General features: G+C 35.2%; 80 protein-coding genes, 4 long non-coding RNA genes, 3 other non-coding genes and 5 pseudogenes across 124 annotated transcripts; 45 read left to right on the forward strand and 47 right to left on the reverse strand.

Moving 5' to 3' along the window:
* Nucleotides 1-1726: 1726 nt before the first annotated feature.
* Nucleotides 1727-5894, reverse strand: LOC142555754 (uncharacterized). 2 transcript variants are annotated; one of them, XM_075666829.1, is made up of 5 exons: nucleotides 5471-5894; nucleotides 3764-4290; nucleotides 3232-3378; nucleotides 2550-2666; nucleotides 1727-2451 (listed from the first exon to the last, which is right to left on the reverse strand). In XM_075666829.1, the coding sequence occupies exons 1-5, from the start codon at nucleotides 5757-5759 to the stop codon at nucleotides 1852-1854; spliced, it is 1680 nt and encodes a 559-aa protein (XP_075522944.1). In that variant the 5' UTR covers nucleotides 5760-5894; the 3' UTR covers nucleotides 1727-1851. The 2 variants fall into 2 exon arrangements, with proteins under 2 accessions (XP_075522944.1, XP_075522943.1); XM_075666828.1 differs by having other exon boundaries at nucleotides 3764-4968.
* Nucleotides 5895-6235: 341 nt separating this feature from the next.
* Nucleotides 6236-11238, forward strand: LOC142555755 (uncharacterized). The gene is given in 8 exon segments (XM_075666830.1): nucleotides 6236-6597; nucleotides 7368-7442; nucleotides 7509-8022; nucleotides 8736-9121; nucleotides 9784-9862; nucleotides 9865-10009; nucleotides 10112-10256; nucleotides 10863-11238. Coding segments are annotated over 8 exon segments (1620 nt in total). The 5' UTR covers nucleotides 6236-6450; the 3' UTR covers nucleotides 10992-11238.
* A 134-nt stretch (nucleotides 11239-11372) lies between these two features.
* On the forward strand, nucleotides 11373-13066 carry LOC142555757 (homeobox-leucine zipper protein HOX6-like). The gene is made up of 2 exons (XM_075666832.1): nucleotides 11373-12492; nucleotides 12663-13066. The coding sequence occupies exons 1-2, from the start codon at nucleotides 12199-12201 to the stop codon at nucleotides 12969-12971; spliced, it is 603 nt and encodes a 200-aa protein (XP_075522947.1). The 5' UTR covers nucleotides 11373-12198; the 3' UTR covers nucleotides 12972-13066.
* A 423-nt stretch (nucleotides 13067-13489) lies between these two features.
* On the forward strand, nucleotides 13490-14894 carry LOC142555756 (uncharacterized). Its single transcript, XM_075666831.1, has 2 exons — nucleotides 13490-14705; nucleotides 14783-14894. The coding sequence occupies exon 1, from the start codon at nucleotides 13633-13635 to the stop codon at nucleotides 14680-14682; it is 1050 nt and encodes a 349-aa protein (XP_075522946.1). The 5' UTR covers nucleotides 13490-13632; the 3' UTR covers nucleotides 14683-14705; nucleotides 14783-14894.
* A 231-nt stretch (nucleotides 14895-15125) lies between these two features.
* Nucleotides 15126-16189, forward strand: LOC142555758 (early nodulin-like protein 8). The gene is given in 3 exon segments (XM_075666833.1): nucleotides 15126-15597; nucleotides 15681-15932; nucleotides 15935-16189. Coding segments are annotated over 3 exon segments (576 nt in total). The 5' UTR covers nucleotides 15126-15395; the 3' UTR covers nucleotides 16057-16189.
* Nucleotides 16190-32028: 15839 nt separating this feature from the next.
* On the forward strand, nucleotides 32029-35297 carry LOC142555759 (beta-amylase 1, chloroplastic-like). Of its 2 annotated transcripts, XM_075666836.1 has the most exons (5): nucleotides 32031-32204; nucleotides 32344-32762; nucleotides 33724-33934; nucleotides 34043-34159; nucleotides 34260-35297. In XM_075666836.1, exons 2-5 carry the CDS (start codon nucleotides 32536-32538, stop codon nucleotides 35046-35048), a joined length of 1344 nt encoding a protein of 447 aa, XP_075522951.1. In that variant the 5' UTR covers nucleotides 32031-32204; nucleotides 32344-32535; the 3' UTR covers nucleotides 35049-35297. The 2 variants fall into 2 exon arrangements, with proteins under 2 accessions (XP_075522950.1, XP_075522951.1); XM_075666835.1 differs by having other exon boundaries at nucleotides 32029-32762.
* An 859-nt stretch (nucleotides 35298-36156) lies between these two features.
* LOC142555760 (uncharacterized) lies at nucleotides 36157-52866 on the forward strand. Of its 4 annotated transcripts, none has more exons than XM_075666840.1 (23): nucleotides 36157-36297; nucleotides 36780-37818; nucleotides 38691-38806; nucleotides 39864-40072; nucleotides 40475-40594; nucleotides 41280-41408; nucleotides 41514-41639; nucleotides 42548-42603; nucleotides 42700-42799; nucleotides 43028-43145; nucleotides 43343-43552; nucleotides 45050-45374; nucleotides 46612-46705; nucleotides 47460-47568; nucleotides 47680-47948; nucleotides 48051-48175; nucleotides 48586-48820; nucleotides 49586-49774; nucleotides 49885-50168; nucleotides 50495-50702; nucleotides 50775-51014; nucleotides 51798-51880; nucleotides 52451-52866. In XM_075666840.1, exons 2-23 carry the CDS (start codon nucleotides 36971-36973, stop codon nucleotides 52608-52610), a joined length of 4353 nt encoding a protein of 1450 aa, XP_075522955.1. In that variant the 5' UTR covers nucleotides 36157-36297; nucleotides 36780-36970; the 3' UTR covers nucleotides 52611-52866. The 4 variants fall into 4 exon arrangements, with proteins under 4 accessions (XP_075522955.1, XP_075522953.1, XP_075522952.1 ...); XM_075666838.1 differs by having other exon boundaries at nucleotides 36167-36493; XM_075666837.1 differs by having other exon boundaries at nucleotides 36167-36477.
* Nucleotides 52867-53739: 873 nt separating this feature from the next.
* Nucleotides 53740-57578, forward strand: LOC142555767 (putative inactive shikimate kinase like 2, chloroplastic). The gene is made up of 8 exons (XM_075666848.1): nucleotides 53740-53996; nucleotides 54347-54534; nucleotides 54613-54807; nucleotides 55221-55282; nucleotides 55904-55970; nucleotides 56100-56218; nucleotides 56860-57036; nucleotides 57342-57578. Exons 1-8 carry the CDS (start codon nucleotides 53745-53747, stop codon nucleotides 57476-57478), a joined length of 1197 nt encoding a protein of 398 aa, XP_075522963.1. The 5' UTR covers nucleotides 53740-53744; the 3' UTR covers nucleotides 57479-57578.
* Nucleotides 57579-58920: 1342 nt separating this feature from the next.
* On the forward strand, nucleotides 58921-61525 carry LOC142555761 (protein CANDIDATE G-PROTEIN COUPLED RECEPTOR 7-like). 2 transcript variants are annotated; one of them, XM_075666842.1, is made up of 2 exons: nucleotides 58921-60304; nucleotides 61106-61525. In XM_075666842.1, the coding sequence occupies exon 1, from the start codon at nucleotides 58938-58940 to the stop codon at nucleotides 60264-60266; it is 1329 nt and encodes a 442-aa protein (XP_075522957.1). In that variant the 5' UTR covers nucleotides 58921-58937; the 3' UTR covers nucleotides 60267-60304; nucleotides 61106-61525. The 2 variants fall into 2 exon arrangements, with proteins under 2 accessions (XP_075522957.1, XP_075522956.1); XM_075666841.1 differs by lacking the exon at nucleotides 61106-61525 and adding an exon at nucleotides 60378-60541.
* LOC142555762 (beta-carotene isomerase D27, chloroplastic) lies at nucleotides 61278-63289 on the reverse strand. The gene is made up of 6 exons (XM_075666844.1): nucleotides 62773-63289; nucleotides 62521-62613; nucleotides 62242-62303; nucleotides 62050-62156; nucleotides 61614-61709; nucleotides 61278-61525 (listed from the first exon to the last, which is right to left on the reverse strand). The coding sequence occupies exons 1-6, from the start codon at nucleotides 63142-63144 to the stop codon at nucleotides 61476-61478; spliced, it is 780 nt and encodes a 259-aa protein (XP_075522959.1). The 5' UTR covers nucleotides 63145-63289; the 3' UTR covers nucleotides 61278-61475.
* An 11781-nt stretch (nucleotides 63290-75070) lies between these two features.
* Nucleotides 75071-76939, forward strand: LOC142555764 (putative serine/threonine-protein kinase PBL19). Its single transcript, XM_075666845.1, has 3 exons — nucleotides 75071-75883; nucleotides 75965-76225; nucleotides 76320-76939. The coding sequence occupies exons 1-3, from the start codon at nucleotides 75593-75595 to the stop codon at nucleotides 76833-76835; spliced, it is 1068 nt and encodes a 355-aa protein (XP_075522960.1). The 5' UTR covers nucleotides 75071-75592; the 3' UTR covers nucleotides 76836-76939.
* A 166-nt stretch (nucleotides 76940-77105) lies between these two features.
* Nucleotides 77106-82169, forward strand: LOC142556382 (uncharacterized). Its single transcript, XM_075667842.1, has 10 exons — nucleotides 77106-77682; nucleotides 77791-77928; nucleotides 78729-78917; nucleotides 79743-79880; nucleotides 79993-80114; nucleotides 80230-80359; nucleotides 80819-80948; nucleotides 81041-81120; nucleotides 81370-81504; nucleotides 81613-82169. The coding sequence occupies exons 1-10, from the start codon at nucleotides 77239-77241 to the stop codon at nucleotides 81862-81864; spliced, it is 1758 nt and encodes a 585-aa protein (XP_075523957.1). The 5' UTR covers nucleotides 77106-77238; the 3' UTR covers nucleotides 81865-82169.
* A 4384-nt stretch (nucleotides 82170-86553) lies between these two features.
* LOC142555763 (cysteine-rich receptor-like protein kinase 43) lies at nucleotides 86554-90382 on the forward strand (annotated as a pseudogene).
* Nucleotides 90383-91601: 1219 nt separating this feature from the next.
* Nucleotides 91602-93450, reverse strand: LOC142556685 (uncharacterized). The gene has a single exon (XM_075668168.1). It carries the CDS (start codon nucleotides 93313-93315, stop codon nucleotides 91642-91644), a length of 1674 nt encoding a protein of 557 aa, XP_075524283.1. The 5' UTR covers nucleotides 93316-93450; the 3' UTR covers nucleotides 91602-91641.
* Nucleotides 93451-114440: 20990 nt separating this feature from the next.
* On the reverse strand, nucleotides 114441-115432 carry LOC142556798 (fatty acid desaturase 4, chloroplastic-like). The gene has a single exon (XM_075668288.1). It carries the CDS (start codon nucleotides 115333-115335, stop codon nucleotides 114580-114582), a length of 756 nt encoding a protein of 251 aa, XP_075524403.1. The 5' UTR covers nucleotides 115336-115432; the 3' UTR covers nucleotides 114441-114579.
* Nucleotides 115433-119227: 3795 nt separating this feature from the next.
* On the reverse strand, nucleotides 119228-122148 carry LOC142555765 (purple acid phosphatase 18). The gene is made up of 5 exons (XM_075666846.1): nucleotides 121923-122148; nucleotides 120747-121415; nucleotides 120251-120439; nucleotides 120085-120173; nucleotides 119228-119668 (listed from the first exon to the last, which is right to left on the reverse strand). Exons 1-5 carry the CDS (start codon nucleotides 122052-122054, stop codon nucleotides 119449-119451), a joined length of 1299 nt encoding a protein of 432 aa, XP_075522961.1. The 5' UTR covers nucleotides 122055-122148; the 3' UTR covers nucleotides 119228-119448.
* A 1133-nt stretch (nucleotides 122149-123281) lies between these two features.
* Nucleotides 123282-127003, reverse strand: LOC142555766 (uncharacterized). Its single transcript, XM_075666847.1, has 5 exons — nucleotides 126563-127003; nucleotides 124585-125203; nucleotides 124270-124489; nucleotides 123871-123933; nucleotides 123282-123575 (listed from the first exon to the last, which is right to left on the reverse strand). Exons 1-5 carry the CDS (start codon nucleotides 126981-126983, stop codon nucleotides 123483-123485), a joined length of 1416 nt encoding a protein of 471 aa, XP_075522962.1. The 5' UTR covers nucleotides 126984-127003; the 3' UTR covers nucleotides 123282-123482.
* Nucleotides 127004-136498: 9495 nt separating this feature from the next.
* On the reverse strand, nucleotides 136499-137034 carry LOC142504604 (uncharacterized). Its single transcript, XM_075617474.1, has one exon. It carries the CDS (start codon nucleotides 136960-136962, stop codon nucleotides 136624-136626), a length of 339 nt encoding a protein of 112 aa, XP_075473589.1. The 5' UTR covers nucleotides 136963-137034; the 3' UTR covers nucleotides 136499-136623.
* An 8265-nt stretch (nucleotides 137035-145299) lies between these two features.
* LOC142555768 (uncharacterized) lies at nucleotides 145300-148278 on the forward strand. The gene is made up of 3 exons (XM_075666849.1): nucleotides 145300-145847; nucleotides 146071-146166; nucleotides 146442-148278. Exons 1-3 carry the CDS (start codon nucleotides 145443-145445, stop codon nucleotides 147948-147950), a joined length of 2010 nt encoding a protein of 669 aa, XP_075522964.1. The 5' UTR covers nucleotides 145300-145442; the 3' UTR covers nucleotides 147951-148278.
* A 1254-nt stretch (nucleotides 148279-149532) lies between these two features.
* On the forward strand, nucleotides 149533-151015 carry LOC142555770 (autophagy-related protein 8C-like). Its single transcript, XM_075666856.1, has 5 exons — nucleotides 149533-149684; nucleotides 149877-149932; nucleotides 150133-150185; nucleotides 150514-150632; nucleotides 150723-151015. Exons 1-5 carry the CDS (start codon nucleotides 149648-149650, stop codon nucleotides 150815-150817), a joined length of 360 nt encoding a protein of 119 aa, XP_075522971.1. The 5' UTR covers nucleotides 149533-149647; the 3' UTR covers nucleotides 150818-151015.
* A 305-nt stretch (nucleotides 151016-151320) lies between these two features.
* Nucleotides 151321-154831, forward strand: LOC142555769 (putative tetraacyldisaccharide 4'-kinase, mitochondrial). 4 transcript variants are annotated; one of them, XM_075666852.1, is made up of 8 exons: nucleotides 151342-152129; nucleotides 152398-152500; nucleotides 152788-153021; nucleotides 153266-153415; nucleotides 153563-153772; nucleotides 153877-153936; nucleotides 154174-154254; nucleotides 154336-154831. In XM_075666852.1, exons 1-8 carry the CDS (start codon nucleotides 151957-151959, stop codon nucleotides 154495-154497), a joined length of 1173 nt encoding a protein of 390 aa, XP_075522967.1. In that variant the 5' UTR covers nucleotides 151342-151956; the 3' UTR covers nucleotides 154498-154831. The 4 variants fall into 4 exon arrangements, with proteins under 4 accessions (XP_075522968.1, XP_075522967.1, XP_075522966.1 ...); XM_075666851.1 differs by having other exon boundaries at nucleotides 151684-152129; nucleotides 152377-152500; XM_075666854.1 differs by lacking the exon at nucleotides 151342-152129 and adding an exon at nucleotides 152160-152284 and having other exon boundaries at nucleotides 152377-152500.
* Nucleotides 154832-155374: 543 nt separating this feature from the next.
* On the reverse strand, nucleotides 155375-166794 carry LOC142555771 (DNA mismatch repair protein MSH5). Of its 6 annotated transcripts, XM_075666857.1 has the most exons (34): nucleotides 166649-166794; nucleotides 166291-166322; nucleotides 166071-166165; nucleotides 165909-165992; nucleotides 165760-165832; nucleotides 165038-165101; nucleotides 164027-164181; nucleotides 163786-163887; nucleotides 163613-163640; nucleotides 163495-163526; nucleotides 163345-163402; nucleotides 163007-163093; nucleotides 162728-162784; nucleotides 162265-162366; nucleotides 162083-162127; nucleotides 160760-160837; nucleotides 160606-160656; nucleotides 160433-160514; nucleotides 159671-159744; nucleotides 159466-159565; nucleotides 159127-159223; nucleotides 158925-159014; nucleotides 158773-158837; nucleotides 158622-158680; nucleotides 157843-157919; nucleotides 157680-157766; nucleotides 157527-157588; nucleotides 157391-157452; nucleotides 156675-156728; nucleotides 156489-156574; nucleotides 156082-156113; nucleotides 155976-155999; nucleotides 155675-155790; nucleotides 155375-155606 (listed from the first exon to the last, which is right to left on the reverse strand). In XM_075666857.1, exons 1-34 carry the CDS (start codon nucleotides 166682-166684, stop codon nucleotides 155520-155522), a joined length of 2433 nt encoding a protein of 810 aa, XP_075522972.1. In that variant the 5' UTR covers nucleotides 166685-166794; the 3' UTR covers nucleotides 155375-155519. The 6 variants fall into 6 exon arrangements, 5 of the variants coding, with proteins under 5 accessions (XP_075522972.1, XP_075522973.1, XP_075522974.1 ...); XM_075666858.1 differs by lacking the exon at nucleotides 162083-162127; XM_075666859.1 differs by lacking the exon at nucleotides 166649-166794 and having other exon boundaries at nucleotides 166233-166322.
* A 1008-nt stretch (nucleotides 166795-167802) lies between these two features.
* On the reverse strand, nucleotides 167803-169595 carry LOC142556686 (alpha-1,3-arabinosyltransferase XAT3-like). The gene is made up of 3 exons (XM_075668169.1): nucleotides 169402-169595; nucleotides 169188-169307; nucleotides 167803-169080 (listed from the first exon to the last, which is right to left on the reverse strand). Exons 1-3 carry the CDS (start codon nucleotides 169511-169513, stop codon nucleotides 167921-167923), a joined length of 1392 nt encoding a protein of 463 aa, XP_075524284.1. The 5' UTR covers nucleotides 169514-169595; the 3' UTR covers nucleotides 167803-167920.
* A 1160-nt stretch (nucleotides 169596-170755) lies between these two features.
* LOC142556687 (uncharacterized) lies at nucleotides 170756-171728 on the forward strand. 2 transcript variants are annotated; one of them, XR_012822669.1, is made up of 2 exons: nucleotides 170756-170969; nucleotides 171248-171728. XR_012822669.1 is itself a non-coding variant. In XM_075668170.1 (2 exons), exon 2 carries the CDS (start codon nucleotides 171259-171261, stop codon nucleotides 171463-171465), a length of 207 nt encoding a protein of 68 aa, XP_075524285.1. In that variant the 5' UTR covers nucleotides 170770-170969; nucleotides 171220-171258; the 3' UTR covers nucleotides 171466-171728. The 2 variants fall into 2 exon arrangements, 1 of the variants encoding a protein (XP_075524285.1); XM_075668170.1 differs by having other exon boundaries at nucleotides 170770-170969; nucleotides 171220-171728.
* Nucleotides 171729-172968: 1240 nt separating this feature from the next.
* LOC142555773 (endoglucanase 11-like) lies at nucleotides 172969-175949 on the reverse strand. The gene is made up of 5 exons (XM_075666862.1): nucleotides 175684-175949; nucleotides 175358-175570; nucleotides 174720-174920; nucleotides 174216-174488; nucleotides 172969-173677 (listed from the first exon to the last, which is right to left on the reverse strand). Exons 1-5 carry the CDS (start codon nucleotides 175909-175911, stop codon nucleotides 173018-173020), a joined length of 1575 nt encoding a protein of 524 aa, XP_075522977.1. The 5' UTR covers nucleotides 175912-175949; the 3' UTR covers nucleotides 172969-173017.
* Nucleotides 175950-177092: 1143 nt separating this feature from the next.
* On the reverse strand, nucleotides 177093-179134 carry LOC142555774 (small ubiquitin-related modifier 1-like). Its single transcript, XM_075666863.1, has 3 exons — nucleotides 178927-179134; nucleotides 177418-177567; nucleotides 177093-177327 (listed from the first exon to the last, which is right to left on the reverse strand). The coding sequence occupies exons 1-3, from the start codon at nucleotides 179005-179007 to the stop codon at nucleotides 177262-177264; spliced, it is 297 nt and encodes a 98-aa protein (XP_075522978.1). The 5' UTR covers nucleotides 179008-179134; the 3' UTR covers nucleotides 177093-177261.
* Nucleotides 179135-182174: 3040 nt separating this feature from the next.
* Nucleotides 182175-187936, forward strand: LOC142555775 (65-kDa microtubule-associated protein 1-like). 4 transcript variants are annotated; one of them, XM_075666864.1, is made up of 10 exons: nucleotides 182205-182516; nucleotides 183223-183316; nucleotides 183430-183633; nucleotides 183739-183987; nucleotides 184094-184309; nucleotides 184810-184965; nucleotides 185061-185372; nucleotides 185965-186052; nucleotides 187215-187363; nucleotides 187462-187936. In XM_075666864.1, exons 1-10 carry the CDS (start codon nucleotides 182512-182514, stop codon nucleotides 187762-187764), a joined length of 1776 nt encoding a protein of 591 aa, XP_075522979.1. In that variant the 5' UTR covers nucleotides 182205-182511; the 3' UTR covers nucleotides 187765-187936. The 4 variants fall into 4 exon arrangements, with proteins under 4 accessions (XP_075522980.1, XP_075522979.1, XP_075522981.1 ...); XM_075666865.1 differs by having other exon boundaries at nucleotides 182175-182327; nucleotides 183223-183633; XM_075666866.1 differs by having other exon boundaries at nucleotides 182205-182402; nucleotides 183223-183633.
* A 439-nt stretch (nucleotides 187937-188375) lies between these two features.
* Nucleotides 188376-189908, forward strand: LOC142504474 (protein HOMOLOG OF MAMMALIAN LYST-INTERACTING PROTEIN 5-like). The gene is made up of 2 exons (XM_075617332.1): nucleotides 188376-188390; nucleotides 189056-189908. Exons 1-2 carry the CDS (start codon nucleotides 188376-188378, stop codon nucleotides 189755-189757), a joined length of 717 nt encoding a protein of 238 aa, XP_075473447.1. The 3' UTR covers nucleotides 189758-189908.
* Nucleotides 189909-190174: 266 nt separating this feature from the next.
* Nucleotides 190175-194384, reverse strand: LOC142555776 (putative BPI/LBP family protein At1g04970). Of its 2 annotated transcripts, none has more exons than XM_075666868.1 (6): nucleotides 193829-194383; nucleotides 192499-192638; nucleotides 191990-192341; nucleotides 191599-191847; nucleotides 190969-191094; nucleotides 190175-190638 (listed from the first exon to the last, which is right to left on the reverse strand). In XM_075666868.1, the coding sequence occupies exons 1-6, from the start codon at nucleotides 194234-194236 to the stop codon at nucleotides 190456-190458; spliced, it is 1458 nt and encodes a 485-aa protein (XP_075522983.1). In that variant the 5' UTR covers nucleotides 194237-194383; the 3' UTR covers nucleotides 190175-190455. The 2 variants fall into 2 exon arrangements, with proteins under 2 accessions (XP_075522983.1, XP_075522984.1); XM_075666869.1 differs by lacking the exon at nucleotides 190175-190638 and adding an exon at nucleotides 191222-191277 and having other exon boundaries at nucleotides 193829-194384.
* Nucleotides 194385-196862: 2478 nt separating this feature from the next.
* LOC142556688 (uncharacterized) lies at nucleotides 196863-197841 on the reverse strand. Its single transcript, XM_075668171.1, has one exon. It carries the CDS (start codon nucleotides 197664-197666, stop codon nucleotides 197052-197054), a length of 615 nt encoding a protein of 204 aa, XP_075524286.1. The 5' UTR covers nucleotides 197667-197841; the 3' UTR covers nucleotides 196863-197051.
* A 1181-nt stretch (nucleotides 197842-199022) lies between these two features.
* Nucleotides 199023-203610, reverse strand: LOC142555777 (serine/threonine-protein phosphatase PP-X isozyme 2). Its single transcript, XM_075666870.1, has 8 exons — nucleotides 203167-203610; nucleotides 201346-201498; nucleotides 201126-201188; nucleotides 200968-201053; nucleotides 200614-200689; nucleotides 200262-200530; nucleotides 200110-200188; nucleotides 199023-199699 (listed from the first exon to the last, which is right to left on the reverse strand). The coding sequence occupies exons 1-8, from the start codon at nucleotides 203305-203307 to the stop codon at nucleotides 199649-199651; spliced, it is 918 nt and encodes a 305-aa protein (XP_075522985.1). The 5' UTR covers nucleotides 203308-203610; the 3' UTR covers nucleotides 199023-199648.
* A 5460-nt stretch (nucleotides 203611-209070) lies between these two features.
* On the forward strand, nucleotides 209071-212533 carry LOC142555780 (syntaxin-52-like). Its single transcript, XM_075666872.1, has 6 exons — nucleotides 209071-209311; nucleotides 210112-210331; nucleotides 211094-211299; nucleotides 211412-211512; nucleotides 211604-211648; nucleotides 212170-212533. Exons 2-6 carry the CDS (start codon nucleotides 210114-210116, stop codon nucleotides 212299-212301), a joined length of 702 nt encoding a protein of 233 aa, XP_075522987.1. The 5' UTR covers nucleotides 209071-209311; nucleotides 210112-210113; the 3' UTR covers nucleotides 212302-212533.
* A 526-nt stretch (nucleotides 212534-213059) lies between these two features.
* Nucleotides 213060-218450, forward strand: LOC142555778 (transcription initiation factor TFIID subunit 6-like). Its single transcript, XM_075666871.1, is given in 13 exon segments — nucleotides 213060-213534; nucleotides 213650-213736; nucleotides 213881-213982; nucleotides 214078-214195; nucleotides 214404-214507; nucleotides 214598-214735; nucleotides 214838-214933; nucleotides 215524-215648; nucleotides 215827-215959; nucleotides 216058-216183; nucleotides 217504-217615; nucleotides 217939-218168; nucleotides 218170-218450. Coding segments are annotated over 13 exon segments (1641 nt in total). The 5' UTR covers nucleotides 213060-213408; the 3' UTR covers nucleotides 218314-218450.
* A 46-nt stretch (nucleotides 218451-218496) lies between these two features.
* LOC142555781 (cell division protein FtsZ homolog 1, chloroplastic-like) lies at nucleotides 218497-221801 on the reverse strand. 2 transcript variants are annotated; one of them, XR_012822458.1, is made up of 7 exons: nucleotides 221496-221801; nucleotides 220855-220954; nucleotides 220371-220600; nucleotides 219644-219811; nucleotides 219251-219484; nucleotides 218657-219099; nucleotides 218497-218548 (listed from the first exon to the last, which is right to left on the reverse strand). XR_012822458.1 is itself a non-coding variant. In XM_075666873.1 (6 exons), exons 1-6 carry the CDS (start codon nucleotides 221757-221759, stop codon nucleotides 218845-218847), a joined length of 1251 nt encoding a protein of 416 aa, XP_075522988.1. In that variant the 5' UTR covers nucleotides 221760-221801; the 3' UTR covers nucleotides 218497-218844. The 2 variants fall into 2 exon arrangements, 1 of the variants encoding a protein (XP_075522988.1); XM_075666873.1 differs by having other exon boundaries at nucleotides 218497-219099.
* A 740-nt stretch (nucleotides 221802-222541) lies between these two features.
* LOC142555782 (V-type proton ATPase subunit e1-like) lies at nucleotides 222542-224280 on the reverse strand. Its single transcript, XM_075666874.1, has 4 exons — nucleotides 224128-224280; nucleotides 223808-224005; nucleotides 223414-223461; nucleotides 222542-222836 (listed from the first exon to the last, which is right to left on the reverse strand). The coding sequence occupies exons 2-4, from the start codon at nucleotides 223903-223905 to the stop codon at nucleotides 222770-222772; spliced, it is 213 nt and encodes a 70-aa protein (XP_075522989.1). The 5' UTR covers nucleotides 223906-224005; nucleotides 224128-224280; the 3' UTR covers nucleotides 222542-222769.
* A 449-nt stretch (nucleotides 224281-224729) lies between these two features.
* LOC142555783 (fimbrin-1-like) lies at nucleotides 224730-231294 on the reverse strand. 2 transcript variants are annotated; one of them, XM_075666876.1, is made up of 15 exons: nucleotides 231090-231294; nucleotides 230654-230793; nucleotides 230257-230427; nucleotides 229872-230110; nucleotides 229617-229788; nucleotides 229489-229527; nucleotides 229235-229303; nucleotides 229003-229119; nucleotides 228105-228316; nucleotides 227461-227616; nucleotides 227142-227341; nucleotides 226298-226455; nucleotides 226059-226155; nucleotides 225562-225653; nucleotides 224730-225416 (listed from the first exon to the last, which is right to left on the reverse strand). In XM_075666876.1, exons 2-15 carry the CDS (start codon nucleotides 230738-230740, stop codon nucleotides 224886-224888), a joined length of 2340 nt encoding a protein of 779 aa, XP_075522991.1. In that variant the 5' UTR covers nucleotides 230741-230793; nucleotides 231090-231294; the 3' UTR covers nucleotides 224730-224885. The 2 variants fall into 2 exon arrangements, with proteins under 2 accessions (XP_075522991.1, XP_075522992.1); XM_075666877.1 differs by having other exon boundaries at nucleotides 230654-230805.
* Nucleotides 231295-231979: 685 nt separating this feature from the next.
* Nucleotides 231980-233546, reverse strand: LOC142555796 (uncharacterized). The gene is made up of 3 exons (XR_012822459.1): nucleotides 233409-233546; nucleotides 233245-233321; nucleotides 231980-232424 (listed from the first exon to the last, which is right to left on the reverse strand). It is a non-coding gene; the product is annotated as an uncharacterized LOC142555796 (long non-coding RNA).
* Nucleotides 233547-234315: 769 nt separating this feature from the next.
* On the reverse strand, nucleotides 234316-237254 carry LOC142555795 (mitochondrial import inner membrane translocase subunit TIM22-3-like). Its single transcript, XM_075666892.1, has 5 exons — nucleotides 236999-237254; nucleotides 235031-235095; nucleotides 234854-234926; nucleotides 234723-234776; nucleotides 234316-234653 (listed from the first exon to the last, which is right to left on the reverse strand). Exons 1-5 carry the CDS (start codon nucleotides 237180-237182, stop codon nucleotides 234442-234444), a joined length of 588 nt encoding a protein of 195 aa, XP_075523007.1. The 5' UTR covers nucleotides 237183-237254; the 3' UTR covers nucleotides 234316-234441.
* A 1435-nt stretch (nucleotides 237255-238689) lies between these two features.
* LOC142555784 (heterogeneous nuclear ribonucleoprotein 1-like) lies at nucleotides 238690-242804 on the reverse strand. The gene is made up of 5 exons (XM_075666878.1): nucleotides 242448-242804; nucleotides 242220-242344; nucleotides 241763-241990; nucleotides 240366-241560; nucleotides 238690-239253 (listed from the first exon to the last, which is right to left on the reverse strand). The coding sequence occupies exons 3-5, from the start codon at nucleotides 241982-241984 to the stop codon at nucleotides 239240-239242; spliced, it is 1431 nt and encodes a 476-aa protein (XP_075522993.1). The 5' UTR covers nucleotides 241985-241990; nucleotides 242220-242344; nucleotides 242448-242804; the 3' UTR covers nucleotides 238690-239239.
* Nucleotides 242805-246222: 3418 nt separating this feature from the next.
* Nucleotides 246223-250399, forward strand: LOC142555785 (FRIGIDA-like protein 1). The gene is made up of 3 exons (XM_075666879.1): nucleotides 246223-247162; nucleotides 248408-248583; nucleotides 249447-250399. The coding sequence occupies exons 1-3, from the start codon at nucleotides 246349-246351 to the stop codon at nucleotides 250116-250118; spliced, it is 1662 nt and encodes a 553-aa protein (XP_075522994.1). The 5' UTR covers nucleotides 246223-246348; the 3' UTR covers nucleotides 250119-250399.
* Nucleotides 250400-251827: 1428 nt separating this feature from the next.
* Nucleotides 251828-256386, forward strand: LOC142555786 (putative WRKY transcription factor 20). Its single transcript, XM_075666880.1, has 6 exons — nucleotides 251828-252160; nucleotides 253137-253331; nucleotides 253869-254382; nucleotides 255025-255172; nucleotides 255244-255399; nucleotides 255704-256386. Exons 1-6 carry the CDS (start codon nucleotides 251888-251890, stop codon nucleotides 256188-256190), a joined length of 1773 nt encoding a protein of 590 aa, XP_075522995.1. The 5' UTR covers nucleotides 251828-251887; the 3' UTR covers nucleotides 256191-256386.
* Nucleotides 256387-256932: 546 nt separating this feature from the next.
* LOC142504705 (small nucleolar RNA Z122) lies at nucleotides 256933-257032 on the reverse strand. Its single transcript, XR_012804327.1, has one exon. It is a non-coding gene; the product is annotated as a small nucleolar RNA Z122 (small nucleolar RNA).
* Nucleotides 257033-260882: 3850 nt separating this feature from the next.
* On the reverse strand, nucleotides 260883-266339 carry LOC142555787 (uncharacterized). 2 transcript variants are annotated; one of them, XM_075666881.1, is made up of 7 exons: nucleotides 266055-266339; nucleotides 265220-265910; nucleotides 264536-264633; nucleotides 264299-264421; nucleotides 262386-263111; nucleotides 261885-262101; nucleotides 260883-261801 (listed from the first exon to the last, which is right to left on the reverse strand). In XM_075666881.1, exons 2-7 carry the CDS (start codon nucleotides 265512-265514, stop codon nucleotides 261245-261247), a joined length of 2016 nt encoding a protein of 671 aa, XP_075522996.1. In that variant the 5' UTR covers nucleotides 265515-265910; nucleotides 266055-266339; the 3' UTR covers nucleotides 260883-261244. The 2 variants fall into 2 exon arrangements, with proteins under 2 accessions (XP_075522996.1, XP_075522997.1); XM_075666882.1 differs by having other exon boundaries at nucleotides 264536-264600; nucleotides 265220-266339.
* A 662-nt stretch (nucleotides 266340-267001) lies between these two features.
* On the forward strand, nucleotides 267002-274086 carry LOC142555789 (DEK domain-containing chromatin-associated protein 3-like; annotated as a pseudogene).
* Nucleotides 274087-275775: 1689 nt separating this feature from the next.
* On the forward strand, nucleotides 275776-276905 carry LOC142556689 (nuclear transcription factor Y subunit B-3-like). The gene has a single exon (XM_075668172.1). It carries the CDS (start codon nucleotides 276215-276217, stop codon nucleotides 276731-276733), a length of 519 nt encoding a protein of 172 aa, XP_075524287.1. The 5' UTR covers nucleotides 275776-276214; the 3' UTR covers nucleotides 276734-276905.
* A 1346-nt stretch (nucleotides 276906-278251) lies between these two features.
* On the forward strand, nucleotides 278252-279745 carry LOC142555790 (fasciclin-like arabinogalactan protein 1). The gene has a single exon (XM_075666883.1). The coding sequence runs from the start codon at nucleotides 278367-278369 to the stop codon at nucleotides 279597-279599; it is 1233 nt and encodes a 410-aa protein (XP_075522998.1). The 5' UTR covers nucleotides 278252-278366; the 3' UTR covers nucleotides 279600-279745.
* A 2780-nt stretch (nucleotides 279746-282525) lies between these two features.
* LOC142555791 (protein NOI4-like) lies at nucleotides 282526-285151 on the forward strand. The gene is made up of 3 exons (XM_075666884.1): nucleotides 282526-282750; nucleotides 284492-284680; nucleotides 284829-285151. Exons 1-3 carry the CDS (start codon nucleotides 282745-282747, stop codon nucleotides 284871-284873), a joined length of 240 nt encoding a protein of 79 aa, XP_075522999.1. The 5' UTR covers nucleotides 282526-282744; the 3' UTR covers nucleotides 284874-285151.
* A 3662-nt stretch (nucleotides 285152-288813) lies between these two features.
* LOC142555792 (uncharacterized) lies at nucleotides 288814-291376 on the forward strand. Its single transcript, XM_075666886.1, has 5 exons — nucleotides 288814-288976; nucleotides 289747-289820; nucleotides 290231-290355; nucleotides 290644-290719; nucleotides 290999-291376. Exons 2-5 carry the CDS (start codon nucleotides 289772-289774, stop codon nucleotides 291193-291195), a joined length of 447 nt encoding a protein of 148 aa, XP_075523001.1. The 5' UTR covers nucleotides 288814-288976; nucleotides 289747-289771; the 3' UTR covers nucleotides 291196-291376.
* An 11940-nt stretch (nucleotides 291377-303316) lies between these two features.
* Nucleotides 303317-308157, forward strand: LOC142555794 (calcineurin B-like protein 3). Of its 4 annotated transcripts, none has more exons than XM_075666890.1 (10): nucleotides 303317-303422; nucleotides 304072-304152; nucleotides 304232-304380; nucleotides 304995-305077; nucleotides 305237-305296; nucleotides 305833-305941; nucleotides 306043-306095; nucleotides 307022-307102; nucleotides 307426-307549; nucleotides 307873-308157. In XM_075666890.1, exons 3-9 carry the CDS (start codon nucleotides 304263-304265, stop codon nucleotides 307498-307500), a joined length of 579 nt encoding a protein of 192 aa, XP_075523005.1. In that variant the 5' UTR covers nucleotides 303317-303422; nucleotides 304072-304152; nucleotides 304232-304262; the 3' UTR covers nucleotides 307501-307549; nucleotides 307873-308157. The 4 variants fall into 4 exon arrangements, with proteins under 4 accessions (XP_075523005.1, XP_075523003.1, XP_075523004.1 ...); XM_075666888.1 differs by having other exon boundaries at nucleotides 307437-307549; XM_075666889.1 differs by lacking the exon at nucleotides 304072-304152 and having other exon boundaries at nucleotides 307437-307549.
* A 548-nt stretch (nucleotides 308158-308705) lies between these two features.
* LOC142555793 (heat shock cognate protein 80-like) lies at nucleotides 308706-311676 on the reverse strand. The gene is made up of 3 exons (XM_075666887.1): nucleotides 311437-311676; nucleotides 310871-311012; nucleotides 308706-310787 (listed from the first exon to the last, which is right to left on the reverse strand). Exons 1-3 carry the CDS (start codon nucleotides 311557-311559, stop codon nucleotides 308953-308955), a joined length of 2100 nt encoding a protein of 699 aa, XP_075523002.1. The 5' UTR covers nucleotides 311560-311676; the 3' UTR covers nucleotides 308706-308952.
* A 7451-nt stretch (nucleotides 311677-319127) lies between these two features.
* On the reverse strand, nucleotides 319128-322235 carry LOC142555797 (heat shock cognate protein 80-like). Its single transcript, XM_075666893.1, has 3 exons — nucleotides 321981-322235; nucleotides 321193-321334; nucleotides 319128-321101 (listed from the first exon to the last, which is right to left on the reverse strand). Exons 1-3 carry the CDS (start codon nucleotides 322101-322103, stop codon nucleotides 319267-319269), a joined length of 2100 nt encoding a protein of 699 aa, XP_075523008.1. The 5' UTR covers nucleotides 322104-322235; the 3' UTR covers nucleotides 319128-319266.
* A 10276-nt stretch (nucleotides 322236-332511) lies between these two features.
* LOC142555800 (disease resistance protein RPM1-like) lies at nucleotides 332512-335764 on the forward strand. Its single transcript, XM_075666894.1, is given in 3 exon segments — nucleotides 332512-334161; nucleotides 334163-334380; nucleotides 334465-335764. Coding segments are annotated over 3 exon segments (2775 nt in total). The 5' UTR covers nucleotides 332512-332715; the 3' UTR covers nucleotides 335576-335764.
* Nucleotides 335765-337909: 2145 nt separating this feature from the next.
* LOC142555801 (THO complex subunit 3) lies at nucleotides 337910-342193 on the reverse strand. The gene is made up of 11 exons (XM_075666895.1): nucleotides 341952-342193; nucleotides 341690-341785; nucleotides 340966-341095; nucleotides 340444-340535; nucleotides 339633-339701; nucleotides 339159-339216; nucleotides 338976-339075; nucleotides 338648-338734; nucleotides 338487-338565; nucleotides 338184-338316; nucleotides 337910-338090 (listed from the first exon to the last, which is right to left on the reverse strand). The coding sequence occupies exons 1-11, from the start codon at nucleotides 342012-342014 to the stop codon at nucleotides 338056-338058; spliced, it is 942 nt and encodes a 313-aa protein (XP_075523010.1). The 5' UTR covers nucleotides 342015-342193; the 3' UTR covers nucleotides 337910-338055.
* A 2387-nt stretch (nucleotides 342194-344580) lies between these two features.
* Nucleotides 344581-350817, forward strand: LOC142555802 (KH domain-containing protein At5g56140-like). The gene is made up of 7 exons (XM_075666896.1): nucleotides 344581-344916; nucleotides 345813-345898; nucleotides 348413-348558; nucleotides 349335-349460; nucleotides 349552-349668; nucleotides 350011-350154; nucleotides 350244-350817. Exons 1-7 carry the CDS (start codon nucleotides 344804-344806, stop codon nucleotides 350391-350393), a joined length of 882 nt encoding a protein of 293 aa, XP_075523011.1. The 5' UTR covers nucleotides 344581-344803; the 3' UTR covers nucleotides 350394-350817.
* Nucleotides 350818-351081: 264 nt separating this feature from the next.
* On the reverse strand, nucleotides 351082-352770 carry LOC142555803 (putative calcium-binding protein CML21). The gene is made up of 4 exons (XM_075666898.1): nucleotides 352559-352770; nucleotides 352147-352358; nucleotides 351589-351763; nucleotides 351082-351398 (listed from the first exon to the last, which is right to left on the reverse strand). Exons 1-4 carry the CDS (start codon nucleotides 352752-352754, stop codon nucleotides 351289-351291), a joined length of 693 nt encoding a protein of 230 aa, XP_075523013.1. The 5' UTR covers nucleotides 352755-352770; the 3' UTR covers nucleotides 351082-351288.
* Nucleotides 352771-358127: 5357 nt separating this feature from the next.
* On the forward strand, nucleotides 358128-364179 carry LOC142555804 (phosphatidylinositol/phosphatidylcholine transfer protein SFH13-like). The gene is made up of 15 exons (XM_075666899.1): nucleotides 358128-358481; nucleotides 359217-359324; nucleotides 359456-359759; nucleotides 360270-360369; nucleotides 360550-360816; nucleotides 361144-361221; nucleotides 361323-361427; nucleotides 361522-361571; nucleotides 361661-361760; nucleotides 361840-361938; nucleotides 362016-362129; nucleotides 362531-362684; nucleotides 363011-363405; nucleotides 363478-363552; nucleotides 363747-364179. Exons 2-15 carry the CDS (start codon nucleotides 359318-359320, stop codon nucleotides 363765-363767), a joined length of 1869 nt encoding a protein of 622 aa, XP_075523014.1. The 5' UTR covers nucleotides 358128-358481; nucleotides 359217-359317; the 3' UTR covers nucleotides 363768-364179.
* Nucleotides 364180-366423: 2244 nt separating this feature from the next.
* On the forward strand, nucleotides 366424-368613 carry LOC142555805 (GPI-anchored protein LLG1-like). The gene is made up of 3 exons (XM_075666900.1): nucleotides 366424-366834; nucleotides 366941-366997; nucleotides 368046-368613. The coding sequence occupies exons 1-3, from the start codon at nucleotides 366747-366749 to the stop codon at nucleotides 368420-368422; spliced, it is 522 nt and encodes a 173-aa protein (XP_075523015.1). The 5' UTR covers nucleotides 366424-366746; the 3' UTR covers nucleotides 368423-368613.
* A 402-nt stretch (nucleotides 368614-369015) lies between these two features.
* Nucleotides 369016-369087, reverse strand: TRNAW-CCA (transfer RNA tryptophan (anticodon CCA)). The gene has a single exon. It is a non-coding gene; the product is annotated as a tRNA-Trp (tRNA).
* A 186-nt stretch (nucleotides 369088-369273) lies between these two features.
* LOC142555806 (photosystem I reaction center subunit V, chloroplastic-like) lies at nucleotides 369274-369906 on the forward strand. Its single transcript, XM_075666901.1, has one exon. It carries the CDS (start codon nucleotides 369330-369332, stop codon nucleotides 369771-369773), a length of 444 nt encoding a protein of 147 aa, XP_075523016.1. The 5' UTR covers nucleotides 369274-369329; the 3' UTR covers nucleotides 369774-369906.
* A 2660-nt stretch (nucleotides 369907-372566) lies between these two features.
* Nucleotides 372567-376702, forward strand: LOC142555809 (high mobility group B protein 10-like). The gene is made up of 6 exons (XM_075666903.1): nucleotides 372567-372859; nucleotides 374124-374202; nucleotides 374731-374893; nucleotides 374994-375062; nucleotides 375486-375847; nucleotides 376503-376702. The coding sequence occupies exons 1-6, from the start codon at nucleotides 372696-372698 to the stop codon at nucleotides 376593-376595; spliced, it is 930 nt and encodes a 309-aa protein (XP_075523018.1). The 5' UTR covers nucleotides 372567-372695; the 3' UTR covers nucleotides 376596-376702.
* A 634-nt stretch (nucleotides 376703-377336) lies between these two features.
* LOC142504475 (uncharacterized) lies at nucleotides 377337-380466 on the forward strand (annotated as a pseudogene).
* On the forward strand, nucleotides 380031-383469 carry LOC142555808 (uncharacterized). Its single transcript, XM_075666902.1, has 4 exons — nucleotides 380031-381064; nucleotides 381141-381950; nucleotides 382067-382185; nucleotides 382268-383469. Exons 1-4 carry the CDS (start codon nucleotides 380971-380973, stop codon nucleotides 382751-382753), a joined length of 1509 nt encoding a protein of 502 aa, XP_075523017.1. The 5' UTR covers nucleotides 380031-380970; the 3' UTR covers nucleotides 382754-383469.
* Nucleotides 383470-384286: 817 nt separating this feature from the next.
* Nucleotides 384287-389643, reverse strand: LOC142555807 (uncharacterized protein At4g26450-like; annotated as a pseudogene).
* Nucleotides 389644-402347: 12704 nt separating this feature from the next.
* On the reverse strand, nucleotides 402348-403913 carry LOC142556813 (scarecrow-like protein 18). Its single transcript, XM_075668307.1, has one exon. It carries the CDS (start codon nucleotides 403746-403748, stop codon nucleotides 402489-402491), a length of 1260 nt encoding a protein of 419 aa, XP_075524422.1. The 5' UTR covers nucleotides 403749-403913; the 3' UTR covers nucleotides 402348-402488.
* A 4779-nt stretch (nucleotides 403914-408692) lies between these two features.
* On the reverse strand, nucleotides 408693-415788 carry LOC142555811 (uncharacterized). The gene is made up of 9 exons (XM_075666904.1): nucleotides 414671-415788; nucleotides 413792-413921; nucleotides 412873-413360; nucleotides 411522-411602; nucleotides 411325-411423; nucleotides 410766-410879; nucleotides 410596-410679; nucleotides 409883-409954; nucleotides 408693-409318 (listed from the first exon to the last, which is right to left on the reverse strand). The coding sequence occupies exons 1-9, from the start codon at nucleotides 414986-414988 to the stop codon at nucleotides 409034-409036; spliced, it is 1671 nt and encodes a 556-aa protein (XP_075523019.1). The 5' UTR covers nucleotides 414989-415788; the 3' UTR covers nucleotides 408693-409033.
* A 4319-nt stretch (nucleotides 415789-420107) lies between these two features.
* On the reverse strand, nucleotides 420108-423669 carry LOC142555812 (cold-responsive protein kinase 1-like). 3 transcript variants are annotated; one of them, XM_075666905.1, is made up of 7 exons: nucleotides 423410-423669; nucleotides 422378-422476; nucleotides 422066-422181; nucleotides 421759-421969; nucleotides 421303-421540; nucleotides 421017-421167; nucleotides 420108-420516 (listed from the first exon to the last, which is right to left on the reverse strand). In XM_075666905.1, exons 1-7 carry the CDS (start codon nucleotides 423489-423491, stop codon nucleotides 420124-420126), a joined length of 1290 nt encoding a protein of 429 aa, XP_075523020.1. In that variant the 5' UTR covers nucleotides 423492-423669; the 3' UTR covers nucleotides 420108-420123. The 3 variants fall into 3 exon arrangements, with proteins under 3 accessions (XP_075523020.1, XP_075523022.1, XP_075523021.1); XM_075666907.1 differs by having other exon boundaries at nucleotides 423450-423667; XM_075666906.1 differs by lacking the exon at nucleotides 423410-423669 and adding an exon at nucleotides 422989-423026.
* A 1009-nt stretch (nucleotides 423670-424678) lies between these two features.
* Nucleotides 424679-426875, reverse strand: LOC142556691 (NAC domain-containing protein 21/22-like). Its single transcript, XM_075668173.1, has 4 exons — nucleotides 426775-426875; nucleotides 426532-426710; nucleotides 425871-426151; nucleotides 424679-425238 (listed from the first exon to the last, which is right to left on the reverse strand). Exons 1-4 carry the CDS (start codon nucleotides 426813-426815, stop codon nucleotides 424861-424863), a joined length of 879 nt encoding a protein of 292 aa, XP_075524288.1. The 5' UTR covers nucleotides 426816-426875; the 3' UTR covers nucleotides 424679-424860.
* A 6637-nt stretch (nucleotides 426876-433512) lies between these two features.
* LOC142555813 (uncharacterized) lies at nucleotides 433513-434732 on the forward strand. Its single transcript, XR_012822461.1, has 2 exons — nucleotides 433513-434201; nucleotides 434344-434732. It is a non-coding gene; the product is annotated as an uncharacterized LOC142555813 (long non-coding RNA).
* Nucleotides 434733-435609: 877 nt separating this feature from the next.
* On the forward strand, nucleotides 435610-440915 carry LOC142555814 (protein NARROW LEAF 1-like). 3 transcript variants are annotated; one of them, XM_075666909.1, is made up of 6 exons: nucleotides 435610-435763; nucleotides 437792-438310; nucleotides 438955-439098; nucleotides 439227-439467; nucleotides 439669-440169; nucleotides 440261-440915. In XM_075666909.1, exons 2-6 carry the CDS (start codon nucleotides 437825-437827, stop codon nucleotides 440668-440670), a joined length of 1782 nt encoding a protein of 593 aa, XP_075523024.1. In that variant the 5' UTR covers nucleotides 435610-435763; nucleotides 437792-437824; the 3' UTR covers nucleotides 440671-440915. The 3 variants fall into 3 exon arrangements, with proteins under 3 accessions (XP_075523024.1, XP_075523023.1, XP_075523025.1); XM_075666908.1 differs by having other exon boundaries at nucleotides 435648-435809; XM_075666910.1 differs by lacking the exon at nucleotides 435610-435763 and adding an exon at nucleotides 437220-437403.
* A 3312-nt stretch (nucleotides 440916-444227) lies between these two features.
* Nucleotides 444228-446320, forward strand: LOC142556383 (uncharacterized). The gene is made up of 2 exons (XM_075667843.1): nucleotides 444228-444233; nucleotides 444530-446320. The coding sequence occupies exons 1-2, from the start codon at nucleotides 444228-444230 to the stop codon at nucleotides 445223-445225; spliced, it is 702 nt and encodes a 233-aa protein (XP_075523958.1). The 3' UTR covers nucleotides 445226-446320.
* Nucleotides 446321-447702: 1382 nt separating this feature from the next.
* On the reverse strand, nucleotides 447703-449826 carry LOC142555817 (protein Iojap, chloroplastic). The gene is made up of 5 exons (XM_075666912.1): nucleotides 449544-449826; nucleotides 449031-449157; nucleotides 448700-448838; nucleotides 448518-448606; nucleotides 447703-448064 (listed from the first exon to the last, which is right to left on the reverse strand). Exons 1-5 carry the CDS (start codon nucleotides 449730-449732, stop codon nucleotides 447946-447948), a joined length of 663 nt encoding a protein of 220 aa, XP_075523027.1. The 5' UTR covers nucleotides 449733-449826; the 3' UTR covers nucleotides 447703-447945.
* Nucleotides 449827-451316: 1490 nt separating this feature from the next.
* On the reverse strand, nucleotides 451317-452207 carry LOC142555819 (uncharacterized). Its single transcript, XR_012822462.1, has 3 exons — nucleotides 451973-452207; nucleotides 451622-451763; nucleotides 451317-451528 (listed from the first exon to the last, which is right to left on the reverse strand). It is a non-coding gene; the product is annotated as an uncharacterized LOC142555819 (long non-coding RNA).
* Nucleotides 452208-456062: 3855 nt separating this feature from the next.
* On the reverse strand, nucleotides 456063-457237 carry LOC142555816 (putative BOI-related E3 ubiquitin-protein ligase 3). Its single transcript, XM_075666911.1, has 2 exons — nucleotides 456713-457237; nucleotides 456063-456619 (listed from the first exon to the last, which is right to left on the reverse strand). The coding sequence occupies exons 1-2, from the start codon at nucleotides 457044-457046 to the stop codon at nucleotides 456102-456104; spliced, it is 852 nt and encodes a 283-aa protein (XP_075523026.1). The 5' UTR covers nucleotides 457047-457237; the 3' UTR covers nucleotides 456063-456101.
* A 2408-nt stretch (nucleotides 457238-459645) lies between these two features.
* LOC142555818 (transcription factor JUNGBRUNNEN 1-like) lies at nucleotides 459646-461398 on the reverse strand (the record flags this gene model as incomplete). Its single annotated transcript, XM_075666913.1, has 3 exons — nucleotides 459646-460186; nucleotides 460325-460632; nucleotides 461233-461398. Coding segments are annotated over 3 exons (909 nt in total), but the record flags the coding sequence as incomplete, so codon positions are not given.
* Nucleotides 461399-463618: 2220 nt separating this feature from the next.
* On the reverse strand, nucleotides 463619-470261 carry LOC142555820 (uncharacterized protein At4g15545-like; annotated as a pseudogene).
* LOC142556692 (uncharacterized) lies at nucleotides 467569-468557 on the reverse strand. Its single transcript, XR_012822670.1, has 3 exons — nucleotides 468479-468557; nucleotides 467850-468142; nucleotides 467569-467659 (listed from the first exon to the last, which is right to left on the reverse strand). It is a non-coding gene; the product is annotated as an uncharacterized LOC142556692 (long non-coding RNA).
* Nucleotides 470262-471590: 1329 nt separating the features above from the next.
* On the reverse strand, nucleotides 471591-475126 carry LOC142555821 (uncharacterized). 2 transcript variants are annotated; one of them, XM_075666916.1, is made up of 4 exons: nucleotides 474652-475126; nucleotides 472250-472438; nucleotides 471972-472037; nucleotides 471591-471928 (listed from the first exon to the last, which is right to left on the reverse strand). In XM_075666916.1, exons 1-4 carry the CDS (start codon nucleotides 474835-474837, stop codon nucleotides 471605-471607), a joined length of 765 nt encoding a protein of 254 aa, XP_075523031.1. In that variant the 5' UTR covers nucleotides 474838-475126; the 3' UTR covers nucleotides 471591-471604. The 2 variants fall into 2 exon arrangements, with proteins under 2 accessions (XP_075523031.1, XP_075523030.1); XM_075666915.1 differs by having other exon boundaries at nucleotides 471591-472042; nucleotides 474652-475124.
* Nucleotides 475127-477184: 2058 nt separating this feature from the next.
* On the forward strand, nucleotides 477185-479055 carry LOC142555822 (alkane hydroxylase MAH1-like). The gene has a single exon (XM_075666917.1). The coding sequence runs from the start codon at nucleotides 477342-477344 to the stop codon at nucleotides 478860-478862; it is 1521 nt and encodes a 506-aa protein (XP_075523032.1). The 5' UTR covers nucleotides 477185-477341; the 3' UTR covers nucleotides 478863-479055.
* A 2214-nt stretch (nucleotides 479056-481269) lies between these two features.
* On the forward strand, nucleotides 481270-482082 carry LOC142556693 (uncharacterized). The gene has a single exon (XM_075668174.1). It carries the CDS (start codon nucleotides 481422-481424, stop codon nucleotides 482040-482042), a length of 621 nt encoding a protein of 206 aa, XP_075524289.1. The 5' UTR covers nucleotides 481270-481421; the 3' UTR covers nucleotides 482043-482082.
* Nucleotides 482083-489375: 7293 nt separating this feature from the next.
* Nucleotides 489376-491729, forward strand: LOC142556694 (transcription factor MYB58-like). Its single transcript, XM_075668175.1, has 3 exons — nucleotides 489376-489614; nucleotides 490306-490435; nucleotides 490837-491729. The coding sequence occupies exons 1-3, from the start codon at nucleotides 489476-489478 to the stop codon at nucleotides 491543-491545; spliced, it is 978 nt and encodes a 325-aa protein (XP_075524290.1). The 5' UTR covers nucleotides 489376-489475; the 3' UTR covers nucleotides 491546-491729.
* A 1391-nt stretch (nucleotides 491730-493120) lies between these two features.
* LOC142555823 (proteasome subunit alpha type-2-A) lies at nucleotides 493121-499075 on the reverse strand. 2 transcript variants are annotated; one of them, XM_075666919.1, is made up of 12 exons: nucleotides 498967-499075; nucleotides 498511-498588; nucleotides 498336-498412; nucleotides 497804-497868; nucleotides 497082-497128; nucleotides 496510-496585; nucleotides 495657-495724; nucleotides 494922-494991; nucleotides 494042-494127; nucleotides 493786-493848; nucleotides 493383-493448; nucleotides 493121-493290 (listed from the first exon to the last, which is right to left on the reverse strand). In XM_075666919.1, exons 2-12 carry the CDS (start codon nucleotides 498549-498551, stop codon nucleotides 493242-493244), a joined length of 708 nt encoding a protein of 235 aa, XP_075523034.1. In that variant the 5' UTR covers nucleotides 498552-498588; nucleotides 498967-499075; the 3' UTR covers nucleotides 493121-493241. The 2 variants fall into 2 exon arrangements, with proteins under 2 accessions (XP_075523034.1, XP_075523033.1); XM_075666918.1 differs by having other exon boundaries at nucleotides 498933-499049.
* Nucleotides 499076-499503: 428 nt separating this feature from the next.
* Nucleotides 499504-499576, forward strand: TRNAR-CCG (transfer RNA arginine (anticodon CCG)). The gene has a single exon. It is a non-coding gene; the product is annotated as a tRNA-Arg (tRNA).
* Nucleotides 499577-503402: 3826 nt separating this feature from the next.
* Nucleotides 503403-507257, reverse strand: LOC142555824 (phosphoglycerate kinase, cytosolic-like). 2 transcript variants are annotated; one of them, XM_075666920.1, is made up of 7 exons: nucleotides 507124-507257; nucleotides 506794-506990; nucleotides 506312-506389; nucleotides 505957-506217; nucleotides 505370-505687; nucleotides 504998-505156; nucleotides 503403-504495 (listed from the first exon to the last, which is right to left on the reverse strand). In XM_075666920.1, the coding sequence occupies exons 2-7, from the start codon at nucleotides 506986-506988 to the stop codon at nucleotides 504301-504303; spliced, it is 1206 nt and encodes a 401-aa protein (XP_075523035.1). In that variant the 5' UTR covers nucleotides 506989-506990; nucleotides 507124-507257; the 3' UTR covers nucleotides 503403-504300. The 2 variants fall into 2 exon arrangements, with proteins under 2 accessions (XP_075523035.1, XP_075523037.1); XM_075666922.1 differs by having other exon boundaries at nucleotides 507119-507138.
* A 2172-nt stretch (nucleotides 507258-509429) lies between these two features.
* Nucleotides 509430-511538, reverse strand: LOC142555825 (peroxisomal 2,4-dienoyl-CoA reductase [(3E)-enoyl-CoA-producing]-like). Of its 2 annotated transcripts, XM_075666923.1 has the most exons (6): nucleotides 511404-511538; nucleotides 511085-511336; nucleotides 510826-510994; nucleotides 510149-510318; nucleotides 509848-510070; nucleotides 509430-509763 (listed from the first exon to the last, which is right to left on the reverse strand). In XM_075666923.1, exons 2-6 carry the CDS (start codon nucleotides 511307-511309, stop codon nucleotides 509609-509611), a joined length of 942 nt encoding a protein of 313 aa, XP_075523038.1. In that variant the 5' UTR covers nucleotides 511310-511336; nucleotides 511404-511538; the 3' UTR covers nucleotides 509430-509608. The 2 variants fall into 2 exon arrangements, with proteins under 2 accessions (XP_075523038.1, XP_075523039.1); XM_075666924.1 differs by having other exon boundaries at nucleotides 510826-510985; nucleotides 511085-511527.
* Nucleotides 511539-512881: 1343 nt separating this feature from the next.
* On the reverse strand, nucleotides 512882-514894 carry LOC142555826 (nuclear transcription factor Y subunit C-3-like). 4 transcript variants are annotated; one of them, XM_075666927.1, is made up of 3 exons: nucleotides 514753-514834; nucleotides 514006-514047; nucleotides 512882-513916 (listed from the first exon to the last, which is right to left on the reverse strand). In XM_075666927.1, exon 3 carries the CDS (start codon nucleotides 513871-513873, stop codon nucleotides 513094-513096), a length of 780 nt encoding a protein of 259 aa, XP_075523042.1. In that variant the 5' UTR covers nucleotides 513874-513916; nucleotides 514006-514047; nucleotides 514753-514834; the 3' UTR covers nucleotides 512882-513093. The 4 variants fall into 4 exon arrangements, with proteins under 4 accessions (XP_075523042.1, XP_075523043.1, XP_075523041.1 ...); XM_075666928.1 differs by having other exon boundaries at nucleotides 514006-514050; nucleotides 514753-514819; XM_075666926.1 differs by lacking the exon at nucleotides 514006-514047 and having other exon boundaries at nucleotides 514753-514894.
* Nucleotides 514895-517748: 2854 nt separating this feature from the next.
* On the forward strand, nucleotides 517749-522590 carry LOC142555827 (glyceraldehyde-3-phosphate dehydrogenase GAPCP2, chloroplastic-like). Its single transcript, XM_075666929.1, has 14 exons — nucleotides 517749-518071; nucleotides 518846-518940; nucleotides 519033-519100; nucleotides 519192-519230; nucleotides 519442-519542; nucleotides 519772-519884; nucleotides 519955-520054; nucleotides 520132-520278; nucleotides 520828-520888; nucleotides 520977-521074; nucleotides 521157-521299; nucleotides 521408-521491; nucleotides 521650-521739; nucleotides 522261-522590. Exons 1-14 carry the CDS (start codon nucleotides 517985-517987, stop codon nucleotides 522316-522318), a joined length of 1284 nt encoding a protein of 427 aa, XP_075523044.1. The 5' UTR covers nucleotides 517749-517984; the 3' UTR covers nucleotides 522319-522590.
* A 941-nt stretch (nucleotides 522591-523531) lies between these two features.
* LOC142555828 (2-dehydro-3-deoxyphosphooctonate aldolase 1-like) lies at nucleotides 523532-532099 on the reverse strand. Its single transcript, XM_075666932.1, is given in 14 exon segments — nucleotides 523532-523880; nucleotides 524248-524295; nucleotides 524420-524467; nucleotides 525064-525162; nucleotides 525544-525558; nucleotides 525560-525592; nucleotides 525749-525807; nucleotides 526133-526217; nucleotides 526324-526398; nucleotides 526537-526596; nucleotides 527266-527331; nucleotides 531372-531468; nucleotides 531565-531662; nucleotides 531742-532099. Coding segments are annotated over 14 exon segments (876 nt in total). The 5' UTR covers nucleotides 531778-532099; the 3' UTR covers nucleotides 523532-523823.
* A 1369-nt stretch (nucleotides 532100-533468) lies between these two features.
* On the forward strand, nucleotides 533469-535264 carry LOC142556696 (zinc transporter 1-like). The gene is made up of 3 exons (XM_075668177.1): nucleotides 533469-534308; nucleotides 534539-534688; nucleotides 534888-535264. The coding sequence occupies exons 1-3, from the start codon at nucleotides 533685-533687 to the stop codon at nucleotides 535191-535193; spliced, it is 1080 nt and encodes a 359-aa protein (XP_075524292.1). The 5' UTR covers nucleotides 533469-533684; the 3' UTR covers nucleotides 535194-535264.
* Nucleotides 535265-543605: 8341 nt separating this feature from the next.
* LOC142555830 (uncharacterized) lies at nucleotides 543606-545213 on the forward strand. The gene is made up of 3 exons (XM_075666934.1): nucleotides 543606-543830; nucleotides 544031-544873; nucleotides 545039-545213. Exons 1-3 carry the CDS (start codon nucleotides 543746-543748, stop codon nucleotides 545068-545070), a joined length of 960 nt encoding a protein of 319 aa, XP_075523049.1. The 5' UTR covers nucleotides 543606-543745; the 3' UTR covers nucleotides 545071-545213.
* A 316-nt stretch (nucleotides 545214-545529) lies between these two features.
* LOC142555829 (ALA-interacting subunit 3-like) lies at nucleotides 545530-550045 on the reverse strand. Its single transcript, XM_075666933.1, has 8 exons — nucleotides 549521-550045; nucleotides 548429-548487; nucleotides 547803-547877; nucleotides 547605-547718; nucleotides 547432-547502; nucleotides 547017-547314; nucleotides 546231-546520; nucleotides 545530-545692 (listed from the first exon to the last, which is right to left on the reverse strand). Exons 1-8 carry the CDS (start codon nucleotides 549606-549608, stop codon nucleotides 545638-545640), a joined length of 1050 nt encoding a protein of 349 aa, XP_075523048.1. The 5' UTR covers nucleotides 549609-550045; the 3' UTR covers nucleotides 545530-545637.
* A 1489-nt stretch (nucleotides 550046-551534) lies between these two features.
* LOC142555831 (organic cation/carnitine transporter 3-like) lies at nucleotides 551535-553366 on the reverse strand. Its single transcript, XM_075666935.1, has one exon. It carries the CDS (start codon nucleotides 553340-553342, stop codon nucleotides 551810-551812), a length of 1533 nt encoding a protein of 510 aa, XP_075523050.1. The 5' UTR covers nucleotides 553343-553366; the 3' UTR covers nucleotides 551535-551809.
* Nucleotides 553367-555315: 1949 nt separating this feature from the next.
* On the reverse strand, nucleotides 555316-559476 carry LOC142555832 (myb family transcription factor PHL7-like). 2 transcript variants are annotated; one of them, XM_075666937.1, is made up of 7 exons: nucleotides 559187-559476; nucleotides 557742-557863; nucleotides 557126-557202; nucleotides 556997-557039; nucleotides 556811-556865; nucleotides 556495-556564; nucleotides 555316-555971 (listed from the first exon to the last, which is right to left on the reverse strand). In XM_075666937.1, exons 2-7 carry the CDS (start codon nucleotides 557857-557859, stop codon nucleotides 555639-555641), a joined length of 696 nt encoding a protein of 231 aa, XP_075523052.1. In that variant the 5' UTR covers nucleotides 557860-557863; nucleotides 559187-559476; the 3' UTR covers nucleotides 555316-555638. The 2 variants fall into 2 exon arrangements, with proteins under 2 accessions (XP_075523052.1, XP_075523051.1); XM_075666936.1 differs by having other exon boundaries at nucleotides 557742-557960.
* Nucleotides 559477-560763: the final 1287 nt, after the last annotated feature.

The following is a 560763-nucleotide window of genomic DNA, read 5'->3' on the forward strand; positions in this document are numbered from 1 at the left end:
TCGTAATTGAATTCATATTTGAGATATGCAAATTTAATTTATACTATCGATCAAAAAATATATTTATATAATGATAATTATCTTCGCAAAAAGGATGGATATTTCAAATATCTTCTTGCAGATAAAACTTCACTCGGAACATGACATCAGATAGACGGGTTTTATTTCGGTTCGATTTGTTTTGGTTTTTAATGAATTAAGAAAAACGGTTTAAATTTCTGAAAGAAATTAAAAATATTAGAATTTTATTTTTAAAAAATCTAATGAAAAATTACAGAAATCTATTTAGTAGAAACTCGATATATTCGATTTGACTGGTATTTTATAAAACAACCGAAATAAGATCGAAAAACTTATTTATATGATTTTTGGTTTAAAAAAATCGGATTTATGAATTAATCAAACCTATTTTCGAATTAAATCGTTATTATCATTCATTGTGGTTTAATCAAAATTTCGTCTATCTCTAGGTTTGATTCTATTGTTATCGTTTCAAATTTATTTTAATTTTTATTTATCATTATTAATATAAATTCATGTATTGTGATATTTTATCAATGTTAATTGGTTTTTTTGATTTAATTGATATAAAAAATAATTATATTTTATCCTTGAAATTATATATATATATATATATATATTATATTATATAATATATACTGTATTATTAAAATAACAAATCAATGCATTAGAATTCAATCCGAGTCAAATGTGCTTCGTTTCCGAGCAGAGCTAAAATAGTTGTGCACGAGAAGAAATTGAATTAGGTTTGTTATGGCTGACAAAGTGATAAAATATGGCGTAATCGGTGTTGGAATGATGGGGGAGAGAACATCTCAATAACCTTTATCATCTCAAGCCTCGAGGGGTTGCTGTGGTTGCCATAGCTGATCCTCATTTGCCTTCCCAACAAGAAGCCCTGGGTCTTGGACGATCATTTAACCGGCCTCTTCTGGTTTTGCTTGACTTTGTTTGTGTGATACCCAAATGATGCGCTTTTATTTGTGGATTCGAAGTTTTTTGCGAGCCACTAGGAGCTTCTAGATAGTGGGTTGTGCGATGTTCTGGTTGTTTCAACTCCCAACACGACTCACTATGAAATCTTGATGGATATCATCAAATACCCGAAACCCCATCACGTGTTGGCGGAGAAGCCTCTCTGCAAATCTGGGCATCTTCAGTTTTTATCGGCAGTAAGAGCAACGGGGGCTCAGCCACTTGATGTAGATATGCATGATGGATTGGCTTCTGTAGCTATAGGAGTTGCGGCACAATTGTCAATTGCGGAAGGCCGAGTTGTGACGATTGATGAAGTTATGGAATGAGCATTCATTTGACATGCATTACTTTAGTTTACCATTTTCTGCTCAACATATGTCATATATGTTCGAAGAATCACACAAATGGGCAGTAAAGCCAATCTAGAGCATCTCCCGCGAAGCAAATGTAAGCTTCATTGAAGTCTATGAAACGGCGAGTGTTATTTCAAAATGGTGCATGCTTCATGTAATGAATCTCTACTAGTTTGGGACAAGGGTCACCGGATGTTGGCTCAATAGTAACGTATTGAGGGGGGAATGGTTTTACTCCAGAAAAATGTTGATAGTACAATCGCACTGTTAATGTCATATGTTGTTTGAATTGTTGGTCCTTTACAGATAATATCATCCTATTGATTTTCAAATTTCTCTTTTTTTTGTCCCCCTTGATCACCCACCTTTCATTAGTAAAAATAAAATTTAAATATCAAAATTAAAACAACATCGAGTTTTCTGTGCAATATCTTACTCTGTTTCTTCAAAATTTCATAACCATAGAGCAAGCAAGTATTATATACAATAATAAATCTATCTACAAAGCAATGGCTTTCTTTAAAAGATTATATGCCGCAAAAATAAGCAACATCACTGCTACTTTTTTCGAAGCTAGCGCCCGGAGATTTATCCTCAAATGATGGTGTCTCATGAATTGCACCCCGGATTCCCCCAACCAGATAATCCAAGAAACAAGAGAAAATGAAACCACTTCCACGGTTTCCTTAGGTCCATACACGCTTCTTATGCCACTTGGCACCTCCACATATGACCAACCATGACCTCCTTGAGTGAAGTGAACCTGGTTTAGCCCAAAACACTCGTTCATCCAACTCGATAAATTGACGAGCAACTTTGCAAGCCATGCAATCTCATCATCAGAGATGGGACGTTTCATCGAGTCACCCTTGTATCTAATCTCAGCCCCCATTTGGTTACCAGATCCTCTCGGCTTGAAGATTTCATGGCATGATTGATGGCATTGTCTGAACTCCAATGCTCCAGATGACGACTTTATAATTGGGCCTCCAAACAACTGGTTTACTTGGGCTTTCAGTGAGTCAAGATTTTGTAGATTCTGAACAACATTGTTTCCAGAAAGGGATTGCAGCTCAGACTCCGCTCGCAACAGAAAGAGCTGGGGAAAAAGTCTCACAGGTAAACACAATGTGAAGTGAAGCAAGGGGTGTGGGCGGGTAAAAAAAGTAGCAAGATTAGAATTTATATAGCTCAAACCTGAAGCAAATGATGTCCACCGTCTTCACCATCAGCAAACAGTTGTAGATCTTTGTTCCAGTTCTCACATAAAAAAGATCCATCTGCATTGTTCTCGCATAGGCCATACTCCCAATCCTAAATGTCTCCAAAACCAGCAAAATTTATATACAGGCTATAATATCGATGCACACATTCTAAAAACTAGTTTTCTATGTCACAATATAGACTAGAATAATGCTTCCTAACCACGAATACACTTTCGAAAATTATCTCAATCTGCCGCAAGACGTCTGATAATGTTCCCTTAATCCAAATGAACACAACTTCGAAATTATTTGAATCTGGCAACGAGACAGTCCGTGATGCCTTGGCATGTGTATTAGAAGAGTGGCCAAAATTTGAAAGCAATAATGAAATCCCTTAGCAGCCACAATGGCTTTTATCTGGATAATGATCAGAAGACTCAAAACTTATAACATAGAGCAAACATACAAAGAAAATGAAAACTAATTGATGTGTTTACAAATGCATAAAAAATCTGAAGTGAAAAGTTGAAGGCACCAGGGACATAATATACAAGATATTTCCCTCCAATAATAGAGAGGTGATCTTCAGAACTAACATTTAGGGGAAAAAATTCCTGGAAGAAAAGGTCTAGACTCGGAACATCTGACAAAAAAAAACGAAAGCAAAGGCATACCTGCAACTGCCGGCGAATTGTGGGAACAAATCTGTTTAAAGTATTAAGCATCGATTTAGATGATCCTGTAACTTTTGAATGGTAAACAGTATCTGTGTTTTTTAAGAGATCCATAAGCTCATTAGACGAAGTTAAGATGTTGATAACCTGCGAAAAAAATTGATAAAATAATAGTTAATCAGGTAAACGGTACTACTGGAGATAATGTAAATAGTATAATTTTTTTTTAATTTTTGATTATTTAGTACAGGAAGAAAGAAAAACTGTCCTTGGTCACGAGAAAAAGAAGTGGAATGTACGGGAAAAAAGCAGAAAATACGAAACATAATTAATCAAATTTCTTGCGAAGACTAGATGTCAAGTTATATACAAGTTAACATTCTTGCTGTTTGATTGGTGACTTTTTTTTGCATGTTTTTCACTCAGGAAAAAAAACATAAACATAAACTAATGATGTTTTGATGCAAAATAAGAGTGAAACAGATTAATGAAACAAAAAGCTATCTTGAAATGTTTCTGGAGAGAAATAGACCTTTGCAACCATCTGAACTATAACTTCTGTATCCGTGTGCAGGAACTTGTGTGCAAATCCAATAAAATGCATGACTAAAGAGCTGTAAAACAGGTAGTTGGCCAATACATATCCCTGCCAAGAAGCCGAGTATTCATGAGATGATACTCTTGTGACGCTTTTGGCTGTTTTATTTGAGATTCCAGAAAGTTCATCAAGATCAGGAAACTCTTCAAAACTAATGGACCAAGGTTCCATGTGATTAACCCAAAGCGAAAAAACTTGCGATGCATTCTTTATAGATGTTCCCACAGGACAAAACAGAAATGTTCTCAAAATAAATCTGTATAAAGGCCTCTGAATCAGCAAGTTCCAAGATCCATTGGAATGCACGCTAGGTGCAACATCACTTGACTTGACAAGATCAACCAAACCTGATACCCTCCATCCAGGACTCCCAACATGATCAATCTGATCAGACTCTTTTGACGGTGGGATCGAATTCAAATTCAGATACTTGACAAAAACATTTAACACATCAGCGAGTCCTGCAGCAGGTGGAGTTTCACCCAGAACAGAGTTAAGAGGAAAAGTTATTCCAAAGGACTTGCACAAACCCACAGGCAGGGGTGAAAAGTCATTATCAACCAACCAAAAATGGATAAATGTATAAACCACAAATTCTGCCCGCTCGATCGCCGAATTATCATAACCAGTAGAATAATGCAGTATGGAACGATAATATGCTTGATGCGTATTCAGGTCGCCAAAAGGAACAAATGAATGAAGATAGATGTATATTAGCTGTATATACAAATTACTCTCGGTCTTCTTTTCTGTTCCACGTTTGGCATTTGAAAGACCAGGGAATGATTTGGACCAGTTCTCCAACCTAAATTTTTTAGTTCTCTGAACCTTCACAGCCTCTGTACTCTCACTATTTCCACTACAAATAGGAGAATAAGCAAACCAAAAGAAGTAGTATTCAAAAACATTTAATTGCACCTGACTTGAATAGGCCTTAACTGAATCTTCCATAACCCTACTTTCGAACAACGGGCATAAGTTAGCCAAACCTAAATAATCTCGTTGATTTTGAAGCATGTACCTAACCCATTCTGGCAGGCGTTCAACTGGAAAAACATACTTAACAAGAGACAGTCGGTCCACTTCATAAATTGAGGACAACAACACTCCATTTGGTGATAGAAGGTTCAAGAGTTCACCTGCAAGCACACAGAAGCATGGGACATAGAGAAAAAACATATCAGTCTTCCCGAAAAATTTGAAAAAATCCCTATAACCAAATATGAAGTACGAAAAGGAACATGCAAGTCTTCCATTGATTTTCAAAATCTCCAAGTAAACACGTCTAAAATAAATAACAGAAAATTTCAAACTACTGAAGAAATATAATGAAAGTAACTGCGTCACTGTCTATCTTAGTTGATACAGCAAGCCAAAAGAAGAAACAAAATCATATCAACAATCGACAACTACAATGCAATAACACTTCACTGTTCCAGAAAGGAAACAGCTGAAATTAAAAACATCAAATTATCACCATAAAACAGATCTTCGTACATAATCCTATATCGACTAAGCGAGTAAAGCCACGAAAAAGCATCATAAATTCCCGAGATCTTGCGAAATTCAGCTCGTCCACACAGCATTTCAAAATCAATAAGAAAACCAAATCACGACATTGGTGCGAACATATAACCTAACCTGTAAGCTCCAAATCATTTTCCGTAGCAGCAATATCGATCCATCCGTTAGTAAAGTGACGCCTCAGAGCTGAAGGAGGCGACGAATCATCGAAGCCAAAGAGCCTGCAAATTAGGGACGGGAAAGTGATGGAGAAAAACCATCTCTGTTGGTTGGGGGTGTGCCTCCGGAGAAAGGACTCCACGGCAGAGCAAGCGTCGGAAATCTGTGGCGGAGACGTCGCGGCGGCCACGGCCGAGGCCAGCTCCGTGCACTTGTTCTGCGTGTCGGTGGCGTACGAATGAAGCATCGTGTGTGCGTTGAAATATGTACGTACGGCGAGGGTTTTGAGGAGATTTTGATTTTCGAATGAGGGAAAGGTGTAATGGCGCTTTGCAGGAGAAGAAGCTGGGAAAAAGGTGACGTGGCCTTGGGGCTGGGCTGGGTCGAATATGGACGAAAGAGAGGTTAAAATGAACGCGACACGTGTAATTTGTAAAGTAAGTAATAATATACTTAGATATATGATAAACTATTTTAATGATTTTTTGTTAAATTAAAATTTTAAAACTTTAATTGTGATTACAATAAATGTATGTAAAAGTAGAGAAATGCTACCCTGCACAATCATGGTGTGTACCATGATGGGCGCCTCATTTTTCTTTTTCTTTTTTTTGTTTTTTAAAAATTAAAATTACCAAAAACACAAGATTATGAAATCATGGCCTTCCACCCCGTCTCCCAAATTTTCTTTTTTATTATTTTTTTTTGTTTTTTAAAAATTAAAATTACAAAAAACACAAGATTCTGAATTATGTCAAAATACAAGAAATTCGAAGAAGTTCGAGAAAGGAGACGGAGAAAATGGGAGTTCTAATAGTGGACCCGGCTCAAGATCGAGGCTTGATTCGAATTATGACAATATACACGATTTGGAGGATGATTCTGAAAGTTTGACAGTTTCAAGATTGAATCTTGATTGTGATGGAGGTAAAAAAGTGATGGAGAATGTTAAAGGGTCTCGTTCTTATGACAATAATGATTTGGATAATGCTGGTAAACGGCTGGAGGAGCTTAGAACTAGAGTTGAAGAGCCAGAGTTGTCGGAGGAGCACATGAGCGTCAATATTCAGCGGCAGGAGGATGAGGTACTCAGTTAACAATGCTTGTATTTTGTTCGATCTTGAGAAATATTGTATGTGCCTTTTTTGTTTCTCTGTTATTTTTTCGTTTTTTATTTGATAAATGTGCTTCTCCAATGGAGGATTCACCTCTGTCTGGTGCGACGAGATCAGCTATATACTTTTGTATCGCTTTGAAACTCTTGCTATATTACCTGGTGAAATCTTTGTATTATAATTTTACATAACTTCTACGAAGAAGTATATCCTTGTTGGTATGATTGATCTAGAAAAGCTAGCATCATTCTATAGCAAAACTTAAGCATCTTGAAACTAATCTAAAATGGAGGAACAGGGCTACTTTGCTAACACATTTGATGCTATTGAAGCTAGAAGACTCAGTTACAAATGTGGAAAACTTACCTTGATTATCACCTAAGTAAAGCATTTTAGATATACTTACCTTGCTCATCACCTAAGTAATTTTTTTGAGAAAAATTATGTAAATTTTATCTCTCCAAAATAATTATTTTAACAAACCTTTTCATTTTATAAAACATGTATGTATAAAAAAACATTTTTACCAGATATTCTCACTTACATGTGAAGTGTTGCTTCGTTGCTTGTATGTCAATGAACAAGGCCATAGCATGCATCAGTGGAACAGCTATTTTTTTCTTTTGTTTGATCCTTGTTAGATGTTGGCAGGTCTTTGGAGCACGTAGATTTTGTACGTCTGTTTACACTTCACACTGCAGTGATCTATCTCTCAATGTCTGTGTTTTTTATTCTTGCAGCTGCTAGCTCTGGAATACATTTATGGAGATGATATTGTCGTCTTAGACAACCAGAGTGGCTTCAAGTCGTTCCAGGTTATTTCACGATTGATAAATATATTTTTTGTAGAAAGAAGTTCCAACAATGATTTTGTTTTGCAGATTCATGTCCATGTTGAAGTGCCAAAGGGACTTAACGTTGTTGCAAAGTTTTGCACCTCCGACAGCCTTGAGAAAAGAGATGGCTGCTCTCTGGATTTCTCATACTCTTTCACTGTTGAATATCTTCCACCAGTTATATTGTCATGTTTACTACCTAAATCATATCCTAGCAACCTAGCTCCTCACATTACCTTATCTGCTCAATGGCTGAATTCTGCTAAAATCTCCGATCTCTGCTGCAAGTTCGATTCTATTTGGAAAGAACAAGCGGGCCAAGAGATTATTTACCAATGGGTGGAGTGGTTACGCTGTTGTACCCTCTCTTATCTTGGGTTTGACCATGAGATGATTCTTGGGCCTTATGATGTAAAGAATGGAGATATATGGGCAATCGGTGGAAGTGTGTCCCCTGATGTTGACATTCCTCTACTGAAGAGTTACAATGATGAACAGAGCCATGAGAATTTCTGCAGAAACATTCAAGAATGCAAAATCTGTTTTGGCGAGTTTTCTGGTATTTAATCTAGCTCTCTGCAACTATTGTATAATGAGTGGTTTATTTACTTCATATTCCCTGAACATAGTAAGAGTGTATGTGGTTTAATGACATTGTTGTCCCACAATTTGTTTCATCCACTCACACAATCAAGCTCTATCGAGAGAGTATATAAACCTGCTGGATCTTTTGGTTTAGGTAGCATTGAAGTAGTGTGTTGTGGGATGGATTGATTAGATAATATCATGAAGTCTCAAATTATGAAAGACAAGTGTTGGAAAACCTAGTTGAGCTCCATTTTCTATCAATTAAATCTCAATTTTATGGAATAAAATATTTTTCTCGATGGTAGCCTTGATATCTTTGGTTATATATTTTATGGATTATATTAGTCCTTATTGAATCTCTACTCCTAATTTAAAGGGAAGATATTGGCTCATAAATCATGTAATTCTTCAATCATGAAAATCAATGAACAAGATTATTGCTTCCACATTTTCTTGCTATAAGACATGCCTAGAAACCTAGGACCATTGGGAGCTTAAAAATGTGTTAAAGATGTCAGGGTTTGGTGTTACGATACATCAGGCAAGCCCGGGTTACAGAAGATGATCTAGGAGTTTAACTTTTGAATTGGAAAATAGCTAGAATCTTAAATATAATATCAGCTCAGAAATTGGCATTCTTATGATTCTTTGAAAATAGTTTCTTACATTGTTGACTTGCACCAGGCTCAGAGTTCATCAGGCTTCCATGTCAGCACTATTATTGCTGGAAATGTATGAAAACTTTTTCTGACATGCATGTAAAGGAAGGAACGGTAATGAAACTGCAATGCCCTTACACAAAATGTGGGGGCATAATTCCACCTGGTTTACTTAAAAGATTACTGGGTGAAGAAGAGTTTGAAAACTGGGAGTCCCTTATGTTACAGAAAGCACTTGATTTAATGTCAGATGTTGTTTACTGCCCGAGATGTGAGACAGCCAGCCTTGAGGATGAAGATCACCATGCACAGTGCTCGAATTGCTACTATAGCTATTGTTCACTTTGCAGGGAGCGGCGCCATGTTGGAGTTGCATGTATGACACCAGAGATGAAACTACTTGTTCTCCAGGTATAGAGTTTCCACGTTATGTGAACTTTATTTACGGTAATTTTGATGCTAGTGTGAAGCAGAACTTGTGGTTCAAATCTGGATATAATGAAAAACCCACAATACTATTTCACAATGCAGCAGAGTGTCAAAAGTCAAGTATGATGTATTCAGTGTATATATGATTTTAATATGAGAAAGTGCTGCAGATTGTAAAATATGATTATCTTTAAGGAAGCCCTCGTTAATTCTCTTATTTTAAAAGGTGTTCTAATTTTTCATTCCAACAAACTTAAATCAGAAGTTAGTAATTATTACACTAAGTTACCCTTGGCATGTTAAGAAACTGTTGAATTACTCTTTATTTTGTTAGTTTTGATCGGCTGTTGTGTCACCTAATATTTTTGTAGATAAATCCATAGAATGCATATTTTTTGTATTTGGAAGTATTTTTTGGTTGTGCTTGCATAATTTCAACTGTGATGTATTTGAAATCGTGAAAAAATGGTTGATGATTAAGTTTACAAATGAAAATATTATTTCACGAAACATAAATTTAATTTAGTTTTCCAACTGTTAAATTCTGTTCATAGTTTCTTGTTCATCTGTTTCTCCTGCGTTTTGTAAGTACCTTTCTAGAACTGGTATATTTACTTTTGCTGGGTTCTTGACCTTAATATCAGGAGCGACAAAATTCATGTCAAATGAAAGATGAACAAAGGCGTCGAGAGCAAGATATGATCAGTCAGATTCTTAGTGTAAGGAGATAAATCGTTTCGCAAAACAATGCCCCTCTTGTAAGATGGCTATATCTCGTATTGAAGGCTGCAATAAGATGGTGTGCAATAATTGTGGACAATATTTCTGCTACCGTTGTAATCAGGCAATTTCCGGATATGATCATTTCAGGTTTGCTGTCTGCTTGGACACAATATAGTTCAATTCTGTTTGAAAATTTGTCAGTAATTATCTGTTGAACTTTCTGAATATATGATATTTCATCTAACGTAGGAATGGAAACTGTGAATTTTTCCCAGCAGAAGAAATTCAGAAATGGGATGAGATGAATGGTCGGCAAGTTGCTGGACAAATGCAAGCACAACTATTTGCTGATCATGCTCATCCGTGTCCTAATTGTGGTCAGGACAATGTAAAGGTGTGTGAAAGTATCGATTCATTTATTTGATTGATACGAAGTAGTTGGATTTTGTAGGAACAATTTCAGTATTGCCATGTCTCAAGTCACAAGAGGAAGCAACGACTTGGATACAAGTAGGAAACTGCTACACGATACCATTGGATCAAATTTTATCATTATCAAACAGAATTAAATTGAGCAAAAAACCGTTTGTTGAAAAGTGTAGGTGTGAAATCATTAAGAAATAGGAAAGTGTATTTGTTGGCAGGCATAACAAACGATCCATTTATCTAAATTGTTGATGCATCGTGAATAAGCAAGGTTTGATTTGTTGAAGGGGTGTCGCAAGAACTCGTGAGCATGAGCAACAATCGTCAGATTTTTGTGGTGCTTATTTTTACTGTCTGTTAGAAGTTGTAGCAGTAAATTTTTTAAAAAATGTACAGTCTTGTCCCTTCCTTTGTTTACATGACCATGGTTTTGGATAGTCTCCTATATGCAAATTCTCATTGCTTTTATTCTATACAAACTATCTTATTTTCAGAATTATTCGTTTGTCTTATTCATTTGTCTAAGTTCTTGGTCAACTATTGCCTTTGCCTAATTTTATTGTAATCTTGACAGGTGGGCAATAACAACCATATATTTTGTTGGGCATGCCAAAACCATTACTGCTACTTGTGTAGGAAAATGGTGAGGCGCAGCTCTCAGCATTATGGTCCAAAGGGTTGCAAGCAACACACTATTGGGTAGATTTCAACGCCTTACACGGCTCAATGTACAAGGTAGAAGAGGCTGTACCAAAGTATAATCTATATTCCTCATGAGTTTTTCTTCATTCTTTACCAGCAACCGATTCGTGCGCGCGTGTATATCGTGTTGATTATTTCTCTTCCTTGTCTGGGGACAAAAATGAGTTTGTTAATGATTTAAAATAATAAAATCTAATGTATTGTATCATTATCCAAAGGAAATAAGTATCTAAAGAATTGATTGAATAGTTAGTGACTAAAATTAGTTATGCTAAGAGGTATTTTTCTGGAAATCAAAGAGGCCACATGCTGTGCCCGAAGTGAACACTATGACCCTTCAGTTTGTATATAATCATCGATGAGCAAAACATGTGGATTCTTCTTTGGCCCTCAAATAATTTTTACTTTTTGAAACTACATCGGAAGTCAGGTATTGAATATACGTTTAATTAACCTGTTTTGGATTATCAATGAGATCTTAGTTCAATTACAACTGTACACAAATGTAAAACGAGTTTATTATTATTTGAAGAAATTATCTTGAAAATTCTCCTAAACCAATGCCATTGGAGAACTGACTCAAGAAAATTCCTCAAATCAACGGCAAAGAAGCGTCCAAATATCTAAAAGACGCCAGGGCACGTGGCACGAATCCATTTGGTCTTCATTGGACAGCACAGACCAACGTTGTCTGCTTACAAAAATGATTTCATTCAACGTGTCGACCTGACAGTGACGTTCTCTAATTTCGACATATTTATCTGATTTCTTGAACCGATACGTATCTTAATCGAGCCAAAATTTTGTGGAGTAGGTCTGAGTTCAATACAAATCTCACCCAGTTAATTTAAATGATTTTGTTACCACATAGATCAGCAACAAACCAGGAATCTCGACCTTATGATTGTTTGTGTATATATATATTTTCGTTTCGTGAAATAGTTTTTCAGACACAAAGTTTTACTTGGATTATAATTTCTACAGAGAGAAATTTCACGAACCAATTTGAAAAGATTCATGTTAGGCAAAGCAGACACTTGTTATCTCAAAAGGCACAAGTTTTAAGTCGAGGCCCACCAACATGAACAATAACATACGCACCATATATTGGGCATCAAAGCTCCAATAGTGTCGCTCGCCAAACTAATCATATATATTCCTAGGAATTCGGAGTTACCAGGGTAGAGTGGTGAAGCAACTTAGAATTCATGTCTACTATTAAGAGGAGCAAAAACAAGAGCAGACGGTTTAGTGATGAACAGATCAAGTCTTTGGAGACGATGTTCGACTCAGAATCGAGGCCAGAGCTACGCCTGAAAATGAACTTGGCTAGCAAGCTTGGGCTGCAGCCTAGACAAGTTGGCATTTGGTTCCAGAACAAAAGGGCCAGATCGAAATCCAAGCATATCGAGAACGAATACGCCATGCTTAAAACAAAGTTCGATGCGTTGTCTTCCCAGTTTGATATTTTGAGGAAAGAGAATCAAACCATGCTCCTCCAGGTAGTAAATAAATAAATATATATATATATATATATATATATGTATATATATATGTACTGACAGTCAATGTTTTTATTGATGCATAGTAATACGAGTAAGAAGAAGCTTTATGCGAGAATCTTTCAGATCGTGTAAATATATGACAAATTTTGTTCCTTCACAAATTTCAGCTGCAGAGGCTTAGAAATATGGCTGGCCAAAAAGATGATGAGGTACAAGACAATTACCAGGATCCCATGAGGACAGCAACTTCTGCGAAGCCCGAAACTCAACGAGCTCATAACAACGAGCTTTACGTGCCCTCGTGTTATGATGCAGGCAAAACTGTTGATTACATGGAGGAGACTGATTTTCTGAATGTGGCAGACGTTGCACAAGATTCATTAACATCACCGGATAATGGATGCAGCTTCGATTCTTGTACAGTTCTTGATAATCCTGGCTGCTGCTGCTCACAGACACAGTGGTGGGACTTCTAATTTTGAACTCGAGCCTGAGGGCTTTGTGAGACAGCGCACCGTTGTCCTGTAAAGGTTGGAGTATATGGAACTCAGCTACATAAAAGGGTTTTGCATATCCATTTATGTCAAATTTTACCAGTACAGCATCCCAGTTCTTGCAATACATGATAAAGAGTACAGAATCCAGGATCGGCAAAGTATATTGCTGGTATTCAAAACTTCTATTTATTTTTATCGGAGTGGCCACTTGAGTGGTTTAGAGAGTGATCCACCTTAAATAGAATGAATGAGCTGGTGCTCGTTTAACTATCATCTTCTCTAAAGTCTTCGTCGAATGGGAAAAAAAATCAAAAGGAATCAACCAGGTGAAATAAAAAAAGACGTCCAATTAAACACATGTCATGAGAAAAGACAACAACAAATGATTTGAATGAGGTTTCCGATTATTACATTTCAAAACATTTGTCTGCCTCTTGCCATTCATTAAAAAATATTTTTGTTTTTATTTTTAATTATAGCTTTAAAGAATATTTTAATATCGTTTTTGTAACCAAATAATATTTTTTTTTAATTTTTTTTAATCCATTGAGTTTTGCAACCAAATCAGCTGGTGCTGCCTACTATCAGAATTATATATGTATATGTTTGTTTATCCGCAAAGAGCTCTCTTTTACTAACAATGGCGTCCCTATCGTCTCCTCCATTCCACACCTCTCTTTCTTCTTCTGCACTGTCAGCTCTGAGAAATTCTCACCCACTCACCAATGCCAAAACCATTCCCTCAACAATTCAACACCTTTCATTTCCATCATCGAAAACCCTATTTCCGAATTTCAAACCCTTCAAATTCGCCGCCTCTTCCTCCACCACAGCCGTCGAAACCGACTCTTCATTGGAATCTCTCAAATCCCGCCTCAAGAAAGGAGAAACCATCTATGGCATCTTCCTCCTCACATTTTCGCCTACCCTTGCCGAGATCGCCGGCTTGGCTGGCTACGACTTCGCCGTTGTGGACATGGAACACGGTCATGGAGGAATCTCCGATGCACTTCCTTGCCTCCGTGCCCTCGCCGCCACCAACACCGCAGCCATCCTCCGCATTCCAGAGTCCTCAGCCGCCTGGGCCAAAAAAGCCCTCGACCTCGGTCCTCAAGGGATCATGTTCCCCATGATCGATAGTCCCAAATCAGCCCGCAAAGCTGTCTCATACTGTCTATTTCCTCCTAAAGGCGTCCGCGGGTCGGCCCACCCGATTGTCCGGGCCTCGGGCTACGGCATTGACGAAGGGTATCTCAGCAACTACGAAGAGGAGTTGTTGATAATGTGCCAGGTGGAATGCGAAGATGGCGTGAAGAAAATCGATGAAATCGCGTCAGTGGACGGCGTTGATTGCATACAGATGGGGCCGCTGGACTTGAGCGCAAGCATGGGGTATTTATGGGACCCAGGGCACAAGAAAGTGAAGGAGGTACTGCGGGGAGCAGAGAAGGCTGTGCTAAAAGCAGGTAAAGCACATTTATCTGGTTTCGTGATGCCGCATGACGGGGCGGAGGAGTTGCAGCGAAGAGGGTATCACATGGTGGCGGGGGCGGCGGATGTGGGGTTGTTTAGAAGTGCGGCGGTGGAGGATGTGAAGAAATTCAAGAAGGCTGCTAATTTAGCGAAACAGAAGCATGATGAGGAGAAGGAGAAGAACGAAGATCACGAGGAGAAATACTGGAGTGAATGAGTTTCCTGCTTAGTGAATGAATGGTCTTTTATCAGATTCTTTTTTTTTTTTTTTTTTTTGCATCATTGTATAAAACTAATTTTTATTCCTCTGGCAATAGGAAATAATGACTTTTACTGGGATAATGTTGAAGGGGTAAACGATTCGAGTCCAATCTACATTGAGTATATTGTATTCCACGATGATGATTATTGGATTTACAGTCTCATTCACCCATTGACTACATATCGGTCTTGATTCAAGGGGACAGAATGAAGTTAATCGCTGGTTTTATAGCAAGTTGTTCATAAAATGTTGTGATAGAAATAAGAAAAACGAAAAACATAGAATCTCAAGTGAAGTTGAATCAGAAATGATGAACGTGGAAGTTCTCCAGAAGCTATGGATGCCCTGTGTTGTATGGAAATGGTCGACGCAAGCTGCCAAGTTAAATACTTGCACAAATGGTATCCACCTATTGCCGTTCAATCTTTTCACAGCACTAAATATAGTTGGCGCAAAAATATTTTTTTCTTGAACATGGTTTTTTTGGAATTATTTTTTTAAAAAAAATTAAATTAAAATTTTATGTTTGGATGAAGTATTTTTTTAAAATTTTGTGACTTTATCTCCCAATCAGTGTAAACACATCCAATAATATATATATTTAACTATTTATTCTTTCATACGATCACAGAATTTTTGTGTCCTCTCTTTAGCTCGAGATTTACCAAATGGCTCATCTCTCAAAGCTTCCAAGATTCATAAATTTCTTTCATTTTTCCATTCTTTTTCTTGCATCAATCCAAACAAAAGTATTGGGCAATACATACAAAGTTGGAGATTTAGATTCATGGGGGATTCCCACTTCTTCAAATCCACTAATCTACGACATATGGTCAAAATATCACAATCTCAAGATGGGAGACTCCCTCTGTAAGTACATTTATTCTGAATCACTAGATTCTTCCTACGGGTGAGTGATTCGTGTTTGTTTTGTAATTTGTTTTTGTGGGCAGTTTTCTTGTACCCTCCAAGTCGAGATTCGGTCATCCAAGTCAGAGATGTTGAATCCTACAACAGTTGCAATCTGAAAGATCCAATCTTGCACCTGAAAGATGGCAACTCTTTATTCAATATCACGAAGCCCGGAGATTTTTACTTCATCAGTGGAGTCGAAGGGCACTGTGAAAAATCACAGAAGCTTCACATTTTCGTGTATGGGAATGGATCTTATCCAATTTCATCGGCGCCGGCACCCGATTCTGCTGCTGCTCCGCTCCCTCTTATCCTACTGTCTTTGGCTCCATTCCAGTCCAGGCTTCTGCTTCGTCCTTCCTCAAGATTCCCGTCTTTATGATTTCTGCTGCAATTATTTCTTCTTATATGCCATAATCTTGTTTTATTTTTGTTTTGATTCATGAAATGATCCTTGAAATGAGGATTTAATTTGTCGGCAAATTGAAATTTACTATCGAGTCTGTAATATATTTTTTTCCATTTGAGAAATAAACTTTCATATGATATATTCCATGAACTCTATTGCTTTTTTGGTACCTTATTCTTTGTTATGTATATTTAAATAAATACACTTCCTTCTTTACAAAAAGTATTTTGAAATCCCCTTTAATCATTGAACATGAACACCCAACACTATCTTCGAAAAAAAAAAGAGGAAATCTAACAATCATCCTAACAAATTTTATATTATACAAAAACCCCTTCAAAGTTGCAACTAAAATTATCATGCCGTTGTGTTAAAGCTAATTATAAAATTATAATTTTGTATAAAAATATTTACTCTCGGAAATCTCATAATCAATCCTGAAGTTTGAATAGTGGCCCGTAGTGTCCCCAAGTTAAACATGAGATTGAATCATTGTCGCATGGTCAGATTGGTTTAACCCGAATCAGCATTTTGTCCCTTCCGATGCATCCATCACGAGTTTTCTATGCCTTCCATGCTTACTTATGGACAGTCAAGCTTGAGGTCTTTAGGCCATCCAAATTCTTCCAAGAAAGCTAACACAACTCCATTTGACCAACCAAACCCTGTCTGTGTACGAAAACATAACAAATTAAGCATAAAAAACTATAGCACAAAGTGTTAATTTGTTTTAAATCTCTTCGACTCCGAAGTAAAATATGACTTACCTGGGGTGTGTATTCCCCACCTCCTCCAACCTCTCCACATTTCCGTACGTCATATTTCTCATGCATCGTTCCCCGTTTTCTTGAATGCTGCGTAGTTTGTTCTGATCCACTTCACTGCAATATCTTGTGCAATAGCTCGTGCTTTCTCGGATCCACACCTAGCAAGGCCTTCAACAATCATGTGCTGAAGCGGCGCCCAACCATTTGGAAAATCCCTGATATCATCAAAACACACAAATTCAGAGGTTACATAAATCTTGAAACAATTATTATCACTTTTGGAAAAAAGTAGAAGCCATTGTGCGAGTCACCATTGTTGTCCTGAATTTGTCAAAGAAGTCGCTATCCCAGCTGAATGAACCAGCCCTGAAGTCTGGAGACTACTAATAACTTTATCCACTATCTCAGCACCTAAACATATGCATAAAATAAAAGCAAAAAATTATGGTCGTTGATGCACAAAACTCATTTACTTTTACGAAATCATGAAGTATCAAAGTTTAGTAACTAAGATGCAGAGAGATATTTTGTTTTGTATTGGCAGAACATAAAGTTAATCATGAAAGAGAGTAAGCCAGAGTATAAAATTCAGATTATTTTAAGTTAATAAAGGTTATTCAACTACCACTGTTTGGCCTCCTGATAGATCCAGCCTTTCTTGCGCTAGATATTTTGGGGGAGAAATAACATGGGAAAGGATGATCTTTAAACATGTAAAAATTATAAACAAATAAGTTACTTCTATAAAATTTCTGAACACTTAAATACAGGTCTCAGAGTCTGAATCTGATGGGGTAGATAAAGCTTCTCTATCCGTGAAATGGAAAATGGATATGGTATGTAAAAATCTGAAGATTCCAGACCTGAAACAAACGGCTGGATCCACAAGGGAACGAAATTTAAGGCAAATAGTTTCTTATTCTGGCTTGAACCATACAATGTAATAACATCCTGAAAGCCCATAAACCAAGATCAAGAACCGAAAGATATTTGATAACAAGATAGGATATAACTCTAGTCAATCTCCATGGCACCAGCTTTTATACATTTGAATAGTGTTAAATGTGAAGAGGGAAACCGAAGAAGATGAACTCTGCATATTATTTCGAACAGAAAGAAAAATAGTTGTGTGTGAAATTACAAATACTAGACCAACTACTGTAACCGTAAAGTTGCTAAAAGCCTAAAATAACAAAACACGTTTTGTTGCTTCACAGTAAGAAGCCAATTACCAAACTAACTAAGCCCCTCAACATACCCCCTTCAAGCTTGGTACAGATTTCGAGTACCAAGCTTGGACAGTAGATAATGGTGCTGATCTTTGCCTAGGCTCTTGGTGAAGATGTCAGCAAGTTGATCAGTAGAAGAAACATGAGCAGTCTGAAGAAGTCCCAGCATGATTTTCTCGCGGACGACGTGACAATCGATCTCAATATGTTTAGTACGTTCATGATACATAGGATTAGCAGCAATATGAAGCGCTGCCATATTGTCACAGTAAAGAGTGGCTGGTTGATGAAAAGTGACTCCCATATCATGCAAGATACCACGAATCCAAACAATTTCGCAAGTAGTGGTTGCCATGGCTCGGTATTCGGCTTCTGCCGATGATCTTGACACTGTGTTTTGCTTCTTGGTTCTCCAAGACAATAACGAACTACCAAGTTTAACACAAAAACCAGTCAAGGAACGCCTCGTCATAGGACAGGAAGCCCAATCGGAATCACAATAAGCTGAAAGAACCATAGAATTTTGGGCTGGTAAGAAGATCCCAAGACCAGGAGAGCATTTCAGATATTTGAGTACTCTGACCGCATCATCCATGTGAGATTGCTTTGGCGAATGCATGAATTGGCTGAGATGTTGAACCACATATGATATGTCAGGCCGTGTGATGGTGAGATATATTAGTCGACCAACCAACCGCTGATAAGAATCAGGACTGAGCAGCAAGGGGTCAGAAGCACTCCCAGGTTTGGCTTGATCAATAATGCTATCCAATTCTTTAGTGGTCAACTTCTTATTCTGTTCCATCGGAGTCTCAAAAGGTCTGCTCCCAGATATACCGGAATCTGCAATTAGTTCTAAAGCATACTTGCGCTGATTGAGGTATATGCCTTCGGATGATCTAGCAATCTCAATGCCCAAGAAATATTTTAGCTTACCAAGATCTCGGATTTGCAACCGAGAGTGTAAGAAAAGCTTCAATTCTGCAATCAACTCTGAATTACTTCCTGTGATGACAATATCATCCACATAAACCACCAAGATAGTGATATTCTGGGAGTCACGTTTGGTAAATAGAGAGTGATCATGGTGTGATTGTGTGTAACCTGCATCCTGCATGATGCCTGCAAATTTATGATTCCATTGTCGCGAAGCCTGCTTAAGGCCGTACAAGGATTTGCGCAAACGACATACTTTATGAGGATTTTGAATGTGATAACCAGATGGGAGTGTCATAAAGATCTCCTCATCCAAATCACCTTGAATGAAAGCATTAGCCACGTCCATCTGAGTTAATGGCCAATGATTGCTAGCTGCCAAGCTAAGCAAGCAGCGTATGGTGACGATTTTGGCAGTAGGAGAAAAAGTGTCATGGGAATCGATCCCCGGCTGTTGTGTATACCCTTTGGCAACCAAACGAGCTTTGTATTTGTCAACGGATCCATCCGAATGATGTTTCACTTTGTACACCCATCGACAACCAATGGGTTTAACATTATCAGGAAGATCAACCACATCCCAAGTCCCATTCGAATCCAAAGCGGCAAGTTCTAATTCCATAGCCTTTTGCCATCTAGAATCCTTTATTGCCTCATGATAAAAGCGAGGTTCTGAAAATGAAGAAATAGCAGCTGCAAATTTTTGATAGGCTGGAGAAAATTTGGAATAAGAAAGGTGTTGAGAAATAGGATACAAGCATTGAGTGGAGTTGCTGTGATGTATTGTAGGACAAGAAAAATCTCTGGTCCACTGAGGAATGATTTTCGTTCTAGAAGATCGTCTCAGTGGTAATGGATGATCACCATCAGGTATAGAAGAACTTGGAGACTCAGTTATAGATTGACGAAGGCAGTCATCTTCAAAAAAGGTTTTTGGACAAGACATCGAGGATGGGAATGGGAAAACAATTGGCACCTTGTCATTAAAAGGAAATATGTTCTCATGAAACACAACATCTCGTGAGACAAAAAATTTCTTGGTTTGAATATTCATGACTTTATATCCTTTTTGAACATTGGAGTATCCCAAAAATACACAGGCTGCAGCACGAGCTGAAAATTTATGCTCAAAAGGAGAAGCTACAACATAGCAAAGGCAGCCTAACACTCTAAGATGATCATATGTTGGACTTTTGTGAAACAAGATCTCAAAAGGAGTTTTGTTTCCCAGTAAGGGACTTGGTGTTCTATTGATTAGATAAACTGATGTCAAGACACAATCACCCCAAAACCTCAAAGGGAGAGAAGCTTGGAATCTTAAGGATCGAGCTATGTCAAGGATGTGTCTATGCTTACGCTCAACCACCCCATTTTGTTGTGGAGTGTAAGGACAAGAACTGAAGTGGATAACACTTTGTGAGGCAAAACAATTGCTACATTCTGATTTGAAAAAATCAGCAGCATTGTCGGACCGAATAGATTTAATATGAGTAGAGAATTGGGTATGAACCAAGGCAAAGAAATGTTTAAGAATTCCCAATACATCCAGCTTGGATTGCATTAAGAATACCCATGTCCCTCTTGAAAAATCATCAACAATTGTTAAGAAATATTTCTCCCCATTGTACGTAGGTGTATTAAATGGACCCCAAATGTCCATGTGTACAAGTTGAAAAAAGGACAAGGTTTTTGTAAAACTTGACTTGGGAAATGCAAGTTTGGATTGCTTCGATTGAGGACAAATTGAACAATGATTTATTGATACAGTTTTTTTTAGAAAATGTAACAATTGCATCCTAGAAACTGACATATGTCCTAACCTTTGATGCCAAACATCACAATCAATTGACATTGAACTATTACGCACAAAATTATTCTGGTAATGCAAAGTATTGCAACTAGAATTAGACAAAGGTAACGAATTTACAGTAGGTGATGGATTGAAGTGCTGAATCAAGTGGTCAACAAGATGGTACAGTCCATTCCTTTCTTTACCAATCCCAACTATCTTCCCACTCGTTAGGTCCTGAAATAAGCAAAACGAAGGATAAAAAGTGACAGAACAATTGTGAGATTTGGTAAGTTTGGAAACAGACAATAGATTGAACTGAAAATGGGGAACACCAAGCACATTATGCAGGGTGAGTAAGGGAGACAGGGTAATAGAACCAATGTGGCTAACAGGCAGCTTATCACCATTTGGCAATTTTACAGAATTAGATGAATCGGCCATGGTTTTAGCATCTTGCAGCAATGATAGACGCCCAGTCATGTGTTCATTTGCACATGTGTCTATTATCCAGTTTGTCAATGCTTTCGAAGTATTATTACCTGCCATATTAGCAACTGGTGTACTTGTTGGATGTATGTTATGGCCTCCTAACAGCTCATTATTTCAGCATACTGCTCTTGAGAAAAAACTGAAGTAGGTGCAATAGGAGCATGTGACCCACTTTCTTCTGTCAAATATTCTTTAGGAGCATTATCTTCAGCCAAGTTCACAGCTGTAGTAGGTTTCTTTGGTTTTACAAAGCCCCTTGGATTTTTTCTATAGTCACCACCACGAGGTTGCTGCCCATATAATCGATGCTCTGATGGATATCCAACTAGTTTATAACACACAGCTTTAGTATGTCCTGTCCAATGGCAATGATCACAGTAAGGCTGATTTCTCTTTGAATACTCATAATATGATTGATTTTTCTTTGACTCTTCAGGTTTGTATTGTGTTGAGTAGAACACAGATGCTGGTTGAGGGATTACGGACATCAATGATCTGTGAGATTCTTCTTGTGATATAATAGAAAAGGCTTGCCCAACACTCGGAAGTGGACTCATCATAAGAATTTGGCTACGAACCACCATATAACTATCATTCAATCCTATAAGAAATTGAAGTAATTTTTGTTGCTGATCATGACTCACATACTTCCTTGCTGTATCACATTCACAGGAAGGGAGCGTTACCAATGAAGCATACTCATCCCACATATTTTTGAGTTTTGAATAGTAAGCTGAAATAGTACTATTTCCTTGAGTTAATCTGCTTATATCACGATGAATCGAAAAAATACGAGAACCATTCACTTTATCAAATTGCTCTTTCAAATCATCCCAAACCATTGAAGCATCTGTTGAATATACAATCCCTTCGTAGATCTCCTTAGATACAGTATTCAGAAGCCATGACAGAATTAAAGCATTGCATCGTTCTCACTGCGGTAAAGAACCATGTCCAACCGCAGGGCGTGGATATGATCCATCGATGAACGCAATCTTATTTTTAGCCTTCAATGCTATTATCATAGCTCGACTCTAAATTCCATAATTTTCTACTCCAAGCAATTGATCATTCACCAAATTCATTCCTGGTGTATCGGAAGGATGCAAAAACAAAGGATCGTTGAAATTACCTGAATTCGCCATGATTTAGAGCTAGCACTGATCAATCAAGCTATTTGACAGTCGTTATTTCAGTCTGATTCCTATCTATCGCCTCAATTTTTGGATTGGATTGGAAGAGCTGGAATCGTAACGCATTCCATCCGAGTAAGCTAGAATCTGTATTGCATCGAGGAGTGGGATCGAAAACCTGGCTCTGATACCATGTTAAATGTGGAGAGGGAAACCGAAGAAGATGAACTTTGCATATTATTTCGTACAGAAAGAAAAATAGTTGTGTGTGGAATTACAAATACTAAACCAACTACTGTAACCGTAAAGTTGCTAAAAGCCTAAAATAACAAAACACGTTTTATTGCTTCACAGTAAGAAGCCAATTACCAAACTAACTAAGCCACTCAACAAATAGCCCAACCAGTAGTCAACCCATTGTCCCATTTCCGCATTCCAGAGAATTGAAGTCATGGCCTTCTTTCTAGCCTCCGAAGCCTTTCTAAAGCATTCTGCTGTACCAGAATCTCCAATACTGTGTCACAGAGATGAAATGTCGAGTTCCATCTTTGTTGAAAACAAAAGGAACAAATCACGTCATTCATTGAAAAAAAAGTTATGAATGGAAACTATAACATTTAATATAAGAACTCGGTCCTATAGTTTGGAAAATTTCATACGGTAGTTGATGACTCTGGCCATGGTTTATTCCACATTGCATAATAACGACTTAAAGTTGAACCTTCAGCATCCTCAATGATAACCTTATGTATCCCTTTGACAATATGAAGGCTCGTGAAATAACTAACACTACCGAAATTGAATGTAAGAAGTGAATTCCAACGACCAGTTAGATACTATCAATTACAAAAGAACGATCTTCTAATACCCGAATTCAAAAAGTCATGCTCCTTCAATAATGCAGGAAGTGATTTCGCAACCAGCTCCTTATCACCTGTCCGATCGTATATATCTATGTCCATTGAACTCAAGAGAGGAGGTTGACTGCAAAGTGTACATTATGGAGGAATTTTACATTGGGAAATGGAGTGACTTTCAATTTTACAAACAGCGTGAAAGAAATTTAGGCAATAGCCCTTACCCTTGCACCATTCAGAACATAACCAAATTCATCTATAAGGGAAATAAGATTATAGACAATCCCTTTTGCAGTGTCGTACATTTTACTTGCTAACAATCCCCTGCATCGCACCATGTCAATTATCAACGTGCTGTCAACAGAAACAAACACGTGATGAACGATAAAAGGAGACACCAAAAAGGATACAAAGAAAAGTAGTTTGAAGTTGAATCAAACCATATTCCATTCTTTGCCAATTTTATCAGATTATAAAAATACTGGAGAGTAAAAAGAAAAAAAAGTAATAGCCCAAGTCATCACTTAATGTCTCATAAAGAATGATATTGTAGGAATCCATGCCGACTATGTATATTCTGGTTTTGCCATTGATGCTACACTTGCAGCTGCATCATATTTGAGATGAGTCCTCAAGTACGTGAAAACAGACAAGTAGGAGTCCAAAAGGCCAAAGGCAAAACATAAAACGAAGAAGGAAAGTAAAAACAAACCACCCAGAACAAAAAAAAACCTTATCACCCAATAAGAGTCCCAGTAATAAACCTCCCGAAACCTGGATCCAGGAATTATAATCGGGCTCTTCAGCGGCAGCAACGTATGATAATCGGGCAAGTGAAAAACCCCGTTTGAAACTTTCCTGTTCAAATTACTCCAAAGGGAATGCACTTCCAAAGCCCAAGCTCTCATCTCCGGGCTCTTCACTTTCGGCAAGAAGTCTTTAGGCTCTGGAACAAAGTCCACTGGCTTTACATGCACCAAATCCTCCTCCGAATCACCGAAATGTTTCTCAATAAAGCTGTTCAATTCTTTTACAGGAACAGAACCATTCTCCGTCCTTGGAAGCTTGTGAAACTCTTGAATCGTGATTGAAAGATTGTTCTTCAGCGACAAGTCGACGTAGAGCCTTGGATCAAACCCATTGTGTCCGTAAGTTTAGTATGCCGTTTTTTGGACAAGTTCGAGAAAGATGACTAATGGGGTAGTGTGGATTACAGGGCGCCGATCCGTTGGCTTACATGCCTTCCCCGTGACAAAAGTATTGGCCGTGATGACTGGCACTGCTGTAAACGAGAAAATCAGAGCTACAGCTACTACAAGATTCAGTATAGCGTTTTGAGCCATTTCTTGATTCGAAATTTAAGGTTTATCGTAAAAACAATGGCTTGATGTCATGTATCTATATTTGTAATCGCTTTTTGAAAAGAAAAAATTATATCTTTTTTTATGTTAAGCTAAATAATATATTATTTTGTGACCACACATGTTCCATGTTCACGAATTCATTTGTTTAATTTTATATTATTTCGTTTTAAGAGTTGATTTAACATTTGTTCTATTTTATTTAATTTATAATATATTACTTTTTTAATACTACTTGCTTATATCAATAAACATATTTTAATAAAATTATGAATTGTTAGTTTGAATTAGTGCATACGAAACCACCAAAATTATAATATTTTAATTACGATTGTTGCTCATGCAAAATAATATAAACAAAATCATCAATCACTATGGTTATGAAACGTAATAATTACATCAATGTGAGTTTATACAATATAAACAAAAAATGAGATAGTCTCAATTAAGTCTCTACCTTATTCAATAGTCAATACTAACAGTTTATGAGTATGCACAACAAACCTTCAAAACAGAATGAGTTTGCCATAACTCATTGCTACTACTTAAATAATAATTCACCTAAGTGTAGGTTGTCTGCAAGTAATATATTTCGTAAGTACGAGATCGATCCTCAGAGAGGTTATTTTGAGTTTAAATTTATTAATTTATAGATTACCAAATGCAAGAATGAAGTTTACAAATTATAAATTTTGTCAAGGCTTGATGATTTATTCTTAGTTTATGTAATATTGTTTAACTAAAAGTAAAACAAAAGAAACCACCATAAATAATGGTTCCAAAAAAATTAAACACACACATAATATAATATAGTTCCCACTATAGAAAATACCGAATTAACTGATATTTTATATATAGTACCTATGATTATAATTATAACTATATAAATAAATAATTGCATAAAGTAAATGTTAAATTAAATCATTATATTTCATTTAGAACAACCGGCAGAGTCACGCTATTGCCTAAATGAAATATATTGATTTAATAAGTTAGTTGCGATAAAGTAAATGTTAGTTGCGATAAAGTAAATGTTAGATGCGAAAAATAAAAGTTAGTTGCGATAAAGTAAATGTTAGATTGTTAGATGTCAGTATTAAATCATAATATTTCATTTAGAACAACCGGCAGAGCAACGCTATCGTCTAAATGAAATATTATGATATATATATATATATATATATATATATATATATATATATAATAATAAGTGATGAAATATTTATTGTATCAAAATTAAACAACAAATCAAGATAACCACTTTAATGGTATCAAGCATTTGATGTAAATTGATAACAACAAATAATTCATTTTTATACCTACAATAAAAATAAGTTAGCTAAATGAAAAGAAATAAAGAAAGAATATACAAAATATTAACAATCTTACTTCACCAAAAATGCATCCTCTTCATCTTGACATAATAGATTTAGCTTGCCATAAGCTTACTTTTGATCAACACTAAAATATCACTCATAGTTGAGAACATGAAAGAAAATATATTGGAACTTAGAACTTTGATACACACTCACACTATATTTTACAATGAGATAGAATGATTCTCAAGCTAGCACAAGGCCTCTATTTATAGGCCAAATGAGAGAAAGGGTCAAAATTTTTATTAATGCCATGTAGTTGCAATAGTATTCTTTGTCTCCTTCAAGTTCAATTCCATGTCCCTTCTTTCAATGCTTTGTTCCACGACTTTAATCACCGAATTTGACTCTGCTCAAAACGGCAAACATGTGGGGAATTGTCTGTAGATGAATTTGGCCACTTGGTTCACCTCATTTGGTTAAATATTGAAATAGTTATGATTTTTTTACTATATGCTGGTCATAGTAAAAGTAAATTTGTCATCTTTTTTATATTTGCACAATTTGATCATCTTAATGAACTTTTTAGGCAATCATGTCTTCTGCAAAATTGTAGATAATTTGTCAAGAATTCCAAACATGTTTGAGTCACCTCCATTTGAATTTTCTAGCTTGAGTTATCATTATTTTACCAACACGTAGAAAACCTGAAAATAAAACATATTTAGTAAGACAATTAAATATAAACAAAAATACTAAAATAACATAATTTTATAATTTTAATGAAACTTAAATTTTAAAATACAGGTTTTAACATATAATAAATTATTAATTTTAAGTTTCATCACCCATATACCTACGCACACAATAATATCAACATAAATTCAAATTTTTTTGCATAAAAATTAAGTGAAAAAAAGGAATTCATATTTGTTTAAAGAAATAGGATTGATGTGTTTCACGACCGCATCTATACACACAGAATTGGTGAGATAATAAAATAAAGAGTTTGAGATTAAGAAATTGATGGTGAATAGGAATTAAAAGATATGGGATATTTTTGTAATTTGATACGATAAAAAGATTATTTTGATAAATTAATTTAAGCTAAAATTGATTATAGTAAAGAAAGATTTGACTATCTTCTACTTTATTTATTATTATAAATTTATATCTCCGGAAAAAAAAATGTGGGGACCTGGACGCTAATCATGTTCTTAATCATCATTGGGACTAATTAATCAATTATAATAAACAAGGTCTAAATTTTTTTTTTCTTTTAAAATGCGGAATGTAATGGGATTCAATCTAATATACATATCAGTATTAAAGTACTAGTCCTGTACTATATATACAATCATTCAAACTAGGGTTTAATAATTAGGTATCAAGTGTCTGAACCCTATCTATAGCAATGTCAAGTCCGTGGTCTCCACTCTAATCACGATCTATGTTCATCTCCTCGACCCTGAACTTGTCCCACCTGTTGTCATGCACACATACAAACACGACAACAGCCGGATAACTCCGGTGAGAATATAATCCCAGTATAAATCAACGAACATGCAATCATATGATAAACATAAAAGCATGGACAGATAACAGCAATATGTATCAAAATCTGAAACATAATCAATATAAAACTGTCGACAATGCTCGTGACTCCACGACTCAGACTAGACTCAATCCTAGTCTAGGGATCCCGGTTTCAATACGTTGGCATTCCTATATCGACCAACAGTAATAGAAGAAACTCCGATTCTATCCACGTCGATATAACCAAACATCCAGTGTCTTGACCTATCCGTCACAGACTGTGGCACAATCGCCAACACACTATCTTGTGACATCGTGCAATGTGCCCGTGGCGATCCCACCACTATCAGGCACTTCTGTCACAAGATCACTCGTCTAATACTCATCTATTACATGCTTCCTATAAATCAATAGAACATCATATAATAATCAAATCAATGCATATAATAACAATAAGTATGTGATTTAGGGAAACTCAAGTATATCATACTCGAGTCGTTCTCCCGGCACCACATTGACTTATACCTTTCGTTTGTAGTCCCGGTCTGAAACAATATCAGTTCTGAAGTCAAGACTGTCTCTGTAAATCTGAAACGATATATCGAGAATCATAATATCAATATTCCATTCTCAATTTACCACTGAATCTGATTAATCTGAATTTAATCAAATCATCGGCATAACGACACAATCTCAATATCCCCGTGAATACAATATCAACAACTATCAATTACAAATCATAACTCATATCCGATACAATCTGTAATCAATCAATAATCTAAATCTGTCCGGTTTTCAGTCCATATAATCAGAAATTCATAACAATTCCATAATCAATCTGTTCTTCGATCTGACTTCGATTCTACGATGTGTAGTATTCCCAGAACACATAATAATGATCAAATAATAATTTCTCCAATATCATAATTTCAAATGATAACAGAACTCAATAAAACTTACGTCCAGTCGTAGCTCTCGTCGAGAGGAGTACGGTACTGTGTCCGGAATTAAATTCTGATAAACGGATCACTCGAATCACAATTTAAAGCTTGAAAGAAAACTTGACAAATCCCCTGAAGCTTTCTCGGTTTCTTCTCTGGACAATTGAAAGAAAGTGAAACTTATATATATCAAACAAGCATGGCAAGACAAGTGTCCACTTAAACCCAAAATTGCACTTTAGCCCCTGAACTCTTCACTATTTGCAATTCAGCCCTCAATAATTACGAAATTGCCATCCAATAATTACGAAATTGCCATCAAATTTAAATTAAGTATTTTTCCACTTAATTACAAAATTGCCATCAATAATATTTTCTTTTCGGGATCTCATAAAATTGATAACATCTCGGGCCTTACAAAAAATGTCATTTTGATTTGGAATATTTGACTCATTATGATTTTAATCTTATGAATTTTAATTCTAGTACTTGTATTTTTCAATTTTTTTTTATTTTTCAGGAAAATGTTGATATCACACTAAATACATCGTCTCATATAAATACTATATCACCGTCACCAGAAAAAAAAACTACAATTTCAAAAAAAGTTAACAAATAATATATTAAAATTGAAATGTGATAGGATGGATAATCAAAATCACAAATAAACTAATACAATATTTTTTTTTGTGATTTATAATATACCTATATTATAATGCAAGTAGTATTATTAACCACGCATAAGGATTTGTGACATTATTTTGTTTAGGGGGGTGTATTAATTCTATACTTTCAAATATTTTTAATGAATTTTTTTAAATGATGGACTTTTGTGGAGTTGATAGATTTTTATTGACTTTTATGGAATCTCATAGAATTGTAAAACAAATTTCATATACTCTTATAGACTTTTTTTCAAGATTTTTGTAGATTTTTTCATAGAATTATGTGAATTTTATAGTTTATAATTGTGATTTATTTTTTATTAATTTTTTTAAAATAATTATTGGACATATATAACCTCTTCAATTTTAAAATATTTTTTTATTTATGAATGTAAATGAATTTTACTTACTTAAAAGTTAAATCAATTTAATTTGTGAAAAATGACAAATGAACTATCCAATTTATTGAAATCAAAATTTCAATTATTTATGTCAATTCAATATATTAATGAATAATATTTTTATAAGTTCATAATAAAATTTTATTAAAAGAACACTCAAAATAATGAGTAGTCTTTTATAAAAAAAATCTAATCATTACTGACAATTTGATCAATATCGTTCTACATTCCATTGGCTATGGTATCCCTCCATGCATTAACATTTGCTCGTTGTTGTTTTTTAGTATTAAATAACTGATCAAAGTCGTCACCTTCATAAACTTGTGCTGATGAAGACAATTGAGCTTAATTATCTAGTTCAATTTGAAATTCATCAAATTGACACTTTTTTCAAAGAAAATTGTGTAATATAGCACATGCCAATACAAGCCCTGTTAGGGGTGGGAAAAAATACCGAATTTTCAGTATACCGAGATTACCATAACAAAAAAATATTGAATTTACCGAATTTTAAGTATACCGAAGATTTCGATACAGTACGGTAACAATACCGAATTTTTCGGTACGATAACGATTTCCAATTTGAAAATTTTGGTATATACCGAAATACCGAAAAAATATACAAAAATTTTAAAATATATAATATTTTAAAACAATAAATTATAATTTTTTTTAAAATGCAAGGTTTTTTTGGTTCGGTATACCGAAAATTTTGGTATAGTATCGGTATGAATTTGCTTATACAATAATTTAATATATAGATTAACTAAAATTAAATAAAATAATTAAAAATAAAATGCTATTTAATAATTAATAAAAATTTAAATTTTAATTATGTTTTTAAAAAGTACAAATAAAAGGAAAAATAAATAGATGAGAAAAGAATGAAAGTTTGTATTGAATTTGGGAGATTTCTCAATTATAAATGTACATCCAAATCTTTAGGTTGAATCAAAGACTTTTGTTGACATTTTATTGTTGTACCTTAGGCTATAAGTCTTGTACTTAATAGAATTTCATAGAGTCATTAAAAGTCTATTGACATTTTGAATACCTATAGACTTTTGTAAAGTTTTTAAAAGTCAAGTTTGAATACCACATGACTTTTTAAAATTCTACAAAAGTTTACATTGAATACCACTAAACTTTTATATAGTATATAAAAGTCTAGTTTGAATACCTCTAGATTTTTAAACTCCATAAAAATCATTAAAAGTTTATAACCAATACACCCACCCCCTTGATCTCGTACACAACATCTGTGAAAATTTTATATTGCTAAAAATCCGTTTACAGATCTTGCACGGACGATGGTATTCATATGTTCAAGATTTGAAAATATATAGAATTGATAAATGATGAGATTTCCAGCAATATCGAGATTTTCACATGGATACTATATTTAATTACCTCTCATTATTTTAACATAATATATTATATATAATATTTGAGTCATAACATAGACAACATATATAATTTCTTGGCATAATTCTTAGAATCTCGAGATACCCTCTCTATTTCTTTTTCAGCCCTCTTTTTTTGTATGAAAAATTAAATTTATATAAAAATATCAAAACAATTATTAAAAATCACAAAATTATAAATTTTATTTATAAATATTCAAGTTCAATTTCGGTTTCTTTTAAAAAGAGTATTATAAAAAAAATCAACTGAACATGCATACAACACATACATACGAAGGTAGTTGTAAATTGTAATTATATGAATGGTTCAATTTGAAAATAGAGCTGAGATTTGAAAGAGATTGATTATGATTAGTTCCAATCGAAGCTTGGCTTTCAATATTCATGTGCTGATGATATTCGTTTTGTATTTTTTAGAAAATGAGTTACGTAAACATGATGAAGAAGCAATTGTCATAACAAAATATCATAAAATTCAAACCGAAGAGATTGGACACGTATCTCATTCCTTTTTATATACTCAAATTCCTAAATATTAATTTACTCATAGTCGAGTAAAAAGAGAAAGAAAGCGAAAATTCCCTATCCTTTCTTCGTACTAAACAATTTTATATCTCAGTTTTCTGAGACGGATATTTTATTTAGATCATTCATATAAAAATATTATTTTTTATTGTAAAAATAAACATTATTGACTTGTTTCATCAATAAAAATTCGTGAAACCGTATCATAAGAGACTACTCTTCTTTCTTTTATATAAAATACTTTTTCATGAATGACCCAAATAAGATATATATTTTACAAAATACGATACGTGAGACCGTCTTACACACGTTTTTGTCATTAAAAAAACCCCACTCCATGTTGTTAAATAAATAAATAAACTTAAGATAAGATCATGTATTTATTTATTTTTTTTGTTTATGGTGTCTCAACTCATGTCTAATTCTTAATGCTTTCATTCTATTTATTATCAAATTAAATTTAAAAAATATATATTTTGAAAAATAACCGTGGAAACCTACAAATATATTATAATTATAATAAATAAATGAAACTATACACCCAATAAAATTTATTCAATAAATAGTATATATACAGTCGCGTTTGTTTGGAAAAACAGCTGATTTCAGGGTCATTCCTGTTCCCCATCAATTTTTAGGGACCTCATTCGAACTGGTGGTCTACGTTGTTTCGTAGATAAAAAATAACTTTTTTCACGTAAGCATACACTGGGACAGTATCATTTCTACAAGCAAATCATTCAAGATTCAGCGCTAAAAATGGGGAAAATGCAGCTGCCGTAAGGTACGAATTTGCTAACGACTGAATTCTCATCCTAATCTCACCTGCAGCCACACATTTGCTGTGTCCGTACACGATGGCGACGCGGTCGCCATCGGCTCCCAGCTTCTCTGCCCCCTCGAATAACCTGCTCTTCTTACAGCCCCTTTCGATACGGGTCGGGCCGAAATTTCCTTCTCGGGTCCTGGAGAGACCTGCGATCACCTGCCGCCTCAACCCCTCGTCCGATGGCGAGCTGGTGTACGAGCTTCATTACAGCCATCGCCGCCGTGTGGGTTCATTCCCGGTTTACGTTACGCTGCCAACGGACGCCGTGGGGCCCACAGCGCAAACCATGAGGAGGAAGAAGGCGATGGCGCAGTCGTTCCGGGCGCTAGCGGCGGCGGGTGTGGAGGGGGTGGTGATGGAGGTTTGGTGGGGGCTGGTGGAGAGGGAGTTTCCAAGAATTTATGACTGGCGAGGGTATTTGGAAATCGTTTTATTGGCTAAGCGTTTCGGGCTGAAAGTACGGGCGATGATGGCGTTTCACCAATGCGGGTCGGATCCGGCGGATCCCAGCTGGTTGGTAACCATCTCTAAATTCCATTTACCTCAGCTGTTTCCCCCCTTTTTTTCTTGCTAAGTTCTATGCTTTGCTGCGTGTCGTAGCTATTAAGTTGAAGATCTATAAATGGAGTTTGCTGATAGTTTTCGACATCCTTGGATATACTGACTAAGACATGATGGCTTTTCATGATGTGCATGTTAATCTATGTATTCTGATCCTATTTATTAAATTTAGTACGACTTGATTTTATTCATTATTTAGTGAGGTTCAGCAACTTAAAGAAGTGGCAAAAGCATAAACAGACAAGAGAATGTGCTAGACGATAAGAAGGACGCAGAGGTGGTATTATACTTTTCGACTTTGTTCCCTGGTGTCTTGTAGTGTTAAATCAGAGCCTTTATCCTTGGTTATTGCACACCAATGGAAGTCTTCCAAGATGATCAGGTAGCTTATAAAGATGTTCATTTAACAGAAATTTTACTTCAACACGCCCCACCAGAGGTAAAGGAGTCAGTAACTTTGCTGATTGAAGGGGAACTGAATCTGTTTGGTTTAGTCCAAGATGAATAACGAATACGATTCTTCTTATTCACACTTCTCAGCAGGGAAAGTGTCTAAATGCAACTGATTAGGGAGGGGCAAGTCGAGAAGTGAGAAGCAGGAATTTAGCTGTTCTTCATATTCACTAATCTGAATCAAGTGAAAATGGGTTTGTAGAAGTTCTATCTATCCTATTTAGGAAAATGAAATCAAAGATAAGATCAGGACACTCAGTTTCACTCCTAAGTTGCATTTGCATTTGGTTTGTGTTTTCATCTTAAGTACAATGAAATAGCAATTTTGCCTCACTGCCTAGAATTGAGTTTGTTTGATCTTTAATGGATTATATTTGGCTTAATTTTAGTTTCCTTTCTGCTTTCTTTTCCATTGTCCTTTCGATACTGTATCACAATTTCATTCTTTTCTATGGACAAGGATTCCTCTCCCTCGATGGGTACTTGAGGAAATGGATAAAGATCCAGATGTAGCATATGTTGATAGATTTGGGAGGAGGAATATGGAATATATTTCTTTAGGATGCGACATTTTACCCATTCTACATGGAAGATCACCTATTCAAGCATATGCTGATCTCATGAGGAACTTCAGAGAAACGTTCAGATCATTTTTTGGTGGTGTTATAACGGTAAAAATGACCTTCATAATGGGCTTTCATCAGCTGTTTATGTTCGTTAGTTCTTATAAATGTGATGCCTCGTTTGCAAGATGTGGTTTTCATGGTGCCTATTTTCAGGGGATTCAAGTTGGGCTAGGTCCTGGAGGTGAACTAAGATATCCATCATGCCCTTCTCAGAAGCTTACATGGGCTTGGCGCCCTCGTGAACTTGGTGAATTTCAATTCTATGATAAGGTACCCTGAGATTTAAATATCCTGAACATTGCACAGCCTTTTTTTTTTGGATATTTTTCACTGAGTTTCAAATTATAATTTTCTTTACTCAATTTGCCAGTATATGCTTGCATCTCTGAATGCCTGCGCCCATAAAATAGGAATGCGTGAATGGGAAGGTAGAGGGCCCATTGGTGCCACTGATTTAATGCAAAATCCAGAAAATAAAGAATTTTTCAGAGACGATGGTGCATGGAAGACACCATATGGAGAGTTCTTCCTTCAGTGGTACTCAGAAATGCTGCTTCAACATGGGGAAAGGATTTGCAGAGAAGCGGAGACTATATTCAGGGGTAATGAAGTTAACATGTCCGGAAAAGTGGCAGGGATTCATTGGCATTATGGCACACAATCTCATTCATCTGAGTTAACATCTGGATACTACAACACCTCAATTAGAGACGGCTTTCTACCAATTGCTCGCATGTTTGGTAGGTATGGTTTTACGCTGTGTTGTCCATGTTTTGACATGCGGGATGCTGAAGAACAGCAGACTAATCCAGTTAGTAAACCTGAAAGTTTTCTCAAACAACTTATGCTGGCTGCACGAGTTTGTGACGTTCCACTGGGGGGAGAAAATTCTTCTAGAAATTTGGACGATGAATCATTCAAACAGGTGTTGAAAATGTCCAAGTTATACTCAGATGGACTTGAAACACCTTCGTTTTCTTTCAACTTGGTTAGAATGGACAAAAGTTTGTTCGAATATCGTAATTGGGTAAGTTTTACAAGTTTTGTAAGACAAATGTCGAATGTCAAAATGTCTCAAGCCGGCTTAGATTTTGGTGGCGGCGAGATGACCCTTTCTTCTCCTTCTGCTTTTTTAGCTGGAGCTATTCATGCATCCTAGTAAGATACTTCATTCCAGATTTTATGGATCGATCTTTCCATGCCACAAGAGTCATTGAGCTAAGTACATAAAAAATATCAGTATTTCTGATGTGATACCACTCATCATCTTCTTCATCATCATCAGCCATTGGTTGTAGATTTTGTAATTTTTCTAATTATTATTTTCTGATCTTTGGAATTGATCATTGGTTTCAATTTCTGACTCCATGTATTGCACGATAAAATAGTGAATTTCTGCATTCGATAATGGGTGAGTAAAACTTTAGCCTGTTACTTCTTTCCACTGTTAAATTATTTCTTATGTGCCCTCTAAAATAGGAAGAATCTTCAAACTTTAATGAAGTTTTATTATCTGCCAAATTTTTTCGTACAAACCAAACTAATCGAACTAAATCAAAATCGATTCTTTTTGGTTTGTAGTTAATCGAATTTTTGTGTGAACTTTTTTAAAAACCGGGTTTTTATTAAAAAAATCGAAGTTTATTAACAAGTTGATTTACTCAATTTATCTTTGTATTTGCACAAACAAAAGAAATCTGACCGAATATACCTTTTGTCCCAAAAGTGTGGTTTATTTGGATACAAACCAAAATGATAAATTTTTATTTCGTTTGGTCAAATCAATTATGCCAACAATTTTGGTTTAATCGAAATTTCTTTATTCTTAGTTTTAGTAATATTATTGTTATTATGATTTATTATTGCTAGTTTTATTAATTTTAAATATTTTAACATTAATACTGTTATTATTAATATATTTATTATTAAATTTTTAATCAATATGATTAGATTTTTATATTTAGATAGATAATGAAAAATAATAATATTTAGCAAAATATAAGAAAAATAAATTTTTTTTGGGGTAAAATCTAAGGGGTTGAAGAAATAAAAGCAAAGGACTAGGATTTGAAACTTCGGATCTTAGTTACAAATAAAATCTTATCAAGATGTCGAATGAATTCAAGAACAAACAAAATCAAATAATAATATTAATCTTCTCTAAAATAAATAAATAAATCAAATAATTAAATAATCTATTTTTAAAAAAAACTAAAATAAAATAAAAATAAAATCAAATATTTAATGAACAGTTTCAATCTAGAGAGAGCATTCCGGAATCCAGCTATGCGCATTCACCTTTTGGCTTTTGGACTCCCCCATTGACTCTTCTGCTTCACTCCTCTGTCAGTCTTCTCCGCCCAATGCGAACCGGAGACACCGCAAAAACGAGTAATATACTCCGAGAGGTCAGCATAAGAAGGGAGTGTGAAGCACGTAATCCCTTTTTTAGTACCAGATTCTACTGAATTTCAATCTAATTGTGGCTGCTAGTTTTGTCTGTTCGATCTTTACGTTGTCTTGATCATCGATGTATGCCCGGTTGATGTTGAAATCTAAATTCATGCTGTTATGATGCACTATACCCGGTGAGGATCCGTCCGGGTAGAGGTTTAGTGTGAATTTCTTGTGTTTTGTTTTGCTCTTTCATTCTGCATTACTGTTCGCACGGATGGTTTTTTAATGCTTTTTCGTGTGTATATGCTTTCTAATTCATATATTTTGTTCTGGGTTTTGTTCTTATTTTGGCAACACTTGGCGTTTTTTTGAGAGCTGAAATAAAAACATAGCCTTGATACTTTCTGTTCATGTTTGGTCACACACTTAAGACGATCAAATTATTATTGCTTGAGACACATTTTGAATTGCTGTATGTGTTTCCTGTCTGCAGGTCGACTCTTTAGTAGGGTCTGTATCATGGTTTTGAAGATGTTCAAGGATTAGATGAGTAATACTCGCTCAAGAACCTCTACAGTTTACCATTGCAGCATTATCTCCATCTGAGTACACGGAGCCTAATGCCATACTAAGAGCAGTTTTGATTAATTCATGTGTTAATACTGAAGCATATGGTAATTCATCATGTGGCTGGCAATGCATTCAATTAAAACTCGGTATCATATTTTCTGGTGCCTGTTGTCTGGATATGTTTCGGTATTCGTTCTCTCCCAGTCATTGAGCCGGTCTGACGAACCGGCATTCATGTTGGGAGGATCAGATGATCGATGTTCACCGGGTGAAACTCAAACCACAGCCATTACCCAGTTTCAGAAGTCCAGGTTTTTTAACCTTTATGATAATTACACCTCTTGTGAGGACTTGAAAGGAGTCGGTTCATTCAACAACACCTGTTTTCTCAATTCGAATCTGTATACAAATTCTGATATTTATGTAGTTGGCGCTGGAAATCTGGAGATACTTCCTTATGTACAGATTGTTTGTCCAATAGAAGGCTGTACTATAAGTTTTAATTTATCAGGCAATATCAAAGTTGGTGAAAATGCTTCCATAGTCGCTGGAACTGTTGTTTTTTCTGCTCTCAGTCTGGCTTTGGAGTTTAATTCTTCTCTGAATACCTCTGCGTTAGGCGGATTACCACCTTCTCAGACCAGTGGAACACCAGTTGGCTATGATGGAGGTGGTGGGGGGCATGGTGGGCGGGGAGCATCCTGTCTGAAAACTAATGTCACAAACTTCTGGGGTGGAGATGTCTATGCATGGTCAACTTTATCTAAGCCTTGGGCTTATGGTAGTAATGGTGGTGGCACTTCAGATGACCACAAATTTGGGGGAAATGGTGGCGGGCGTGTCTGGCTTGATGTGAAAGATGTTCTTCATATAAATGGATCTGTACTGGCGGAAGGTGGGGATGGAGGTTCACTTGGAGGTGGTGGATCAGGTGGAAGTATTGTTGTACAAGCTCCAAAACTGTGAGCAAACTTCCTGCTTAAACTCTATACTTCTGATGTCACTGTATTTGTATTCTTTTTGGCTGGTTTTCTTACTTCTTGATTGTGAACAATTTCAATATGCAAATTGGGCCCGTCTCACGTAACCTGCAAACCTCAAATCATATTTCATGAACAAATTTGTTGGAAAAACATGTATACACCGATTTTGCAATGTCAGTTTCATGATATTAATTAGGTGCTATCCTGAGAGTGCATATCAGTATTTCATCGATGTTTTTTTGAACTTATCATTCTTTTTGTTAATTTTATGTTTACCAATAAGACTACAAGTTGTTAAGCTTAACACTTCAATAAAAAAATGTTCATTGTGTTGGAAACGCCTGTATATTTTGATTGGTGGAAATTTAGTTTTTTTGCTGGTTATATTTGCAAAGTTTAGGTAAATAATTGAGAAAAAGAAAGACGCATTGTAAATGATGAAAAATGACTATGGTTATCTTGCAATATGGAACTTGCATACTTTGGAGCCCTATTTTTAAATTCTCTTCAGTACAATTTTTTAAAGAATTACTTTTTCAGTTTGATCTCACAGCCAATGTTTTTTAGAAATTCGAAGCTTCATCTGGGAATTTCAGGGCATTATACGCACCTACTATTTACCCAAATAGTTCATACCCGTACCTCAGGATTAAATGACATTTACACTCCTTTCAGAAGTGCTGGAAACTATCAGAAACTGATAGTCTTATAATATTCTTAGTTATAGTTATCACTTGGTATTTACCTAATTATGTGTCTCGAAGATTCTATTTCTTTAGGTAGCACTTTACACATTAAAATTGTCAATTTGATACTGTACTGAGTGTTGGTGATATGCATTGACTGGACAGGAAGGGCTTTGGTGTTATCAGTGCTTCGGGCGGGCTGGGACTTGGTGGAGGTGGAGGTGGTAGGATATCAATGAACTGTTACAGCAAACAAGAGGATGTAAAAATCACAGTGCATGGTTTGTGCTCAACAACCCATCTCTTGCCTGTCTATTATAGATACTAATACCCGATTGTTGGCTTAACACTTTAGCATTTTATGATAGTTGAGACTTCTTTTTCTTGTAGATTTTTTTAAGGTAATGGTTTTGACATATTGGTGGAAAGTCACCTGCAAAAACTTGTACATCTGTTATTCAGTGACATGATGAACTTTGGTGTATTTCATCACTAATTTTCTTGCTTCTTGAGAGTCATTATTCTCATTCTTGGATAATACCATAAGATATTTACTTTTGAGTATTTTGTGTGTTACTTTTAGCTAAGAAAAATGAAGCATCTAAATGAGGAACCCATTCTATATGTATGAGAAAAAAACCTTGGTTATGCTTGGATTCATTTCTTAGTCCTTTTCCATTTTAAAAAATGAAATCAAACATAACAGTTTACACTTTTTTCTCCAAAATTATTCTTCTTCAACATTATATTCTTACATAATTGTTAATTTTAAACAAAATTTTCACTATTCCACTAAATACTTCATCATTGTGTTATTTCTGGTTCAATTAACAATTTTTGAAAATTTCAAACATACACTGCACTTTATCAAAAATTGTATATCTCTTATAAGAGATTACTAAAGCACATTTTTAAAATGACGTGATTTCTAGAATGCATTTTTAAGAAGTATTTTTTTTTCAAAACACACTAAAATCAGATCCAGACATAGCTTCACATCTTTGTTCGGCAATCAATAGAATATATGCAGGGAGAGAACATTTCACGAATATGATTAAAATCATAAAGTCATGGAAAGTGGCTGCTACTCCTAATTTTTTGACACGTGTCTTTGCACCTTTTCTTTATCCCTTGCTAAAGTTTAAATGACTTCAGTGGCATGCTTGGCATGTGATATTGATCTGTCTACTATTTTTGTCTAGTGTTGTTACAGTTATTTATTTTTTTAGGTTTCATGTAAATATTCTTTTTTTAGTGGATGTAAATATTCTTTTAAGTAACAGATATTAGTACTGGTTTTTGCCTGAGTCTCTTGCTTGATTTGTTTTTATGTGGTAGGTGGGTACAGTATCGGTTGTTCTTGGAATGGTGGGGCGGCAGGTACTTACTTTGATGCATCTGTGCTGAGTTTACGTGTTGACAATGACAATGTGACCACAGAAACAGAAACACCTTTACTGGATTTTTCTACTAGCCCATTGTGGACAAATGTTTATATTGAGAACAATGCAAAAGTTTTGGTTCCTCTCCTTTGGACGAGAGTTCAGGTCCTCAATCATACTCTTTTCCCAATGTTTCTAATGTTTTGAGTGTATATGTGCAAGAAGTTGATAGGTAGTCGATGGTAATGTCGTGTAGTTATACATATTTATGTACATATTTTCGGCACCTTTTAATGGATATATAAATGTACGCAAAAGTGCACAGAAACAAACCGACAAACAACTTCTATACTTATCTTATAAATTAATTGCATATTATAAAGATGTCTTGTGATTTACTCTGACTATATGGCTTCTCTGTGTTACGGATTCTCATAATGGGAAAAATGTGGCTTTTTTTTTACGGCCTATGCTCATAACCACATCAGACAACATCAGTGTCCCAGTCATATTTTGTGGTAATGATTTAAGTTTTTGACAATTTTTTTGAAACTCATCATTTTGAAGGTGAGAGGTCAGATAAGCCTGTACAATAGAAGCAGCATAATCTTTGGATTGCATGATTTTCCGGTATCCGAATTCGAGCTTGTTGCAGAGGAACTTCTAATTAGTGATTCCATAATAAAGGTAAAAGAGTTGCGCTTGTTGTGTATCCTTTTACAACTGCTAATATCAGCAGTTTATTGGTTTAGTTTTTATCATTATTAATCTGCACAACAAGATCCCTAAATTGGTAACTTAATCTTTCAAGAAATCACATTTCTGAATGTTCATCAATATAGTTGGGCATCATTAGATAATAAGAAACGCAAAATGAGATCCTGTTTGCACTTTGCACCAGTAATGTGCTATTTCTGTTTTTTTTTTCCTTTTATTGTTTGTTCTTTTCAAAAGCAATAAAGATAACCTACATAGACAGCTATTCTAGAGCAGGAAGTTTATGCATCAGCTGGTATAGCTTCACTTGAGACTAACCGAAGGGGTGTTTTAGCTCAAAATCTCAAATCTTACTAGTTGGGACATGAACTGGAATTGTTTCATTTTTGGTGCCCTCAAAAGTTATTAGTATATAATTAGGTGAACAGGAGGAAGTTTATGCATCATTTGGAAAAAATGACGTACGATGGAAAAATTTGTTGCCTTTCTTTGTTGTTGCCTTGATTTGGTGTGATTCATTTTGGAAGTCCTTTGAATTTTCTGGGCATATTGTCCATGAGATGAAAATACACTTTTACCATCTTTAGCTATTTGCATATGATTATAAGACTCCCTGTATAGTGACAGATAATTGTTTTGTTTTGTGCCAATGAAGGTCTATGGTGCTTTTAGGGTATCTGTAAAAATGTTACTCATGTTAAACTCTCAAATCCGAGTTGATGGTGGTGGAAACTCAGATGTTGCCATCTCGGTTCTTGAAGTAAGAAATCTTGTTGTTCTGAAGGTAATAATTAAATGCTGTTTCATTAACTTGAGATGTGTCTTGTTCTAAATTATTGTTGATTATGCAGCCACAATTACTTTCTCTACTCCAAACAATTTGTTGCAGAATAACTCTGTCATCATTTCAAATGCAAACTTGGCTCTATATGGTCAAGGTCTTTTACAGCTAACTGGTCAGGGTGATGCAATCAAAGGCCAAAGACTTTCCTTGTCACTTTTTTATAATATTACCGTAAGTTATAAATCATAATACATGTTTGTTTTCTTTCATTTGTTCTGCTTAAGATACATGAGATCAGATTGCCATTTTTTTTATCATAGCTTAACATCTATCTGGCCATAAACAAAATCTGAAGATTGAAACATGTCTTTTATAAGCAAAATGATTTATCAATATTTTAGCTGTTAGTTAGGTTTAGTCTTGACTACAAAAACACCCTCCCAGATGTTGGAATAGTTTCAAATGCACCCCTATCCTTACAAGAAATCTTTAGGGGTTCTATAATTTTGCGTTCTCAGGTTTACTAGAAATCTTTAAGGGTTCTATAATTTTGCATTCTCAGGGTGTCAAGGTAAGCAATGTGCTTGACGTAAGGGCACCCAACAGGTTTCTAACAATTATAATTTTAAATTATTACTAACTTACTCCCTTACGGTTGAAAATTGTGGCGACACCCCATATTCGATGTAAATATTCTAAGTTGGAAAACAAAAGCGGTGATGACGTAACACTTTTTTAGGATAATGACGGATGACCATAAGGAGTGTTGATTAAGGTTCACCTACTGAGGTGTTGCAATAATTTAAACTCGGGGAAGTCTTTTGTTAATTGATCAAACTTTAAAGGGTTTTGGTGCCGTCAACCTTTTATTTCAATATTGTAGTTGCTTTGCTGGATTGCCTCCCGCAATCTTTTGAATTATCATTCTCTCATGTTTCTTTACTGCCATCTGATTTTGCATAACTACCATAGAATATGATTTATGAGCGGTATATCTCAGGCCCCTTGGCATTTGAAACTGTAATTGGTTTTTACAATAGGACAAGGCACCTCGTGTGCATAATTTATGTATAACTTCTATTATACTCGGAAAGGTTAAGTATCCGCTGTTTTAATTCTTCAAAAAACTTGTATGTTAGGTTGGCCCTGGATCTTTACTTCAAGCTCCATTGGACGATGATGACAGTAGAAGCTTGTAAGAAAATTGCTTGCATTTGATTGCTCAGTGTGGATTAATTTGATTATATTCTACTATTTGCAATTCCAATCACATCTTATTATTGTTAACTAGGGTGACTAGATCTCTTTGTGGGAGTTCGACATGCCCAATTGATCTGATAACTCCGCCAGATGATTGTCATGTTAATTACACATTGTCGTTCTCTATGCAAGTAAGCGAAACTATTTTGTTCCATCAACTTTCACATGCAACCGCTTTCACACTTGTGGTGATGTGAAGTTTGCGAAACTGCTTACCAGATATCGATTTCCTTCTTTTTCCATTCTAATTAATTTGTACTCCTGAATAGCAGCCTGTTGATGCTCTTGATCGTGAAATTTAGTCACTAAATTGACGAGGTTCAATTTTTTGCTGCATCTTACTAATTCTGCTCGTACAGGTTTGTCGCGTTGAAGATATTCTGGTGAGTGGAATTATAAAAGGAAGTGTTGTTCACATACACAGGGCAAGGACCATCATCGTGGACAACAACGGCACAATAACAGCATCAGAATTAGGTATTTATCTTGACTTCTCGCTGGTCAGATGACTTAGTTTTTATTTTCTGATATGATGGTAATCCTAGCCCTTTTGATTCTATTCCTTCTCTTACGTTCTAGCATTGAGATTTGTGAGGCCTTATATATGAAAAATATCTGAAATGCAAAAAAAATGAAAAATATCTTCATAGTTTCTCATAATGCATGCTTCACAGGTTGCAAAACTGGTGTTGGGAGGGGTAACTACTCAAATGGAGTCGGTGCCGGTGCCGGACATGGTGGGAGAGGTGGATCAGGATTTTTCAATGGTATTACGAGTGAAGGTGGTTGCAAATATGGAAGCGCTGATCTTCCTTGTGAGTTGGGTAGCGGAACCGCGAGCATTAATAAATCTGACGGATATGTGGCTGGTGGTGGGATGATAGGTTAGCATTTTAACTCCCTGAGCCTCTCTCTTACATTTATTGCGATGAAGAAACTATTTTTGGGTTTAATTGATTTTCTTATTTTCATACTTTGGGCCAAAGAAGTTGTTTCATACTCGGCTGCAATATGAAATTGATTTCTAAACCATTAGGGCGACTTTATATAACTTGTTGAGTGATAAAAATAACGAAATTACAGGCACTTAAAAAAGAATTACATTTCTAACATTCTTTATACGTGCCTGTAATTTCATTATTTTTATTGCTCAACAAGTTGTATAAAGTCTGCCCAATGGTATTGAAGTCAATTTTCTCTCTGAATATCAGACATTTTTTTTGATAGAAAACTAACTTTATTATAATATTAAGAAAGTATTTAGTACACGCGGATGAGTAATCCGCAAACAGCGTTACAAAAGAGAGACGCTAAAACACTAAACTATGGCAGAATAAATCTATCCTCCTGCCCATACAACTTTCCAATCCCTAATCAAATCTGAGATGCACAAATGATTGTACTCTGGCAAGTATGTTGTCCAAGTGGCGACTCTGAATTTGATTCTCCCAAACTTCTTCCACGGATTCCGACACTTCTTCAAAAATTCTGTTATTCCTTTCCAGTCATATCGACCAAAATATGCAGTGAATTATCATAAACCAGAAGTTGGATAATCTTTTCGCTGTGCCACACCCCGATTCCCTAATACATAGCTCTTGTGCCTTCCTCGGAAACACCCATTGAAAACCCAGCTCCTTTAAAACTTTCGTCCATATTTCACTCGAGAATGACCAATGCAGAAGTAAGTGATCTTGATTTTCCTCTTGCTTTCGACATAGACAACACCATTGCGGGCTTAACACACATTCCGGCCACCTTCTTTGCACCGAGTCGCATGTGGGCAGTTTTCCCAAGGCCACTATCAATGCCTGTGCCATGTCTCAAAAATAAAGGTTGGGTGCCATTAGATTTGTATGAAGAGCTTGTCTTATCCTCTAAATCTATATTTTATCATCATCAAGAAGTATCATCTCTGAGTAAAAAATCAAGATTTCTAGCATTATGATTGACTAAAATCAGAGTCCATATCACCTCTCAATTTTACGATTATATTCATTTTAATGTTATCTTTGATAAGTTTCATATTTATATTTTGCAAAAGGATATGGATCTAATTCCCTCATATGGAAGTATAAACTGAAATCCGAGTCAATGGTTTGATGTTGGGTGTTGGTTTCTTCTGAATACGTTGGCCTGAATAAAAGGTTGGGAACATGCATTTTCCATTGTATCAGTGCTTTTATGCTCAAGGCTTAGTGACGACTTAAAACCACATTCAAATAATTAAACATTATACATCTTTCACGAGTTTGTATGTTGCGTGAATAAATGGGACACATAAACAAATCTTCTCCTTTGCTCTGTATCATCGATCATCTATGTCCTTGCATTTGACCATGTAACTGATGGTAACCAGTTATCCTTTTTATGCCCCATAGTGATAGGATCTAGACAATGGCCTCTTCAAAGGCTTGACAACTATGGGTTTATCAGTGCTGATGGCCAAAGTTGTCATAATCCGGCTCGCAACCATAATGGTACTCTCGTTGGTGGACTTGGTGGAGGTTCTGGTGGGACTATTCTTCTTTTTCTTCAATCTCTGTCACTCGCAAAGAACTCCTCTTTCTCTGTGCTAGGAGGCTATGGTGGCATTTTGGGTGGGGGTGGAGGTGGGGGTGGAAGAATTCATTTTCATTGGTCTAAGATAGCGGTTGGAGAGGAATATATTCCTCTCGCATCTGTGGATGGCACCATTGAATTAAGGTATGATAATTCTTGCTGGGAAGCTTGTTTTTGCATTGACCTTGATTTTTTTCTAGTGGACAATCATGTGATAACCAGTTACTCTGAATATCGTTGTTGGGAACTTATGATTGGGTTGCCTTCCTTCGCATGCTTTGTTTGTCTATTTTTGGAGAATCGGTTTGTTTACTTTAGTGTTCTATAAAGCACGAAAAAGCGCTAAGCGTGAAGATAAAGTTTCGATTCGGACTAAAGCGTGGAAAAAAAGATCAATCTAAGGTTGACCATGTTGAGCACTTGAGCTCGAGAAAGCGTGATTAAACGCGATGGAGCGTGAGCTTTTAGATAAAATTTTAAGTTAAGATTTAATTTTTTTTTCAATTTTAAGCAATGTTTTTTTTAAAGTTAACTTATAAAATTTAAATATTAAATTATTGATAATATAAACTTTAAACAAAAAATGCCAAAGACACCAAAATAATAGTAAATTTTTTTCGAAGATTTATACATTTATTCTTAAATTTGTGTGTTTATATATTTTTTAATCTATTAATTGACTTGATATGATAAAAATTATAATAAAAACTAAAAATTCTTTTTCATGCTTAATCTTGTACTAAACTCGTTTAAGTATGTGAAGCTTGAAGCTTGACCTCAACGCATCATCACGCTTTGCGCTTTATTAGAACCCTTATTAACTTTGGTGTGGCTGCTTCATTTCTAATATCGACTTTTTAAATATATTACTTTTGATCACATTTGATACATATTTTTTCTTGCCAGTAATACTTTTGTTTCACCGAAAAATGTCGGCAAGTACATGTTTTTTGTTGGTTAGGATATTTTTTCATGTTCAGGGTTTATTAACTTTTGAAATACCAGTAAAGATGATTTCAGAAATGGTATATCAGTTCATTAATGTAGAAGATTTGTTTCTGTTATGTTCAAATGTAGTTTCACAGGCCAACTTTTAAATAATCAAAAATAATTGTTGATTGAACTGTATGTTTTGGTTGCTGCTCGTCGTGTATTGCTTTATTGCTCCAGCTATTTTAGTGTAACATATTTTTGAAATCTGATAGAGATTCTAGAATAGGGGTGTTTAATGTCAAAGTTCATGGTATTTTGAGTGTGAATATTTATTACTCTCATTCTTTAGCAGGATGTAACGACGCTGCAGTAAAAAAACAGACATTGCATCGGTTTTCATTGAAATGCGTTTACATTACTATCATAATTCCTTTACATTGTCTAACAGTGGTGGTGCTGGGAGTGGAGATGGACTTCGTGGGGAGAAGGGTACCATTACGGGGAAGCAATGCCCCAAAGGCCTGTATGGTACATTCTGTACAGTATGTTCTTCATTCTCACTATCTTCTCCTGTACATTTTGTCAGTTGTGCGTATATTGCCTGAAGGAGGAAAAGAACAAAAAAAGAATGTCATATTAAGGAGAAAAAAGGAAGTTCCCAGATGTAGTCATTTTTCTTTCTCATTTATTACTACTTGTGATTGGATAAATTGGCAGGAACATGGTCTTTTTCTTGTTTGCTTGATTTGAGAAAACAAATGTCATTTAAATTATCCAAGCTGGAATATTCTGTTCTGTTGGCAGCTGTTCTCCTTTCCTTCAATTTGTTGAAACAAACTAAGCTTTCTATAACTGGATAATATCAAGGCGTGGGTGGATTAAAGGTGTTATAGAAGAAGTTTATTTATTAAATCCAAGATGTCATTATTTTATCCAGTTGAGAGACAGAGGGTTAATCGTTTATTTTTGGCTACCAAGTTGTGGGCATTTTTGTTTTCATTTATTCTATGCCTAACAAACCTCATATACCTAACGATTGCTGGTGTATCATTCTTATTCAGGTATGGTTGATCCTCACACTGGACTTGCAGAGTATATACATATAAAGTTCAATCTGCACACTTATTGTTTTTATAAAAAATGTTGGCATGAAATTGGACTGACATTGTTTGCTTGTTAAAATTGTGTTAGGGTTTATTTTGTGCTGGTTATATTTTCACTACAATGCATGCTGTAGAAAATGTTTAAGTTTTTAGGTCATGCGTTTTGAATTTCTTTATATGGGCTGTATTATAGGAGTGCCCTGTCGGAACGTACAAGGATGTTGAAGGATCTGATCCAAATCTTTGCAGGACTTGTTCCCTTGAGCTCCTTCCCGCTCGTGCTTATTATATATATATGAGAGGTATCTTGGTGAATGATAAAAAATTTCATGTGGGATCTATCTCTGCTTTTTTACCGCACAAACTTGGTTAATTTCTGCCACTTACACTACAGATGGGATGAAATACTGCAGGTGGAGTCACCCAATCACATTGTCCTTATAAATGCATATCTGACAAATACAGAACATCTAGGTGCTACACACCTTTTGAGGAGCTGATATATACATTTGGTGGCCCCTGGCCTTTTTCCTTACTCCTGTTGTGTGTTGTCATGGTCCTAGCTTTATTGTTAAGTACTCTAAGAATCAAACTGATTGGATCAGGAAACTCATATGACAGTGCGAATTCTCTCGAACATCATTCTGACAATCGTTTTCCTTATCTACTTTCATTATCTGATGTAAGCATATCCCTCCTATTGCGTAGTTTAGTTACAGTTTTTTTCTGGTCAGTGCTTTATCTATGCTAATACCTTTTTGTTATTGCATTGCTTGCACTTCAGGTTCGTGGTTCCCGAGCAGAAGAAACTCAGAGTCATGTACATAGGATGTATTTTACGGGTCCCAATACGTTTAGAGAACCTTGGCATCTCCCATACTCGCCCCCCTCAGCAATATTTGAAATTGTGTAAGAATGAATACATAACATAAATCTGTAACAATGAATACATGTTGAAAGATATTCTTTTTGGTTGAAATTTATTATATATCAGCATGTTGGTTTTCTTTCTACCCATCCAATATTAATTATTTGCGGCACACTCGGTGCCAATTGGCTATTGGTGATATTCCCTATATCAGTAACTGTAGTCTCTTGAAATCCAGCTAATCACACTGGATCTTTTGAAGTACATTTTTTATCTTTATTTTTTAGTATATAGTTTTTTTTTTGTTTGGATTTTGATTTCTAAATGCAATCAAATGTTAATAAGTGGAAAATTGAAAAAGTTACCAAGATCATTTACAATGTAATCTCTATTCTCTTCATTATCATATAATTCTATAGTCACCTGAAATTGTATTTTCTTTGACTACCAGGTATGAAGATGCTTTTAACAGATTCATAGATGAGATAAACTCTGTTGCCACGTATGAATGGTGGGAAGGGTCAGTACATAGCATACTTTCGGTCCTCGCATATCCCTGTGCCTGGTCCTGGAAACAGTGGCGTAGGAGAAATAAAATACAGCGGCTTCAGGAGTTTGTCAAGTCTGAATATGACCATTCTTGTCTCCGTTCTTGTCGATCACGTGCTCTGTACAAAGGAATGAAGGTTAGAATAATTGAACACCATGGATACATTTCTTTTGGATAAACTCTATAACTATCCATTTATTTGCCAAAAAATTGAAGGACAATTTTGAAAGTAGCTTTCAGTGTCTGATGTTTGGTACAAAACTGATAGGTTGCTCTGTTTTAAATCAGTCAAAGAGCTGATCTATTGAATTAGTTTAACAGAGTTACTTTGTTGAAATTTCCTTGATATGGTGATATGTTTGTCAATGGACTATTTGGCAAATGGGAAATTGTTCAGCATCATCTGTTAACATGCAATGCATATAATAGTTCTTTTGTTAGTGCATAGGATATAGTAGACTATTCTGTTTTAAATAGGTAGTTTTCCAAGAATTCGGGGGTTACACAAACTAGTTACTTATTGAAAGGGAGGGGAAATGTGTAATTCACTTCCCAAAACATCTCTTTGTCCTTTTCCCTTTCCTCTATTTGTCGGTGTTTTCCCCTCTTCATCTTCAAATGTAGAAGCAAATCACTAGCTTGACAGAAGGGTTGAAGATGTGTTGTGCTTAATCTGTGCTTGGGAACCTGCTCATGACCTGAGCTCAAGAGCTTTTTCGATTCCGATCTCATGAAAATTTGTAAGCTCAACTGGTTACTCCTCGCAGGCCAATGCTTTAAAATGAAGATTTACGAGAATACTTGGCTTTATCATTGCCATACGCTAAAGTGGATTTTGTGCTTTCATATTTTATTCTTGAAAATTTAGTTCATATTTTTTTACCAAGGTCAAGTATTGCAGGTTGGGGCAACACCTGACTTGATGGTTTCATATATTGATTTTTTCCTTGGTGGTGATGAGAAACGTTTGGACATGGTAACCAGCATACGGAAAAGATTTCCTATGCGAATTATTTTTGGCGGGGATGGTAGTTATATGTCACCATATAATCTATACAGTGACACATTATTGACAAATCTCATTGCCCAGGTAATCTGAATGTTCTTTATTTTATAGACTGCATTCAGAAATCTATGACGTTAGATCAGCAAAAATAGTTACATGTATTGGCTTCTAATGTGTGCTGATCTATAATTTAGCATGTACCTTCAACTGTCTGGAATCGCCTGGTTGCTGGTTTGAATGCTCAGCTGAGGACAGTGAGGCATGGGTCTATTCGCACGTCTTTAGTTCCCGTTATGAATTGGCTTAGGAGCCACGGAACACCCCAACTTGAGTTTCACGGGGTCAAAGTTGAGCTTGGGTGGTTCCAAGTCACAGCCAGTGGGTATTACCAGTTGGGCATAATTGTGGTGGCTGGAGATTATAGTCTTTATGATCTTCAGCAGTCCGAGTGTTTGGAACGCAGCGATTCATTCTCCAGGTAGTACCATATGAGTCCATAATCAAATTATTATTCTACCTCAGATGAAGGATGTGTAGTGAAAATTAAAGAGCCAATGAGTTCTCAATCTTGATTTACATTATAGGCAAAGGATTGATTCGACTTGTCTAGTTTCTAGTGGGCCTTTGTTTGGAAGGGGAAAAATCTTGATTTACATTAAAAGCTTCTGTGGCTCTTGTTTCTACTCAAATACTGAGTAATTATGTTTTTGATTGGGTGCCAGAAAGTGATATTGGAATTCTAAGTGTTAAATAACCTACTTGCGATCATGTATCTCTACTTTATTTTTTGGCACAATCTTTCAGGAACTTTGCTGCTGGGACACAAAGTAGTGTCAAGCTAGCAGAAGAGAGTCAGGTTTACAATAACCATTTGTTATCACGCAAAAGGATTACTGGAGGATTCAATGGTGGTATGATAAATGAAGCTTCCTTAAAATCACTGGTGTATAAGAGGGATTACCTCTATCCATTTTCTATGCTATTGCTCAACACTCGGCCTGTTGGCCGACAGGTACACAAAATATGTGAGTTGCTGGTTGGCCTAATTTTTCCTATATGATGTTAACTTGCCTATGTGTTTCAGGAGACTGTGCAGCTTATGATTACTATCGTGCTCTTGGCCGACCTTTTGGTTACTCTTCTTATGCTGTTTCTGTTCTACTGGATATCTCTTGGAGCTTTTCTAGCTGTGCTTCTTATCCTTCCCCTATCTCTGCTCTCTCCCTTTCCAGCAGGCTTGAATGCCTTATTCAGTAATGGACCTAGAAGAGCTTCACTTGCTCGTGTTTATGCCTTGTGGAATGCTAGCTCAATCTCAAACATTGTAAGCGTTGATTTGCAGTCATTCGAATTTAATAAAACAACTGCATTCAGTTTTACCTGAGAAAATGTGAAAAGAAAGTGATGAGAAAAGGCATGGAAAGGTCGAGACGACTGCATTTGTCGTGTCAACTGAAAATGACTGCAAATTCCTGGCTAAGATTCTCCCAGTTTACCAATTTAGCCCTAAATTCTGGGAAACTTAGAGACTGAGTTTAATTCACTTGACTGCTAATATCTACCTCAATTTTTCATTGATTTTGACTGGGTCACTTGCAAATTCTGATACTGGTTTGTTTCTAAAATACTAATGCTGTCTATTGTGTCTTCCAACGATGTTTTGATGAAAACATGGTCTACTTTGTTTCTGTATCTTGCTTTCAAATCGATGCTAATCAAGTATTGTTTAAGATCGTATAAACTTTGGGGTAGGTAGCCGCAAGTATATGGAAAAATAAAATTCAGTATCATCTTCAAAGCAGAGGTATAGTTACTTCCGAAGGTTTAGAGCGAAAATGTACACATGTTCCATGGTTTTAGATGGATACTGGTTCATGCCAGTTAATTTACTTGGTTTATGGTGAAAATGAAAGAGCAAGATATGGCCTTGAATAACAAGTTAATTGTCAAGTGATGGCAGCATTTTCTGGCTGTGAACTACTTGCAGGAGCAAGATATGGTTATGGTGAAGGAAAATCAATAAAAGACGATGATGTGTGGCTTTAATCCTTATTCTTATAGAATCTAATTTTGATTCGTTAATTTTTTAATTTTATGTACTTCGCAGGGTGTGGCATTTATCTGTGGCCTGATTCATTATGTGACCACCTCGGTGGATTCCCAGCAAAAGGGGAGCATTTTGCATTCAAGGTGAGTACCATCAACATTGTTGGGTAACATATTTTTGAGGTTATGGTTGAGGATTCCTGCAGACGATAACGGCCAGGCTGCCTCAACTTGTTTTCTGGTTGTGTGGACGTGCTGTTTGAACTTTTAAGTATTGGATTTGTTAAAATGTGGAATTTCTTGTTTTTTGCTCTAAATAACAAGTATTGCAATGAGTTGATCGAGGAGAAAATATTTTATTCGCAGTGTGATTTGTTTTGCATCGAGTGTTTTCTGTTTGTGCTTCACCGTTAATATTTAGACTCAGTCCCCAGCAGTGCACCTATTTCTGTAATTTACATACAATGTACCTCAACTTGCCATCTGCTGGTATTGTTTAAAATGAAGTAAAGAAAAACCAACGTAGGAGTTTGGGATTGAAAAGGTCAAATTTGGAGTGTTCTGATCGCGTGCTAATCGGGAATGAACCTAAAATCCCTTTTCTTTACTGAGATTACCGTGATTGTTTTCCATCAAATCGAGGTTGTAAGATCCATGCTTTTCAATATGTGGGAATTGCATAGAGATGTGTTTTCAACTTTGTTGTGATTCCAGGGAAGATGACAAATGGTGGCTTTTGCCAACAATTCTCTTGCTATTCAAGGCAATTCAAGCTCGATTTGTTGATTGGAATATTGCAAATCTAGAAGTCAAAGATTACTCACTCTTCAGTCCCGATCCTGATACCTTTTGGGCGTACGAATCTGTTTTGTGATGCAACGGGATAAACCAATCCATTAGGAGTCGTGCTGATCTCGTTGCATATGTACAGTAGACTAAAAGTTCCCTTGTGTATGTATATATATCCCTGCAGCATATAATGTTTGAGTAAAGCAATTAGTCTTTTTTCCATATGCTGATGTCCTTATTCATGTACAGATCAACACTTGACAGTCAATTTATAGCCATAGTGAGATGCGAATTAACTGAGTGATGTTGACATATAAAATTTCATCTTTGATGATTGGCCACTACTCTTATATAAGGAGCCATACATCTCCTGGAGAAAAAAATCTGTACTTCGAATGTACAAGACCACAGTACCAGTATATGAACGTCCCGCCGAACTCAGCTTGATCACTGTCTTTGATGATATTATGTTTCTAGAGTCACTGTATAGCTGCTTAGACACCGACATGCAGACCACACATGGTTGGAGTAGAAGCTGTCGACTATGCGTTTTTTAATTCACTACTGGAAGGAATTCTTGTTTCATAAAATATGAATGCATCTTACCTACTTGTGCAACTCATGGCAATGCATATAAACGAAAATACAATGCAATATGCGAACTAACTGCTTGGGACATTTGTCTTGTCAGAATGAGGACAAGTGTAACTGTCATGTTAAGTGTCTCCGTTCTTTGCATGCACGCTATCCAAACATCTTACCTATAGGTTATGGGATATATCTCGTTTGATTCGAACACGTTGGAATTGCAAAGCTTTTCTTTTCATATCCATCCTTCCGTGGAAATTTACACAACCTTTCATATTGGAAATAAGCAAAGCAATAGTAGAGTGAGTGTTATATGAAATCACCACCAAATCAATGTGCTGACCATGCATACAAAAATCATGCGATATTCTGAAATTATATAAATATCATTACCACGATTGATTTGTGACCAAATTTCAGAATATTTATATGTATTATCTGATAAAGTTTACCAATAATTTGAGCACATATATGCTGAAATCACATATCACACTAGTAAATAATGTATTTATTATTTAATTAATTAAGTTATTATAAAGTTAATTAATTTATACGTGGTTAATAAATTTAATATTTATTAAAAAAATGCATTTTATTTGAAAATTGTTATTATTTAATAACCCCCCTTCTAATGCTATCCGCAAATGCAGAGGGCAAAATGGCTACATCTGTGAACAGCTTCGTCCTTCCACCAAATCCACCACCATGTTTCTTTCCTGCTCCTTCTACTATCTCTGTATTAACACCAAAATTCTTGGTTCTTGCAACCCGCTTTCCTTCGATTCTTCCTCTTGTTTCTGCTGTTCCTGTGAACCAGCGAAGCAGGCACACGCAACTCTGCTGCGCCACTCCGGCTGTCTCCACGGACACAACCCATTACGAGGTAGAGATTAAAATCTACTTTCCTGGAGAAATTACAAGAAATGGTATTTTGTTATGTCTCAAGTCTGCTCTGCGGACTACAAGCAATTGGGCCGTAGCTTATAGCTGATATAAGCCCGGAGAATCTCCTAATATGCTCGGAGACTCTCCCGCTGTAGTACATATTAGAAAGCGGTTCCCACTTAATAGTTTTTTCTTAAACATGTTATTGCCCACCCTTTCCACCTAAACAGAACTTATGAAATATACTGGACAATAATTATTCAGGTATATTTATCAACTGTAGAAATGTACATTTGTCAGCAAACTTGGGATATCTCTGATACGAGAATAAATTGAAACTTAGTGCAGTTTCATGACGATTCAACTGAGGTAGAGTTGAGATTGGAGCTAGGGAGTGAAAGCATAGGTCCCAAGGATATCTTTGTAGATGCAAATGATACCTCTTTGGTCATTAAAGTGCAGCAATCAGGGTACATAAGGACTCTCTTGGAGACTGATAGTCTCTATGGAGTCATAAAGCCTGCGGAAACGATATGGTATATGTTGGTAATATGAACCATAGAGGATCAACGCAAACCATTTCATGATTATACTGATGTTTGTTCTCTTTTTAGGTACATAGATGAAGCTCAACTGGTGGTTAACTTGAAGAAGCAAGACCCAGAATTAAAATGGCCCGACATTATGGAATCCTGGGAGTCATTAACAGCGGGAGTCATGCAACTATTGAAAGGAGCTTCAATCTTCTTAGTTGGAGAATCGGCTGACATAAACCACAAGATTGCTCGAGAACTAGCTGTTGGTCTTGGGTACGGGACTCTCTTCATTGGACTATAAACTTAGAATTGACGTGAATATATTACTTCAATAATATATAAGGTTATACTAATTTTATCAGGCTGTCTTTCGGTAGCCTTTACGTTTTGCTTGCTCTTGTCTGTATCACTCAATTTGAAGTGTTGTTTATAATCTAAGCAATTAATCTTATATCATCTTGTTAGTTTTTAATAAAAGTGTCAGGAAAGGGAAGACTTGGAAGTACTGATTGATCTGATTTCTGTTCCAATTTTACCTGTTTTTGGCATTTCTCTTTATACATTAATCAGAAGTTTTCTGGTGTTTGCAGCATAAAAAACATTATGTCTTTCTATATGCTTGGGCTTTAATTCTTCGTTAGTCTAATTTCTTTATCTTCCTAAATTTGTATCTTCTATGTTATTAGATACACTCCGCTCAATACACAGGAGCTGCTAGAAGCATATACTAAGCAATCCATCGATTCATGTGAGTGAACAGGTTTCTTAATCTCTGCATGCGTAATCCACTCTCGTTATCTCACTCACCCACATATGATAGCAAAATAACCACTCGTTGATATCATTCGGTTATCATGGAGTCTTTAAATTGTCGAATGGAAAAATTTGTATTTGCAAACATCATTTTGAAGTGAATGAAAAATAGGGTGCTCAAGTGCAAGCAAGTTTAATGCATAGTTATCATCCATCTTGTATTCCCTTTAAAAAATTTCACTTTTTGCATCAAAAAACAAATTTCCATGTTTTTTGTGTACAGAGTTAATCAAGAATGAAAATCTTCGTGAGTTTTCCAGAGATTGAACTGGGTCAATGTCAAGAAAGAAAAGTAAAGAAAATAGATCGATATAAGTTCATATAATGAAGATCCTGAAAACTTCAAATGAATATATCCACTATCTTCGTGAGTTTTCCAGAGATTGAACTGGATCAATGAAAAGAAAGAAAAGTAAAGAAAATAGATCAATATAAGTTCCATAAAATGAAGATCCTGAAAACTTCAAATGAACATATTCCACATTTTGCATTGACTCGACAAACTATAACTTGCATAACCATCTTGCAGTTCGTTGACATCTTAAACTGGTTCCAGGGGTGATGGCAGAGGGCAATGAAGCTGTTGCAGAAGCAGAAGATGCTATATTAGAGAATCTTAGTCGGTATTATTTTTAGCTGTATTCACCACATGATCATTTATTTGGTGCTGCAAAATTGACCATCTTCTACTATTCTTTTTCCTTGATATTTCCTTATGCAATTAAATGTTTTATAAACGATTGAATTTCCAGTCAAGCCCGAGCTGTTGTTGCAACAATAGGAGGGGAATATGGTGCTGCCAGGAGGCCTAATAAATGGCGGCATATTTTTGCAGGATTTACTGTTTGGTTGTCTCAGTCTGAAGCTCTAGGTATTAAGTTTATTCTCTCTGCAGTGTTTTAAGCATACAGTAATCGTCCATCTTTTGTGAGGACAAACATAACCGGTTTTTTTCCTGTCAGTGGGAGAATATTTCAAATTTACTCAATGGGATGATTGATATTTTTAGTCGGAAGTATTGATTTGGGGGATCGGAAGCCAGGCATTGTTTGAAAGTCGTTTTCGCGGTGTTCTCGGAAAGAAATTAAGGACCTTACAATCACTTTAATTGATGTTTGTTTTCAAAGGAGTTTTTACATCTTAACGTTCGAAAAGATGCTGCGGATTGTGTGTAAAAGAGTTTCCTCATACCTTTGAAACTTGCATGATACACAGATACGGGGTGAATGGTTAGTTGTGTTAAACAAGATTTTGTTTTTGCTTAGGATTGATAGGTGAAAGCTCATGTCATTTATTGTATTCACTAGTACCATTACCATGATATCCCTTCTCTGGCTTAAAACAACTTTCATGTATAAATTATTAAAAAACATAACTTTAGGTATCCCTTCTTATTTTTTTGGTTTTATGTTGATATCCGTTTCATAGACGAAAAAGTTTCTTGGCCTCTAAAAAAAGGGTATTGTTCTGTTTATAGCTTCTCAAAATATATTTGATTTGGTAATTGTGAAGATGAAAAGTCGGCAACAGAGGAGGCCAAGAGACACATCCAAGATGGTCTTCAAGGTTACGCAAATGCTGAAGTGGTCATGAAGCTTGGAGGTTGGGATGCCAATTACTCCAAAACTATCGCCCAGGCTTTACTCAGCGCTCTAAAACGTTTGATATTATCAGATAAAAATATTCCAGGTACACTCTATGTTCGTCTTATTTTCAATGTCATTTTATATACTTAGTCGATCATGTTTTTGTGACAAACTCCGTATCCACACTTCCTATGATTTGCACTCCAGATTTTCAGATTTTCATTCCATGCTTCAATATCTTTATCACGTGTAGAAAGATGTCCTTTTTCTAATGCTTGTCTACGAATGGCACGTCATAATGTTCACACAGTACAGAAGATCACAACACAATAGGAAACACAGGGTGTGCACTTGATTTGAAGGTATGGTAGTAGGGTGTTGCTGATAAAAAGTTTCCTTGTTTTGAAGATAAAAAGAGCCTGTATATAAGACTGGGATGCCGAGGGGACTGGCCGGAGATCAAACTTCCTGATGGCTGGGATCCATCCACGGGAACTGATGATTCTATTTCTGCATCAATGTTGTGTGATAGATCTTCTACTTGATCCGACCTATGAAATTGTATACTTTTTATGTTTAAATATGAACCGTGTCATCCAAATATTATTCTAAGATTTATAATGTTTAAAACTTATTATACCGTAATTATAATGAAAAAGCAAAGATAAAATGAATATTGAATGATCGTTCAAGCATGTAAAAAGTAAATTTTAACACAAGATATTACAATGTATAATTATTTTTCATATAAAATATAATTTTGGTGGGTCTGTATTTTCATCGACATTTGTGACTTCTCGTGTATAAATTATTATATTTCCTCCATAAAAATGAGAGTAACAAACAGGAGGAAGGAATAAAATCCATTATATTTTTGAAGATCATGTGTAGCTCTGCGTCTAATTCTTCCTTCTCAATTATATAATCTATTTTATTTTTTTATATAAATTAATATTTTATTTTATTAAATATGAAATGTGGATTTACTTAATACGGATAAAAATGTCATCTCACCAGAAAATTAAACAAATGATTTTTTTATTATTAATTACTTTAAAGTACGTGGAAATAAATGGCATCGGTTACTTCAACATAAAATAAATGATCTAATCACAATCTACATAAATCTTATTGGTCAAAAAAATATGGCAAAAATTTGAATGAGACGGTTTCACGAGTCGTATTTTATGAGATAAATTTTTTATTCGGGTCATCCACGAAAAAATATTATTTTTTATGCTAAGAATATTACTTTACATTGTGAAATCGGTAAGGTTGACCCATCTCATAGATAAAGATACGTGAAACCGTTTCACAAGAGACCTACTCAAAAAATATTGATGAAAAATCCTGAATATTAAACAAACACTTGGGCTAGTTTTACAATGATGCATGTAGAGATGACAATTTTTCCCACTGGTTTGGAGCCCCACTGGGAAAACTCGAAACGGAGATGGGGATCCCCGATTTTTTCGGGTTTGGATTCGGGTTCAGGGATTTTCTTAAATCCCTAATGTAGTTCGGGACAGGTATAAGATTATTATTTCATCCTCGAACCCGCTCCGCAAATAATATCAACAATAAAATAATAATATTATTAGTATTAATGATATAATAATATATATTATTATTATTGATATTAATATTAATATTATAACTAATAATAATATATAATAATAAGTTTTGGTATTGAGGAAATTTCCGAATCCGTCATCGTCTTATCCATATTAATATTTTTGAAATGGAGATGGGGACGGGGATGAGAAGTTGATCCCTAAAATTTCGGATGTGGTGATTTTTCAAACCCGAAAATGCGGGGATCGGAATGGATATAGAGATGGAGATGGAATTCGAGGACGAGATTAAGGATGACAAATTCGCGCTCCGTTCCGTCTCCTTGTCATCTGGATTGAATGCATGTAATGTTGTTAACATAAGTAATAATATTTGAAAATTAATAAATAGTATTAATTGAAAATGTTGTCCATACTTCACCCCCATATCATGTATCTGCCCCATATCATGTATCTGCTTCTCCTGATTCTCTTCTCCGTCGCTTCACTCACCGGAGCAGAGATCCGCCACTCGGAGATCCGGAACGATGATCGACCGATAATCGCCTTTGACGAGTTTGGATTCACCCACCGGGGTCAGCTGCAGCTCAACATCACCAAGCTCTCTCTGTCCGGGCCGCAGAATCCCGACACCTCCATCCTCTCCAAGTTGGGATTCTTCCTCTGCACGCGCGACGCCTGGATCCATGTACTTCAGCAAATAGAGGATGCGGAGATCACCTGTGCTCTGGGATCTGATTCAGTCAAGAAAGTCTTCACCTTTGATGCGCTACCCAATCCCATCCCCACCGTGTGGAATTTGCTCTACTCTGAATCAGATGCGGATCGGTACACTCTTGTCTTTGCTAATTGCTTTCCTCAGCTAAAAATCTCCATGAACGTGCGCTCCGCGATGTACAACCTGGAAGGCGGCAAGTCCGACAGGCGTGATTATCTCTCGGCGGGTAAAACGGTCTTGCCTAGGGTTTATTTCCTCTTCTCCATGATCTATTTTGTTTTGTCTGCGTTTTGGATCAGTGTTCTCTACAAGAAGAGGTTGACTGTCTTTGGGATCCATTTCTTTATGTTGTCGGTGGTGGTTTTGAAAGCGTTGAATTTGCTATGCGAGGCTGAGGATAAATCTTATATCAAACGCACAGGGTCTGCCCACGGGTGGGATGTGCTGTTTTACATTTTCAGTTTCTTGAAGGGTATTACTCTGTTTACTTTAATTGTCTTGATCGGGACCGGATGGTCGTTCTTGAAACCGTATTTGCAAGATAAGGAGAAGAAGGTGCTCATGATCGTGATCCCACTTCAGGTGGTTGCAAACATAGCGCAGGTTGTGATTGATGAAACAGGTCCATACGGTCAGGATTGGGTGACCTGGAAACAGGTGTTCTTGCTTGTTGACGTTGTATGTTGTTGCGCAGTGCTGTTCCCAATCGTTTGGTCCATCAAGAATTTGCGGGAGGCAGCAAGGACAGACGGGAAGGCTGCTGTGAATTTGATGAAGTTGACTTTATTTAGGCAGTATTACATAGTGGTGATATGCTACATATACTTCACGCGGGTCGTGGTTTATGCACTGGAGACTATTACTTCATATAAGTATCTATGGGCTAGCATTGTGGCAGGGGAGGTGGCTACACTGGCGTTCTATGTATTCACAGGGTACAAGTTCAAGCCTGAGGCTCACAATCCGTATTTTGTTATTGATGATGAGGAAGAGGAGGCTGCAGCTGAGCAAATGAAGCTGGATGATGAGTTTGAGTTGTGAGCTGCCCATAATGTGCGGAATATTTGGAGAAGAATGAGGTTGATGTCACATTTTGTACTTTTTCTTTCTTACGTGCTCTCATATACTTGAATCAGTAGTGTAATTTCACAGGTTTCAAGACCACCTCTAAATGTTGTTGATAATAGTCATCGGACAAGCAGATGATAAAGCCCATCAGTTTAATACAAGTGTTGCTCATCACTGTCTTTTTCCCTTCTTTTCCTTGTATGAGTTGATAAAAAGTTTTTAACGTGTGACCTATCCTTTTTCGTCAACATGGTTACATCCCTTTTACTACATTTTTTTTCTTATGCGTTCTTGTTGCACATATGATGACTGATCGCATTTATTTTTTAAAGTCAGTTAAGCTGAAGATTAGAGAAAAAGACACTAGGATGAAAGTTATATCTGGTTTTATGCAAGAAAAATGCTGATATTTATTTCTTCAAATTTATGGACTGCCGGAAAACTTGGCTTAATTTACGGGGCTTAAAACTGAATTAAAGTGATTTTTTCCCCATCTTTTCCTTCTTGGTCATCTTCATAACTGTCGCCCATCGGTTATACAGACTAGACTACCATATCCGACTTTATCCACTTCGATGGCACTGATGCCCTTTTTTCCTTTGTAAATCTTTGAGACGCCAATGCCCAAACTGGCTTTGTGCTGTTAATGTGGCATAATTTGAAGAATAAAATCTGAGCCCTTTTGGACTTTTTCATGAAGTTTTTGATTTTGGGACCGTGCATTAAAAGTTTCCAATTTTTTGTTATTTCTCAAACTATCACTGGTTTATTTGGTTCTCTATAACGTTTCTGCATGAAATATTGCTTTTCAGGCATGCACTCAATATCCGAAAAATTATGAGTTTCAAAGCTCTCTTTCACCAATTTTCACCTATTTTATCAACTTACCAGGCGTAGTAAATCTTTCCACCAAACGTTTCCAATGAGAGATATCGACTGAACACGTTTCAACATAAACTAACAACTAAAAACAATTGCTGCAAGTATGAGAAACACTATACACACACTACACTTGAGAAAATAATATTTAAAGAGTTAACAGTATTGAAAAAAATAGAAAGAAAATATTAACAATTACTGTATTATATCTCCACTGTGTATGTACTAATATTTAGGCGTGGTAAAACCACTGCCACCAAAAGCTCATCAAGAAAGTTCATATTTCTTGTATATCTCATCCTTTCATGCTTTCAGTTTGTGACAGAAACTGGAATTTGGATTCGCTAAGGAGCCTGGAGAGTAAGTATTGTTTAAAATTTAGTATATCTCAGAAAAAAGTTTGCTACATACTTAAAACCAAACATGTACAAGTAAACTTACAGAAATCGACGAGACAAGGTTGTTTGGATGCTGGATCCTCCTCAAATGGCGGTGGAACTTGTCCATACACCATCTCACAACTCATATCTTCAAAATCTGTACCATGAACGAAACTGAGTATAGATGCACAAACACAAAGAAACATCCATTTGGGTTTTGTATTTTGGAATTTCACATTGCATTTGAATTCGGTCGTGATTCAGTCATTTATATCAAATTTTGATGTATTTAAATTTGAGGCTGGCCCACTTCTTACAAATTAGTTCGAGCTTTAAGAACAGATGGTTCTTGGCTAGGCATCAGCATAGAGATCCTAAGGTCGAAACCTTCTGGGAACAATTCATTCTAGATTGCAATAAGTGGAGAACTCAAATATATGACAGAATCATCAAATCCAAATCCGCCAGAACATGAAGGAAAGATGAAATTGACATACTAGGAGTCATGGTTAGTGGAAGGCCGAACTCGTTGGTGAAGAAATCTTGTGTAGGTATTTTACACATGTTTACACACATTCCGACACACCCACTGTTCTCCAGGTACCTTGATGCATGAACGGAACAAGTTAATTATATATGAAACGAACCCAACCAAATTCACGCAAAAGCAAAGGATAAAATAAATATACCTGCATTTCTTAATGTGGACTCCACTTTTTTGCTTCACTCCATTAACTTCCACTTCCACAACCTACAGAACGCACTTATTTATTTCAAGTGCACGCAGAAAGCTGCATAAGCCATTAATTAAGTTGGCTGCTTTACTAGTTACTACAGACTGCATCGAACCATGACTATGACATATCGTATTGGGATACAAAAGCCATTGTACTATGCATGATAAACATCAATCAGTTCCTGTAAAACGTAGAAATTGCATAATGAAGTACTTGAGCCTGTAATTATACCTCAGAGGGACCAACTAACCAGTGGAAGAAGGGTACTGTTATGGCTGCATTGAATTCTGCCGCCCACTTCGTTGGTGGAAATAATTTTCTGAACTGCAGAAGCAAAACACAATACTCAGAACAACATATTCCAATTTCAAGGCTACTTCATATATAGAATTATATATAAAAAAAACAAATGTATCAAAAGGACGGTTTTTAGACATCAATCTGAAACAGGATGCATGATAATCAGGATCAAAAAGGGCATACTTGGGCAGGTGCACCAGGAGGAAGCATGGAAAGAAGCACCTCTCTCACCACTTGCTGCTGCTGCTGGCGCGACCTTCCTTCCATCACTCTCTTCGACACATCAACAAACGAATCGTAATCATAATCCAACCACCCCATTTCCTTGCTTCCACCTCTGGCGAATTTCGATATCTTCCGCGCAAACAGGGTCATAAAAACCTTCTCAAATACCCCGTCATTGTACTTAGTCTTCTGCCCCATGGGAGCCGGTTCCCCCGACGCCTCCGCAATCCCACATCGAATTATGCTGACGCCGTTGCAATGACTGTTTCTTCGACTACAACAGTGGCCAACAGATGTCATATTGACAGGTTGGAAGCTAAGAACCGCCATTAGCTATTGATTTCTTGGTTCCCACTGCAAAAACTGGAGCGGTAATGAACCTTGCAAGTTTTCTCCTCCGAAGATGAAGATAGATGAGGCGTGTGGAGACAATGACATTGGAGGGACCATATCACTTATCAGGAAAAATTATGGCGATACAGGTGCCGCGTAAGTTAACTCACTCTATTACAAATACAAATGGTATACACATTCACAGCTTCTTTTGCTATTTTTTTTCCTTTTTGGTTAAAATTTGGATATTTTTTTATTTGGTCAGTGAATCTTGTAATCGATGATCTTGCATCATTTGAATAAAATTTTACAAATTTTCCGGTAAAAAATAAATTAAGAAAACATCTCTTAATTATGTCTATTCACTCTGAGACGGTTTCACGAATCTTTATCTGTAAGACGAGTCAACCCTACCGATATTCACAATAAAAAGTAATACTGTTAGCATAAAAAGTGATATTTTTTCATGGATGACCCAAATAAGATATCTGTCTCACAAAATACGACCTGTTAGACCGTCTCACACAAATTTTTGCCCTCTTATTAACCTTAATTTGGATGAAAATGATCATATATTTTAATTACTTCATACAAATTACCCTTTTATTCCAAAGATCTTATGAAAACAATTTAATAAATTACAGAAATATTTATGTTATTTTGTTGATGATTATTGTATTACTTTGGTTGGTTTTGAAAATCAGTTCATTTAAAAAAAAAAGCTGTGTAAATTTATTAAATCTTTTATGTTTTTTAGATTTCTTGATTACAATTAAGGGTGGGCATAAAACCCGAAAAACCAAAAAAACCGATCGAACCAAATAATTCAGTTTAAATGGTTCGATTTTATCGTTTTTTCGGTCGGTTATGGTTTTAAAATTTATGAAGTTCGGTTTTCGGTTCGGTTTTCGGTTTTAATCCCCAAAAAAACCGAAAAACCTGAACCGGCCATATTATTGTTAAATATAAGGTTTTATGTATAATGGGTCATATTATTGGTAAGTATAAGACTTTTTATGTATAATGGACCTATTAAGATTTAGGAACTTAGTATCATTAACCCTCAATTTTTCAATCCGATCGTTTTCTCTTTTTTCTTACCACTCATCAGTCGACGTTTTCTCTTTTTTATCTGTATATATTTCTTTAATATTTTCGTAAGATTATTTGTGTTCCATTCGAGCTGATTGACACCTTGTTATCATTCTTATTACTGAATATTCGTTGGATTCATGCATTTTTCGTATTTACATTGTTAATTAGTTATATATTGTTATTATATTCGTATGACATGTTTGTACACAACACATGTTATATTTTTAAAGGCATAAAGTGACATATAATTTTATTTCTCAAACAAATTTTAGCCAACCGTTTATAACCGACCGTACAAACCGAACCGTATTACAAAAAAACTCGAACCGAACCGTAATAAAATGGTTTGGTTTTGGACTAGAGATATTCAAAACCGAAAACCGAAAAACCGAACCGCTGTAGAGTAAAACCGGACCAAACCGACCGTTGCCCACCCCGACTTACAATAGATAAATAGAGAAATTTATAAATTAATCATTATTACCTAAGAAAAAACTTTTATTATTTTAAATTTTTATCGAGCTCATTTAACAATGAGAACTTCTAAATTTTATTATAACCCACAATTACTTATACAATTAATCATGACATTTTATGATGTAGAATTATTTTATCTTCAAAATTTTAAAATTTATTTATATCTAATTGGTTCCTAAGTGCATCACATATACTTTCTGCTAATAATATAATATAAATATAGAATTCAATTAACATATAATAATTAAATCAGCAATTTAAATATCATTATAATTACATTTATTAATAATATAATATGAATTACAATCACGGATAAAAATCCTTATGGGTTGCCCATAATATGCACAATCCAATAGTTTAAACCACATATATATATATATATATATATATATATATATATATATTGTCATTATAATTTATTTGGCGTGGATAAGTAACCTGTAATGTATGTGTACATTTGCTCAGTGGATTTGTGTCTGCTGCCGTTGAATGACCTGCTTTTCAAGAAATTTGGATTTTCGACTCTTTCGTGGGTCATGAAATTTGGTATATAAATCGAACCGGAGGCTTGTCTCTATGAGTTGAGAGCCAAAGCTTCCATACGATGCAATTGTGGACCAGACGCATGCCCATATGCATTTGCCTAGCTCCCTTGTGTTTGGGACTAAAAAAGAAAAGAGAGAAAACTTTGACGTACACAAGTCATACTTTCAAAATGTTCTCATTTGGGCAATCGCAGACTGGAAACTCCGTTTACATAGCCGATAGCCAGCAGACCTGAACCTTCCAAATGTAATGTTTTGCTATGTTTTATTTTTTTTTGGCTAACTTGCTCTATTGCAAGCTAAAATAGCCTTGATGGAAGCGGGTTATCAACAACACTTTATGGTTTCCAGTCAGATTCTTCCCAGGTTCTCTCAAGGCAACAAATGGAAGAGCATCAATGCACGACAAGGTGGAGAATTATGAACCACGAGTGTTATCTAATCCGCATAACTCAATGAAGTGGTCAACACAACGGATAGTTCTGGGTTGTGAAGCAAACCGAGGCCTGTACGTAAAACAGTGTCCTTAAAACAGATTCGTCCCCTCCGATGTGCTTCGAGGATGAACTTGGACGTCTGATTCCCAGGATACAACGGAACAACCAGCAGTACCTTAGCACGAGATACCACAAAGGCGAACTGAAATGTACCTAAACTTTATCACGAGACAGAGTAACGAGAGAAGGAGCAGCAGCCGAGACAACAGAACAAGCAAAGCGTCGAAGTAACAGAATGTAGGAGAGTGTGTTGGTATTTTTGAAAGACGTACGTCTGGCCATTCGAAAGGCCAAAGGAGGTCTACCCAGCTGAAACACCAAAGGTCACAGTCCATAATGTAATTTTTCGAAAATAAAAAATAGCAAAAGCCAGGTGAGCCTTGGTGGGAAATTTTGCCTTGATTGGTCCGACATTCGACGCACCCAGGTCGCGTTCGTACGCTTGCACACAAGTCAAGCCTTTTTCCACTGCAAATCGGGCCCATGATTTGCACCTCCCTGCGCCTGTGCGCGCGAGAGAGAGCCTCTTGACCAATCATTGTTACACCTCCATAAAGTGCAACTCAATATAAGCTCACCAATGCTATGTTTATTTTTCTATGTGGGACATTTCCCATTCACCAACTATTAGGCATTGCTTGTCCAATTTCCCATTCAAAAGACACAAGCTCAATAGGCCTCTAAGTCCAACATTTATATGTGTCAAGAAGCTTACACACATAAAAATATATATATCTTGATTGCTTTTGAAAGATAGATCATCTTTCCTCCATTCTATCCAGATTCCAGAAGTTAAAAGATAAATATATGCTTCGAAAGAATCAGGAGTGTATACAAGTTCGGTAGAAATACAAGAGTGAATTCTTTCGGTGTGAGATATCTGTTGTATTGTGGATTCATTGATAATAAGATTAACTCTCTGGTGGATGTAGAACCACGTAAATCCTCTGTTTTTCATTCCTTGCATATTCATTGATTGGTTTACAAGTTCTTGATTCAACAGTAAGATTCACTGGTTGAATTCGTGTGTGTATTCTACAGTAACCTTATATATCTCAATAAAAAGTATAGCCCATGTAACATTACAGTGAACCATAAACTTATGCTCATCAATTCTACGACTGCCGAAAGAAGAAGATAGCAGCACCACACTCATCACCTCGAGCCATGGAATACTAGAACAATGAGGAAGTATTGAAGTCATTCTTAATGGAAAACCAAGCTTCAGAGTGTTGAAAAAAATACTGCCCAGTATTCCACTTTATGTAAGAAATTTGACACATGTTAAAGGAAGACGTACCGTGTAGGAGTTGGCGACGGCCAAGAAGCCTACAACTTTTGACGAAAAGTTGCGTACGCCGACTCAACTTCAGAAACTGAGATGCGTACACGATTATTCCTTTGAAAATAATGCTCCCAAAATTTCTCGTTGATGGTATGAGAAAACGCCTATAAATAGAGCGATTGAGGTCCCTAAGTACACACACCTCATAAGAACAATACACCATCTAAAGAGAGCGTGTAGTGCTTAGAAGGCTTCAACCGAGAGGAAAAACAGAGAAATCAAAATTTTCAATGGCCGGAGGTAACACTCGATTTAAGCTTCCGCATATATTTTTTCATGTTCATGTATACGTAAAAAACATGATTTTGAGAAAAATCTCTAACATTTGGTATCAGAGCCATGATACCTCTGCCTTGAAAATTTTGTTTCTGAAAGTTTACAAAATAGAAGTTTTGATATCATAAGAAATATACCTGAAATTTTCTTCGGAGAATTTCTTCACGTTGCTCTTCGGAGTTTTCGGATGAGATCTTGAAAATTGTATAAAGTTTTTGAATTTGAAAATTAAAAGAGAAATTATTTTTTCGAGCAAAATATTTACGGATAAGAGCTAATGGTTTTTTCTGAAAAATGGAGGATGAAGAAGACGAAAGATTGCAAATAAATAATTGAGGCAAATGAATTCGGAAGTTAAGTGATGCGAATTATTCAGACAGTGCATTCAAATTGAATGAGACCCACACGTCTAGTCATTGTCCAAAATTTTCAATTCTTGTCCGTAAATGATTAATTAAAAAAAAATTTAAATTAAATGTGGGACCCACGAAAATTGACAAAATTGTCAATTCTCGGTAATGTTTTTAATTATTATTATTATTATTATTTTAATAATAATAATTAATTAATAAATAATGATTAATGTGTTATTAGGTTATATGTTTAATTCGGTATACATATAACATTTGGTTAAATAATTTGTACACATTAAAATAATTTGAAGTTCGATGCAATTTTCAATACATTTTAAGAAATTATTTTTGCATGTTAGATATTGTGTCAAATATTATGGATATTTATATGATGTGTACATGCAAATTTAATATTATATTTGTATTTATTTTTGAAAATTTTTAAATGCAAATTTTGTTGAAAAATATTTTGGAAAACAATATTCACATTGTGTTCATATCAAACTATATTAAGTAGTTTATAATTTGAAATGAACATATCAAGTAAGATGTGAATATAATAAAATATTTCAGATATTCACAGATAAACAAATAATCCTCACTTTATCACTACTCTGATAAAAGAGAAAAACTGATGAGGAGCCCACATTTTTGTGATCCTCACTTTATCACTACTCTGATTGAAGAGAAAAACTGATGGGGAACGTATTTGTTCATATTAAGTAAAAATGTGAATATAAAGTTATTTAATATGAAAACTTTTGGCTTATAAAGATTCACATAAATGTGGATAATTTAGTTGAATAATAATAAGGTGACGTAAGAAAACATGATCTAAGGGGGTTCTTCATAGACCGGTTTAAACTGCCTTGACTAGCCACTGGTCTCCCTGATGAACATTGCTCTGTCTAGGAGTTGGGTATTTAAAGGGCCTTAGCACTACCTATCTTTCCTGGGAGCACTCTTGGAAAGTGTTGATTGCGAAATAATTATTATATAAAGCATTAAGTGAAGCCAAAATTTTGTCCGGTGAACCGTATAATTTTAAATAATTGAGGAATAGCCACATCATCCTTAATTATATATAAAAAAAATTATGCATTAAGTGGGTTTTGATCACATAATGGACATCAATTGTAATTAATTATATAAAAATAATAAAATTTACCCCACAGGGATTTTTATTATATTTATATAACTAATTAGGTTAAAATATCAAATTATATTTTTCTTAATTTACCCACAGGAGTTAAGGAAAATATATTTTGATAGTTTTATCATAAAGTTACAGAAAAATCTTATTGAATTAAAATTTTAACCCACATGCAAATTTTATGTCACTAGATTTTTAAAAAACATGATTTACATTGGTAAAACATGATATTGTCTCAAAATTTTAAGCATATGATATTTTGTGCAGTTATGCAACCTGCGACTTTTTCTGATATGAAATGTGACATTCCCGATCTAAAGGGCGATAATTATAAAATTTGGAAAGAAAGAATTCTTCTTCAATTAGGGTAGATGGATATTGATTATGCTATACGGAAAGACGAACCATCTGCTATTACTGAAAACAGCATTCCGGATGATGTTGATCTTTATGAAAAATGGGAGCGATCTAATCGACTCTGTGTAATGTTCATAAATACCAAAATCTCTGCTGGTATGCGTGGTTCTGTCGATCAGTATAATAATGTCAAAGAATTACTGAAAGCTATTGATGAACAGTTTCAGTCTTCAGATAAGGCTCTTGCAAGCACCTTAATTATAGAATTCTCTTCATTAAGGCTCACCAGTGTGAGAGATGTGCGAGAGCACATAATGAAAATGCGGGATATAGCGGCTCGGCTAAAGACACTTGAAGTGGAAATGTCTGAAACTTTTCTTGTGCACTACATTTTATGCACTCTTCCACAACAATATGGACCTTTCAAAATTTCCTATAACACACATAAGGATAAATGGTCAATTAATGAATTAATGACCATGTGTGTTCAAGAGGAAGGAAGATTGTTAATGGAAACGAGTGAAAATGTTTTTATGACTACACAAGAAAAGTATAAGAAGCAAGCCAAAATCCAGGGAAAAGGGAAAGGAATAATTCCACTCCAACCTGACATCAAGAAAGAATCCAAGTGTTTCTTCTGTAAAAAGACGGGACACATTAAGAAGGATTGCAATAAATTTAAGGACTGGCTTGAAAAGAAAGGTATTCCTACTTCATTTGTCTGTTATGAATCTAATATGGTTAATATAATTTATAACACATGGTGGATTGATTCTGGTTCTACAATCCATGTTACAAATACCTTGCAGGGTATGCAAAACCTAAGGAAGCCAATAGAAAATGAGCGAAGCATCTATTCAGGAAACAAGATGTCTTCGCATGTGGAGGCTATTGGGACTTGCTGCCTAGTGTTAAATAGTGGTTATATTTTAAAATTGGAAAAGACCTTTTATGTTCCTAGTTTTTCTAGGAATTTAATTTCAATATCAAAACTTGTACCTTTTGGTTATTCCTTTCAGTTTTTGGATAAATCAATAAATTTGTTTTATAAATCAAATCTTATTGGAAATGGTACAATGGTTGATGGTCTTTTCTCTATTTCTTTACAAAATAATAACACCACTATGCATGTTCAGGGAGGTATTAAAAGATGTGTTATAAATGAAGATTCCTCTATATTGTGGCACAGGAGATTGGGACACATCTCCATAGAGAGAATTAAAAGAGTAGTAAATGATGGAGTACTTAGTACTTTAGATTTTACTGATTTTGAGACTTGTGTGGACTGCATTAAGGGAAAGCAGACCAATAAGTCTAAAAAGGGTGCCAAGAGGAGCACAGAAATATTAGAAATCATATATTCAGATATTTGTTGTCCAGATATGGACATGCAAAGTCCGAAATACTTCATCCCTTTCATTGATGATTACTCACGATACATGTATATCTACATGCTTCATAACAAAAACGAAGCACTAGAAGCCTTTAAGGTTTTTAAGGCTGAAGTGGAGAAGCAATGTGGAAAACATATTAAGATCGTGAGAACTGATAGAGGTGGAGAATATTATGGTAGATACACTGAGAATGGATAAGCACCTGGTCCGTTTGCGAAGTTTCTCCAAGAACATGGGATTGTTGCCCAATATACTATGCCTGATTCTCCGGACCAAAATGGTGTAGCTGAGAGGAGAAACCGAACATTATTGGACATGGTGAGGAGCATGTTTAGTAGCTCTAAACTTCCTAAATCTTTGTGGATTGAAGCTCTTAAGACAGCTGTATATATATTAAACCGAGTTCCAACTAAGACTGTCCCAAAGACGCCATTTGAGTTATTTAAAGGTTGGAAACCGAGTTTGCAACATATACGCGTTTGGGGTTGTCCTTCTGAAATAAGAGTTTATAACCCACATGAAAAGAAACTGGACCCAAGAACTATAAGTGGATATTTCATTGGGTATGCCGAAAAATCCAAATGGTACAGATTCTATTGTCCATCTCACAACACTAGAATTGTGGAATCAATAAATGCAAAATTTCTTGAAAATGATTTGATTAGTGGGAGTGATCATTCAAATGACATAATTTTTGAGAATGATCACATTAATGAACAACCCTCTTATTCAAATGACAGATTGGTCGTTATTCACACACCTCAAGACCAAATGGGTGTTAGACAACCAGTTACTGAAGTTCCACAAATTGCTGATGAAAATCCAGTGGATCAAGTTGTTAATGAAGAACAACAAGAAATTGTTGATCAACCAAACAACCTAAGGAGATCTACTAGAATAAGAAGATCAGCAATATCTAGTGATTATGTTGTGTATTTACAAGAATCGGACTTTAACATCGGAGCCGCAAATGATCCTGAAACGTTTTCACAAGCCATGAGTTGTAATGAGTCAAAACTATGGTTTAATGCTATGAAAGAAGAGATGAATTCTATGGCAGTTAATGGAGTCTGGGATCTTGTTCAGTTGCCTGATGGTGTAAGAGCCATTGGATGTAAATGGGTCTTCAAAACAAAGAAAGACTCATTAGGCAACATTGAAAGGTATAAAGCAAGACTCGTTGCTAAAGGATTCACTCAGCAGGAAGGAATCGACTACACGGAGACTTTTTCTTCTGTATCTAAGAAAGATTCCCTTCGTATCATTCTAGCATTAGTTGCACATTTTGACTTAGATTTACAACAAATGGATGTGAAAACAGCTTTTCTCAATGGAAAACTAGAGGAAGAGGTTTATATGAAACAACCTGAAGGATTCTTCTCTAGTAATGGTGAGCAATTGGTTTGTAAGCTTAAGAAATCTATATATGGATTGAAACAAGCCTCCCGCCAATGGTATTTAAAATTTCATGATGTTATCTCTTCATTCGGATTCGTTAAGAACCCCATGGATCAATGTATATACCAGAAGGTCAGTGGGAGCAAGATTTGTTTCCTTATTCTATATGTGGATGATATATTACTTGCAACCAATGATAAGGGTCTGTTATATGAGGTGAAACAATTCCTCTCTAAAAACTTTGATATGAAGGATATGGGCGATGCATCTTATGTCATTGGCATTAAAATACATAGAGACAGAATTCGAAGTATTATAGGTCTGTCTCAAGAAACCTATATAAACAAAGTTTTAGAGAGATATCGGATGAAAGATTGTTCACCAAGTATAGCTCCCGTTATGAAAGGAGATAAATTCAATTTAAGCCAATGCCCAAAGAATGATCTAGAGCGGGAACAAATGAAAAACATTCCTTATGCTTCTGCTGTCGGAAGCTTGATGTATGCTCAGGTTTGCACTAGACCTGACATTGCATTTATTGTTAGGATGTTGGGAAGATATCAGAGTAATCCAGGTTTAGACCATTGGAAAGCTGCAAAGAAAGTCATGAGGTACCTTCAAGGGACCAAAGATTATATGCTTATGTTCAGACGAACTGAGAATTTGGAAGTAATTGGCTACTCTGATTCAGACTACGCTGGCTGCATTGATTCAAGAAAATCCACTTCAGGATATATTTTCATGCTAGCTGGTAGAGCTGTATCTTGGAGAAGTGCAAAACATACATTGACTGCTACTTCCACTATGGAAGCTGAGTTCGTAGCTTGTTTTGAGGCAACCTCACATGGTGTATGGTTGAAGAGTTTCATTTCAGGGCTTGGAATTATGGATTCTATATCTAGGCCATTAAGAATATATTGTGACAATTCAGCTGCTGTTTTTATGGCTAAAAATAACAAAAGTGGTAGTCGAAGCAAGCACATCGACATTAAGTATTTAGCCATACGAGAACGTGTTAAAGATAAGAAGTTACTTATCGAGCACATTAGCACTGAATTGATGATTGCGGATCCTTTGACTAAGGGCATGCCACCATTGAAATTTAAGGATCATACAGAAATAATGGGACTTGGTTCCTTTATGTAATTTTGTTGTAAGAACAAATTAATGAAACTATGATGTGATATTTTCTCATATTTTTGTGTGCATATTCATTAATTCGAGAAATATCAATAAAGTTGGACCTCGAATAAACATTGTGTTTATTCATTAAGTTATACAGTTTTGAGAGACATTATGCATTGTAATACATGGAAGATAATATTCGTTTTTAAGATAACCTATCGCCATGATTCATGTATTTTGTTTTCTCCTATGGTAAATGAGATATATGTGTCAAGTGGGAGAATGTAAGAAATTTGACACATGTTAAAGGAAGACGTACCGTGTAGGAGTTGGCGACGGCCAAGAAGCCTACGACTTTTGACGAAAAGTTGTGTACGCCGACTCAACTTCAGAAACTGAGATGCGTACACGATTATTCCTTTGAAAATAATGCTCCCAAAATTTCTCGTTGATGGTATGAGAAAACGCCTATAAATAGAGCGATTGAGGTCCCTAAGTACACACACCTCATAAGAACAATACACTATCTAAAGAGAGCGTGTAGTGCTTAGAAGGCTTCAACCGAGAGGAAAAGCAGAGAAATCAAAATTTTCAATGGCCGGAGGTAACACTCGATTTAAGCTTCCGCATATATTTTTTCATGTTCATGTATACGTAAAAAACATGATTTTGAGAAAAATCTCTAGACACTTTAATCAAGAATAAAACCTGAGCAACACGCAGGAAAAAAACAACCCTCGCCAGACAGTGATCTTAAGGGGTTCTTTGTTGAGTCCTCTGACATAGTTCCCCAGATACCTCTGTAACAGATACGCTACCTCATCCTCCAACATCTCTACTCAATTATTTCAACCACACAGACAGCAGAATCATCTGATTTCCACGTTAAACACTTCAATTTATTAATATTTCTTTTGTTTTTGGTTTTACTTGCTAGTTGCTACGACTATCCAAGAGCTTGGGCCCGAATCTTTCATCTACCTGCCGCGTGGACCCATGCGCCCTCTTCGATTTCAAGTCTGAAAGGCAATAATCAAGCATGGGAACCTATTCAAATATGTTATTATTCACGTGCATACTTTTCAATTATAAATAAACAAAAGCACAGAGTCGTGAACAATAAAGGTGGAGGATAAGTGTTTAAATAACGTGACACGATTTAATTAGTTATATAAATAAAATATTACATAAATTTATATATATATATATATAAAAATTCGTTGAATTTGGAACACATCTAATCGAATACTAAATGCATTAAATTTCTCAGAGTGCTTACTATTTTTGTTTCTTATGTTATGAAATTTAAGTTATGATTTGCTAACTTTATTTTTTAAAAATTAGTTTTATTTAATTAATATGACGGCACGTATATGGTGCTACATTAGAATCAGAACATAAAAAAAAACTAGAATTTAAAAAAGTTGAAAGAAAAGAACCACATAAAAGAAAAATATACATATAAGATGAAAGAGTAGGTCTCTTGTGAGACGGTCTCACGAATCTTTATCTGTGAGACGGGTCAATCCTATCGATATTCATAATAAAAAGTAATACTTTTAGCATAAAAAATAATATTTTTTATGGATGATCCAAATAAGATATATGTCTCACAAAATACGAATCGAGACCGTCTCACACAAGTTTTTACCAAGATATAAAAATATGAATAAATCACACGCTCAAAAGTTACTTGAGAAAGTAGAATATGATGAACATCTACTAAGATATTCAATTTCTCTCTCTATCTGTGTTTTCAATTTGAGTATGTCACACGAAATTTGTTCAACATGATTTATTTGATGAATGTAATTTATCGACCCTCACCAATTTCTAAAATTTTAAATAAAATATACACATGAATAAATCCCTCATCAAATACGACTTTTCATGCCGTATCCCATAAGCCAATCCACTCTAAAATCAATAATGTGAATTGATAGCAAAGAAGGAAAATTCAGCAAAGACGCGGACCAAGAAGAAAATATCACGACGAACATCAGCCTGTTTTCCCATGTTAGGAGTCACCATCTTGTTCATGGATTCCTCTTCACAAGCTGTCCCAGAAGATAATTGGTTGAGTTGCCTGCTTCATTCATTATTTACCCACTTCCAATCATCAATATTGCTACTGTGATCCTTCATCATCTCGATGCAATTTCATTGTTGAATTGATGTTGGCTTTTTTCTTTGATTCACATTTATTAGGATTAGGATAGTATTCCTGCATTGCAAAATCAGTCAAAGATGAGAATTTAATTTCTGCTATTTTCTCCCCCTCGCGGTTTCCGGCCCTTTTCCCATTACCATAATAAACACCATTTTTATGTTTTGGTTCGAGTTAATTTGGTCTCCTAGCGGCCAAATTCACACAACCCTTCTGGCTTTCATTTCTTTTCCAAGTGTTTTGTTTTTTAGTTCTTGAAAAATATGAAGTGTCCGTGCATTTTTTTCAAAGAAAACACCAAAGGTGCGCCTCGGAAATCAGCCACAAAGTTGAGAAAATCCACTGCGTCCACGTCATCGAATCGGAGCATCGCGGATTTAAGGGTATTTTCTGTTCCAGAGCTGAAGGAAGCGACCAACAATTTCAACAAATTGCTCAGGATCGGGGAGGGTGGCTTCGGGACTGTGTACAAAGGTACGATCAAGCCGCAAAGTGGTGAGGGGGAACCCACTACTATTGTTGCCATCAAGAAACTCGATCCACAAGGTTGGCAGGTAATTAATTACAAAATTTGCATTACTCGTCAAAGTTCTTGATAAATATACTACATATGTGAGATATATATGATGATGCAGGGCCACAAGCAGTGGATTGCAGAGATCCAATACCTCGGAGTTCTGAATCACCCTAATCTGGTAAAGCTTTTTGGATACTGTTCCTCTGATGGAGAAAGAGGAATCCAAAGATTACTGGTATACGAGTATATGCCTAATAGAAGCTTGGATGATCATCTTTTCAACAAGGCAATGCCCACAATACCATGGGTTACTAGACTACGCATTATTCTCGGGGCAGCTCGAGGAATGGCTTATCTGCACGAAGGTTTGCAAATACAGGTACTCATCCGGGCAGACCGAGCATGGGCAAACGGGGTGGTGTGCATTCTCGGTCCAAAATTTGTCTTTATGATAATTGTGCTTTGTAATGTAGGTGATATACAGGGACTTCAAGTCCTCGAACGTCCTGTTGGACGAGGAATTCAATGCCAAGCTTTCAGACTTTGGTCTTGCAAGAGAAGGCCCTACAGGGGACCGCTCTCATGTATCCACAGCGCCAATTGGGACACGCGGCTATGCGGCCCCAGAATATATAGAGACAGGACGTCTGACGATCAAGAGTGATGTATGGAGCTTTGGAGTTGTGGTTTATGAGATAATTACGGGAAGGCGGACATTGGAAAGAAACCTTCCATTGGCAGAGCAAAAGCTTATTGAATGGGTGAGACAGTTTCCACCATATACCAAAAGGTTTGACATGATAATGGATCAACGACTACAAAATCAGTATTCCCCGAACTCTGCTAGAACCATTGCAAAATTGGCTGATAGCTGTCTCAACAAGAACCCGAAAGATCGGCCGGCGATGAGCCATGTGGTGGAGATCTTGAATCAAGTTATAATGCAAGAAGAATCAGTCACCAGAGATGAACTTACAGATCTTGATTAGAATCTTGAAATAAGTTTTTCTTGCGATGAAAATGATGATGCATATGTAACTTAGTATTGATTTTTGATACATGTATATTACCACGATTCTATTTCTAATCTTCATGACAGCAGTACACAACTGTTATTTTTCTATTTTTTTTATTAAATATAACTTTCGAATTAAGTTAATAGTTTGAAAATCACGATAATTAGTTAAATCGCACAGTATTTCCTATTTTTTTATTAAAAAAAATAGGAAATACTGAAACAAAAAGGTCAATTTCTTAGTCAAAAACATTAGTTTTTGCTGCGCCACTCTCCGACAAACCATCCTTTTTTCCTTTTTCCGATCCCTTGCTCCACCCGATTTCCCTCTCAAAAAGGGTAATCAATCTACCCCGATTATTATTTTCCCCGTATTCATGGAAGAAGAGAAATCAGTTTCATTCCCATCCGAAGCAGCAGAAGAAAATAATCATGACTGGCAGAGAGTCACATACGCCAAAAAACAGCGAAAGAATCAGGCTGTACAGAACGGATCCGGTGCTTTACCTGAAAAAGGTAGCGTTTTTAAGGGCCTGGAGAAGCACTCGGAGGAACGGCGCCGGAAATTAGAGGCACAGCGCGCCGCTGCCTCGATTTACGATGACGATGATAAGCTGCCGTTGAGATCGAGGAAGAATTTCGGAGGTGATGAAGATGATGAGGAGAACAGCGATACTGATATTAATGCGACAGAGAATAATGCCGCGGAGGCGAATAAGAAGGAGAAGCCGAAGAAGCTTAAAAAGCCTAAGGTGACGGTGGCGGAGGCCGCTGCCAAGATCGACGATTCTGAGCTTGCAGCTTTTCTTTCCGGGATTTCGGTAATGTGTTAATTTATTGTTTTGTTAACTCCTTTTTGTCTTATTTTCTTCTCGCTCTTTGTGGAATTGGATAATTTCGATTGTTCATTTGGAATGTTTTATGTGTAGGGATCGTACGAAGGGCAGCAAGACATACAATTGATGAGGTTTGCCGATTATTTTGGGCGTGCATTTTTGGAGGTCAGCACATCACAGTTCCCTTGGCTGAATCTGTTTAGAGAATCTGCGGTGGCGAAAATCGCTGACTTGAGTTAGTAAATTCTTGTTATCTCTGTGACTATATCAATTACAATATTATTTGTAGGGAAATAACGAAAATCTTCTCATGCACTAGTTTGTGGAATGGTAGTGTACTGGTGAATTGACATTATTCGGAAACTTTTTCATGGATAGTTTTTCAAATTTATCCAGCTTTAGCTAATTGGTCAAAGGGGAAGGAGGTGTTTGCATTAAAAACTGCTACTAACTACAAGACTACAAGAATCTTGAATTGAAAATTGAAGCTATATTCATGATCTCACAATAACTTGTTTTTACTCAAGTGAAACCTTACTTGATGGCCCATACCCTCTTTGGTGAGAATTGCGAGGAGTAAAATACAAATATTTTGAGACATTTCACCTTCCTAGTCCCTATTTGCTATATTTTTTAATGAAAATCTGGAAACACCTTATGGAGCATCAAAATTTATTTCCATGCTCTCTGAGGGAGTCTCTAGTATTTTTTGGTGCTTTTTTAGTGAAATATGCAGTTTTATTATGTCTCTTGTAATTGCGAGATTTTGACTTCCTGCAATTAGAGTATATGCCCCAAAAATTGTCAAATATTGATTGTAAAGTTTGGGTGGTGGTTTTGTGTTTTAAAATCAACGATCTTTCTTTACTGTGTTATCTGATTATATATGCATGCCACTATTTCTCGTGGTTATATGGATTAGAACTTGATGTTATCTGTGTGGTATCAGTGTTTGTAGCATTGATTTCTTTTCATTTTTAAGTTTTTTGTTGGTATTTAAGTCCACTAATTATTTTATTTCTTACAAGCAGGTACCAGTTTCTTACATTTCTGAAGCTGTTTACAAGACCTCGATTGACTGGATCAATCATTTCTCCTATGATGCTTTAGGGACCTTTGTGTGCTGGTCATTTGAGGGAATTCTCGCTGGCTTGGTAACCCAATTGTCGGGGCCTAAGGGCTCAAGGAAAGGAGTGCAGCCAGCATCCTCAAAGTCTCAGGTATGTAAGATTGATTTTTCCCTTTTTCTGTATCGCATTCAATTAATTGTTCTCTCCTAATGGCAGTTGTAAAGATCTCTTTTGTTTGAAATTCCCTGAATAACTATTGTTTTACATGACAAATTTTTTCTACAAATATCATCTGTACTTAAATGTTACACCATGTGACATCATTAGCCACCACTTTTAGTGCAAAAACAAATACATCCAAGGTTTCATTTTTTTGGCTCTGTGCACATGCTTATTCAATATGGAAGGTATTATCGAAGGAGTATCTATGTTGTTAAATAATTTTTGGATAATGTTTGATAATATTCTGCGAGTTCTCTTGTCATGAGACGTTCCAAATTTTGTAACAAAATTTGTCTGGGTGTGACTTATGATATATTGAAGTTTACTGGAAGCACATTCCTGTTGATGATTATGAGCAAGGGCATTATATTTCTCATGTTGCACATGCATGGAGAAAGATATAGCTACATCATTACCCTTGTGTTACCTCCTGAAATAAAAAATGAACCTAACTCATGAGAAGGTTTATTTTTTTGCTAGATTGTTAAACTTCATATTATCGACTACCTTCCTATTTTTAGCTAATATTGCTTGTACATCCGACTGATCTGTTTTGAACAAGATCTGTATTTTTATCAAGGGAAATGTTACTAATAGATTTTCTTGGGAATCAGTATTCCTGCTTAATCACTCAATTCAGTGGCATGGCTTACTTCCTAGTAACAGAATACCATAACATATTGTTGATTCTGAGCGTTGTCATCTCATCTAGCCTTCTGGTACATACTAATTGAGTAAATGTTGATATTGCAGGTTGCCATCTTTTTAGTATTAGCAATGGTATTAAGGCGGAAGCCTGATGTACTACTAACTGTATTACCAAAATTCATGCAAAATTCGAAATATCAAGGACAAGATAAGCTTCCATTTATTATATGGATGATTGTTCAGGTGAGTAAATCATGTTTATCCTCTTTGAAATTAGTTCTGATAAGAGCTACTCATTGATCCCTGTTCCTTTTGACATTTGTATTTCATACTAAAGTTTTATCCATTTGTGTAGGCCTGTCAAGGAGATCTGGCTGTTGGATTGTACCTATGGGCACATCATATTTTGCCAATTCTTGGAGGAAAATCAGGGTCTAACCCACAGTGTAGGGACTTGGTTTTGCAGCTAGTTGAAAGGTTTAATTGTCTTGATTCTTTTCAACACTTACGAGTTACTGCAATTAATACTTAACTGTGCTTTGGGTTAATAATGTTTTACTTTGAATTAATAATCCTTTGATCCATGCCTTAGGATACTGGCTGCACCTAAAGCTCGCGTTGTATTAGTGAACAATGCTGTTAGAAAAGGGGAGCGCTTGATAGCACCGGAATCACTGGACCTTCTGTTACGTTTAACATTTCCTGCTTCTCCTGCACTGAGTTAAGGTAGGTTTAACATTTCCACCTCCATGAGACCATGACTGATACTTTTCTTTCTTCTAGGCGAAAGAAAACAAAAGTCTGGTAGTTTCTAAACTGATTAATTTATTGTAGACCCATATTTTCAGTTTTCACCTACAAATTTAAAGTTAATTTTATTTCTTCTTTTGAAGACAAAAATTAGTGGATAGCTTGTTTTCACTTTATACTATTTATAAACAGCGCTTGTTTATTGAATTTTACAGAGTATCAAACAAGTTTTTGAAACATTTTAAGGATCATTCTGAGCGTTTCTGAATAAGTGTCTAAAATTTGTTTCTGGAATCCTCTGCAAAAAAATTTTGATCCATGGGTAGGCATTGTAGAGGACATTTGCATGGTGTCAAGCAGTTCTGGCAAGTTCTCTTTGTGCTTCTGTTTTCCAGATGGTTCAGATTTTTATCGCTGATTCTGTATAATAGGCTACTGAAAGATTTGAGGCAATCTACCCCATTCTAAAAGAGGTCGCTCTTACTGGTTCTCCTGGAAGCAAAGCCATGAAGCAGACCTCGCTGCAGATACAAACTTTATCTGTGAAAGCGGCAGGAGAAGGTAATCTTTAACTGGAAGTGATATTTACCTACGCGATTATTTCTAAAGTGTTTGAAAATTCTGAAAAACTTTTGAAAAATGATGCTCCACAGGAATCCCAGCACTAGCTCAGGAAGCAACAAGCATCTTCATCTGGTGTTTGACTCAGAATCTTGATTGCTACAAGCAGTGGGTAAGCTTTTATGTTTCATATGAATGGTTTGGTAAAAGTATATGTTCGAGTTTCTTTTCTAAAATGACTTGAAACTGATTGTTATATTTGTCATCTAAGTTTGTTCGATTTCTGTCAATGTCTGGTGTCCTTTACTCGAGAAAAGGTTTTCAGGACCCTATTCCTTTTGAAATTCATTCGGTCCTGTAGTCCTGTATTTGTTCAACCTTTGGACCTCCGTCATTGATAGTATAAAATTACTTTTGACAGGACAAGATTTACGTAGAAAACATAGAGGCCAGTGTTACTGTCTTGAGGAAGCTTGATGAGGAGTGGAAGATTTTTTCTTCTAAACAGTCTTCTCTTCAAGCACTCACCGAAACTTTGAAAGGTTTCAGACAGAAGGTTTGTCGGATACTTGTCATGATTTTGCTTGTATTCTTACCTCGCAATATGTACGAGTATGATATTATATTTGGGCTGAACTCATGAATTAACCGATTCAATTTACAGAATGAAATAGCATATACTGACTATGCTCGCCAAGCTTTCTTCAAGGATGCAGATAAATATTGTAAGACAATATTACGAAGGCTATCAAGCGGCCGTGGTTGTGTGAAAACCGTCCGTGGCTGTTACTGGTGTGATACTAGCTTTGGGAGCCGCCGTTTTTTATCCAAGCTTGGATGTGTTGGATTGGAACAAGTTAACCGTCCTATTGAACGCCCAGCAAACCTTCTGAACAAAATGGTGATTGGTGATTAAAAAAGAAAAGAGTTTCTGATCTCCTTCAACCCCCGGAACACTAATCCTATATTTGCCTGAAATAAAGAGGCGGAAGAGCTATAGGTTTAATGCGACAAAAAGTGATACTGGGTGTTAACTCGAATAGAAAATATGGAAGTTGTCAATTTTGTGGATTAGATTTTGTTTAGTTTTTTGTAATTGATAATTTTTACCAGCTGTCGGCGTCCGTCCTTGTGTTGGGGTGTCCTGTAGATTAGGATATTATATGCTCTCTTTATATTGTTTTTTTACCCTTTTATTTATATTTTATATTTATATTTATTTACATGTATGGCGTGTATAAATTAATTTATGATATTTTTGTTGGTCCTACGTGTGGAATTTGAGATAATAAATTTCGAAAATAAAGAATAAATTGGACACCGAGATTTACGTGGAAAACCTCTAAAAATTATTAGGGTAAAAACCACGGGTAAGATGAAAAGAATTTCACTATAATATTTTGTGGTGTACAATTCACTCACTGTGTTTCCAAAGAGAACACACACTCTCTTAATACAGGAGAACAAACACCTCACAAATATTATAGAACTAAGCACTCAGATGCTTATAAGATGAGAGAAAACTCGAGGAAGGGATGATTTCAGAATGAGGGGAGATAAATAGAGCTCCTCGATCGTGTGAATACACGTTAAAAACGCGTATTCATATTTCCACGAAATTGCCAACCCACGTTTTGCTGCCTGCTGCCTTTGTTGACTGGCCCTACCTTCTTTGAAAACTTTTGCCGACATTTCTCCCACTTGGAGATTTGATTGAGAATCAAACACATCTCCACACATCCTTTCAATGTTGCCATACCCTGATGCTTACGTTTTCGCTAGACCACTTGAGGATCTACATCACTTAAACTTTGGTCAGAAAATCAGCTATGTTATCCTTCGTATGGATCTTCTGCATATCCACGCTTCCTTCTTCTACTACTTTCCGCACAAAGTGAAATTGTACTCCAATGTGTTTCGTCCTGGAATGAAAGGCTGGATTCCTTGCAATGTGCAAGGTACTCTGATTGTCACAAAACAAAGGACCATTCTCTTAGTTTGTGTCTGATCTCCTCCAATAACCTTTTAATCCATATTGCCTCCTTGCAAGCTTGAGTAGCTGCCATGTATTCTGCCTCCGTCGTAGATAACGCCACAACTGTTTGTAGTTTTGAAACCCAGCTTACTGCTCCCCCTGCAAGTGTAAACACATAACCAGTATTAGATTTCCTCTTATCAGGATCACCAGCATAATCTGAATCGACATAGCCCCTGAGTATAAAATCTGATCCTCCATCACACAATGCAGCATTCGAGGTACCCTTGATGTATCTAAGAATCCTTTTAACCTTGCTCCAATGCTCTCGTCCAGGATTCGTCATATACCGACTAACTGCTCCCACTATTTGAGCAATGTCCGGTCTTATACATATCATGGCGAACATCAAACTTTTCACTGCTGATGCATATGGTACTCGGGACATCTCTATCCTCTCTGCTTCACTGCTAGGACACATCTCGGAGGATAACTTGAAATTAACAGGAAGAGGGGTCGAGATTGGCTTACTATCTTGCATGTTGAAGCGTTGCAAGACTTTCTTCAAATAATTTTCTGGGAAAACCAATCTTTCTGTTACTTCAGTCTCGGTGAACTTGCATCCCTAGAATCTTATTTGCTGGTCCCAAGTCCTTCATATCAAATTCCCTAGCCAACTGTGCATTCAATCCTTGGACCTGATCTTTGTTGGGGCCTGCTACCAACATGTCGTCCACATACAACAGCAAAATGATATAATCATCAGCAGACCTCTTGAAATACGTACAAGGGTCTGCACTCAGTCTGTTGTATCTAAGACTCATGATATAAAAATCAAATCTCTTGTACCAACACCTCGGCGCCTGTTTGAGACCGTACAGAGATTTGTTCAACCTGCAAACCAAGTTCTCTTTGCCTTTTTCCGCAAAACCTTCTGGCTGGAGCATATAGATTTCTTCTTCAAGATCTCCATGAAGAAATGTCGTTTTTACATCTAGCTGTTCTAGATGTATGTCAAACACCGCACACAATGCCAACACTACTCTGACTGTTGTAAGTCGAACCACATGAGAAAATATCTCATTGAAATCGATGCCTTCTTTCTGAGCATACCTTTTTACCACCAATCTAGCACGATACCGCTCCACTTGGTTATTGCCATAACGCTTGATCTTATAGACCCATCTGTTTCCAATTGCTTTCCACCCTCATGGTAGTGTAACAAGATCTCAAGTTTTATTTCTGTCTAATGCCTCCAACTCTTCTTGCATTGCTATCATCCATAAAGATACATCCGAGCTTTGAGTAGCCTCGTGGAAACTCGATGGCTCACCATCCTCTGATAATAGACAATATGCAATGTTACTTTCAGTGACATAATCTGAAAGCCAAACTGGTGGTCTTCTGTCTCGAGTTGACTGCCTCACATTGGAAACCTCAGACTCAACATGTTCTTGTTCTTCGTGCTCTGGTACTGCTTCACAAAAAACTTGACATTCGTCCGTCTTATTTTCCACCTGAAAAATAGTAGTTTCTGAAGAGTATAAAGTCTTCTCTTTAGGAAAATTATGTTGTATAGCGACTTGACCTCGTACATCTTTGTCAGAGTATCCCAGATAACTTTGGTTGTTTTTATCTTAGAGATACTTGACAAAACTTCGTCTGCTATAGCCAAGTGTAAATTGGCAACAGCGTTATTATTCATCTCATTCCACTTTCCATCATCCGTAACTTCCACCAGTCTATCTCCAATAGCCGTCAAACAATTTTCTTTTCTTAAAACTGCTTGTATCTTTATTTTCCACAGCATAAAATTGCTTCCGTTGAACTTTGCTATCTCGTACCTTTCCGCCAGTTATGTCTACAACAATTTTAGTAGATTGGACAAAATAATCATGCCTTAAATAAAAAATCTCAAAAAATCTTTTCTGATGTGGAAGATCAGTCTAGGCTGCAACCATAGAGCATACTCAGAATTTTAAGAAATTTTAAACCAATGATCTGATACCACTTGTTGGTCCCACGTGCGGAATTTGAGATAATAAATCCCGAAAATAAAGAATAAATTGAACACCGAGATTTACGTGGAAAACCCCTAAAAATTATTAGGGTAAAAACCACTGGCACGATGAAAAGAATTCCACTATAATATTTTGTGGTGTACAACTCACTCACTGTGTTTCCAAAAAGAACACACACTCTCTTAATACAGGAGAACAAACACCTCACAAATATTATAGAACTAAGCACTCAAATGCTTATAAGATGAGAGAAAACTCGAAGAAGGGATGATTCCAGAATGAAGGGGAGAGCTCTATTTATAGAGTCCCTTAACCGTGTGAATACGCGTTAAAAAAACGTATTCATATTTTTACGAAATTGTTAACCCATGTTTTGCTGCCTGCTGTCTTTCTTGACTGGCTCCACCTTCTTTGAAAACTCTTGCCGACAATTTTTATGTATGTGTGTCATTAATCGATTCTGTAAAACTGGAGATGTAAAATGGGTGGACGGACTCAGTTCGACTCCAGAAATTTGACAGAAAAAAAAAAAATAATTTTTGCTTTGCTTTAACGGAAATTAATCACAAGCATTGTCGTATGCACTTAGTTTGAACGAAATTTATATTCACTCCTAGGTAGTGAGGCACCGAGACTTGAGATATGAATAAGAATTATGTAGGTTGTGTGTGTAATATCAAGAAGCATTGCTACTTCTAGCTGACTAAATTTTAGTATCATCATTTTCCTTTCAAGCTCTTCTAGAAGCAGCTTGAAGATAAATGGATGCCCGTATTTTGTAGGGAGGAGATAGAACATGAAAACGAACATGAACTGCAGATACATTTCGGTTCCAGCTTCCATAAGATAGTGTTCTTCCAAACTTCGAAGTTGAGAAGCCCTGCAATCACTTTCTTAATCTATTTCAAAGCATGATATCATTTACCGGAGCGACAATGAAATATACATGAAAGCTGCGATTCCCAACTGAATCAAAACCGAGATCAAACCCCTCTTCATCGTTCACTTCTGTCATTGCCAAAGCTGGCTCTGTATCATATATGAGTGCTCTGTAACCTGTATCCGCATCGATCCACAATAAATAATCTGGAAACAAAAAATATGTTAACAAACCAGAAAGTGTGCAAATGCAACACAATCCTACAGTCCCCAGAGGCGCTCCAACTTGAACTGCCAAACCAGGAATTTCGGCCACGGAATCTTTGATTTTTATTCAAGCTGATACCGGTTCCTCCTGATACCGGCCCGAGCTCGACTCCACTCGATAATATACCGAATTACCCTAGCTTGAAAAACTAGATTTCAATTTTTTTTTATTTTTTTTTATTATTACTCAAGTTCGACTCGATTATGGGCTGAAGCTACTCGAGTTAGGTAAAACCAATCTGGAGCTTGAGTTTTGACCGAGCGTGAGTGATTCCACTTGTTTTTACCCCTAAGACAGATACATAAAATTAAACATTGGGCGAGGATTTTAGGACAATATTTTTTTAAAAAATGATCAATAATACATTGATCACTTTTAAGTATGATATGAAATTGCTAGACCGTAATTGCAGGCTTAGAATTTCAATTTCAATCCATGCAAAGTCAACACCCGTATAAGTCTATGTCAAATTTCACGCGCACAAGCGAATTGGGTATACATTATTTAAATTTTAAATAAAGCTTCTTGATCATGATTCAGAAGGTCGACGTTCGGAGAGAGAAATTAGAAATATTTCATCAATTATTATGTTGATGATGTTCAAGGGATGATAGAATGACCAAATCTAAAGGCTTTTTCCGGCACCTGGTGAAGCCATGGTTTTCCAACGCAAGCAAAGGTAATTTTTTCAATATCAATGAATAGCATATCATCAGTCGTTTGCAGCTGTTTCAATTTTTAATGTTTGATCCACTTCCCAAGACCAAGACGAGGACGACTTGGAGAGAATTGCAGCACAGGAACAAAAGCTGTTTTCTTTTGAAACCCTTGTTGCAGCAACGAAGAATTTTCACCTCAGTCAGAAGCTTGGTGAAGGGTCTTTTGGTCCAGTTTACAAGGTGAGATAATAAGCCCCCTTTTGCCCTTGGATTTGGGAGTGAACTGTGATAGTGCCCTTCGATACCTAGGAGGTGAAACGGAGCTTCTAAATTGTGGGCTTAAGTTGAACGATTCAAACTTGCTTGGTATGATCACACAGCTACTGTAGCATACGGAAAAGTTTGAGGCTTTGAGCTAGATTCAAGCTAGCTCGGTGGCTGTTTGACTCCCACTTTGGCAAAAGAAAACACAAAAAAAATACTTCATTTGATGATCAGAAGTATGAATCGTTGATAAAACTTTCTGGGTATGCAAATGTTTGCAGGGGAAATTAGCTGACGGAAAAGAAGTAGCGGTGAAAAAACTGTCGCATAACTCAACTCAGGTGAAGAAAGAATTTAAAACTGAGGCAAAGCTGTTGGCTCGTGTCCAGCATAGATATGTGGTGAATTTGTTGGGGTATTGTGTACACGGTGAAGAAAATTTACTTGTTTATGAATATGTGGCTAATGAGAGCCTAGACAAGCATCTATTTGGTAAGTTCTTCAGTTCGTTTTACTTATGTTTTCTTTCATTATTCAGATTTCGTGTTTACCTCTACTATGCGTGTGGAGACAGAAAATTTGACCGGGCAGTTTAATAAACATACCATGAACTTTTTATGCCAGCTTTATAATTGGAAAAATGATGCAAATGAAGTTGGGTTTAGAAGTGATTTCTTGTCCGAGGGCTCAGGATGTTGATGAAGTGCTAATATTATTGATATTGATGTTGGTGGAATCTCGGGGGAAAATGTCTCTTGCAATTGCTGTTACTTTTATTCGAAATCAACTAATTATCCTTTGCAATTACGTCATTTTCATTACATTAACTTGTATTTTCATTTTTTTCCAACAAATTTCAAATGAAAATTAATTTTTCAAAATCTTTTAATAATATAGACTTTGGTGGTAGTACATTTTGAGTTTGAAGATATAGGGTGAAAATAAACTCACATAAGATGGAATTGATGCATAAAATACATTTGCATTTCTGTATATACATGATGTCTGACACTTCATAGAAATGAATTCTTCATATTGATTTTCAGTAGTGGCACTAAAATTTAGTATCATAAACTGAAAATAAAGATCCCAGAGGAAATCCTCTGTACAAGAGATGAACTATCGCTACCCTAGCCAAAGCTAGTAATCAATCAAGGAAACAAAATAACAGAATGAATAACAAGTCTCTGCCTTCACATTTTTAGTCTCTTCCCTCTTTCTAAAGGTTTTTAAGGCTTGTAACTCTCAGGCCTGTTTATATCGAAACCCAAATAGTAGTTGGGTCCCTAACACACTGCATCCATCGGCTTCTTTGTTGGTTTGTTCATAATTTAGCTCACTATACTTGCTGCAAATACTACACTTGGTCTGGCTTAGATGGGTTAATTTTACAACAGTAACAACTTGACTTCCTCTGTCACACTCAATTCGTGAATTGGATCCATATGAGTCTTCTTTGGCTTTCACCCAATAATTCCAATCTCTTCTGGGAGATCCAAGACATATACATGTTCTGAAACTACATGACCCTGTCTATCGAGCATTTTCCATACCAAGTACTCCCATGACAAAGTTTAGTTAAACTCTTTGCTAGGAGGATAATCCTTAAGTTGAAATTTGATACCTGAATGTACTCTGTAGGGTCCGATAGATGCAAAGCATTCAATTGGAAGCGAAGGCTAGACGTGATAATTGGTGTAGCAAAGGGCTTATTTTATCTTCACGAGCAGGCTCATTTTCGTATCATACACCGGGGCATCAAAGGCAGCAACATCTTGCTTGATGATAAATGGGTTCCAAAGATTTCTGATTTTGGCATGGCGCATCTCTTTCCTGAAGATCAAACACATATAATACACGTGTAGCTGTTACCAAGTATGTTCTCTTTGAAGTTAAATTTCACTTGTTATATTGCAGTTTGGTAGTTTGCTTTGTGGTTATGTTCTCCTTCCAACTACATTTTCTGAGTGCGTAAAAATTAAGGCATTAATTTGGTCACAGTGGCTATATGGCACCAGAGTATCTCATGCATGGCAGTCTTTCTATTAAGGGAGACGTGTTTAGCTTTGGGGTTGTGGTTCTGGAGCTCATAAGTGGAGAGAAAAATTATCCTTTTACCCGAGATCCTGATTCAAAGAACCTACTTGAATGGGTAAGAACTTTAATTTGGAAATACATATTAATTGCAAAGTAAATATAGTACATTGGTTCGATTTGGAGATTTTGAATTTGGAAGAATCGCACAAACCAAATATAAAATTGAGGTTGGTTTCTACTTATATTGGTAAAAACTGTTTTTTTTTATACCTTTTTTCCCTCAAACAAAAAATTGGTTTATATGTGCCAAAATTTCACCCTGTCAAAGAAAGCACCTTTCTTTCGATATTATGAAACCACAATTAAATAATATATGAATAATTGAAAAAATATTAACCAAAATTTACGTCAACATAGTTTTGTTCTTTATTAGTTCTAGTGATCAGGATACACACAAATACACAATTGTGAAAACGAAACACTTAATTTTGTATAAATGAATGATATAAATGAATTTTATCCAATGATAAACATTTAATTATGATATGAAAGGGATTTGAGTGCTCAAAAGTGGATCCATTCATCCCGGATTTTGGTCCAACCGAGGGAGGGATGAAGGGACATGACGTAGAATCTTTATTATATCTTCATGTAATATGGTATCAATGTCGATTAAACTTTCATTTGGTTTTCTTATTATTAGTAGTTCTGTGCTCCAGAAGTTGCATTGAAAGCTGTGGTAAACCAGTTGAGAATCATCCCAAATAAATATTGCGTCTCTGCAGGCATACAAGCTTTTCAAGAAACAAGAAGCCTTGAAAATAATGGATCCGGCATTGGCATCTTCTGCAGATCCCCAGCAGATAGCAATGTGCATACATATGGGGTTGCTCTGCGTGCAGTCAGATCCACAATTAAGACCCGACATGGGTAGAGTTATAATGATCTTGTCGAAAAAGTCGGGTGCTCTTGAAGAACCATCAAAACCTGGATACCCTGGTTCAAGGTATAGAAGGAGTCGAACACCCGGTGCATCATCATCTGGTACAGCTAAATCTGGTCCATCGAATTCACAATCATTCGACTCTACATCAAGTACACAATCTGCCACTTTAACCCCAAGTTCCTCAGATCATACGAGCACCATATCAGATCCTCATGGGAAGCGTCCCATGCGATGTTAGGTTGGGTCTTGCATGTATAGCAGGGTATATTTTTCGTGTCGATCCATATTATTTTTATCAAATTCTTGATTGATTTTGTTCTTTTAGTACAGGATCTTGTCGACACTTTCATTCGTTGGTCTTCTGATTTTGAAACGTACACGTGAATTTCGTGTCCAAATGAATAAATGAATGCAAAGATTTATATGATCCGTAATTAGTGAGTAGTGATCTGAACCAATTGTTATTTTCAAATTTTATTAATTGATTAATCCCACAACATTTAAGATAGAACTAATAAATGTTGATTTGAAATAAATCATTGTTTAAAATTTAATTATTAATTATCTGATAATAGATATTTATTTTGTAAAGTATGGAGAATTGTTATTTAAATGATTATTATTTTAAAAGAGAATAGCACTGTTTAGAAAGAGTAGGTCTCTTGTGAGATGGTATCACGAATACGATATTTATAATAAAAAGTAATACTCTTAGCATAAAAAGAATAATTTTTCATGGATGATCCAAATAAGACATCTGTCTCATAAAATACTATATGTGAGATCGTCTCACACAAATTTTTACCTACGATGTTTAGTGATGATTAATGCACATGTTATCAATCAATGTCTAGCACGAAGTACTATGCAAAAACAAAGTTATTGTGAGATCGTAAAAAAGGCAGATTTAATGGCAAATTTCCATTTGGTTCACAAAGTACTTGAAACGAACAGAAGTAATATTTCATTCAGAAGAGGAGCAATATTTTTCTCTAAAGTTGGCGGCTATATCTTCCATGCAAGGTTTTTTTTACCAACTTCACCCTTCGAATCACTGGGCTCAGAAACTATCGTTTATTTATAGTTTCCACATAATTATCTTATTTTTGGGCTGAAAACCAGGAGGATGGTCACTTCTCCGGCACCCCATGTTAGTTTTCGTATATACATACCGCAATAAATTTGTAATTTTCAGCGGGATTTTTTATGGCAAAAATGAAGCGTCCTTATTGTCATCCTCGCAGACTCCAAACATTGCAATTATAATTGCCACGGTCTTGTTTGAAAAAACCATTGCTGTATATATATATTAGCAACTTTTTAAATAAGAAAAATCTAAGGCTTAACATATAAGAATACGAATTATTTATTGTGGTGTATATAATTATCAAAGGTTCGTTTGAAAACCGTCGCTATGTATTGCAATGATTTACCTACCAGCCATTTTCTAAGATCCAAAAAACTATTGTTATTTGGCGACAGTTTATATGATAATGGTCCATAAACCGTCGCTAAATTGAATTTGTGACGGTTAAAAAATCGTCGCTAAATTTTAAAGAAAAAACAGCGCTGACTGTTTTTTCTTTATGGTGAGATCAATTTTGCATTTGTTTCACAAAGTTCAATGGAATGCGGAGTATCATTTCATTCAGAAGAGGTATCCCCTTCTTCATGCAAAGCAACGGAGGAATCGGCTTCTTTATAGAGAGCTATATTTCTCTCAAGATCGATGAATTTCTTTTCCAAGTTGGCTATATCCTCCGGGAGAGATTTTGGACCAATTGCATCCTCTGAATCATTTCCTCCACTGCCATTTTCTCTCGACTCAGTTTCCAAGTCATGCGGTCTCTTATAATTTTTTGGCTGAAAACCAGGAGGATGATCACTGCAGACAGGCCTTTTTCCGGCACCTGATATGAGTTTTTGCCACCAGAATATATATCTGGTGGTAACATTGGACTCAAACAGGCGAGCAGGAATGTAGAGCTTCTCATCTTCGATGGGCCTCGTGTAATACTCCCAAGCAGCCTGAGGGGAAGAATTTACACGTAGCACAAGGCCAGGTACATCTTGATCCATTCCAAATTGCTTTGCCACACGATGAGGCAGATACTGTTCTATGTAGTCAGCGTCCGGCCCTACAAGTTCGCTCACCCTCCAGCATCGAGCCAGCGCCATCACATCTTGGCTTAAATCCGGCTTGGTTGATACCCATTCGGCTTTATCCTTGTGATTCAGACTAGTAATATTCTCGGATCTCGAATAGGGACGCCACAGAAAAAGCTCAGCACCGGAATTTATACAAGTTGATATGTTTTGGACTTCAAATTGTAATAAATTCCATCTAGCCATTTTTGGGTCATCAGTTAGCGTCGGATTGGGCCTTGGCTGCAATGTGGGGAATCTTTCCCAGATCCAAACCTGAAGAAGTTGAAGTGGAGCGGAGAGTTTGACCTTCAGAAAACCACCATTAGAGCTCGGTTTTCTCGATGCATCGAGGACCTCTTTCAGCAATCTTAAATCTTTGTACATGCTGGCAAGAACCGCAGGTGCCAGCGCGATCCTTGTTCCTCTAGAAAGATGGATGGCTAGAGGGATAACCGTTTCTCCAATACTATCTTTCGCGAACTTGGGAAACACAAACCTCGAAAGCCAGTAAGCAAGAAACGCCTGGTGCTCGACTTCGCTCCCGCTGCTCATGAATTTATCAACCCATGCACTTTGGGATGCTCTCTTTAAGGTCGTTTTGGTGATATTCTTCCGCTCATCGAGCAAAATCTTCTGAATTCTTTTCATTTCGTCGTCATCCCCGATAGGTGTCAAATTTGAGGCACCTAAAACGGAGAAACCTCCGAGCACCATCACATCCTCCAGGGTGACAGTGGCTTCGCCCCAAGGGAACACGAATGTGTTCGTCTCATGGCACCATTTCTCAGCAAACCTGAAAATCAAATCTTGGTTTCTATGAATCTTGTATTTTGAGCTCATGATCGCTTCGTAAATCCCAGATTCTTTCCATGTTAAATGATACAAAGCATGCATCTGCTCGATCCATGTTTGCCAGTTTTGCTGCGGTTGATTCCACCCAAGAAACTGCACCTCCACACGGAGGTTCTTATGATTTAATTTTTCATCCAAAGCAGGTGGAATGACAGGAGGAAAGCCGGAGCCATGAATGGAGGCCGCTGTTGGCCGAAGAAAATGGGCGGTTCTATGAAAAGAATAGCCGGCCGTTTTCTGAGGACTCATCAGCTCGTCCCTCTCTTCCACGATCAAGTTTGCCTGCAATGAAGAAGAGCTCGATGATGCACCCGCCATTGTTGAACACAAAATTTTCTTCAAGAAAAGGATGATGGATTTGAATGAGACTGTGAAAGTTTTGCAATGAAAAGAAAGAATTTGAGGAGAGTATTTATAGAGGATTAGTGAAATATTCCATGGAACGATTATTGAAAAAGCAAAATTAATTCACCAAATCCTTGTAGGATTTTGGTTGGGGAAATGGTGAGACACCAACCATTTTTGTTACCATTTATTAAATTTAATTTTCAAATTATTATAGATGAAGTTTTAATGTTTTATATATAAATAGTATCAAACAAAATATTTATTTTAATTTTCAAGAGAAGCTAAAATGAACTGAAAATGAGTTTTTTCAACCATTTTTTTAAAATAGGGTCTACATTTTTACCAATTTTTTTTCCTAATCAGTGTAAATTTTTTGTTCAAAACTTACCAAAAAAATATATATATAGAAATAAATTTTGTTAATACGCTATATAAATATCAGTAATAATATAAAAATCTAGAATGATGACTAAATCTGTGCTGGAAAGAATTAAAATTTATAATTTGATTTTTAAATTTCAAATTCACTTGATATTTATGAAATTTGTAATGCGAATTAATTACTAGAATCTGTATATTTTCGTAACAAATATGTACATTGGATATGTGAAATCATCAGCGGTTCATCGGTAATATTTATGATTATTTTATATGTACAAACTTTTAATTGGGAAAAAAACAGTAATGATTCATATATGATTTAAATATAAAATATCATGTTGGTAGATACTTTAATTAAACAAATTACAAAGCCACTAATTTTTATAAGATTAAATATAAAAATGCTTAAATATAATTTTCTATAAATGAGTTGGATTAAAAAATCATTATTTTTCTAAAAATGAATATGCGTTGGATTTTCTGTAACAATAAATATATAGCTATATATCACTATTTATTTATTTAATTAATAATCCAGCTCTTTACTAAATAATTTGGAATCAATTTGGTGAAGCCTTAATTAATTTTACAAATCCTCATCTTTTAACCTTCCCTAAAACTTATATCCACAAATATCCATTATTGTTTATAAACTCATCTAAATTCTTGAATTTTTGAATTTTTTAAATATAAACAGTTGTAATTTTTAAGATTTTGACTAAATTGAAATTTTATAATAATAAAAAATTATCACACTTAATATTATATTCATTTACTGTTAAAAATTATATGCAAAAAAGTGGAAAATACAATCGAATAAATAAATAATAATAATAATACTAATAATAATAATAATAATAATATTTTTTGTATATTAAAATAACAGTGCTAATTTGTTGTCTAATTACATGCAATAATATTGCATGGATGATCAGTATATACTATAACAGAGTCTTAGTTGCTATTACAAATGTTATACAAAACTCTCATGTATTGTTTGAAGAGTGATTCACGGATTGTTATTTTTTTTAAGTTTTCAATCAATGAATTTTAAAATCATACAACTGAAACACATATATCTAGATATTAATTGAAAATGCTTTCCAAAATTTGGAATTATATAATTTCTAATTATAACAGATAGAATTTAATTTTTTTTTTTAAAAAAAAGATATGACTACAATGAAACAAAAGTAATTTTCTGAATATCCCAAAAAAAATAAAAAATAAAAAAACAAGCTATCAAGGGGTGTTTTAGTTGGTGAAGTATGTCACGCCCCGAGACCCGGGTTAGTCGACGCCGACGTTATTCAACAATTACATAATTGCTAAACAACAAGTCTCGTAGTACAGTATACACCAAAATCAGTTTATATCAGTAAGTGGTGGCCGTTCGAGCACAACATAAAAAATATTTACACAATTTTCGAAAATAACACTTAAACATATCATGATTTTCATAATATATCATCATATTCATATCATAACAGCACTGCGATTCTTCCACCTTCTATGGTTTACTGATATCAGTCCCTAAGTTTTAATCATCTAAGGGGACGAGGTCATAAAACGATTCTATCCCACCGTGAATGGCCATATGTTGGGATTCCCACCCATTTTCAGTGAATCTCACAATGCCAACACGTAAACGTACCAAAATCGCACAAAAAACGTAGAAACAGAATGACGGTGCTCGGTCGAATTTTTCGAAAACAAGAAAACATATAACCAAAATTTAAGGATTTAAAACAAGCCCACTTAACTTAGACCGGAAGAATTTGGGAACTATAGAAGAATCATGCAACTGACACTTCGAAAACGCAGCAGCACATCGCCCGAAATATCAGCCATCTAAAAAATTTCTTTGCACCTTATTGAACAGTTGGATCGAGCTCAAACTTTTATAGTATGTTCATAGGTACCTCAAATAAATTATGAACGGTGGAGATCGGGTTTGGAATTGGTTTTAATGTGTTTTTGCATGAAAAACCGTAAGTATGCTATTCTCGCATAAAATCTGAGCAGTTTTATTGCGAAGGCTATAAACGAAAAAACTAACCGTTGGATTTGGCTGAAATTTGGATATGTTATTTGAAACATATCGAAGCATATTCGGAACGGTGGAGATCAGATTCCGAGCACCTGAGAGAGAGAAACGAATTTCGAACTTTGGACAGAATTTTGATGACTCTTGCAGAATTTTTTTGGGAGAGATTAGAGAGAATTTTCGAAAATTCTGTACAAATGGTGTGAAATTAAATGAGAGGATCCTCAAATTTATAAGGGTGAGGTAAAAATCTTACCATAATTCGATTGATATTTTTTCCAAAATTTGGAGATACTCATTCCATAACTATTTATATGCTTCTTTGTTGAGAAAAACTGTCTTGTATGTAATATTTTCTTTCAATTAGATGGATATCTAGCCTTAATTTACTATGTATCTTGCACTGGATTTCGATTTCCATTTATTATTTATATTTTCGAATTTATTATAACTCGAAAATAAATTCTTATACACGTCTATTTTTATTTAATTATATGCCAAAAAATTTGGATTCTCACAAAGTAGATGGGTGTTTGAACAATGGTCAAGAGTCCGATTTCTAATGCCAACACCTTTTTTCATACGAGATTATCGCAAAGAGCTTTATGAGTGTCGTTTACAACTTTCTTGAATATTGCAAGTTGATTGTTCTTTTTGTCAAGATAAGTCATGTCGTTAGTAAAAGTCGAAAACATTACTATAATCAAGATATTTACGGTTATGTAATTTTAAAACTTCAACTTTAATTGTACCAAGAAAATTTATAAGTGATCACCATAATTCCTATTTTTCTGAGAGATATACAAAGAATTTCATTTCACTTTATTCTCGTCTAAAAATAAAGCATACTTGTTATCAAGCCATGAACGTAATTCTAATTGTCTCTCCTTGATTTACCCTACTTTCTTATACCACTATATAAATAATATTAAAAAAACATCAAATTTCATGAGTCTGCTGACAAATCCCAAAATCTTGCAATGATTGATCATCCAAATTGGACATTTACACCAATTCATGAACTAAATAAAATTTTGTCCGTAAACATTTCAGAATGAAAGTTTTTCATCAAATACTTAGTGAAAAAAATATTCAATACCATAAAGATCCATTTTGAGGTACAAAGTCATGCAACGAAAACAGTAGATCAATAAGATGGATGATTTACCAAAATAATACTTGTTAATTCGCTTCTTCAGAGAATAAGAGAAAGCCTATTCGGATTTGGCACATCCCCATCTCTAAGCGTGGCAATGGCGGCGGGCTGTAGTTGTATCAAGAGAGCAGGGTTTTGTGAACCCACAGTTAACCACCCCGCTGGGATGTCTCCATCTTCATCTGTTTTATTCAACATGGGTGCAGATGACACTCCCCCGTCTCTCGCAGCCATCTCTATACACTCTTGCACTATCTCTGTCACGTCCCGAGACCGGGGTTAGTCGACACCGACGTTGTTTAACAATCACACAATTGAAAACAACCAGCCTCGTAGCACAGTATAAACCAAAAATATTTTATATCATAATTTCAAAGGAAATAACAATTGTCTTTATAACTCAAAAACTGAAAAACGACATAATCTAATGCGGAAACGTTACAACTGAATAATATTAATAATCTTAACTTAAACTAAATCTTGAAAGTTCACCATTCCCAAAACTGGTTTGACTCCTCTTCCTCGAGTTCTTCCTCGGTTTTATCTGGGAAAGGGTCGTAAGGGGGTGAGTATTTTGAAAAATACTCAGCAAGTGGGGAACGTATCGAGCACAATATAACAACATGCATAATTTCAAAAATCACATAACTTACATAACATCATTCATATCACATGCATAATTTCAAAAATCACATAACTTGCATAACATCATTCATATCACATGCATAACATTTACCAGACACTAAGATTCCTCTACTTTCAATGGTTTACTGATATCAGTCCCTAATTTTTACTCATCTAAGGGGACGAGTCCATATAGCGGTTACATCCCCACCGCGTAATGGTCATGCCATGGTTGGGATTCCCTCCCATATTAAGTTGAATCCTCACAGTGCTCAAAACCATATGACAAACCAACACAAGAATGGAGTAGAAGAAGAATATGTACTCGACCGTATTTTTGAAAAACGAAATAAATACGCATATACAAAAATTTAATATTTAAAAAAAGCCCACTTACCTTAGACCTGGAAGAAGCGTGAAGAATTCAAGAAATATAGAAGAATCATGCAACTGACAATTCGAAAATGCAGCAGCACGTAGTCCAGAAAATCAGTCATCTTGAAAAATTCATTTCGCCTTATTGAACCGTTGGATCGAGCTTTAACTTTTACAATACGTTCAAATATACGTCAAATATATTATGAACGGTGGAGATCGGGTTTAGTGGTCGTTTTAACTAGTTCATTGATGAAAAATCGTAGGTATGCTGTTCTCGCCTAGAATCTGAACAATTTTCTTGCGAAGTCTATAAACGAAAAACTAAGCATTAGATTTTACAGAAATTTGGATATGTTATTTGAAACATATCGAATCATATTATGAACGGTGAAGATCGCATTCCGAGCACCCGAGCAAAGAAACGAATTTCTGAACTTCCATTTTGAGGTACAAAGTCATGCAACGAAAACAGTATATCAATAAGATGGATGATTTACCAAAATAATACTTGTTAATTCGCTTCTTCAGAGAATAAGAGAAAGCCAATTCGGATTTGGCACATCCCCATCTCTAAGCGTGGCAATGGCGGCGGGCTGTAGTTGTATCAAGAGAGCAGGGTTTTGTGAACCCACAGTTAACCACCCCGCTGGGATGTCTCCATCTTCATCTGTTTTATTCAACATGGGTGCAGATGACACTCCCCCGTCTCTCGCAGCCATCTCTTTACACTCTTGCACTATCTCTGTCACGTCCCGAGACCGGGGTTAGTCGACACCGACGTTGTTTAACAATCACACAATTGAAAACAACCAGCCTCGTAGCACAGTATAAACCAAAAACAGTTTATATCATAATTTCAAACGAAATAACAATTGTCTTTACAACTCAAAAACCGAAAAACTGACATAATCTAATGCGGAAACGTTACAACTGAATAATAATAATAATATTAACTTAAACTAAATCTTGAAAGTTCACCATCCCCAAAACTGGTCTGACTCATCTTCCTCGAGTTCTTCCTAGGTTTTATCTGGGAAAGGGTAGTAAGGGGGTGAATATTTTGAAAAATACTCGGCAAGTGGGGGCCGTATCGAGCACAATATAACAACATGCATAATTTCAAAAATCACATAACTTGCATAACATCATTCATATCGTATGCATAATTTCAAAAATTACATAACTTGCATAACATCATTCATATCATATGCATAACATTTACCAGACACTAAGATTGCTCTACTTTCAATGGTTTACTGATATCAGTCCCTAATTTTTACTCCTCTACGGGGGCGAGTCCAAATAGCGGTTACATCTCCACCGCGTAATGGTCATGCCATGGTTGGGATTCCCTCCCATACATATCAAGTTGAATCCTCACAGTGCTCAAAACCATATGACAAACCAACACAAGAATGAAGTAGAAGAATAATATGTACTTAACCGCATTTTTGAAAAACGAAATAAATACGCATATACAAAAATTTAATACTTAAAAAAAGCCCACTTACCTTAGACCTGGAATAAGCGTGAAGAATTCGAGAAACATAGAAGAATCATGCAACTGACAATTCGAAAATGCAGCAGCATGTAGTCCAGAAAATCAGTCATCTTAAAAAATTCATTTCGCCTTATTGAACCGTTGGATCGAGCTTTAACTTTTACAATATGTTCAAATATACGTCAAATATATTATGAAAGGTGGAGATCGGGTTTAGAAGTCGTTTTAACTAGTTCATTGATGAAAAATCGTAGGCATGCTGTTCTCGCCTAGAATCTGAGCAATTTTCTTGCGAAGTCTATAAACGAAAAACTAAGCGTTAGATTTTATAGAAATTTGGATATGTTATTTGAAACATATCGAATCATATTATGAACAGTGAAGATCGGATTCCGAGCACCGGACCGAGATAAACGAATTTCTGAACTTGGATAAAATTTTGATTACTCGTGCAAAATTTTTGGGAGGAAATTTCGAAAATTGGATAGGAAACTCGAAAATTTCAGTGTAAATTCCGAATGAGAGGTTCCTCCTATTTACAGGGGTGAGATGAAAATCCTACCATAATTCGATTGATATTTTTTCTAAAATTTGGAGATGCTCATTCCATAAATTTCGATATACTTCTTCCTTAAATATTGAGATGCTTCCTTGTTGAGAAAAACTACATATTATGTGATATTTCCTTCTTAATTTGATTGATATACAGCCTTATTTTGAAATTAATACATGATTTGTACTGAATTTTGAATTTCATGTATTTATTGACTTTGAATTTCTAATACCATGTATTATTTAATATTTTCGAATTTATTATAACTCGAAAATAAATTTTTATGCATGTCTATATTTAATTAAATAATTACAGGCCCAAAAATTTGGGTTCTCACAATCTCTGCCTCCAACAGGCCGCACGCGTAACTGTACTTTTTTCTCCATACTCGAGAAAGACGAAGACATTTAGCCCTTGTTTGAGCACACAATTTTTTGGTCGCTTCCAGAATGTGGTTTTTGCTGCTCAAAATTGAAGACAAACGGCGGCTACTCGATTCTATTATCTGTCATCGATCTTCTGCAGAACTCGCCATTTTTGTTTAAAAAGAAATGATGATGAAATTGATCAGGTGGGGGTGGGTGGGGGTGGGTTTTCAATGCGTTGTTTACTGTGTGTTTTTCAAAAGGAAATCATCATAATATAATGGAACTCAAGAAATTTTAACAATCAAAGTGCGGGAAATGGTTTGTCTTTTTTCTTACCGTTGGGAGTTATTACAAAACAGAACAATACATGATCAAGTAACAAACTGGACATATGTCCTTATTTGGATGGCTTAGCAAAGTTCAAATTTTTTATTAATGCAAGAACACTAGTTAATTATATACATAACGACAATAAATAGTTTGTGTGTATATAATAATTATTATTATTATAAAAAAGCTTTGCATATTTTTAGTCAATATCGATATGGTGATATATATGGATATTGAATCCATTGACATAATAATTAATTTAGAATAATCCTTTGCATATATATTCTATATGACACATGGTTGTCATAGTTACATTGCAATATGAGACTTGTCGTCATTAATTAAAATTTGGAAATTGCATGATTCATTCATTGTTCGTTTAAAAATCAAGCATGCATGTATGCATAGGGTAACAGTGAGTGCTCTGACCACTTAAGTGAAACATAGAACTTGTAAATAAAACCTTAATTACATGTTAAGCAACCCAAATCCCTTACTGTAACGCAACTCTTAGAGTACGTATAGGGATTTGATCAAACTCCATAAAAAAACATATCTCTAATTAAGAGATCAACAAGGATTTCAAAACTCTTATAAAAAAAAAATTAACCATCACAATTTCATATATATTCGAGATCGATCAACAAAGAATTCCGAAATTTGCAACATATATATATAAATATATATACGGTAATATTGTGAACAAGAATATTGTTTACAGAAATTGAAAAACAAATCTTAAGAATGTAGAATGTATTTATTATAAGTCTGTATTAACTAAATCAATGTTATTAGTGTCATGCGCTTGTATAACAGTGCTAGTTTGTTGTCTAGCTAATATTAATATTGCATGGATATATCAATCATAAATAACTGCATAGGTAGCAAACGAAACTGAAATATGCGATCAATTATAGGTCGAGGTTGGCATCTCAAAGCGACAGAGGGGGCAATAGGGACTAGTGCTTAGACATTTTGTGATGCAATCCCCGTGAAACATATGGGAGCACGGCATACATACGCCCTTGTCGCAACCGATCACGAAGTCTTCCAAACAGATTGAACAGCTCGTCCCACGACTTGTATCAACAATAATCTCCTTCTTCAAAGATTCGATGGATGCTTGGCTAGCATGAATCGTGGTGGTAAAGCTTGGGTGGGCATCTGTCGGCCAAGTGGCTGCAGTCAACAAAAGTAGGTGGAAGCATTTGAATTGCATACTTTGAAGCAGAGGAGAAAATGCGTTTTTAATTTTTATATGCGTTTTCACACTAACAGAGGCTCTATAAATAGAGCTCACTCCTTCATTCTGAAATCATCATTTCTTCGAGTTTTCTGTAATACTATAGCATTTGAGTGCTTAGTTCTATAATATTTGTGAGGTGTTTGTTCTCCTGTATTAAGAGAGTGTGTGTTCTCTTTGAAAACACAGTGAGTGGGTTGTACAGCACAAAATATTATAGTGGAATTCTTTTCATCTTGCCCGTGGTTTTTATCCTAATAATTTTTAGAGGTTTTCCATGTAAATTTCGGTGTCCAGTTTATTCTTTATTTTCGGGGTTTATTATCTCAAATTACTACACGTGGGACCAACAAGTGGTATCAGAGCCCAGGTTTAAAATTTCTTAAAATTCTGAGTATACTATGTGGTTGCAGCCTAGATTGATCTTCCACATCAGAAAGATTTTTTATTTAAGGCGGTGTTATTTTTTCCAGTATACTAAAATTGTTGTAGACATAATGGCGGGAAGGTATGATATAGCAAAGTTCAACGGAAGCAATTTTATGCTGTGGAAAATAAAGATACAAGCAGTTTTAAGAAAATGAGAATTGTTTGGCGGCTATTGGAGATAGATCGGTGGAAATTACGGATGATGGACCCCTCTTCCTGTTAACTTCAAGTTATCCTCCGAGATATGTCCTAGCAGTGAAGCAGAGAGGATGGAGATGTCTCGAGTACAATGTGCATCAGCAGTGGGAAGTTTGATTTTCGCCATGATCTGTACAAGACCGGACATTGCTCAAGCAGTGGGATCAGTTAGTCAGTATATGGCGAATCTTGGACGAGAGCATTAGAGCACTGTTAAGAAGATCCTTAGATACATTAAGGGTACCTCGAATGCTGCATTATGTTATGGAGGATCAAATTTACACTCAGGGGCTAAATCAATTCAGATTATGCAGGTGATCCTGATAAGAGAAAATATACTACTCGTTATGTGTTTACACTTACAGGAGGAGCTGTATGCTGGGTTTCAAAACTGCAGACAGTTGTGGAGTTATCTACAATAGAGGCAGCATACATGGCAACTACTCAAGCTTGCAAGGAAGCAATATGGATTAAAAAGTTATTGGAGGAGATCAGAAACAGACAAGAGAATGTTCCCTTGTTTTGTGATAGTCATAGTGTCTTATACATCGCAAGGAATCCAGCCTTTCATTCCAGGACAAAACACATTGGAGTCCAATTTCACTTTGTGCCGGAAGTAGTAAAAGAAGGAAGTGTGGATATACAAAAGATCTATACAAAATATTATGGTAGAATTCTTTTCATCTTGCCCGTGGTTTTTACCCTAATAATTTTTAGAGGTTTTCAACGTAAATCTCGGTGTCCAGTTTATTCTTTATTTTCGGGGTTTATTATCTTAAATTACTGCACGTGGGACAACAGCATCCCCCAAAACGATATCTGCACGGCTAAAAAAGTCCCGTGATAGACAAGGTCACGCTCCTTATCTCGGATACCCACACGATGGTTTGTATTCCTATTAACAATTTGTTTGTGGATGAGAGTAAAATCGATGTGAAGGTGCAACTTCATGTTGAACATGGGTCTGGTGACGAGAGTGTTCCAGGCCTCTTCTACTGCCTTCATGGCCAGGGTTTTTCGATCCGAAATCGATAAACGAAAACCTACGAGACCTCGATTCAGTGCACGGAACATTCTCTTTTTTTTGGTGGAGGTAATTGATGAGGGGTTGAACTTGATCATTTTCGGACTTAATTCGTTCCAACTCCGTACATATGGATCTAACGCCGTCGAATTTTGCCATATAAATCTTGCATTGGATTTCGATTTCCATGTATTATTTATATTTTCGAATTTATTATAACTCGAAAATAAATTCTTATACACGTCTATTTTTATTTAATTATATGCCAAAAAATTTGGATTCTCACAAAGTAGATGGGTGTTTGAACAATGGTCAAGAGTCCGATTTCTAATGCCAACACTTTTTTCATACGAGATTATCGCAAAGAGCTTTATGAGTGTCGTTTACAACTTTCTTGAATATTGCAAGTTGATTGTTCTTTTTGTCAAGATAAGTCATGTCGTTAGTAAAAGTCGAAAACATTACTATAATCAAGATATTTATGGTTATGTAATTTTAAAACTTCAACTTTAATTGAACAAAGAAAATTTATAAGTGATCACCATAATTCCTATTTTTCTGAGAGATATACAAAGAATTTCATTTCACTTTATTCTCGTCTAAAAATAAAACATACTTGTTATCAAGCCATGAACGTAATTATAATTGTCTCTCTTTGAATTACCCTGCTTTCTTATATCACTATATAAATAATATTAAAAAAACACCAAATTTCATGGGTCTGCTGACAAATCCCAAAATCTTGCAATGATTGATCATCCAAATTGGACATTTACACCAATTCATGAACTAAATAAAATTTTGTCCGTAAACATTTCAGAATGAAAGTTTTTCATCAAATACTTAGTGAAAAAAATATTCAATACCATAAAGATCAATTTTGAGGTACAAAGTCATGCAACGAAAACAGTAGATCAATAAGATGGATGATTTACCAAAATAATACTTGTTAATTCGCTTTTTCAGAGAATAAGAGAAAGCCAATTCGGATTTGGCACATCCCTATCTCTAAGCGTGGCAATGGCGGCAGGCTGTAGTGTTATCAAGAGAGCAGGGTTTTGTGAACCCACAGTTAACCACCCCGCTGGGATGTCTCCATCTTCATCTGTTTTATTCAACATGGGTGCAGATGACACTCCCCCGTCTCTCGCACCCATCTCTCTACACTCTTGCACTATCTCTGTCTCGTCCCGAGACCGGGGTTAGTCGACACCGGCGTTGTTTAACAATCACACAATTGAAAACAACCAGCCTCGTAGTACAATATAAACCAAAAACAGTTTATATCATAATTTCAAACGAAATAACAATTGCCTTTACAACTCAAAAACCGAAAAATGACATAATCTACTGTGGAAACGTTACAACTGAATAATAATAATAATCTTAACTTAAACTAAATCTTGAAAGTTTACCATCCCCAAAACTGGTCTGACTCCTCTTCCTCGAGTTCTTCCTCGGTTTTATCTGAGAAAGGGTCGTAAGGGGTGAGTATTTTGAAAAATATTCAGCAAGTGGGGGCCGTATCGAGCACAATAAAACAACATGCATAATTTCAAAAATCACATAACTTGCATAACATCATTCATATCACATGCAAAACATTTACCAGACACTAAGATTCCTCTACTTTCAATGGTTTACTGATATCAGTCCCTAATTTTTACTCCTCTAAGGGGGCGAGTCCATATAGAGGTTACTACATCCCCACCGCGTAAGGGTCATGCTATGGTTGGGATTCCCTCCCATATCAAGTTGAATCATCACAGTGATCAAAACCATATGACAAACCAACACAAGAATGGAGTAGAAGAAGAATATTTACTTGACCGCATTTTTAAAAAACGAAATAAATATGCATATACAAAAGTTTAATCTTTAAAACAAGCCCACTTACCTTAGACCTGGAAGAAGCGTGAAGAATTCGAGAAACATAAAAGAATCATGCAACTGATAATTCGAAAATGCAGCAGCACATGGTCCAGAAAATCAGTCATCTTGAAAAATTAATTCGCCTTATTGAACCGTTGGATCGAGCTTAAACTTTTACAGTACGTTCAAATATACGTCAAATATATTATGAACAGTGGACATCGGATTTCGAAGTCGTTTTAACTAGTTCATGGATGAAAAATCGTTGGTATGCTGTTCTCACCTAGAATCTGAACAATTTTCTTGCGAAGTCTATAAACGAAAAACTAAGCGTTAGATTTTGCTGAAATTTGGATATGTTATTTGAAACATATCGAAGCATATTATGAACAGTGAATATCGGATTCCGAGCACCCGAGCGAGAGAAACGAATTTCTGAACTTCCATTTTGAGGTACAAAGTCATGCAACGAAAACAATATATCAATAAGATGGATGATTTACCAAAATAATACTTGTTAATTCGCTTCTTCAGAGAATAAGAGAAAGCCAATTCGGATTTGGCACATCCCTATCTCTAAGCGTGGCAATGGCGGCAGGCTGTAATGGTATCAAGAGAGCAGGGTTTTGTGAACCCACAGTTAACCACCTCGCTGGGATGTCTCCATCTTCATCTGTTTCATTCAACATGGGTGCAGATGACACTCCCCCGTCTCTCCCAGCCATCTCTCTACACTCTTGCATTATCTCTGTCACGTCCCGAGACCGGGGTTAGTCGACACCGGCGTTGTTTAACAATCACACAATTGAAAACAACCAGCCTCGTAGTACAGTATAAACCAAAAACATTTTATATCATAATTTCAAACGAAATAACAATTGTCTTTACAACTTAAAAACCGAAAAACGACATAATCTAATGCGGAAACGTTACAACTGAATAATAATAATAATCTTAACTTAAACTAAATCTTGAAAGTTCACCATCCCCAAAACTGGTCTGACTCCTCTTTCTCGAGTTCTTCCTTGGTTTTATTTGGAAAAAGGTCGTAAGGGGGTGAGTATCTTGAAAAATACTCAGCAAGTGGGGGCCGTATCGAGCACAATATAATATGCATAATTTCAAAAATCACATAACTTGCATAACATCATTCATATCACATGCATAATTTCAAAAATCACATAAGTTGCATAACATCATTCATGTCACATGCATAACATTTACCAGACACTAAGATTCATCTACTTTCAATGGTTTACTGATATCAGTCCTTAATTTTTACTCCTCTAAGTGGGCGAGTCCATATAGCCGTTACATCCCCACCGCGTAAGGATCATGCCATGGTTGGGATTCCCTCCCATATCAATTTGAATCCTCACAGTGCTCAAAACCATATAACAAACCAACACAAGAATGGAGCAGAAGAAAAATATGTACTTGACCGTATTTTTGAAAAACGAAATAAATATGCATATACAAAAGTTTAATCTTTAAAACAAGCCCACTTACCTTACACCTGGAAGAAGCGTGAAGAATTCGAGAAACATAGAAGAATCATGCAACTGACAATTCGAAAATGCAGCAACACATAGTCCAGAAAATCAGTCATCTTGAAAAATTCATTTCGTCTTATTGAACCGTTGGATCGAGCTTAAACTTTTACAGTACGTTCAAATATATGTCAAATATATTATGAACAGTGGAGATCGTATTTCGAAGTCGTTTTAACTAGTTCATGGATGAAAAATCGTTGGTATGTTGTTCTCGCCTAGAATCTGAACAATTTTCCTGCGAAGTCTATAAACGAAAAACTAAGCCCTAGATTTTGCTGAAATTTGGATATGTTATTTGAAACATATAGAAGCATATTATGAACAGTGAAGATCGGATTCCGAGCACCCGAGCGAGAGAAACGAATTTCTGAACTTCAATTTTGAGGTACAAAGTCATGCAACGAAAACAATATATCAATAAGATGGATAATTTACCAAAATAATACTTGTTAATTTGCCTCTTCAGAGAATAAGAGAAAGCCAATTCGGATTTGGCACATCCCTATCTCTAAGCGTGGCAATGGCGGCATGCTGTAGTGGTATCAAGAGAGCAGGGTTTTGTGAACCACAGTTAACCACCTCGCTGGGATGTCTCCATCTTCATCTGTTTTATTCAACATGGGTGCAGATGACACTCCTCCGTCTCTCGCCGCCATCTCTCTACACTCTTGCACTATCTTTGTCACGTCCCGAGACCGGGGTTAGTCGACATCGACGTTGTTTAACAATAACACAATTGAAAACAATCAGCCTCGTAGCACAGTATAAACCAAAAGCAGTTTATATCATAATTTCAAACGAAATAACAATTGTCTTTACAACTCAAAAACCGAAAAACGACATAATCTAATGCGGAAACGTTACAACTGAATAATAATAATAATCTTAACTTAAACTAAATCTTGAAAGTTCACCATCCCCAAAACTGGTCTGACTCCTCTTCCTCGAGTTCTTCCTCGGTTTTATCTGGGAAAGGGTCGTAAGGGGGTGAGTATTTTGAAAAATACTCAGCAAGTGGGGGCCGTATCGAGCACAATAAAACAACATGCATAATTTCAAAAATCACATAACTTGCATAACATTATTCATATCACATGCATAACATTTACTAGACACAAAGATTCCTCTACTTTCAATGGTTTACAGATATCAGTCCTTAATTTTTACTCTTCTAAGGGGGCGAGTCCATATAGCGGTTACATCCCCATCGCGTAAGGATCATGCCATGGTTGGGATTCCCTCCCATATCAAGTTGAATCCTCACAGTGCTCAAAACCATATAACAAACCAACAAAAGAATGGAGTAGAAGAAAAATATGTACTCGACCGTATTTTTGAAAAACGAAATAAATATGCATATACAAAAGTTTAATCTTTAAAACAAGCCCACTTACCTTACACCTAGAAGAAGCGTGAAGAATTCGAGAAACATAGAAGAATCATGCAACTGACAATTCGAAAATGCAGCAACACATAGTCCAGAAAATCAGTCATCTTGAAAAATTCATTTCGTCTTATTGAACCGTTGGATCGAGCTTAAAATTTTACAGTACGTTCAAATATACGTCAAATATATTATGAACGGTGGAGATTGGGTTTAGAAGTCGTTTTAACTAGTTCATAGATGAAAAATCGTTGGTATGATGTTCTCGTCTAGAATCTGAGCAATTTTCTTGCGAAGTCTATAAACAAAAAACTAAGCGTTAGATTTTGCTGAAATTTGGATATGTTATTTGAAACATATCGAAGCATATTATGAACGGTGAAGATCGGATTCCGATCACCCGAACGAGAGAATCGAATTTCTGAACTTGTATTGAATTTTAATGACTCGTGCAGAATTTTTGAGAGGAAATTTCGAAAGTTGGAGAGGAAACTCGAAAATTTCAGTGAAAATTTCGAATGGGAGGTTCCTCTTATTTATAGGGGTGAGGTGAAAATCCTACCATAATTCGATTGATATTCTTTCTAAAATTTGGAGATCCTCCTTCCATAAATTTCGATATACTTCTTCCTTAAATATTGGGATGTTTCCGTGTTGAGAAAAACTACATTGTATGTGATATTTCATTCCAAATTTGATTGATATTCATCCTTATTTTGAAATTAATACATGATTTGTACTAATTTTGAATTTCATGTATTTATTGGCTTGAAATTTCCAATACCATGTATTATTTAATATTTTCGAATTTATTATAACTCGAAAATAAATTCTTATGTATGTCTATATTTAATTAAATAATTACCAGCCCAAAAATTTGGGTTGTCACAATCTCTGCCTCCAACAGGTCGCACGCGTAACTGCACTTTCTTCCTCCATACTCGAGAAAGACGAAGACATTTAGCCCCTGTTTGAGCACACAATTTTTTGATCGCTTCCAGAATGTGGTTTTTGCTGCTCAAAAATGAAGACAAACGGCGGCTGCTGGATTCTATTATCTGCCATCGATCTTCTGCAGAACTCTCCATTTTTGTTTAGAAAGAAATGATGATGAAATTGATCAGGTAGGGGGTTGGGTGGGGGCTGTTTTTTCAATGGGTTGTTTACTGTGTGTTTTTCAAAAAGAAATCATCATAATATAATGGAATTTAAGAAATTTTAACAATAAAAGTGCGGGAAATGGTTTGTCTTTTTTCTTATCGTTGGGAGTTATTACAAAACAGAACAATACATGATCAAGTAACAAACTGGACACATGTCCTTATTTGGATGGCTTAGCAAAGTTCAAATTTTTTATTAATGCAAGAACACTAGTTAATTATATACATAACGACAATAAATAGTTTGTGTGTATATAATAATTATTATTATTATAAAAAAGCTTTGCATATGTTTAGTTAATATCGATACGGTGATATATATGGATATTGAATCAATTGACAAAATAATTAATCTATAATAATCTTTTGCATATATATTCTATATGACACATGGTTGTCATAGTTACATTGCAATATGAGACTTGTCGTCATTAATTAATTTGGAAATTAAATTATTCATTCATTTCTCGTCTAAAAATCAAGCATGCATGTATGCATAGGGTAACAGCGAGTGTTCTGGCCACTTAGGTGAAACATAGAACTTGTAAATAAAACCTTAATTACATGTTAAGCAACCCAAATCCCTTACTGTAACGCAACTCTTAGAGTACGTATAGGGATTCGATCAAACTCCATAAAAAAACCTATCATTAATTAAGAGATCAACAAGGATTTCAAAACTCTATAAAAAAAATTAACCATCACAATTTCATATATATTCGAGATCGATAAACAAAGAATTCCGAAATTTACAACATATATATATAAATATATATACGGTAATATTGTGAACAAGAATATTGTTTACAGAAATTGAAAAACAAACCTTAAGCATGTAGAATGTATTTATCATAAGTCTGTATTAACTAAATCAATGTTATTAGTGTCATGCACTTGTATAACAGTGCTAATTTGTTGTCTAGCTAATATTAATATTGCATGGATATATCAATCATAAATAACTGCATAGGTAGCGAACGAAACTGAAATATGCGATCAATTGTAGGTCGAGGTTGGCATCTCAAAACGGCAGAAGGGGCAATAGGGACTAGTGCTGAGCCATCTTGTGGTGCAATCCCCGTGAAACATATGGGAGCACGGCATACATACGCCTTTGTTGCAACCGATCACGAAGTCTTCCAAACAGATTGAGCAGCTCGTCCCACGACTTGTATCAACAATAATCTCATTCTTCAAAGATTCGATGGATGCTTGGCTAGCATGAACCGTGGTGGTAAAGCTGAGGTGGGCATCTGTCGGCCAAGTGGCTGCGGTCAACAAAGGTAGGTGGAAGCATTTGAATTGCATACTTTGAAGCAGTGGAGAAAACGCGTTTTTAATTTTTATATGCGTTTTCACACTAACAGAGGCTCTATAAATAGAGCTCCCTCCTTCATTCTGAAATCATCCCTTCTTCGAGTTTTCTCTAATACTATAGCATTTGAGTGCTTAGTTCTATAATATTTGTGAGGTGTTTGTTCTCCTGTATTAAGAGAGTGTGTGTTCTCTTTGAAAACACAGTGAGTGAGTTGTATACCACAAAATATTATAGTGGAATTCTTTTCATCTTGCCCGTGGTTTTTACCCTAATAATTTTTAGTGGTTTTCCATGTAAATTTCGGTGTCCAGTTTATTCTTTATTTTCGGGGTTTATTATTTCAAATTACAGCAAGTGGGACCAACAAGTGGTATCGGAGCCCAGGTTTAAAATTTTTTGAAATTCTGAGTATGCTCTGTGGTTGCAGCCTAGACTGATCTTCCACATCAGAAAAGATTTTTTTGAGATTTTTTATTTAAGGCGGGATTATTTTGTCCAGTATACTAAAATTATTGTAGACATAATGGCGGGAATGTACGATATAGCAAAGTTCAACGGAAGCAATTTTATGCTGTGGAAAATAAAGATACAAGAAGTTTTAAGAAAAGGAGAATTGCTTGGCAGCTATTGGAGATAGACCGGTGGAAATTACGGATGATGGACCCCTCTTCCTGTTAACTTCAAGTTATCATCCGATATATGTCCTAGCAGTGAAGCAGAGAGGATGGAGATGTCTCGAGTACCATATGCATCAGCAGTGGGAAGTTTGATTTTCGTCATGATCTGTACAAGACCGGACATTGATCAAGCAATGGGATAAGTTAGTCAGTATATGGTGAATCCTGGACGAGAGCATTGGAGCACTGTTAAAAGGATCCTTAGATACATTAAGGGTACCTCGAAAGCTGCATTATGTTATGGAGAATCAAATTTTACACTCAGGGGTTATGTTAATTCAGATTATGCAGGTGATTCTGTTAAGAGAAAATATACTACTCGTTATGTGTTTACACTTACAGGAGGAGCTGTAAGCTGAGTTTCAAAACTGCAGACAGTTGTAGCATTATCTACAATAGATGCAGCATACATGGCAACTACTCAAGCTTGCAAGGAAGCAATATGGATTAAAAAGTTATTGGAGGAGATCAGACACAGACAAAAGAATGTTCCATTGTTTTGTGATAGTCATAGTGTCTTATACATCGCAAGGAATCCAGCCTTTCATTCCAGGACGAAACACATTGGAGTCCAATTTCACTTTGTGCCGGAAGTAGTAAAAGAAGGAAGTGTGGATATGCAAAAGATCTATACAAAATATTATGGCGGAATTCTTTTCATCTTTCCCGCGGTTTTTACCCTAATAATTTTTAGGGGTTTTCAACGTAAATTTCGGTGTCCAGTTTATTCTTTATTTTCGGGGTTTATTATCTTAAATTACTGCACGTGGGACAACAGCATCCCCCAAAACGATATCTGCAAGGCTAAAAAAAGTCCAGTGATAGACAAGGTCACGCTCCAAATCTCGGATATCCACACGATGGTTTGTATTCCTATTAACAATTTGTTTGTGGATGAGAGTAAAATCGATGTGAAGGTGAAACTTCATGTTGGACATGGTTCTGGTGATGAGAGTGTTCCAGGCCTCTTATACTGCCTTCATGGCCAGGTTTTTTCGATCCGAAATCGATAAACGAAAACCTACGAGACCTCGATTCAGTGCATGGAACGTTCTCTCTTTTTTGGTGGAGGTAATTGATGAGGGGTTGAACTTTATCATTTGCAGACTTAATTCGTTCCAACTCCGTACCCATGGATCTAACGCCGTAAATTTCGCCATATAATCCATTGACGATAGTGGTGTCTACCAGTAAACCTGAAGATTACTTGAAACTCATGGTATACTGATATAGAATAAGAATAATGGGGTACTGGGACTATGTTTGTTGTGTATTGTGTGATGAAATATGGAGGAGTGTATTCTTTGAAACGTCCGAAGCCCATATCGTATATATACGTACGTTGTTCTATGAATAACGTTTGAGCAAGCTAAGATTAATTCATATATGCACTATATATATATATATATATATATATATATATATATATATATATATATATATATATATATATATATTCTCCTAGTTTTTCTCGACGACCATCCATTAATCTTTATTAAGTAGTTACTATAAATATATATGATTCAAATGTCAGTTTTATTCTTATATTTTTCAATTCTAGTCATTTTTCATCGGGTCTACACACATCAGCACCACGTTGAAGCTATATCAATGCCACATCTAAAACGAGACTAAAATTGCAAGACAAATAGAGAGATATATAGCATTATAAAGCATGATTATATATATATAATTATTTTAATAAAGGATTTCACTTTTATTTAGTTATGTTCTTCACCGTTAGCGTGTCATGATAAAGGATTTTTTGCAAAATAAAAAGGCATATTGTAGAGGCAAAGAAAATTATTTTGAGACTTTTGCTTGAATTATATAGTGCGTACAGAATAATGTAGCGTAGATACATTATAATATATAATCATAATTAATTAGAGAACAAATTCCATTATTTAAATGAATAAATAATGAAATTCAAACATGTAAACCAAAGAATCCTAGGATCATCAATTGAAGTCGTGGTTTTCAAATTCAGAAATTATTATATATGTTCCTTGCATAGTTTGGTGTGGTATATATCTGTGTTGTTTTCTTTATAAAAACAAAAGATTAAAATAAGTTATCTTCATTAACCACATTAATTTCTATTGCGGCGGACGTTTAATTTGATAACAAAAACTTGCTGGTGTAGCTAGTTCGTAAATCGTAATTACTAGAAAAAGGATCGAAACATGGTGTTTGGTATACATTTTAAAATATTCATAGATTGCAACGAGTGCAATCGTTGGAAAATGATTTTTGGGGAGATATAATTGCCTAGTTTACTAAATATATATATTTAATGATTAATTTATTAATGATGTATGCTGATTCATGCATATATACTTTCTATTTAGTATTCATGTGGAAATTAACATTAATTACGATTTTACATAAAGATATAATTGATGGTGAGGATATTAATTTAGACATTATGTCGATTCCTAGTCAGGCTCAAACACACAGAGAAGTAGGGTTAATGGTAGGAAGAATCGCAATTTTAAAACACATGAGTACTTGTAAAAACTTAATTTCTGGCGTCAAGCTGCATGGAGTTCTTTGAGTCATCTCCGGTTGGAGCTTCGAGTTTTAAATTTTCTTAAATTGGAATAATTCTAAATTAGGTAAAACAACTAAAAACCGATCGACATGCATCAGACGATGTGGCAATTTTTAAAAAAAAATTGATTAAAAAACGTGATAATCGATCGCCCGCTATATGCATGAGATCATATGAGAAATTGTTCGATTAAATCGTTAAATATATAACCTGGACATATCGTTATAAGTCTAACCAAACCAAATTCATCGTGAATTGATTATTAATAGGGTTTACATTAAAATTTCTAAAAATCAGACCTGCTTAGATAAATAATAATTTGTATAAAGTGGAAGGATAAAATATTATAATTGATTGAACAGTATAAGAAATTATTTGAATGCTTTATAGTATATATAAATCGTATATTTTCATGACTACATTTATATTAAGAGCCGGAATTCACATGTATTATGTATATCCTTGAATTTGAAGATGTAACAGTTCACTTGGAATTGAAATCACTCCATGATCTTGGCCTAACCCCAAAAACAAAGAAGAAAATCATCTCCATTGCCCAGAAAATCTTGTATTTATCCAAAAACCTGTTCCAAACCCCGCTCACGATGCAGTAATGGCTGTCGAAAGGCGGGTGGTGGTGCGCCGCATGCTCTGCCCGTGGCAGAATGACCCTGGAATCTTGTAGGGCCACCACGAGCCGCGGAAGCTTCCCTTTTGGGGTGTGAGACCATGCATGAAGCTGCTGACAAAACATCCCGCAACCCAAGAACGCAGCAGCAAAGGCTAGCAAATTCGGGTTGGTGCAAAATATGTTCATTGGTAACACGGCAATGGTGAAACCCGCCGCCCCAACGTAGAGGTTGGTGGCGATGTGGCGCTTCGTTATCGCTGACGGATGGTCGTGGTGACGGAGAAAACCTTCGATCTGGGACCCGAAAACGGGAGTTCTGGCCGTGCCATAGTTGTCAATTGCCCAATGGTATATTCCTGTGCCGAGGTCCCCTAGCACGTAGCCCACGATGGAGGCGACAACGGGGTCGATCCAGCTGCGGAGCCCCGTTGATCGACGGGAAATTATTATCAAGGATTTGGCTACAGAAATTAGCAGTGTGGTGCACCCGCTTGCAAACCATGCACGCTGAATGCTAGTTGGTGTTTTCCAGCTCTCTTCATCATAGAAGTGCTTTGGAGATATTGTTTTTGAAGCAGAATTCTTCTGTTGAGGTTTAAATTCTGCCATTGTTTTCGGTGAAAAGGAATATAATAAATTCTTTTGAAAACTTTGAATCGGCAGTAGAACGAAATATCGATACGTGCAGAGAAAGGAGATTATGGGGAAGTTGGATAGCTAGGATATGAAGAAGCATATATATTGTATGTATATATATATATATGTATATATATATATATATATATATATATATATTGGGGTGTGTGTGTGTGTTTTTGTGTTGTGTTGTGTTGTGTGTAATTAAGTTATTGGGATATGAAAGTTAGGACAAATTATGAATTTGAACATTGACTTATATAAGTAAAATAAAGCTATCGTGATTTCTAAACCCACCTTATCCATTATCATTAGAGCAATGAAATATTGCTTTTTATGCAAGTTATTTCGTCGGGGACAGAAATAATATGAAATATAGAAATAACTTAAAGCTTCATATATCCTTTCTATTTTTTCATTTACCAAGAAGATTTTATACACAAAAATTTCGTGAGAGCGTTTCATATGTCATTTTTGTGAGACGGGTCTCCGAAACGACCAAACTCATGAAAAAATTACGTAAATATATTATATTTCATGATAAATATTCATCAGGTTGATCTTTCTATGAACTCTTGAATTTATCACACAAGATATCTACTACTAATTTTATATTAATCCACGTATCTTACATTTCTAATAGATGTTTTTTATATTATTATCGTTGAAATTAAATTCCGGTAGAATGAATGAATGCGTGGAAATCTAACTAAAAAATATGTTTAAACAGACTTTTCGGCAAAGGATTACAGTCAAAATGTTTGTTTTGCCTTAGGGATGGTGTGTACGTATATAAAAAAATATAAATATCAATATAAAATTATTAGGAATTAAGATAGCAGTACGAAATAATTCTAGGAAATGGTGTCACATACTCCACATAAAATTTATTGTAATTAAATGGCACGTTAGTTAGCTGGCACGCTTTGTGGATAGATCGAATTTTCATAATGCCTACTTTAAAATTTTTTATTTTGAGTCGGTAGTTTTAAAATTCATGAGCTAGTATATAAATGGAAAAAAAAAAAGAATACTAGGTATGTATATTTATTTCTGTGAAATGTTGTTAAATATAATGTTAAATATCGATTTTTAGCCCACTATTTTTATTATGTTTTCAATTTTTGTCTTTTTTTTCTTGACGTGACACCTTTGGTATACTTATACAGTGTCAATATGCAGCTGATGTATGCATTGTCATATCAGTTTCTGTCACGCCCTAGGCCTGAGACAATCGATACCGACGTTGTTTCCAAAATTCATTCAAAATTAACGATAAACCTCATAAGCACAATTTCAAAATTATAATCGATCTACTCATTCATTGTATTGAATTTACATTCTCTTTATAAAATCAAAATGATAACAGAAATCTAACGTACGTAGTAGACTACATAATAGAAATTAAACGGCATAAATTGGTATTTTTCTTCACCAGCCCCAGAACTAGTTTTGCTCATCGGCTTCTATCTTTTCTCTGTTCTTATTTGAGATGAGTTTGAGTGGGTGAGTAATATGATCGTAACTCAGTAAACAGATATCATCTCATCTTTTAAAATCTTTTTTAATAAAATACTTATATACAGAAATCAGAACATAAGTCACATAATTTTATTTCATATTTTTAAGAAATAAACAGTTGTCATTTTATCCGCTGAATATATACGAGTTTCATAATTAACTGATATCAGTCTTTTATATTTTAATAGTCTAAAGGTGAGGTATAATTCAGGAATTAACGATAATCAGACATATTCAGAATATATATTCCTACAATTTGTTCATAATTTTTCGTGCTTCAAAAATACATATTTTGAAATTCATGCTTTGAACATATGATATATATACTGGAATGATTTTAAATCGTATTATAATAGTTAAAATAGAAAGTCCACTTACTTGAGTTGTTAATATAATTTTGGTTGACACTTGGACAGGATCTCGTTTTTTGTTATTGAATTGCTGCTCAAAAATGCCGTCTCTTAGCTCTAAAAATTGCTTCTAAGTTTTAGGTGATTTGCTAAGAATGTGTTACACAAACTCAGAATTTTGTGTGTTATTTATAGAAAAAATATGATTGTTAGGCTCTCATTTAGTGTCATTATTTGTCATGATTTCGAGTTGATGCATGAGTTACAAGTCTACAGTAGCTGCTCACTGTTGGCATAGTCTGCTGAATTTCTGGTATATGCCTGCTGAAAAATGATTAGCTTTTGAATTTGCTAGCTGCTGAAAGATGCTAGTTGCTACTGAAATTTTGCAAGCTGCTGAAATTGTTAGTTCTGCTGAAATTTCGGGTTCTCACAACTCTCTCTCTTTACGAGAAGTTTCGTCTTCGAAACTTGATTTTACTAGTGGTTTGAAGAGATAAGGGTATCGATTCCCCATGTCTTCTTCTAATTCCCATATAGCTTCACATTCCGTATGATTGCGGGCCTAAACGACGAGCAAATACTCGAACGTGAGAGCAAGGGATCACCCAACGAATGGACGAGCTCAAAGGGGGAGTGAAGCAAAAACCATGCTTTCAGAGAAATTGTGGTCCGAATCTTAGCTGAACTGCGAGAATAACTGACTAAGCCGTACCATAAGGGGTCATTCTCCAAACGAGACGGGGTCAAGCTTTTAGGTTGTTTAAGTAGGTTGGGTGACAGATCGGCCATAGGAATACTCCAGAATATAGACCAGGGCAACAAAAGTGGAGCATACAACGATGCCACCTGTTTTCATTTCGTGGAAGTCCCTGGCAGAGGAAAGGGCTGTAGGTGATGGCATGTTCTGCTTCTTATCTAGTATAGAGAGGGGCACGAAATGGGAGCAGCCTAAACCGTGAAAACGGGGTTGTGGGAGAGCAATACAAGCGTCATTCAAGCGATTCAGTCAGTAGAAAAGTAATTCATTGAACATTTTTTTATATAAACCTCGTGAACATTACAACTAATCAATCGAGAGGGGACATGGTTATAATCTTTCTTCTAAAATATTTATATTATAAATAGAATATAAATAAGAATTTTAAAATAGATGCAACGCAAGACCAGGTGAAAAAACCCGAAAGCCCTTATTTTTTATTGTTGGATCAGAATAAGGTAAAGCTTGAAGATAAGTTTTGTACACCTTCGTCTCAAAACTCGATCCATGGTGTCAACTATGCGGATTGGAACTTCTTCGTATTGCGGTCCTATTTCGGATTATCTTTGACCACTGAGGGTTTCATCTCAAGTTCATGGCTTGGGTTCTCATAGTTATGTCGATTAAAAGGGACTACAATTGTTTAAAATTTAAATATACAGGACTAAGTTAGAAATTAGACGAAAATAAGTAACCAAAATGGCTCATTTTTTGTTTTGAACTTTAAAAATGATCCGATATCATCTTTCTTTCTCCACGTTGTTGGAATGTGTGAGTATGGAAAATATAAAAAGCTAGCGGACACGAGTAAAAGACATCTATTGTTTCATTCGAAAGATGATTTGGATTATGACTTCGAATACCAATTGGACACTACAATAATATTCATCGGAAACATCGCAAAAATACGTGTTGAGTTTATTACAATGTTTTATCTCTTTATCCTAGCTAAAAATAGATTCTTTTTTAAGAATTTAATCATCTAAATTGAACCAAATCGAAATTATTTATACATTTTTTTAATAAACATAATTATTTGTCTCTAATTAGCATAAAAAAGTTAAATTAACAATTTAAAAGAACCTTGCTAATATTGATTTAGTGAGTTTCACATTCATCATTTCTCAAATAATTTTGATGGATTTTCAAATTCTCCGTATTAGTTTCTAAATTTTAACGTATAACCTCCACCTAATATTTTCTGCAGAAGGAAACACCAACATAATGGTACATAAATTGTGAAGTGCTGATTAATATTCAGTAACAATTTAAGTTTATAAAACTCCATCGTACAAACTATAAAGATAAATTTTAAAGTACATCATATCCAAAATTTCTTTGTGGTGGCAACCGGCAGATATTATGTAGTAATATTGATACAGATATTGAACAGCAAACAAGTTCCATGCAGCATATATACATATAGACATAAAAGGTTTTAATAACCCACCAGTTTCAAGGCTCCAGTAGAATTTTTCTTGGCTCGTGACTCTTTGCCGAAACACATCCAGAACCATATAGAGACGTAACCCATATTTCATCAGACCTCACTGGTTCGTCGTCGTCGTTCCTGTGCCAACTCCAAAATGCATGAGTAGAGTTCACTATCTTGAATTCACCATGACCAAAACTTGCTTCGCGGAAGACAGACCACTCGGGCTGGGGATCCAGATACCTATAAGTTGATTTTCCAAAATTCAAATGCTAAGTAATCAAATTTAATCCTCCAGTCAGGCAACAATAATAACTCAAAAGGATATGGCAGAAGATGCTGTAAAATAACTTAACTCAAGGATTCTAATGTAATCTAAGAACGGAGAATGTTCATCTCTGTTGGACTTGCCAGACAGAGTAATGATAGTTAAGTATGAGTGAAGATGTTAATTAATAGATCTAGGACATCAAATTTTCCTTTTCCTTCATTGTTTCCGGTGGGAGGAGGCGGGGGAATACGAGTCAAGTTGCAACCTAAAAATGGAACATCATGTAAAAAAAAGAAGAAAGACAAACCTTCCACCTAAACAAGTAGCTAAATTAACAGATTTTTTATTGACACTGAACATAATTCTTCCTTGTTAAAAGATGACTCACTTGTGAGCTAAACCTTCACCGTTTCCACCATCGCCAATTGTAATGTGAACAGCTCCACAAGGATCCACTTTACCATTGTACACACGCCTCTGTTAACAACAACAAAAAAAGTCATCAATTGTTAAAAGATAATTAGGATTATAAAAGCAATAGGTTGAAGTCATACAGAGCGCTCATAAGCATGCACATGGCCCGTAAAAATAACGTCCACACTAGCAGCATGAAGCAAGGGCTCCATCGCTGCCATCATGCCATCACCTTCACCTTGATGAGCCTCGTTACTATTATACCATGGTGCATGAAACAACACAAGTAGCCAGGGTGTCCTTTCACGGTCCACCATTAAAAGATCAGACTGCAAAAATTTAAGGAAGAAAGGTTATAAAGATCACAAAACACAGTTCATAAAAAAATGCTTCATCAGAATCCTAATTATTGCCCCATTTTTAAACCGGACAATAACTGTTCCAAGATAAATAAGAGATTTATTTCCGCCTGACACTGACACTCACACTTTCAGAGAATGTTTCTTAAGACAAATCAATCCCATAGCTGTTATATCTACATGCCAGGTCATGTGACACATATATATATGCTGGTAAATGCAATGCCTAACTATACATCAATTAATGAAGAATATAATGTTGCTACTTTAAACAGACCTTAAGCCAACTATATTGATCGGAGTACTGATCATAATCAGTATACGAACCAAGCATGATGACATGAACTCCGGCCACGTCAAAAGAATAATAGAGGTTCGAACTGGACCCACTCTCTTCATACGGCATCTTCCATCTCGAGTTATAGGATTTGAAGCTGTCAATGAAGAATGGTATATTCTCCTTCTCATGGTTCCCTTGGGTCACCATCCACGGTCTTGCACTAGCAAGGGGCTGCACTAGTTCCCCGAATGTGTCCCACCTATGCTGTATATAATCCGCATAGGAAAGGTCTCCAGGAAGCATATGTACATCATATGTGCACTGGTCTATGTGGTCCAAAGTTGACTTAGTCCATCCAGTCTGACCTAAATCACCTGCCACAGCAAACGTAACTGGAAATTGAGAGGGTGGAGTTTTGAGTTGAAACTCGGTGCCCTCACCACCACATCTATAGAAATACAACGTGCCGTATTCCAGGGGACCAATCACCGTATGGTGAATCTTTCCAGAGCTATAAAGTAAATAGCTATAACTAGTACTCTCTCCTTGAGCTTTAAACCTGTAATTTTGAGATGATGTTCCATATTCAACAATCGAAGGAGCATGTTTGTCGCCAGTTATCCATGATATCCGCATGTGTTTGTCTCCGGCCAAGGAGATGTGAACCTGCCATTGAAACCAAAACAGTCACAGAGTCGCTCATCTTGACAAAAAAACACAGTACGGATTATACTTGGATTGGGAAACTTTTCAAAATTTTCTTCACTTTTCAGAAAAGCTAAAGGGAACCAGATCGAGTGTAATAAATTTAGCCATAAAGTCAGGTATAGCAGACCAATGTTATCGCCTAAAAGATACGCATAAATACATGCTGTCCTGTTTTTTAGATAAATACCGTGAAGGCACTCAAAACCAAATCTCGTAAACCCTTTTACTAGGAACACCCTAAAAACACAATCAAGCCACTCTCTTTCCTGGTCCAGTAAATAGCAACAAACCAACATTAAAAGATGACAAAAAAAGTCAAAAAACAAGTGAATCTCAAAGCTTTAAAAAAAAAAACTCAACCCTAAATCTCAAAATAACCTGTTTAAAAAAAAACCTCGAATACCCAACAGTTCCACCTTCATCTCCTGAATTCCCCTCGGGGAAAAAAGGGGGAAAGAATTTCACCTGTTGAGGCTGAGAAGAGGGCCTCAAATGCCACGGAAAGTAAATCATTTTGCGCGGCGGTGGTCGAATGTACTCCGCCGCGGCGCCGATTGTCAGCACGACCAGAATCAAGACCACCAGTTTAAAATCCATGGCTTCACCAAAAATTACATGGAACCACCAGTGGCGAGTTGGTTGCTTTTTAGTGTGGTTATCTTGACTTGGATGTTCGATTCTGGAGTCAGAGAGCATCCGCGTTCGTTGTTGGGTGTTAACACCCACCACCTCATCAAAAATCGAGGAATCAACATGCCACATACACATTACATTAACACGTCTATTCTCTCACATTCATTTTAACATTCACACTCATTATTTGTGGGTCATGCTGTTCACTCATTCATCTTACTCTTCGCCGCATCACGTTATTACTTTGACATGATTCAACTATTTGTCGACTTTGTTGAAGTATCAATGACATTAGCTCTTTCCCCGGATCATAATCTTCGTCATCAACTTCAACTTGGACTTCGTTTTCACTTGTCGAGCTAGAGGTTGAACTACTGGAATATTGAGACATTTTGGAGTAAACAAATTCAAGTGTATCTGTTTGCCAAATTGTATGTTTGTAGAATAAAGAATTGTATAGTACAAGGTGTCTATTTATATTGAAATTTGCAACGGCTATATTCCAACGGCTAGTTTGCAACGGCTATTTTGCAACGGTTATATTCACCAACGGATACTTTAAACCAATACATAAAATAAGTAACAACGTTTAGCGACGGTTTTTGAAAATCCGTCGCAATTAGCGACATTCAAAACCGTCGCTAAATGTCCAATTTCTTTGGGCGTTAAAATAATTCAAAACATGTGGGGCCCGCGTGTCAGCAAATCGGCGACGGTTTCTATAAAGCAGTCGCTAATAGGGACGTTCATACACCCACTCACATTGGAGAGTGGGTGTTAAAGGGGTGGTGTTAAAGGGAATTATAAAAAATACACTATAATTTACACAATCTTGTCGCACATAATATATCCAGAATGGTATTATAAATTCCTTCCCCTTCGTTCTTACCCATCATGATCGATGGATATTACTATTTTTTATTTATCTGATGATTACTTGGGTTTTTTTAAAATATACATACATATATATATATATATATAATCATCCTTGAAAGTGTAATTTTTCACTTATTAGTGTGGAAAAAAAAAATTAAAGTTATTATATTGAAAAAATTAATGGCATTCAGTATATTTTAGGAAATAAAATCAAAATGACATCGTTTTTTATTTCTGTTGATTAAATTTCTAGAATGAAAAATATTTCCTAGAATTGAATACATTTGAAGTTTGAACCCGTGTTTTCAAGAAATTGTGAAGATGGTGTTATTGATGGGTAGAATCTCATGCCACATGCAAGCAATTATGCAAATGGCTTCAAGTCAAAACAACTCGACAAAAGGGTGTCTTGTTTCATTGAAAAAATATCTAACTGTAAATAAAATACTATAGATTTCTCCTTAACCACAAATACATGCCCGAAGGCGCAGAGTGAATTTCCTAAATTGACAAGGCTTATTTCTTCTTCGGAGCACTTTTTTTCTTTGCAGCAGTTTTCTTCTTCGCAGCTGCTTTCTTCTTCAAATTTTTGAACCCGATCCCACTTTCCTGTCAGCACAATCACCATTGTTGATTCGTGAATTGGAACTGAATTCTTGTCCTTATGTCTCTCACCATAGTAATCCAGTTAGTAGTCATAAACATGACAATTTCAACACGCAGAAAGTTGTTAAAAACCTTAGCAAGATATGGTAAATGGTGATGAAAGTTGACTAGCACAAATGTTATGATTTAAAAAAGGTTAAGTCATTGAAATTCAATGGACAATTGAAATACAGGAGAACATTGCATTATAACTAATAATCACATATGAAATATACTTATATGTATCTTCTAAAAGTACCTTCCTATAACCCCTGTAAGCACTTTGACCACTCAACTGCTGCCCATTTCTGCTAACGTAAACCTGAAAATCATTTGTCAGTTTTATTAATACTGTAAATAAAATAATATATGAAAGCAAATAATCATAAACGGGTGTATGCGTGTGCAGGGTCATCGAGAAGAAGATATCAGCTTCACTGGCAAGGTTATCTTGATTAAATATTTATATGTACTTTTTGCCTCGTATTGGCATCAAGCTATATCAATATTGGCTTGAAGGAAATAAAAAGATATATCAAGATTGAGTGTGAAATGTTTAAATGTCATTAGAGTTCTTCTTTGCTGCTTCCAATTGACAAATAAAACAAAAAGTATGAAAAGAGAACAAATTGGTATTTATATATGAAGTTACACTTACTCTTTGGCCACTTGAGTTGGTGTACCAGTGACCACCAGATTTACTGGCAGCATGCACCCTTCTCTTGCCAGCATTTTTAGGAATTCCACAACCTTTTGTATTCACCCAATTCTCAGAATCTTCAGGCATGACGGAGTTCGATTTTGAAACATTTCTCTTGGTCCTCATGGAGCTAGTCTCGAATGTTCTCTCTGAATTTTCTTCATGGCCGAATTGGTGCCTACGAACATATAGACAAGTTCAAATAAAAAAAATATGGACAGCACGAGAAGGAAAAACAACAGTTAAATCCCAAATATTCTGAAATAGCAATACATGTAATCGATAACTGATGCCGTCTGCTGCTTATGTTCCTGATTTTTTGCTGCTCCCAAGGGGAAGAAGTTGGGCAAACGGTCACGAACCAGTTTCTGAATTCTCGAATCAATATGGAAAAAGTAGCGATGAGCTGGAGGAAAAGAACCTACATCCCAATTCTTCCCATTGTTAGAGTCCTCACCGTCAATTACCACTTCATTCTCAGATTTACTGGATCTAAAAAACTCATCACAGACCTCATCAAAAGCAGGTGTAGGGATGTGAAAACTCTTCTCCTTGCAGAATTCATTCCACAAATCAGTTTCGTGATTGCCAACTGATGCTTTCCCTGTCCCAAAGAAGCCCGAGGCTGCGTGTTGACGAGGATTTGATTGCATTTTCCTTGAAGATGAAGTTAAGCGACCAACTGTAGACACATCTTTGCCATCAGATGGATCGTCAGAATCAGAATCGATCAGCTGGAATCTTCGGAGAGGACTGACAGATGTCGAAGCACCTAATACCTGTTCCCTATTGGTTGATTTCCAGAGACTACCAGATTGTGTAGCCAAAACTTGCCGACCATGCAGTGACGGCTTTGAGCTGCTACATATAGAACGACCAGGAAGATTTCCAACTAGATAAAACATAGATGAAGATTATGAGCAAATGAAAGGTAAAGGTGACCATAGAGTCTCGAGCCATTAAAACGAAACTACAATCAAAGAATAACGTGAGACAGCCAAGACAGTCGCAACAGAAAAATGGTATTTTGATGTCAAGAGAAATGTGACAGCACTAAGGTTATTGATAGGGTAAATAACACTAAAAAGCTTATAAAACAAAGGAAGATATAGGTCGAGGATAAATAACATAAAATAACACATGATGTATCAAGCGATAGCTGAAAGCAATATTCCACAAAACCATTAAAGAATCGTGCGCCAAGTCCTGTCTTCAGCTTAATTAACTTATTTACAGGTAAAATTTGCAGCAGCCTGTATAACTTAGAATCAAACTATTTTAAATGAAGTATTTAATTATCTACAATGATTCCATGTCAATTCCAAAAGCAATTGTGGAATAGTTGATGAGATTGAAAGATTGTTTCATTCAATAGACTATCTAGACTTATCCCTAACAAGACCAAATTCGCCAAAATCACTCAATCTGTCCTCATTGTTCTCTTTAACTAGCTGATACTCTCTCAAGAGCTAGTAAGCCAAGTTTTAAAATCATGCCATTTCAATTCCAAAAATGGTGGATTCTACCAGCAAGAACAGCAATTCTGCTATTCAATGTTTAGATCATTAAATATTTTGTGGTTACAAAACAATAAAAAGAAAATCCAATCGATTTGCTTCATAAGTCTGCAGCCACTTTTTTTTTTCCACACTGCACTTGGGCCAGCACGAGCAGAGGTACGAGGGGAGAAAAATATCAAAAGTCATTCTCAAAAATGAAACATTTGAGCATATGCATTATTATCTCTCTCGCACGTATGACACTCACATGCTTGGAGGATGAGGTGACCTCTACAAGCTCGTGGATTATTTATTCAGCTGTAACAATATCACAAGATTTGATTCCATTTCTGTTTTCCTTATTCGTCTCACTTGATTAGAAATTGAATATAAAGGAGGAACACTGTTTACGATGAACATAGTGAAGATTTACCCAAAATTCTTGTGTCATTCACTTCTCTAACAATTTGCATTTTATACATTTCGCATTGAGCCAGTTTTCCTAGCAAAAACTTGGCAGACAGAGGAGCCAATAACAGCATCTCGTGAGTCCTAACAATTCTTCAAAATTCTTTAAATCACTCCAAGCAATAAAATTTACAGTCATATCCAAGTTTATTACAGGTGAATCACTAGCATAAACAAATATTCATTGAATTTCAGAAATGGGTTCATCTACGGATGCTTGAAAAGGTACTGGTATTCAAACGAGAATCGTATTTTAATTACAGGCAAAATAATGACACTTGTACCTCTAGGGCAATCTTCCTCAGAAGAGAAACCCTCGATTTCATCATCCACATCGTATTTTCCCCATGCGTCATCGGCTTCTCCACTTCGGACCTCGGATTTGGGATGTACGGAAGGCCCCTTTCGGAGCCTTTTGAGTGCCCGAGGTGGGTTCGAAACCCTCACTGGGGATTCAAAATATCCGTCTTCGTTTATTTCAATTGGAGGCTGTTCAGCTGGCTGGGTTGATGAGTTGGGAGGCGGTTCCGATTCAATGTCGAAATCGAGCCCTAGAGAGAATGAAGGAGGCCCCAGCTCAAAATCCGCCATGTGAAGAAAGCTAGTTGTTGAAGTGGGGAGAATATCATCAACTCCACGAATTGAAAATGTCCCGCGCTCAGTGAGCAATGGCGCGACTATGAATTCTTGAATTTCGATTCTCATCCCGTTTATATATAGCACTTTCGTTTCAAATTTTGGAATTTTGATAAATTATAATTAGCACGTTGGACCCCCAAGTACATATAATTGGTGAAGTGGTCCAAACGAGTCAGGATTAACATTTAAGCAACTCGTTTGGAAGTAGGTCAAAAAAGATGTAATGTCTCAACTTTTCTTATTTATAATATAATTAAGTTTCTATTTATGTCTTTCATATTGTTTGTATTTGTGATTATTTATTTAAAATATAATTGTTGACGTATAAATTTTATATGTTTGTCTGATTATGATATTTAATACTTTTTATTTTTGTGACACAGTTTTGATATGATGCACACCTTCCGTGCACACCTATGTGAACACCGATGAGGTATCACTCACCTATTGGATGTGATGAAATATAGAAAAATTGGTGATTGTCACCTCATCGGTGCTCACATAGGTATGCAAGATAGGTGTACACCATATCAAAACTGTTTCGTGACATTGCTAATATTTATGTTTGAATCTCTAAGTTTTTGTGTTACTTTCGTAATTTTTTTGTATGTTTTTTTTACGGGTTGGCCAACCTATTTCACAACCCGCGACGGGATGAGCCCGCACATGCCCATATGAAAGCTCTCATATTTGGTAAAAATATTAGTTTATAGATTAAAAGATTTGAAACTAATGGTTAAAACATCATTGTAGAGTTAAAATTAACAAACTATAAACAATCTTGGGCATGCATTTTCCCTTTTGTTGAGGAACTAGAACTTCGGTTTTTGTATAAAAAGATCACATATATATACATTGATGAATATTACGCGAATATATAACATAAAAAAAATTAATAGAAAACCTTTTTGGTCCCTATACAAAACCTGCGACAACATGTATGATTTTGTGATGAACAAAAAAGCCTACATTTAGGAATGCTTTGCAAGGCACGCAGGGTCCACGATCAATCGGGCAAAAGCTTCCTCCGCCGATAATCCATTCGTTCCTGCCGCTTTAGGTAATGACGAAACTCCAAGGAGACTTTTTCTTTCTGTTTGGGCGTAGCGAATCCTGGTTCTATCGTCGGGGAAACTGGATTGATCACGTGCGCGTGAAGGACGTACCCCGCCCGGTCTTCGCCGCCCATTGCATGGAGGATTCCTTGATGATGCAGTTGCCCATGCAAAGTTGTGCTATAGCTAGAATGCGTGGATAAGACTGCAGCGCGGCTGTCCCACGTGACCAAATAGAATTAACAAAAGTATATATTTTAAATTTAAACAATTATTAATATTTATTATATTTGACCAAATAGTAGGTCTGTTATGAGACAGTCTCATAAATCTTTATCTGTGAGACGGGTCAACCCTACCGATATTCACAATAAAAAATAGAGTAGGTCTCTTGTGAGACGGTTTCACGAATCTTTATCTGTGAGCGGTGAGACGGGTCAACCATATCGATATTCACAATAAAAAATAATACTCTTAGCATAAAAAGTAATACGTTTTCAATGATAATCCAAATAAGATATCTGTTTCACAAAATACGACCCGCGCCGTGAGACCATCTCACACGAGTTTTTGCCTAAAAAGTAATACTATAAGCATAAAAAGTAATATTTTTTTCATGGATAACCCAAATAAGAGATCTGTCTCATAAAATACGACTCATAAAATCATTTCACACAAATTTTTATCTTTGACAAAAAATCAAAAACTGGTTTGGAAAGGATCTTGTGGCTCCTCAAGAGCGGGGTGTGAATGCGTCGGGTCATGGAATATTTGGTGGGCCACCTGATCGTTTGGATATAAATTTAGATACGACGACTTTCAAATTCATTTGATTGGTTCGATTGATTTACCTCAGGTAAATTTCAAATCTATCATTTTTAAATTTTATGTAAATATAATGATAATTATAGTGGACTTACAATGTATTCAAATGATCAGTGGCCTTACAATTTCATTTTTCAGATCGAATAATTCATTTCAAACCAAATCCTTACATCAAAACGCAACATAAGATTTTTGTTGAACGAATGTATAATTAAATAATTTATCTTATTCGTTCAACAAAAATGTCCAAAGTTGGATGTTCCCCGGCCAATATATTAATTTTTCAATTTTTTCCAAACTAATTCTTGAAATGGTCGAGAGATTTTCGAATACGTAAAGCAATATAATATTACGTACATGTGAATTTAATCCATGATGAACGACAGAGACATGTCCTAAAGTTTTATATCTGAAGACTTTATAAAAAAATTTATAAACCTGCATATGAGGCCTTTTCTCTACGTCTGACCATTTATAAATTATTCAACTTGAATATTAAATATTGTTTGATGCAAAAGATAAGAGTTTCAACATTTATGTATCATTTTGTATTAGGTTCGAGGTTTTTTTTTTTTTTTTTTTTACGGTAAACTAGCAATTTATTGAGTAAAATCGTTCTTTACAAGTTCAACCAACCAAGAAAGAAACTCACCGTTTATCCAAACAAAAGATGAAGGGAGTGAAGAAGCAAAGAGTGCAACGATCAATAAATTGCGATGGATTTATCATTATCTTTCATTTTTTCATATCAGCCTTAAATATTTTATCATCGTGTAACGATCAATAAATTGCTATGGATTTATTATTTTCCCTGTTACATTTTACTAATTCTGCAACTAAATCCGTCACCAACAAAGTGCAGAGCACAGGGGACGCGTGAACAAATTTAATTGTTAAGATACTTTTTTGATAATATTAATTTTTCACAAAAAATCCTATGATCCAACCCCGACTTGATTATTTTCACTATTAAAAATATTATTTTTTGCTACAAATATGATTCATATTCACATGCAAGTTTGAAAAATATTTACAATTCTAAATTGTAATAAAATTACATGGAATCGAATGAAAATTCACATCAACGATTGGACCAATTAAGTCGATTGAAATGATTGAATGTGATAACTAAAACTAAAATCAAAACCTAATTAATTCCAGATTGTAAAGTTGAAAGTAGATCTCAAGTCATCCATAAATATACTAGGCTGAAACAAAAATAAGAACTCATCTTAAAAATTGTATAGATTTAGTCATACAGCAAATAAAGAACTCAAAACACTATAATTTTGTTCAACTTTACAATGATAATAATTTGTTACGAGATGATCCTCCGGATTTTTATTAGTGATACGGGTGAATCATGATTTTTAATGAGTGACTTATATAGAAGATATATCTCACAAAATTAACTCGTAAGATCGTCTCACAAAATTTTTTATAATAATTTTTTTTAATTAAAAAAAAAAAACAATTTTTGGTCCAACTTCGTACCTGTACATGCATCATGATTTTGTAATAAACAAAAACTGGCCCTCTACCTAAACTCATTCAGGAATGCTTTGCAAGGCAGGCGTCCACGACCGTCTATGGCCCTCAAATCGATCGCCGGCGTAACTCAAGCGAACCAAAACTTCCTGCGCCGATAATCCGGCGACGTCTGCATTATTCAACATATCTGACAACTGCTTCCTCGAGATTCTTATCTTCACCTTCGTTCCTGCAGCTTTAGGCACTGACGGAACTTCAAGAAGACTCGTTCTTTCTGTTACGGTGTAGCGATTCCCGGTTGTATCGGATTCACGTGCGAAAGACGTACCCCAGTCTTCGCCTCCCCATTGCATGGAGGATTCCTTGATTATGCAATTGCCCATACTGGAGATAGAAGTCGCGTCTGATGTGACGATTCGTAGCAAAGTTTTGCCAAACTGGAGATGGGGTTGAATTTGTAGGGGTTGAACGGGTGAATGGGGTAGATGAGAGGCAATTTGGATAAGCATGCCTGGGATGACAAGCAGGTTGTCCCACGTGACGAAATTGTATTGGCTCACGTTAATTAAAAAAAAATCTCCCTCGCCTCTTATTAAACTTTCTATTTAGTTTTTTAAAATTCGTTAAAAAATTGTTTTATTTTTTCAAGAATTAATTAAGAGAGATATGTTAATAATAATTAAAAAAATTGATTATATACCTAGGATCTTGGCGTGGAATTTGGCTCCTCGAGAGTATGGTGTTAACCGTCAATGCAGTCGGTCGTCATGGAATAGTTAGCAAAATGATCTTCATGTTTTTTTTTAAAAAAAACATATTGTTCCTAGCGTATTCGAAACAAGAGAGTTAATTTTCAAAAAAAAAGTTTAATCAATATCATTTTTCAAAATTTATATATTATTTAAATTAATATGTAACCCGTGTAATATACAACAAGTTTCACTTAGATTCAAAAGTTACATTTTAATATATTTTAAATATAATTTCAAAATTAAATTATATTAGATAAAAGAATTGATAAAATGAATTTATCACTTTTATGAGTTATTTTCATCAAATCCCTTTTGAAAAATCGAAAATCAACATTTATTCACTGTGAAAGTTAAATAGGTATTCTAGATATTAATTTCATGAGTTATTTGCACCGTGATATCTTTTAAAAAAAGTAGACTGTGCTTAAATCTATATATATATTTACCAAAAAAATTAGAATTGGCTCGAATCACTATAACTCATTGTTATAGAAACTCGAGAAAAATAGAAATTTATTTTTTATGTTATAACAAAAAAATTAAGATTTTTATTGAACGACTAACATAAGATTTGTGAGACAAACCTAAATTTGATGTATCAATAATTTAATTATAGGTAATATTTTCAAGTTTTATTAAACTAATTCTTGAAATGGTCAAGATAAACTTGATTACGTAAAGCAACATAATATGTAAGCTTCACATTACTTGTGAAATTAAATCTATGATGCACAACAGATCAGCCATATATATATAGGGTTTAACTTGAATAAAAAGATTTGATTCGAGTATGAATTTAAAATGACATTCATTTTCGATTTATTTAATTCAAATACATAATAATAAACATTACACGTACATTAATTAGAAAAGAAGGGATTCGAAATCCATTGAAGAATAGTTAATTCATTCAAACAAGCAAATGAAATTTTATCCATGTGACTTCAAATTATTTGGTCCAAACCCGACCTAAAGTCTTTTATCTGAACATTTCAATTCCTTCTCACCCTGCAAATATTTATCTATATACCTATTTGCCTTTTAAATTCCACAAAATTGATAGCGACTTTATTTGAAGTTTAATTTTCTCATCTTACCTGGGACAGCAGCAGGCTTTTTCACTACGTTTGACAATTCATAAATTATTCGTTCAGAATACCATATATTTAAAATGTGTATATAATGTCATGTAGAAATACTAATAATCAATAAAAATTGTACGTTGAGAATAAGTTAAAAATAAGTTGATCGCTATTTTATTTTAGCATGAATTTATATTTTTTTTGTAATAAGGCAAAATGATATAAATTGCTTATTTTGTGTTTTGGTCAGATTTAGGTTTCGATCATATAAATTTAAGCTGGATTTTGACTTTATGTCGATTTTTTTAAGGAAGGCTAACGTGATGCTGTCTATTTCTCTGTATCACGTCAACACTCCAAAAAAAAAAAAAAAATCAAAACTCAAATTTGATAATTATATTACCAAAAAACAAATTAGACGACTCTTTTGACTATTTTTGCGAAAAATTTAAATTCCATCTCTTCTTCAATAATTTAGAAATCGTAGACCTGTTCTTAATAATTATGCGACTGACAAATTTACAGATGACAACAGGTCCGGGTTGGAGCAGGTTTGAGCAAACTCGGGACCTGCCCCACCTTAATTTAAACTCGTCCAGCCCGTCTCGCTCCGTGAACCCGATGGGTCCAACCCGGGTTGGACTTATTGCAATCGACGAAAATATAATTTTATATTTATTCAATAAAATATTAAAAATTTTAAAAGCATTAAATTTATATGTCTAAATTATATTAATAATAACCAGGACAAAAAAATTTATCACACTTGTATTCAATTAATATAATAAAAATTAATTATAATGATATATTTTCATATTAAATATATAATAATAAAATAAAATAATTTCAATCCAAAAATTTTACAAACTAAAATTATAGTTAATGTATTAATTGAAATATAATTATATCATTAATAATATATGTACATATATATTTCATTTTATAAATATATAGGCATATTTTGGCGGGATCAGTTCGACCATACCCATGACCAGCCCCAAACCCGCTTTTTAGAATAGCTATGTCGGCTCTAAACCCGTCGCGCCAGGACGGATTTAATATGGAACCGAGTTTAGACCGGACGAAATTTGATCATCCCTTGACAGCAACTGGACTCTTTAATTCTTCAACTGTTATGGTGATGCATAATACTCAAGTTAAACGATTATTAGTGCATGCATATGATAAGTAGAAGATAAAAAATCGTAAGAGTTTTCGTGTTGTTTACATAAGCTTTGTGATCATGAACATATTGAAATAGATTGATTTTAGCAATATAAAAATTATGGAACGAATGTGACTTTGAAGTGATCATATAAAGAAACACCTTGCTTACGAACACGAATGAGTGCGGTGCATTTGCCACATTGAAATTCACGTATATGAGCCTAGCTAGTTGTTCAAATCCAGAATTCAAGTTGCACCACAACGTACAAAATATACGACGACAGATATAGGCCAAGTCCTGTAATTATGTGCCACCCAAGAAAATGTGTGCAGATAAATCATTTATACTTGTTGTTTCCCAGCTTTTACACAATAATTTCCCCCGTTTTCATATGTGAAATGTATATAGTTTTTAGTCAATTGGATGGATAGAAGAATATATATCAAAATCTATCACCAATAAAAAAAACATTCACCATGCGAAATGTATTTTGTTTTCGTAAAAGAATTTCAAAAATGTATATGTTGGGATTATTTCCTTTCTCTATTACCATATTTTCTACCAAAAACAACCAAGAAATGGAAAGATTTAACAAAAATGTAACCAGAAGACGGACTAAATGCGCGATAACCAGAGTCCAAAGAAAATAAACCTAAATCTCAGCGCCAAGATGTAGAGAGTGGCCATACCAAGACAGTAACCAGCAAACATCGTCGCAAGCCAGCCAGATTGATCCGGGTGAATCGCGCACGGGATACCAATCATCACCGCTGCACTCAATGTCCTCCTCACCACAACCCACTTCATTTCCCACGCCATTGCTTCAGCGAAAACCTCCAGTGCTAAATCCTCAAACTCTGCCTCGCCCAGAACGAGCTCAGCCGCCGAATCAGGTCGACGTATAATCGCCTGGAGGACGCGATTCCGACTCGGAGGGCGGGGAAGAAGTCGGCGGAAGCCGCGCAGGAAGAGGGCTAGGAGGTGATAGATCAGGTCCACGGCTTCGCAGAACTGGCTGTGGTTGAATCCCGCGACGGAGGCATGTTGATTGAGGGCAATGCAGTAGTCAAAAACTACATTGCAGGCGGTGGTGAATTCGTTCGTGGCGCGGAGGTGTGCTCGAATTCGGCGTGAAACTGAGAGCTCCATTAACTGCACGTACGGTCGTACATTCTTCGGTGGAAGATGAATAAATAAAAATAAATAATATATAGCAGTACGTTCGTTTATATTTTTATTTTATTATTATGATTGTTAGTTATTAGTAGATTTATACTTATATTTATTATAATAATAATTAGCCTTTGGATTAGATCTAAATACGATATATGGCAAATTATGCATATTGCATGCAGTTAAAGCCAAAATTTTCAACACCTTAAGGACACCACGATTATATTTAGTGTACGTTTCTCGTGAGACGTTTTTACACATCTTTATTTGTGAGACGGATTAATCCTAATCATATTTACGAAAAAAAGTAATATTTTTTAATGGGTCGTCCAAATAGAATATTCATCTAACAAAATTAACTCACGAAACTGTCTCAAATGAGATTTTGTGTTATATTTGGTGATCCGTGTATGCATGGATCTAGCAAGTTTCCAGCATCGGAGATCCCCATCACTGCCTTTAATCCTAAAACAAAAGTTAGATTTCATTTTCTAAATATATTGTGAATGATATATATTTTTTTATTTAGAAAAAAAAGATATTAGTTAAAAAGTTAAAGTTTCACGTTCGAAACGACGATCGGAATTAAACAAGACTACTAGCTTAATTAACTTTATTTAATTTAGACGCACCATATTATTGTTTGACACCTATAAATGCAGGTAAGACATAATCAGAAGATGCATGGTTGAGTCGAGTTAACGCAAAATATTATATAAAAATTATCAATTCGAACATGAACCAACCAGGCGGACAGAAATCCGATTTCTTGGAATTAAATCGTTTGAATGGAACAGATCTTATTATTTTTTATTTTATTTTATTTTTTAATCTAATGGAATAATTTACATTATTATATTTGATTTGATTCATTGTTCAAATACGTGCCCTCTCTTTTTTATAATTCAAGTTTTATTTTTTTGAAATTGTATTTAAAAGTTTTAAAATTTAGTTATTATTTTCAAAAACTATTATGATTACATAATTTAAGAATTTGTAAAGTAATACATATAATATAATATGATATGATATGATTTTAAAATTCATTTTATTAAAGATATTGGAAAAGTTGATGGGAAAAATAATCAATTCTTTAAACAATACACGGTAGTTTCGTATATATTGATATTATAATAGTAACTATTGCGTGAGTGGCGTTCGTTGAGTGAGTGCAAGGCCTGTAGCTGTAGACGGAATACGTTGCAGGCGGAGCGGGAATTGGTCTAGGCAATCTTGGGAATTTGCTATAGGTCTTCTAAAACAGTAAGACTACATATGCAACACAATTTATACAACAATTTTTACATAAAAAATATTCAATATTAAATTTTGATTTATCACATCTCATTATACATTGACATTATTATTAGTATGACTATCGTTTTTTAAATTTCAACAAAGACTGTAGAGTTTTTTAAAAATTAAATAATTATGTTACCAATCGTCATTTTTTGGCAAAAAATATTAGTGTATATATGCATTAAGAGACCTAAAACTCATTGTTTTATGGAATTAAAATTTAACAAACTATAAACAATGGGTGTTTTTACCACTTGCAAAATCACGTATAAGTTTTTGCTCATCTGATTTTAAAATTTTGTTACACTGATTTTTCTTAAAATAACAAAAAGACAGTTGAAATCCATTGGATTGAAAAAATTTGTCTATTCAAACACAATCTTAAATAATTTCAAAATGAACTATCTTCTAAATTTTACTCGTGATTAATGGTGCATATATGGACCCCCTATGTATACAAAATTACACACACGTGACACATATATTTATATTTACTATAGATCACTCTCATATATTCGGATTCAAATCATTGCATGTTGTGGGGCTAAACACGACCGTGTGGCGTCGTGCATTTTTTATACAACTTCATCGATCGTGGGCTCCTTTACGTTATCAAGCGAATTTGAAAAGTTTCACATGAATTGAGATAATAAATTGATGATCTTGTATAATGATTCGGTAAAAAAGAGGAAGTTATATAAAATATTAGAAACTTTTCACCATAATTAATTTTTAATATCGGATCGAGACGATTGAAATAATTTAAAAGAAAAAACATTTTTTTTTTTCCTGGTCCCAACTTCCCACTTGTACAAAACCTGCAACATGATTTTGTTATCCAACAGAAGGCCCTACCTAAACTCACTCAGGAATGCTTGTCAAGGCAAGCGCTCGATGGGCATCAAGTTGATCGCCGGCCTCCGTCAATCGGGCCAAAACTTCCTGCGCCGACAATCCCTCCATATCGGCATTCTTCAACAGATCCGACAACTGCTTCTTGGATATCCTTATCTTCATGACCTTCGATCCTGCAGCTTTGGGTAATGACGAAACTCCAAGAAGACTTGTTCTTTCTGTTTCGGCGTAGAAATCCCGGCGATTCCTGGTTCTATTGGAGAAATCGGATTCACGTGCGAATGACGTACTCCAGTCTTCGCCACCCCATTGCATGGAGGATTCCTTGATGATACAGTTGCCCATAGTTTACTTGTTATAAGGATTCGTGGCCAAAATGGGGATGGGACCGTTGAATGTGTAGTATGTAAGAGTGGATGGTTTATTCTATCCTATCAGTGGGGGGCAGTGCAGTGATCGATCCATTCAAAACATGCTTGTTCACGTGGTATCGATGTGAGGCAGGCAAAATGGGTAAGGGTGCCCAGTGGGATACATGATAAGAAGGTTGTCCCACGTCACCAAATTGAATTAAGTAAGTTTTGATACAGTAAATACTCATTATTTATATCAATATTAGCACAAAAACGCAGAAATTCACGTTTGACGATTTTATGAGTCAATTTTGTGATACAAATATTCTATTTTGGTTACCCGTAAACAATTATTACTTTTTATACCAAAATTATTATTTTTTATTGTAAATACAGACATAATTAACAAGAATCACGAATAAAGATATACGAGATCGTGACTTACTCTTTTTAAAATTGATTGACGGATGAATTGCTCTGAGTAATTGGCAAATAAATTGGAGAATAACTTTTATTTATTGTTGATTGTTGATAGCTCTAAGAAAACTCAATTGCAAAACAAATATAATATAAGCTTTGCGTTACTCGTGAAATTTAATCTATGATTCACAACGGAAACATGTATTCATGAAGTCTTCTCTCTGAAGATCTTCTGACCTAGCAAATATTAAGATTTTTTTTATAAAAAAAAAAAATACGAACAAACACTATTTATTTATTAACCTACTGCATGGTAGGCATTTTCTCTAGGTTTGACAATTTATAATTATTCAAGTAGAATATTGTATACTTAGTCACCGTTTGGTGGAAGATATGAAATATCAGATGTATCGTTGTATTATTTTGTGTTTAACTCAATTTGTACAGTAATTGGAACTTGAATTTTTTTTTTTTCATATGTAATCTACCTATATTTATTTTAAAATTATTGTCACATCATTTATCACCATTTTTTATGAGACGAGCGTGTCAAAAATACGTAAATCATCTATATAACACAAAAACTCTTGTCAAACTGTCTCACGGTTTAATTTTATTAGACGGATATCTGACTCGATCAACTCATAAAAAATCAAAATTAATAATACTTTTTTTAATAGATATGGATCGGATCGACACGTCTCACGAATATAAATGCTTGGGACAGTCTAGCAAAAAATATTTGTTCTCAATCAGGCAAAGAAATTAACGATCAATAAAACTTGTTGACTAATTAATAAAAGCATAAAAAACTTATGTTTCTTATAGGTTAATATAATAAGATGAATAACTCTTGAAAAATATTATTTTTTATGTCAGAAGTATTATTTTTCATAATTAAGTTACGTCGAGTTGAGTAAATTATTAAATAAAAATTAATAAATAATTAAGATATAAGTTTTGAACTGATTTCGCCCCCTTCAATTTTAAAAATTTATAAATCTCTTAAATTTTATTTAAAAACATGAGTCCTATTTTATATTTGTTGTAATTGATGCATGTTTCGATCTCATTAACAACTTCAACACTAATTTTATACAGAAATCATGTAATACGAATCACATTTGCAAATTTTTTTTTAAAAAAAATATCTTGACGATTCATAGTGTTAAATTTCGTCACTCAACCTAAAAAAATTATGCAACCACCTCCTTTTATCAAGCGTATTTTATTAGGTAAAAACTTGTGTGAGACGATTTCACAGGTCGTATTTTGTGAGATTGATCTCTTATAATTGGGTCGTCCATGAAAAAGTATTACTTTTAATGCTAAGAATATTATTTTTTATTGTGAATATCGATAGGATTGATCCGTCTCACAGATAAAGATTCGTGAGATCGTCTCACATGACACCTACTAATTCTGTTATCTAATCTTAGTCGATCATTATTTTAAAAAAACTATATTATACCGTGTATTTTTAATACACTCAGGTGATTGTTTTTAAAATGTTTTTTTTTTTACCAGATCCATTTTCCTAAATAAATCTTTTTCTTTTATTATTATTATTATTATTGCGATTTTTTTAATAGGCCTCCTTTTATTATTACATTTGAGAAGACAACACAACTTTATTGTGAGGATAAGAAAAGAACCCATATAAGCAATAAATGCATTAAAAGCACAACCCCACCCATAGGCGTTGTTACAAAAAAATAAGCATGATCCTAATAACTATGGCCTACATTAAAATAATAAATTCACAACAAAAAACAAATCCTTATTTCCAACGATAAACAATTGGCATGTGGGCCAATCGAAGATTTTAATTTTCATAATAATAATGTAATGTGAGACATATTCATGAATGTGGAGATCGAATGGACTAAATTATTTAATTCTATTTCATTAAAGAATCATTATTTCAAAATTCAAATTCAACTTTCTTTTTAATTGACGCCAACCGTAGAGCCCAAATGGGCACAAAATAATTACTTCAAAATATAGTAATCAACCAACAATGTTATTATTATCTATGCTGAGATGAATTTACGTATCTATACATGTGAGATAGTTTGATATGATTTATATTTAGAATGAAAATAATTTTTTTTCATCCGTTGGGGCTGAGGCATCTCATAAGGGCACCCAACACCCATTTAACACCCAGAGAGGGTATGGGGCGTTCAAGTGTCAGTTTATTTTTAAAAAAAAATTGGACAAAAATCGTCGCTATAGCGACGGCTTTTTAGAAACAGTCGCTGATTTACTGACACGCGGGCCTCACGTGTTTTGAATTATTTTAATTATATTTTATATTTTATGAACGCCCCTATGTTTGGTTATTTTTTTAAAAAAAATTGGACATAACCGTCGTTATTTGCGACGGATTTTCACAAACCGTCGCTAAACGTTGTTTCCTTATTTAATGTTATTTAATGTAGCCGTTGAAATATAGCCGTTGCAAAGTAGCCGTTGGAATATAGACGACTAGTTAACGGCTACTTTAATAAAAAAATCAAAATTTCATCTACAAATACTCATCACTTTACACAACTTATTTCAATCATTCAAACATCCAAATCACTCTAAAAAAATTCTCTCTACTATTTTCATCATCTCAATTTTATTTTGAAAATTTATTTCTATTATCCTATTTTCCTCCGAAATGGATGAAAGTAACCGATGATTTTTTAGAAATTTCGTGAATTCCCAAAAAATGCCGGAGGAAAATACTTCTTCCCAAAATTCACAAATTCCACCAAATTATCCATATTTTCATATCCACCAAATTATCCACATAATTCATACCCATCAAATTATCCATATGGTCCATATCCATCAAATTATCCATATAATTCATATCCACCAAATTATTCATCTAATCCACGTGCAAACGGTATGCCGTTTACTTTTCAATTATTCGATTAATTTTAAATAAATGACATTCGTAATATAAGATAAAATTATTTTACTCAATAAATATATTTAAAATTAATAATATTATTTATTTTAAATAATAATCATTTAAATTGTGTAAACAAATTGAAATTATATTTATTTAATGTAAAATAAAAATAATGATAAATGAGTGGACAGCGGGACTCATAAATAATGAGCATTAATGTTAAAATGAATGTGAGAGAATGAAGGTGTTAATGTAATGTATATGTGGTAATGTGGACCCCATACTTTTTAATGAGGTGGTGAGTGTTATAACACCCATCAATGCGGGTGCTCTAAGAACTTTTGTATGGATTTATACATAAACTAACAAATAATTACTTTCATTGTATTTTTAAAATTAACAAATTAAATACGCATTCGTACAATGTTTATTATAACTTTACAATTTTTTCAATATTTCTTTATATAGGTGGTTAGTTCATTGTACTTATTGAATAAGAATTAATCATGTCTGTCAATTAAACGATAAGTATAATTTAATCAACTGTATTAGAAAATTTTATTTAAAAAATCATATAAACGAGTAAAAAAAGGAGAATTGTTATTCAGCTTCACTTGTTGTTGTTTGTACTCCATTTTATTAATAAATTTTACATGAAAAATGGAGTGTATGCAACACAGAGTGTAATGTAAATAAAATTTCAAAAAATAAAAAAATAAAAATTCAAGAATGGAAGGTATGCAACACAAAGTTTATATAACGAGAAGTCTTTTGTGAGATGATATCACATATATTTATTTTTGATATCGGTTAACTATATATATTTATAATAAAAATAATATTTTTAATATAAAAAATTATATATTTTCATCGGACTAACAAAATAAAATATTTATCTACTTATTGGGCAAGTGATGGACCTACTCGCATGGTATCGATTACGTTTGAAAGTCGTCACGTGTAATAGTAAAAAGTTCAACAAATCAAGTAAATAAAAATAAATAAATATTTTGACAGGAAAGGTGGTAAATTCATCTATAATTTTTTTTTTTTGTTATGCGTTCAATAAATATAGATGTAGAACATAAATGTTTGCTACTCTTTATCTCATATGAACCGTCCAAGCCATCGTTTGAGATTAAAGATATGATAATAATATTGAATAAACAATTTATTATGATTAAAAAATAATTAATATAAGATTTGATTTGATTTAATTGATAAATAATAGTTTGTGTGATTTGATTTGATTGATAAATAACTATTTTGTATTTTTAATAATTAAAAAATATTAATAATATTATTTAATAAGGGTAATATGTAATTTAAATTTAATGATTCGATTGATGTAAGATAAATAATTAATGATTTTATTGATGTGGGGCCCTTAACTCCTAATCGTTATTACAATGCAATCTGATTAGAGTTAATTAATTACAGCGGAAAGCGAGTTTAAAATTTCTTTACAATGAGCCCAAATCATTTTATTTGAATACTAAAAATAGTATTTCATCTCACGTCATAAACACGCCCACACGTAATCAAATAGAATAAAATTAATGATTCGTTAATAAAGTATGAAATGACCATATTTAAAGTATGTGGCTTTTTCTATTTCACTTCGTTGGAAATAGTCTACCCATTTCATTAACGATGTAAATTATTTTATTAGGTAGACCGATATTTCGTATTGGTATATTTCCTGTTCAACCACAAATCCACAGACAATAAGGTATGTTGCGACCGAGTAACATACGACAGGTATCTATATTATATGATATATGTTGGATTGATTGGAATGAGAATATGTGTCTATATGTCTTATTTGTTGATTGATGTGGCATACATGACATTGAGATTGAGATATCGATGTATAAAATAAATATTTTTTAACAAACATCATTTTATGCATACATCGATACATGACATGCACGTTGAGCTATGATCCTTGGATACCCTGATATGATTTGATTGGATTCCGGGGTTTGTGAACACAATCGCTATGCCGGTATTATATGACCCGTAAAGCATAGACAATTGTGGCCCCATATGATTGGATATGAGATTTGGGATTTGATGGCGCTTTGCCGACGCTATCATACGAGTATCCCATATTGGCCGGTGTGTCAGCTCGAGCATTGATTTGATAGCGATTCGATTGATTCTGTCATGTGCTCAGTGGATGAGCATTTGACCTGATACCTCCACGACATACATGCATTGCATACCATATATCATTGTTTAGATATCTGTGGTATATATGATTGGTTGTTCCATACGAGCTTTGCTCACACCCAAGGGGGGCTGTTGTTGTCTTTGTGTGTGGACAATGGCAGGTACTCCAGGATATCAGGAATACTGTGTGGGGTCCCTTAGCTCCTAATCGTTATTACAATGCACTTTGATTAGGGTTAATTAATTATAGCGGAAAACGAGTTTAAAATTTCTTTACAATGAGCCCAAAGCGTGTCAAATGTAATTATAATACTAAAAATAGTATATAATATAGTCTCGTCTCAACACGTCACAATATAAACCAAGCCCACACATAATTCAGATCAAATACATACAAACAAACTCATATCCTCGGGACATACCCCGGTATATAGATACATATACATATATACTGGAAAAGACCACGAAACCTCAAATCAACCATGACTCCCTCCAGAAGTACCCTCTCCGGCCTCCTGATATCCTGGAGTACCTGCCATTGTCCACACACAAACACAACAACAGCCCCCCCTTGGGGGTGAGCAAAGCTCCGTATGGAACGACCATCATATATACAACAGATATCTACACGATGATATATGATATGCAATGCATGTATGTCGTGGAGGTATCAGGTCAAATGCCCATCCACTGAGCACATGTCAGAATCAAACGAATCGCTATCAAATCAATGCTCGAGCTGGCACACCGGCCTCAATCAGGGATACTCGTATGATAGCGTCGACAAAGCGCCATCAAATCCCAAATCTCAATCAATCATCGGGGCCACAATGACTATGCTTTAAGGGTCATGTAATACCAAACATAGCATCGTGTTCACAAACCCCAGAATCAAATCAAATCATATCGAGGTATCCAAGGATCATAGCTCAACGTGCATGTCATGTATCGATGTATGCATCAAACGATGTGTGTTAACAAAATATTTATTTTATACATCGATATTCCAATCACAATGTCATGTATGCCACATCAAATCATCACATAAGGCATATAGACACATATTCCCAATCAAGTCAATCAAACATATATCATATGATACAGATACCTGTCGTATGTTACTCGATCGCAACATACGTCAATTCTTCGTTTCCAGTTGATGTAGCCTGAAGATATTGATATTACACTTTATCTACATCAATAACATACTCATTCAAATCAATAACATACTCCAAAATCATTAATATGAGTTTCAAATATCATTTGAAACTTCAAAAATTCATATCAAATCAAATTCATATCATAATTCAATTCTGACTTCGAATATAAGTTTCTTGTCGGTTATTCTACTACGTATAGGAAATTCAACTTCAAATACATGCTATTCCAGCACTTTGATATTTCGAGCGGCTGGAACTAGAAGAAATTTACCTCAAAAGGAAGCTCTCAACGCGATGATTCCAAATCTATAATTTGTTTCGCGTTTGGACAGCGTTTCGAAGTCGATTCAGACGAAAGAAATTCGATTCCCTTTCTTTTCTCTCAAAGTTATCGTATAAGAAATGAAGAAAGAAAGAGAAGAAAAGTTATTCTTATCTTCATCTCCCTCGCGCTCAGGCGGTAGAATTCTCGCGCCCTGAGCGCGAGACATTCTGCCCCCGGATTTTCCTTGTGCCGCGCTCGGGCGGATCAAAAGTTACCGCTACGGGCGCGGAACTTTCTGCCCGAACACACACCTCATAGCTCCTGGCGCTCGGGCGGTCATTTTCTACCGCCCGGGCGCCACATGTTCTGTACAAATATTAACTTTTGTACTATATTGGCGTCCGGCTTCTCCACTCGAGCTCTTACAACGTCAATTCATATGTAATATTCATTTCTCAATTTCATTGTCATAATATACATCAAATGTATAATCACATATCAACTTCCTGAATTATCGATAATCATATAGGATTTACGATAATACGATACACGGTCCTTACAATTGATGTGAGATAAATAATTAGTAGATGAATAAATAACACGAAAATTGTCGGCAATTACAATATATATTTAAGTATTGTGACTAAAGCAAAAAGAAAGAACTTGTGTGATGTGTTAACACATAATTTTTTATCAGATCGTCTGTCTTACAGAGAAATTTTGTGAGATGAATATCTTATTCGAACTGATGCATGAAAAATATTTATTTTCACTACAAATATATATCAGATCGACCCACAAATAGTCTTACAAAAAACTTACCTTTTTATTGCACTTATTGTGCTAACATATGTGTGCTCATATAGCACATAAATTTTTATTTTTGTAATATATTATATATCTTTACTATTTCATTAAATTTGAGACACTTAGAATAACTAACTTTTGATATCATGGTCTGTTTTAATAATTATATATATTAATAAAATATTAAAATTTTAATGTAAGTTATATGTAATTCAACGAATATAGTTATTGTTTCTTGGGATTTAGGGTATAGGTTCAATTCTCTCTGAGGTCATTTTTTTATTCTTTTATTTTTCGTTTTATTTTTTAATTTATATATCAAAATTACAGTGTAGTCTATCGCTATTTCTTATAATTATATTTTAATCCTCATTTAAATTAAATCAAATGAATTATAAAAAATATTATACAAGCACGCAACGCGTGCGTCGGTGAACTAGTAATATATAATACTCGGTCATGTAGAGAAGATAAAAATCTCGATTTAATTCTTAGAATTACCAGAATACCCTTTTTGGCCTCTATATTTTTCATTCGTAGAATATTATAAATAAATCAAAAACTTTAATTATTATTAAGAATAAAATATACAGAATCCATAGTAAATTCCATTTACAGAAAAATTTTATTTTATCTGCCAGGCCTCCGACTCTGCCCCACCGGCTGGGAAGGGATCCCCAATGACACACTTATAGGTGAAATCAGCCTGTAATGGCGGACGAAAAGCTACAAAAACAATGAAGATAACCTTAGAAAGAGCCAAAATCCAAGAAGAACACTTTCCTAGAGTTTCTCTGGACTCCCCACATCCATCAGATCTCTCGCACAAGTCCACTTCCATTCGCAAGTGGCCTAGCCGGAGAATCAAGAACTCCAGCGTCGGTGTGTTGTTGAAAAGGGGAGTTGGGACCCAGTCTGCTAAACGGGGCAGCCACCCAGAAACCCCTATGCAAAGATGGAAGCTTGATGCAATTAATGACGAGAATGATTCGGTGGTGGAGGAGAAATCGTCTCTAGATGCTGGCTTGAGAGGTTTCCGGAAAAGTAGGACCGCCGTGTCGGCAAGGAAGCTGGCCGCCGGAATTTGGAGGCTGCGTTTGCCGGAGTATCCGAGTCATGGTGGCCACAGTTTAGGAGTTCAGGTATTCGGTTTCAGGAGTCTCTTTACTCAAATCCATTCATCATTCTTGATTTAAACGTCTCAAATTCGACTTTTTCGCCTTTTATTTTCGCATTGGAATTTGGTTTGAAGTTAATTTTCTTGAACTGTCCCTGTAATTACACTGTACATGTTCAAATTACTATTTTCATGAGTTTGTATGATGAAAATTGTTGCTTTTTGATAGCCTCGATTCTTACCTGCAGCCAAGAGATGGCCGTGTTCATCATGTGGACGCCGTGCATCGTCCTCACGAAAAGGATTTGGTACACAGTCAGCATTCTTGTTCCGCTCTTAGAAAGGTCCTTTTTTATCCCATCTTATCAGATACTTGCTTTCGTTTATTCTAATTGACTAATTTGTCTTTTCATAGTCTTGTTTTTTTCAATTATAGCTTCAATAAAGATAGCTATGGAAGTGTTTTTAGGACGATAGAATCCATTAATCGAGTTTGATTCTTATCTACATAAGTTGCAATGAAAGATTCATTGTCTACTGCTTTAATGCTTCGAGAGAACTTGTCTTCGATTTGACATCTATAGTGTTTTATGCAATTTAGAAACTATGGTTCTTGCAGTTTGGCATGTTTTCTCAATTTCCCGACTCTTCGACCGAGGGAGTGACAAAGTGGGATCCTGTTGGTTCGAAAAGGTCTACTGAATTGAGGCGGGGATCTGGCCAACCAAAGCGCATTAACCAACGGGAAACTTCTGGTTTGGTGACATCTGCCCTTGAGAGAGAACTTGAGCATGCTAGAGCCAGAATCAGTGAGCTCGAAACTGAGCGTCGATCTTCTAAAAAGAAACTTGAGCAGTTCTTGCTGAAACTCAGCGAGGAAAGGGCTTCTTGGCGGAGTAGAGAACATGAAAAAATCCGTGCAATTTTACACAATATGAAGGATGAATTAATCAAAGAAAAGAAAACCAGGCAGCGACTTGATATGGTCAATTCCAAGTTGGTAAATCAGTTATCTGAAGCTAAGTTATATGCAAAGCGCTATATGCAACAAAGTGAAAAGGAGAGGAAGGCCAGGGAACTGATAGAGGAGGTCTGTGATGAGCTTGCTAAAGAAATCGGAGACGACAGGGATGAAGTTGAAGCAGCAAAGAGAGAATCGATGAAAGTTCAGGAGGATGTGGAAGAAGAGAGAAGGATGTTGCAGATGGCTGAGGTTTGGCGTGAGGAACGAGTGCAAATGAAGCTTGTCGATGCAAAGGTTATGCTTGAAGAGAAGTATGTGCAGATGAACAATCTAGTAGCCGATCTTCAGACCCTTTTGAATTTGAGAAGTACAATTTCCGATATAGGTGAAATGAAAAAAGCAGAATTGCTCTGTGAGGCTGCTGGCTCTGTCAACATACAAGATGTCAGGGAATTAAGGTACGAGCCCCCAAGTTCTGATGAAATCTTCTGTCTCTTTGAAGATAATTTTGGAGAATCCAACAAGATGGAGGCTGAGCGATGTCTTGGATACGGTCCTTGCCATGACTCCCAGATTCACACAATGAGTCCTGGGGTGGGAATTCTTGTTGAAGATGGTGCTCTTGCACTTTCCAACGTGTTTAAGAGTCAAAGTGGTGAACTCGAAGAAGATACTAGTGAGTGGGAAACAGCGAGCCATGTTGAGGATCAGGGCTCAAGTTATTCCCCCGATGGAAGCGATCCTTCTGTCAGCACGCATTTTCAAGCCAGAAATATTTCAAGAAGCAGAGAGGAGACACCTGTTAAGGACGTTGGAGAAGTTCTGGTGCCAACAAGAAATTCGAAAAAGGCCTTGTCTATTTCTAGGCTATGGAGATCACAACCGAGCAACAACAGTGATAGTTATAAACTCTTGTCAGCTGATGGAATAAAGGGGAGACTTTCGAATGGAGCTACTACATCCCCAGATCATGTTAGTCCACCGGATTTGGCTGAACAATTGAGCTCGCCTGTCGCAGGAAATCCACAGGTGACTCGAGGGAGGAAAGGATGCATTGAATGGCCACTTGGTGTGCAGAAGAGTAGTTTAAAGGCCAGACTTTTGGAAGCAAGGATGGATAATCAAAATACCCAATTGCGCCAGGTTTTAAAGCAGAAAATCTAGAAGCAACTATAGGATTGGTTTCTTCTCAAACCCCATTGAAACTGCCTCGAGTGAGTTGTGTGCACATGCGATGCGAACCAGTCTTGGCATGTGCAATTTCCCCACCCCTTAATCTAAGAAATGGTGAAGACTGAAGATCTGTCCATCATTGGGGCAGCCAAGAAAAGTATACTCAATATCGGTGAATGGTGATGTATGATTGTTGAACGCCTTGACTATTGAAGGTGGATGTATTTCCATTTGTTTATCATGGAGGAGCACTTTTGTGTTATTGCCTTAAACGCAGAATACCTTTCTATTTTTTATTACCAACTGGCAACTTCTTGTATTATTTTTTTCTCATAAAGGCAAAAAACATGGAAAAAGGACCCTCGTGGGTGGTGAATAGAGCCCATTATTCTCTAAAGTGTGTGTATATATATATATATATATAATTTGAGAATAAGTTCACACTTCCATATCGTAATTAGAACATCCCTTCATTTGAATTTGCTGGGTCCTCACGTTAGAGCTCTCCGTAAATTGTGTTTCGAGGAAGCCTAATGCCCATCCATTATTAACAGGATCACATGTCTTGAGTGTAACAATAATGGTATAGTAATCAGTGTAAGTGATTAAATATTTTGATGCATCAATCTGCCTTTTCTTTATCCAAAGCATGCGTGGACATATCGCTCGAACCAAGTATTTGAACATGTTCAGACAAAAATATCCTGCGGACCTAGTTTCAAAATATAACCCCAAGCACAGTTCACCGTGCTAAAAAGTTGAAACATTACACGTGAGTTCAAGCGTACAAGATACCGGTGTCGCAAAAATAAATTCCAAAATTTGGGGCCACGGATTCTTGGAGTGATCATGAAAACTGGTGGACAATTTTAAGACCTTTAAGTTAAGATTCTGCTATCATACCCTATCAGACGTCTTTTCTGCATATCGGACAACTCCCTTGCCGAGTAAGCCATTCATCTACGCAGTGTGGGTGGAAGAAATGCCTACAGCTTGGCGGAACTCTTTGCATATTCTCCATCCTTCAGATCCTATAATGAGAAGCAAGAAAATGAAATTCTCGAACACTAAATAACACAATGTATTGACTAAGTTGGACTTCATAACTCCAGCTGTTAATTTTTTCACATCATCCATCAATATTTATTTTCTCCCAAATCTCAAAAAAATCACATATCAAAATCTCTCAAATAAATGAAATTTGTGGATGGATTTTGAAGATCGGAACTTATAATAAGCTGAAAAACTCAACTTTTTTCCTAACGACAAATGTGTGAATTGGAATTCAAAGTCGCAAAGAAATGAGTTGATTTTGCGAGTTCGAATGTGATAAGTTGAAATTTTTCAGATTGTGGGAGGATCTCTTTTCTTTTGCAACGGATGCTCTTCTCTTTTGGTGGAGAGTACGTTAACACCATTGTATTTTTGCAAAAACTCTAATCATATATATTAATTTTGATTTTAAAAAAAAATAATTTATGAAAAACCCCAATATGTATATAAAATTGGGGTGATGGTGTAATTGACTGATAATATGAGGGTCAAACTGACAACTGGAGTTTCACTCGTTTCGTTCATTCATCATCATAAATAAATACCCGAATTCAGGCGGAGAACCTATCCCTAATTTTGCTTCCTTCTCGCTCTTCGACTCGCAGTCGGCCGATTCGCCACTTCCACTGGACGCCATGGCTAAAAGCTCCTTCAAATTGGAACATCCTCTCGGTGATATAATGATACTATTTCTGTTCCGATCTTTGGAAACTTCTATTTTTGTCGCCTTGTGTTGTGTTTTTTCGTATTCATATAGCTAGGTTTTACTGCTTATGGTATTCGATTTCGACCAAGATGGTCTTTGTCGTCGACTTAGCGCGTGTTGTGATACTGATTACGGTTTTTACGTGTAATATGTTGCAGAGAGGCGACAGGCTGAGGCTTCTCGTATCAGGGAGAAGTACCCCGACAGAATTCCGGTATGAATTAGTCGATTTTCGGTGGAATTTGGGGTTTCCCCGATTAGGCGACCGTAGGAAATATAAATTCGAGATTAATATATTGTTTGTCACATGATTTAATTTTCGCACAATAATTCATGAACTCACTGTTACAACTTTTGGGTCCAGCCCTTGATGTCTGCTTGTCATTATATTATTTATGTTGGTATTTGGTGTAGGTTATTGTGGAAAAGGCTGAAAGAAGTGATATTCCGGACATTGACAAGAAAAAGTCAGTTTCTTTCATCTGTTTTCATCTCTTGGTTGTCTAGTTTGGCTTATATCACTATTAGAAATTTGATCTACTTTAGGAGATTTTTCTTTTGTGTTTTTTTTTTGCTACAGATGCTTGGCATGCATTGAGTCATGTTTTGAATACGTTGTGAATGTTTCTTTAATAATTATGAACATGCCATAATCCTTTTATATCTTCATGTCTTGTTGGAGGAAGAAGGAAAACACTGTGTTACCAGTCTCTCTCTTTATCTGGAGATGGATCCGGAGGATTGTTTTGATTACGAGTACACAACTTTTAACAATCTTTATTGCAAAAAACACAGATATCTGGTTCCTGGTGATCTGACAGTGGGGCAGTTTGTCTATGTTATCCGTAAAAGAATTAAGCTCAGTGCTGAGAAAGCCATATTTGTGTTTGTCAAGAACATTCTTCCTCCCACTGGTAAGGATAAACTGTCACGAACGGCAATTATAAATAATTGTTTGCCTTTTCTTGTTTTAAATATGTATTTTTTGTTATGGGATGTTGCAGCTTCCATGATGTCTGCAATTTATGAGGAAAACAAAGATGAGGATGGTTTCTTGTACATGACTTACAGTGGCGAGAATACCTTCGGATCGAGCTGAAATTTGGAAATCCACCCGAGTTATGTGTGTATAGTCTAAATAAGATTAACTTGTAAATTCTCTTTCATTATCTATCTGGTGCCATTTGTCTCGTCCGACGACTTCTAGTTATTATGATTTCTGCCACGCCGAATTTGAACTTGAATATCAGTTTCTTATTATGGTGACTTTTTAAATAAACCTTTTCAGTGCAAATCATATTCTCTTATTGAAGTAAATGGCAAGTGTAAGTTTATCGTGTTTGTGAGCACTTCAGGTCGTGTATATCTGGCAGTGTGCACGGGTATGAGCTGAACTGAATCTTATTATGTCTTTTGTGTTAGATTTTTTTTTTTGAAGAGAATTATATTTTTGAAATCATTTTTATATTTTGAGATTTAATTAATTGGTATGCAACTATATTTGGTTATCTAACACGTATGTTTTAAAAAAAAGTAGGTAGAGGTTTAAAATTATAGAATAGCTGTATTTCGAGCAACTTGTAGAGCCCAAGATAATGAATCATTTAACATTTATTGATATTGAAAGACAAGAATATCAAGTGAAGTTTAAAGATCTCGAGTTAATTGAATTTTAGTCGAGGAATCTGCATGTCAAATTCAGGGCTACAGATGATACGAGGTCAAGTAATATCCTACTCTCGTTCGAATGCTTGAATTCGCTTAAACATCCTGCGTTCCTACTTGAGTTCAACTAAAAAAAATGCTTGAATTCGAGCTCAGTCGAGTGGCTTATTTTGAGCTCGACTTTTGGAGGTACCAAGTTACCTAAAAATCATTTCGAGCTAGTTAATGTTTTGCTCAAAAAACCAATTGTGAAAATGTGTATGCAAGAGAAATGTGCAAAATATATATATTATATGGCACTCAAAATCAGTGTAAGAATGTTTCGAATAAGAACCAATTTTCTCAGCATTGGCACCTCTTTCAATTCCATTTTCAGAGCTTCTGCTTAGTGTACGGACATATGAAGCAACAGCAATACATATATACAAAAATTAGAGGAGGAAGAACAAGTATCTTTTCATAGTATTCAGTGTTTGATTAATACAGATTTTTTTTTTCAAAAAAAAAAAAAGGGAAGAAGAAAAACCCAACTATTCAAGTTCAAGGAAAAAGTTATGGGTTCAGTTGTGTTGAATGGAGAATATGCGCAAAGCGGTGAGGCAAATAGCTTATTCGCACACACTCTCTTCTCTTCCTCTCCTGCACCTCTCTCTGCTTCCGCTCCTCTCCTTTGCTTCTTCCCTATACAGCATAGCTCTATCCCTCCGCCACCACCTTTATAATCTAAAGATCCTCACCAAACACAGGTAATTTCTCCAGCTCCATTTTTAAATTTTTTTTGTGAAGGATTGTTGACTACGGTTGCGAGGAGGAAAAAATTGTTTAAGGGCTTATGGAACTAACCATCTTGGAGAATTGGGGCCCTTTGCTGTTGTAAAACCCGCGGAGCTTTTTGACGGCTGTTGAGTTTCTGTATTTTTTCTAAAAAAAAATTTGTTAGGTCATTTTTTTGTTTGGTTTGTGGATGATTCTATATATTTTTGGTTGATTAAGGTTACCGGTGCCTGTGATTAGTGTTGGGAATTTGACATGGGGTGGCAACGGGAAGACGCCAATGGTGGAGTTTCTTGCGCGTTTATTGATTGATTCTGGGGTTTCTCCTCTCATTCTTACAAGGGTATTTTTTCCCTACCCATTACTTTCTGCATGGGAAGTGTGATTTCCGTTGAGACCCAGCTTTGTAAATTATTTTTACTCAGCACTCTTAATTGCTCAGATATCGGATACATGTAAATGTGGGTAAATAGCATATTAGTTTTTCTCCTAGTTTATGGTTTCATACAATAGTGAGTTGATAGTAAATTATGCAGACTTTCATCACAACCGCATAGTTGTTGATACGAGCAACTACATCTGTGCAGTGTTTCTTGATAGAGGAGATTTAAAACAAAGCTGTTTTTACAGGGTTATGGCGGTGCTGATGAAGCTAAAATGCTTCGGAGGCATCTGCAAGGGACATGTGCAAAGATTGGCATTGGTGTAAACCGAGCTGCCACAGCGTTGAGTTTTCTTGAAAAGTATGGCTACGTGAATTTTCATGACATTCGTTGTTCGAAACGAATATTTTCTGAGGAGAAAGAGAAAAACCTTTCCAACTCAGACCAAATTGGTGCAGCTATACTTGATGATGGAATGCAGGTAGTCTTGATTCTTCTTGGTGTCTCTAAACCCAGATTTGATACCCCTGTTCAGAAGAATTCGATTAGCAGTGAAAGAAAATGTTGCCAATTCTAGTTGTTTTTTTTCCATTTATAAGAATCGGATAAGGTTCGATCAATCTCTTATCCTGCCATTTTGAATCTAGCATTTATAAAACTCAGAAGATTAAAATAATGTGGGATCCACACTTATGCCTGTAAACCTGTAAATATTTGGAAGGCAGCATCTGAGCTTATGGCGTGACCTGGAAATTGTGATGATCAATGCGATGATGCCGTGGGGAAATCATCGGTTGGTTCCACTTGGACCGTTAAGGGAACCTCTGACAGCATTGGGCCGAGCAGATATTGTCATCATTCATCATGCAGATTTGGTATTAAAGAATTTTCGTATTTGTTTTGCCTATTTATTCTTCTGTTTTCTTGATTTATGTACATCTCACAAGTTTCTTGGTACGAAGCCTGATGAATTGGCTAATACACCAGCACCAAGTATTCTAACGCGATGATCATACATACAGGTGCAGGAAAAAGACATTAAAGCCCTGGAATCATCAGTTCAGAAGGTCAAAGAATCTGTTCCTATATTCTTAACTGAAATGGCTCCATTACACTTCTTCAAACCTGGAGACGTGTCTTTTAAAATTCCACTGGAGGCTGTAAAAAACAAGATTCTGTTGTGCATATCTGGGATTGGTTTTGCCGACTCCTTCATTCAAAGGATTGATAAGGTGTGGTTCTATACTTTTTCATTAGCAAAATGTGACAGATCTTTTGGTTCTTGATCCCACATTGTTCTCCGTTGAAGGGGTATTAGTGTATTAACTATTTGCAGATGGGACCAAGATATTTGGATCGGTTAGACTTCAGTGATCACCATTTGTTTCGAATGAAGGTATATTTGATCTTCTCTGGCTTTATTTTTTATTTACCAATATCCGCGTTGCTCTGAAAGTTTTTGAGCCATTCTTGCATTTTAACTTTAACATCTGTCTGATGTAGGTAGTTAAAATCTTATACCTCTAATCTAGCCGATGCCAGTTCCTTTTGCACCCTTTTTCCATTTAATTTTCTGGGTTTTTTTGTTGCGAGTGAGTAGGATATACTGACTTCTTTTTGTACCTCAAACTAGGATATTAACATAGTAAGAACTAGGATTCAAACACTTGAGTCCAAGTTTGCTGCTAAGCCAATTGTTGTTGCGACTGAAAAGGTGAAGCCAAACACTTTATTTCAAGTAATTTTTTTTAACTCTGATACAAAAACTGAATGCGTTGTGGGTATGTCTGATCAGGATTATGACAGATCTCCACGGATTCTTCAACTCCTTGAACCATACGAAGTACTGGTTGTTTGTTGTCGCTTGCAAATATTGCCACACGACGAGATAACAGAAAATTGCTTTGAGAAGATCATGATGGAGCTTTTCAGGCGAGATGAACATGGCGATTGCTAATCGTTTATTCAAACCATGATAATTTTTTTCGCTAGTGTCTTTTTGTTGTGATATACACCAAGGTTTATTCTGATTTGGGAAAGACCTCGACGAAAGTTTAAGAAAAAGGTGGTGAAAAGGAAAAAAAAAGTATTTCCATTTGTAGATTCAAGTTGACGGTGAACTTATTGAAGACGCCTACGCACGGAAAATAGAGTTGTGCGAACCTGGGGTCAAGCTAGTTGTGGTGATTTTTTATGTTTGAATCTTGTTTTGTCATATTTTAGTTTTGAATAAAAATTATTATATTATAGAAACTGGGAACTTTGGAAATCAAAAAATGGGTATGTTTTGGGATATGAAAGTGGTTAAAAAATTAGTAATGGGATAAACTTGCGGTTTTAAAAAAATTTACACAAATATTAAATACCATAATATTAGAGTCCCAATTCCACTTCAAAAATGATATGATTTCGGCAGTGAAAACTTGTACAAGCAAGTAGGGCCGTAGGGGGCATTGCTTTTTAAAAAAAATGATAGAAGATTCTCTTCGAAGCCCAGACGTGAAAATTGTAGAAGCTCGTTAAGAACTATGTAGGCCCAAATTTTAGTAAATAAAATCAGCGAAGAAAAATCTGTAGCCCAAATTGGAGTATAAATAAAATCAGATAAATTGCGGTGATCGTGGGATCGAACACGTGACTTCAGATCGGAGCAATCCCAACTAAGTTATCCCGCTAATTTATATTATTTGTTCGTACTCTTTTTTAAGAAAAAGTTCTTTCTATTTATTTAAGCACTTCGAATTTTAAAGACTTGGTGATGATGGGATTTATTGACTAAAATTTCTGAAAACTTCAGCCATTATCAAATTATTTCTCAGCTAATGATCTTCCGAAAACTTTTGCTCATTTACTTCATAACATTTTACAACACAGCTGATAAAATTAATCCAAACGCATAGTCTCATGTCACATACCATAAAGCAAAATACTTGTCACAAACCAAATTAAAATTATACACATTCGTTAAAAGTCAAGGTTTTAGTGGTGACAAGGAAATATTTCTTCAAAGAAAAGACGCAAATCCCCATTTGAAGTATCAAAAGCTAGTAGCTTCTCCACAGCCTCCTGTAAAACAATATGTAGGTAAAAATACTGCCCTCCAAGTATTGTAAAAATGAAAAGACATTGTGCACCTTGTATTGCTGATCTTGAGCAGAAATATTGTCATGACAAAGCCTTTCCACATTCTTGTTATTTCCATTGGAATCAAGTAGACATGTTGCTCTCTTAATAATTTCCTCAGGGACTCCTACGCAAATTGAAGGCACAAGGGAACTCAAAGTAATTGAAGGAGCCCCCGAGATATTACGGAATATAGATGTCTCCCACCAATCGGAAAACGACCCCAAAAACTTCCTAATACTTCGGGTCATAATCCTATTTCCGAATGTAACATATGCTTGCAAATATCTCAACATCGTAGTCAAAACGTACCAGCTAGTATTGCACAGTGTAGTCCTGCAAGACAAAACATTGCAAGTGATTTTGAAGAAGCAAACATAAGCCTCTCTCGATGGAAAAATGGAAGGTTCTTACTCACCGTAACTAAGAAGTGCACGCCCGGGAACCAACCTATCAATTTAAAAGCAGTATGTCATATTAAAATACAATCACCGCAGTCACACATACAATGACATAAACAATTAGTAAAATCATCAAACCCAGATATAGTCTATTTGTGTTTCCATCTACTTAAAAATGAGAGGGTAAACGACAGAGAAAGGGTTGTGGCATCAATGGTTAAAGCTAAAAGTGGGGATCAGATGTTTAAAATGCTTTGGAAATGTTAAATACTGACATATGTGAAGCATGTACTAATGATCAAGGTTCCATTACATAAAAAAGCAATGATGAAACAAGATCCATATTTATGGGTAGTCCACACCTCCTAATTTGAGATCTGACACTTGTGGTAGTTAATATAACAATGAAAAATGCAATACATACCTATATAAAAATACAATGTTTTCAACATCTGTACATCTCTCGTGTGGGCTAAGGACACTCATGGTGTAATACTTGATCCTGTCCGTCTGCAGATATGAAATGGTGATGATTTAACAATAGGGCTATACAGAGAAGCAGAGGTCAAAATAACTGCCTATGTAATCCAAGGGCCCCAATAAATGCTACCTCCATTAAATAACCATCATCAAATATCTCACTTAGGTGAGTGGAGAGCAAGACCTGCAGAAAAGCGAAGATTTGCATATAGGATAGTTGTCAGCAGACAAATACATCGACTTCCAAGAAAAAAAGGCCTTCATGAAATCGGATGGGAATCTGATGTGAATTCATGCACAAACTTGGTCGAAAACTGTCGGTTATCAAACTTACGCACTCACTCCTACAATTACAGCCTACAGAAACAAAAGTAGAGTAAACAAACATGCACATAAAAATGAGAGAGATCATTGCAAAGCTTTATTGAGTATGTGCTGTGTTGGTTGGTCTGTTCTAGTAGCAATTGCATCTAGCCTGTGTGGCACAAAAACCAAACTGCTATGTTTGACATACTGTACAATTTCAAATATTTGAACCACAAAGTTACCGTCACTATAATACTTAGGAAGCAGATTCAATCCTATGTGAGATTTGACAATATCAAAATGTAGAAGACCTTGTTTTTTTCATGGGATTGAACAAAATGTTTTATATTATATGGTGAAACAGAAGTCATATAACAACACTTCTACAGGCAGTATGCAAAATAGCTATAAGAACATGCAACATAGTCCTGGTAGCACTGAACTGACTGAAGACAATATCTGAAGCAATATTTTCCCATGATGTTATGTATATGCGGAATTACTTGGAGTTTATATCTAGAAGCAGTATCAACAGTAAACCTTTGGAGGGTTATCATATGAGGCAAAATAATTTATAATTCCACCGAGGAGACCAATGCCATCTGAAATTGATATTTAAGAAACATTAGACACGGTAAGTATCAACATAAAGAACTGCATTATGGAAGCAACTGACCTTCAGAAAGGGTTCCTTTTCCAAATTCATCCACTAGACACAGAGATCGCGAACTTGCATGCCTAGAGTATATAAAGATATTTCAAAACATGGATAAATATTGAAACAGGTGTTTGGCGAGCAAAATGGGAATTTTGTGGTCTCGTGGCAAACCTTAGCATCATCCCCACTTGTTGCAGGTCAATCATGAATGTTGATTGTTCAGCTGTCATGAACTTGCTTCCGGTCGCACAAAATATCCTATTTATAACAGACATAAGTATTCATTCTTATTAAAGCATAAATAAATCTGGAAACTTGGATTAATATATGTGACCTATCAGTCAAGCCCACGGTAGCTGCATCAGCTGGAACAAAACTTCCGATGTGAGCAAGGAAAACAATCAACGCAGCCTGAGTTTTAGAAAATGCATTAGTAACATGTAACATGTACACATTTTCGAGTATTAACTACATTTCAAGACAATTCACATTAAAGAACATTGCCTCCAATATGACCCCCCAAAAAAAGGCTCCAAACTGTATCGAACAAATTCTGATCTCTACAAGAAAAATAAAATCAAGAACCAAAAATCGGCATCCCTATTCCGGTATCTTAAATCACACATCACCACTCTTCCTAATACTCATCTTATTTGAACTGGGCAATTAGTTTTGCAAGATGTGGACTGGATAATTTTTAAAAGCATGATCCCTCGTCTCGTCCCTTCGTAAGCAGAGACAAACTTATAAATAACCACGAGGGAAATGAAAGAAGTAAAGCAACATGAATTGGATATTTTCTGGACTTCTTGGGAAAAGTAAGGAAAATTAATTCAATCACAAAATATTCAAGCACGTGCAACATTTAAAATATCGAGCAAAAATTATCTGCAAAACGTGGAATGTTTCAGAATGTGAGATGGGTTATTATGGGGTATCTAAAAACTTTATTATTGATTGCCATCAATTAAATGTGCTAGAAAGTATGATCCATTTGGCTTCAACAACAGCAACAAAATGCAGTTCTAGAAGATTCAATTATGAAGATAACTTCAAATAGAGAAAATTATAGGTGGTAGCTGATCTAGAAATGGGAAGGTCTTTCTCACAAACCTGCTTTATGTAGATACTTTTCCCTGAATAATTAGGCCCAGTGATGATGTTGATTCTTCCTGAATAACATATCTATTACCTTTCTCTAGCAGCCGAAACAATGAGTATATCTAGAACTGATGAATTCAGATCGCATGCTTTTGCAAAATACCTTCATCTAAAATCTTTGTATCATTGGGAATAAATGTGTCTACAGTCATTTCCTGCAAAACATGCCTGATAGCAAGAACAAAGTTCAAGAAATATTCCCTGATGAACACAAACAAGAATTCAAAGTGTCTTATATAGCAGAACGACCCAGACCTTCCCTTCAATATATCAAGCATATTTTCTGAAGTCAAAATAGGCCTTGCATAATTGTTCTGACGAGCAACCAAAGCCAATGATGATAAGCTAGATAATAACTTGATCATAATCAGGACAAGGAAGAATATATAAAAAATTTGGAGGTCTCAAAGAAAAAATGAGCGAGAAAATGGAATCAACCGGAAATTGAAGTACTTACCAATCAAGCTCCGCCGCAAAATTAACAGCCTCAAGAATGGGGACAGAAAATTGAAGAATCCGACTGACAAGGTCTCTAGTGAGTGCTCTCTCCATGTCTTGGAAAAATAGATGGTAATGAAGAGAGACAATCGATTATTTTCACTAATGCTTTGAAAACAAGAATGCTTACATGCATGCCTTAATTGTGGAAAAAAATCATAAAATAAATTGTTAGAGTAATTTCAGCACAAGATCAAATTTGGTGTAACCAGGATGCTACATAATGCCTAAAGTTCTGGTTGCTGATTCTCAAAAATGTAGTAAGCGAGAACTAATAATAAATGCTTTTTTAACTTACCCAATATCTTATGATATATATCTCCCAGAAGATTATCTAGTTCACGTGTCTTTGCAGTGCGATAGAAAAACTTCTTACAAACTCCATCTTCATCAGAAAACTATGTATTTCACCAAAAATAAACATAGAAGTTAATAAGATGCTCTCATGCTCAAGATGTGAAACAGATAAGTCATAAAACGCATGATTATAAACTGTAACTCACAGAAAATTCAAAATCCTGAAGTTGCTCTAGCATGCTAGCGTCAAGTTTTTCTTCAAATATGCACATTAAGTATCCTGCGTATTTCATAAAAACTGAACTTCGATTAAAATAAAAAAGAGGCAATATGCTTTCCAAAGCGTGAAAAGACATCATCTAGTACAAATTAAAGCTATTTAAATTTCTTCCATTTATGAAGAAAGATGTGAGACTCTAGCAAATTTCGCAGAGTTTTATTTCCGCTTTATCTTCTAAGTTACGATGGTGAGCAACTCAGTTGATAAAATTAGAACCATGAATAGCGTATAAATTTATGCATTGTTGATATTTCTGGGAAAAAAACAAACAAACAAAAAGTTACAAATCTATGATGAATGTGTTCTAAAAAGCAAGAGTCTAAAGACCAGGGGATGCCTGCCATATAGCTGGTCACACAAAAACACTTTCGAATTCATTCAATCTAAATGGCCGACTCAAAAAAATAAAAAAAATAAAAATTTAGGTATGACTCGGCTATCAAGGGGAAAGAAGCTACTGAAGTTTTGTAAATTTTCTGCACGGTGCAGAGAGCAAAGCAATCAAGTTCCTAAAGGAAAATCAAGTTCTTCAGAAAACTAAAAGAAAGGACTAAAACCTATCAAACAGAAAATGTGGAATTGACATCCACATTGTAAACCATCTCAAGGACGAGAACAACAATACTCGAACTAAGCAAAGTTTCACAATCCCATTTAATCAGAAACAACAATGGAAGTCCAAGCCAACCTATCTGATGTATATACACAATACAAGGAATGAATTTCTCCCCAGACATATGAGGTAACCGTGCAAGTTCCAGGGATGAAACCTGCAATTGCAGTTAAAATTGCATGATGTAATGTGGATGTTCCTTTACTATTCATCAAACATGATTGACACAAAAAATCACTTGATTGCACCTCTTCCAGAAAGTCTGGCAGCTCCTCGTATATTTGTCTCAGCTCATCTAACTGCATTAAGAAACATAGCTTAACCAGTTACATGAATCACTGCAATCACCTAAAGGGAATGCCCAGCCCTCGAATCCCTTCCATAACTGTAACATTTCCCCACCTCATCACAGAAACCATCTTTTACAATCGTCTCATAACCTTTATCTTTACTTCGATTTACATCCACAACACCAATGACCTACAAATTTCACAATCAGTCGCCGAATATAACAATTACACATTATTTTATTAACTGCTGGATGAATAATATACGACATAAACAAATATCAAAGCTCACCAATACCTAATTTTTTAAAAAATTCAGGTATTACAATAAATTGAGAATATAATATAATAAAATAAAGTAAATAGACAGGAACATGACTCATATGCTGATGGGAACGCTGCTCCCAAGGTTTGGTAGAAAGTAAGTTTAAGCAAGCAATAAATTGAGAATATAATATAATAAAATAAAGTAAATAGACAGGAACGGGACTCAGTTGCTGATGGGAACGCTGCTCCCGGGTTTTGGTAGAAAGTAAGTTTAAGCTTGCAATAAAATTCAGTAAAATTTCGGATCTCAAGGAGAACTTTGCAACATATTCTAGTGCTTTTACAAAGTACCATGAACTTATTTCGAATGGAAAAAAAAAAACTTCAATGCAAAGCAGGTGCTAGATTCTTGAAAACAATCAAACAATATAACTTGCCAAGTGCTCATATATTTCCCATGCTATTTTGTTTCAAACTTTAAACAGCTTCTCCAGTTTGTATGAAATCAATTCACCTGATTGTAATTTTTGTGCCATTTTAAAAATAAATTGGCTATCCTTTGTTCCTCCTTTTATTTAATCATCTTTTTTCTCTACCTTTTCTAGACGTTCTTCCTCTTCTTTCCTCTCATTAAAAAAGACAGTGTCACTAATTTATTTCCACTTCTATATACTACCAACCCAACTCATTTTTCACAAGTTTATAACTAGGTTGAGCCAATCAGACCCAATTGCGAATAATACCCAGGTCAAACCTCTTCACGTCATGTCAAAGAGTTTCAGCTGGGCACTAAATGCCATACTGAACATCGGTCATGCCCAAAATAGTATTTGTACAAACTATTTTAGTTCCATCTATTATCTCACCAACCAAATGATTTCATAATCAACCTAATTAAATAAGACAGCCAATTTTCTCCGTCCATGATTTTGTACCTTTCTTCAACTTATGTTTCCGAACTGATATCTGTCATGGGAAACATAGACATCTCATGAACGTACCAGCATTTAGAACACCAAATGTGATGCATAAATATTCTTGGAATAAAATTGGATAGAAGCAATAATGATGGTCGACATTCACTCATTGCTCTATTAAAAATGAAAAAACTGTAATTCATGTTCAACTGGATAAAATAACAAAAATAAAAATAATTGAGGAATCAACTAACCAATTCATACACATAAGCTACATCGGTTGAAATGTAAAGATGGGCCTACAATGTAACATGGAGGCAGTGAGGTAATAAAATTATAACAAACTAAAGAAAAAGTCAATAGTTTACAAGGGGCGTAATGATCCATAACTTATTTAAAAGTTATCAACAAAGAAAACAATTAATAGCAGCCATACCTTTTCAATTATGTCCACATTCAAATGCTTCAATTGTTCTTGAAGTGTTTCAGAAATTCCAACTTCAAATATCTTGTTGATGTGCAGCAGTGAACACATGCTCTATAAAATAAAATACTTGTTTTTTTAGAAGAAAAATATTTTGTCAATTGATATCAGCAGTCAACATCAAGGGAACTGAGAGAACAGGGATTTTAGTAATTGTGAAGAAGATGTTGACAACTATCTGAAATGTTGATAAATCCAAGATGATTCGTGAATCTACACAGTAACTAAGAAGAAGAAAGAAGAAGGTGAAAGAGAGAACCAAAGTTGAGCATAAAAAATTCACTGGTTAAGTTGACAAGAGGAATGGTAATGGTTATAAGGGATTAGCAATCACGGAAATGTGAAAACAAATTTCCATCAGCGTCATATATTATCAAGTGTTACTCTGTTTTCTGAAAGAATGTAATGTCCGTACCTTCAGAAAAGCTGTCCAGTCACTACTTGTGCACAAAGAACTTGGAGAATTGATTTTCTTCAAGAAGAAAATTCCAAAATATTGAATCAATAATTAAACATAGAAAACGTAATACGTGTACCAAAAAGAACAGAGAAAACGGAGAAAAAAATACTAGAAAAAGGTTAGAGAACTGAAAAATAACGTATTCATCATTTTTTATTTAAATAAGTGATGCAAATGAAATAATAATGCAATGGGATATTTATAGAAAAGAGATCAGAGGGAAGATTCTGGTACCTTGAGTAGATGAGGAATATCTTTTACAGACTTCAGTGTTTCACGCAAAGAAACCAACAATTCTTCAGCACAAAGAAAGAAAGATATCTTGGTTCATTAGGGAAACTTTTTCACTCAGTGCCAACAAGGATACAATGTTCATACTCAAATAACATTTTTAATCCATCAAAAACTTAAGAGTTTATATAAAATCAAGTTTCTGTTTCATATGCATCTTATATCATTCTCAACGAGCTTTCAGTATATAGTTTGATCATGACAAGAACTTCTAAATTCAATCATATCAGTAAGTTACGCACAAAATCCTACAATGACAAATAATGTTGGGACTAGGATACAGTGTCGAGACGACTATTCAACTTGTCAAGGTCTAGTATAGGCTTCAGGAACCAATTCCTAATGGAAACAGAAGTATTAGATCAAGGTCCCTCAAAAGATATGACAGATCACTGTAGGAGCAATACCGTGACACCTGGATATGATCTTACCTCAACAGACGTCTGCCAATTGGTGTTACACACTGAAGAATGGGAAAAAAGATAAGTGTAAACTTTTATGTTTGCATTGCAAAAGTTCAAGATTAAATTGAAGACAGTGCCATAAAACCTTATTCATCATCCCATAAACAGAGAATCTGCAGTAAAAAATAACAAAAATCATTTGTTTAGCATATGAACAGGAGGATGCAATAGCATTTACCATTGTTTTGTTATGCCAATGCCCATATTGCTTGTGTATTAATCTTAAACAAAAGAAAAAGAATGTGAATCTGCATTTACCCTTCCTTTGCTCTACCAATGCCCATATGGCTTGGATGTTTGTCAATTTGGAATATTTGCAATGCTTCGTGGGCAGCTGAATCAACTTTGAGAAAATTGTTTCTTAACTTGCTTGTTAAAGAGTCCAACTCAGCATATTGAATTTAAGTTTGGGAATCGAAAAAAATGTAGATATAGCAGAAGAAGCTATGCTTGGAAATATGGCATGACATAGAAAGAACTAAGACCGCAGAAAAGATACAGTGAACATTCAGAAAGTGAATTAATTGTGATTGATGCATTCCCACTTTCTTTCTGTTCCAGGGTGTCCACTATTCGTTCATTTTCCAATATGGCAAGAAGTCCCCCACTCGCACGAACTTGAACATCACTTCGAATGTCCATCATGGAACTAAGCTACAGGTCAACAAACTGTCTCATCAATAAATTTAAACCAATGAAAATAATAAGTTTGCTACTATTTTTAAAGTTTGAAAGAACTAGATAAATACAAATTACAGACCATATTATTTCTTAGCATAAGCTAAGCTATACCAAATATGGAGTTTAATACATATTACTGGACTGTCTTTCCCCGCGGAGATAAAAATTGGAGTTTTGAACCAAAAAGCTGAACTTTATAACAAGCATTCAAACTTTTGATAACAGTGAAAGGAAGCAGTTATGATGTTCTGTGAATTTTTGTTGTCTGAAACCAATTGGTGACTATGATTATAATTCTTCCTATACGGTTGTCTTACATGATTTCAACAGCCTCAAATACAAAACTGCATTAAACTCAAAAGCATGAAATTGTTAAGCATTTCATCATAAATTCATATATATTATCGCCATTTTTTCATTAATCATGGACCGAATGAATATAAGAGCGCCGTCTTGTACTTCATCATTCCTTCTAAATAAAAAATACAGTATTGGCGGACAAACCCCACCAACTTCCAGACAGACCCTTAAAGATTACATGGGTTTTCGAAAACAGTGTTGAGATCGAAGTTTCCATGTTGTTAGGGATTACACTATATCAGTTTCTTCCTTTATTTAGAAGATATCTTTTGCATTTTGTGGCTGAACTCAAGTTAAGAGCAATTTGAGGAAAATTGTATGTTATAAAGGCCTAAAATAAACCTTAACTGCTTTCTACGTGGCAAATTAAACCACAAAATAATACAAATACCAACTCAAATAGAGGCATAGACAATTAAGATGAAACAAGGACAAGATTTGGGTTTCCAGCACAAAATGTTCAACTTACAAAGGAGACCCTCTCTTTGATATTCAGCCCTTCTTCCATTCCAGTAACTCGCAGGTACACGAGTCTGTTTCACGCAGAAAAAGGAACAAATATCATAAGAACTAGACAATATGGAAACAGGAAAAATAGAGATACCGATGGATTCTTGCAAAGATTGACCATGGACTGCATGTAAATCAGACAACATTTGAACTAAATGCAAAAGCTAGATCCTTAATATCCTGATCTTTCCCATACTTATTTATCAAGGAACCAACTCGATGTCATATGAGAAATTGTGAGATTTTAAACCATGTGTATTCCATGCAATCAATTAGGGTTCTCCAATCTAACAATCAAATCATCGTACTCGATGCATTTGACAAAATGATGGGTTGCAATCTTGACTGCTAGCTAGATCAGCTAAAAGTTTAATGAATCTTACATACAGAAGCACGAGTAGAAAGATATGTATGACTGCCAGAAACAGTCGTTTTATGCCTGATAAAACATATTTTACATACTTCCATTAATAAAGTTACCGGATGATGTTGTCAATTACTGGTCGAATTATTGGTATATAAATTTGAGATGCCTTGACCAACCAAGTTGACTATAAGATGTCACTGTGCTCATTTGGCGTAGCAGCTGCCAGTTTCTAGAGATAATGACACCTCTATGGATAATTCTCCATAAATACTGAAATAATGGATGGAAACAGAGATATGAAGTTCTGGTCTGACCTGTGCCATGCTTGCTCATAGCTGAATAATGAACTTTTAATGAGCTTCACAGTTGGAGCTTCAGTCATTCCATCTGTGTCATCATATATTACTTGGTAAAACAGATGACTGAACAGAGTTACATAAAATATCATTTCACAGTTGTTTACCAGAAGAACTTTGTAAAGCAGCCAAGAAGGATTCTTCACTCTTAGTGCTCGTATAAATGACGCATGGTTTGGCTTGAAATTTTACTGTACCAGGAGTCCATCATAGGTAAGTACATAAAAATGTATGAAACTAAAATGTTAGAACGTTCTTTATTCATGTACCCATATCGACCAATTGAAAATCTTTGTCACCATCTTCCCAAAATTCCATCACATTAAGTTGACAGGTACTGGAATCATAATAAGAGACTCCAACTCTGGGAAACATTTGGACGAATCACTTATTTTTCTCCATCCATAAGGAAACACAAAAATAACTCGGACCTTTTATTAGTACATCAGTGGAATGCTCATACAATAATTTGTTCTCAAATGGGGTTACCTTCGACCGTGGATGATGCAAGCCATATAGACCTGTCACAGTAAGGTTTGGTAAGGAATTATTAGCTTCAGAAATGCTAAACACTGCATTCAAAACAAATGGAATTTTTTAAGCAAACATAATGACTCCAACTCGGTCATCATCACATCTCCAGTTATTGCGCAAACATATTCCCTGTGGATACTCCATAATTGTTATCAGACCTCAAATTTCCTATTAAGCAATTGTTGGTGACAGACTATGGTACTTTTTCAATCAGGGGCAGTAACGATTGGATAAAACTTACTAAAACGAGCTAAATCAGTAGAACTTGTCGAACTAAGCAATGACAAAATAAGAAATAGAGACAAAATTACACCTGAGGTTCGACGTCCGTTTCGTCGACTTCTTCCATTGTTCCGGAAGCTTGATTCTCACGTAACAATTCTGAATTTGGAAGCTGCACGATGAAAGTCCGAGAGATTCACGCGTTTCGAAGGCGGGAGAGAGCGGCCAAAAACACAAACTCATTTTACAGTTAATTTCTCTTAATTTATTCACATTTCAGTGCATTGATTTTAAATTATTAATTTTTTTTAAAAAAAATAAGTCTAATTAGTTAGTTTTAAAAACACGAGTTTGACTCTTTAACTTGATAATTCATTCCATGCAAATTTTAATTGCTTCAAAACAATATGACAACTAAAAATATATATATGAGTTCTTTTAATTTGCGATTTACACAAAAGTTTTCCCTTCAAATAATTGAATATACATATATATATATATAATGCATTATATATACATATATATATAATGCAATTTTATATTTATTTATTTTACAATGTTGGTCTTTTTTAATAATAATTAGATATTATTCATATATATAGTGTTAATCGTTTTTCATCAAGAATATTGATGTGAAATGTATCGTAAACATTATATCTAAAACTAAAGTTTGATAAAATAAATCATTAAAATTAATATTTAACTAAAATATAAATAAGAAACTTGTGAGAGTCAAATACAAAATTTATAGTGGACAAATCAATTACTATAATATTTAAAGTTTATAGGTTACTCGGGGTGCCAGTTAATCTGGCAAGAATGAGATAATTGAGTGTGTGTTGTGATAATACTAAAAAAAGGTTTATAGGTTACTTTTTTTTCGTTTATCAAAATTTAATTTATCATGCTGTTGACCTTTTGGCCAAGTGCATCAAATAGTGACATTGGTCTCGTGTCAGAGATCTCCCGGCCGGGCCGGCCCCATCCCAATTGTAAAAAAAAATAAAAAAAAATAAAAAAAATCGATATCTTGTATTTACACATGGTATGTTATTTTTGTTTTTTTAATAACTTTAGTAATTTTTTGTCTTGATGTTGATATTTGTCGATGTATATATTGTCGTATCAATAATCTCGATGAAAAATTATTAAAATTGATAAACATAGAAATATACAAAACTGAAACTGACGACCAAAAATATAAAAAACTAAAAAAAAATTATTTCTATTCTTTTTGTATGTATACGAGTATCACCCTAAGCGTAATGCATTTTCTTCTCAGATTGGGACTGATATTCTTTTACAAAAACTTGGGACAAATTTCGTCTATTTTCGTTTAGAGCTGGGAATGACTGATATTCTTTTACAAAACTTGAGAATCCTTCGCTAATTGAAGTGCTCGAACTAGAGAATTCTCCCTAAACCTCGCAACATTCACCCTCAAATTTGGTTGATCGAGATACACTTTCTGCACTTCTTCGTACCCCTTGGCGTACACTGATCCCGGGTTAACAATCACCGAATGATGCCGCCCGTATAGCTCCACGAGCGAGCTCTCTTCCGGCTCCATCCTGTACGGTACGTAATGCAAGCCCATGGCTGCAGCTGGATTGCCGAAACAATATGATGACGCGAATTCCAAGCCCAGCAATTCCAGCTGCACGGTAACCCCACCGGCAGGCAGGAATAATTCGTTCGTCAAACCGGCTCCATGTACTCCAACAAGCACACTGCACGAGTTGACAATCCTAGAAAATGTAGTCATGTTTGCTACCATTTCATCTCTCCCGATGATCACACGAAATCCCAGTTCTTTGATCACGGCAACCATTTCGTCTTCGTTGAGAAACCTCCTTGTTTTTGCGCGAGACAGAAGCAGTAGAGTAGGGATTTTTATCTGGTAAATATTGGTGTTTTTCAGGTTGAATGATTCTCTAAGAAACTGTTTAAAATCAGGCATCGTGTAGTTTCCTGGAACTTTTCCGGGATCTATAGTCAGCACATTGTGATACGTCAGGCCAATGATCGACCCTGGAAAGCAATGAACGCTCCTTTTTTCAGCTGGATTAATGACTTCGTAATCCGACAATCTGGACAAAACCGGTCTGAATTTTTCCACGAAGGAGGAATTGTAATCGTCCAGGATGATCAGAACCCGCGATTTGAAATGGTTGGCAGTAAGGAACAAAGGGATGATCAAATCGCTGAATTCGTGGAAAGTGTTTCCAACGTAGGCAGAGGAGAAGATCAGAGCAGGGATTTTGTGGATGACTTCGCACTCCGGAACTGGATTGTGATTCCCGTGCAAGATCTTGACAGGTTTGATGCGTCCAAGGAAGTTGTTTTCTTGTCTTCCATATGGCCTAATGTTGGTTTCTTGAACTGCCTTATTAGATGGAATGTGAACTGTAATATTTCTACCTCTGGTATCAATTCTCACAGGTTGACTTGCCACACAAAGTAGAGAGAATTCAGACGAATGACACGCGAATCCCGTCGTTTCAAGATTTCTTCCTTCTCCTCCTGCTCGATACACACATACATGAATCAACAAACTCCAGAAAGAAATAAAAAATTGAAGGACGGACATACACATAACATGAATATTTGGATCCAAGAAAGCCATTAACCTCTAACAAGTCTCGACAGAGGGACTTTGAACGACTCTTGATTATCATTATCATCATCTTCAACTGCTATGTTGATTCCCATAACTTGACATCTCGGAAAGGCGGATTCCGGCCATAACCCTGAAATTTTCAATCGATTTTAACAGAGTTGATTACAAGCAAAGAAATGGAACAGAACCACAAGAAAAACAAATCCAGGATGTTTGATGATTACATGTATTGACACATAGATATCCCCTGTGCAAATCAGTGTATATCAGGAGGAGGATAGACAAGAAAATTAATGGAAATAAACCAAAAAGAAGTCTTCTCTTCCTCATCTCCATTAACAAGTCTTGGGGTGCAATTCTTGGAACCCGTCCATATGCAATAATAAAAGGTCTTCTTCCAACAATTTTCCTGTCATTTTATATAAAATTAAATATTCCCAATTCAAAAATCTTGGACGCATTCCAAGCAATAGCTATGTCTGTACTATTTATTAACTAAGAGCTATCTAAAAAAAGTATAATTTATATACAAGCTGGTTTATTTGGTGTGATTCTTCTAATTTTTTACATTTCTCCTCGTTGTACCATTGGCAGATTGATCTTTAAATCTTTTTGTCTCATATTTTTTATTTGCAAAAGTACCTCCAACTTTTTCACATGTGGTGATGACAGGAATAATCAAACATGGAATAATCCATGTTTTTTTAAAATCAAGAATAATTCATAGTTTGAAAAACTGAGAGGATTTTCTATCTACGATCGGGTGAGTCTATACTACGATATATTTGTATATCTGTTATTTTTTGTATTTATTTATATAAGATAATCGACCGATCATCTCATTACAAAAAAAAAATGTCAATGGATCCTTTTTTGTTTTGTTTTCAAGTGAGATATTTGATTGATCATATTATACAAAACAAAAACAACGAATTTTTTTCCAACAATAACATTGACCAACTCCAATGGCTTTGACAGCCCTAACGTGACGATGAACGTCAACTGCCTATACTTAGCTTCTCATGTGAGGTCAACTGTAGTCTGTAAGGTCAGAACATTCCATGAAAGAGGTAAATCCGACCAGATTCATTTAGCTTCTCCAACCGTTTTTTTCGTCTAATTCGATTCATGAAAAAATATGATTTTTATAATAAAATTATTTTTTTCACTTTAAATATATATTAGCTTGATTCGTCTCACAAAAATAGATTAATGAGATTCTCTCACGCTAGACTAATATTCTTTCTTGAAGGTAATTTTTTGTGGCAAAAATTTGTGTGAGACGGTCTCACGGGTTGTATTTTGTGAGACGAGTCTCTTATTTGGGTCATCCATGAAAAAATATTATTTTTTATGCTAAGAGTATTAATTTTTATTATGAATATCGATATGACTCGTCTCACAGATAAAGATTCGTGAGACCGTCTCACAAGATACCTACTCCATGAAAAATATTACTTTTTATGCTAAGAGTATTACTTTTTATTGTGAATATCGGTAGGATTGACCTGTTTCCAGATAAAAATTCGTGAGACTGTTTCACAAGAGACCTACTCAAAGAATTAACAATAATAATTTATTTTTCTCTGTACAAAACGTTTTCTTTCACCTTTTGCACACAGGATCAGAAACAATTAGGGCTTTAGGGTAAAACGGCCGTTACGTCGCGAAATCGCCAATTTAACGTCACATAACGGCGGTACATTACAAATACGTTCTTTTCCGGAACTTTGAAGCGGTGGCGACAGCAAACCCTAGCACACACGCACAGCAAGCAATCTCGGAATCGAAGGTATCTACTCTCTCCCGGTTTTATACTCGCGTGTTAAATTGTTGTAGCTTCGGTTTCATCGACGCATATTCTAATGTCTCAAATAGCACGAAAGTATTTGATGAAAGGCCGCACAGGCATTTGTTGAAGTGCCTAATAAAATCGAGCTAAGAATCGGACATAGATATACTAAAAATATTACAGTTTTACTCGAATTTAGTATTTCGCCTGCCCAATTAAAATTCTCCGTTTCGAATTATCTTAAAATCAGTTCTTGATTCTGTGTTCGTGATATTTAGGTGAGGGAAAGATGAAGAAAGGAATTCACCCACAGATGCAATGGATATCGTACGTGACCCAAAGCGGGAGGCTGATGAATGTGATGATGGCCAAGATTCACCAGGTTGGCAAGGTGTACCATTTCCGAGCAAAGCGGCAGATGGCCCAGAGCATCGGGCAGATTGCCAAGTTCAAGCGTCGGTATGGGCAGAAGGAAGAGGGAGGCGAAGATAAGTAAATTTGCTGAGAATGATTCGCACATTGTTTGGAATTCGGTGATGCAGTAGGTTTGAATAATGTTACTTCGTTCATGAACTGTAATTCTTGGTTCATTTTGGACAAATAAGTGTTTGTTAGGGCTGTTTAAGGTAGATTTGGCCAAAAGATTTATCAAGACTTGTGTCAATTCAGGCCATTATCCACGGCAGATGGCAAATGTTTGTACATTTTGATTTTCAAGTAATCATAAAATGTGGCGCCGCGCAAGCGAGTAAAAGTTTAGGTTGTGATCAAATTTTAACATTTGGATTCTCTATGCATAACGTGCGTTGGACGTGTCATTGCAAGCATGTGTATGTATCTCCCTCCCAGATTTTCCCATCTCTACGGGCTTACTTCGAGCAATAACACACGTATGGGGATATGACACAGAGCTATTTCTGATTGAAAAGATCGATTTTTTTTACCAAATAATTTAACTCTTAAGGTGGAAATTATAGAAAATTGGGATTTTTGAATATTTTGGCGTTTAGTTCTTTTAGGATTAATATAGGAGGGAAAAGGCTGAGGCCATGTAGGCGAAGACCTTGCAAGCGGACGTGAGAGGAAGCGGGTGAGTCCCGCCCGGTGAAGCGCCCACCCCATTACTTTTTATTTTACTTTCAATTTTGGATGGCCAGTTTTTTTCTGGCTGATATCAATGACGAAAAAAATTTCGGTTATTAATTTTTAAAAACTATTTTAAAATACAAAAAATATTTAAATATCGTAAAATAAGCCCAATAAATTATATAAATTGTAAAAAAAACTTGATTGAAAATATTTGTAGTTCGTATGAGAATCCAAATTGAAATTCGTCTACTTTTTAATCACGTGTAATTTTTTATCAGACCAGATATATCTTTTGTACACGAAAACAACGTTGCCGAGCTTGACTCTTTTTTATTGGTGAATTGTAGAGGTTGTGAGAACTGAGTGCTCTTCAAAATGAATCCGATACAAGGGTGAGGCCCAGTATCGTGAAGGTATTGGACGAAAGTCTCATTTACACGAGTAATTGGTTTGACATGATCTCCCCGCCTTATATTAAATCGAAAAAAAAATATATTTAAGAATATTCGAGTTAATAAAGTAAGTGGACGTTTGATCAATAATTAAGAATTTGATTCTTTCTATCAATATTTTTTTGGACGAACTTGTCTTATAAAGCTTGTCCAACGTGATTTATTTGACTAATCTGGTTTGCAAGTTATTACATCAATCCGAGAGTTTACACGTATACAATACATCGTGATTGTGACTTCTCGTGTCATTAAAAAAATTGAAAAAAGAAAAAAGAAAGACACCATGGGTGACATTAAGTTGACATGGGATCGTGATCGAGCCTTCCCCACTGTCGTTAGGTAATTCTTAATTAACGGTGACCCATCATGTAGAGCCCCACGTGAGGTGTTTCAGTGTCGGCAGATTTAACCAACCAACCCGTATCTAATCTAAAATATAAAATAAACAAAATGATATGCTGAAAATCTTTTAGTGAATAATCTTTCTTGAGACAGTTAAATTAATTTCTATACACTTGATAACTCTAAACTAGCTCCACTCGAAATCATTGAATTCTCCGATGAATACAATTTTGCGAAAACCCCAACTAAGGGAGCTGTGTTGTAAGTGCACGCCTCCGTCTGCATGAAGTTACCTCTTCTATCCCTATACTCATCCTCGCTATCGGGTCCTCCGACAAGCGCTCCCACGAGCACATTCGGATTCGGATCTTGCCGCCCATACCAGTTGTCATACCCCTGCTTGCACCCCAAGAACCCCGTCGTACCCATCTGCAACTCCATGGAAGCTCCCCGATGGTGGACCCTCTTGGGGTACGCATCTCCGTATCCAACCAAGTAGCTTAACCCCATGGGATTGGATCCCAAGATGTATCCCACTTGTGATCTCACGAAGGATAGGATTTCGTGGGGGGGGACCGATCCGGTGTGGCAGTTTAGGCTCTGGTTGGTGGATTGGAGATGGTGGGAGATGAGGGTGAGGGAGAATAACGCGGTGGACACGTACTGCATGTTGTTCCATCGGCGGGTGTACATGAGACCTCCGGGGGTGCGTCGCACGTTGGTGGAGTTGTTCTCGTTCAGGCAGGCGCAGAGGTAGTGCTCTGATTTCGAAGTGTACTGCTTGAGGATTTGCTTCTGCTCCTCACTTTTGTCTTCCTGTGGTATCTGCAAAGCAATGTGATTTGTTATCCAAGATTGGAAATTACTGCTTCACATAAACAAATAAGCGTTGGTAACTAAATGATTAAATTTTGGAGTTGTTGATTTTCGTAGTATCAACATTCAAAAAATCTCAATGACATTTCCTCCAACATGCCATTGATTGTCACCTCTTTGGTTCCGTTGGTACAAAAGTTTTTTAAATATGTTATGATTTGATAGACGGGATAATTAATAATTAGCTTAAAATGCAGAAGAATTTTTTTTAGTTTGAATATGGGTCACATGCCCTGTAAATGCAACGAGACTGGTGATGGTTAATAAAGAACAAATTTAATGTTCCAGTAGGGGAATTTATAAGTCACAATGAACTGGCATGGACCTGCTTCTGCATTTATTTTAAACAGAGAACTTAAAGATCAGAAGGGTTAAATTTTAGATATTTTCCAATATCTCAAATTTGATGTATTTATGGCTGATTCTCCCGCCATATTCTGGCCCATATCACCCAAGTTTCTAAATTAAAACATGAAAATGATCATACCATGGAAGCAAGAATTTGGAGGCCAGCATATTTAACGTCCCAGCTGAATTCAGTCATGGCCCAAGTGATCCCACCAAGAGAGTTGGCGTTTTGAATACCATAATTCAAATAGTAATTATTGGTATTATTGTGAGCATTGTCGGTGGCTCTGTATAGCCAAAATGCTGCCCACAACAATTCATCCATGTATCCACTCACCGACGAATAGTAACCCTTTGCTCCTTCTATACTCTTGTCATAATTTCCTCTATATTTGTCACTAAACTCGAACAGCTGCAAAACATTGATCCGACATAGACGGATTTCTAAAGTAATTATTTTCATAGTAAATTTGTTAATAGCCACTTGTCTTTGTCCGGTTAAGTGGATGGAACTACTGATGTTCCTAATAACTGATTTATAATGTGATGTTATTATTAAATAACATTTAGCAAGATTACGTACATTAAGTGACCTAATCTTAGCTAGTCCCATCTATCTTAACAACCTCATTAACCAGCTTACCTGTCGTGCATGTTCCAAGAGAAGGTGGGAGTAATGTGGGTTTGTTCTCCTAAACACAATGGACGCCGCCGCCATGGCTGCCGCCGTTTCTGCCGCCACATCGGAGCCGGGATTCTCCTCATCCAACTTGAAAGCTCGCCGCGAAGTTGTCATGTCCTCCGGCCGTTGCCAGCACAGGTGATCGGTGTCACCATCACCCACCTGAAATACCATGTTTTCTAAAATGGTTTTATTTGTTCCAATATCAATATTCATTCAAACATCTAGTATAACATTAGAATTAACGGCTGGTGACTTTCACAGAGCACGAGGTACTAATTGGGCACTTGATTTACGTTAGACTTCCAAATTTATGTCTGAAATTTGAAGGCAAAAGGGTGTTGCTTCAGAGTAAAAGAAACAAGATTTGAAAATTGTGGACCCGCATAAAATCTAGGGAGATCGTAAGTGGTCAATGAGTTTTATTTTCCAGCGTGATTGGGGGATGGATTACTGCTCACAATACATTTTACTACAAATGTTTGATTTATTCTCGAATCGATTGAAATCCCATTTCGAAAATACCAATAATTGAATATGAATCAAAATTAATTCATTAACTATGCAGAGCATAATTGATTAATCTACTAATCAGCCACCTGCGCCCACAAGACATGAGGATGAGTGTGTGCCTTTATGAAATAATCGGTTCCCCACTTGATAGCTTCCAACGCATGCCGGAGTTCCCCTGCCGCCGCGATTTCTTCCCGGAATTCGATCACGCCCCATGACAGCAACGTCACAGTAAAAGCCATAGGCAGACCAAACTTTACATTGTCGCCGGCATCATAGTATCCTCCCACCAAATCCACCTGTTCCAACATATCACAGTCACTTGCACAAGTGCGATCAACCGAAGCGGTCCGCCGAGACCACATTGGCCTTATAAACTTGTAAAAATCAAAAGTAATCAATCGAAGCATACCCCTTGTTCAAGCCCGTCCGTGAGGCCGGAGTGTTGGCGCCACCGCACCCTCTGGTTGTACGGGAGGCGGCCGGAGCGCTGCGACTCGAAGTAAAGGAGGCTCTTGGAGAGGGCTTCTCCATAGTCGAAAGATTGAGAGACAGGAAGCGCGGTGAGAAGGGAAAGCATGCATACAAAGAAATAGTTGATGGCGCGTTTAGGGAATCTGCATTGGGTCTTCTTCCTCATTGATTTTGTGATATTTTCTGCAAAACAACTGCTATGTGTTTCTCTTCTTTTACTCCCCTCTCTCTATATATATAGAGCATGCAAGCCACGTGACATTTTTTATCATGAGAAAATTATTACATTATCAGATTTTTTTATTGCATTAAATTAAAAAGATTTTGTAATTCATCGGGAGAACATGTTACTTTCGATATAATAAATTCAACTATTTTATAAATCACAAAAACTCTTATGAGATATTTTAATGAGTAAATTTGGTAAAACGAATTTTATCTTTGGGTTCGTCATAAAAAAATATTATTTTTTATGTCAAAAATAATATTTTTTATTGTAAATATGAGTAGAATTCGTGACCATCTCACGAGATAACTACCTAAAAATTGTAGACCCAGTTGCAATTTTTCTAGCTCATAGATGTATGCTGATTATGAGAAATTTAGATTTTTATAATGCTATTCTTGCTTTTATAAACAAAGAGGTACATTTTAACCTATTATGTATGTATACCATGAATTAATATTTTGTTAACATAATAAATATTTAAAAAAACATATTTTCTTCAATATAATTATGTTGTTACAAATATGGATATATTTACTTTAGTATTTTTCTCAATAATATGAACTATTTTTTAGTATTAATTATAGTGGGATGTTGTGTGTGTGTGTGTGTCTCTCTCTCTCTCTCTCTCTCTCTCTCTCTATATATATATATATATATATATGGGTGATTTGTTGAGTAAATTATACGTTACCCCCTAAACACTATATTTCCAAGCGATGATGTATAAGTACAAAATGGATGAATGACCCACTAGCTGGTTCAAAAGTGTAGAGCAGTTCAGATCCCAATATCAAATATCCTAAAATAAAATCATACATAATGGATTTGAAATGGTGAAAGCGTCGAATAGTTTAGATTTGCAGAAACAGAGGTACGTTCGCTACCGATTTACATAATGAAGACCCAATTCAAGGTTTTGGAATAGATTTTTCAAACAGCAGACAACAGAACATGCTGATAGAAAAATCTCATCCCTCCTCCTTTGAATTTTTTTAAACCATGTATCCACAAGAAAACACAGACCTGTAAAATTCAGATTTTTCTTCCACATTGAAAGAAGGAAGAGCGGGAAGATGGCATCATGAAACAAATCAAAAGCTAAAAAGAAAAAGGGAAAAGAATGCCCACCCTTGCAAATACAAGCATAGGGGGTATTGTCAATAAGTTAATACTGATGTTGACAGAAGTTCGACACGTCAGGTCGGGTTTATAAAATAGTCAAAGAAGATAGACTAATAAGAGTGATTTATATTACAACTCCACACCCTTTTCATTCTCTCGTACTTGCTAAGCAGACGTGCCTCCAGTTTGGTGCAGCATTGCGTCTATTTCATCACCCTCCTCCATTTCCAGCTGCAAAGAAAACTTACTTTCAGTCCAACAGGCAATTGTGTAAGCAAATGTGAGAGAGAGGAGGGAGGGGGGGCCAGGGGGGTGCATTACCTCATCTGGAGTCTGCTCCCCTCGCAGACGACGACCGTCAAACAGAAAAGCGATAGAGTTGAAATCCACTGATTGACGTTCACAATAAGCATTCATGAGTTTCTTCAGTTGGGTGCTTCTCTTAATCCTGAAAATTACCTCATTTCCATCCTAGAAAAAAGAACGCAGGGTAGATTTTTTGTGTTTAAAAACCTTCCAGATAATATTCTACCCATGAAATTACCAAATAATTGTTAAGTAGATATTTCGTGAAAATAGCACGAGTCTTCGGAAGAGTTTGAAAGAATTAATCAGGTCAGCAATATAGCAAGAGACCCTGAAGATGTATGGCTCATATAAAGCAGAACTTTATTGAGAAAGCACAAGGATTTCTCAGTTTGTGCTCGGGAATAGGAGAGAGGAAGATGAGATAGCATTTGAAACAATAAATTCCCACATTTCTACCGGACCAGAAGGTCATGTTTACTCAATTCATGTTAACAAAAGATGTCTAGATTTGGTAGAGCATTCCTCATGCATAAAATTCTTCAGCAAGCAAAGATGTTTGTCAGTCACATGAAAGAATCCAAAATAATGAGATGATGGATGTGGGTTACTGAGCACCTGCAAGGATAACTCGAGGTAGTCAACCTGCTCCTACTCCACAGCCCAATTAAAATGTAGCTAAGCAGGTTAAGATAAAAAAGAAAACAATATATGAGAAAAAATACAAAGAATATACTGCTTCCTCTAAGTTCTGTAACATTACAAAACTGCGAAAAAACTGAAAACATTAAGCCAACAGTCCTTCAATAACAGCAGCATCATTCAAAGTAACAAGCTACAAAAATATAGAGAAAAGAGAAAAACACAAATTAAGTACAAAGTTGTCCCACAATTTCCTTGGATTTATCAACGTAATGAACTTGTTAATCTGAAACCCAATATAATGCAGATAGAATTAGTCAGTTGAATTTCAAGAGGTGAAAGCTCCATACACAGGGACTACCACTGCTCATGATACTCATTTACCACTGTTCTGTCCAATGAAAAACTCATTGATTTTATTGAAGGGAACTAGACAATAACCAAGCAGGCTCATGCATCACCCTGCGCCTAAAACTTAGAATCCACCCACTCATGTGCCTTATTGTGCATTTGATAACTATATAGACCACCAACATGAAATTATACCGCGCCCCACAACAGACTTCCTCAAGGATAATTTTTTAAAATTTTAAGCCAAAATCTCGAAACAAAATTTTACCAAAATTACATTTTCAGCTCCAGCTATAATAACAAAACTTCAACCACCACCATATGACAACTGATAGGAGTGAACAGAAACACATAGTTAAACCCTAAAAACGAAACAATCAGCACCCATCATCCCACAAACACATCACGGAATCCAAACAAGCAGATAGATACAAGATAAACACAATCAACAACAAAATAACGGAAGCAGAAACTAGAACGGGAATATCAAAATTAAAAAGAGGAGAAGGGAAGTAGAGAGCAGAGTAAGACCTGGCCTTTGACTTTGAGACTGATGTGGCCACCACCCGATGGATCGGTGGGCTTGGTGTCTCCTTGATCTACGCCAGACATTTTCGCTTTAGACGCCGGATAATCTTCCCAAACCCTCGCTTCGCTTCTGACGCCGCCAAATAATTTGCTCGACTGCGCTCAACCTTTGGTTTCCTCTGCGATTTTTTTTTCCTTTACCTTTTAAAGGTTTTTAAATTTTTTAATGAAGTATCCATCTTTCAAAATAAAGCAATATTAATATTAAAAATTAGAAGTCCTACATAAAACTCTAATATAAACTAGTTTGGCTAAAAATCTAAAATGACACGTGGTTCGAATTTCGATTGAAACCATAATTTCAGTAAAATTATTTCACTGACAAACTCACGCACGCGATAATTTGCATGCAAATATGTTTAATATAATTGATTTTTTTACAATCTTTAATTTGATTAATAAATTATTTAAATTTTTATTTAGATTTTACTAAAATATATTTTTATGATAATTTTTATTGGATAAAAAGGGACAATCAAATTAATTATTGTAAAATTTTGATGTATTGATATAAACAAAAATTTGTTTGAGACGGTCCCACGTGTCGTATTTTGTCTGACAGATCTTTTATTTGGGTCATCCATGAAAAGTATTACTTTTTATGCTAAGAGCTTTACTTTTTATTGTGAATAACGGTATGATTGACTCGTCTCACAGATAAAGATTCGTGATATCGTCTCACAAAAGACATATTCATTAATATATCGTATTATATAGTATAGTATCGATTTTATTAATAGTTACAAAAATATAATTGAAGAAATTTTAAAAATAATAAAAGGAGGGGTCCTGGATTTTTTTTACCATTATTTGATTTTTTTTAAAAAAATCATTTCCCTTTTCCTTTCCGACAGATTAATATTGCATTTTTTTTTTATCAGGATCTATTTTCGTATGTCTCAAAATTGGATCTGGATCTTCTACAATGCACAGGCCACAGTATTTGGTACTGTGGATATTTAATGACTTTTTGATTCGGCTTATTCTCTTTTTTTTCCCTATTTTTTTCCTCTTTTATTTTTTTCTTCATTTTCCTCCATTTTTTCCTTCTCTACAAACATGAACGGGACAGTTTTGTATGAAATAATATAAACATTTTAACTTTTTTTATGTTAAATTAATAATTTTACAATTAAATATTAGTATATTAAATTTTTATATGTGAAAAATAAAGTGGTGTGTATGCCATTTGGAGCACAGTTCCATCTCAGTTTCTTGTTTAATGTTGAAAACTCGCATACGCTATCTTTGATATATTATGACATTACATCTCACTCATTGATAATATAATAAATGGTCCCGATAAATAAATTTAAGCTCGGAGCATCTCAAATAAAAGACTACATTTGTTAATTTATTTGTTTAAAATGTTAAGACCAGTGGATACGTAATCAAATATTTCAAATTTCCATTTTAAAAGTCCAACTAAGGCCAGAATGGCAGATATGGTAAATAAAAAGCATCCATTTATGTTCTATACCAAACGGTCTTGCCTCTAATGCTTAGCATCAACGTCTTATCTAGTAAATAACACAACCACGGATGGTTCGGTCGACCCTACCCCTGCGGGCACTGCCTGCAAGGATCGATCCAACGGCTCGGATTTTTTCGAGCCAATTTTTTTTTTTTTTTTACAGGGAGGTGGGCCCGGATCACTCATGTGGAGTGATCGGGCCGTTCATTGCCCGTGCAGACAGTGCCTGCACGGGTAGGTTGAAACAAACCACCACGGATGTGTAATCAAATGTTTCAAATTTCCGTTTTAATGTCCAATTAAGACGAGAGAAGATAACTTTTTTATAAAAAGAAAATCTCGGCAGTTCCATAATTAATGTCCAATTAAGACGAGAGAAAATTACAATGCAATTTTTAATATTTGTAGTCATTAGTTATTGAAAAAAGACAAAATTATATGTTATGATTTTATCTCAAATTTATATAACCAACATGAACGAAACATGTTATCGTTCATTCAATATTATTATAGGTTTTATTGAATTATTTTAATAATCACAATACTATTTATTTATCTATTGCTATCATTAAGAATTTTTCTAATACAGACAAAAAAATTGTCTGTTTTTTGTTTTCCCAATTTTGTCCTCATTTTATATCAAAATTACATATTTGTTTTTATTTTTTTTAATTTCAGAACACATTTTTGTTTTTGTTTTTTTTTTAAATTACAACGATTCAAATAGCACTTTAGTCCCTCGATAATTTGTCAAATTTCATTTTAGTCCATAGATAATTATAAAAAAACTGTACACACGCACCGCGTGTGCAAAATAACTAGTACAAACTAAGAATCTAAATCAAAAGACTCATCCAATAATAAATATTTTTACTTTTATGAGTAAATTGTCGGTAAATCATCAACAACATAGTTATATTTGTGTTTAGTTTATGTGAAAGCAAAAAAATTCATGCAAAAAAATTCATGCAGTCTCTGATTTACACACACAACAAATTATGCCTTCCTTGGCTCCCAATTATTTTCTCGAATGAAATTATGTGCAAAACATTGAAAATATAAGTATTAATATATAATATTTGAGCACAAATGTTTCAAATTTCGTATTAATATATGATTCTGGAGTATAAAATTGGAACAACTATAATAATATCAACATTTGTTATACTTGTTTTTGTTATTAAATATCTATATTAGTTTCATGTATGAAAGTGTTAGATTTTAAAATATCACATATGCACCACATTATAATGTTTTCTATCGATTTCATCAGAAAAAATACACGAATCATTAATATCAATATTTTTTATACATGTTTGCATACTCAAAAATCATTTATTAATAATGTACTTGAAATATTTTACATTCAAATATCATATATTAATTTTATATTTTCAATATTTTAGATCGAAATTTATCTGAGTAAATACTTATGAACTTAAAGAGTGCATAAAAAATAATTTTTTACGTAAATCAAACTACAATTTTTTTTTTATTTGATAATTTGAATATAAATACAATTATACCGGTGTCTCTCCCTTTTTTTTATAAGGAGCCCAAATTTTTTATTTTATTTATTTTTTGACTGACCCGACGTGGAAAACAAATACATTATTTCCGGTTGCAATAATTATAATATTTTTGTCTAGGAAGAAAAATATGTAATTCTGAATACGACGACGCATCGGTGGGTCCCATGCTCTTTTTTTTTTCTTTTTTTTTTCCCTCTGACATCTTTCTCCGTCCTAGCTTTCCAGACACACTCCATCCTTTCGAACTCGAACACACTCGCACACTGCTGCAAAATCAATATTGTAATTCTTCAGATCTGTGTCGAAAGTCATAAACCAGATTCCTCCAGTACGGTCCAGTGAGCATTGATCTCCATCGATGCACTTTCTCTCGTTTTCGTGGAAGCAATTTGTGTAGCGTGAACTCTTTTTCCGTACGTGATCGTGTGATTCCTTGCTGTGATTTTTCCTTTTCCCTTTCGAAAATGGTTTTCCTTGGAGATCTGAGCATGTAAAAGTTGTGTTTAGCATGATTTGTGGCGAATGTGGTGAGTGTTGTTTATGGAGTTGTGTGGACGTCGGGGTTTGCGACTTTACGTGCCGCTGTTTAATGGAGTTATTCTTCGGTTAGGACGCTGTTTGTAGTATGTGAAGTTTGAAGTTATATGTTTCATGCTTAAAATTGTTTATTATTTGCTACATTTTGAATGCGGTGAAGCTCAAGTGATGTTCGATTATTGCTCTGTCTAGTTAGTGGGTTCATTTCAGTTTCGGATTATTGTTAGATCCGTTACTTGATTGTACTTAGTAAGGAATCGGCCTCCTTGATGTGGAATTGAATGTGGTTTGCTGCGTGTTTTTTTATGATATTTTTGGCATAAAGGTCGTAAATTGAGCGTGTCCTGTTGCTGCGGGTTTTCCTAGTTTTTCAGAAAACCAAATATACGGTCGAAGACCAATGAGCAGATATGAGGCTCTTCTTGAGTTGGCTTGTATCATTCTCTGGCAGTTGCATGTTCTTGTTGGCCGTGATTGCTCGGTTAGGAAATATAAATTGAATCACACATTGGATGGTCTTCAAATTATGATTTTCTTTCTTGCTTTTGTATGAAATATTCGTAGCTCAAATACCGATTTATTTTTTAATTTAACCATTCACAGCTTTGCTCATGAGTCATGACTTGTATTTGAGCGATGAATGATGAGTGATTTGTGGAAAATAATGATTGACGTTGGAGAATTTTCCTTTCTCAGGTTTGCTTTGAGCCATAGCAAAATGTCAGCAGTCGAAGCTGAAAATCCTCTCCATGGACAAATTACTTGTGGATCCTTACTACAACAGTTGCAGGCAGTTTATTTTTCATTTTTCGTGACGCTGAAAACTTTACGCCCTATGGTTTGGCTAATTGTTGCCTGAAACTGTCCACTGCCTGATAGACATCAATACTTGTTTCAATGCAGCAACTTTGGGATGAAGTTGGTGAAGGAGATGAGGAACGGGACCAGATGCTCCTTCAATTAGAGCAAGAGTGCTTGGATGTATATAAGAGAAAGGTTGACCAAGCTGTGAAATCTAGGGCTAACCTTCTTCATACACTGGCAAATGCTAGAGTTGAGCTCACCAACCTCTTGTCAGCACTTGGAGAGAAGACTTATATCGGAATTGTGAGTGGTTGCTATGCAAATATATGGAAACATACTGGTACATTATGAAGGGCTCTAGAGGTTATAATAATGTGAGTTATAATCACGGTCCTGTTTCTTTTGCAGCCCGATAAGACATCGGGAACAATTAAAGAACAGCTTGCAGCTATAGATCCTGCACTGAAAAGGCTTTGGAAACAGAAGGATGAAAGAATAGAAGAGTTTTCTGATGTTCAATCTCAGATACAGAAAATATGTGCAGAAATCAATGGATCTGGCGAGCAGTTGGACAGTCCAGCAGTTGACAAATCTGATCTCTCAGTGAAGAAACTAGATGGATTTCAGACTCAGCTCCAAGATCTTCAAAAAGAAAAGGTGAAGCCTTAAACTTTCCATGAAATTAACTACGGGGTACATTTTTTTTTTTTGGCTGATTCAGCAATCAGAAAAGTTCATGGTTTTGTCCATTTGTTTCCTACAGAGCGAGAGGTTGCACAAGGTTCTTGAATTCGTGAGCACTGTGCACGATCTCTGTGCTGTTCTTGGCATGGACTTCTTTACTACTGTCAATGAAGTCCACCCAAGCCTAAATGACTCTGGAGGCATGCAGTCAAAAAGCATAAGCAATGATACATTATCTAGATTGGCTAAGACTGTCTTAGCTTTGAAGGACGATAAGAAGCAGAGGTTAAAGAAGGTATTATGCTAGTTCTAAGCTGATATTTCCAGAGATATTGATACTGATGTTAACCTTTTCAACTGTATATGTTAATGAAATGCTCGTTATTTTGTTAAGGAGACCAGTCTTTCATAATATTGTGTAAATCACATAAAATGACTCCGAAAATTTTTCATCCTCACACCATAATAGTATCCACAGTAAGGAAGTGTAACCGAGTTCTTAACTTTTTTGGTTACAAATTCATAAAATGCTTGACCATGTCCAACTCTTTACAATTGATTTTGCGTTATTAATTCCCACTTTGAGAAGTTTCTATATGTTGGTAAATATCTGTTAGCAAGGAAGTTCTCGTGATTACAATTTGCTTCACGGGGGTGCTTGCTTTTTCATGAAGAGCTTTATTCTTTTGAAATCTTGTTCTATAGCACAGAGATTTGCATTCCTTTTCAGAATCATTTGTAAGTTAATTAGGCTAATTGACTTTGTTTGTGTTGTGACTTGTGCTCACACTACAGCTTCAAGAACTGGTGACCCAGCTAATTGATCTTTGGAATTTGATGGATACACCGCAAGAAGAACGTAAGCTGTTTGATCACGTTACTTGCAATATTTCAGTATCAGTGGATGAAGTTACTATTCCTGGGGCTCTTGCTTTGGATCTCGTTGAACAGGCAAATTGAGCACTTCATTTTGTGGAAATCATTATGCTTCAACAGTTACCATCATCTTGTTATTTATCAATTTAGTCGTTTATTTATTTTTCAAGGCTGAAGTGGAAGTTGAGAGACTTGATCAGCTAAAAGCTAGCAGAATGAAAGAAATTGCTTTCAAGAGGCAGACCGAACTTGAGGATATTTTTACTAGTGCTCATATAGAGATTGACACCGAGGCTGCTAGAGAAAGAATATTTGCACTCATTGATTCCGGGAAAGTTGAGCCTGTCGAGTTATTGGCTGACATGGATAATCAGATATCAAAAGCAAAAGAAGAGGCGCTCAGCAGGAAGGATATTTTGGAAAAGGTTGAGAAATGGATGTTGACTTGTGAAGAAGAAAGTTGGCTTGAAGATTACAATCGGGTAAAGGATTATTACTTTTTTACACCCCTTGAACATTCTTCATTGTTTTATTCTTCTTGCATGCATGGGGAGGTCGGAGAAGTTTCCTCTGCAAGTGTCCCACCTTTCCATTGAAACATTATTTGCTGCTTTTTCTGTAGGTCTTTAGATTATCTTCCAAAAATTAAGTCATCATACCTGATTATGAAAGTGAAAGAGCATTTTTCTGACTCGTTTTAAAGATAGCAAGTATGTACAAATCAATTTAGCCGCTACATTTTCATAGAAATGAGATGTTAGGGCACAGTGAGTTTGGGGTGGAAAATAATTTATTCACGTAATTTGTATATGATGCACTTCAATAAGTAACAGACTCTTATTTAAATCTTGTTACGTATCCTCATAAGTACATCACCCATATGCAGCTAGGTCTGGGTCTTCCACCATCAAGCAACAATTAATAGTTGAAAATTCTTTCACAAGTATCTCACGTGGCATTCATGTGCTATGGGAACTTTGATGTGACATTACCTCTTGCATAGCTTTGATTAACCATGTAGGGGTGACTTTGCAATTGTTCTAATGTTGTAGCGATGTTTCATTGATGAGACAGGATGACAATAGGTACAATGCGAGCAGAGGTGCACATTTCAATCTGAAGAGAGCAGAAAAGGCACGTATCTTGGTCAATAAGATTCCAGGTAAATGGTTTGTGTTATGAACTTAAACGACAATTATGGTGAAAACTGTAATTTCATTAATCGAAATAGAAAACTTACATAAGAAAATGATCAGTCCTCGCAAGGAGAATGACCCTAGAGCAGACAATATAGTAACAGAATAATTTTACTCTCCTCACTCAATGCTAACCATTAACTCACAATTCACCCCTACCTCCCTCGACGCTCACTGAACTCTTTTAATTTCCTTCTCCATGCACTCATAACTGATTCTCCCCACTTCCCTTATGGGGCCTTATGCCTTCATTACTACCCTTGAAGATCGATCAGGTCCATTACTACCCTTGAGCCCACAAAAAACCTGTAACAGCATGCACTATGCAATATTCTGTTGCTATAACAAAGTTTATCAATGTTGTTGTTTTCGTTCAAATTGGCTGCTGTTGTGACCGCTGAAACAAAAATAATGTTCACATATATGAGTTACATTGTACTGTTGTCCGTGATTGGGCAAAGTCGGAGAGGTATTTTTTAAAATTAGGCTGCTAAAAAAAGCAATGCATATTCTTGGTGGGAGAGCATAAAAAGGACAGTATGCCATGAATTCATGGTTTAGTTTCATACCCAATTCCACTATGTAGATGATTTCCATCCATTTTTAGCTTTGGTGTTCTATGATTGCTTGAATCTGTTACCTAAATGGACAAAAAAAAAACCCTTTAAAGAATGAAAAAGTTTTATGGAATGTAGAACATTTCTGGGTGCACTGAAATAAGCCGCTTAAATTAAGAGATCAAAAGTGGAACAGAAAATCTGAATTCTTATATTCGGGATCATGCTCAACTCAAGTTGGAGCGTACAAGCCACAGGAGGAAATTCATCTCGAGTAGTTAATAAATTGACTTTCGCAATGAAAGATGCTGTTTACTGATGAGTTCTTGAAAGGCTAGATATAAGTTGGTTAAATGTGGAATACTTAAAATAGAGAGCGTGTGATACTACTTAGCAGTAGATCTGTTAGAATATAGAACTTTTAGAGCCCATCACTTGTGAGTAATCTAGACATCAGAAGTATGGAATTGATTTTTCTTTTCTTGAATTTTTTATTCTTTTTTTGGGAGTCGCTTCTACAAGCCTCGTAATTCATAATTTGATTCAATATTTACTTGTTTTGGTCGCTCAGCCCTTGTTGACGGCTTGGTTGTTAAAATTCGTGCATGGGAGAAAGATCGTGGTTCAACGTTCACCTATGATGGTGTTCCTCTCCTTGCCATGTTAGACGAGTATTCAATGCTTAGACAAGACAGAGAAGAGGAGAAAAAGAGGTTAAGGGTGAGTTTATTATGTTCATACTTCACCTCATCAACCTTGATGCCATTATTGAACATCTAATTCATCTGTCGCAAACTTGAATGCAACGTTCCACACAGGATCAGAAAAAGTTCAGCGAACAAGTGGGCAAAGAACAAGAAACCGTCTTTTGTTCAACACCAAGCCCAGCTAGACAGATCAGTACCAAGAAAGTGGTTGGCCCACGAGCCAACGGCGGCCCCAATGGTTCAGCTGGCAGACGTCTTTCTCTCAGTGTTCATCAGAACGGTTCACGATCTATAAATAGAGATGCGAAGAGAGACATGAGACCGGTAGCTCCTGTGAACTATGTAGCAATATCAAAAGATGATGCAGCGGCGTCCCATGTTTCTGGAACCGAACATACTCCATGTACACCCTAAAAATGTTCGAAGCTAAGATTTGTTAGATTATACATCTTTGTCACCTGTTTACCTTTTAGAGATTCTTGATGTAGGCCGGTTATGGTTGTTTAACAACTCGGACTGAGTGATTTCTGGGTTGAGATTGTCTAAAGATGTGATGTGTGAGTAATGCAGCCGGACATTTTCGACTCGTTTTGCTACCCGACGCTTTACATATTGTAGTTACTACTTTATATGACAAATGTTTAAGTAATCTGGTACTGAAAATTAAATTGACTGATAAAATAAAAATAATAAAAATCAATGGTCATTTTTGGATCGCCGTCATTTCGTCGATTCACCTGAAATTTATTGTACATTGTTTGTGTGGTGATTTTCTGGCTATTTTCCAACTATTCGGAGGGGGACTACTATTTTGTAATGCAAAAGACTACAAGTTGCAACACAAATTATACAGAGTCTGCTACAAAATTCTTTGCCAATATTCGAAGTATTTTTATTTTCTTAAAATAAAACCTAATGTAATAGTTTTTCCAGACAATTTTCCAAAACTTTATTTTCTTTTAATGAACCAAAGGAACCACTGTGTGTTTTTTTCAATGGCCTCCTCCTATATGTATAATAACACTATGGATCCATTTGTCGTATTTTCCTCGTATTAAACCTCCTATTTCAGCATGATTAGGATATTTTTTCATTATTTCACGAAACCATATTTTTTGTTCCCGATCCTTTGAGAAAAATCAATTTGAAACTAAATTATTAAACTAAAAAAGATTAAAGGTCAACTAGATTTTAATATGGCGTGTTGTGGAACATATTAACTGAAATAATATCTATATCTATAGATCTATATTATTATATTATTAAACGTGAGACTTTTAGAATAACTAACTTTTGATATCATGATCTATTTTAATAATTGATTAGGTTACTTTTGAGACGGTCTCATGAATCTTTATCCGTGAGACGAGTCAACCTTACCGATATTCATAATAAAAAATAATATTCTTAGCATAAAAAGTAATATTTTTTCATGGATGACCCAAATAAGATACCCGTCTCATAAAATACGACCCGTGAGATCGTCTCACACAAGTTTTTGTCTTGATAATTATATAAAATGTTAAAACTTTAACGCAAATAACATGTAATTTAGCCCTTTACATCTTTAATTTACTTTGCTTTTTTTTCCTCTTTATTTTATAACACGTGGTTTTAAATATTAGTCAAGAAATATTTCCAAAGAAAATATTCTGTCAAGGAATTTCGATGCCTACTTATCCGTTAAGCTTAACAAAAAGAACAGACTGCACCAGATTCTGATTCATCACCTCACCAACACCTTCAAGTTAATTTTGATCATTCTCCTAATATCTCAACACAACCTTCTAATGTTGCCACTCAACCACCTCCGAACATACCACCCCCACCCCCACCCCCACCCCCACCCCCACCCCCACCACCTCATTATCCCACTGACACTTACCCATCAGAGAATTTTCATCAACCTCCTTCAAACAACGGTCCTGATCATTCTTTTCATTCTCAAACATATCAGCATCAACCATATCAACAAGAACCACCCCCTCACTTGCCACAACACTACACTTCACATGATGTACCCTCGTATTCTTATCCAAATTTCCAGTCATACCCAAGTTTTGCAGAGAGCAGCCTTCCTACTGCTCCATCTAATATCCCTTCTTATTATCAAGGTTCTGATACTACATATACCAATTCGCCTCCACCTTCCAGCACAACAAAATATCAGTCAAATGCTCAATACATTTCGAGTGGGAGAAACGGTAGTATTTCAGAAATTTCACCAACCACCAGTCAGAAATACCAATATGACAGCAATTACCAGCCTCCACCAGAGAAAATTGCCGAGGCACACAAAGCGGCAAGGTTTGCAGTTGGGGCATTAGCATTTGATGACATCGTTACTGCAGTTGAACACCTTAAGAAATCACTTGAATTGTTGAGTAATCCACAATCTGGGCACTGAATCCTGTTAAATTTTATGATATGGTATTGATGTTTGCTTGTTCTGCTTGTGAACCGGATCCTTGGAAAATTGAGCATATATTTGAAAATTGTCCAATCAATTGCGAAACCATAGAGTGGCCCAGCTTGGTTGGACGATAGTAATGTTGTTACGTTGTGGTTTCTTCTTAAGCAACTTTTTAAAAGTGATTTTAACAAATGGAAATCGATTTAATAATCTGTTTTTTGAAGCTAATGGAATTGTGCGATTTTTTTAAGTGAGTTTGAACTAGTATTTTTTTTTTTTTTGAGAATAGTTTGAACTAGTTTTCGAAATTTATAAATTTGTTCTTTTTTCGAAATTTGATTTTTAAATGGTATAAATGCAAAGACAAAAATGTCCAAATCATTAAAGCCAATATATTTTATTATCCCAAGGTTGAAACAGATTATCTACCTTTCATTCAAAACATAAACAAATTGCATATCAAGTCTCCGCATTTACATCGAACCACATTACTAAGAGAATGCATTTACAACCAACTAAACATAATACATTGCTTTTGCAAACCAGCTAAAGATTTATGTTACAGGAGCATCAAAGTCATGTAAATCATTTTCAATCTATTATAGGAGAGGTCGTCCCTTGAATTGGTGCTCTCCCACTCTGGCGCTGAACGACTCTTCCGATGCAAAATGTCCGGTTCTCTAAAGAAGCAACTAGACAAAATTCAACTGCTTCACAGATCCTAAATCACTGTATATTACAATCCAGGAGTCTCTGCAGAAAATTTGAGTATCTTGAAGCTCATAACCGTGGAAAGTTGGCAACTGAAATCCCTTGTCGAGTTTTAAATTTACATACGGTAAGATTAATGTTTTTATTATGGTGGATACAAATGCCTGCAAAAAAAACAAACAAGGTCCTACGATCAATACAAGGGAGGAGTACTCAACACTTGCCACATCATCGGAAATAGAAGAAAACGACCTTCGAAGTGGCAACAAACTGAGATAATAAATAACCCTTAGGTTCTAATCTAGTTGTGATATTTTTTTCAGTTTCTTGGTGCTTATAAAAAAGGGGAAATACATTATTAGCAGCATGTTATTGATTGTCATTAACGGCACAATAGGGACATAAAAGTTGAGATAAAACTGCATCATGTTGCGACTAAACATTTGACGACAATGAAATTAATCCAATGAATAAGAATATATTAACGAGGCTACCTGGATTAGATGCATGTGCAAGTCACCAATTTCGCTCCATTTAAGAGACATGGTGAAGTAATTTAATTTTACACTACCACCCAAAGAGTTTCTTGAAATTTCTGCATATATAGAAGCATTCATAACCTGCACCCAACCAAATTTCAAACTTTCAATAATGTATATATAAAGGTACAAAATGAGACAGGTGAGAAAATTCACAATTTCTCAACATGTATGTGAACAAATAGATTTTCTCCTAGCAGAATGTTACCAGTTGGTCATTTAGGGTTTCTGAACGAATCTTTGAAGTCAATCGCGTACCCTTGCCTATTAACCATATTTAGCCACGTCAATGAAGGCTAAACTTTCATTTTTTCCTTCAGAAAAATGCACATAAACAATTCATTGAAATATAAAATTTCTAACATATGACATGCTCCAAGGACCATGAAATCATTTGAAGCTCAAAACTGCATCACACTGCCAATGCGCTTACAATTTTTTAATTGCATTCAAGTTTTCTATTAATTGCTCAAAACTAGGAAACAAACTATCAGCAAAAGCCAACTACAGGAAGAAAAAATCGAATAATCGTGAACAAAGAAATACATTGAACTGAAGACGCCACAGCAGTCTGATTAAGCTTACCACTGAAATACATGCAACTGGTACCACTTCATTTGCATCCAAGACATTAATCACCACATCTAAGGTAAGTAATGCTTTAAGCTGCTGATTTTCCATTTTAAGGATAGGTGGTGAAGATGCAGAAAGATTCAAATAGATATCATCGTCTGGGTACATCTTGTACAACTGGGGAACAATAAATCTCCACCCAGCTGTGTTCAAGAAAGATTTATTCGGTGCTTTATCAACAATCCACTGCATCTTGTTAGCCTGATACAAAAACCAATTGTTAATTGGGTAAAAAAGAAGTGTCAATTACATCATTCAATTTTATCAGCACAAAAAGCCAAATTAAGGACAGCGGAAATGAATCTTTGAAATCAACTATTTTTATGCTATGTTGTGAACTTACATAAAATAAAACCGATGATGCTGACTTCAGAACGTCTTCATGCAATGAGATTCTACTCATCTTATCCACTGTCTTGAACAATAAAGTGGAATGTAATGATCTATGGTATTGGCTGGTTAGCTCATCTTTATCCTTTGGAGAGAATAAACCGTTGATTTTAAGGTCAAGTGACGAGTCACAAAGCTCAGGGTCATCAACAAAAGTAACGTTCAAAGTGGCAATATGAGCCACGGATACTTCTTTAGGAAGTGAATGCAATATAGAATTAATTTTTACAATTCCAACTTTTAGTTTCTTAGAAATGGCATTCTCAATGGAAGAGCTAATTTTACCCTCAAAAGCATCTACCAACCTGGAAAACAAAAAAGGAAAAGGGTTCTAAAGAAGTACAAATAACAGTATATAAAATTTAGACCGTTGAGATTAGGTAGATATCCAGTTTACGTGATGGGATAAGAGAATATAGATCCATCGATCAACAGAGAGTAAAAGATTATAAATAAAAATACCCTTGATAAAGCCATGAAGCTCCTCCATCCAACTTTATAGAAATATCATTCACATGACAACCACAATCCAAAACATCCAGCTTCAGGGATCCTTGTACAGTTGTGAGACTGAGGGTAAGGTCGATGTCCATGCCTTCAACCTTAGATGAGCCAAAATTCATCATTTCAGTGAAGAGATCAATAGTCATTGTTACATGATTTACAAGATGATAGAATATGCTGACAAACAATTTATGCGGAAAAAAGGTCTTGAATTTTTCTAGTTCACATAACAAAGAGATCAACTATAACTAGGTAGAGGTAATAGTTTTCGATTTATAAACCTAGGAGTAAACTTGCATATCAACATCACTTGCATCCATGATGGGAATAGAAAGCTGAGTTGTGAGAAAGTGACATGAACATGTTTGCCAAAAGATTAAGCAGCCATGAATCAAAACAATAAGGTGGTAAAGAAGTAGTAATCAAACAAGGGGATTCGTTTTGGCTACACATGAGGAAGGAGCAGTGTCTAGCCCAAAGACGGTCTAAATTACGGCCAGGATAGATTGACCTCTTCCAGCAAATTCTTTTATTATGAAATTTTTTGGTATTTGATCCCATAATTCTACAAGTTATTTTACCTCATAAGATAAGTGGTCCTATGGTATGCAAGGAATTTCATTTGGCTAATTTTGTTATGTAACTTTTTGCTATTCGGTACGGTAATGTTCCCGTATAAAACTCTTTTCTTGTGAGTTTCTATGCTAAGCCAAAAACAATCATCTCTTTTTCAGCATACAAGTAATTTTCAAATTATTTTGCTACGAATTTTTCTTTTTTGCTTTGTTGGCATTTCTGATATTTTAAAAATAAAATTAATGTGCTTTTATTTTGAAATGTTCAAACCACAACAGCACAAAACAAATCTATTTGCCCATTTTTATTATTTTCCCTATTTAGCATGTTTTACTTATTGCACAATCGGTTTCCAAAATAGTATAATCTGAAATGACAAAGCAAACACTCGAGTTTGAGGATTAACTTGCATTTCTTCACAAAGTGCTTATTAAATATATTTCGAGTATAAACATTAACGAAGGGGCAGTGAAACACTTCGACAAGTTAAGTAGATAGCAGGAGGTGAGACCATAAATTCACGAGGAGGAGGATCAAATTAAAGAAAACCGAGTGATGAAGATTGAATGAAGGGAAAAAAAGTCAATTTCTCGCATCCGTTCATTTTTTACATCTTTTGATTTTGATTCGATAATTGCATCAGCCACTCCAAATGAGCCAGTAAGCAGACATCAACAACGTCAAACTAGTCACTTTTACGAACAGATAATACCTGAACAGTCGCAGTTCCCTCATCAGAAACACTAATCGGAAGTAACCATGTCTTATAGGAATAGCTCCAATCCACACTCAAATTTGCGGTGGCCCCAGAAACAGCTACAACAATCCCGGAATCTCCAGTTTGCAAAGCAGACGAGATCATATCAATAGTTTCGATAATAATACTGGAAAGAGCCATGTGAACTTTACCCACAACTGGGATTTTCACGGATTTCTCAATATCGGGCAGCTCGAGTGGAACTAGCGAGGACTCCGCCTTCTTTATCAATAAATCCTTAAAAAAATCAAGACCCTTGTCGTATAATCGCACTTCGATGTGCCCTTCTTCGTCGGATCGAGTATGGATACAGGAAAAGGTGAGAATCAAGAATAGGAAAAAAGGAACAACCGGGCGAGCCATTCGGATTACTTAAGATAACACAAAAAGAGAAGTGGGGATCAAATGGAGGAGTGGGGATTGGGGGCGATGTGGCGAAGCTGGGAAGAGAGAGCAGAGATGCATTTCTGCTGATCGTTGAATTTACAGAGTATATTCTTGGAATTTGTATTTTATCCAACATCGTTTTTATTTTAATGTTAAAAAAAACCAAATATTGCATTTTACGTAAAATAAAAAATAAAAAAATAAAACGTGATATATAAAATTAACGATTTTAATGTAATTCGTACGTTTTTACTTTTTTTGTTATATTATAAGTCAATTTATAATTTTAATTTACTGATTTTTTTAATTTTAATCATTTTATCTGAATTTTGAAGTGACGCAGAAAATACTAATTTGAAGTTATAAATTATAATATTCACGATGTTAATTAACGTTCCGACGAAAGATTAATCGAATTAGATTATAAATTGACAAATAACATAATAAAAAATAAATTAATTTCATAACTGATGTTTTTTGAATTAAGAGATACATAATCACAAATTTGACAAGTAAAACTGATTTTTTTATCTATTTTATTAAGGGTGAGGACATAATAGTAACCACCTAGGGGATATCAATTTTTTCTTCTAACTTACTGATATTACACTTTTGTTTTTTTGTTTTTTAAATTTCAACACACTTTTATTTTTTTTATTTCAATAATTCAAATATCAAATTAGTCCATCCATGATTTTTCAAATTTCACTTGAGTTCATTGATAATGATAAAAAAAGACTATATACACACGCATCGCATGTGCAGAGTAACTAATATTAATTACGCAAACAATATACCTCAAACTTTTAAATTATATATCCTAACTCAAATATCACGTTTCTTGTATTATTCTTGTGGTGGAACATTATGTTACAAGGATTAGTTTCGAGTTTTTATCCATATTTTTGATACGATAATCCTTTTTAAAATTAATAAAATCTATTGAATTTGACTGAAAATCCAATCAAATCAAATAAATTATAAACTACACTTTCGTGCAAAACCGACGAAACACCAAAACAATATGAAAAGGAACCTAACAAAATTAGCGGAAATATTTAGAGGAACCCATAAATTATTGATTTTTTTATTTTATTTTTTTAGTGCATATTTGATAGAATTTTTAATATTTTTTAATTATGACAATGACAGATAAATTATTTTAAGATAATGGCTGCTACGTTGATTTATTTGATAAGTCCATTTATCACTCATATAAGTTAATTACATGTCTGGTTTTGGCAAATCTATGCACGTTATGGGAACAAGTCATATCTTGCAAGTAAATACTTGCATTTTTTTATATGAAATTTAAATTTGATTTTTATAATTAATTGAATATGACAAAAATCATTAACAAATATTCAAAATAAACATAATTTTCTCACATGTTTATTTATATTTATTGTAACTTAAAATGCACAAATATTTTAAATTCATCGCACACTTGTTGAAAAGGATGATGAATTCCAATGATCTTACTATTTTAAATTCACGCGTCATACAAAAATCAATTGATTTTATGATTCTTGACGATTTTTTAATTTCCGAAGGAAAAAAAAATATCATTCACTGGAAAAAAATCGCATATTAATTAAAATTGAATATTTTGTACACGCATGTTGAAATTGAATAAATAAACTTTTCTAATATTTGTTTAGCATGAAAATCACAAGGATTCAGTATTAATGAAATTTTGCAATATGACCTATGATGTATAGAATATAATTAATTTTAATTATCAGTTGATGCACCTCTTTAACTCTTTTTTTTACCCAAAAAAAAAAAATAAATCAGTTAATGCTCTATGGTATAGAGTCATTGCTCATCCTCTTCAAGTTGCCATAGCATTGATTAGTTTGGTTTATATCTTCGTATGTATGTCATAGTTAGCCAAAAACTCATGTGAGACAGATCTTTTATTTGGGTCATCCATGAAAAAGTATTATTTTTATGCTAATAGTATTACTTTTTATTGTGAATATCGGCAGAGTTGACTCGTCTCACAGCTAATAATTTGTGAGATCGTCTCACAAGATACATATTATAATTGAAAATGATATAAATTTGATTATATAGATACAATACAATACAGTACAAAATATATTTTTTTTAGACAATCTCTTAAATTAAATACGTGAGACGAATTTTTTATTTAAATTACTCATGAAATATTATTATTTTATGTCAAAAATATTATTTTTTACTGTAAATATAAATAAAATTAACTTATATCATGAATAAAAAATCCTGATATATCTACTCATAATACATAATAAAAATAATAATAATCTCGATATAAAAACAAGAGGACAAGTAAAAGGAATTTGCCAACTTTGACCTACGCTTACAAGTTATATTATGGTTTTTAGCATCAATGAAAGAAAAATTATATTTTTTATTTTATAACTTTCATGTTTTTATTTTAAATAAATTTATTGTAAGAAGATGTTAAAAATCTATATTCATGATATAACTCGATTTATTTTATAATTAAAACTAATAATTTTAATATAAAAAATTATTTTTTTATTATTTGGATCGAATCGATTCTGTCTCAACTCGTGATATCATTTTATATACAAGTGTAATTAGAAAAGTATATTGTAGAATTAAAGATTTCATTTAATAACTAAAAATTATGAACTCCAACGAGCGGATAATATAGTACGTACGTAGCTGAATAACCGATCAAATATGTAGAACGGAATCCATACATGGACAAAATGGACCCCATTATTATCAAGAATGGAAAATGATGGAAAATAACGATCCAAAAGGAAAAATCCATCTATAGCTTGCTTCTGTAATGGCAAATCTGATTCGCTATACTCCGACTCCTAAGATCGATCACCAAATCACAGGTGCTGTAGGCGACTACGTGAATACTGAACAGAATCCTAACCTTCCCCGAGATTCTGATGTACGTCTGAAGCGGCAGCATGCCGGAGACCACGTCGGAGTAGAAGTCGGAGTTGGAAAGCAAGCGATCCGCCATCAAAGATAGGGTCAGGTTTAAACCGCGTGTATCCCTGGCGCCGATGTGCCCGGCCGGTATGGGGACCTCTCCGACGTCGTTTCCCTTGAACCTGAGGTAGCACGTGCTGTTGGAGTATTTGAAGGACACGTGGTTGGGGTTATTGACGCTGACGTCGGTGTCGAGCGTGAGGTTCAGGGAGACCCGGAGTCGGGGCACGTCGATGGAGAAATCGACGTCGGAGAGGGTGATGGAATCGACGGTGGTGGTGGGACGCTTGGCTTTGAAGACGGTGAGGCCGAGGATGAGGAAGAGCAGACCCAGGCCCAACACGAAGGCGATCAAACACAAGCATATATATTTCCTCCTCCGTTTTCTGGTGAGTTTACGCTCCTTCTTCGATGCTAATGGTAATGCTTCAACCTCCATTGATGATCACTTTACTGGTGTAAAGTTTTTTCTGTAATTTTTGGTGGGAATTGAGGAGATTTAAGGATGGTGGGTAGTAGGTATCGGGTGATGGGGCGGTCGTGGAAGCAATTATTACTCCTCTCTCATTCCTGCTTATTGCCACGTCATCGTCTAAAGATTACAAGTTATCATTCCCATTTGAAAAAAAGTTATTTTCTTTAATATAAACCAGTTATTATGCATGCGTATCACATATGTGTACGGTTTTTTTTATTATTATCGCTGTATTAAAGTGAAATTCCATAAATTATGGAAAGATTAAATTGATATTTAAATGATTGAAATAAAAAAATTAAAAATAAAAGTATGCGTTGAATTTTTTTTTTTAAAAAAAAACAAAAGTCTAATATTAGAATCATATAATGATAAAGTTGGAAGAAAAAATTGGTGTCTTCACTAAGTGGTTACTATCATATCATCAACTTTAATAAAATAGAATAGATTATGATTAAAATAAAACAAAAACTTTCGAAAAACAGCGACACAAAAAAGATTTCATGTGACGTCTCACAAAATATGTCATTAGTTAATTATTGAGACATATCTTTTTTCTAAATCATTCGTTCAAAAATATTATTTTTATATATAAAAAAATACATTGGAAATATAAACGACCAATGTATTTATTCATTACTCACAAAAACCTACTAAAACAAGTAAAGCTGACGGTGTTTTTTTATCTTCCTAGAAAGAGATTTTTTAGTTGGATTGATTCGATCCTCTACTCGGGCGAAGTATCCGCGAACACTTGAATCTTGATGGCCGTAAGAGGGTTACGCGTGCTTTTCAACGTTATATCGTGTAAAAATGTAAAATATACCTAGTCATTTACGACTATTATATAATATCTTTTTTTTCTTTTTCGATCTTTTCTTATATTTTTTTATTTTTAAATTAATTTCTAGAAGGTATGTGTCACTTAAGTAGGTTTTAAATTGCAATAAATACTATCATGCAGAGCTTAACTAAGTCCAAATCCTTATTATCATATAGGAACCTATCTATAGAGGTTTTTTCGTATTATTTTATTAAAATATTATGTATTAAATGTATTCAATTTATTTTTTTCCCCTTAATTTAGTTTTTTTTATATAATTATTTTACTTAACTCATATATTAAAATATTACAGTAACTTAAATTACAGATACATATAAACTTATTTCTATCAACATTTATTATAAGTCATAGACTCATAAACCACTATTAAAATTTGATATTTTATCAAATAACTAAACTAACTTCATTTAACGATTTACATAATTATAAGACAATAATAAAATAGATTAATTTAATTATTTCTGAAACTATAAACATTAAAAAAAAATTGTTGGTGCGGCATAGCTCTGCGCTAGTAATAGGGCAGCAATTGGGCTAACTGCTAAGGATGCGCCCAGCGCGCGAAAGGAGATGATATAGGGAAGATTACTTGTCAATCTCATAATTATATATCTTGTGTTTGGTCTGCAATTATAGGTCAAATTTAAGAGAGGATTAAAAGGAGTCGATAAATACGTAGCAACTCTCGCATCATATTTGTGATTATTACATGGGCATATGGAAAAAGTCTCAACATTTGGGCACTGAAACAATCAAATATAAAAAAAAATTATAAGCGTTGGCACCTCCAGGAGGGCACGTTATATGCATGCCCAGTAATTCTGTGAATTTGACAGTATTCAAACTTCATTGCGTTTAGCACACTATTGTCACAAGGATACAAAGGCCAAAATATTAAAGAATACAGAGCATTCAGATGGATAGAGAAGGGGGTGCGACTTGCGAGCATCATGATTAACTTGTTTTTAACCCCTGAAAAATGATGCTTCAACCTCATCCACATAGCTCAAGCCATTCATCCTCTACCACACCAGATCATCCACTCCGAGTACGAGATTAGTCCTTCAATAGTTTCGATTAATATAACTTGTGGACTTCATTCCTACAAGAAGTAATCCGGAGGTGGCTTCTTGGCAGGTGCTCCTCTTGTTTCCTGCATTTCAACAAAAAACTGTTCCAAACGCCTTTCAAGAGGTAAAGTGGGGTTTATTTCCTACGCCACAAGACTATATTGATTACGTGTTGATCTTGTAGTTCTCACTCGAATCTTATGCATGGAAGTCAATACCCGCAAAGCTATATGCTGAAAAACATGATTCAACTATAAGTATACACTTCTTAGAGTTGATACACAGTTAATGCAGCATACGCTGAAAACCACATGCTTCTGATAGTTTCAAGAGCAATCTCATATCAGCCTAGTCTGTATACCTCACAGTAGAAGAACAAAAACAGTCAACAGGGGTAAGGGAGGACAAGAGACCTTGCCAAGATTTATTCTGGACTACTATTGCTCTGTAGCACAAAGAAAATTAAAAGGCAAGAAACAATAAATGCACACACCTGTGGAGCTGCATCAAAGACACGAAACTTCCTTTCCAGGTTTTCGTCCAGCTCAAGAATAGCAGCTACATTCCCACATCTGCATCATAATTTTTTGTCAAATATTGAAGGAGTAAAAAACCAAAGAATGGATAAAAATTGAAATCTTTTACCTGTAGCAGTAATTTGGAGCTGACCAAACCGTAACTATCTGGTTGTTGAACATCCATTTATAGCCTTCCATCACCAACTGATGGGCACGACAAATATAATCAATATCATTTGCATGATTAAACGTACTGACAACACTGCCACCGAATAGGAAACCCGCACCGCGTGGGCTCAAACCCCAACCATCAACAGCATCTTCTGGATCTGACCAGAGAAGATCACACATAGCACCATCATGAGGTACTTCTTGCTTACGGTCAATTATTCGAATCTGAGAAACAGATGCTGCCAATAATTTACTAGTATTTCACAACTAAGAGGGAGAAAGATACTGAAGCAGAATATATTTGAAACCTGGTCCAGTGTGGATATTGCAGGAGATAGCCCACCATGAACCGAAAATATCTTGTTCTCAATAAGCGCCGACAGGCTGGCAGATAATGCAATCATAGGTATAATATACTGTTTTGAAAAGAAACCAAGCCAATGACCCAAGAATAATTCAAATTTGACAACAATAATGGTGGTGTGTGAGGAAGTTAAACACTACACTAAGTTTGACATTACTATTGCATAATATGAGGTGATTGACAATTAACCTTCATATATTTTTTTGTTTTTTTCTACAATCCTCACATAAATTTGAATAGATACAAGGCAATTAAATTCATGGCAAATATCTAATTGGAAATATAGAGAAGTTCAAACCTTAAATAGTCAAAAATATCGGTGCAATATCTCCAAACGTTAGCAGAACCATATTTTCGCAAGCACTCATCATAGAAACCATAAACCTGGAAAAGGAGGAATATATTGACTTCATGCCATATAATAGCTCAAAACTCAGGAACAACATAGTTCCCAACCTGTGTTATCTGCCGGCTCTCATGGTTTCCCCTTATCAAAGTTATCCTATCGGGATATCTTACCTGCCAATGCACTATCTATTAGTTGAGTCACGATTGTGGGCATCCATTTTGTCTGGAAACACAAAATATTTGATACTCAAACGTAACTCCATGTTGTCAAGAAACATGAGGTCCATTTCAGATGTTATACCCTTCGCATACAAAGTAAAACCAATACCTTCAGCGCAAGAAGGAGCAGAAACGTCTCAACTGAGTAGTACCCTCTGTCAACAAAATCTCCAAGAAACAAGTAGTTCGTCTTGGGACAATCACCTCCAACTTTAAAAAGCTCTTTCATGTCATAGAATTGCCCATGGATATCACCACATATCTACATAAAAACACCGATCCAGAAAAGAAATACTGGCAATGAGTAAAATGTCCTCAAAACTAAAAGGAAACAACTATCACTCCACTCCATATTTATACCTATGATAGTGTATAAAAATATGGCTCTGTAGTCTGTACCTTCAGAAATTAAACAAAGGAAGAAAGGTCTGTCAGGGGTTTTTTCCCTCTAATTTTATTGGGTGATTAGGGCATGAAATCACTTCAAAACAAATGCATAGCAACAATATCCATTAGATAACCAATTAGGACACTTCATAACTATAGCTAAATTTGGACAACCCTGCCCAAGTAATTTCCTAGTTCACAGATTAAGTTTCTTGAGATCAAACAGTTCATAAGGATGTCAATTTTAAAGTATTAGCTCCACTTTTTTAAGTCTCATAAATCAGATTGAGGTGATTCTGTTGCTCAGAATGCCATGAATCCTGGGTTGAGTTTCAAGTGCAGAACTGGACAGTACAGGGGGATGATAACAGCAACCTCAACATCCGAAGTTTCTTGTCGCTGACCACTGATAATTCTCGTTCTGTGATTTGGTGGATATTTTTTAATCAGTCTCCTGGCCACTTACATGAGCACTCAAGCATATATGTAAGGTAATAGTTGGAATACCATTTGAGTAATTGCTTTGCCTTCCTTTGTCAAAGTTGGTAGAAACAGTTATACTAAGTTGATGAAATCACAAGTGTCAAAAACCTACAGCAACTAGGGAAATCTGATAGAGTGAACCTATGTCATTGTCGTTAAATTGGGTGGTTAATAAATGTTTTAAAAGAACCTTTGGTTGCATGTAACTACTACTTAGGCTCCCTTCCGCAGACACCACTTATGTCTGTTGTCATGATTCTTTGAGTGATCATGTATGTTTCTCGATCTTAGAAGGTGGTTCACTTTGTCTTCTTTCCTATCGCTAAAATTAATCATCACAGGGATTAAGTTAAACAGCTCTTCTAATACAGTTGCTGGCTGACGACAACTTGTTATCCTTTTCACTCATCCATAGCAACAGACTATCACAAAACACGCCGAATATTTGTAAGATTTGGTAACCGTCAGAAAAGTAGTCCACGAAAAAATATCATGGCAGAGTTTGGTTAGTGCCTGGGACTAGCTTTTTCATCTGAAATCTCCACGTTCTTGTGGGTTAGGACCACTGTTTTCAAGAAAATCGTCCAAAAATATTAACTTTCCAAAATCCAATTGCCATTCCACATGCAGAAACCACAATACAACTTTTATCTTTCATCTATTTCCAGAAATTACAGCAAATTTCATCAGCAATCTGCTTGTAATGCTTTTTTTCTCTTGCGGAGTCTCAAATTTTCAAAATCCTCCAATCTAAATTTTTTGAATAAAAAAGAACGGGTTGCTGAACATATACAGCCATCAAATTTCTACAAAAAATTCCACTAACATCGACTTCTTGATCAAAGTTTTAATCTCTTCGTTCCAATTACGCAAACCATAAATGGAAGAAACCACCACCGACACACACATCTTCTCGTAATCCAGAAACCCAACAATAAAACACAAATCTATATCCATCCAGCAATCCATAACATCCAAAACTCAAAAGAAATCGTTACACAAATAGTTTACACCAAGAACCTACTAAAAAAATAGATTCAGCTTTTTCTTCGATACTTACAGTGACAGGAGCGTCAACTCTCTGGACATTACTCTCCTCGACGAGGATTTCCATGGCTTTGAGACAGAGAGCCTTGACTTCCGATTCCTTGAGAGGCTCGCATCTTTTCAGTTGCTCTATTTGCCGGTCTAGGTCCGACATCTTCCCAGATTCAAACTTGGAACTTCAAACCCTTCCGTGATTTCGCTCAATAAATCAGACCCTTAATGAATATTCGATTAGAAATGTGATTTCATAATCTGAATATTGGCAACTATTACCATTTTGTTCCCCTTTTTTGAGATGTGATGCTTTATACTCCCATTGGTAATTGACGTTAGCAGTAGTGAGGTTCACTACTTTATTGTGTGGCCTTTCTTTCTCTCTCTCGCTCCGCCTGGGTTTTCGCGATTCGCAATCGCGCAGCTGAGCTCAAGTTTCACGAAATCGCAGTTTAGTCCCTCATTTATTGTTCTCTCTCTTGGGAAGGATACTCATTTTATTAGAACGTAAATTAAAAACCCTCCAACTTTAAAAAAATTATAATACAAAATTTCTTTTTTTTATTAATAAATATTTATTGATTAAAATTAATATACAGATCCTTTTTTTGAATGAAAATAATTATGATGTCAATTTGGGTGAGTCGGATTGGGTCGAAGCAAGGACATTACAAAAAATTATTAGTCTGAAACCGAAAATTTTAAACTTGAACACAAACCAATCTGTCAATCCGATTTATTTTATCATTATTATTTTGCTATTTTAAAAAATAATAGGATAAAATTATAAAAATTCAACTCATAAATCATAATAAGAATATTTTAATTTAAACATATGATAATAATGATTTTATCTAAATATTATAATTATGTTTCATGTGTTTAAATATTTAAATTTAGTAGTCCAATTGTCTAAATGGTTAATAATTACTACGAAAATAATAATTGTTTAGAATATTCAAAAATTTATAAAATTAATATTACAGGATTTATAATATTAATATACAATAAAAGATCTTCAAACAATAAAAAAAGTAACTTGATTATTTCAAATATCACTTCCCGATCCTTTCACATTTTATGCACCGATCAACCTTTGAAACATTGTATGAAATAAAAATAAAATAACATTGAAAGTTTTTTTTAAACCTTAGTTTGCAAATTTCAACTAAATTACTTTTTAATGTATGTATTAATAAAACGTTATAATTAACTAAAATTTATGATAGCATAATCTGATTGTTTTGGGTCATAATTCAAGTCAATCAGATCGACCGAAACCCGACATATTTTTTCATGTCCAATTCGAACTAATCCGAACCTGAGACCCTCAACATTAACCTAAATTTTTGGTTCATTTTGACATCCCTAAAAATAACATAAATATCATGAATATATATCTAAAAAAACTCATGTTATTAGATATATATGTGTGTGTGCATGTCCGAGTTTGGTGAAATATGCGATCGGTTTAATCAGTGGCATGAATTCGATTCCTAATATCAACACTTTCTCGAAAGATCATGTTGCATTTTGTTTGTCGAGTTCGATTTACTTGGCTAACGTGGTTTGTAAACTATTGCGTTAGCTCGAAGATTTATCTAACATGCATCGAAGATAAACGACCGCAAGCAGGGATAGTCCTTGCCAAGGACATTCGTGGCACTTGCCAGGGCACCAATTATTTTTTAAAAAGTAATTAAAAAAATCACACACACCAAACACATGAACATAACAACTTTGAATTTGGTTGTTAAGGTAACAGATTTAACTGACAACGCAATATTATCAAAGATGCTAGATCGATATAAAATTTTTGAAATTTTATTTGAGAAACACAACGAGTAAAGATTGAATGTTTAGCGATCTTTCACATAAAAAAATATCGGAGAGTATATGACGACTTAATTAATGATTTTTGTTTCCAAAAAATGCTAGTGCATTTAAAATAATAATGATTGTTCAATAAATATTTTAGCTTCACTCAGGACCTTATTTTTCTCATAACCACGTTGGAATGCGATAGTTATAAAGTAAAAAAACAGAACCAATTATTGCATTATTTAGGAACATCTCCCGTGTAAGCACCACGACAATCCAACAAATACATAATATATCTGTTTTTTCTTCTGAGTTTTGTCAAAAGATAAAAAATAATCGTAAAATGCGGCATTTGATCCCTAACGTGTCACTTTTAAATCATTAAAATAACCATTTTTTAAATCAAATAACCAATTTATTTTGATATAATGTGATTGGTGTTAGAATATATGTCTTGTAAATTAACGATTGATTAGAGAATTCATTGATTCAAGTATAATGAATAATCTTTATTTTAATATAATTTAACTTTTTATGGTTTAATTTTATTTTATCTGTATATCCATCTAATCTGCATAGATAAAATATTTGATTATATTTTAATAAAAATGAATCGTAATTCGATATTGAAACTCATTTTTAAACACTGTATATTCTAAACTCGTTCCTAGTCGATTCAGCCGCCTAAAATAAGGATAAAACTCGTTTGAGCTTGAGACTAGCATTTGTGATATTGTGTACCGTGTTTCATGGTAAGTACATAGAGATGTTCAATCATGCAGATGTGTAATCATACGATGATTGTACCGAACAACCCTCCCTCGAACTTTCCAAGTGGTTATCATTCATCAAAAGGAAAATTATGTGGTTGTGATTGTACATGATTAATCCTTACGAGTCGGGACAACACTGAGATTCTACATGTTAGGATTGTGATTTGACTCGTTTACCGACTCCACGAGGTTCACAAGGTGGCGAGGTTGGGTGCAATTGCGACATTGTAGGAGCCAGTGTATTGTAGTCGGTAATTCACGGCTTACCTACGTGTATGATATCCTATGTAATCTGACGAAATAATAATGCACAAAATCTATGGCTAGAGTGTGATATGTACATTAGGGAAATAGTTCTCTAGTTGTAAATGCGATGACAATATGAATATTTCATGATTGTATCACGTAGCTATCGAATTAATAAGCAACCCTCGATGAACCGATGATTGCAGATTCAATCGGGATATATGAGATGAAAGGACCGTACTGTACATTAATCATAGCTAACTGGTTATTGCAGGCACTATCAGTGATACCTAGGGAATCATGAGGTAATGCTACTAGACGCTATTATCATAATTTGATGAGTTTAATCATAAAATGGGCAAATAATGGTAAGCCCGAATAAAGAAAATTGTCCTGAATTACAAATAGTTGTGAACCCACGGCTAGCTGTATCTCTGAATCATCGAGGGTCACACAAATATTGGTTTCCTTGTTCCGATCGAGGTAATAAATTCAATGAGTTGAATTTGTAAGAAATAAGTTTGATAAGATCAATTGATAGATTTATAAATAAAGTTTATAAAAGCTCGTAGAAATTTTGAGAGCATGACAGATAAAATAGTCAAAGGAAGTGTACCTACCTTATTTAGACATTGATGATCTCGAAATTAAAGCGTGCATCATAATAACAAACAAGTTGAAATTGTCACATCGATGATATTAGATCGTCGATCGGGATTATGATGAGATCAATATAATGGGAGCATGCAACATGAGCTTGTAAAAGTATAAGCCCATCATGCTAATTTATTAAAGTTCAAATGGACTTTAATAATTAAATTGTATTCTGATTCAATTAAAATATAATCCATTAAGTTTTTATAAAATATGATATTGATTTATGTAATATGGAAAATTCATTATACCATAATTTAAAAACTTGCACGTAAAACAAAATAATATTGCATGATTATGGGTGTGCTAAGTTCGATAGCAAAAGATTTATTAAAATCTAATTATTCAATAAATGTGATTAATTAAGGTAACAACCATTAGTTAAAATAATAATATATGTATTACTTTGACTTTGACGAAGGGGATCACTGAAGCTTAAGAATCCAAAAAGAAAAAAAATCTCCATCGATTTTTAATGCTCTCAAAAGTTTTTTGAACCATTTTTGTTTTCTTGATCTCAAATACAAAATATCTTCTATACTTTCTAATGTAAGTTAGAAGAAGAATAAATATTCCAGTCGTGGACCGAATTAGGAGATCGAAGAAAGAAATCTTTGAAGAAAGTTCATAGGAAATTACAACAAGAGCTACATCCACTAATACCGGAGTAATTGAAGTCAAGTGAAAGTTTCAATAAAAGTAAAATTTCACTAAAGGTAAAATTTTCTAACTCCCTATTTATGTTTAATTTAAACCATACGAGTGTCCAATATAATATTTAGAATGTAAAAATAAAATTTTAAAACTTCCACTGTGTTTTAGACACGAGATCCCAACAACTGGTTATATGATAGCCAAACATATATTATAGTACATAACTTCTTCAATAAAATTCACGTTTACCCTAAAGGAGTGTTTGGTTTGATGGATAAGGTGGGTTTATTTTTTTTAACCCACTTTATCCCTCGTTTGGTACGCGTGATTATTTAACCAAGTCAATACCTCCTATGAATGATTAGATTATATTAGGTGGGTTAAAATAATACCTCCTCATCCCCTAGGATTATTTATCCAACTCTTAATCATTCCTATTTTTCAATTTTACCCTTCTCCTATATCCAAACTCACCACCACTTCCCGCCACGACTGCCGCCACCGACTGCCGCCACCGACCACCGACCGTCGCCGCCGTCGCCGGCCGTCCGTCAGACCGCCGCCGCCGCCGGCCGTTCGTCAGACCGCCGCCGCCGCCGCCCGCCGCCGCCGGACCGCGGCACCGACCACCGACCGCCGCCGTCGGACCGCCGCCGAACTGCCGCCGCCGGCCGTCGCAGTTGCCGGACCTCTGCCGTCACCGGACCGCCGCCGGAGTGGAAGAAGAAAAAAAAGAAAAAAGGACAATTTTGTCCTTTCATAAAAAAATTCAAAATTATCCTACACTTAAAAATCATACCAAACATAACACCATATATTACATTCCTACAACAATCATTTTCTTTATCATTTACTTACTAATCATTAGTTTATTTTATCTTCCAAACCAAACGCAGTCTAAGGGAATGTTTGGTAGGGGTGATAAGGTGGGTTTATAATTTTTAACCCACCTTATCCATTGTTTGGTACGAGTGATTATTTAACCAAGTAAATCTCTCCTATGAATGATTATGTTATATTAACTGGGATAAAATAATCACTTCTCACCCCTTAGGATTATTTATCCTACTCTTAATCTATCATATTTTTCCAATTTTACCCTTCTCTTAAATCCAAACTCACCACAACTTCCCTCCATCGACTGCCGACTGATCACCTTCCCCGCCGCCGCACGACGCCGACCGGCAATCACACCGCTGGCCGACCACCACCGCCGCAAAAATGGAAAGGTAATTTCGTCAATTCATCAAAAGATTATTATTTATCCGATTCTTAATAATCATATCAAACATAATATTATTTTATCATTATCTACTTCAATCATTCTTTTTATCATTTATGTGTTAATCATTCTGTAGTCATATCATTTAAACCAAACATAACCTGAAAATATAAAAGTTAAAATAGATTAGACTTATCATATAAAAATGATGAGTTGGATTAATAAATTTTTTACATACCAAAACGACAAGTCTATCGGTCCCAATTTATTATGCAAAATTAAACACAATACGCTTGTTATATAAAACGTGAAAAAGGTCGGCCGACCAACTTCACTCTACTAACCACGGATATTAGTTGGAAGATATGTTTAATATAGTTTAATTATTAATAAAAAAATAGATATCGAAATCAGATCTAATTGGGGAGAAAAATCGAGAGAGGAAATGGACAGCGAGGAGAGGTCGGTGACCATATCAAGTATCAACACAAACATACGGCGTCGTTTCCCGGGTCCCATTTATTTAAGAAAACAAAGAAAAATCGGGAGGCACAAAATCTGTCATCGGTTATTCATTATTAAATCGATTAAATATATAATTATTGTGGGTGTGAATTTGCGTTTCGAGGACGACAATTGGGCCGGCCGGATTAAGCTTGCCGCTACCTGTTGGCGCCGCCTGCTACGACACGTTAAATAATCATAATCGCCGCTGGAAAGTGTCGATCTTTCTCTTACCCTTTCGCAACAATTTTCTCAATCCATAATTCGGGTCGACGGTTTCAATCGAAAAGGTAAAAGTTAAAGCATACGTTCTTCCTCGATCATCCTTTTTCCTCAATTCAGCGTTTTTTTATAGACGATCTGTGTGTATGAATATATACTCACCAAGTCAATTGATCTTTTGATGGGCATCTTTTTCTGCCCTAATTTTCATTCACCTAGTTAAATCCACGGTCGCCCGTACAATTGCTCCAGATATTCTGAGATTTTGATTAGAAGGATATTCTCACGCATATTGTTTCGAGGTTCTGGATTTTTGGAATAATGAATATTTGAAAAATTAGTTGAATTTTGAAATTCAATGCTGCTTCTGATACATCTATCATTTATGTAAAAACTCGATGATTTTTTTTTTTTTACATTTCCGAGGATTTTTGGCTGCTCCTTTGCCATATGTCTTACTGAATTGAGGTTGTGTACAAGTATGAAAATGACAAACATAATTTTTTTATTCGAGATAAATTCAGCATTTATCAGGTTTTGTTTTCAGGAATATGTACAGTGTTCAATTGTTAGATACACCAAGTTGTCAGATTTGCTGTTGTTATCTTGTCTGTTATTCTGTGGTAATTTGAAGTTGCTTGTGGTTGTACCAAAAGATTTAAATCTGATTCTTTCGGACAATTTGATTGTCAAACAATTTCTAAGACTGAAATAATTTTTGCCCCTTTGATGACATTCAACCTCCAAATTCAGTTGTTAGACGATCTTTGAAATTTGCTTATAAATTATTGTTCCTCATGAAGTATATACATGGTCATTACTTAGTAAAGAGGCTAAATAGCAGAAACTCCATTTTTTTTAATCACAGCAATGGCAGCTACTGGAGACTCGTGGGTGAGGGAGTATAATGAAGCAGTCAAACTTGCTGATGATGTTAGCAACATGATATCTGAAAGGAGTTCATTGCCCGTGACTGGGCCGGAGGCACAGCGCCATTCATCTGCAATTCGGAGGAAAATTACTATATTAGCAACCAGACTTGACAGTTTACAGTCTCTTTTGTCAAAGCTTCCTGGAAAGCAATCTCTGTAAGATATATTAATTGAACTGCTTATTTGAGTGGAAGTTGTTTATATAAGAATCAAGATTCAGGTCACATATAGTGTTCTGCGGAAATTGAAGAACTGGAGGAAGCTTATCTTATTGATACCTGTTAATTTATCCTGTGAATGACAAAGGTACAAGTTTGTTATTGGTTGAGATACCTGTGTCTATATGGATATGGATCGGATTAAAATCTTGAACATAATGCTTGGGGAAGCAATCCCGAACCATAAAATTTGAACCTCATTCGCATATTTTGAGAAAATTAATGATGTTGTGCAAAGCAACAACAGAGAGATGGGATTTGAGCCTGGGGTTAAAACTAGCGGGAGATAGCTTCTAAAGCCCATTTTAGTCGAATCAGAGGATGGAAGCATGCTTTAGGTATGGGTTTCTGCAATAGAGCTGTGCTAGTAATTTTTTGAACTGATACAGATCTGTAATTACTCGAACAAAGAAGGAAATGAACGAGAGAATCAAGTAGCAGAGTCTTTAACCCAGTATAATTTGTGTATTTCATTCATTTTGGTGCCCGTCTCTTAATCATTTTCACATATAAGTTCAAATGTTGTTTATATGACTTGCAGTCTGGGACTTGTGATGCAAAGAGAAATGCCTGTTATTTAAAGAAAGCATCTCTAAGCTTCTGGTCCTGCTTCATTATTTTTCTTCACAAAGAGGATAAATAATATATTTGGCCGCTTTCTTGGTCTGTGCTTTCTTATCCTTCTCCATCTCTTTTGTAGGACTGAGAAAGAAATGAATCGTCGCAAGGACATGGCTGCAAATTTGAGGTCAAAAGTAAACCAGATGGCTTCAACATTGAATATGTCCAACTTTGCAATTAGAGACAGCTTGCTTGGGCCGGAAATCAAGCCTGTTGATGCTATGACTAGAGCAACTGGTCTTGACAACTATGGCGTTGTTGGTCTTCAGAGACAGATAATGAAAGGCTGGTTGCTGTGGCTTTAATATTTAATTTTATTTGTTTTTCCTTACCTTGATATTGCGTCTGTCATTGTTATTTTCTATCTTTGTTAGTTTTATTCTTTTTTCCTCTCTAGAACAAGATGAGGGTCTTGAGAAATTGGAGGAGACAGTGATAAGCACCAAGCATATTGCCTTGGCAGTTAATGAAGAGTTAGACCTGCATACCAGGCTGATAGTTAGTGCTCTTATTCTCCTTGGCATGTCTCTCACCTACTTTTGTCACATCGTGAACATCGTGGCTAATTTATTGTCTGTTTGATACTCAGGATAATCTTGACGAGCATGTAGAGATTACAGACTCCAGACTACAGGTGACATTTTATCAATGAACTTTTTATATATCCATAATATACCCTTCATGCCTGGTTGTATTATTTTGAGGCACATTTTTTAGGATTATTTCAGGCTTATTTTTAAGTGAAAGCACAGTAGTGATTTTGAAGATGATAATACTCAACATTAACGACTCTTGGAATTTTACCATAACAGACATGAGAAATAAATGTACTAGAAATAGGAAGTCTACTGAAATGAAAACAAGAGCCATGGTCTGTGATACGAGGTCCTCTTTCAAAAGGATTTACATAATGACATACAATGCTTGGAAACTTTTAAATGTTTTTCTGAGTTAAATAAACGCACATCTTTAAGAAACTCTGATTGGTCAAAACTATACTGTCACCTTGTATTATTGATTGAAATCTTGAACTTGTATTCCAGAAAGAGCACCTTCTTTACATGAAGCTTCTGATTTTACCCGACTTTGCCTTTATTTTGTTTGCAAGTCAAATTGAGCTGCTTCATTTCTTCGTCTTTTTTTTCAACGGAGCAGCGAGCTCAGAAAATGCTCTCAAGACTGAATAAACGGACAAAGGGTGGCTGCACCTGCTTCAACTTATTTTTATCAGTTATCGGGATTGTTGTTTTGGTGGTGGTTATATATTTGCTGGTCAAGTATTTGTAATAATATATAAAAATGGATCAAATTGGCAGTTTCAAATCTCTGTCCGCATAGATTGATCCATAATATTGCTCAAAGGCTTTGTAATTTTCATTTCGTGGATTTCAGTTTTCTTTTCTTTTGCCCCTGCCTCGAAGTCTACATACACTGAGTGACATGACTTGATTGCTTAAAGAAACTCTTCGTAACAGCATTTGATGAAAGTACTGATATTTTTCGTATTTGGGTTGTGATATTTCCTTGTATTTGATAGTATATAGCTCTCATTGTAGTTCAAACTATTGAGAACTCCCAAGGGTTTCTGTCATTCTGTGAGAAAAGTTGGGGTAATTTCATCCAATTGCATACGGACCAAAAATTTTGTGGGCAATGTTGATATGAAGTGGTTTTGATTCATTAAATTTTCAAATGGAATTTCAGTCAACATCCATCCGTCATTAAAAAAAAAAAAAGGCTTATGAAGTACAAACAACTTATTTATATCAAATATACTTATTCAGTAACCCAATAAGAATAAGAAGACCATAAAAGAATGAATAAGATGTATTAAAAAAACGAATAAAAAAACACCGGAAGTATAAATAAATTAATACAGAAACTGAACAATGAATTGAAAGGAAATCAATTTATTTATTTATATTTTTAAAATAAATTTTTGTTGCTAGTGTGTATTGAAGCTTCCATCGCCTCAATCCCCCATAGTTATCCTCTTTCTCGCCTTGGGCGCGACTATTTCAGTTCAGGCTTGTTAGGGTCTCAGAAGGGCAATATAAGAAATTTGCAGCCAGAATCCCTGGATAGTTATTTATGACGGGCCTTGGGCTTTCTTAATACAAGAGAGGAAATCAGGATGAAGGCTCTTCATTAATGGGCCACGGCCCATTCTAGTATTCGTCCCATATCGATACCCGGGAAATCACATGCTTCGGAACCCTAATTGTAGCGATTTCCCCTTTTTCAGACCATGAACGTTCTCTAAAATTTGGTTCAAAAAAACAAAAAAAAGTTCTCCATAATAACAGGAAACCAAAATCCAGTTGATGTCCATAAAGCTATTTACCGATAAATACTTCGTAATCGAAAATTTCGTGGAAATTCAGGAACTTGAAAATGAGCATAGTGCCGAAAGAATCGATTGAAGTGATAGCACAGAGCTTAGGCATTACCAATTTATCCCCAGACATATTTCCAGCTCTTGCTGCTGATGTCGAGTATCGAGTTCGAGAAATCATGCAGGTCTGTTAATTCCTATAAATTTGCTTTCTTTGTTATGTACATCAGTGATTGTTTTGAAATTTCTGATTCTGCTACTTTTACGTATTCTTATTTTTTTTTGCTGAATATGGTTCAGGAGTCTATCAAATGCATGCGACATTCGAGAAGAACTACTTTAACAACAGACGACGTTGATAGTGCGCTTGGCTTAAGAAACGTCGAGGTGGTCTTTTTTTCTAACTCGCTTTACTATTAAACAGTTGCTGATGTACAGGCACTCCGTGATTTTCTGGTGTATAAGGTTGTAAGTTAGTGATCTTGGTTATGGGCGTTGTTGGTAATGGTATTGGTGTTTATATAAATACAGCCGATATATGGATTTGCTTCTGGAGATCCTTCGCGATTCAAGAGGGCTGCTGGACACAAGGATTTGTTTTATATTGAAGAGAAGGAATTGGAATTTAAGGAGGTATGCTGGCATTGACTTTTGGCATTATAGCATTTTGATCCAAAGCTTTAGCATTGGCATTTAGTAACTTGTCTTGTTTTTTTAATGTGTTTTAGGTAATTGAAGCTCCTCTGCCGAAAGCACCACTAGACACTGCAGTAGTCACTCATTGGTTGGCTATCGAAGGAGTTCAGCCGGCAATTCCTGAAAATCCTCCTCCTATGGCTATTCAATGTTTGTACTACGATTTCTATTTACATATCCATTGCTCACACTTTATAAAATACGAATGATGATAGATGATATTTTCTCATTTTCTGAACAAATTAATTTAAGAACTTGGCAGGTGGCTTGGTATTCAAATTTTGTAGGACACAGTATGTCATTTGACCCACAGCTGTTGTCATCACTCTGATTGACATTCTTATATCATCTTTGGCAGCACTTGCAATGCCTTCAGATAACATAAAGAATGACTACAAGGAGGATGGGTTACCTGTAGACATTAAATTACCAGTCAAGCATGTTCTTTCACGAGAGCTTCAGGTAATGGCAATGGTGTTTTGTGCATTCCTCCTCACCCTTCCAAGAAAGTATTTGAATTCTCAGGTAATGGTTTCTTGGATGGTGCTGCAGCTTTATTTTGAGAAAATCTCCGAGCTTACTGTCACTAGATCCGATTCCACCCTGTTCAAAGAAGCATTAGTGAGCTTGGCAACTGACTCAGGACTCCACCCTTTAGTGCCTTACTTTACATTCTTTGTTGCTGACGAGGTTATGATAAGTGATATCTGATCTTCTTCCTTCTCCACCTTTTTTATCTGGACTGGTTTGCGATGATACAGTATGATAACCATCAATTTTCTATCATGACAGGTTTCTCGGAATTTGAACAATTTTTCTCTTCTTTTTGCTTTGATGCGCCTTGTATGGAGCCTTCTACGAAATCAACATATACACATCGAGCCTTATGTAAGTTGTTCTTTTTTTGGTAAATTCATCTTAATTGTGTATTTGTATTCCTCATTTCGAATTTCCTTTACATTTTCTTCATTTTACACTTATATTTATGTATAGTGGAAACCATCGAGTACCTGAATTAGTCCACTTTTGTGATGTGTAATGATGTAGATGTATCTGTTGGATGCAGTTGAACTCTTGATCTTGCTCTGTATTCTGTTAATTCAAATCTTAGACGCATTATTGCTGTTAGATTAATTTGAGATCATCCGATGCGATATTAAATTTTTATGAGTTTGAACTTGTTTCTTCATACTAGGCCCATTGGGAGTTGACTTCTAGTTTAATTAAGTTGCAAAAAGAACAGTTGTTTAATTTGGTGATAAGAGGAGAGGAGTTGATTCAGATGTTACCATCCTGTTCTTGCATCATTTAATTTTGCATTCGTGATATTCGTAGCAGCGTTTTTTGTTATTCCAAAATATGAAGGTTAGAGGTTTTCATTTGAAAGAATTTGTTTCACGTTGAAATGTTTATGTTAGTGTGCTTGAAATTCATACGACAGGTGCCAATTCCTTATGTCTGCGTTTTTTATCCATTAGCTGCACCAATTGATGCCATCAGTGATGACATGCCTGGTTGCAAAAAGACTAGGAAATAAATTTTCAGATAACCACTGGAGTCTTAGAAATTTCACAGCTATTCTGGTGGCTTCAATCTGCAAGAGGTTGGAATCTTCATATTTACCAGCCCTTGTTGACTACATGAAACAAATATGAGTTTTCTGTTATACTTAGCTATCTGTTATGGGTGAAGGCTTCCATGTCCTTCCGGTGTCCTAAGGAAGCAAAATCTGTTCTTAATTTACTTAGTTTAGCTTAAGGCGTTCTCACGTGCATTTGCAGATTTGGCCACGTTTACCATAATCTCCAGCCACGTGTGACCAGAACATTACTTCATGCTTTTTTGGACCCGTCAAAAGCTTTGCCCCAACATTACGGTGCCATTCAAGGGCTATCAGCCCTTGGACCTAATGTGGTCTATTCCTGCTTCCATCTTTCTGTTGCTTTTTTCTGCACCGCACCCACAGCCTTTTATTAGTCAAAGTTCTTAACAATGTCTAAACTCCTGTCTAGGTTCGATTGCTTGTGCTTCCCAATCTTGAGCCCTACTTACGACTTCTGGAGCCAGAAATGCAACTTGAAAAGCAAAAGAATGAAATTAAGAGGCATGAATCCTGGTTGGTGTATGGTGCTCTAATGGTAAGATATTAAACTGAATGCATCTGCTAGATGTGGTTAATTTTACTCTATTATTATCATTTAAAAAAATTGTCGGGAAAAAAGTAAAGATGAAACAAGAAGATTAACTTATATCCATATACTGTTGGCACTTGGAGTGAACTTTTTACTGCTGGGTTGTTTGCTATTGATTATTTGAGGGATCTGCTGGTGCAAAATTGTGAATTGCCCTTGCAGGTGGTAAACAATTTACATCCATTATAAACATGTACCTTAACCTTAAACTTCTTAAGTTTGAACGAACTTTTTAATAATTTGAGACTATATCATAATATGTTTTTTGGTATTTTATTGTGAAGTGCAGTTGACTGGTTAGGTTAATCACAGGTAGGCACTCGGGTTTGATAGCCATATATTTAGTGAAGAAAGTTTGTTTGAAGCAGTTCTCTCGAGTATTTGTATGATGAAGAGACCATGTGTGATACATTACTGCTACTGACAGCATTTCTTCTTTTGTGTCTCTCGAGTTGGAGAGTATCTATAGTTATTATTTATGTATATTAGCTAGAAGTAATTCCTTTCTTCCATATCATATCAAAAAGCAGGCTTAACTAAGGCCACTAGGTATGCTGAAATTTCTGAAGCTTATGTTTAAACCCCTTGAGATACATGTAGCAGGTTGAGTCAACAATTTAGGTAATGAAAACCTTTTTTCTTGGTTGGCTGTAGTAGAAGAATCTCTACTTGCATTTTTCTATTCTACTTTCCAAAAAAATTGTGTAGATCTAGTCCAACCTGAAGATTTAGAGAACATAACTTGGGATAAATCCCCTTGAGATACATGTAGCAGGTTGAGCCAACGATTTTTTTAGGTAATGTAAACCTTTTTTTCTTGATTGGCTGTAGTAGAAGAATTTCTACTTGCATTTTTCTATTCTACTTTTCAAAAAAATTGCGTAGATCTAGTCCAACCTGAAGATTTAGAGAACATAATTTGGGCTAAAACCTCATGTAATATGGTGTTTGTGTGTAATTTTTCTTTGTTTCATCAAGATATGGCATCACGTGAAGGCCAAGGACATTGAATTGACTCGTTTTTTTTTTCGTGTCTGCTTATCCAGAACAGGCCTCAGTCCATTCTCAACTAAATGTGCCGATCAATATGCAGTTTTTTTAGTGTTGATATTTATTGTTGCATTGGTTATATGCCAACTATTTTGATTAGAAATGCGTACAACCACAAGGCAGAGTTGGTGCTAATAGCTCCATCTTATGTGGTTGAAGTTTCTGTTTCTCTTTATGAAATTAGTTGTCAACTGATTGACGCATCACACTTTTCAGCGTGCAGCTGGCTTGTGCTTGTATTATCGCCTGAAGATGTTACCCACAGTTTTCTCTATACTGCCGCCTATTGTCTTGAAGAGTAACGCAAAAGTTGTGACTCCAATGTCAAGTAAGAATCTTTTACTATTCTCTTTGATTTCCTTCGTTTTTGTTCCTGCTATATTGCTGGCATTATAAACATGGCGCAAGAGAGCATAAGAATGCCTAAAATCTAATTCCATGAGAGCCACTATTGTAAAACAATAATAATAATAGCAACTGGGGATGATTGTATTAGTTTTCGCTTCTTAGACACAATATTGGATTTGGATGAGTGCATTGAAAAATTATTTGACTAACTCGTTGATGCTCTTATATTGGCAAGTCTTGCATTTAGAGCTTATTTGTACCTTATATCAGTCACAAGACTAACCCTTTTATCCATCTTCAAAGAGAAACGTAAAGCAGGCATTGATAACACAATGCATCAGCCAACAGCTAAGAAATTAATGACAGATAGCACCATGACTGGTGGGGTAATACAAGCAAATTCAGTCCCAGCGGACATGCCTGGAGCAGGCGGTGCATATCCGGCAAATATCAGAGCAGGCGATACTAATTTACAGGGTTCACGTCCATTAGGGAACAACAATGTGGCCAGAACAAGTGGCAGAAAGGAAATTAGATGTTGGTCTACTCTTGAAGGCATTAGGTGGTGTTGATCAAGAAGATGCGAATGCTGGGAATTTGCTGCCATTGTTGAGCGAATATTTTGGTGAAAGCATGTCATCCTTTGTTCCTTCCCCTGCACTATCTTTGTTCTTGTGAATATAGAAATCAAGTTTTACCTTCTGTGTTTTCTTGTGTAATTTAGTTCTTTTGTGAAAATCAAACTTGTGGCTCTGTTTTGTTGGAGGGTGGAAATCTATCCGAGAGTCTAATAACTTTGTCTTATCAAATTTTACCACTTTTAGCTATTTTTAAAATAAATCTCTCATTCAACACCATATATTTTCCATATTTTAAAATCCTGTCTACTTGCGAAAAACATATCATCGATACACTTTCAGCGGGCAAGAACATGTAAAAAAAATGTTCAAGTGTACCTTGTAACATTAAAAACAGATTCAATTGGGAATAACTAAAAGGGACCTAGTTGTCACGTATATACCTTTCTGAAAGATTGGGGGAGATTTCAGTTGAGAGAAATCAATGCGGCTCATCCCACTTTGCAATACAACATCTGAACGATGTACATGGGAAAAAATTGCTACAGCTACATGAAATTTTGGCCCAAGTCCATGTAAATGCAGGAGAGGACCAGGTAAATTAAGAATATAACAGCAAAAAATAAAAAAGCTAAAAACGGAATCTCCGAGGTAGAGGAGATCGAGATGTAGAGGAAGGAGAGGCTGACGATTGGAGGGTGACTGGAGCTCTTATTGCACTCTTTTCAGCTAGTTTTGCTCTTCTTGAATCATTCATAAGGGTCTTCTGAAACGATTGTGTAAAACCAGTCGCAATAATCGTAACATGGAGCTCTCCATTGTACTGTTCATCAACTACTGCACCAAATATAATGTTGGCTGAAGGATCGGCTAAACTTGTAACAACCTGGCAAGAGGGGGTTGGGGGATGTCTGATTATGACCATTCCATTTCTCTATAAATCAAATAACTCCACTGCTTCTTCCCAGTTGAGGCGACAGCAGGATATGAGTCTTGCAATTGGTAAGCAAGAGAAGGAGAAAAGGTAGAAAGTATACCTGGGATACCCTGTTCACCTCCTGCAGCGTCATATCCTTTCCTCCAGTGATGTTATATACAACTCCAGTAGCTGATTGAATAGAGGACCCAATCAGAGGAGAGAAAGTTGCTTCTTCAGCCGCTTCTTCAGCACGGTCCTTGCTAGAAGACACTCCCACACCGAGCATAGCAGTACCGGAGTCCTTCATCACAGCCTTAACATCGGCAAAATCCACATTTACCAGCCCAGGTATCTGGGTAAAAAGAAGAAGCTCAAAACGTCAAGGAATTGGTCTCATTTGTGAAGAGTACACTATTTTTCATGGCATCAGACAGAGAACGCTATCGCACCAGGAAAGATGAGGATTAAAAAAAAGGCTGATGAAAAATAAAATATTCTTGTTTTCACTCACCATGATTATATCTGATATCCCTTGAACTCCCTGGAGGAGCACATCATCTGCCAAAAGGAAAGCATCTTGAAGGGGAGTATGTTCATTAGAAATATCCAGGAGACGATCATTTGGAATCACACTAAGTGTATCCACATTTTTCTGGAGTTCTTCAATTGCTTCGAGAGCCTGAAACAATATCCAAAGAAAAAATATCTAAATTAAAAGACAACATAAAAGGAAGATGGATTATACCTAATTATTTTATTTTTACCTGCCCAATATGCATAAATCAATCTACTGGTAATAATTCAAGCGTAAAAAACTTTAAAGCATAGATTGGCGGAACTTTAAAGCATAGATTGGCGGTTGTGCTCGTACAATTCCAAAGTTCACTTTATCCCACATGTTTCATCAACAAAGGATTTCATTGGTGCAGCTTGAAATGAATATCAATTCAAAGATTTGAACTTTCCACTGTTTACAGTTATTGTACAAATATAAATAAAAATAAACAAGAAAATAATCAAGCAAGCATTGGCTTAAAGCAAAAAATTACAAACATAAAGAGGCAAACAATATCAGATAAGTAAAGATGTGTGCCACTCAATCCATTTCGCATCTTTGTAATTTGTACAATTAAATGCGAACACAATTCTTCGCACAATTCAGGATGGAATAAAATTTTGACTATTGATTGATTGTTAACTGTTAATTCTACTGTTCCATACAATGAAACAGCACCTGCCTGCAAAGATCTTCTACGTCCTTCAAAGCTGAATGGGTATGTAACAACACCCACTGTCAAATACCCAGCATCCTTTGCTATTTTAGCAACAACAGGGGCTGCACCAGACCCAGTACCCCCACCCATCCCTGCTGTTATAAAGACCATATCTGATCCCTTGAGAGCATTTGCAATTACTTCCTTTGATTCCTCTGCAGCCTGTTCACCCAAGAGTGGGTTGCCACCTGTCCCTGAAGTTTCAGGAGTGTTGCTGGTTAAAAATCTTTCAAAGTATAAAATTTTAGGAAATAGATAATATTAGGCAGTAAAGAAACTAAATCAAGATTCTAAGTGCCTGCAGATCACTGTACCATACACTAAACACATTTAATTAACATGAAATCCATGATTATCATTCTTGTCCATGTGATAAAAGTGTGACAGCTAGGAATTAGCTCCAGAATTTAAAAGAAGACCAATGCAAATGTAAGAGTGAGATGCAAACCAAGTCCACGAGTCAAAAGCTCTCCTATCTGAATTGGTGTCTCCGCGGCTGATTGCAACAGTGCCTGAACATCTGTGTTAATGGCATAAAAGTCCACACCCTACAATCGAAACAAAAGGATTATCACAGAAAAACGTGCAAAACATGATTCACATGCAAGAGAATTCTGAACATAACATTTACTAGTATCAACATGAAGATGATGAAAAAATTTCAAAATAGACGAGAATATCTATTCTGAAACAATCTTTATTTTTTGGAACGTTATAACTATAGGTGCAGGCTACCATTTCTATTTCACCAGGGATTTGTCATCCATTACCCTTTCGAAAACATTAAATAGTTTTGGTTAGAATCATATTAAGCCAAAGATTTTATTTAAAAAAAAAAAACTAAAAGTAGAAGTTATCAATTCAATGTCTTTAAGACTATCCCATCTTAAAAGTAACAAAAATTATACTTGCATAGCTCATCCCAGTACTCACTTTCGCTTCTTATTTATCAAGCACAACACTTGCACATAAGCTCACACCAACAAAAATGGACAACGAATCAAACTCAAAAGCTCTCGTTTGAAGGCCAAAGAAACTGCAACGAACCTAAAAGAGAACACGCCAAGAAGAAAAGGAACGATTCTTAACCTGTAAACCACTGCCAATCATGCGATTGACGGCATTGTTTCTGCCGCCACCGACTCCAATCACCTTAATCTTGGCAGTTTCTATTGGAGTATACAAACTGTAAGCACCGTTGCGAAATAATCTTGAATTACAGGCCCTTTTCCAGCGACACCGGGAGAAGGAGACACCACTATGCCTAGTTTTGGCAGGCAGAGGTGAGAAACCAATCGAAATGGAGGTCGCTGATGAGGCAGATGCTGGATTCCGGAATCCCAGCGTCGCCATTAATACCGATTATTATTTCTTGATTTTTTTTTAAAAAAAACCAGAACTTTGTATTTTCTGTCTCATTTATACGTGGATTAAATCCCAAATATTACAGCAAAATTAGGCAAAATGATAGGGACATGGACTAGTTCTTGCATTAAGTGTCCATTAATTGCCTTTAAGGACATCTATGTATATAAACAGATTTATTATTTGGTCCATCCATAAAAAATAATTTGGTCCATCCATAAAAAAATATTATTTTTTATTTTGAACATCGTTAAATTAATCTATGAGATTCGTGAGACCATCTCATAAATGACCTCACAGATTATCTATTTTTACTCAATTTATCATTTCGATTTTCTAAGCAAGTTCTGTCTCAATCTTCTATTTTAATAAAATATTTTTTTATGCACAACAAATTTTATTTACGTATATACTTCACTTGATAGACAACAATCTCAAATAATTATTTTTTTCAGTAATTAAATTGAACCTTAAATATATCCAAACATAAAATCATATCAAATCTTCCCAACGATCTAAACGCAAACTTAAGTTTCGTTTTATTTGATGAATTTGATTTAGAGTGAATGATTTGAGTAATAAATTTTAAATGATAATTTGAAATATTTCACAATTTAATTCTTCAATTTAAGAGCAACCTTAATACTATTAGTTAGGTATAAATGACCAACATGCGTGGTAAAACGGGTCGCCGGGAACTAGTCATTAGAAAATTGGCTGCCTCGTATGAATATCAAAATCATTTAATAGCAATAAAAAAAAGGAAAATATAGAGCAAAATTTTCTTATTCATTTCAAATTGCACATTTTCAAGCAGCCATCCTTCGAAGAATAAATAACAGATAAAAAACAGTTTCACAAACAGGGATATATATATATATAAACAGAAGGATAAATGCAAAAGTTTTTCTGGGCACAGCATACCCCAATTCGTTATTCATCTCTCTTTAATTCTCCATACACACTCGATTTTTGTGGATGCTTCTCGTATATCATATTCATTCTGTTTCGTTCAAAATGGGTACAATCAGAGGATTCATTTGTGCCAAGTATACTATCGCCCACCTACACATGACAAACAAAAACAATCTCACTTTCCATGACAAAAGTGATGTCATTAACACCGTCACTTTGATGACTTAAAGATCAGGAAAACCAGCAAAAAGAACAATGGCTGCACAAGCAAGAAAGTGTGTACTTCAGCATTCATTACATGAGAAGAATAAAGGCATGCATGCTGCTGCTATTCACTGTCTCTTATTCGGAGCAGACGAGACAATTTGGCGAACCACTCCCAGCATCAGAAAATTTCTCAAACAAGATTTTTTATTCTAATTCCTTAATAGATCCTAAAGGATTTGGAAAAGCGGAATCAAACATAACTTTTCTCCAAATCCCTCAAATAGACGCCCAAGGATTTGCTGCACGAGGGTCCATACCACGTCCAGTAGTGAAAAAATTTCATTAATACAAATGATGCAAATAACAAGAGTTGAATATGCTAGTCCGTCGGAATATGAGGGGCACTCATATTTAGATGAAATTTGACCAGAGCAAATTCGATACATATAAATGGGAGAGGAAAAAATTACCACCAGATAAGCACAATCAATGAGCAACTGAAAAATGAAAACAAACTTACATCATCCAACAGCATACAGTAGCAGTAATAACCAATGTCAGGTGTAACCTGCATTGCAAACCGAAAAAGTTATCTGCCAAACACTAGCTCAATAACATATGACAACCGTCGAAGTCAGGTTTCAAATGTTCGACTTATGTTTTCATTCTTTGTAAAATGTCGTCGCGAAAACGTAAAAGTGGAGACGTCAGTTATATGTAAAACATGTCCCAGCTATATAACAAAATAATCACCAACTTGTTGAACAAAAACATTAGTTCCTCAGACATACGCAACAGATATGAACAAAAAAAATCAAATATGCTCTTGTATGCGAAAAATGGGATTAATTTAGGCACAACCCCTACTTATAAGCCTAAACGCATTTCAGAACGAGAAAAGAAAGCAAGTATACAGGTTCGCAGAAGGTCCTCTGTTGCAGCAGATCCTAGCGCACAGTGACGCAATAATCCCGACCACCAAAAAGATAAGAGTAGTTACCAAGAACCCCATATCCAATCCGCTTTCTCCACCAACAATTGATTATAGTCTAAGCCTGCCACAATTACTTCGAGTTTCACGGATCAATATGCAGATCCAAGATTCCAAATACCTGTTTTTTTTCAAGATTTCAATTGCAGAGTAAATCAACACGACGAACTGAAATTCGAATAATTCATAAAAACGTCCATTGATTCGAATAATTTCGGTGCAATGAGACTAGCATCGGAGTACCTTATCTTCGGGAGCTCGGGCACAGCTCTAGAAGAAGCTGTTCGATCCGGCGTCGCTTTGATCTGATTGAATCAAAGTGCAGGGAATTAAGTTATATGGGCTTAAATCGGAACTGTGAATCAATATTTGGGCCCTACATAACAACATTTACACGAATCTTTGGAATCAATGTCTTTTTTTTCTTCTTTTTTTCATCGAGTAAACTCATGAATAGTTTGTAAATCACGATAAATAAATAATAATATCTAAACCATCAATCAATAATATTAAAATTCATACTTTTTTGCTATATTTATTAGACATTCGACGTGTGTTATATAATAATTCTAAATGTAGTAACTTCTAATCCATTAGACTAATATTTTAGCAGACGATCTAGGTTCGAGATCAAATTATAAAAAAAGACATCTCGCAACTAAAAGAATAATAATTTTAAGCTATATCTGTTATATGTTCGACACAAGCATCATCAAGTTTATTGTGAAATCAAATAGAACAGAAATGATATCCGAAAGATGTGTCATGGTGAACATGGACAAAATGAATCACTAATTCCGAATACGTACGTAGTTTTGCATGAAAGTTGAAAGAAAAGCAGTATGGAATGACAAGAAATCTTTTTTATAAAAAAAGTAGATAATTCGAGTTTCCAAAACTTTTTTCCTTTGAAATCTTAAACATATATATCACGTGTATAATGGCGCTACTATTTGTTGTTACTGCTCTTCCCTTTCTAAGAAAAAACCTACAACCAAAATTCACTCGGCATGTTTGGCTTCCTTCTCAACCTCTGGACTAAAAACTGTAGCAATATCTGCATCCGTTACGTCTGATTTTGCAGGATACAGAGGACTACAAACTGCGGCAACATCTTCATCCGTTTCGTCTGATTTTGCAGGTACCGCTTTATCCAGGTCTGCATCATCCATGGTAATGTGTGACATTTCAACAGATTGCGAGTTATCATCTTCTTTGCTCAAAGTTGAAACTAGGATTGGCTCAGGAGAAACATCAGCTGAAGGGGATGAAGCACCATTCAATTCAGGGAACAAAAGTGGAGTGATGGGTGGAGCAGGGGATAGAGAACCGTTAGCTGAAGCCGAAGGTGATGGTGCATCTGAAAAAGATGCAGCTGAAACCGGGGATGGAGTCTCATTAGATGAAGGTTCAGGGGAAGCCCCATGATTAATGGCAGCAGGCGAAGGAGATGAATTGGACTCTTCCACAGGCTGCTGTAGGCTCCAATACATTATACTCGCTGTCAAAATAAGGATCATTTTTTGGTTCACCTGTCAATAACATCACCAAGATTTGTGTGAAGCTCGAAATCATTTTAATTATTTATTCGATCAAACCAAGTTAAAAGTGGACAAAACCCATTGTTTGAAACTACAAGAAACGCGAACTAAAAGAGATTTGGCATTGCAAGATCACCTCCATAATATCTTCAGGCAACAAGAAAATGGAACAGCCAAGCTTCCTAGCAACACTGATTATATATGTAGCATTCAGCTTCTTTTCATCGTCTACCAAATAAAACTGACAAGTCAGTTTGTCACAATAGTTTTGATACGTACATAAAGTCTATTGAGTAAAACAATAAGGTTTCAATGCTTGTATGTTAAAATAATATGAAGCGAAGAGAGTATTTTTTCAAGTGTGCGAGAATCTACTTTATGAGTTGGATGTTCTAGGTTCAAAAAGTTTGCAATTAGCAAGAGTTATCAGATCGCAGTTATTAAACTTTACCAAATGGCATAGTTTCAATCCTCTATCTTTTTGACAAACGCAGAAACTACCAAGCACACTTTCATATACCTTCACTATTAGGATCTTATTTAACTGCTGTTCAAAATCCGGATGTCAGTCAATCTTTTGGTAGTAAAAAGTCACACCCCCAGATCAAATACATAAAATTTACAACAACATACCACTTTCACCCTTCGTAACGAGATTCCAGTTCACAACTCGGGGCTCAACCGCACTGAGAAGTTCAAGAAAAAACAATCCACTTGAAAGTCTCTTATCCTAGAAAAGAATTAATACAGAAGTTGACTATAATCAGCAGACATGATTTTATAAAAACACAAGTAATCTAGATATTGATATATTTTTTTCTGGACAAATGACCACGACAAGAAATTGTGAAGAAAAGGAGCTTAGCCTCAACCTTAAAACTTTCAATTTGAGATTTTCTGCCTGAATTCTTTACTTTTCTATTAACCCAGATGAGTATATCAGCATCTTGAATCTCCTTATCCTGGAAACGGGATCTAAGGTTCTTCAAAAGCTGAAGCATATTAAATCTCATCAGCTGCCAAAGGAAAGCTGCAAGATAACAAAGTATTTTTTGGTGAATGATCCGAGGATTCAAAATGAGGGGATGGTAGAAAAAAATTACAGAAAGAAAGACGAGCCAAAACCATCTACAAAGCCAAGGAAAAAGATGTTCTCGCACCAAGCACCAAAATTACTTCAGGTTGCGTTTGGTTGAATGGATTTAAAACTCATGGATTTCGATTATAGTTTTATTGTTAACAATAAAATAACAGATGAAATCTTGAATATATGCATTTCTTATTTACACATTAGTAATTTCAAATGTATTCGTTACTGGGCGAACTTGAAATTCATCCTATTTAACATGAAACACTATATATAAACAAGTTAGAGGTGAATTTGAAGTTTATGATCTTACTTCTCTAAAACTACAAAAATATATATGAACTCCAAGGATTTGAAATCCAGAAATCCAAATTCAACTCAAAGAATTCAGTGGGGTGAAAGAAGGCAAAGGTCTTTGAAGAAATCGGGGATTAAGTGGAAGAAGCAAAAATATGTATTAGAAGAGTCATCTTTCCCCTCAAGCTTATAAAAATATAGAACCAATCAGAGGGTATAGACCTTATAAATGGCCAAAATGTAAACGAGCTTCACACACGAGATCTTCTTGAGAAAACCTAACATCATATATTACTTAATGTATCTAAACACAAAACCATTAAGCATGTTACCAAGTATGAGTTTTTTATTCCCTTGCACAAAATCATTTCCAGCCACGTTTACAAGGGACAGTTTCAACAGCTTCCCTATCCTGATGACCTGGTTGCAATTCTCTACTTTTCTAAACGGCATCTTTATTGGGGGTTTTGTTGCGTGCTTCCAGTTGACAGATCCCGGAGAAACTTTGTCAAGCGCTTCCAGAAGAACCCACCTACAGGCGTGATATGCTTATTATGTTTGAGATTGACAAACCTAACAAGATTGATACCAGTAGTGGCCAACACTGATAACATGATAATCTATCTTCACTTCAATAGCAGGAGAACTCACCCATTTCTAACATCCTCAAACAAGTTATTGATATAAGAGGCAATGCCAAGACTGTTGATCCAAAGTCGGAAGCACCTTTCTTCTCTGGATATTAGGTCATCATCTGTCATCATTTCGGCAAATGAGACTTTTTTGTTGTCTGTAGACAAGCCATTCCTGGGGAAAAAAGACCAGTTTCCTAAGATATCCCTAATATTTGGATAGACATATAAAAGTGCAATATCAACTTCATATAGACACACATTAAGTACTTCTTCGTCCCTTGCATAACTCATTTAATTTTATTTATATTATAAAGTTCAGAGAGGAAAAGCTGTCTACCCAGAGAATCTAGCAATTCATAAATACCATATCGGGAAATTTATTTTTGGAAGAGCAAGTTGACAGGAGTAACATATTAGAATATAACTTTGGAAACTAAATAAACCGAAACTTTCATGCAAAGGGTTCGCAACCCAAGATGTGCCTGAGAAAGGGGAAGTACGATACATTGAAATGACTGGTACAGCGGGTTCTAATGCAGATACGAGACACAGCAAATTGTGATAATTCTTATTATGTACTGAGATCATGCTCTTGACTTTGTTTTGACATACATATGTTCCAGATGCCAGAAAGGTTGAATTCAAAAGTTGATTTCTAACCTCTGATGAAAAATCTGAGCAACAAAAGCAAGATTCAGATTTGTTGATCCCTCCACAATATCCTTGGGACTTAGATATCTCTTGCAGTCCATTTTCTCTGCATGCTCAAGGACCAGATTAGCTCGTTCAGTGGGATCTTTAGCATCTAGGGTGGTGGGGTCGCAATGTTCTGGTGCAAGTACATTAAGCAGGTAAGCATAAGCCTCTCCGTCCTACAGAACATAAAAATATGAACAATATAATAAACTGAAATTACTTATGTGGAAAAATTAAAAAAACCTGTTTGTTTATGGCGTACATACCATTATCTCAACTCAAATTTTACTTATCCCAATGAATGCATGTCCAATACTTCAACCCGAATATTTTTTTCTCAAAATCTTCAATATAATCGATATTTCATGCTACAAGTCAACTATCAAAACACAACTATTACACAATCTCAAATTTTTCGCTCTACTTTTTCAGAATAAGCATTATTGTATAACCCACTTTAACCAAATCATGGCTACATGATATCATTATATTGCACCTTACATAATCAGATTTCAAAATTTATATACAAACAACATTTCAAAACAAGTAAAAAAGAAATTCAAAACGGAGCTGAGCAGAGTTAAAAGCTCAACCAAATGACACCAAAGAGATCCAAGCCGTGATAAGGAAAGCTACCCTATTATGATTGTATCATATCAATAAAGGAAAAGAAAAGAAAATTCAAACAGTATTTTCCTCAAGTAAGCACGATGCCCAAGAAAAAGTTCATCTCTGCGATAATTTTAAACTTAAACTAGGAACCTGTCAGCAGAAATACATATTTCAACGAAATACCGCACAAGCAACTCTCTTGCTATCCGCACAAGGCAACTGCAGCATTAACATGAAAATAAATACATACCTTCAGATCCGAAGAAAAATTCGTCACATTTTTCTTGTAGCCTGCTTTCTTGAGGTGAAAATTCATCCACTTTAGCAAAACCTTTTCTGGAGCAAGCCCCATAAGCTCCTCAACATCCTGCATGCAATAATAGCAAGATAAGCCTGTGCTTTTGAACTCCATTAAAATAAAAATTCATGGAACATACAAAAAAGATGCTGTAATTTTATTGAGAGGATTTGGAGAGAGTTACATTACTGTCTTCCACCAATTCTACAAGCTGGGGTGTCTTTCTGAGATTGAGATCTGCCAACAGTTGGATCTGAAGGTGATAAATAATAAAATCAGTGGAAAAGAATTTTGTGAGAAGGGTCGACCAGCACTCTTAAACATGCAAATTTTATAAGCATCAGAAACAGTGAAAATCTTTTATCACTAATCCTTCTTATTTATTTATTTATTAAAGATAAGAGGAACTAGAAACATTATCAAGCCAAAGGAACTCACCTTTATAATTTGAGAAATTAACCCGAGTACCAAATGAGGCTGCAAGGAGTCAACAAGAGACAATAGCATTACAGTCCAGAAAAACAACCTGTATTGTCCATATTTCTCAATAAATCAGCTCAACTTACTCTTCCTTCAATCAAGTCTTGAGTACCAATATTTACTACGGTGCAACCAATAGCCTTTGCAGAGTTAAGGCACAATGTGTGATTCTCATTTCTTTCCCATGGATTGAGCACACGTTTAGTGTTGATAGCCCGTTCGTCTATTGTCCCAGGCACCGCAACATTAATCAGCTTACTAAATACACAATCATAATGAAAACCATAAACCACGGATTCAATTAGAAACGGAACAGTTCAAAGCAGTCTATATTAAAATACCATAATAGAACTCCATCCTTTGCAAGATCAAATAAAGCATTTGTGGATGCATCGATTGGAAGGAACTGCATCAAAAATGGGTCATCTCTGAGATAGCTATTTATATGAGCCACATACGAAGCCTTCTCAGACTCACTGATAGTGTGAAGAAGGGTAGTTATGGTGGCCTTCAGGAAAGACGAAGAGTTTCTTCTATTTCCGGATTTTCCATTTCCTCGATTTTGTAAATCTAGATAGGACTGTGTATTCAATTAAACAAAATGTCATCAGAGATGACCATATCCACTCAGATTCAACATTCACAACAGAAAAATGAAATCTTTTACATTTAGAGCGAACAAACTCACATTTAGGATTTGCGGGATATAAGCAAAAAAACACTTACCCTGAGGAAGCCTTCAAAATCAATCTCATCGTTCATGTCAGAATATAATTCTCCCAACTCATTCTTGATCTCCTCCTCACTGAACATCTCATCGAATGCCTTCAGCTTTGCAAATAATGGAGGCAAATCGCCAACCAGAACTTTACCATTCTGATTCTTTATCGATATGTACTACAAGTAACCAAAAATAAAATAAAAACCATACCCACATTTCAAACATCATTTCACAAAAAGCACAACCACTATCTGGCTTCATTCAGGATTCAAGACTCAATGATCAAATGCCAACGACACAACCTCCCAACACCACGCCACAATCACATGAACATCCTCTATGGACAAAAATTCGATTCGCAAGAGTAAAAGGGGATGTAAACAGCGATAAAAAGAAAATTACTCTGGATTTGAGGCTTTGAAGCACGACTTGTGTGAACTCGCTGTGAAGCAATTGATCGGAAACAACTACTCCCACAAAACCAGACATCTGTTTCTTGCCCCGCGTTTCCACAAATCACGGGGAAAACGATCAAATTCGCTCTGAAATTAGAAGTGAAAACTCACCAATTCAAAAACCCGATTTCACGGTTACATTCTCGATCCAAGGATGCCAAAACAGTATCATGGTAAAGCATCGAATAAAAAATCCAAGAAAAAACCACACAGTTCAACAACGTTTAATCACCTCGTTCTCAATTGTTGTAAAACACAGAATCAATCTTAAAACAAACAAAAACCCACGCATTCATCATCAAATGCAGAATGATTCCCTATAAGAGCTTTACACTGAAAAATTCAATCAAACAGGACGTGGGGTGTCAACAATACATGCATACCTCCAAAAGTAATCCAAGATTCGAACTGGGTTTTACATAATCCTTTTTAATACAAGGTTCGACTGTTCTTCCGCAGATATTTCCAGATTTTTAATAATATGTAAACGAGTATAAAAGGCTGTTGTTCGATTGCTTCTGTGAAGGGCAAAGGGGGAGAGATTTGGTGTGTGGACACGCAAAGAGGTGAGCCAGAAGCCCAAGATTAATATCGGGAATGATATCGGTATGATGGATCGTCTTTATAGATCAATTTTCCACGCGCAAGTCGGTGATGCTGGGTTTGTACGCGCTCTAATTTTAGGATTTTGTTATGATTAAAAAATATATAATAGAGAATTTAATCCAACTTAAATTTCTCTATTTTTTTAAATAAATTTGGTTTCGGGGTAAAAGAGAACAAATCACAACAAACAAAACAACTTGATATTATTAAAAATAATATTTACCAATTTACCAAAATTAAATTAAAATTGGACATCTCGTATCTTTTCATATTTAAAATTTATGTGTCAGTCGAAAAAATAAGTATATATAATATTAATTATGAAAATGGGTTAAATATCGATAATTTATGTAGTGCTGTAGTTATTTTATGTTGTTTTCAGCGAGTTAAACAATAAAAAACAATCTTTAAATATATTTGCAAAATAAGTGATAGATACTCGAAGCAAACTACCAAATTGATATCATTTCGCAATTCGAAGCAAGATCGAGATACAAAAACTTGTTGAGACGATTTCATAGGTGGTATTTTGTGAGACGGATATCTTATTTAGGTCATCTATGAAAAAGTATTACTTTTTATCCTAAGCGTATTACTTTTTATTGTGAATATCGGTAGAATTGACATATCTCACGGATAAAGATCTCACAATATATCTACTATTATATTGTTAAAAGTCTTATGAATTAGAAGAAATAAACACCCATCAAAAAGCAAGAGTGATTACATCGAATATTTTTCTTTCCAAATCCACAAATTGGTAATCGATCACATCAAACAACAACATTGGACACTTTCACCATATGAGTACGATGGTCCCGTCACATAACTCATGCAGTGATCATATTCACATAGTGTCGGAAGAGAACAGTGACGAGAGCCACCGTATCCTCCTCCGTGAAACGGGTAATACCTCTCGTCCCCGCCATGTCCACAGCAGCAACCGGAGTTTTGGTACGGCAAGAACAAGTTGTCGGAGCATTGCCCGTATTGAAACCAGCGAAGTTGTGCTCGATTTCCAGCATTTCCAAGCTTCTTCAAAAGTGATTTCGGATCCACTATACCCGACACTTCCACGGTCCCGTACTCGTCCATTTTAAAGCTTCTCACTCCTTTCATTTCACAACATAATAATAAATCAAGGAAAATTAGATTTATATAATCATTTTACAAAACAAAGATATTTCGATCATTAGAGGAAAATGATTCGAGAGAAAAGTGGAAACCGGCGCTTGAATTCGTCTGTTTACAATTTTTTATATCTTTCTCCACATATTTTAAATTGAATCCATTTAATTCATATAAATTGTTAACTTTCCAACTTGTTGATTAGGGAAAATTTCACCATTCTAGTCAATCTTGCATGTATTTAATAAAAAATAATATTTTTGTATAAAAAATATTATTTTTCATAAGTGACCCAAATAAAATATTTGTTTTACAAAATTAACTAATGAGACTGTCTCATATGAGTTTTTGGGTTTGCGATTTTCATAATATATGTTGATTTCATTCTTTATCACTTATTCTACTATTTTTGCGTGTGTGACAATTTTAATCTTTTTCCTAATGTGAATGCCAAAAAAAAAAAACTAAAATTGCCAAAATTTGAAAAATACATGACTAAAATTTAAATTTGATAATAAATCAAAATCACAAATAAACATATACATATATGATCAAAATTCTATTTGGTTATGTTATTTAAAATTTGGATTGAAATTGGAAAATAAAATGAAACGAAATATATAGAAGATTTAAGATATTCACATAAAATTTCAACATCATTTAATATTACCAATGTTCTTCAATTTCTCCCAAGTCCTAAACCATCTTAGTCGAAGGAAGAAAAAAAATTTCGAATTTCAAGTAAATTATTTTGTAAAAATAGAATGTTGAGACATCTTTATCGTACTCATGATCTTATCTTACCCTTGCTGCTGCTCAGCACTCTTCTGACTGCTTTCTGCCATGCCCCGAGTTTGGACATTAACCCTTAAAATACATGTCTGCAATGAAAAGAAGAAAATATGAGTATAAAAATGTTTTTTTTTTTCCATTCTTTGAGAATTATAAAGAGAAGAAAGAAATGAGACCATGAACGCCGAGTCGTCGTGGAATCTACCACATAATTTTGTCATTGATGAAATATTCAACTGCCAAGAAATTTGTAATCCTTAGTTGAGATTTTGGATAAAGACTCCAATCAACTGTCGTTATATAGAGATTCTAAGAGGATAAGTGGGCATGAAAATTTTGATATGGCAACTTACAAAAAGATACGCGATTGAAATAATTGTGAGATTTTGGGAATTTGTCCATTTTTTTTTCATTTTGGGTAAAAATGACATTCAAATCTCTCCTTTGACATGGATTATAATGTGTATTATTATATTGAGACAGTTTTGATATATTGTTCATTAACTGTGTCCACTTGTGAAATGTTATTTATCTATTGGATTTACAATTTGGATATATTTCGTCATATCCAATATATGAATGTCATCTCAATAATTGAAGACACTAAATAATAAAAACAGCCGCCAGTGAACATCATATCAAAACTGTAGATTGAGATAACCATTGTTATATCAAAAGTTAATATTGAGATCGGCCCTCGGCAAAAAGTACTTTATATGTGCCACAAATCTTGTAATTTAAGAGGATGATTGTTTCCTTATTGTCAATCTTAAATGAAAAAGGAAGTTACTTTTAATATATATATTTTATCATTTCCAATAAAACTTTCATCAATCCGAATGATAATTAAAAACAAAATCTTTTCCCTCTCCCAAAATCGGGAAATGAGATCATATCTTTATAATGAAGTCCTAGAAATAAATCTAGAGTTATATTTATCAAAAAAATATTCACATTTTCTCTTGGTGAGCCCCACATTTTGAGATAAATGTCCAACCTTTAGAATCACATTAACCTTACACCACTTTTTTATGACCATTTTGCCACGAAAATCTCTAAAAAAAAAGTATATAACAGGAGAGATATTACAAGACTGCAAAACAGATTATCTTTATCACAAATAATTAAACTGTATGTCTTACGTCATTTCCATGCATAAAAAAGTATACCGGTACTCTCTAAGAAATCTTACAGGGAAAATCGTCGAATTCATTTTCTTATAGACCGACAAAAAGATGAGAAAGACTCCTTGAGTTCACTCGGTAGAGAAAGTGCCAAAGGTGGAATGACACCATAGACCTGCCTTTTGCCACTCATTGAATGTTGCATAGCAAGAGCCGGCTGCTGCTTATTAAGACCTTCAATTATAAACGAGAACGCCCCAAATGTGAGGCAGCTTTGAAGTAGAGCTTGCGGGGCACCTGAAAAAATAGATGTAAATGGGCTTCACCAGGAAGAGGAACAGAAAAAGTATGCGGGGTGAAAATAACCTGGAAAGCTTAGAGCAAGACCAGTGCAACATCCAGCAACTCCTGCGTTGATAACTGTAGAGAAAGGAGACAAATCAAATAAGAACAGTGAAGGATGCAACAATTAACATTTCTTTTAAAAGAACACATACCATCATCTTTCCCCCGGAATCTCTTCAGAAAACATACAACTAAACTGTGTACTCCTGATAAAACCGCAAATGTCTGCGTGGTGAAGCAGAATCGACAATTCCAAGATGAAGACAATATCAAATTTCCAATCATAAGACAGGGAACAAGCATTGTTCAATATGTTTCATATCCAATACCTTGGCAGAAGAACCTGCCTCCACAAATGATCCTTTAAAGCCTTTCTTCCGAATTAATCCAGCACCTAAAACACAGAAACCACTAAGATATATATGGACAGCTGTTCCAAGAACACAGCTTCATCACCATCAGATTTCAAGAAACCTAAAGTGACCCCTTCATCGTTTACAATGTCCACCAATTCATAACTCAAAACTTTAGCATGTACCCAAAAAGACAAAAAAGAGAAGAAAACATAATCTTTTGCTCCCATAGGAATAGACACACACCTATGCTATGTGCAACAAAGGAATTTCAAATTAAGCGTAAGTCAAAGCAAAATGCAATTGGCACTTCATTCACTTTTAAGTTCAGTATCGCATGATACCTTGAATTTCGTAAATGTCAACATTTAAGCTTCCCCGGATACCACCAACATGAGATAAAAATGTCAACATTTAAGCATCCCGGGATACCACCAACATGAGATAGCAAACATTTTACAGTTCAAAGCTTCTCATTCATACACTGTTTACAGCAATCCCCAATTCAACGTTGAGCACAGGAGAGCATTTATTAGGACAGCACCCCAGCCCCCAACACACACACAAACACACGCACACGCACATGCACACGCATATACTGGTGTTAATTGTGGTGATTCACTCTGTAGGGAAAAAAGAAAAAGACAGACATAAATATTTGGTGCTGAAAATATATTTAAATAGGCCTAATTGAACTGACTGAAGTTATTAATGAATCAATGATGCTCCTACCAATACAAATCAATGAACTGGACAATAACACCTCAAACTCTCATCTATGATCAGTGAACTTGAAATTGATGGTGACTCCAAAGCTAGAATTTACAGTGGTACAAATCTGTAATTGGAAAGGACTGACAATGATGATGATATAACAACTGACTTGATCCAGCAAAAGGTTCTATGAGAAAAATTGACCGAGTAAGAGTTATATAAGTGGCTACAAGAGTGCAACACACTTAAACAGCTTAGGACTCCCTATCTCAGCCTACTAAAAAAAAGATGCTCAAATTAGGCCTGAGGACTACAGAAAAGAAGTTGAATAATTGCTAACCTATTGCACTTGGAGAGTTTTGACGAACTTCAGATTATCCTACCATCATCATGATGTCATATAAATTCTTGTAATGTGCAATAATAAGAAATTCAAGGTGTCAACACTCCCAGGATTAAACACTGCCCGCACCAGTATGCGCATTTGATGCTAAAACCAGTGTTCAAAAGTGGACTGGATTGAAGTCGACAAAAAGGCTACTGATGCATATCATTGGAATGATTTGCCACAATTCTCATCACTTACAAGGAAGGTGACTAACAAATCAGTACCGACTGCTCTTAGCAAGACTGTAACTTTCAAATGACTGACAATGTTCAGCTCTGGTAAGACTGTCATTTCAACTGACTCACAGTGGACTGCGAAATTAACTTAAATGCTTAAAACATATTAATAATCACAACAAATCATTGCTATTTAGCTCCTCATTTTTATTTAATTTTTTTTTGCATTTGTAGAAGGAAAAATGTGAAAGAAATCAGAAAAGACGTTCAAAACAGCACAAAGAAATCAGAACCCGAGCTTCAGAACATGTCACTGACATTACATACAAGGAAACATTCTCCCAAAATACAAGTTCAGTCCGACTAGAAGTCACGCGCCCGACTGCCTGCCAGACATCGCTATGTCACCCGAGCTGGGATGCTGTCCCCGCGTCAAGGATGGAACTACTAAGTAAGGCGCAGCATTGGGCCAATTCCCTTGTGCTAGCATCCCATTAACAGGCGCCTGACTGATGAAAACTAATCTAGATAACACTCCACAAAACTTTCGCCACGAAATTCAAGACAACGGTAAAATCTTAACACCGTCATCGTTAAATTCGCTACCATAAGAACCGTACTTATCATGAAAAAACCGATAAAAGAATCAACTGAATGATAGATTACCAAAACCGTAAATGGACCCCATGAAAGCACCGGCAGCGGCGTCACCGGCGGATCTGATTACACAAACAAGGGGAGGACCCGATGGACTGGTGCTGGCCATTGAATTGGAACTAGGATTAGGTTCAGGAATTATATCAATTTCAGATTCTGAGTCTGAAGCCGAGGGATTCGCCGGTGTCGCCATATTGCTAAACCCTAACTCACCAAAGTTTCAGCTCTGTTCTTGCTGTCGGGCGCTATGGATATTCGAGATAATAAGAATAATAAAATATATTCTTTTTATTCGGTTCTCGCATACACGTCAGTTAACATCGTTGTTGCTGTGTTGCTGGTATTGTATTGCACATATTTATAATGATTTTAAATTTAAAACAAATAGTTATTAAATTGGTTTTTTTAAAAAAAAAATTGTTTAAAATAATTTTATACGTTTTTTTTCCTCAATTAAATTTCTTTTGTTTATCTTTTCTTTTGCTCTTTTTGAAACATTGTTGGAACAAAATTTTAAAAAGTAGATATGATACGTGCAATGTGTGAGTGTAATAATGAACCAAAAAGATGAAAAATAAAATAATATATATTTTGGATAATCAATTAAATGATCAAATTTGAGTTGAGTACAATTGACGTTAAACGTGATGGCATGATATAACATAAAATGATTTCTGAAAACATTAACAAACATATATCCAATTTTGCCAACCATGTTTTTTTATTATTACAAATCTCTACCCCTAATTCAAAAAAAAATTAGCAAAAATTTGTGTAATACAGTCTCACAGATCGTATTTTGTGAAACAAATCTCTTATTTAGGTCATCAATGAAAAAACATTACTTTTTATGCTAAGAATATTACTTTTTATTGTGAATATCGATAATGTTGACATGTCTCACAGATAAAAATTCGTGAGACCATCTCACAAGAGACCTACTAAAAAAAATATTATCATATTTTCAAAATGAAAATGTTACTAGACTCAATGTTCTAAAAATCGGTCTGAGCGGCTGCCGATTGCCTAATAAAAAAGGTTACTCGGCCAGGCTAGAAGATCATTGATGGTTCTAGGCGATCAAGTTTTTTTTGTTTTAAATTTTTTTTTTGGTTTTTTTTTTTAAAAATTGATCTTTTAAGTAAAATTAAAAATTCAATTAAAAAATGAAATGTAATTTTTTATAGATCATAACCAAAGTCCTACAAGATGGAAAAAATAGGATCACAATGATGATAATTAATTTAGATAATGATTTAATATCCTAAAATACAAACATATTTTTGTTGCCTTATCAAACAATGATTTGATATCAGAAAATAAAAGAATAAAAAATAATTTAAAGATATTAATAAATAATGTTACTAAATATTATAAAAATTAATTTTAAAAAATCGTCAAAGGTAGATAGTTGTTCGTCTATAGCCTATCGTTTTTCAGAATACTTAATTTAAGCCTAATAGTTTTAGGCAACTTACAAAATTTACCCCATTTCTTTACCAACATTTCCTTACCAAAGGTAATGAATGCGAGTTTTACCAAGACATGAGAAATTTGCAGGGCACTAATAAATAACAAAAAAATCATAACAAAGTTAATGAAACAAGATCAAACAACACAAGCCAGTCTCTAAAACTACATCTATTTCAAACAAATTCGAAATTTTAACTAGTCAAATACAGAAACTGCATAAAAAAGAATTCATAATAATGTTTTTTCTTTATTAAAGGGAAAGCTATGAGGCTATCCCTCTCATTCTCATAATTTCAAGCTAGTAATATCAAAGAGAAGCTCACATACAATCTGAGTAAATTACAAATCCCAGAAGAAAAAAAAAACCAGAAAACTTCGTAAGTCATTCAAGCCGACAAACAGGGGAAACAAAGAATACAAGAATAACTCTCTACCTTTTCAAATTGTTCGTACCAGTGACACCGCCTTTTACTTGAAGTGAAGCACAACAAATACTGTAGAATGGATCTCGTGGAGTATGTCCCGCAATCTGATTTACAGCTCAATCGAAAAGCTGATAAAAGAATCTAAGTTATGTTTAAAAATCAAGCCTCAAACGCTAACAAAATCCCTCGAAATACTTTTCTGAACACGTATAGTTTGCAGACCCCTGTTAGCTCTGTGAAATGGCATCATAATAAGATGAAACATGTCTACTGAGGGATATGCACTAAATTCACGATTCACATGCTTTTTTATTTCTCCGCTCCTACATTATCCTCAAAGAGACGAAATTTCCTAAGCAGCAATTCCTGAAGAAGGTCAGAGAAAGAAAAGTTATGAATATAAAATGGCTAGATTTGACAATGTATACCACTAATTAATATTGAAGCCGGCGTACTGTCAATTGTTTTCGATGTATTCTTCACTGAATTTCAAGAATAATATATTTGAAACTTCGGCAAATTATCATTGTAGTGGCACAATGGTCATTCCGACATGTAGTTAAATTACAGAAAAGACTGCAAGTTAGACATGTTGTGACCCTGTAAAAATTGTCGTTGATACTCCATCGGTCGCCTAATTCAGCAACTCTATATTTTGTGAGAGAATTTATGCAACTTAAAGCTCGAAAAACGAACTCCTTTACACGTCATTAAATGCAATCTTCTATCGAAACTTTTGAACTTATGAATCTGAAAGAACAATAATACAAGCCATCTATTTTTTTTTTTTTACTTTGCTTACATCTAATTAAACGTATATATATTTATAATGAGACGCAGCCATTTCCAGAATCCAGATAATAGATAATTGCTTTCTTCCCCTTTCTAGTTTTGTTTACTAACAGGTATATGCGGCAATGGAAGATCATCACCAACATGGAAAATCTTGACTCTGATCAAGCCAAATCACTTCAAATAACACCGGGAGCATGCATGTTCAAAAATGTGTGCCCGCGTGTGAGTATGAGTATATGCACGCTTGTGCAAAGAGAGACGTATATGGTGTGAAGTTCAACATGCTACGAGCCAACAAGTTAATAATGGTCCGAAACAAACAAAAATTCAAATTACAACCTTTGCATTGTTTATGCAAATGAGATAGAAAAAAATTCCAATTTGAGATTTCACCTTCTGTATTATCTCCACAAATGAAGCAGCAGTAACTCAAAAAAATGGCTAACAATACTTCATCCTATACTATGCTTCTATTAAGCAATACGGTCTAGATAAATAAAAGAAAGAAAAGAACAGTTGTTTCATAAAGAGCTAAAATATTTTATCAAGTCGTTCATCGGATGACATTTATGAATCATCAAATCCCATCTTTTCAAGTAAAAACACTTATTATAGCAGTACCACCATTCCATTTCCGGCCACTGAAATTATTCGCAAATTTAGTGAAAGGCTAAACAAATTACCTCTTTTGGGTTGTCTACTCGGAATGTCATAGCCCACCCCATAACTGTCAGAATCTTTAGCAGTGCCGTCTTCTGGATTTCCAATACCATAATCAAATGAACCAGAATTACCCAGCTCGGAAGAAGCAGTTTGCCAAGTAGGATCACCATAAACAGAGCCACTGTGGTAAAAGTCCCCATAAGATCCCTCATAACCACTCCCTGATGCAGCAAATGATGATGTTGTAGCCACACCTGTTCCACCATTTCTTCCGAAACCTCCCATTCCCAGTGGATAACTGTTTTCTCCACCTCTATAGAAAACATTTCCCCCACTATATCCAGAAGAGCTGCCGCCAAGAGATGCAGCAATAGGAGACGTGCCCCAATTTGCTCCATTGTTTCCAAATACACCCAAAACACCGCTTCCAGAACCAAAGTACGAACCTGAGCGAGCATTATTCGTGGAAGTGTTAATGCTGCCATTCCCCCATACATTTCTCGATGGTGAGTTGAAAACAGAATCACCTCTGCTGCTACTGGAGTTGTATCCGATAGGGGTATTGTACCTACTCTGGCTACTTCCAAAAAACGGGTTCATAACACGGCCATATCCCAGGTTGCCACTAAAGTTAGAACCCCCTCCAAATCCAGCATTCAACCCTTGCTCCGCATTCACTCCCATTCCAAACGTTGGAGAACCAAAATGTGAGAATCCAGCACGAGCATTAGCTAACGAGTTGTATCTACCATCCATTCTGATTCCATAACCTCCAAGAGAGCTCAGATTATACCCCTGAGTATAGCTGTCGAGGAAATTGTTGGCTCTAGTAAAGCCATAGTTGTATCTAAGAAGCGGGCTCCGGCTAGGCCCGGGAGATAATTCTTTTGGAACGGCTCGCTTAACCTCAACCATCTTGCCATTGAGTTCGTGAAAGGTTTTGTACAACACCCTATCAACCGCTTCCTCTGAATCGTAGGTTATAAACCCAAAACCTCTCGGCCTTTGTGTGTTGTGATCATACATCACTACAGCATCTGTTATGGTACCAAACTGATCAAAGTAACCTTTAAAATCACTCTCAGTCACCATAGATGCTAATCCTCCTACAAAAATCTTTTTAGTGCGTCCCTGTCCTGGTGATCCCTGAGTACTGCCTGTATTTCGTATTATCAGGTGCTGATCGTCTCTTGGAACAGCTTTCTTTGCTTCCACCTGGAGTTAAAGGACAACGCATGGTCCGCAAAATGAGATGAAATCCTTATTATGGAGACGTAAAGCAAGAAAATTAACCAACGAGCATATTCAGATGAGAAAATTTACAGTCAATTGACTTAGTACACGTAGTATTTGGCAATGCAAATAGCAGGATTTCGAATGCATTGTGATTTGTAGACAATATACCCAACTGACTTACAGTTCGTCCATCAATCGTATGCTTCTCCTTAACCACTCTTTCTGCAACTGCAGGGTCTGCATAGACAACAAAACCAAAGCCACGAGCTCGACCCGTGGTTCGATCTCGCATGATTACAGCCTCTACCACTTGTCCATAGGCTCCAAAATATTCTTTAAGACGATCCTCGTCGGTGTCCCAAGAAATCCCACCGATGAAAAGCTTACCTCGATCCATCTCCATCTTTTTCTGAAAAATTTAGATCAAATTACCTCAATGTTCAACAATCCTACCATCTCTGTGAAGTGCCCGAATCAAATCAAGAATGAAATAACTTGATGCAGCACAAAACATGACAGAGATTGCTATCGAAGAAGAATCGCAACAACTCCAAAATGCAAAGTTGCAAACCAACAACAGACAAATCCATCAGATCCAGAAAAAAAAAACAAGAGGTCAGAGAAAAGAAAAATCAAACCTTATCCAGAAAATGAGGCAGGAACCCAGTACTAATCACAGATCAAATATCAAGTGGGAAATGCCCGATTTAATAAAACAGGATTGGATCCTTCATTCATCGGCAAAGATTAAACATACGCAATCCTGAAAACTCAGAATCCACGTAGATCAGGCAGAACCCACAAACGATAACAATCAGATAGTCAACAAAAAACCAATATTTGGATTCATCTCCACAAAAACTCACCATCAAAGGAGAAGAAGTAATCACAGAATTGAAGCCAAGATCTAATGAGAGGAATATACATAAATAAAAACACAAGGTATGTTCGTCCTCTCGCTTTGTTCTCTCTCTGTCTATCTCCAATGGTCCTTCTCTTCCTTTTCTTTTTCCTTGTTTATTCCACTCCTTTTTAACATAATCAAAAGAAATGGAATTTCTCGGGCGATGAAAGGAGATATTGATTATATATTATTATAATATATAAATATTGTAGGGAGAGAAAAAGAGAGGGGGAGAGAAGAGGAGGTTATGTCTAGGAATGGTTAAGCAAATCCCCTGGTGTGAGAAATTTTGGAGCCTCAAGGTAGATGACAGAAGCTCGACATATTTGAGCTTACTCGGCTGATTTTTCTTTCAAAAATTTATATATATATATATATATTTAAGGTATATAATATTGATTATATTGTAGGTTCATTATATATGTTGATAATCATGGTGACGTTAATATATTAAGTTTACGATATGAATATGTTTCATCGTATCTAATAGATGAGTATCGATATATATATATATATATATATATATAATATATATATATATATATATATATATATATATTGGTTATACATGTAATGCAAGTTGTGGACATACAAGTATTTTGATTACTCGTACATTACCAAAAATTGTTGAATTTAGTAACCACTAAATCACCTAATATATAATCTAAAATTTAACTATTTTAGCCATTGTGAAAAATTGGAAACCTAATAATGCAAATGGGATTTTCTATCGAAAATTTGAGTTGAGTTCGACCTATATATTTTTAGAATATGTTCTTTTATGTGGATCTCACATGGAAGAGAATAACAAAAGATCATTGAGATCATTGAATACAATCTCAATAGGCAAAAACTTGTGTTAGACGGTTTCACGAGTCGTATTTTGTGAGATATATCTTTTATTTGGGTCATCCATGAAAAAATATTAATTTTTATGCTAATAGTATTACTTTTTATTGTGAATATCGATAAGGTTGACCCGTCTCACAAATAAAGATTCGTAAGACCGTCTCACATGAGACTTATTCATTTCAATATAATAATCTAATGTTGGTTTGTATTTAACTAAAAGTGGTTTTTTTTTAAAAAAAAAAAAAACAAACTAGGCAGTATGTTTTTTTTACACATATTAAAAGATAAAGATTGGCATTAGACGATAATTAAGTTTCGACATTTATGTCATAAGTCCATATGTGTAGGTTGCATTTCAGATCCATAATAATAAATAAATTGGTTTGTTTAGGTAAATCCACTTAACAAAAGATTTCAAATTTCAAGTAGTCATTTTTTAAGTCGTTGTGGTAGATTTTAAATCAAACTCAACATAAAATCATTTCAAATTCAGTCCTTTAATATATCCTCAAATCCAAATTGTTCGATCCAAAATGTAACCTTAATATTTATTAGTTTTTTTGAAATTAACAAGTCTCGTATTTCCATCTGCTCGATTTCCTGAAATTACGAAATATATATCTACATTTTATAAGTTATTGAAATTGAAATATATGATATTTTATGCTATAAAATTTTAAAAATACTGGTTAATTAATTATATTAAAAATATATGAATTGCTGGTCGATGTAAGAGATGCGAGGATCTTCTAGTTAAATTGTTCGCATTTTTAGTACAGATTGGTAAGCGACGCCAGCAATATAATTTGATCACAATTTTTCATTTTCTTGAAATATTCATGAACTTGACTTTTTATTTGTCAATGCATGTTACCTAATTTCTAAGCTAACACATAGAGAACGTTGGCTTTTTCTTTTTCTTTTCTTTTTTTAGAAATATTGAACGATCTGATAAATTTACTTCGAGACATAGATCGTCTCTGTCTATATTTAAAGTAAAAAGTGATATTTTTCGTGTGTCAAATTGGATAAGAGATCTATTTCACATTATTGATTTTTTAAATAAAAGTTTTTTTTTAAACAAACCTAATAAATAATATTATTGATTACTTGATCGAATAAATCATGACAAAAACTTGTGTGAGACGGTCTCACATGTCGTATTTTGTGAGACATATATCTTATTTGGGTCATCCATGAAAAAATATTACTTTTTATGCTAAGAGTGTTATTTTTTATTGTGAATATCGGTAGGTTTGACCTGTCTCATATATAAATATTCGCGAGACCGTTTCACAAGAGACCTATTCATAAACCATCCAGTATATCGTAGATAGAAGAGATAGATATATGTATTCTTATTCCAATTAATTAGGCAAAAACTTGTGTGAGACGGTCTCACGGGTCGTATTTTGTTAGACGGATATCTTATTTGGGTCATCCGTAAAAAAATATTACATTTTATGCTAAGAATATTACTTTTTATTGTGAATTATCGGTAAGATTGATCTGTGTCACAGATAAAGATTAGTGAGACCGTCTCACGAGAGACCTACTCAATTAATTAATAGTTTCAAATATCACGGCATAAGTTGACAAATAGCAGAGCACGTTTCCTCACGTTTTATTCAAATATCGTGAATATGCGTATAAATAATTATTATAAATTAAATATATATGCATCCAAATTATTCAAGATTAATAAAACTTTGTGGCCAACTAACATGTAATTGAATATATACAGCGTGAAACAGATCGATAAATATTATATAAAATAGATCATATGTCTCGTGATGCATAATCCAAATTCCAGCTAAAAACGTTATAGCTAGAACAGATCCAGCTTCCTGTTGTTCTTGCCAATATCTCTCACGCATAGATCCGATTATGTGTATTATTATTTTACGAATGTTAACTACAAAAAAAATGGTTGGATTAACGACGGTTGTAGATCGAAATGAATTCTATGCCTTGTGAATCAAGGTAAGTTGAAATTCATGAGTAAAAGTATAATGATATATGATTATTGATAAATTATTATTGTAAATGACTTAATTGTTATATGATCCAACTAAAAAATAGATTTTAATTATTATTGCCTAACAACTTCTTATCACAATCATATATATATAGGGACCGATGGTGTCTGCAATAATTTCTAAAGCAAACCATTTTTTAATAATTTTTGGAAAAAAAAAATTGAACAGAGAGGTTTTAAAAAATATAAAACAAAAAATACACACTAATAAACCATAAAAAAGATAATCGACTCGCTCCCATCTCTCGGCTCGTGGACAAGTGGCGCAGGGTGATTGATTCAAGATGTATCGAGCTATTTTTTTTATGAACTCCGTGAAGCTTAAATTATTATTTAAATATGTTTAAGAATTATATTGGTCATATAATATATTATTTCTATGTCAAATTTATTATGTTTTTTATTTACATCAGTGATATTAATTATAATTAATTTCAAATGATATTATTTTCAAATTCATCCACATTATTAATATGAAATATTATATAAATATGTAAACAATAAATTTGAACTTTATGGTCTTATTTACCTAAAAAAATATATTTGAAAGCCATGAATTTTAAATCTAGTAGTCCAAACGCAATCATTATCTTAATTATATATATTTTTTTGACTCTCAAAAAATATAATACATTTTTCTATTTAAGTATAAAAAATATTTAATTTTTTGAATTGAACTAAATAAAGATAAAATATTAAATTTTTTATATATAATTTTTGTTACTATGAGGATATTAATTTTGATAATGTCAACAAGGATAAAATTCATGAAATTTTACGTGAATCACCTCAAGTCTCAATCTATTGGGCCGTTGTTAATAAGTTCCGGCTAAAGGCCCATAAATTTGCTGGGATAATCGGTTTCCTCTTCTTCCCCCTTTCCTTCCACAGTTGATGCATTGCATTTGGCGCCCCATTCATGCTTCTCCCACCTTTCACAATCGTGTTCAGATATTAGTCTGTAGAAAAAAGTATGGCTCTAACGACTATGAAATCGATCCAAGCTGCGCTCGACCTCGTGGAGTCGAAGAAGGAAAATCTCAGAAAAGCTTTTGAAGGATTGCAGTCGCACTCATCTTTGCTGTCTTCGTTTGCTTTCACGTGGAATGACATAGAATCAGATGTTAAATCCACTCAATTGGACCTCCTCCAGAAGTTCTCGACCCTCCAGGCCCAGGAATCTCTGAAGATTCGGAAGCCCAAACCCGTGAAGCTTCACGCGTCGGTCCCTATTCCAGCCCGACCGGAATTGAAGTCTCTGTGTGAGAACATGGACGGTCTGGGTCTGCGTAAGTATGTACTTGACCGGCCCAAGGAAAGGACCGCCGTTAGGGTTGAGTTGGCCGACGCGTTGAAGCACGCTTCGGATCCGGGTTCCTTGATTCTGGATGCCCTGGATGGTTTTTGTGGCGCAGGGTCGGATTCAGGTTCTGGGTCTGAGCTGGGAGCGTTGAGGAGGGCGTGCGCGGTTTTACTGGAGGAATTTATGAGACTTGGGTTCGAGATTGGGGCGGAGGTCAAAGAAAGAGCGGCGGCTATTGCTGCTGAGTGGAAGGGGCAGATGGCGAGTGTAAGTGATGTAAACGGTGGAGATGAAGACGATGAGAAGAAATTAGAGAGGGGGGGTTTGGATAACTTAACATATTTGCAGCTCTTAGCTGCGTACAATCTGGTAAGTGATGGTGGGTACGATGCAAATGAGTTGATCAATCATGTTGTCATGATTGCTAGGTGCCGCCAAGCCGTGGAGTTGTGTCAAGCAATTGGACTTCAGAGCCGGGTTTCCGGTAAATTTGGTGTTAATCAACATTACAGCTATGTGCGCCTGTTATATTGATCTTATTAGTTTGTGCGTGTATCAGTGTGAATTGTTCGTTGTGTGCTGGCAAAAAAAAATTGTAGAAATTGGGGGCTTCACTTCTTGAATCTTGGCTGTTTAAGAGTGGAAGCAGATTGTTTTGATTCATCTGTATTTTGTTTGGTGACATGGGGATCTGAGATTCTCTTTCGAATGATAAACTTGAATGACTGAATATGTCTATCACTAGTAATTTCCTCTCTGGGTTTAACTAAAGTTAAGATATTTTTGACGATATGGTGCTATAACTGTAATCTTTGCGAGTTTATGTTCAGATTAAGTCATTTGAAATTTAGTATTTTAAATTCATTCTAGTTGTCTGGATGGTGTGCCATGAGGAGATTCAAATTCATTCAATCTAAATTTAAGATATTTCTTTAAGAAAATCATGGTGTCCGACTGTCCGTTAATATTCAAGTTTCGTATTCTTTCTCCGAATTAAATCTCGACCATCCACCTGAATTAATTTTGTCCAAATGCAATCTGGTTGAATTCAAAACTGTCTCCTCTAGATGGAAAGTTTTTATTTGTAGCACCAAAGTATCTTTACAGTTGTATTATGTTGTTGATAGAAAAAAAGAAAGAAACATTAATATGTTTATTTCAATCTCAGTTTTATCCCCCCTGTACTAGTGGCGAAGAAACTGGAGTTTGAGCCGAGAATAAGTTTGAAACTGGCTTTGGAAATGGAGGTTTACTTAATTTTGATGATTTATTATTGATATGAAAACAAGGATGGTGAATTTTGACAGTTAAGATGGAAATAAGGATCTGATATTATTCACATCTTCTATGACTTTTTTAGCAAAACAACCACGTGTTCAATTATTATTGTTTGTTTGGGTAGTACATGGGATAAGAAGAATGTTGCCATCACATGAAGTAATTTTTATTTTTGTCGTATCTGTCCTCTTTTGTATGCATACTCATGAGTCAACTCATGTCATATATACCTGTGCCTATGCAAGTTTGATGTTTAAATTAGTGTAGCCTCCTCTTCCTTAAAGCAAGGGTGTGAGTCGGTGTCCATAATTGTGTAGTTTTGAAAACTGACTATTTTTTTATTTCTTTAATCTGTGTACCATTGTACATCTAGATACCCATGTTGTGATATTGCCATGTTTATCTGTTTTAAAGTTCGGTTTTGAACAGCGATATTCATGGCTTCCAACAGATATCGTGCAGAAACTCATTTATAAGGGCAAACAACTATTGGCTCTCAAGTTCATTTTTGAATTTGAGCTGATTGATGAGTTCCCTCCTGTGCCCTTATTGAAAGCATATGTACTGAATTCTGAAAAACTTGCTCAAAAAGTGCGCAAGAGTGGGAAGGGGTCTCGTCAATCAATGGTAATCTTTCATATTCTTTTGAGATGGTATTTCTATTACAACAATTTTGTTGGAGAATAGATATGTGCATGAACACAATTTCACTTACATTTCTCCATAAATATGTTTTACATGCGTGCAATTCAGAAGGATGTGTCGTATAGATTAGGTTTCTCAATAAGTTGGATTTGAATTCAAATTCGATCTGTACAATCTAATTGATGCTCTATGTTATATGATATTCGTAATCCAAAATGAGTTGTGTATATTTGAAATTTGGGCCAGCACATTAGTATTTGAATAAATTTTTTTTTAATTACATGGCTATGTATTTGTACACTTGTGTATAATTTTTTTAGACCTAAATGAGGCAACTTGGATTAGCTGGCATCAATCTTCGTTTCAGACCTTAAATTTTCTTCTATCAGACCCCTCATAAATAATCTCGTTGAAAACTTCAGAATCAGATCTTCGATCTTGAATTTTTTCTGTATTTTGATTTCGATCTAGCATGTCAAGGTCCTTGTCAACAAATTGGATACAGTTGTATTCTTGCACCCATTTCATTTTTATCTTTCATTTTAATTTTTCCCAAGAGGAGGATGATATTGATTTTACTATATTGGAATTTTGGGTTTATCTTTTCCCCATAAATACTGGAGGATGAAATAATTGTCAATGACAATATTGTCATTGTACATATAATGTGATAAAATATCTACGTAAACCTTTCTTATTGGGTGTAACAAGTAGTAATTATAGGACTTAAAATGAAGCTGTTTGTGGAATTTATAAACCAAACAACTAATTTAAGTGTCTGAGGCTACTGTTACATTACGTATATACTAAATCTAGAGACTAACAGCCTTGTATATTTCTTGTAGAATGAAGCTGCTACAAAAGAAATTAATGCATTGAAGGCAGTGATTAAATGCATCGAGGATCACAACCTGGAATATCAGTACCCAAAATCTGTAATGGTGAAGCGTATTGAGAAATTGGAGAAAGAAAAGGGTGATCGGAAAAGGGCAGCACCTGCAGCTACACCTAAGCCGCAGCAGAATTTGAAGCGACCCCCCCAAAATGGAAACAAGAGGATGAGAGCTGCTACTGGTCGGAGAATTCCCGCCAAGCCTGTTGTTCCTCGACCACAACCATCTTTGGGGCAGAGGTCAGGTTTGTTGCCAGATTACACTGCTCCATACCTCAGTACATCTGCTGGGGCCTATGGCGCCGGTTCAATTGCTGCTGCTGCTGCTGCTGCTGCTATCCCATATGCAGGCTCATCTGCCGGTGTGTATGGATTGTCGGGAGCTGCCCCTTTGGGCTTTAATCCAACTGCATCTGGTTCTTATCCTACTGAACCACATGCGCTGCAACCACATGTGCAGCCTGGTTATTATGATGGGGCTGTTGGTTATGGTGGATATAGCATCCCATCTCAATACCAACCAGTTGATGGCGGTGGATATAGCATCCCATCTCAATACCAACTAGTTGATGGCGGTGGATATAGTATCCCATCTCAATACCAACCAGTTTACTATCAACAGTAAACATGTTACACTTCCAGATACGGATGGTCTCGTCTTTGTTGTACATCATGATTTTAGATCAATGTTAACCATGGCGAGATTTAATTTTCTGCCCTGTTAACAATGATTGATTAGCTGCAGTATTGTCTGCGCAAAAATCGGTCGAGGGGCTAGGCCCGCTTAGGTTAATCATGACTTGTTTCATGTTGATCTCTCACTTTAATGCATATTTGTTGCCGCTAGGAATAATTGTTCCTTGGCTAGTGCCCAGTAGTTTATGCTAGTTAAGTAATTTTAACGTTTTCCTTCTCTTGAATATATGGAATTTGTGTGTGAAATCGGGAAACAAGATTGTCACTTTCTGAATGAATCATGTTACCATCAAAACTCTTGACCTTACCCAGCTGATCAGTGATCAAATGGGCACGTCTATGGCTCATTTCAACTGTACTTGCGGACGCTCATTTCCGTTTTTGTTTCCATTTTTAATCAAATTTTACCATAGCATACAAACTATTTATATCTTTCGAAACGAAAGTGATAATTTAGTTTGCGATGGTTAAGAAAACCCAATTACTTGTGGTCTGACCTTCAAAATTTTGGACACAACAGTTTCAAATGGCTTATAACCCACACACAGTATAAGCTCTTTCCAAAACGAAATACGTGCTGAGGTCCATAACTGGGAGCCTCAACATGTATTGTTTCCTCAAATGCTCGACATGACCTTTATGGTTTTTTATGCACGGGATGAAAGCGCAACAGCTTTCCCATTTTTCTTTCACTCACCAGCCAAAATGAATCTCTATTAGTTCCTTTTTTCCATGTGATTATATATTCATTTTTCGTGGCAACTATAATGCTCGTTCTTTTTGTTGGTGTTGGGTGTTATTGTGCTCGATTTTTTTCGCTGGAACCATAGTCCTGCACTTTCCATCTCAAAGATTTCCGAGACATTTCGGGAGGCTCGTATGGCAACGTCTTCTACGATTGTATAGTCCTGCTTCTTGAGGCTCAATTGAACGACTGTAGTTGGTACAATTTCCATTCGTTTTTTTTTTTTTTTTGAGTCAACTCAACTGTCAAGTCTGTAATGGCGACATGGGTTGGTTGATGAACTGTGTACGTTTGCTTGTAATGACCCTTTCTTTTTGGCTCTAGTTTCTTGGTTATATTCTTCCATTTAACAATTCTGGTTTTCATATATATATATATATATATATATATATATATATTCACAGCACCTTTTCTTTTCTTTTGTTATACAATTCGGCAATCAGATCGGATGTTTCGATCTACAATTTTAATGTTGCATAAGAACTTATTTTACTCGTTAAAACAATTGATGTGTATTTATTAATAATTGTGAAATTAAATTTATTGATAAATGAAAAAAATAAAGAGGTTGATGTTGTAATGTAATAATAATAAGATTTATTTCAAGTAAAATATTATCGTTGGAATTTAAAAAATTTAGAAAAGTTTTATGGTAAAAATTAAATTTGTCCATGTGGTGGTATAAAGAGTTAAATATCAATTAATATTAATAACAATAAATGAAATAGATGGATAAAATAAATGATGATTGAATATCACAACGGGGTATATTGGAAAAACTGGATGAGGACAAGTCACTGACAGACTCTACTCCGTCCACACCTTAAACCCGTACCCCACATTTCACTTTATTACAACAAATAAAAGTACAATTATACCCCTACCGGATATGTCCATATTACCCCTATCCATTTTCATGTCGTCTCGAAAGGCCCTCTCCCTCTCTCTCTCCCATGATGGAAGACTTTCGGGCCCTCTCTCACTTTCCCTCCGATCATGCCTCGGCACACGTGACCTCCACTCCCGAGCACGTGCCAGATGGCGGCTCCTCTGTAGCTCCGGAGGCGGCTTTTCCCGGAGGCTGCTTTGGATCCAGCAATGGAGCTAAGTACAGGCTCATGTCTCCGGCCAAGCTCCCGATCTCTAGGTCCACATGTATTACGATTCCTCCTGGACTCAGTCCGACGTCGTTTCTCGAGTCACCTGTTCTTCTCTCCTACGTTAAGGTAACGAATCTGTGGAACTTGAATTAGCTGATTTTTGCTTGTTAGTGGCTCACTTGCGATAGTGTGATTGGTTCTTTAAGCTCCAACGAATCAGTTTCGGATCCGATTCCTAGCTTGTGAATTAAGTCTCTTCTGGAGTTAACTTGCAGCTCCGTGTAGCTGATATGATAAAATCTGAAGTATTTAAGTGATCCTGAGTGAGGAATTGGCTGTCGTAGGTCTTGGTTGTGGGAATACTTTTTGAGACCTTTAAGAGTGTGAATGGCCAAAAATGGTGTTATGCAAACTAAAGGTGCTTGTAGTAGTGGGGTATTTGTGGAATGTTTCAGTTGATTTTATTATTGATCTGATCTTTGGTTCTTTTTCATAATATTGCTGATCGTTGAATTATTTCCTTTTCATTAAGAGGCTCATTTGGGGAATATTAATGGGATGGGAATAAGATGTGTGATTCGGGAACCGTTGGTGTCTTGTGCTGAGGAAAAATTATATTAGTTTCTCCATGGAATTATCTGCGCACTTTTCCAACCTTTTCGAATATTTTAAAAATAATTTTAGAAATATGATATTTAATTTCTCTTTTGTTTCTCCACTTAGTGAATCTCTTTTACTTAATGGTGAATGACATTTTATTTTTTGTTATTCTGCCAACAACAAAAAAAGATGTTTCACTTAAATGATTAGCTTCTTGAATGCCCGTCAAAGGAATTTATGCCACTATGATTATGAGGATCAATCCATAAAATTATTGCTTTCCTGTTGAGCTTGGTAAATTTAAGAGTCTTTTTGGTGCATATGGGATTGATGGTAAAGGATCATGTTCGGTTTCTTTTCTAATGCGTGATAAAGGACGGAAGAACAAGAATCTGTAATTGAATAGATTGGAAGGTTATTAATGCTATTTAATGACTGTGGAGAGACTTGAATCCTCGACTGTGACCCTTTTTGTCCTTCCAATACTTTATCAATTTTGCAGGTGGAGCCTTCTCCAACCACAGGTTCTCTTTTTAAGCCTCAGTTGATGCAACGAGCTTGTGAAAATTTAATGTTATCATCTGAGAAACTTTGTTCCCGTGGCCATGCTGTTGATGGAATAACACCACATGATTTTGAGTTTAAGTTCCTCGCTGGATCTAATACCGTATCAGAATTACCATCTGCAGGACAGGCTGTAATGTTCAGAATCTTAGTATTGTGTGATTATCCTTATTATATAGTGTTCTCCTCCCTCTCTTTAGCCACGGAATAAGTGACTTTGGTTTACAATAAAATGAATTGGAAAATGATTTTCGTTTCACATCCTCTTCTTTCTTAGGTAATAGCAAATTCTAATATTGTTTTGATGGGAATGTGAGTTTGAAAATAAAAACGTATCGTAAAATGAGTAGCAGATTCCCCCTTACTCGTTTTACTTCATGGTCTTCAAACAGAGACCAGCTATCATTTGTTTGCCACTCTTTGCAACTTCGCCTCTGTCTTATTTGACACCCATTTGATTTAATCATTGGATTCTAGTATAAGTTCTTCAAATTACAAATCTCCATGAACTAGGATTCATTTACGTCAAATGGTTCCCTTTTTAGCAATGCATTATTGTCTCAAAATTTTAAGTCGATACATATTGCAAAAGGTCTAATGACTCGTAGTTTCATCATTCATGAGTATTGACTAATTTTTTCACTAATATAATAATTTCTTCATGACAAAGATTCCAGTGGGGTTAAATGCAAATATACCATTTGGTCAAGCTCAAGATCGACGATTTTCACAATCATCAGCACCTCCAAGTTTGGTGACATGTGGGCTATCGGAGTTGAGAGTATCTGCGTCTATGAGTGTGCATGAGTCATCAGCCTGTAGTACTGTTGATGAATTAAATAATGGAAGGCACTTGACTCCAACTATCAGTACTGATCCTAAAGATGGCAGTCCATTAGCTACAGCTGATAGAACATCAGATGATGGGTATAACTGGAGAAAATATGGGCAGAAACTGGTTAAAGGAAATGAGTTTCCACGAAGTTATTACAAATGTACTTATCCTAACTGTGAAGTGAAAAAGATCTTTGAACGATCTCCAAGTGGACAAATTACTGAAATTTTCTACAAGGGTTCGCATGACCATCCAAAACCACAAGCTGCCCGTCGACAAAATCCTGGTGCTCTTATACCCATCCAGGAGGAGAAATTGGATCAGAGCATGTCATTCATGGTTCAAGAGGGTAAACATGCCAAACTCTGATAAATTTTTCTTTCCAATTTTTAAAAGGCTTGACAGCATGAATTTTTGGTGGCCTTGAGTAATTCAATTAGACTTGGGTGATCGATATGAATGAATATATTTTTAACTCAATTCTCAACTTGTATAGACAGGGGACAAGTTAAAGGCTAATCACTGCTGTGCTTATTAGTGACCCTTGCTTGAAAGCTTTATTCGATCTATTTGTTTTTCCACGTCTAATGGGCTTTGCAAATCATTATTTTGAGGTCTTTCTGATATACATGCTTAAAATGGAACTGGTAGGAAGAGCCGGCAAATCTGTTTGAAATATTTATTTTATAATGATGGAATGTTTTGAAGGTGGTTGTAACTTTCTGGGACAAACTTGCTGACACGGTTAATTTTTCAAGAATTCTGATGTTTGTACTCGGGCCTGAGCTGGTCATCTTCTTAGGTTAAAGTCATGGACGATGGTGTTTGTGCTTTACTTGTAAAATATCTCAACTGAGTTTTGTGTTTGAATGCTCAAAGTGCAAACTCCGCTCAGCCCCAGCCAGCTCAATGAATGGAGCTACCAACCATGTGTTAAGTATGATGCCCACATTTTAATTTATTTCTAATTTCACTTCCATTTTTGCTAAAGACAAATTGAACACAAGCAATTCGGAGCCCAGTGTCTCTTTGGTGTTGTCTCCTCGGAAAATGAACGAGGATGGTGTAGGTGGTTCAGGTTCACAATATCTGGCCATCAATGATGAAGTCGATGAAGATGATCCTGTTTTGAAGCGGAGGTATTGTATTTTTAGATTTGCCATAAATATAAAATAGCCATCTTAATGTCTTCTGCTGAAAACCTGAGCAGGAGAATGGAGGATGATCTTGATGTTACACCTGTTGTTAAGCCCATTCGTGAACCACGAGTTGTCGTTCAAACTATCAGTGAAGTTGATATACTAGATGATGGGTATAGGTGGCGCAAGTATGGACAGAAAGTGGTTAGAGGGAATCCCAATCCAAGGTATGTTTCAAGTCGAGGCTTAAGCCTGCTTTTAAAGATGAAGTAAAAGAACACTGTATTGCATCAATTCTTCAGATTAAAAGTGGTAATTAATCTTTATAGTTTCTATTATATAATATATTATCGTTTCTTAAAAAAATTCGTGTTTCATTAGCAATTTTTCCTTTTTCAAAAGTTGTATCAAATCTGATTTCCTAATTCCGAACAATTAATTCAAACACAAGACCTTACCAACAGAGTACCTGAGTTGTCAACAATTTTCATGAACTTGATTTTTGCTATTCTTGTATTGTCTATAACCCAGGAGTTACTACAAGTGCACAAATGCTGGATGCCCAGTTAGGAAACACGTGGAGAGGGCATCACATGACCCCAAAGCTGTCATAACCACATATGAGGGTAAGCACAACCATGATGTACCAACTGCCAGAAACAACAGCCATGAATTTGCTGGAAACACTCCGTATACCATAACTTCAAAAATCATGCCAGAGAAGAGTAATAATTCACTCAGCCTTGATCTTGGCGTCGGAATTAGCAGTGTTGCTGAGAATAGATTGAATGAGCAGACACGTGCCTCAAATGCTGCAGACCGAGACCAAATTGCGCTACATGATTCCGGTATGAAGGTAATTCAACAGTCTCCTGCTTGCTATGGTATCGTAAATGGTGGCTTTAATCTGTATGAAAATAGAGAGAATCAGGTCGAGGTTCATAGCTTTCAGACTCTGCCCATCCATCCTTCTAACCAATGTCCACAAAACCCTGGAAGAATACTTATGGGGCCTTAAAATTGTGTATGTACGTTGAGAAAATGTAAAGTGAATTTCGAGTATCTTTTCCCGTCATTTCTTATTTATGGAGCGGGGAAGATCTTGTACCTATGCCTTGGGTAAGTTAGGAATGCTGCTGCATCTACTTGTGTATTAGATGTTCCATGCCTAAAAGGCGTTCCGTTTTCAATGTGAGCCTCTATCATGTTCTTGATGTTATAGTTCATTCATTCACACGCATAAGACAATTTCACGGGTGCAAAATTTGATTATGAAGTAATGAGTTGAATTCCACATAATCAGATGGCCTATATTTTCATTGGGGTTGTTTTTGTAGGTTGCATGGTAAATCTTGCGTCTAATGAGTTTGCGGTCTTGGTTATAAGCTTTAGCAAAGGAATTTTTTTTCAGCATTCGACGCACTCAAGCGTCTGATAGGTTTGAAAGATATTAGGAACCTAGAGTGTATTTTTTTTTAATAGAATGGAGCCCTGCGAGCAGTGTCCGATTCCGATGCCACATTCAACTGCAAGCGCCACCCAGAATAGGAAAAATAACAATCAACACGAATCGACTGGAATGTACACACAGTAGAATGATCTACTTTCGTGTTAGCACAAAATCCAGTGATCATCAACAGAACAAAAATTAATGGAAAAGAAGGAAACATTTTTCGCAGTGTACTCTTAATTTAACAGGCACCATAAAATCAACAAACCGGAAAGTTAACTGAAAATCCTTCGATACTGAAACAACAGAGTTTGGAATCAGACTGACGTGCAAAAAAAAAAAGGTTCAGCAAAGCAACAGATTAACTGAGCCTCTGACACAAATCGAATTAATTAGCATCATTTCCCAAACTCATTTGTTCTTCCATGCTACTTGAAGATTGAAAATCAATCAATGGACAACAGCAGAAAATAAATAAACCTCCGGGAAGAAATTGGAAACTTCCGGGTTCCTCATCTTCGATTTGAGGGAGAATATTGCGAGGTGCATGCATATATAAGGGTGTGATTCAGCGCTCGCGTTCGGTGAAGAAGCTCATTGCGGCTGAGGAAAAAAAACCCTAACCCTAGATTTGAGAAAATCTTCGCTTTCTGATTACTATATATATATATATATATATATATATATATATATATATATATATATATATCGTTTTTTCCCCTGAAAAAATTCGTGCAATTTTCAAAATATTTTATGTTACGGTTTTGTTCCTAATTATAATTAATTTATTCTGATGTTGTGATTGGAGTAAGAATTTGATTCGGATAAAACGATTTGTTTAGGATAAAGATTTAAAAAATGAATTAGCAATTATATTCATATTTATCGTATTTCAAATATATCATAATCACGATTATATTTATAAGTTAATATTTATAGATTAATTTATATTACAACGAGAGTGTTTTTCTTTTTATTTAAATATCATTAAATCATGTGTCTCTCGTATTTTTATGAAAGTTGACATATATGTGTATGATTCAAGAACTAACATTTGATTTGACTATGTCATTAAGAAAAAAATAATCCAAGAATAACATAAAATAATCTTATGTTTACATGAGTTAAAAGATAACTATATTTAAAATTCATTAATGGATTTGAAACATATAGCTTAAATCAGTGTTTTCATAATTGTACGGTTTGACTGAGAATTAGTAACGAGTTCGGACCGAAACACCCTAAAAATTGTTTAAATGGTCGAATCGGTTATAAACTTGAAAACCGACTTAACGGTTGAACCAATTTTTAAAATTTTTATATTTTTATAAAAATTATTCTTTTTAAAATCTTAAATTTAATATTTATATATATAAATGATTATTTAGAATTTATATTTCGTTGAAAAATTTATTTTAATAATAATAAAATTTATTTAATATATTTTTTTATTTTTAAATTATATATAATTATAATTGGTATTCTAAATATCTGTATATAGTTATTTAAATTTAAAACTCTGATAGATAATTTTTTTTTTGTATATTTATGTTCATCTTATATGTATATTTAGATTTTAAACTTAATAAATATATCTATTTTATTATTTATATACATATTTAAATTTTTTTGGGATCCAAAATATATTGTTTACGATATGATATTATTAATTTTTATATTTTGATCATACTGACCAAACCATTTTTTAAGATAAACTGGTTTGATCATTGATTTGATTATGAAAACATTGTTTAAATACCTCCGTCTAATCATAAAACAATAATCTAGCACTCAAAATAATTGATAGACAAATACATTTTATAGGAATGACAATTTTCTCGTGGGAAAAACCCGAAATGAGGTGGTTTAGGGATTTTTCAAATCCCTAAAGAAAATCGAGTGCGTGTATGAGAATGTTATCATCATCCTTGAACTGGACCACCTATAATAATATAATTACTAGTAATAATAATAACAATAATGAATTTTCCTAATAATTAAAAAAAATGAAAATTTGAATTCATAAAATTTAAATCTCGTTCATGATCAAACTCGTTACCTCATAATAATTATGTGATTTCATCTATTTTGTTTATTAAACCGTTAATTACAAAATTGTGTATTGTTTAAATAATATTAGTATTTATATATGTAATTGGATTATTGTGTCAATATTTTTAAAGTGAGTTTGAAGATTTTTTTTTTGTTTAATTCAATTGAGATCAGAAGCTGGCGATGAAGATAGTGATTTAATTCACGTCAGGTCGAAGATGATGATGACAAATCTGTCTCATCTAAGTACAATTTGTATATTTTTTGAAGTAAGAACGATGACAATGATGAATATTTGATTTTCGCAAAGTTGAAACGGGAGTCCGATGTGAACTTAATCTGAGCGTTGATTAAATAGAGAAGCTTCGATTAGAAAAAAAAACATAAATTAGGGCGGGGTAAATAAGACATCAGCGTCCCAATGTCATCCTTGTACATTTAGGTACCGTTTGGTTCATGGTATGAGATATATAGTATGGAGATAAGTAATATTTTGTAATAATAAAATAAATAGAAAATGATAGTTAATATAGTGTTTGATTTAATTGATTTGATTGATTAAATTTGAGATAATATGATATTACCATTTTGTCATTATTGAAAATATTAATAATATTATTTATTAAGGGTAATATCGTAATTTTATATTATTGATTTGATTGATATGAGATAAAGTATTACGAATTTGATTGATGTGAAATAAATAATTAATAATTTGATTAATCGAGATAAATAATACTTGTACAAAATAAGTGATATGATAAGACTATTTATATTAGTACTTACAAGTACTTGAACCAAACAGTACCTTACAATATATAAAGTTGAAATAGACCAAAATAATTAGCATACTTTATAAAAGAAATTAAGTGAAAGTGTCATCAAAATCTAATGTTTCTTTTTCCTCGATAACTTTTGAGTGATGCATACTTCATTTTAAAAAAAAAAAATTATAAACATTTTTTGGTGAAAATTTTTTAGATTTAACTGAAAAAATATTATAAAAAAGCTATTAATTCTTTTACTATATATAAGAAAAGCAATCGATACTTATTATATGAAGTCATGATATAATTTTAGATTTGTCTAAAACATCTTCCATCTTGTCGAATTAATTACATAAATTTACCATATTATACTAATATTTTATTTTATCTTCTACCATTTAAATTGTAAAATGTTTTATTTTATTTTTTTTAAAAAAAACTGTTTGACTCTTTATCTTTTTCAAAACATACATAGCTCACATATGCTATAATACGCTAGTTGATCATAATTGTTGGATATCATTATTAAGAGTAGGTTTCTTGTGAGACGCTCTCACGAATCTTTATTTGTGAGACGGGTCAACCTTACCGATATTCACAATAAAAAGTAATAATCTTAGCATAAAAAGTAATACTCTTTCATGGATGATTCAAATAAGAGATCTGTCTCATAAAATACGATCCGCAAGACCGTCTCACACAATTTTTTGCCCATTATTAATAGCAAAAGATTGTATGAACATATCTATATATTCTTTGTAAAAGAGTACATATAATATAATTAAAAAAGTATTTACAAGTTAATTTTAAATGTTTTAGATTGATTTTTTTAATAAAATATAAATATTTTAAAAACACTACCACCGTTATATTGTTACCATCAATGTTTGAATAACCATATCGATCGAACCAAATTATCTTAAAAATGATTCAATTGACCGAATCCGATTCAACCTACAATTGAACAGAAAAACTATTATGTTATATAAAACAATAATATAATAAATAATATATTTTAAATTCTAAATACCTTAAATATTTATATATAAATAATAAAAAAATAAATTTATCAAAATTTAAATAACATAATAATTTAATATTTATATTTTAAAAAATATATAGATCAAAATAAAATCTAATATTACTAAAAGAATATTTTTAATAAAATTTAAAATAAAAAAAATCATATCTATATACCAAAAAATAAATTTAAAGTTCAAATATTAAAACAAAATTTTTAAAGGAAAAATTAAAAAATCGAATTTAACATGCAAACCAATCGGATCGATTTAATCAATCGAACCGGTTCTTGACATGTTTGACCCGTTCGACAAGCCAAAACGGTTTTCAGCACTTTCGTGATCGATTATCAGTCGAACCAATTGATCCAATCCGTTTTTTAAAACATACATTGATTACGATCACAAAAACATCACTGGACATAAAGCGCGTTTGGGTTTTAATAAATGATATTGTTATATTAAACACAGTCAACCTTGTTATAGCAAGAATCCACACTCCCTTGGCGAAATCACTACCAGAAGATATAGCTCTTAGCCAGGACAAATAATACAAGAATTTCAGGTTACGGGCGAGGGTGCTCCTTCCCACTGTGGAGTGCGGACTATACGATAAAGGGGCTGGACTTCTAGAATTTCAAGACCATTTCTAGAAAATTTTCTGCTTCGGAATTACAACCCGGACTTGCAATATAGCCTATAACTATATACAACTATTTCGACGGACATAACAAACTTTACGACCACTTCTAACCATGATTAGGAGCCAAGCAAGGAAAATTATTTACGTGGAAGTTGGTGCGATCGGATTTTTCACTGTTGCTGCCTCGCATTTCTGCTCACCAGTCGTGAGTACAACCAAGTTGTTGTCTTTGTTTCCATCATCAACATTAGCGCACAAGTCAGTAAGATAATTTTCTTGATCACACCTCATTTGTGCATCTGTTAAGTCGTAATCCACAGTGTCTTTGTCGTCGAGTTCATGGGTATGGCTCGCTCGGTTTTCCTTATCTTCTGCAAATTCAAGTACTTGCTGCTCATCATTGGCATAACCATCTTTTAAAGGGACATTTGTCAGCGTCATGCCTGACAAATCAGGAATTTCTTCAAAAACAGCATTGAGCATGTGAGTTGTGACAAGTTTCTGACAGGAAGGAGGAGAATTTTGGGACTTCCTTTCCATAGAAACAGCTGAAGATTTTGAGAGCTTGGTGTCTACACTAGCTGAAGATATGAGGTCGATTATATCAGGGTTTGGCTTGAGATCCACCCAACGTCCGCCAACCCAATCTTTGGAAACTCTAAGGTTCTTTAACTCGATATTCAAATATAAGTTTTCACCTGACATCATATTCAGTTTCTTTAGAAACACATAAGCCGTTGGGGGATAAACACTTTGCAATTTAGAGCAACAGGAAACAAACCTGGAAGATAAACACGGAAACTTTGGTTTATTGGATCGTGGGCATCAGAAACAACCCCTTCCCACCAACCATCACTCCACCACACGTCAACTGGATCTCCAACCTCAAAGGTTGGGCTACTTTTATTGCAAGTATAGAAGGGTCTAACAGTTGGGCGACCAGGATGTCTCATTCCCAGTCTATCAGCTTTGGCCACTCTATTCGTTGGAATCCATTCCTGCAATTAGAAAGAAATAGTAAAAATAGTAAAGTGTTTCCTGCGTTGAGGAGTGACTACACAAGAACAATAACTGGCCGTGGCACATTAAACTACAACGAGCTGCAGTAAAATAATAGTAAATTTTTTCCAACAAATGCTTATGATATGTTGAATCTTTTATTAAGAATACCTCTCCTTTACTATTGAGAATGTCACGACAACATTATCAGTTTATTTGTATCCACAAAAATAACAATGGTTTCAAAGTGAATGCTTCGACCACGGGCTGTGATAATTAATACCTCAAGATTGGAGCAACCATCTTCATCCCTAACATCATCGTATGATATTTTAATCTGTTTCCTGGATATCTCTAAGACCGAGCACCTGAACCAACATCCTCGAATACCACTGTCTTGGCAAAGAAACTCGATCTTTTCATTAGACCTAAAAACTGGCGCACATGGAAGGTGGTCTTCAACATTCTTGAGGAAACTTTGCTCCTTGCTCAATACATCATATTTAAGTTTCTGGTACGATAGATCATACTTTTGATTCTCTCTGCAACTTCTATTCCTTTTAGCTCCCACTTTTACACCATCCTCTGAGCTATATTCTTCCTCAAAAAAATCAGGGCTAAAACACGAGAAAATCGATTGATCAAAATATCCACGCAAGTTACTCAATTTGAAAGGCTTTACTCTGTTACTCTTGAATTGTCTGAAGCAAAAATGCATTTTTCTCAACATATCACCAGGGAAAACTCCCAGGCATTTCTCATAGTGTTCACGAGTTAAGACTACTGCAAGACCATCAACACATTCTGCACTGATGACTTGTACGTAAGGAGTGATGAAGACTTCTTTAGGATGAGGATTCCGTAAAGAAACAACTCCACGGACTTCTTTGTTGTGGTGAAACCATCTCACTTTAACCTTTTTCTGGCATTTTCTATCTTCATACATATCTTCCAAATATGCAATATAGCGGCTCTCTTTCTCAGCCATCACAAAGACAAATGATTGTACCTAATGTAGAATCCATGAGAAAGAGTTGTGAGTTCACCAAGTTAATTGCAGATAATTCAAAAAAACTTACTGGTGCTAGGACTAAGAGTTTGGAATGCCATGTTGAAATTCTTAAGCATGCTGTAATTTTACATCAGATATCATCAAAGTCACAAGCGCTTAAAAAAGAGTTGAGAATTGTCATATCGTAGAAAACTCAAGTCTACGGTTCTCGGTTATCACACATATTATTTTTTAAGGTTTTATGGTCTTATTTATGTTTTGTCAGAAGACTGGAATGTTTCACCAAGACAAACCGTGGAAAATTTGATATATACTGAATAATGAATATCAGCACAGAGATTTCTCATGTAATAGTAAATTAATTCAAGCATGGTTGATATTTGATTGAGTTGCATTTTTTGATAGAACGTTTGGTTTGAATTAGATTTTTGTGTTACAACTACGTTTGCGCAAGCTTTCAGATATTTTCCAACTAATTCAGGTTTTTATTTGATTTTTTGACTCGGTCGGCTAGACTCGCACTTAAAAAGGAGTTAAATTTCTATTTACTTACATACATTTTAATTTTTTGTGGTTATTTGTCTATTTAATGTTGTGCCTTATGTGGCTTATTTGAAAAAATACTCAGTCTAGATGTGTTTTGTGTTTTCATTATAAAGTTGGATTTCGTAATAAAAAATGAGTTCATACAACATATTGCATTTAATATAAAAAGATCATATTATTATATCTTATATCTCGTTTAATTTCGTAGGATATCAATAATCAATAAAAAAACTATTACTTTAAAAATAAAATTCTCTAGACATAAATATTACTTTACACACACACAGAGTGTGCTTCGACTGTATAATAATCATCATGATAATAAAGCCAGCGTGTAAATTTTCTATTTTTGTAAGAAACAAAATTTATAGCATCGTCGGGCATGAAGTCCTACTGACAACTCTAAAATATTTAAATTGAAAATCCAGCTTGCAATCCTAAACTTTTGGCATATAAAGTACATGCGATAAACTTAGATTGAATAGGTATGCATCCAATCTTAATCGTTAAGAAACTAAATGAGTCACTTCAAGTTGTTTGCCTAGTCTTACCCAAATATTCAAATAGAATATGCCAAGAAAGCAAAATTTTAAACTAGAAAACTCAACAATTCTTACATTTGTTAAGCTTTAACTTACCTCAATTGAAGTTTCATTCCTCTTAAACGCTGGGTAATGCTTCAACTGTTTACCACATGTCCATGCTGAACCCAACCACTTAATGTCTAATTGATGACCTTGCAAGTTCCTTCGTAAATGGCCCTATTGTACAAGTTTGATGGCATGTAAATTACAAGTTTCAGAATAACATGTAAACATAAAAAAAATAGCAAGACGACTACATTTGGCCCCTGAATAAAATAAAATAACACGTACATTATGAGGAGGCATCTGCTTTAGCTGTGCATTGACGGTGGTAGGATCATCTTTGGGGGGTGACACTACATCCAAAAGGTTGCAATATGTCAATTCACCTGAATATGTTGATTATCCTAATCAGATAAAATGTCAAATATTTCCTAGCGCCGTCAACCTAGATGATTTTCGGCAAGTAAATAATGTACACTCCACCAAAATTTTATTAGAATCCTGTACATCCAGGAAAATGATCACAAAACATTTCTATAAATAAAAAATCGAATATTTTCACAGCTTCTAACTTAAAATCAGAAAACTTCCATTAGAGAACGCCAAATCATGTATTACTATTTTCCATCAAAACCACCATCCCCTTGGACCTTGCAAAGAGTTAACTGTGAATCCAAAGTAATAGTAATATATGAGCTATGAGCATAATAATTCTACCAATATTTGATTTATAAAAGTAATCAAAATGATCGAAAAAATGGAAACTTTAAATTATTAATTAATTCAAGACAGGCAAAAAGAGAGATTGCTTGGCAAACTATGAAACCCGAGGAAATAAGTTCAAAAACATGTATTGCATTTACAGAGGCTTGATTACCAAGAGATCACCGCAACGACAAAACAAGCACTACTACTACTAGCACAATCAGCATGTACCCCTTACAATGGGAAAAAGAAAAAAGGAAAACCTACTGGCATAATCTTCTTGCCAATGCTGTTTTGACAACATAGAAGTAAGCCAATTCACGACCTCTCTTCTCGATCTCCATCTGAATCCGGCATGAACCGAGTTCTCGGCCACATGAACACTCAGGAACTCTTCAGATACAACATAAAACATGTGCCTAACACTCCTCTCAGTGCCCACAACGGCAAGAATGGATTCCCCTAAATTATCCTTCAAAAAATAGTGAACCACACGGTTTCCCCTCTCTTTTGACACAAATAGCTCTTTCCACTCCACAAAGTAGTTTTCATGTGCAGCCATAATGTACAAGTACAACTAGAATGTCTTTAAGCGAAACTAGGTTAAAGCAATAGTCTTAATCTGAAGGAAAAGCAACCTCACAAAATCTGAAGAGTTTTCTAAACTGCTATTGAACAAGATGTGTAGAACCTTCAGCTAAACGAAGCCTAAAATGATATAACGATACAAAGGAAAGAAATAAAATTAAAATTTAGAGGTACCCCATAAAGAGGAACCTTGCTACCCGACGAGAGGAGCAAATTATCCAAACAGCCGCAAGTCTGAACAAATTCAATACAAAATCTCGAAATTTTCAACCTTAATTTTGACGAAACCTAAACTCCTCCAAGACCCAAAGTCTAACGAGGCAATAAGACAATCCGTCTAGTCACAACTGAGGAAAACTCACCAAAAGACCTGGTAAAAAACAACAAACCCGTGTTAGCTGATAAAGTTAACGGCTCAAAAGCTAAAAAAGGTAGCGACTTTGCAAGGCTTTCTCCCTTGAAGTAGACAAATCATACGAAAACCAAAATGGGCAAACATGGTGAGAGCAGAAACCTAAATACAACGAACAAAAAACGAGTTCTGAGTAGAATTTCATGTCAAGAAAACCCACTACGAAACTCGCAAAAAGTAGAAATTGTTTATTCATTGTTTGGTTCTTTTACGCTGGTAGGCGAGCTGAAATCAAACTAGAGAGGATTAGTCGTGAAATATATGTGTTCTGAAGCAAAACAGTAAAATCTCCCAGAAAATTGTGAGAATTCATTCTCCGGAGGAAATGGACAGGAGAAAGGGAACTGCGAGAGAGAAGATAGGAGTGAACGTGGAACAGGTGAAATGAAATTAGGGTGTGGGCAATCCGACGCTAACGAGAAAAGTAGGAAATCCACTATCGCGATGCATCAACGGCTGGTAAATTATCACGTTTTTCTTTTTTGTATTTTATTTTATTTTATTTTTTAAAAAAATAATTGCTTGATCGGTCCAATTGAACAGGTTGTGTTTGGCTTGTCTGCATGAATTCACCTCTCTACATGTAACATATTTCATATCATCGTTTTACGAGTTAATTTAATCACATGATTTATATTATAAAAAATATTATTTTTTTATATCAAAAATATTAATTTTTATTTTATATATAAAATCGACTCATTTGACATGTCTATATATATCAGGATCTCATGTCATATCTATTATTCAACAGTTATTTTGAAGGAAAATGTAATATTGGCATATATCGAATAGATTTTAGACAAAAATTTGTGTGAGACGGTCTCATATCATATTTTATGAGACGAATATGTTATTTGGGTCATCCATTAAAAAATATTACTTTATATGCTAAAAGTGAATATCGACAAGATTGACTCATCTCATAAATAAAAATCCGTAAAACCATCTCACAAAAAACATACTCTATATTTTATCACATGTCTCGGCCATCATCGATTTCAGAATTCCGTCCATTGCCTACTATTTCAGCGTTTTACGTGATTTGAAATCCGGATTTGAAGTCCGCCCCACCAACGCTTACGTTGATACGAGAAAAACCAAAACAGACAGGAAGTAGACAGAGGATACGCGAGCCTCGAATTCTCTGTAAGTTATGGTTTTCCATGTTAGCCTCTATCTCTCTCTTTCTCTGTTTTTTTTTAACTTATTATTTCTGCATATATACTTGCGTTTCCTCGTTGTTCCTTTCTGAATTTGACTTAAATTAGCGCAGTTTTGGTTAGGGTTTGTAATTTAGTCGAGGGATTTAATTTTTGTAGCTGTTTGATTCTTTTTGCTGTAAGTGATCTGATTTCCTCTTTGTTTGGGTGAACTAGTGGTTTTGGGTGTAAATTTCACATGGCATTAAACTCGATCTCCTCTTTTCCTCCATCTCAGCATTTTATATGGCATTAAGCTTGATTCTTTCTTTAGTTATTCTACCGTGTTTGTGGGATTCACATTTGTTTAGATGATTTCTAGTCCAATTATGCATATGATATTTTTTTCATATTCATATGATTTAGCTAATTACCTGAATTTTCCTTACTGTACTTGTCTTGGGTTACAGTGTTAAATACTGTTAATGACGTTCATTCTCTTAAATTTGTTGAGTTTTTCTTTTGCTGGTTCATAATTTAGTTACTATGGTAGTTCATCTGGATATTGTTTATGATTTTTGGTGTGCTGTAGTTTTTGTTCAGCAAAAAAGAGTTTTTGTGGAGAGGTCATAGACTTTTGCTACAAACTGTCATGGGTGAGAAAGATGCAGACTGCAGAGTTGGTTAAGCCCGAGTCTGTGGCAAATGGGAATGTTGAAATGGAGGAAAAGACAGATCCTTTGGTGAAGAAGACTGAGGAACATCATGATGGAGTAACAGAAATGGAAGAAGAAAACACAGTTCCCGAGAAAGTTGAGAATAACAATATGGACAAAGGAAAAGTGAATGACAGCAAGGAAACCGAAAAGAAAGCAAAAAACGAAGATGTAGTGAAAGAAGGGGGTAAAGATGAAAGAATGGAAGAGACCGAGGAAGAAGAAGAAAATCAGCAAGTTGCAGAAGAAAAAGTGGACATGGAGATTGAGGAAATGAACCATGGCCCTACCGAAAAAACCGACGCTGATGCTAAGGTCGAGGACAAGGTGGAAGAAGCGGGAGAAGAGGAAAAGCCGAAAGAATCTAAAGAGGAGAGGAGCCTGAAGAATCGTCTGAGAACAAAGAGTGGTAATGGCAAAAAAGAAAGAAATATGAAACATGAAACAGAAGACAAGGAATCGAACACCCAGAGAGAGAAAAAAACTAAAGAAACTAAAACCTCGACGGATAAAAAAGAGGGGCTGAAAACCCCCGTGGCTCTCACAGTTGATCGGCCTGTTCGTGAAAGAAAATCTGTTGAGAGACTTGTGGCCTTTATTGACCAGGATGCTGCTAAGGAGTTCAAAGTTGAAAAGGTGTCCATTTAGTTTGCACTTTGTTGTTTGCATCCTCTCTGTTAAATTCACTTCTTTATTGTATGAACTTTAATGATATTGAAGATTCACTCTTTGATGCCTTGGTGTTTGTTTGCAGGGTCATGGAACTGCGCTGAAAGATATCCCAAATGGTATTCTTTTTACTAATTTTGATTCCTTTGCTAAATGTATGTACACCAAATTTTATTCCACGCCTAAAGATTCTCACGTGGGATGCAATGTTTGCTATGCTGATGTGTTTTTCACTTTTCTTTGTTCTCTCTTCTCATATGAATTCCATGGTGAGCAAAGCTAAGTGTTGCAGCATCATATTAGAGCTTGCGTTAAGACATTAGGATGGTTGCGGGCCTCAATGTTGTGTGTATGCTCCAACAAAGCTGGATCACTTCTAATTTGCGATTTTTTGACAATGTAGCTTAATTTTTCTTTGTACAAGGAAGTTAAGTGAGTCTCATAAGTCTCTTTTTACCATGTCATATATGTTGCATGTGCATGCTTAGCTAGCCTTTTACCTTTTCTATTGCATAGCAATGTTGGTGTTTAACTGGAAGGACCTTATTATTTATTGACAAAATGAGCTTGTTCCAAAGAATATTTGAAGGCTATATTTGAAGATTTTGAACATAATTATGGTTTTTAGAATGCTTCCTGATTCATAGTGAAACTCATATTCCCATATCAGAAATTCCTAGTTTCTCGAGTTTTTCCCAGCATTGCAAGGATTTGCATTTGTTTGCTTGTTTTCTACTTTATAGGTTTTAGAATGCTGTTGAAAAAAACCAAGTCATGAATTTGAAGTATTACAGCCAAATATGACAGGGTCTGCTTCTCATATATACTCCCCATGGCCAGATGAGATGATAAGCATTATGCCTGTATATTTGAATGTGTGCATTGAAGGATTTTTATCTGTTAAGATATCCTTGGTTTCCATTTATGATTTTCAGACAAACAGATTTTTTTAATGAAACGATGATTTTGAATTTTGAATTATTGTGTTGTTATATGCATTTCAAGTTAATTATGGCGACAAATCCGTCAAAAGTAGCCATGGTGAAATTTGGCATTTATCCGAATTCCGAAGTGCTAGTTTGAGAGTTGGTCACTAGTGATAGAAATAATGATTTCTTATGATATTCCATCTCCCTATTCGTCAGATTGTGTGTATGTACATTCGCAAGCATTTCGCAAGCATGCGTGTCTGAATGGTTATGCTTATAAAATTGAGTTTCTATTCAACAAATAAAAAGAAGTCTTTGTGCTAGGTATCTTCTATGTCTTCTCGGTCTTGCTGATGGGTGTTCAAATTTTAGATCTTACTCTTATGCGGTAACACAAATTCTTGTTCCTTAAAATATAGGTACTGAAACAATTTTGTTAGAATTTTTATTTTAACTAAAATGAACTTGAGACGCATGTTTGCCTTGTTTTTAATATTGTCCTGTCCTGCAGTCATATAATTTGATTTGATGTGTTTATGAACTATGAACTGTATTTATTGTTACAGTGGCTTACAAGTTGTCCAGGAAGAAAAGCGATGATACCTTCAAATTGCTGCATACTATTCTCTTTGGAAGGAGAGGAAAGGTAATGCTTCGGTCTTTGGATTTTTGGTTGAGCTTCCGATCCTTGTTTTAAAGGTGTTACTTCCCATGATAATATCATATGGCTTATATTTGATTCCACATTCATGTAGTTGACATTCTATTTCCATTGTGTAATCGACCATTTCACTTCTACACGCAATTTGAACCCCTCCCTCAACCTCTTCAGATTCTCAGGAAGTTGAATTACTCATGGATTCTGTCATCAATAATTCATTTGGAACTCCTTAGTGTTCCATGGTGCATGGAACGTAAGACCTAAGAAAGGAGATCACAAAAACCTTTATTCCACTTTTCAATGCCGAAAAACGCCGAGCTGACATGGATTGAGTCTGTCATCATGGGATTATAATATTTTTAAGTTACCGGAATCAAATTTTTAACTCTTGTGAGACATGTTCTTCTTTAAACATTTTTTTTTGGTGAGTTGATTTGTTAGTCGGAATTTATTTAAGTCCTGCAAATTTGCTTGAAATTATCAGCGAATATTATACTCTCAATGCATCCATCTGGTTACCTCTAACATGCCAATCTGCTGTAGTCTGCTATTTTTTCTTTCTTTTGTTGGTAAGTTCAGAATTTTTTCATTTGTGCTTATGATGACCTCCAGGCAGCTCAAGTTAAGAACAACATATCAAGATTCTCTGGGTTCGCTTGGCATGATGATGAGGTAAAGTAGAACTTCAATGATAAGTTACCTATCAATTGGACCTATGATTTGGATATTCAGAAAAACCTTTGTGACATAGTCTCAGGAAAAGCAAACACTAAAACTTATAGAGAAACTTGACAAGATTTTCAAAGATAAACTGGTCGAGTTTTGTGATGTCCTTGATATACCAATATTGGCTACTGTAAGGAAGGTATGTTGATATCTCTCTAGCTCTATTGCAAAGTTCGTGATTATCCTTTCGTCTTTGTTTTGTTCAAAAAATTGAAGTCTCAATTCTGTTATTTTACATTCAGGAAGATATCATTTCAAAGTTGATAGAGTTTTTGGTGGCGCCTCATGCAACCACCACTGAGTTGCTTGCTGAAAAAGAACAGGTATACCAAGTCGCTTTTTAGTTTGACTGCCTTATTAAATTCTTCCTCTCCTGGCTTATAAATTTTATGTGTGTATTGTGTACGTTCAGTCAAGTAAGGGGAAAAAAAGAAAGAGAGAGAGCAAATCAGCATCTGGGGGTAGCACACTTTCAGAAGGCTCAGTGAAGGTACGTTGTTCTAAATGAATGAAATGTTATTGTCAGTTGTCAACTTTCTTATTTGTGTTCTTGATGAATATTTGCCGTATTTTCATATGTGAGCTTGGAGTCGGTTTTTATTAGCAGCCTTGAAGCTAGAAACATAAACGATTTTGGGCTCGAGTTCAAGTACAATTCATTTGGTTTGACTTTAATTGAGCTTCTTAGTAAATGCTCTAATTTGTGCTGGTGCTCGTCTAATTTAGTTTATTTGTAGAATATTAATCAAGATATTAAAGCTTATGATCGGGACCGCAAGCTACATGGCAAAATAGTCCAGGCCAAATTCGGGTGAAAAAATATTCGAACTCAATTCGAGTTTGACTTCAAATTCAAATCAAATTGAATTTTATTCTAGCTGACTTGAAATTCTCTTATGAACCTGCTCGATTCGATTAACCCTAAATTACTGCAGCATATGATGACTTCGATTGGTGTTCAGTTTCTTTTGTATTTTTTAACGAGTTGTGGTGTTGCGTGTAACTGTCATAAATAATTTGAGGTTCAAGTCTATTCTACTTCTACCTAAATCCCTTGGTGCCCACTGAAAGAAGAGAATATACAATCTGATAAAATATATGTGCATGTGGCTTTGTGCTTTTACCTTCCAATTGGAAGCTCCTCTATGAAATTACATTGAAGAAACAACATCATATCAAGCAATATAGCAATTGACTCGTATGATTGTTGAACGTATTTGAATAAGTTATTGGTACTTGTACAAGATTTCATCTTTCTCATATACAGAGTCAAAAGAAAGCCAAAGGTACACCAAAAAAGGATAGCGAACCTAAACCCGAAGATGGATCAGAGGAAAGATGGGGAAACATATGTCAAGGATGATAAAAATAATTGTTCAAAGAGGTCAGAAGATGAGAAATCGGAACCTGCTGAACGTGAAGAGAAGGCAAATGAATGTGAAGGATCTGATAAAGACAAAAGAAAGAAGAAACAAGGACCAGCAAAGTCCTCTGCAAAGAAGGGAACTGTCAAGAAAACCAAAACCAAGAAAGTAACAATCTCTAAAGAGGCCAGCCTTCCACCGAAAAAAGAAGCTCCAAAATCACTGTCAAGCCGCCAAAAAATCAATAGGGATACTAGTACAAAGAGGTCCTCTGGTAAAAAGAAAGATGAATCGATCAAGGAGAAGACATCAACTCCAAAGACAGCTTCATCAACTGTGAGCCCTGGTGAGTATTGTATAATTCTAAGTTGATAAATTGTTTGTTGTTAAAAAAGTTGGTGAGTATATTCTTTTGTTTTATCTAGGCTCCCATGAATGAAAATCATTCTTTTGACTTTTGTTTTGTTGATGTGGGATTAAGGGAAAAAAATACTGAAAGTAAAAGACAATCTCAGGGAGGAGAAATTAAAGCCGAGTGACAATGATCTTAGGAATGCGATTTCTGAAATCCTTAAAGAGGTTGACTTCAATACAGTAAGTGTCATAAATTCTTATGATCAATTTTTTTGGTGGTTAGGCGAGGAAGATAGATGGTCTATTTTCATACTTTCGTACTCTCATGTTGTGTCTGTTGTCGAAGTTAAATAGACACTTACATATTTTTGTCTTCTCCGATTGTTTGGGATATTTACTTTGGTCTTATATGTGTTCTCTGACAAGAGATTTATGTTTTTTTCTGCGAAATGGTTCTATCGAGTCTATTGATGACTCAGAATTCATTAGAAGAGTTCATGAGTCTTGAACGTTTAGCTTATCTCTTGATTTCAACTCTAAGTTGTGAGAAGTGATATTAACCTGTTTTCTTGCAGTTTTACAGTATTTAGTGGATTAATTGTCCTTTTCATTCTCCTGATAACGTACCCAGCTTATTGAATTTAATTTTACAGGCCACCTTCACCGACATTCTGAAGATGCTTGGTAAGCTCCCATCTCCCCTTTAAAATCTTGGAGGACTTGGAACTAACCTGCCCGATTTTCCCCTCCTTTCCTAGTTTCGTTCCCCTACCTGTTTCCAAACCGATAGGGATTCTCGTGGCATATTTCAAAACTCTCAAATTCTTTACAATTTACTGGGGAAAGTGTGTTTTTTTTTTTTTGGTTATGGTCCTAATTTTACTGCTTTATTTCTGCTCTAGCGATGATGTACTTATTGCTCGAGCAGATTTGTTGACTGCTGTAAAAAGAGGATTAGATATTTGATGTCTTGTTTTCCATTATGTTAAAAATTTGATTACAACCTGATCTTTTACTTTTAATGACAATGATAAATTATCCTCGTTTCAGCCAAGCAATTCAACAAGGATCTGATGCCTAGAAAACCATCAATAAAGCTCATGATTCAGGATGAGCTTGCCAAAATTGCTGATGCTGAAGAGGCTGATGATGAAAAGGATGAAGGTTGTGTTGTCAAAGATGGAGAAAAACCTTCTAGCCAACGTGTTAATGCCTGACAACTTATCAGAAACTGGTTGTACACTATACCCTAACTTGCGTCGTTCTTTTCCTCGTAATCTACATGGACCGTTGCTACTTTCTTTGAGTCGAAGCATCTGTAGTTTTACTTTTAGTGTGATTAACTGGCACCCTTGTTCACTAGGGATCCATAGAATTAGTTGCAGCTTGTTATGTACACGTAGATAAAAGTCAGAGATTTTCTCTCTGAAGTCTTGAGCCTTGAATAGGAGACCCCTGCGATTCCAAAACTGTTGTAAGATATCATAGTTGATTGTAGGATCTAGATTTTAATATTTTGGTGTGTGTTTCGATTATCTATAATTTTTTAGTAATAAATAATAATTTAGTTTTTCTTCGTGTCACGTAATTCTTTTGGTTGACCACATTTGCGAAATCACCTTGAATTTGTCGTGGGCGAATCTCTAGTCTCTCTTGTTTGAGAGCTTTTCGGAAGAAGGAAGTGTTGGAAGGAATATACTTCCCACTTGGCACTTAGGGAAGCAGACCTCTGTATAATTTTTTTATATGTATGAGAATGATACGAGTTTGATGGGACTAAACATACTTTCCATATTGAATAAGGCAAAAATTTGTGTAATACTGTTTCACGGGTCGTATTTTGTGATACATGTATCTTATTTGGGTCATCAATGAAAAAATATTATTTTTTATGTTAAGAATATTATTTTTTATGTTGAATATCGGTAAGGTTGATTCGTCTCACAGATAAAGATTCGTGAGATCGTATTATGAGAGATATATTCATTGAATAAATAGAAGATTTTACCTTTATTTATAAAATTTAACAAATTTTTTAATATAAATTTTGTTTATTTGTTAAGTTTTACGACATTCGAGATGCAACCCGACAATATTTTCCAGAATAGACTAATAGTGTACAAAATAAATGTTCTTTTTATTTGCGACATATTTGTTTGAGTAGGTCGCACTTTTTGTATTTGATTTGAAATGTAGTTCGATGAAAAGAGATTTAAAAGCTAAAAATGTGTACGCAATCACTCGATTTAAATATTTTGTGATATTGATATCTTATTTAGGTCATCCAAGAAAAATATTATTTTTTATGTTAAAAAAATTATTTTTTATTGTGATCGTGAGACTGTTTCAGGAAAGACATACTCATAAAATAATTGTCAAAGCTTATTCATTAATACAATACAAAATGTCGGTCTTTAATATAATCTTATGTTGGGGGAAATCAATTTTTTATTTTTATTTTTGGTTAGTATATTCCAATTAAGTTAAATAGTTTTTAATAATATTTTGCATATAAAGATAATTTAAATTGAAATAGCGTAAATAATAAAAAAGGAAAAAACTACAAGATTCTTTTCCATTTATTTGTCCAACCTTTTTCTTGAACAGAGAAAGTCGAAAGTTGTTTTGTACTTCGATTCTCCAACTGAAAAAGGTTCACAAATCAGTTCAAGTTAAAGCAGTACAGTTGCCCAACACTGATTGTAGCACCACACCTTTGCGAATCAATGCAAATCAGAGTTTCTTGCACAGATATGAAAAGTGAAACCACGCATAATAATATCGTAATAAAGTGGCAAAGAGGGTAAATTGGAGCAAGTACATTTTTATATTATATTTATAAAACGATGATATCCAATAATATCTACTAATCATACTTTTTGTAGAAACTCGCGTCAAACATAAGACAATAATTTGTGTGAGATGGTCTTACGAGTCATATTTTGTGAGACAGATCTTTAATTTTAGTCATCCATGAAAAAGTATTAATTTTTATGATAAAAATATTATTTTTTTTGTGAATATCGATAAGATTGACCCATCGACCCATCTCACAGATAAAAATTCGTCAGACCGTGTCACAGGAGATTTAATCTAAATATAAATAAGTTCTTCTTTTCGAAAACTATGAATTTCCAGCTAGAAAACATACATACTAGTAAATACAATAAAATTTATCACCACTTTAAATTATTTAAAAAAAACTTCAGAGAACTACAATCAAGCAACAAAAAATAAAATAAAAAAAACTTTAAAACAAGAAAATCAAATAGACTGAGAAATACCTTTTCCTATAACCAATCATAACCCATAAACATGACTACCACCAATTATTAAAGTGAAAAAGGAGAAAGGGTGTTTGATTGGCAATGTGATTCGCTGGCGAAAGAAAGAACAAGAAGCTCGACCATTACCCACGTGGCGGATACTGAATGAACGGCAGAGATCTCCTCACCCCGACAACCAATCGGACGACGGAGAAGTCGTCCACAAGTCACAGAAAGTTATTGACATAAAACGGTCCACAGTAATCCGCGTCGTCATATGATCGAGTCCATTATAAATCCTCTCTCCGTTCCGACCCCGCTAACATCTCTGTATTTCTCCGCCGCCGGATCTACTCTCAGCCGATTCTCGTTCCGTCGGTCGAGTATTTATTTCATTTTGTTTTTGTATATGTAATTTACTCTGCCAGACCCGAGATGGTGGATTCCGATAACGAATCGTGGGGGAACAGGGACAGAAGCGAGGCCTCCCAAAGAGATCTGGACAGGCTTCTGCCGATCGCCAACGTCAGCAGAATCATGAAGAAAGCGCTGCCAGCGAACGCCAAGATATCCAAGGACGCAAAAGAGACGGTGCAGGAATGCGTTTCTGAATTCATAAGCTTCATCACCGGCGAGGCGTCCGACAAGTGTCAGCGGGAGAGAAGGAAGACAGTCAACGGCGACGACTTGCTCTGGGCGATGACCACTCTCGGGTTCGAGGATTACGTGGAGTCGCTGAAGACTTACTTGCATAGGTTTAGGGATACGGAAGGGGAGAAGACCGCGATGGCAGGAGGAACAGGGGATAAAGAGAGCGGTGGTGTGACAGCCAGCGGAGGCGGTTACGAAGGTGCATATAGGTTGATGGGTGGGCACCAGGGACCCGTTTATGGGCACGGTCCTGGTTGTGGGCCGGGCTGTCATGTTGGACCCGGGTCGTCCGCTCGAAGTTAGTGCAATCCGTTCTCATGTTCTAGCTTAACTTAACTTGGATGATTTCTAACCAAAAACATATATAGCTGAAAACATTGATACTATTTTAGTAAGTTTGCTCTTCAGAGGATTAAATGTCATAAACATTTAACCTGTGGCGGTAGCTGGTTTCTTTAGTATTTTATTTGACTAACAGATTGATTTAAATGTTTGAAGAAATTTTTATTATTTTATTTTGATTCTGAAATGATATTAAATAATTAAAAACAATTGAGAATTTTCTAAATAATTTTGTTGTAATTTGGACAAAATTATAAACCACCGACGAAGGTGTATCCCCGCTCATGCCTTGCCACTTGACAGCCTGCAAGAGTACCATGCTTTTACTCTCCCCAACGTATTTTTTACCTTATCACTACGAATTTTTGCCCCCAACTTCTTCATATATTACCAAAATTGCCATCTTTATACCTCATAAACGACACCTTTTCTCCTACAATTTATTTATTTTTCACTATTTGTCGGTATTCAATTTTTTTTAAAAAAATGATTAAATCAGTAATCTAATACATACTTTTGATATGGGTTCTAATTTGAAACATAAATCATATTAAATGGTGAATAAATCAATTATTTTAAAAATATTAGACAATTTATATTTCGAAACAATATGTACTCTTTTTATTTTTTATTAAATTTTTTTAATATGATTTGGTTTAAAAATATTATATTCTTTCCAAAATTGAAGTATTAAAGTTTCATTACGGGCCCTTATTGGTTTTTATAGGTTTATTTCATCCTATCCATGTGGGCATTGCCCCCATGATATGATGGATGATCAAGATTTGCACATTTATATATGACCCATTTTTTTTTTGAAATTATATTTGTAACAAGATCTTATCCATTAAAATGAAATGAAGGTAATACACACGGTCATTCACCGTTTTTATATGAGTTGTACTTGTAAGATTTGCCTGGATTTTATGCTGGAGTGACGCCTAAACCCACGTGTTGTGTCCAATTTCCCGACGACCCTAATCTACCTTTTCTTTTCATTCTTTTTCGTTTGATCATCTTCTCGTAAAACTGGACATAAAATGATAATTTTACTGGAAGAAGTTTCATAGTTAGTCAAGTTAAATTTAAGTAAATCCTCCAACCCATTATAAAAAGACAAAAACTTATGTGAGACGGTCTCACGAGTCGTGTTTTGTGAGACGAATCTCTTATTTGGATCATTCATGAAAAAATATTACTTTTTATGTCAGGAGTGTTACAATTTTATTGTGAATATAGGTAGGATTGATTCGTCTCACAGATAAAAATTCGTGAGATCGTCTCACATGATATTTATTGTTATTCTTATAAAAATAAATAAATAACATGGCGGAGTCATCGTGATTTTAGTCAATTAAATTTAACTGCTCCTCCGCGTGATATTGGCGTTGATTATGCTTAAACAAAAACAAATGCAAACGTCATTAATTACAAAGCTTATTCAAATCCAAGAAACGAATGTACCATTATTTGTAATGTAGGAAAATAGGCTCTGATTACCAATAACCCCTGGAGGCAATTATTACTCAGCTCACTTTTTATATCCTGCAATTTTACGTCTCTCCGCACCACTGAATCCATTCTACAGCACACAATGCAGCTCTGTCGCGGTGTCTCCGCCGCTTCGGCGGTCCTCTTCCTTGCCGTCTTGCTTCTCTCTCCCACTACCGACGCCTTCAACGTCACCCTCATGCTAGATAAACATCCTGAATTCTCCACTTTCAACCACTACTTGTCCGTTACCCAGCTGGCGCCGGAGATCAACCGACGGAGGACCATCACCGTATGCGCGGTGGACAATCCAGGGATGGCGGATCTACTCGCCAAACACCTCACTCTCGGTGGGATTAAGAATGTACTATCATACCACGTTCTTCTCGACTACTTCGACGCCAAGAAGCTCCACCAGATCACCGACGGCAGCGCACTCGCCGCTACCATGTACCAAGCCACCGGCTTCGCCACTGGCTCATCCGGTTTCATCAATATAACCGATCTCGGCCGTGGGAAAGTGGGTTTCTCTCCCGAGGATAATGGCGGCAACATTTCAGCCACTTTCGTCAAATCTGTCGAAGCTCAACCGTACGACATATCCATCATTCAGATCTCCAACCTCTTGCCGTCATCTGAAGCCGAGGCCCCGGCGCCGGCTCCGAGCGTGGTGAACATTACGAAGCTTATGTCCGCTCATGGCTGCAAGGTCTTCGCCGATACCCTCTCGAGCAATCCTGCTGAAACCACGTTCGAAGACAATATAAACAGTGGATTGACAATATTTTGCCCCGGGGACGAAGCCATGAAAGCTTTCCTGCCAAAATACAAAAACTTGACAGCAGCAGATCAACAATCTTTACTCGAATACCACGGAATGCCGATTTACGATTCATTACCTGGTTTGAGATCCAGCAACGGCCTCACCAGCACCCTAGCCACCGTAGGGAACACGTTCTTCTTCACCGTGCAGAATGATGGCACCGACGTAACAATAAAAACGAAGCTCGTGACCGCGACGATTGTAAACACTTTGGTGGATAACCCGCCCCTGGCGATCTTCGAAGTGAACAAGGTTTTAGTGCCGCCAGAATTATCCAAACTCGGTGGGCTGGCTCCCGCTCCCGCACCTGGTTCTGCAGCCGACTCACCCAAGTCTTCGAAAAGTAAGCACAAGTACCCGCCGGCTCCTCCTGGCCCGTCGGATTCTCCGGCGGATGCTCCTGACGGAGATGTAGCTGATCAGAATTCTAATGGTGCCGAAGTGGTCGGAATTGGTGGTGGAATTTTGGCAGCTTCAATTCTCACCGTGTGGTCTACGTTTTTACTGCTTTAGATTTAGATTTACTTTTACTGAGGTCAAAATGTCTTTGAAAAAAAAATATATTTTCACTGGTCTGTCATAATTAAAATTCATTTAAACCCTCCGATCCATCTATCTACCGACGGCTGTTAATTTTCAATTCATTTGATTTTGCTTGCTGTCTCTTAATCGCCGCTGCATTTACTTGTTCGTTCTTGTGCCCAATTATCGTTCTTCATAAATAAGGAATTGATAAGCGCTGGTTGAATGGCATCAGATACGACAATTTTTCTGCGAGAATACAGCGACGAGGATTTGCGATTTTTTCGTGTTTGATATATGGATACTTACCATCTTATTCCATAGACAAGTCTCGAAAATAATATTATTATTACTAATAATAATATATAATAATAATTTTTGATTATTTTAATAATAATAATAATAGGACTTTTTTTTTTTGAAATTGTATGTGTGCCAAGATCTTATCCGTTGAAACGAAGTGAAGGTAGTGCCCATATAGGTAGGATCTCATTAACCGTTACAGGGTTTATTTCATCCTATCCATGTGGCATTGCCTCCATGATAGGATTGATGATCAAGATTTGTTCATGCATATATAGGACCCACTTTTTTTGTTGAAATTGTATGTATGGCAAGATCTTATCCGTTGAAATGAAGTGAAGGTAGTGCCCACATAGGTAGGATCTCATTATAAATTTGGTATTATTTTTTATGTCGATTAAATAAAAAAACAGTTATTGCGGTTGTCTCAAGTTTTATCAAACAGGATAGGTATTTTATGTGAGATTATAAATAAATAAATTTGAATTTTTATTTATTTATTTTGTTTTAAAAACAAACACCATTTCATTTTCCAATAGCTGAGAAAGACAACTTTATTTTCCTAATAATAAATTACATAAATCTAAATCTTCACGTGTTTGATTATTTATTTAAAAGCATAGTGACAGGAAACGAAAGAGACGTGGCATTGTTGCCTAGAATTGCATATAATCAATTCAATTATTCCGCCATTTCGAGACATCTTATTAGTAACTAATGCAATAGAAGCTTAGAAAAACGCTTTAATAAATCGTTGTCTCATGGACTCACATGTCATGTTTTTTTTTTATTACAGCCACACGCGAGTATAATCTGACAGGTGAGACCACTTGGCTACCAGCCCGGTCTCACGTGTGTCATGTTTCTTCTAGTATTAAACTTCTAAACCAACCATGTTTATATTTTAGGTTGGCACATAATTCATCGAGAATACTTTTTTTTTTTTTGGTTTTAATATGTATAAATATAAATATAGAATTTATTGTATACCAAATTATCGTTTTCCAACCACCAATATATTCTCTCTGTTTCAATATATATAAGTTCACTTATTTTTCACATGGCTTCACAGTCATCCACATGTTTTCCTAGCTTTCCACAAAGATAGATTCATTTCACCCATGAAAAACCAAAATCCCAAATAAAAGAGAGCAATTATTTTATTGTTTGACTTAATTGATGCGCAATTAAATTTATTGTTGTTTATGTTCGAATTACAAAATTACAGCTTTAGTCAGCCATACCCGTATCACTAATTTTTTTTCAATCTTGTAATGTCAAGTTTCAACTTTTATCAATAGTTAATGATACCTCGTGGATGGCCAAGTCCACTATCCCTGGCTCATCTCTAGCCCAAATAGAAGACAGGTCAATCAAAGACCCATGTTGGAGTGTTTAATTCATTCATTCATTATATTATTTTCAGCAGCACCCTTAGTTGCTCTCCACTTATACTTCTCAGTCTCTGACTTGAGAGTCGGAGGGGCTACGTCAGGATACCCTCCTGGCCTCCTTCTAACGATTCTTATTCGTGATTTCAAGCTCGGGATCATTTTGAAACCTATTTCTGGATTAGTGACACTCGCTCGAATCGGACCCTAAATTTCACGTGAATATCAGTTAACTTAGTTTCTTTGTTTCTTCAATTTAGCCATTTATTTATGAATGTGCTTACAATATGAAATTAATATGACATCGACATGATATTGACGTGTATGATGTACTGGATCAGTACTCATAGAAAAAAATGGCTAAAATTTGAAAGATGCAAGATCAAAAATCGAAAAATTTGTAGAAGACAAGTTTATTTACATTGGTACGTAGTCAAATGTCACATGATTGGGTTTAACATATTATTATTTTCATCACAAATTGCATTTTGACAGAATAATTCAATTTTCAATCAATTGATTATTTGAAAGCTGGATGAGTTACATCTGTAATAAGCGAGTACGATACGTTTTACGCTTTGGTTATTTACAAATGAGAAAGGGTGGAATGAAAACCCGTGCAGAATAAATGTGTAGTTTGTTGTCCATTTGATCGAGTGCTTGAATTTATTTTGTCGCATCAAACAAACAGTGGCTAAGAGGTTGCAAGTTGCAGCCCAGCAGACTAGATATTAGTGTGCAATACAGGCTGGATCCCATTGGCAACAATGGCTGTAAATGCAAACTAACATTCCATCCTCTTGGCTTGCTCCATCTGTTGTCACATCTACTTTCGTTTATTTTTTATTTTTATTTTTACGGATCACACGAATCGTGTATGTCGGAAAAGAAGCGAGTCTCGTAAATAAAATAAAATAAAATAGTACATCTGTTGTGAGACGGTCTCACGAATTTTTATCTAAGATATAGGTCAATCTAACCGATAATCACAATAAAAAGTAATACTCTTAGCATAAAAAAGTAACGTTTTTTCATAGATGACTCAAATAAGAGATCCGTCTCATAAAATACGACATGTGAGATCGTATCACACAAGTTTTTACCTAAAATAAAATGGATGCTGCATAGGTGAAATGAAACTATGTTCATATTCTTTTCAAAATAGAAATATAATTTATTTTAGAAAAGAATTTATAAATAAATATATTAGAATTTCGAATACCTTTTTGCTATCTAAAAATTTCAAAATTGGCTTTTTGCACCAACCAAACACCCCCTCGAGTTGCACAAATGGACTCCCAGATAACGGAGTGGAGATATCTATATATGCATACAAACGTTTTTCATCGACGGCTTCAACAATCTCTCTCTCTCTAATTCGCTATATCTCCGGGTTCCATTTTCATTCTCTCTCCTGGGAAATATTTGCTTCACGAGGATTCATGTCGGTACGCTATTGAATCCGGCCGTAGTTTTTGCATATTAATTTGATTTCAGATTTGTATTTGTTATTTCTTTTCATTTAGGTTTTTTTTTTAATTTCTGGTTGTCTTTTTTTTTATTCATCGTCTTGGGGAGTATGCTGCTGAAGCTTTGCTTGGTCGACCTAAGATAAAAGTGCTCTGTAAAAGTTTGGATTGTTCGTCACCAGTGATTGATTGGTGGACTTTGTTCGATTGATTTATTGTTCGTGAAGAATTTCAAGCAGAATTAGAGGAACTCTTTTGTTTGAATGGATACTTTATTTAGAAAGGAAAATAATTTACAGTAAATAAAAGAAAAGACCGACTTTCTAACTTTTTTCAGCTGCTTTTTGTTCTCGAGGAAAGTCTTGAAAGCTTTCAATTTTGTGATTTTGATCTCAATGTTGCGGGTACTCTCGATTGGTCGTAATAAAGTTTCTAACACTTATGTCTGTGATTCCTGATAGTTGAAACTATTGCTCTTGTGTTCATGTTGTACTTTTATATTGCTTTGTTTATGATGCGTAGTCACTAGTATTTAACTATAATTTGTTGTTCACGCAGAAAATTGTACAGTAGCATCTCTGTTTAATTCTTCTCTGTTCCCAGGTTTCATCTTGTATTGTATTTGACATAGTGCGTGCCTTACATCCACCAAGTTCATTATATACATGAATGAAAAACTTACCTTTGAGCCAATGGGAACTAGCAAAATATATGCCTGCTCCAGGTCTCATAAATTTGTGAATTTATACAATTGGATTCCTTGTCGTGACATGTATCTTTATAATTTTTAAAGTATAATATTACTAACCATCTCATTTGAGGTCAAGCTTTTGGAAAAAGTGATTTCAACATGGCACCACAATCTGGAATCAACATGCAATTTAGGGTGGTCAATTGTCCACAGTGTTGAAAATTCTTCCTAGATCTTTTAAAACAATTCAATTATAGCTCGACATTGTATCTTTGAAAGCCGCAAAAATTACAGAAATAGATAAATATTAATGTCGCTTCTTAGCCTCAAGGTCCTAGCTTAGCCCCTGTATCCACGGGCTAGAGGTTCAAAACTACTGATACGCAAAATCACATATGTTTTATAGAATTTGTCAGCGGTGGCCTTTATTATTTGTATGTAATCACCTTCGAGCATATTAAAATACAAATTTTATGATTGTAACCCTTTCCATGAGAGTAGTTTCAACAGCAAAAGAAGCTTTTGTAAGCTCATCCTAGCATCAAGCTGAAGTGAGTTATTTCTCAAAGCCTGAATGCTGACTAGGTGCATCAAAAAACCTCATGCTTCCTTAGTAGAGTGTATTTAATATGCATACTTACGCATCTACATTCGGGTGACTTCTTATTTCCAAACTTGAATTTCATACTCAGCGACGGTCTTGCTACCAAGCTCTATTATTTTCTCACAAATTTACCACAATTACACTCATCAACATTTCAATTGTTTAAGAAAATATGGAAGATTGTACAATGTATATCTCCCTTTCCTATTTGCAATTTCAGGACTTGTTATGATTGAAAGCGTTACTTTCTGTAGATGTGATGATACATTTATCTGGGTCGTCACAATTTGAGATTGATCAATATTAGACTTTATTTTGTTAATTTTGTTAGGAGTTGCATCCTTGTTTTAATTTTCATATTTAAATGGGAAATACTGAAAGCTGATTTGAAGTTTTGTTGACCTTTACGTGTGCATCTTGGACAGGAGAAAGGTAGGCCCTTGCCAAAGTTTGGAGAATGGGATGTCAATGATCCTGCTTCGGCAGAGGGATTTACGGCGATTTTTAACAAGGCAAGGGATGAGAAGAAAACTGGTGGGAAGCCTGATTCTCCCACAAAGCTGGAAACGAATACAAATACTAATCATGGGATGGAACATGTAAAAACTCAGGGTGTAAGTGATTAGATTCATTCCCGCACGATATCAGTATCGGTTTTAATTTTTTTTGTGTGTGAAAATTTTTATTTTTTGTGTGAAAAGTTTGCCAATCCATCTGGCTTCTGAGTGTCTCAAAACTGATGACAAGCCTTTGATTTTGCAGAAAAAATGGTTTTGCTGCATGCAGAGCTCGAGCACGAATTACTAAATGGAGTGTGAAAAAAGAATGCATATTTATAAACATTTCGGTCCGAAAACACATCTCTGGGTGAGGTCGGCAGGTATCAACAGGAACCATGTTCTAGCCCTTTGTTTTGTGCTGTAAAATTGTTGTGAGAAAAAGAAAACATGAGAGACTCGAACAACGTGCCCCCTCATGTTTTGGCTGATTATGTATCCGCGGTAGTGTTTGAAAACAGTTTCTTGTCGCGCCCTCATGTTTTGGCTGATTATGTATCAGCACATTTGTGGTTCTACTTTCGATCACCGTTGTGCGCAATTATTGTCACAGTTTTTTAATAATTCAAAGAATCTCGCTTCGGATTCTAATTCAATTATAATTCTTATTCTTAAAACATAAAACGTGTTGATAAAATCTTGATTCATAGATTCCCTAAATAAGTAATTTATTGTAACATAAATACGTCAACATACTACACAAGAGGGGTTAAGTTGACTCTAAGCCACTTTTCGGCCTAGTTCTCAGCCAACGGATATCTTACACGAGAAAAAAAAGCAGCAACAGCAGTATTTGACATAATTCATCCCAACTAAACCATTGCTAATTGACACACTTAAAATGATGACTCTGTTGGCCGGCGCATTGGCACTTCTCTGTCGTGCATGCCTCGCCGGAGCCGTCATCAAAATCTGCGGTGGTACAGTCCGCGGTGGGTACTCTGTCTTTGATTCCGTGGGTCACCGAAACTCCTCCACAGTGTTGGTTGCACAGCCGCAACAAAACATTGGCATCCAGCTCTCTCTGCGCTTCCTCTTTTACAATCGCCACACTGCCTTGCGGCGGACAATCCTCCTTTCTGGTGGCCATCGCAATCACAGAGGTTGGATTAAATTGGAGATTCTTGTTTCGTAGATTTTTCAATACCAGATTACGAGAAGCTACTAATAAGGGTAAGTTCATAAATTCAGGACAAATGTCAAGCATGCTATTCTAAGTCAGCTTTCACCGTTTTTGTTTTTTTCCCAAATGGACATGGGCTGTTTTCATTGCGGCCCATTTCTCTATCTAGCCCCAATAAGATGTGGACTACGGCCCATTGATAATCCGCATACTCTTTTCCATTCATACTGTTCGATCGGGCTGCAGTGCTGTTGGGTGCCGTTTCTTAGCGGACGCCTAGGCAGCTAGGCTACAGCATCAACACGCCGTCGCTCTATAGAGGGTTCACGGATGACCTGATCGCCGGCTTACCATTCTGGAAATATAAGGAAGATGATTCGGTGCGATTTGGAGCTCGGAGATAAAATCCAGTATGCATATTCTCACTCATTTTGACCATTAATTGATAAAGGGAAAATTGTTTATATTGTTTTATTTTCTCAAATTTCCATGTTAGTTGATTGTTTTTTTCGATAATTTTAATAATTTTTTCCAATGGCCTTTATCGTTACAGGGTCAAATTTATGAAATTAAGGGGGTGTATTCAATCTAAACTTTTAATGACTTTTATGGAATTTTAAAATCTAGAGGTATTCAATCTAAATTTTTAATGACTCTATATATGTTTAGTGGTATTCAACATGGATTTTGGTAGAGTTTTAAAAAGTCATGTGGTATTCAAACTTGACTTTTTAAAACTCTCCAAAAGTCAAGAGGTATCCAAAAAATCCATAGCTTTTCAAGGATTCTTATTTTATTATTCATGTACAAATCTTAAAGCCTTATGTACAATTGCAGAAAATCTAAAATATTCTTCCACCTATACCAAAGATTTTGATGGACTTTCTTTTTTGAAAAATACGCTATCTCTCTTCTATCTCAAGCCATCTCTAGGGTTCTTCACTCTCTCAAAAAAATTTCTTCTATTCAAAGGTATGATTGGTCATTCTTGAATTTATTATATTGCCAATATTTATGTGTAAAAATAGATGAATTGTTGTTTTTTTTCTTGAATCATTATGATTATTGTATTTCATAAATTTTCTTTCATCTCATCAAAACGATGAATGATCCGACATGTGATGAATTGTGTTTTTTCTTGAATCATTATGATTATTGAAAAAACTTAGGAATACTTCAGCATTCATATTATTCTTTCTTATGCTATACAGTAAATGATTTAAGAGCCATAGTTTTTTCTCAGTGTAAGATCTAATTTTAGAGTTCTATTTTCTTGATTGTCATTCCCAAATTAATTAAGATGGTCCTTTAATTGAACTTCTCTAAATAAAATTGAATCTTAGAATTTTTTTCGATATAGAGAGGAAAAGAAGAAAATTAAATGATGAAAAGTGAAATGATATAAGTGCAATTATGTACATGGTAAATGTGAAAGTTGTAAACAGCTAAGTGTTTTTAATTATTTTTGTGATGTGGCTAGAAAGTGAAAAATTTATTTCGTAAACATTAGGAAGTGGTGTTGGCTAATGCTAAAGTTTAAGTTAGAAAAGAAGTGAATGGTATAATAGGATAATAAGACTTGGCTTAGAATAAGATAAAATTTTGAAGACATGGATACAGTTAATGAATAAATTTTTTAGACTTCTGTACAAACTAATAGTATGTGATAAAAAATTTACCCACACTTAATCAAGATATACTTAATTTATACGTTCAAATACTTTACCTTATTTTTTAACATGATTAAATATGTGTTTCAATACAATTTAGATGAATTATTTTATGTGATTTCTTTAATATGAATAGCATAATTGAATTATTTATTTATTGTCTCAATTTTTTTCTTATTTCTCATAGTTGTCTCCAACAGTTTTTTATGTCATGTTAAGTCTGTATTTAATATTTATTAATGTCTTACTCGTAAAAGTAATATAGAAAACCCAATAGTCATTATGTGTACTTCACATGCATTTCAAGTGACTTTTCCTGGCATATTTAGGAGTACTGTAAGCTATTTTACATCCTGTTACCACATATTATACAGTGTTTCTTTGTTTGCTTCAATGAGTGTGGGAAGATAACGTCATTTTTCAGCTGTTAGGAATAGAAGAGTTAAGAGCATAGTTATAGAGCGGACATTTGGTATATTTAAATCACGGTTCAAAATATTCAAGATGACCCCTCCATTTCCATATACGACCCAAACAGAGCTTGTATTGGCTTGTGCCGGATTACACAATTTTCTTCGAAATGAGTGTCGATGTGATGAATTTCAAATTGAACCAGATAATGAAGCTCAATTGTCTTCATCGGCACAAGTTTATGGAGATGACAACTTTGATCAGTTATTTGATACTCAAGAACAACAACGAGCAAGAGCTAATGCATGGAGGGATATCATAGCCAATAGAATGTGGAACGATGTTGATCAAATTGTCAATAATGATTAGCTTTTTTATGTAAAAGTCTACTTATTATTTTGATTTTTCCTTTTAATAAAATTTTATTACGAACTTATAAAAATATTGTTCATTAATATGTTGAATTGACATAAAGAATTGAAATTTTGATTTCAATAAATTGGATAGTTCATTTGTCGTTTTTCACAAATTAAATTTATTTAACCTTTAAATAAATTTAATTCATTTACATTTTCATAAATAAAAAAAATTTAAAATTGAATAGGTTATACATGTCCAATAATTATTTAAAAGAAATTAATAAAAAAATAAATCACAATTATAAAAGTTTACAAAAGTCTATAAAAATCTTGAAAAAAGTCTATAAAAGTCTATGAAATATATTTTACAATTCCATGAGATTCTATAAAAGTCAATCAAAATCCATCAACTCCACAAAAGTCCACTTTTTTAAAAAAGTCATTAAAAGTTTAGATTGAATACATCCCCGTAAAATAAAATTGTTGAACATCACAATTTATATATGATTATTAGATTGTATTTAGATGAAAAAAAATGGAAGCTATAAATTTTAAATTTATTTAATTAATTATTCTTTTTCCGAAATCAAACCGTTCGATATAATAATGGGTAAAAAAGAGTGGTAAAAAGTCACGTGCGAGCCAGCCGCCACACAATCTTTCTTTCTTGTATACCCTTTTGTTTTCATTAGTTCGTCTCTCTGTTTCTACCCTCGTTTTCCATCCGTAACACCTACGCCGCCTCACGACCCGACCGGCTCCTTCATCCGCTCCTCCGATTTGATTCCAGGTAAAGTTAGGTGCTTTAACGCTTCCATTTTGATATCAAGGATTTTCGTTTGCTCAGTTCGATTTCTTTTGAGATTCCGAAAACTGTGTTATTTTTCGAGTAAAAGAACGATGATTCACCTCCTGTTTTCCTATAGTTTGTCAGTGTTTGCGAAATTTTGATCTGGAAATGTATCGTGTGAATTCAGGATGTGAATAATCGAGACGCTTGAACTCCTCAAATGTCTAGGAAACCTTGTTTTTGTATTCAACCGGTTCTTTTTCTTTTTGTAAAAAAAATATTGTAGTTATCCGGAAGGCTTTGTTAAAAGGTGTGAATGGTATAATTGGAGGGTTTAACTGCGTAGCGTGATTGTTGTATTCTCTAGTAGATGTTAATGGCAAAAAAATCTAATTCTGATGCTATTTCTATATTGTGAGCTGCTCTTTGGTTTATTAGCTATGTTATGTTGTCAGAGGCATTACCTTGTTGCTGTATATGTTGAAACTTTTCATGATGTTTGTGGGCTATTTCTATATTGCGAGCTGATCTTTGGTTTATTAGCTATTTTGTGTTGTCAGAGGCATTACCTTGTTGCTATATTGGTTGAAACTTTTCATGATGTATGTGGGCTATCTCATCATGCAAACTAACTTCATAGATGAAAATTATTATTTGTGGGATCAACGTTACACTAACATGAAGCCTTCAACTTTGCATGTCTCCTTTTCTTGTTTAGCAGCGGAATTTATTTCTTCTTTCTCACAGTCATAGTTATACCATTTTTTCAGGCGATAATTATTTCTTAGTGTCAAGATGTCACTAAGTGCTACTTTTGCCAGCCCAATTACAACTCTATCGATTGGTATGTTATGTCATCTCAGAAAATATAAATTTGTCCATGTTTTATATCTATTCCATTGGCGTTTCTAAAATAACATACCTTGGTTCTTTGAGTACGTCTGCACATGATAAATCCTATTACATGGAGTAGTAACGAGTGCCTGTAAAATCACAAGAAGGGTTGATTGGTTGCATAAAATGCTCTTTCTCTTTTGTCGATGCCGGAAAATTTATGTTTTTTATATCTGGTTTGTGTGAATTTCACTTTGTGGTTTTTTCATAACATATCAACAAATTCTGTTGAGGAGTCTACCTCAGCATTATTCAGATCTGTTTTCATGCATTTATGTGCATGTGGACAATTTGAAATGAGCCATACTCGAGAGTGCACATCAATTTAATGGTTAATGCCTTTGAATTACATTTCTACAGCAAGATCAGAAGTTCAATGTCTGAAGCCAAAGAAGAATGTTTATTTCATTCCAGTTGAGCTTAAGTCACTCCATTTGCAGCGTTCTTTTCGAGTAAAGCACGCTTCAATATGTGCTGCTTCCCTGGTAATTATGTTGTACCTGAGATTAATTTACTTTTTGCCAATTGATTTTGTAATGATGACTTTAAGAGAGGATCTTCTCTTTTAATCGAGTCTTTATGTTTGGCACTAGGAGTTTTTTTTCTGAAACAATCATCTGACCGTAGAAAAGATTACCTACTGAAGATTAACATAGGGTTTAGCTTCTTTTTAGTCTATCAAGTGGTTGTGGTTGTGGTGAGCTAGGAAAATATGTTCACAGGACAGTTCTTTATGATTACTACTTGTACTGATTGCTTATCTTAAACTGCAGAATGCCACTTGTGCTGCAGAGCAGACACAAACAGTCACGAGGCAATCTTCTACCATTACCGTCGCACCTATTCAAGGTACTAATCGCCTTTTTCATCCTTCACTCTAATTTACGAGGAGTTAGCAGACGCAAACAGTCATAAAGTCTTTGTTTTGTTTTGTTATTTGTTTTTTTGGTGCATTCTGGAATCTGGTGGAAGAACCTGCTAATTTTATTCCACCTCTTTAACTTTCCTGCTTTTCATGTTAACCGTTGAAACCTCTCTTCTGACAAAATACTTTGCACTTCCACTTCCAAGTAAACGAGTCCTGCATTCTCTTCCAAGTATTTTAAATAATCTTGTAATGGATTCCAGGAAAGGAGAAATCTCCGGAACTCGATGATGGTGGAACAGGATTTCCACCACGTGATGACGATGGTGGCGGCGGCGACGGCGGCGGCGGTGGGGGGCACTGGTCCGGTGGGTTTTTCTTTTTTGGCTTCCTTGTTTTTTTGGGCTTCTTGAAGGACCAAGAAAGCGAAGGACCTTATCGAGAAGAAAGGAGAAGATGAGGGGATAATTGATTATGCTATAATCACTACATATCTTGTGTTATGTTCCCCTTGCGTTGATACTTAATAACATAATAATGAATACGCTGTACGTTGATATTTTTTGATAGATTGTATTATTAGCAATTTAACCCTTGAATATATATGCTACAAAAATCAATGATGACGTGAAGTTGGTCAATTGAGATCCAATTTTTTACCCTTAATCAGGTCGAAATAAAATGAAATTTAATTAATATTTGTATGTGATTGCGAGTAATCATTTTCTTTTTAATTTTAAAGGAAAAAGGACGAAGCAATATCAGTAAAATTTATATTTTTGTTTTCCAAGTACATTTAATTAAGACTTGAAAATGTTATTGAACATTATTAAATTACTAATTAAATTTAAGTAGTTAGGTTAATAATTATTATATTTTCATTTGATTGAAAATTAACTGTTAGCTGAGTCCGGAGTTTTCCTTTATAGATGTCGGGATAGTCGAGTCAGTTTCAGTGCCCGTAATAGCACTTGCAAAAATATGATTCTATCAAGCAGAGTGAGGATCCGAAGTAAGACATAAAATAGAGTAATTGACACAACTCTCACATATATAGCATTAAATTGAAGAGCTTTAACTAGATTACACAATTCAACCAGGAGCTTCAGCCCAAACTCCAACTGATCAACAGACGATTCGAGGGTAGAACTACCAAGGCTTTGAAGAAGGTTTTTGGGTGATTCAATCGATACAGAGGTGTCCGACTCGAACATAAGTTATAGATAAAATATGTTTGTAAACCAATTCAGTTAGCTTTATTTTAACGGTTGAGGAAAAGCTTTATATGTCATAAATGATTTGTCACGTTGTCAAATATATAAATTATACATACAAAATCGTATATGTCTTATTATGTAGCATTATATCAATCTTTCGATATATTTGCATTAGGATATCTGGACACAAACCTTTGACCTGTTGATTATCAAATAGGATGAGCCCCAATGGTTGAGTGGCCACCACCCAATCTACTGCCTTCTTGATTTCCCCGGCAGAACAGAGCTACTCCCTTTTCACTTGTCAATATCTCGCGTCCTCTCCTAAAATTTTATTCTGAATCCAATCACAACAAAGGTGATGTGATCTCGTTAAAATAGGTGAGCCGGGGACGGGGCTTCAACGGACCAAATCAATAATTTATAATGTTTGGGAATTTGAGTGAAGATAATGGCTTGGATCAACACCTGTAAACAAGAAAGTAACTCGTGAATGGGCGCCGGAGGGATGTCCGGCGTGGCCACTCCGATGCTTAAGTCGGCAGGCTTTTTTATGAACACAAGCAATATTTGAAGGGAAATATGTAAGTGCTTTTGGTTCAAAGATTTCCGAATGTTTAAATGACACTAATACCTGCTATTTATAGTAGAAAATGGGGTAGGTACCTCGATTCTTGTGCCACCTACTAAGTATGGCAAGTCGGCTGCCCATACTTGTAGCTTCTGATGACTTCTAGGACACTCCAAGCCCAAGTGGTTCTGACGGATTAGGCTGCCTGTATCGATCACACTCGAGTGTGGTGTAATTCTCGAGGTGGCCTGGGTAGTTGGTTACCTGGGTACCTGTATGAGAAACCGGGTGGAGAAGAAGTGCCCGGGCAGCTGTCTTCTGATCCGGGCTATTCAACCGATAACCCGGGTCATCACTAACCCGGAAATGGGTCACCATTATCCCGGACCCTTACAGGGGTATCACCACACATCCTAAAAATAGTCGGGCTAGAGCTTGACTCGCTGTCCCGATCAGTCATGCATGTTTACTCCAAAACATATCCCAGAGTGAATAAGAGCCTTGGGTCTCTAAATATCCTGCAGAAGTGATGAGGTGTCAGGCTTCCATATCTCTCAGGTTTTGTACATTCATCGTTTAGTACTCTCGGGAAATCCAATGAATGTCATTATGCTGCATGCGTTAACAGTGACACCGTCGAAAATTGTTCGTATTCCGAGGTAATAATGAGCCTGTTTCCTCGATACCCGTACACGTCTTTTCATCTGCCTGCTCAATTTCCTAGATTCCCTCTGATCGTCCGATTGGGTTCGGATCGACGATGGAGACTGATTCCTTCCTATATATATATACAGTAACCTGCTTACCTATTCTCCAACATTCCATCAATTCAGTCCTCAAGAAGTGCAATGGCGGGTTCCAGTGGTTCGAAATCTCCCGACATGGCAGCAGAGTTTATGCAAGCGGCTTTTGAGAAAAGAAAATCTGAATTGGAAGATGAAGTCTTCCAAAAGATCATCCATTACTGGGAGGAGCTGCAAGGACTTCAGCTTCTTCACGAGTGGGAGGAGGCTATCACTCCTGAACTGGTGGCCAAGTTTGCAAAGTATCAGGAACGCTTGCAGATTTCTGATACGGAGGACCTCTTTGAGTACGACTTTATCCTCCAGCTATTGCTTCATAAAGAGAGGAGGACGCTGCAGAAGATTGCCGACTCTGCTAGCTTTATGAAGGCGTTCACTGGTAGCTTTTTCCCGGGATTAAGATAAGATGCCGGGGCCTCAGACCTCCCTGGGCTTAAGATGAGATCTTGGGTAACCCACGGGATGCCATGATAACGCGTGCCCTTTCTATCAACTATCAGGAACGTTTCGTATTTCGATGAGCCGATAAGTCTGACATTTTTAATTATTGCGTGTGTCCCCTCGTATGCCTGGTACAATTTTCTAGGCAAATCGTGGTCGTCCACGCATGCTTTTTAAATAAACGGCTGAGATCTTCTCCCCACCGCCTATATATACTAACTAACAGGTTTTCCAAAAATTACTCTCAAATTCGAAATTGCAGCGAAGCTCTTGCGAATTCTCTTCTCGAGACTCTACTTGTGCGAAATCATTTCCGGCAACCTTCCACCGCATATATCGTCGTAAGTTTTCTTCTTTTAAAATGTCTCACTCCACTTCTTCCACCTCAGGAGCGAATGCGCGAGGCTCTCCTAGCGCTGAGTCTTCCGCACTTCGTTCCGATTATCCCCCCTCTCCCCCACGTCGCTCCATTACCCAACCTTCTAAAAAACCAGTGGCACTTCCAACCAAACCTCTCTTTTCTAAACCTTTATCTTCTGGCCACTCCCGGGCCTGAGCTCTTGCGAAGAACAAGGGTAAGGGTAAAGCCAAGGTCTCGAGTCCTCGGGCGGTCGAGATCCCGGGAACTCCCTGGTTCTCCTCTATGCGAAGCGCCTTACGCTTGGGGGCAGATGAGGAACTCCGAGCGCTGGGCAATATTCCTTCTTCCATTTCTATCTTGATACCTGGGCCCTCTGATAGGGCCGATAACCCTCCTCCTAGGTACACAACTTTCTTTCGGGACCATGTTAGGAATGGTCTTCTGTTTCCCGTTCATCCCTTTTATATTGATGTTGCCAAATTTTTTGGTGTACCTGTCAATCAATTTCATCCCAATTCTTTCAGGATTATGGCATCGGCCTATGTCCTTTTTAAAATGAATAATCTTCTCATCACCCCCCTCATCCTTCACTATTATTTTTCTTGCCATTTCGGGGATAATGCATTTTCCCTTAAATCCCGATTAAACGCCCGATTCCTCGATGACATCCCTTCCTCTCAAAAGGGATGGAAAGGAAGATTTTTTTACATCCAACTCCCGGGTCCTTTACCCTGTCTAACCCGGTTTCTCCTTTCCCTTCCCCAACAACCTTCCCTTCCTCCATCCTACAAATTTGAGGAGCCTTTCCTCCTGAGTCAAACCCTCGTGGAGGGACACAAGTACTCCTCTTCCATTCTTATCTCAGAAGAGAACTTAGTGGCCTACGGGTTGAGTGCCCGGGCTGAGGACCCCATAGACCGGGTAATTGATGAGGTGGCTGGCTCGGGTTCTCAACTCGGTACATACTTTATCTTCTGTGCTTTCTTATTCCTTTATCCTGTTTATTTAATGTATCATAACCCTGTCACTCCTCTATGCAGATAACTCTGAGATGCAAGCAGCTTTTGCTAAAGGCGTGCAGCTGAGAAGGCAGCCCGAGAGAAGGAAATGGCGGCTCGCCAGGCAGCTGCGGAAGAAAAGAAAAAATGGGATGCAGAAGCGACAGCCTTGAGAGCTGAGGTGTCCCGGGAAGAACCTCCCCAAGATGGCGCTTCCCGGGCGATGACTGAGAACTCGGAGGAATCTGAAGATCTCATTCCCCTCACTCAGAGAAAACGAAAAGCTACTGAAGAACCCGAGCTGGTTATTCTCGAAGACCCTTCCGAGGGTGACCAAGGCGCCTTCCGATCTGCTCCACCTCCTCCTCTCCCCCCCCAATCCAATGAAGAACCTCGCCAAGAACTCCCTCCAACCGACCAGCTTTCTCTGGCTAACATCTTCTTCGAGGGAACTTCCGCTGTTGGTGTTAAGCGTTTCAAGAAGGTGCTCAGCCCTGCTGAGATAGCTATCCTGAAAAGCACTCCTTCTAGTGTGAGGTTTTTGGAGGGGTCCAACCGTCTTCTGTCTGTAAGTTTTATTCTTTTATTTCTTTTCCCTCTCTCTCCCTCCCCCTTTTTTCTTTTTTTAAGATTCCTTCTTATCCAGGCTGCCCAGATGCTAGTTTCGGCCTTTGAAGAGGTGGCAGCGATGGCAACCAAGAAGGGTAAGCAAGCCCGGACGGCTCAGGATATTCATGACCATCTCCAAGGAGAGATGGCCCGGGCCCAGAAACTTCACGAGGAGACAACTGCCAGTCTCCAAGCTTCCTTGGAAGCAGCTAATCAAGAGCTGGCCGCGGCTCAACTTTCTCGTGATGAGAGCATAGCCCGGGAGGAGGCTTCTCAGAGGCAAATTGCGTTCCTGGCATCTCGGATTAGCTATCTCGAGGATGAAGCCAGTGCCCAGCAACATCGAGCCGAAGTTGCTGAAGATAAGCTCAGACTTCTTCAGCTGACCCATGAAGAATGGAGGACTACTTTCCTTCAATCGGCGGAATTCCAAGCAGCTGTTGAAGATAGGGCCTACAAATACTTTTCGATTGGCTTTGAGAAATGCCAGGAGCAATTTGAGGAGATAGGCCTGATTCCGACAGATAAGGAGGGCTTTCCTGATATAGATAAGGCCATTGCTTCCCTTCCCAAAGATGATGCTATCGAGAAAGAGGCTGAGAAGACTCACGGGGAATCCGGAGAACCATCAGGGCAGCAGACTTTAGAATAGGCCTGTAATTTACTCTGTATTTTTTTCCTTTGTATTTCTTGCCTTTGAACTTTGTAAGGAAATGTTGATTTCTTTCCGTCGCTGTGCTTTTTTCAATATGATTTTTGACAATTTTTTCGCAACCCGGGTAATGTAATAACTTATGAGTATTTCTTAGTAAGAGAAAACGGTAATTTCAATCGAATACCCGGGGTCCCGATCCATACGTTAAATAAGTAGCTTAATTAATACTCCAGATGTAGAGATTTAAACCTGAACTCAGAAGGAGTATTTCTTGGATTCCACAAACCAGGGTGTAGTGCCCTGAGCTTTTAAAGAACCAAGGTACGGAGCCTTGGGCCGGGGATCATGTCCCGGGACTTGGGAATGGTCGAGGTGTGGTGCCCCGAGCCAGGGTGTAGTGCCCTGGGCTTTTTAAGAACCAAGGTACGGAGCCTTGGGCCGGGGATCATGTCCCGGGACTTGGGAATGGTCGAGGTGTGGTGCCCCGAGCCAGGGTGTAGTGCCATGGGCTTTTTAAGAACCAAGGTACGGAGCCTTGGGCCGGGGATCATGTCCCGGGACTTGGGAATGGTCGAGGTGTGGTGCCCCGAGCCAGGGTGTAGTGCCCTGGGCTTTTTAAGAACCAAGGTACGGAGCCTTGGGCCGGGGATCATGTCCCGGGACTTGGGAATGGTCGAGGTGTGGTGCCCCGAGCCAGGGTGTAGTGCCCTGGGCTTTTTAAGAACCAAGGTACGGAGCCTTGGGCCGGGGATCATGTCCCGGGACTTGGGAATGGTCGAGGTGTGGTGCCCCGAGCCAGGGTGTAGTGCCCTGGGCTTTTTAAGAACCAAGGTACGGAGCCTTGGGCCGGGGATCATGTCCCGGGACTTGGGAATGGTCGAGGTGTGGTGCCCCGAGCCAGGGTGTAGTGCCCTGGGCTTTTTAAGAACCGGGTCATAGCAGCTCCCAAGATATAATAACAAACGCAATACTCTGAGAAAATATATATTTTTTATTGATTTCTTCCGTCAAACAATTACATCTATTATGCATAGTCATTCTTTAAGTTAAACACATTCCAAGGCCTTTTGAGGGGACGTCCCTGCGCATCTTCTAAATAAAAGGATCCCGAGTTGACTCTCCGAGTGATTTTGTAAGGTCCTTCCCATCGGGCTTCCAGCTTCCCAACTTCCCCAGCAGGGTTGACTTTTTTCATGACTAAATCCCCAACTTGGAAGTTTCGAATACGGACCTTCTTGTTATATGATTTCATCACCCGATTTCTGTATGCCTCCATTCGAATAAATGCCATGTTCCTTTTTTCTTCTATTAAGTCCAACTCCATGGCCCTGCTCTGGTCGTTGTCCTCCGGGTAAGATTCTACCCGGGAAGAGGTCTGCCCGATCTCTACTGGAAGAACTGCTTCAGAACCATATGCCAAACTGAAGGGAGTTTCTTGAGTAGGTGCCCGGGGAGTAGTTCTGTAAGCCCATATGACACTAGGTAACTCCTCCACCCAATCCTTTCCTTTACCCTGAAGTCTTGCCTTTAATGCTTGCACAATGACTCTGTTGACAACTTCTGTTTGACCATTGGCTTGAGGATATGCAACAGAGGTAAAAGATTGAGTGATTTTCATTTCCTGGCACCATGACGTAATTCCTTTGCCTTGAAATTGTCTTCAATTGTCCGAGATTATTCTCCTGGGCACTCCGAACCGGCACACAATGTGTTCTTCCATAAAAATTTCAATACTTCCTGCTCGGTGATCTTTGCTAAAGGCTCAGCTTCAACACACTTAGAAAAGTTGTCAACAGCTACTAGTAAGAATTTTTTCTGAGCCCGGGCAACCGGAAAAGGACCCACAATATCCATGCCCCATTGATCAAAAGGGCAGGATGTCCAAATAGGCTTCATGAGAGTGGCCGGGCTGTAGCTGAAATTCGAATGATGCTGACAGCCCTCACAAATCTGGACCAAATGAGCAGAATCTTGTTTTAAGGTGGGCCACCAGAATCCAGCAAGCATTGTTTTTCGAGTTAAAGACATTTCTCCGAGGTGCTCGGCACAACACCCCTCATGAATTTCTCGGAGAACATAATCCACCTCTTTTTCATTTAAACACTTCAAAAGCGGTCCTTGGAATGATCTTCTGTACAAAATTTTATTTAAGAGAACAAACCTGGGGGCTTGTCTTTTGATCTTCTGAGTTCGGGCTTTATCCTCAGGGAGCTCATGGTTCGTAATATACGCGATCAATGGTGTCATCCATGAATCTTCAGGCATGGGTGATGCTTCTTCCTCCGTAGAGAGAACCAGCCGAGTAATATGCAACACCTCCCGGGTATTAACTTCTGATAAAGAAGCAGCCATTTTAGCCAAAGCGTCTGCCTCACTGTTTTCTTCTCGGGGTACTTGTTCAATACTCCAATCCATGAAGCTTTCTGCTTGGACTCGAATGAGCCGTAAATATTTAAGCATCTTGTCATCCTTAGCCTCATAAATGCCCTTTATTTATTGAGTGATGAGCTGTGAATCAGAATATAGAATAATCCGAGAAGCTCCAACTTCCCGGGCAGCTCGAATGCCTGCAAGAACAGCCTCATACTCAGCTTCATTATTGGTTATCCGGGAATCAATTCTTAATGCTAATTTGACCTTTTCTCCCAAGGGAGACACTAATACCACCCCTACTCCGCACCCCATCAGGCTAGATGCTCCATCCACTGATACTTTTCATACCTCCTCCTCACTGGGCTGGATCATTTCAGATAAGAAATCTGACAAAGCCTGTGCTTTAATGGCCACTCGGTGCTTGTACTCGATGTCATATTCACCCAACTCTACTGTCCATTTTATCATTCGCTCGGATACTTCGGAATGAGTCATGATCCTACCCAGAGGACTATTGGTAAGAACAATAACCTGATGTGACAGAAAGTAAGGTCTTAGCTTCCGGGCGGTCATGACTAGGGCCAAAGCAATTTTCTCCACTTCGCTATACCGGAGCTCGGGCTCCCTCAGAGCATGGCTGACATAATAGACAGGTTTTTGATCAGTTCCTTCCTCTTTTATTAGAACAGAGCTGACAGCATACTCTGTAGCGGACATGTAGACATATAATTTTTCTCCAGGTTCTGATTTCACCAACACCGGGAGCCCGGCAAGATGAATTTTCAAGTCCTGGAAGGCATGTTCACATTTCTCATCCCATCCGAATTGCTGGGCCTTCCTTAAGATTTGAAAAAAAGGATAACTCCGGTGTGCTGATCGGGAAATAAATCTGGAAAGGGAAGCAATTCTCCCAGTTAGCTTTTGTACCTCCTTGACAGATCGGGGAGATGGCATGCTTAGCACAGATTCGACTTTCTCTTGATTCACCTCGATCCCTCGGTCTGTCACAATGAATCCCAAGAATTTGCCACTCTTCACGCCAAAAATACACTTGGCAGGATTAAGCTTGATTCCATAATGCATGAGAGTCGCAAAAGTTTCTTCTAGATCACTAATAAAGCTGGCACCCTCTCGGGATTTGGATAGAATATCATCCACATAGACTTCCGCATTCCGTCCCAGCTGCTTCTCAAAGACTTTATTCATCAGACGCTGGTAAGTAGCCCCTGCATTCTTCAACCCGAAAGGCATTACAATATAACAAAATGTACCTCCCGAGGTGATGAAGCTGGCTTTGTCTTGATCGTTTTTAGCCAGAGGGATTTGATGGTACCCCTGGTATGCATCCATGAAACTTAGCAATTCATAGCCCGAGGTGGAATCCACCAGCTGATCAATCCTGGGCAGAGGATAATGATCTTTGGGGCACGCCTTGTTGAGATCGCGGAAGTCTACACACATGCGCCACCTCCCGGTAGATTTGGGTACCAAGACCACATTCGAAAGCCATGTAGGGAATTGAATTTCCCTAATGTGACCAGCTTTCAGAAGCTCCTTAATTTGCGCATCAATTACTTTGTCCTTTTCATGGCCAAAGTGCCTCTTTTTTTGTTTTACTGGGTGAGATCCCGGGAGGATGTTCAATTGATGTTCTGCTATCAAGGGAGAAATCCCTGTCAACTCCTGTTGGGACCAAGCAAACACATGAATATTAGTTTTTAAACAATGAATCAGACTGACCCGAGTGGATATACTGAGATCTCTGGCCACCCGGATTTGCTGGCCTGGTCCGATTTCTACTACTTCTTGTTCTTCTTCTGCCACAAAATGCACCTCTCCTCTCCCCATCGTTCTTTCCCCGTCCACCCTTGCCTTCTTCCCTTCCTTCCTTGTTATACTCTGATCCGCCCGAACTGCCTCCACATAGCATTTCCGAGAGGATGGTTGATCTCCTCGGACTTCTCCCACCCGAGCTCCTACTGGAAATTTTATCTTTTGGTGGTATGTGGATGCTACGGCTCTCAATTCGTTCATAGCCGGTCTCCCCAAAATGATATTATATGATGACGGGAAATCCACTACGGTGAATGAAGTCATCACCGTCCTCTTAAGATCCTGAGAACCCAAGGTTAATGGCAACATGATCTCCCCTTCCGGGTAAACCATATGGCCAGCAAAACCAAAGAGGGCAGTCTCCACAGCCTTTAGGTGGTAGCCCTGCAAATCCATCTGTACAAAGGCATCTTTAAAAATTACATTTACAGAGCTGCCTGAGTCCACAAAGACCCGTAGAATATCATAATTCGCCACTCGGGCTTGGATCACCAGGGCGTCGTTGTGGGGCAGACTCACCCCTCTCAAATCTTCCGGGCCAAAACTAATGATCGCCTCATTCCTTCTTGCTCCTTCTACCTCCAAACATTCCCTCCTGCTTCTCCCCTTCCTCGCCCGGTTAGAATCTCCATCAGTATAGCCTCCTAATATCATTTTGATCATTCCTGTGGCAGGGGGCGAATTCTTTTTTCTCTCGGGCTCAGGCTCCCTTCTTCTACTGGGCTCAATCCTCGGGATATTCCTCACACTTCCTCCTCGGGCGCTGGATCCTGGTGGCCGAGATGTCCAAGGTGGCACTCTCGGCCTCTGGCTATTGTTACTGGGTCCCGGGATGGAGGATGAGGCATAATTCCCCTTTAGTGCCTTGCAGTTTTCAGTGTTATGGTGGCATACTTTGTGAAAAGAGCAAAATCCACTTTTTTCTGGCCGGGATAACTGATGATCCGGGGCCAAATCTCTGCTGCACTCCTGCACTTCCCTCTCCCGAGCAATTTTCAGAGGCACGTGGTGAGAAAAGTGCCATGTATTGCCTCTTTTCTGTCCCCTCTCCTCGGGCTTAGACATCCGTTCTCCTTTTTCTTTTCTCACAGAGTCCCTCTTTTGTTTCTGGGCTTCCTCCATATTGATATATTTTTCTGCTCGCGACAATAGATCCTCGAAATCTCCCGGCACCTTCTTAGTAAGTGACTTGAAGAACTCACCCTCTCTCAAACCATGGGTGAATGCAGTAGTCTTCGTTTCAGTGGCACAAGTAGGGACGTCTAGGGCCACTCTGTTGAATCTTCTGATATAGGCCCTTAAACTCTCTTCTGGGTTCTGCTTAACTTCAAAAAGGCTAAAAGCAGTCTTTTTGTACTTTTTACTGCTGCTAAAATGATGTAAAAACACCTTCTGAAAGTCTTCAAAGGAACTGATACTTTGGGAAGTCAAGCCTTCGAACCACCTCTGAGCTGAATCCACCAGTGTTGTTAGGAACACCTTGCACTTGATTCTATCAGTGTAACAGTGCAACATGGCCATATTTTCAAACCTGGCCAGGTGTTCCTCCGGGTCTGCATTGCCATCATAGTCTTTCACCTTCGCAGATTTGAAATTTCCAGGAAGAGGCTCCCGGACGATGATATCAGAAAACGGGCATCCTCTCGGGACTGCCCGGGCAATGCTCCGTCTTTTCAACTATCCTTCCAAGACCTTCATCTTCTGCCTTAATTCCATCAATTCCTCTGCCACGGTAGGAGATTTGGACCCAGCACTGGATCCCTCGTCTTCTCCTACCATCTCGTTATCCCTCCTTCCCTACCCCTGCTCCTGCTCCTGCTCCTGCTCAAGTCCCTGATCACGTCCCTGTTTATCACCGGGTGGTGTGACAGGGTGAGAGACCTCCTTCCTGGCCATAGCTAGCACAACGGCATCGGCCATCATTTTCTTTAACTTTTCAGGGGTCAGGGTAATGAGGTTTGTTCCAATGTTACTAACATCAGCTTGTCTTGAAGTTTGCCCCCCATCACCCTGGGCGTGAGAATTACCCTGGTTGGTTCTTCTCGTACGAGCCATATCAACGTCTCGAACTCAGTGTTTTCCCACAGACGGCGCCAATGATGTGATTCTCGTTAAAATAGGTGAGCCGGGTACGGGGCTTCAACGGACCAAATCAATAATTTATAATGTTTGGGAATTTGAGTGAAGATAATGGCTTGGATCAACACCTGTAAACAAGAAAGTAACTCGTGAATGGGCGCCGGAGGGATGTCCGGCGTGGCCACTCCGATGCTTAAGTCAGCAGGCCTTTTTATGAACACAAGCAATATTTGAAGGGAAATATGTCAGTGCTTTTGGTTCAAAGATTTCCGAATGTTTAAATGACACTAATACCTGCTATTTATAGTAGAAAATGGGGTAGGTACCTCGATTCTTGTGCCACCTACTAAGTATGGCAAGTCGGCTGCCCATACTTGTAGCTTCTGATGACTTCTAGGACACTCCAAGCCCAAGTGGTTCTGACGGATTATGCTGCCTGTATCGATCACACTCGAGTGTGGTGCAATTCTCGAGGTGGTCTGGGTAGTTGGTTACCTGGGTACCTGTATGAGAAACCGGGTGGAGAAGAAGTCCCCGTGCAGCTGTCTTCTGATCCGGGCTATTCAACCGATAACCCGGGTCATCACTAACTCGAAAACGGGTCACCATTATCCCGGAACCTTGCAGAGTATCAAAAGGAGAAAAACCATTCAATCTTTTGTCCAAAATTGTGCGCTCCCACTGTGTGTATCTCAACCAAACAGCGGCTGCTGGATCCATCTTGTTAAACTGATCTTGCCTGCGGAGGTAAAAAAGAATTTTTTATTGTAAAAATCCCAATCTGCAAATTTATATATATATTATGCTCCTGAGATCCATGAATGATTTGGGAATGTTGGATTTTGTACCCTAATCCTAAGTTGCAGCAGAAGTTTGATTATTTTCTCTGTTCTTGGTGGATCTAACATGAAATTCAGGCGATTACATCGGATATTTGCAGTCAGTATGCGTCCCATAGTTTGCATTTATCGGGATCCAATTGAATCTCGGGTTGGGTCTTCCGTTTGGTTATCTGGAACATTATAGTTTCGAATTGTGCTAATTGAGGTTGGCTAGCTAATTTTGAAGTAGACTGTATGAATTGGTTTAGTAAATTATGTTGCTTGAGAGGCAGATGTAGATTTGTTGGAGTAGTTATTTTTAATGGCATGGCTGTTTCGAAATTTTTATGCTGAAGTCGGGAAATTAGGAAACGCTTTTACTAAATTATCAAAGCGTAACGTGTACACTGTTAGACTGGTAAATGAAGAAAATACCGTCCCCCTCCGTGGAATCCTTTGGAAGGTGTTCATATCTTGAAATTGTGGTTTGCTCCATCTTTCAAACTCAAACTATTTATAATTCTGAAAGTTTCTTGCAATGATATGATCTCACGTACATAAAAATTGATTATCAGGTATTAGTATTGTAAAGATCAAATCTTCACCAGCGTTTTCATTTTGGTTTTGGAGCAAGTGATTTGGAGAATGGTCCAAAGGTGTTTTTTTTTTCAAATTATTTTTCCAATTCTTATATCATATTGCAATTTTTAATGTTTTTTAATCCTTTTTTTAAAGGAATGGAGCGTATTAATGTTAAAGAAATACCATGTTGCAGTGCTTAGCAGGGTTCAAGCATTTATGTGCTCCATTGCTTCAATGCTTTGAACTTGATACACAATCAAGGGGCCTCGAGGATCCTGAAATTCTTGCCAGAGAGACTGTGTGTATGCATTACATCCACAATCTTTTTTAGTCAACCTCTTCGATGCCCAACCCCTATAAAATAAAACAAAAGGAAAAGGAACCTGTAACATACAATCGACAAGATAAGAATATGGATTTAAGATATCCTATCTCCATTCCTGATCTCATGATGATTGTTGAAAAATTGAGATTTGAAAATGTTTACCTTTTTGCTCTTCAAAACAGTGGTTTTGAGTTCTTGTGTCTTATCTTACCTCTAGATAAGATGGTATTTTTTGGACAGAAATTTTCCATTTTTATGAAATGAAATTTCTTCATGGATCGCCTAGAAAAGGAAAATGATTAATTTAATGAAGACTCAAAGGGAGTGTTTCACTGTAAAACCGGGATATTGAAGCATATTAAGCCGGATCTTCATGAATAGAATGCTGCTATCCGCGTTACTTTTGAAAAGCTAACAATCTGATATTGTCATTCAGTCGCTACAGCAGTAAAAAAAAGTGTTGATGGAGATAGGTCATAAGCACTATTATCTTGTTCACTGCCCTCCATTTTCTTTTGGCTATATTCATATGTTATTCTCTAGCATGACTAGATATGCAGCTTTTTTTAATTGAATTTTCCTTTTATGCAGTTAGTGTAAGTGAAATAGAAGCACTTTATGAGCTGTTTAAGAAGATCAGCAGTGCTGTGATTGATGATGGGCTGATCAACAAGGTTCTTACTATATTAGCACAGATAAAAAAATTCATGTCATTTTGATGTATAAATATCCTTATGGGCTAACATATCCACGGGTTTCTTATATGCTTTTTTAGCACCATAACCCTTTCAACATCAGTCATGTAATTCAAACTTCTCTTCATTGTTTTGCAGGAAGAATTTCAATTAGCATTGTTCAAGACAAACAAAAAAGAGAGTCTGTTTGCCGATCGGGTACTTTACAATGTTTAAACATGTTTTATCCACAATTTGGTGGATGCTTTTAAGTAAAAAGTTGTTAATCATGCATTATCAAAGTTCTTTTCATGTACAATCCTTGAGTGTCCCCAATGGGCACCAAAGTGCAGTGAGATTGTAGTTTTACATCAGACATGTTGATGCAGGCGAAGTGTTAGACACTAATATAAAATGATGTGCTGCAATCTATGCACAACTATTTTAACGAGAATTGGAAATGCATCTTTCATTAACGATAAGTAATCCTTGGGATAACACTTCCTTAAGACGACTAAGGTTGCGTGTAGGGTCATTGCCCAGATACTTAGAAATCTTCCCTCGGCCTTTCTATTTCCTTCAACTGGAACATAATTTTATTTTCCATAGAACAAATCTTGTATTTGTGATTGTTCGTCCTTACATATGACGAGTTGTGTTTATTTTTGGATATTACCTTGCGCGAATGCTCAGAAGTTTAGAAGATTATGAAAAAAATTTCATGTGTCTCTTCTCATCCACATTTCTTGGAGCAGGTTTTCGACTTGTTTGACACCAAGCATAATGGAATTCTTGGTTTTGAGGAGTTCGCCCGTGCACTCTCTGTATTCCATCCAAATGCTTCTATTGACGATAAGATCGAATGTATGTTGAATATCTGATACTCCCGTTATGAGTCTCTGTTTAGCTCTTGGAGACTTTCTGATATTCATGCCATTCTGACGTATAAATTTTTCCCACTGCAGTTTCTTTTCAATTGTATGATCTCAAGCAGCAAGGTTTTATCGAGAGGCAAGAGGTGAACATTTCCCACTTTGTATTTTTCGCTCTAGCGGAGATATAATTCTGTTGATCCTTTGAAGTCTGAGCTGCTGCTTCTGTAGTTCAGTCTTTTTTTTGGATATCTTAACCTATTACTCCTTTATTTTACATACAGATGTACATATATTATGTAAATATTATGATTCTCGAGTAATAGTGACTGTACATATGCTTAACAAGAGAAGCAGGAAAATGGGAACCTTTCCCCACATGTATTGCATTTTTGCTTGATGGTTATACATTGTGTGGAGCATATGTTTGTTATAACCACAATGCACAGCTTGTAATGCTTCTTGTGTGCGTGTGTTGTGATTATTTTATCATCCATTGCTTTTTGCATAGGGGATTCTTAATAATAACTCTAATAATGTCAATATCTGTGGTGTGTTCAAGGACATACAACCTTCATCAAAGCATTTCAAATTTATTCCCTTTTCTTTTACTTTAATTAATGAGACTCTGAATGCTCAAGGATTGAAGTTTATCTTTTGCCTTTTAGTATCTTCTAGATTTATTTCCCTCGCCACTTGTTGGGCATGGGATAACATACGTCTCAACAGTTGAGAGATCCTCAATACAGACCTTGTAAATTTGCTTGAATATGTGATTTGGAAAATTGAGGAGTCCGGTAATATGTCAAGTTACTTTTATGCTAGTTGTTCAATCGAAAATGGAACTGCATGCTTTATGAAAATATTTTAGCTGAAATTTGGTGTTAACCGTGTTCACATCCTGTCTAATCATACCCTAAATAACAAGTTCACGCAGTTGACCTATTTTATGTACTAAAAGTGTTTAGAAGTAGCTCAAACTGTTGCTTAAGGCTTAAGTCTTAAATAGACGGCATAATGTCATAAAGTCTTATTTTACTAACATATTAATTTTATGGCTTGAAATATGCAGGTAAAGCAAATGGTGGTTGCCACTCTGGCTGAATCTGGTATGAACCTGTCAGATGAAGTTATAGAGAGCATCATTGACAAGGTTGTTCATCTGCCTAACTTTGTTTTGACCTTCTCATCTCTCCTATAAGTCCAAAAACTAACTCAAGGGGATGATTGTTGAGAACTCTCTGGGATTTTATCCTGGGACAACTAACATCTCCCCCCACCCCTCCCTTCTGTTAGTGAATGAAAACTAGACAACTGTTGGTTGAATCGAACCACTCAAATGAAAAGCTATTTGAAGCTTGGCTTCTTGTCATTATATTACAGAGATTCTTAGTGGTCAATCGATAACATTAGTATTGGTTAATCGATGCTTTGTCATTTGTTTGAACTTGTTTTTACGTTTCATGGATATTTTAGTTCTATTTCAGACTTTTGAGGAAGCTGATACGAAGCATGATGGAAAAATTGATAAAGAGGAATGGAGAAGTCTAGTTTTGAGGCATCCTTCGCTTTTGAAAAATATGACACTTCAATATCTCAAGTATGTGCCAATTTTGGTGTCCGCGTATCTACTGTTACTTTAACTTCATGCAATTAAGAGTATGCTGATGAGCCCAAAAAGGATAGGCTATTTAGTGAAATAATTATGTGCCTGTCCAAAGTGAGGATCTGTGCTTGTGGAAACTCACGAGATAAAAACTTCGGCACCTGAATCTTTGGGAATCATGCAGACTTGAATTTGTTGAGATATTTTCTTGTACTGCCATAAAATTTATACGATCAGAAGATATTTTGCTTTTTTGTGAATTTATGTATTGGCATCGTGCATAGTAAGTTAGCTGATTGCATGTTCTTCCTTAACAGGGACATCACGACGACGTTCCCAAGCTTTGTATTCCACTCGAGAGTTGAGGATACCTGATTCCCAGACGTTGCATCCGAGTTTTCTTGTTTATAATAGACGTGATGATTTGTTTCTTATCAATGACTGCCATCTCGTGTGACAATTTTGTTGCATTGTGTTTGTTTTTTCACCTTCTTGTCATGCTTTGACATAGCGAAATCGTGTCTGGGTTCGGATTATTTAGTTGATCGTAAATTAGACTTAATAAAACTGGAATTTGTCGAAAGTTGACATCCAGGTTTGAAGCACCCACATCTCTACAAGAACCTTACGACGAGAAAAACCTTATCCTTTAATGTCATTTTTGGTGTCGTCCGGCACAATGAATTATGTGGTTCTGAATTTCTGATTAAATATTTCAGTTCCCAATTATGCATGTAAAGTTTTAACTAATTCTAGATATCTCCCTATTTTAGAATATAATCTGAATTTTTTTATAATTGGTCGAAATTTTCTTTTCTGCTCAAAATTAGAAAAGAGTTAAGTTTTAGTCATATATATTTGGAAATTTCGACCATTTTACAGGGCATCCTAGAAAGTTTTGAGCGTCTTATGATTACGTGAAACGAGGTATATATGCTTGAATATATTCAATTTGAAATTCCAATATCATCAAAAAAACAACTTATCACGCTAATAATTTGCAAGACAAGTTTCGAATATTTCAAAATTTCAAATGTCTAATTCTCGTAAAATATTTGGATTATTTAAAAATGAGCGCAAAAACATCATATGTCGTAGCAAAAATAAAGCTCGCCATACATGTGACCATATAGCAAATCCGGATCGAAGATATGGAAATGGAACATTGTAGTTCAAAATTCTAGATATGACAAGACGTCAAGATCATTGAGCGCACACAGCCTTGACAAAACACAAAACCAGCAACTACATCATTGGCTTACAATAGTCATAGGATAGATGAGACCATATTTAGTTCAAACAAAAAACAATTAAAAACATTCTAAACCATAATAAAATAAAATGCGGAAAAAGCAAATAGAGTATGTCAAATTAAGCAAAACCCATTAGAGCACTGTTTAATCCACTTCCTCCATCTTGCTGCCGTCGGCATCAGCATCTGTTTCTTCCAATGCAGGCATATCAACATCTCCATCGGCGGCGTCATCATCAATGCTCAGCCCAAGCTTTAGCATCCTGTGAATACGGTTTCCAAAAGTCGCGGGCTCATCCAAGCTGAATCCAGACGTGAGAAGAGAAGTCTCAAACAGCAGCATGACCAAGTCCTTTACCGACTTGTCGTTCTTGTCAGCATCAGCCCTCTTTCTAAGTTCCTCCATGATCGAGTTCTCCGGATTGATCTCCATTGTCTTCTTGCTGGACATGTATCCGGCCATGCTCGAATCTCTTAAAGCTTGTGCCTTCATGATCCTCTCCATGTTTGCAGTCCATCCATATTCACCAGTTACCAAACAACAGGGAGAGTCCACAACACGGTCAGAAACCACTACCTTCTCAACCTTGTCTCCAAGGACATCCTTGATCACCTTGCACAGGCCCTCAAACTTTGTCTTCAGCTCCTCGGCCTTCTTCTTCTCATCCTCACCCTCTTCAAGCTTTAAACCTTCCTTGGTGGCAGACACGAGTTTCTTACCCTCAAATTCCTTCAATTGACCAACAGCATACTCATCGATTGCATCAACCATGTAGATGACTTCATAACCCTTCTTCTTTAGCTTCTCAAGGAAGGGTGAGTTCTCAACAGCCTTCTTGCTCTCACCAGTAATGTAGTAAATGTCACTTTGGCCATCCTTCATTCTGGTCACATAGTCCTTCAAGCTGGTCAACTCATCACCGCTCTTGGTAGAATGGTACCTGAGCAATTCAGCAATCTTACTCTTGTTCTGAGAATCTTCGTGGATACCAAGCTTTAGATTCTTCGAGAAAGCCTCGTAGAATTTGTTGTAGTCTTCCTTGTTCTCAGCAATCTCAAAAAAGAGCTCGAGGCACTTCTTTACCAGGTTCTTGCGGATGACCTTCAAGATCTTGTTCTGCTGCAACATCTCACGAGAGATGTTGAGAGGAAGGTCTTCCGAGTCAACAATTCCTTTCACAAAGCTCAGGTATTCGGGGATCAACTCCTCACAGTTGTCCATGATAAAGACACGGCGCACATATAGCTTAATGTTGTTGGGTTTCTTCTTAGTGTCAAATAGATCAAATGGCGCCCTCTTAGGAACAAAGAGAACAGCCTTGAACTCAAGCTGACCCTCGACGGAGAAGTGCTTCACTGACAAGTGTTCCTCCCAGTCATTGGTGAGGCTCTTGTAAAAAGCAGCATATTCTTCCTTTGTGATTTCCTCGGGCTTCCTCATCCATATGGGCTTTTGCTTGTTCACCAGATTCCATTCGTGAGACACTTCTTTGATCTTTTTCTTCTTCTTCTCTGCTTTCTCCTTCTCTTCGTCAACTTCTTCAACCTCTCCTTCCTCATCCTTTTTGTCTTCCTCATCCTCATCGTCAGAGATCTCCTTTTCTGTAGTCTTTTCCACCCAAAGAGAGATTGGGTAGCTAATAAACTCAGAGTGCTTCTTGACCAAATCCTTCAGCCTGCGTTCCTCAAGGTATTCAAGCTGGTCCTCTTTGAGATGGAGGGTAATCTTAGTACCCCTACCCAGGTTTTCACCAGAAGCATCTCTGGTAACAGTGAATGAGCCACCAGCTTGGGACTCCCATACATATTGCTCATCGTCGTTATGCTTACTAGTTACAATAACCTTCTCAGCAACCAAGTAAGCTGAGTAGAAACCAACACCAAACTGTCCAATCATGCTGACATCAGCACCAGCAGCAAGGGCTTCCATGAATTCCTTGGTTCCAGACCTCGCAATTGTGCCAAGATTGTTTACCAAGTCTGTAACATAAAAGATATTCAGCACAGAATAATCAAATAAAATAAAGAATCAAACAAAACTGGAAAAACGATTTGACACCTACCTGCCTTTGTCATCCCAATACCACTGTCAATGATGGTCAGTGTATTGCTGGATTTGTCAGGAATAATGTGAATAAAGAGCTCTGGCTGAGCATCTAGCTTGCTCTTATCCGTCAGGCTTTCAAAACGAATCTTGTCGATAGCCTGATTGCAACAATACCGATAGTTAATCACAGAAATATATCTTCCATTAACCCAACCAAAATGATTGAAACAAAAACTCTGAACAGCTATATCCAGGTTAGTTTCGCGTACTATCCACAAGTATTCTCACGAACCAGTTCAGTAGCTACAAACAATGTTTACAAACGAATAAATTGCTGCAGATGTAAAAAAAACTAGCCCGTTCTTCTGATAATTGAAAGCGAAAAAACATATAAATCCCGAATAAAGGTAAGCGATAATTTGATCAAATGCAAGAAAACAACATAAATTTTCGGAGTGTTCATTATACTCTTCAACGACTGAACGCATCCATGCTAGCAGGCACAAAGATCGCAACATATTCGCAAAAATTGAAAAACCAACGCTAACAGATCTAGATCCCCATATAGCAAATAACACTTACGTCGGAACAGTTACTGATGAGTTCGCGGAGAAAGATCTCCTTATTGCTGTAGAAAGTGTTGATAATCAAACTCAGCAGCTGGTTGATTTCAGCCTGGAATGCAAACGTCTCCGTATCCGCCATCTCTGCGATCTCTACTTCTCAAATTCCTCGCAAAAATGATCTGAAAGAGAGACGAATGCTAGGGTTGTACTTTGAGCGATGTATACAGCAGGCGCGAGCAAAGGGTAAATTGTGGAGGAAGAAAAGGCCTTTTATATTATCCTGTTTTACTAGGGTTTCTAGATCCTTCGTTTTTTAAATTAAAATAATAATAATAAATATTTATTATTAAATTATATGTGAGATTTTTCCGTCCCGGCTTTTTGTCGGCCTGTTTTTGGAAACCCGGGCCGATGTTAAAGATGAAAAGGCTCACGATTCTTTGTAATAGGTCATATCGATTCATTCATTTGTTAACAGAAATCAGAAAATATATTAAATACATTATCTTCTTATGTTTTATTTCGACATCTTTAGCTGTGCTATGTTATAAAATAATTTTATTACTTTTAGGAAAATTTAATGTTATTCCCATTATCGGATTGAGAAAATGTGGATTTTTATTTCTTTTTTAACTCATATTTTTTATGTTCATTGGAACAGATATTTTTTTGATCGACTATGTTCATTCTATCAATTTTAGATAATAATAATCTGTTGAGGATCGGGTTGAGTTTAGAGGGGGGTTGAATAAATTTAACGGCAAACTTAATCGATTTTTCAGAATGATGTGCTAGAATCCTGTTAGAGATGCTAGCGGTTTTTTGTTCAAGTTTAAAGACCAGCATATCACAAGATAATGTGTGGAAACGATCTGTTGGTTAGTGGGTGAAAAATAGTAAAACAGAAAAGCAGTAGATGGCACAGGGTTTGTTTCTGGAAGTTCGAAGATGAATCTTCTACGTCTCCCCTTCTTCTGTTTCCAGAAGGTATCACTAAAAGACTTTGGTGAATACAGTACAACAGTTGTACACACTCACTTCAACAGGACTTACCCTTCGCCTACTGAAACTCTTAGTTGAGTTTCTTAGTTGAGTTGTAAAACTAAGAGTTTCGGTAGGCGAAGGGTAAGTCCTGTTGAAGTGGGTGTGTACAACTGTTGTACTGTATTCACCAAAGTCTTTTAGTGATACCTTCTGGAAACAGAAGAAGGGGAGACATAGAAGATTCATCTTCGAACTTCCAGAAACAAACCATGTGCCATCTACTGCCAAGAAAATCTGGGAAAAATTGATTCAGATCTGTGAAGGAAACGAAGAAACTAAGGAAAACAAACTTTCTGTAGCCATGCAGAAGTTTGAGAATATGAAGATGAAGGCTGGAGAAACTATGAATGAGTTTGATGAACGCTTCAGTAGCCTTGTCAATGAACTCTCAGCTCTTGGGAAAGATTTTGGCAACAGGTAAGTTGCATTAAAGGTAATGAGAGCCCTACCCAGAGAATGGGACGTCAAAACAATGGCAATGAGAGCTTCCAGGGATCTAAACAAGTTAGAACTACATGACTTATTCTCAGATCTGAAGGCATATGAGTTTGAACTTGAAGTTCGAAGTGGAGAAGAGCCCTTAGCAATTCCACCAACCAAAGCTCTCGCAGCTACTGTTAACTCTACTGCTACAGTTGCCCCAAGTTCATCTTCTGCTACTGCTATAGAAAGTACTTCTGAGAGAAGCGCTGAACAGATAAGCAATGACGCAATATGGGCACGTGTCGATATGTTTATGGTTGGTAGAGAGAGAAAACAGGAGTGTCAGTTACTCTACTCATTTCAAATTTTAAAAAAATTCAGTAAAAAAAATGGCGGGCTGTCCGAGGCGGTTGCTAAAAGAACAGAAGTTGATTTGTCGTTTTATGATAATATCTACTGGAAGAAGGTAAAGTGCTGAAACAAATGCAGCACTTCGACAACTTCTGGTAGATACACTGTTTTATCGAAAAGATAAATCATTTTCTAATATAAATGTCATAACAATGTTCCCCCTCAATTAATGCAGTAATAAAGGATATTAAACTCCAAACGACTCTTGGCAAACTTTCAATCTGAACCATTGATAATGAACAGTCGCAAGGATCTTTATTTCCCTTGAATACCACTATAAATACCTGCACAAGTTAAACAAAGTTAAGCGTACATAAGATCAAATGAAAACTAATGTGAATGAAGAAGCAGAATCTGATCCAGAAGCCGAAGTAAGAATGTTCAGAAGACAACTTGCTGCGTTTTCGAAGAAAATGTTTGAAGATATCGTTCTTTATATAATGATCCTTGGATCAAACTCCTGGAGTTGTAATGTGAACAATCAAAAAGATTGTTTGCTCTTATTAGGATTGGTATGTAAAAATCATTTAGCTGCATTTGATTCCAAATCTGACGCTGGAATATTTCTTGGATATTCAGCAGTTAGTAAGGCATTTAGAATTTTCAATAATAAAACACTCAATGTTGAAGAATCTATTCATGTTGTCTTTGATGAAGACAGCAGTGCTCCGGAGATTACTAACATATCTAATCTAAGTAACATGTTAGACATGGTTCATCTGGAACTAGACAGTGAAGATGATGCAGAACTCCGCTAAGGACCAGAAGACAGATGATGAATGAATACATGCATGCTGCTTTTATTTCTCAAGATGAACCAAAGAAGATTGAAGAAGCTCTTCTGGATCCCAATTGGATAGAAGCTATGCAAGAAGAGCTGAATCAATTTGAGAGGAATACAGTTTGGTTTCTAGTACCTAGACCATCTCACCAAGCTGTCATTGGCACCCGGTGGGTATTAAGAAATTGACAAAAACCACTTGTGCTTTTCCTATCTAGTTTACATCCTGCATAATCAGCATCTGAGTATTCAATAAGATTAAACGATGAGTCCTTGGGATACCAGAGGCCTACATTTTGAGTACCCTTCAAAATTTGAAGATGAAGAGGGAACTCCATTTTGCATAATCTAGCTCTCTGCTGCTTCCACTCCTATGAGCTCGTCTACCAAACTTGATAAAGATGAAGGGGAAACTCCAGTAGAGGTAACTCAGTATCGTGGTCTTATTGGCTCATTGTTATATCTTACTGCCAGTAGACCCGATATTATGTTTGTTGTTTGCATATGTGCTAGATTTCAATCAAATCCTAAACAATCACATTTCATTGCTGGTAAAAGAATTTTAAAATATCTGAAGGGTACTCAAAATGTAGGCCTCTGGTATCCCAAGGACTCATCGTTTAATCTTATTGGATACTCAGATGCTGATTATGCAGGATGTAAACTGGATAGGAAAAGCACAAGTGATTTTTGTCAATTTCTTGGTGACAGGTTGATCTCCTGGTTTAGCAAAAAGCAGACTTCTATAGCCACGTCTACTGCAGAAGCAGGGTATCTTGCTGCTGGAAGCTGTTGTTCTCAAATACTTTGGATACAACAACAACTTAAAGACTATGGAGTTCAAGCCTCTGAATCACCTATATTTTGTGACAATACCAGTGCAATTGCTATATCGCATAATCCAGTACTCCTTTCCAGAACAAAGCACATTGATATCAGACATCATTTCATTAGAGATCATGTGCAAAAGAAGAATATTCGTCTGGAATACATTCCTAATGATCAGCAAGCAGCAGACATATTTACCAAACCACTTCCTGAGAATAAGTTTTCGTATTTTCGTAATGTTCTTGGATTAATTGATTTATCATAACTACTGTTTATTATCTTCTGTTTTCACGTGTCTTCTGTTTTTTTATTCTAATCCAGTAGAAATATTCAGGAATAAGAACAGCACAAGAGGTATGGAAAAACGAAATCTTTTATTCATATAATCAGATGCATTACATTACAAGGGGTACAATTGAAGATATCAGCAGAATGATTACACAGATATTCGTAAAGTGCAATGAAAGAGAAAATGAGCGGTTAAAAGGAATGAAATGTACAGCCGTCAGTAAACATAGGGACACGTGTCGATATATTTATGGTTGGTAGAGAGAGAAAACAGGAGTGTCAGTTACTGTACTCATTTACTTCCTCTTATAGTAGACCATTGAGGAACGTACTCTTCACATCCATCTGATACACTTTGAAATTTTTGAAAGCAGCAAAGACTAAAAATATTCTGATAGCTTCGAGCCTAGCTACTGGTGCAAAGGTTTCATCATAGTCTATTCATTCTTCTTGTCTGAATCATTGTGCAACCAATCTTCCTTTGTTTCTGACAACTGTTCCTTTTTCATTTAGTTTGTTTAAGTAGGACTAATAGAGTCAAAATTTGACTTCAACGTTTTCAGAACAGTGTCCATATTCTGCTGTTTGGCTTGATCCAGAATGTAGTTTCTGCGATTGATGGTTTCTATCACATTTTGTGTCTTGGCAGCAGCAAAAACCTTTTTCTCATTTTTCACAGTTTGAGCAAAAACACCGGGAGTCCTCAAAAAAGTGATTGGATGGTAGACTCTTACCTTGAGCCAATCATCAAAGAATTTCATGTCTTTTCTGGTTGAATTATTAATTTCTTCCAGATGAAGATCGATTGCTGTTTGAATGGTTGATGTGGCCACCCGTGACTGAGACAACTCGGTAATCTTGCCTTTCCCTTTTCCAGAAGTAGCAGGGACTACTGGTTTGAAAGCAGAAGAACCAGTAGCAGATTCTCTAATGACCACTCAGAAAGTTGGTCTGAAAAATTGAGCAGTTGAAGGTCCTGGTTCAATGGCTTTAGCTTTGGTGGATGAGACAGCTGGTGGAAAAACTTGTCGAAGAGGAACATCCTCTATTATCCCAAACTTTTTCAGTAGTTCCTTTGTATACTTAGGTTGATTGATGAAGATTCCAGTATCAAGTTGCTTGATTTGAAGTCCTAAGAAAAATGTTAATTCTCTCATCATGCTCATCTCGAACTGTTCCTGCATTAACTTAGCAAACTTTGCACATAATTTGGGGTTAGTTGACCCAAATATAATATCATCAACATAAATTTGAACTAATAATATGTGTTTGTTTTTTACTAAGATAAATAAGGTCTTGTCCACGGTACCAACGGTGAAATCATGATTAATAAGAAATTGTGAAAGTGTGTCGTACCAAGCTCTAGGTGCTTGTTTCAGACCATACAATGCTTTGTGTAATTTAATAACATGATTCGGTAATAGATGATCAGAAAAACCTGGAGGCTGTTCAACATAGACTTCCTCTTGTAGTAGACCATTGAGGAACGCACTCTTCACATCCATCTGATACACTTTGAAATTTTTGAAAGCAGCAAAGGCTAAAAATATTCTGATAACTTCGAGCCTAGCTACTGGTGCAAAGGTTTCATCATAGTCTATTCCTTCATAATCATTCTCAATTCTCATTCTTAAATTTTTATAAAATATTTTCCATGTTTGATTACTTTAATTTAACTAATCTAAGCACGCATAAATTTAAGAGTATGTTTTTATTAGATGATCTCACGAACTTTATTTGTAAGACAGGTCAACTCTACTGATATTCACATAAAAATTTAATAATCTTAACATAAAAAATATTATTTTTTCATGGATGACCCAAATAAGAGACATGTCTCACAAAATACGACTTATGAGACCGTATCACACAATTTTTTGCGAAATTTAATAACAGTGGTATGTTATATTTTATTATTATTTGTAGCACTGAGCGTTTGTCACTTTACCAAAAACTATAACTAGTTGTCATGATATAACTCTAGTCTTTTCAATCATATAATAGCTTAAGCACTGTGTTTCAATTGCTCTAGCAAGTTGAGACAATTATTGTACTCAAACAATTTATTTCCCGAAAATTGCACTCATTGCAATCAATAGTAATCGAACTCGTGAGCTTGACTCTGATACCAGTTGTAAGGCTCAGCATTTGCCGCTTTACCATAAGCTAGCTAGTAATTATGCAATTGTAATATTTTCAACATAGTTTTTGGTAACGACAAACTATTGGTCCTGTAATTAGTATCAAAGCCAATGTCATATGTTTAATTCATTGATTGCAATAAGTGCAATTATTTGAAGGGAGATTGTTGAGTGTAATAAATGTTCATGGTGGTTAGAGCAATCGAAATATGATGTTTGTGTCGTTGTACAATTTAAAATATTTAAGTTGCACCGTACAATCGACTATAGATTTTGACAAAGCAACAAACGATTGGTCCTACAAGATGTAAGTTTTACCAAAATAGTTTTAATGACATTTTCTTGTTAAAAAAATAAAATATTTCGTAATTTAATAAAAAAAATATTTTGGTTTATAAAAAATTAAGTCATAACATAAAAGTTAGTTATTATATATATTTTAAATGTAATAATATGATATATGATACGTGAAAATTCTAAAAAGAGTAGATTTCTTGTGAGACGGTCTCACGAATTTTTATCTGTGAGACGAATCAGCCTTACCGATATTCACAATATAAAGTAATATTCTTAGCATAAAAAATAATATTTTTTCATGGATGACCAAAATTTTGTGAGATATGTCTCACAAAATATGACCCATGAAACCGTCTCACATAAGTTTTTGACATCTATCGTATAGACCGTTTTTTACTTAATATCTAATTTTTATTGTCAATCTCCATATTATTAAATAATTCATCCATAATTCATTTTTTATCCAATACAAATTAATTGAATAAATATCGAACGTTAAATTATTTTTTAAAAAAAAAATTTCAAAAATTGTATATATTAAATCTGGCCAACATCTTTGCGGATTTTTAGGCTCCTAAGCGGTCACGTTTTTAAGAACGCTCATATACATCGACATTGTAAAAATCGAAGAGTTGGTGTCTTTTAGAATATATTGGTAGACACACGACTATTTATTATTTAGGAAATACAAGTAATTTAGATATTCAGTGATTGAGGGAAGAAAAACTCGTCGATGATAAAAACTAATGTCTATTGCTATAAAAATACGTTATAGTTTTATTACACATCTTTATTAATGAATTTTTTTATTTATTAAAATAGTATTTTTTAAAAAAAAAATCTCCAATCTTATATTAATCTATAATTTTTAAATTTAATCAGATTTTTATTTATATTTTAAAAATTTTAGATAATTTATTATTTATAATAAAAAATATTAATTTAAAAATAACAAAAATTATAACGAGCGTGCAAAATCACGGCACTAGCATCTACAATCCTGTAATTCAAAATAAAAACATAGTACAATCTATATCCAATAAGATATTTTTTTCAAAATATAAACAATCTAGGAAAATCCGGTACAACTTAACAAGGAAATTCGATAGATTTGTTTTTATCATTTATGTATACGAGTACGAGGTCATAAATTGAATCTACACAATCCATCCAAAATCGAAAGTATAAAGTATCTAGATAATTTAAAATTAACACTCAAAATTGCCTGTCTGAACATTTTCGCTACCATGGCCAAAATCGAACATTCATATGACCAGTTTAATACTGATTGCAGTAACGTTTTACCCCATCTCTCTTTTGATTTGGGATGGTTCTTGAGAAATAACCAAGATAGAAAAATGTAGGATATCCTATCACCATAGAAGATCGTTACTTATGCATTCGGATACCCCTGAAAATGTCAGGGTTAAAATAGATTTAATCGGCCAGGTAAAAACAGTAGCAAAGTAAAAGAGAAAACGGCAAACAAAATAATAAAAATTAATAAAGAGTATCACCATACTCGATTGCAATAGATAAAAAAGCCATAAAATTTTTCATCCGCCGTTAACCCACTACATAATTTTAAGAAAGGAAAACTTCCGTCAATAACTCAACAAAAACAACCTAGGATTTAGTCAACTTCCTCCATTTTGCTGCCTTCGGCATCGGCATCTGTGTCTTCCAATGCAGGCATGTCAGCATCAGCCTCACCAGCATCATCATCGATGCTCAGCCCAAGTTTAAGCATCCTATGAATCCTATTGCCAAAGGTGTTAGGCTCATCAAGACTGAACCCCGAAGTCAGTAAAGCAGTTTCAAAGAGCAGCATAACCAAGTCCTTGACCGACTTGTCGTTCTTGTCAGCATCAGCCCTCTTTCTAAGCTCCTCCATGATTGAGTTCTCCGGATTTATCTCCATTGTCTTTTTGCTGGACATGTAGCCTGACATGCTGGAATCTCTCAAAGCTTGTGCCTTCATAATTCTCTCCATGTTTGCTGTCCACCCGTACTCACCAGTCACCAAACAACAGGGAGAGTCGACCACACGATTTGATACCACAACCTTCTCAACCCTGTCACCAAGAACATCCTTGATCACCTTGCACAGGCCCTCAAACTTTTCTTTCAACAACTCAGCCTTCTTCTTTTCATCCTCTCCCTCCTCCAGCTTTAAACCTTCCTTGGTAGCTGATACAAGCTTCTTACCCTCAAATTCCTTCAATTGACCAATGGCATACTCGTCAATTGCATCAACCATGTACAGAACTTCATAACCCTTCTTCTTTAGCTTCTCAAGGAACGGTGAGTTCTCAACAGCCTTCTTGCTCTCACCAGTAATATAATAAATCTCATTTTGGCCTTCCTTCATTCTGGTCACGTAATCCTTCAAGCTTGTCAACTCATCACCGCTCTTGGTAGAATGGTACCTGAGCAATTCAGCAATCTTACTCTTGTTCTGAGAATCTTCGTGGATACCAAGCTTTAGATTCTTCGAGAAAGCCTCGTAGAATTTGTTGTAGTCTTCCTTGTTCTCAGCAATCTCAAAAAAGAGCTCGAGGCACTTCTTTACCAGGTTCTTGCGGATGACCTTCAAGATCTTGTTCTGCTGCAACATCTCACGAGAGATGTTCAGAGGAAGGTCCTCAGAGTCCACAATCCCCTTCACAAAGCTCAGGTACTCCGGTATCAACTCCTCACAGTTGTCCATGATAAAGACACGGCGGACATAAAGCTTTATGTTGTTAGGTTTCTTCTTAGTGTCAAATAGATCAAATGGCGCCCTCTTAGGGACAAAGAGAACAGCCTTGAACTCAAGCTGACCCTCAACAGAGAAGTGCTTCACTGACAAGTGTTCCTCCCAGTCATTGGTGAGGCTCTTGTAAAAAGCAGCATATTCTTCCTTTGTGATTTCCTCAGGCTTCCTCATCCAGATAGGCTTTTGCTTGTTCACCAAATCCCACTCGTAAGACACCTCCTTGATCTTCTTCTTTTTCTTATCAGCTTTTTCATTCTCTTCGTCAATTTCTTCAACCTTTCCTTCTTCATCCTTTTTGTCATCCTCGTCCTCATCATCAGATATCTCTTTCTCTGTAGTCTTTTCAACCCAAAGGGAGATTGGATAGCTAATAAACTCAGAGTGCTTCTTGACCAAATCCTTCAGCCTGCGCTCCTCGAGATATTCAAGCTGGTCCTCTTTCAGATGCAATGTGATCTTGGTACCCCTGCCAAGGTTTTCACCAGAGGTATCTCTGGTCACAGTGAATGAACCACCAGCCTGGGACTCCCATACATATTGTTCGTCATCATTATGCTTTGTGGTGACAATGACCTTATCAGCGACCAAGTATGCTGAATAGAAACCAACACCAAACTGCCCAATCATGCTGACATCGGCACCAGCTGCTATGGCTTCCATAAATTCTTTGGTCCCAGATCTCGCAATTGTACCAAGGTTGTTGACCAAATCTGTTAATCACATGTCAGCACAAAAGACCCACCGCATAAATACAAACTAAACCATATATTGCAAGACATGATCGGCCATAAGAACACTTACCAGCTTTTGACATTCCAATACCACTGTCAATGATGGTTAGCGTGTTGTTTGTCTTATCTGGGATGATGTGGATGAAGAGCTCTGGCTGAGCATCTAGCTTGCTCTTGTCAGTCAAGCTTTCAAAGCGGATCTTGTCAAGAGCCTGTAATCAACATAAATCATTCATATAAAGTTTCTAACATGAAATATTCTCCACCACTACCAGTATAAATAATTACCAAGTATAGAGAGCTTGGGAAATAATCTGCTTACGTAACTACAATAACAAACATAGTTACCAAACAGTGTTAGATTATAGTATGTAAAATGGCACATGTCGAATTAATGGTTTTTCAAACAACAAATCTCATGCATCAGTCCAGCTGCATACTATGGGTTATCAAGCACCAAACCAGCAAATCGACCACAAGTGTCCTTTACAAACCAAGGTATGACGATATCGTATATTTTCTAATGGAATCAATAATCGAACAAAAAGTTGAAAGCACAAGGACTATTATTACATCACATAAAAATATAACTTAATCTAAACTGCACAAAATCCTTTTTCAAGGAATTAGCCATCAAATATCACAAACAAGGCTTCATTCTCCGTGCAGAGATAAAGGCGCTATATATTTACGCAAAAAACACCGAATATATATGTCATCATATCTGAATTACGATAGATCACAGACAACCTGCCGTAACACATGAGTCATACCCTAAATCTAGACAAAGTTAAAAAACAGATTAAATTATAAGCAAAACAAAACAAAACAAAACAAAAATGGGGAAAGGGGCATTACATCAGAGCAGTTACTGATGAGTTCACGGAGGAAGATCTCCTTGTTGCTGTAAAAAGTGTTGATGATCAAGCTCAGCAGCTGGTTGATCTCCGCCTGAAATGCAAACGTCTCGGTATCCGCCATTGCTGCGATCTCGAATCTCACCTTCACACAACACAATTTGCAAAGAAATATATAGAAGAAAATCGAAATCAAAGATTATTTCCGCAAAATTTAGCGTTATAGCAAGAGGCACTGACTGCTGAAAGAAATGGAGGGATTTATATAGCTCTGTTCTCTAGGGTTTCTAGATCCTTCGGTTTTTTTCACACTCTTTAATCTTTAATATTATTTATTATTTATTTTAAGTGTGGCGTGTTATTTGTTTTTTTCCCTTCCAGATCCTTCGATGTTTTAGGTCTTGTTTGGTTGCCAGGTAAACGTTGTTACTTAAATTCTGAAAAAAAAGAGTGCTTAAGTAAGAAAAAGTTGTTTTTACAAAAGTACAAATATTTTGTTTTCTTGAATAATACTTTTTTTGGAATATATATTTTATGTCTTTAATCCAGCTTTTTTTACAAGGATACATTTTATATCTTCGATAAATCAAAATAGAGTCATTACAATTATGAAGCAAAATAAAATCAAGACAGTCATAAAAAATAAAATGATTAACATAAGAATTGGCCACTCCTACCTTGCGTCTTTCCTTAAACATGGACGCATCGACATTACATTTCATCATGGACGCATCGACATTACATTTCATAAACCTCGAAGGTGACCGGTGCCATCTAATGGTTTCAGGTGACGCACTTGTTGGGGTATGTGGATCTCGGGAGATCTTGGGCATACTTTGCCATTGCTAGAGCATATCCGAGGCTAAAGATATATTGACGCTTGCTTGTCTTTCGACATCATTCCATAGTTTGTTGTTCCCGTATTTCCATATGCTCCATAAGATCGTGATTAGATCAGAGATTATATGAGATGGACATCGTTCTAGACATTGAAAGAACCATTATGCATAAGACTCCAATGGTAGCCAATTTCGAACTTGCTACGTCAACCGGACCCAAGTTGACCGGAAAAAAATCAAGTTAGATTTGGGCGTTTTCATGTTCGGGTCAATTGGGTTGGTCCCGAAAACATACCCGATGAATAGTCAGGTCGTCTGGGTCAACCAGAGTTGACTCTAATAACTATATTTTTATATTTTGTATGTCTTAATTTTTTTTATTGTAGATGCATCGAATCATAAATTTTTATCACACAATATTTATTTTGTAAAATTTGATTTTTTAAACAATTGTTTGTTTTTGGTAGTAAGTATGTTTTAATTTTTTTACAAGTAAACTTTCAAATTTATGCATTTATTATAAATAAAAACGCTTGATCAAATATTTATTTTGTAAAATATTGATTTTTTAAAAAATTTATCTAAAGTTATTTTCTGATGTTTGAAAAGATTTATTATTATTGATCTTATAAATTTTTATCATGTAATAATTATTCTGTGAAGTATACGAAATTTTTAATCAGTTGTTTCTTTTATGAAGTAATTAATAGTTTAGACGACTTTTACTCATAATTTTAAATATTTACAGAGTAGGTCTCTTGTGAGACGGTCTCACGAATGTGAGACGGGTCAACCCTACCGATATTCACAATAAAAATTAATACTCTTAGCATAAAAAATAATATTTTTTTATGGATGACCCAAATAAGAGGTCCGTTTCACAAAATACGACCCGTGCGATCATCTCACATAAGTTTTTATCTTATTTATATATACGAAACATAATTATGGTATATTTAGGTGATGTTTTGTTATTGTGTGTTTAAACTAAAATTTCTATTATGTGTTTTGAGTTTTTATTTAATTATTTTGTTAAATAATAAAATACTAATGTTGCATAATAAAAAATCATATATCTTAAAAATAAAATTTCAAAAAAAATGCATCGGTCCGGTTGGTTTGGGTTCGGGTTCGAGTTCATGGTTTTCGGGTTGGTCCGGGTTTGGGTCGAGAAAGTTTTTGTAATACAATGTTTCAACTTTATCCGAACCCACTCGAATTGACAACCCTAGACTCCGATCAGGGCGGTGCTTATTTGGAGTCCAATGAGTCCAATGATTCAGGTCCATCTCTTTCTTGGGGCCCAAAAATTAAAAAAAAAAATTATATATAATACTAGATAGCCTAACTATTGAATCTTTCTAATATATACTTCAGTATTTAATTCTTTATTTGCATGAGTATCGCCAGAACCAACTATTGAATCTCTCTAATATATACTTCAATATTTAATTCTTTATTTGTAAGAATGTACTATTCTAAAATTTGATTGATTATCTAAAATTAAGGGCCAAAACTAATGTTGTACACATCTGAGTGGGTCCCATCCAAATTTAATAATTCAATAAAAATTTATTAATCTATACATAATTTTAAGATAAACTAATGAACCGACGCACATGTTGTGTACATATACAATATTTTTTATAATTCATTTGGATTATATTTAAATGAATATCAAAATGTAATTATAAGAAATAATGAGGGACTACAATGTAATTTTGATATATGAATTAAAAAAAATAAATAGAAAAAAGAAAGAAAAAAATCAAAGTAGGAATTGAACCTACTTAATGCTTAGGAAACAAAGACTCTATCCACTAAGCTATACTAGTAAAAGATGTACATGTGTTTGCATGTGTTATTATTATTTTTAATTTGATCACATAATACTAAACAATTAACACGAAATATTTTTAATTTAGAAGAATTTTTCGATTTAAAATGGAAGTTTTATTTAGATTTTTTCCTATGTAAAATATGAAGTGACTTGAGTAGATTTTTAATAGGGTAAGATGGGTAATTATGAAATTAAATATTTTGGTGTCCTCTAAGGGTCTCACACTTAAGGGGGGTGATCTATTTTCGGAGTTGACATTCTTGAGATGCTCATTACCAAGAGAAGCAAAATACGCCATTGATGTAGTGAATTATTTGAAGAAAATGGATGGGTGTTTCCCAAATGCTCATATTGCTTTTAAAATCTTTTTGACTGTCCCGGTCATAGTAGCATGTGCAGAGCGAAGTTTCTCAAAGTTAAAGCTCATCAAAACTTTTCTCCGATCAACCATGTCACAAGAAAGATTGAATTGATTGACTATGTTATCGATTGAGAAAGAAATTACTGAACAACTTGATTATACATACTTGATTAGTATTTTTAGCTCTAAAACTGTCAGGCGAGTTGTTTTTTAGTGATCATTTTGGACATGTTTGATATTTTTATTCATTTACTTTTTTATATTGTCTTAACGTATTGATTTAATTTCAAAAATTGCTATGGAACAAAAAAAAAATATGAACACACATTATGATTTAGAGGCATCTTTTTAAAAGTTAGACTCAGACCCAAATATTGTTAGGATCGGCACTGACTCCGATTCATTTGCGCATTCATCCACAAAGTGTATCAAATTAGCGAGGCTCCAATAAGTCCGTGCATAAGGGCAGTCAGTGAAGAGATGCCGATTATTTTCAATGTCGGAGCCGCATAAAAACAACATATATGGACATCCATACTCTGGTCTTGTATATTTTTTGCAGCACGGTATAGAGTTTCACACTCCACGCCACAAAATAAAAACTTGATCTTTGGTGGAACTTCGAGCTTCCACATCCTAGCCCAATTCCCGGTTGCAGAATATATGCAGGTTACTGGAATGTGTAGAGATATCCATAAGGAATCTGTAGCCGAACTTAACTGAATGTGTACCATCTCGGCTGAAATGCGGATTTGTATATCCTCCGAGACAAGTGATGATATAGTAATGTTGGTGATTTGGTCGATATCCCGTGATTGGAAGAGGGTCCATAGCAGATTTATTTCCATTGGCGTAAGGATGGATCAATGAGACCTGAAATTGTCAAGAGCCGTTGATCTCCATCAAGGTCTGTATATAGAAGTTTTCCGGATCACGCCGCAAAAAATATTTATGGATCGGCCATTGCATATTTTCCAGTGTACAAATTATGCCAGAATAGCTTAAGAGCACCAGATGCTTCGCCATATGAAGCCAGGATTTGGCACTAGTCTTGCATTTATAAAATCATTTCCCGGCTTCGAGACGATAGAGCATCAAGGGAAGAAAAACATATACACCCTTGCTTTGCAAGCATGGCAAGGTTATAACCTCCCAATTTTCGACAGCCCAAACCACCCAATTCTTTCTGTGTACATAACCGATCATATGCAATCCAGTGTATTCCTTTCGTTCCATTTGGTTTTGAATCCCTCAAGAAGGAGTTCATCTTTTTCTGGAGTTCGTCTAGCAGTGAGCTAGGAAATAAGAAACAATTCATACAATAAGTTTGTAACGCATGAGTAATAGATTTAATGAGAACATGATCACGGCATGCCAATGATAATGAGCTTCTTTTCCATTTATGGAATTGTGACCAAATTATATCACGAAGATAACAAAAAACATCCCTATTTTTACTGCCAACAAGCAACGGAAGCCCCAAATATCAGTCGATGTATGGCGGGTTCGTCACCCCCAGAATTGTCGATAATTCCTTTTTTTGGCTCTGATCAATGTTATTGCTGTAAAATATCCCAGATTTTTGTAGGTTAATAGCTTGCCCACTTGCATGCTCATACGTAGTAAGGATCTGCCTCATGTGTTACATTCATATGGGAAAGCTCTGAAAAAGAGAAAAAAAAAACTATCATACGCAAAGAGCAAGTCAGATATGGTTGGGGCACCACGACAAATCTCGATTCCATGTAGGAGCCCTTGCCGAACCGACCGTAGAAACGGTTTTCGATTGGTTTTGGGTTTAATTTTTTTTAGAAAAATATTTCTAGGTTCGGTTTTTGTAAATGAAAAACAGAACTAACCATACTTTTAGCATAAATTACAATTTAGTACTAGAGTTATAAGTTCTGATTTTTTTGTGCTAGTTCATGATTTAATATTTGTTTATTCATATTTAAATTGTTGATTTAATATTTGGTGAAATGATTAAAAACTTGCTGTATTTTTTTTAAGATGTTGCTATTATTATTCATCTAATTACAAATAATGAAAAATGACAAGTTTTTTACTTTTATTTTGAAATATTGAAAGACTTCTATTTTATTTTTCTCTTTATTTTTATTTATATGAAGGTTGATGTATATCATTGGCTTTATTCTCGCTACAAGAGTCGCACTAATGATAGCTTCGGTGCAAATAAGCACTTTTCGGTGAATTTATTTGGTTTCAGGTGAAAAATGACAAAAAAAATAAAACAAGTTAGTGATAGAAAACCAAACTTTGATAAGTTACACGACTAAAATAAAAAACACGACAACTTTTATGATTAAAATTATAATTTTTTTTGGATATTATTTGTGATAATTAGGTCCAACATCTGAACAAATATGTGTTCTAAACACACGGTGGGACATAAAGATTTAAAGACATTAATTAAGTCAGAAGTAGCTACGTCCATCAACCAAGATGTGTACACACCATAAAATCAGTACAAAGGTGAAGGTTGATACAAAGCGTAGTGCATCTAGCAGTGAGCCACCATGTTCGCATATTTACTAACATGATTAGTACTCTTAAATCTACCAAGAAGCTTGTAGATACAAGATATTCGAGACAAACAATCCTTGATGTTTAAGATTTTCAGAATGGGAAGCCTCCTCCCATGGGACAGTTGCGACTTGATGTTGATGCTAGATTTCAGGAGCTCCTCGGTAATTATAGTTTGGGTGCAGCGATTCGATATCACTTTGGTACTATATGCATTGCTGCAGCTATGGGTATCCACCACCCCGGATCAATGGTGGAAGTAGATATTACAGTTATTCACTTTGGTATGCGGCCAACTATGCAAAGTAATTTTAGTGGTGTATGTGTGTGCTCGGATTTTGATCACGATGAATGTAAGAAGAATATGGAATACAAATAGAAATTGAAAACTCATTTTTTCTTCAGTCCATTTCAATTAAATTTATAAGATAATTCCGCCAATTGCTCAATCTTCAAATTCCAAACAAGTAATAATTATTTTAGTATCAACCACGTACCCACTGGGAAAAAAAAAACTATGTTCCCACTTGTCAATAGGTTTCTTTCTTGATTTTTATATGGAACTTGTAAGAATCTTTCTTGGCTAGCTAAGATTCTACATCGCCCAGATAATCTTTCTTATTAATCAATGTTTAAGTTCAAGGCTAAAATATGTTTTTTTTTGTCTTTTTCTGAAAGTTGTTTTTTGTCTTCACAGATTAGTTTGGGTCAGTCCATGATACAAGGAGGTGGCCGAGGATTACCTCGGTGAACTGATTCACAAAAACTTGGTTAATGTTTCAAACTGGGATTTTGATGGCGGGCCTAAAACTGTCGTGTGCTAAGCCCCGTGCTAACATTTATCGTTAAGAAGTGTTAGAAAAATTGCTAAAAACAGTAACGTAGAAACCAATTTGTATAGATAAAACAATAACCGAAACAAGTGTGATGTTTACAGTATGACTATCGTGTAAAAGAAAGCCAAAACCAAACCGAGCACTGTAGCGTTTACAGTTTTCTTAAAATAGATTTGTCCCCTCTTGTATGTGCTTCAAGGATCGTCTTGAATGTCTGTTTCTCGGGATACAACGGAACAACCAACAGTGACTTAACACGAGGCACTGCTACGACGAACTGAAAACGTACATTTACTTTATCACCAAGATTTACGGAGGCCAAATGGAAAGATAACAATATGAAATGCAAGAAAGTACTTTGAAAGAGATAAAATTTTCATATGTTTGAAATGAGGAAATGAACACACTATTTATAAGCCTCAAAATGCACACCAAGAGTCATGTAAGATTAATTAACTCAAATAATCTTCTCGTTAACTCAAGAATATGAAGAGTCAAAACTCTTCAATTAATTCAAGAATGTGGAGAGCCAAAAGACAATCTCACATTTATGAGACATAATTTTTATTCAACCTCTAAATTTTATTAAAATTTCCAACAAGAAGTGCAAAGGAGATTTTCGCATCGATTTTTCCCATGAGAAAACACAAGTGCAACCCACATCATCGGACGCCTATCTGTCCACGGTGACTGGATCTCAGTTGCCGCAAATTAGCTGCGACTTTGCTGTTATTCGTTCTGTTTGCGAACGACATGATAACCTAACTGCTTTTTAACACCCCCTTTCCATTTCTTTGTTCAGGTGTGGTATATTTTTGGCCGATCATTTTGGCGACAATTTTCGTAATTTCAAGTTGCTAGGAGTGTCAGATTTGCAAGGAGCCCCGCTTGCTAAATTTCCCGAACAAATCACCTGCCGGCTGCCTCATCCTTCCAAGGTATCTCAGTTTGAGGGACACTGATATCAATCGTAATTAGAATTAATGGTATTCAAACAAGTGGTTCTTGTTATAAGTATTATACCAAGATAAATAAATGGTCCAACAATAAGCTAGAAAGAGACATTACTAATTAATATAAATATATTTCAGAAATTTAAAAAAGGAATGACTGAAATAATATTATTTATCTTAAAGACTTGTTACGATTTGAACTGAAGATTTTCAATAAATGCCCTATGATTTTTATGTTCTGTGTGTGATGAACTATTTTTAAATATCTAAGTTGTAACACTAGAGTAAATTACTATATTTTCTAAAAATGAAAGGTGATATCTAATATGTTAGATTTAAATATATATATATTTTTTTAAAAAAAAACATAAAACTCAATTCGAAAAAATTCATTGAATCAGTAAAACATATGTTTTGAAAATCAGATATTAATTAATCTCATAATCTAACCTTTTTGCAAATCAAATTTACACCAAAGAATTGATCTTTCTTAATGTTTCCATCCCAATGAAATACATTAGATAATTCCACCACATGTTTGTGACATATTATATTATCAGTCAATAGATCTGGCTTTCTTTATTTTTTGTTTGGAACGCAACTTGCTAGAAATTTGCTTTTTTTTTTTTTTTTGTTGTTGAAGTTGTCGCCTAACGTGGGAGTTGGCTTCTGAGTTTTGTGTTTTTAAATCCAACAACTCAATAAAAATATGAGGGTCTCATCTCGAGTTGCTAAAATAGATAAGATCAATAATATATGATGGTTTCATCTCGAGTTGGTAGAATATGTAGCGATTGATAAATAGTTAATAGTTCTATTCACCTTATCAACAATTTTTTAGGACGAGTCTGTCGTGCCTTAGGGTTTGTTCAGTGAGACTTATATGAGTAACGTGATTTATGTGTTACTATATTAGATCGAAGATTTACGCGTCAAAAAATATTTAGCGATAGCATATTATCACGTCATGAAAAATATATATTTATGACGTACTTGGGGTGACATAATCTTACGTCAAAATTCACATCTCTAGAATACAGCTAGCTGATCATTTGTGTTTTTCCTTTCAATTTCCCGTGGACTCACAAAATTTGATCTATTGGTCACCATTCATTCCCTTTTACCAATTATATACTCAACCGATCATATCTATTATCTAAATAAAAGTGTGAATAAAAGGGTAAAAAATTTCAATTATTATTATTATTACTTTATTTATTTATTTATTTATTTATTTACTTTATCTAAAAGTGTGAATAAAAAGGTAAAAATTTTCAATTGTCAATTGACAACTTTGCCTTTTTATTCTACCCTACTGCATGTAAAACTAAAAAAAAAATATAGGGATATAAATGTAAAAATGAAATAATAGTTATAATATAAGAGTAATTATATATTATATATAAATATAAATCCAAAATGCATTAATTAGTGGGTGCCTTATTGTGTAAAATCATAATTTATTTATAAGGTCCATTTGTGTATCAGTTAAATCCTAAATATTTAAATTAAGCGTGCAATTAATTAGTTTATTTCATGTACGAGAATTAAACCCTTGATATTTTTGTATAGATAAGAAGAAGGACAAAAGGTTAAATAATAATTATACAAACTTAATCAATAATGAATAAATAATTAAATAAATTAAAATAAAATTGAAAGTTTAGTTATAACAAAAATAATAGAATTAAGCTATATAATTGATTACATGAATTTATTTTTTATTATTAAATAAGTTTTTTAACGTTATATGATTTAATATTCTTACAAAAATAAACAATGCCATTTTTTAAATGCTAAAATAAAAACATTATGAAGTTATTGTTATTGTTTAATTTATATTCTAATTAGGAGTTAAAAAAAACCATATTGTACATAATTTATGCGATGTTCGTATTTTCTGGGAAATAATAAACCTTTTTAATCAAAGTAAATTATTAAGATAATAATATTGACCAGTAAAATAAATTACTAATAAAGATATCGATTTAAATTTTTAAAAATATAAATTTAGTTGTTATACTTATGTTTTGATTTTATCCCCATCAAATATAATTATTAAAAATATTAAAATATATTTATTATATAAAAAAATTGTCAATAACGAAATGTAATATCCTAATATATTATATTTAAATACAATTTATAGAACTAATTGTACTGGTTAAAAATCAACATATGTTTTGAAAGTAAGATGATTAATTGAATAATTTTACGTTTTTGCATATCAAATTCACAAATGGTTTTACATTAATTATATTTAATTGAAACCTGGTGGTTTTAGTTAAATAATTATATATCTTATCATGACTATAATAATAAATATTGACTTGTAATTATAAGTACAATGGATAACCATGTTTTTTTTTAATGCAATAGAAATTATACGTACCTAGTATTTAGATCATCAATATATCTGTCAATTTTTATAAAAATATAAAAAATAATTAAAAAAAATATTTCCGACAGAAGGTAGATTAAGTAAATAGGATATAAATATGGTGACAAGAACTACATTTATAAGATAATTCCACCACTTGCTCAATCATCAGACTTGTTTCTGGCACATTATTAATTTATTACGAAGAAGTGGTTAGATTTCGCTTTCTTTATTTTTATATGAAAGTAAACTTGGTTATAAGAATCTTTCTTGGCTTCGCTTATACACGCTTTGTATCAATCAATGTTTCAGTATGGTTGGTATCTAGATTGTTTCACGAATCTATATTTATAATGACAAAAATTTTTGTGAAACGATCTCACGAGTTGTATTTGTGAGACGGATCTCTTATTTGAGTCATCCATAAAAAAATATTATTTTTTATGCTAATTGTATTACTTTTATTGTGAATATCGGTAGTGTTGACCCGTCTCACAGATAAAGATCGTGAGACCATCTCACAAAAAACCTACTCATTCATGAAATGGATTGACCTAACTCATATATACTATGAAAAATAATAATTTTGACATACTACGTAATATTTTCGCAAGTTTGAGAGAAATCGAAGAAGTGTTTTGGTGTAAAAAATATTCTTAAGATTCTGGTTTGAAAGTGGTTGTTTGTCTTCACCTAAGTTGAATTCGTGGTTAATGTGTACCAACAAGTGAATAAATCTGTGTGTTCGACGTACTTACGTAACGTCAAAATTCACAACTGTCATTTGTGGTTGGTTTCCTTTCATCTTCCCAATTGAAGTGGACTTTTATAGTTTCCTTCGATGATGAATTGGTCATCGCAAGCCTTTGTCAAGAATTTACTCAACCAGTTCTTATAGTGTATATATATATAGATATATATATATATATAAAAGAGCATCAGAAGTACTCTCATTCACAACCAGCAATCAGCTAGAATCATATATGGCTGAACTTGCTATTAGCGCAGCAGCATCGATTTTGATTGAGTTGGCCGTCCCAAAGATTCTTGAAATACTCAATGTTGATGAAGATATGGGGAAGGAAATCCAGAGTATGAGAAGTTGGTTGAGAACAATGAAGGCCTACGTAGAAGACAACGGCGACAATAGAGGGGCCGATAGGAGGCTTGAGGATAAGGTGGAGCAAATTCGGGAAATTGCTTTTGAGATCGAGGATGTTCTTGATGAGATTGTCATCCACTCCACAAATGTATTTCACAGACACAAGTTGACACAACAGGCTCGAAAATTCGGCCACAATATTCGGCATGGGTTTCCCCTCAGAAAGATTTCTGGAAAGATAGCAAATATCAAGAGGAAGTTGGAGGATATAAAGTTACAGGCTGAAGCTTTTCCAGGTGGCAGCTCCAGTTCGATTTCTGAATCGGGTTCTGGATCACAGACTGGACACCGGGTGAGTCGTCTTCTTCTTGACGATGAGATGGTTGGTTACACAAAGTTGAAGGAAACATTTATGAGTCTATTGACGGATGGAGAACAGAGCCTGATCACACTAGCCGTGGTTGGTCCTCCGGGGTCGGGGAAGACTACGTTCCTAAAGAACATGTTTTGGAATACAAGGATTAGAGGGCGATTTGATTGCCATGCTTGGGTTCACGTGTCTAAGGATCAGTTTGATTTGAAGGCGCTCTATATCAACATGCTGAAGCAATTTTGCGATTGGAGGAAGGAATCATATCGTACACTCGGCATATCAGAGGCCTTGACCCAGATAAGAAAATATTTGGAAAGAAAGAGATATATAGTTGTTCTAGATGATATCTGGAAAAAGGAACATTGGGATTGGATAAACGATGCACTGCCTAAGGGACTTTTGGGCAGCCGAATAATTGTCTCGACGAGGGACTCAAATATTGCCTCATCATGTGCATCCTCATCTCAATTTGTGTATGAATTAAAAGGCTTGGAATGGTTAGATGCTTGGAGCCTCTTCTGCAAGACAGCTTTCAAAGACAACAATGGGGAATGCCTTTCTGAATTAAAAACATGTTCTTCAGAAATCGTAACACGATGCGAAGGACTGCCCGTTGCTATTCTGGCAGTTGCCGGTGCACTTGCCCAGAAATCAAAACTTCCGATCGAATGGGAAAAGTTTCACAAGGGTCTCGGGTGTGAAATCGGGAGCGAGCTGTCCGCTATCAGGAATACCCTTCTTCCTGGATACCTGGATCTCTCTAGCAATCTTAAGAGTTGTTTCTTGTACTTTGGCCTTTTCCCTGAGGATTATTCTGTTGAACGTGGCAGGCTGATACGCCTTTGGGTGGCTGAACGATTCGTGACAGAAACAGATAGCAAAACTGCAGAGGAGGTAGCCGAGGATTACCTCGCTGAACTGATTCACAGGAACTTAGTTCATGTTTCAAACCTGGGATTTTGATGGCCGGCCTAGAAGCTGTCGTGTGCTAAGCCTCCTGCTAACATTTATTGTTCAGAAGTGCAAAGAAGAGATTTTTGCTTCGATTTTCCGACGAGAAAATACAAGTGCAACCCGCATCATCATCAGACGCTTATCCGTCCACGGTGACTGCTCTCCTTCGCAACAAATTAGCAGCAAATTTGCTGTTATTCGTTCCGTTTTCTTGTTCAGGTATTTTAAAATTCTCCTTTTATTGTTGTGGACGACGTGATAATTGAACGGTTTCTAACATCCCCTTCTCATTTTTTTCTTTAGATGTGATAAATTTCCGGCCGATCACCTTGGTAACAATTTTCGAGATTTCGAGTTGCTACGAGTCTTAGACTTGCAAGGTGCCCCTCTTACTGAATTTCCCGAACAAATCACCCGTCTCATCCTTCTCAGGTATCTTAGTCTGAGGGGTACCAACATCATGACAATCCCCAATTCCATTCAGAAGCTATTTTACCTTAAAACTTTGGACCTCAGGCAAACCAGTGTGACACAGCTTCCAGTAGCGATCTCCAGACTTTGCAATCTCCGCCACCTCTTTGTCTACAAATACAATGTGGATAATTATGTGCCTTTTGACTCTGTGCAAGGTTTTAAGATATTTAAGGGAATTGGAAACTTAAAAAATCTACAGAAGTTGTCTCTTGTAGAGGTTGGCGAAAAGGATGGAATCATAAGGGAGCTGGAAAAGCTAACGCAGTTGAGGAAGCTAGGACTTGTAGGCATCAGGAGAGAACACGGAAAATCCTTGTGTGCATCTCTGGAAGGGTTGAAAAATCTTACCACTCTTGATCTATGTTCAAACACCAAGGAAGAGTTTCTTGAAGTGGGAGAGATCCAAAATCCCAGTTCCAATATTCAGCGGCTATACTTGAAGGGGCGCCTCAAAGAATCTCCACGGTGGATCTCCAAGCTTGATAATCTGCAAAGGATTGGCCTGAAATGGTCAAAATCAAAGGACTGCCCACTGAAGGCTCTTAAGGATCTCCCGAACTTAAAGGAGATTGAGCTAATTGACAGTTTCGAAGGTGAAGAACTGGTGTTCGAAGCATCAACTTTCAAGAAGCTAAAGATTTTAGTAATCGAAAAGTTTTCACTGTTGAATACTCTTGTTATAGAACAAGGCGCAATGCCGGAACTTCAGAAGATGAATCTTCGTCAGTGTCCCAATCTGAAGATGCTTCCGTTGGGCATCGACAAACTTTCCAAGATTGAAGAGCTAGTTCTGCGCGACATGGCTGAGGAATTCATTGCTACACTGAGGCATAACAGCGAGGACCGGCAGATGGTTGAACACATACCAGTTATCAAGTCTTTTACTCTCACTAATCACGGCTGGACACCTGAGAATCTTTCTGGAAGCATTTCTGCTTGATGCAACCACACACACTGGTAAGCTCAAATCATTTCATCTTGTTGCACAAAAATAAGATAACTTGAACCTTTTGTCAAATTCTATTCCTTGATTTTTTTCCGGTTGTGCTTGTGGGATGTGCTCTATATTTGAACTAGTAATCCGATTGATGACTTTGAATAATACAAATAATTTAAGCACAAGTTTTTATCTTGTTGCACCACTTAAGATTTACTATATTCATCGGATTTTTTTTTTTTTTTTGTATAACGTGAGAATCAATATATATTGTATGGTTATTGCTTTATTTGTAAATACTTTCTGGCGTCGATGATTTTCATGCACAAGTTACTAATATCTGTTTGTGCCACACCAATGATGTAATAAATCTTCAGACAAGATACGTTTGGGATTTTGCTAAAATATTCCTTTAACTAATTAAAACATGTTAGGTTTATACGATAAATTTTACAGTAAATTAAATTCAAACCGATTCATTTCAGATAAATAATTATAAAATTAATTTTATTATCATGACTACGGTATGTTAAACGTATAATTTTTTTGTTTTTATATATGTGACAAATTATATAAAAAAAATTCAAAAACAACGAAATCATTTCTCAAGTTCTACCAACAACTTAATTTTCTGGTAGCAAAAGCTTGTGTGAGACGGTTTTATAGGTCGTATTTTATGAGACAGATCTCTTATTTAGGTTATCAATGAAAAAGTAATACTTTTTATACTAAGAATATTACTTTTTATTGTGAATATCGATAGGATTGTCCCGTCTTACAGATAAAAATTCATTAGACCGTCTCACAAGAGACTTACTCATAAAGTTCTTCAACCAGAAATCGAGATTTCGGATAAAAAAAATCCCCTTAGAAATTGCATGTTATTGCCTAAACTCGTGTGATGTACATACACGAATGCTAAGCGACGGCTGACTTGGGAAATAAAAATGACCGTTGATGGTTCAAGCACTCGCGATATGACCGTTGCGAGTTTGACGGGATCCTAAACAACCTTAAATATCCGAAACAACCCCCTGCCTCCCCCACTAAATCATTCGACGAACATCTAGATCTCTGCTAATCTCCCTCACAGATTTCAAGTTCTTGTTTCCTACTTCATTTGTGCTGCGAATTCAACTTACTATATTTATTTTTTTCTCGGCATCTGTTCATTACTTAAATAAATGGCGGAAACAAAACATGCCCACTTCGTTGAAATCCCAGTCCACGAGGAGCATCAGCAAAAGCTGATTCATCAGCACCACCCGTCGGCGGAGATTTCCCGAAGCCCCGGCCATTTCTTGCTTCTGAAGCTCTGGCAGAGAGAAGAAGATCTCCGCAGCCGTAGGCTAGCCATGAAAGAATCAAGAATGGATTCGATCAAACAAGAAATCTTCCAACTCTGCTGTTTCTTCTTCATTTTTCATGGCCTTTTTTTTACAATTCTGTTCACATCTTCTTCGGCTGACCGTCAACTGGGGTGTAGAAAGTGGTGGATCCCATGTGTCTTATCTCTGTGTTGTTCTACCGTGATAGTTTTTCTTGTTCGGTTCAAGCTTTGCAGGTACTGGAAGATGGAAGGGCACTCGGTATTGTGCGACTGTTTGTCTTGTTTGTTTTACAGGTTTGGTATTTCCAGCATACAGATTAATCCTTTGTGCTTAATCGTGATGGTCATCGACCAACTTGGCCATAGTCGAGAATTTTATCGAAACGAGAATGCAGCTGATATGTTTTTGGAGCCACAAAATTTTCATTTTTATTGTTTTCTAATTGCATGGCGAGCGGACGCTATCACCCAATGTGCAAATGCAAAGTTTTAAACGCCAAATAAAAGGTCAGATGCAGAAAGTATAATTTTCTTAATTCTGCATCAAAAAATGCCAGAAGTTAGTGGTTAAAAATTCAGAAAGAAGATGGAGCAAAAGGGATTAACAAAAGGAATGAAGCTGTATTGGTCCGATTTTAATGTTCCCGACTCTTGAAGCCAATCTGGGGAGAGACACTGCTGATAGAGTCCGAGACCTCCACTGATGTTTTGCTAAAAGTATACCGCATCCGTCGTGCCTTCGTACACTCATGATGACCATCTTTGCTAAAAGATAAAGATTATATGTCCCAACCGTAGAAACACTGCTTGTGTTCTTCCGATACCTCCCTCCATGCACAGTTTTATCTTTGGTAAATGAACCAGACTTTACATGCAGTAATAAAATGTCACTTTTTCTCATTTTTTGAGTCATCTTTAGAGATTTTATGAAATAGCAATTAATTTTAGATGTAATTTATAACATGAAACGCGAGACAACGTTCACTAGTCAAAAGAAACTGAGTATTTGTAGAGAGTTTCATTCACGTTTCATGTGAGTGAAAAAAAAACATCTATAAACTGTATATCATAAAGTTCCGGTCGCGTGACTTCGAGCTTTTGCCTCTTCACATACAAACAAATTTTGGGCTTGGGTTATAATACTAGCACGAAGCTACGCATTCTCAAAGCCAAATATCCGGAAAACGCCTGTGGGGTACCAAACAGAGTGAAATGTGAATGATCAACAACACAAGTCGCTTTAAATTAACTTGTATCCATGAATAGACCAAGATATGATACCTTCGTCAGCCTGATACTTGTTTTTATCATCTCCAGCATATGCAAGTAAGTTGTACTTAGGATTCCATTCCACACTGTTCATGGCAGCCCGGCATGGAATCTGGTGGATGGATCTTCCAGTTTCAACATTGGACTGATGCAAACACGAGAAATATCATTGATAAATAACAGAGTTCTTAATAACTGTAGTTGGCCATGTCAAGTAAATCATATCATGACATTTTTCCATGTGTGTGTGAGAGGAAGAATTAGCCGATATGGGTGTCCAATGGTCCAGGAATTCAGGAACATATGCAAACTTACAATATCGATAAACAAGTCCTCACTGGCAGAAGCAATAAATTCTCCCGTGTGGTTGAAACTCAATGTCCGGACAGGCCATCTGATAGAATGTGCAAGTACATGTTGCGAATCACGAGATATTATCTAAGGTAATACATACCCCCCAAAGAAAAGAAACTTACTCAAGTTTAGTGAATGTGTGGATACAGAGCATTTCTTTCATATCCCAAAGACTGACCAATGAGTCAGCACTTCCAACAGCAAAATATCTGTGAATGACAAAGGGACTTCCATTGTCATCTCCATCAAACAATTTAATAGACAGCTTTGTTTTTTTTTTCCTTTTTGATACATTGTGTTTTTTTTTTTGCGGGGTGGGGGTTAAATAGACAATTTAATTTTCAAAGAGTAATATAGCACTTTTGAAAAGGGGGAAATAAACAAAATCTGAATCTATATCAGTGTGTTATTATTAACACAAAATAGAGTGATACAGAAGACAGGATACACCTTCCCAGTGGGTCAATCGCAATACAATAGCAACCAGCAGTATGAGCCATAAGTGTGTCAACTGCCTTGAGGGATGGATATGCAAGTATTTCTACAGTTCCTAAGATGAAAAAAAAAGCAGAAAATAAATAAGTAATTTTCAAGCACATTGATATCTAACCCAACTTTAAGGATTAGTCTCACCATTCCCAGTAGTTAAAAAGAATATGTCCCCTGTCATGTTCCATGCAATCTCATTCACCTGACAAGGAACAATGTTGGAAACATGAGGAAAACAAAAGTACAAATCATGACAATTCAAAGATAAACGCAGAGAAACTAAGCTGTGACAAGGGTAAAATAAGACAAGACTCCCACAATTTTTCCATGTTCTAAGAACAATTCATGAACAAAACACGTTTAAGATGAGGCTGTACTTCCAACCTTAAATCAGAACGCAATATCATGATAAGGCAAATAAATAATACCAAACTGGACCAAAGTTAATCACCAGAGGAACTTTATTTCCACAAAAGAAGACTTTTAAATAGATGGTTTACTATTTACAGCAAGGATATACATACAATATCTAAAGCACAAACAGAAAAGACCAATAAAGTTTTACGTCTATTTTTGAACCATTTATCTGATTAAAACTTGACGAGAAATGAAAATTACCTCATAATTGAACTTGCGTTTATGTATTGGCTTGAATTTGCGAACATCCAAAATTGTTAATTCGTCATCCTTGAGTGCAGAAAGAAAACAAGGGAGAGCATCAGCCATCACATACTTTGCTGAGAGGAAATAAATTATCTACATTACTGAACAGATAATGCCAAAAGTATTGGGTCAAGGTAATTGCACGCGATGTTTTCATATCCGGACCGGTGATCGAACCGGTTTAGCTTGAAAAACGGTTCAATAGGTCGGACCGGAAAATCGTTATATTATATAAAATAATAACATAATATCATAAATAATATATTTTAAATGTGTATATAAATAATAAAAAAGATATAGTTATCAAGTTTAAAATCTAAATATACTTATAAGATGTATATAAATATACAAAAAAATATATTTACCAAAGTTTAAAACCTAAGAAACTATATACATATATTCAAGATATCAATTATATTATATATGTTTTAAAAAAAACAAAAAATTAAATAAATTATATTATTACTAAAATAATATTTTTAACTACAAATTCCTAATAATCATGTATATATATAACAAAATATTAAATTTAAGATTTTAAAACATAATTTTCAAAAAATAAAAATAAAAAAATTCGAACCCGGCTCAATCGACCGATTTTCGGTTTATAGCCAGTTCAGTGTTCAACCGGGTTTGACCGTTAAAATGGTTTTAGGGTGCTTCGAACCGGACACGTAACCGGTTCCTGGTCGAACCGGCCGATCCGGTTCTGAAAACACTAATTGCAGGATTAAAAGGTTAAGGTGTGAATAAAATAAATGATTACCCTGTTACCGACTGCTATATGAGTGCCATCAGGCTTATAGGTAATATTTATGTTCTCCCCGCTGAGCTCTACCTGCTGTGAACATTTTGCACCTGAAAATAACAAAGAATAAACCATAATGGAATCTTTAACACCATTACAATTTTTAAAACCATCACAACATCTTGTAGTAGTTATTCATTTAGATGGCAATTTTAACACCATGACATCACAAACATATATACCTTATGTTGTCGTTTTTCTAATCTTGACAAGAAATAAGAGAAGGGAAGAGGGGTGGAGTTCAAGTAAAAAGAACAAGTCACCTAACTAACTCAACCATCCCTCTATCACTTTCACTCCAAGACACTAGTATTTTTTCATTCATTTAGATTGCAAATTTTTTTAATAAATCACGAGAGTGCATGATGCATCATTGGAACAATTTATGCAGTGCATCTTCAGATATTAAATGTGAAGCCTTTTAACAAGGTAATTCACAGTTTTTAAACAAAATTCCAATGCAACATTCATGTCACTTACTACGAGCATCCCACAAGCGAACTGTCTTATCGCCTGATGCAGTTGCAATCAAATCAGCATGTTTTGGATCCCAGCATAACTGATCAACACTATCGGCGTGGCCTTTTAGCTCGCTATCTTTAGCTTTGCTCTACACAACCAAATTAACAAGCAACTCGTTGTAACAAACACTAAGTTTACCTTGTGTTGCATTGCCCTTGGAAGGGGACTGAGATTTGCCAAACTATGAACACTATAAGAAAGCTAATTTTATAGGGCTGATCCCTAGTCTGGAAAAGTAAACAGAGAATTTTTTCTACCTTCAGCTTCTCATCTTCCCAGAACAAAAATAGGTAAAATACCCTCAATTTCATGGTCGGGGTCGGCATAGGGGTAGGGAACAATGCAACAAAACAAGAAAGGTTTAAAAAAATACAAGCCGGACTGCTGAGTGATAAAATTCCTGCAGGTTCCATCACCAAACTCTGTCACATGAAATAGTTTGCAATATAAATTTCGGTCCATTTTTTCAATCTAACTGCGTAAAGGAGAACTTCCTTTATCCAACCTAACCATATTCCATTCACTTTGAGTTAGCCAAGAAAAGTAAATCTTTCAAAAGAGAGGAAATTAAAATATAGGTGAAAGGCAATAATTTGTAGTGAAAATCAAACTATAACTATGTGTGTGTGTGTGTGTGCGCGTGTGCGTGTGCGTGTGTGTGTGTGTGAAACCAAAATCTTACATGACCGTGGGGTTCAATGTGCCATATTCGAGCAGTCTGATCAACAGAGCCTGAAGCCAGTTTCGTGCCCGTGCAATTCCACGCCACTGAATGCACCTTCTCGCCGCATAGCATAAAGACAAATAACAAAAGTTCGATTCAATTTAGCATATTGAAATGAAATTGAAGTAAATATAGTCGATACAACACAAAAAAATGAAGTAAATATAGTCGATACAAAAAAAAAAGAATCTTGATTAGAGTTCGAGGTTCGACGGAGTACCTTCTTCTTGTGGCCTTGGTACTCCCTACTGTGGAGGTTTTTGAAGGGCAGTGATTCCTCCATTACTCACAATGCGGATTCTCTTATTCCGAAGCTTCTCGATTTGAATTTACTTCGACAATTTATGGAACTCGAATCCACCTCCTGACCTAAGGTGCGGCAGGTGCCATTTTTCCGTAGCATTTGATTTTTACGAACAGAAGACGGCTAATTCGATTTCTATGTACTGCGCCTTTGAATATTTGCATTAATGCTCCTGCAATATCACTTTATTGATATGTGCACCCTGAACTTTTGTGCGGAGACTGGAGCCTACCCAAAGTTAAGGATCTTCTCTCTATGTCTATTACCTATTATTATTATATCTATACTATATTATTAAGTGTGAGTACTTTAGAATAACTATATTTGAGGACACCAAAATATTTAATTCTATAATTACCCTTCTTATCCTACTAAAAACCTTCTCAATTCACTCCATATTTTAAATAGAAAAAAATCAAAACAAAACTTCCCTTTTAAATTGAACAACTATTTTAAATTGAAAATAATTCCGTCTTAATTATTTAATATTATTTGATCAGATTAAAATAACAATATTAGTTTCTTTGATATATTTACATGAAGTATAATTTCATTCTATAAGAAAATATAAAAAAAATTATTCGAATAATAATAATTATTAAAAGTCTCGCGGTCCATTCGGTCAACATTTCTATTTTATTTATTTAATTTTTTTTGGCCTTTAATATCACAATCAACCTCCAATATACACGGAGGTATGCTTATAGTGACGTCACACCAACCACGTTCCTTGAGATATACGGTGCCTTTTGGCCCCAAATAAATAATTTTATCCATATCTGTCGATAATTAAGAAATTTATTTTGTTAAAAAAACACTATGACACTTTTTTTACTTCTTTGATAATATTTGCATTTACATTTTATAAATATACAAACACTCTTCTAAGAACGTCTCACATATCAATTTTATTAAATAAATCTCCGATCCGATCCATTCACGAAGAAACAACTTTTTTATGTCAAAAAATCGGAAGACACCATTTTTGTGGATCCCTGCCAAAACCATGACAAATTTGTACAAGGTTATTATTCAAAGGAGTTTTTCGGTCGCTCGACAAATAGAGTGTTGTGTATAATCTTACTCGATCCTATCCTACCATATTTTAGAATCCAAGTCGTGCTCAATGACAGAAACAAAAATGGAGGTGCTCGGAAAAGAGAAAAAAACGTGTCAAATGTAGGAGCATAGAATTCAAGAAAAGGAAGGTTGGTGGAAGCATATCAATGATTGAGGCTGAGGCTCAAACAAATGATCATCATCGTTGTATTGCATCAAAGCCAAGGCCACCAGCCAACCCATCAAAAAAGTTTTCCTCTCTCTTTGAATCTAAGAGTGGTTTTGAAATTGTACATAAAACATCAATTTACTTATCTACCTTATAAACTCTGATTTTGGGATCAAACATACGACACGAGTTCGAATTTTTCAGACCTCATAGATATCTCACGAAAAAAAATCTTGATAAAGTTCGAATTTGTCCCACCTCATAAATAACTATCTCACGAAAAAAAATCTTGATTTTATCTATATATGTCATTTGGTTTGGACAAATGCTTTATATTTGACTCATGATTTACGATAAATTGAGATAAAAATATTATTTTTCGTTACGAGTAAAAAGAAAATATAAAGAAACACGTGGATGAACATTCACCGTTGATCAGATGGTATACCATCTGCCTTTGATCCGAGGGTGGATCAAAGTAGGGATGTCAATGGGTCCGGGTTTTACCCAGACTCGCAATGGACCCGCGTATATGGGGTGTGTTTGGGCATACTAAATGGGTCATGGGGTGGGTCTCGGGTCCAATTTTTCAGACCCGTCCGGATATGGGGCGGGTCATGGGTCATATAATACCCGCCCCATACCCGTCCCATATATATGTAGATATAAATATTCTAGGGTTTATTAGTTTTATAAATATTCATTTTTTAGTAGCTCACCTCAACCATAACGATCTTAGCTATTCCTATGCCAACTGTTGCATTTGAATCTTCTTTTAGCAATAGTGGAAGAATAGTTGGTCCTCATCTTAGTAGATTAAATATTGTCTACTCGCTGATTTTATATTGATCTGTTTAAATTATGTTATTACTTATTTTCGGAGATGTCAAGATTTTTTTGGAGAGCTAGTAACTCTTTTTTTATGTAATTTTTTATGTCGTGAAAATACTTTGTTTGTTATTATTAAGTGTGGTCGAATACATGAATTAATTTTCCACAATGTTGTATTTAGAGGCTTGTTTGTTTCATAATTCAGTCACGTGAGAAGAAAGATTACTTTTTTATTTTAAAAAAATTCGGGTCTCACGGGTCTACTCGGCCCCGTTTCGTATTCGATGTGGGGTGGGTCCAAAAAATATTTAACCGAAGTGGGGCGGGTAATGGGTCAAAGTTTTTTTTATGGGAAGGATATTGGATTTAGTCAAATCCGCCTCATACCCGCCCTATAAGCATAGAAATTCCCAAAAAACTTGCCCTTCCTTTTTCGCAGTGGCAAATCGGGTTACGGCTGTAAGAATACAACAATACAGTAGAATGACCTGCTTCCATCACTCTGATAAATACGCATCCCTCCATTCGCATTTTTCTTCCGTCTTCCACGTTAAGATTTTGCTCTACCGACGCCCTTCCCCTACCCTTCATTCAGTTATTACCCATAAAACCGCCGCCTGCTCATACTGGTCCAGTATAGTCTACCGCTGTTCTGTGTGTCGGTGGTGTTTGGGTTTCCCCGTCGTCGTCATAATCGCCGCCGGGAATTATGTCTTCTGGCAGGTACATGGCGTACTCACCGTCCCCATCAGCGTCTCACTCTCCACACATATCCGCGGCTGCCGGGATTCGCTCCGCCTCTGCTTTAGTGGAGCAGGAAAAGTAATTTTTGGTTTCTTGCTTTGTTTTGTTATGTCGGTTGGTTTATGTTGAATTCTACAGTAGATCTTTTAGAAATACTGTGTCGATTTGCGTATCGTGTTTATGTGATTGAATCCGTGAATGTTACTTGATGTCAGCTCTGGATGGATATTCATTTTCTTACTGTTTCTTTATTAAGTAGAATCGTGTTTGATATGCAGCGAGTTTTTATTTGATTCTTTCGACTATGATGAGCATCTTCCTTATGTGATTTATATTTAACTTTTAGATGAGCCAATAATTAGGACTTTATATTTAATCCTATTCCAGTGAATCATTTGTGTGGTAATTCGAATAAAGATTGACTGCTTTCACCCGTGCATTACTCACTGCATGCCGATCTAGCTTTCTAGCTTTCAATATCTTCACTCTTTGACAAATAGAATGGCTTGTCATGCCACCGCAGGATCAATTTGTGGGGAAACTGGAAGAAAGGAAAAAGTAGTATCCATGCCAATAACCAATGTTTTTTCTTGGACCAAGGAACCGGTTACCTGATCCATTTTTTTTTGCCGCATGCTAGGAAAGGAGACCAAATCTCTCTCCAGTCTCCCTGGATGGTCCAAATAACGAATCAATCAGAATAAGAATCTGCAACATCTATAGTCTTTAATAATAATAATAAAACTTAGCAAAGACCTCAGGGGCTGGACCAGGAGCAAGAACTTCGATTTACTCGACAAGTAATTTGATGCAGGATTTTTCTTCTCCTTTGGTGTTTTTGAATTCTCTAGTGGGAACAGATTAACAGAATTACTGTATTTTTATCAGATCTTGTTGATTTAATCATTTTTATGGGTGACTCCTTTCATTATTTCTTACGTAGCTATGGTAACTAATGTTTTCCGATTCATCAGGTATTTATCCGAGTTGTTTGCAGAAAAGATCAAACTTAATCCATTTGTGGCTGTGATACCAAATAGCTACAGGTTACTGAATCAAGGTGAGATATCTTTTGTTCAAAAATAATATCTAGACGTCCTTGATTTTTCTTTTCTGTGTTTTGGCAAAAAATTGATGGAAATACAATCTCATTGCCACCTTAGAGTTTAGAGGTGTGAAATGCAGGAACACTTTCTGTGTATATGATTTGAGTGAGTTTTCTCCTTCCAGCTAATGCTTGATTACACCAAATTTCATCAAAGGAACAGTTATAAGAACAAAACTAGCTTTTGAAAAAAAAAATCATAATCTCTTGCAGGAAGGGTGTGGGGATCGTAAATATCACCCTGAGTCTAACTCCAGTGATGTGAATCATGCATGAGAAATTCCTGTTTTTCATCATTTTAAATTTTAACTCCTATCATACTAGATATACTCACGTTTATTTCAAAGTAGAGCTTAAAAAAATAGAGATTATTACTGTCTATTAGACTTTATGCAGAAGTAACTACTTCTGGTAATAAACAAGAGGACTTAATAAGATCCGCAGCGGTTTGTTCTAATAGTTCAGATTAGAGAGCACTAGGTCTGTTGTGAAATGTCAATGATAACAATGAAAAGTAGTTTATCTTTTGGGTCTATGTGCACTTAATGCAACATTTACCATCAAGGAGGGCAAAGGTAATTAAATTTCATCCACCTTAATCCACATCTCAGGTACCCAGGAAAGACTGTGACCATTAGTTCCAAACTTTGTACATAGCAATTGGAGATAGAATAACTGAGTTACTAGACATTTCATTTGACCTGTCTCCTAATTTCCCTTTCTGAAATTATATTAAAATACCACATGATTGAGAAATAACTTTTTTCACCTAAGATTGAGTATAATCTATGCACTCATTGAGTTCCTCGGCGTTGATATTGAACCTCTGACTTTGTAGTCCGAGGCCATTGCATGCACAGTGGATTGTGTTGTGATCTAGTGATCTATTTGAAATACTCTAGATTTTATATGGGAAATAAATTGCTATCTCAAGTTATTAAGAAGGTAAAAGAACAAGATGAAAGCAAGCCCCAAACGACTAGCATGAAATAGCAGAGAAGAGAAGGCATTAGCAGTAAAATGATTGAATGGAAAAATTTAGACTCAATTTATGATGGAAATGATTGTATGATTGTGTGATGTAGATGTACAGTTGACCTTGTGATTGGTGACACATCCTTATTGGCCTTGTGTTATCTCAAAGTTTTCAACTATATTTTGTTAATCTGCCCATTGGATTTCACACTTTTTCCCACTAATCAAGACACCATCAGGATAAAGTATTATTACAAACTGGCCTTGATATAACTTGAATTTTGAAAATATATTTTACCGTTTTTAACTTCATTGATCGAGTGGTTAGAGAATGGAATATCTAGGTGAATTCGGTTCATTTCCAAAATACAATTGCTTCCTAAATATCACCTTTTTGGGTTCAACCTTTATTTGTGCATCCCACTTGCGCTTTTTTGGGTTCAACCTTTATTTGTCCATCCCACTCGCCCTAATTATCTGCATGAATGTGGTATTAACATAATTCATGGAGCTACAATTGCTGATTGTGTGATTTTATCAAATTATTTGTCAGCGTAGGTTTGTCAATTGTCAGTGCATAAGTACCTATTATTCCGTAAGAGTGCTTTTGGATGTTTTTTTTGGTGGGACATGTTTTTTGAGGCTTCTTATCACAATTTTGTTGATTCCGGAGGACAGTTAAGTGACAGATACCGCACACTTCAACCATCTCCAGTGCAGTATTGTTGATTAGCTGGAGTTCTTATTTTCCTTTTTCATTTTAATGTTTATTCCGTTGAAAACAGTGTATTGAAATATTCTTGAAATGTAGAATCTCTTGTCTTTCAAGACTGTATCTTCTTAAAGTTCTTTTCTTGGATTCTGCTTTAGGGTGCATGAACAAAAAGCTTGAAACAAACAAAAACGGTATACAGTATACTTATGTGTAAGACTCTTTGTTAATGTTCTGAATAGTAAGATCTTAAGCCTGGGCTTTGTAAGAGTAAAGTAGTGCACAAACCTCTTTAGGATGAAATTTTCATTCTCGGTTACTGAAATCAAATGTCGGTTGAGAATATATGAAGTGATCCTTCCTTCTGTTTCTCCTCTTATTTTTCCAACGCATGTGAATGTGTCTGGGTGGCGTCCTAGGCCCTGGAGGCCCCTTTTTTTATGTTATAGGGTACTTAGCTATTCATTTCAGTTTTGAACAAGATTTCTGAAAGCCCTGGGGTAAAACTGTGTCATTTATCAGTTTTATTCTCCTTGGTCTATCTATTACCATGGCTGGACTACTGATGTCTAATGTCTATGATTTGGTCAATTTGGTTAGTTGGAGATTTACTACAGCTTTTAACTTCGGTAGATTTCCTTGACTTTACTGTGGGGAGTATCGATTTTAACTAACCTGTTAACAGAGGTCTTGTCTGTAAATATTGTGGTCAATGCTCACTAATTTCTTAACTAATGCTAACTGGTACATCTTGTTCTTGGAAATTGACCTTTTTGAAGCAGAAATATTACGTGTATCTGCACTGTTGGGGAATGCATCAGTTTTAGAACAAAGTGGGCTTGAACATGCAAGCCCCCTGGCGTCAGGAGGAATATATTCAAATGGAGGAGCTAATGTGAGCATATGGGCATCACCATTTCAATCAGAAGTATGGATACTAACTGTTAACATAACCATTTACTCGATCTAATTCTTTACTTTTTGAAAAGTTAACTTTTAACTTTCAATCCGACTTCATTATTTCAACTCGGTGCATTATAACTTAAAAGTTCCAACTGTCTCGTGACTGGTAGTTTGAAGCTAAAAATTTCAGGAGTGGCATAGAATTAGCTGAGCACATTGATTTGGAATTTCACATTATTAGTTGGAGTCATTCTGTTGCAGTATTAATAGCTATTGCTAATTTTCTATGGATTCCTGCAAGGGAGGCCACTTTCTCCGTGGTTTAATATCCATCCTATTTTGACTCCCGGAAAGATTTTGGCGTGCTTATTTTTTTATAATCCAGCATCTTGGTTTCTGACTTCTAACAGATGCCTAACCCTTCCTCCACTAACTTGCTTGTGGAGTCCTCATTTTTTGTATTACATGATGCTATTTTAATGTGAATTCATTTAATATCAATTGCCATACTGGGTATCCAATCGTGATTCGTTGTTCCAGAGTAGTTCTGCTGGGATGTAAGCATGCATAGGAATGTTCCATCATTTCAACCTTGGAGTTATATATGCTTTTGCTTTTGCTTTTGCTTTTGCTTTTCCAGTTTGTGTTGTATGTTTTCAATTTTTGGTTCCCTCGGTCTTATAATATGGAAACATTGCATATTCTAAGCTATCTAGAATAATGTGTGCATACAAAGAAAGGGATCGTCTTCTCACCATTTTAATGTGACCTCCTTACAATATTTGGAGTTGTAACTTGCAGATGTCGAGTTTGGTGCAGCCCTCTTCCGCACAGAACTGGTTTGGTTCCCACTCCCAGGGTAGCTCATCAGGTCTTATCGTCAAGCAAAGCATACGTGTTGATGTTCCAGTGGATCAATATCCTAATGTACCACTCACTTCTCTTCCTCTGAATGGTGTTCTTGTATCTCTGATTTTTAGGCATATTTTGTCACTTGATATGATGTCCTCTGTTGCAGTTCAATTTTGTTGGTCGTCTCCTTGGTCCAAGAGGGAACTCTTTGAAGCGAGTTGAAGCAACTACTGATTGTCGTGTTCTGATCAGAGGACGTGGCAGCATAAAGGATCCCGCGAGGGTAATTTTGGTTATGTTTTTTTTTTCCTGTGTATATGTGTTTTCGTCCTCTCTAAAATTTGTCTGCCAAAGAGCATAGCGATTCAGTAATTTTTTAATTTTTTATAGAACTTCATATATGCTGCTTAACATGAACTTCATCTTTATAAATATCATTTATCCTTTAGTTGGACCCATAGCATAGTTTTTGTTAAATTTAGTCAAATTTTTAGTATTGAGCTATGATTCATGTTTATCCAGCAAATCATCTTAGCTTAGCTATATTTCACTTTTGCATCTTTTTCCATGAGTGAGTTTGTTTGCAATGAGCTGAAGTAACATATTTCGACACTGTGATCTGAAGGAAGAGGCAATGAGGGGAAAAACAGGATATGAGCATCTTAACGAACCTCTCCACATACTTGTCGAGGCAGAACTTCCAGTTGAGATAATAGATGCGCGTCTGATGCAGGCACGTGAGATACTGGAAGATTTACTTAAGCCAATGGTAACTTACAGCCACTTGCCGAGCACCAGATATGCAATTTATTTCTTTATCTGTATGATTTTTCATATATTCATCATGACTAAATGCAGGACGAATCTCAAGATTTTTATAAGAAGCAGCAGTTGCGAGAACTTGCTATGCTCAATGGCACTCTTCGGGACGAAGGCTCTCAAATGTCTGGCTCTGTATCCCCCTTCAACAGCAGCCTTGGAATGAAAAGGGCGAAAACTCGGGGGTAACCTTCGGTTGCATAAACTTCATTTCTGCTAAAACAACAGCAGTTACCATGCCAAAAGTGTGCCCAGCTGTTGCCTCTAGCAGCCATGGAAGCACTGGCACTGTCGAGTGGTCTAACTTGTTTACATCGTATGACGTGTGCTTTTCTTAGACCTGGGCGTCGATATATTATCAGTATGTGATTGTTGTAATGGATCTTTAATCGAGGGGCTTGAGTATGTATGTTGCTTAGGCAGTTTGGTCTCTGCCCAAACATTGTCATATTGTTTCATTTATTGTATGCTTGTGATGATAGTTTTGAAAATATGGAATTTGTGGGAAGTTGGTTATGCTGTATTTGATAAATAAAGGCCAATATTAGCCGTTGCTGTAAGGACCGGGAGTGGATTGAATCTAGTGGATTTATGTATTATAATTATTCTTGTATTCGTATTATCTTTTGTTATGTAATAAATTGCATTGTGGCCATCATTTACTAGAATATTTCTATTTATTCACCAAGGTAGGATGCTTATGAGTCTGTTTACAAGACTTTAATAAACAAAGAAGAAGTTCGAATAGCTCAACACAACGTCGGACTTGGGCTCTGTCTCTGACTGCTCTTACATTTGTGAGCACTGGGTGTATGGGTTTCATTCACTTGTTTGTGGTAAAAAAAAAAGCACTGGAATAGAAGTAGAAAACAGAAGATAAAAGACAAGTGATGCAATCTGACCTAAAATACATTCTTATTTACAGTACATGTGAGGAGGAAAAGGAACACAACACAATTATATCCTCAACTTTAGACCAGCGTATTACTGGAAGAGCAAAAATATGTTTATTCTTCGTAAGTGGCAAAATAAAAAAACAACGTCCAATGCTCAACGATTTTGGCGGCGGAGATGAGAATTCAGTTCAAGAATCTTCTTCTTCGTCCTCAAAATCTTCGATCCCAACCCAACTAGTAAAAGCAAAAAGAAACTCCTTGAAGTTCACTGTCCCATTTTTATCCCAGTCCATCTCTTCTGCAAAAATGGAAATAATGGCGTTTATGTAGACCTTTAAGCATAGATAGTTCGTATCAAGATTTTCCGAAGGAGAAGGATGGATTTTCTACTTTGGAGTTATCATGTCATGAAATAAGATATACTTAAGTAACATATGATCGCAAGATCAGGATTGGTTACAGAGAAAACAAGAGTACTGACTACTGACCAAATCTTTTCATGGCTATTCTCCCAGACGACCGTTCCCCTGAAGTAGTTTCATTTATAGCATCAACCATCTCGTTCTTGCTCACATAGCCATCCTTGTTCTTGTCCAAAAACACAAATGCATCCACTATTGTTTCAAAGGTAGCCTCCAGATTAGGTATTCCAATGCATGATTTCTATCAATGTCAAGGAGCATAAAATCCAATGTAGAAAAAAAACATCATCACTACTGATAATACTGGAACTGATTAACTAGTGAAAAATTCCTCCTTATCATGCAAAACACATGCAGAAGAGACACGGTATTATATCAGACTCGAGCATTCCAAAGTACTTCCAAAAGAATGACTGACGATCTCAGCGATAGCAAAAGAATTATCTATGCATTTCAAGAAAGACAAGATTTCCTGATTGATAGAAGCAATCATGGGTACTTTGTGGCTGTATGGTTGAGTTTCACAGAACATGTAAAATATAGAATCATTTCTGAAGTTAAAGCATAGGTTATCATAAAAGACAAAATAAAGATATATCAAATAGATTTAAATTGACAGGATACTTTCGAAACTGTATGCTTTGAGGTCGGATCTTCCTTCAAAAGGTAGACGAGACACAGAAGAACAATAAATTCATTGAAGTTCATTCCCATATCTTCATTTATATCACACGCCTCAAAGAGATCATTGGTTTCCTCATCCGTGAAACTAATTTCCATCTTGTTGAGACAGTGCTTCAGTTCTTGTAGATCTATTGCTCCATTTTCATCCTCGTCTATCAACAAATCATGCATTTTTCTCATTTTCAGGTTTTTACATATTTAATCACTATTTAAATGCTGGAATTTGAAAGCATATGAATCACTCATATTAAAAGTGAACCTTAGAATTAGATTCAGAAATAACAATGTCCAAAACCCTTGAACATTTCAGTCTCACAAAAATACGATCATGACTAAATGTAGCGACTCTTACCAAATTCTTCGAATGTTGCTTTGAACTTTCTTAAGCTTTCGTCGATTTTTGGGAATTTTAAGATAATTGTGTTCAATGATTTTATGGTGCTCCCTCCAACTTCTCTCCTCTTCATGGCCTCGATTATTTTAGTCTCGAGCTTCGACTCTGGTGCCGAAGCCTTAGGAGACTCTCCCTTAACAACTGCACCTCCCATTTTTGGTTGGTAAATTAATCGCAGTATGCTCCTGAACATATATAAAAAAAGGGTAAGAAATTTATATCACAACTTAGCCACAGCCCGCTTTAACTACAAAAACACCCAGCATGTGAGTATAGACAAATGAAATTAAGATAAAAATAACATAACTGTCTAATACTTTCCACCCTGGCCCGACCTAAACGGTTCATTCAATCACCATCGGGTGCTAGGACGCTGTGCAAACAGAAAATGTGAACAACGAGTGGAACTTGGGTGCCATTTGAAAGATATGATGAAATATATCTAATTAGTAAAATAGTCATTACCAAATCCATAGCAAGTTCCTATATCGGAGCAATGAAAAATCCCAAAGATAGTCCACATAGCTAACTTTTCCCACACCTATATCTATCTCAAGAAAGGATAGTATCGAGCAAATCTTATTTACTGCAAGTCCACACGCTGTCCTCCTGCATTCGTTTGAAGCCGAAAGCATATAAATCTAAAACTTAATTTCTAACAGTACCTCACAAGCTCAATATGGTGACAAAGAACCACATATTCAAACTTTTTTCATTCGTTTATCCTCATATTTCAGCAATGATCAGGAAACAAATTTATACCACCTTTTCACAATACAAACATCAAGAATCAGAACAATCACTCCCAGATTTCATATCATAATTCTGCAAAAGAGCAAGAATAGAGAGAAGCACAATAACCTTCGACCACAAGGATAAATCCAAAGGATGAATCTTGGTTAACCGAATCTAAGCGATATTGGAATCGCCAAAAGGGTCCACTGAAAAAGAATTATAAAGAAAAGGAATCCAATTGCCTAAAAAGGCTTATTTCTTTAGAATCGAACGCAAGATCAGAAGCTCAGAGACGAAGGGTCCAATTTCTTTTTTCTTTTTTTGTTCCTAACATCGATTGGGATCCATGACTGTGCTTCACGAAATTTGCTTGTGCGGCCGATCTTATCATCGCTCTCCCTCCAAGCAATTATCACACAGATCTAATTGTTACACGGATAGTGCGGGTCATTTTAAAATTGTCAAGGGGCCAATGTATGATACCCGGGTCGGGTGGGTACTGCTCATTTTCTCCGACTGCATTTTTTAAACTACTGTAGATCCCAGAGATATTTGTGTTGGAGGACCTCTTTCATCATCCGACCAATTAATGGTTATATAATTTCTTATTTAATAATCATGTTGTACAGAATAAATGAATAATACATGTCTGTATGATATATTTCAAGTTATTCTTTTATCAAAATCGTCTTGAATCTTTTGTCATTACTCAACGAAATTGGGGCACCTCAAATGCTCGTTCGATGTCATTTCTTGTAATTTTTTGTCTTTTCTTGAACATATTTCTCTTGAAATCCCAAGGACGTGGAAAGTTTTTGACAAAAGTAACTCATTCTAGGTAGATCTTATTAGTTAGAGAGTATATTTTTGCACACAATGAGTTGTTAACTTTTTAATGTAAAACTAATAGTTACTGTGTCTTTGTAGGACGACGTTGAATAAAGATAATTAGTTAAACATGTTGATATCATTACAAAACCTTGATATTTCAAAAAAAAAAAAAAAAGCATGTCATATACACAAGTCCATAAATGCGACTACGTCAAGTACAATTGTTCCATGATCGACTCGAGTAAACTGGCATTTCCAAGCAACGACATAATTTCTCCATTCCCAATGCATACTATCGAAGCTCCAACCATGTTATGAAAGTCGTGTTTCTGCTCATGCATTTCAAGCAAATATTGGATGTCAGAAACACTAGGCATTCTTAAGTATTGAGTCCCAAATACTTCAATCACACACCGAAAGAAATTGTATTTAAAGGACAGTTGTTTCGCCTATATGTAGGTACTCATCGTAAACATCAACAAGGGATCCATATGCTAATTGACGGATATCTTCGACATCGCATTTCTGATGAGATGACAAACATGTCTTCTTGTTGTATCGATTTTACATTCAAAATATTCTGAATGATTAAGGCATTGACTAGACCAAAAAAAATTCCACTGTTCAGTGAAAATAGAACGCCTAGACCAATTGAGATCTGAGACATTTGAAATAAATGAGGACAATCAAATTATCAAGTAGAACATAGTGTTAGTAGAATGGGAGATTTTAGCTTCTATAATCAATTTTATACAAGTATTTGTAACATCTAATTTTATAACGAGAAATTTTTAAAAAAAAAATTAAAATAAAACTAAATTTTGTACACAATTAAATTTTAATTTCTTTAATATATTTAATAAAATAATAATATATAATATATTTGATAATATTTTAATATAAAAGTATTAATTTAGTTGAGCAGCGGACAAAGGAGCTCCCATTGGAGATGTCCTAGCAAAATAATCGCAATAAGGAGTAATAATGCTGCAAATTTTAAAAATAATATTAAATAATTATATTACCATTGATAAATCAGGTATGGCCAGAATTTCAGTTAAATCAAAATTATCGACAAAATCGATTTAATTCAAAATTAAATAAAAAAATTGAACCAAATTAAAACCGATTTTTTTTGTTTGTATAAAAAAAACCAATTTTTTTAATAAATGAGTATTTTTATTTAAAAATTATAGTAAAGGCAAATAAAAAAATAGAAGTTTAACTTTATTCAGTTTAACCGATTTTTATTTTTATACAAAAGTATAAAAAAAATAAAACTGGATGAACCGATTTGACCATCAAATTTCTGGATTAACTTATTTTCTTGTTGTACTCTGCCGATGGAGGATGTTTGTGATTCTAATGAAAATGACAAATATAGGAATACTAGGGCTAATTATACTGACCATACTGTTATGCCTCGAATTAACTTAGTCCACAGATCTCAAAAATCGTCAATGCGATTACGAGAATGTATCTAAAGATGAAAATTTATTTTTATAAGTGAGATCTATATGTATTATATATTTCGGTAGAACTCGAATGTGAGATAAATACCGCCGATATCCGTATGCAACTTTGAAACACGAAACTTTCCCTTATAATTGGTGATGTTTAACTATCACAAAATTATTCCGATTCACCTAGTTAGATTTTTATGTGACGGACGTATGATTTTTGCCTTCAAAAATTTAAATTTCTTTTTGCAGTGCATCTTGATTTAGACCGCGCGGATCTTTCCATTTGTATGAAACAAGATAATGACATTTCAATTGTGTCTCGTACTTTCTTCCTTCGCCATCTCTACTCATTAATTAATATGGGAATGATTTTCTACCACATGATGTAACGTGGACTCAGGGCAAGCTGCTGTCGGTGCTTTGTCGCAATCCTCCATGCTCAATAACCTCTCCTCTGACATAGAAGACACGATGAACTCATTTTTTTTTATAAAAAAAAATGTAAAAGGCTAAAAATAAAAATTCATCGTGATATGACAAAAAAATTCAAATTCACTGTTAACAAGATCGAAATAAAATAGGTGCAAATTAGAGAAAAAGAAAATGTAATTTAGTCCAAAAACTATGATTTTCTTATCTTCCCCAAGCGAAATTGGTCAATGAGTTGTGGCACTAAGAGGGGACAATGGGCGTGCTATATTCATCACTCGACTATGTACCACAACATTCGGTCTTCCCCATTCTATTTTCTTTATTCTCCTCTCATTTTCAAATAGATCATCCATCGCTTTCTCCCATTTGACTGTCTTCTACCCAAAACTTAATATATGGTAAGATACTATTATAGATCCCATGTAATAATTGAGTCATAAATGTATTTCTATGTTCACTTTATAATGTAATGAAAGAGACAGAGATTATATATATATATATATATATGACCTATTCATCTCATAATTCTCACACAAAATAAACCATCATAAATAATATATTAATTTTGACAGACATTTTTCTCAAGCGTTCACCTTTTTAATAATGCTTGGAATATGAATTACTTGTAAATATTTTGTTTTAAAATCATAAAATAAGTTGTTAACGCAGCTGGTGGTTATAAAATTAAAACAATAACATACAATACAAAGAAACCATAAAATTTGCAATTCCTCATATGTGAGGATTGTCGTACCAACACCAATATTTTCAACTCACTCGCATGTAGTATGTTTTAAATCAAACACTCTTAACTTTTGCATTTGTTCCACGATAAGCTACCGAAAGAAGATGCATATTGTTAATACGAGGTGCGGGACCAGTTCATGTTTTATTTGCCTAAAAGCTTGCCTGAATCTGTTCGTTGCACGTGCAATATTTTGACACCGACGATTGCCATTACATGTTTATAATAATATATATTGATATTGATGAAAATCGCGAAGCCTGTAGGGAGGTCGGATCTCGTTTGGGAAGCTCTGATCGGACCTCGAATCTGGAAGCACACTTAGAATAGAGCCATAAGGTTGTTCTGACGCTCAAATCAGCAAATAAAAAATAGACAGAATAATGCGTATATTCCAAATGATTGAATGTATGTTGAATAAATAGTGACTAGAACCTGGTATTTATAGGAGAAGAGTCCATGTGTGGGTAAAATTATTTGACGACTAAAACTCTGATATTTGTAAAGTTCTAAATCAGTTGGACTCTGGATTATCAGAATCTTAGATTAATCTTAGATAAGTTTAGATTAAATCTATATGAGCTTTATTTCTGCGGATTACATGTTGATATATCTAAGTGGAGGCTCCTTGAGGCAAGAGCTCGTTTGACGTGTACTGAGCGAGTCCAAGCTTTCTATGGAAGCTCGGTTTGGGAAGTTGGCCAAGACTTTCTCAATTGATGTGATAACATATGCTGGGAGGCCGTACACGCCTTGCTGATCGACGAGATTATGGAAGTATGAGAGGTTGGCTGAGGTGAGCTCTCGGGCAACCTCTCATCGAATCTGGATAAATAAAGCCCAAAGTGGGTCCTTATATATCCTGATAGATCTGAACGATTGAGATGACAGCATAATAGATCCTAACCATTAAGATGATATCTCGAAACTATATGGATATTGAGCATAAATTCTCTCAAAACTATCGAAAATGGACCGAGCCTGTCTCTGCTGGATATCGTATATCACTGATCCTTTTTTTTTTCCCCCACAAATTAAAATCCTTATCGTTTTAATAATAAATTAATTGATTAATTAATTAAATACTGAAAAGCTTGACACGTGCAATCTGAAATGGTAAAAAATATGCGGGTCAAACCAGTAAAAAAAACATCCCCAACTCTGTTGAGCAACAGAGAGCCTCGGTTGAATCGAAAGGTACAAAACTGGGTGGGACCCATTTCAGTATTAAATCAGAAGACAGTAATTTTATGCTGGAAAAAAAAAAAAGATGCTAGAAATTTCCACTTTCCTTGGGTGGGACCCATTTCAGTATAAGGAACAACTGGGTGTCAAATAAGCGGAGGGAGAAGCCTTCAGGTTTTGGTTGAGTGGCAGAACAGGGAAAAGGCTGCAACACAAAACCTATACATACACGCATTTGTACGCTACACACACCTATATATTTTGTACAATATACAGAAATAACTAGAATCGATCAGATCTTTGGTTTGGATCTCAGTAGCGGCAATTTTTTTTTGAGGAATTTTGTATTTATGGAGAAAACTCGTGTTTTCCAAGGTTTTTGGTCGTGCAGTGCGTGATTTTGATTCTTCGTGAAATGAGTACGATAAAATCTATGCGATAGGCGTACGAGTATTGCGATCCTGCTGCTATCGATTGTCAAGGTTTATTCGTAAGTTGCTCTTCGTTTTTCTTCTATCGTGAATATTCGTGATAGCTTTGGCGTGAATTGGTTTATTGCGATGAACTGTGTGATTTTCATGTTTTATTTTACTGTTTTCAGAAATATTTTATGGTTTTGGATTTAAACGTCTGGTGAGATCCGGGGAATTTAATGACATTGTTGAAAACTAAGTTTATAGAGGTTTTAGGTGTCGTAGATGGAAGAAATTATTGTTTCCGTGACGGGATAGTTTATGTCCTTCGCTGAGGCAATTTCATCAAATGTTTCGTTGTGTCGGTTCAACAGTTGGTTGACACATTTTGACCTGAATATGCGATAAAGTATTTGAGCTCGAAGTTTTCTCATTGTTCTCTCGCTAGTGGACCATGAAATTGCTTATGGAATCGTGGTAGCTAGTTTCAAATGTAAATTTTCCAGATCTGGTGCAAATTGCCGTTCAAATTTACTTGTGAATTTTTTAGAAGATTTTAAGATTTCTCTATGAATTCATGGGAAATATCTGAGGAAGCAAAGAAAAGAAGGAAAGGGCTTCACGATATTTGGACACCATGCTTGAACCTATCACGGCATATGCACAAACAAAAAGTTGGCTTTGTCCCAAAAATTTACATGGTTCAGTATTTGAAATTTGGATTATTCTGCTTCCTCATAAATGATCCTTTCGTGCATTTTATTATTCATGAAAGTATGTTCAACTAATCCACTGATATGTTGAAGATGCAGTGCTGCTTTAGTTTTGGTGGTTTCTTTACCAATAATTTTGAACATAGGATCAAGCTTTTTTTTCCCCTCTACGCCAGCTTCTTCTTCGGAATCCAGCTGACATGTCAGGTGTGTGGTTATTAGCTGCTCTTCTTCATTATTTGAGTTGTTTACGCCATCGTTACTCAGCCATGGTGTTTTAGATTAGAAATGGGCTTCTTAATCACTTTATCCCCAAACATCGATGTTTGATATGTTAGGATTTGAAGTACTGGAATTAAATGATGAAATCAAGGATCGGAAATCATATTATGAAAATTCGGATGATGAAAGAAGGAGATCGAAAATCGGTTCTCTAAAGAAGAAAGCAATAAATGCTTCAAACAAGCTCACACATTCTCTAAAAAAAAGAGGGAAAAGGAAAGTTGATTTTAGAGTGTCTTCCGTTTCCATTGAGGACGTACGGGACGCCAGAGAGGAGAGTACTGTCTGTGAACTGCGTCAAAACCTCCTTGATAGGGATTTATTACCAGTTAGACATGATGATTACCATACTTTGCTGAGGTGAGTCTATTTTTGCTTTTCTGGGGATCCCATCCTTTTTGCATGTTGTGATTTACACATGAAGGGGTTCAAACCATAGCAATTGTCTGATAAAGAAATTGTATAACATTTATAAACTACAATGTTACAAATTTGTTGTCACTGTTTCTTTCCAATGTAATTGGCAAGTTAATTCTTTGTTGTGGGAGTAATTGTGAAAGAAAAATAAACACGAGTTTTTCAACGTTTCTTTTGATTCATGAAGTTAAATTGACTCTTGAACATGTCGATTTGATGGACATACTATTTTATGACTTTTTTATAATCCTGGAGAAGCTTCCAAGAGGTGGGTGAGATGGTTGTAAGATGGGGTGTCCCTTTCCCGGATTCTAAATTTTTCCCTACGAAGATAATGGATAGACGAAAATTCTTCCTCTCGTTTCCTTTATTTACTGGATTCCTTGCTTGTTTTATGTTTTTCTGTATTGATTCTTATTGGTTTACTCTTACTTTTCAAGTTTTGATTTCTAGGTTTTTAAAAGCAAGAGACTTCAACGTTGACAAGACAATTAAAATGTGGGAAGAAATGCTTAACTGGAGAAACGAATTTGGAGCCGACACAATACTGGAGGTGAATATATAGCACACAGAAACTAGGAGATGAGAGTTTTAATATTTTTTCCATTCCCAATGCGATCCTGTGCTTTCCATGCAATTGTTTTGACCCTACGGACTCTGATTTTTTAACAGGCTGTCTTTGTTATTATAGCACTATACTGTCATATATTACCCACAAACTACTGGCTTTCAGGACTTTGAATTCGAGGAGCTGGATGAAGTCTTGCAATATTACCCCCAAGGATATCATGGAGTTGATAGAGAAGGAAGGCCTGTTTACATTGAAAGGCTTGGAAAAGCTCACCCTAGTAAACTAATGCGTATCACGTCAGTTGAACGATATTTAAAATATCATGTTCAGGAATTTGAAAGGGCTCTATATGACAAGTTCCCAGCTTGTTCCATTGCTGAAAAGAGAAGAATATGTTCAACAACCACGATTTTGGACGTCCATGGCCTGGTTTGTTGATTTAACCTTCAATTTTAAAAATTATGATATTAGTTTCTACTTAACTTTGAATTACCCATTTGTCACCTAAATAGAATATTGCCTTCAGTTTGTGGGAATGGACCGCTCGACATTTATTTTTATGGTCCGAAAGTTAATTTTTTAGCCTCAGGATTATTTGTCATTGTGATTAGAGTGCTAACCTGTTGTTTCTCCCAAAATGCTGAAATATGTTCTGATTTTCCCAGTAATCTCATTAGATTCGTTTTTGTTAATAATGAAAATGCTTTAACTGTAAGGTGATACATTTTAAAATAATTTCATGAATGGTGACTCTAGGGGGTTAAAAATTTCACAAAGACCGCAGCTAATCTATTAGCAGCCATGGCAAAGATTGACAACAGTTACTATCCAGAGGTATTTTTGTTGCTCTGATGTCAATTTTGTTTCGAATCAGAAACAATCTTTCAGACATCACTAGTAATCTATTTGATTTGTGTATGCCCGACTATTTGCAGACCCTACATCACATGTATATTGTTAATGCTGGAGCAGGATTCAGGAAGGTTCTTTGGCCTGCGGCACAGAAGTTTTTGGATGCTAAAACTATTGGAAAAATTCACGTAAAGGATATGCATAGTTTTTTTAAACATTACTGTCTATTTCCTATTTACTGGAATTCCAATTAATTGCATATATTTGTTCACTTTGCTACAGGTTTTGGACCCTAAATCTACGGGGAAACTACTGGAAATCATCGACCCTAGGTTTACTTCTCTCTGTTTCTACCTCATTATGACTTCCAATAAAAAATATCATGTGCATCTTCTTTTTTTAATTTTTATTTTGTTTACAGCCAGTTGCCTGACTTTTTGGGTGGATCATGCATTTGCAATGTCGAGGGAGGTTGCCTGATGTCTAATAAGGGCCCTTGGAATGATCCTGAAGTTATGAAGGTAGACTTATCCCCTTTGTTCTTGAACATGTGACTTGCTTTCTTTCACAAGGTCATCGGATGTATCTGTCTATTTCTAGCTTGTATATAATGCAGAAGCATCTGGGTTGAGGCAGATAGCTCAATTAGCAAATGACCAGCAGAAAATTCACTCATGTATTAGGTTCCGACCACTGAAGGTAATAAATGCAGCAAATTATAATTTGGTTCAAATAAAAACTCCACAAGTTACGAATATTTACTGTCTAATTATCAGGGGAAATGCAGCAATACACGCACATGTGAATCAGGATCATATGTTGAAGATCCTTGTTCTCCATCTAGACAACGGGGACCTTTGTTCTCGAAAACGGACCCTGTTCATGAAGTAGTGAGTTTGTTATAGGAAACTTATAATGATCAATTTTTTATGATGTTTCCCTGATCTTTACTTTTTTTTTGCTTATTGATCTTTACTTGTTATGCCCGTATATATACGGGGCAGTCAAAAAACTAACCTTGGTCAAACTATTTTCTAGTTTTTTAAAACCAACCCTCTCCAATATAATTCTTTACATTGGGATGGGTTATTTTTTTTAAAATGTTTTTTCGACCAAGCATCTTTTCCAAAATATCCCGTATATACTTGTACCTGCTCCACCCCGTCCTTACCAAGTGATGTATAGCACGTTCCTCCTACTCCCTTGTCCAATATTGCTCTGCATTGTCCTTGACTCTTGTGCAGTTGCTTGCATTTTTACTCATGTGAATGAAAAAATATGATTGGTGTAGGCCAGTACATCCGATCCTTGTGTCTACTATAGCTGTGATGACTATTTTAGTTCAGCTGATAAAGACGGTGATCATGAACAAGGAGGGGAAAACAAGTCTTTCAATAGATACGGTGCAAGAAATTCAAATGGCAATGCAAGAGCAAATATTGAAGGTCTGTGTTTTTACAATATTGTCGTACTGGTTTTGCATTACATGTAATTTGATGAACGATATTATTGCTTGGACGTTTTTAAACTCGTTTCAGTTGAACGTACATTTTGGCATAGTTGTTCCATGCTTTCTTCCTTCCAAATTTAACACGATACAATCATTCTGCCTTGATGATGTGAGTGGGTAAATAAATCCAACGTTGATAAAGTTGGTTGATATTTCCATTATTTAAACATTATTCCATTTGATGCACCGATAAAGTTGGTTGATATTTCCATTATTTAAACACATTATTCCATTTTATGCACCGTTTTCTAATTGTTTTAGGTACTTTAGTCATGAATTGGTTGGAGGCTATCCAAGAGAAAATTCTGAAGAGAAGTTTCCGGTATATGACGAGAACATTAATATCCATCATCATCAATTTTTTTTCGGTTATTCGAAATGCACCCGGTGAATATTGGAGAAGACAGACCTACGTATATCCTTCCCATATGTTGGAAAGTGAACCAGAACCAAATGCCGACTTGGCTGTTGGTACAGAAGTTGTTAATGAAGAGGATAGGTTCTTTCCATGTGTCCAACGTCTTCAGAGACTGGAAAATTTGTTGGAGCAGCTCAACAAGAAGCCTGCTGAAATTCCACAAGAGAAGGAACAAATGCTTGAACAATCGCTGGATCGCATCAAATCTGTTGAAGTTGACCTCGAAAAGACAAAGCAGGTGAGAATCATGCTTTATTTATTGAAAGATTTTAGGCATGGACGAATTGACCCATTCTTGTGTTTTTTTCAGTTATTACAAGCTACAGTGATAAAGCAGCTTGAGATAACCCAGTTGCTGGAGAATATACAGGAAACCAGATTCTACGTAAGTCATTTGCCCAAGCAATGCTAACCTCTTAAATCATTTCTAATCATTCTCGATCCCTGCCCCCCCTCCCATCATCACATGTTTAAGGATATATATATATATATATATATTTCCATCCTCCTCTTTTGGTAAGTAAAAAATTCTGTGATTGCCAAATAATCTTCAAGCAATTTTGAACTTTCACTTCGCAGCGGCGCAGATTGTTCTGTTAAATGGCGGATGGTCAAGATATGAATTCAACTCCACAACAGGTAGCCATATTTTGGTATTTAGAGCCATTGCTCATTTTCATCGTGAGCACCTGGAGATAGCGGCATCTTACTTTTTTCGCTGTCTGAGGTGTTTTTTCCACTGCGTTGCAAACATGGCTGAGCCAACGCAAATATTTACACACATCGTCACTTTTATTATAAAAGAATCAATAATTTGTTTTCACTTGCATGCCCTTGGGCCCATTACCCATACACTTGGTAGCGTATAGTGAACCTAGTCGATGTAAATAAACTCTTGAAATGAGTATAGAAATATTTATTGGGATATAGGCTGAGGTTGAAAGACTTTATTTCAGTTTCTTTTCTTTGATATTGATGGAATCATAATACGCCATTCATTTGTTTGCGTTGACCTAGTGCAATCAGGCCTATCTTGGAGTTCTTCATTTCATGTTTGTTGGAATTTTATGCTTTTTTTACCTTCTTCAAGCACGAACTTCTTATCTCTCGCCTTTTTTTTCTTGAACTTCGTTTCGTGTATGAACTCAAAATTGTTTCACGTGCTGATTATGTTTTATTCTTATGTTTCATGACGGACTCTTGATCGGTGTTGCAATGGGTAGAGGATGTTAATATCAAGTATTTAGAGTTTGAATGGGCCTGGTTAATTGACCTTGCCTGTTGGAATCGGGTTTTTCAAAACTAAAGGCCTCCATTTATGCCCCCATAAAAATGGAGGGGAAAATGGGTGACACTATTACTGCAAATATCTAGCTAATACCATATTCATCGCGGCTTCCAATAAATATATCAAAGTCAAAATGTCAATTTTAGTACCTCATTTATTAATGTGTGATATTTTAAATTTTGTATATTTGATGAGTTAACTATTGTCATGTATTTATATGTTTTTAAATCCATTTTAATCTTTTTTGTCAAAATAATATAATTAAATGATTAATATCATTATTAAAATTTATAATTATGTTGTCAAACATATCTCGATAAATTTTTTTAATTATATACTAATAAAAAAAATTAATAATAATATTGATAATTTAATTATATGATTTTAGGTTGAAAATATTAAAATTGATCAAAAGAGTATAATTAAAAAGATTTTTATTCAAAGAAATATATATGGCTAAAATTGTTGTACATTAATACATATAACTAAAATTGATATTTTGTTCTGATATATTTGCACCTATATAATAAAACAGAAATTCGTGTGAGATGACCTCACTGGTCAATTTTGTGAGATATATATTTGATTTGAGTTATCAATGAAAAAATATTATTTATATGTCAAGTTTTTTTATTGTAAATATAAATATGATTTATCTGTCTCATAAATAAATATATTCATCATTTTACAAGAGATTTATTCATATAAGGTATAACAATTTCAAATAGTTAAATAGTTAATTATCAGACAAGGAAAATTGAAGATTAATTTCTAGTTCTATATGTTGCGTACGAAATATAACTATTTGCAAACGTTATCTACTTGGAATAACCGATTCATGGCAACATTTATTTGCATAGAATATGCTATTAATGTAGTTAAGTGGAAATAATTTTACAGTTGTCGATGATTTCTAGTTCTATAAGTTGCGTAAAAAACAAAGTGCGTGCGAATCATAAAAATAGCCCAAAAGCTTCATAAATTAAACTTTATTTTTCTTTAAATATTGATATAATATTATTTAATTGTAAATTAAATACTTTATATTTATGTATTTATAAAAAAATTACAAAGATTTTATTATATTTAACTATTTATTTAAAAGATGCCATTTAATATATCAATCACGTGGTGAAATTTAATATATTTTAAATCAAGTAGTTTGACGATACTGACGGGAATAACAAAAATCATTCATTTCGATATTTTGAGTTTTGTTGATATTGAAAATTCTAGAATGTATTTTAAAAACAATATTTACCAGAGCTTTCAAGATATAAAAAAAATTTATCTAGTTTTTTGATATATAATAAGAGTAAGTCATAGTGGAACAGTCTCGTATCATAAAACTGATTTGTGAGAATATTTGTGTTAATATATATAAATAGGTATTCTGTGAGACAGCCTCACAAATATTAATCTGTGAGACGTTTCAACTCTACCAATATTCACAATAAAAAGTAATATTCTTAACATAAAAAGTAATATTTTTTCATGGATGATCCAAATAAGATATATGTATCACAAAATACGACCCGTGAAACCGTCTCACAAATTTTACCTATATATATATATATTTCATAAACAAAATTCGTTATTATTTTGATTTTACAATCTTGGAATTTCGAGATTAGAAAATTACTCAAATAAATTGTTAGATTAGTTAATTTCAACTGACTGCCATTTTTTATGCTGGTGTTTCTATCTGTATTATGTCAACTGATGTTAAAATATGAAGAATCACACTATCCAAATATCGGAGAATTTAACTCCTGTCTTTCTAATCTGTATAATATAATTTTCACTTCGTATCAGATTCAGCTCCAACTGATCGGTGCTCTGAATCTGGTAAGATATGAAGTATGTGAAATCATTTTTTGATGATTGTTCTTATAAATTAATTGTTCAATAAAAAAATTCACAGTTATTTTCTTAAATAAAAATATAAAAATGTCCAACCTTGAAGGTTTACCCGTTCAAAGTGCGGAGGTGGAATCAACTTCACCCATTTCCGCGTTGAAAACTGGCACCTCGCTGTGTGCTTTCCATGTTATCATACCCGCATATATACCACTCCTATATTTAATATATACAGTTACGGCAGGCAGATGCCCAGCTAGATTCATTCCAAACTGCGCCACAGTAGGAGATCTGATTCTTAGCATTGGATTACAGCTCCCGGGATTTTTTTTTTTTGGGTTTTATGTTCAATTTCTAGCTGAAATCTCTGTACTTCTATGTTGATGTCCGTGTATCTGAGTTAGAATCGGTTGAATTGTACTCCGAGGATAATGGGTTCGTGTCAGTTGAATTGTTGTTTGGTTTTAGTTCTATGTTTGTCCCTTTTCACCGCCTTCTCAACTTCTACCTTCATTTCAGGTTCGCGAGTTTCTATCCATCAATACGGTTTTTCGCGATTTTCTTTTCGTAAGTGCTAATGGTCTGTTTGTTTGTTTGTTTGTTTTTTTTGACATTTTTGATGCAGATGGTATATTTGGATCCCAAATTTTGAGTGAGAGGAGGCTTCTTCAGGCAAAGAAACGTAATATTCTTATATTTTCTTGACCTTTTCGCTTCTCTTGTTTTGCATCTTTTTATCGTAATATTCTGATCGGAAAGATTTTTGTTGGGTAGTCCTGTCATCACGCCTTCGCACTTGTCAGATCTATTGTAGATTGAGATTATCTGATTGAAATGAAAATCTTGAAATATGATGCTTAAGTTTTCTTTTCTTTTTGTTTTTGTCCCAAGATATACAGTGTGTAAAGATCTGAGTACTTCAACTGATAAATTATTGAACTTAATTTGGAAAAACGAAAGCAAGATGGGCATTGGCCTTTTACTTGTCTGCTTCAACGTTTCAACTAGGATAGAAAAATATCAAGTTGTTTTCAACGTTCCCTTTCAGCTGGAGGCGATACAGTGGCAAATGAGCCTTGGTATTGGACTATTGATAGACGATTGTTTGTGTTAGTGGTCTATGTCATCTAAATATTTTTTGGTTTATAGATTTCATGATTTATAGCGATGCTATCTTGAAATAGTGGTTCGAGTGTCATATATTGGGAGACAAATTGCCAACAACCGTAAGTACTGTAACAAGGTAATATCTTTCTAAGGACAAAAAGTTTTAACTCTTGGCTCGACCAAACAAATCAAATTGTCTCTCTTCCCAAATTACAATAGCCATTTTTCTTGCTCCCAAAAATCAATACACTTATAGTTTCCAACAGTTTTTTGGGAGCAGGCTGAATCTTTTATTTTCTAATTAGAGGAAACACTTCACTTTATAGTAGTTCGACGAGACTGAAGAAATTTGGTTCCAGTCAGATTTGGTAATGGCTCGAGTGCAAGTGGATACTTTCCTTCAATACTTTTGTTAAGAGATTCTTATCATTCCTGTTAATTTCAGCATATTGCTAGGTAGCGATCACTGTATTCCGTATTTACAAACTATGGTTTGATTTTTTATTTTTGAAATTAACTATGGTTTGATTTTATCTTAAAGGTTAATGAAATCGCAAAAGCTCAATATGTCAAAGTTTGAGTCGACTGGTTCTTAATTGCAATAATATAATTTGTTTCTACAGCCTGCCCTGTGAACTTCGAGTTCCAGAACTACACCATCATCACCAGCAGGTGCAAGGGACCTCAATACCCACCCAACCTATGCTGTTCAGCATTAAAAGACTTTTCCTGTCCATATGTGGATGATTTGAATGACTTATCGAATGACTGTGCTTCTACCATGTTCAGCTATATCAATCTTTACGGAAAGTACCCACCAGGTCTATTTGCCAGTGAGTGCCGAGAAGGGAAGCTGGGCCTTGAATGCCCTGCACTACCACCATCAGCTGCACTGTCAGATAAATCTGGTAATTCAAGCGGCAGTGGGAAGATGTCTGAACTTTTGCCAATGCTGATTCTTGTAGCTGCTTCCCTTGTGTTGTCAATGCAGCTTATTTAAAGAAGTTTCCACGTGTACTTAGTTCTCTCATGAGTTCATTCGATAATTTTCTTTGTAAAGATTTCGCTTATGACTTCCATGTTTGTTCTATGTGAAATTATGAGAAGAATTCGATTTTTCGCGACAAAAAAATGTGGTTGGCTCCGATGATTCATCTCACGTGTAGTTGCTATATGATTGTTTGTTCTTTGTTTTCTGTTATAATATTCATGCATTGATTGATGGAAAAAGATCAGATTAAGTTCATGCTTGATGTTTTTATGTGAAGTTTTAATGGATTGTTTTTTCATTCTAAACATACATACAATATCATCTTTAAATAATTCTTACTATATCTTAGATTTTAAAGCAATTCTAAATACTATGAATGGTAAGACGACATGGGCCGCGGGAGGAAATACTTCTTGAGAGAGAGAGTTAAAAAAAGATATATAAATATATATAATTTGTTTTTTTTAAGATCATAATATTTTTGGTTATTTAATTACCATACAAAACTTCACCAGATCATAATATTTTTGGTTTATGTGAATGAATCTGCCGGTCATAAATTTTGTTAAGCAAAAGCGGACCCCGTTTGGGATCGGGAGATTTGAACCCGACGAGAATCGAACACGCAACCTTCTGATCTGGAGTCAGACGCGCTACCATTGCGCCACGGATCCCAAGGTGACATCTTCCTTCATTTAATTAATAAGAAACTAAATCAAAATCCTGAATCCAAGTCTTAACTATCTCTGATCCATTAGCGACCAATAGCACAAAGCCAGGTCACCATACAAAATCTCTTTCTTCCCTCATGCCTTTTCCTCCACAAATCTCTTCCCAACATATAAGCCTCATCATTATCTTTTCTCACATCCAATTTTCATTGAAATTTCAAGAGGCTTTGATAGCTCCTCCCAGCATGGCCTCCACACTCTTCTCAACTCCAACCTTCCAAGGTCTAAGAACCCTCAACAAGCCCACAGACTTCAAGCCCACTTCCTCCGCCTCCTCCTTCTACCGCCCTCTCACCACCAAGAAACGCTGCAGTAGCCTCGCCGTCAAGGCGGAGCTCAACCCATCTATAGTCATCAGCTTGAGCACCGGACTCTCTCTTTTCTTGGGCAGGTTCGTGTTCTTCTCCTTCCAGAGGGAAAACGTGGCCAAACAGGTGCCGGAGCAGAACGGGATCTCCCACTTCGAGGCCGGCGATGAACGTGCCAAGGAATACGTCAGCCTTCTCAAATCCAACGACCCTGTCGGATTCAACATCGTTGATGTTCTTGCTTGGGGTTCTCTTGGACACATTGTGGCTTACTACATTCTTGCCACTTCTTCCAATGGATATGATCCCAGTTTCTTCTAGGAAAAAGGGCCTGCTGATGTAACTCTTGAACCTGTATTAATGTATATCTGGCAATCTATTTTACTGGGATTTTGTGTTTGCTTGAATTTATGTTGTTTAGTGTAACATATATACAAAACACACTTCTCCTCCATACCTGAATTGGATTTGAATCTATGATTCTTGAAATTCGATGCTTTCTGATGAAATATTTATTAAAAACAAGAAAATTCTCGATTCTCCATACACAATTATTTCAGTGACCCAATGTAGTAAAATTTATCTAACTTTCGAAATAACATGTAAATTGATGTTTGCATGTTTATGATTGGGTGAAAATTCATGATATTGAAGAGGTGCGCTCTACAGCTCATGTTCAGTCTGAGAATCAGATCGTCGTTCAGCAGTGGGCTTGATATCAATGAGAAAGTGGGCATATTTATGTGTTTTTTTTTTATTATACTTCTAATTTGAAGATTTGAAATTCATTTTTCATGTAATTGATATTTTATTTCGATCGTAATTTGTGGGTGGATCTGGCATGTCGATAAAGAAAAGTAATTTTTTTAAAGGTAAATAGTTATATTTTTTTATGAGGTAAGCTAATATATTTAGGTGTGGAAAAAAAATATCGAATTTTCGGTATATCGAGATTACTATACCGAAAAAATATCGAATTTTCGGTATATCTAAAATTTCGGTATAATACGATAACAATACTGAAATTTTCTGTACATAAACATTATCTAATTTGAAAATATCGGTATATATCGGAATTTCAAAATACCAAAAAAATATATAAAAATTTGTAAATATATAATATTTTAAAACAATAAGTTTATAAAATTTAAAAACGGTATATACCGTTATCGTATCAAAATTTTCGGTATACCGTAAAATTTCGGTATAATCGGTATGCTAGATATATATACCGAAATTTTCGATATACTGTTTTTTCGGTATATAATATCGGTATAAATTTTCTTATACCGTAATTTTCGATGCGATATACAGAATATAATTTTCGGTATGGTGTGATATATCTATCCTTAATATATTTATTTTACAAAATTGACTTTTATAATGTTAAAATAGTAATTATTGATAATCTTCCACCTGAAATTACAATTTTTCGTGTTCCCTCAGAGGAAACCAAAGAAAATAATAAAGAGAATATCATTTGAAAAACGAGAGTATAATTTTACAATTTAAGTGTTATTTATACTCAACTTTTATAATAATTTTTTTGTTGTTTTACAATGAAAATTGAAATATTCTTCGTAATTTACAAGTGCTGGGCAGGATTCAAGTGTTTGGGTCAGGTATAACTTAGTTTCATCTTGAATCATGTTGGGTCGGATACTGCTTTTGTTTTAGAATAGGTTTTGGGTCGAGTTTGATCGTGTTGGATCGTGTTTCGTCATGTTGGGTCGAGTAACATCATGTTTGGTTGAGGTTTTATCATTTTGGGTCGTGTTGCGTCATGTTGGGTCACATATCATCATGTTCGTTTGGTCGAGTTACATCATGCTAGGCCGATTTTTTTATGCATAAGCCTAAATCCATCTTCTTTAGATATGGTGGGATAAAATTTAGAGCAATTGAGGTAATTGATCAAACAATACTCCAATAACAAAAAATGGACATACCTCTTGCGATACACCATCCAAAATTCATCGCTCCCGCAATCATGGATGTGTCTACTCATTAAAAATTACAATTTGATTCAAACTAATTAAATCACCGAATTGAGTTTGTTGGGCCAACTGATCCAGATCATTTTCATTCAAAAATGAACGTATTTTATCAGACGTCTCAATGTATTGAGATCCAATTGTCACATTGCACTCAAAAAACTAATTTATGTGAAGTTTGACGGGGAAATAAATATGCATAAAACAACGAGAAATTATTATTTGGCATGAAGAAAATGAAAAATTTGGGTCGAGTTTTTCAATCTGGATCGAGCTCGACCAAGACACATAAATTCGACCCAACTAAAACAACGTTAAAAACTGGGTCATGTGTTCGTTCTGAGTCGAACACGGCTTTTAGTAAAACTAATATTAAAACATAAGTGTGATTTCAAAAATGTTTAAGTTGTTTGCAATCTCTTGGTTGAGTTTTTATGAATCTAAAATACAATCAAATTAATGAAAACTCGGCTCCACATATAGTAATACAAAATTTGGTTTCTCTGGTTCGGGTTTTGATATCCGGGTCGTGTATGTGAACACGACCCAGATTCATCAAAACACAACCCAAAATGCTAGGGTTTTCTCATGTTTCGATAATCTGGGAGTCGAGTTTTAGAAGACGACCAAACTTAAAAAAAATAAATCTACTGTAATAAAAACAAAAAATTGAAAAGTTAGAGGTTGTATCAATACACGATCTCTCAATATCTTATCTTCCAACTCAATCTCGAAAAATTTCATCTTCTTTATTCTCGATGTAATTAGTTCACAGTGGAATCGGAAATGATGTTTTGTGGAGGTGAAGACAAACCACATATAATGCTTATTATGGAATGCGATGGATTTAAAGAACGAGAAGAAACCGAGAAGACTCAAGAACGATCCAAGAAACTAATATATGGTTCAAATTTAAACTTTTTTTATTGTTTTGAATAAATTAAGTTTTAAATGTTATTTTGATTAAATTATGTTTTAATTGTCTTTAATTATACTGTTACCAATAAATTGAGTTTTAATAATTACGAATAAAATGGTAAAATACACACCCTTCTTTCTTTTTTGAATTAATATTTATGGGAGTCCGATTTCATCGTTTCCCATATATATCATCAACCTTTGAGATTTTGCCTGAACAATTCAAGGGTGAAAAAAATTCGAACTCGCGGTGCATTATTACAGTGAAAATCTTGGGAAAATCCAATTAACTCTTGCGAACTCCTAATGGGAAAGGATTAGTTTTTGCTTGATGCATATTTTTACCTCTTGTACTAAAATGCCAAACGACCCGCCTCGTACAAAGTACACTTCTTACCCCAAGCCAGAAGCAGAGTATCAAGAAATCCTTCATAACCCAGATTTTTTCTTGCAAAAGCTCAAGGCTTTTCACGTTTTTTATGGTACCAAATTCAGGTATCAGTTGTGTTATTTGCGATTAAGTACTCAAATTTTTTTCCTGGGTGTCTTGTTCACACTTCTTTTTGTCGGTTTCTCGATTTATGAATTGAAGTTCTTAAATGCTCTGGTCATGAGGAGATTGATGGTTGTAGTTGAATTAAAGCTTGATTCTTGGAAAAAAAATATACCTAATTTCGTTTGAGAAGGACAAGCTCGTCCTGGGTCAGCCTGGATTTTGGCCTCTGGTTGTTGTCTGATTTGCGAATGCATGTTACTCGGACGCTGCTAGAATTGCTGAATATATTGAATTGATGGTATTTTAGTGTTGACTGTTGTCTTTGATTGAGTTTGAAACTTGTCAATTTTATTGGTTTTCGATTTTGTCATTTTTGGGAAGATTATATTATGCGCGCTTATTGCGAAACACACAACACTGATGTTTATGGTCATGGTAGATATTTCTGTTGGTATTAAAGGGCAGTGTATTTATTAGTAAAAAAGTAGTTAAATGTATCAAACAATTGTAATTTTTGAAGGGAGATCTACTGATTTTGCTTAAGATTTTTTTGTCATTAGTCGGAAAATTTTTTGTGCATCGGAAGTTCTGAATTTTTTTACTTCATTGGCCAAATATAGCTCTTTCTCACTGTAAATTGCTTTCAAAAGTTGATTTATAAGTTATTTTCTTCAGAGGATTTAGCTGTGCGGAAGTTCGGAATCACCAGTTGTTTGTTTATATCAAATATGCTATGATTCATCTCTAGCATTTATGTTGAAGCTCTTAGGCCTTGTCATTTTGCCTTGAGGACTCGGTTGTCAGACCTCTTTTCAACATTACCATAGTTGGTCCTTACATGTATTAGTAGTTATGAATTATGATATTATCATACTTTAGCTATGAAAACACAAGAGCTGCTAGTTCTTGAACAAAAACCTGACTGATTGTTTAATAAAGATTAGTTTTTGATACCACATTTTTCATGTTTAAATTGTGTCTCTTGGATAAGGAAAGTCAAAATAGAGGAATAACAGCCTACAGCTGTTGATTAGACTTTAGGTTCGTTGCATAGGTATTTGATCATGAAATGATAGTGCAAATGATGTCGAGTTATGTTGTCATACTTCTTGTTTTATTTTTTTGTGCCGTAGCCCCCTCTTTTCCTAATGAATATTTCACTCCACCCTCACAGAATTGCTGTCGTATGAACTCTGGAGAATATTATAGTCATACAGGAAATTATCGAATGTATCTAATCTATATTTATTCTTTTGCTGTTAGGGTCCCGACAATAGGAGGAAATCATTTAGATTTACATCAGCTTTTTGTGGAGGTAACCTCTCGAGGTGGCATTGAAAAGGTACACTTTCTTTTTCTTTTCTTTTTTTAAATTAGCATTTACTACACTGTACTGTCAGCCTTCACTTTTCCAGTAACTGTTTTTACATTTGTCTATTTTAACTAAAAATAAGTGTCGTGTGTTCAGAAAATATTATTGTTGTTTTTTCTCAATAATGGACAAATACTACCTTTCCATGTTTCATTTCGTTTTTCCTACATAGATGATTTTTGAAATGCTAAACAGTAATGAAACATGAGACAGTGAAAGGGAAAAATTAAGATATGGTTCGTGGAAGATTGATATTAGATTCTGTTTGTGATTTACAGTTAATTTTTTCCAATATCAAGGCCAAATCAATCTAAATAAGTTGGAAATTTCTCATCTTGTATCCTTATTCATCTCAAAATTGTCAAAATGGAAAGGTAGTAAGTACCTTTCACTGGATCTGACCTAACATCTTACGCTGTTCCATGATAGTTCTCATTGATGTTCCTCTCTCTTCATCTTCTTGTGAATTTTCAACATCTAATGGCTGAAATGCTACAGGTGTTGAGAGATCGTAGATGGAAGGAAGTAATTGGAGCATTCAAGTTCCCATCTTCTATTACTAGTGCGTCGTTTGTGTTAAGAAAATATTATCTGTCGCTGCTCTATCATTTTGAGCAAGTTTATTACTTCCGAAAAGAAGAACCATCCATAACAGAAGCTGGTAGCTTAACCACCTCACTTTGATTTATGTACACTTGTAATTTAAGTTTTTACGTGGTGGTGAACTACTAATTTTTCATTATTTCTGCTAACTATTCAAGTGAGCTCAAATGGAAGTGGATCACCATTGTCATATGGTGTTGATGGTGCTGCCTTTGATCAATTTTCGGGTGAGGGTGCTGTTATAACCTTTATGTATGGCTTTTATTTCGTTGCTTTTGTGGTCACAAATGAAGTATTTTACTGTCTTTTTTATATGTTACTCAACATGCTTGTGTGTGTTACTGTTGAATTTTGAAATATTAGAAATAGAATGAAGAAAGCATGCAAGCAACACAACATTTATGTGGTTTGGTACTTGCATCCACGACACAATGTCTCACGAGCTGAAAATTTACTAGTATCTTTGTTTAGATACCGTTGTCACTTTTTTATATTGGTGAAAAGACTTTTAGATAAATAAGATTGAAAATCTTTGTTAGAACTTGCAATCAAAATCTTATCAATCAATCACCTTGATCTAAATACTATCAAATAAAATTCTAGAAAATATCTTTTTGATCTCTTAACATTTGAGCTCATATAATATGCAGCAAGTCCCGAACTGGAGGATGGCATGTTAGTCAATGGAACAATTGATGGGAAATTTGACGACGGATATTTAGTTTCAGTTCATTTGGGACCTGAGGAATTGAAAGGTGTCCTTTACCACACCCATGTGGCACCTACCATGTCTCTGAGTGTTAGCTCTTCTGTTCACCCGTCTCACCATTCACGGAAAAAGCATAATCACCAAGTAAGGGGTCCAGGTCAGCCTAAGCGAAATAGAAGTGGCTATACTTTCTTTTTCGAGGAGCAGTATCATCGACTTCAACCACTATACCAAGGACAAGAAAGAGGCATCAGCAAAAAAATTGGCCAGTTATGGAGCAGACTTTCCGAGACTGAAAAACAGGTATATATACATTTTAGGATGTAGAAAAGTTATATTGTCTATCCCTAAATCTAAATTGCCTCATTTAGTTGCTTATGTAGAACCTAAATTAGGAATAACTTGTTTGAAAAGGTTCCACTTTTACTAAAAAGTAGAGGGGCCTTGTGGTTCTAGCATACCAGACCCTTGCACATTTCGGATACAAACTCACCAAATTCCTCATTAGCTATATGAGGGAAGTGTGAGGCTTTAGCATTTTGTCCAATCTGTTAAGAGATCAATAATCGAAGAGATCAATAATCTATCTTGGTTCTTACAGTTATGCTTCTTGTTTTGCATGTAATCAAATCTCTCCACTTTTCTGTTGAAATGCATCCTTTTTATCTGCCAGTTGCTTTCTGTAATTGTTTTTGGGCTACAGCGGGATTTATATGTTTTGCATCTTTAAAACGTTTTTTTGGGGCTGTTGTTTCTTTTGTGGGTAAATTAAATGAATATTACCTGAGCTTAGGCTTAAATGCTGTCTGTTAAATCTCCGATATTATACATCATCACTCTCTCCCCCCACCCCAAATAAAAAATTGTAATGAATCATAATGTCCGAACACAACTTTGTGACCAAGACAGAAAAGAAAAACTCTATTTTCAACTCAAAATCTGTATTGAATGTGTGCAGGTATATCAGGACATGGGACGGAGAGACAAGGAAAGATACCAAGCTGAAATGTCGGATTACAAATCATCCCACCATCTTCAATTTCCTCAATAGGCTTACGTTTGTTTCTTGAAATGTTGTTGAAAGATATCGCTTTTTTCTGTCTTTGCTACCCCCATCAAACTGTGTTATTGTTATCATATTATCATTGGTCACTGGTTTTTCTTTGCCTTTTTCTCGGTTCGTAGCAAGGATGACTGAAAAAAATTCCCATTTAAGAGAGAACAACAAAACTGGCAGGGGCATGAGGTGGCTAGGAAGATGATGATTTTGTAAGGTATCTTCAAAACTATTGGTTTTACACGAATTTTTTTTCGATGTTCTCCTGCTTGACACCACCATTGAAACTCGAATCAATATTTTTACGAGCTTGCGAGCATGTTTACCATGCATTGTGCTCATGAGTTCCTTGGAATGTTGCCAGTGCTCACTATGCACCCGAATTTTTTTTGGTGATATTTGAGATTGTATGTTCGAACTGAATACTTGCAGCATATGGATCTCATTGCAGGTATTATGAATGATTTAACGTTAAATACTGAGAGAGATTCGAAACCTTTGAACTGAATTGCCCACCATTGAAGTCAAATGTACTGGTTAGTGAATCGAATTGAGCTGAGTTATGAGTTACTAATGCTCAATCTCGACATGATACTATTTTGAAAAGTTAAATATGTATTCTTAAAAACAATTGTTGATCGATAAAGATACAACGATACATAGTGTACATTGAAATTAAACATATTTGATTAAACCAATAGTATATACATCAATATGTGCGTCGTATAATTATACATAATTATACTCCGGCTACCATCATTACTCATCTCTCTCCGCCGATGTCATTTTCCGGCTCTCAAGATTATTACAGGTGTACCAGTTTCAGGCACAGAAACTGCACCTCAAATCTCATTTTCTTTCCACGTGCCTAGAAACTCATTCACCAAAGGCTCGGTTTCGCCAGTTTCAAATTTGAAGCTTAGGAGTTGTGATGTGCACATAGGACTCCATGGTCAAAACCCGAATTTGACACGGTTTTGAAAGTGGTTTAAATCGGAGTTGGAGGTTCAGGGAATTACTTGCTTTGTGGCGGACAGAGCAAAGTATGTGGATAATCAGAGCCATGAGATTGCTGACAAGGTTATTTGCTCCGTAACCTTTGTTTTGGTGGTTATCACAAGTAATAGTTTTGTTAACCATATGAGACTCGAGGAAACTCGAGGAGATTAGACTCTTTTCTCAAAAGAAGAACTTGATATCCCTTTGCTCTTCAATACAGATGACAATGAGATTAGGACTCTATTCGAACCTGTTCTGATAATGCGTGTAAAGAAGCGTTAGATTTAGTAAAGAGATGTCATGAGTTTCAGCTAGAAGCAAACGAGGGCGAAGCTGTGTTTCAAAAGCAGTGAGTATACTAAGAGGAAAGCTAGGGAGGAAGAGTGCGGTTGGAAAGGAAGTTGAAGCATATGCGGAAATGCCCTTTTTAAGAAAATTTTTTATGGGGAGGGAGAGAGAGATTATGGAAATTGAGACTGCATTCTTGGTTGCCGGGATTATTTAGCTGACGAGGAAAGCGAGGTTGACCATGGTAGGGCAGGAAAATACATAAGCTCGGAGGTCGGAAAATGGGAACCGGCAATCGGAAGAAACTCACTTAAGCCCAAATGAAAGAAGTAGAAAGTGGAAACTCAAGAACTTCGGCAGCAGCGTTGTGTGCATAAATGGATTGCCGGGAATCGGAAAGACAGCTTGCTTTGGAATTCGCCTACCGATAGTCTCAAAGATACAAGATGGTTTTGTGGGTTGGTGACGATGAAGTTGTCTCTTAACATGGGGTTGGACGTGAGTGCGGATGGAGAGAAAGAAAGAGGGAGGATTTGTAGCTTCGATGAACAAAAATCTGAAGCCTTCACAGTGGTTAAAAGGGAGCTGTTTCAAGATATACCCTATGTACTAATTATCGGTAATCTTGAAAATGAAAGGGAATGGTGGGAAGGAAAGGATCTACACGACTTCATACCAAGAAACACAGGAGGCACTCACCTGATAATCTCTACAAGGCTCTCCACGGAAACAAGCTTCAATTCAATGAAGCTTCAACCATTGCCTTTGTATGATGCAGTGGCATTAATTAGAGGAAGAGGAATTAAGGAATATCCGGCTGCAGAACTAGAGTTTCTTGAAAAATTTGATGAAAAATTGGGCAGTTCGAGTTTTGGGTTGTCGTTGGTTGCTTCTCTTATATCAGAATTTGCAATCAATCCATCTGCTCTATACGAGGCAGTGAATCAGAGCCAAAACGTCCACGAAGATGCTGACTATTATGGTTTGAGCATTGCAGATACAGAATTTTGTAGAACCAAACCACTCTTATTGCAAGCACACTCCTTTTGTGGGGCTTTTTTGCAGCAAAAGAGTGGGAACAAGCACCGCCTCTTCAAAAATGCTCAAGGTTGGAGCATAGCCCCAGCACCTGTTTCGGCAAATTTATTGGCAGCAGCAGCATCTAACATACCATCCACAGCCACAGGAGACAAACTAAGAAACTGGACCCGATGCTTGAAGCCAACAACTTTGAATTGCTACTCGGGTTGTTTAGCGAGCCAAACATGCAAGAGAGAAGAAGATTCAGCTTTGCTTTTAGTTAAACTCGGTTTGGCTCGAAAAACAAACAGGCAACCTGGCCGCTGGATTCAATTCCACCACATTACTCAAACGTTCGCCAAAAAGAAAAGACAGCACGTTTGCTGCCAAGGCAATAGTCCACGGAGTAAGGAAAACGGGAATACATCAGCAAATTTTGAACACCTTTGGGCCTCAACATTCCTTGTGTTCGGTTTCAGGCCCGGTTGTTCAGCTCAAGGCTATTGCCGCGGTTCTCTTTATAAAGAAAACTGCTCTCCCTCTAGCAATAAGAGCATTCACAACCTTCTCCAGATGCAACTCATCCTTAGAGCTCCTAAAAGTATGCACTAGCGTGCTTGAAGAAGTGGAGAAATCATTCGCGTCTCAAATAGGGTACTGGTGCCAGGGCTCACTTTGCTGGAGAAATGCACTGAATTCGAATAAAAGAGTGGATGAATATGTGTGGCAGGAGGTTACCTTACTCATAGTTGTAAAAAGCGCTCGCCTCGCTCGCTTAAGCGCGAGACGAGGCGATGTAGATGCGCTTCAAGAGAATCTGAAGCGCATCAGGTTGAGAAAGCCCACGCCTCACTGCGCTTCAATTTTGTTTGCTGGGCGAGCGCTTGTGCGCTTCAGAGAAGCTGCAGGCTTTTTTATGTTTTTTAAGACAGCCCAGGTCCAAAATCCAATTTTAAGCCCAGCCCAATTGTAAATTAAATTGTCTGAGAAATAAGAACAACGATACGTATCTTCTCTGCCTCTCCAGTCTCCAGTGGTCTGCGTCTCTTCTCTACCGTCGCCGTTGCCGCCGCCGCCTTGGTGTTCCCTTTTCTTTTGCTATTCAAAAATTGGTATTGGTAAACCCTAAGTTTAGGAATTTTGTAAAAAATTTTAAATTGTGTTTTTTTATTTTTAATAATTTAATATGTGATTTATATTTATATTTCAGTATTTAATTATGTCAAACACAACGATTCCATCAAATCGAAAGGATATTGCTTGGAATTATGCAACACTTCCGGATCCTAAAAATCCAAATATTGTATGCCGTTGTTTTTGTGCCAAAATAACAAACGGTGGGATTTATCGGCACAAGCTACATTTAGTTGGGGGCAATAGAAATGTGAAAGCTTGTCCGAAGTGTCCGGAGCATGTTAAGGAAGAAATCAAAGAGTTCATGCAAAAAAAGAGTGTTTTGAAGAATCAAATTGATGATATTCCTCATTTAGATGATATTGTTGATTTGGAAGAAGATGAGGATGAGGATGATATTCAAACTAAAATGAAAGGGAAATAACCAATGTCCGGCACTACGGTGCAGGGTAAAAGGTGTAAACAAGCATGACCTATTGATCTTTATTTTGCGAAAGATGTAGAAGAAATTGTCAGACAGAGACGTGCGAAAAATAAAGGTCAGTTTGATGAAAATAAGAAGAAATTAAAAGAAGATGCGGTTCAGAAATTTGCTACGTGGATGTATGATGCCGGAATTCCTTTCAATGCTGTTAAATACGATTGTTTGCAACCCTGCATTGATGCTATTGGGACTTTTGGAGTGGGAATGAAACTTCCATCATATCATGAAGTAAGAGTTAAGTATTTGAAGAAGGAGTTGACAAATACGAACATGTTTATCAAATCCCACGAAGAAGATCATGCTAGGTATGGTTGTACAATCATGGCAGATGGTTGAACGGATAAAAAAAGTAGAACTCTTATAAATTTTTTGGTAAATGGTCCTAAAGGAACTATATTTGTTGAATCAGTGGATGCTTCAAGTTATTCTCACACTGCTGACAAGATGTATGAGTTACTTTCTAAATTTGTGAATCGAATTGGAGAACAGAATGTGGTTCAGGTTGTAACAGATAATGCAAGCTGCAATGTTAGAGCTGGTAATATTTTAAATTGCAAATTGAATTTATAATCTGATTTTTCGATTTTTAAAGTAAATTTACTTCATTTTTTCAGGTCGTCTTTTGGAAAACAATTTTCCACACTTGTATTGGACTCCATGTGCAGCTCATTGCTTAGATTTGATGCTTGAGGAAATATTCAAAATTTCTAACCTCAAAAAATTGCATGAACGGGCATTGATGGTGAATGACTATATTTACAATAGACCACAATTGTTGAGCATGATGAGAGAGTTTACTGGACAGAGAGACATTGTAAGAATTGCAAAGACTCGTTTCGCAACCGTTTTTTTGACTTTAAAGCGGTTTCAAGTTCAACAAGCAAATCTGAGAAAGATGTTTACATCTGAAAAATGGGCAAAAAGTCGATATTCTAAAGAGGCGGCTGGAAAACGTGTTGCAGAAGTGATATTGATGCCTTCTTTTTGGAAAACTACAGTTTTTGCATTAAAAGTTGGCGGCTCATTGCTGAAATTATTGCGGCTAGTAGACGGTGAAAAAAGGTCCCCAATGGGTTACATCTATGCGGCAATGGACATAGCCAAAGAACCTATCGCTGCATCATTTAATAATAATGAAGAAAAATATCGTGATATTTTTGAAATCATCGACAAAAGATGGAACGTTCAACTCCATCATCCATTGCATGCGGCTGGATATTTCTTAAATCCTGAGTTTTTTTACTCAAATCGTGACATAGAAAATGATGAAAAAGTGTTAGAGGGTCTGTACAAATGCATAGCTAGATTGGTGCGAGGTGAAGATTTACAAGATAAGATTACAAATCAATTGGATAAATACAAAAAAGCAGAAGGACTTTTTGGTTTACACATGGCTATTAGACAAAGAGCTTCAAAATCACCAGGTATATAATATTTAGTGCAATATTAATTTATTTCTCAAACATTACTTATAGTATAGATACAAACTTTGAATTATAAGAAATTTAATCTTATATATTTTTGTGTTTCAACTTTCAAGCTGATTGGTGGTCTTCTTATGGTGCATCAACACCTGAATTAAAAACATTTGCAATGAAGATTTTGTACCTCACATGCTCTTCTTCAGGTTGTGAACGTAATTGGAGTGTATTTGAACATGTAAGTCAGAAGTTTTTTTTACATATTAAATTTTATATTATGGAGTATGAACATAACTTCTTACTTTCTATTTTTTTGGCAGATACATTCTAAAAAAAGAAATAGATTGTCTCAACAACGATTGAATGATTTGGTATATATCAAATACAACAGAGCGTTGAGGCGAAGATATGCCATGCGAGATAAGATTGATCATATTTCTTTGTCAGAAATAGATGATAATAACGAATGGTTGTTGGGAAAGTTGGATGATAGTGATAACGAGAATGATGATAACGATTTGGTCTTTGAAGATGATGATTTGCGTTGGAGTGATGTAGCACAAGCGGTTGGGGTTGGTGAAAGTGCATATGACTTTCGATCTCGAAATGCATCTACTTCAAAAAGAGCGTCATCATCCACTTCAGCAAAAAGAAAGCAATTTTCAGCTCGAACTAGTCTTGTGGATGAAGTGGATGAAGAAGAGATCAACATTGATGATGAAACTGAAGAAGAAGAAGATACCGATGGATACAAATCAAGTGATGGGGCTGATGACGTAGATTTGAAAGATGAAGATGACGATTAAAATGACATTTGATATCTCATCTATCACATTTTGAAAGACTTTTTATTTATTTTGATTTTTTTGATAATATTTTGTTTATTGTGGTGTGACGTAGATTTGGAAGATGAAGATGACGATTATAATGACATTTGATATTTCATCTATCACATTTTCAAAGACTTTTTATTTTATTTTGATTTTTTTGATAATATTTTGTTTATTGCGTTTTTTTCCGTAAAGCGTGCGCTTCGCTTTGCGCTTCGCGCTTGAAGCCCCAAGACACTTGAGCGTTTTTTTGCGCCTCGCGCTTTTGACAACCATGATCTTACTGAAAAACCACACTGCTCGAGATGAGGGCAAAGTTACTTCTGAGAAGCGGCCATTTTAGCAGAGGTGAAGAGGTTTGCAGAATGTATCAGCATTAGGACAGTGGTACTGGGACACAAACATTCTCAAACGTTAGCTGCTCAAGAGACCTTGACAAAGTTAGTTAGGATGAGAAAAATATATAACGCTTGTTTCAAGAATCACAGTTCAAACACGATAACTCGGAGTTGTTCACTCTGTAATGATATGCTGACATTACTTGTTACATAAAAAATCAGAGACTCCAGCATAGACTGGGAATTACTCGGTTTCTGGAATGTATCACGATTTGAAGCACCAAAATTGAGTTTCTTGTTGAATTTTTTTGTTTTCTCTATTAAATATTTACAATCACCTTATGAAATCCACGCCCCGCAGGCGTTCAAAAATCACGGATTAAAGTCGCAAGCCATTGGCATAGTCAAGAGGTTTTCTTCCAAAAATTGCATCTTCTGTCGCATTTATGCGTACCCTATAAAGCGAAAACATGAATGCAGCATGCAAGACTTGGATACCATAAACCAGTGCGTTGATCAACACAAATCCCTGTTGGCTTAATGAAGAACTCTCTAACCTGACAGATGTTTATTAATTTGCTCTCATTCCCTTGCAGTTGTCCAACTTTTTTCATGTAATTGTATGAATACATGAGTTTTGGAATAAAATTGAATAATGTTAAGTTATGATTCATCCGAAGGTGTGAAAAGTGCTTGCTTGATTTTAAACAATTAATTTAAAGAGTGAAATTATCTACACTATTGATATGTTCGTGAAGTTTTATTACGGTATGCGTGTGTCAACCCCTCTATTATTTACTGGAATTAGTAAACCATATAATGAAATTATAAGTTAGAAAAAAAGTTAAACAAGTACAATTATTTTTATATCTCAAATGGAAGTAATTTCATTGTAAGAAAACATAAGTTTTAACTAACATCCATGTATGCTACAAAAAATTTATAGTTAAGGATTTTTTATATTACACAAATATTTAAAAAAAAGTTAATATAAACTTTCTTTACAACGTTTTTAATATCTTGTAAAGTATATAATCACTTTTTAAAACATTTGCAAACACTACCTAATTATCATCCCCGACTTCACTCGAAACAAGCACACAGAAGTATGGAAATTACCAAGACTTCAACACCCACCATTTACTCAATTCTGACCACATGTAACACCAGATTAAAGGTTGCACTGCTTCACGAAAACTGTTGCTCCATGACTGTGAAGAACCAATCCAAAATGACATTTAGAAGCAGATAAAAAATGAAACTATCAGTCAGAGAACTTACAAGGAGCTAAAGTTTTTGCACCAACACGGGTTGGGTTTCCACGAACTGAAAAAAGGGTAAAATTCCTCTGGACCTAAAAGGTATAACAGCAGTTTGCCTCGGGAAATTACCAACCTTGTTTCCCTTGCAACATTTCTAGGCTAAACTAGAGACAAGAAATTATGAGATACAATCCCATGTTCGAGTTATCAATTATTACCAACTATTTCTCAACCTATTATGAGCAGGAATAAAGTCATATTAAAGATGATATACTTCAACATCTTCATACCACATCGAGTACAAACAAGTTAATAAACGAGAAGTGACAGGAACTTATTGAACAGCAGCAGGATGCACAAATGCTCAAAATGGTTTTCCATAATCTTGTGTTGGCTGCTCCCAGTTCCTCAGAAAGCCTACAATAAGATTGAAAAAACAGTCTGAGAGAGGAGATGCAATGAAATTACACAATGGTTTGTTCAAGCAGCACATTTGGCACTATGAGATAACCCCAAGTATCATCCCATCCAAAGCAGAAAAATAATTGTTCAGCGTGTGCTAAATCAAATCAAAACCACAGTATAGATATAATACAGCATGGAAGTAACTGAGGGGGACAGATATAAATTGTACCAGCCAAGAAATTACAAAAGAGACCTAACTTGGAATTGAAGGTGAAAAATTTGTTCGTTCATTTTTGCAGGTAATATTCTTTACTTCCCAAAGGGTCTATTTAGACAAGGGAAGGCAGCAAAGACCAATCTCCAAAGTAGTCTCATTACCTCTAACCGTTTGTCTTATAAAAGGAAAATTCAGCTTCCGGTTACCAATACATCTACGTCAACACAAAACAAGTTTCTAACGGAATTTTTACTTTGAAATATATAGGAACGGAAATGTGAAGAAAAAACTAACAAGATTTTGAACATTGATATCAACCTCTTAACTTGGGGTGGGTCAGAAGTAAGGCTTAAACAATCGAGCTGATTCCCGAACTTTTCGAGCCAGCACAATAAATATTTGATTCGTATTCGAATTCGAATTTAATGAACTCGAACATGTTCGAATCTTTTCTTCGAGCCGAACTCGAGCCAAAATTATTTTGTTCGATAGCTTGCGAGCCTTGATTTTTTATTGATATAATATAATTATATATTAAATATATATACATTTCGAACTTTTATTGTCGAACCTTACTATCTGAACAATAATTCAAATAGCTCGCGAAATAAGTTCGAAAATTTCGAGCCGAACTCGAATTCAACTTCCTTTCGAGCCTAACTTAGCAAAAAAATTTAAAAATGCGAGCTTCGAATCACACGCAAATATACTTAATTCGAGCCAAATTCGAGCCTTAAATTTTTACTAACTCGGCTCAATTCGGTTCATTTACACTCCTAATCAATCGGAAGTCGTCATGTGTGGGCTTTTTCATGAATTGGATGGTCAGTATAGTGAAAATGTATGTTTAATATTAAGTAAATTTGATACACAGGGAAATGGAAGTTTGTAAACTTTTCCAAATACTTTCCCTTGAATAACAACAAAGAAATTTTATGCAGCTATAGGACATCAGTCCTTATTAACAAAAATTCCTAAAATATGAAGGTGCTATAAGTAAAAGCTCATTAACAACAAAAGACCTGTTCACCTCACAACAAAAGAGAAGCAATGAACATTGATTATATAACTTTCAAAGTAAATCGCTAAACTGAAGTTTAAAGCATACTTATTGGTATTTCTCCAAGGGACATATAAATTGAGTCATCATCGCCAAGAATTCCCTGCAACAGATTTAAAACATTAAAACCATCCATGGTTACCAACGTTATGCTTCATTAGTAATTTATTTAGGTCGAACAAAAATAATGTAGATATATAAGAGGTATCATGTAGCATATGCAATGCTGATCATGACAAGCGATAAATGAATACTCTGACAATTGGTAACTTTTTGCTTAGGAACAGGACAATAATACCTCGCCATTAGGAAGGCCCATCTCACTGTGCAAAGAATTTAAGTCGGCCAGTACAGAAGAACTGTGTGGACTGTGGTTTCCCAGCAAATCTGAGAACATAAGCCCATAACCATCCTGAACGTCAGGAATCTTATTAGCGTTTTGTAAATTATTAGGAAAGCCATCCAGGTCGGTAAATACAGAATCCGCGCTGCATAATTGAGATATACTAGATTCAAAAGACAAATTCCAATGAACAAGCAGAAATAATTTGGTGTGAAGCTAGGTATCGACACCAAACGAAAAAGAAAATGAAAAACAAACAAACTAAAAAACCAAATGCACAATGAAGGTAAGTGAAGTTGGGATGAAATAATGTTTAATCGTGGAGTTTTTTTGCTTGCAACTGTATATGCATGTATGCAGTAGAACATGTCTACTACATGTCTACAGTACACACCTTTTCTCAGGATGGCCGAAGATATTGTCTTCTTGCCCAGAATCAATTTCCAGATCAATAATCTCTATTTTACTATTATTCACCCCAAGTGTAGCATTTTTATTAGGCACATTGGAGCTGTTGTTCATAGACAAACCAAAATCAACAGCTGCTGCTTCTTTTCCACTTTCAATAACAGAAGGAAAAAGCAAAACCCGTTCTGCATTATCATTTTCACCAGCGTCACAAGTTCCACTAAGATTAAGGTCACAAGTCTTAAATCCTGTGAACTCACACGATTCATCTCGAGTTTTGGGAAATGGTGAAACATTAAAACTCTTCTGATCAGGAGATAAAACTGATTGTGTACTCTGTGAAATTCTTGGCTCTACTGAAGTTGGCTGATTCTCGATTGAACTTGAAAGAGGTAGGCAGCTATTAGCTTCGGTATCTATTAAAGAACAATTTCTGAGTTTTTTAAAATCCTCCTTACCACTGGTGTAATCATCTATTGGTCTTTTAAAACCCATATCCATACACATTGAGGTGGAACAGCCGACAACAGACAGCCCCTCGTCAAGTTGTTCTTTTTGCTCTTTAAACACAGATTGTCCCTGGAAATATGTGGGCCTTGAGTGTCCAGAACTTGTCGTGTATGCAACCGGCTGCTCTTTATCCGTGCCTGTAGCTTTCTGAACATCAGAGTCAAGGCTATCTAGTTCGTGAATTTTAGAAGATGAAACATTTCCAGTAGAACTTTCATCAGGAACATTTACAACCTGAATTTCGGAAACTCCAGAAAGTTCTCTTTCAGTGATTTTGTCATCTTCATTCATGGGATCCTGACCACCCTTTGAACCCCTCACTTTCAACGAAGAACGAGCTTTAGTGGGAATTCGTGGAAATTTGAAGTGCTTCATTAAATCAACATTGCCCTTACTCGGTAACGTGTCACCCCGTTCAGAATCTGTGATCTCATTCTCATTCTGCAATATTTCAAAATCATTAACAATCCTTTTTTTGTTAACAACCTCAGCCCCTGCATCAGATTTATTAGCATCATAAGACTCTTTTGTAGCATCCACATTGGCATCAGCTGATAGAAACTTTTCTATAATAGAAGAGCTCGCTTTTGCCCCTGCATCCTCCATTGAATTGTGCTCCTCAAACTCAGATGGCAAATTACCCGCAGCATCACCTTCTTGAACTACTTCACCCAGAGAAAAAGTCTGCATTCTGCCATGGCCATCTACATTGACAGGCTGATCAACATGCTGTCCAGAGGAAGAATCACTCTCAGCCCCTATGCTAGGAAGATCTCTACTCATGTCAGCCCAAGCCCCAGTTTTTCCCGACTCTGTATTCACATCTGGGCCCTGATTTTTAAAGGACCCCATTCTTCTCCTCCCTCTCATAGAGTTCCTTGAACCATCCATGGAATTGTCATCAACAGAATTCCTTCTCCTGGTGGGACCTATTTCAAGAGCAGCATTTTCTAAACGAGTGTTGTCTGGTGCACGGCCATCCATTGGAATATGCACATCTACCTCATGTGGCCTAAAACCATGAAGTCGATCCCTTTGGTTCTTCAAGCCACCATTCTTCAATTTCCCCGAGAGTGCATTTGGTGGCAGCACACCCTTAGCCACCAAATACTCAGCAGCTAACCTACCAGCTTCCACTGAAAATGTCAATCTCGTAAGAAGGCGGCGGCGGAGGTTGAAACTGCCTAGAGTGACCACCACGTCCAAAGCCGCCACGATTGTAGTTCCTATGCTCGGAGTACGCCCGATGGCCTCTCATCGAACCTTCGGGCGACATTCCCGGTGTAAAAGCCTGACCTCTCATACCCAAAGAATTAGACCAGTACCCATTCCCTGGTCCATTCCGATGCCTCGCGTGCATATTTCAGAATTCCAGTTATATATTATCCAGATACAGAGATATATTGAGATAAACAGCTGAAAAACCTCTGCAAAATATATTTTCCAGCCACTGATGCTTCTCCAATTCACCTTCAATAAAACATTCCAAACCTCAGGATCACATTCCATATTTTTAACCCTATAAATACAAGTTTGACCAATAAAATAGAAGATAAAACAGCACCAGATACCTGGACAGAAAGATATGCCAAATTCTCATTTCTTTGTTATGTCCAGAGTCTTAACATATAATAACATCCATAATTAGTTTTTCTACCTTTAAGAATATAATAAGAATTACAGGTAGCAAAGAAACTGAACGGCAATTAATATTACTAGCATTATTGCAGTATTTCAATGAAATAATGTGAAATAGATATTTTTTAGTTATGTCTTTCATATTTTGAATGATTTCTGCCAAGACCCAACAAAATTAAACCTTTTTCGCGTTACTTGAATGGCTGAAAAAAAATAATGACAACTCCAACGCCATCTAATTCGGATAGAAGATCTGTGAGAAGCGAGAATAAATAACCAAAATTTCACATCAACTTGCTGATCTGGCGATTTATGAACCAAGAAATTTCAAATTCGGTACGTCAGTGGGGTTTACCTTAGAGTTGAGTGAAGTCGAAGCCAAATTTTTAAGGGTTTCGGTCTTTCAGAATCAGATCCAGTTCTCAATTCTCATCATCAGCCATTCAATAGTGATCCGTCATCAAAAAAGGTTCATTCCCCGGCTAAAATATTGTGCACAGATTTCGAATTTTAATCCAATTATAGAGATCCAAGAATGGTCCAGGAATCACATACAGTCTGATACACTGCGTAATTACATATAACTTTGTGAATATTCCTCGATGAAAAGGGATTACAAATCAATGAGAGTGGGTGGTAAAATCTGCAACTTTTAGGCATACAACTGATTCCCTCATCCTAGGGATATAATGGAATGAATCACGGTACAGATGCTTAATGGGGCGGGTTGATCCACAAACGATCCGGTTTCAAACCCAATTCCCTCTATGTTGACTTCTGACTTCTTCAAAAAATAAACAAAAAAATATCCATATAATATTGACTTGATTAAGAATTAATTATTATTATTTTCCTTGTTTATGTTGAAAATAATATTTGAATGTTGAAAAAGTAATAGTTGAATATTTGAATATTGAAAATAAGAGTTGTAAAATTAGAAATTTGTGTGTGATGATGTAGGTAATGATGTATTTTATTTTTGGATTATTTGAAAAGATTTCCTATAAATAGATCTCTCATTTGTGAAGAATTCACAATTGAGTAGAGAGAAAAATATAATAAAGTGTGTAGTTTGGTAAATTTTGAGAGTTTGAGATTTTTACTTTTTACCATAAATTTTTACTTTTCACAACACGTTATCAGCATGAAGCTCTAAAAGTCCTTCATACTTTTCCAAGCTCCAAACAGAAGAAAAAGGTAACAAAAGTAATAATATTTATTTTACTGTTATTTATTTATTGTGTATATATTTAATATATAATATAATGTTATTATTAAAAATAATAAAATAAATTTTTCAAAAACTTGTTATAAATCCTAGGAGGATGTTAAGACGACATCTCACACTCCCGGTAAGGGATACGACAAGTATAAAAGCCTATAAAGTTTTTAAACAAAATAACTTATGACACTTCATTATAAAAATGTGATATGATATACATAATTATTTAAACATGACTAATATTATATACACCATATTATTACCATAAAATTATACAAATACATACATTTTTTTGTACACCAACGGTCATAAAGGGTAACAAAACGGCTAGTTTTTGCCCTATAAATATGATCTCACAAACTCTTTCAATCACTCCAACTTTCTCCTATTCTCTAAAAATTATTCTTTATCAAATTTTCGAAGAAAAAAGAAGATGTCTTTCTCAAGGTTATTTTTAATTATTTTGGTTATCATACTCACGAGTCTTTTATTTATCGGAGAATATCCTCCTCGTGTGTTTTCTTTATTTTTACAAATGCTTGTACTTGTTGTTTATCCATTACTTTGTATTGCAATATTCATTAACTAATAAAATGCATCGTAATTTTTTAGTACTACCATGTCAAATTTGACAAAGCTCGAATTTGTTGCGCTCGACATCACGGAAAAAAATTATATGCCATGGACTCTCGATGTAGAAATGCATCTTGAGTCATTGGGTCTAAGCGAGACCATTAAAGAAAATGGTATATCTTTATCACAAGAAAAAGCAAAATCTGTAATATTTTTGCGTCGACATCTCGATGAAGGTTTAAAATGTGAATATCTCATCGAAAAAGATCACATGGCTCTGTGGAAAGGATTGAAAGAAAGATTTGAACATATAAGGGAAGTTATACTTCCGACCGCCCGTGATGAATGAAATATGTTAAGATTCCAAGATTTTAAGAAAGTCAGTGATTATAATTCAGCGATGTATCGAATAATCTCGCAGCTAAAATTTTGTGGACATGAGGTTACAGAATCGAAAATGCTTGAAAAAACATTTTCCACGTTTCACGCATCAAATATAACTTTACAGCAACAATATAGAGTGCGTGGATTTGCGAGATATTCTGAACTCATCGTCTGTCTTCTTGTGGCGGAAAAGAACAATGAGCTATTAATGAGAAATCATCAGTCCCGACCCACTGGATCAACAGTATTTCCATGCTGTGAGTAAAAATGAATTTAAACCTGGAAATCAAAATCAAATTCAAAGACAATGTTTTGGTCGAGGTCGAGGTCGAGGACGTGGTCGTGGTCGTGGACGTGGAATTGGCCGTGGTCGTGGTCGAGACCGTGGTTTTGAAAACAATAGAGATAGTTATTTTTATAACTCATCTCAAAAGGGCGTCACGAACCACTCACAGAAAAGGCATCATGAGAACATGAGTGTTAATGAAAATCACTCGAAAAGATTTGAAAGTTTTTGTTTCAGATGCGGCACTCCAGGACATTGGTCTCGTATTTGTCGAGCCCCTGAGCACCTTTGCAAGCTCTATAAAGAATCGATAAAGGGGAAAAAAAAGAGACCAGCTTCACTGAACGCAAGTGACCGTTTGAGTGATTCAACTCATTTTGATGCTGCTGATTTTATGAATGATTTATCTGGAAATGATCAATATGTTGGTAGGATAGAAATGAACAATATTGATGCTACAGATTTTCTCAATGATTTCTCTGAGAATGAACAATATAATGGTAGAATATAAATGTACAATCATTTATTTTTCATGTATTCATATAATAATGTTTTATTGTACAATTATGATATGTGTTATATTTACATATGTATTGTCAGTAATATTTTTTCATTGCATATTTTTTTGAAGTTCAAATATGGAAAATGCTATGAGCAAAGCTGAAGTTTGCATACCCTATAGTGGTACAATGCACACTATCCTCCGAGATAAAAGATATTTCTTGGAACTAAAACCAACAAAAACAACGGTGAATACAATATCAGGTCCTGTAGACTTGATTGAAGGATGTGGTAAAGCACAATTTTTGTTACCTAATGGTACAAATTTTTTGATCAATGATGCTTTATATTCACCACAATCGAAAAGAAATTTGTTGAGTTTTAATGATATATATTCCCATGGGTATGATACTCAAACAATGAATGAAGGAAATGAGAAATATATGTGTCTTATCACATATAAATCAGGAAAGAAATATGTGATTGAAAAACTACCAATGCTCCCTACTGGATTGCATTATACATATATAAACCCGATTGAATCAAACATGGTAGTAGATAATTCTTCAATATTAACCAATTGACATGATCGATTAGGACATCCTGGTTCAACAATGATGCGAAGAATTATAGAAAATACACACTGGTCATCCACTGAAAGACCAGAAGATCTTTCAGAATAATAAGTTTCAATGTAAAGTATGTTTTCTTGGAAAACTTATTATAAGACCATCGCCAGCCAAAATCCAAACTGAATCACCAATGTTTCTTGAACGTATTCAGGGTGATATTTGTGGACCAATCCATCCACCATGTGGACCATTCAGATACTTTATGGTATTAATTGATGCCTCCAGCAGATGGTCACATGTATGTTTATTGTCAACTCGAAATGTTGCATTTGCAAGATTACTTGCTTAAATAATAAAATTGAGGAATCAATTTCCCGATTATACAATCAAGAAAATTAAACTTGATAATGCTGGTGAATTTACTTCCCAGACTTTCAATGATTATTGTATGTCTATGGGAATCATTGTTGACCATCCTGTTGCTCATGTACATACACAGAATGGATTGGCTGAATCATTGATTAAACGTCTGCAAATGATTGCTAGACCAATGATTATGAAAACAAAGCTCCCTATTTCTATATGGGGACATGCAATTTTACATGCTGCTTCATTAATTCGCATCAGACCAAGTGCATATCATAAATACTCCCCATTGCAGCTTGCATTTGGTAAAGAACCAGACATTTCTCATCTGAGAATTTTTGGATGTATGGTGTATGTGCCTATTGCACCACCGCAACGAAAGAAAATGAGACCTCAAAGAAAGGTTGGAATTTATATCGGTTATGATAGTCCATCAATCATTCGATATCTTGAACCTCAGACAGGCAACGTGTTCACAGCACGTTTTGCTGATTGTCATTTTAATGAGGAAATTTTCCCAATGTTAGGGGGAGAACAAAAACATACCGAAAAGAAAATTACATGGTATGTATCATCATTGTTACATCTGGATCCAAGAATAAAACAATGTGAAAAAGATGTACAGCAAATTGTGCACTTGCAAAGAATAACAAATCAAATACCAGATGCATTTGCAGACACAAAAGGGGTAACTAAATCATATATACATGCTGCAAATGCCCCTGCTCGAATTGAAATTCCGAAGAAACAAATTGAAAATACTCATGATGTCATTAAACGCCTGAAGCGTGGAAGGCCGGTCGGTTCCAAGGATAAAAATCCTCGAAAAAGAAAATTCATAGAGAAACACGATGATCACAAAATAAAGAATTATGTTCCTGAAGAAACACATGATGATCACAAAATAGATAATAGTGTTCCTGAAGAAACACATGATGATGAAAATGTTCTGTCAGAACCATAAACTGACGAGAATTATGAAATCTCTATCAATTATATTAATACTGGAAAAATATGGAACCGAAAAGATATAGAAGAAATTGATGATATATTTTCTTATAATGTGGCAATCGACATCATAAATGATAATGAAGATGATGAACAAAAATCTTTTGGTGAATGTAAAAATCGGCATGATTGGATAAAATGGAAAGAAGCCATCCAGGTTGAATTGGATTCGTTAAATAAACGCAATGTTTTTGGACCTATAGTCCTTACACCTGAAGGTGTAAAACCTGTTGGATACAAATGGGTTTTTATTCGAAAGTGAAATGAGAAAAATGAAATAGTAAGATATAAAGCTCGACTTGTTGCACAAGGTTTTTCTCAAAGGCCTGGAATTGATTATGAAGAAACGTATTCTCCCGTGATGAATGCAATTACGTTTCAGTATTGATTAGCTTGGCGGTATCTGAACATTTAAAAATGCGTCTTATGGATGTTGTTACAGCTTACTTATATGGATCACTTGATAGTAATATATATATGAAAATCCCTGAAGGATTTAAGATGCCTGAAGCACAAAGTTCAAAACCCAGAGAATGTTATTCTGTGAAATTACAAAGATCGTTATATGGGTTAAAGCAATCCGGTCGAATGTGGTATAATCGACTAAGTGATCACTTGATAAAAAAGGGATATGTAAATAATTCAATATGCCCTTGTGTTTTCATTAAGAAAACAACATCCGGATGCGTAATTATTGCTGTATATGTTGATGATTTAAACATCATTGGAACAAATAAGGAAATTCAAGAAGTTGTGTCATACTTGAAGGAATAATTTGAAATGAAGGATCTTGGAAAAACCAAGTATTGTCTGGGTTTACAAATTGAACAAAAAGAATGTGGAATGTTTGTTCACCAGACAAATTATACAGAAAAGATCCTTAAACGTTTTAATATGGATAAATCAAATCCTTTAAGTACTCCAATGGTTGTTAGATCATTAAACATAGAAAATGATCAATTCCGTCCACGTGAAGATGATGAAGATATTCTTGGTCCAGAAGTACCATATCTAAGTGCTATCGGTGCCCTTATGTATCTTACAAATTGTACAAGGCCTGATATATCTTTTGCCGTAAATTTGTTGGTAAGATTTAGCACATATCTAACAAAGAGACACTGGAACGGAATTAAACATATATTCCGTTATCTACGAGGAACGACAGACTTGGGACTTTTGTATTCAAAAGATGCTAATCCAAGTATAATTGGTATGCCGATGCTGGATACTCATCAGATCTCTTCACAAAGGCACTTCCTACGTCAATATTCAGAAAGCACATATATAATATTGGGATGTGCAATCTACGAAATTTGTGAAGAATTGTTCGTGTCAACATGAGGGGGAGCTTACGTGACTGCGCTCTTTTTCCCTTACTATGGTTTTTATCCCAATAGATTTTTCTTAGTAAGGTTTTTAACGAGGCAGTACAAAAACACGTAATGAAAACATCATCGTATCATGATCATCATCACAAGGGGGAGTGTTGAAAATAATATTTGAATGTTGAAAAAGTAATAGTTGAATATTTGAATGTTGAAAATAAGAGTTGTAAAATTAGAAATTTGTGTGTGATGATGTAGGTAATTATGTATTTTATTTTTGGATTATTTGAAAAGATTTCCTATAAATAGATCTCTCATTTGTGAAGAAATTCACAATTGAGTAGAGAGAAAAATATAATAAAGTGTGTAATTTGATAAATTTTGAGAGTTTGAGATTTTTAATTTTTACCATAAATTTCAGACAATAATAAATTTATCGCTACCAATTTAAAATTTTATGATACAACTGGACAATTAAATTTTGGAAGATTGAATTGGAAAACATAATTTTATGGATAGATATAGATTATTTAATGAGCAATTTTTTTAGGAGTATGTTTCTTATAAGACGGTCTCACGAATAGGGATGACAATTTTCCCCGCGATTTCGGGGTTCCGCGGGGAAAACCCGAAATGGGACGGGTTCAGGGATATGTTAATGGGTTTGGTTTCGGGTTCGGGGATTTTTAAAAATCCCCGAAATATATTGGGACGGGTTTGGGAATCCTATCCCCATACCAAACCCTACCAAACCCGCCCCGATAACATATATATACATATACAGTTATATATATATATATATATATATATATATATATATATATATAAATACAGTAATATATATATTATATAAAAAAGTATATACAGTAATATATATATATATATATAAATACAATAATATATTCGGGTATTTCAAACGGGTTCGGGGACGGGGACCGGGATTTTATCCCCGCGGGTTCGGGGATTCCCCGATAAGGTAGATCCGGGGATGGGTGCGGGGATGGGAGCGGGGATATAATTAGGGGACAGGGATGGGGATGGCAAACCCGCCCCCGTCCCGTCCCATTGCCATCCCTACTCACGAATCTTTATTTGCGAGATGAGTTAAGCCTAACGATATTTAAAATAAAAAGTAATACTCTTAGCATAAAAATTAATCCTTTTTCATGGATTACCCAAATAAGATATCGGTCTCACAAAATACGACCCGTGAGACCGTCTCACACAAGTTTTTATTTTTTTTAGAATAATGCAAATTAATTATTGAGTTTTTATTTTAATATGTTTTACATTGAATATAATATATAGCATGAAATGTGTATATTTTCAAAAGAAAACTTCGTGTTTTCGGAGAATTATAGATATTAGCAGAATGTATGTATAACTTAAGCACTAATGATTGCTAAGTAAAAGTGTAGAACTTCTATTTTGTAATAAATAAAACGAACAAGAGCACTTGTAATAACTCCGAGGACAGTAGCTTGCTTTCCCATTCTTCTGACCATATTTTGGGGCCACCACCATCAGCATTGGGATCTTCGCTGCTCGATTGATCTCCATCCTCCTCCTGTGGTCCATTAGAAGAAGAAGGATTCTCTGAAACAACAGTAGAATGAATCATAAGTCGACAAGAAGAACGCACGCTCGGAGACAACTTACCATCATTGTTAAAGTAAACTTTGGAGGGTTCGATAGTGTGACACGATGGGGGATTTTCTAAATGAGAAGAATCTCGAACACTAGGAAATGGTTATGGAGAAAGACTAGATGGATTCACCAAGCCATTTCAGCAACCAGGATATCGCTTTTCTTTAGTTTAAGGCGTCCATAAATTGGTTCTCTAACTAGAGTACGAGCATGAACACGACTAGAAATGGAAATATATGATATAGGGAGGAAAAGTTTGCAAATCTTGAGCAAGAAGTCATTTATTGATCATGCCCCCTTCCGGAGACATACTGCGGAATTGTGGGGGCTGAGCCCGAGAGGGATAGCTAAACAAGGCGATGGCACTTCGGTCTTCAGCGCTCTAGAAATCTCAGAAGGGCTGATGCTCTCTGTACTCAACCTTGGAGCATCGAAACCAGTTCTATCTGTGATCCTCTATATGAGACCTCCACAGGAGCTCATTTTCGCTTCAGCCAGCGCATTTATGTTGCTTCCTTCCTCTATCACTACACAAGCTCGCGTTCCATTCTTTTCAACGGTATTTCCTGATACAACTTGTACTTCAGGTTCCAGAAGTGTTTCACTACCGTTGACAGACTCGGTATTAGATTTTGCTGCATTATCGTCAAAGACCAGTGATGAGAAAAAGGCTGTCGGACTATGACTCAGAAACATCCAATCTTCAATTGTAGTAATATGATCATCAAATCCACCCATAATACCGTCTGGTTTTCCAAAAGACTACAAATTCACAGAGCTTGATCCCGAAGTAGAAAACCTGGAAATCTAATATACATAGAAGAGAGCAACTGTACAAAATAAGGTTTCCTTTGAACCTGAGAAAGGAAGAATACCAGAAATAAATCCAATCCAGTTGAGCAGCCATGATCAAATGATTCACATCATAAAACGAAACTCAGGAACAGTAAAGTTGTTTACAATTACACTGAATAAAATAAACAATATATAAAACACTCGCTCGATCGCCACCACGAAGAGTAAAAATATTCAGTTCTTTCCTATTAGTAACCAGCAAAATCCGCCAAAAAAATCGATAAATCGGAGCTGTGAGAAGGCCTGACATAACCTCTTACCATTATATATTAATGGGCCTTACCACTGTGGCCCAATAAGATTTGACCAGATCGATTATATTGATTTGTTGATCCGATTGAAATTTACGTTGCATGAGAATTATGCAACAATTCAGGTACATATATTTCAAATCACACAAAAAAAAGAATATAGTTGGGCCAGGTCGCAATTGGTAAAGCCCAAACCTCTAATTCAAAAATGGAAAGAAAAAAAAAACACGCACACACACAATTAACCGAACATGCAAGATCGAGTATAACACACACACACACGTGTATATATATATGAATCACATTTCACTATATATTTTGTATTGTATTTCGATTTAGAAGGTGAGATTACAAATAAAAATTTTGTAGATACAGAAAATTTTTTTTACAACTTTTCTTTTTTTTTTTGGAATTGTTTGGAATGTTAGCATATAAGTAAATAAATATATAAATGCGAAGCACGGCTTTGGGGTGGACTCCCTTTATCTGAACATATTGCACATGGTCGTCTGTCCTAAGGGTGTGAATGAATCGAATCGAATATGACGTAAATTTGAAGGCTTGAATTTTGCTCGAAGTAGATCATTCGAGTTCGAGCTCGATTCGAAAATCAAAAATTTTAAAACTTTTGCTCGAATTCGGTTTGATTAAAGCTTGACTTCAAGTTCGGCTTGAAAGATTCGAATATGTTTTCGAACTATTTGAATTATTGTTTGAAAATAAATACATGAAAAGCTCAAAATTTAGTTATTTAATATATAATTATGTTATATTAGTACATCAATAAAGCTCACGAACTATCGAACAAAAAATTTTTTGACTCGAATTCGGCACGAAAAATGTTAGAACATATTCAAGTTCGGCTCAAATTCGGTAAGCTTGAATATAAATAAATTATTTTTTGAATCGACTTAAATTGGATCGGTTCCTTTACACCGTAGACTCTATGCAACCTTCGGGCATATCCCTAGGCCTCACCCATGTGTGCCTATTTCCCTCATTCACCGCTCTGCTTATAAAAAATCACAAACACGATGTCTCATCTCAATTAAAGGGAAGCTCGGTTCTTTTACACTCCTAGACTCTATGCAACCTTCGGGCATGTCCCTGGGCATCATCCATCTGTGCCTATTTCTCGAATAGGTATCTTGTGACACGGTCTCACGAATCTTTATATGTGAGATGGATCAATCCTACCGATATTAATAATAAAAAGTAATACTCTTAGTATACCATAAATATTTTTTCATGGATGACCCAAATAAAATATTTGTCTCATAAAATACGATCCGTGAGACCGTCTCACACAAATTTTTGTCATATTTCCCTCATTCACCTCTCGGCTTGTAAAAAGTCTCAAACACAATATCTCTTCTCAATGAAAGGGAAGTTGATGCCATTTATTCCACCGGGTCTATAGCCATATCACATATTTTGAATGCAAGGCCAATTTAGAGTGACTATATATATATATATATATATATATATATATATATATATATATATATATTAAGTGAAGAAATTAAAAGATATATTTTTATTGATAATAAGAAGTATAATGTTAAAAATAACATTTAAAATATTGTAATGATATGCGAAGATCGAATGGGTGGGCTGTTGACACCTATTCTGATAGGTTTTTCAAAGGCATGTTCTTTTGTTGGCCTTGGCATCAGTGGATACTGACTAGCTAACCTTCGCACGCTAGAGATCATACAAATTTTCTTCTTTGATTATCATATTTTTAATCTCATGAAATGAAATATTTTTTTTCCTTCTTCTTTTGTCCTTTTTTACTTTGGATCTATCATTTCAATTGTCAATTGAATGATTGATTTCATGTCTTTCACCTTTTCATTTCATTTTTTTTTATACTGATCTTCTCAATTATTTTTGTCTGCGCAATCGACATATCAAATTCCATTGCCATTTTTTGCCAAGTTGGGCATTGACAAGTCTTTGTATGTGAACTTATAATATGACGTTTCATACCAATAATAATAAATTGTTTTATTACAATTAAATATGATAAATCAATATTTGTCACCAAAAAAGTGACGTTGACATTACTCTATGTTAGAAGATAAATGTTGTAACGGGGATTAAGCTATTTTGCCACGTAATTTATGCCTTTTCTGTCTCCCTCACAGTCACAGCACACACACAAAGCACATTAATTTGAAAATTATATATTAAAATTGTGCATTGTGGAATGGAATTTACATATATTATTTTAATAAAGTGAAAGATGCCCACTCACCAATTTAGTAATCTTATTTACAAGAATATCCATAAATTAATTTATCATAATCTAGTGACTTGTCTATATAGTATATGACAAATTAATGTCAAAGGAGGATCGTTAGATTCCACAAGTGTGTCATTTGCCATTTTTTGTTATTATATAATTTAACATAAGCTCCCAATCGGTTCTTATGGTATATCACATTGGAAATTGGCACATACGCGAAGATAAGACGGATCGTTTCTCAAATTTTTTTGCACCGTAGAACAATTCAAACATCGCATTTACAAGGCAAAGGCAATTTACAAGAGAAAACTGTGTAAATGATATTTGTGGAATGGATTCCTGAAGATGACATTCTATTGCTCACAATGGCATATGCGTGCGGTACGAGGCAAATACTGTATACCATAAATGAGACCAATTCGCAATCTACAAGCAATAAACTGAACTGGGCGTACGGTATACCAGAGCTATTGCGTGGGGCTACGAATACTAGTAACCATCCCGTCACTCGCTGTCACCTTACTATATTGAAAAACTTTGTGCAAATTATTACACAAAAAACCCACTTTTACTCCTGTGATTAATTATGCATTTCCCACTCTCTTTTCACCGTCTCTGTTATATATATGCGTACCTCTCCCCTTTTGATACAAGGGTTCAGAACTATTGCGTCATTCCACTGAATAACAAGATTTCGGGATCTTTCTTTTACTTTTTATGGACCTGAAAACTATGAAGAAATTGATGCGATCGTCGCTAACATGCAGGGAGACTGAAGTATTTGGTGGGGTTTGTTCTTTAGATGTATTATCGCTAATTATATGTTCAGGATGTGTAGGCCAGAAATGATAAATTAATTACGAAAAAAAGAAGATTGATGGATACTTCTGAGCACATGGAGTTCGCATCTTTTGCTGTTGTAAAATTCATTGAAAATATTATTTGTTTGGTCATGTAATATTTTGGTTAAAAGTGAACCCGACCAACTAAATTATCGGCGGGAGAAAGCGTTAGAAATATATTGATCACACAATGCTATTGCAAGATGCATGTACGTATATTATAAGAATGATGAAAATATAATCCATGGCTTTTGTATTTAATATGGAGAACATGCAACATTATGGTTGAAAACATGGACATAAACAAATATGTAAAGAAAAGATGCTTTGAAAAGCCCATAAACAAGAAGAATGGACAAAGGGGAAGAAAGGAGGAAAAAGTGGTGGTCCAAAGATTCCACTATACACGAGAGAGATCCCATCGTGAATTCGTAGGAACAGCAAGGGTATTGGGGCAAGATGGTAACAGGAGTTGCCCTATTTGAAAACTTTCATGGTTTTGTTGAGGGGACAAAAAGCAGAAATTAAGGCAAAATATAGGCCTTCACGTCAGAAAACCAAGAAACCTCGTGCACTCTTCTTGAAAACCCACAAGTCACAGCTTCAAGATCCCGTGTCTTGTTTCAGATATAAAATTGAGTAACCCTGTTCCCAAAACTTTAAAATGATTACATGGAAAAAATAATTAATCAACGTGAAATTAATGTGCCAAAAAAATTCACAGAGAATGGAGCCAAAGGAATTTTAGGGAGGCAAGAAATGGCAACCATGCAAAGAACTTGGTATTTTCTACTTTCCATTAACGAACAACTAGGTATATTTTTTTGATGTTTGTACAAACAAAAGCAGAAATATAACATTACTTAATGCTCGAAGAATCAAAGGGTCAAGTAATATTATTGGAAGTTCTAGTTGGAAAAAAAGAGAGGCATTATTAGCATTGAAGATAAAAATATCAACCAACGTACGTCCCACCAATGACAAATTTTAAACAACCCTAGCTCCACAAAGATAATATTAATGCTAATCGAACTTCTTCATGAACCACATAAATACAGATTTAATGCGCCAGATACCAATAGTTTCATCTGGAAAAGCTAATTAATATAAAGATCAGATAAAGTTTAGCAATATTCTTAAAAAAAATTATACTAAATTATAAGAATTACATAGATAAATATCTTATAAAATACAATTAAACCATCGAAGCAGCAACGTGTTAAGAATCAAACTTAGACATCGGCTTGTCTGATCTTGACAGCACTAGTTCCATCGTCTAGTTCCATCGGATGAAGATGATGGCGACTCTTGAAAAATCATCGAAATAGGTGTCATGGTTTTCCTCTAAATCCCAAAAGCTCAGATGAAAATTAAAATACATGCAAAGTTAAGGAGATTAGGGTTACTGGGTTAGGGTTTCAGTAGGCCGAAAACATCCTTATCATTTTCAGTGCCAAGAAGAAACTGAGAAAAGGGGTTGATTCTGCCATCCCAAGAAAAGAGAATCGTTGAGGATATGGAGTTGGTAGCCTTCCGAAGGGTAATGAAGCCTCAGTAAAAGTTTAGCTTGAGAAACAGCAAAAGTGCTCAACGGAACATTGAGGAAACCAGAGCTTCGCAACATTGCCTCCCATGATCTGAATCTCTCGTGTCTCTCTCTCCTGTTTTCTTCTTCGGCCGCCACTATATCAGTTATCTCTTTACCAAACCATATCTGCTCCACCGCATGCCTCTCCCGGCTGTTCGGCGGCAGAGTTGCTTCCAGAGACTCGAACACCGCAGCATAATGGTCTAACGCTTCCACGAATCTTTGCTGGAAAAACGGGTGGTTGTGATTTGCTTCCCTCTCCGCCACCGTGAATACTATGGGGTTCATTGCTTTGATCCGGTGGAGGAAGAGGCGGACGGAATCGCGGTTCCTTAACAAGCGGTGGAGATAGTGCATGCAGTTCACTGCTAGCGCTTCGTCTGGCAAGATAAGAACGGAGGAAGTAACAGAAATGGGGTCTTCATTTGTGAGGAGGATAAGAGGATGAAACTGAAATCTGAGGCCTAAAGAGTGAGCGAATATCGCGAGACGATCGCCTGTTCTGCGTAGGATTTCGAGGTCGCTCCCTGTGGCGGTTATCCTTAGAGTTGGTGCCGGGAAGCGCTCAGCCACCGCCTGCATCAGCGGCGGCCATTGTACGCCGTGCATGATGTCGAAATCCAGTATGTGGATCGCTTGTTGGGCTTGGATTGCTTCCAAGATCGCTTGGTTGGCCGTAAGCTGACTAAACCTTACGAATGGCGTCACTTGATTGAGCGACAAGTACGAGGAATGCACGAGGGCTTCATCGTTACTTGTAGAGCCGCTTGCGCCAGCGGTTGTGGGTACAGAGGTGGTAACAGAATTAGGGATCACGAAGAAATTTGAAGCGGCGGCATGGCGACTGAGACGGATAGAAAGAGCTTTAGTAAACTGGTGGACTAACCTTTCTGTGGAATCACCATAAGGGGATGAATTTGTCGACAGGATAGAGATAAGCCGGTGAGCGGCGGTGAAATCTGACCTTGAAACCAGCTCCGCGCAGCTAATCAGCAGCTGCCGCATATGTATTGACGGCGAAACCAAACTTCGGTGGTCATGAATCCGGTTGTGGTGGTGGTAGACATCTGGCGGCGGTGGCTCCTCGTCATGAGATGATGACCCAAATGAACCTAACATAATGACACCTATATCCAATGCTTAAAACCAATCAGCAACAAGCATTTAGGAACAAACCCTAGAAAGAGAAAGTGACAAAACACATGATAACACACAGTATAATACTATTATTACGCCTTTAGGAAAAGGATCGTCGATACACAGAGAATTAATGGTGTTGGAATCTCAAACTCGTGTGTAAAATGAAAGAACACGCAGTACATGATGGGATGATGATGATGATGGAGAGACAGAGCAATAATGGCTGCGAAGGAGAGGAATTCACTTGCAACAAAGTGTATGAACAGGTACAAACAGTAGATCTCAACTAGAAAACCCAACCACCAAAAAATTAGTAATAAATGCATAGATAAATTGGAAGACAAACACAGCATTTCGGAAATTAACATGATATATATTTATATGTCTTTAATTTAATTTAATTAAAGTATATTATATATATACTTCCTAAAATTATGGATGGACGACAACCAAAAAGAAAAAAGAGAGCATTGGCTTACTTCGTTCTATTTCACTATTGAGTAGTTCTCTTGTGAGACAATCTCACGAATCAACATTACCGATATTCAAAATAAAATGTAATACTTTTAGCATAAAAAGTAATACTTTTTCATGGATGACCCAAATAAGAGATCTATCTCACAAAATACGACCCGTGAGACCGTCTCACACAAGTTTTTGCCTTCATTATTTTGACAGTTTGGATACAATTTTGGATAAATAAATAGTGCTAAGAATTATTATTTTGAATTGATATATAGTGACGTGATAAAGTTCTTCTTCAAAACAATAAAAAAAATATAGATGTACGTGTTATGTGTGAAAAACAGTAGATATAATATAAGTTTATTTTTATAATGTAAACTAAATTGGGAAAAAAATATTCCAAAAATATATATTAGAAATAAATTAAATAAAAATAGCATCTCATGTGTGAGATAATTAGAGTACGTGCACGTATTTTTTTACATAAAAAATAATTTTTAAAAATATGTATGTTATTGATTATCAATAACAAATCATTTATGGAAGGTGTATTCAATGTAGGATATTTGCTAATTTGTTTCATTTGGTGTTTAAAAAATTATATTTTGTTATATTTATTTATGAATTTCAAACTTACAATTCTACTGGGCTTAAAGTTATAATTATGGATTTTTTAAAATAAAATTATTGCAATACATATAGAAAAATCATAAAATTTGGTTGGCCATAAAATTGAAAGTAATAATAATTATTTAATAAATGAAATTTAAATTCTTTATTTTGTAAGAATATGTTTTAAATAAGTGAATCGGACGATACGTAACAAACATTAGATTTTGTGTTTTAATGAAATGTTTTTATGTTACGTATGTCTATTTATTCACATTAGAAGATATGGAATAAAGAATAAAGGTATGGAATGTGGTAATGGTTTTGTGAGATACATAAATGTTATAATTTATTTGGGAAAAATAATGTTCAAACAATCAAGTAAATGTAAGACTTTTCATCTTCAACCAAACATCACAATCATTTGGTCTTTCACTCTTTCATATTTCTCGGACGGAGAGGTCTAGAAGATGAAACCTAGTTTGAAATATGATACTTTAGTACTACATAATGTATTCAATATTTGGGAATAATGGTAAAATTTAAATCTTAGTCTACTATTTTTTATAGTATTTTCGTCATTTTTCCGACATATATGACGCTAATATGAGACCAATATGACGTATATATATGATAAATGTCACATCGAAATTCTCATTAAAAAAAGATTAAAATTACCCAATATTGGATGAGTCCTCTCCCTGATACAATTTACCAAATAATCCAGAAAAGAATCAAGAAATTAACGACGATTTAGACTTTATTAAATATAAATCCATTCATGAGATAATCACCGATTCTTCCCCTACAAAATAACCTCAGAGATCGATATTCGTGAGATAATACATGATGTATGTGTGTGTATTATATATGTATAATGATTTAAAATATTGTGCGAAAAATAAGACATCTAATGATCATTGAATATATTTAGTTAATATGATAGGATACTGTTTAGGAATGTGGATCGTTAAATAAATTCCTTTGAACGAAAATACGTTAGGTTATACTCATGATTCTAGAGATTAGGGTTTGTAAAGAATCAAAGCAAAAGAACTATGTAAAAATACTTATATATATATATAGAGAAGTCACTAGTCATCCCGATCCCTCCATATTTAGAGTGAAAAGTAATATTTTAAACATAAAAAAATATATTTTTTATAAATCGAGTTGAATAAGAGATTTGTATCATGAAATGAACTCATAAGACTTGTTTTTTTTAATACATATATAAATTGTCGAAATCGAGAATTTTTAGAATTTGAAACTTACAGAATCTTTGTTCCGTTATTTGGCTTAAAGCCCCATTAATATTTGGTTTGAGGCACTCCGAGGTGGACCAGGGTTTTTAACAACTAATAACTAATAGAAACAAACAACGAGTCGGCGGAGAATAAATATAATGTTGACGTAGCCGTAGGGGATTAAAGGAAGAATATTTTCCGCAATATTCAGAATCATCATTTATTATTTTGGCCAATATATATATATATATATATATATATATATATATATATATATATACCAACTCGCAACCAAAAATTATATTATATGACATGAATTATTTGGTAATTTGATCGATCAATTTGAGTCGAACTAATTGTTTTTTAAGATACTATTTGTAAAAGCTTATTTTAAAATTTAAAATAATCGCTTGTAAAACCTTTATTCTATGAGATATTAAAAAAATAAAATTATGTAGGATATTCACACAAGTGGAGTTTCACTCTCTGTATGAATTTATCCATGACGCGTATATTCTTTTGCTGTGCCTAAATCATGACGGTACGAAATTTTTCCCACTCGTTCAAATGTAAGACGAAACACTTTTTTTTTAAAACAAAAAACAAAAATGTAAAGACCATATCCTTATAAATAAAATAATTTATAGTATATTATATATGTGTATATATATATATATGTTTGTGAAATTAATTAATTAATAATAAATAGACTGGCATCACCCACGTGGGGATACCAACTGTGTACGCCAAGCAAACCTTACACTCCAAACCCTACCCTTTTCAGGTCCCCCAATCTGAATGAAGAACATTTTCTATTCCTCAATCTGAAAAATATTGAATTTTAGTGCATTCGATATATTAATAAATAAAAACCGGCTCATGAGTTAATTTTATGAGACATGTCTTCTATTTTAGTCATATTTGAAAAAATATTATTTTTTTAATCAAAAATATTATTTTTTATTGTAAATATAAACATGATTGACCCGTTTTACAAATAAAGATATATGTGATCGTCTCACAAAAACTTACTCATATTAATAATATTAAAAATACATGGCGGGAGTAATTATTTAACATAGTCACGAGGAAAATAAAAATTTGTTGGACTAGCTAGTACTAGAAAACTAATAAACAAAATTAAGTTAAATCATTGAACCATTTTAATTACTTAATGACATGGTGATTTGGTCGTGATTTCTATTCCCGTCGATGGACGATTACTATCAAACCTATCAAATCAGTAACCTGTAAAAAAAAAAGGCATGTGTGTATGTATAGCTCCGATCTTTATGCGCTAAATTTTTCAAAAATTCACATAATATGTTTACAATATTTTGCAACATCTTACCTCAGGGATGTTTGAGTTGATATAATCGATGAGCTATCGGTTGTTGGTTATGAGTTTGATTCTTTTTATCGATCTTATCTCGGACGAACTTGTCGTACAAAGTTTATCTGGTACGGTTTAACTGCACAGCGTGATTCGTAAGCTATTACGTTAGTCCGAAAACTTGTCTAAGTGATCACAAAATATTTGTATATGTTGTATGTATAAATATTTTTTTCACAAGAGCTGTTTTTCTCACCCACCAACCTCTTATTTTCAACGCCATATATAATTTTTCTACATCTAGGTAAAGCACACCTCAGATTCAGAGTCATTTCCATCTCCATCTCTGAGATTTATACTCGGTCAACATTTAGTCAATCCTTTTTCCAAATAGTTCATGCAACATCAAATTACTTTGGATTCCTCATAATTCTCACATCTTTATATTTACATTGTTATTATTATTTGAGCCTCTTAGATTTTTTTGGCTTTTAGTTTTCTGATAGATTTTAAAAGTATTTTTTAAATTACACATTTTCAAAATTTAAATTAAATTATGTAACTTCAATTCTATATTTTTTAATAAAGTATGCTTAATTATATTCATTGTCGATTATATATTATATATATTCAAATGAACCATGTTATATAATATATATAATATTTTGATGATATGTGGCTATTTTAACCCTTTATTTGAACCAAAGTTTGCACAAACAATAATCAGGAAAAAACAATAATTTTATTTTATATATATATATATATATATATATAAAATTTTGATGGCGAAACTGGATCATGTATTTGACACTCCAAGAAACAAGAAGAGAACAAAAGGAGAAAATGGTGGCTCCCGGGGGGGAGGGGCATGTGCTATTACCAGACCATTTTTCGATATCGCCATACCTCCCCCCGCCCACTGTACAACATCACAATTATGTAGAGTGCAAGAACCAAAAAGCTGAGATTTCTTGGCTTCACGTGTAGTTCTTGATTTGACATGTGTCAAATAAAAGTCCACCCTTACAACTTGCATGCTTATCATCCACTGTCTTGGAACAAGAATTCAAAGGGTACTTCACGGTGCAATTTTTTTTTAACAAAAATCAAAATTTGAAGTTCTAAAGCTCCCACCTTTATTTGACGTATGTGACATGAATAAGAATGATTTTATAATATTTCATAGTATCTCTTCAACAAGAGACCAAATCTAAACAAAAGAATATAATCCAAGTCCAACAAGCATTTATTGTTTACTTCCGTAAAAGGTGGGGAAAATGGTTGAATGTGAATTTATTGGCAAATGTACAATAACATCATCACTTTTGATATTCCATTCAGTTCCATTTTCAACTTCGAACTTGTAAACGCCAAACTGGTATGCAATAGGGAAAAACACTAAATGAAGAATCTAACATGATTTACACAATGAACCGTGTGAAACGAGTAATTTTGCAGGTAGTCAGTGGGATTTTTCTAGTTTTCGTCGACTCCCTCCATCTCATCAGCTTGCAAGATTCTACGGAGAACTGCAAACCACAGTTTCCCATCTTTGTTTTCCTCCCAGTTTCAGAAGACGTACGCCTAACATTGATGAAAGTTAAATTTAGTTAAAAAAAATTGTGCTCTTGAGAGGATCTTCGCCATTGATTGTTTCCTTTTTTCTGGGGCAACTTAAAGGGGCTCCAGCTCTTCCTGCGCTTGGAAGTTTCACAAAAAAGTCCGGATGCGAGTGCTTGTTGGAGCCACAATTCAAACTCCTCCTCTTCGTCAATCATCTCCGCATCTAAATCCCATGGATACCTACCCGAGTTGGACCTCTGAGTTGACTTCTCTAATCCAACCATGTTGACATGGAAACTGGGACGATGAGTGTTTGGCCTGCAAGCCATCCCCTAAAAGCAAAAAACAGCAGTCATTCCCGGTGACAAGAGAGAACAGTTTATACTCTATTTTGATAGTGATGTCACATGTCAAGATATAAAATTGTAGAAATATGACGAGAAATCAGCAATTGCAGAACTTCTTCGTTAATGTGAGGAGCAAACATTGACCTAAAACAATGAACTAGAAAATCGGGCTATAATCAAACATCTTTGGGACTAAGGGCTGTGTAATAATAATGATTATATTCCTCAAACTTTGGCAAGTGGTATAATAGAAGCCTAATTATTATTGTCGATGTACTATGTCAATAAACACAGAGGCTTTAGAACGATAATGCATCAATCTGAGACCAGCCCTTCGATTATAGAAAAACATCATCGTACACTAATCTCCATAGATTGATCGCAGATATAAAAAATATGGAACATTTGTAGAACCCTCCAACTTCCAAGTCTTTACTCAAAGATACATGTTGACTTCTAACTAATAGATATGACGTACATACCAGAATGAAAGCTACAAAAAGTCCAACGCATTCAAAATTTTCTTCCGAGCAAAAGCAACAAACTTACCTGACATATAGCCCACTCTGACACATCGAAGATCCTGCTTTCAGCGCATACAAATGCTCGAGGTATTTCCACCTATATAAAATAAGTATGACATAGCTTACCACAGATCCACGTGAAAGAGAAAGAGAAGATAAATAAAAATTTCAGATGTAGCGTGGACGTGATAACAGGTAAACATGTCAACAAATATATTGCAAGGGCATAAAAACAATGCACAACAAGGGTTCCAGGGTCATGGTCTGAGGGAAGGATATTGAACCCATGTCCTAATAGAATTCAACTTTAAAAGAGATTTCATATGAGAGGTTAATCACGATCTAAACACTAGCCAAGACAGCTTTCTTAAAAGCCTTTTTATTCACAACTTGCCTATGTTGTCATTTAAGATAATGTCAGATAAAAATCGTTACATGCTGATCAATATGTAACTTCACAGAAAGTCACTACATAGTACATCCTCAAGTAAAAACAACTCTTAAAGACCAGATAGCCAAAAAAATTCCTAATAAGCAAAGAGCAAAACCTCAAAAACATCAGATACTGATTATTGCAAATATCATATACATGACTTCACCATTGTGTGGGCTAAACATGATGATGTCGTATAATAGTGACCAAATATATTGATATATCATACCCAGGACATGGAAAGCACATCCCAATCATTTCAACTGACGATGCATCAAAGAGATGACGTAAATTAAAGAATATACCTTTTGTGGCCGATCAAAAACCAGTGACCCTTTGTACTCTACCCATCCATCACCATCTTTGGCTTGATGGTATTGACAGCAATCCTGAACCCAACAAAACCATCTTCACTTTTTATGCATACCAATCAAAATACGAAAACAAATTTATTTTCTTCTCATAGAAACAAAACCTGGCACCATCTTGCTTTGGCCTTTGATCGATTTGTACAAATCCAGATGTGTGAATTTCCACACTTTGTGCACTGTATGCACCTCGACTCCTCGGAACAAAAGTCAGCAGTTGTCTGCATATTGTAGTTGAAGATCGTGAATCTCCTATACTTCTAGCCACTTCATAATTCCAGGTAGTCATATTTATCATGTGTATTTCCAGCCTCATGACAAAGATTGATTGTGTGCATTAATAAAAGATATTCCTCCATGAGACTAAACACACACAATACTACAATGAATATATGCTCACGCACAAAGAAAATTTTCCGCATCACTGTTACCACAAATGACCTTAATGTGATGTGTAAAACACTAAAAAAGAATGTAGGAAACACATTGTGCAACTGCAGTATAATTTCATACAATGTTGACAGAAATCTCAAATATACATGCTCTAAATAACTATTGCACCATTTTCTTATCTATGTATTAATTGCCTATCCATTTCTTATGAAATTACAGAACACGAACACATTAAACAAATTAGGTTATGTTAGCCCATCCACATATTTGCACCTGATAAGAAGTACTAGGTGATTTCTGCAGGACACTCCTAGATTCTTCCTTCTTGAGATGCTCATCATAGTCCCTCTTCTTAACAGCATCAGAAAGCACCTGTAATAATGCCAACCTGAGTAGCCATTGGATACAATAAACACAAACCCATCTCACGCATCTCTAAAAAATAGCCAGAAAACATGAAAAACACTAACCTCATATGCACATTGAAGCTTCTTGAAAGATTCACTTGCCAGTGGATTTCCCATGTTTTTGTCTGGGTGAACTAGAATGGCCTGAAAAGTTATTAAACAATAAGACTAACTAACAAGATACACAGACGTTTGCATCTTGACAAAGAAAGATACTCATCAACAAACCACTTTACCCTATACCTTGGAGGCTTGGATTTCACTTTTACAAGAAAATGGAATTACATTTTCATGGAACAAAAGAAGTGGGTCCAAGAAGGTTTGTCCAAAACAACTTTTTTCCCATGTCGGACATCATCACTTGGACCCACGGTAACTTAAAAATTGCCTTGTCGGCAGAATAAGATAAAGGCCCGAAGGTAATACCTATCAAACATAGGGGAAACAAAGCAAAAGCAAGGCTCAATAGTAGAAAGGCTGGAAAGGAAGGGAGAATAGTGAATCACGAGGCAGCAAAGAGGAGCTTGTGCTTCTTCTCCAAAATCATATCCAATACCCTTTCATTCAGTGAATCATTGTGTTTAGAGTAAAGGAGAATCAGATGATCAAGGTACTTTTCATACAAACAGTCAAACATAACATCATTACTTTCTTTCTACTACAAGGTATAAAATTCTGATTTCCACTGTGAAGATCAGGGCATTGAAGGATATATCTAACGAAGAATAAGCTGTTTGAAGACTATTTCCAACTGGTATAAAGTTCACAAAATGGGAAACAAGGTGATATTCTACGAACACAAATGAATAACGAATAACATCTCGCAACACTCTTGTTCTTGGTAATCTTCTCTCACGATCCATTTGCTCTCAACCATCAACATATATCACATACTCCCTTCATCATAAACATAACATATAGTTGAAATGACATGACAATCACTTCCTTAATAAGGAAATGGTCAGAACATCCCCAAAGGTAGGAGCCTTCGTAAGATGGAAGTGAGAGAATTCACCAAATCGAATCGTGATTAAGACCACTGGCTGAAGATATGCTGCTAAAGCACAATAACAATAAGCTTTGGTTTTTTCAATAAACAATTAATCTTTATTTAAATGTTACAGTCAGCTTTTTTTGTTCAATGATATCATAATCAGCATCAACAAAATATTGTATATTGAAATCTTTCAGCATTGATTAGCCATCAAGGTTGATTCTTATTTTATAAGTCAAGGTTTCAGGCGGAGCTGCTGTGAGCCAACATCGTATATGAAAATGAAATGCCAATCCAATGATATTACTGGAACAAACTTAGCACAGAGAAAAGTACTTCAACTACCAGGTGAAAAATAACCATTTTAACAACATGAGTATGGGGGAAGGAGTTATATATTGGTGAGATTGGAGCACCAACCTTTTTCCGGTATTCCTTCTTCAACAGAATAAAATCAACTTTCTTTTGACGTGGAAAACCCAATGCTTCGTAGTGATCTCCACAGCCTAAAATTCGCTTCATCTCAAGTATTGAAGATGAATCTTTACACATCAATTTCTTAACAACGGGTTCCTCAGGTTTTTCAACAAAGGACGAAGTATTAGTAGGTTTGCAGTCGGATTTACATGACTGTAACTTCTCTTCTTCACCGGGAGCAGAATATTCACACTCTGGGGAGAAATCATCTTTTGCAAATGATTCAGGTACTTTATGCTCCTCAAAATGAGTGTTTTCACCCAAATTATCACACCTTTTAATCAAGTAGTTCAGTACTTCATTTGATAGGAATGAGAGGTTAAAGGCAAGTAACACTCCAAACCATCCCACTCGAACCTTAACACAATATAGAGCATATAAAGTTGCCATAAGAACCACCAACCTAGCATGATTAAGGGAAAAAAGATAACCTGCATTCCAGAATTATGTTTTAATCAACAAATTCATCAAGAGCAATAGCTGGGGCATAAAAAAATTGGTGCAAGAAAATTTTAGGAGCCAACTTCAAATGTTCATGATGATAAACGAGTATACTTCATGGGAAAGAGATGCTTCAACTGCCATAAAACGAAATTCACATGTTAAAATAAGAAAATAATTTAAAAATAGTTCATAAAACCAGAAGCAAGCTAAATTAAAAAATTGAGAATGCAAATGTTCATCTTATGAATATTATCAAGATTCCAAGAACTTCAAATATTATTGGCATTTTGCTTATTTTCCCAAAAAACGATTTGTTCTACAATTGCGATAAGCCCAGAAAATGTGAAAACGGATAAGCAAATAAATCATCAATCAGCAATATGTGCTGAGTTCAATATAAACAAGGAGAAGAACATACCACCAATTATAAACAAGGTACCCGTAATCCAAAAGTTAGCATACATCCACAAAACTAGAATAGCAAACAGTCCAACAATAAAAAGACCAGGAGTGTAGCCCAAATACTGAACAGCAACACCCGCTACTCCCTGGACACAAATTAGCAACCATGAGTACTCATTAGCATCCCTTTAGAAAGGAAAGAAAGTTTCAAAAGTTCTATCTTTTGGAACATGATTATAAAAATAGGACAAAGTTCCCCATTGCACGAGATTACACTTCTTTAACCAACAGATGCAACCAAGAGCCGGAGATGAGCTATTACAAACAAGAATCAAGTTGTGTCGAATAGAAGCATGCCACTTAACTGTGACTACATAGCAAAGGTGCATACCATTTTGACGGTCTTATTTGGATCGATCTAAGTATCATGTCTCCAGAATGCTTACTCGAGCTACATGAATTTTAAGAATTTACAGAAAAATGGGATACCAACCAAAATAAATCCAACGGATCATCAATCGTAATAGAATAATGCCCACTGGATCGCTGCCGATACAATTATTCGAAACAAACAAATTACTTTTAAAAAATTAGGAAAACAGCCAGCCATGAAATATTACAAAATATTTCATTCTTATTGCTCCAAGCATTAATGAAGCCTGATTCATTCTTATGAGTCATGGGAAGCAATTATAGAAATTTTCTTTCAACATAAATCTTAAATGTCAAATATCAGCATCTAGGGCGCTAGATCTGGAGCACAAAATTTTCAATCGTGAAGTTTGAGCAAGGATACATACATAATTATCTCTGAACTAAATATATATGGATGAAACTAAATGACAGAGCATAAAACACTACAGTACTGAACTATTTATCTAGACAGGATGCATACCATGCTAAGCAGTAGATACAAAAGGCAGGACATTGATGTCAAGCTAAGAAAGAAACTCCACATAATGAGAAGCAGAGCCGCAGAACCCAGCCCAATAAAAGACTGGAAGCCTGTGACGGAGCAATTTTTCCAATAAACCAACAGGAACAGCAGACCTCTTCCAAATCTTGCACACCCACAGCAAACCATTGGCCAGTGCCTCTCCATGAAAATTCCAATCTTGTCCTTCAAACACCTAAAATTTGTCTTTGGAACAGAGTAAAAATTCTTTGATCGCAACCATTTTAACCCTTGGTTGAACAACCCAATATCCTCCATCACCTAATAACTCCACGGGATTTCAATTAAGGACGGACAAAATAAACCACAAAACCGAATCTCACACAATAAAGATCAGGTTTTCTCTGAAGTCCTGTAATATTTGTTCATAATGGCCTTGAAGCTGAGCATCTTTAATAGTTTTTATCTCCGGCATCGCTATGATACACAACCAAAGCACTCCATATTGAGATATGTGACGAAAAATTTTAATCGAACTCAATCTCCAAAATATTCTGCTGCTCAGGGAAAGAAATCCCAATTGTTGATTTCCCAGTTTGCGCTTACAAGTACCATAAAACAAAAGCAAAAAGATTCAGAATATTCCTCCTCCACACAGTTAAAAGGTAAAATTTTGTGAACTCCGCGGTTGGGAGATCAGCAAGAAATGAAACTAAAACACCAAGTTGCTTCGCACATACGTCTCCATAAAAGCAAAATTCATAAATAAACTCACAACATTTTTCACTTTTTTTACTCCAACAATCGACCCATGAAAAAAGCTCCCTTCAAACATCATCCTCATACAGAAAATGCAGAAGGGATGATAAATAAAAAAACAAAAAACAAAAAACCCACCAAATTAAATGCCCAAAAAAACCCAACACGCACAAACAAAATTTAAGCAATTCTCAGTACAATGTTAAGGAATTTTTAGCTTTAATTAATGGGAGAAAAAGTGGTAACCCTAGTCTTCACTAATTATTTTTCTTTTCATGGAATACTTGTGAAAAAGAAAGTGGAAAACAAGTTTAAAAGTTTGAAAAAGGCGTGGTGAGAGTGAGACAAGCACTGATGATGAGAGAGAGCATGAATAATTTATCTGAGAGATTTGGGGAAATTTGAGGTTAAATATTGGATGGGATCCAATTGCTCAATGGTGTAATAATATAATATAAATTTATATTTTTTTACCATTTAAAAAGAAATAAAATTAAATTATAAATGATGTATTTATTTAAATATTTTTAAAAATAACAAATTATCTTTATTCATTTAAAATAGGAGATTATGTATAAAAACAACTAGGGTATTTTAGTCAAATATTTTTTTGTATTTTTTTTAAACCAAGTTTGGTATTTTAAGGATCTCCTTTTAATTAATGATAAATATATATTACTTAAAATTAAACTAATTTATATATATTTCTTAATGATTATAAATTAGGTAATTTGTAATTTTGTAAAACCTGAACATTTTTCAGCGGAATGTCACAAATAGTAGCGAGGCTACCGACAGTAGATAGAGGTGGTTGTCTCAGTTACTATTTTCCTCGAGTAGTTTTGATAAAAGAGGAGTCTCATGCATCATATTTATTTATTTGTTAGAAGGTTAAGTTAGTTTCTATTATATTTATAATGAAAAATAATATTTTTGACATAAAAAAACAGATCAGATAACACATGATGTAAAACGGTATCGTAAGTGTTTTTTAAAATTTTTATATAAATTTATATATTTTTATTTGTAATCAAAATTTGAATCCATCGTTATTAATTTATCACCTTAATATTTAATTTTTTAATGCTAAAATTTTGACTTGGCCAGTTCTCACAAAATATCTTTTCCTTCTTTATGAAAAGTTAATTAATGACACATAGATATATCTCTGACATTGATCGACTTGATTTATATTTATAATAAAAAAAATAATGTTTTTAATATAAAAATAATATTTTTTATAGATCATATCAGATAGGAAAATGACAGTTTCGTATGAATTTTTATGAAACTCGATCATGCATTTTCTAAAAAAAACAAGAAAGAAGTTACTTTATGTAGATCATGAAATTGAAGTGAATAATGCTTAATTTATTTCTAATTCATTTCGATTCTATTTGGATATATTTGGATACACGGATTTGAAATCATATCACTTAACCCAACATTATCGATTTGGTATTTGTCATAAATAATATAGTTTTTAATATTTTAGTCCAAGTACATTAAGTTTTCGATCGATATTTTATAAGGGTCAATATTTGAGCCTGACCCAACTTGTGTATAAAATTACTATTAATGAAAACGTGATAGAAAAGTTCCATTTTATTGACGTTTTTTTAAAAACGTCAATCGTAAATTTGAGATGTGTAGGATCTCAGATAAAAAATTAAAAAAAAAAAAAAAATTCACAACAATTTGCACGAAAGTAAGTTGGTCTGAAAAAATCGAACACGAAATTTGATAATCATAATTCATAATATATTAACGTTGATAAAAATGCGTGCCATATATATGAAATTATAGGACATTAGTGGTCTCTCTTAGCAGAATCTTTTTACAACGATTGAAAAAGTTTTGTTTAAGATAATAATAAAGATAATGTGTATGATATATAAATCTTATCTCGAATGTTATAATATTTGTGACAACATAAAACGGAATGTTATAATATACAAATAAAAGATAAAAAAAAGTAGTATTTCATGAGCAAACAAACTATTTAAATTTTAGATATGAAATATAGATTTTAAGAAACTCAAAATTTTAAAATGATAAGGCATAGTTTGGTACATGGGATAAGGGATAGGTTGATAAATGATCATCCTTATGCCATGTTTGATATCTTTTTAAAAAGTCCATGATAATATCATGGACCCTTGATAAATAATTTTATAGAAGGATAAAATGTCCCTTCTATTAGGTGTGATAATTTTAATTTAATGATAAAATACACTACAAATGACTTAATTGCCCTCAATTTATAAATAATTTTTATAAATCCATGCTAGTAGGTAGAAATTAAAATCAAATAAATATTTTTATATATTATATAATATAATAATTATATAAATGAATTCAATATAATTATATAAATAATTTTTATAAATATCAATAAAAATTGATATTTGACTTGACTCACAAAATCAATGGCTCAATTATCATATTATATAATATATAAAATTAGGTAAAAATAAATAAATCATGCAAGTATAAAATATGAACTCAACCAACAACTTTGAAATTATAAAATTTATTATGATAAGGTTAATTTTGTCATTACAATCTAATATATAAATTTAATGACTTTATTAAAATCATACCAAACATTAAATATAATATCCTACATCTTATTTATCATTAACTTATCCTTATATTATATATCACATATTTATCCTATTATGTATACCAAACGTACAATCTCACTTTAAAAAAATAATTTTAAGAAATTGTGTCTTGCAATGTAAGTCACGTTTCCTTTCGTACAATTTTAATTATTCTACCTTTTTAAATCAGTTGTATAAAATATTTATAAATAATAAGAAATAGAATAATCAAATTCTATCACTGAAAATTATTAGCAATAAACAAGTTAAAATCACTTTCATATTAAACAAGAAAACAAAAAACCAGGAATGTATCAAAGCACATAATAATGCATATGTATTTCTATCATACTATATTAAATTTTTCACTGATTAATAATGATGGGGAATTTATAAGTTTTTTGAGTTTAAGCAACAAGTTGTGGGATCAGGCGAAGAAGATGGATGATGATAAAATAATAGATTAACTGATAATTAAATGACTTTTGCTGAAGTCCTATTGTTTATTGTGGTGGAATAACACGAAGAATGTTACAATTATTGTCTTCATTTAACTTGTTAAAAACAGAGAATTTTTTTTTGTAATAAATTATGATTTTGTCTATATGACATCTAATAAAATTATATTTCTTGAATGAATCACATACAAAATATATATTACATTGTGTACGGCAAGAATATTGCCCAAAGTCAATCAAATGCAACCAATCCATTTATTTATATGCCAAAAAAAAAGAAGAAAATAAATTAAACCAAAAAAAACCCCATTTGTATGCTCAAGTCTCCTCCTAAGTCCTAATATAAAACTTTAGTATTGCTGCTTGTATAATTGTTTATTTTTTGTAAATGTAACTCCGGGCCTCGCCTATTATAGTATATTTTTACAGATGTGTCCCTTTTATGTAACTAGTATGATGCACGTGCGTTGCACGTAATATCAATTATATTATAAAAATTTTAAAAAATCGCTTTTCTAAAAAATAATTTGAATCATTTTGTTATTTATATGGGCTTAATTTCTTATCATATTAGACAATTTATAAGAACTTATATAACTTACTTTCAAAATTGTTTCCCAAATTAAAATTCAAGCAAATGATTTTATGTTGCATAATAAATTGTAATGAATATAATATATAGAACAAAATGAACTGAAACAAATTTTTTTAAAAAAAAATTATATATTCAAACACCACGTATAAAGCATAATAACCTAAAAAACAACCAAATTATGGAGTTTATCAATGTATTAATCATAATATACAAAAACGAAGCATACTAAAGACGAATAATTATTAATTTAAAATCATTATGACTAACTCATTAAAACAATATTAAAACAAATGAAATAGTAATATTGATAGTAAAATATAACTCATAATATTTAATTTAACCTCCTAAAGAATTTTTTTACTTTTTATTTTTACAATTCTATATCATGGATAATAAATTCTATATATCGATCTTTCGTAGACTAACATTGATGACTATTAATTTCTTGTTAAATAAGTTGTAAAATAATAAATAAATCAACATATGTAAAGAAATATACATTCAAATAAGATTATATGGTAAATATCAAATAAACTCATATAATAATTATTAAATATAGATTTTAAACTATTGGTATGATTTTTACCATTAAAATTTGAAATATAACAAAAGAAATAAACTTATATATATCTTTTTATGATGCTATAATTTATTACTTAATTAGAAATTGTACTAAAAATATAATTACAAAATTACAATAAAATCATTGGAAAAAAAATATAGAGAGAAAATTAAAAGGATAAAGTATTTAAATGTAGTGTAAAGATGAGTTATTTGATAAAATTAATATATGAGTTACATTCTATTCTTGAAGTGTGTATAGAAGGTTAATTTTGTCATTACACAATTGGAAAACAATGTCCTTCATCTACATTTTTATAGGTAATATAGATAGTTGGGACGAACTCACTCAGAGGTGTTCAAACCTTTGCAGAACCGAGGTACACCAAAGAAGTTCACATGCAATTCAAAACCACATTCACTTTATGTCCCAACAACCATGAAAGCCAATCTGCGTTCAACTTTTCCTAGTCATCAGCTCCTCCCATCAGACAACGTAAGCACGGTGTTCATCTGAGAGGATGGTGCCAAGGTCGAAGTTGTTGTATTCTCTGGATCACCTAAACTAGACGAATTGTAGCTCGAAGAAGCTTTGCTGTTTCCGGGCTTAGACTTGGGTTCACCTCTTACCTTCAGGTCCATTAGATCAGATATTAAGCCAGGCTGTGTTATAGTGAGTCCATCAACATCAGTCTCACCAGTAAGCATTCGGACAACTTTTGACATGGAGGGCCGAAGCTTGGGGGAATCTTGAGTGCAGAGTAAACCGATCTTCAAGAACCTGCAGGCTTGTTCGACGTCAAAATCTCCATCAAGTGATGTGTCCACTAGCACTACAAGCTCCTTTCTCTCGTAAAGTTTCCATGTCTGCGACGAAATTTTGATGGTCATGAAAGTGATAGAGAGAAATACGATCAGGTTTATATGTTCATGTGGTCTATGGAGCCAAGTAGAATTTGAGCCATGAAGGTCGAAAATTAATCATCAAAGATACATCTATCCCCGTTAAAATCTGGAAGAGGGATATAAATACAAGACATATCATTAACATTGAGCTTTTTTGAGTGGTTATCAATACAGGGCCACGAGCCCAGAGACCAAGCCTATAGGGGTAGACTACGAAATTGGAAAATCCCCCAAATTAATTTAATACTGCATTGCTTGTTGTGGAGCCAATGTATGGCATATATGATACACAACCTAAACTGAGCTTAGTAATGTAAAATTGCAACTCAGGGTGATAGGAGGGGATTTATAACTACTAGTAAATATGGGTTATTCCCACATTATAAACACAGAAAACATTTCAAAATAGTTCACGGAGAGCAAAACTTAAGCGAAATAGTGGTCACTAAAGAAGTTCATACCGTCTCAAGAATATACTGTTCTTCTGGAGGTAATCGTGTGTTAGTGTTGCATCTTCCGCTTACTATTTCAATAATCAGAACACCAAAACTGTAAAGATCCGCCTTCCGTGTCAACTGCCCTCTCACAGCATACTCTGGTGCCAAATAACCTCTGCAACAACAAAATTTTGTTCACTCTATTACAGTTTTTTTGGAATATTTATAACAAGAAAAAGGGGGAAAACTGAGAAGAGTATTTGAAGTGATATTTGCAGATGAAACAGTCCAAGAAGATTTTACAACTTACAGAGTTCCCGCGACACGTGTACTGACATGAGTCATGCTGGCAGGGATGAGCTTTGCAAGACCGAAATCTGATATTTTTGGAGTCAAGTCTTTGTCCAGAAGAATGTTGCTTGCTTTTATATCACGGTGGATTATATGTGGTCTCACTCCCTCATGAAGATATGCGAGTCCTCTTGCAACTCCTAAGCAAATTTTAACTCGTGTTTGCCAGCTAAAGTAGATGTTGCTGTGACCTCTGACTGCAGAAAGATTTTACGTATATGAGAGTGTACACCTCGTCAAATCAAGATCGCTTGTTCAACACATGATTATATTATCCGTAAAAAAGCCACCATGGGAAACAAAGATAAAAAGAGTCAATTTTGGACCCCTTATTGCAGATTAAGAATAAAATTAGACTCCATTTGACAAAGTACCATACACTGAACTCAAGAACAAACTATGGCAAGAGGAGTACCAAGAAGTGTTCTTGCCAGGCTGTTATTCTCGAGGTAGTTATAGACAAGAATTCGATGTGTGCCTTCAACACAGCAACCGTAAAGTTTAACCAAATTTTCATGATCTATATCTGAAATCATTTGAATCTCGGTCAAGAACTCTTTGACTCCTTGTCTCGACTCAGCAGATAAAACCTTTATTGCTGCCATTTGCCCATCCCTAAGTTTTCCCTGTTAATCCAAGAGAGTCATATCAGATAATAGCCATCTCAAAACCTTTAATGCTATAATCTTTTATCAGAAATTTAAAACATATACTTCAATGACCTTATAAACGGAGCCGAATCCTCCCTCTCCGATTTTATTCTCTGGATGAAAATCATTGGTAGCAATTCTCAATTCCTTGTACGTATAAAGATTAACATTGGAGACTCCAGCAAGATCTGCACAAAATTACATGTTGTCACAACGATTTAAAATAGATAAGTATACAAATAGAAATGAAAAAAAGTTATGATTGGCTTACAAGTGAAAAAAGGTCACTCTATAGTCCAAAAGGAAAGAGTGGATACGATTTATAAAAAAGAGCTGCCAAACAAATTTTTAAAAGAACTTTCATGTAAAGAAGCTTCATATTACCATCTCCAAACTCAGGATGTCTCGATGTAGAATCCAAGCTTCTACGACGGAGGAAGGGAAGACATGTCATGACTGTAGGATTCACCAGCGGTCCTATCGCTACAGGAACAAATAAATTACTTCAAACTTGACAAACAAAATACTTGACAAACAAAAAAAATGGTTTCGTAAGCACGACTGACAAGAACTGTGTCTATCGGCCCTTGTAACTAAAAACAATCGTAAGAATTAAATTCTTCGATCCCAGGAAACTGGAAAAAATGCAATATATATATAGTGGACTGATACAGCCAATGATAGCAATATATAAAATAGATATAATTCTCTGAATAATGTGAAACGGATACAATTATACAAATCAAGTTTCACATTTTTGTCTTAAAGTCCCCGACAAAGTCAAATATCCACTGAAAATTTTTCGCTTTTCTTGATAAGAATTCAGCGTATCATTGCTAAACTAGAATATAATCCTCCCAAATATGAAGCCATCAACTGCAGAATTGAATCCTGAACCTTACTAAATCTGTAGAAGTTCAATATGAAGATAAACTCACGAAACCCGATGAGGGGAAAAATATTTCTAAGCATCATCAGATTAAATTAATTATTACCGCGTCCATAATTCAATATATGATCAAAGCTCTGACAAATGAAGTTCCTCAAATAATTTTCAGCCTAAACTGTGATCCAATTCAATCAACACAAAAGCTTAAAATGTCACGAAAATAGCAACTTGAGTTTACGAATGACAAAGGATGATCATGCTATAGATATATGCTTCTACCATCCAGACTTTCACCAAGACAAACGGGGGCTGAACCCAGCGGGGAGGGAAGCAATCAGCCATCTCAAAAAACAAAGATAAAAAACTTAAACTTTATTTATAGTTTTTTCCTAAAAAAATACATTAAGTTCATCGATCATACACAAGACCAAGAAAAAACAAAGCCCAGGGATCAAACTACAACTATGCAAACGAAAATTACACAAAACAACCACGAGATACAGAAAATTAAAAGAATCGCAGCTTACCGCAACAGAAAAAATCTTGAGACGGGCAGAGAAGCAGTACCTCCGGCATACAGATAAAACCATTTATAGCGCTGCCAACCATAAATAAAACTGATGATAATTAAAAATTATTATGAAGAAATGGGTTTTAAATCCTGATAACGAAATGTGCGAGGATTTTCAAACAGCCAAGGAACTGTGTGAACTGAGCTTTGACATCTGAAGATGAAAATTCCAAAATTCGAGTCGTTTTCGTTATGACAAATGAAAATATGGAATGGGAATTGATAAGCTAATTTGTCCACTTTTTCAGCAGCTGGGGGAATGCTCGCAGCGTGTTATTTTAATTTCATATAAGACCCTTTAAAATCTGAATTAAGTTGATGTTTTCGCACAAAAAATAAATTATAGATAACGAATATCTTGAACAAATGATTCATTCATGACGTCGATCATTCGGACAAGAAAACGGTTTGGGTACGTCAAATATGGAGAGTCTCGAAAACGAGAAGATTTAGAAAATATGATTATTTTTAACATTAGTCATTGATATCTTTTTTGACATTTAACTTACACGTTTTTTCTTTTTATTATGTTATTGGTCGATTAACAACTTTAGTCCATCAATATGCAGAATTTTAGCAATTGTTATTCTTTTTAACCTTAATGATGACATTTAATCGAATTTATCAGTAATTTTTTATGTTATGTCATCGTTCCAATGAAAAACGACAAAAAATATAAAAAAAATTAAAATTATGAGTTAAAATTGATAAATGAAAGATCACATAAAAAATTAATAATATATAACTTATACGACAAAAAATATAATTTAAAATCATTTGATAATAAGTCAAATCATAAAGTGATGTTGAAAAAATATATTATATTTTAGAGACGGTCTCACGAGTTTTATCTGTGAGACTGGTCAATCCTACCGCTATTCACAATAAAAAGTAATACTCTTATCATAAAAGTAATACTTTTTCATGGATGACCCACATAAGAGATCCATGTCACAAAATACGACCCGTGAGACCATTTCACATAAATTTTTGTCTATATTTTATTGAATTTGAATTTAACTCGACTCTAAACAAAAATTAGTAAAATATTAAAATCATTTGATAATATGCCAATAAAGTGGCGTTGAAAAAAAATTATATTTTATGGAATTTGAATTTAACTTGACTTTAATGAAAAATTAATGGAATAAAACTTGACTCAATTCCATTCGTATCGATAAAATGGTTAAACTTTGGGTAATATCGAAAATTAATATTGCCAGTTAAATTTCATTTTATATGTGAATATTATTAACATTTGTTGCTAGTCAAACTTCATATGATGCAAAATGCTATATATAATACACTGGTTAATTCCAGATGGAATCCAGCTCCGAATGAGGGAGACACCTCTCTGAGAATTCTCGATTTCTAAAACAGGAACTACCCTCAACGCAAGAATCATTATCAAAGCTTCCCATTTTGGTAAAACACAGCTTGAATCACGTTTTCATCACGAGAAGGGTCCGAATTATGGTGACAAATTCCTCCGAGAACAGGGGTCAGTCCCGCAGAGTTTGGCGTGACATTGGTGGGTAATATTTGCTGATTCAGTTGGGTTTGGAGTGGGGATTTGCACGGGTTTGTGTTGAAAAAGGAGAAGCAGGGCTCCTGGTAATAATTTGCTTGGAATGGGTCCAACGTGTTGTTCGGTTCCATCGATGGCGGAAGAAAGATGGGTGAAGAAGAATTGGTATCGAATCCGGATTCTGTGTGTTGTTTGGGCGGTTGCGGCGTGTTCTTCTGGAACACTCTGCATAGAACCCAATCATCTCTTGTGCATTCCTGAAATTTTCCATGCAAACAAACACGATTTAGTAATACAATCTAACAATCACTTAAACAAAAAAAGTGATTTTTGATTTAAAAATGTTGTGTATTTCTTAAACTATTAACTTTTAATTTTTTTAAAAAAATTTAATTGAAATTCAGAAATTAATAGAATTTTGATTTTGATTCTACCGAAGTAATTGGTAAAAAATTAGTATTATAATCAATTATTTATCAAAATACTACTCGTTTCTAATTTTCAATTCTGTTTTCAAAATTACTCATTTCTGATTTTTCATTGCTTCTTCATCATTTATAATTCTAATTACTCATTTAAAAGAAAAATTTGTTGAAAACACTCACTAAAATTAAAACCAAATGATGCCTGTTGCAAATTGATTTTATTTTTATTTTTTTTTTTTTTTGTCAACGGGATTTATTTATTATGATGGTTTGTACTAAGTTTGACACAAATATTCTAAATTTGAGACAATGTATCGAATTTCCAACCTAATTATGACAATTATCTACCCAAACTCAAAAAGAAAAAGTCAAACATACTATATGTTCAAAACCAATTGTGCAATCTGATTTGTTTTTCATTATCACTTAAATTTCACGAATTTGTAAATAGATAGGGTGGATACCTGAACAAAAGAAACTGCCTGCAGGCCGGGCCCAAATTTCCATTCTAGTCGAAACTCATGCATGACCCAGTCAGTTTTTCTCCCCTTGGGAGCCCGGCCCTGATAAAATACAAGACTTTTTCTCATCCCAACAAGAGTTCCCTTATGGGTGACGGGCCGATCTTTGCCTGTGGCCTTCCAGTATCCAGACGACGTGGCCCTATTTGTTCTAAGCCCGGTAGCATACTTCTTGTCCCGTTGGCTGTAAAAATACCATGCCTTCCCTCCCACACACGCAACCTCTAAGTAAGAAATAAAAATAAAGCCAGTGGTGACTTACGGATACTCTACCAAGTTCAATATTCTTCAAATGTTTCATACTTTTTAATTTTCAAAGATTAAAATTGTTCAAATATTCAAATATCCAATTTGATTTTTCAATTATTTGGTATCGAATAATTTTTCAATTATTTTTCAACTTCTAGCTAGAGAGGAGGAGAATCTTTTATTTTGGAATCTGAATCAGTAGTTCCTCGAACTCTCGCACGTTCACAGCATAGGAGCTGGCTGCATGCTTGGATTAATATTCGTCACCTTGAACGCTAACGAAGTCATATGCATACATATCGCGAAAACGAAATATGATTTGAGTGGATATATAGTTGAGTTGTGATATATGTACCGGGAATGTCCCAAGGCTCACAGCTGTTAAGGTCAACTTGAATCAAGAAAGGAGTGTGGCGAGGTGTGCATCCGGCGGCCTGTTTCATGAGGTAATCGCATATCAATTCATGGTCTGTTGGTTGGAATCTAAATCCAGGAGGCAATTCGGCCTCCAGCGCCCTCAAACTGCTCATTTTCCTGCAGAAGACAGATTAATACATCACTTGGAGCTAGGAATGAAAGCAATGTACCGATGCCTGACCTGACACTCCATGGACGGATTGGGTTAATATATATATGCATAAATATACAGAGAGAGAGCCACACAAATAAAGGTGACCTTGGGGGAGAGTTTTCATTTGTAACATCTTTGTATAAAGGCTACTTTATATTATCCTTGATTTCGTCGAGACCCATTACTTCAGTCAAACAACTTTTTTTAAAAAGAAATTCCTCAGAAATTATATTTTATATATATTTGATCATATAATAAAATATTCTTAAAATCTTTATCTAAGATCCGTCTCAATACTGTGAGTTGCAATAAATGAAACCCAGATTTTTTATGGGTAAAGAAATTATAATCAGGTGCACATGCATCGGAGTCGAGAAAAGGACTTTGTACTCTTTTAGTTATCATTTAACTCATTGCTTTTATACGAGGTAATTAACTATTTCCGAGGATAATGGTATTTATTCGACCATCATTAGTCAAAATATTCGTTCAATGATTGTAATTGGTCACATGTTAATCTATTCCATTAGATGAAAAATGATGTGACTTTAATTGTAGTCATTGGATAAATCATTACGTGTGATGGGATAAGTAAATGATTAGTAATTAGAGTGATTAAAAAATGAGAGATATGAATTAATAGTATGGTGAGATAAATAACATGGTGTTTTGTATAATTTTAAAATGATAGATTAATTTTGTAAATTTTATTGTAATGACCAAAATGCCCCAAGTGCTAATTAAATATATATTCTTAAAATAATTGGATATATAATTAAATATTTATAATTATAATTTACATTTATTAAAATAAATTTAAATTATTTATTAGAAATAAATTTGTAAACATGCATTTACTTTAATAATTAAAATAATAATAATATTTTGAATGTTACTGTTAAATAAAGTTTAGTAATAATTACAATATTATTGTTTTTTTAAAATAATTATAAATATTTTTAAAATAATTTGATAGATAATTAAATATTTATAATTATAATTTATATTTATTAAAATTAATTTAAATATATTTATTAGAAATATATTTGTAAATGTGCATTTAATTAATAATTAAAATAGTAATAATATTTTAATATTAATTTTATTGTTATATTTGTTAGAAATATATTTATAGATTGCGTATTTTTAATAAACGACAAAATAATATTTGATATGATATAAAATGATGAGTGTTGACATGAAATAAGAAATAAGAGGATAAAAATATAATTTGATGAGTGTTGATAGCCTATCTCACTTGTTTTATTAGATTAATAATCAAATAATTATCCATAAAATTGGGTGTCAAAGTGATTTTTAAATTATCTTAAAATTTTAACCAAACATTAGATAAATGTTTAATTATTTATCTAACCTTGTTTAATCCACCCAACCAAACACACCCCAAGAAGTATATCCCAAGAGTAGGATCGAACTAAATATATGATTAATTACTCTGTAAATGATTTAGTTCATAAGATAGTATGAATCAGTCATCTTGTTCACACAGATAATACAAATTCTGTAAATATTAATTTATTATTATGAGATTGAAATCTTCAGCTTCAAATTCGTCCATCCTGTGAAGACCATGAAATTTCCAGCTAACGGCTAGAGTTGTGAGCGGCTCATTATGTACCGTCAAGAGATGATAGCGGCTCGACTTGCATCAGAGAGAAATCTTTCACCGGCGAGACATCTTGCAGTCAACATCCAGCAGCTCGATGCGGGACAGCTCGATTCAGTCTGTTGACCAGCTCGATTTCAGATGGTATCGTTTGGATCTAAGGCTAATTATGGAGTGGATTTACAGCCTTGTAACGGTGGATTCAATGTTTTTTTTACCATAAAGATTGTCACCATACTTAGCTCATCTGGTTAATAATAACCGTTAACACCATGTAATATGTAATCATGAGTTTCAGTGCTATATATAAGTTATATGTATGATTTTTATATGATGATACCGTACTTGGTAATCTTTGAAAGATTTGTTCTTTGTACTGTTTGATTAAGCATCTTGCATATTATTAAAGATTATATAAGTTGTGTTATTTAGTGTTCCATTTACTGAGTATTTCACAAAATACCCATTCATTATATCCCCAGCCGGATTTGGGCAAGGAACGAGTTGGAGGCAAGGAACAAGTACACTTCGTGATGCAATACCACATTTGATAGAAAAGAACACTGTTGTTTCAATTATTTTGATCACTACGAGTTTTGTTATTTTTGTAATTGTGTGATTGTGAAACAACGTCGAATGTCTTTTGACCCTGGTTATGTGGCGTGACACATCCAAATGAAACTTTAAGAAAACATAATAAACTCATTTAAGAATGTTTGAAAATCATTTCATAATTATATTGCAGCAAAACATATCACAATTTGAATATTTTTCATACAAAGTTATAAAATTAACCAATTAATAAATAAACTTGACATTCGTGCATTTTAAACTTGGGTTGCGCTGAGATTATGATTAGGTTAGGATTTTCATTGCATGGAACAGAATAAAGGCAAGAAATTAAATCAGTGGAAATTGGGATAAGAATTAAGCCACTTTCATGCACTACTGAAAACGAAACAAATTTGGCATTTATGCTAAAGCTCACACATTCAAAAGTTTTTATGCTTCCAAGTAGTATTTTTTTCAGCAAGAAACATTGCGAGTAATTATATTTTATGTATCCGGTGTATAATGTTTATGAAAAACAAATTCGGTTAGATATTTAAAATTTTTTCGAAGTTAAAGCTAATAGGAATATAGGCCCAAAATTAATATTGAGACATATATGTGCATGTTGCTTGATTTTTTTTTTAAAAAAGTTGGGTGATTATATTTGATATAGTCGAGTCTCGAATCTGATATCTCGTCTCAAACTGGTGTCTTAGTGATATAAGTAATTGACACTGTTGGTTGATTTTACATACCATGTGCCGATGTAAACGAACAAATTAAGTCGAGCAGAACATTATGAGGATCAAGCTCGGTTCGTTTACTGTTTATATATATTCTAGCTTAATTCAAACTTTCATCATAATATTCGAGCTCCACTCTTTTTGAAATTACTAAATTCACAAATGTACGAGCTCGGTTCATTAAAATCTCTTTTATCACTCGAGCTCGTTAAGCATACTATAGAGCTCGAGCTCGAGTTCGTTAAAGATAGAATCGAGCAAATCCATAAATATGTAGACGATCCACATAGACGGGCATATTCACGAATATGTAGATGAGCCAAGCTCGAACCAAATAAACGAGCCGAAGTCGAGTTTAAGCTCGTGAGTCACATATATAAATGAACCGAGATCCGGCTCTAGCTCGCGAACATGCTCGCAAATCTATAAACGAACATGCTCGCAAGACTACGAGCCGAATATCCTTAAGCTCGAAATTGAACGATCTCAACTTAGTTTTTTTACTGAGTCGAACTCCAAAAAACTCACGAATATCTTGTTTTTTTTTAATATCCCTAACTAGCGCAATAAAATTACAAAGAATTATACTTTAGACTTATATATGTGTTCACGATTTTCGGATAATTATGTTACATATATGGATTGTATCCGAGTTGGATTAAAGGTGAGATGCCCATAAGCTGGTGAAAGCGGTGATTGTGCGCCAGTGTCCATGTGCTTTGAATTGTGGAACCATCGGCCTTTTCATTGATGTCAACTTTTCATGTTTATCTTGTTTTAAACTGTCTTTTTCCCTAAAAAGAAATAATATATTGAAATGTGTAAAAATCTCAATCAACCCCACATGGAAAATTCCCCTAAAATAATTGAAACAATTAATCCAAAACGACAAAATTTCTTCCGAAAAACAACCAAGTACTACACCTCCAATAATGAAGACATTTTTCTATATAAAGACAATCATGTAAAACAAACCGGGTGAACAATAATTCTGATCTATTCCATTTATCGGATAATTTGGTTATGACTTCGGAAACCATCCGATTGGGTCATTTTGATTTTTGAATAAAAATTAACGTTTTCGTGATGTTTCGTGGATCCGAACTCACATATCTCAGTATATTATAGCAAACGGTGATTTTTTTTTTCACTTAAAATAATTTATGTTTTATTTTGTATTTTTACAAGAACCAGTTTGTGGTACATATTACATAATTTTTTTTATATTAAATTACTTCTATTACCATGCACTAAGGTCTAAAAATTGAATGGAATCAATATACTTTGGAGAATTGAAATGTCTATGAGCCAAAAATAGAAAGTCCCTGTCATACTCAAAACTTAATAAGAAAGCAAGTAGGAGTAGCCTTATCTGCGCCTTAAAAATATCGGTTAATGCTAATCCCAATCTCTTTAATTTTTTCGAAATATAATTTCACATTTAATTTTTTTTAAATAAAGATAAAAGTTTCATTTCAAAATACCAAAGAGACACGTACCATGTAATTTTTTAAAAAACTTTTTTTTCCCTTACATTTCACGTTGATTTTCAACAGAGACACTTTCTGAAATTTTAAATTTGAAAAATATTTGATATTTGTCATTTCAAAATAGAAAGTGTGCCATTGCAATAATGCTCGAATAAGCAGGCAGCCATATTCTCTCCTTGAAAAGCTCACTCAAAACCAATCAATACTACACCACACAAAAACAAAGCGAAAGAAAAAGAAAGCTTTTCAATGAAAACGATCAAAATCACTTGCATGCATCTAAAAGAAATAAATTTGTTGGGTGTAATAATTGTCCCTGCTTGGTAGAACGATCGAACAGTGGTGCTTGAGCTGTTGTGCGGTTTAAAAGATTTGAGTTGCACCATTACTACTAACTATAGGTTTTGGTAAAGCGAGAAGCGCTCGATCCTACAAAATTAATCGAAACTCTCTTTGAAGCTTTTTTCTAAAGCAAGCATGAGAATTTCATAAGGAAAAAATATTTAAAATCTCATGTTATTTGATTACCAAGCTTTATGTCCATAGAATATTAGGGAGATGTATTGTGTCGGATATTGTACAAACTAAAAAGAAGAACGTTAGAATCTATGAGATTTGGTAAAATTATATCTAAATTCGCACATAATTCACCGCTTCACTTATTTTTAAAAAGATAATACAAATTTGGGTAAATTTATAAATTAATTATCCCAGAATTTGAGAATGAAAAATGTAAATATCGTCCATCTAAGCAATCTCACAGTTAATTAGCAACAATAATGTACTAAAGTGTTTGGAAGAGATTCTACTTAATTTTTTGAAATGAGTTTTTAGAGCTTACGAAGAAGTGAGTGACAAGTTGAAATAATGGACGATGTTTAAAAATAAAAGTTCAAAGCTGATATAAGTTAAAGTTTAAGTGTTTGAAGAAAATTTGATTATGAACTTAATTTTTAGTAAAATGAAATTATGAAGAAGTGAATGAGAAGTAATTAAAAGTAATGAATGCTTAAAAATATAAGTCCAAAGCTGATACAAATTAAAGTTGAAGTGTTCGAAGAAAAATTGATCACAAACTTATTATTTAGTAAAATGAGATTATAAAAAAGTGAATGAAAAACAAAAGTAAATAATGTTTAAAAATAAAAGTTCAAAACTTATATAAGTTAAAGTTTAAATGTTTGAAGAAAAATTGATTACAAACATTAATTTTTAGTAAAATACAACATCATTGACTTATTTAACATCTACATGTTTCATTATCTATATTTGGGTACATGCACTATCAACAATATATTTATATAATTATTATTATAGTTTGAATATATCACAAAATATTTATCTTGTTATAATAAGAATGCTTGAAAATTTACATAATAGATAAACTAAGAAAAACAAATGAAAATTTTGTACAATTGCACAAAACATGTAAAATAAAATAAATGCTTGTAATAAATATGATTTGAATTTTATGAATTTCATTCGAAACTCTTAAAAACTCATGTATAAATAAAATTTTACATTAAAACAATCTTCAAAAATATTTATTAAAATTGAGGGTAATTGTGAAATATCACAAGTTTTTTGAAAAAAAAAAAGTCAAATCATTAACAAAATAGAATAAACAAAAAATATATTTCAGTCTTACTTATAACTAAAAATTATAGAAGTCGAAACATAAACAAATATTAACTCCAAATCACTTTCACCCAACTAGAATCCAAAAAATGCTTCGTGCAAGTTCTTCCAAACACTCATTTTAACTCCATCCGTAGATGACAATGATCGGTTGAAACAAATATTATGCATAACAAACTAAACTCAACGTTATGAGAGCTGTAATTTCAGATCACTGGTTGAACATTTAAACCCTCGATGATAAAATAGTTGCCCTTGAGTATTACAAGCGTCAACAAAAGCCACTTTGATTGATTCTTTTGAAGAACATTTATTCACAATCAGCGAGCGACAACCCAACATATTTATTATAAATATATCATTAATCTATGTATACTAATATAAGTGTTCTAGATGTTGGCCGGTCGTTTATCTCTTAGAAAGACGATGTCTTTAGATGATGACAAAAAAACCACTCATCTAGACAGATGGCCAGTTAATGTAATATATAATTTGTTTTTTATTTTTATTTTTTTTAAGAAAAGATTTGTTCGACATATTTTTAAATCAATTTAGTATAAATATGTTATTAATTTTGAGTCTGAATATGATGTCATTTTTGGCCGACGAGATTAATCCTTCAATAATAATGAGTAAAAGCCACTCCGAGGAGAACAATTTCTTCAACTCGCCATATTCCAACTGACGATTATCTGTCTTTTGCCTATCGGGGCAACGGTATGCCATTCAAAATGGTTGACCCATTAAGGAATTAGATGTAGCCCATTTAGTGATTTTGTGAATAGCCCAGCCCGTAATAACTCGTTTGGTTTCTATAAATGGCGTAAACCCAGTTAGGGTTTTTAACGAACTACTTGATCTTATCCGAGCAGGAGGCGGAGGGAGGTGGCCAACTGTAATTATCAGTTGCGGCGATTTTGAAGATTAAAATGCCGCTCGCCGCCGTCGGGTAATTGACGGAGGTTTGAGGAGGCTCCAATTTTCGGAATTCGCTCAATTGGTCATTTTCTCGTTGCCGTTTCCCTCTGCTTCTACTGCGATGAAGACTGCCTGCAACCGGAGCCGACCACCTTTTGTGGCGGCGATGATGTATGCGCGGGCTTTTAATGTAAAAAAATTATTGCTCTGTGTTTTTTCTTTTTATTTTTCCTTGTCGTGGTTGTTTTGCTGATATTATCATATCCGTAGTATTATATATACGAATGGTTTGTCTTTGCTTATATCAGTTATGCTGTCTTGTATGTGTTTTGCTAACTTCTGGATTGATTTACCATGTGATCATTTGCAAAAGATACTGAAATGATGATTTTATTCGTGTATATGAACAATAAGAAGTTGTGCTTCAATCCAATTTGATTTGGAGCGATAAATCTGATCTCCAAAGATTTTAGAATGACACACTAGGTATTATTCAAAATCCTTTCTTCACAATAGCTATTGAAATTGCATAACTTAAATACTTAGTTGATTATGTATGCTACTTAACATATAAGTTTTATGTCGATAACCTTGAGCATTGAGGCCCATTTGGTGATGGTTATTCCAGGGCCGAAGATACATACCAGCTTCATGAAGGGAGCTGAGAAGACACGAGCGGCAATGGATTCGACCCAGCTGATATCCAGATTAACTTGGACCTGATATGGCGACACAAGTTGGGGTTGTAGATGGGAAAAGAGAGACTGGTTGATGTATATGTCGTTTGATTTCTTGTAATCTTGAGCATTACTCGAGTTTTGTATATTTTGGGTGTCTTCGGGGCTCCATTTTCCCTTACATGTATGTAAGTACAATTTGTGCGCAATTTACTTTTGCCATTCCCCACTAAATTGTTCCGAGTGTCCTCCCACCACCATCCCCACTTGGTGTTGTCGGCTTTGGGCTTGTCGCTTGTACCGCCTTACCTTTGATATGATATTATTCCAAATTAATTCATTTATTGAATATGAATTTATATTCCTAGCAACCTTGGAATGCATTGTTTTTCATCTCAATGAATCACGACAATGTTTTCTTACCCACGGCAATTTGTACACAAAAGAGCTCTTATTTTGAGAAGTAATAGACAATAAACACAGGCCCAATTGGTATTTATAACATATTGGTAATATTATTACTTTTAGGCCGCGTTTGGCAGGGTTGATAAGGTGGGTTTAGAAATTTTTAACCCACTTTATCTCATGTTTGGTACGATTGTTATTTAACCAAGTCAATTCCTCCTATGAATGATTATGTTATATTAACTGAGATAAAATAATCAGTCCTCACCCCTTAAGATTATTTATCATACTCTTAATCCATTATATTTTTTCAATTTTACGATTTTCCTAAAACCAAACTCACCACCACTTCCCTCCACCGATCGTCCACCGACCACCCCCTCCCACTGCCGGCCGCCGCAGCCGCCGACCACCCCCTCCTCCTGCCGACCGCCAGCTGCCACCCCCGGGCCGCCTCCGGCCAGCAATCATTCATCAAAATATTATTATTTATCACATTCTTAATAATCATACCGAAACATAATATTATTTTATCATTATATATTTCAATCATTTTTTCTTTCACTTAATTATTTCATAATTTTATCCTCCAACAAAACATAACCTGACTTTTAGTTCAAACATCAGTGAAACTTTATACGAGGCATTGGATTAATATGTAATAATAATATAGATATGGATAATAATTTAATTTGAACTACATTACATCGATGAATTTGTGAATAAAAAATTTAAAAATAACATAAATGAGAACTTTATTGCTTGAACAAGAGCATCGTAGAGAATTGGAGGAAAAGAACAGGACGCAACTCCTCCTCCTCGAACCACCTACCCCACCACCACCACCACCACCACACGCACTAAAAGCTCCCAAAATCAGGCCCGTTATTGAATTCTACGTACAGGGAAGCTCATATCTGATGGGGTTTAGGATTCAGAAGCTGGATTTCCACATGTGCTTGTGTGGTTAGTGAGTTTTTACAACATCCAATTTTCATTCTTTTTCCCCTCAGTGAGTAATCGTCTTTCTTCTGCAGCTATTTCTGTTTACCGTCTGATTTATCTTAACTATGATTATGGGTTTGTCAAAAAGATTTGTTTTTTATCAGTGGGTTGTGTTTTAGTCTTTCATATCCAATTGGATCAGTGGGCAGCAACAGCCAGGGCCGTGTCTATTAAGAGGCAAATGAGTCCAGTGACTCAGACGCATCTCTTTTTTGGGGCCCAAAAATTTAAAAAAAAATTATTATATATAATACCAGTTACTAGATAGCGCAAAACCAAGTATTTATTAAATGGAATTTGTTTAGCCTGTTATCGATTTATTTTCCAATATTCATCTGCGGACAAGCCTTAATCGACTCCAGTCGTTGCGTCGTCTCTAGGTTTGATTGAAAGACCCGTGAGGAGGTGTAAGTCTATTTTCTTGTATTTGCTTTGTTCGGGCTTTTAATTTTTTATTGTAGTTTTTTACTTTCTTCGGGGCTTTATGTGGTGTCTATAATCTATGGTTTTTGACTGAAATTTTGGTGGATGTAATGCTTATCCGGCTTTCAAATGTTCATATTGCTTATAAAATCTTGTTGACTGTCCCGGTCACAGTAGCAAGTGCAGAGCGAAGTTTCTCAAAGATAAAGCTCATCAAAACTTTTCTCCGATCAACCATGTCACAAGAAAGATTGAATGAATTGGCTATGTTATCGATTGAGAAAGAAATTACTGAACAACTTGATTATACAGACTTGATAAGTATTTTAAGCTTTAAAACTGTTAGGCGGGTTGTTTTTTAGTGATCATTTTGGACATAGTTGATATTTTTATTCTTTTAATTTTTTATATTGTCTTTGACGTATTGATTTAATTTGAAAAATTACTATGAAACTAAAAAAAAATATGAACACACATTATGATTCAGAGACCTCTTTTTAAAAGTTAGACTCAGGCCCAAATATTGTTAGGATCGGCCCTGGCAACAGCAGTAGCTATAGTCAAGAGAGAAGCTTCTTTGTCTTACTGTTTGTTTCTTGTTGAAATCTTAATCTGTGTTTCCGGCGTCTTTGCTATTGTTGTGCCGTCTCACAGTTATTATTTTTTGGTCGATACGAAAAAAACTAGAGAACGAAGTACTCTGAAACTATATGTTTCAGTGGACTATTGCTACTGATTGTTATGTTGATTTCAGTGGTCACTGAAAAGGTTCGAAAATGAAACTTTTGGCTGCCTTCAGATGTGATTTACGAAAAAGCTTTGTTATTTGATGAAGGGGAATGACTTGATTGCCTCCAGCTTCATTTCTCAATGTATTCCATAGTTTGATGTTTACTTGTTTCAAGTTTTCAAGATTTTGATCTGCCTCTTTTATCTTATACAAACTTCGCGTTTTTTTATTTCTTTTCAAAATTTGATGTTGATACTTTGTTAGATGCAGTCTAACGCCGCTGGATATCAAATGTTGTAGCATCAATACACGATATTAGCAGAACAAATTTAATTTAAGTTTCAATGAGGTCTTCAAGGTCTTCAAAAAAATTTCATTTAAAGGAAGCTCAGGTTTTCCTGTTTGCAAATATTCTAGCGGTTAGCTGCTTCTGCAGTTACCAAACAAGGTATAGTGTTCTTACATTTCAAATTCAAATATCTTTGCACATAAGAATGTATAAGCTCCCAGAAAGCAGATCTCTTTTTATTTACTGTACCTCGCAGAACTCAATGCGGTCTGCACAAATTGAAGCAAAGGCACCAGAAATTATTTTCCCCTTGCATTCTTTACTGGAATGTATACCCTGGTTCACATTTGGGAATTTACGATTTTAACCTAGAAAACGCATCTCGTTGTTCCACTACCTCTATTGTTAGAAAGTATATCTTCATGTATTTTGCTCGTCTATATTCAGCCCATAATGACCAAGAAAATTGACTCCATAAAGTTTTATAGGGTGAGTTTACTGTAACACAAGTGTTTTGGAACAGCCTTTTAATATTCACTCCTTGCAGGAAGTTGATGCTTTCACTGCAGTAAATCAAGAGATGGAACATTCAAGGCCGATTTCAAGAGCCCATTGCTCAGGCTCAACACCATCAGATGAATCATCTTTGGATCTTGAGAAATACTGTTGCAATCATTCTTACCAGCCTTCATTTAGTCCACCGCTTCAACCCCATGCATCAGCTGGGCAGCACTGTGAGAGTAGCGCTGCATACTTTTCATGGCCCTGTCGAATAAAAGATGATGCTGAAGAAAGGTCAAATTACTTTGCTAACCTACAGAAAGGGGTTTTGCCTGAAACTCTGGGCCATTTGCCAGAAGGTCAACGAGCAAATACCTTGCTTGAGCTCATGACCATAAGAGCATTTCACAGCAAAATCTTGCGTTGTTACAGTCTTGGCACGGCAATTGGTTTTCGGATTAGACGTGGTGTTTTGACGGATATACCTGCCATACTGGTATTTGTGTCACGGAAAGTTCACAAGCAATGGCTTACTCCAATACAGTGCTTACCAACAGCTTTGGAGGTAATAACAAAGATGACAAGACTTCAGTCATCTCCCCTTCACCTCTTCTGTCGAAGTTTTTGAATGCATTTTATATAACACACATGAAGATCAGAACTGAATTTTTTATGAAATATTGCTAATTATCGGTAATTTTTAATTCAAAATTTCTGTTCCTACTCTCCTTTCTTTTGGTGCATGTATCTGTATTATATAATAAGGGAGAGAAAATCACTCATCATTTTTTGTCTCCTTGTTATGGCTTTATTATTTGCTCAAAATATCCTCGCTATATGCATTAGTTAATCAATTGATTTGTCTTAACTTTTTGAGCTATTTGGTGTGTGTGTGTTTGTGTGTGTGTTTGATGTGCGTGTGCGTCTGTATATGTGATTATGTGTGCGTGAGTTGCGTAATGCACATTACTTTAAAAATAATATAATATATATATATTTTTTAATATTTAAATATACCAGTGCTCTATCATATACTTGATTTAGTCATACTTAATGGGCATTATGATCAGCATTCATAAAGCAGCAAGTGTCGTCTTCAAACCTCCATTTATTATTAAGGAGGTATAGAAACTTGCTGAATGTGCTGTGCTTCTCCGTCCGGCTCTTCACTGTTCTGCGTTGATGCTGAAATTACGTTTACACCTTCAGGGACCAGGAGGTGTGTGGTGTGATGTTGATGTGGTTGAGTTTTCATATTTTGGTGCACCGGAGCCCACACCCAAGGAACAATTGTACACTGAGATTGTTGATGACCTGCGTGGAAGTGATCCATGCATTGGATCAGGTTCTCAGGTAACTTGGAAACAACGTACTGTTCTGAGTCTTTTTGGAAGTAACCATTTCTTGGAACATGTATATTTCTTCATTTTTAGCCATTTACTTGCCACTTACAGCATCTCCACTTTTTCTATAAATGGCAGGTTGCAAATCAGGAAACTTATGGTACCTTGGGTGCTATTGTGAGGAGCCAAACAGGGAATCGACAAGTTGGTTTTCTCACAAATCGTCATGTTGCAGTTGATTTAGACTACCCAAATCAAAAGATGTTTCATCCTTTACCGCCAACACTTGGACCTGGTGTTTATCTTGGTGCAGTTGAAAGAGCAACTTCATTCATTAGGGATGACCTCTGGTTTGGGATATTTGCTGGCATAAATCCAGGTTAGTTGTATGAACTCAATTTCTTATCGGTCAAAAGAAACAAAATATCGATAGCAGAGTAATGTCGGTGTAGTAAGTATCAAATGTAAGGAAATGGGAGCGTCTATCTTTTGCTCTCTTCTTAGATGTTTACATTCCCAATTTTCTAAGTACTGGATAGACGGAGCGGCACAATTTCATAATACTTGATTGTACTTGCAGAGACATTTGTGAGAGCAGACGGAGCATTCATACCATTCGCTGATGATTTTGACATGGCCGCCGTAACTACATCTGTGAAAGGGATAGGAGAAATTGGAAATGTGAAAACCATAGACTTACAATCTTCAATTGACAGTCTTGTTGGGAAGCATGTTATGAAGGTTGGAAGAAGTTCTGGTTTAACCACTGGCACTGTATTGGCATATGCTCTCGAGTACAATGACGAAAAAGGGATATGCTTTTTGACTGATTTTCTTGTCGTTGGTGAGAACCAACAAACATTTGACCTCGAAGGGGACAGTGGAAGTCTAATCATATTAAAAGGTGAAAATGGCGAGAAATCGAGGCCTATCGGGATTATATGGGGTGGAACCGCCAACAGGGGAAGGCTTAAACTAAAGGTTGGCCAGCCTCCGGAGAACTGGACTAGCGGTGTTGATCTTGGGCGCCTGCTCAATTTCCTCGAACTTGATCTGATCACTTCTGACGAATCTCTACGAGGTTGGTCTACTTTATATCTTCCACATGTTCTCACGTTTATGCTTCATTCGAAATGACATTTTGATCTTTTATACATGCGGAATCACTATAGTTGCTGTTCAAGAACAAAGAGCGGCTTCCATGGTTGGATCCAACGCTGGGGACTCGTCGCCTCCAGATATAATTCTTCCAAAAGACAAATCCAAGCCATTGGGTTTGAACATCCCGTTGGAAATTGGTGCAGCCGGACCAGATATAAATTCATCACCAGTGGATGGTGCGTTTGATTTGGAAGAAGGTCTCAACGCAGGTCCAAGTTTTGAGCATCAGTTCATACCCAGCTTTAATGGTGATCCCATAATGCATCAAAACGATCAACAACACAGGGATATGATACCTGAAAATCTCTCTGAATTGAAGAATGCTTCAGATGAAGACATAAGCTTTTCTTTGCAGCTGGGCGAGAAGGAGCCCAAGAGAAGGAAATCCGAGCATGTTCGGAGGATCGACGAACCAAAATGATCCCAAACTTGTGGCGTTTTACTCCCTTTCGTCCGTTCCGAGTGTCCAGTTTCCTGGGATGTGAGTTCCCGCAGGTTTTCCATGTAATATGCAACATAGCATCACAAGAAGAGCAAAGACATAATTAAGGTGGTTGCAATTTTCATTTATGCACGTGAGATATTACACTCACCACTTGTCTGCTTTCGTTTCTTCAAATTGTGATTTGAAATTCTTATTATAAATATTCTCTTGATTTATTCGAATTTCTTTTAATAATAGAAACAAAGAAGTGAGCTGATAATTGATAAAAATAGTTATAAATTATATGAAATAAATTGATAATAATACTAGTAGTTATATTGTCAAAAAATTTAGAATTAGTAAAAAATTGATAAAATTGAAAATAACAAATAATAAATAATATTTTCAGAACCAGGGATGGCACCGATTTAATTAGAAAATTCAGTGTGATTAATTTATAATTCTGATTTTTCATTAAAAAAAAACAATTTAAATCGATTTATTCGATTTCAATAACTTTCATAATATATCGGTTAAATTTTATAAACCGATTTTAAAATTTAATTTTTTTTCCTGAAAATTAAACTCATTTTTTTTACTAAATCGAAACCTACAAGATTTTTCTATATAGATATAAAAAACCGAATTAAAAACGATTATTTGATCAGTAAATTTTTTATTTTAAAATGGAATTTCTATTAAAAAATATAATAAAGATTGAATGTAAGAAATTGGTTTATTCAGTTTTACTTATTATTTGTTCATATCTCGTTTCGGTAGTATTTTCATTTATTGTCACTATCGTTAATTTTATTGATTTTGTAAATTTTAAAATATTATACTAATTTTAATTTATTTCATACTACTTTTATCAATATTATTAGGTTTTCTAATTGAAATAACTAAAATAATTATATTTATAAAATATAAAAATAACATTTTCATAACCAAGAGACGCCACGGGGTTTAAACCCCGGCCCTTATATTATTTATTTTTATAAAACTTAATATATGATATTTTGTTAAATACTTATTTTTTTTGTATTTTTATTAAAATAAAAAATCAAAAAATAAGAATTATCATTGTACATTATATTTAATAATGCTCGTTTAAACCACACTGGAATTCGTATTTGTGATGGAAGCAAAACCATAAATTAATGGGAATTCGACTCGGTACTAACATCCGATGATTCGAAGGTTCTCCCCCATATAGCAGGATCCATCTATCTATTTTCATTCTACTGGATTTTTGTTCAAGTTTGTCGGAACCTCAAATCCTTCATCTTGAAGCTTTATTGAAGGTCCGTTTCATTTCTTGAGCCCCCACTGGGTCAGTGATTTGTCAACGTTCTTCGCGCTTATTTTCCTATTGCTGAACAAGTTTCGGGGGGTGGGCAATAGGCATGAAAATGATGTGTATTGGGTTGCTTATAAAATATTTTTGCATTTCGTTGATGGTTGATGGTGATGCTAAAGAATGGCAAGAGCTTGAAACTTTATGTCTATTAATTTAGATATGGTGTTGAATTCTGTAAAACTGGAGGGAAATATCTGAATCAATTATTTTTCTTATTCACACGTTTGTACACTGATGCCCTTTTATACACAATGAAGTAAAGAGAAGTAAAGAAAACGTGTTATGCAATGAACACGCTTATGCCTATGTGAATATCAACTAATAAAATGAATACTCAACTAATAAAATGAATACTAACTAACACTCCCCCTCAAGATTGGTGGAGGTTTAAAACACCAATCTTGGACAGCAAGTAGGTGTGTTGATCCTTTCCCAAGCTCTTGGTGAAAATGTCCGCGAGTTGATCGTTTGTGGAAACATAAGAAGTTTTGAGTAACTTGGACTGAATTTTTTCCCGTATCAAATGGCAATCTATTTCGATATGCTTCGTGCGTTCATGATAAAGTGGGTTGGCAGCGATATGCATTGCTGCCATGTTATCACAATACAAAGTGGCTGGTTCTGTAATAGACACACCCATCTCTTGAAGCAATCCAGTAACCCATACAATCTCACAAGACCAATGAATCTCCTACCATATGCTCATTTGCACCGGTATCTATTATCCAAGGAGCTTTGGTAGAATAAGATAATGATAATGAGTCCTTCTTCCCTGTACCTGCCATATTTGCCATAGGTTCATGAGGAGTTTCTGCATCACACTTTCCAAGCAGCTTTAAAATCTCAGCATACTGAGCCTGACTGAAAATTGGAGTATCTTGAGCCGCTGCTGTTGATGTGCTGACTGAATCACGCTCAACCACATTCGCCTCAAATTGTGGCTTTCTGTTCTTCATCACTTTCGGAGGAACAAATTTACCTTGAGGCTTGAACATTTTATGGCCTGGGGGATATCCATTAAGCCGATAACAAGTGGCTCTAGTGTGGCCATTCCAATTACAATAATCACATTTGAGAAATTCTTTCTGCTGTGATTCTCTTCGATTTTGATTAGAAAAAAATACCGTAGCTGGTGTCTCTATAGAGATGATAGCACGATGAGACTCTTCTTGGGAAATTATTGAAAATGCTTGTCCCACAGTCGGTAAAGGAGTCATCATAAGAATTTGGCTTCGGATTTGAGAATAACTCTCATTTAAACCCATCAGAAACTGAAGTAATCTCTGTTGTTGATCATGTTCAATATATTTCCGAGCTGTCGCACATTCACAAGAAGGAAGAGTTACCAAAGAGGAGTATTCATCCCACAGTTGTTTTAATTTGCAAAAAAATACTGAGATTGTACTATCTCCCTGTGTGATTCTTCCAATTTCTCGATGTAGAGTGAAGATCCGCGATCCATTCACTTTATCAAATTGCTCTTTTAAGTCAGACCATACAACAGATGCTTCAGTAGCATATACAATGCCTCGAAATATATCTTTACAAACCGTATTGTAGATCCAGGACAGAACCAGGGCATTACACCTCTCCCATTGTTGTGCTGTGAGAGATCCAGAGGCTGGACGCTTACAAGTGCCGTCTATGAATCCAGTTTTATTCTTCGCACGCAGTGCAATTAACATCGCGCGACTCCACACTCTATAGTTCTCAGTACCTATCAACTGATCAGCAACTAAATTCATACCTGGGGTGTCCGAGGGATGAAGAAACAGCGGATCGTTGAAATTGGAATTCATCGCCATTTCAAATTGAATCTCCTCTGCACTATTGAACCGGGTAGCCAGCGAAGAGAAAATTTCCGAATTCAATCTCAAGTGAATTCTGAATTGCGCTGATCACTCATCGACTTCGGCGCTCTGATACCATGTTGAATTCTGTAAAACTGGAGGGAAATATCTGAATCAATTATTTTTCTTATTCACACGTTTGTACACTGATGCCCTTTTATACACAATGAAGTAAAGAGAAGTAAAGAAAGCGTGTTATGCAATGAACACGCTTATGCCTGTGTGAATATCAACTAATAAAATGAATACTCAACTAATAAAATGAATACTAACTAACATATGGAAACCACCGACTTGAATTTGGTTGCTCACTGGACTGTTGCTATGCTATTTTTGGAATGGGAATGGGAGTGAGAATGCAATAAAAAGTAATAATCTTTGGCTCTGGGTTCTTTCTTCTTCTTCTTTTTTTTTTAAAAAAAAAGACACGATTTTTATTTTTAGTTGTTTCGGCTTGGTGGGTGTTCAATGGAATTTTAGTTAATTTCAGGGTAATTGAATAAATTTTTTGTTGTTGTAATGCGCTGCAGATTTCTCTTGGAGATCAGAATCACCTATTTCATGAAATGAATTTGTTCCTTGAATTCAATTATCAATATTTGTATCTTTCTTATGATAGATATTAATTTATGCAGCAGGGAATTAGAAATTTGGTTGTTTTACTATCGTGTATAATTGGAGTCTCTGCAGACTACCATGGCAGCCCACATTGGGTCGAGTAAAACTTGTCCATCTAATTCCGTCTGAAGGTCTTCCATTGGATGCATACAAGTTGTTTGTCTCAACTTTGTCCCAATCACTGGTTCAGTATTCAGCTGCCATTATCCAACTAACTATCTGTGATGCGTCTCTTTTGAGGTCCTTTCTTGAGACTTCTCGACTATACTTTCTTCATAAGCCACCCTTTCCTTCCACAGATATAATTGATGATTCCCGTAAATGGTGCAAAACATCTGGTTACCATGCAGACCCTCAAATGTGGCAAGAGACTTGTGATTTTAGACCTGGGGTCACTTTTACCGAACCCACTAATGAAACTGAAATCCCTCCATCTGGTTTAGTCGACATTTTCGGGCTGCTCGGAAAAGTGTGTGGGGGTGTATTGGATGCCATGACCTTTTATTTAAATCTCCGTAGTTCGCCTTTCACCGAGATACTCGATAATCTTCCATTGAGAAATCGGGAAGTATCATCATCTGTACTGTCCGTTTATTGTCATGGAAGGCCTTCTTTTATGCATCATAATATAGCTGCTCGAGAAGATGGACAGCTAGTTATGTTCTCTGATCCTGATGAGCATCAGGTCGACAGAACATCTTCTCCTTCTCTGTCATATATTTGAGAAGTGTAGTAGTGTAAATATCTGTGTGGATAAGAAAAGTAACTGATTGTGCATGTCAAAATGTCTATTAATTTTCCTGACAAACACATTACTTGCGGTCTGATGTCATAAAATGTATGTATTTTTCTCCGAACATGAATTAAGTATGACCCATGTGGGAAATATTGCTTGTCTGCAACTTTACTAAACGACTGGATTCACAATCCAACTTTTTCGGTCTTTTCCTATGTTAGTTGTTTCCACACATATTTATGAATATGTGGTTTTCCATTCCTCTTAGCCGTGTGGTTGTTTGATTTAAATGGTTTAGCACAAGTTCCCACGCTTCCATGCATGATTCATCCAAATCAAATTAACATAAAATATGATTGAATGTGAACTATAAATGAGGGTAAGGAACCCAAACAAGCACTGGTAGTGGTGTGTAAAGGACATTTGACGACGATGTCTCTACTAGACTAGGCATGTGTCTGTTGGAATTTGCAAAGCATGCTTTGATTTGTATTTTATGACCAATTTTGCATTATATTAGTGGTTCAATCCTGTTGTTAGAGTTTTGAATATTTGTAATAGCTTGAATTGTCAAGGAAAAACAAACAAGCACCTTAAATTATACGTTTTTTGGAGTAAGATTTATTTATTCTGTTTTTGTAACAGTAGGGGGTAAAATGTTCTAATAACAATAATCGAAGATTCCCTACTCTGCATATAAGTAAGCAACCCGACTTTCTGTGAACTGAAAGTAGTTGTCTCGTTTTACATCATCCAGAGCATTGTAAGTGCTTAGTTATTGCACGTCCGAGGGAGGAATACAAGTGGAGTATATCCATGTAGATTTTTTCTGTCAAAACATGGATCTTCTATTTCAAGTCAAATTAAGAAAAAGGAGCTGATACAATCTGTATCATTAGTGGGAGAACCATCGTCTATTCATCATTCGTTACATCTTTAGATTTCAAAGTTTAAGAAAAATGGTAAAAACGGTCACTTGTATAACAAAGATTACTTCATAAAAATTTTCCTCTTGTACTAGTTGCTCTCTGTATGAAGTTTATAGTAGCAGTTACTTGGATTGATGAAATACTGGAACAGGATCTACAAAACCAAGTATGCCGTGGAAGAAAAATGTTTCGAGGGATAAACCTCTTCCACCCTCAAAACAGGCTTCGCCTTGAGAATTCAAGATATTGCTGATAAGAAAGGCATTAAGTTGAGATTCTGAACTTTAAAGGAATGTGCAAATCATATTCAGTCACTTGAGAGTCCGTGTGCAAATATAATGATGGAGATTGGATGGCCGCCTGGAGTTCCATTTGTTCATCCGCATGATCTCCCTAACAAGGCAAAGATTGGTTGCTTGAAACCTATGAACCTGGATGGTCCGAAGTCTCGAATAAGCTTAACGAAACGTATAATGCCATCTCCATAACCGGTGACTTCTTCTGACTTTGATTTTGTCAATTTGTTGACCATGCTATGTTATCTTCCATCTCTGAGTGCATGTTTTCCTCTAAACTGCGATTCCTGTCTCTGAAATTTAAATTGTGATACGTAATTTTCCTTTTGCTGCTGCTTTCCATTTATAAAGAGGCAGTGTCTTATTTTTGGTAAACGTAACATGCAAATTTTGAATGGTGCTGCAGGTTAAACTTGTATCTGGATGGAGACAATGAGTTCGATGTGAATTTTCTTGAATTTGAACATATGAAAACTATCCTGATTTTAGATTCTAATGACCTCATCAATGGCTTTCCTGTAGTGTCTTTTGGAGTTTCAGTTTCCGTAACTATTCAGACGCTGAAAACCTGTTCCTACTTCTGCTATGATGATTATATATTGTCCATGTTAGTGTTACGTGATTCAAATGCTTATATGGACACGGTAGGTCTCATGTTGTAACACTTGCACCGAGGTTAAGGGGGTTTTATCCCACCTGAATTTTCAACTCTCATTTCCGTCGATTTGTTTTGCACGACTTGGTGGTTCTACTCTTTGGGTCACCACTCCGACACCGCTTAGCGCCAGCTCTATGCCTCATGCTGAGGCTGCTTTTTCGTCACCAGGAATAGAATATATGTAAACGAGTAAATATTGAGAACAGAGTAGTAGAACAATGCGCTATTGATTTTCTGGTTTCTTTTTTGCTCTGGTTTCTCTTTAGCTCATGCCTCGTTGTATCACAAGGCATCTCGATAGGATAATGTGTTTTCTGATTGTTGAAGCGATTAGATATGATGTGGACTGGTGCAAGGTAAATAATGATAGAATAGTGAGAGTTAGACCAATAAAAAAATTCTGTATGTACGTATGCATGTAGTTTTGTACTAAACTCGGTCATGACTTACATCACTAGCAGCTGGTTATGGACTTGTGGTTCCATAACCAATACAATATACAATATTATTTTTTTAAAAAAGTATTTTTCCTTCGATTTTGTGATCGTTTAAATTGCCAATTCCAAATAAATTACATCTAATACAGAACCCAAAAGATACATCTGGTTTTCAAAATGCTTAATGCCTCCTGTCAAAGCAAGATAATAAGAGAGGCAGGTGCATTCTTTTCCAGACAACGGTGGATAATGCTAAAACAATCACAAGGATCCTGACAAAAGACGATGCATCTATCAGTTGATGAGTATGCACAACCTCCTTTCAACAAGAGGAGCATTATCAGGCATCGTTATTAGATCTGAAGAATGCGTTCATCTGCTTGAATTTTCAACCACCAAATCGTTGGTTTTCAAATGGTAGCTCTATCGGAATAGCATTGCCATAAAACTCTTCCAAGTTGTAGAAAGTTCTTTGCTGAGGAAGAAATATATGCACAACTACATCACCTGCACAATATAGGGTTAAGCCAGACAACTTGTGTAATGATGCCCCATTTACTAAATAGGTCGTCCAGTTTTACTTCGCCTGGGCTGCTAACGGGTCGGATTGACAAAAAATAACCCGTCTGGTAAAAAATTGATCAGCCATACTTGGATTCGGGGATTGGTCGGGTCCAGGTTAGCCCACCAATATTTCGCATTTAACCACATCATAATCAAAATTTAAAACTGAAACAAGAGAATATAAAATATGATAAAATTAGGAAATATTAAGGAATAAATAACTAAATCCATGTAACGGAGAACGAGTAAAGATTCTAGATCGAATGTACTGATGGTGGATAATCATTATTTTTAGTAAAGAAGATCCTAACTAGATTTTCAGCAAAGACAGTTCTAAACATAGGCAGAGGCACTCGGAGGCAGTCTAATTGTTATGAGTCCACAGGAGACACTCACCAAAGTCCAGCAATGTCCATGAATTGGGTTTAGAATCTCCGGTTGCTGTTCTTCCATATTGTGTTTCTGCTAAATCTTTCATTTTGGAGCTTGGAATAACAAAAAGATCTTACTTGAGAATGGTGATGATTAATGGAAATGCTAAAGCTGCCAGAGATTATAAAGAAAACCAACTGTCTCACCCAATGGCATCGATTTGAGGCCGAGAAAACGCGGTGGCAATGATAAAAAACCGAGTCCAATACACCAGAGGCTTGACAAAAAGAACTCTTAATTCTGCTGCCTTTACATCACTTGCAATTTTAGCTAAAGCAACAGCAACTGCATCAAAGAGAGAAATATATTAGTGATAATCGGTTATGCAAAAAGAGGTAAATAATCAAATGAAAGATAAGCCTCTTGTTTGAACAAAAGTCATTGGATTAAAGATTTTGGTCAATGCTAGATTCAAAATGGGGTGAACTCTCGGGCTTTCTCCGTCCACGCATCAACATAGAAATGAAAATAGCTTACAAGACAAGCTTTCAGCATCATCATCAACATCTGCACTAGCAGACTTTTGGTCATTGCTTTGGAAGACCACCTTGCCATACTTTTTGAGCAAGTCATCAAACATATCATCGGTATCTTCACTAACATTCTGCAAGGAATAAAGTCTATCAACAAGTCATGTAAGTTTAGTAATGATTCAGGGTGCAGAAAGTATCTGAATTATGCCAGGCATCAGAAAGTACCAAGGTTAAGATTTGAAGGTATTGACTGACTCACAGAAATCAAAATAAGCTTCCAGTAAACATGAGCCAAGAACTTAAAGAACACCAGATTCCTAAAACAAGGGGGCACTTGATCCATACGTATAACAGCCAAGTGCCTATTTCAAGTATTCATTTTTATGCATTTCCCCGTAATTTTCGAACAGTTGTTTTTTATGAATCAACCTACACAGACGCGAACGCGATGGCCGTTCTTACGGTAGTGGTTCAAGTAACAAACGAACTGTCTACTGTAAGTAAAAGAAATTCTTACCGAGCCAACAGCCATGGGAGAAAGAGTAAACTTCTGAGGGCTGGGTATGTGTGAAAACTGGTGATTACAGAAGTAAAGATTTCTGGGTTTAGCCGACAGTCCACATTTTCGCCGAAAATGGTCACCGGAGCTGGGATCTCCGGCGCGTACGAGGGGTCGGTGGTGGGTCGGCAAGGTGTAAACAATCATTTGCGGCTGAGAATTGTGAACGCGTGCGCTCTCAAAACATGTACGCTAGAGCTACCAAAATGTTTCTTCTGATGGTAGAATTGAACTGAGCACCATGAAATTATCCAGTTCTACGTGTTAAACGGATATGGATCCGGATAACAATCCAGTTAACACCTGATTGGGCCATCTGCTCAACAAGAAGGGCCCATTTAAATTTCCGGTTGCTCAATTTGGATTGAGAAAAAAAACCATGTCAACTTGGATATCCAGATAATGATGTCCAACAGGCCTAAATTTAGTTAAGTCCATTGGTTAAGGCCCGTATAATTTCTGATTAAATTGCAAGATGGCCCGACAATCATCGATTTACATGTCCTCAAAATCACATACAGGAAATCTCCTCGAACCTGGACTTGATCTCCTTCCAAAGCAGTTGTTACCTTCTTGTCACGAGAGTCGAGCGCATCAGGAAAGACGATGTCTTCAAGATCGACGTCGAGCGTGTATTGCGTGGGCATAATGTGATTGTAGTTTACGAGCTTGACGAAGACCTTGACGCGTGACTTCTTGACAGGGTCCTTCCGGATACTTGGCGATTCCGGCAACGAGGCAGCGTATGGTCGGTCGCGTGTGCCGTCGTCGTAGTTCTTCACCATAGTCGATTTATGACAAGAAAACCGTCCCTGCAGAAGGATCACCGCCTTGTTCGGCTTCAGGAACTTCACTATTCTTTGTATGTGCATGGATTGCCGGTGAACATGAACCCCAGTGTCAGCAACTCCATTTCTTCTAGTGGGCAGTAGTGTAGGATATCTGCGAACGCAGAGCTGAGCCGCCGTAGCTTGCTTTCAGGCGCTTGAAAAAGGATCAAGAAAGGTTCGAGACTGGGAAGAATCGTTGGTTTTTCTCGAAGCTCAGGTTTTGAGCTGAAAGATATGGGATCAGACTGTATTCCTGGCCTTTTTATATTCCATTTGTGGATTATATGAGATCATTTTTGTGAAGCTATCGGTCTGATTGAGTTTTACCATTGATAATGATGCATATTGCGCGAACTGTTCATGTCACGAGGAAGCTACAATGGTGAAATTGTGGATCGGCTGTATGTTTGTGTTTTATTTGACGATTTGCATTAGCTTTAGTAATGGAGTCTTTGGACGTGACCACATATTTGATTCATTACTTTTGCGCCAAAGATTTCTGTTCTCCTTCTCTTCTGACTCCTTTAATCGGTTTGATGTTCTTGTTGTTCCGAAATTTGAGCTCATTTGGCTCTAACAGTTATGACCAGAGTGTTATGATACTGTTTCTTTTTTGGATGAGATTTTCAATTTTTTGAAATTTGTCTTGCAAACTCGATTAATTATAATCAAATTTTCCTCTGTGAGTGTTTAGTCAGAAATGCTCGAACCTCTGAACAGAGGTCAGTTCTTATTTTTTTGGTTTCTGAATGTGTGGCAGTGTGATGTTGGGGTTGTGAAGACTATCATTTATCTGCGTGAGAATTGAGCACAAGATTTTCACTATTCTTGTCTTTAATTCTTTTTTTTACTTTATTATGATAAATGGAGACTCAAATGAAGCAAATGTTTTACAAATATCTGAGAAATACTAACCATAAGCATGCATAATTATGAAAAAATAGTAGAAGTACAACCCAATTTACATAAAAAAAATCTCTATGGCTTGTGCAAACGGCCATATCCTTATTACAACCTAGTATGAAAATTTAAGGAAACAAAACTATCATTGTTAATCTGCAGTTTCATCAGAAGCACACATCCAGACAGCAGCAGCAGCAAAGTCCAGCGAGACTGCAGGAATAGAAGAGGTCCAAAGTTAAGTGGTGGTTTATTTTGGCTAGACTAGAAGAATAGGTCATATGATAGAAAGGTTGAGGATCTTACCATCCTTTCAAGAATCCATCTCCTCTGCTCTTGGTTTCCACGGGCACCCTCTCTTTGTTGTGGTCATCCTTAGTAGGATAACCTATGGGTGGAGGAGCCATGACGTAGGAGCTGTTCTGTGTTGCAGTGGAAGGATAGGAAGCTTGGAGACGAGGACAAAAGGTATAATCAGATGCTAACTCTGCTTTTAGTCATTTTTTTATCAAGAAAAACTAGTGTGTTCTTGTTTGAATTATTTCTTCTTGTTAAGTAGTGCACCAAATTACTCAATTCTGTATATTAATGACTTTAGAAGATGGAGCAAATGAGACATTCATATATATCAACTGAAAAAGATCATATAACCCTTACCAGGAAGATGGTTTTGATCGTGTCGATTCATGGTTCACTGATGTAAAACTTCGCGTGCCGACAAGTAAATTATGAGAAGAAAATGGTGTTGGTGATAAAAGGATAGCTATTAAGAATGTGTTTAAAATTATATGAGAAGAGTTCATGGCCATGGCGGACATATATAGGCTCTGATTAGTTATGAAAATGATAACGCGCACAAGGAAGAAAATTCTTCCCTAAAGACGTGTGCATCATGTGGATTATTTTGGGACACTTTCTTCGCGAATTCGTTAAAATCTTGACTCGTTTAAGCCTCGCAACCCAAATAAAGAAATGCAATAATTGTTGCATCTTATGAAATAAGGTTCCTCGCCTTCTAGAAAATCGCGTCATGGAGAACTACATGGGAAGCTTTTGGCTTACCTTTGAACATTCGTGGCTGGTATAGGTCTAGTCTTCCATTTACATCGGGTGTTGTATCAGTCGGTGCATTGTTTGATGTTTATTTCCTTCGCATTCAGTTTATTGTGTTTGATAATGTAATATATAAAATGCTGCAAATAATTTGTAACGAATCCTATTCTAAAATCAAGCAAATAGATTAGGATAATGAAAACTGTTTTTTTTAAATAAAAATAAAAATAAACCAAGACATATATGTGTATAATGTGTGTGTGTGTGTGTGATTCTTATTATTATAAGCATTCGGCAGTGGGTGAAGCGTGCAATGTGTGTGGCTTGAAGCCCAAAGTTTTCATATTAGGTTGACTCCACTAATGACGTGACTTCAGTTAGATTGAAAACTTGGCCCGAGAGCCCAATTATTATACACCACAAATTTAATCATAATGGTCCATTATTTTTCATGCGACGTGATAAGCCCGAATTTTATAAGGATTTTAAGAATTTTATTTTATTATGTTTGTATTTATCTGACATTGTTATTCTTTATTTTGTGATTATCTGAATTAATTTTATGTTATTTGTATATTAAAATAAAAGAGCAAAAAAACCTAATTTTGGAGATAAAGTGATTTTACAAGAATTCTAAGGACAACAAAATGCTAGAAGGAAATAGAAGAATAAAAAAAATTATTCTACTTCCTTGTCAAAGACCATGAAAGCAAGGATAAGGATGGATGGATTTTAGCCAAATTTGGACATATCCATATGGAATCTCACCTTGTGAGATAAGGGAGTTTTGAATTTTTTTTTTTTTAAAAAAAGATTTAGTTTATTTATTTTCCTTGTCATTCACAGGCTACAAGAAATGAAGTAAAATAAGACTTTTGGAATTGGGAAATTCTTTCATGTAAGATGGAATTTGGGAAAAGAAAAGAGTAGTTTTTGTGCTTTTGAAACTATGGGCCTTGCATATTAACGTAAAAAGGGTAGAACCGACATCGTGTACAACAACATAGAGGAATAGAAGGAGATTTTGGAGGAAGACGACAAACCTCCTTCTCTTAGGAACTTGGAAGAAGAAGAATGTTAAGAGTTTGAGAGAGAGAGAATACAATTTCAAATGATAATTATGTCGACCACGCCTAAGATTTTCTTATTCATTTCTAGAATTTATTTTATAAATTCAAACATTGTGTTTTTGTATTTTCTTTTTTAATTTTATGCAAAAATTTCTATAGACTAAGACCACTATAAGACCAAACAATACTTTATTTGATATTTGGTTTATTTTCAATCTATTATTTTTGTTGATTTTAATTATTGATTAATGTTGGTTTAATAATTTTTCTTGTCGTTCTAATAACTTATTTGCATGTTTGTTGATTAATCATGAATCAGAAGATGAATGAGTAAAAAAAGCAAGAAAGAAGTTAATCAACACATTGTTGAATCAACTAAGAATAATATTCGGTTTCAATATTCGATTTTAGGCGAAACTGAAATTCCACAAAAATTTAATGCATTTAGATTCAATTAAGAATAATTGAAGTGTTAGATTTAAATATATTTATTAATTCGAGAAATCGTTTAATAAATAAATTGGAGATGTAATAAATAAATTAGAGATTTAACCGCGATTGTTAATAATTTAATAAATAATTAAATTTTAATATGTATTAACATAATAATGTTTGGTACCGTTGTGTGTCTTAGTTTTTATTTGAAGTTGAATTCTTTCTTCATCATAATTAGTGGACTCTATCAATTTTCCAATATTTTGGTATACTAACATAATTAAATTTTGTAAGATTGGATATTTGAAGTTTTACTAAAAGTTATAGTTCATGATAACCGTGCAACTCTAATATTTCAAATCGTACAACAGCACAAACGTCACGTTTTAACTGTTATCCTGGCAGAAATAATTATTGCACTCAACAAACTCCATCAACTGGTAAATCGATGCATCCCGTAATTGTGAAAATCATATACCACTAAAAAGGTGTTTGCCCAACTCTAAGTTGGGTTCAAAAATGATATGCGGTTCTTGGTTCAGTCACTCTGACTTTTCGACACTATATTATCATCGTGGTTGGCATCGCTTCGGGGTAATTTCTCAACACCTAACCCATTAATGTAAAGCTAACTCATCATAGAAATTCTTGCATAAAGTTAACTCATTCTTTGAGGGAGATATGATTCCCAAGTTGAATGGTTATTGTTTACTTTCCTTTTAAAGCATGAAGGTGGATTCTTGTCTTGACAATACATTTTTCCTTTACAAAAGATGGAATGAATTAATAAAATCAAGAGTATTCCCAATAAATCTTTCTACTCTTTAGTTTATATATAGCTAATCTTGTCCCCTTACCTTTTAGTTTGATGGGATGACACCAAAAACCCTTAATTAAATATTTGGATACAAATCATTAGGTGGCATGCAAATTATCTTCAGATGCAATATTTTAACCTTATTCTATCAGTTGCCAATATAAAAAGAAACAATGAATCAAGATTTCATGACATGGGAAAATTGAAGTATACAAGAAATTTCAATATGATAATGCCAACTTGATTTTTAATCAATATTATCAACTTTCTTTATTAATTATTGAGTTAAATTTGATAGAGCTCGTGATCTTTTATGGTTCAACGAACTTGATCTCTTTTGGCTAAATATCGGTTAGTAGACGTTGAAAAAATGTTTCAAGGACATATCGGCATTGCATTCCTTCTACCAAAAGTCTATGCACGTATATATTTGCATAATTTTTTGTACAAAAAGATGAGTTGAACATGGCGTGTCGATTATTCATTTTCATTGATACCTCTTTATGATTTAAAACAATCTCAGTTTGTCGTCGTTTTTTTTTTTCAAACTAAACCTACCTCCAATACGACGAAGTATGTGTATTAGAGGAAAGGAGAGCACATCATGTGTGATGACCCTCATTATTGAAGCTTTTACTTTATGCCTAAATTGATTATTATTTGGGGAAAAAATGTACACGTATTTAATAATTCATATGCTCATGAATGAAAATGGTGATTATGTAAGAAAAGTTACTTACTGCAAATATGCAACTGTGTATTTAATTATATATTCAAGTTTTTTGGCGTAAATTTTATTGGGAGTTGGTTTTCGCTGCAAGAGCAAATAATAGGCTCCGTCAGTTTCCCTCCAGCATTATTTTCAACAAACCCAAACTTCGAAACAAAATTTTGGGACTACAAAGAATACCTAAAATGTAACGACCATGTGCTATCTCGATCTTGGGCTCCCTCAGGACCCTTGTCCCATCTTAGGTTCTCACTGAGGTCTTTTCTCTCACGGGCTTTTCCATGCGCCATTATTCATAGGACTCTCCACACCAGGTTGGTGGAAGTGATACCTCACCAAGTCTCGAACCCATGAGCTCCTGGCATAAATACATAGTTCAAATAGATTTGATACCAGTTGACCTAGTCCAAGATCGGGATAAGCCTATGGCCGTTATATATAATATGCTGATATCAATTATCACTTGAAGTAATATGTTAATTCGTGGGTTAGCTCAGTGTTCCACATCCTAAAAAATATTGATTTTTATAATAAATTTGACTTATCCATATCAATCAAACTTAAATCGAACATATCATCATGACTAAAATGTCCATCAGTCGCAAATATTTATTGTCAAAATGAAATAATAAAGAAATCATATAATATAAAACACTATAAATAAACTGAAATTTAATATTTCTAGGACATATTAACGTGGACACTGGCGGTTTTGGGGGATTTACAGAGGGGGCAGATATTGAGGGACGACCCGCACACAGTACAAAGGCAAAGATGCCTGCATGGCAAAAGCAGAACGCACGACTCCTCTTCCCCACAGCTCCTGCAAATCGTGTACCTGCCATCAGTTGAGGTCCTCTTCGCTAATGTGCGCTGGTCGGTTTCGCCACAGCACGACTGCGTGTCGTCGATCGACGCTGCCTCCTCGGCGTGGCGTCGCTGAGCGATGACTTGTTCTAGATTGCTCCGTAACGAGTTGGCGGCGGCTTCGTTGCTCTGAGCCAAGTCTCGCCATATCTGATTTTCGAAGCTCAGAACTTTTACTCTCTCCTCCAGAGCGCGGTTTAGCTTTCCGATCTTCTGAATCTCTTCTTCTTTTGCTTTCATTTTTCTCATCATGTTATCTTCAAGCGCGGCAGTGATACTCCGGGAGTATGAGTATCTCTTCCGCCTCTCTTCTATTTCCATCCTCGCTTTCTCTCTGTGATTTGTATATTTTAGAACACAAACAAATCGAGTTTGAAAAAAAAATTGTAAACTAATCAAACGACACACCGCACACGTATTTTAACGTACATGTTGTGAGACGAAGCGACCGACTTCCAATTGTTGCTGTTGGATCTGAAACGTTAAATCTTCTCCGAGAAAGGTGAAAGCACCGCAACCGTTATTCCCAATCTGGTTCAGTGATGGATGCAGAGGAGGCACAGCACGATTTCTCGAAACAGGAACGGCGTAGGTGAGGCCACTGTCACATTTCATCAGGGCTGTCTTGTCGTTGATCGGCGAACCATACGCCGGAAACACAGCTCCCCCCGCAGTAGTGGTGGTTCCCGGAGCCACCAATCCATACAACATAGCACCGGCGTACACGTTTCCCTTTCCTTCAATACCATTGATCATCATTTCTTTAAAAATGATCGAATCAAAAACACATCATCAACTCGATACCTATTCCAATTTGCGCCGTACCAACAAATGTAGAGAGAGAAGTACCTGTTGCTGTTGGTGGAAGGAGAAAACTGAGATGCCGAGCTTCAGCGGCCGTTGATTATATCTTACATTTGCTGAAATGAAATGTATTTTTGGTTTCTCACCTTTTTATAGTGTACCTTTTTATAGTGTGCCTTCCAAGCGGGGATCTTAAATAATAACTACGTAAACGTACCCTTTGGTTTGAGCGAAATTTTTTTTAAAAATATTGTAAAAGATTTATATATATATATATATATATATATGGGAGATGGGAGATGTTATGGGACAAAAGTAATTTAATTTTTTTCGTTGGCCGCACGATGCTATAATGGAAATTTAATTTGATATTATTATATATACAGGAGAAATTACCATTTTGATCGGATATATTTGTCTATTTATAATTTTTTTATCTATATTTTCATCAGAATTGAGTCTTGATACTATTATATTATAATTTTTGGAAAATTTAATATATATTTTCTCCAATTTTGTCTTTTATTTTTGGAAAATTTAATACTTTTTTTTTTCAATTTTAGTTTTTCTTTTTAAATCGTAAGAGTGATGACATGGTACTGCTAGCAATGAGGAAAATATTTTTTCCCTAAAAAAAACACGAAGATAATAAATTAAAATTGAAATTATAATTTTCCCATAAATTTGTTAACACAATTTAAGTAAACTTGATAATTGAGGCGTCAACTTTGTAGTTGTAACTTAAAAATCAGTCCTGGATATCTAGGCAAAAACTTGTGTGAGACGGTCTCACGAGTCGTATTTTGTGATACAAATCTCTTATTTGGGTCATCCATGCATGAAAATGTATTACTTTTTATGCAAATAATTTTACTTTTTATTGTAAATATCGGTAGGTTGACACGTTTCACAGATAAAGATTCGTGAGACCGTCTCACAAAAGACCTACTCGTATATCTATATGCTAAAAATTTAATAATAAGGTAAAAATTATTATTTTTATAAGCAAATCAAAGATAAACTTTTAGATTTTTTTTAATATACTATTTTTTAAACAAATTAGTTTTAGTATGAAACTCTTAAGATCCCGAAAATCGTTTATTTGTGGTTTGATTCGGAGTCATCCATCATAGAGATTCTAGAACATTGAAATTTTCCGGTATTACACCAACAATTGATCAAAATATTTAAAATTTAAAAATTAACGTATTAAAATAAAACTTTGAAAATTTAGTCTATCAAAATCAAACATTGAATAATTTAGTGAAAAAAATTTATTTTCTTTTTTGATGTATATGTAAATTTAAAGATAAAATAAATATTATATTATGGATGGAACATATTATGAATATATAATTTCAGTAATTTAAAATACGCCAACAATTATTTGATACAGGTCAAAAGGCTCAAACGGTATTAAAATCGGGGACCTTGAAGCTTCAATTTCCTGGCAATCAGTCTACTGAAATTAAATATAATTTATTCTGAATATAACTGCATAGCACACCCATTTAATATAATGGAGTAATTAATAATCACCCATTTATACCATTGTGTTTGTTTTATTTCATCCAATTTAATTTAATTTAATTTGGGGAGACATTCTTCTATTTATTTTATAAAACAGAGAAAGTGTGACTATAGTAATGTACGTTAACTTTTTTGGATTTTAATTGTATAACTTTTTAAAGGTTTAATTTTCATCCAGTAATTTGATTTTTTTATTTAAATTCATTAAATTCACCAAATATTGATTTTTTTGTTCAAATGTTCTCCTATGCGATATCAATTCATGTGGTCAGAATAAATTAGACATATACTAAAATATATAAGGAAAAACACAATGAGTTTTTTTCTCTAACTGTGAAACAGTGGGTGCTGTTTTGTTTTTTCCTTAATAGATTTTAATGTGTGTATATAACATATATTTTAATCTCGTCACATAAGAGTGCAATGATATTAAATAAGCAATATCCAACGAGTTTAATAGTTTTCCATAAAAAATTTATAAAATGAAAAGTCTAATTTATTAAATATAAACCAAGCTTTGACCAAATTATATGAATAAAATCTTAAACATCCTTTTTTTTGTATGAAACAATAAAATCCGTGAAAAATCCTTGGATGTTAGCGTAAAAAACCCCTAAAGCGTGAAATTTTTTCAAGATTTTATGAAATCTAGTTAATATTTCTTCAATAGATTTTATGAATGCATGCTAACATGTCAAAATAAAATGATTATTTCCCTTTAATTTTGAGCATGATGGGAGGGATTTAATATTAAAAAATAAGATGAGATGAGATACTATATGACGCGTATTTATAGGAGTCGGGGAGTATTTGACACTTATCTTTATTGCATAAATATCTGTAAGACCGTCTCACACAAATTTTTTTTTTTTCACATAGGCAACTGCTAAGTAAAGGAGAGGTGAAAGCAAACCACCTATTTGTAACGTACTTTTCAATGCTAAATTTTGAGAATGACTAGCGTGCACATACCCAAAGGCCTTGTTTCAAAACATATATCGCCAATAGAGAAAGATAATTCGATTAATGATGAGTTCTGTTAGTATACATCACATAATTCTCCCTTCATGACAAAGGGACCGTAGATATAACGTACACACAACGTAGCAGAGGATCATAAAAAAACAATTCTAAAAACAAAACGGATTAGTATAATCACCGCCGACCGGAGCAAATGGGTCGACCAGGGATCGAATATCCTCCCAATCTTCGTACCTTAACAGCTCATCAATGCCAACACAGGACACAGAGCTTGCAAATGATGAAGCAGCAGCGGTACCTGGAGGGGTCAAGTGGCCTAAAAACTGTTGGTTTGCAGCGTCATCGACATGAGAGAAATCGGGTTTCTGCTGCTCGTTTCGCCCTAGATTTGGTGCACCGAAACAAAAGTAATTCATTGGCCCGTTTTGGTTCGATGACTCCACACTGCAAGTTTTGGAATTGGATTCGTCGACTTGATTGATATAAGTTACACTCGTTTTTGCAGACATTTCTCTCAAAGATGTGGCGGATGGTTTCCTGTTTGAAGCATTTCTTTTTAGTATTCGGCAAAGGGTCCAAACTTCCTGCCGACCAAACCCGATATACTTATGTTAATAATATCATAAATAATGATCGACGGAATTAAAATTATCAATTTTAAACAACAAATAAGACCTTTAATACTTTATCAGTACAGTACTATACTTGTATTAATTTCTTACTGTTTCTTGATCAATTCTTTCAGTATCCAGATTGTTTTTGGTGGTTTTGTTATGGCTTGAAGATGGCGGAAGACGGAACTCGTGCATCATCCAATCGGTTTTAGTGCCTTTTCCGGCGCATCCACGGTAGAATACGAGGGATTTCTTCAGCCCAATGAAGTCACCTATGGAGGAGTATACAGGTTTATCAATACCCGTGGCTTTCCAGAAACCTGACCGCGTCACTCTATTGGGTCGGACACTGTTCTTGTATTTTCTTCCTCTTTTGCAGAAGTAATACCATTCATTATCCCCACCAGTGTTGGATTCTGAATTCCAAGGACAAATATGAAAAATATATATATTGAAAAAAGAGATGTTTTCATGCATCGTTCTCACTCATCAGTTTCAAGACCCATGTTGGACTCATAATTTTAAGACAAACATCACATGTTATTTGGTTTGTTTCGAACTAAAGCCTTCAATATTAGCCTGATAGTAAACATGGGATCAACGAGATAATGAAGCAGGAAACTTGTAACGTCGGAAAAATATACACATCCATCCAAATATGAAGACGGAACGGAACGGGCGACGGAAGAATATATTTTCTTGGACTCAGACACAGTTCAAAATTGGACTTAGTTGTTTGTTAAGTTTTGAGTTTCATATATCATGAGCTCCATGTTTCAACTATATGGCTCGAATTCACAAACACTTTTGATACATTCTACACAAACAAACACACTTGTTTGAGCTTCACATACAATTAACTCAAATGTTATTTGAGTATTCTTTGGAAGCCTACGAGGTGACTCGATTCCTTTGTTTTCTAATTATATTAAACCTAAGTCAAGAAAATCAATGATCTTATAATATGATATATGAATCATGTAATCAATGAACACAAGTCAAAACACCACACATACTTGGAAGATCCCATGGATCATACTTGTAGATGTCTGCCTGCTTGATAAGATCTATACTTAGCCGCTTCTTCTCCACTTTTCGACGAAGATAAAACCCTACTAGCTCTTCATCAGTAGGATAAAACCGTAAACCCTGGAAGCGGAGCACAATCGTCTTCTTCCATAATTAGCACCTATACTAACTATATTGTCAAGATCAGGTACTGATCATATTATCAGTCTGCCCTTGAAATTACGTAGAAAGAAAAATAAAATGGAAGGTTCTTTGCGATGTGATATATAGACAAAATTAAAGGTGATGCTGAGGGTTTGAAGAGTGGCCTGTTCTGCATAGTAATTTTTGATTTGTTTATTTGGTCAAGTCCATAGAATGGACTTAGGCCATAAGTCTGAGAATTTTGAACTTGAAGGAGTCATCGGTCTTCCATCGCTCAATCAATCTTCTGGTTAATTAAGCTAATTTCATTAATTAAAGGGCAACTAAACTAATCTCTATCTATTAAAATTAGAATTGAAAGTAAGGAAACGAATTGGGTTTGAGTAATTAAATTCGTATATTAATTTTATAAACACATTAAATAATTAAGCCGGTGATTATTCTTTGAAGTTGCATGATCGGTCCAACAAATTAATATCACAATTGAAAATTAAGTTGGTATTTTCCGGCATTAATCTTAAACTACAAATAAATGATTGATTAGTTATGAAAAGTATTACTTAATTTTTCTTAAAATATTGATCAGTTAATTTGAGGAAAGTGGAAGAGAATGGTGATCGAGTATTTGAGCTATATATTTCGGGTCAATTATATCAAATATTCCCCACAAGTAATATGATAATAACTATTAACAAAAATAGTATACAAGTAAATAAACAATGACAAAAACTTGTGTGAGACGATCTCACGGGTCGTATTTTGTGAGACGGATATCTTATTTGAGTAATCCATGAAAAAATATTACTTTTTACGTTAAAAGTATTATTTTTTATTGTAAATATCGATAAAATTGATTCGTCTCACTGATAAATAAACAATTAAAAATATCTTACCTCCCACCTGTAAAAAGAAATTAAACCAATAAAGCGTCTGTTAATATTTAGGGACGAAAAGTCAATACAGGAACAACAGAATTGACTTGGCCCTCCTTGGAAAAGAATCTCTTTCCTCTTGTTGGCGAAGTCAGACAGATAGATTAAGTTCCAGATAACAAGTAATCATTCTTTTCTTTTTGATCGAATGATCTATTTTATCTTTATCACCGGAGAGAAAAGTATATTTTTTCGCTTTCATTTATTTATTATATTTTAATATTAAATTTTCAAATAATTCCAATACAATATTTTTCCTCCTTAAATTTCAAAAATATATTATGCATCTAATTAATTATTCTTTTTTTTTTGGGTAATAAGAACCCGCGTCACTATCCATAAATGTGCAATAGATAATTTTCGGGCTAAAAGAAGTAACATACAAACATAATAATCTATGTTATATCAAGAGTATTTCTCTCTTCATTTCAATGCAATTAGATAATGTCTCATACATTTTTTTTGAAAATTCACGTATATGTTGATAATCAAAAACTAATAGTCTAATATATGACTAAATCATCGAAAAAGAAATACTTCAAGTATAATTTAAAATAATCTCATACGGACCATGTCAATCAGATAACATCATTAAATAAACTATTTATGATAAACTCGTTTAAAAAGACATTGATTATAAAAAATTAAGCATGAACAACGTTTAATTTAATTTAATTATTCTTATTGATTATATGATTAGACTATAAAGATTATTTTTAAATATTATTTAATTAAAAATATTATGAACTAATGATATTATATGATTAGTTATTCTGATTATATGAGTAGATATAGTTTTTAAAAAAATTATCAACGTTATTTTGCTAACTTGTCTCAAATAATATAAAAGTATATCATATGTAATTAGAAGCTTACAATATATGCAAAATATGAGTAAAATATGTAATTAGAAGCTTACAAAATAAATAATTTCAAAATTACTAGAAATTATAATAAAGGATAAAAAATTTATTTTCATATTTTGTAATCCATATTTTTTTATAATCGAGTTTATTAAAATAATTAGTTTTTATTTTAAAATAATATAGGACACATTTTCTAATTAAACTTGAAATAATTTCAAATTATATCACGTGATTTTAAGTCAAGATTGATGAGAATTTTGGTCACAAATATATATACAATTACAAAAACATAACAAACTAAAGTTAACCATTTTGTGAATAATTTTCCACCCCATCCTTATCATATATTTTCAATTCCACAACTGCTTTAACATAATTCTTTAATGATCAAAGTATCAGAAAATTAGACCTTTTCTCATGAACTCGAGCCATAAAGTTAACAGAGATATTTTTTAAAAAAACAATAAGATGTTCTTACATCACAACGTTATTATTCAGCTGATCAGACTATCAGCTGATAAATGGTGCTTTCCGACATATATTCTACGCCACAAAGAATTTAAAAGCAATTACCCAGTATAAGCAACCAAGAGAGCTTGTACCTGGGCTAAGGCTTTGCTTTGATTAATATCCCATGCCATGTCTCCTGGGCAAAAATGATTCAAAATTTTTGCGTGTTGCGACTAAGCAATTCTTGAAATGATACATAGAGATCTTTGTTATCGGTCCCTAAAATCTCCTCTGCCTTTCTCAGAGTCTCCTGATTGTAGGAAAAACAACGGGTAAGAGAACATTTTGAACACTAACTGTTCTATGAAAAACAACTGACAGAAACTAAAATTCTAAAATATGATACACGGGTATCATAAAGGGACTTGGCAATACCTCTCTAGATTGTCTTTGTGCATTCAATTCCTTAATGTTCGTCAGAAACGCGCTGAACTGCTCCAACGAAAGATGACTCCTGCATTTGACAATTCAACAAATCCTTGAAAGATCAAGAGACTAGGCAGAGTTATTTCTTTGATATTTCTGACTTTTGTGGAGTTTCTTTCTTTGATATGGCTTATAAAAGTTTGGATTTCTTACTAGTTCTAAACACATTTCGGTTAAAAATGAAATGTTACTCACCTGGCTTGACGAAAGAACTCTTTTCCGTCAATTCTAGGAGTACGAGCTACAAGGTTTATTTACACGAGAAAGTAAAAAAATTAAGATATAGATATGACAGGTATGTATAACACATTTTTGTCTAACCGATCAAAAATACTAATTACGCATCTTCATCTCCAAGTGCTATAGATAAAAAAATTCCAAAAAGTATCGTAGACCTGAGACTGGGCGCCCACGAGGAGGAGAGTTGGCTGCTGAGGATTGCTGGCTTGATGGAAACCAAGCAGAAAGAGAACCTCGTCCATCATACTGCAGCATAAGAGAGTTAGTGCCAGATGTCTTCTGAGGAGAGCCAACGGCTGAATACTTTCTTGGTGACACACTAGCAGATATCATATTTGGAGTTCCAGAAGGAGTAAGTCTGGGCGATACATAGCGTGTCATTGAAAAACTTTGTACACCTTGCTTAGAGACTGCCAATAAAATAATAGATAAAACCATTACTTACACTAGAGCCTTGGAAGCAGTTTTGCAGATGTTGAACAACGCATAAAACAAGATTTTGGTTCAATACCATCATGATTTATGTTAGAATTGTCTGTAGACCCGGAAAAAGTGTGATATTTTCGGTAGCCATTTGCCCCCTCATCTACATTTAAAACAACAGGTAACACCAAATCATCACATGTAGATGAAAGAACATAGGCAAAGATACAACTTCTAATTGCACAATACACACATAATACATGGGCAAAACTTTAAATTACCATTTGTGGAATGATTCTTAGGGACAGCTAGGTCATAAGTGACGATATCAACAGTTTCAGTCTGCTGCGATGAAGGTAACTAAAGATTTTATATTCACAGCCAGCAGAAATCAGAGAGGTGACTAATCCACATAAAGTTTAGTATTCTTACAGGTCTGTTTTCATCATTCAACGATTGCATCAATTGTTTCTTGAATGTCTCCAGCTGTCGAAAGAACAGTTGAATAGTTTGTCAATTGTACTCCTATAAACTGAAAGATAATGAGGCTAGCATCTAATAATCAAACAGCGTTAATAGCAATGAAACACCAATAACCAGAATATAACATAATTAACAAAAAGTCAGCTGATGTTTGTAGGCATCAAGTAAAATCTGAAATTGGAAGTTCTCAAAAATCATCAAATCTCTGCGGAAAAAATTTTGTGCTTCCAATTCCAATAACCAATTTCGAGTCACCATTCATAACATTGGATTGCACTTTGTTTACCTAGTACATACCATACAGCCATGAACGGGATGATCATATTACCTAATTCATTTTCAAATTAAAAAAAAAATTGATAATCTCTATGGCTTCTGTGCATCATTAATATCCTAAAACATTTCTTCAAACACTAAATTACGAACTCAAAGATCAACTATTCAACTGTTATTGACCAGCAAAAAACGACCAAAGGCAACACCTCTCAACCGAAAAAAGCCAGTAATTTTTCTTAAAATATAACTTTCGCACATATAGAAGTTGCCTCTTTTTTAGTTCTTTCCGCTGCCACCGAAGGGGCCTCTCAATGTCATTCAAACATCAAAGATTCCAACTCTTCCTCAACCAATGTTTGATGATATGGTAAAAATCTTATCATATCATTAATTATATTTTAGAGATATCACAAAATATTGCATTGATATGCACAAATCTAGTTGTCATATATTACAAAATTTCATATCATCTAAGACTCTACACCTATAAATAAAGGACTCCTAACCCTAATCAAGGTACGCTTTCATGTAAAATTATTTACGCTAGTATTGTATTTTTCTAAAAGATTATACTGACTTGAGCGTCGGACTGGCTCGGTTTGATTCGGTATATTGAAGAATTGGTTCGTGATCATCGATTCAAGGTATTTTTATGAATTCGCATTTTTTGAGTGCATCAATGACACCGTCTGTGGGAACATCTGAACTAAGACGTGAGAATCTACACATATCCGAGACCAGTATTGACATAATCCCCGTAGTCGTACCTTCGCCTACATCTCGTACAAGTTGCCGCCTCAACCACTATGTTTCACCACTCTAAAGAAGCTAGAAATCCCATCTAAAAAACAAATAGAAACAAAAGCCAATCTGCTATTTTCCCAAACACCGGTGGTCCTATATACCACATGGTTCACCACCGGTCACGACACGTAAAAAAAAATAAATAAATAAATAATTCGGCCAGGGAGACGGAGGACGGTCATGTCTAAGGGCGATTTTGTGGGTCGTATGAGATATCTTCTGCACAATATTCAGGGTGCGTTATGAAGTCGATTTTTGTTTTGGGAATGGTATGTAACACCGATGCTACCGCCTAGGCCGATCTGCTTGAATCCGGAGAGTGCACAATTCCGAGCCCTTGTGTATGTAGTCGGCTTCTGAAAATGACATTAATCTGCAATGGGGAATGGATACTGATGTTGGTCCGAGTGATGGAAGACGAGTATAGAGGGAACACTTCCGAAATATTGCTAGATGAATTGCATCTGGGTTCGTTCGTTTCTCTTCTCATAAGGAACTAGGAAACCACTCTAATGATGCGGCGAGAAGACAGATTCCGCTCAGAATCAGATAGTGTAATAGATTATGGCCTATTCTTTTTTCAACCGCCATGCAAATCATTAAGGACCTAGAACAAAAAATAAAGAAGGGTAGCGCGTTACCTCGATTGATAAAAGGAATCTGCAGAACTAACATAGATCAATCACATTGCTCGAAGCGGTTCCGGATGTGTTGTCGCTTAAGATCTGTTGGTGTCTTTGTGACCATCGGCCAATGGACAGTCCTTTTGTTGAATCTCTCGTGCCACCTTGCAAACGACTGCAAAAAGGTTCGGATTCTGCGATTCTGCCGCAATTCAGCTACGATTTGAAGAATAAGCATCGTTGGAAATTTCTGCAACACCGCGGCACCTCAGTAAGTCCAACTCTGCTTGGCAAAATTACAGAAGCCCGACCTTGCTCGGCACCTCAGTAAGCCGACCTTGCTCGGCACCTCAGTAAGTCCAATTCTGCTTGGCAATTACATAAGCCTGACTTTGCTCGGCATCTCAGTAAGCCCGATTTTTCTCGGCACCTCAGTAAGCCGACCTTGCTCGGCACCTCAATAAGTCCAACTCTGCTTGCCAATTACAGAAGCCCGACCTTGCTCGGCACCTCAATAAGCCCGACTTTGCTCGGCACCTCAGTAAGTCCAACTCTGCTTGGCAATTACAGAAGCCCGACCTTGCTCGGCACCTCAGTAAGCCCGATTTTGCTCGGCACCTCAGTAAGCTCGACCTTGCTCGGCACCTCAGTAAGTCCAACTCTGCTTGGCAATTACAGAAGCCCGACCTTGCTCGGCACCTCAGTAAGCCCGACCTTGCTCGGCACCTCAGTAAGTCCAACTCTGATTGGCAATTACAGAAGCCCGACCTTGCTCGGCACCTCAGTAAGTCCAACTCTGCTTGGCAATTACATAAGCTCGACTTTGCTCGGCACCTCAGTAAGCCCGACTTTGCTTTGGCAAACAGACAAGTCTGACCTCGTGTTCGTCATTCAGTAACTCCAAATATGCTTGGAAAACATATAAGCTTGACCTCGCGCTCGACAGCAGTAATTTGATTCTTAGTTCATTGCTTTTTATTTGAGCTCGGTTTTCAGCAGACTATTATCTATAGCTCTTTATTTGAGCTCGGTTTTCAGCATGATCTTATCTATTGCTCTTTATTTGAGCTCGATTTTCAGCAAACTATTATCTATAGCTCTTTATTTGAGCTCGATTTTCAGCAGACTATTATCTATAGCTCTTTATTTGAGCTCGATTTTCGGGAAAATCTTATCTATAGCTCTTCATTTGATCTCGGTTTTCAACAAGATCTTATCTATAGCTCTTTATTTGAGCTTCGTTTTCAGCAGACTATTATCTATAACTCTTTATTTGAGCTCAGTTTTCAGCATGATCTTATCTATAACTCTTTATTTAAGCTCGATTTTGAGCAGACTATTATCTATAACTCTTTATTTGAGCTCGGTATTCAGCAGGATATTATCTATAACTCTTTATTTGATCTCGGTATTCAGCAGGATATTATCTATAGCTCTTTATTTGAGCTCGGTTTTCAGTAGACTATGATCTATAGCTCTTTATTTGAGCTCAAATTTCAGGAAGACCTTATCTATAGCTCTTCATTTGAGCTCGGTTTTCAACAGGATCTTATTTATAGCTCATCATTTTAGCTCGGTTATTAGCAGGATATTCTTTATGGCTCTTCATCTGAACTCGATTTTCAGCAGTCGATATATCTCGAACTTCTTATTTATGCTGGTCTCGACATCTTGACCTGACTTCTTATTGAGGAGTATAGCCACTCTTGGCTCTTTTGACTCTCTAGCGACTCGAGAGGAAAAATCATTTGACTATCTATTCAATATCAGATGACTACATTGGCCGCTTAATTTGGCTCATCTCAGAAAGCACACTCTACAACAAACGCTCAAAGGACACTATTACATGCAACGAGAATATTATCTTACATACTCTAAAATATAATTCATCCATTTAACGTTTCTCCATCATTTCACTCGTCGTCACTTTTTTGCGGGGGTACTATTGATGATATGGTAAAAATCTTATCATATCATTAATTATATTTTTGAAATATCACAAAATATTGCATTGATATGCACAAATCTAGTTGCCATATATTACAAAATTCCATATCATCTAAGACTCTACACCTATAAATAAAGGACTCCTAACCCTAATCAAGGTACGCTTTCATGTAAAATTATTTACGCTAGCCTTGTATTTTTCTAAAAGATTATACTGACTTGAGCGTAGGAATGGCTTCGCCTTCGGGCGAAGTCATCTCATCTGTTTTCTTTGATACACAGTTATATTTTTGGAGCGGTTTGATTTGGTATATTGAAGAATTGGTTCGTGATCAACGATGCAAGGTATTTTTATGAATGCGCATTTTTTGAGCGCATCAATGTTAGATGTATAATTATTATCGATCCAGGTCTTGTGAGTTGAGACTTTATAACAAAGTAGTATTTCTTGGTATCACTACAAGGGGTTCACGAGCTCAAAAACCAGTTCACACTTCACAATAGCCTTTACGTGGGCATTAATCCTAAATCTATATTCTCTCATTTCTGACTCGTAGTTAAAGAGATTTAATTAATATAAATGATTGTTGGCTAAACCATTGCCTTCCTTATATGGGAAAATGGCTTTGAAAAATGAGATGAAGTGAAAATACTATTTCTGCTTAAGAAAATTACAAGTACACTTGACAAGAATTACCTTAGCCAAGTCTCGACCCAGCTTCTTCGCTGTCAGTGCCAAGGAATCCCTCTCCTTTAATAGCTTAATCTGCGAATCAACAACCAATTCAGAAAGTAAAACAATAAATTTAAACCAAAATTTGCTTGAAACGGAAGTTAACATTATCCTCGCGCGTGATTTTCAATCGCAAATCAGCTTCCTCGTAGGTCCGTCTGTAGCTCAGACACCTTGTCTTCCAGCTCCACAATCCGCCGGTCTTTCTCTTGCAGTTTCTTCTGAAGCCGACCCGCCTCCGTCTCCAGCTTTGAGACTCGCGAGGCGATCGCCATGGACGTGATCTTACGTGCCAGATCCAGCTGTTCGTAGGGGTCCGCCGGAATCACCGACAATATATCGTCGGGTAAATTGAGGTCCGGGCCCGCCCTGCTGCCATCACTTCCGCCTTGCGCCATCAAAGAAATTCGTACAAAGGAACTCTAATTGGCAAAATCTGAAACTTTCAGAAAAATTAAGAGGATTATGACGATGTCGGAGAACAGAAACGGAGGAACCCAAAAATAAAATTTATATTTATTTGTCGAGTTTGGTGAGAGACGCAATATATATTACGAAGGGCATTTGTTTTGAAAATATTTAGGTTTCCCTCCTCGACGGAACAAGCTGTCTTTTTCTTGATGATGCCACTGCTCCATGTGTGAGTTTATTATATATATATATATATATATATATATATATAAAATAGCAAAAACTTGTATGAGACGATCTCATGGATCGTATTTTGTGATACGGATTTCTTATTTGGGTTATCTATGAAAAAATATTAATTTTTATACTAAGAGTATTACTTTTTATTGTGAATATCGGTAGGGTTGACCCGTCCCACGGATAAAGATTCGTGAGACTATGTCACAAAAAGACCTACTCATATATAATTTATTATTTTTTTCATAAATCAAATAAATCATTATATAATTTAATATTTAAATAGCAAATTAGTTTTCCAGATTTTTTAAGGAAAAAGGTGGAATTGAAATGGAAGTCGTAACATTACACTTTACATGGTGTGGTTAATGAAATAAGGGATTCAAATGAGTATTTTTTTTTGTCGCGTCACTCCTTTGAAAAATATAAAGGAATTTATTTTGGAAAACAAATATTAAAAGGCGTCATTTTTTTATATATATAAAAAAAAGCATTGAAATAAAATAGGCAAAAGCACAAAGGTTTGGCTTATATGAAATCCATAGCATACTTAATTTTAAAAACATGCCAAACATTAATCTAATATTTGAACTGATTTTGATTTTGATTTTTGTTTTTTTTACTTTTTGACAATTTCGCGAGTATATGGTTAAATGGGTTTGAGAAAAACTTAGTTATTTACATTTCACATTCCCAACATATAACCCTCCAGTCTCCCATGTCTTTAAATGATAAACTAAATTACTGAGCAGGTGAACATATTCAGACACAGTCGTCGTCATTGACATAAATATCCTCAAACCAAATTAACTTGTACATCATCATCATTCATCATCAAAAGAACAAAACAAAATCTATCGAATGACTCGGTTGGAAAGAAAGACGGGGACAAATAGTTGTGTTTTTACCATCTTCTCACGGTCACACGAGCAGCACACAAAATGGTTGCACATATACGACGGGTATGATTTTACCATCTTCAGATAGATAGCACAATGCTTGACATTCCTCATATAAAACCTTTAAAGAATGTTAAAGAGCTGTCACATATTGATTCCTTAGCATGTCCCACTCCCAGCAAGGGATGGCTGGCACGAGTATGGAACCCAGCGTGCCAACAGCTCCGTTGCAGATAACTAACACAAGTTAGCAGGCCCAGTGAAAATCCTCAACCTTCAAATTATCGAAACAGGATGCAGCTTTCTCCAAAGAAAGTTGATGACATAATGCGATGCATTTCATAGCTTACCTTTAAAATTGAGTCGAGGTGAGAATTCAGGCAATTGTCCTGGTCTTCATGAAATTTATTTGACTGCCTTAACACCCACGGTTTTAACACGAAATCGATACTGAGGCTGAGAATCTTCATCCTCATCTTCGTCGTCTTCTTCGGTAGAGTCATCTTCAACCGTGTCCCATCTGGAGTAGTCAAGATTAGAGTGTCCTTTCGGTTTTGGGATTGCCTGCCATCCAGATTGTTTGTTGGATTTTTTTTTAATATCGTGATTTCTGGAGGCTCCAAGTTCAGTGATGTCATTTCTGTTCTCGTTTTCTCCAGCTGCATCAATCATGTCTTCTTCCTTTTTTTTAGATTCTCCCACCTCTTTAATACCTTCTCGTTCGTCCTCCTTTTCTCCCAATTCTGTTTCACCCAATTCTATTTCACCTGACGTCAGTGACGTGGAAGTGGTCATCTTCTTCAAGCTCTGCCTCATCTTCGGGTATAGGAGCAAGTGGCTTTCCTTGAACAAAACACACCATCTTTAATTGACAACACCAAAATTGGACAAAAGAAGTTCAGAAGAACGAAAATAACAAATCCATAATTTCCACGGCTGTATAACTTGGCACGACTAAAGTAAATCCATGCCTTGTGAAATGCTGAAGTGGTGTTGGAACAAAATTTTTAACTAAAAGTTACGCACAATCAAGGAAAATGGAGTGCTCACCAGTTGAGTCTTTAGACGGGCCTGGAGGTTTCTATACATTTCTGATGATGGATTTAACTCGATAAGTCTGTTGACATCAAAAAGGGCTGAATGGTACTCCTTTAAGGTGACCAGGGTTTGAGCTCGCAACATCAATGCTCCTGTGTGATTTTGGTCTAGCTCAAGCACTGAGGTGCATTCTTCTGCTGCCTGCAAAGATTGAAGATATGGAAGATTACGTATTTGATAAGCTTATGTAAAAGAGAAAAAAATATTTCCCCATCATTTTAAAAACCAATCTTCTTCCAACAAAAGAATATATAAGTTATTATAGCTAGCGAGATGCAGGAAGACGTGTTAAGAAGCAACTGATCACAAAAAACCATGAAACAGAACTCTTTCTTGGAAAAAAAGGTATATGACAAAAGGCAATATCAAGATGGCCGTTTCAGAGTTTCTTCCTAAGCAACGATAAATCCCTTGGTCAACGAAGTGGGGCCAAGTCTTTCTGCCTCTGGCCAAACATATTTTCTCGCTAGTCAAGTTTTCAAAGTTGTCACGGTTTCATTCAAATCTTTATGGACCCTTAAATGTATCTTTACAAGCTTCTAAAATACCTTCGAGGCCATGACAAATTTCCCTAGTTGGTTCTCTACATGCGTCTAATTGGCAGTCAGCTGTCAACCCTTGATGGCAACTTATGATTGTGAGTATAATTTATATGACATCTCGTTTTAAAAATAGAGGGTTAAAAAGTGTCGATCCCCACAAAATTATCATGTTTTTATCATGATGCGACAGTAGTTTCGAGTGATTTGAAGTAAACATCTCATAATACCCATAAAACAATATATACAAATACAAGACAAAACTGCTGTAAGACTAAAACAACCATTTATACCGGTAAAACTCAACAACTTTTGGCTAATCAACACTAACCCCATCCCACCCAAACTGCATCCTCGAACCTTAATCCTAAATTAGCTCAGACTTGGTTGATCACCTCTCTTCTCCATTAGAATTGCTCTCAAGTCAAGTTTCACCAATCACAACACAAGACCACAAATCCCACGAGAGAAAATTATACTGCTAAAGAAATTCTTACACAAAATGGTAGAAAGAGATATAAGATGGACCAATAACGACCAGCAACAAGGAGGTAAATTTCTTGCTAAACTAAATCGAGTTCACCAAAACAGAGCATGCGACACCTGAGAGAGGTGATTTATTAATATTGGCTTCTTAGCATGCGTTTGTACCTTGCACGTAATTGACAGTGAACCTTTTTAGTAATCTTCACAATTGTTTGCCTATCCATTATAGAAATTTAAACCTTATAAAATGAGAATGGAAATATCCTGCTCAAATAAAGAGTTATAGATAATATCCTGCTGAATACCGAGCTCAAATAAAGAGCTATAGATAATAGTCTGCTCAAAATCGAGCTTAAATAAATAGTTATAGATAAGATCATGCTGAAAACTGAGCTCAAATAAAGAGTTATAGATAATAGTCTGCTGAAAACGAAGCTCAAATAAAGAGCTATAGATAAGATCTTGTTGAAAACCGAGCTCAAATGAAGAGCTATAGATAAGATCTTGTTGAAAACCGAGCTCAAATGAAGAGATATAAGATGGACCAATAACGACCAGCAACAAGGAGGTAAATTTCTTGCTAAACTAAATCGAGTTCACCAAAACAGAGCATGCGACACCTGAGAGAGGTGATTTATTAATATTGGCTTCTTAGCATGCGTTTGTACCTTGCACGTAATTGACAGTGAACCTTTTTAGTAATCTTCACAATTGTTTGCCTATCCATTATAGAAATTTAAACCTTATAAAATGAGAATGGAAATAATGACGGACATAAAAAAGTTAAAGATTAATTCGCCTTCTCTATGAGATTCAAGCATCAATTAATACTCCTTATACAAAATCAGCGAGCAGTGACCAGTAATGAGCAAACGAAGAAAAGACACGGACCGACAATAATCAATTTGTGCATCCAAGTCCGACTAGCAGTATGAAAAAATAAATGTTCTGTTTTGGTATAAAGTGCAGCCGCAGCCCAATACATGCCAAACAAACTACTAAAGTGGCTTCGAGCCTTGAACAAGCTCTATCATGCTGCATCAGCATCAAACTGAAAACCTTATATGGTCCAGCTAAATATTTTAACTTTTTTTATTGAACTATGATTTTAAGTGCCTCCTCGACTACTGTCATATATATACATACACAACAAACTGAGTATAATCATTTCGATTGTTCAAGCACAATTAATCAACTTTCCCAGTGACACAATTTTTTCTCCTCCCATTAGACAACATCTTACACGAATTTTCAGTAGCTTACAATTCAAATTAGGATAAATAAAAGCTGGCCGGAGCATCAAAAAAATACATGAATAACATGTGGTACCTTCTTGAAGTCGTGAAGTTTAAGATAACACGCGGCACGATTGCTGTGGAGGGCAATCTTCTGTGGTTTGGCCTTCGCCATGGATAACGAGTCGGTGTAATAACCAAGTGCTTCCATATATTTTCCTTCTCGGTACATCTGGTGTGCCTTCTCTATCTTATTAACCGTAGGTGATCCGGATGCCATCTTCGATCGCAAATCTACCGATAATCAATCAAAAAATCCGCAAACTCCTTGTCAACCAGAAAAATAAATAAATACAAACGGAAACCAGAATTCGAGCAAAATCTGCGAAGAAAAATTATTTCAGCTAAAACCAGCGACTCGGTATATATTCAGTCAGATAAACTGCGAAGTTTGGCGAGGATTGGTCGTCAAGGGAGAAGAAATCTATGTGAAAGAAAAAAAAAAGGAAAATAATAAATCAATGAAGATAGATAAAAATGGGGGCGGGAGCGAAATTATAGGGGCTCCACATCCGCAAATAATTGCAGACCCGACTCGGAATTTAAACTCATATATTTTTGGGTTTGGGTTTGGGTTGGTTTGGGTTTGGGTTTGTTCTTGGGCTTTCCGAAATAAACTGGCCTATAATAGACAGATCTGGTTTAGAAAATAAAAGGCCCAAAACTTTGATTTTTTTTTAAAAAAAAAAATTCCAATCAAAGCTTGTTGGTCTTAATTATTGGGTCATGTTTTTAAAAAAAATTAATTCTTCGACACTTCTGTTATGTTTAAACATACTTTAAAAATATTTATAATGAGACGAGAAAATGAAAATTCATAAACTTTGGCGATTGTTTTCACAGACAACCAAATTCATGTCTATTCCAATGTATCAAATTTCAATTTCATAAATTGTTGTTTGGCTAAAATCACATGTATTCATTCAATTTCTCATCTATCTACACAGGGGATGAGGCTTCTAAAACAGACAATTAATTAGGTTTTTGAAAATAACAAGAAACAAAAACGGTTGCAACTATTCATATCTCGATATGATAGCATTAGCATATTATGACAAATGACAAAAACTTGTGTGAGACGGTCTCACAGATCATATTTGTGAGACAGATCTCTTATTTGGGTTATTCATACAAAAAGTATTACTTTTATGCTAAGAGTATTATTTTTATTGTGAATATCGATAGGGTTGACCTGTCTCACAGACAAAGATTCGTGAGACCGTCTCACAAGAGACTTTCTCATGACAACTTTATAGTGTTACATATCCAATAGTTCTTATTTATTGTCATAGGATATTATGACAACTGACAAAAACTTTTGTGAGATGGTCTCGCATGTCGTATTTTGTGAGACAGATATCTTATATGGGTGATCCATGCAAAAAATATTACTTTTATGTTAAGAGTATTATTTTTATTGTGAATATCGGTAAGGTTGACATGTCTCAAAGATGAAGATTCGCGAGACCGTCTCACAAGAGACCTTCTCATGACAACTTTATAGCGTTACATATCCAATAGTTCTTATTTATTGTCATATTTGGAGTCAACATAAAAAAATATATATTATTGACATCATATGTAAAAGTAAATTTAGATAGTTAGATACACGTTTAAAGGTAGATTGGACTGACTCGTTTTTCCACTTGATCTCCCCCATTTCTGAAGCCTTTTTGTGGTGTAGAATATAATTAAGTACGTAATAAACACTAAAAATACGAATTGAACGCTCAAATGGTCAATTATAAGTTTCTAGAATGTGAAGTGTGAGGACGACAATTTCAAAATATGAGTATTATATAAAAATATATTTAAATTTTCTGTAGTGGAAATAAATATTTTAAAAACAATTTTAGTTTTTATAAGTGAAAAAACAAAAGTATGTGCCTGGATAAACATTTTTGAAAAAAAAAAAATTGTTCACATAATATAAATTTTAAAGAGCAATTAAGAGGTATTTTTTGAATAAAAAAACACGAGTTAAATGAAAATTATAAAATTTTATATAATAGTTGCTCAAACATCTTCTTTATAATTTTATCTATACAATCATTATTTTAAAACAGTTATCTAAACACAATTTCAATTCTAAAATTATTTTTTAAAAATAATTATTAAAACGCATATTAATTCTTAAAATAATTATAAAACATTTATAAAAAAAACTCTATTATAAAAATATTTTATAAATACTAAACATTTAAAAAAACAATAATATTATTATTATAACTAAATATTATACAACTAGAAATCCGGAATTAATTTGAAATCAAGGCATCTCCCTACCCGTAGGACACCACTGTGTATGGATCTAGAAATTAATTTAGCGAGAGCTTGAACCATATATTAAAGAGGTGGGTTGAGCTATAAATAGGTAATTAAAAAAAAAAAAAAACAACAACAACAACGGCGGCGGCTGGACTACAGCCTAGGATAACCCAGCCTAGATCCATTCCTGACACTTTACACCGCAAGTCCGCGACAATCCCCATATTCAGTTTGGCAAAGCTACTTCGATAAAAGGAGTTTGGATCCTCTGCTGTGTGCACAGTACACCAGTTGGATCTTACGGGATCCCACGACAACGATGTGCACAACATCGTGTCGGGCAATGCACCACATGTTTTTAACTCCAGCCATTTCACGTCATCCGCAAGAGCTCTACAAGGAGTAGCAAACCAATTTTTTTTTCCCTTTTTCAATAATCTCAGTCATATTGAATCAATGGCCCTCTATGCATATCTTGAGATTCTATTGATTCCCATAAGTGTAATTTTTCTATATTTCTTGATGATTAGAGTTCAGAAGAAAAGCTCGGTGCCGACTAATTGGCCGGTTCTGGGAATGCTTCCGTATCTTCTTCAAAATTCTCATCGAATTCACGAGTATGTGACAGAACTCTTAACAGGATCGAATGGGACATTTGAGTTCAAAGGGCCTTGGTTTTGCAACATGGATATATTGTTGACGAGTGATCCAGCAAATATTCATCATGTCTTTAGTAAAAATTTCTCGAACTACCCAAAGGGTCCTGAATTCAGGGAGATTTTTGAAATATTGGGAGACGGGATTTTCAATGCTGATTTCGAGCTGTGGGAATTTCACAGGAAAACGACTCTTTCACTGATGACTCAGCCCACGTTCTACAGTTTATTGGAGAGGAATATTTGGGAGAAAATTGAAAAAGGATTGCTTCCGGTTCTCGACGGGTTCCTGGAAAAAGGGGTTGATTTAGATTTGCAGGATGTTTTCCAGAGATTCACTTTTGACAGCATATGTAAATTAGTTCTGGATTATGATCCAGAGAGTTTGTCCGTTGATTTGCCTTATATTCCTTGTGAAAAGGCCTTCAATGGCACCGTGGAAGCCTTGTTGCATAGACATATATTGCCTGTGATGTTCTGGAAGCTCCAAAAATGGCTGCAAATTGGTAAAGAGAAGACCTTGATGAAAGCCTGGAAATCGTTCGACGAATTTATATATCCCCTTGTTTCGATTAATGATGGAGTAGGAAAAGATTGTGATGGTTTCAACTTGTTGAAATCTTTCAAAAGGAAATATGAGGAGATAAAGAACTGTTCTTCAAGCGGTGATTCGAGAAAATTCTTGAGGGACACCTCGTTAAATTTGATGTTTGCTGGAAGAGATACAACAAGTACTTGTCTCGCATGGCTTTTCTGGTTACTTGCTGCAAACCCTTCAGCGGAAATGAAGATTCGACAAGAAATCGAGGACGAATTGCACGAAAGGGAGAACAAGAAATGGAGGAACTTCAGCGTCAAAGAGTCCAAGAAGCTAAACTACCTCCATGGAGCTCTATGTGAGTCTCTCAGGCTATTCCCTCCGGTGGCATTGGAACATAAAGCTCCAATTAAACCCGATATTCTTCCGACAGGAAACCACATTCCTGAGAACAAAATGGTTGTGCTTTCTTTCTATTCAATGGGAAGAATGGAGATGATATGGGGGAAAGATTGCCTGGATTTCAAGCCGGAGAGATGGATTACAGAACGTGGAGGTATCAAACACGAGCCATCCTACAAGTTCCCGGCCTTCAACGCCGGGCCAAGAACTTGTCTAGGTAAAGAAATGGCCTTTATTCAGATGAAAATGGTGGCTGCAACTGTTATATACCATTACAACATTGAAGTGGTGAAAGACCACAAGGTTTCTGCAAGCGATTCTATCGTAATTCAAATGAAACATGGATTAAGAGTGAAGTTGTCCAAAAGGAATGTGAACTAATTCATCTGTCAGATATTCTGTTATACTTGATGATAGATTCTCTATGTACTGTTTTAAGTCAATATTCTGAACTGTTGTTAAAATTTAGGATTTGCGAGTAAGTAGAGATGCATCACATATGACTGCAGAATGTGGTAAGCATTTACGTGAAGCTAAATAAAATAATTGAATAATGGGTATCAAAATTGGTGGATGGGTACGGTACCATTGGAGATTAATGACATTTTGTGCTTACCTATGCTTTTTCTTTGAGGTTATTGTATGTAATTGCATTTTGAGTTTATTTGCCTCTTTATTATTAATAAGATTGAAAATATAAGATAAACTATATGAAAATATGACGAAGATCTAATTAATTCAGCGCTAAATTAAGAGATGTAACAATACTAACTACAAAAGAAGGCTTAAATACTATATATAAGTATAAGAATGATATTTGTCAAAAATGTGTGTAAAATTAAATGGCGTAATCATTATCATTACTAGTTTTTCACCTGTGCGATGCACGGACAATTGTTTAATTCATTATTAAAATTCGTATGTATGATAATTTGTTTACTTTCTCTGTAACGTGATTTTTTATCAAAGTGAAATATTTATTTTTTTCATATACATATAGATCTTAACAATGAAATACCGAATAAAAGAGATATTTTTGTATTTCGACTGAAAATTAATATCACGCTTGTATTAGACAATGAATGACATAATGTGTTTGTCAATTATATTGTATTTACATATAAATTTATGTATTATATAGAAAACAATAACTGTAACAAAATAAAATGATAAACATAATATAAACTTTTAATGTGATTTTAATTTCAATAAATAATTTAAATTAAAAAACAAATAAACTAAATAGATAATAGATCATATAATTAGAAAACAAAAAGAAATTACAAATTTTGAAAAACTTTCTTAAATATAACATTTGTCGTTGAATTTTTCGGGTTGCTATCACTATCACGTATCAAAATTTTTAGACTCTTAGGATTCATAACTCTGGATACAACAACGTACAACTGACCATGACTAAAAACAGGGTTCTTAAAAAACGTCCTACATAAAACAATGATTGCTCCTGACTTTTGTTGATTATCATTGCATATGATACAATCAAATAATACTGAAATGTCTTTGTTGAAATTTAAAAGGAAGCCTTAGATCAGAATGCGTCAATGACATTCTTGGAATAAACACTTTATGACCTGCATTACTTCCAGTAAGAATTTTTCATTCCAAAACATGGTTTCCGAGCCTTGTCACGATCAATCTAATGTCATTGCATAATCTAAGAGAATGATCTATGTTGGAGATAAAGTAATTTATTTAATTAAAAGAAATCATACCATTTGTAATATCATTTAACGTATATATTGATGTTGAAATCAGCATCTTGACTGAACCATGAAAACTAAATTGTTGAGATACTCTGGCTCTCAAATCCATATTTTCTGTTTAAATATTTACAACAAAAAATAATTAAAATAAATGGAACTAATTCTAAAATAAACATTTATAATGATAACTCACAAGATAAATGTATTCAAGTATAAAAAAATAGTAATTGGTATTTAATATAAATTTATTTAACATGGATTATTAAAAATAGTCTACTAACAACTCCATAATCAATTTTGGCCTTGAAATAATTTAACTAACAAAATTTGGCCATGGAGTATGTCAAATTCCATACATATATTTAATTCTAAATATGTTAATTAACAATTTTTCTTTGTTTATATTATTTTGCATGAATAAAAAAATAATAAAAATGGTAGTTTATATTAAATTGACATACGATTATTTTTTAATCAACTATAATAATTCGAGAATTGTTGGTCTAAGAATAAAGTTAATATATTGAAGAGAAAAATAATTTTATACTATCATTAAAATAAATATATTAGATCTCAAAAATAAAATTAAATTAAAAATTAGTTCATCTAAAATATAGATGAAATTTTTTAATTATAATAACATTACATATAAATATATATGTGTCATTAATTTATACTAATAAAATAATTTCAACGAAGTACAATTTTTTAAACATGTTTCAAATTTTCATAATTCATATTTAAATTTTGAATAACAATTTGAATTTGGTTTATAATTCCCAGAATGAAATTTAATTTCTGGATTTGAAATTTGAAATGTAATTTAATTTGATTTGTAATTCCTAAGAGAGATTCAATTTTCAAGCAGTTATACACACAGACATTAATATACAGTTTTAATAATGAATTAAATATATTTAGACATTTATTATAATATATATTACCACATTTTTCATTTATTTTTTTTAATGTAATTTAGGCGAAAACTTACTAAATTTAGCAATAACTCTGCTTTTATATATATAGATTTGAAAATATTCAGATCCCCTTATTATGGTACATACTGATTTGTGAATTCGACCGTTGCAAAATTCAAAAAATAAATAAATAAACTTGACCGTTGGGATCCAAGAACGCTCCTCCCCTGCACTGGAATCCCACCTTCTTTCTTTCTTACAAAATTAATGCTCTCTCTATGTAAATCATCACCAAATCCATGGCCGATTCAAGCAATACAGGAAGCCCCAATCTACCGATAATGTACCAGAAACCCCCACACCCACTCCACCAAATCGCCGAGAACCCGACCCACAAGCTTCTCCTCAAGCAATGGCTCAAAGAACAGGAGCTTATCCTCAATCGTATCTCCCTAAAACAGACCCAAATCGACTCAACCCGAAAGGAAATAACCCAGCTCTACTGCCTCTTCTTCCTCTCCCACTCCACCGCCTTGATCCTCCTCTTCAGCGCCACCTCCCGTGGGGACCAGACCCACCTCTGCCGTAGATCATGGGTCCCATCAGTCTGCTCTCTTTTATGCACCCTCGGATTCATATGGGCCATCCGGTACAAGAACGACTTCGAATCCCATTTGGAAAAGATGCTGGAGAGGGAGAAAGAGGATTCGAAGCTGCTGGAGAAGTGTGTGGACGAATTGAAGAGAAAAGGATTGGAGTTTGATCTGCTCAAGGAGGTCGATGCTCTGAGAAGGGCCAAGAGTTTGCGGGTCGGAACTGAACCCGTTCGGAGATGGTCGGGACGGGATTTTGTGGTGCTATTTTTCTTTGCTGCGGGCTGTTTGGCTCTGGCTCTCACCAGGGCTGTTTTGTGTGGTTGATTGGGCTGTTTTATTTCTTTGATTATTAACTCAATTAAAATCTATTTTGTTCAGTTTTGGCTTGATAAATCTTTCGAATAAACCACTTATAAATTTTAGACTAAGCTTTAGATGGTTTCACATATCTATGACTGTCATGCAATTTGAATCAACCCGTATCATAAATAATAATGTTTTTAGTATAAAAAAAATAATAATATTTATTAGTTAGATTGGATTGAATTAGATATCCGTCTCACAAAATTGATCTATGAAATCATCTAACACGATTTTTTGTGTATATTGTATTAGCCACCATATTCTATTGAGTTTATTTACAATGTCCATTTTAATTGGGCTTAATCATTCCGGTTAGCCCAGTAACAATTTCAACGTACGTGGTCCTCCTTTCCATTTTTGAATCGATGTTGTCTAACGAGTGAGATTTCGGTCAAAACATTGACTCGATGAAATCACACAAAATAGTCCAAAGTCAAAATTCATATGCATCAACAATTTTGAACAACTTGCATTTAAAAAAAAAATTGAAAATAGGCAAGAAATGAATAATATATCCAAATGTAATGGGATTATGTCGGGTGGGTCCTCGATGAGACAAAGCTCCAAAGTCAGCAAATGATGGACCCAAATCCTGCAACTTGAATCGTGGCCACTGGGTACGCAACATTGAACCCCACTATGTATTCCCCCTTCGTTTACTTTCAACAATTGTCAAATAAAACCGCAAACTCTGGCTCTGAGTACCCTCCGAACGTCGACTATAAAGTGTGAATTCATGTTGTTTGTGAATGAAATTATGCTACTCACGGAGAGAGCCAAATCACGAAAATTGATATCATTGTTTCACAACGCCACATATGAATACCAAAACCCGTCTATTTCTACTCAAAACAAAAAAGAAATTGAGTCGGAAATTGCAGTTTTCTCTATGTTGCGCGAATGAATTTGAAATTATGAATTTCAAATATATTTAACTTCTTGTATAATTTTTTGTTGGATGCAAATCATATATCTTCCTCGAGTCAAATATTTCTTTCGATCCATTATAACCTTAAGTTGTTTACTTCATGGTCCATTCAAAAGAGTCTTTCGACTGAAAATTTGATCTGCGTTTGTGATTGGATTTCAAATTCATTGATTTACATAAATATACAAAACTAAAATGAATTCCGAATCTGCTCAATATCAAGCTATGCAATTCCACTCACTAAAAAAGTGGCGAATTTTCAAATTCATCTAAGATAGTTATCATTTGAAATACATAACTCGAATATCCCTCCAAATCAAATATATTCGAAATACATTTCAATTTAAGTATGAAATCAGTTACGATTTATTTGTTGAGTACCTATTTTATATTGAAACTATACAAAAACCGCAATCTATATTCTAAAATGATATCTATCAACATGTCCACACCAACAAATACGATATAGATGTATTTGGATTTTGGATCGATGAGTTTTCTGAGCTCAAAATATCTATATAATTTTGCAAAAGGTGACATAAATCAAATATGATTTTCTAAAATTTTACTTACAATTATTATAAAATTTTTTAATAAAAAAAATCGCTTTAAATTCTAAATAAATATGATGCTCTACAGACTACGACCATAGGGGTAATTTCTAGAACAGTGTGAAATCAATGTATACTTCGTTCTTGAGTTACAACGCGTGACTAAATAACAAAGACAGGGCCAAGATTAGCCCAATGGGCCCACCGATTCGTCGATATTCATCCACTCGGTCAGTTTTTTTTTTGTTTTTTTTAATGAAATTAATTAATTAGTGGATTACCCTTCAATTCATTATTGTGTTAGTTGGGCTAATTGAGTACAGTTTTGTTGACTAATTTTTAATCCCTGCTCTCACCATATCTCATAAGTCATATCAACACTCGAGTCTAATATATATAGTTTTAATATGATGTAACTCCGTTAAAATGAGTTATTGGATATGCTGAATTATATTATAATATTATAGTATATATATATATATATAATATTAAAATTGTAAATAAATGGAGTCCGAAACAATTTACAACTGAAATTTGGCAACTAAAACATCAAATAAAAGTGAGAAAAAATGAGAGAAAAAACCTAGTGTTGCCATCCATTCTTGTTGTATTTGAATTCCGCCTCTGCAATTTTCACTCATATCGCATCTTTATGGATTTGCAACTTGTTTTTGTTTTCCTTCAGATTTTGATTGTTTGCTAATTTTCCAAGTTACCAGGCTGTCAAGAAATTAGCTAGACTTTATATATATAAATTCAAAAAAGGCACCCTGACTACATCCCAAATTGGCTATTACGTGCCTCCGTCCATTGGCTATGCACATAGTCTCTGTTAACAGTTTCACAAAAAATATTAAGAAACCGTCTTAAGATCGAGTTTTTTTACACACACATCTGATTTGATCTAATTCGGAGATTTTCGTAAGAGTACTCGTAAACGCTGATTCGTGACACATGTTACAACTCATTAAAATTAGCCCTTTGGATTTATTGGAGCATCGACCACGTACTTGGATTGGCGCACTCGGACCTTCATAGTTTTACTTTGAATATTTGATTTGAAACGTGGACTTCAAAAATTGTACAAAAGCCTTGTGGGCTTTTGATACCAGTCCCCTTATGGGTGGACGACAAAAGGGATAAAAATTAAGTCTTGTTGGGCTTTTTAGGAACAGGCCTTTGGCCCAAATACTCTTGGATTATTAGGTAAAGTTTTTGTATTTTTGTTATATTCTCCGTCTCAAATAAGCGTGAAACATGATAATTGATAAATAATGCAGAATATTATTGGATTGTCAACGTTTTTATGAATATTTTAAAGCAACTCAGAATTTCATGTAATACTTTCTTCTTCTCCTTCTTTCCTTTTTTAAATATGTGTTTCGTCGTTGCTAATCGACGGAGTTGGTCTCGTGCCTATCCGTGAGTCGTTTCCGATGATAAAAAAGTTCTACTAGGTAGTCAGCGACTCACCTCACCTGTTGAACTTGGGAGAGTAACTAATACCATTATATTTTCTAAGGAGTAATCATTGAAAATTTTGATAGGTGAGAATGTAAATTTCAAGGCATCCATCAACAGTGATGCAGCATCCACACGTAAGATTGCTTAAATCTCTTTATTGCTTTTTAATACATTATGTGGTTTTTTTTTGTACCACATTCATTTTAAAATCTTAACCACTTGCTCCAAAATTCTGATCTCTCTTTTCTTGTTCACACATTGATAACTGCAAGAAATGCGTAATATACAAATGACGTACACGCAAAACAATGACTATTATGTCATTAATCGATCGAATTGATTTATAAAATTTAGTTATAGTTTTTAATTATTATTTGGATAAGGATAATACAATTATATTAAATATGTGATTTGTCGATATATCATATGAATTTTTAAAGTGGATTAAATATTGTAATTATGAGTAAATTATATGAAAAACATTACTTATCTATACTATATTATTAAGTGTGAGAACATGATAATAACTACCTAGAGAGGACACCAACTTTTTCTTTCAATTTTACCCTTATATGATACTAATATTACACTTTTATTTTTGTTTTTTTTTTTCCAATTTCAATACACAATCTTTCAATTTTACCCTTATATGATACTAATATTACACTTTTGTTTTTTGTTTTCAATTTCAACACACATTTTTTTTTATTTCAACAATTCAAATATCAATTTAGTCCCTCCATAATTTGTCAAATTTCATTTTAGTTCATCGATAATGATAAAAAAGATTGTACATACAAGCATCGCGTGTGCAGAGTAACTAGTATATATAATGACATAAATAAACTAAACCAACACCTAATTCAACTCTTTTGTCTTCAGGTCAAAAAAGAAAAAATATATATATATATATTTCAATTGACTTTGTCAATTCAATTTAAATGAAAAGATAAATAAAAGTACAATTCCCATCATAGAATATCTGCCCAAAAAATCTACAATTCGCACTTCTTTTGACTATGGTGGTTCTAACCGTCTACACCTAATTCATGTAATCTGAACTCTGGAGTAGTGTGCAATTCAATAATTCGATATCCCATTTAGATAAAAAGTTTTATATTAAAAAATAAATAAATTAAGAAAAGGTTGCTTATATTTTAATTTAATATGCTTAATTAGTAATTTATATAACAATATAATATAAATCATTGCCCGTCAAATATATTCGAGTGATCGATCGATATTGTTTATGTTGTCCTCAGCTGTTGATTTGCCTTTGTCCTTGCACCAATAGCTTACCTACCCAAAAGGTGAAATTCGACCAATAATGTCTTGTACCCTTTAGAATAATCCAATACTTGGACGAGATTAATTTGTCTCCAAGTTAAGTTTTTTGTTGATTGAGATTTTTCAGAATTTTTTTATTTTTTATTTTTAGTTTGAATCGGTCAAGCACACATATATTTATGTCTCCCAAGGGATTACTGAAAAAAATGAAGATTTTTAATTCAATGGTTATTTTCTTAAAAAAATATTTATTTAAATTAATCGTGCAGGTTAAATATATAAGTCAATTCCTTGGAAATTTTATGAATGGATTCAACACTCGTCATGCGTGCGTAATGCTTAAGTTTACATGATGAATTTTTTTAAATCTCTAGATCTTCTTGACTGAATTCTTCGCACCAAAAAGTCTTCAGGTTAGTGAAAAACCCTACTAACTAAAAGGAAAATAAAGATATCAAATGGCGAAAAAAGATAACCTTGAAATTTGAATGTTCGCTTCCCTAACTCAAGAATTAAAGAGAGCAGAGGGAGCTTGCTTTAGTATTTGGAGCATATATATATACATATATATATACATATATATATATATATATATATATGAGTTTATGCGTAGTTCATGCCCTTATATACTAAAATTGAAACAAATATATTTGTTTTTTTTTATATAATTTTGGTTTTCTATATTATTCAATTTCAATTTTAGACATGTATCTTTAATATTTTTAAAACAATTTTAGTCATTTTTATCGAAAATGCTGATATGACATTGCATACATCACCGTCACGTCAAAGCCACGTAGACGCCGCATATTTACCACATCAATGGTACATTAGGAAATGAATAAAATAACAAAGATAGAGGGCGAGACTAAAATTTTAAATCATAGTTTTCTATTTTAAAAAATTAAATTATAATAAGTGAATCTAGACCCTAGTTGTCGACAACACTAAACTGCAGAGTACATAAATTTCAGAAAAAAAGGTTTTTTCATGAATAAAAAATGTGAATCTAATCTGTTACTATATGAAGTAAAATACAATGAAATATCTCGTCTAAGCCAATTTTGATGTATAGGGAGTATACAGCAGAGATCAAGCTAAACAAGGATGTAAAGAGCAATATATTAATGGTAAGAACAAAGGGACTAACTAACAAATCTCTACCGGAAATTAGCACCTCCATTGATATTAGATTTGTAGCTTCTATCAATCTCATCTCAATTCTCGTCGGGAAGATGAACGACAACGAAATCACTGAACATATATGCGATTCAGCGACGGAGCCGTCGCACCACCCCTCAATTTTTACATTTTATTAACTAGTTAATTAAAAATAATTATATTTTTTCACTTTCTATATATATATATATATATGTGTGTGTGTGTGTGCATGAACATGAGTTATAAAAGATTAATATATCTTTCATAAAATATATATCTCATAATTAATCGCGTAATTAGATGGACTTGCGATGAGACTTTACATGACTGGGTCCATTTTTTCAAGTGGAGTTATTACATATTCTACACTTGAAATAATAATAATAAATTTGAAAGGGTAGAAAAAAAAGGTGCAACAGGTGACCTAAATCACTTGAGACTTGGAATTCGGGTTTCCTTTTACTTTACTTGGACACGACTGCAGCCGTGCGTGTGCATGCAGCGAATCATACTTCGATTCTCACTCTCTTCTTCTTTTTGTACTTCTTTTTTTAATAATAATAATATAAACATTATTTCCTTTAATTGGTTTGCATTTTTACTACTTTTTTATTGGAGAGAAAAAGAAATTATAAGAAAATCGAAAATAAATAGATAGCAACACTATAATAATCCTTTATCAATATGTAAAAGGTGCGTACGTTTGTCTTCACAAAATAAATGCAGCATATATAAGACAAAAATACTAAAATCGAGTTGTATAAGCTAAGGCAGCTTAATTATTGGATCGTGGGCTAATTAAGATGATGAAATTTGTATAATATGTGGTTTTTTATATTCATGTAATTTAATATAATGATTTATAATTTTAACTTACTTGAGTCAAACGTCGAATGGAGTAAAATATGTATTAATTTCTCATCATTTGCACCAAACAGCTAAGTGTACTGATCACGTTCAGAATAGAAGAAAAATCAAGTTATATCATATACTGATCAATAGTTGGCCCATTTTGATTCAGGGAAACCTGATTTTAATGAATATGACAAAGTGAAGAAAATAAAAAAAAAAAATTGAAAACTAAAGTGATGGGAGGAGAGTTGCATTTTTAAGGTAAGTAATTATATAAAATATTTACTTTTTCCAATTTATGGGCACTGATTATAATTGCTTAAATCTAATAGTTCCCTTGCCAGAAACTCACTCAATAAACATGTTTTTTTTTCTATGGAGTTTATTCTAAAACCCGAGATATTACCCAAAACTTGATATCTTGATATCAGATGGACTATAACCGTGCATTTATGAAGAGTCGGATTATCACCATTTTCGCAGTTGACCTGAAAGTTTTATCCTTGAATATCAGTTCTAATTGTGCAAGTCATATAATTCAAATATTCTGTTCCAACTGTTTGATCTTATATAATTTCATACATTGGCACACAAATTAACCACGTCTTTATAGTTTATCTATTATAAATAAGTTGTTATTTCTTTAATTAGGTAAATTTAACGTTAATTAGCCTCGCAAAATAGCATTACAGATTCTTAATTGCGAACCTAGACCCTATTAATTTAGCAATCACCACTTTGGATTTGGAATTTGAATGTTTATTATAATTTTTTTTTTGTTGTGCATTGAATTTTTTATCTACTAGAATAGACAATATATTTAACTTCCTAAACTAAAATTGACATTTATCTGAATCTTTGACAAACCATATACTCAAGAATTAAAATATTATTTAGTATCTTCCTAATTTTTTTTTGTTAAATAATATTTTATACCTAATTATTATTAAATAAACAAATCCCTTGTCCACTAACTATTAAGGTAGGAAATCAAGACCACTCTCATTTCCTTACTATAAGTATACCTATAAATATAAAGAGAGAATGTGAAATGATGAGAGATATCACCAAGAAGACTCGAGGTGGTTGTACCTTATTCCATTTTTTATGATTAACAATCCCCAAAATCCTGATTACTCAAGAACACGAAAATGGGTAGAGGGCGAGCCCCTTGCTGCGATAAGAGCAAGGTCAAGAAAGGACCATGGAGCCCTGCAGAAGATTTGAGGCTCATCAATTTTGTTCAGAAGAATGGGCATAGCAATTGGCGAGCACTCCCTAAACAAGCCGGTGCGTATATGAAAACCCTTTTTTTCGCGTTTATATATGTGAGACGAAAGGGGCGGCGAGTTGAGAAGAAATGTCCAAAAGAATTTGTTGCTGAGATGTTTTTGAATCATGGTTATTGATATCTTCATTCACAACTTAATATATATACCACCTCTTTTGTAAGATTGGTCTTTGCTAATTAAATCTCCTATTATGCATGCAATATTGTATTTTTGTTATAGTACTGGAAAAACATTTGCTTACACTAAGAGTGGCTACAATAAATTCAAGATATTCTTCTGTGAAGTAAATTTCCATTTTCTTAAATTTACCAAGTGAAGTTATTCTCTAATTTTCAGAAGTGCTTCCCTTTAGTAGCTGACGAGCCATGCGTATAGAATCTTGATTAAATTTATATTCAGTGAATTCTCTCATTTTTTTATCAACGAATAATTAAAAACATTTCGAATATATGTATGTATATATATGTGTGTATGTCTTCGTATCAGTTAATAAAATCCGATGAACGTCAGAGAAATGAAATACAATATCAAATGTATAATTTATAGTACATTTAAAATAATTTTTGGGCAAATAAAGAGTGAATCAAAGAGAATTGGAAAGCAATCATTTGATTTAATTTAAAAAATATTTGATTTTATTTTTTTGGGTTTTTTGAAATTTAAAATTAATAATGTGTGGTTTGCTGCAGGATTGTTGAGATGTGGGAAGAGTTGTCGATTGAGGTGGATTAATTACCTAAGTCCAGACGTCAAACGTGGAAACTTTACGTCTGAAGAAGAGCAAACTATAATCAATCTCCATAATTCTATTGGAAACAAGTACGTGACAGCAACTCACTAACTCATAATCATTAATTATTATTATTTTGATTAATTCAACAATTAACCAACTTATATAATATTAAATATAAAGTTTAAAATCTTTTTTTTTTAACCTTCGTAACAAAATTCTATATATATATATGTGTGTGTGTGTGTGTGTGTGTGTGTGTGTGTGTTTTAAAAAAATTGTCGAATAATAAAAAGAGAACACAGTTTTTTTTGTTGTTGTTCAATCAAGAAATGAAAAAATCCCTAAAATAAAAGCAAATATTTCCTTGATTTTTGCACTAGGAGTTTTGATTCCCATTTGCGCTTGTGCATGGATTCAAAAACGTAATTCACGATATATTCGTTGGATGAAATTATATAATTTAGCTGAATGAATTTATTACGTACAGATGGTCAAAAATTGCTTCTCATTTGCCCGGAAGAACAGACAATGAGATCAAAAATGTGTGGAACACGCATTTGAAGAAAAGATTGACTAGGAAAAGTGCTAATAACATGGAGCATTTGTCGTCTCAATCTCGTACATCTAGTTCAGGCACGCAACAAATGCAAATCGAAAAGTCGATTGATGATCAAATGGTCCATCAATCAAACATGGAGAAACGTAGTCACAAACTCGACTCCATCGAGGAAACGGAGACAATTGATTCCCCGGCATCGTCGTATGCATCAAACTACCCCAACTCTACTAAGGAAAGCACTGCCTTGACAACAAATGAAGCAACGGGGCATCTGATCAAATCCGATGTTAGTATCATTATCGACCCTTCGAGTACCTCAAATGATGGAAAATCCGAAATGCCCCTCGAATCCGACGTCGATTTTTGGGACTTTCTGGATAGCTTGGATCCCTTACAATTCAGTACTAAAAGTGAAGCTAGTGGAGAAAAAAGTGACGGTGATGAAATTGAGTGCAAAAGGTGGTTAGAGTACTTAGAAAATGAACTTGGACTAAGTGGAGTTGATAATGAGACAAAGGAACAAGAAATAGTTACAACAGTTCCACGGGACGAGGGGGTGAATTTGGAGCCAGAAATTTGTGTTGCATTGGATTCTTTTCCAATCTGGCCCCCTTCTCCTCTAAATCTTGGGATATAAAATATTGTCTAGTTTTAGGAATCGTGTCAAATTTGGACATGAAATTAAATCACTTTAATTAGTCCATTTATTAGGTATATTCTCACATGTAAACACTAGTAAAATGGTATGACATCCTTTTTCAAATGGTTAAAAAAAATATTTTTAGCCTGAATTATTAGGAGCAATAATTGTTCATGTTATTCTGTATAATGATCAAAATATGATATTTACTTTGCTGTATCATTTAAAATGCTTTAAAATGATTGTTTTCGTCATTTACAACAACACACATATCCATATATAGATGTTTGAAAATTTGGGCACCTACTATGAGCATATATGTGAGCATCGCTGAGATGACGTCCATCTATTAGATATGATTAAACTCTACATCTAATAAGTGTACGACAACTCAACGACATTCATATAAGTGTTCATAACACGTGCCCAAAAAATATATATATATTTATATACATGTTTTAAAATTTATAGTGGTGTCAATCGGGTGGGTTGGGTCGGGTTTCGGGTAAACCCGCGAAATTTTTTTTTATTTTTTTTTCAACCCGAAACCAACCCGAACCCGAAACAACCCGAAAATCCCCAACCCGAACACGAACCCGTATAACCCAACTCAACCCGTCTAACCCGAATTTTATTTATTTTTTAAAAAAAATTAATGAAAAAAATTCAAAAAAATAAAAAATAATATTTTAATTTAAACACATAATAACAAAATTTTCGATTTAAATTTGAAAGTTTAATCGTATAAAATTAAAAGTATTTAAATTTATTGCTTTATTATTATTATTTTATTATCATCTGGCCTTTTTTAAATTTAATGTACCTTTCTATGAATATATTGATAAATTACGTGTTTGTATCACATCATTTTTTAATTATTCCAACGTACATATCATCAATATATATGTGTGTGTGTGTGAAACAAAAAGAAAATTAAAAATCGAATGCAAAAATGTTTACTTACATGTTACCCACATGTTTAGTGTATCTTTCACGATCAATTCACGTAATATGTTCATTACTATTATATTGTTTTATTTCAGATAAATATAACTATTTGAATGACGTTTATCCATTAAAAGCACGCATAACCTTGGAATAGTTAAATAAATATTGAGAAACAAATCAAAGTAATAATTTTTTTTTGAAAATTAAAAGATATCTATCAATATTATATAAAATACTTAAATCGTAAATATATATTGTTCTATTTTTAAAATCTCCACAACGACCGGCTTTTTTCATAAAAAAATAAATTTATTTAAAAAAAATCTAAAAACTTATTAAATATATAGAAAAAATATATTATATTTTAAATTTTTCATTATATTTTTAAAATATAGTACTTTTAAAAAAAATCGACTTGGACAAAATTGCGTGCCTACAAGACTAGTATACTTTATTACTCAGTTCGACAAGTACTGGAACGAAGTAGAAAACACACTAACACCACTCAGTCCAGTAACCAAGGAAACTCAAAAAATAGTCAATTGGCTTATCTGGAATGAGATGCAGGAAAGAAAAATAATCACCAGGCATTGTTGGATGTCAAGAAATGATTAAGCCATAAGAAAAGCCGAACTGCCCGAAGTATTCAAGTTCACAAGTAATTTTCCATAAACAACACACACCGCTTAAGATTTCTCGTTTTACAAGGTTTTCAAATCGATGACAAAATGATTAATCCATAAAACTACTCCACTTCCTGCAAATAATCCTCTATCTCGGATGGGGTCAGAATCCTGCAAAGAGATGCAGACTCCATTGTCAACAAGCTACAAAAGAATAACAGACGCATAGTGTGATGGGGAAAAGGTGAAAAGTAATGGCATACTTGAAGATTTGGTCGTTGCCAATCACACCAATCTCAATGTTCTTGCCAGATATCTGTCCCTCGAATCTGAAAGTGAATCACGTTAACAAAGTCAATAGGACAGATAATTGTCAAGCATCCAACATGAAAACATGAAAATGCCAGCAGATAAATATTGACTAATGTTTTCTCCTACAACTTGGGTACAATTTCATGAAGGAATCCATGGCCGTGGCACTGTGAGTGAACAAGAAAATATGAAACTTAAGAAAAATGCACCCTGGTAAAATACGAGAGTTTCTTTTCACAATAAAAAATGGAGAAAAAAATGACATCCAGTGCTCACTTCCTCCATTACAAACAAAAATTCGAGGGTTACACAATTATTTTATAACAATAATAGAACATGTAGATGGTGCCTTACCCCTCTTTTAGTGTCAAGATTGCAGTGTGCACGGCATCATCAAGTTCCATATCATTAGTATATCTGAAAGAAGTAAGTCACTGAATCGCAAATCGCTGAAAAAGCACAGTCAAAATACCTCAAAAGTATGAAGTCAGACGCGAAGAGAACATAGATTTCTTTATGCCTTAACTATCGTCACAGCGCAAGGAAAAGCCACATAAATTTTTATGAAGCAGCAGGATTTTCGTAGTGTAAAAACATTATGATAACCAACCTCTTTTCCAGAAATGTCTTTGCATTTGATACATTCTTTCCCATGGCTGAAGCCTTCCAGGAAAAATATGAACCTGATGGATCGACCTATGTGACCAAAAAATGAAAAAGAAATTGCCAGTTGATGGTTCTTTCCGAGACACGCCACATAACTTTCTTTTCACTGGTAAAATTAGCTGAAATTAAGATACATGCAACGAATTCCAAGATAGGTCTTCTGAGCTATAAATTGATGTCAATGTGACGGGCAACAATTATATTCACTGATGAAATGATCGCAACAGAGGGTTTGGGCTGTTATGCATTTTTAAAATACCAACAAATATGGTAATGCAACAATTGTTCGATCCTACCATTTATGTTAGAGCCACAGTCATGTATCCAATTCTAATGAATTGCAAGTTGATGCAATGATTAGGAGAGGCTTACTGTGGAGCAACAATTAACCCTTTTGTCAGAACAACCTTGACTGCTGCACAATTTTAAAAAGTTTGATTTACGTCTTAGCTGCCAGTCCGGCACACAATTACCCCCGGCCCCATCACAAAAGCTAGAAATTGAAGAGGATGGAGAAGACTAAAAACGTCACCTACTAATTAAATGTAACTTTATATTTTAAAAAATCTACAAAACTTGAGACACAAAACTACAAAAGCAATGAGATGCGGGATGCAGATACAGAAGACGACCAAAAAAGTCACCTACTAATTATGTAACTTCCTATTTCATAAAATCAACAAAAAGTGAATAAGAGCATTGAGATGCAGATCCACCGTATACACATTCCCTTGCAATATCTGGAATGAAAGGAATGGCTTTCGTGATGAAAGCCACAATGAAAATGCAGAACACAATTCCAGTACTTAATGTTGTTAATATACCTGATAAAGCTGTGGACCTTTGTCGTCATATCCAGCAACCAAGAGTGAAACACCAAATGGCCTCACACCACTGCCATAAAAGCCAGAAAACTAAGAAAATATGGTACAAGCACAATGACGCGCTAAAAAACGTAACAAGCCAGCTAATCCTACAGATCATCCATAAGGAAGTATAGCATGACTCTGATTAGGACTTAAGGCACGCGGATTTAGAAAACATGAATACAGATTTAGCAAAATGAAAATGTATTCAAAATAATTCCCTCAAGTTCTTTCTTGTGGTCAACATGAGAGAATCTCGAGGAAGATTCAGCTGAAAATTACTGCCTTATTGATCATTTGGAAACCTATGGAGAAATCACAGGTGTCCTAACTAACAGTTATAACATGATGGATAGGGCGGTAACACATCATAAGAACAAAAAATCGCTCTATACTACAGATAGATGATCAGACAGTCAGAGGAAAACGATGAACCTGTTAGTACCGCGTTTAAATGCTGCAGTATTAAAAATCTCAGCCACAATCATTAAGAAAAAACTGTCACAACTCATTTTTTACTGGTTTTGCCTGGTCAATATCCCGAAGCTGGTTAAAGTTTCTATTCTCCAAATCAATTAAATATTTTTAAAGTCACCAATTGTAGACTTGCCATTCATGAAAGGACTCACAATCGATAAAACAATCTCGCCTCATTAGTGCCAGATAAATCATGCGACAACATGTAACACTTACCCCGATTGAGTGAATTCCTGCATAACGGTGGCAGTTTCCCTCACTAGTTGAGTCACTGGGATTTGTTCCTGTAGTTAATGGTAGAAAAAGTGAACGGGCGAGCAGAAAATATTAGTGTCATGCTACCCCACAACTTCCAAAAATTATTAAGGTATCGAATAAAGATATAGCTGGTATGGAGAAGGCAATAAAAGTGTCACAAAGTTTTGTATTTTTTTGCACTCCAAAGCCTTCCCAGTAGCTCCAAAGATGGTCTCCTTTTATTCATTCCCCCCAAATACACCACAAAACACCCACGTCAAACTCCACAAATAAGGAAAAAGGGAAAGAAACTCTTTTTCATATTACTTGGAATATAAACAAAGCTACAGCCAGCTAGATAAACCTAAGTAAAGTAGTAGTGAGTTCAAAGGAAAGTCATAGACCACCTGGTTAAACATGACCAAAACAGAAGAGTCAACTGGGATGTAATACCAGCTGTTGCTAAGTGATGAAAATGAAAATCATCCCAAAGTTTACATGAAAATAACACCCTGATGAATAGTAATGAAAAAAAGGATGAAACAGATAGATCATATCGTCCCTAGTGAATATTAAATTCATTTCAGAGTAGATTGATTTGATTACTAACAACTAAACAAAATAATTTCAAGATAGTTAAAGTCAAAGTCACGACTTTCAAATGCATGTAAAAATAATAAAATTCTGGCTTCCATCAAGCTTCAAAAATACATATACAAAGACAAATAAACTTCGGATCACTAAATTTGTATAGAAACAAAGAAGTACGAAGCAAGTGGTTATAGTTACACCAGAAAAGGAAAGAGAAGTCATATGTGGAGCAGATGAGTACTTTGTATAGGCGATAATATTGCTCTGCTTGTTTCCTACTTTTTCTAACCAAAACTCGAGAATCAGGGCCCATTCCACTGAAACATGAGAAAATAATTAGTCAACTCACCTGGGAACTGTTACAAATCTACAAAACATTGAGAATAAAAATAAAGCAAGTGAAGAAATTTGATATTCAGACATTTACTGGCAGTGGAGACTCATTTGATATTAAAATGAAAAGCTCCAAAGCTTATTTGAAAAAAACAAATTCTAACTCTGCGAGCCCCTAAAATACAAAGCAAAAACTGAAAAATATTTGGTCTTTATTGATAATGTTTGGCAAATCCCTCCATGAAAAATAGAGTCTGGTGCACATCCACATTAGCCTATCATATGTAAAACCTATGACCAGAAAATCACCTCTATTATACACACATTTTATAAATCAAAGGCCTCGACGCAAATATCGTTATCATTGCAAGAAATGCTTATTCCATATAAAAATTTATTATAGATACATTTTTAGAAAAATAGACGAGGTGATACGCATGTTTAAGATCAAAGGTTAGAAGTCAGATGATGAACATCAACCTGTAAACGACTCCAATGTTTGGAGTCAAAATCTGAATCTTCTGCACCTGCAAAAGTACTGACTCTCAGAAACCAAGGATATCACATCCAACATAACTAACTTCAATTTTAAAAAAGGGTAAAATGTGAGATAGTGAAAAAAATGTGCCAGAAGCACAGCAAATAACACAAAGTAGAAAAATTAATACACGCTTCAAATAAAAAATGTGGAATATTATGTTTTAAAGGACAAGGTAGCAGGAAAAATATTGCTTCGGGTGCAACCAAAAATTTCTCGATAGTGAATATAATCCCAAGAGTATGCGATCGGTTTATGCCAGAGATAATCATTAGAAGGTTCGCCTTGAACCACCAAACTTTACGACTAGAAAACAAGGTCAATAAGGAGAGATTGGGAAAAAATTAATAGGGTAAGCATTAAGTTTTATGGTCTAAACTCTAAACTGCTGACAGGTTCAACGGGAGATTAAGTGTACAGAGACAGATATATAACAAGGACTCAAGGGGAGTGTCGATTGGTTTGTTAAAAGACAGAGTAAAAAAAATAAACAGATATCCATCTGCAAGCTTCCAGAATACAACTGGAAAAAATTTTTAAAGTTCCAAGTATTAAAACCTAAATCCCATTGATAGTCCATCTGCACTCTTCCAGTACAACTGAAAAGGTCTTAAAGTTCCATGCATTAAAACTTGAATCCCATTATTGTGACTAAGATACTTACAGATGTCTCATCGACCAAAATTGAAGGTAATTTCTTCTCTGTTGCAATAACAACGCCATTAGCAGCTGCAACCACCAAAACATAAGGATAATGAGATTTTTTTTATCAAATGTTTTCCTTTCCATTGCGCAAGCCACAGGTTACTTAAAAAATGATGGAAATAGGACTAAATATTCTCCATGAGCACCATAATAATGCCTTTTGTGTTGACTTCAGGATAGAGATCCTGATAAGTTTTCCTCGTCAAAATTTAATTTCAAACCCAAAACGCAAACCTTTAAATAATTAGTCATAGATAGTAGACAGGGTAAATCAGAAGTTTGAGCTGAATCTAGCCTGTTAAAACGCAAAATCTTAAAGCTTAAACTTAAGAAACCCAAACTCATGCCATACTGACGCTTTAGCATTCTCTCACGTTCACAAGAATGTACGGTACTTTCTCAAGTCTCAACTAATGATTACCATACCCGAAGATCCTAGTCAGTTGCGCTTAATTATAAAATAATGTGCAGGGATAAAATTCAAAATTCACCTTTAATTCCTAAGGATGTTTGACCAGATCCAACAGCAGTCAAGGCATGTTCGATCTGAACGAGTTTTCCTGAAGGGCTGCACAATTATTGGGAAATAACACCACCTGAGTTTATATATATCAACTTAAAACAAACAATATAAAAACAACCAATCATCAAGCCAAGAGCGCATACCTGAAAGTAGTGAGAGAGAAGGAATACTGGCTGTCGCCCATGATTTCTTGATTTGAACTTAACTATTCGAAGAAATAACTGCAGAATAAACAAAACAAAACACACATTTATTCTGACTATTCCAACAGCTAATATTTAGACACTAGAAAAAATTAGGCCCTAAGATTCAAAAATCAAAATCTACAATTAGACTTTGAAGTGGATACAGAAATGAGCCAGAAGGTTTAATTTTATTCAAAAAATAGGTATTAACAAGATGGTAATCTGGAAAATGCACCGACGAGGATTAAAACCCAAAGTTTCATAGCCACAAATAAGTATTTTTTTCTTGATAATCACTAGAACTACAAAACATTGAATGATCAGCGATAAAGTTCCTAGAATCAATGAAAATAATATAGATCAAGGGGACAAAATCATACGAAAGATTGAAATGCAGCTGCCAAAAGTGCCTACAATTTTGCAGAGTAGAACTACGGGGGACGAGTTTTTGAGACAGCTTTCTTGTGCGAGAAGAACGAACAGAGTCCATGGTGGGCCTGAAACAGTGATGGGCCTGAACTTATAATTAATAGGTGTTTTGATTTTGTTATTACTTTGGGCCTTATTAATTCAACCCATTATTCTTGTAGCCCACAATTATCATAAAAAGTCTTTTTATAAATTAAAATCAATGTTAAAGAATAAATTTTTTAACAAAATATTATTTAATTAAATTCTGTTTAAAGTTTGTATAGAAATAATTTGTCAGTGGATTCCCTTTTTTTTTATTTCCTTATTTGGATATTATTGTTAACAAACTCTAAAGAAGTCTTGACTCTTGAGAGGTAATATTACTGTCAATATCTTTCCTTAATAATGTGAAATCATCAGCATCAATAATAATTATCATTATAGATTTGGAAAAGCTTCAAATTATGCCTATAAAATAACTGCTCGCAGCTAAGACAAAAGAATTTAATATAAGTGTAAAAATATAAAATTATACTTAAGGATCGCGTGGCCTAATGGATAAGGCGCTCGCCTCCGGAGCGGGAGATTGTGGGTTCGAGTCCCATCGCGATCGTCTTTTTTTTCCTCTTCTTCACTTTAATTTTATTTTTGACAAATTCAACTAGCAAAACTGCAATTCTGAACCAGCAATAAAATATGAAAATATTAGAAGATACCCGGATCGAAAAAGGTCATAGACTTTTGGCATTGGCTTCGTCAACAAATAGATCTGTCACGAGAGAATAATCTGATTTCCGATCGTTAATGGCGCTTATATACGAAGTAATAGCTGGGAATATGAGAACTAGTAGTCAATAAATATGAATAATTGAAATGTCCATAAATTGACAAGGCAAGGAAAAATTCAAACAAAAAATCCTAAACATCCACATACTATGGAAAGTACGGTCTCGCAGATGATGCTGAGTCACGAACATTACAAGGAACAACAAGAAGCACCAAATGTTTAGTCGATGTCCAACGTAAAAGAATGCCTAGATGTAATAAAATATATTTAGATGTGCAGAATTAAAAGTTTATAATCATACATCCGCTCTCATCTTTTTGATAACAAAATGAGTATCGGAGCTGAGGGTCGGTTTAACATTTGGAGGTCGCAGCATGTCCAGTCATTAACAGACAATCCAGAACCAAAAGACTGGACTGTGTCTAGCTCCTCCCTACAAAATAAAGGAATAATATTTTAGAAGACGAATGATCATTAAACTAATGAGGCCTCCAGGTGCAAGTATTTTTGCCGTGGCTTCTAATGCAAGGAGCAGTCGTTTCTGACTGTGTTTTAATCCTTTTGTCGCCTCCTGGAAGGTAACCCAAGTTGAATGCAACTAACCAAAAGAGCAAGGCTGCATTCACAGTCCAAATTGATGTTCACATTATTCATCTTTTTTCATCACAAAGTTGTAAAAATACCTCACGGTGTGACACCCTTGGGAACAATTTCTTCCATTTTGGTATGGCGAAGGGCATACAGTTCTACGGGAGAACATCGCAAAAAGAAAATTCTCAAAATTGGTCTCTTCTCTCATAGATAAAAGATAAAACCAAGCATCAATAAAATACTAAAACAGATTGTCAGAGTTCATACAGAGCATCAATTTTTAATAAACAAGAAAAGAAAACAAATGAGTTTGCGACTTCTTTGCACGATACATGCAAGCCTCTACCAAAATATCCGAGCAATGTACACAAGAAACCACACCAAATTACCGGATGACAATATCCCTATTTTGTTTAGTCTCTACCAAAATATCCGAGCAATGTACACAAGAAACCACACCAAATTACCGGATGACAATATCCCTATTTTGTTCCATGAGATAAATGGTCCCCCAAGACAAACTAATTTGCCAGTCGTTCAAACAGAAAGTCTCCCCTGACACATGGAATGGATTGGGCTCTTCCAAGTTCTTAAGAGCAGAATCATCTGCTAACAAAGCCCATGCGCACAAAACAGACCATAGCATCACATCGATCACATGCATAGCAAAGTTTTAACATAAATACACATAAAAGACATCACAAAATAATATCTCACAAGCAATAGCACACCAGCAAATAGTTCATGTTCCAATACAATAACATAAAGCATATAGTTGAAGTATAACTCGCACCAGTTCTAAGCTGCATTTCCTAAGTTTAGCCAAACATCCATGATCATTATCAACAATTATTAACTTGGGTCAGAATGCCATAAAAATATTAACAGATACAAAATAGCAGCCGTCATGTTTCAATCGTTAAGGGATCAATACCGAGCATAGCATCAAATACACGAACACAAAATAACCTCATCAGGGCTGACGGACTGATCCAACATAGAAGAAGTGCTTTCCAAGGCATTTTTTTTTAAGGTCCGTTCCATAAACACGACCTCTGTGCGTTCTATCACCAATCAACTTTAGCAACGTTAAGGTATCAAACCCATTGCCACAGGTGGCATCTACTACATCTCCTTTTCGAACGACATTCTTCCATATCCTAATATAAGAAAAACCATCAAATTCCGTATCAGGTAATAAGAAAGACAACATAATTAGCAAAAAAAGCTTTCGAGATATAACTAAGATTGTTATTTGGCTAGTAATTGCGCCCCTAGATCTTATTCGACCGGAGAATCGATAAACACCTACAAGTGAGCTACTTCAGTGGCCTTCTTCTTGCCGAATATGTATCCAGTCACAACATCTTCTAATCATGAATTATCACCGAAAAAATACGAAAAATTACAAAAATAAATCTAGAAATTAAGCACAAATCCTTCAATGCAACCGTTGAAATGCCAACAAGGTGAACCTGAAAGGAGGGAATGACGAGATTGGGGAATTGAAGTGTCTTGAGCAATGGAATTCGTAAACATGGAAGCTTTCTTGGGGCTTTGCTGTAATTTGGAAGAAAAATTCGATGAAGGGGTGGAGAAGAAGAATGTGAGGCAGTTCTGTAATTTAATGAATCTTTCAGGCGAACGACGAAACAATGGAAGCCATTATACTTTCTTCTTCGCTGCTTCAATTATTATGTAATGGAAATTAACTTATGATTAGATAAACATGGTTTTGTAATTGGTATTTTTACACTCCCAACTTTATGATTTTTGTCTTGTATTTGAATCATAAAGGCAACAATGATATTTGAGGAATTGAACAAAGTAATTTAATATCGCGGACACCTAAACTAATATAAAATTTTCGAAATAGATTTCTTGTCTCACGAATCTTTATCTTAAGACGGGTCAACCTTACCGATATTCACACTAAAAAATAATATTTTTAGCATAAAAAGTAATATTTTTCATGGATGACCAAAATAAGAGTTCTATTTCACAAAATATGACCAGTGAGACCGTCTCACGCAAGTTTTTGTCAAATTTTCGAGCCAGCAATCACGATAATTATGTTTAAAAAAGACATCACGTGTTACATTATTTAAAATATCATAAATGATACTGCTTAACAAAGCATTGAATTACCCTTCACCGTTAAAAATTAAAGTTTGATATTTTTTTTATTAATAATTAAAAAAATTACTCTCATTTGAGATGCCAAGACTCTCAATGGCTTTTTAATTCAAATCACACCGAATATATAAGATGTTTAGTTAGTTAGTTGGGTTAAGAGGACTTATGACTATTATTTAAAATTCTTATAAACTTTTACATCTTATAAGTTATTTTAGTAACTTATAATTTGTGAGATCTTAATTTATAAATAAGCTGTTAAAACGTTTGAATCAATTTATTTAAATAATTTTAAAATGTTAATGTGTTTAGTATTATAAGATTTTTTTTATTATCAATATTATCATAAAAAATATAAAACCATTAGTTAATATATATATATATATATATATATATATATATATAGGTAAAATATTAATACTTTTGTTTTTTATATTAGAACAAAATCATATTTTAATTTTGAAAAAAAAAAACAAAGTGATAAAGTTGAGATTTAAGAAGTGAAAAATAAAACGAGGATTTAAAAATATATGATATTTTGGAGAAGTAAAATATACAAATAAATTTTTTTTTTTGAAAAAGTATTGTATCTCAACTTTTTAAAAAAATCTATCAAATAACTTATTTTGACAGCGAATGAGTTATTTGTAACTTTGTTTTACCAAAAAAATTATGAGAACGTTTAAGATCTAAAGCAACTTATAAACTGTTTATAAAGTTTATAAGATCTACCAAACATAAGGTTAAATTTCTCGCCATCTTATACATATAAAAAAATACAATTATTTTAATTTAAAATAATTAAAAGCTACAATTTTTGGAATTTTTTTTAAAAAAGATTGGAAATTAAAGGAGTGAAGCAGGGCTCATCAAATAATTTAAAAGGTTTTAATTTAAGAAATAAAACAAACAAACAAAAAGATAATAAAAAAAAATTGAAAGGGCCATCAGGTCCTTATATTTAATCAAATGAGTGTCTCACATATCACTCATCTTGAGCTATGGTAGTTGCGATTATTATTAAAATTGTAACTACAGTTTCTACAAAACAAGCTATTACAACATTGTTGTATCTCAACGCGATCTGGTAAAAACCAGGGATGACCATGGTTCGCTGTCGCGGTCGCGGAGATCGGAACTGATGCTACCGTTCCAGTTACAATGAAATTTCGCGTAACGGTCGCAGAACGGATATTTAAAAAAAATTTTATAAATATATAAAAATTAAAAATTTTGGAAAATATTTAGAAATATAAAAATTAAAATAAATATTATTTAAATAGATTATTTGATGTAAATAAAAAATTTAATTTGGCGACGGTTTTATCCAAACAATGCATGTGCTCAAAATTGCATTATTTGTACTACAAAGCAGATACGACGTGCAATAGGACCTACAATTGCATTATTTGTACTAGAAAGCAAAGATATGTGCATTATTAAATCCGTCGCTGATTCGAATTAATTTAGCGACAGTTTTTATTCAACCGTCGCCGATTTTAATTTGGCGACGGTTTTATTCAAACCGTCGCTAACTATAGCGACGGTTGAACAAAAACCGTCGCTACATACATAAAATCGTCGCTAGTAGCGACAGTTCAAAACAAAACCGTCGCGAATTGCGTTCCGGTTCCGTTCCACCATTATATCCTCGTTTTCGGTATATTAAACGCCGATACAAGCCATCAACCTACACACCCCGGAACCTCGTCAAGGTTGCTGACGTTCCGGTTCCGGAACGCCCGTTCCGACCGTTCCGGCGAACCATGGATGACTACAACTAAAGACAGGACAGTGAAAAAACCAAAACAGCAAGTAGCCACTCAAGCGTCATTGAGGGCAAGAACTCCCGGAAGCATTTTCCCCTCGAGAAGTTCCAAGCTGGCACCTCCTCCGGTTGAAATATGCCTCATCTTGTCTGCAAGACCAACCTTCTCGACTGCAGCAACAGAGTCGCCTCCCCCGATGATCGTGGTCACCCCCTTTCCACTGAGTTCTGCTAGTTTCTTGGCAATAGCCTGAAAAAGATAATCAGGAGCACCAGATACCAAAAGAAGTGATTTTTCAGCCGGACGAATGACTCACAATATTAACTCAGAACCAGATTAAGTACGACTCGATTTAAACCTGTGTGTTAACATAGCAGGTTATTTGGTCAATGAACAGGCCCAGCTTATCAGGAAAGGTTCTAATATTTTCAGGCAATTTTGTCAGGCCCAAAACAAAATTTTCAAATTCTCTGAATACATTTTTATAATTCGGTATGACCAATTTTTTTTTATTAAGTCTATATTTCTTCATTTTATCTTCAATTTCAAAATAAAATATAGATGTATATATAAAAAACAAAACAGTCCAAGCCAGACAGATTTATAACATGATGGGCTAATTTGATGTCAGACCAACATAATAGAAAATTCAGCTAATTTCGGCTTCAATCCCCCCCACCCCAACCTAACATCCTTGAACAAAATTCGCTATAGTGTCGTTTATCAGTCGAATTGAAATTTCAAGTCATACCTCTGTTCCAGCAGCAAATTTTTCAAACTCAAACACACCCATAGGTCCGTTCCAGATGATTGTCTTGGTGGTATCTAAAGCTTCCCCAAATGATTTGATACTGTCAGGTCCGATATCCAAACCCATCCAGCCATCAGGGATTCCAGATGCTGGAACAATCTTAAAAGAAACAAAAAACAGAAACATTTTATTCCTCGAGTACATATTGGTACAAATGCTCTTCAACTCCAACCATTTTCAATGTTAACTACCTACCAGAGCATTGAAGCACTCGAAATGTAATATAACAAAATGATCGTTTTAATGGTAATTGAATAAAGAAATATCCTAGTGCAGAAAATTAAATTCACATGCTACACAAGAATTGCCTACCTTGCTGTTGGCATCAGCAGCAAACTTGTCAGCAACAACCACGTCAGAAGGTAGCAAGAGAGAAACCCCCGTAGCCTTGGCCTTCTCCATAAGTGAAGTTGCCAGATCAAGCTTATCTTCCTCCACAAGTGAGGACCCCACAGCATATCCTTGAGCTTTGTAGAAGGTAAAGATCATTCCTCCACCCAGTAAGAGAATGTCCACCTTTTGTAACAGTGACTCTATGACACTGATTTTGGTGGATACCTTTGAGCCGCCAACAATCGCGGCAAAAGGCTTCTTGGGGTTGGTCACAGCCCCAACTAGATAGTCGAGCTCCTGAAAACAAAATCAAGTGGCGAGAATATAACTGGGTAATACTGGTACCATTTTAAAATAAGTATCACGCAATAATTATGAGAAGGAATTACTGCTTCTTAACCTGAATAGAATTCAGAGCATAAAATCACTAAACAAGTTTTTATTCCGACAGTGGACAGCATCAGACTGTTTGAAGAGACTATATTGACAAGTAAACATATTAATGGTTCTATCAAAATATGGACAACAGCTTCAATACATCTTAACAGAGTTCAGATGACACAAACCTTCTGCATAAGGAATCCGGCAACCGAAGGTTCCAAATACTTGGCCACTCCCTCTGTTGAAGCGTGGGCTCTATGAGCAGTTCCAAATGCATCATTGGCATACAAATCAGCTAGTGATGCAAGCTTCTTTGCAAACTCGGGATCATTCTTTTCTTCTTCTTTGTAAAACCTAACGTTTTCCAGGAGAACAACACCTCCCTCAGGCAGTCCAGCTACCAACTTCTCAACTTCTTGACCAACAAAGTCATTAGCCATCTTGACCTAGAAATAAAAATAAAAAAAAAAGGATCAGATAAGCAAAAAAACAACTCGCACAAGAAATAGATCGACTTTTAAAACTTATGGGCCGACATACCTCGACTCCAAGAAGTTCAGAGAGTCTAGGAACAAGAGGCTTCAAACTGTACTTTGGAGTCACGCCTTTTGGGCGCCCCTGAAACCCATGTAAATGCTATTTAATCACTTCATATCATAAAAGCATCTCTATGCAATAATTTCTCACATCACTTCATTACACATTTAGCATCAGGAGAACCTTCAGCTTTCCTTCTATTTATCAATCTTTACAAGATATTCATATTGCAAAGCCATAACTCCATGGATAAGAATCTATGAATCATTGATAAACTTCTAGAAGCAACACAAACCACGGACTCGTCACAACATTACAATCCTTATACACCATGTTTTTACCCCAGGGTGATGAGCACACAAAAGTCATAAAAATTTATAAATAAATTATCCACCACTGATCTAATCATAAAAAGAATTGAGAACCGCAACTACAACAAAAATGGCAAATCCTTCCAGGAGAATAAACTTGTACAACACACGTACGAGGTGGGAGCAGAGGATGACTTTGGCACCATGTGCAGTCAAGTACTTGATTGTGGGGACGGCAGCCCTAATCCTGGTATCATCGGTGATATTGAAGTTATCATCCAAAGGCACGTTCAGATCCACTCTAACAAAAACTCTCTTTCCCTTCGGATCGTCTTCCTTCAAAGATCCCACGCTCTTCTTCGTCGCCATTTCTTCAATTCACACAACAAATCATTAAAAAAGCGCGCACACACAAAATCAACAGCTAAAATTACATAAAAAACGAACAAATTATATCTAAAAATATGATTATAATATGTAAAATGATCGGCTAATGCAGCTTACGCTGATAGTATCAATCATGGTTTGCCAAAACGGGATCGGAACGGCCGGAACGCTACCTACCTTGACGGAATTCGGGTGTCTGGAGGTATATGATGTGGGTCGGCGTTCCATGCATGAAGAACGACGATTTAACGGGAAAACGGAACGGGCCACGCTCGGAACGAAACCGGAACGCAATTCGCAACGGTTTTATGTATGTAGCGACGATTTTTATTCAACCGTCGCCGATGGTTTTATTAAACCGTCTGCCAAATTAAAATCGGCGACGGTTGAATAAAAACCGTGGCTAAATTAATTCGAATCAGCGACGGATTTAATAATGCACGTATCTTTGTTTTCTGGTACAAATAATGCAATTGTAGGTCCTATTGCACGTCGTATCTTTGCTTTGTAGAACAAATAATGCAATTTTGAGCACATACATTGTTTGGATAAAACCCTCGTCAAATTAAATTTCTTATTTACATCAAATAATCTATTTAAATGATATTTATTTTAATTTTTATATTTATAAATATTTTTCAAAATTTTTAATTTTTATATATTTATAATATTTTTTTAAAATACCCGTTCCGCGACTGTTCCGCGAAATTTCATTGTAACTGGAACAGTAGCATCCGTTTCAATCTCTGCGACCGCGACAACGAACCATGGTATCAATAGGAGAGTGATCGATTCCTTAGTTCAGTTCAATGTCTATGATTTATTGTTGTCGTAAAGAATTCACAAGATAGCAGGTGGAAATCTTGAGAAAGCTTTGCGCTTTTTATATATTATGATTATGATTATGAGTTGAGCTGCGTTTTGCTAAATTGAACCGTGGCCCGTAATGCGCACGGTCTTCCCACTCTGTAAATTGACATAATGGCCCCTGAAGTGTGCTTTCCTTCTCTTGTTCGGTGCGTCAAACATTTATTCCACCCTCCACGTACGTACATTGTTGGACCTTTTGTTTTTGTTTTTTGTTTTTTGTACATTTTTCATACAAATTAAAATCCAAAATTAAATTAAAAAAACAATTTTTAAAAAAACATTCAAACCACTTCCAATTATTTTAAGAACACTTCATAAATTGTAAATGGTAAAAGAGGTTCAGAAAATTGGCTAGCGTTGAAAACGGGAGCAGCTAATACGTCACAGTGCATGCTTCTTGGCTGGTGTATTCTTGCCAATCTCATGTCATTAAAAATACTAAATTAATCATCTCAGGAGTAATATACAATGCCGAGTCGAATATGTAATTATAATAAAAAGCTATATGTTCCATTACACCGGATCATTAGTCACGTCCCTCAAATAAAAATACAAAATTTTCCATTTTCATATTTAAAAAAAATTGCATAATTTTCAATGAAATCGATTATTTGAAATTTTTTAGCTTAGTGAAACTTTGTAGTATTATCCCTATAATAATAAAATCACTCTTTTTGTTCAAACTTTGGATATTTTCGACATATTTTAACATTTTAGTTTGGACAATAGAAACAGATGACATTAATAATTACTCATATTTTGCGTTAATCATCTATACAACATATTTCCTAAAAAAAATACAGAAGGGAAATTGGTATAACAAAGAAAGAAGTCCTTTTTGTAAAGAAAGAGAAAGATGCCGTTCACCCCCTCGAATTTTCATTAATATTTTATTGTGATTCAACAAGAAAAATTGAACATGTACAAAGCGGTTTAAAAGAATGGATCAGGACAATGCCTATACGTTTACACTGAAACTGCAACAGCTTCATCGAGGGCAAGGACACCAGACGACGTAGCAGGGAACTTCCGAAGAAGCGGGTCGTGGGGACACTGAGGGAAGCCCTGCTTGTGGTGGATGAAGACTTGGCGATGCCAGAGAATGCAGGAGAAGCTGGAGTCGACGCCATTAGTGCTCCCTCTGCTTGTGCTCGGGGAATGAATGAGGAATAAAATGAGAGAGGTGGGTTATGTGCGGATACGAGTTCAATTCTTATCGTGGAGTTAAAGGTAGGCGGCGATGTTATATGATTTTGAAGCTCATTCTTTGGCCTTTCGCTCATCTTGCTGTTTTTTTCTTGTGATCTATATTATTGGTCAATCTAACTTGTTGCACGCACATATATGCACAACCATCTCACCAAAACAACTTCAAACGCCGAGTTTTGTTTTTAAATAAATAAATACGGGTAAAATATAGTTTCAATGGAAAAAAGTTTATTTATTTAGAAGTTAATATCAATATTTATATGACATTGTAAAAATTTTCATTTAAGGTTTTTCGTATCTCAGATCTTCCAGAAGATTGTTTCCTCTTTTCCATTCTAAAAATAGGAGCATCAAGCTGGTCATAGAAATATATTTCAGGAAATGCCATCAAATTGTTACTGCCTTCGTGAACATGCACTAAATTCTTAAAGTCAAAAAACATATATCTATGTTACATGCCATAACTCCACTGCATGCAGTTGGAAAAGCAAGTCCACAAAACAATGCAAGTTTTTTTCACAGGCTACAGCTTGCTGGCAGGAATTCCAGTTGGTTCAGCACGGGATCGTTTCTCCACAGTCCGAGATAGTTGCTTGACTGCCTCCTTGGGCAGGTGGCGTGGCTGGGTCAACCAAAGCCCTCCATCAACAACGAGAGTCGTTCCATTTATATACTTGCCTGAATGTATAATTCAAAGTGGTCAAGATTACATTAGGAATAAACAGTTATCAAGATATAACCGTAAGTGCCAAGATTACGCACCAGCGACAGAGGCAAGATATATAGCAGCCATTGCAATATCCCACTTCTCACCAACTTTATAAAGCGGCATATATTCAGCCCCTCCAATGGTTATTTCTCTAGGCAGAAGTTTACTCATGCCTGTGGTATCTCCTATAGGTCCTGGTGCAATCCCGTTAACTCTAATATCATAGTCCGTACCCCATTCAAGAGCTAAATTTCGTGTGAGGGCATCAACGGCAGCCTAGAGATAGAAGTTGCTAACTTAACAAGTTTTCAAGAAAGCCGTAGTGTTTGAACAGATAGGATGAAAATCAGAGACCTTAGCTGCAGATACATGGATTTGATACCAATATGCCGTGTAGTGTAAAGTGGCGCTGATGTTTAGAATGAATCCCCCAGTGGATGAGTCATTACCTGATCCGCCTTTCTTGAGATATTTAAGTGCTTCGTGACACATGGTAAATGTTCCAACGGAATCAATATCCATCACTGCATATATGGATATAAATATAATCAAGTAGTTTTGAAGCTTTTCTCAAAAAAAAAAAAGGAAACTAGGGAATCCTTTGCTGTGATTTATGACAGATAAAAGTGGTATCAAGGATCAAAAGGTGTCTGAAACATCAAGCAAGGTCGTCAATTGGCGAGAAAGTTGCACTTTGAGTCATCTTCGAAGGGATTTTCTCTCATCTTACACATGGACGATACGCTTATTAGCCTTATTTTGCGTAATGACTCGTAGGGAAGTGAGTGATGATTAAGTCGAATTCTTTCCAGTAACAGATTCGATTTTTTCGGGTGGACAGCCAACATGTGAATTATCCATCCTTAAGATAATATTGCTCGCTGTCAGATTATCATTCACCGCTCACGCACGCCAGCTATGATACAACTATCATTTTCCGATACAAACTTATGATTATGCTCTTGAATACTTAAAAACTCAATTCTCGTTTCTCAGAGGAATAACAAGCGGAAGCCAAAGCCAGACCAAACCTGTTTTAAAACCATTAGGTGAAAGATCCTCGGCGGGGACGAGAAAATTTCCAGCAGCTGCGTTCACAAGGATGTCCAGCTTTCCAAACTTCTCCACAGTTGCCTCCACCACTCTCCGTGCATCTTCCGGTTTCCGAACGTCCCCTTCGAATCCAACCGCCTGAAAATCCTTAAATAAAATTAAAGCATGACTGCTAATATACCCATTAAAGAATTACAACATGGCGGAGATTACTGATCAGAAAGGAAGAATTTTTACGGGGATTCCAAGAGATTGAAGTACGGAGACGGCGTCGTGGATGACGTTCTTGCGGCGACCCATGATAGCGATGGATGCTCCGTGTTTACCGAACTGGGTAGATATCTCAAACCCGATCCCCGACCCGCCTCCGGTCAACAGAGCTACTTTGCCTTTGAGAATATCCGGCTTGAATGGAGACTCCATTTCCAAATTCCTCTTGGATGGTGCTAATACACAGCTCATTTGATTCTTCTAGTTCGATTGATGACTCTGTACATATCACTGAAGATGAGTCAGGTGATCGGATAAGTCAGAGTTCAGCGTAGCATATAGGTACCTTGGCCCCGTTCGGCTGTTGCCGGCCTAGTTCATCACATTTGAGAAAGGAGCTTTCTTGGACTTCTGTTCTCTGCCAATCATCTTGGTGGGCCATATCTAAATGGTTGAAATGAGACTCCCCACCAACCAAAAATTAAGATGAATAGTCGACAGGTTTTCATCGGCGGTTCCGTTTGATTTTCGATTTTTTTATTTAAAAAATATATAATTCGATATGTTTTTCTTCAGTTCGACAAGGTTTTTTAACAAATCAGTTTGATTATTTCAGCTCGATTTATTCGATTTTGATAATCATATAAATTAATAATTAAAATATAATATATCATTTTTTAGTTAATTTTTAATTAAAATTTTGTCGTCGTAAGATTCCATTTCTTAGTATTATGGTCAAAATGAACTCCTCCCTAGCATCTCTTCCAAGGTGATGTTTCAATATTTTCTTATCATTTTTCTCTTCTCTTTCAAAAATTGAAAGACGAAGAACTCTGAACTGAAGTAAATAGTTGTTCCAAAACATAACCTTTTCTTCTACCACAACAGATTGGCCTTAAAATATAAAATATAAAGTTTAAATTAACTAAATAAATAACAATCAAATAAAATTAACAAAAATATTCTTAATAACTAAATATCATCTAATAAAAATATAATCTTAATAAAGTATAAATAAAATTATCAATGTAATTAAATTTCGATTTTTCGATCGGTTCGATATTGACAAATAAAATTCGAAACATACCCAAACTTCAATTTTAATATTTATATCCAAATTTAAAATTTTGATTTTTGTTTGAGTTCAATTTTTGGTTTATTCGGTTTGGATTTACGGGTTTTTCGGTTTATTCGAACTTTGAACACCTTAATTATCAACGTACTTATGATACAAAAAATGATGATAATCAATTAATATAAAATTTTAAATATATAATATTTTTTGTACTTTTCGATTTAGAAATTTATATCCTGTGTAACCTACCAGACCCAGATCCTACCCGAAACATTAAACAACCAAGTAGTCTAACGTGCTGGGGTTGACGACGCCTCGATCCAAATAATTGGTCTAAATTTTTTTTAATTGGTCTAAATTTTATAAACAAATTAGACCAGAGAGAGAGGTATTATTGATATCTCCGTGTAGTTCCCCTGACCCAGATCCGACCCTAACATTAGATACCCGAGCCCATTTTACAAAAAAATGTTAGACTCATGCTTGATACAATTAGGCTAGAGTAAGAGCCGAAAGCCATACACAGAGCCCGAACTGATATCCATTCCGAAAAAACTTTCTAAGACGGCAAGGCCCTAACAGCCGAGTCCATATCTTAACCCGAGCCGAGTCCACCTGGATATTGCAATGAATACGTCAAATTTCAATTAAAAAAACATTACATATAATCTGATGATAATATGCCCGACACAACAAAGGTTTTATCGCTATTGTCGTAGTTTTGAGACATGCCTGACCACAAAGGTATCTTTTTGAAGAATAATGGAATGGTCGTAATTTTCTAATTTATTCGCAAGTAAATTTTGACATAATATAAAATATATTACACTCCCCTCATCAACCAAATCCACCTGCTAAACATCATATAGGGCTTCTGCTAGATATACTGCACAAACTTCCAAACAGTGTAATAAACATCTTTCAGCGATAATTCAGTAGAGCTCGAGCATTATCCATTCGGTTATGGGTCACCTGGCTGCTGCTCCGGTGGCTGTTGCTGAGTATGCATCTGTGGCCAGGCCACGAAAGAGAGAGGTGGTCTCGACTGTTGACCCCCATAAAGTGCAACTTGATCAAGCTGTGGATTGTGTTGGGGAGCATAGTAATATGGAACTGCATCTGCAGTAGATCCCATTATTGGAATAGTAGCTTTAGCGATTCCAAGACCCTCTTCCTTCAATTCATCTCTAGGAATGATATCAACCAGAAAGTCAAACACGTCTGTTCTGGAAATTGCAGCTGCAATGTCGTTCTTCTGTAGAGTCCGTCTCTTATTCTCTTCTGTGTGAACCCAAGCCCGCATTGTCAGCTCCAAGATGAACATCTCACAAGCCTTAGCAAATATAACTGGAGCTTCAGCAGAGATCATTCTGACATCTTCATCAGCTTTCATTATCTTTTTTATGCGAGCTAATGGAAGACTGTGGTTCTTGAACTCTATAGTTTGTTCGACTTCTTGCATTTGGTTGGCCCAAAAACCTTGGAGTTGCTGTTGCTGCTGCTGACTATGGAACTGCTGAGCTTGATGATAACTAGCAAGCTGTTGTTGAGTGGGGAAAGTAGATGGAAGCTGAGTTGGAGAGGAAACGGCGGTAGCTGGAGTGCCGGTGGCCACCGTTGGTGTTGTTTGATAAGAAGTGGCATAAGCCATTTGACCACTCACTGGTACACCTCCCGCAGCTGCAATCTGTTGCTGCCGGTTCTGGTGTGCAGGCAGCTGTCGCTGATCCGAACTATTCATGGCCACAGGCGTTGGTATTTCTGCTTCAATTCTAAATCCAGAACTGCAAGAAAAATTGGATTAAGCAGATTACCACAAATTGATTCAACCAAGAATGTACTAACTATGACGGAAACAAAAAAATCATCTAACATCCACAGCAAATCCCACTGTGGCTCCAAGTATCAACAACACCTGCTATACATAATGAAAAATCAACTCTCCGTTAGGATTCGATTAATGAAATTGACTGATGTATTTGGAAGAGAAGATTTCGAAAAAATATTAAATGACTACTTTGATAGAACTTTTGAATTCATACTCTATAATTTTCTTGATTTTGAAGGAGGGATGAATTTCAAATTCTGATTTCAGCCAAACATTCATGGTGTATTCCACGAAGCTCAAATCTATAGATCCAAATGCAGCCTACATCTTCCTACGCACCTTAATGTTAAACTAAAGTTTGTACATATTATGATACATAACAATCAGCCAGTGAACGACATATTAAGTACAGATAAAACATATGCCATGTGCAAACTCTGTCACTAAATGGAAAACCTTCGAATTTTATCTAATATGCTTTTTAAAAAGTGAGTCTTGGTTGCTTAATAATTTTATATCACACCTTCACATAAACAAAAAATTTTAAAAAAAGAGTGAAAAATCGCAAATGAATAAATAAATCTATAATCAAAACTAAATGAAATAGCTTGAAATTAGGGGTACATATCTGTCCAAACCTAAGAAAAGACGAGATTTTAACCAATAAACATAAAAGAATCCTAAAAATTGTGCTTAAATCCAAAAAGAGGTTCGAAATCATCATCATCTTATTTAAAATTCAGCTCACGATAAGGTCCACCCAAAGAATAACGTCGCTTAAGCAAGATTTACCCAGTCGGAATATTCGTCGGCGTGCAGAGAACCAAACCCTGAGAGAGCGCTGACTGCCGATGTACGTAAATGTAAATATCATAGAGACGGCGGACAGAAGTTTTGAATATAAGAGACTTCTTAGGGAATCGGGCACCCAAGACACGTGTCGCTGCGTGAGGCCAATAAGATACTGTGTTGGAGAGTAACACGTGTCGAGTCATTACTGACTACTAGCTGCTTTCACATGTGTGACGCACTCACTATTAGAGTTGAAAATTATGATTTATGCTTCCTTTTTTTAAAAAAAAAAGTGCTATAAATTTTTTTTTTCAATTATTCTTTAAAAAAAATATTTTGTGAATGTTTTAATAATTTTTTTTAAATAAAATTTTATTCAAACTCGTATTTTAATTTTTAAATTTATAAAACACTAATTTTTTTAAAAAAAAATTGTGCAAACAGAACCTAACTTTTCGATCCAATAAATTATTCTATATTTTTCATGACCTCGAAAATCCTGCTCACTTGTTCATGAGTTGCGACTTCCAAAGCAAGAAGGGAGTTGGTTGAAGCCTCCCTTAAATTTATTCTAACGTACGCTCTTGTGTGTTTTGTTTTTATTGGTCAATCAACAAATCAAATGAATCATTTATCTAAAGCAGTTGATTGTATGACTGGTTTGAAGACCGGATTATACATTCAGTATCTTTTATTTCTGTTGTATTTGTGTCTGACTTATTACAACGAATTTGATGTTACAGTTTTTTTAAATAGTAATGAGAAAAAGAAAAAAAATTGGCGCACATCGATGTCATAAAACACAAGATCTGCAATTAATTTTATTTATTCGAAGTTAATAAGTAATTTTCGTATGCATTATGGGTCGGTCCATTTCCAGGACCATTTGCTCTAGATCTAAATCAATAATAATTAAAAAGTTCGGCTCAATTAGGATCTTGGGAGGAGTAGGTCTCGGTCTCACAAATCTTTATATGTGAGACAGATCAAATCTAACGATATTTACAATAAAAAGTAATATTCTTAGCATAAAAAATAATATTTTTTCATGGATGACACAAATAATATATCTGTATCACAAAATACGACCTGTGAGACCGTCTCACATAAGTTTTTGACTCATAACAAAGTCGCATTCGGAAAATTATTTTCTAACATTCAAAACTTTTATTATTATTGACATATATTAGGAGATAAGATATTATAATTGATGAGTCATAAATCATAATTTATATGATATAAAAATTTTTAATTTAAGACAAGATATCGACTTTGATACTTATTTATAACAAAATATTCCCTCTCCAACTAATTTTTTTATAAAGTATAATACAAATATATAAGACAAAAACTTGTGTGTGTGAGTCTCATAGGTCGTATTTTGTGATACAGATCTCTTATTTGGGTCATTCATGAAAATATATTACTTTTTTTGCTAAAAGTATTAATTTTTATTGTGAATATCGATAGGTTTGACCCGTCTCACAAATAAAGATTCATGAGACCGTCTCACAAGAGATCTACTCAATATGTAAATAACATAGATCATCATTATCATAATCATTGTTATATATACTTTATTTTATGCTATTATACATATGCATCTCCAAAAATCAAACGAAATGTGTTCCCATTTTTCTCAAATATTATGTACTGAATCGATACTAAAACTACCTCACTTTATAGAAAAATATAGTTCGTGATATTTCGATATCTCTCCCATAAAAGTAATTATTGTTCAACGACATTTTATAACATTTAAATAAAAAAATTCCGTGTTTCATAAATCATTTATCAAAGTTATATATTTTAGAACACAAGACACCGAATAAAAAAATGCCAATATATATATATATATATATATATATATATATAAATTAAAGGACGGCCATGACACCTACACACAATTTATGCAACTAATATAATTTGTATTGTCATTGAAATGTTTCTGTCACCATGAGAAGAATTAGAAATGTCTGCTATAAAATATCCATATGTATGAATAATATGAAAATAACCTATAAAAAATTTAAAATCTTCCTATCACCAGACAAAATTCAATTTAATTTTGATCAAATTATGTCCATGGAATTTAGATATAGGTGGTGACATCAGCGATTTATTCAGATAAACAAATTTCGAAGAAAAAACGAGGAGAATTGTAAAAGTTGAGAACAAGGTCAAACACGAGAGCTATTAGCTTATTACGATAAGATATTTTACGAGTACTAAATAAATTACCATGTCAAAATAGTTACTATTTATGATTTTATTCTCTATCAACAACACAATAATAGAAATCATTACCCTTAAAATAATAGTTGTAAAAAAGTCGCAGATCACGTGATTTGATACATAACAAAACAAAGTATGGTCAACTTTTTTTAAAAAAATAAAAATCAAAATGTGGTCGCTGAAACACGTGCTAACTTGGTCCTTTGCTATCTAACACAAATTTTCCATCTGATCGGCGTTGGCCACGACGACATCGGCCTACTCTAGAAGGTTTAAATGGAGATAATTTTTTTTTGAGATATTTCGTAAATTGATGGAAGAATATTATTTTTATTTTAAAAATATTAATTTTTATATTAGGTGTGTGTCAAATCGAATCATCACATTGTTAAAAATTCACGAGACTGCCGTATTTTTAAATAAAAAAATCATTAAAAAGAAAAGATTTATATATTTTTAGTAACAAAAAAAAAGCTTTATTTTTACGCCAACTCTGTCGGGCATTGAGATTTAAAATAATTTGTCTGTATCAAATATATGTCCCATGCGATACCAATAATATCAGTTTTGATATGCTGACACCTATCGTGCACACCTATGTGAGCATCAAAACTGCCAATAAATATAATTATATAAACAAAAATAAATGCAAGAATCGATGGGTCCCCCGAAAAAATCAAAAAGCGCCACTTCCATTTACAGAAGTCTGACGTGGCTACCGAAGATATCAGCTGCACAAAACGACGCCTCCTCGAACCTTAAAACGACAACAGTTGCTTTATGGCGTGCTCGCGGGTTGGTGTGACGTTCCCGTGAGAAACTCCGCCATCTGCTGAATCCGTGAGCATTTAAATATTCGTCAAAGGCCGCCTTCTTCTTTCACTCGAAGGACAATTCACCTCTTTCTCTAGGGTTTTGCTTTCTCTCTATTTTTTTTTTAAATTCAAGTCAAGTTAGTGCAGCTGAGAATTAGCTATTGTGCATTTGGCGTTCAAGTATGGCGGCTTTCTCTTCTTCGCTTATTGGATCTTCGCCCTCGCTTGGTCTCGATGTCGATGCACTCGATCCATCCGGTCTATCCGTGGTGTGTTACTATCTTGCTCGCTTTTTTCACGGGGTTTTTCGAGTTTGATCCGTCGAGAATGACGAAAATTGAGAGAGCACGGATTAGCTGTTTTTTTTATATTTTTCATTTCTAGCTTTTTTAATCTGTGTTTTTCTGCATTTATTATTGTTCGATGAGTTTGAGAAGCTAATTTTCTGTGTTTTTTTTTACATGGTGGCTCGCATTTTGACCTAACATTGAAGTGTGTTTCCGTTTTTTGTTAATATATCGAACAACATTCGCTAATGAAAAAGTTAACGGATCTGATCTGTGGCCGTTCCTACACTGCAAAATCGAGACTCGAGCAAATTATGGAATCTTTCCGTGATGGAAGATCGTGTGTATTGCTTTCAGAGTTTTCCTCCTTTACTAATAATATGATTTATGTTTCAAAAACATAGCTAGTGGATTGGAGATGCCATATCTTGTACTAATTGATGAAAGTTAGAAGTCAATCCCGATCAACTGTCATTCGATCACCATAGTGGTGGTAATTTTACCTTGCATTTTTTTAATTTTCAGTTGTCGGATTGATTGTTTCTGGAAGTAGCACAGATTTGCTAGTGGATTTTGTTTAATTGTGACTAAACAATGCGAGTGATAGAATTTCCAGGACTAGGTATGTTTTTTTGGAAATAAGAGAACAATTATTCCATGAACCAGCGTTCTTCGTTTCTTGTTCCGTCTGTTTAAGTTGGATGGATAACGGGGTCATTGATATGTTGAGACATTTGATTAAACAACCTATTTTAGGTATCTTATGGGAGATTTGGCGGCAATGTAAAATCAGTGAAGTTCAGATCCAGCATCGGTGGCAGTAATGTTCAAGTTGATTCACATTCGTTACAGTTGAGTCAATAATCAATATTCGTCATTCGAAATGCTATTGGAAGTGTTATGTTATCCTAAATTCATATGGGAGTAATATCCAAATGTACAGGAGGTTTACTGCACATGGGATTAAGCCTATTAAAGCAACGGCTACAGAAGTTCCTCCAACCATACCAAGTACATATACAGTCCTTGTATGTTTCACTGCTTTTGGATAATTTTTATATTCAGATCCTGACTAACTCTGTTGCACATTCGACTAATTCAGAGTCACGAGGCGGAGGGAAGACAAAGATTGGGATCAATGGTATGTATGGTAGTATTTTCCTGCTTTGCTTTGTAACCATCACCACATTATTAATATCTCTGAACTTTATTTTTTCTACCTAGGAATATAAATATTTATGCTTTGAGTGTGTTATATCCATATGCTGCATGAATTCAATCACGATTAGAAGATATAGTATGTGTTTGGAAAACATTGTGGCCACACATGACTAAGATGGTTGATCCTGCAGGTTTTGGGCGTATTGGGAGGCTCGTTCTGCGCATAGCAACCCTCAGGGATGACATTGATGTTGTGGCAGTTAACGATCCTTTTATTGATGCTAAGTACATGGTTAGTATGCTTGTTCTGCTTTCATGCATGTTCTTTTAATAACTGCTTTTATGAAATATGTAATCTCGATAATTGAGATGATGGATTTGGGGTGTTGACATTGGAGCCTGATTATATATATATACAAGATCTCTTTCGTGGCCTGAAAAACAACTTGCTTACTCATGCATGTTTCTTGGAATGAATCACATAAAGATCACGAGTGTGATATGCTGTTAACTTCTTTCAGGCATACATGTTCAAGTACGATTCCACTCATGGACCATACAAGGGGATCATCTCGGTTGCAGATGAATCCACTTTGGAAATAAATGGAAAGCTGATTAAAATTAGCAGCAAAAGGTATCATAACACTATCTGTGACTCGTTTAACCGTTTGAACCCCCATGCTAACTCCAATGTTTCCGTGTAGGAATCCAGCAGAGATTCCTTGGGGTGACTATGGGGCTGAGTATGTCGTTGAATCTTCTGGGGTCTTCACTACAATTGAGAAGGCATCAGAACACAAAAAGGTAAATAAGTAGTTAGCTTTTAACACCATCTTTTGTGTCCTAGTGAACAAATGTTCTCATTAGAGCTTGTATTGTAGGGTGGGGCAAAGAAGGTTGTGATCTCAGCTCCATCAGGCGATGCCCCAATGTTCGTTGTTGGTGTAAATGAGACTAAGTACAAACCAAGCATGGACATTGTTTCCAATGCTAGCTGTACCACCAATTGCCTTGCTCCAGTGGCCAAGGTTTGACTGAAATCTCACAAAACATCGGATAACAAATAGCGATCTCTTACAATTGGATAGTTTGATTTCATCAATAACTTTGACATCGAGAGAGTGTTAGCAAAAGATTAAAATTTATAGATTTTGAAGAAATGAGAAAAATTCAGAAGTGGATAGTGTTCGAAAATAAAATTGAAGAAGCTGAAAAATTTTCAAGTTAGAGCGTTCGGTAAATACGTTATTCAAATCTTTAGCTTTTTAATAAAATACTAAAAATATCCTCATTTGAAGTGTTTGCGAAAGATAGGGTTTGATGGGGAAAGATTGTCCAGAAAATTTCTCATTTGTTAACTGAAATAACAGAATCATTTTTTAAGAATCAGAATCACCAGGTGACTAGTTTTTGGATTTTGATTAAATTAAGTAGAAGTTGAGGTTAAGAAACACAAGAGCTGATTTTTTTAAGTGAGGTGAATAAACATTTTGTTTTTCAGAGATTGCAATCCGTGTCCATTGGCAATCTATTCACCACGTCTGCACAATGTGTTTTACAGTAGTTATCCTTGACAGGTTGTACATGAGGAGTTTGGTATTTTAGAGGGTTTAATGACAACCGTCCATGCGACAACCGGTATGCATCGCAGCACTAAAAAACATTTGTAGACTCATGGCACGTTTTAAAGCAACAGTTTGTTACGCTGATTTTTGTTGACTTCCAGCCACACAGAAAACCGTCGATGGTCCTTCTATGAAAGATTGGCGAGGTGGTCGTGGAGCAGGGCAGAACATCATCCCCAGTTCCACTGGTGCTGCAAAGGTATGAAAACGTCTTAAAACAGAAAAGCCTTATAACACCAATTTTTATGACGCGTGGTTTTATCTTTTGACTGAAATTTTAGGCTGTTGGTAAAGTTCTTCCAGAACTCAATGGTCGGCTCACTGGAATGGCTTTCCGTGTACCTACTCCTAATGTTTCTGTTGTTGACTTAACTTGTCGACTTGAAAAGAATGCTTCCTATGAAGATGTGAAAGCAGCTATTAAGTATGTGAATTCTGTTTTAGGTTTTCGGCTTGTCTGTGTTTATCTGGTTTGAATGGAAGATGACTGATAATTTTCATAAAATGCTTAATTTTGGGTTTAAAATTTCAGATATGCAGCAGAGGGTCCAATGAAGGGCATCCTCGGGTACACTGAAGATGATGTTGTCTCCACTGATTTTATTGGTGACACTAGGTCAAAAATTTCCCTTCTATCACAATTTCTAATGTTCATATATAATCTCACTAGCATATTTACACCACCTCATTATCTCTTTCATTATTTTTAAGTCTACAGCTGTGCATGCTATTTAAACTGATTTGTCACAAGTTCGAAAAATATTTTCTTTTCAGGTCAAGCATTTTTGACGCCAAGGCTGGCATAGGTCTTAGCAAGTCGTTCATGAAGCTAGTTGCTTGGTATGATAACGAATGGGGTTACAGGTACATTTTCTCTATTTGAATCTGTAGGCTACTTGGTGTTACATTTTGTGTACAATTGAATGTCTGGATCATGTCCCATGATATTTGTCTGGGGCAAATGACAATATCCTCGCTGACGAATATTACACCTGCAGTTCCCATCTCTCACTCTGCATTGATTATTGATGTTCAATAATTGGGTTTCAAACTTGATCTGACATCAAAGTTTGCGGAAAAATTGGTATCATGTTTGGAGTTATTTTTGAAAAAATTAGTATTATGTTTGGAAATATTTTTGAAATGGTGTTCGGATAAAACTTAAAAGTTGTGATATATGATGAAGTGATAGTGAAACGATGAAATGATAGAATGTATTAAAATAACGATTGGTTGAGAAAAATAAAGATAATGCAACTCGCATGAATGCGTAATAGTATGTTTTGAACCGTGAGATTTCAGATATCAAATAATGATTTAATCAAAAACTTAAAAGTTTAAAGTCCAATGATTTGAGAATGACCATCTTGATCTTCGTTGTGCAGCAACCGTGTGCTGGATCTAATAGAGCATATGGTTTTAGTGGCAGCAACCAATAAATAGATGCTTCTGCAGTTTATGTGGGAGCAACGAGAATTGGATGGGGGTAGCACAAAGTTTGCTGCTTTTTTGTGTCTGAAATTTTTTGTTCTATTTTATATCATATTGGATTAGTATTCGAAGACAAGCCAGGGGCATCGAACAAGGTACTCCTCTATTCATGTACGATTACTTGTTTAATTCTGCTCAAGATTTTCTATTTAACGATTGTACTTCATGATAAATTTCATGTGTAAGAGAATGAATGGTATCTCGTAAATTTTGCTGCTGGTTTACGCGCATTGAAGTAAAAGAGACGTTTTACATTGAAACAAAAATCTTGACCGCGTGAACCAATTGGGTAAATTCAATGTTCGATTATTTATGGAATCGACGAATTCAATTCATTACTGTGCCGATGTTTTGTTGATATCAAATTAGCCTAAACACTAGCCTAACCCTCGAATAATTGGATACTCATACTGCTATATTATTCAATACTCAAAACAGCCATAAACTGACATTTAGCTCGTGAACTGCTGAAGATAAATGATTAGTGAGCTGCCGAAGAGAACTAACAACCCGTTGAAGAATGGGCTAAATTCATTTTGTTCATTCTTTTCGTAAAAAAAAAAAATTTCTTTAAAAAATAATGTAATTTAGATGCTAAAACTTCTGCTTTTAAAATTTATTCTTCTATTTAAAATTAAAAATAAAAACTAGACTAACATATACTCAAACAATAAAATCGCTTTCTTTTTCTTAATAAAAATACTTAAAAAAATTAAACTTGTATAAATGTTTTTTCAAACCACAACCTATCACTTCTGTATCTAAACTCACTTCAAGATTTCATCTCAATTTTTGTTTAAATTGAGGGAAATCTCTCAAGCTGCATCTATCCGCACAGCTAGAAGCTGCATCTATCCGCACAGCTAGATAAGCTGTGTAGAAATTAATCGGTTAATTAGGTGCTGGATAAAATTTCAAGTATTCTAAGATGGTGTTCGGCTTGAATCGTTTATAAATACGGATATCAAATCTTTTATTCAAATACATCCTAGTCTTTGGATATTTTATGAATACTTAACTATCGAGGATTGCTCCCTCAAAATTTAAGCACTTGCGTGAACAATAATAATGATTTTAAATGCACATAATATTAGCAATCATTTTTTTAAATTTTTTTCCCAAAGCTAATTATTCAATCTAAATTAAACATATTTTATCTAATACAAATTGTTAATGAGATACATTTATTTAGAACGACGTAGTGACACTTAATAGTTAATGATAACAAAGCTACATTTCTTTGCAGTGGTGAAAATCCACTCGGATTTACCAACAGACGCAGCCGTTTATTATAAAATCAAGGAATATTAAATCACCCAATGATTATAATAATTAGCATCTATGGATTTTTAAACATCAAACAAGCTATCCAGCAGAAAAAATTCCCACGCACCGTGCAAGAAATTGCTTGTAATACAGTTAGGATATAGGATATTACCGAAAAAACGTGGTCCAAATCACGAACGGAATGGGGTGAGATCGAATTGAAAATGTTGCTTCCCCTTGCTAACCCTCTATGAAGACAAATCCATGTATGATATAAGGATAAGATTTTTGCCACATCACCAGACATCCAATCGATGGGAAGATAAAAAAGAAAATCTAAAACTAAAACGGTTTCAAAAAATTATCCACAGAACACGCATGAAAGATGATTCAGTGGGGAATAAGGATTTCTTTTCGAAAATCGTTAGTATTTTGATAGGGAGAGGAACCAAAACGGGAGTATGACAGTGAGGACTGGTAAGAGTAGTCATGCTAGTTCAAACGTAAAAGAACTCAAATTGAAGTAAAATATACGACAATAAATATAAATTAACCCCACCATATACAATAGGTTATCTAATCGTGAACATAAAAGGCAAGTCTAAAGAAACTTACAGCAATGGCTAGGAGTTCTTCCAACAGTTCCTCCAAATGGCGAAGGGGCTATAATAGCATAAATGAACATGGGAAACAATTAATACTGTTCCAACCAGCATACCTAAATTTGGATTCTTCTGCGGATTGAATTAAAAGAGCCCAAGAGATATTTCGAACGCATGAAACTTACCCACTGAGTTGGACCATCAACAGGAGCATTTAAAGGGTCGTCATGCACCTAGACAGATACATTATTATTATAAATTATAAAAGCATACTCATCAAAAAGTAGATATTGAAATGCAAATAATTAGTTTGAAAAATAACTTTCCTAGTGAAGAGAAAAATTTTCACACGGGAAACATATTCATGCCAGAAATGATTTGTGCTATATTATATCATGGACACTCCTAATTTTTTTTTTGAAGTATCGGACACAGATATGACACACGGATATACGTATTGGATACGGAAAAATCGGTGTCGTTGACTTTTTGCATGTTTGACCAGTCGGATACGCCATGAACACGGCGGGGACATGTTTTTGGATACGTTCGAAAAGAAATTGAATTTTTTTGGTCTTTTTTTTAAATCACTGCTCCGAAATTATACATTGTATATATTTACATAAATATGTATATATATTTTTACAATATATTTATATAAATACGTATATCTCTACAATTTTTAATATTAATATTATATATATATATTTTTAATAATTGTCGTATCATAACTGTATCGTATCTTATATTTTAAAAATTTTCGTATCGTTGTATCCGGATCATATTCGATATGATATCTATACCCATATCCATGCAATAGGTGCTTTACCTCCATAAAAATACCGTTCACTCCAACAGCTACCGCAGTCCTTGCAATGCAAGGTATGAGTTCTCGAAGACCACCACTAGCAACACCACCACCTTCCAGCTGTACAAATAACAGAAATGCTAATCATTAACGTGGCTACGAAGCTCATGATAAAATAGAATGATTGCTATGCGAAGAGGAATGATACATGGCTTTCTTAGGTCATTTTCTTGTGGCATAAAAATTCTTCATAAATCGTGTCATTGAAAATCATCTACGCAGAAATCCGATTTTATGAATTTATGTTGGCATTATGTCATTAATAACTGCCTAGTGGCATGTATCTGGAATGATCACAAATTTTATGGCCACGATTTGAAAGGGAGAGAGCTTGCCAACAAGATCTAAGCAAGTGATTTGGAAATAATCATTCTACCTGATTCAAACAATACATGGTCCATGATTGTGCCAGTAAATGCAAATGTTGCCTGTAATACATACCTTTCTCCCAGCGGGCGGGTTGTTGTAGTGAATGTGTTATGTCGGCCACCTGAAACAGAGTTATTCAAATTAGAAACTATGAAGTAATAACCAACACATGCAGGAACAAGATGTGCCACAAAGGAAATGATTCTAGAGAATGTGTATCCTTAATGTGCCAAAAGTAGTATCATGTACACAGATACGAATGGTTTGACAGTCTTACAACGGGACAATTGGCCTCCCTTAACCACTCCAAATTTCGTGGATCAACAATCAAGTCATCTGTATAATAGACAAAATTAAGTTAGTCCAATACTGTTATGAACATGTTAATTCCACTGTTTAGTTTCAATCGCAGAGCATTCTAAAAAAATTTGCAAGAAACCTTTCTCCATCACAATCAAACAGTGTATTACAAAACTGAAAAGGTATTCACTTTTAACGCACGATTCAAAGAAATTTTATTCGTGAGATCAGCTTCTTTTGCTTAGAGAAAAGATTTTGCAGGATCAAACCTACAGCAAAGCTTCATATCCATCAATCACACATTCTTGAATATCTTAGCTGTTCATCTAACACCGGGTGCTCACGAAGTTAATGAACTTACTGTAGCCAAACATTGTGCCTCTCTCGCAAACCATAACATTTTCATTTCCGGCCATCCTAATCTTTTCAGCAGAGTTTGCCATGACCTACAAAACCAACTGACCATAATACCATAGTGCTGAAAAATGGTATCAAAACATGACCACTTTAGTTTGGAGGAAAAATGAAAAAACTGGGGATGAAATTGCTTACAGAAGGAGCACAAAATTGCCCTTTCTTGATATTAATAATCCTCCCAGTCTTAGCAGCTGCAACAAGAAGATCTGTCTGTTCCAAGAAGCAAGAAATCCAATTGACACTGGTGGCATAACGGTGTTGAATTACAGGCTAATGCTAAATATTACCAAAAGTATGTACACTAGCAAGGAAGTAATTGGTTGTCCATCAAAGGAGAGTAAAATTTACCTGCCGGCACAAGAAAGCAGGAATCTGAATTATGTCAGCAACCTTGCCAACAGCTTCACACTGAAAAAAATCAGTTATTCAAGTAAGTACATGATTAGCATGATACGATAAACATTCATGACAATCAGGAACTACAATGTCAAATCATGACTCAATCTGACAGTGGTCCCCACATTCATGTCAAATAATGACTCAATCTGACAGTGGTCCACAAGACAGTCAGAAACATTAAGGAAATCCAATGCAAGAGAGAAATGCAAGAGGACATCTTGCTGGAGCATCCCCTTCTCTTTAACTCCAATCCAGGCCAATTGTAGCTCAAATAATTCAAATGCATGTGAGAATGGGAAAGGTGGCAGTAGTTCAGCTGCCGAAAAAATCCAGTAATGGCATTTAATCTAAATCCTTATCCAAGGAGGTTCCGGTGCTTGTGGCAGAGATTAGAGAACTTTCTTTCCAGGAAAGCTAGTAAGTACAATCATTCTTGTAATAGCATGGCATCACAAGTGAACCTTCATGGGTTAGTTCGACAGGATCTTCTCACAAGCCACTGAGCCAGCTAGCTCGGTGAGTTCTCCGTCAAAACTTTGGTTCAATGAAGAATATCGCGAGGGAAGCAATTGGCTTATAGATTATGGACCAAAGAACAGTGTGGGACCTTGCCATTAGGCCCATAACAGATTTAGGCTCTCAAAGAATGTGTCCATTAACCTAATGCTTTCCATTAACCTGAGTTGCCTCATGTACATCAGTAACTATTGGAATATCATAAGTGGTTTTCACTCTCTCAAGAATCTGCAAACACAAAAACAGGAGAGCTCGCTATAATGTGCATTTCATAAAATCCTACATAAAATTGAGTTAAAATTGACTGCATTACACAGAACAAATCACACTCAAAAGGTAATATCAACAGATGTTACATAGTCTACCAACTGGAGTGTCCTAGTCAACTGAATACTCAGTCAATAACGTGTTAATTAGAAATTGACCAGTGGGTCAACAAATAGTTACCAGAACATGCATATATATAATGCATACTGTACACAATTTTGTTTTTACTCAAGATCAATAATACGCTCATTAACATGGTATCAGAGCGGTTTCTTTTCTCGATCTTGATGTGTATGCAGCAGGTCGGCAGCTTCACTCTTGAGTGATTCAGAGTGATTTCGAGGAATTATACGCACACATTGCAGAGTGACTTTGAGGAATTGCGCACACATTGCAATTTTTTTTTGTGCGAAATCATGGCGAATCCGACATCAACTTTCAGCTTCAACGATCCATTGTATTTGCATCCATCCGATGCTCCTGGTACGTCTCTTGTTGTTGATCCATTAATTGGATCTGAGAATTATAGTATTTGGAGCAGAGCAATGAAGATCGCACTCCAAGCTAAAAATAAGCTGGGATTCATCAACGGAACCTGTAGAAAACCAGCTGCAAATTCTCCAACATTATATCAGTGGGAGCGATGTAATGCGGTTGTGTTGTCTTGGATTTTTTCTTCGGTTTCTAAAGAGATCTTTTGCGGACTTGTTTACGCGAATGATGCATCCAGTGTTTGGGCAGATCTTAAGGAACGATTTGACAAAATTTGTGGTTCCAGAATTTATGCAATACATCGAGATATTAGGATCGACCACCATTTTCGTATATTTCTCGAAGCTCAAGCAGTTATGGGATGAGCTGGCCTCATTGATAACTTCACCGTCTTGTGATTGTCCTAACTCCAGAGCATATGTTGAACACGAGCAGCAACAACGATTGATTCAGTTTCTCATGGGGCTTAATGACAGTTATAGCTCAATTCGAAGTCAGATCCTCTTGATGAATCCGCTTCCTTCTGTGAGTCAAGCCTATTCACTTCTCTGTCAAGAAGAAGCACATCGAAATGTGCTGGTTTTCCAACCGATCTCAGATGCTCCCACAACAGCCTTCTACTCTTCCTCTTCCAAGCATTCAGAGATAGTCAAGTGTGATCATTGCTCTGTACCAGGACATACAAAGGAATATTGTTTTCGTTTGATTGGCTATCCTCCAGGGCATAAGCTGCACAAAAAATTTCCTCAAAACAAAGGTTTTAAGCCCAGCTCAAGGAATACTCGAGCCGTTGCTAACACCTCGATCAGTGATGCATCTAAAACTACTGCTGAATCACAATCTCTTCCATCTTCTGGAGTACATTTTACCCCTACTCAATATGCTCAAATTCTGAGACTCATTGAGAATTCAACTCACTTTCACACCCAAATTCAGAATGTCAGGACTGATAATGGTTCTGAATTTTTTACCACCGAGTGTAATGCTCTCTTCACTTCTCTTGGCATCATCCATCAGAGTTCATGCTCATACACGCCCCAACAAAATGGGCTTGTTGAACGCAAACACCGACATATACTTAACGTGGCTCGTGCCCTTAAATTTCAAGGTTCTATTCCTGATAAATATTGGGGTGAATGTGTATTGCACGCTGTGTATTTGATCAATCGCACTCACTCCACTACTTGCGAACAAAACCCCGTATGAAATCCTTTTCAAGAAAGCTCTAACATTTGATCATATTAAAGTGCTTGGTTGCTTGTGTTATGCCACCAATCTTCGTCCCAGTCATAAGTTTGATGTTCGAGCCACCCCTTACGTTTTTCTTGGTTTTCCATCTCATCAAAAAGGTTTCAAACTCCTTAATCCTTCAACACAACAGTTTGTTGTGTCACGGGATATCATTTTTCATGAGGATGTCTTTCCATTTGCAGCCTCACCCCAGTCATCTGCCACATTTCTCCTTGGCCCTCACTGAATTCTGATATACATGATGATGATGCATTACACTCAACACCGATTGTTCCACCTCCTAGCCCCACATCTCATATTTCACCTCATATTCCTCCTAAACGACCTTCCCGACAATCCAAACCACCCATTTGGACAAAGGACTTCATTTGTTCTACCTTAACTACTTCATCTCCTGCTGCTCTACCGTATGACTTATCCAAATATCTTAGTTACGATCATATCTCTCCATCCCACCAGTCCTTTCTTGCTTCCATTTCCCAATTAACAGAACCAACATCTTATAAAGAAGCTTCCGCTGATCCACGTTGGCAAAAGGCTATGGAAGTTGAAATTGAAGCCCTTGAAGCTAACAAAACATGGGCAATTGTACCACTCCCTCCGGGCAAGAAAACTGTTGGTTGTCGTTGGATTTACAAGATTAAGTACAATGCTGATGGTAGCATCAACAAATTCAAAGCTCGGCTTGTTGCCAAGGGCTACACTCAACAACATGGAATAGATTATCATGATACATTTTCTCCGGTTGCCAAAATCGTCTCTGTCCGCTGCCTCCTTGCCCTTGCTGCTGCAAAACACTGTCCTTTATTCCAAATGGATGTCACTAATGCATTTTTACAAGGAGATCTTACAGAAGACATCTACATGTCCATTCCTCAAGGTTTTGAGCACCCACACAAAAAAAATCATGCTTGCAAACTACTGAAGTCCCTATACGCTTTGAAACAGGCCTCACGCCAATGGAGTTCCAAATTCTGTTCTGTGATGATTCAGCATGGTTTCGTCCAATCTGTACATGATCATTCACTTTTTATTAAGCGTCAAGATGCCCTTATTACCATTCTATTGGTTTATGTCGATGATATCGTTATATCCGGGAATGATTCCACTTCTATAGAAGCCTTGAAGACTTATCTTCACTCTCACTTTGCGATTAAAGATTTGGGCACTCTCAAGTATTTCTTGGGTCTTGAAGTGGCTCGGTCGAAACATGGAATATGTTTAAACCAACGCAAATATGCACTCGAGTTGATTTCTGAGGTTGGCATGGCTAGTTGTAAGCCTCACCTTACTCCTATGGAACTACACCTCAAGTTAACCACACCTGACTTCGATACAAGCTTGGCTTCCACATGCGTCTCTACTTCAACTGACTCCCTTCTTTCTGACCCCACTATGTATCAACGGCTTATCGGACGTCTCATTTATCTCACAATTACTCGTCCAGACATTTGCTTTGCCGTCCAACACCTTAGTCAATTCATGCAAACACCAAAGATCTCTCATTTGCGTGCTGCTGAAAGAGTCGTTGGCTACCTTAAGGGTTCCCCGGGCATGGGTATCTTTTTATCATCTTCTTGTGATTTTCGCCTCTATGCCTACTGTGATTCAGATTGGGCCTCCTGCCCCATGAGTCGTAAATCAATTTCTGGTTATCTTGTTACACTTGGCAATTCACCTATCTCTTGGAAATCCAAGAAACGGAACACGATCTCTCGTTCTTCGGCGGAAGCTGAATATAGGTCAATTGCTTCCACAACTTGTGAGATTGTATGGTTGCGCGGCCTTCTAACTGATATGGGGTTACATTTTGAGATTCCTACTTTGCTTCATTGTGACAATCAAGCTGCCCTTCACATCGCCGCTAACCCGTTATACCATGAACGCACTAAATATATCGATATTGACTGTCATTTCATTCGCGAGAAGATTAGGGACCACACCATTGCAACATCACATATTTCCACTCACTCGCAACCTGCGGATATATTGACAAAGGCACTTGGCTCTAATCAGCATCATGTTCTAGTGTCCAAGCTCGGCATGTTGAATTTACTCCGAGCTTGAGGGGGGATGTTACATAGTCTACCAACCGGAGTGTCCTAGTCAACTGAATACTTAGTCAATAACGTGTTAATTAGAAATTGACCAGTGGGTCAACAAATAGTTACCAGAACATGCATATATATAATGCATACTGTACACAATTTTGTTTTTACTCAAGATCAATAATACGCTCATTAACAACAGATACCTACCTTCAAGCCGTCACTCAAGCCAGGTCCACGAAACGACTTAGAAGATGTTCTATTAGCTTTGTCAAAACTCGACTTGAAAACCAATGGCAATCCAAGTCTGGAAGTGACAAAAATAATATGATCAGTTTCATGACTCTTCGAACACAAATTACTTTTAAGCAAACTACACAGATATTCCGATATACGACGTTACTTAGAAGTGATAGCCTTGATCTGCTTCGCCATGTAGAGAATGTGATCCTCCGATTCGATCACATTCGGACCTGCTAGTAAGAAAAATGGTTCCGCTGTCTGTTCATCAAAATATCAAAGTAATTAGCATGAAAATGATGGTAAATGAAAAAAGAAGATCAAAATTCAGACGTTGCACCTTGAGCTGATTGAAAAACGCTGTCGACGATTCCATTTCTGCACCAAACTTCTCGCTGAAATTAGAAAATACAGAGAGAAGCAATAGATTTGAAATGTTTAGGGAAAAATCATACACCTACATACTCAAAATGCAGTGGATCTGAGACGCGATGGAACTGCATTATTGTCGTGTGATGGCGAAGAGTGACGGTGAAGTTCTTTTATAGTCACAGATATTATCCGGGTCGGGTTTGCTTTTTGGAAAGTCCGAATTCCTCAAGATACAACGGACTTTATGTTGGGCCGTTGCCCAGTTCATCCACTGCGTCGATGACCTAATTGGACCACGGAACTTGGGTGTGAGGAATGTAATGATAATCAGTGAACTCGATAATGATAATCGACGAACAATAAAGTCTTCAAGTAATTGAAAAAAGCTGAAAAAAGTAATTTATAAAACGCGAAAAGAATTAAAAATTAAAGGAAATGTATGTATTTCAAAATGACTATATTTAAGGTTGAATTTGAAATTGAAGTAAAAAAAAATATAAACATCATAAATGATTTCAAATATTTCATTCTAATTTCGAGTCAAATGAATATAATTGATTTGATGTATGAATTTGAAATCAAATTCACTCAAATTCTTTAATCCAAATGCAACATAAGATTTGCGTTTAAATGAAATAATTTGATTAGAAGAGATTAGAGAGTGTTTAATTTGGGGAGAGATTTGAAAGATGTACTTGAAATGACATGTATCTTAGACATATTACAAAGTGTAAGTAATTTGAGTCGTATTTTCACATTTTACGTATTGTATAATTGAAATGTATATTCTACATTCATTAAGATAAATAATATTTTTCTTATAATTTACTCATAACTAAAATATCTAATCCACTTTAAAAATTCAAATATTATCTCTAAAATTTTTAATATAATTTCATTATCGTTATCCAAATAATAACTAAAAATTATAACAGAATTTAATGAATCAACTCCATATATTAATTATCATGATTCATGTACGTAATTGTAATGATTTCATACATGTATCGCATATGCGTCGTTCGCTGGTATAACATAAAAATAAATCATATAAAAACATAAGATTTATTCCGTTACACGTACTTAGTCTATATTCCAACCACATCCACTAAATGATCAATAGATTAATACAATTGACATCAGTATGGAATTAAACTTAGCAACAAATTAAAATAAGAGAAGTATGGCGACATAATGAAGGTTTTAGTTCGATGAAAACTACTATGCAAAACCTTGTAGCACATTGGGATTGCATGACAACATCTTGTTTCCATTTCAACCCAACTTGGTCCTCCTACAAGTTAATTAAGCACGTATCGTTGAACAGAATAACACAATTTTAGGCACTCACGGTTTACATTTAATGTGCCTAAATTATTTTAAAACTTTTATAAGAATAATTATATCTTAAATCACTGCCATCCCCTGGGTCATATATCATCTCATTCAAGAACATTTTGCTTCCAATGAATGTAGACAGCTGGATGAATGAACTTAATATTTACATGGACAATATGTGCTCATCCAACTAGCTAGTGTGACAAAAATAGAAAATGATTTATAATGCTACACTATATGGAGTAAAAGTCAACCCAAATTCCCATATCTGTTAAATTGCACAACAAATTTATATATATATATATATGTATGTATATGTGCCCTTTATTTAAATAGCTATAAGATATAATTTAATAGTCACTTACCATTTAAAATGGTGAATTAGAAAATCAGAAACATAGAGTTCTTTAGGACACGGTTCTTCTTCTTTCATTTGTTACCATCCAAAATATTCCACAAACCAAGCATTAGCAAGCGATCACACACTTCTCTTCCTACAAAAGAAGGGGTGAAAGAGACACACTTCCCACTTCAAAATCTCAGAAATCTTAATCCCCCAGCTTCTATTCCACCATGACTAGTCTTCTGCTCCATTCTCAAAAGCTTATAATCTTTTCATCCCTTACCCTGCTTTTAATCCCGAGTAAGGTATCCGGTGACTGCACATGCAACAGCAGTAGCGAGCAAAGCGAGAAGAACGAAGTCCTCAAGTACAAACTTTTGTCCATCGCTGCAATACTCGTTGCCGGTGGCATTGGCGTGAGCACCCCCCTTCTCGGGAGAAAAGTCCATATATTTCGACCCGAAAATGACTTATTCTTCATGATCAAAGCATTTGCTGCTGGAGTTATTCTAGCCACCGGATTCATTCACATTCTTCCTGAAGCATTCCGCACCTTGACATCCCCTTGCCTCAACGAAAACCCATGGGGGAAGTTTCCCTTCACGGGTTTTGTCACGATGATGGCATGTATCGGAACACTGGCCGTGGATACAGTTGCAACAAGCTTGTACAAGAAGATGCATTTCAACAAGTCAAAGCTAGTGAATGTGGATGAAGAAGTTGGGGTTGATGATGAGCATGCTGGTCATGTACATGTACATACACATGCCACACACGGACATGCTCATGGAGCTGCCATTCCATCACATGATAAGAGTTCTATGGACCTTGTCCGACAGCGTATAATATCACAGGTAGGTATAGGTAACAACGGAGACATCTCTACTTTCCTCCAGGAAAGTATAATTAACACTATTCAGTTTTGGATTATTCACCTGCGGCCCTCGAACAAATTTGAATAACCTGCGATCCATCCTCTTTTCGTAGGAGGGGATCTCACCAGGAATTTATTCGCCCTTGAAGTTCTTGGTTAAAGTTTAAAGGAAAAGGAAAAAAAATGGGACACTTTTGTTTTGTTTTTCAGGTATTGGAGCTGGGAATTGTGGTCCACTCAGTCATAATTGGAATTTCACTGGGAGCTTCAGAAAGTTGCGATACCATAAAACCTCTAATGGTTGCCCTGTCTTTTCACCAGTTTTTTGAAGGAATGGGGCTTGGTGGCTGCATTTCCCAGGTTAGCAGTACACATTTTAGGAACCAAGAATGTAGAAAATGATAGAGGAATTAAGAAACAAGAAATTCAAAGAACGTTGATTCTAAGCATTAGTAGGGACTAATAATCATGCCACCATCAAACAAGATCATTAAATCACTCTCTTCTTGACTTCTTTAGTTTGGATATGGCTAACGTGTGTTCTTGGTTGCGTTATTAGGCGGACTACAAGTCTCTAACAACGACAATTATGATGCTTTTTTTCTCCCTCACAACTCCGGCAGGGATCGGGATCGGGATCGGGATTTCTAGAGTGTACGAAGAGAATAGCTCCACTCCTCTTATAGTCGAAGGGATATTTAACTCCGCATCATCTGGGATCTTGATTTACATGTCCCTGGTTGATTTGTTAGCAGCTGATTTCATGAACCCCAGGATGCAGAGCAATATTAGACTTCAGTTAGGAGCACATACTTCACTACTTCTAGGTGCTGGATGTATGTCTTTTCTTGCCAAATGGGCATGATTCCCCACCAACCCTCTTCTCTGTATTTGTTTCCCGTCCGAATTTTTTTAGTTGCAAATATTGGAGCATTAGCACTTGAATGAGAAAACACATCGGTCACTTGGGCAAAGTGTCAAATTGACTAATATAGCCGGTAAAGTTCTCAATTGCTCTATTTGAACCCACTCACGCTAGTATCGGTTTGTTCAAGCTTAAAAATTAGCACTGTTTTTTTCCCTTGAAAACGGGAAATAATCATATTAATTTCCCTAAATTTTTATAAAATCAGTTGGAAAAATAACTTAATAAATGATCAAGTTGATTTTGAATGACTCTAGTTTGAACAAGACCAGATACACAAGACCAGAGGTTTCCCACTTTAGAAAGTGATAGATATGCCCCAACTTTATTTCAACGATGAAAATCAAAAGTAACAGATTCCATCCATCTTCCACAAAATTAAGCAATCATTATGGGGGAAAAATTATAAACCAGGGAAAAGGTTATCCATAAATCTTTGTGGTGTTTTAAAACTGAAAGACTGATTTAGCCACCAGAAGTTCGAACCACTATTATCAAATAGCAAGTAATTAAGTGACTCAAATAAGCCTAAAAATAAAGTGATAAAGGTGAGGATTGGACCTTCAGTAAACCAATACTAAAGAAAGGGCGGCTTCTAAGTTTTAACTCGACTTGTATTCAGGTCCTATGGATTTGAGCTATTTGTAATCAATCAAGAATTCCCTTTCACGATTCAAATTCATTTGATTTGTCCAGATAGATTATTTGAAATTAGAGGAATATCATACACTCAATTTAAAATCCTGTGTTTGATAATTACTGACGATTTCAAATATCTCAAGTTTTAAATCTTTTCGGCAAACAAAATTTCATTTCATCCAATTGTAACTCTAGTTTCATACAAAATAATCTATGTTGTTTTTATGTTTTTTTTAAGATTTCAGTTTTAGTCGTATATATTTTTTTTTTGATAATTTTAAAATATTCCGTTGAAGATTAATAGCGAAATAATATTATTTTATTCCGAAAAAATAAATGATATTTCATTTTGACATTATACTGGCTTTTTTAAAAAAAAAAACTGATGCTATTTGATGTCCTTTTTAAAATTGCTTTAGCACCACATTCAACTCATTCGACATCCAAATATACCCTGAACACTTAATAAACTAATTTAACATCGACTAATTCAACTTTTTCTCTACAATTTTCCTCAAGCCCAAGCACGCGATTATTTTGCATTCCTATATTTTTAACGTAATTAATTATTTTTTATAATCTAATTCATTAATTATGGTAACTAATTATTTCTTTATTTTTAAAATTTACTAAAATAAGTTCTTATATTAGTTTTTGTTGAATGAAATAAAGGATATTTTTTTGTCAATTTACTAAAACGATCAAAATAATTGTTCTAAGGAGGAGTTGATGTATTATTATATATTATAGACATTGTAGATTGTTTAGTACATGTTGTACGTGTATTGAGTATGACATATAGAGTAGGTCTTTTGAGAGACAGTCTCGTGGATCTTTATCTGTGAGACGGGTTAATACTACTGATATGCAAAATAAAATGTAATATTCTTAACATAAAAAGTAATACTTTTTCATGGATGACCCAAATAAAAGAACCGTCTCACAAAATACGACCTGTAAGACCGTCTCACACAAGTTTTTGCCTAACATATATGTTAGGAGCCCATCGGTCGGTGCCGTATCTTCCTCTAATCTTGGCTGGACAACCTGCAACTTTTTAGCCACAACAATAACCAATATAATATGATATGTTAGAATAAAACGAGCTCAGACGAACTGATTTTGGCCTCTCCAAATACACAGTAAACCAAGGCGAAGACCACAAAGGTTTCCCGATCAAAACCCCGGTTACTGATAACCAACTCAACCCTAAGCAAATAGCCCCTAAGCACACAGCTCACCACACACAGTAGGCACACTCGAAAACAAGACTGAAAAGACAAAGATCGAGATAGCACTAAGAACCGAGGGCAGTTTCCGATCTCACACACACTCTCGTATATCACTTGAGAAATAGAGAGGAAAAGGAGAAGAGCAGAGTTCACATGCACCAAGCAAAGAACACTACGCTTAGAAGAAGAATGAGGAGAACGACGCTCAATATCAAGCTACTGCCTCTTCAGAAATCTCACGCTCCTCATTTGCTGCTGGGAACCAAATGGGTATTATATAATAAAACATAATGACCTAGCAGACCAAGGTGCAAGGGAATGAGCTTTGGGTTATGGGCTTGGAAAAATTTGGGCCAAACCCAACATTTCTCCACCTTTCGGCCCAACACCGGTTCACTGGACATGAGAAGCACCTACAGCCATCATCATCGCCCCACTTGCAGAAAACACAAAGTTAGTACAAGTACCAATTTATAGCAAACATCAAGTAAGCTACAAAAAAGAACAGAAACCGAACACATCAGTCAGAAGTATCAAAATTTAAAATTTTTAAACAAGATCTGAATTTTTCAACAGACAAACACTTAGTTCCCATATCAGCAGGATTGAATTGAGAAGGAATTTTTTCAAGATAGACTATGCCTTTTGCAACCACATCACGAATGTAGTGGAATCTAACGTCAATATGTTTAGTTCTATCATGAAAAACATGATTCTTACACAGTTGTATACCAGACTGGCTATCAGAAAATACTAAAACTTCACCTTCAAAAAAACCAATTTCAGAAATAAGACCTTTCAACCAAATAGCTTCTTTTAAAGCTTCAGTGACAACAACATACTCATATTCAGTGGTTGAAAGAGCAACAATGTGTTGTAATTGGGATTTCCAGCTAATACAAGCACCACACAATGTAAACACATAAGAAGTTGTTGATTTTCTGTTGTCCCTGTCATTTGCATAGTTAGAATCCACATATCCAACCAATTTAACACCAACATCAGATTTTGAAAATTTTAAACCATGCTTTACAGAACCATTCAGATATCTCAAAAGCCATTTGACAGCTAGCCAATGGTAAACACCAGGATTAGGACATATACCGACTCAAACAACTCACAGAATATGCAATATCAGGCCTCGTGCTAACCATTAAATACATGACAGAACCTATAGCATTTGGATATGGCACATTCTTCATGTTTTTAACATCAAAATTGGTTTTAGGGGATTGCTCTTTACTTAGAACAAAATGACCAGCTAAAGGTACGTTGACTGGTTTTGCATTCGAGATGGAAAATTTACTCAAAATTTTCTTAACATATGTATCATGATTCAACAAAATGACTGAACGTTTTCTATCCTTATAAATGTTCATGCCAAGAATACGTTTAGCATCTCCTAGGAATTTCATATCAAATTTAGCACTCAAGCAATTTTTGACATGATCAATAGTTTTCACACAAGGACTAATCAATAGCATATCATCCACATAGATAAGCAAGAAAACAGGAACTTTAGTATTGTGTTTGAAATACAAGCAATGATCATAATTACTTCTAGTAAAATCCATAGAGAGCATGCATTCATTAAAATTTATGTTCCATTGCCTAGGAGATTGCTTCAATCCATACAAAGATTTCTTTAGCAAACAAACATGATCAAGATACTTAGAATCAACAAAACCATCAGGTTGCCTCATAAAATTTTTTTCATCAAGTTCACCATGTAAAAAAGTAGTTTTAAAATCTAATTGGTTCAACTCCCAATCAAACTGAGGAACAAGGGCAAGCATGATTCTCTCAGTAGTAAACTTTACGACAGGAGCAAATATTTCAGTATAATCTATCCCTTCCTTTTGAGTAAAGCCCTTAGCCACTAACCTAGCTTTAAATCTAACATATTCACATTCATTCTTGACCTTAAATAACCATTTACAGTCCACAACAGAACAATTTTCAAGTTTAGGTACAAGAATCCAAGTGTTGTTAACATGCAGCGAATTAATTTCTTCATTCATCGCATTTATCTATTGCACAGAGTTTTCAGATTTTAAAGCTTCTTCATATGACTTTGGTTCAACATTATCAATTGACTCAAACACACTAAATGCATGAGAAGTCATATGAAAATCATCAAAATGTCGTGGCTGCCTAATATTTCTTTTAGGCCTATCCCTAGCCAATTGATAATCATTCAAATCACTAAGATCAGTTTCAGGCATATTTTCAACAATTTCTTCATGCGCATCAGTATCAACTTGATTATCAAAAACAGTTTCAGGGAGATTTTCAGGTAAATCATTCACATCAGGAGCATTCTGCACATTTTCAGAATCATGACTTGGACCAAGTAAATGCTCCACATTGTTTGGAGCAGTGTCAGGTTCATGAGTAGGTAAAGGAACAGATAAACAGGGAAATTCAGACTCATTGAAAACAATATCCCTACTGATTAACACTTTAAAACCAGGTTGGTCCCTTACCCATAATCTATAACCCTTAACCCCATCAGGATAGCCAATAAAAACACATTTCACAGGACCTAGGTTCAAGTTTGTCATTTTTTTGATGCACAAAAGCAGAACAACCAAAAACTTTCAAGTTTGAAAAATTAATTTGCGTACCAGACCACACAGATTCTGGACACTTACCATTCAAAGGCACAGAAGGAGACTTATTTATCAAATAAGCAGCAGTACAAACAGCTTCACCCCAGAACTTTTTTGAAAGACCAGAACTTGCAAGCATACACCTCACCATTTCAAGTAAAGTTCTATTCATACGCTCAGCTATACCATTTTGCTGAGGCGTATAAGGGACTGTCCTATGTCTTTGAATACCAGATTCAGCACACAAATTGTCAAACAATCGATTACAAAATTCAAGACCATTATCAGTTCTTAGAATTTTAATTTTTTTACATGTCTGATTTTCAATCAAGTTTTTCCAGTTTTTAAACTTCTCAAACACATCAGATTTGTTTTTCATTAAAACACCCAAACTTTTCTTGAAAAATCATCAATAACAGATAGAAAATACTGATTTCCACCATGCGTTGGCACACTATCAGGATCCCACACATCAGCATGCAAATACTCAAGTATTTCAGAAGTGACAGAGTGTTTGGGAATAGGGAAATTTGGAAACTTAACTCTGCACTGTTTACCCAGAACACAAGAATCACAAAATGGCATACAAGACAATTTATCATTACAAAAATAACCATCTTTGTGCAAAATTTCAAAACCTTTAGAACTCATGTGACCTAATCTTTTGTGCCACAAATCAGTTTTGTCACTTAAGACAACATTCACAGAATTTTGCACACAAGGTTTAGATTTAGCATTGACAAACATACAAGTTTCTCTTTTTGGCAGCTTTGAAAACCACTAAAGACCCTTTCATAATTTTCATAAACTCATTTCCCCATCTACCATGTAAACCATCATCTTCCAATGCAGCACATGAAATCAAATTATGACATAAATCTGGAAAATGCCTCACATCTTTCAAAGTTAACACATAACCAGAATCAAATTTCAGTGATACATCACCAAGACCAGCAACTTGACACAATTTTTCATTTGTCATAGAAACAGACCCATGCTTCACTTCTTTATAACTAGAAAACAGATTTTTAAATGGGGACATGTGGAAAGTGCACGCAGAATCAACTAGCCATTCATTCTCACACAAAGAACTTGAATGCACAGAATTCACCACAGACACATCACATATCTCAATCACCATAAAAATATCACCCATGTTATCACTACCAGAAGCCATATTTGCATGGTCATCATGCTGATTTTTAAAGTTTTGGTTTTTGTTTTGGTTTTGCTTAGGCCTAGAACACTCTTTAATATAATGATCAGTTTCACCACAATTATAGCATTTTCTATTCTTGGGCTTTGACTTAGACCTTGATTTACTCTTACCTCTATTTTTAACGAACGCTTGGTTATGGTTGTTTGAAGGTTTTTGATTTTGAAATCTATGTTGAGACCTTCCTCTAACAAACATAACCTCACCAGAATTATTACCACCCTTATTGGTTTTTAAATCTATCTCTTTGCTTTTTCAGGCCGTTCACAACAGTTTCTAAACTTACATGATCTCTACCATACTTAATAGCAGATTTAACATCACTGTAAGAATCAGGTATGACATTTAAAAGAACAATAGGGGTGTAATCATCAATATTCTTATCTCCTGTTTGCTTAGTAACTTGAACTAATTTGATAACACATCAAGGTTTTCATCAATGTCCTTGTTTAAATCTAGTTTGAACCGGAAAAATTTCTCAAGCAAAAACAATTTACTGGGCAACGAAGTTTCAGTATAAAGTTCTTCTAATTTTTCCCAAAGTTCCATAGCCGATTTCAGTTTACCAACTTTTCTTAACACAGAGTCAGACAAGTTCAAAATTATAGACGAATAAACAAACTCATCCATTTCAGCACTTTTTTCAGGGGTTTCAGCAGCAGAATATGACAAGTCTATCGCTTTGAAAACTCTTTGTTGTACCAAAATACCTTTCATTTTCTGCTGCCATATTGAAAAATCTGTTTTTTCGTTAAAAGGTTCGAGATCTGATATCCAGTCATAGCCATTTTCAAAAAACACGATAGTTAACAAAAAAAAAATTTCACAAAGAAAAATTTAAATCACACAAGATCAAAACGAACACAGCAGAATCAACTTTTATGCCACGGAAATGGAAACTCAACAAGCACATAAAACCTAGAGTTCTACCAGCAGCAAATCCCAGCACATAAATCCGCGGCAAGCGGTTACGCTACTAAATGCAGTAAAAGAGGTTCCAGCCAATATACCAGAGCGAAACCCTAAGTAAGAGTTTCAGATTCCGACGAACCGATGTCGACGGCACGGCGGGCAGAAAGGCGAGCAGTAACCAATCGCTCTGATACCACTGTTAGGAGCCCATCGGTCGGTGCCGTAACTTCCTCTAATCTTGGCTGGACAACCTGCAACTTTTTAGCCACAACAATAACCAATATAATATGATATGTTAGAATAAAACGGGCTCAGACGAACTGATTTTGGCCTCTCCAAATACACAGTAAACCAAGGCGAAGACCACAAAGGTTTCCCGATCAAAACCCCGGTTACTGATAACCAACTCAACCCTAAGCAAATAGCCTCTAAGCACACATCTCACCACACATAGTAGGCACACTCAAAACAAGACTGAAAAGACAAAGATCGAGATAGCACTAAGAACCGAGGGCAGTTTCCGATCTCACACACACTCTCGTATATCACTTGAGAAATAGAGAAGAAAAGGAGAAGAGAAGAGTTCACTATGCACCAAGCAAAGAACACTACGCTTAGAAGAAGAATGAGGAGAACGGCGCTCAATGTCAAGTTACTGCCTCTTCAGAAATCTCACGCTCCTCATTTGCTGCTGAGAACCAAATGGGTGTTATATAATAAGACATAATGACCTAGTAGGCCAAGGTGCAAGGGAATGGGCTTTGGATTATGGGCTTGGAAAAAGTTGGGCCAAACCCAACAATATATACAAAAATAAAATGTACAACATAAAGAATTTGAAATTCGGCCTAAATCTACTGGCAAGCCTGTGCACCGAATGAGTTAGGTAAATTTTAATTTAAGGAAACGATTTAAAATATGTTACGAGAGTTCGTATTTTATGTACAACAAAGTAAATTGTTCTTATTCTCGTAGCAACAATTTGTCTGATTAAAAGAGTGGAAAGTAGAAGATGTGGAGGCGAAACGAGTTTGAGTAGAAAGGAAGCAAAAGAAAAGGGTCGCCAAAATTCCAACTTTTTGGATTTTATCTCATGTCAAGGCAAGCATATATGCAGTACCCAAGCCAAACTAAAGACACACACTCTCACTAAAATATGCATTCAAACTCACAGCTTTTATCCAACGCTTTTACATTTCTTCATGCACACATTTCTAATCACCTCACTGCAAAGTGGCCTGCCTTAAAGAATCGGGTTTTCTTGTATTGATCAACTCAAACTATCTCAACTATGAATCTAACCTTTATCCAACGACAGGGGCCGGCTTCATGGGTGGCTGAGGGGATATGATGGTCGTTCCCTTTTTTTAAAAAAAAATCGGTTTCTAGTAAATCAATAAATTATACGCGACAACGTTTGGTGCAAATGAAAACTTCTGGTGTTTAAGTTTTGTAAATGATTAAAGTTATGAATAAATATATTATCTCTATGACATATATCATTTTATCTCACAAATCAAACGATATCTTAGTTTCTCGAAACGTAGATTCATCTATACTCAATAATTATCTGTTTGGGATTTAAATTATTAATAAGCACCTCGAAATATATGGAATTATAATAAGATATACTATATGTGGCCCACATGTAACTTTAGGAGAGATGAGTCCAGAAATTATGTAGTGTCACCTTGAGTTTTCAGTTGTCTTCTCATTATCTTCACTTTGGTCATTCTATATAAAGCCATCCATTAATTTTATTGATGACCCTTTGAGGGATCAACACTAGAGTGTATCATCGATCGACAAGGGTTCCCTAAATTTTGAAGCCTTTGATCATAATAATACACAAACAATTCTTCGCATTTTCTTGAGTTCCCAATGGAGAGAAATGGAGTTCTCATGAAGTCATGCATTTTACTAACTCTCTATGCATTCTCTGCTGCCATTTGTTCTGTCCACTGTGGTAAGTCATGTTCTATTCTTTTGGCATTTGCTCTCCGAGTCACTTAATTTTTTTCTCCAAATGTGATATGTGGCATATATTTGTATATTGAGATGAGAAATTTTTACCTCCCATTGGAACAACACTAGCAATTTGAAGTACTACTTGTTTGCAGATTTATATTTCCATTTCGCCTAATTAATCAATCCATATTTCGACAGATGCAACAAAAACATTTCACAAATTTAGAAGTTGGAAGCACACAAGAAGTTCGAACGTTAAACCTACAAGAAAGTTTCATCAAACCAAAAGAAGGTTAGAAATGAACTTGCCTCTGGATTCATCAAATACTGACCCTTACGTAAGTTCCCCATTCTCCTTACCACCCTATGAATCTCTTCCTCCTTTTCCCTTCCCCGAAAACACCCCTCCATTTTGTGTCTATCCCCCTCTTACCCCTCTGCCACCTTCAACAGTACCAAGCCCAGAAGGCCCAACTTACGGACCACCTCAGAGTGGCTCAATTCCTAACCCACCTATTATTATTCCGAGCCCACCTAGTGTAGTTCCCAATCCACCCACAAATGTGCCCACTGGCCCTACTCCGACTCAACCAGTATTAAGCCCACCTTATTACGAGCCTAGCCCTCCAAGCTACGAGCCCAGCCCGCCTTATTACGAGCCTAGCCCACCCAGTTACGAGCCTAGCCCACCCTTTATTACTCCATCCCCTTATGGATTTGTTCCAAGCCCACGTGTATTCTTGCCACCCATAGTTTTCCCACCTCCAACCGTGCCACCACCACCTCACATGACCCCAATCACGGCCACATGGTGCGTAGCCAAGGCTTCGGTTCCTGATCCAATCATCGAAGAGGCTATGAACTACGCTTGTGGATCTGGAGCTGACTGTGATCAGATTCAATCAGCTGGATCTTGTTTTGAACCGAACACATTATTTGCACATGCATCGTATGCATTCAATAGCTATTGGCAAAGGACTAAGGTGGCAGGGGGAACATGTGATTTTGGAGGGACGGCAATACTTGTCACTGTTGATCCAAGTAAGTTCTCATATCGTAGTTTTCACTTTTCATACGCAAACTAAATTTTCAGAATATCATATATCAAGCTGTGGATTCGTAAATCTTGACGAGAAATTTCGCGAGATATCTAATCTGTTCAAAAGTATCACACTTTAGATTGAAAATGTATAATTTCTCTTGCAGGTTATGATGGCTGCCATTTTCTTTACTTATAATATTTGAAGAACTATCAGCTGTAGTTGATGAATAAAAAGATTGAGAGTTCACGTTCGATCGATGTTTTTCATTTGGGCAGCGATTTTGTAATATAATTTCCAATTTATTAAAGGACATATAAACATTCGTTTTAGATGGTATAATTTGTTTTGGTTGAGAAACACCATATGAATGATAAAATATGACAATTTTACTCACATTTACTGCAAATTGGAGTTGAAATATGTGGCTGACTCGATCGGAAAAGGGTACATAAAAGTAGAATAAAAACAAGATTTGAAATACAAGGTAAAATCTTTTATTCTAAAACGATCGACGCCTGTTTCTCAAACAGATCGATATTAAAACTATACAAGTAAGCAAATTTGTGCATAAACCCATGAGGTATTTGCTGTGCACAAATACAAAGCTCAAGACATTCAAAATAATAAACTAAGTTCAAATCAAACAAAGAACTGCATGTGGTTCAGATTGGTGTACTGTGTACATCTTTACGAGGAAATGCGTGAAACGAGGGCGCTGCAGTGATTTCGAGTAGACAAACCGAAAAACACACGTAAACCAGATTAACGACGACCTGGATTCTGATTCCATGATAAATAAGACGGATCTCCAAGTCGCCTGCATGGGATAACATATGATTGACAACAGATGCAAGAAAATAAGAAATTATCAGACTATGGATCGGTTGAGGATACAAAAGCTCTAACTTAAAAGACAAAACACTACTGATCTCGGTTTTCCAAGTGTTCTTTTTAAAAGAAAAAAAAAGAGGCGAGACATAGTTTTAATGTCCGTTTTTAGTGAAAGGAGTTCTTTCCCGATGTCAAGGAAAAGCTGAAACCGGAGCCAAAGCCCAGAAACTAAATTTTTTATTTTTGAAAAAGTGTTTCTTGTAAACTTTTTGATAGCAGCTTCTCTGTCCCAACACACTCGATAGCATTTGCAAAGTATGTTCGTAACAAAGCTGTTCTTAGAAACCAATCTTGTAGAAATGTTCTCGGATGTTCATTCATCAAACAAAACACCACATTGGCTTGAACTATCAGGATTCATTAATTATGGAGCGACTCAACCAAACTAGCTAAAAGAATGCTACTTGGTCGTGGAAATGGGAGGTGATAAATGAGAATACGAAGAAAAGGCAAACAAATCGTACCTTGGCTTAATTAGATAAATAAGAGCGAAAACTATGGCCAAACCAATGCACAATCCACCCACTGTGAGATACGCAATACCCACAAAGTCATTCTTCCCTCCAAGCCAGCTCGTGGTAGAAAGAACAAGTTTCTTCTTGCCATTGAAACTGTAGGTGTTATAATAGTTACCTATTGTCACATTGATGGTATCACCACGTTGAAGATCCACTTCTATTCTCCCATACAATTTCCTAAATGTGGGAAGGGCTGCAGTTCTCATCCAAACCATAAGGTCCTCCTGTTTATTCAACTGTTGAATGGAAACGTATTCAGATAGATAATTAGTTTTTTGTAAAGCAATTTAAAATTGAAACAGATAAAGGATGCAACTTTACTACTTGCCAATTATTGAAAGTGACAGTTAACAAAGTTATAACTGATCTAGCAACTTTACACTAAAATCTGTTGAGCTTGCACTTGCCACTTTCAACCTTTTCTTTTAATCAGATGTCGAAACTCAACAAGTCAGCACAAATTCAAGAACTAGCATCCAATTGCAATTTTAATTTGCTTACACTTTGACTTGGTGAGTAATACGATTAAATGAAAAAAAATTAAGTAAGAATATACATCTCCAAGGAAACTAAAATTCTGCGTGGTTAGATTTGATACATACTCAAAGTATCATGTAACTATGAAATGCAATGCTATAAAACGAGCAATGCCTTCTTCTAGCTACATAAGTCCTCTGCACTCTACAAGTAAGAGTAAACATGATATATTGGCTTATAGAGCAGGAGGCTTACTGGTAATAAAGGATCAAGAGTTCGACCACCAACTAAAGTTCCATTCTGAAAATTTTTCGGAAAGACATTTTCCCCAAATTTCCGATCCCTGTCGCTCTTCCACGAGATATTTGTCTTGTTTATGTTCAACTGCTGGTTGTTGCGAGTTAGACTGTAAGTATCATTAAACAGACTCCAGGCAATAAGACCACAAGGAACAATTGGCCTCCCATCTACGGTTGCCTCAGGCTTACACGGATCAGTGTCCCCCTCATTATTTACACTTCTCAACTGCTGATCACTTCGGCTCTTCACATATCTAAAGTTAATCAAGAGATACCAAAGAATTATAACAATTCTTGCAGGATTACAGAATTACGAGATAACAAACTACTTAAAAAGACAATCAATACATTAAACTCTGCATTATACATACCTACGGTGATTCTGGTAAAAACTGTCAAGTTGGTAATAAACATAAATCGGCTGCTTCATTTGCTTTGAAATCTGGTGTTGATCGATTCGTTAGTTAAAAATCACTAGTAAAGAAACCAATATGAGCGACGATGAGGCAAAGCAAATAACAAGCAAATACTGGATGGAACTCACCCTGAGAGTTCTATAGCAGGTCTTGTCTTGAGGGCCTTGAATATACCCAAGTTTGTCATTTCGGGATTCGCTTGGAATGCATTCAGTTTCGTATTCATTGACAATTTCAACAACCTGACAAACATAAAAGAAAGCTTAGACAGTAATAGAGCTGTGAAAGTAAAGTAGCCGATAAATGAGTCGGAGCATTCAGCATACATCTTGAGAAGCAAAGAGGGAGACAATCCCAATTGGAATGAAGACAACACCAACAAGCAAAAGTGTTGAGATCACCTGCACCAAAAAGAGCATGCAATCATTAGGATGCACATTCTAAAAGTGGATAGTCCATATCTATATCTATATACCTATCTATATATATACTTATAAAAGTGTGTTTTCCAATTGTGAATTGGAAAAAATTAGTAAAATTATCCCTCTATATGGTTAAGCATAAGACATCACATAGATATTTTAGTATATTTATTTATATGACAGGAACATAAATGGAAAAACAACTTCTCAACTTAATATTTATCCTCTCTCAAAACCTCCACTTAAATGCCATCTATTTGAGCTTAAATTAGAATAAATTAGAGGTCAAAATCAATCTAAGTTCTTTCATTTTGACTTAATACTTTATTAAGCAAATGCTTCATTTAAGCTTTCCAGATCATTTATTTTTAACATATTTATAATGAAAATATATTAAACCTCCCAAGCCTATCATATAATCAGCTCAAATTTCAAACTTGGCATGATTTTAATAGTTTCGAATACCAATCATGTGATATTCAGGCCGAATCAATTTGATCACACCCCACACAAGAACACATAACATTTACCCATTTAGGAGTGAGAATAGGTTTGCACGCCGGAAGCTCCTGTTGTGTAAACCTAGAATCTGGAGAAAAAAAAAAGACAAATTAAAATGTCCGAACCAGTCTGTGATCATAGACATTAAATTTTTTTGCTAAATAATCATGAAAAAGGGTCGATTAACTTGTTTATGTTATCCAATGATAAACAGATAAATAACGTATCAAAAATTTCATCAGATAAAGTTTCGCTGTTAAGGCATTCTTTTTTTTGTAGCCTATATGAAAATTATGGGCATATTTCAAGGGTGGTTTTCACATGATTTCGCAAATGCAAAGTACAATTAATGTGCCATCAATACTATGTCCTTAAATTGAGAAGACATTAGAATACTTCACCATAGTGTTCATTTGCATATAATAAACACAAGTTCTGTGAGCTGCAATACACTTGCTTTGTTTCTGTGAATTGAAAACCATTCAAGGGTAACCTACAATAATTTCAAGAGAATTTAAATTCTCACTGCAAAAATTGTTCAAGAAAACTTCATAAAATATCACAGTAGATTCCATAGAATCTGTCAAAGAAACTTCTATCTCACCTCCTAGATAAATTTCTTGCTTAGCATTAGAATAACTATTTAAGTCAAGTGAACCGTGTATGCAATCTGCTTCGTCAAACATGGAAAAACATGAATCAACAGTTGCAGTCCTACAGATTAATTTAGTCGTATCTTTGGTTAACGATAGTCTCATTTTCTTTCTTGCATTTTATACAGTTAATTACAAATTTGAGATTTATTTTGCTCGAAAGCTAAATAATACAGAAATTAGTATTGAATATTTTATCCTTTTCTTTTATTCCAATCATGCATATACAAGTACTGAATCAAGATTCCGAATATTGCAAATATTCATGATACATCCAGAGTTACATACCCAGCTGGTCCCAAAAACCTCCTGAAAATCATTTAAACAAAGATCAAGTACAAAGCAGACAACTAAGAACAGATTACACAATCCAGCACATAAATTCCCAAAAGAATTTCCATCTGCACAAGAAGAAAATTCACGAAACGAGACTTCAAAAGTTCTAGAAGATGGGTCATAGAAAAATACACTTTGGTCGCTTGGTATTTCTTCTAGGCCCGGTGGAATCGGCCGATCCAGATCCTCCGGCACTAGATGATGGAGTATTAGAGTTCATCAAGCCCGCGATGATTTTCTTGATTCTTCTTGAATCCAAAACTTACAAAAACAACAACAGGGAAAAAAAACAAGAAACCAAAGACGATCGGGAGCAGAATACAAGAGTTTTAACAAAAAAGGACAAATATTGGAGTTCCAACAGCTCCGAGAGAGAAGAACGAACAAGAACGAGGTGTTTTGTTACTTGGGTATAAATGACACGAAAGGAGGTGGTGTGGCGCGATTCAGATCGTCACGCCATTATTCTTTGACTTGGAAATGTCTCCCCGTTGTAGGCTTCACCCATGGACCCAAAAAAATATTATTTAAATGAAAACCCTCAGAATCTTCTCTCTAGGAGCCTGCCTTGACTTTGGAGGAGAATTGGGATTCCAGGTGAAAGAGGACAGAGTCAAATTTTGATTGGATTTCGACGCGTTTCGAGCTCAGATGTAATGAAGATACTGAAACCTGTAATGGAAAATATTATATTTTATCGGTATGATTGAATTTTACCTAATTAATAATTAATATATATATTTTATCGGTGTGGTTGATGAATATTATTTTATCTAATTTATTAATAACATTAGAATATTTATTTAACATTATTGGTATAATATAACGAATTTATTGAATTTTAAACATTATTATATAAAACAAAATAGGTGCACTTTTCACTACCACAAATATAAGAAAAATAAAATTTTGTCTAAGCTAACAGCTACAGCTTTTGTTTCGGTAGTAAGCGTTTGACCATAACAATTTTATTATATTGGTTGAGTAAATTTTTACTAATAAAATGAATAGAAAAATATTTTTTAAAAAACATATTTAATTTTTTTATCATATTTTTAAAGAATAAATAAATATATTTCAAAAAATCAAATTTTTTGTCATTTATTAGATAAATAAATTTTAATAAAAAATATCATTATTTTTTAAAATGTTAAAAAGTAAAAAAAAAACATATATTATATAAAAAATTCATGATAACTCTTTTAGAAAAGTTAAAAAAACATATATTATATAAAAAAAATTATATTTTATTTAAAATGTTAGAATGTTAGAGAGTAATGAAAATTAAATATATGGAAAAAATATAAAACTCAAAATAATAACCAAAATTAAATGAAATGATATAACTAATACAATAATTAAATGTAGCTTATATTTTCAAAAAACATTATATTCATATTTGAATTTAAAAAAAAACTAAAATGACTTCTTTTTTAATTGGGTATTTCATTTCATATTTTTTTTCAAATATTTAATGTGTTATATGAATGCATTAATGTTGATCAATATTTCTTTTTGTGACATTGTTTTTTTTTAAAACTTTCCATATATGACAAAAACTCTATTGTAATGGTGATCATTGACAATGTCAACTTCTTTGTTCAACGATGAAGTAACACTCATTTATTGATTATACAATTTTGATATACTTCATCACATCCAACAAGTGATTGTCACCCCATTTTCACTTTTCCCGTGACATTTGTTCTTGTCCCCTAAAAAAATTTAAAAATTTTCCTCATACCTTCATTTCTGGCTCAATCCTCGATAAAAAATATTAGTTTTTCACTCCAATTATTGAACTGAATCACATGTCTTAGTTCTTGCAGATCTCACATGAGACTTGCTAAAAAAATATAACTTGGAAGTTTGTTTTACATGAAAGAATAAGCTTATTTGACTTGGCCTAATTTCGTTATTGTGCGTCATAATGTCATATATTATCGTGTAGGTAATAGATTTGAAAAGTTAGACGGTCTTCTTGGCGTCCAAGTTATAATCCTGATAGAAAGAGTATATATATTGTAATATTTGTATGAAAGATAGTTTACCTTCACGAAATTTAATAAGCATTTGTTCATTAATATAGAATTTCAATCAATACATACCCTCTTGATTTATAATTAGACAAAAAAATCTAACTTCATATCATAATATTAAAATATATATTTAATTTAAAATACCATAATTTATATGATACAGCATGGTACTGTATCCACAAGTAATTTTGCTTCGATCATGTCGAGATCCACGTTAATTCAACGTAATAGTCCATCATCGTTACAAAAAAGTAGACCTTTTTTACTGCATTTATCACTGATTGGAAGGCCTAACCCCCAACAGATGGATAAGAAAGAGGTTCCAGCTAGAAATTGTTGGATTCATATGCTTTAAACACAAGAATCTGTGCTACCGATTAAACTACATATCCCTGCGTTCCTCTTCTTCCTCCATCGTATCGCAAAATGTCCGCCCCTTGGTTTCCGGCAGCCAAATAACAAACAATCCGCACAACACAATCGTCACACCAAATACCGCATAAGAAATCAGCCCGTTGTGCTTCCCGGCCGCCACCAGTATGGGGCTGAGTACTCCACTAAGCACCACCGCCTGTCGCACCATCGACACAGCCGAGTTCCTCACGCAAGTAGGAAACAGCTCCAAAGCATAAATCAATATCACATTAGTTCCAGTGCAAGCACTGAAGAATGATACCAACTCCAGACCCATTTGAATCCCCTTCCATTTCACCAAAACGCAGGCAACACTGCAGATTCCACTCAGAACAGTTAACCCAAGAATCGAACTTTTTCTGTTCAGTTTGCCGATGAGGAAAAATGTTAGGAACGATGACGGAAATTCCAATAAAGCGTTCAGCGACACGCCCAAGTGCAAGTCAAGCGACAAGTTACCGAGGCCTAATGGCATGCCATAGTATATCATTCCTAAGCCGAAGCCCACAGCCATCACCGCCGCGATCCGCCGTAGCGCCCACCCTTTGTTCAGCAACATTTTCATGGCTGAGTAAATGTTCCTTTCTTGTACTTTCTCTTCCCAGTTCACGGTTTCGTTGAAGAAGCTTTCTGTCAATCGGCCACGTTTCTTGGATCCGGCAATGCTTCTCAGAGCTTGAATAAAATTTTCCTTTCTTCCCTTGATGAAAAGCCATCTGGGAGATTCTCGAACTGCAAAATACATAATAATAGAGTAAAAAAGTGATGGAACACAGGTCCACAGATAGATTAATCTCCATGAATATTCTCTTAGCAAATATGCCTCAACAGGAAGAGACAAAAACCCAAGAGCGAAGCAAACGAATCCCATTATTCCAGCGTTTCCTCTCCATTTCTTCCCAACTAATTCCGTTGAAAGAACAAGCGCACATGTTCCAATTGTGGCTCGCCCGAACCCACTTACAAATCTCAACGCCGCGTACATCCAAACGTTAGTTGAAACAGCTGCGAGCACCCCGCTTAAAGACATAACCAGAGACGACAAAACCAACATATTCTTCCGACCCAGAGTCGAATCTGCTAGCGTAGCAAGCGCGAATCCACCTGCTAAACACCCCGTGAAGAAGGACGAGGCCGGAAGACCTATAATTATGGGATTTGCACACTCGAGGGACCATTCAGAAATGGTGGATGTGAACGCAGGGAGGTCCCATGACCAGGAATCCCTTGGAAGGTCACAAACATTAGCGTTGTTGCACGAACTGGAAGAATGTTTACAACTCCATTTCGGTTGTGCATCTGTGAAAACACTGATGAAGGTCTGCTGTGCGTCGAAAAACCATGCAAAGGATATAAGAATTGCCTGGAGGAGTTGACTCCAACCCAAGTCGCCGATGCAGTGTTCGATTGTGTCGTCTAAGGTGAGATACTGCTGATTTCTGTGGATATCCGGTGGGCCTGCCGCCTCAGTATGTGTCAACAGTGGATTTTGATCTGTCATCTCTGGTCAGGGCACTCGCATCGGTGGGTTTTATAACACCGTTGATTCAATTATTTATAAATTGAATCAACGGTTAAGATTGCACTTTGAGTTATGATGAATTTACTGTATCACCCTCGAAATGGCATAGTTCTTGCAAAGGTAAAAAAGAGCTAAAAGACAAACTGTCAAAACTAAAATTTTAATTTAATTTATTTTTGACTTTTTAATTTACTTCATTTTTTTTCCATTTTAAAAAAATAAAATTTGTAAAACCTCAACAACCATTAATTGTGTTTAGCATATACTAGTGATTTATAATAATCTCTTACGATAATTTAAAAATAAATGAAATAGCGATAATTTTGACGTTTAGTGAGTAGAAATACCAAACTTAAGAATCTCTCTATTTGTTGCACTAGGAGACAACTAGTTAAAAGACATATTTGTATATGCAAATAATTTATGAACTCGTAGATTGGAGCAGTTGGAATCTAATTTGTTTGTATTCGTATGAAAGCTCTATTGTGTAAAAATGAAGAAAATATTTTCCTTTTGGTTTCATATATTAAGATGATAAAATTTGATTTCAAGCTGATCGTATTCATCATTTGAGGAAAAAAATTGAAAACAAGACTTGTAATATATTCTTTCACATATCTGGATCAGAGAGCATAAATTATTATCTGATTAATCTAGTATCTGAAATTTTAAATTTTCAATTCTTATCGACAGATGATTATGTATGTGTCTGTCGTAAAATTAAGGTAAAGTTTGTTTTCATATGCAATGGGAGTGGATGGTTTGTATCTAAACTATCTAACTACGTACCCAGACAAATGAGATTTGAAACCGAGAACTCATCTCTGGTTATGTGTTTGCGCGGGACGTTGGCCTCTCAATTTCCAGCCTAGTTCCTTACGTTCTTCGAAAAAGATCGATTCTCGGGTTAACATTAGTGAGTGGAATCTACTGTGTTGCTTGTGTTTTGGTGAAACAAAAGTGCTTGCACGGGAGCTAACGTGATATTGATCTATCTATGCATTGGAGTTGTTTCCGACGTGTGCGAGGAGCTCGGCAATGTCGACGGTGCGGCAGGCGGGAATTCTAGGCGGGGGGCACGGCCCGGTGCTAGTACCTGCCGGCAAGAAAACAGGGTTGATCTCATATGGGGTGTTTGGGGTGACAGTTGGGTCGTGTGTTGTTTGGCTGCCGGAAGGCGGAAACCAAGGGGCGCACGCTGTGCGATAGTTGAATTCTATACAAAAGTAAAACGTTATTAGTGATAATATTAAGGTATTATTATAATTTGCATTTGTGTAAATTCTCTCTTTCGTATTTAATAGATAATGATGTGTGATGTTTTACATATAATATCAATTTGGTGAAATCAAATGTATAAATAAATATATAGTTGATTCCTCTCGTATGTCACAAATAATATTATTAACAATATAAAAAATGGTCAGTATTATTTGCCTCTTCACTTTTTGTATCAAAGAAATTCTCAAAATTCTGTAGCACTTTATTTATTATCGAGAGAAATAATTTAGGAATTTAAAAAAAGGAAAAAAAAAATTAATTTGAGATCTTACAAAATTCCCCTCCGCTTTGCCACTACACTTCTACCCAATAGGGATGTTATTCTTGATTTTTGAGCCTTTTGTCCCTTTGTCCAGTCTTGTGCATATCTGATATTTTCCACACGAATAGTGTCTGGATGTTCAGTTCGCTTTGCTCTGTGAAAGAGATGGAATGCAATTTATATGCAAATCCAAAGATTTAAAGTAGTCCACTTGAGTTTGCCCTGGTCTATTGTTGTACACACACGATAAATATCTTCACTTTATGCTCTGAAAGAACCTGCGTGTATATAATACACACTCACGCTTGATCATCTCCTCATATGCGTTTACACTCAATTTGGTCTCGTTTTTTCGGTGCATATGTCTGTGATTCATTCTCAAAGCCACCAAAGTATAAATCTAAGAGAATACAGGAATGTGAAGGCTACAACACTCAGAAATGAAAATTTCAAACAGATCCTGACTCTTATACTTCGGTTCTAAACCTAACATTTTTTAACATCTAAATACAAAGAAGGTTATTTGAACTAAACGTTTATCAGAAAACTACACAAACAAGGGAAACAAGTAAACGAAGCCAATCAAGTCGCATGTTGTTAACTGCAGAGTGATCAAACTTTAATTGAGAGAAGTGAATTAATATGGCTGCTGGTACAATGTCTCAAGCCAGACTCCAGTGTCAAACCTGTAAATTGCTCCACAGCTTTGGTGTAAGCTACAGCAGTTCTCATTCAAATATTTTTTCTCGGCATCTCACCAAGACATTCAACCGGTGAAGTCAACTGACAACCACCAGAATCTGGAGTTAGAGGCTCGTTATGAGAGAATGATTCATCACGAGAAAGGATCTTGGATGTATCGTGTTCTTTGGCAGGCTTGTCTGGGAATGGTGACTCACATGTCAGACCAGGAGTAGTTGGGTCGGTTTTAGAATCTGATTCGGGGTAATTGTCCGCAGAGCCAGGTACTTCCAATATAACACCACTGATGCGCTGTTGCTCTTCAATTATCTTCTTTAAGTACTTTCCTTGGGCTTCTATCCGCAGCTGCAGCTGTCGTTGCACCTGTGAAATTATTAGTTAATGTAAAGTGAGGATATGATTTTAACAACAATATGATGCAAGAAATCTAATTTTAATATCATGACAGTTAACCTTAACGGGAAACAAAATACACAAAGTTGTGTAGGAGAATGTCGTCTTAATCCTTTCTGAGGGTGAAAAAGTAAATGTTGAAAATAAGCAAGATATCTCATTTCATTTCAGGAATCTGGAAAGCACACTAGCCACTCGGACAAAATTGGTGACATGATTGAGTCGCAAATGACATATTTGAATAACTGAATACCGATAATAACCTTTTCGGAATGAGTAATTGTTAAATGTCAGAATGAATTGATTTATGCATCTTCTGAGCATAAATTTCTCAAGGTTTACTGAGTTTCTGTGTTGTTCAATACCAATGCAATTCCAGGAGTTAAAACAGAATACTCGTAATTTTATGCTGTATAGAAGGACAAAAAATGCATCACACTTGAGCAAGATCAGTTATACAACGGATCTCCCACATAGTTCAGCCCTGTAATACCTCTAATTGCTCCTGAAGCCGCTTTTGAACCTCCATCTGCAGCTTGAGTGCTTCAGTTATTTGCATCCCACTAGAAAAAAGTAAAACATATTCTAGCTGGTATCAAATGGATCATTTAGTAAGATGATACCATATTCCTTATTGGAAGAGAGAATCAGAAACAATACATTACACATGAACCAGCAGAACAGAAAAAGGGATGTTACTCAAATAATTGCTCACTGATTTGGCCCAAGAAGTTGTAGGAAGTCATGCACATCCATAAAATGATCCAGAGTAAAATTTGAAACAAAATGAGGGAGATGATTCAACTTACGATGAACTATCCAAGCTGGATAGCACGTCCCCTTCTTTCTTTTCATGTTGTTTCCCTTAAAACATAAATAATGAATATATATGAATGGGTGAGCTGATTGGAAAGGAGATTTTACAGTAAAACCACCTTATAATTCAGTACATGATAACTGACCAGATAAAAAAACAATACAAGATGACAACATACCATCGGATGAAGAATCTGGAAGATATTTGGCAAGCCGATATTTCTGTTTGCAACAGCGAAATTAGCGGAAGATGCCTAGCAGCAGTGAACACAGATAACACACTGAAGCGAATTTCACAAAATGTATACCTGTAAGTGGCTTTTTACATGGTAAATTGTCAGACCTTGAACTCCCATAACTCTAAGAACACCTTTTGGAGTAGCACCTGAATCGTCAAGGAAATTAAAAGTACAAGGGACTTTTACATTAATGACAAAGTGAATGATGATTGCAGCACATGTTACTTTAAAAGGCACAAAAATAAAGCAATACTTGGATACAAATCTTTATCTATTCAAAATTTTGCCCAACACTTGGCAAGAGTGTGAGGAAAACTGGGAAACCTAGCAAAAGTAATTTCTTCAAACAACACGTTGAGGGGAATATTGACATGATCATCTAAATAGATTGAGAACAACCAAAACCTAGTGATGGATTTCTGCTTGCACATTAGATCCAAAATAAGTTCCTGCCACTTTTCATTTAAGCAATGACTAACACCATTCTTCCATCTTTCGATTTTAACCAAGATGCACTATATCTCTCCTGATGGACCGTGACATAAAAACTGAAGAAGAACACATTCTCTTAACAAAAAACACAGCTCTCTTGGGCATACATAAACATTTCATTTGCATTCGTGTTAGAAGATTGAAGATGAAAATAAGCGTTTGTGTTAGAAGATCGAAGATGAAAATAACTCACGGTCTGGACCACCAAGTTGGGCTACAGCATCAACAAATCGATCATGAAGCTCATGTGTCCAACGAAGCCGCTGCTTAGACGCAAGACTTGCTTTGTTGCCTCCGCTAACACAATCCATTGCTCTGGAATCACAGTCTAATGATTGGCTTTGGACAATTGGAATATTGTGAACTAAGCTTGAGCTAGGAACACCTTTGTGTTGAAGCATATTTCATCGATCTATGGCAGGCAGCAAATATCACAAACATCAATACTATCAGGCCCAACATTGCTAGAATAAAGAAACATGTTCATGATCCTTAATGATGTGATAAAATATTAAGCAACATAAGAACGAGCAGTGTAAGAGCACGAATAAGACTCATTTGGTTATCAACTTTAAGCATTTTTCAAATCCATAAACTTCTTCCTTATTAGGGAAAATTGACGATGGAGGACACAGGACCGATAAACATTGTGCTAATCCACTTACTTCATTTCTTTCATGTGACAGATGACCTAGTGTGGGCGCAGGGGAGGGCATCAAGCGTAAAAATGGGCACTAGATTTCCGCAATAACATACCATGAATAGTTTGCTTATGATATCCTTCTAATCCATTTATTTAAATTTTCTTCTGCACAAGGGTGGACCAATAGTGGGGGACATAGGACAGGGCAGCAATGTGCACTAGATTTCCCTCGAGTCATAAATGAAGAAAGCTGGTTATCATTCAATATGTATAGCCAATTAAATAAACTTGTATTCTTGTAGTATTATTTCTCTACAGTTGTAAATACTATGTTTGACTTTAACTTGATAAGAAGTTATAGATCTCACACTGCGATCATTGTCATGATGAAAAGGCAACTACTTATGCATTTATGAAGCAATGGCATACAATTAAATCTTCACAATCACAAAAACAATGATGGACCTCGAAAGAATCTAAGTGAAACCTAGGTGAAGTGAAAATTTCCAACAGGTTTATCGAACCTATACAGCACAAAGAAACCACTATATGAGGAAGAACAACTTGGGGGAAATTGCTCATCTGGTTCTAAACAGAAATAAATCCAACATCAAAAATAGTGCGTGTGAACATCATTTGAATTATTTCACGCCATAATAATGTGGCGCTCCTGCATAATATCAAATTAACAAGAAAACCCAAAGTCCATGGAATGCAACGGTGAGCAAGTTCCGCTACATGTAAAAGGGAAAAAAACAAAAACAAAAACAAAATTAAGCGTCTTTATGAGAATTAGCCTCATATACAGCCTGATGTCTCCCATTTCAGATCTCGAGGCGATCAGAAGCTCCAACATGAAATGCCTAACTGAAATAGTTGACCAAACTCCAAAACCAAGAAAACATAGAGTTCATGAAAGCGATGGGTGAATGCAAATTCAAACGATAGGACGAATAACAAAAACAATATGCGAAATGTAAAGAAAACTTCCATACCCAGATCTCCTGATCCTCGGAACTTCGAAACGCTTTAAGGGACAACAGATTCGAGTTACACAACTGAATTCACAGCAATTTGCAACCCAGATTCCTTCAGAAACACATCAAAGAAGAACGGTAACAGAACTAAACTTAATTATAGGCTAATTCAACCTTATTTGGAGGGTATATAATATATCCAAACAATTGTAGTGAGCTAGAAGCAGAGTGATTCAAGTCTTCGAAATTTGGGATTAAAAGTTTGTTTCAAAATTTATATGACTAAGTTGTGGTGACCGAATCTTTTACCTACTATACCACAGTATTATATAACGATGATGATGTTTCAAATTATTTATAAATTGAATCAACGGTTAAGATTGCACTTGAGTTATGATGAATTTACTGTATCACCCTCGCGACATGGCATAGTTGTTCTTGCAAAGGTAAAAAAGGGCTAAAACACAAACTGTCAAAACGAACATTTATTTATTTACACTATAGTTATATCAATCACGGTGAATTTGAAATCCCTAAAATATTGGGATCATTTGAAATCTATTGTGATTGTATAAACTATAATTTAAAAGAGTAGAAGGTGAATTTGAGCTTCTTTAATTTAACTTATTCAACAATAAAAATAAACTTACTCCGTACAAATGCAGTCTAAATAAATTGTACAAGTTTATCCTTATCACCTTTTTGATCATCTATTACTTTTCATATCAAATAAAATTATTAATGTATAGGATCAAGTCTTATGTATAGCTTAGGCATAGTTTGGTATACATGATAAGATAAATATGTGATATATAATATAAGAATAAGTTAATGATAAATAAGATGTAGGATATTATATTTAATGTTTGGTATGATTTTAATAAGAGTGATTAAATTTATATATTATATTGTAATGACAAAATTAACCTTATCATAATAAATTTTATAATTTCAAATTTGTTGCTTGAGTTCATATATATGTTCATGCGCCGACAGTGTTTGCATGATTTACTTTTTTTACCTAATTTTATATATTATATAATATGATAATTGAACCCTTAATTTTGTGAGTCAAGTCAAATATAAATTTTTAAGGTTAATCGAGTGATATTAATAATTTTATTGAGATTTATACAAATCATTTATATAATTATCTCGAGTTCATTTATATAATTATCATATTATATAATATATAAAAATATTTATTTGATTTTAATTTCTACCTACAAGTGAAACGAGAAAATAATAGGGTTTATGATTTTTATATATTGAGGGCAATTAAGTCATTTGTGGTGTTTTTATTATTAGATTAAAATTATCACATCTCATAAAAGGGATATTTTATCCCTATATAAAATTATTTATCATATCATGGGTTTTCTAAAAAGATATCAAACGTGGGATAAGGATGATTATTTATCAATCTCTTTTTATCTCATGTACCAAACTATACTTAAATATGCAACGAAATGAGTCAGTCCTACGAGGCATATTTGTGACTTCCAGTGTTTACTGGCAAAAATAAACAAATGATATTCGATGGTATCAAAGAAAAAGTGTGGCTAAAATTACAGTTGTGTAAGAGTGAGATGTTT

This window comes from Primulina tabacum, chromosome 9 (assembly GCF_025594145.1).
Source record: "Primulina tabacum isolate GXHZ01 chromosome 9, ASM2559414v2, whole genome shotgun sequence".
In the NCBI taxonomy this organism is placed as follows: Eukaryota; Viridiplantae; Streptophyta; class Magnoliopsida; order Lamiales; family Gesneriaceae; genus Primulina; species Primulina tabacum.

Excerpts from the sequence above, each read along its gene's own strand:
- LOC142555754 (XM_075666828.1), bottom strand. The coding sequence starts at position 5,759 with ATGCTTCATTCGTACGCCACCGACACGCAGAACAAGTGCACGGAGCTG. Across the intron at positions 3,379-3,763 it reads TAGTTCAGATGGTTGCAAAG|GTTATCAACATCTTAACTTC; the intron begins GTCTATTTCTCT and ends TTTTTTTCGCAG. Across the intron at positions 2,667-3,231 it reads CAATTCGCCGGCAGTTGCAG|GATTGGGAGTATGGCCTATG; the intron begins GTATGCCTTTGC and ends GGAGACATTTAG.
- LOC142555757 (XM_075666832.1), top strand. The coding sequence starts at position 12,199 with ATGTCTACTATTAAGAGGAGCAAAAACAAGAGCAGACGGTTTAGTGAT. Across the intron at positions 12,493-12,662 it reads ATCAAACCATGCTCCTCCAG|CTGCAGAGGCTTAGAAATAT; the intron begins GTAGTAAATAAA and ends CACAAATTTCAG.
- LOC142555756 (XM_075666831.1), top strand. The coding sequence starts at position 13,633 with ATGGCGTCCCTATCGTCTCCTCCATTCCACACCTCTCTTTCTTCTTCT.
- LOC142555759 (XM_075666835.1), top strand. The coding sequence starts at position 32,278 with ATGGCGACGCGGTCGCCATCGGCTCCCAGCTTCTCTGCCCCCTCGAAT. Across the intron at positions 32,763-33,723 it reads GATCCGGCGGATCCCAGCTG|GATTCCTCTCCCTCGATGGG; the intron begins GTTGGTAACCAT and ends TCTATGGACAAG. Across the intron at positions 34,160-34,259 it reads AATTTCAATTCTATGATAAG|TATATGCTTGCATCTCTGAA; the intron begins GTACCCTGAGAT and ends TCAATTTGCCAG.
- LOC142555760 (XM_075666840.1), top strand. The coding sequence starts at position 36,971 with ATGTGGCTGGCAATGCATTCAATTAAAACTCGGTATCATATTTTCTGG. Across the intron at positions 46,706-47,459 it reads TGTATGGTACATTCTGTACA|GAGTGCCCTGTCGGAACGTA; the intron begins GTATGTTCTTCA and ends GCTGTATTATAG. Across the intron at positions 50,169-50,494 it reads CGCAGCGATTCATTCTCCAG|GAACTTTGCTGCTGGGACAC; the intron begins GTAGTACCATAT and ends ACAATCTTTCAG.
- LOC142555767 (XM_075666848.1), top strand. The coding sequence starts at position 53,745 with ATGCTATCCGCAAATGCAGAGGGCAAAATGGCTACATCTGTGAACAGC. Across the intron at positions 53,997-54,346 it reads CGGACACAACCCATTACGAG|TTTCATGACGATTCAACTGA; the intron begins GTAGAGATTAAA and ends AACTTAGTGCAG. Across the intron at positions 55,283-55,903 it reads TAAGCAATCCATCGATTCAT|GGGTGATGGCAGAGGGCAAT; the intron begins GTGAGTGAACAG and ends AACTGGTTCCAG.
- LOC142555761 (XM_075666842.1), top strand. The coding sequence starts at position 58,938 with ATGTATCTGCCCCATATCATGTATCTGCTTCTCCTGATTCTCTTCTCC.
- LOC142555762 (XM_075666844.1), bottom strand. The coding sequence starts at position 63,144 with ATGGCGGTTCTTAGCTTCCAACCTGTCAATATGACATCTGTTGGCCAC. Across the intron at positions 62,614-62,772 it reads CTCCTGGTGCACCTGCCCAA|TTCAGAAAATTATTTCCACC; the intron begins GTATGCCCTTTT and ends TTGCTTCTGCAG. Across the intron at positions 62,157-62,241 it reads GTCCACATTAAGAAATGCAG|GTACCTGGAGAACAGTGGGT; the intron begins GTATATTTATTT and ends TCATGCATCAAG.
- LOC142555764 (XM_075666845.1), top strand. The coding sequence starts at position 75,593 with ATGAAGTGTCCGTGCATTTTTTTCAAAGAAAACACCAAAGGTGCGCCT. Across the intron at positions 75,884-75,964 it reads TCGATCCACAAGGTTGGCAG|GGCCACAAGCAGTGGATTGC; the intron begins GTAATTAATTAC and ends ATGATGATGCAG. Across the intron at positions 76,226-76,319 it reads ACGAAGGTTTGCAAATACAG|GTGATATACAGGGACTTCAA; the intron begins GTACTCATCCGG and ends TTTGTAATGTAG.
- LOC142556382 (XM_075667842.1), top strand. The coding sequence starts at position 77,239 with ATGGAAGAAGAGAAATCAGTTTCATTCCCATCCGAAGCAGCAGAAGAA. Across the intron at positions 77,683-77,790 it reads CTTTTCTTTCCGGGATTTCG|GGATCGTACGAAGGGCAGCA; the intron begins GTAATGTGTTAA and ends TTTTATGTGTAG. Across the intron at positions 80,949-81,040 it reads TGTGAAAGCGGCAGGAGAAG|GAATCCCAGCACTAGCTCAG; the intron begins GTAATCTTTAAC and ends GATGCTCCACAG.
- LOC142556685 (XM_075668168.1), bottom strand. The coding sequence starts at position 93,315 with ATGGCGGGTGCATCATCGAGCTCTTCTTCATTGCAGGCAAACTTGATC.
- LOC142556798 (XM_075668288.1), bottom strand. The coding sequence starts at position 115,335 with ATGGCAGAATTTAAACCTCAACAGAAGAATTCTGCTTCAAAAACAATA.
- LOC142555765 (XM_075666846.1), bottom strand. The coding sequence starts at position 122,054 with ATGGATTTTAAACTGGTGGTCTTGATTCTGGTCGTGCTGACAATCGGC. Across the intron at positions 120,174-120,250 it reads TGCATGCTTATGAGCGCTCT|AGGCGTGTGTACAATGGTAA; the intron begins GTATGACTTCAA and ends TGTTGTTAACAG. Across the intron at positions 119,669-120,084 it reads GGTGAAGGTTTAGCTCACAA|GTATCTGGATCCCCAGCCCG; the intron begins GTGAGTCATCTT and ends ATCAACTTATAG.
- LOC142555766 (XM_075666847.1), bottom strand. The coding sequence starts at position 126,983 with ATGAGAATCGAAATTCAAGAATTCATAGTCGCGCCATTGCTCACTGAG. Across the intron at positions 125,204-126,562 it reads TGAGGAAGATTGCCCTAGAG|TTGGAAATCTTCCTGGTCGT; the intron begins GTACAAGTGTCA and ends TGTTTTATCTAG. Across the intron at positions 123,576-123,870 it reads CTTACAGGGGTTATAGGAAG|GAAAGTGGGATCGGGTTCAA; the intron begins GTACTTTTAGAA and ends TTGTGCTGACAG.
- LOC142504604 (XM_075617474.1), bottom strand. The coding sequence starts at position 136,962 with ATGGGCAACTGTATCATCAAGGAATCCTCCATGCAATGGGGTGGCGAA.
- LOC142555768 (XM_075666849.1), top strand. The coding sequence starts at position 145,443 with ATGAAGATAACCTTAGAAAGAGCCAAAATCCAAGAAGAACACTTTCCT. Across the intron at positions 145,848-146,070 it reads GCCACAGTTTAGGAGTTCAG|CCAAGAGATGGCCGTGTTCA; the intron begins GTATTCGGTTTC and ends TCTTACCTGCAG. Across the intron at positions 146,167-146,441 it reads CTTGTTCCGCTCTTAGAAAG|TTTGGCATGTTTTCTCAATT; the intron begins GTCCTTTTTTAT and ends TGGTTCTTGCAG.
- LOC142555770 (XM_075666856.1), top strand. The coding sequence starts at position 149,648 with ATGGCTAAAAGCTCCTTCAAATTGGAACATCCTCTCG. Across the intron at positions 149,685-149,876 it reads CAAATTGGAACATCCTCTCG|AGAGGCGACAGGCTGAGGCT; the intron begins GTGATATAATGA and ends AATATGTTGCAG. Across the intron at positions 149,933-150,132 it reads AGTACCCCGACAGAATTCCG|GTTATTGTGGAAAAGGCTGA; the intron begins GTATGAATTAGT and ends TATTTGGTGTAG.
- LOC142555769 (XM_075666851.1), top strand. The coding sequence starts at position 151,957 with ATGGAGAATATGCGCAAAGCGGTGAGGCAAATAGCTTATTCGCACACA. Across the intron at positions 152,130-152,376 it reads AAGATCCTCACCAAACACAG|GTTACCGGTGCCTGTGATTA; the intron begins GTAATTTCTCCA and ends TGGTTGATTAAG. Across the intron at positions 153,022-153,265 it reads TACTTGATGATGGAATGCAG|CATCTGAGCTTATGGCGTGA; the intron begins GTAGTCTTGATT and ends TTTGGAAGGCAG.
- LOC142555771 (XM_075666857.1), bottom strand. The coding sequence starts at position 166,684 with ATGGAAGAAGTCGACGAAACGGACGTCGAACCTCAG. Across the intron at positions 163,888-164,026 it reads TCACTTTCTGAATGTTCACT|AAACAATTTTCTCAAAGTTG; the intron begins GTATCTTTTCTG and ends AAGCAAGTTAAG. Across the intron at positions 156,114-156,488 it reads AACATTGTATTTTTATATAG|GTTGGTTCCCGGGCGTGCAC; the intron begins GTATGTATTGCA and ends TTAAATTGATAG.
- LOC142556686 (XM_075668169.1), bottom strand. The coding sequence starts at position 169,513 with ATGGAGATGAGGAAGAGAAGACTTCTTTTTGGTTTATTTCCATTAATT. Across the intron at positions 169,308-169,401 it reads ATATCTATGTGTCAATACAT|GGTTATGGCCGGAATCCGCC; the intron begins GTAATCATCAAA and ends TGAAAATTTCAG. Across the intron at positions 169,081-169,187 it reads TCTGTCGAGACTTGTTAGAG|GAGGAGAAGGAAGAAATCTT; the intron begins GTTAATGGCTTT and ends TGTATCGAGCAG.
- LOC142556687 (XM_075668170.1), top strand. The coding sequence starts at position 171,259 with ATGAAGAAAGGAATTCACCCACAGATGCAATGGATATCGTACGTGACC.
- LOC142555773 (XM_075666862.1), bottom strand. The coding sequence starts at position 175,911 with ATGAGGAAGAAGACCCAATGCAGATTCCCTAAACGCGCCATCAACTAT. Across the intron at positions 175,571-175,683 it reads CGGACGGGCTTGAACAAGGG|GTGGATTTGGTGGGAGGATA; the intron begins GTATGCTTCGAT and ends ATGTTGGAACAG. Across the intron at positions 174,921-175,357 it reads CTCATGTCTTGTGGGCGCAG|GTGGGTGATGGTGACACCGA; the intron begins GTGGCTGATTAG and ends ATGGTATTTCAG.
- LOC142555774 (XM_075666863.1), bottom strand. The coding sequence starts at position 179,007 with ATGTCTGGCGTAGATCAAGGAGACACCAAGCCCACCGATCCATCGGGT. Across the intron at positions 177,568-178,926 it reads GTCTCAAAGTCAAAGGCCAG|GATGGAAATGAGGTAATTTT; the intron begins GTCTTACTCTGC and ends TCTTTTTTCTAG. Across the intron at positions 177,328-177,417 it reads GGGAGCAGACTCCAGATGAG|CTGGAAATGGAGGAGGGTGA; the intron begins GTAATGCACCCC and ends TTTTCTTTGCAG.
- LOC142555775 (XM_075666864.1), top strand. Across the intron at positions 183,317-183,429 it reads CCTTACTACAACAGTTGCAG|CAACTTTGGGATGAAGTTGG; the intron begins GCAGTTTATTTT and ends GTTTCAATGCAG. Across the intron at positions 183,988-184,093 it reads AAGATCTTCAAAAAGAAAAG|AGCGAGAGGTTGCACAAGGT; the intron begins GTGAAGCCTTAA and ends TGTTTCCTACAG.
- LOC142555776 (XM_075666868.1), bottom strand. The coding sequence starts at position 194,236 with ATGGCTCGCCCGGTTGTTCCTTTTTTCCTATTCTTGATTCTCACCTTT. Across the intron at positions 192,639-193,828 it reads AGGGAACTGCGACTGTTCAG|GTTGAAGGCATGGACATCGA; the intron begins GTATTATCTGTT and ends GGCTCATCTAAG. Across the intron at positions 191,095-191,598 it reads CAGTTGCATGTATTTCAGTG|GTTATGAATGCTTCTATATA; the intron begins GTAAGCTTAATC and ends GGTTGGGTGCAG.
- LOC142556688 (XM_075668171.1), bottom strand. The coding sequence starts at position 197,666 with ATGGAGGTTGAAGCATTACCATTAGCATCGAAGAAGGAGCGTAAACTC.
- LOC142555777 (XM_075666870.1), bottom strand. The coding sequence starts at position 203,307 with ATGTCGGACCTAGACCGGCAAATAGAGCAACTGAAAAGATGCGAGCCT. Across the intron at positions 201,054-201,125 it reads AGAGCCGGCAGATAACACAG|GTTTATGGTTTCTATGATGA; the intron begins GTTGGGAACTAT and ends CTCCTTTTCCAG. Across the intron at positions 200,189-200,261 it reads GCTCCAAATTACTGCTACAG|ATGTGGGAATGTAGCTGCTA; the intron begins GTAAAAGATTTC and ends ATTATGATGCAG.
- LOC142555780 (XM_075666872.1), top strand. The coding sequence starts at position 210,114 with ATGGCAGCTACTGGAGACTCGTGGGTGAGGGAGTATAATGAAGCAGTC. Across the intron at positions 210,332-211,093 it reads CTTCCTGGAAAGCAATCTCT|GACTGAGAAAGAAATGAATC; the intron begins GTAAGATATATT and ends TCTCTTTTGTAG. Across the intron at positions 211,513-211,603 it reads ACCTGCATACCAGGCTGATA|GATAATCTTGACGAGCATGT; the intron begins GTTAGTGCTCTT and ends TTTGATACTCAG.
- LOC142555781 (XM_075666873.1), bottom strand. The coding sequence starts at position 221,759 with ATGGCGACGCTGGGATTCCGGAATCCAGCATCTGCCTCATCAGCGACC. Across the intron at positions 220,601-220,854 it reads GCTTTTGACTCGTGGACTTG|GGACAGGTGGCAACCCACTC; the intron begins GTTTGCATCTCA and ends CTGAAACTTCAG. Across the intron at positions 219,100-219,250 it reads AGGTGAACAGGGTATCCCAG|GTTGTTACAAGTTTAGCCGA; the intron begins GTATACTTTCTA and ends CCCTCTTGCCAG.
- LOC142555782 (XM_075666874.1), bottom strand. The coding sequence starts at position 223,905 with ATGGGGTTCTTGGTAACTACTCTTATCTTTTTGGTGGTCGGGATTATT. Across the intron at positions 223,462-223,807 it reads AGAGGACCTTCTGCGAACCT|GTTACACCTGACATTGGTTA; the intron begins GTATACTTGCTT and ends TTTGCAATGCAG. Across the intron at positions 222,837-223,413 it reads ACTGTATGCTGTTGGATGAT|GTGGGCGATAGTATACTTGG; the intron begins GTAAGTTTGTTT and ends TGTCATGTGTAG.
- LOC142555783 (XM_075666876.1), bottom strand. The coding sequence starts at position 230,740 with ATGTCTGGTTTTGTGGGAGTAGTTGTTTCCGATCAATTGCTTCACAGC. Across the intron at positions 229,528-229,616 it reads AAGACTTGATTGAAGGAAGA|CCTCATTTGGTACTCGGGTT; the intron begins GTAAGTTGAGCT and ends GACTCCTTGCAG. Across the intron at positions 227,342-227,460 it reads TTTGAGGATGTTAGAAATGG|GTGGGTTCTTCTGGAAGCGC; the intron begins GTGAGTTCTCCT and ends TCACGCCTGTAG.
- LOC142555795 (XM_075666892.1), bottom strand. The coding sequence starts at position 237,182 with ATGGCGACACCGGCGAATCCCTCGGCTTCAGACTCAGAATCTGAAATT. Across the intron at positions 234,927-235,030 it reads AGGCAGGTTCTTCTGCCAAG|ACATTTGCGGTTTTATCAGG; the intron begins GTATTGGATATG and ends TTCACCACGCAG. Across the intron at positions 234,654-234,722 it reads TCTTGCTCTAAGCTTTCCAG|GTGCCCCGCAAGCTCTACTT; the intron begins GTTATTTTCACC and ends CTATTTTTTCAG.
- LOC142555784 (XM_075666878.1), bottom strand. The coding sequence starts at position 241,984 with ATGGAGATGGATCGAGGTAAGCTTTTCATCGGTGGGATTTCTTGGGAC. Across the intron at positions 241,561-241,762 it reads ATACGATTGATGGACGAACT|GTGGAAGCAAAGAAAGCTGT; the intron begins GTAAGTCAGTTG and ends CTTTAACTCCAG.
- LOC142555785 (XM_075666879.1), top strand. The coding sequence starts at position 246,349 with ATGGCTCTAACGACTATGAAATCGATCCAAGCTGCGCTCGACCTCGTG. Across the intron at positions 247,163-248,407 it reads ACTTCAGAGCCGGGTTTCCG|ATATCGTGCAGAAACTCATT; the intron begins GTAAATTTGGTG and ends GGCTTCCAACAG. Across the intron at positions 248,584-249,446 it reads AGGGGTCTCGTCAATCAATG|AATGAAGCTGCTACAAAAGA; the intron begins GTAATCTTTCAT and ends TATTTCTTGTAG.
- LOC142555786 (XM_075666880.1), top strand. The coding sequence starts at position 251,888 with ATGATGGAAGACTTTCGGGCCCTCTCTCACTTTCCCTCCGATCATGCC. Across the intron at positions 252,161-253,136 it reads TTCTTCTCTCCTACGTTAAG|GTGGAGCCTTCTCCAACCAC; the intron begins GTAACGAATCTG and ends TCAATTTTGCAG. Across the intron at positions 255,400-255,703 it reads AGAGGGAATCCCAATCCAAG|GAGTTACTACAAGTGCACAA; the intron begins GTATGTTTCAAG and ends TCTATAACCCAG.
- LOC142555787 (XM_075666881.1), bottom strand. The coding sequence starts at position 265,514 with ATGGCTGCACATGAAAACTACTTTGTGGAGTGGAAAGAGCTATTTGTG. Across the intron at positions 264,634-265,219 it reads TTGGCAAGAAGATTATGCCA|GTGAATTGACATATTGCAAC; the intron begins GTAGGTTTTCCT and ends CAACATATTCAG. Across the intron at positions 263,112-264,298 it reads GGAATGAAACTTCAATTGAG|GTACAATCATTTGTCTTTGT; the intron begins GTAAGTTAAAGC and ends ATTCTACATTAG.
- LOC142556689 (XM_075668172.1), top strand. The coding sequence starts at position 276,215 with ATGGTGGATTCCGATAACGAATCGTGGGGGAACAGGGACAGAAGCGAG.
- LOC142555790 (XM_075666883.1), top strand. The coding sequence starts at position 278,367 with ATGCAGCTCTGTCGCGGTGTCTCCGCCGCTTCGGCGGTCCTCTTCCTT.
- LOC142555791 (XM_075666884.1), top strand. Across the intron at positions 284,681-284,828 it reads AACATGTAAAAACTCAGGGT|AAAAAATGGTTTTGCTGCAT; the intron begins GTAAGTGATTAG and ends TTGATTTTGCAG.
- LOC142555792 (XM_075666886.1), top strand. The coding sequence starts at position 289,772 with ATGTCACTAAGTGCTACTTTTGCCAGCCCAATTACAACTCTATCGATT. Across the intron at positions 289,821-290,230 it reads AATTACAACTCTATCGATTG|CAAGATCAGAAGTTCAATGT; the intron begins GTATGTTATGTC and ends ACATTTCTACAG. Across the intron at positions 290,720-290,998 it reads TACCGTCGCACCTATTCAAG|GAAAGGAGAAATCTCCGGAA; the intron begins GTACTAATCGCC and ends AATGGATTCCAG.
- LOC142555794 (XM_075666888.1), top strand. The coding sequence starts at position 304,263 with ATGTTGCAGTGCTTAGCAGGGTTCAAGCATTTATGTGCTCCATTGCTT. Across the intron at positions 304,381-304,994 it reads TCTTGCCAGAGAGACTGTGT|TTAGTGTAAGTGAAATAGAA; the intron begins GTATGCATTACA and ends CCTTTTATGCAG. Across the intron at positions 307,103-307,436 it reads TAGAGAGCATCATTGACAAG|ACTTTTGAGGAAGCTGATAC; the intron begins GTTGTTCATCTG and ends GTTCTATTTCAG.
- LOC142555793 (XM_075666887.1), bottom strand. The coding sequence starts at position 311,559 with ATGGCGGATACGGAGACGTTTGCATTCCAGGCTGAAATCAACCAGCTG. Across the intron at positions 311,013-311,436 it reads TCATCAGTAACTGTTCCGAC|GCTATCGACAAGATTCGTTT; the intron begins GTAAGTGTTATT and ends TGTTGCAATCAG. Across the intron at positions 310,788-310,870 it reads TATTGGGATGACAAAGGCAG|ACTTGGTAAACAATCTTGGC; the intron begins GTAGGTGTCAAA and ends TTTATGTTACAG.
- LOC142555797 (XM_075666893.1), bottom strand. The coding sequence starts at position 322,103 with ATGGCGGATACCGAGACGTTTGCATTTCAGGCGGAGATCAACCAGCTG. Across the intron at positions 321,335-321,980 it reads TCATCAGTAACTGCTCTGAT|GCTCTTGACAAGATCCGCTT; the intron begins GTAATGCCCCTT and ends TGTTGATTACAG. Across the intron at positions 321,102-321,192 it reads TATTGGAATGTCAAAAGCTG|ATTTGGTCAACAACCTTGGT; the intron begins GTAAGTGTTCTT and ends TGTGATTAACAG.
- LOC142555801 (XM_075666895.1), bottom strand. The coding sequence starts at position 342,014 with ATGGAGGAATCACTGCCCTTCAAAAACCTCCACAGTAGGGAGTACCAA. Across the intron at positions 341,096-341,689 it reads ACATTGAACCCCACGGTCAT|AGCAAAGCTAAAGATAGCGA; the intron begins GTAAGATTTTGG and ends TTGGTTGTGTAG. Across the intron at positions 338,735-338,975 it reads GCGATTGACCCACTGGGAAG|ATATTTTGCTGTTGGAAGTG; the intron begins GTGTATCCTGTC and ends TGTCATTCACAG.
- LOC142555802 (XM_075666896.1), top strand. The coding sequence starts at position 344,804 with ATGTCTTCTGGCAGGTACATGGCGTACTCACCGTCCCCATCAGCGTCT. Across the intron at positions 345,899-348,412 it reads CTACAGGTTACTGAATCAAG|AAATATTACGTGTATCTGCA; the intron begins GTGAGATATCTT and ends TTTTTGAAGCAG. Across the intron at positions 350,155-350,243 it reads AAGATTTACTTAAGCCAATG|GACGAATCTCAAGATTTTTA; the intron begins GTAACTTACAGC and ends GACTAAATGCAG.
- LOC142555803 (XM_075666898.1), bottom strand. The coding sequence starts at position 352,754 with ATGGGAGGTGCAGTTGTTAAGGGAGAGTCTCCTAAGGCTTCGGCACCA. Across the intron at positions 352,359-352,558 it reads AGCAACATTCGAAGAATTTG|ACGAGGATGAAAATGGAGCA; the intron begins GTAAGAGTCGCT and ends ATTTGTTGATAG. Across the intron at positions 351,399-351,588 it reads AATAGCCATGAAAAGATTTG|AAGAGATGGACTGGGATAAA; the intron begins GTCAGTAGTCAG and ends CCATTTTTGCAG.
- LOC142555804 (XM_075666899.1), top strand. Across the intron at positions 361,761-361,839 it reads ATGATCCTGAAGTTATGAAG|CTTGTATATAATGCAGAAGC; the intron begins GTAGACTTATCC and ends GTCTATTTCTAG. Across the intron at positions 363,553-363,746 it reads TACAGGAAACCAGATTCTAC|CGGCGCAGATTGTTCTGTTA; the intron begins GTAAGTCATTTG and ends TTCACTTCGCAG.
- LOC142555805 (XM_075666900.1), top strand. The coding sequence starts at position 366,747 with ATGGGTTCGTGTCAGTTGAATTGTTGTTTGGTTTTAGTTCTATGTTTG. Across the intron at positions 366,835-366,940 it reads AACTTCTACCTTCATTTCAG|ATGGTATATTTGGATCCCAA; the intron begins GTTCGCGAGTTT and ends TTTTTGATGCAG. Across the intron at positions 366,998-368,045 it reads GCTTCTTCAGGCAAAGAAAC|CCTGCCCTGTGAACTTCGAG; the intron begins GTAATATTCTTA and ends TTGTTTCTACAG.
- LOC142555806 (XM_075666901.1), top strand. The coding sequence starts at position 369,330 with ATGGCCTCCACACTCTTCTCAACTCCAACCTTCCAAGGTCTAAGAACC.
- LOC142555809 (XM_075666903.1), top strand. The coding sequence starts at position 372,696 with ATGCATATTTTTACCTCTTGTACTAAAATGCCAAACGACCCGCCTCGT. Across the intron at positions 372,860-374,123 it reads TTTTATGGTACCAAATTCAG|GGTCCCGACAATAGGAGGAA; the intron begins GTATCAGTTGTG and ends TTTTGCTGTTAG. Across the intron at positions 375,063-375,485 it reads TGCCTTTGATCAATTTTCGG|CAAGTCCCGAACTGGAGGAT; the intron begins GTGAGGGTGCTG and ends TATAATATGCAG.
- LOC142555808 (XM_075666902.1), top strand. The coding sequence starts at position 380,971 with ATGTATGAGTTACTTTCTAAATTTGTGAATCGAATTGGAGAACAGAAT. Across the intron at positions 381,951-382,066 it reads AAGAGCTTCAAAATCACCAG|CTGATTGGTGGTCTTCTTAT; the intron begins GTATATAATATT and ends TCAACTTTCAAG. Across the intron at positions 382,186-382,267 it reads ATTGGAGTGTATTTGAACAT|ATACATTCTAAAAAAAGAAA; the intron begins GTAAGTCAGAAG and ends TTTTTTTGGCAG.
- LOC142556813 (XM_075668307.1), bottom strand. The coding sequence starts at position 403,748 with ATGTTAGGTTCATTTGGGTCATCATCTCATGACGAGGAGCCACCGCCG.
- LOC142555811 (XM_075666904.1), bottom strand. The coding sequence starts at position 414,988 with ATGGAGGATATTGGGTTGTTCAACCAAGGGTTAAAATGGTTGCGATCA. Across the intron at positions 413,922-414,670 it reads TGTATCTACTGCTTAGCATG|GGAGTAGCGGGTGTTGCTGT; the intron begins GTATGCATCCTG and ends ATTTGTGTCCAG. Across the intron at positions 409,955-410,595 it reads TTTTTGATCGGCCACAAAAG|GTGGAAATACCTCGAGCATT; the intron begins GTATATTCTTTA and ends TATTTTATATAG.
- LOC142555812 (XM_075666905.1), bottom strand. The coding sequence starts at position 423,491 with ATGGTTGGCAGCGCTATAAATGGTTTTATCTGTATGCCGGAGGTACTG. Across the intron at positions 422,477-423,409 it reads TCAAGATTTTTTCTGTTGCG|CGATAGGACCGCTGGTGAAT; the intron begins GTAAGCTGCGAT and ends TTGTTCCTGTAG. Across the intron at positions 420,517-421,016 it reads AACAGTATATTCTTGAGACG|ACATGGAAACTTTACGAGAG; the intron begins GTATGAACTTCT and ends ATTTCGTCGCAG.
- LOC142556691 (XM_075668173.1), bottom strand. The coding sequence starts at position 426,815 with ATGCATATATATATTAACCCAATCCGTCCATGGAGTGTCAG. Across the intron at positions 426,152-426,531 it reads TGAGCCTTGGGACATTCCCG|AGGTTGCGTGTGTGGGAGGG; the intron begins GTACATATATCA and ends TTTCTTACTTAG. Across the intron at positions 425,239-425,870 it reads AGGCAGTTTCTTTTGTTCAG|GAATGCACAAGAGATGATTG; the intron begins GTATCCACCCTA and ends GGAAAATTTCAG.
- LOC142555814 (XM_075666909.1), top strand. The coding sequence starts at position 437,825 with ATGGAACATTCAAGGCCGATTTCAAGAGCCCATTGCTCAGGCTCAACA. Across the intron at positions 438,311-438,954 it reads GCTTACCAACAGCTTTGGAG|GGACCAGGAGGTGTGTGGTG; the intron begins GTAATAACAAAG and ends TTACACCTTCAG. Across the intron at positions 440,170-440,260 it reads TTCTGACGAATCTCTACGAG|TTGCTGTTCAAGAACAAAGA; the intron begins GTTGGTCTACTT and ends GAATCACTATAG.
- LOC142555817 (XM_075666912.1), bottom strand. The coding sequence starts at position 449,732 with ATGATTGTTTACACCTTGCCGACCCACCACCGACCCCTCGTACGCGCC. Across the intron at positions 448,839-449,030 it reads TGATGCTGAAAGCTTGTCTT|TTGCTGTTGCTTTAGCTAAA; the intron begins GTAAGCTATTTT and ends TCTTTGATGCAG. Across the intron at positions 448,065-448,517 it reads ATGGACATTGCTGGACTTTG|GTGATGTAGTTGTGCATATA; the intron begins GTGAGTGTCTCC and ends TATATTGTGCAG.
- LOC142555816 (XM_075666911.1), bottom strand. The coding sequence starts at position 457,046 with ATGATGATCAATGGTATTGAAGGAAAGGGAAACGTGTACGCCGGTGCT. Across the intron at positions 456,620-456,712 it reads CTTCGTCTCACAACATGTAC|AGAAAGCGAGGATGGAAATA; the intron begins GTTAAAATACGT and ends CAAATCACAGAG.
- LOC142555821 (XM_075666915.1), bottom strand. The coding sequence starts at position 474,837 with ATGGCATCCGGATCACCTACGGTTAATAAGATAGAGAAGGCACACCAG. Across the intron at positions 472,439-474,651 it reads AACTTCACGACTTCAAGAAG|GCAGCAGAAGAATGCACCTC; the intron begins GTACCACATGTT and ends CAATCTTTGCAG. Across the intron at positions 472,043-472,249 it reads CCCGTCTAAAGACTCAACTG|GAAAGCCACTTGCTCCTATA; the intron begins GTGAGCACTCCA and ends GTTTTGTTCAAG.
- LOC142555822 (XM_075666917.1), top strand. The coding sequence starts at position 477,342 with ATGGCCCTCTATGCATATCTTGAGATTCTATTGATTCCCATAAGTGTA.
- LOC142556693 (XM_075668174.1), top strand. The coding sequence starts at position 481,422 with ATGGCCGATTCAAGCAATACAGGAAGCCCCAATCTACCGATAATGTAC.
- LOC142556694 (XM_075668175.1), top strand. The coding sequence starts at position 489,476 with ATGGGTAGAGGGCGAGCCCCTTGCTGCGATAAGAGCAAGGTCAAGAAA. Across the intron at positions 489,615-490,305 it reads AGCACTCCCTAAACAAGCCG|GATTGTTGAGATGTGGGAAG; the intron begins GTGCGTATATGA and ends GGTTTGCTGCAG. Across the intron at positions 490,436-490,836 it reads CATAATTCTATTGGAAACAA|ATGGTCAAAAATTGCTTCTC; the intron begins GTACGTGACAGC and ends TATTACGTACAG.
- LOC142555823 (XM_075666919.1), bottom strand. The coding sequence starts at position 498,551 with ATGGGCGACAGCCAGTATTCCTTCTCTCTCACTACTTTCAG. Across the intron at positions 494,128-494,921 it reads AAGGTCCACAGCTTTATCAG|GTCGATCCATCAGGTTCATA; the intron begins GTATATTAACAA and ends TTGGTCACATAG. Across the intron at positions 493,291-493,382 it reads GGCAACGACCAAATCTTCAA|GATTCTGACCCCATCCGAGA; the intron begins GTATGCCATTAC and ends ATCTCTTTGCAG.
- LOC142555824 (XM_075666920.1), bottom strand. The coding sequence starts at position 506,988 with ATGGCGACGAAGAAGAGCGTGGGATCTTTGAAGGAAGACGATCCGAAG. Across the intron at positions 506,390-506,793 it reads TCATCCTCTGCTCCCACCTC|GGGCGCCCAAAAGGCGTGAC; the intron begins GTACGTGTGTTG and ends CATGGGTTTCAG. Across the intron at positions 505,688-505,956 it reads CCGGATTCCTTATGCAGAAG|GAGCTCGACTATCTAGTTGG; the intron begins GTTTGTGTCATC and ends TTTTGTTTTCAG.
- LOC142555825 (XM_075666923.1), bottom strand. The coding sequence starts at position 511,309 with ATGAGCTGTGTATTAGCACCATCCAAGAGGAATTTGGAAATGGAGTCT. Across the intron at positions 510,995-511,084 it reads TTCAATCTCTTGGAATCCCC|GATTTTCAGGCGGTTGGATT; the intron begins GTAAAAATTCTT and ends ATTTTATTTAAG. Across the intron at positions 510,071-510,148 it reads TCCATGTATCTGCAGCTAAG|GCTGCCGTTGATGCCCTCAC; the intron begins GTCTCTGATTTT and ends TTCTATCTCTAG.
- LOC142555826 (XM_075666925.1), bottom strand. The coding sequence starts at position 514,000 with ATGATTTTTTTGTTTCCGTCATA. Across the intron at positions 513,917-513,977 it reads ATTTTTTTGTTTCCGTCATA|TTCTGGATTTAGAATTGAAG; the intron begins GTTAGTACATTC and ends TTTTTCTTGCAG.
- LOC142555827 (XM_075666929.1), top strand. The coding sequence starts at position 517,985 with ATGGCGGCTTTCTCTTCTTCGCTTATTGGATCTTCGCCCTCGCTTGGT. Across the intron at positions 520,279-520,827 it reads GCCTTGCTCCAGTGGCCAAG|GTTGTACATGAGGAGTTTGG; the intron begins GTTTGACTGAAA and ends TATCCTTGACAG. Across the intron at positions 521,740-522,260 it reads GATAACGAATGGGGTTACAG|CAACCGTGTGCTGGATCTAA; the intron begins GTACATTTTCTC and ends TTCGTTGTGCAG.
- LOC142556696 (XM_075668177.1), top strand. The coding sequence starts at position 533,685 with ATGACTAGTCTTCTGCTCCATTCTCAAAAGCTTATAATCTTTTCATCC. Across the intron at positions 534,309-534,538 it reads GACAGCGTATAATATCACAG|GTATTGGAGCTGGGAATTGT; the intron begins GTAGGTATAGGT and ends TTTGTTTTTCAG. Across the intron at positions 534,689-534,887 it reads TTGGTGGCTGCATTTCCCAG|GCGGACTACAAGTCTCTAAC; the intron begins GTTAGCAGTACA and ends TTGCGTTATTAG.
- LOC142555830 (XM_075666934.1), top strand. The coding sequence starts at position 543,746 with ATGGAGAGAAATGGAGTTCTCATGAAGTCATGCATTTTACTAACTCTC. Across the intron at positions 543,831-544,030 it reads CATTTGTTCTGTCCACTGTG|ATGCAACAAAAACATTTCAC; the intron begins GTAAGTCATGTT and ends ATATTTCGACAG. Across the intron at positions 544,874-545,038 it reads ACTTGTCACTGTTGATCCAA|GTTATGATGGCTGCCATTTT; the intron begins GTAAGTTCTCAT and ends TTTCTCTTGCAG.
- LOC142555829 (XM_075666933.1), bottom strand. The coding sequence starts at position 549,608 with ATGAACTCTAATACTCCATCATCTAGTGCCGGAGGATCTGGATCGGCC. Across the intron at positions 548,488-549,520 it reads AAATACCAAGCGACCAAAGT|ATTCTAGGTTTACACAACAG; the intron begins GTATTTTTCTAT and ends TTTTTTCTCCAG. Across the intron at positions 546,521-547,016 it reads CTCTTGATCCTTTATTACCA|TTGAATAAACAGGAGGACCT; the intron begins GTAAGCCTCCTG and ends TCCATTCAACAG.
- LOC142555831 (XM_075666935.1), bottom strand. The coding sequence starts at position 553,342 with ATGACAGATCAAAATCCACTGTTGACACATACTGAGGCGGCAGGCCCA.
- LOC142555832 (XM_075666936.1), bottom strand. The coding sequence starts at position 557,949 with ATGCTTCAACACAAAGGTGTTCCTAGCTCAAGCTTAGTTCACAATATT. Across the intron at positions 557,203-557,741 it reads CCAACTTGGTGGTCCAGACC|GTGCTACTCCAAAAGGTGTT; the intron begins GTGAGTTATTTT and ends TTGACGATTCAG. Across the intron at positions 555,972-556,494 it reads GGCTTCAGGAGCAATTAGAG|GTGCAACGACAGCTGCAGCT; the intron begins GTATTACAGGGC and ends ATAATTTCACAG.